The sequence below is a fragment of the Brugia malayi genome, assembly GCF_000002995.4.
Source record: "Brugia malayi strain FR3 genome assembly, contig: Bm_v4_ChrX_scaffold_001, whole genome shotgun sequence".
NCBI lineage: Eukaryota > Metazoa > Nematoda > Chromadorea > Rhabditida > Onchocercidae > Brugia > Brugia malayi.
The window spans coordinates 5,043,739-5,581,116 of record NW_025062479.1 but is presented as its reverse complement, the minus strand read 5'-3'; the positions used below and the strand labels follow the sequence as shown (position 1 = coordinate 5,581,116).

The window sequence follows — 537,378 nt, the reverse complement described above, 5'->3', positions numbered from 1 at the left end:
AAAAAAAACCTCCCTGTCACCAGATCCCACTTCCCGTACTTCTCTACCCAAGCTTTTAAAATGAGCGACATATTTCCACGATTTCAAACCACATGATTACGTCTTGCAAGGCCAAAAAGCACGTAATCCATTAATATTTAAAACATTTCGATAATTCGCTCCAATCTCAGCTGAAAACATTAGGTTGAGAAATATGCTCTCATAACGTCCTGAATATGAAAATTATGTGGAATACTAGGAAAACCTTAGTCCTTTTTCAATTTCTACACTGACTTTAGTTATGTTTATATTCAAACTACTTAAAAACATTTAAATGAAAAAGGACTCGAATTGTAGCGTCTATATCGTGAAACCTGGGGTATCTGACTCTGTAGAGTTGAACTGAGCTTTCTTATGTTCAAGAGCCTTTGTTTCTTGCTGTAATTGATATAGACGAATGCGTTGAATGAAAAGCCTATTGTAATGCTTTTGCAGCCACGATACACAAGTATTAATCTATAGCAACAATACGGTGATAATTCCTAGAGTATCTACAAATGAACTGAAGAAAATGAATGAATTGATGGGGAACTTAAGGGATTTAAATGAACTGAATTAAATGAGCGCGGGAGAGCAGTCGAACTATAACGTGTTGGTACAAAAAAACTATCTAGACAAGTTAATTCCATATGCAGTTAGCACTCACTTGCAACAAGCGCATGATTACATTGAGGTAAGAGCTAGCTATCAGATGATCTTTTCTCTTCATGTAGTAAGGGTTGGATTTTAACATTGTCAATTCCTCCAGGAATCACTATTAATTTTTATCAAATTAAACAATATATTATGCACTTTGTTAACAGTTGAAAATCCCATACTCAGCTACAACAGAAAAATGAGTATTGGATGACTGCTTATATGATACAATTCCACATTGTAACGATATATCCCTGTATCCAAGTTACACGTTCTATAAACCCCTCGTCCCTCCTTCCCCATTAGCAACTTATCACCCTCAACAGTAAGCGCTTTCTGCTCCGAAAAACCCACTACGTGCTTGCATTCACAACCTCTTATAAAAATTCAACCAATGATTTATAGATTCTTTACCAAAAACAGCAACATATAGGGTAACCCTGCTTTTCTAAAATGTAACTCTTTAAAAAATAATGTGTCATAGCAAAAACGTGTAATATATTTTTCGACACCATAACCTTACAGTACAAAAGAGAGGTACAATCCGTGTGTTTACAATTCAAAAACCTACCTTATTTCATTATTTCATAGAAAAATATGGACATCGAGCAGCAAAAACGAATCAACGATGAACAAATTTATCTCAAGCGTGGGATGCTTTTTCTCCTTATATGCAAGAGTTTGTAAATAGGACTTTAAAATTGTCTTATTTCTGGCTAAAACATGTGAACAGCAACAACATTCCACACATTAAATAAAAAATGTTCGAGAATGAGAACAATTCCCCAAGCGCCCAAGAAAAAGCAGTGCTTGGTAATAGCGACATCGAAAGGACAAAAAATGCTGATAGATTTAGCAAACAAAAATGTACAACAGTCTGGTGTTACTTTCTTCAAGAAATTTAAAACACATTATTCGTTGAAAAACGAAGTAGGAAGTTACAAAACATTATAGACCCACTTAACATATATTGAGATTATATAAAACTGTACTTAGCAATAGTTTATTCTTTATTTATACCAACTGAATACATTTCGGATAACGGAACTCGGGATTCAATTCATGAACCCAACTCAGTATCACCGTAATCTTGAGTTTTATAATATATATATATATATATATATATGCTGTCCAAAGAAAGGCTCCCATTGAATATTACAGAAGTTTAGCCTAGAAAAACCGAAATTTTGAATAATGAATTTGTTAAACACTACAGTAGCCGACGAATGAATACAATTAGTCCACACTAGATAAACAGAGTTTTATCCAATAACGACACTTACAAGCGTCACGCTTTCTCAGACACTGTTTGAAAATTTTCGTTAATGTCTTTTTTGTACACGTAGCTAATAGGAGGACCTGGGTTAAAAGCTAAACTTGTGAGCTTGTGCACGGTACTCTTTATCAGAAAATTCTAAAATCTGAAATGCTGCATTAAAACTAATGTCTGAGATGCGAGCGCAAAATGACAAATACATAATCAGTTACTGTTAACTTAGCAAATGAAAAGTGACAAAATGACAACATATGATCTGAATAGAAAAGTGCGTACAAAAATAGGAAGGAAACTTTATCAAAATATTTAAATGCGAGAACACACACACACACACACACACATACACACATACATACACGTTTACCCACATACATATATGCGCACATCACAAAGCACGCTTACATGCACACATTGATTCTGTTTATTGAATATAGCACATTGATACTATCATACTCTTAACAAATAGGATTAGATCTATAAAACTAGCAGTAGCGCATTACTTAAACAATAAGGATGGGAGGAAAAAGAGCAAAGCCAAAATATATCTATTGGATGAACCAATTAGATACAACACCCAAAACCCAGATAAGAAATCCAACTACCATTTCATGAAAAAATTCGGAAACCTAGTGCGCTACTCCTACCTAAATACGGTTTACCACTAATTACTGGCAAAGAAAATATCGACCAATAAAATCGCTAGAATTTATCAGTGTGCACACAAACAGCTTTCCCAACAGGGTTCTGCAATGGCAAATTGTTTCATACAACAGCAAAGAACTTGTTTTAAAAAACTAAATATCAACGAAAAACCATTTCTTAATGTTACTGCAATGGCAGCAAAAACCAGAAAAATCAGCATCTGGCCTACCCGAAACTAATTACTTTTAATCAGTCCTCATTATCTTCTCCAGCATCATCGGCTTCCTCGAAAATATCATCAAAATTGTCGTCGTCACCGGAAACTCCAGCATTTTCATCCATTTCTGGCACCAAAAAGTACTGCAGCGGATTCGGCCAAAGATCGTCTTTGATTAACTACAACAGAAAGCTTAATACATAGAGTTAGCACAATTAGCACAAAAGAGTAAAGTTTTCATATATGAAGTATAAAGTATTCTGAGTAGAACTATACGATAAAAAACAATATACGGAAACATGGGGTGTGTCCTTAGAATTAAACTATTGATAAAAAACAATATATGGAAACAGGGGTGAGTCTTCAGAATTAAACTACTGAAGCCTACTTCTGCAATCTCGTCGTTACTTGGATCCTGATTATCTGATAGCCAAGCAAAAAATGAACGTGGCGCTGGCGTTGCATCACCACTACTCTGGTTCTTGGTTTTCACCTTTAAGTAAATTAAACTGCAACTGTAATTGAATGCAAAAGCTCTGAAAGATGGAAACATATTTGGAAGAGATGATATTTAAGGAAATAATACTTTATTTAAGAGATCATTATCCGGCTTCCATTTGATGACAGTCGTAGTACTTGTCGGTTCAAAATCACCGAGAAAAAATTCCTTGACAAGCTGAGTATTTTCAAAAAACGGATTCTCATCAAATGTCAATTTAATCCTATATCCAGACTTGATATCATCAAATTCTTCCACCTAAAACAATCAATTCTGCAAATCAGTATAATTTAATAGGAGTACTGGGTAGGTTACCGAAATAATGCACATACTAACTACCTCTATACCGCCCAGCTCGTAACTATTGAGATTTTATTTTTGAAGTCATTTATGCATGGCAATATATATCTTATATATCTAGAAATTTCTAACAAGTGTTGAATAAGGTATGACATATTTCAGGATAACATTTAAAGTTTCGACAGAAACAGAAACTTTCAACTTTAATGATAGACAGAATATGTCGTATAAAATCAAAAAAGTGACAGTCACAGAAATTATGGAAAGACAAACCTCAACTGTGGTAAGATAATGTAAACATTCTTCTTCTTCTTCGTCCAATATCGCACTGATATTTGGATGGTTGACAAACTAAAAAAAGTTTTAACGGATTCGACTGCTTCTTTTCGCATAGTACTTAAGAAACTGATAAATAGGAAGTGAATTATGCACTTCACTGAATTACATATAACTGTAATGATCTTGTAACGATCTCTCCCTAAATTACGCTAATTGAACAGCTGGACAAGTTTTTCTCTATTCAGTTCAAAATAATTTGAATTCACAACCTTAAAACCTAACTTTGTAAGAGAAGTTAAAAAACACCTATGCTTCGTTCTTACAGTGCTAAAAATTTCGAACTTTTTGTGTTTTGGGAGAGAATACATTATAAAATTTCCATTCCAGTTTCCCAGCTCATCACTATTTACGTCTCGCAATATAGCAATTAATGCCATATAATTAGAACTTTAATCAAAACTTACTGCGGTGACCCAGAAATTTGGAATGTCTCGAACAAGATCATTGCGCTTGTCGAAAAACGGCTTTCGAAGAGAATTATATTTTTGTTCAACCTTTAAAAAAGTGCTTCTAACTTTTTCCCACAAGATTTCAAAAAACTAGATCATAACGCAATTAAATCATAACGGAAAACCTATTAAGATAATGACCGGACAGTACAGAAACGCTAAGATATAACTCTGCCAACAAGTTATCACTTTGACCAAAAGCGAAAGCTCAAAACATTATAGTATGTCATCAAAACGATAAAAAACAACTTTGAAGTCTGCCTAAAACTTCTTCCGGAAGACGCAGACTATCTTGCAGAAGCATCACATCAGATCTGCTGTACATTTGATTTATCAAGCCTTAAAACTTGCAAGAAACTTCGATAAAGGTGGAGCTCTAAAACAAACATTACGAAAACTAGCCTTCAATATTTCTTCGCTTGCCTTCTCATTCAAGGAATCTATTTCACTCTGCACTTGATCAATTTGTTCCAGAATTTTTTGCGTAGCAGCATCGTAATCACCCACCTGGAAACATAAGCAAAAGCAAATACAGCGGATCACAGTACATGACTGAAACTGTTTTGAACAAAGGGAAAAAAAAAAGAACTGATAAGAGCTGTGCCACAGGAAAATTTGCTGGATGATAGAAAGTGACTCAGTGGCACAGAGAATGAAAAAACAAAGACTGAAACGGTGCTATTAAGTGATCATTGCAATTCCATAAGAAATCGCACACTTCATAATGTTCTAGCGTCATGTCAGTAAAGCACAGTAAACTATCTGCTCCAGTACATCTATTTGTTTCAGTTGTGTCTCAGTTAAAAACCCAATAGTTTTATAAAATTTCGGAATGACCCCAGAAAACTAACAGTTCAAGGAAACGGAATTTTTTTTTAAGGATGCGACCTACATATATGCAGTATTGTAAGAAAAACCATAACATTCTGGTCGAACCAACAACTTTTTGCCCCGAAACAAAAATGACTGTATTAATTTTCCCACAGACCAACTATATTCACAATTCCAATGGATTTTTATAAAATATCTACCAGAATATACCCTTAAGCCTTTCATATTCTTATTTTCAACGAGCAGCTAATAAAGAAACGACTCAAACAAGTCTCCATGTATTACAGTAGGAGCCTAATTATGTACATATTTAAAAACTACAAAACAAGACCAAGTTTCAAACCACCTTCGAGCTATCACCATTTGTTTCGTTATCCGTCTTGCAGCGCTTCGCCACTGGCTCACCCATTATCACAACGATACTGTTTCTGCTACACAAAGAAAATAAGTTGAACTAATCGATACAGCCCACTAAAAATACACCAGACAGTGCTAACGCTGTGGCCGAAATTCCAGGCAAACTAGTTAAAGCGTAACGTCCAAAAAATAAATAGCAAGTATTTGCATATTTTACATCGCACTGCCTAAAGTTATGTTATAATCCTCAACGTTATAACCCTGACCACTCCGCCTATCCAACCACGTCTTCCTCGCCCTAAAAACGTATCTGCAAGATTTAATGAAGCCCACTTTTCATCCGCGAGACCGCATTGCAATAAACTGTTTCGGACGGCTGAAGTATACCACAGGCATTCATCGCAAGATTAATAGCCTGATTTGGGTCGAGATTCAGTTTCAATTATTTAAATCGTGTTGGAATTCATATTGTATTATAATATTATGTTGCGTACGCCAGCAACAACCCGGTCTGTCAACGAACGCTCGTGTCTCCTTTACGACAATTGCCAGATGAAAGTCCCACTGTTTCACAGTAATGCAGCTTGTGTGTTCATGAGATCCTGAAACGATTGTTCTCAATACAGTCAAAACCTTTGGCATTTTCTCAAATGGCGCATGGTTTGGAAAATCCGCAAAATTGTGGGTGTGGAAGGGGCTTTTATTTTGTGCTGTCTGAGCGGTACATTTGTCGCTGTTTTGTAGTCGGATGTGTAACTTAAAGAGGGGAATTTCGAAGTCGAATACAGTTCGCTCTATGATTCGGTGAATTTGGGAATAGAAATTGGAGTTTAATTTGTATAGAAAAAAAGATTTCAAAACTTAACGCAGTATATTTCAAAGCCATGTAAATTTTTGAACAAGGAATAATAAAGAAAATAAAGAAAACATGAACATGGCACGATTCAAAGTATCATACGCTGCTGAAATAACCCCATGTAGTTGTGATTATAGATGCTAATATTGACTTGTATGCTTATCAAACCCTTGTCTGATGAAGTAACTGCATGGAAACAGCAAATGGTATTCTTTCATGGAATACTACCATAAGTAATATAATTTTGACCTTTACTTATGGCAGGTCTCTCTGTGAAAGTAAGCAGATGACTAAAAATAAAACCAGGTCGTAGAAATTAAGGAATTTCCTGGACACCTTGAAAAGTACTTTGTTTTTACCTTCTGATGTAGGACCTAAGTGTCAGTTCATTTCACCTGCCGTCCATCGTTTGTATTTTGTTTGTGTTTAAAAATTGCTGCTTCTAGTGCACTATAGTTTACATAATAAGAGATTTATCAACACTTCAAGGACTTGCTAATGAATATGGAACGTAAAGTGAAATGTGAAGCCGCAGTGGAATCTCTTAAGGTTTTTTGCTATTATCGCTTCGTACTTAGTTACTTACTGAAGAATCACTCGACTTAGTTATTTGAAGATATTTAAACTGACTGTCGCAGAAGACAAGATCTATTCTCAGTCATGCCGATGAATTTAAATGCTTCATCGTTAATGAACTTATTCTCTTGTCTAGCTAAAAGGCCCGTTCCTTTTCTCCATATAAGTGAGTAGTAAGTTATTTTAGTAGTGCTAGGAATTTTATTTCAGGTATGTGAGCAGACTCATTCAGTCATAACGGATGCTTTATATCATTGTCCTCCACCACCTAAACCTCCGTTTGTTATTGGGAAAGTTCGGCGTGGGCCGGTTACGCCTCCAAATCCTGATAAGAGTCATTTGTTGGCAAATAATGATGTTAGTTCGCATTTTTTCTCGATCAATAAAATGGTCCAAAATATCAGGTATACATCTCTCGTGTGATAATTTTGCAACCGAACAGTTTACGATGTGTTTTAATGTATTTTAAATACCATATTTTATTAAGACAGCAAACCAACTGAATATCAGTGGAAGCGATTATTCTGAAGCAAATTCTGATCGCAGTCTTCTAAGTAGCGTGACAAATATTTCAACTAATCCAGTTTCGGCTGAGCGGTTAGTGAGTTGTATCTTATCTTATATGACTGTTATAATCAAGGAGTTTAATAGTATAACAGGAAGGGTAATGCATATTTTAAAATATTTTTAGAAAAGTAAGACGTGGTCCCCATACTCCACCATATCCTCCGAAGTCACCCCAGTCTAGATCACCGTCACCAGTAACCACTGAAAAGCCAGTAATCATAAAATCAGTCCTGAAGCAAACAACAGCGAGAGATCGAAGTCCAGTAATTATCTTACCTACAGTTAATTTGTGTAAACCGAACTATTCTGGTGGTACAAATATTATGGGATATCACGGTCTGTTTCTTTCATTTTACATTGTTCTTTTAATTTACCATCACCAACAAGATGTCACGTTAGCGCAAACCCAAAAATTCACCTCAGGACATCAACACATCTGAGTGGTGTTATGAATTTCTATTTATCAGTTTAAAATTATGAGTTAAATTGGATGTAAAAATTTACTGAAATATGTTATAAGGTAATCTGTGATCACAATTCAAAATACTTGCGGTTCTAGTTATTATTAATTTCTTCAATATTCACTGAGTGCACATATTCTAGGCAGTAATGGTATTTCACAAATACCTTATTTCGGTTCTGTACCGGGTATACATGTACAGCCATTTCTAATGGTGCAGCCGGCCTCAACATCCACCACCCTGCCTCCATATATGAATACACAGAAGAGCAACCACACAACTGGAATTTTTCAAACTCCTACTTGGTCAGGAGATTCTGGCTTTAGAGTTTGCCCTTCTTTCAGTTTTGGTTCATCAGTTCCGAAGTAAGTTCCGTTTTAATGTTATAGTGGCATCAGATCGACCAGTTAATGATTCGACAATTTTTTTGTCACTTTCTTGATATTTTTTTTTAAAGAAACATTCGGTTTGTCAGATGTTGATTAATTAAGAGTAGTATTATTCGGGATGTTAAACCATACTTCATATATATTTTTGCTGCGGTATACATTCCTATCGAGATTTTTTAATGTACTTGTTACCAGAATGTCAAAGAAAAAAGTTGCCGCTAAGCGTTTTACTTTGCTAGTTGAAATAAGTTACTTTAAGCAGGGTTGCTTGCCTTTCACATCAATACCTATCATTTTATAAGGACTATCTTTCAAAAAATCTTTTTTTTTTGAATCATTACTTAAACTTCTAAACTTATTGTGGATATGAGGTTTTTCATTTTTTTTTTTTTTTTCATGAGGAATTTCAGTCAGAAGTTTTCTAGCGAACGCATATTCGGTCCTGAAATACTTACCGTCCCTCCACCGCCACCACCTCCACCACCACCAAATGATGTGCGACTAGTATCACAGTCGAGTTTTTGCGTGAAAGACAGTAACGCTTGTTCTGTTAAAGGCGATTCGAAACCAGGTGTGTTGATGAAGCATAAATAATGATCGAATTCTTTAGAGCTTATTGCTATCTTAAGTTAGGAAGTTAGATTAAAGCTCTGTAAATATTAGCTGAGATCAAGTCAAATTTTGTGTAATTTTATAAGAGCATAACTTTAACCGTATCAATTTTAGGGACACCCATCATCAAGCCAAGGGACATACCAATGGCTTTGGATCCGATACTGCTTGATCTTGCTGACTTGTCCCCAAAACCACGAGTTTCTAAGTCAATAAAGTCCGTACGCATACAAAACGAAAGAAGGAAAATATTTTTGCGCAGAGACTCAGTTGTTAAAGAAGACCGCGGTGCCCCAGACACAGAAAATTGTGGACTGAGATCTACTTTCAAATTAGTTGGAGCTGGAAAAAAGGAAAGTGATAAAAAGGCGAAAGAGGAGAAAATGATTGAAATTTTAAAACCATCCGAAAAGATGAAGCGTGAAGAGTTGAATGGTGTGGAAAATAAGAATCTGAAAGCTTCTATTGGTGATCCACAGGAAATCAAACAGTCAACTAATAACTTTCTTGAATCGATGAAAAGCGATAGGAAAATGAATAAGGATGCATCGGGGAGTACACTTTCAAATAGTAACAATGATTCGCTAATAAAAGTTGTGGATGATGGAAAAATAACGAAAGTAGATAAAAATAAGACGAATATTACTGTTACTAAAATTGATGAAATCCAACAAACTGAATTGGATTTGGGAATTAAACAAGTAGCTGATAATAAAATACTTGCGGAACGATTGGCTGTTGCCAATTTGGAAGACGGCATGTTATTTCTTTTATAGATGTTTTTATAAAATTAGCACATGGGCTATGATTCATAAATATTATTTACACAAATTTTTTTAGAAGAAAAACCACGTCGGGAATATGAAGAAATTCAAAAGATTGAGGAGATGGTTGTAAAAAAGGTTGTCGTTGTTCCAGAGGGTGATTTGAATGGAAATGAATTGACGTCGTCTACTGATTCAGAAAGAAACACTGCTCCTCTGGATAATGTTTCATTTTCATTAATATTTTTGCAGCTATATCTTCTTGAACTATTATTTGGATTTTCAATACCAAATTTATTGTAAATTTCATTTCAGACTCAGTTCTTCGAAGTCTCTGTGACCTCATCAAATGACAATCATAAAGATGGAGTTGTTGAGCTTGGACCACCAGCTTCTCCAGTATTTGGTGTTTGGTTAGTTTGTTGATATTTTGTTTCATAGTTTCGTTATATATTCTGTTCACTATTTATACGCCTTTTTGCAAGAGTTTCATTTTAAATGAATTTTAAATGCCCAAATAGCCTCAATTAAATTGTTTCTATTGTTTTGCATTGATTAATTTATTTTGGAAATCTAATATATATGGAAATACTTTTTTTAAATTCTTGAGGAATAATTTATGTTTGTGCATGAGAGCACAGGAAAAATTTTTTTCTTGTCTATGAAAAGAAAAAAAAATCTACGAAAAAAAAAAATGAAGATTTATAATATAAAATAATTGCGAGCTCCGCGTCTTTGTTTGTGCTTTCAAATCAATCAAAGTATTTGATTTAAATCAATCTCGCTATCTTCTTCCGAAGTCATACAACAAAATTACTTCAAATTCATATTCGACAAAATTCAAGTTTTTGGAAAGTCAATCTTTCCTGGTCTTTATTTGATACCATTATTGAAATGTAAAAGGTGCAAAATTTTTATGCGATATCATCATCATGTACTAAAACTTCACGTCAAGATACTGCATAGTAAGTGATATGTGAACGTGGGATATATAATATAGTTTTGGGTTTTGTACTTCACTATGATTATCAAATGTATGCTGCTCCATAAATATACCAATTTATGTATTGAATTTATTTGTAATGCTTGCTTGTTTCTAACTGATCGCCTCTTAGTTGTCTCTGTTGTTAATAATAGCATTCTGGAGTAATAACTCGAAACTTAAGGGGATTTGGTTTCCTTGAAACTGTATGGGGACTTCGAAAGCATTTGAACAAGAGAGGCAGCATGTCTCATTCTATATTGCAAGCACTGAGCAGAATATTCTGTCAGGATATTTTAGTTAAAAATTTGATTTAATTTGAAAGAGATTTTGCGAGACAATAACAAGTAGATGTACTACCACTAACTATTCTCGTACTGTTTAAGACTTACAGATTTCCTTAAAAAGATAAGGAGCTTATAATTTCTGTTCAGCTGTTTCAGTGAACGTGAATATTCTTCTCCATCAACAAGTGGTTTTATCGATTCTACAACAGGCGGTTTATTCAAGCAGGCACCAGTGACGGATGTCACTGGTTGTTCAAAAACTCTACTGCATGGCAATAAAAGTGTATCGCGGCATAAAAAAGCTTATGGCCAGCTGCCAAAGATTTCTGAGAAGGTCATTTTTTCGAGAACTCTTTTGTAACACATTTCATTACTTGGCATTTTATTATAGATTTTTTTTTTTAATAATCTTGTTCCCTGAAGCTGTAGATGTATTTTAGTTTCGAAAGTATATTCATGTTGTGACGCATCCAAATGGTGGCGCTTCGATGCTTAAGGCAGATTGGTCGAAAATTAAGGACCATTTCAGTGGTTCCGAGTTGGACGAGTTTACCTTGGAGTTTGTAACATTCGGTTTGGCTGAAGTTGACAACACGCCCGTTTTTGTAATCGCTGTTATTGAAAACGCTGCTGATTACCTTCAGGCAGGAATTACATTTGAAATTTTCAGTAGTATCTTTTTGAATTTCTTTAGTGAAATTAAACTTCGTACGGTGTTTGATTACAGAATGGTTTGGAATATTTTGCAAAGAAATTCCCCCATATGCCAGTAAAGATTGGATCACTCACCAGTAAGCAGTGTGTTAGCACCACAACTGTTTCGGAATATTATAGTCATGTTATGGAAACTTGTCATCATGGAACTTTTAGGTAAGTTAATGACAATTTGAAATTGGATAATTGTTTTTGAAATGTCAGTGGAACCATCCGGAAGTCTTCGTGATGCTTAGCGAGAAATTTGTAGGAAAGACCCCATCAATCGTTACATCACGGTACGAGAAAAACTGCTGTTGAGTATAGTCGAAGCACTACTGGGCGTATGTTCCAGAACCTTTAAATCTTTTGGAGAAAATGCTATGCATTTAGCACTTAAATACAGGTGAAACAAACCACTACCAATTTGACTGCGAGCCGTATTTCTAAACTATACCAGAACTACGAGCTGTGGTGAGGATAGACTGTATGGCTGTTTGTCGTTTTACTAAATTATCATATCACTTTATTATAGTATAGTCTGATTTGAAATTTTCTTTAGGTATGGTCCGTTGCATTCGTTGAGTCTGGTGGGAACGAGACAAGAAGAGTGCGGCAATTATTTCAAAGTTCGCTTTATATTATATTATACTGATGTTTGGGTTATTTATTTCTCCGATATTTTTTACGGCTTTAATTTAGATCATATATGTTTTTAAGGAATTGATTGAATGGTTAGAAATGTTCCCAATGCTTAAGCTTCTAATGCCTTGGGGCGAATGGTCTGGAGCAGATCTCGAAAGTCCTTCTGACAGTGATGATGGACCTATTTTTTGGGTACGTCCAGGTGAACAGGTATGTTCACTGAATGTCTGAATGTGCATGATGAGAATAAATCCGTTAAATTTGTTACATTTTTTATGTAATTCTGTGATTTCCGTATTGATTTGCATTTTCTGTTTTTTATCGTTCTTTTAGATGATAAGGACTGATGAGATGAAGGAAGATTTGTCATCGAGAACTCGAAAACGAAGCTCATCAGTTCGACAACATGTACCTTCCTACAGGTTTAAAAAGTTTTCATGTCTTTATCTTTCAGAACAGTACCAAACTTTTGTTGTTATTTTTGACCAAAAGTACTAATTTTTCAGGTGCCGAGAGCCACGTGAATTCTTTTTTGAAGATCGGACACCGTGTCATGCTGATCATGTAGGTGATGGTTTGGAAAGGCGTACAACAGCTGCAGTTGGCGTGCTTCAGTCAATCTATGGACCAACGGAAAAGAAGAAGTAAGTGAATGGTGAAGATTTTTTCATTTATATAGGACCATCTTATTATATTATAAAATTTCATAAAGTCAAATTGAATGCTTCGCTATTGTAAAGATCTGTATTTTTATAGGAATAAAATAGGAAGAAGGGCGGTAAAAGATGTCGTTTGTTTTCATGCAAGTGACTTCGAAAGAATTGTTGATGAGTTACAGTTGGATCTTTATGAACCTCCGATGTCACAGGTTTAATCACATTTCCTGTGTCTGTAATAACATCTTTTTTTTAACTCGTTTTAATTCTTGCAAGCATTTTTTTTTTTTTTTTACTTTTAGTGCGCACAATGGGTTGAAGAGGCAAAATTGAATCAATTAAGAAGAGAAGGAGTTCGTTATTCTCGTTTTTTGGTAAGTTGATGTTCTAGTTCGCAAGTGTTGAAAACTTCTGTCTGCTAACACTCGTATTTTTGAGATAGTAAGTGGTGGTGATAAGAACAGGTAACTAGAGTAATTGAGAGTATTTTTTTCCTTGAAAATTTATAGATTATTTAATGATTTATTTTCATTGCTGTATAACTGTAGGCATTTTCATCAGCTTTTTAGTTGCATGATAATGATGCTTACTTTCTACCTCGGAAAATAATCCATCAGTTTCGAACTATAAGTGCTTGCGCTTCAATTGCTTGGCATGTGCGTCTTAAGCAATATTACAATGCGGAAGTGGAAGCAGGTGAATATGACAAGGTTTTGAAAGAAAAGGATATGGAAGAGAATGAAAATGGAAATTCTCGGAAAAGGAAGAAAGATGACATGAGAAAGTCTGGGAAGTGGAAGGAGTAAGCTTTTATGTTCTCTTATTCATTAAGTTCATTGTATATATTTAAAAGATTCGGAATAAAGGTGGATTTGCTTTTGTTCCTTAGCATTACCAGAATTGCCCCGTTATTTCAGGAAGGACCGTGCGAAAATGGCGAAAATGGCGGATGATTGTGGACCGAAATCTTTCAAATGTTGAAACTTAATGAAGTCTTCAATATTCATTCAACACATTCCTTTAATAAGTGGAAATAGATAGATTGAATGGTTTATTGAAAAACTTTTTTGCTTCTGCTGTGGGAAGCGTCCTTGGGAATTGTGAAATTTCCTTCCTCAGTTGTTAAATTGTTTTGTTTACTGGCATGCTTTCTGCTACTCGCCCCCATCAATTGCTCTGTGAAGTATTATATGGCTATCATCAGCACCTTAGGGTTAGTTCTACATCTATACATAGTACGTGCTTGCTTGTTCATGCAAATCCATTACCTGTAATTTGTCTGAAAATCTGAAAAATTTATATATCTGAAAATTTTTGATCTGACAGTTTATACGTTTATTATCTGTGTTTATCTGAATGTATTATGATTTATATCTGCTAGCATTTGTGTCTTTTATCATTTTCGATTGTTTAATGTCACCAATTTTCTGTTTCTTACTCCTGTATATTTAATGAATCTATTAGAACTGTGCTTGTTTGGATGATCATGGAATAACCTTTTCATTATTCTTATCCGGTGTTTACATTTGAAAAAGTTATGTTATTGGAGATGATTGTCTTGGTCGTTTTTTCTTTTTTAGTTATATACTTCATCAGGAATGTAATCACATGGAATCTCCTGTATCATAGACATTTGTCTTCTTTCATAGCTTGTTTAAAGTGATATTTGTTTTTAACGTTTCTGTTTATATCGAATCTCAGACCGCAGGAGTAGCGCATTTACAGTGTAATATTCTTCTCTTTTATCCAGATTTAAAGAATATATTTTAAATAATATCTGTTTTGCGGTAGTAGCCGTTATGCTTATATACAAAGCAATATTGACGATACTTGTATGTCGAGTCAAGGTATTTAATGGGCCTAGTTCTGGAGCTTCCAGCTTTTGAAATATATCCTTAAAAGTAAGTAGAAAATGTATGAATTGTAGCTGAAATTGGATGTAGACAAGTTTGGTTTTCGCTTCTTTGGTATTCCAAATCGTCAAAAATTGATAAATTATTAGAATCACTTAAGAATTTATAATGCAAAATTCCTAAGATGTTTTGTTTACTGATATGGAAACGCAACTACTTTCCACAGTGATAATTGTAGAATAAGTAGTACGTAACTGCTTATACTTTTTTAATCCTCTTGTCGATTGCTGTCCCTCTGTCCGTAATTCGGAAATTCTGATCCTTGTTTTTCGCATGTGAATTCAAATCTCCAGTAAAGACCTTGAGATGACATTCGTGAAGTTCTCTCTATTGAAGATTGCATACCAAAATACGGTGGAATCATTACCCTTGAGTTGCGAACTTTTGTATGCGAAATTACAAAGCTTGAATCCTTGATACAACTTTACATTTGAAACCGTATCAGGTCCTAAGCAGTATGCAGAGTATTGTCGAGCTGCTGATAAGTGCGTTGCGTTCCGCAAGGAGCCTCTATTAGTGTTCAGTTGAGGTTGCTTGCACGTAGTTCCCTTAATAATTATTATAGTATCAGTTTTGCTTTCTTTTGTGGTCATAATTTTAATTCACTTTATATCACAATTTCTGTTTCAGAATAATTTGCACATTTTAAAAATTTATAGAATCTCCAAAAGTCTTTTGAGTCTCACTTTGTTTTTCTCGGGCCTCAATGGTTTGAGTTAATTTCACTATTCAGTTTGCTTCTAAGACATGCGATGAAGAATGTGAAATTCAATACTTACGAGTTTGACTCCATCTAAGGTTATATATAAGGATTGGAGTGATTTCTGCTATTGTTTTCTTTTTCGAGATAATTTATTTCAAACTAACTGCACTCCATCGGTTTCTCTTTTATTTGTTGCGCAGGATATCCCTGTGATAAGAGGAATCTAACTAAAGTAAGTCGAAAATCTTTTTTTAACATTAAAAGACAATTACACTTCGCATCTCAAAAGTTCAAAAGTTGTGGACTAGTTAGAATTCAGTAAAGCAAATGAATTCCTCATTTAATTCCCTAGTAATTAGATTTATTTTACAGATTCTTTTAGAAGAATTTGTATTGGTACAAATTCATCGAAAATTTTGTGTCAGTATTTACAAACACTTCGAAGAACGCTTCAGATTGTTTACAACTTTACCACTGATCCCACTAATATTACTATATTAAACTGGATTTTGTTTCTAAACACAAAGCAATCAAATAAGAAACATTCGGATGTAAGTTTTTGTCAATAATTTTCACTTCAAAAGATTGTGAAAGTAAAGAGCGAAAAAGCGATTATTAGTGAAAAATGAAAAGTCTTCCGCTCTGCTAAATAAACCACAGTTTTTTTTTTCTTTTTCTCTTTGTTTCATCTTTGTTTCTTTCTTCGTACTTAGGAATTGCTGATTTCAAATAAACCATTTGGAATTCTTCAATGATTGATTAATGATGACAGAAAAGATGATGGATGACGTCGATGTGAAAGATTCATAGCACTTGGCAGTAATGATTTGGCATTTTCAACTCAATTCATTGCAACCAAGCATTGTCGACCTTATAATTTCTTTCCTCCAAATACTTTAAATATGTGAAATTTCCCTTACTTTCGCCATTGCTCATATTTTATGTTTAAAAACTGCAGGCTACAATCTGAAATTGTGCCAACCATTACAGAATCTAGAAACTAATTCAATAACTAAAAAGTTGTTAATTTTATATCAAACATTTCAGATCTAATTAACGGATAAAATATATCTTTGGATATAATTATCATTATGTATTGTTTGATTTACTAGTTTGAATGATGGAGTATTGCTGGTTTTTTATATCTGGTAGAAATTTCCTTAGTCTATAAAAGTTGCAGTAAGCTCATAACTAAACCAGCCAACTTGAAACACGTAGAGAATTCTGTGTCAGTATCTGAAATCTGAAAATTAAAACTACTCAACACCCTGAAATGACTTGGATTGCCATTATAATCCATCTTTTGGTTCCGTTTATACAATTCAACAACCTATTAATACACTCATTAGCTTGGAGTTTCAGGCATCTTTTGGAAGCATTCAGAATTTTTTAATGTTACTTTGACTAAACGGCCAAGTTGATAAATGTAAAATATGACTTATGAGCTATCAAGAGCTTAGTTAACTTGTTTATGTCTCTTTTAAATAGAAAAGTAGTTACTGTTTTAAACATTTTCAAATTATGTTGAATTTTGGAACCTCTTCGGAAATAAGCAGTGAAGTTTCAGTGATTCACTTGAATAAAGAATGATATTATCCTAAATATATGTATATATATAAATTGTTGACTAAAAATAAAGTATATTATAGAAGAACAGGTTAAGTTAATAATGTGATGTTGATGGATGGGCAATGAACCTGTCCTAAACATTAGCGCAGTTTCTATGAACTTACCACAATTTGTTAAAAAAATTATGATAAACTCATAACCACTGAAATTATGATAAACTTAAAACCAGTGCACACATTTTAATTTTCCTCCATTAATTTCGCTGTTTGTTTGTACGCTTTTATAAACTTATTTTTCAACTTTTTTCCGAAGTTTATCATAATAAAAAATAACTGAAAAAACTAGTATAAAGCTTTTGAATCATTCATAAAGCATTATGTTTCCGAGTGAATTTACTAGTTGAAAAATTTCCGGAAGCTGAACTGTTTAATTATGTTTGGGATTATGAACCGAATATAGGATGCTCTCTCAACAAATAAAATGTGAGGCATGCTTGTTAAAACCAGTTTTTGTTCGCACTGCAGAAAATTTCGTGTGCTGGGAATACTAGACCTTGCTGAAATTCCTGAGATATTGGAGGAATGTGTTCACCCATCTAGTTATATTCTTTTTTTTTTTTTTGAACAGTTATTGAGTGGATATAGTTATGAATTAGATCCATAGATGTAATTTATAACTAAATCTAATCCAGTTATGGATATAATCATAATGCTGGCCATATTAGTATGTAGAGCTTTTGTAATTGACAGTTATTGGAAACTCGATGCTTCCAATTAAAGGATATTAAGATATTCAGAAGTATTTAGGACTGGTGATTATTTACTAGCTAATTAGTAAAGGCACCATCGTATCCTTCATATCCTTCCTGTACCTTTCATTTCATTCAATATTCTCTGTGTTGCTGTTCTCAGCAGTGGACCAGTAAGCAAAATTTGTAATAATTTAGGGACCATCTGGTTCGTTTCATCAATTCATCCTCATTAATTCTATCCATTTGTTGTCTTTATTTATATTGTTAACTTCGCTACTGCATTGAATTGAAATTTATTTAAAAGGCAATGTTTCTCTGGTTTTCTTCCCAAAATATGCATTTCCAAACTTCAAAATTGTTTAAAATTGTAATCCTTAGTTAATTTTAAAATAACCGATTAACATATATTAGTCGCATTTTGTAAAAATGCATCTAATATAACTTTGGAGTTTAAAAATGGAGCAGTTTGATTTAAAATTAGAATTTCCAGTCGGATACATTTGGAAAATCTAAGATTAAGCATTTGGAATTTGAACGCAACTTGCAAAAAAACAAAGTATTTTATAGAAGGGAATGTTGTGCAAAACTTTGTTAGTTCCAAATTTCTTTCCAGAAGCATTTCAAAATGCATCCCCAACATGATGCGTCAGTCTTCCTCCCAAATAATTGCTTATCAACTTTGTTGTCGCTGTAAAAAAATCCCCCAGTAATTAATTATCAGAACTATTTTACACTACTTACGTTTGGATATGCTGCCACAATGTGTTCTCACTACTTTTTACACAGTTTTTCTTTGAAATTAAATGAATGTCATGCACATGTGCTTTGAAGATTCACTTGAATTGTGTTTAAAAATTGTTGCGACTCTGAATATAATTGTTGAAAATGTTGTAACAACTTATTGCCAATGGCGCCCTAGATAAAGTTAGCTCAAAAGATTATCTGCTGTTGACCATAATAAAAACAAGGACAGGATTTATTGCTAAACGCTGTTCAAAATTATAGTTTTAATGATATTGAAAAAATTCCTAGTCACTTTGTTAATTCCGAGAATCAATTATCTGAGTTTGAAAAATCAAGAAAAGTGGCACTTCTTGGATTTTCTGCAATTTTTCGTTCGTTGCTTAACAATTCAAAAGTTTTGTCCCATAGATTAATGTGTATTGTTTAATTATGGAAACAAATTTATTTCTCAAGAATAAAATTTGATCCATTCCAGAATTCGAAGTGCTACTTCCATGACGTTACTGATTTTCCTACTCGTATTTGTTGGTTCTACAGCATCAGAAAGGTTGTATTTTTAAACTCTGATTTCCTAAACTCACGACATATTATATAAATGTATTACAGCAACTATCATGAACAGCATCGTCTTGAACATGTGCCGCATTTTTTGTCCGCTCCATCTAATAGTAGCTTTCGTGAAGGTTCAGCTGTTCGACTTACTTGTGAAGCAACAGGTATGAAAAGTGAAGTTCCTACTTGTTAACGACAAATTTTTATAAGTTAAAAGCAAAGCGGGTTTCAGAAGAAAAATGCATGGCGAATTTGTTTTATTGAATCTACCGGTACCGTACCTCATAGATCGTAACTTATCAGTATAAGTCCTTCTTGGGATCAGTCATATTGCGGATTCCTGAACCAAAGGACATTGTCATTTAGGCGGAAATATAACTTTGATGTTGAATTTTTAATGGTAATATTGGTATTGATAGTTAAGTATTCTAATAATGGAAAAGCGATGATAACATTAGCATATAAGAATTGTTGGGGTTTTTGATATTAGAAATTACATTAAGAGCTTTACTGATCAACTAATTGCATAAGTGGGTCATTTTATATATTCAAGTTCTAAGGTTGTAAGTAGTTACATTAGTGTCTCGTTTATGTTACCATAAAAACAGTGCTCTCTAAAATGCTTAGAAATTAATCAACCTGCCATTTTGATTATTGCAGGAAGGACCATCCTATGGATTTATTTCTGAGCTGAGACTTTTATCAGCAAGTTCCGTCGTTTTTGTCATAATGAGATTTGATCTCAGCATTTAAGAGTGAATTACTAAACATCAATTTATTTTTACTTTATTTTTTTTAAATATGAGAATTTTTAAGCTAAACCGCAACCAGTAACAACTTGGCATTTCAAAGGAGAACAAATCCGTCCAACTCGCAAACATTCATTGAATTTGGATAGCTCTGTACTAATCATCTATCCATTCCAGAAAAGCGATGTTGGGAAGTAAGGTTCCCATGCTAATTATTAACAGGATCTGTATAAAATTGTTGATACTGAGAGTACACCTTTTGTTTTGCATCCCTTTGCAGAAATCTTGAATGTCCTCCACTAATTTGAAATATTAAGCAAACGGAAATAAATAAGTTCTTAATTTAATTCATGATTTTTGGAATTCGAAAAACAAATATTAAACTGCAATATGTCATGTGTGCTAAATTTGCAGACAATGTACATCGTGAATGTTTAATCGAAATTTTACAGCGAAATCCACAATTGAGAAGTTATGCAATAGAATATCATTATTGTAAAGCACGACATAGTCATAATCAAGATGAAGAATCTTTTGCGCGGATTTTTACATCAGAGGAGAATAGACAGAAGTGAAAGGAAAAGCAAGGGGAGGTAGGGGGAGTAGAATGATGAGAAATTTTTAGACTGAGAGTTTTTTTAATTTGTCCATTAATTTGTTGGAAATAATTGTTAGGCTCACAAACAATTCTTATCAAGTTAAATTAGCCAGTATGATTATGATTTTTTTATTGTTCTACTAATTTAACTCAGCGCTCGTTTTTCTTAAGACATTTTTACTTTGAAATTGCTAATGCAAATTGTTATTTAAGTGGTTCAGATACATTTGTGTAGCGACCAACCAAAACGGTCAAGTCCAACACTCTTTCGAGCTGCAAATTCTGAACAACTCAGCTCCACATATTGTGGATCGTCCGGAATCGAAAACAGTTAGTCCGGGCGAGCAAATTACTTTAGTCTGTCGAGTTGCCGGACAGCCACCCCCATCCATAAAATGGTGTTTTAATGGTGTAGAAATAACACACGACGATCTACATATTGAGGTATTCAATTTCTAATCTGTTTCTCAAATTACAACTAGTAAATGTTTTATATCCAGTATTTTCTTAGAAAATTCAGGATTCTTGCAATAGTCGCAGAAAAAAATGGTGACTTTGACTAATATGACATAAGCTAATTTAAGTTAACACAACGAGATAGTGAGCTAACGATAATTCATGTCACTCGAGAAGATGAAGGTGTTTATCAATGTATTGCACGCAATGTTCTGGGAATGACGACCGCTAATGCAACCCTTAAAGTTTACCTGCCAGATAAACAAGTTCTAGATGAATCCCTAACCAGTGAAGTTCTCCAAAATATTGTCAAACAGGCTAAAGAAAATGTTGACAGGTTAAATTTCAATTAAATTCATTCAATAAAGAATTATGTAACCGAATTTTAACTCAGTTATTGTTCTAAACATTTTAATCAGTTTTAATAATTTCAATCTGAGAACTGAGTAAATATAATTCCTCTGACTGTGCTGTGGGAAAAATCTCAGTTCTAGGGCAATAAATCAGTCAAAGTCATCAATTAACAGTGGCGAAATATCTCCATGGGAATTCATGAAAATGTTTAAATTCAACGTGCCACAAAATGCTGCGCTCACCAAAGCACGAGAAATCTACGAGCAAAGCTTATTGCTTATTCAACAATATGTTCGCGATGGTACGTTAATAGCCTTAAGTTTTAAAATATAATTTGTTTTACGCTTTCTTAGTCCACCAAAATTTTGATCATTCAAAGACACCAATTTTTTAGGTTTAAAATTCCCAATTAATCAACTGCCAACAAATTTTTCATTCGAATCGATTCTTGCTGTATCAAATATCCAAACAATTATGGAACTTTCTGGATGCGTAACTGGACCATTTCGAAATCCGTGTACTGATATGTGTCTTTACACCAAATACAGGTTTGATGAAAAAGTTAAAATTTTTGATCTTATTGAGGAGCATTTTTATGATCTCTTCAACTATACAGTCTTTATATATTATATATATATAAGCGAAAACATATTTTCTCCATGTGTTAAAGGACATACGATGGACAATGCAATAACATGGAACACCAGTTTTGGGGAGTTGCACAAACACCATTTCGGCGAAATTTACCACCTATCTATGAGAATGGTTTCAATACTCCAGTTGGATGGGATCCTGAAAAACTTTATTTTGGATTTAAAAAACCAAACCCACGACTTGTTTCCATGAGGATCATCTCAGCGGAAGAAATAACCCCTCATTTTGGTTATACGGCCATGATGAAACAATGGGGACAATTTCTCGGTACTTATAACAAATCACTTAACTAGGTCCTACTAGTCAGTTATTTTAAAATTTAAATATCCAGCACACTTCTTCATATTACAGCACATGATATCGAGCAAACAGCCCCTGGCCTGGCACGCCAAACTTACATGAAGGGAGCAATATGCAATAAGACTTGCGAAAACTTGGATCCATGTTACAATGTCCCGATACCTCCTGAAGACCCTCGTATGCAGAGCGAGTGAGGTTTTTTCATGTAAATTAGGGAACCTGAGACTTGTACTTTGAGAACTGTAGTTTATTAGAATAATGAAATAAAAATGATTTATGAAATAAATCTGATAAAAAACGTTTTGCTTGGTTTATCGTTAAATATTTATCTTCTACTTACAAAACTTTATTTTTCAAGTTTAGGAAAAGGTCCGAAATCTCATGTATTGAGGTGGAGCGATCTAGTGCAACCTGTGGTTCCGGCCAAACTGGTCCGATTTATCGACAGCTTACTTATCGTGAACAAATGAACATCGTGAGTTCGCCACTGCTTACAATCAGATTTAAAAAAAGTATGACTAGAAATATAGGAAACTATTCATCTAAAAAATGTCTGTTATTTTTCCGATTACATAAAGTGTTTCAAATGGAAAATTCTTAGAACTTCTCCGTAGCGACTGGTTTCTTTTTTAAAATTCAGTAAATTAAGCAATGTTTCAAATTTTGTTTTTCAAGTTAACTGCCTTTATCGATGGGTCTGGTATCTATGGTAGTGCAGAAGTAGATGCACTGAATTTACGTGATTTATTCGGTGATCACGGACTGCTGAGATTCGACATTGTATCAGAAACTCAGAAGCCATATTTACCGTTTGAGCGCGAGTCGTCCATGGAGTGTCGCCGTAATCGTTCCCATGAAAATCCGATCAGTTGTTTTTTGGCCGGTGATTATCGAGCTAATGAACAGGTTAGTGTTATATATAGGTAGAGTAGATTTGACAAGTATTTATAATAATTTATACAAATGTATTTATTAATACAAATAATCACATATTTGTAAGTTTCATTTTCTTTCAGGATGTTTCGTTTTCTCGTTTCTTGTAGCTTGGAGGCTTGAAACCTGAGAAGAAAAAAAAAATTAGGATGAGGAAAGTCCGAAGAGAAACCTTTGAGTTCAGGGACTCAATTCTAAGATTTTAGAATTACTTTTTGTAAAATGTGATTCTAAAATTTAGTTTCATTTTATCTAAATACGTTGTATGTTTTATAATTATAGCTGGCACTGCTCAGCATGCATACGTTATGGCTTCGAGAGCACAATCGTATCGCAACGAAATTTTTGGAAATAAATCCGCACTGGGATGGTGAAATCATATATCAAGAAACAAGGAAGCTTATTGGAGCTATGTTACAAGTTATTACCTACGAACATTGGTTGCCTAAAGTGCTTGGATCGGTATGATTGTGACGTTTTAAGTAAAATATACTCGATCCCAAAAGAAATGTGAAGCAAATTTTTGAAAACAATTATTTTAGGATGGATATACAGAACTTATTGGGCCATATAAAGGATATGATCCAGAAGTGAACCCTACATTAGCTAATAGCTTCTCGGCTGCTGCCTTGCGATTTGGACATACAATTGTCAATCCAATTTTATACCGCCTTGACAAGGATTTTGAACCGATTAAAGAAGGTATGTTAGTAGAAGAAACTTTAATCGTAATTTTCGATGATTGTTTCTGAGATGTTACCAAGAGCTCTAGGAAATTTATTTCACATTTTACATATCTCTAGTTGAAACATTGGTTGTATTTTCAGGTCATATACCGCTACATGAGGCTTTCTTCGCTCCTGAAAGATTACTATCAGAAGGCGGAATTGATCCTTTGTTGCGGGGATTATTCGCAATGCCCATGAAGGCTCCGAAGGAACAACAACTAGTAAACAAGGAATTGACGCATAAACTATTCAGCCGTGTCGAAGAAGTATGTTGTAGATCAGTAATTTATGAAATGTCACTGTTTGATATAAATATGGTTCTGTTTCAGTTAAATAATGGAATCAGACGGTTGCTCATTGATGTTGTTGCAAATTTAATATAAATTGTGAAAGTCTATCCGACGTCGACATCAACATATCTTTCATATTTTAGTCCATGTACGATCTGGCAACAATCAACATCCAACGCGGCCGTGATCACGGATTGCCCGGGTTTGTCCAATCGCTAATAGTTTTGCTGGATGTGAGCTACGGGCTGAAGAAGGCGGAGAAATTTTACTACATTCACAAAAGACTTCCACAATTTAATTTCCAAAATCTATATGTTTTCAAAAATGCGGATTAATTTTTATCTTATCTCCAGAAATCGGCTGGGATGATACCATTTAGTAAGATTAAATTAGTTTATTGCAATCCATTTTAGAAATCCATCATGCTCGACCCCTTATAAAGAAAAAAGTTGATTTAGAAGATATTTTAAGGTATATTGCATTTCGGCGTTGGTGCAACTTTAGCGTTCCAGAGACATGGGATGATTTAGCAGATGATGTGCCGGATAACAATGTACGAGCTAAACTCAAAGAACTCTACGGGCACCCTGGTTAATTTCCGTTTTGAGATTACAGTTAGCACTCACGACTTTTAATTTCGTAATTTCCGTATATTTTCCGACTCACTGATACCTCCATCATTTTGAGGTAATATTGACTTATGGGTGGGCTTAATTTTGGAACGACGGTTAGCTGGAGCTTTAGTCGGGCCAACAATTGGATGCATCCTTGGAGACCAGTTCAGGCGCTTACGTACGGGAGATCGTTTTTGGTTTGTTTCCTTTTAAAAATTGTTTGTCTTTAAAAGACCTAACACCAAGAGTGATTTTTTAAACATTCAAACGATCTAGGAAATTGTATAAATTACAGGTATGAAAACGAAGGTGTTTTCACGCCTTTACAGCTTCAGCAAATTCGGAAAACAACACTAGCAGCTGTCTTGTGTAACAATGGTGATCACATTGATCGCATTCAGGTATTCCTTCGCAAGTTTTTCCAAAAAACTTTGAAGACTTGGTAAATTGGGGTTTTTGAACAGATGTTTTTAGAGGGATGTATTCGAGTACAGAGGAGATCGGTCTATTAAATTTTATGAAGACTGTGAGTTGATACCCCAAATTAATTTAAATGTTTGGCAATCATGCTGCGAGAAGGGTTGCGCTTTTTCATCCAGCGCAGAGGAAAGTATAATCCAAAACAGGTAAGTTAGCTCCAAAAATTTCTGACTAATCCTTCTCAGGAAAGGAACAGAAGTCCGTAGTGGAACGCTTTAAGTGTTGTGGTATCTTCAGAAAACGAAGAGCACATAAAATATATGGAAAACATACGTGTAACGCTAGTGACGGAGTAAAGAGAAATGGCGATGTTTGGAAGCCGGATCAGTGTACAACATGTGAATGCAAGGCTCGTTATTCATGGACTTATTTCTCAGAAATTTATCGTTTTATCACAGGGTTTTTAAAGTTTTGTTCAGAATGTGACCTAACAATATTTTAGATTGACCAAATCTGGTGTTCAGTTGAAGAAGATTGCAGAAAAACATCAACATAAAATGGTATAAAGTCTTCCGAAACTTTCACATTATTGCTTCCATCATATATTGTCCCTTTACTCTATAGTTTTTGAGAATTTACATATTGTAGAAGGGTTTTGCATAAATTTGCAAAGGGGTCCCTTTACTGAAACACCACACTTTGCGATTATGCAAAAAACGCTTTGAATATGACTTTCTTTACCTGTGAAAGCGATATGTGAATGTATGACATATCTATTAGTATCAACTGAGTCGCAACCTCTCGAAAACATCAGGATGGTTAACGCTCACTGAAAAGGAGGAAGTAAAAGAGAGACTCATATGTCGGTTAAGCTGCTGAATTTTTCAGATTTATGAAACTTTAAACACTCTTCATTGCAAAAGGAGCTGTAGGAACCTCTTTAAAAAATCAAGATCCAACTGAATTTTTTCTTCCATCCAATAACAAAAAATTATTTATGCATATATTAATGTCTAGAAACTTGGAGTAATGAACCACATTGTAATGGAATCCTCTAGTATAATTAAATTAAAAAAATGAAATATAGATCTGAATTCATCGTGCAAATACCAGTGGTGTGCTCCAATAAGTTATTTACGAGTTAAAGAGTGAACTGAGAGAAAGGCACATTAACACGTAAACTGCAATATAAAACAGAATTTGAACTACGATGAAAAGTTGGAACAAACTGAACAGACATGAACAAATTCATAAAACAAATCATTCCATATAATCAGCAGGAAAAGCTACACAGGACACAGCTGACGCAATGAGTTTCCATAATTTATGACGCGAAAAGATAGTAGTCGATCATAATATAAAATCCCAAAACATAGTCCAAATCATCCTAAATTTTCTAATTTTCGAGTTTTTGAAATGAAGCAAAATTCTCACGTATTAAGTGTCCTCGTAACAATGCAAAAAAGTGTGCAGTGTCGGTAACAGCTGGATGTGTCCCAGAACTTTCAAGCACACTGAGATGGCAATGTCCATGCAATTCGAATAACAATGACCTAATCTGAATGTAACTAAAGGAGGGACTGAACTCAAAGGGAACTTTTTCGGGGACAGGTGCACGTCGCTATCAACCTATGATGCTTCGTATTGAGAAATGTGCTACATCCCATTAATGGATAATTTTTATGCATCTAATCAGCTTGTGCTAATTGGCTGTTTGAATAGCCTGCAAAAAAGCCTACAATAAAACGGAAAGCATTCGAGAATTTAAAAATAAAACTCAAATTTATAAGTAATAAAATGCTTATGGAAAAACTCATCTGCTGATAAATGAATAATAAGTACACAACTTACCGTAGTAAAAAACTAATCGATGAACGGTTGACACTATCTTATTACTTATCATGCTCATGGTCGTATATATGATTAAACCAATATATGTCAAACAGATGTAAACAGTACATTCCATTGCGAAAATATCATTTCTGCACTAACATCCAACCGAGACGTTTGCGAAACTTTTACGCTGAATGTATCGTATAAATCTTTTCTAATAATCTCTCTTTAAATTCCTCGGTTGCTGTTGAATATTCTGTCCCGGATAACGAACTCGATGCAATTGTCCGGAACCATCCGAATTTACAACACGACCTGATGTTTTGCTGCCACGTTTAAATGCCTGTCTTTCACGATCAACTTCCAAATCTTCCAGCCTATGAAATTTTAGACTTCTTAAACCATGGTGTAAAGTTTGTTTTAAATATGGAAATATAAAAAATCACCTTTGTGTAAGGGCCAATTTCTGCTGAATGGCCATACGCAGCAGAGAATTCAGTGTGCGTTTTTCATCTTCAGCTGCTTTCTGATTAGCGGCCATTTCATCAACCTACCAAAAAGTTTTCGCAAAATTTAAATTCAAAAAAGCAGACATACAAAACCATGGTGTAAAAGAACTGTCACAATCAATAAAAATCAACGTTAAAAAAGGATGGATGTGGTACCTGTGCTTGAAGCTCTTCGCAACGTGCAGTAAACATTGCCCGATGAGACGCAAATGTTGCCGCATCTTCTTTGAATGCTTTTAATTCGCGTCTCAACCTCTCCAAAAGCTCATGAGTCATTGCTTTCTCACTTTCATATTTTTCTTTCAGTGAAGCTAAAGCTGATTCAGCAGTAAGCTTGTTCGATTTCAGCACCGTACGTAGCGTGGCGATTTGATCCCTAAAACAATACACTTTTTCTTTATTTCATCAAGTATTTTACATGCACCTTCTCACTTAATTTCGAAACAATGATAAATTAAAATAAACCTTTTAGTTGCCAACAGAGAGCGCAGCTTCATGTTTTGTAAAGTCAGTTCTTGATGATCATGATTTTCTACTCGTGTGTTCAGAGCATTCTCCACTGTACGTCGGACAATTTTTGAAAGTTCCGTAAGGCAGTCTGATACTCGAAATACATTACTTTCACCTGAAATGTCAAAAATTTCTGAGCTTTGCTTTATTAAATATGCAAAGATCTGACAAAAAACGACACTCTCCATTAAAGCTCTTGAAATGACCTAAAAAATCCTTACCAGGAACAATTCTTTCTCTAAAATCGCTTTCTGTTAATATGTCATCCAATCTGTCACAAACTAGCTCTTCCTTTAGAAATTTTGCAAAAGATGGTGATATAAATTGACGCTGCAAGTTTAACATTAGACGCGGCGAACGACCACCTTCTGTTTCTGTTCCACTTTCAACACCTTCGTCTAAAATGCAAAAATATAGAAACTGACTAGTTATCCTCCTACACATTCAGCACCATACCGGTTCGAATTTCTCATCTAAAAAACTTTGAGGAGAAAAGGTGAAATTCGAACTAATCTTGTATGTATTCTTCACTTTCTGCATTTTCATTTGCATATTGCCTAAGTTTTTTCATTATTTCGGCCGCATTCTTATCGGCTTCCAGTCCATGCGTGGAAACCAACTGATGGTATAAACGATATAGAAAATCAGCAACAGCAATCATTAAATCCTGAAATTATATGAAAATTTAAAATTAGAAATCAGTACTACGCCTTTTGTGACAAATAACAAAAAGAACACCTGAGCAGAAGCTAGTTTTGCTTGATTTTCTCCTGCTACCATAATTGCAGTGTGCAAATCTGCTTTTATAAGGTCGTACTGTTTACCTCCAGTGACTGCTTTGGATGCACTTTCAATCAGTTGCTCAATCTTTTTTAAAGCATCATCGCACAGCTGCTTCAGTTGTGCATGATCTAAGTCTGGAAAAGACGTCAGTACAAGACATTTGTTTATTTGTAACCAAAATAACAGATTAAGTAGTATTTTCACGGATATAATTCTCGTAAGTTTTTAATGTTCTCAAAAATAAAGCCAAAAATAGTCACAGACCTGGCGTACTCATAACTTCAAGTCTCTTCAAAACAGGGATAACATAACTGACATCTTTCTCCGTTTCTTTTAACTTCAAGGAAAGCTGATCATTCTTTGTTTCCAGCTCAGCCAGTCGTTCCGGCATGTCACCATGTATTTCCGAGAACAGATCAGCACCTTTCGGTGGCCTATTTTTACCAAATTCATTAGAATCCGCAATAAAAGATGATTCCAGCTGCAAGATATAAATATGGCGATGTTTAAACTTAAATCTTAAATAACAGAAGCGCAGCACTTTTGTGCACTTAGACTGCATAACCATAAATAATAAAATTCAATCAAAAGAATTTGAAAAAGATCATGCACCTCTGTAAGTGCTTGTGAGTCATCCTCATTATCGTTCTGCAATCCAAAGAGCATTGTATTCAACTGTTGCAAATGCTCCGCATTTCGCATTAACTCCAGCTCCTTTTTATAGGCTAGTTTTTGATCACGTTCTTGCTGTACGTTTAATAATGCATCTTCAAGCTGAAACATGTGAAATTATAACTCATCTAACTAAAATACTGCTATAACTACATTGTGTCAGATGGAAAACTCAAACTTGAGTTGTGTAAAAAAAAGAACGTGACACGAATGTAAATTTAATATGCCCAACTTAATCCAATTAAAGTAAATTTGACTGAAAATGCCACAAATTATATAAATAATTGCGATGATCAAATTTTTCGGAAACTTCCAACGAAAAGGATAGTATCATGAACTGACAAATGAGACTGGATAGCCACAAACTTGCATTGAATGAGTCAGAAAATTTTGATGATATACTACTATTAATTTCGTTCGAAAACATACAATAATCCATTAATCAAGAAAACGTGATGCATTAAAAGATGATCTGATGAATCAGGTGAATGAAACATAAAATCGGTCGTACATGTTTTTGGGCCACAATAGTCAACTTGTTGGCTTCCTCCTTGTCTGCCTGCAGTTGATCGTTTTCATCCATTAAACGTTTCACTTCCATTTTCATGGATTCAAATTCTATTTGTGCACTGCGTAGGTTTGATAACTAAAAAATCCCGTCAAAACAGAAGTGTAATATTGAAAACTTGCACTACCAAGCATCAACACAATGATGAAATGACCAATACAGAAACCTGTTTCTGAAGGCTGATATTTTCTTCTTCCAGTTCAGAATAATCATTTAGAAGCCTTTGTTCACGATTTTTTAATTCTTTTAAGTCTTCCTTGAGCTGTCGCTTTTGTATATCAAGATCAGATGCTGCTTCTGAAGCATTTAAATGTAAAGTTTGCAACCTATCCAGGTCAGTACGGTACCTGTCCAATTCCTGAAAATATACCATCTCAGTACCAAAACAATTTATCTTACGCTTTATAAAGAAACTCGTACAACCATGCACTAAACCAATTCCATTGGCCGTGCACTCAGTCACAAGGTTCAGAATCTCTCAAAGAACATTTGAGAGACAATTAATAAACAAAGTGAAATCCATTAAAGAAAAAAATTTACATGTTGGCAATTTTTCAAGTCTGTTTCTAGAGCTGCAATTTTAGCCAAATATTCCTGCTCTCGATTCATCGTTTCTTCCAACAAACTTTCTTCATGGTCAATATCGGATTTTGCAACTGATTTTTGTTGTGATTGAAACTGTGCCAAGGCCTAAATATTTTCATGTCAGGAAAGTAATTTAAATATAGAACATGAACCTATTTTGCAAATGAATCTCATTATTCAATTTTGAAGATAGTAAGAATCAATGCCTATAATAACTGCAAATAAAACCTATCAATAAATGAATACTTGGATATGAAATACTATGTGACAAATTTAAAAATGAGTTGGAAAATCCATGTGGCATAATAAATGTTGTTCAACTGGATATTAAAAGAAGTAACCACTGCTCATCCTAAAATAGATCTACTAGTACACATACAAAAGGAAGAATAAAACAAACAAAAGGATTGCGCGAAAGCCACCTTTTTTGTAGCTTCAGCTTCTGCTTTTGCGGTATCAAACTGTGTTTGTAACTGAGTAAGCTTAACTTCAAGCTGTTGCTTTTCATCTAAAACCTGTAACCCATACTGGGCTGCCTGAAATAAAAGAATTCAGAATTTAATGTAAAAAATAAAATTTATCAACTTAAATTCATTGAGAAATAACTGAATGCAAGCAGCAATTACAAGTTTGACTTTTCTGCAAAACATACAAAAAACAAACTTTGATTTTATCAGAAGAAGCTTCCTCAAGAGCATTCGCCAATCGCGATACTTCCGCCTTAAGTTCGTCCAGTTCCATAAAAGAGGTTTTCCACCAGGTCAATCCCAAATTCTGAAAGTATTGAAATGCGAGATTTAAAGCAAGATAGTTCCAGTTTCTTTCAAAACCAACGAATAAAGAAACGCCATTAATCATCTAAAGCTTCCTTTATTTTTCGCTTTGTTTAATGCCGCAAAAACACCACTGAAATGTACTAGAGTAATTGAAGGGCAAATTCACGAACCAAAATTTGAAAATTTTCAGTTAGCAATAGAATCACTACGGGGTAAAGAAAGAAAAATAAAAGTTACAGAAGTGACACAGCAGCAAAAAATAAAGGAATAAAAACATAGTCGCCACTTCTCATGACAAAAAATTATGCAGTTGTAGAAAGCGACAAGTCAAAATGAGAGAACAAAATGTTCCCGTTAAAATGCGGAGATTTACTTAGCCTCTTCTCGACACTCTGTTTCCGTTTCCAATGTAAGCATAATTGAAAAATGTTTGTAATTTTTGCGAGACAACGGCAGACTATTTACAATTCGAGCAAGAAACTTCAAACAAATAATGTCGCAGCTATAATATTTCTCAAAAAATTTAAGAATCACCCCCTGTAATCCATTTGTTCACAGAATATTTCTGTCTTGAATAAGATCAGCAGTTCAACAAAACGGAGCACTAAACAAAACAATTCGCGACATCATTGTAAGATCTAGTCTGTCCATATCGGTTATTAATTTCTATTTTTTACTGTAGGAAGAGTTGATCTAAATAGATATTTTTTTAAATTGAAATCGTATTGCAGAAATATATTGTAGTTTTTTCTTCATTACAGAATTATTACAAAAAAAGCTAGAAATGACTTAAACTAGCAACTTCTAAAGAATTTTCCGTATTCCGTTCAGTTTCACTCATTCTATGCAATTATCATCCTGAGTCCCGAGACCTATAAAGCCTTGTAGTATTTAAGAGAATATATATTAAAAACATGGAGAAGCAGATGATAAAAACACTGATAAAAGTGCCTTTTTATTTTTCATCCTTTTTTTTTTTTGAATTTTTTACTGGAATGTAAGAGTTTTTGAAAAGAAGATTTATATCCTTCACAACAAGTAACTGGGGTAAGGGGAACCTTTTCCTCTGATTATTTGTGATAGTAAGGCGAGATCATACAACATACTAATACATTTTCTCTACAAGCAATCTGCTAGAGTGATCATACTGTTGCTAGAAATGATGAAATTTAAATTGAGGTAAGCAAAAGACGGAAGAGACGAAATAGCGAAGATGAGCAATTGTCAAATACGAAGGAAGACCGCTGCGCGAAGGGTTGAGAGAAAAGAAAGCAGCAGCAGCAGCAGCAGCAGCAGCAGCAGCAGCAGCAGTAGTAGCAGCAGCAGTAGTAGTAGTAGTAGTAGTAGTAGTAGTAGTAGCAGTAGCAGTAGCAGTAGCAGTAGTAGTAGTAGTAGTAGTAGTAGTAGTAATAGTAGTAGTAGTAGTAGTAGTAGCAGCTGTTGCTCCACAGAATGGTAGCAGCGCAATCACTAACGGCCCGCTGATCAGTAAATAAAGATACGCGGATCTTCTGCTACATTAGTTGAATCATGGACTAACGCACCATCAGCCTGAAATATGATACTGGATTTTTTTGAAATATATATAATATTTTTGGAACTCTCTCCCAAAAGAACATTCAACAAATGAAGTAACCCTATTCCACATTCTACATATCACAAGTGACTTCTAAAAAAAAAGAGTAGAATGATAGTTCCAAATTTCAACACTCCGAAGCAAATTTTTGTTCTGAGAACATTTTCAAGTGACATGGATCATCGCAAAGCTTGAAGGAAATAAAACAATTTCAGATAATTTAAAAACAATTCTTTTTTAATTTGTGGAGAAAAATCATTCCTGTTAGGGGTAACAGAAAAGGTTATAACTTCGTAAATACTACGAAAATGCTTCAAAAAATTTTTGCAGGGAGAGACAAGATTTAAGACTAACGAATAATATAATCTTTTTTGGTCGATGTCATATAAACACTTCAATAGCTGCGATATCAAATATTAATCTAGATGAAAAGAAGATGCACTCTTTGCATCCCTCGTAATCAATAGTACAAACGGAAATAGACAGTACAAAATTCTTCGCTTTAAATTAAACCGCCGATGTAAATTAAATTCCTGAATTTTGCAGCATTATGATACTTGCGAAGAGAATTTGCATAAAGTTTCGTTGAATTTCGGGGATCATATTCAGTGTTTTCATTCTGAATTTTCACAAGACCACATGCTACCCATCAGTTATTAATTATTAATTATTGATGTTACATATCAAGACGTCTTTATTTTTCAGTGGAAATTGAAAGCCGGCGTTGATAACTATCATATTTCTCGTAACAAAGTCATAACGAGTGAGCTAAATAATATATAGCCCAGCATAAAAATGTACACATTTTATTCCAAAAAGCGGAATTATGGCACACACACATATATATGCACATACAATGCACACATATACAGTATATAATTTATATTGCATTCCTTGCATATGCTTGTGTATTGTATCACTGCAAGCTACGCATTTCTGTTATGTAGCTTGCGTTTACGACATGACGTGTACCTGGCTACGGGGTATTTGTACCTCATTTCCATAGCTTTTATTTGAATACAACAAATATTATCCGAAACATGACTTATGTAGAAAAACATATTGCATCAAAATCTCAGGAAGCTGATACAGGATTTTTAGTCAGGTCACTAATTTTTTCTAAGATTGAATCGCATCAGATCTCCACGCACATTTGTCTAACATCTACATGAATATAATATACAAATAATATTCTAGTCCGACTCACCACTGTACATTACCAGTTACGACAAACTGCATCCTACATTATTTCGTGCAATTTAAAGTTATTAGCGTAACATGTGACTGAGGAATATTGCTGGAGAGATATAACTAGTCTCCTAGATAAATATTGCAAAATCCAATGTTTATGCTACGTAGGATTACTTCCAGTTATTCGAGCCAGCTCAAGTGCGTAATTCCAACGCACTTCTTTCTTTTCCAGGAAATAAAATAAATTCCAGGTTAAGCAGACAAAAAAATTGAGGAAACAACGAAGCAGACATATGTACATATATAGTTTGATGAAATACAAAATCAGATTCTCCCAAAACTTTTGTTGCACCAAAATTAATAATTTAACTTCGAGCGATACAACCTCAGTAAAAGTTTAATGAAGTCTGAAATTCGACAGAAACAAGAAATTAAAAAGTTCGAAAGCGTGTGAACTGTTTGCAAACCATAAAAGAATGAGGTTTATGACAGTCATGACAACAACGATGCAATGATTGCAGAAACAATGATAATACAAAAGAAGTCAAAACTTGTTCCAATACATCGCGACCAAACAAGAAATCCGGTTTTGAAACGATCTGCGCCAACTAACAAGCATTACGATGAAGTTTGATGCATCTGCTTTTGTACTATTGTCCTTCCCGGTCTAGCAATCGACAGGCACTGAATTACTTCAATGAGGAATCTGTAGGATTGATTTAGGTAAAGAAGTTGTCACTGCAGCTATGAAAGAAGTCATGAGGAAAAGTACATGTTTGTGAATGTGGAGGACCATAAGAACATTAATAGTGTAAATCAGTAAATTCTCGAGAGATCTCATCAGGAAAAAATTGAACATAAATTACGCCCATCAAAAGGATAACAGCCTGGTTATGGGAATAGAATAATTTAGAGCAGGATACACGGAAACACCGCTACACGTCAGTGTGAATAACATTTTGTCTTAAGAAGTCGTTAATGGAGTAAGCAAGAAATGGTCCCTTCTTCATTAAAACATCAATACTTATGCAGTATTTGCACGCGTTATCAGAACTTACGGAATACTGACAAATATACATTTTATTGCAAAATATGTACTAAACCCCATATAACTACCTCTTTACATTTAATGAAACTTGCCTTAATTTCTGAACTTTTAAGCAAATCAGAACATAAATGCTTTGAGGGAACGTGCTGCTAAATTATTACGTAATTTTAATATAGAAATTAATTCACCATCTTTAACAAAACAATTTTTAACAATAAGAGAGCATTAAAATTATGGAGCTTCCAGCAAATACAACTGACGACTGTAAATTTTTATGACTGGAGAGGCACAAACTTGACATACTTATGAATACCAATAAAACAGAGAGAAAACTAGGCAAACTTATAAAAACATAGAACAACAAATATGTATAAAAATCCTCATGCAACGGGTAAATATGATGGAACAAAAAAATAATTTTTTTTTCGTGCAAATGTTTGCAAAACTTCACATCAGAACCAGCTACATCTTACGACTGGAAGAATCAGCAAAGCATGAAAAAAGGATAACGGTAGTGATAACGCTTATAAACCGAATCCACGACAAACAACAGTGAAGAAAAGCAAGAAGACTGAAAATAATCCTATAAGCAATTCCTATAATAGAAAAAAAAAAAAACAATATTAATAGTTACTGAAATCTTTTATAATTTAACCAAGGGAATTAAACAAATATTCTAGAACCATCGACTGAATTATACAAATCGAAAAATAATATTCTTCAAGAATGTACATCTTTAATTTTAATGGAAGTAGTGAGGACAAGAACTTTCTACAGAGCAAAAGATTATTGCAGAAAATTCATCAGAAAATCATGAGAACTATAATCATGACTTCAGACCATCTGTTCTAACAAGGAGAGACACTATATACACAGCATTTAATTAAATAACATTTTGTGGCGGGATAGGTAACAATAAATTATAGAAATATTCTTGTTTCCAAAAACTCGGCATTTTCCAACTGCACCAACCTCTCGTTATTATTGTATGCAAATCCTCATCGCCGGAATAGTGAGGGTCCAAAACCAAAAATGATGCCTCACCTGTTGATTCATTGAAATCAACACCTAGAATCGTATGAGCTAACATACCACCACCTAAAAACTTCCAAGTTTCGAATGCAATTTTCTTTTTTTGAAAAGGGTAAACGATCGAAGTAATTTTGCCCAGCTGTAGAAATGAGCTGAGTGTAAGACTATTATCAATGGATTTTGCATGTCATTGTAAGTACTTTTTAAAACGATTGTTCACAGGTCTGATTCTTGACATTTTATGGAAGCAAAATTACTTTCAAAATAAGGTTATTTTTCTACTCTTGAAACTCACCAATCATAATGGGTGTACCATGTGTTTTAAAGTGAAGTGCCAACTGACGAATATTTCCTGTTACTTCTGTGCCTGAATTTGTCGTAAGCACCCGTGATTCAATGCCAGCCATATTTTCAAAACAGTAACCAAGCTCTATAGATCCAATCCATTGTTGACTTCCCACAAACATCGCATCTTTATCGCCACAATCGTACAAACTCTCAAGTTTCAACCACATTTAAAATTTAGATCATACCTTGAATTTTAGAAACGGAGCAACGACCTACGAAACACGGAAGTGGATCAGTATTGCGTTTCTTTTTATTCATAAGTTAATAATGCAATAAATTTCTAAATTTATACAAGTAAAAGATAAATACTTGCTGAATCTCACGATGCGTTGGAGTAGGTTTGTCGATATAACCTTGAAGAACAAACCAAGACCACAATGTTTGGAAAGAACGATAAGCACAACCCCAACCGCTGTCATTTATCCCGTCCTTTAAAGTACTAACGTTTAACAATGAAAGGAATTAAAAAAAATTTTTTTTTAATTTAATTTTAACTGATACATACTCGAGATTACGATATATCAGTTGATTATCGACGATTTTTAGAATGAATTTGAGCGTTATGTTTTATTTATTATATGAGGTTTTTAATTTTGTTTTGTAAGATATTTATTCTATTTCTTTGTTTTTTTATGCTTATTTTGAATGATGTTTTTTTTGTCATTTGGTTATTTTTTCTTAATATAATTGCAAGCAACTGTTAGAAATTACTGTTAAAATTACATTTTTTTTTTTTCAAATAATTTACCATTTCTATCAACTCAAAAACGTCAATTAATGGAAGAAACCATTAAAGTAACTCCAAATCATCATTTTATATGAATTTAAAACAAACTTGCATGTAGTGGTGGTAGTTATAAGAGCCACTGATAATATATACTTTTCCTTTTGGTTTATCTGTAAAGAACAACAATATTTGAAGAAAAAAGTTGAAGTTTCAACAATTATTCTGCTGAAAGAACAAAGAAAGTCAACCTCTGCCTTTTAATTGCGTAGTTACCGAGTAAAAAAGGAAAAAAGTTTTCCATTGCCTTTAGGACATTACAATAAAATTTTTAAATTAAAAAAAAAAACAACCAGAAAATTTAACTTCCGAAGTTGCAATACCTTATATCATATTGTGAGACACTTAAAAGTAAATATAATTAATGCAAATCACTGAGAAGAAAAGCAAGCAACAGATGATATTTAAAGAAATTAAAAATTTCCAAGAAAAAGAACGACCCCAAGAAACAAATCAAAATAAAATTCTTACAAGATCTGATATGCAAATGAGGATTCTGCAGTACTTTCTGCGCCTCAGGATTAAATTGAAGAGATTGAGCAGGCCTCAAGATCGGCTTGTAAGAGGGTAGATTAAAAATACGATGAAGTCTTGCTCGATAATTTCCTTAAAGTCAAAAAATCTTTAAAAATAAATACATCAAGAAATGAGAAAAGAATTGATATATGTTCTGAACCAAAATAAAAGTTGACTAATTCCTTTCACAAAGGTAGGAAAAAACATACGTAACACCATGTCATCTTGGATATCAGGATAAACCACTGACAGTAACCCATTGTTCGTTGAAAATACACTGCATCTAACATTTGTTAAACGCTAAAACGTTTAGACTGATTAAACATAATTATAGAAATTTTAATCCTTATTACCGATACAGGTGTTAATTAGTCTTGGTCAAAAAACAAAATGATGCAGAAAGAGCTTTCGCGGGAAATAAAAACAATTTCATAAAAAACTATAAATCAATTTGAAGACCTAAAACCAACTTCACAATTAAAATTGAGAAATTCACACAAACACCGTTCAGTAAGATATACTGTCCGTTTCAGTGCTCTTCGCAATAGGATGAGAATATCTGTTGGACCATCATCGGACTGTATTTCAGCCACCGAAGTTATCACGGCTCTCACGTTGCAAAATACAGCAAAATCTACAACTAACTCTTTTCATCCTCCTTGTTAATTTAAAATTTTAACCACAAAATCTCATTGAAACAAGGTAGATCTATCAAAAAAAGCTTATGTTCATAACAGTAGCATCTCTGCATCTCTCCTATACTAGAACTTTTTCACTTAAATAAGCGCAAATCACAAAACCTTTCCTAATTTTTACAATTGGAACAAGCTTCGGTAAAAAGTCACCAGAATTTTTCTTGACCGGTATCATTGGTGTAAAATCTACGAATTTCTGAAAAGCATAGAAATTTAAGCGCTTGAAAAAAGCGCAAAACAAAATTTAAGAATTGTGAAATTTTAAACAACTTCGCAAACTTCGCTTCAAATAACATACCTTTCCATTGGATAAACATCCACTTATTTGTAGCATTTCTTTATTAAGTTGCTTCGCATCGATTACTTCATTTCCACCCAAGACAAAACTATTATTCGAAAATGTGAAACACAGGGACTCAATATTATCCAGTTTCGAAAGGACGGCGTTGCTTACTTCGTCAAGATTTTTCTTGCCACTTATATTTACATTTACATTTAGCCACAGTGATGTCCGGACCAATAAATCATAACAAGATTTCATAGAAGACGGTCTGCAACTTTTAAACATAATATCCCCAAATAGTATCCCAGAAATTAACTTATCAAATAACAAAAGAAATACCGCAAAGCAATCTCTTTATTCAATTTCAAAATGCTATCAACGTCTCGAACTTCGAGTGATGTTGTATCAGCAAACAGCATCAAGAATCCTTCCGTGCTTTCTACAGATACAGCTAATGAATTCAGATCGTAAGGATATTCCACATTAATGAGGGACAATGTACCGAGAAAACTAACATCTGAAAATCGGAACTATACGATTTATTCTTCAACCGATCATCGCTTGACTACGTGCTGCATTTCATACAGTGATGTACGGAGATCATCTATAAGCTTAGTATCGAGAAAAAAATAAAATTATCCTCAAACAACCTCTAAATTGTGGCAGCCAGTCGACTGATACCACCCAGAAATCATCTTTACCTCCTGACATCCGTTTTCTGTGTTACACTTTTCAGACTTACTTGAAGGTAATGAACTTTCAATGAAGCGTATCAGATCCAATGTGGCATCAAAATCTGATAAACAACCAAACAAAACGTTTGTTATTTCTGCCAACGAAGTATTACCGAACAGAAGAGCAGCAACGGTGCTCTCTTGATATCTACGGTTGTTAGTATAATTCTATAAGTAAAAATATTCTAAACAGTAACATTAAGGAACTACATCAATTTAATTTACCTTAAAAAAAAGAAGTCTGATCCTACTCAAATAACCGTTAAGATTTAAAATTCGTAGCACTGTATCTCTGCCATCTGAAAAAAAGTTGGCATTACCTCAAACAAACGATTGAAATCGACTTTCCACATCTGAGTTCCTAACGTGGAAGATTCCCAACCACACTGTATAACGACGTATCGAGAAGATATCTGAGTAAATGAAATTAAATTTAAGTTTAATACAACCTTCACAGAACGAATCATTCCTTTCTCCCATATTTACCAGTTTCTTTAATTTAAAATTAGCGTATGAGGACAGCTAAACCTCATATATGATGTCAAAATATCTTAGCTATGTATTCACAATGTACAAAGCATTCGCCAGACATTAGGAAGTGTTTGGATTTTTAATTAGCTCCAAAAATTATCAAATATTGAAAATTTCTTCATACACCTTCGAGTCCACACTAATTTACCCACGAATTAGTTCATGCTAATATACAACTTTATAAACATGCAGGAAATCCAGAAACAATCGACATTTATAGCATAGCAGATTCAATTTAATGAGCATTCACTGCTTGATTGTTAGCTTACAAGAATAACTTCTACGGAAAGTATCATTACTTGTCATCACTACACCTTGCAAACGTAGATTGAGTAATGATGTGGATGTTAAACACCTACTGCATGCAACACCAACGTGTTCCATTAATCTCATGATTCTAATATTTTACGGTTGATAACAAGTAGGTTTATATATTCAATATTTGACGTTAAAAAAGTTTGTAAATTTAGATATCGGACTCCGTCTACTTATGACGGTTTTTTGGTGAACAATAAGACACAGTAAATAAGAATATGTAGAAAAAAAAAGTGCCACAATATTTTACTAACCATAAACTGAATACACACTGCAATAAAACTATCACACTATAGCAACGCTGTGAAAAGCAATGAATAGTAGTACAAATGAAACAATAATGAATTCTTTTGAGACACAAAAATAAACACAAACAAATTAAACCCCAGAAGATATTAAATTTAAGGAAGAGCGCATCTATTAATGAAACATGATAAAAATAGATATTTGTCTTTTGACGTGAAAAACGTTAAAATCTCGGGAAAAAATTAAGTGAATTAGATATGAGCAATGCATTCCATTAAAATGGTTTACGAGTTACCAAAGCTCAGATTAAGAATTATTTATTAAAGTCATATCATTTTGAATGTCCACGGATATATCGATCGTAAGGTTGCAGATGGAAAGATTTTCGAAATGACCAACCAGTGGAATGCATTAACGTATCACAGTTGCACGGTGTTAGACCTATACTAGTACTGTTAAACCCTACGCTAATACTAGTTATCATAGAATTAATATAAATTCCACGATATAAACGACTATCACTAAAATAACAGATAGAGAACAAATGAAAAAAAGGATAAAAATAGTGAACTTTTAAGATAATGTTACTACGCATTTATCTTTTCACACTACTGAAATCGATGTTTATCTTGAAAAAAACATATGGATAATAATCATGCATGCCCAATGACATCAGTATTGGATTATCTTCGATAGCCTGAAAAAGATATGCGGAAATTCTTTAATTACTCTGGAACTATAATGAATATAATTCAAAAAATTACAAATTATTCAATAAACATAAAAAACCTCAATTGGACCAGCGGCAGATGTATCCAAATGCAAATAAAGATTATGAAGTGATGCTCGCAATTTCTTATGCGAATTCTTATTTGGTTCTATGACTGTTGCTTGGAAGTTTACGGGCAGACCATATCTAAAAAACTAAATGTCAGTATGTTAAGTATGATAAAAAAAAAACTTTTTTTCTCTTTAAAGTAAATGAAATTTTAAAAAACATTAAAAAAAACTATTCCGTATAAAGGGCAGTAACAATTTAATGTTGCAATCCCTTTCGACTAGTCATCAAATGATTAAAGATATAAAGAAGAGAAGAAATGAATAACATGTCAGTTTAACAGAATAAATCTAATCTACATCAAAATCACTGATACATCCATTTTTCAAGTTTTCATGATCGGAAAAATAATCTCAAGTTATTCACCTGAGAACACTTTCAACAAACACTCGTAATGCTTTAACATGAACAAAGGCAGAAAAAATTTCGCCAAAATTGATTTTCAGCCATCGAACAAGTGGAGCATATTGACGCTGCTTCTCTTGTATCAATTTATCCCGTTCATTACGACCTATTTTTAAGGACTCCTCATCGTAAACGAAATCTCGGACAATGAACCTGAAATAAGATGCTATAATAAACACTGATTTGAAACTTCTATTTTACCAGAAATTTCAAACAGTAAAAACTGGATTGACAGGAACAAGAAAATACAGTTTTCTCAACTTACTTGTTTTCTCTGCAATGTGTTTTATATTCATCGATTACTTTTTTGAACAGCGTAACAGAGAATAACATCTGATCTCCATCTTCGGTAATTAAGCGGCTCGATCCAGGCACTACCATATCAGACAATGTTTCATACTTCTGCTGCCATTCCTTTGCCAATGTTCTGTTTAAAAAGAAGTGCAAAAAACTATGTACGGCTTTATAAGCTTGTTTTATAAACTGAAATATGTTAAAGTAAAAGTAAGTAACTCAAACCATTAGATCGGTATTGCTTCTATCGAGATTTCTCTATTCGTTTCTACGAAAATAAAAAAGAAAAACCATATATTCTAAAATGAAGCTTGTACCTTTCAAACTGTAAAAGCGTTAATAGTAATAAAAGTTTTTTTTTTAAATGAAGCAAAGGAGTACAACTGGAGAAAACATAAAAAGGTAGTGGAACGTACTTTGGTATAACCACTAATAACGTTTGTAAGTATTCTGAATTGAGGATAAAATCATCAGCTTTAACGATTTCTGACAAATCTTTCGTCAACAAACTGCCCCTAAAAAGCGTATCTGACATTTCGATGATTAAACGTTAAAGATATTTTTGCTTTTTGCTTCTAAACTAATTTCCATACCGACTTTCAAGACGGCGTCACTCATCCCGAATATATCCTTCCTTACCCATTTGCCAGTTCAATTACAAACACATACTTTCCCTTAAAATACTATGCTGTTCTCGAACAGTAAAGCTTCTACTGGTTACTAATTTCAATGAATAACAAAAGTCAAATTATGCCTAAAACGTACGTTGCTTTTCGATCGATTGTTGCAAGACTATTCTTAAGATTATTATAGGTGGTGGATTTTGTCTTCAAATCATTATCAATCTGGGTGATTTGCTGAAAATCAAAGTGTCATCTTTTGCAAAAGGATTTGTAAATTTGACTTCGAAAAATTGATTTTACCTTTCCGATGATATCGCTTAGCACTTTTAGAGATTGCTTCAGAGGATATTTTGCACCTTCCCACTGGAACTTGGTAACATAAGTTTTCACGTCCTCTGAAAAATGAAAGGCCAAATATTTGGAATGAGGGTGCTTATAAACTTGGAAATTCCTACGCAAGTAATTAAAGCAACTTAACAAAGAATGGATAATTCTGTTTGGAACTCAATCAGATGATTAAATTTAAGCTTACTACCACTGACGACAAGATTTTCCTGTAATTTGTCCTGCTCATTTTCTAGGACATCAGCAAAATACTGCGTTAGCTTCCGCGTCACTCTAAAACAAAAACATCAGAGATAGATTATAGTAATGCAAAACTGCTAATGGCGGAACAACAGGGCAAAACAAAATCACACACGTACTGTTCTGCAGCACTATCCAATTTGGCCAAATCATCAGATAAACCAACCAGCTGATCCAGAGTCCCAACCTGTAATTAAATTTAAGTCAGCTTATCAACAACCACTATCAATATCATCTCCAAATTCTCAAAAACTGAGCTGTAAATACTGAAGCATAATTATGAGAATTCCCATCAGTTTAAGCATTCCTTCCAAAACTCAGCAAGACATCACCTTCACAAACATACACGGTAATACGGCGATCAGGAGTAAACTAAGCTTGCACCAAATTAATTCTCTCAAGCCCCAATCTTTTTTCTGCTTCTAATACAAACAAACACTACTTGGTCAGGATGCGTATGAAGCGAAAGATTATCCTCTATTGACACAAATGATTGGAACCACACGACATAAAAACAAAACACACTTTGAGATCAGGGACATTGAATTTATAGTTGACTGACATATTCCCAGTTGTCCGATTCAATTTATCCCATGTTTCCTGAGGCGAACCCTCATTCGGTGCTGAAATCAACCACAGCTCTCCCGCAACAAAAGACATCGTGCCTGTAACGTCACGATGTAACCTAATGTGGATTTCAATAGAATGATATAAGTGGCACTGACAAACTGACTGAGCTTCATCGTCCAGCTGATACTCCTTCCTCATATAAATCTTACAAACCGCATTCCCACTTGCCACTTCCAACACCTTACCACAAAACATTCTGGACAACCAAAGATCAAATACGGTAGTAGGGAATCGTTATGAAAACCACGAAAGTGCTGAATTGTATCCACAAAATGACACTTAACACCCCATGCTCAAGAATCTAGAAACATTTCAGGTAATAGTAAACACGTGAACAATATTTCACGCGAAACTCCAGCCAAACCGCACAAAACGTCATCCACAGCACATCACCACTACCGTTACTCACACCCTAGTCTTCCATACTCCTGATAGTGCACTCTCCTTGCACCTTTAAATTCCCAGACAAACCCGATAGGAACCGGAAATTCGTCACAATCTCGATATATTACTGGCTACAAATCTCTTGTTTCTCATTCCAAATAATTCGATGTCTCATGATGAGAACTCCGACTTTGGAAGTACTCAAACACTCTATCCCCCTAAAATCTTTTACCCCACTTTATATGTAATGGGAAATACTACTACCACAACGTAGCTTTTGATATGTAAACAAGCAAAACAAAAATTTTGTGCTCAACAACATGAGAAGCATAAAGCATATCTTAATATCTGGTGTTTTTAACAACCGTTTAACCTAATTTTGAAAAACTAAACAAAAGTAAACTTCAGGAACGTAACGTATAAGACAAAAAAAAAAGTGGCAGGACTTTAGAACTACACAATATGAAGCGTTTTTTTTAAATGATCGTTTAATAAAACATAAAGGGAGTATGACGTTATACAATGTGTCAAACAATTTAACAGAACCAATCTTTAGTTTTGAATACCTGAAATAAGCACAACAGAAAAAAAACAACGCAAAACATTCTACAGATGGAACAATTTTACATCTAAGCAATTGATAATGCTGCTGTACAGGAAAAAGACCGATACAGTGGCATATCCGAACTTTATTGAAACAATCAAATATATGCCTAATCATCAAACTTCATCCTTTTATTTCTGATTGTTTCTGAATGTCCACCAAAACTTCGTTTATGGCCGAAATCAACTCCTCGCCCTAAAACCGAATGATTCAGTAGGCCTACAAAGTCTCTGTTATACTGTCAAGAAAAACAATTTCGATACCAGATGCACCTATATCAACATCCGGGTATCACAGTTACTCTTCATTATTTGTCTACATTGATTTCTAAGTTTTTTCATTTCGAAATTGCCAAGCTCACTGCCTTAACGATAAAGACTGTGTATTTACCTCTTTCTCGAAAACCATTGCCTCGACCATTCCGTTCTCCACCACCTCTGAAACTTCCACGACTGCCACCTCTAAAACCGCCTCGGTCGCCCCCATTACCTCGATTACTTCCACCATTCCGGATCAATGAACCTCCTCCTTTACCTTGAATAACAGTTACAAATAAAACTAGCAATAGTTAGAATTAATGGAAAAACATCAATGTAATTTAAAAATGAATCTTACCACGAAATCTACTTCGATCACTGCCACCACGACCACGACCTCCTGAAACAAAGATTCATGGAGAATCGTGTAAATTTATGACCTCAAAAACTCATATTAAACTCCACTGACCGCAGCTGCTAAAATTTATGGCAATGCAATAGCTAAAAATGTTTTCTAAAAGACTGGCTAGGCTAACCGCGTCCAGTTCCACGTACTTGTCCTTTCCCTCGTTTATTTGCACTATTCGGCAAGAATCGTTCAATAGGTAAAAGTCTTCCTGAATCAATGAACAATTTTTGTGCTTCTTTGAAAGACGAAGCTTTGATACCATCTTGCAGTTTCACAGTGAATCCCTGAAATCTCGTCCCATTTTGTATTAAATGCTACCGGTGGCATTACCACGAAACAAACAAAGCCGGGCACGGCTATATATGGAAGAACTAAAATTAGCTTATAAAACTAGCATTTTGTTGCACACTACTAGTGTTAAGACTGCCAAGGTTTGGAAATGCTTAAAAAGCTATTTGCATTTTTTTTATTTGTCTCCTAATCTATTTGCAATTTAAGTAGTACTTGCCGTGAATTTGTAGTAACCACCCACTTTAAGTATTACAACATGTAAAAACATACACTGAATTAAGATACACCAATTAAATTTAATAAATAAGTGGCATACGTACATTGTCTTTAATACCACCAAAGATCTCATCAACTTTGCCAATTTGTTCTTTGTTTTCGAAAAAGATCGCAGCATTGAAATAAGGAATTTTGCCCGATGTGTTGTGACAAACGATATCATCTTCACATGTATGCGTGAAATACCCTATTTCTATAAAGAAATATTACTAGAACAAACAGTTGTGCTATTCAATTAAACAAAATGTTCTGTCAGAAAAAATAAAACCAATCCTCTGCCATAATTCCTTCAGCGATTTGGTTCTGCTTAATTAGAGGAAAATTTTTCTCGTGACTTATAATAGAAGGAAATAATGAAATGAAGATGCCTACGATTTGTTTCTTTAACGTATAATGATATATCATATCCACCCGCATGATTCAACATACTTGCTGGTGGAAAACAATTTGAATTATTTGTTAGTAATGAAGGAATAGTTACTTACCAGTCACTTGTTCCGGAGGACCTTGATCATAGCCACTACTGCGATTACTTCCGCCTCGGCTTCCTCTCCGTCCGCCATGCCCGAAATTCCTAAACCCGCGGCTACTGCCGCCACTTCGATCTCGAGACGACATTTTCCGTAGTGGGAAGTGAAATAGAATTTGGTACGAGAAAATTCAACAGATAGTGAATTGAAGAACTTTTTCTCCACAACTTACTGCGAGTATTGCAAAAAGAAAATTCAAACTGCTTACAAGCTTTACATAATGTTGAAAAAATAAATGATAAACAAGGAAATGAGGTTCACATCATAAAAACTCTCGCCCAGCATCTTTATTCCCTCCCACCTGTCCCGGTAGCCCTACCCGAGCGTTTCCTACCCGAGATCCCCCTTCTCAAGTGCTTTTCTGTGAAATCGTTTTAACAGGGACGCGACATGACTGCTTTTCATCCCACGAGTTCCCGTAAGCCTGGTTACTGGTTACTTGCCATGTTTTTCAGTGGTAGAAAGTGAGAGACTAGTGCTCCTTTTTTTCATTTCCTTTTCAGCGTCTTAGTTAGGTACAGGCGATGTGCGACAGTGAAGTCTCCGTAAAAATTGCAAATTTGCTTTTCAAGTTAGGACGTATGTATATAGACTATCAGTGAAATCTGTGATTTTCAACAGATTTCGACGACCCCGTGAGCATTATCTGCTTTACGCAATGTACTCACATTGCTATTCTCATTTGAGTATCCCGACTGGTAATTGTGAAATCATAATAGAAAGGTTTGAACTTGAAAAAAATGCGTTTTTTTGAGCAGATTAGTGTCTAACTAATATATGGCAGTGGTCTCAGTATCAGTAAATAACTAATCCAGTGGATTTCCTGCATTAAATATTGAATTGAATTGGTTTCTAAAAAAGAATCCATGCGAGGCTCGAAATGGCATCCATTCCACAACGTCTCACCGCGTCAAATTCCCCACTCCAGGATATTCAACAATCTTCAGCTACCATCCTCAATAGCAATGAATCAACCAGTAGATCGAAGAATAAACCTTGTGGTCAGTGTTTCTCTGCATTGAAATTTCAGTTTCTTCATCTTATTGGTTGTTTATTGAGCCAGTTTATTTCTAAGCATACTTCTCCGCAGCCCATATCAGAAACAAAGCATATCACAATTTCATTCTGTGCCTTTTAGCACTTATTAGTTAAACAGCTGCAAACACTTCGGTTGCACATACGATGAGAGTGATTCAATACTGCAAAGATTCAAATTTTGCTCTAACAATAATCGAACTGGATATCTCTTCTGCACATTAATTCATTGAGTTGATGTAGCATGTATAAAAATTAAATTTGATATTTTGATTATCCTTTTCCGTAAAAAGTTGAAGTTTGTGAGCAGGTCACTGTTTCGTTGTGACCATTATTTTTTTGTACCAAGAATGGATTTTCAGTAAAACATAACACATGCAATATAACGGCATTGGGTACGGGAACGATCTTTTTTAAGCACTAATTATAAGCAACTTTTTTTTGAATTTTGAGGTGTACAACTTTCTTTGAAAAATAATTCTTCTTACTAAAAACAATATCAATATTTTCCTTGACTGTTTGGTGACAAATGAAGTTCGTTGTGATAGACTTTTCTCTTTTCTTCAGCGCGCTTTTTATATACTGGAAAGGGCTTTTTCATATCCACAGAGACTTTTGGAGTAGTAAGGTGAACTCTATGTATTGTTACCTATTGAAATAAAGTAATCACTGGAAAGTGGTAAATTCCAGTTAGTAGTGGTAATGAGATACGGACTGCGTTAGAACAGCACACAAAAATTCCCTTTTAAAAGAAAATTAATGAAAAAGGCAGTAGGAATAGTCTATAAGGGAAATGTAGTGGGATTAGGCTATTTATTTACAGACATACATGCGGCACCAACTTATACTTGTTTTTCATGAACATTTCGTACTTGTATATAATTGCAGCTTCATCGAATTTTTAACTGCTGCATTTGAAATTTCTCGTGGTTTTAAAGATTGAAGGTTGATTTTAATGACCAGTTGCACGGGTCACATTGCCGTCGTTTCATTACCGAAATACAAACCTTTTAAATTTATAAAAGATGACAATACTGTGAGATTTATGTTGTTCAGTTCTTCATATTAGATGGGAAGTACTTTTAGTGTATTCTGGAATAGTGCATGTTGGGCAGTAATTATTTGTTTAGCTAAGCTACATTCCATTGTTAATGTGGATTTCGATTACATTTCCCTTCTGTAATGTTTTCAAAAAGGAAATATCAGGTTAAGGAACACAATTTATTTGGTTAGTTCACTCTTCAGTTTTGTAACTTCCTACCATTTCTGGTGTACAGTTTTAATGACGCAATTTGCAGATACAAAACTTCGCCAACAAAAATTACCTGCTTGGCAGCCCATACTAACTGCATCAGCAGTTATACCAACAGTTTTTGGCATTGGCATTGTTTTTCTGCCTATTGGTGTTGCTTTACTATTAGCTAGTCAAGGAGGCAAGACATTATCCTAATTTGATTTTGTTAGTATGTGATACAATTTACCATCATGAGGTTGATCTTCGTTGTATTCAATTTCCAGGAAAGAGGTAAATTGACAATCATAAACTCGAAAAGGGCAATAATCACTAGTTCTTAATCGCATTATTCTTAGATGCAGAGATTGTTTTATAATTCGTGTAAGACTTAAAAATATTGGATACACAGGTTGAAATTAGTATTATTGTAGTGAAAGAGTCGATCACAGATTATACATCTTGCAGTGTACCTTCACATGAGTCTTGTGACTTCGTGATTAAACTGAATAGCGATTTTCAGGTTTCTACTTTTTTTTTTTAACTTCTTTTTGTTTTATATATTTCCGTTATGTAGTTTAGTGATTACTCAGACTGCCAACCTACTTGATTGATTATGCATCCTAAATTAATTCCAGGGTGATGTTTATTTTTATTACGCATTGGACAATTATTTTCAAAATCATCGGCGGTATATGAAAAGTCGCAGTGATAGTCAGCTTCTGGGTGATCTTCAGGTAGGCATTTTTGCAGCTTGAAGTATGGCAAAAAAAGACACAGAAATTAATGCAGTTCTTCATAATCTGGATGCAGAGTTGGGAGTTAAAAAAATGCAAAATTTCAGAATGTAGGTGACTGTGAGCCATATGCATATTTGAACACGTCATCAGGCCTGAAAATTATTGCTCCATGTGGTGCAGTTGCCAATTCCATGTTTAATGGTTAGAAAAGTAGTTCGAACTTTTTTTTTTTTAATGTTTCCTTTTTAAACATCAGTTATCGCAATTTTTTTTTGTGTTCGTCCCAGAAATTTCAGATTCTTTCACATTATTTCGTAACGACAACAATGAGTCAGTGCCTTGGACATACAAAGGTGTTGTTTGGCCGGTTGATAAGAACAGAAAATATAGGAATCCACCTGGAAAGGATCTTAAGCAAGCTTTTGCGGTAGATTTTTCTTATTTAGGTGAAATATTCAATTATAATTCTGTAACTGCGTAGTCTCGTTTGATAATGTGTTTACGAATTTTTATGATTTTAGAATACTGTGAAACCTCCTAACTGGCGAAAGGCAATATATGAATTAGATCCGGACCATTCTGACAATAATGGCTTTTTAAATACCGATTTCATCGTATGGATGAGGACAGCAGCTTTACCTGATTTTAGGAAACTGCATCGTATTCTAGTTCGTTCCAAAAATTCAATATATAAAAATGGCTTACCTGCTGGAACATACAAGCTTATGATCAAGAATAGTAAGTTATTTTTGTTATGAAAAATCTATTAGTTTTGTAGAAAGTGATGCAATGCGGTGGTGAAGTTATTACATTCAGATGGTACGTTAATGTCTCCCATCCAAGCCTATCTTTTTCTAGTTTTTCAACTCTTATCCTATTCTTATCGAAAAGCAAACAGTGATTATTCAAATTTAATACATTAACGCTATACGGCGTATTATGTGGACATCGTAAAGATTAAAAACTTCTGTATTTTTTGTCTTTGTCATTGCGTAGGCTATTAATGTCTGATTTAGTGGAAGCGTGTTAAAAGAATTTTCATAATGGTTCTATTTTGCTTTAATTATTACTGCCAAAATGGCGGAGTGCCGGCAGTGTTCGACTGCCCTTTAATGTTATCGCATATTTATATTCTTTCCCTTGTTAAATATCAGATCCTTTCTTTTCTTTCGAGTCGCAATATGAAATGAATTTCAGATTACCCAGTAACAGTGTTTGGTGGTCGGAAATATTTTATAATAAGTACAACATCTTGGGCAGGTGGTAAAAGTGGATTTTTGGGTATTGCATACATTACCGTTAGTGGCATTTGCGTTTTATTCGGTTCAATTTTCCTATTAATACATCTGAAATTCGGCACATCGTAAGTTTATTATCTGTTAGAAATTTTTATATTTAATACTCGAAGTTTTCATGTTCAGGAAGGGGCAATGCATTCATTACCTTTCTTTTCTTTTTTTTCTATCTAATAATTTTGAGTTATATATAACTTTTACAGGTCGAACGAAGCCGGGAGCATTTCTCAAATCTCACGGTAGTTTCAGTTATTCTGATTCTTCACTTTTGTATTCATTGTCGCTACAAGAAACAATCTGTTTCATGTTCCGTCATTTACTATTGCGAACTACTCGAAATAAAACATCTTTCATGAATATTTCTCCCCCAAATAGTCGTAATAGAATGCGCCGAATAAGATACCATGAATTGTGGTAAGTACACATCGCAAGTAGTTAGGTAAATTAAACTAATTACTTCGTTTTGTAAAGCTCTCTACCAGTTCATGACGAAGAAAGTAAGTTTTCTTTTGTTTCGTTCTAAATATTTTCATCTCTTTGTTTCTAATGTAAGACCTTCCTATATTTATTTTTATTTCGAGTTAAATTCTGCTCTGTACTGTTTCTTCCAATGGAATTGGGTAATTCTTTAGCCGGATTCATGTTTTTGAATTTTTGCATTAAGTATTCAGATTTTATTTGATTTCTTTTTTTGTCGTTTCCAAACTATCGAATGTTGAAGTTCGAAATTGTAAAATTGCCGTACTGTGTTGAGTACATTTTTGTAATTTTTTATGCTTTATATTTGCGCTTATCAAGTTATAACTTTTCCAGAAATTGTGTGATATCAGTTGAATGCGCTTCATTCCAGATCCAGTTTTTTTGTTTCATATCGAAATGGGACTTTTCTCCATTCGTTTTCTCTTCTTTCTTACGAAGTGCATTTATATAGAAACTGTTTACCATATATTTGATTAATTCATGAAACTTTTACTGGATGGTACTGTATTTGTATGGACCTACTACGTAATATCTTCATTGGAAAAAAAAAAAAGTTTTATTTATTCTGGAGGCGTTTCACCAGCGGATTCTGCAGTACCAGTCTTCAGAATATCTTGTCGACAATTAAACATATTTGAAGGACATCAAAACAAAAGAATTTTGAGCTGCTTATAGCACTGTTTTTACTTTAAAGTTGATTTTACCAGTAAGTGTGCTCAGCAATCCATCCAAATTATGATTCATTTCAAAAAACTATTAAGACTTATTTGATTTTTCTTAAAATGTTCATGAGTCATATGCATGATTCATTTAAAAATTGGTTATTGTTTCAGAGCTTAGTATTATCGACTGTCAAATACATTGCTGTTTTTTATTTCATCGGTTTTTAGCATACAACAGTACTATTCCCTGATGAATGAAAACCGAAAAATTTTTGTTAACCATATCAAACTAAAAAATAATATTAGATTTCCAGTCATCGTAGAAAACTGCTATTACGGTCATCATTAAAGACTGTTAATCAAGGTGAATGATTTTTCGATTGAGGTAAGACTGGACTTGAAAAGAGTTTTGACTTAGCTGTGTCAAGGAATTTCATCAAGGATAGTTGAATGATAGTGCAGACTATCCATTTTGGAAAAAAGACGGAATGTTTGCATAGCTGTCTGTTGCTATATTATCTCATTTTAGATGCTTTGATTTCGTTCTTGGATCTTAATGATAGAATTGTTACCCATCAAATCATGAAAGACCACGTTTGATTAAATGAAAATTTAGGATAGCTTTACACACAAAAAGTACATTACTGCAATAAAAAAATTGGTTCGGATCTCAGAAATCAGTCAATCTAATCTGATACGGCAAACTTTTAATTTTTTTCCAACATGTTTTCCAAAATTCCCAGAATACTGTGTGAGTTTTCCTCCCTTCATGCATTCTGTTGATTGTTTTTTATGTTACCAGGTGCATCGCGAGGCTTAATATACCATTACAATGCATTATTTCTTTCTTGTTATTAACTGGTAGAGTGTTATTTCAAGTTTAAACTAACGCTTGATACCATTTGAGTAAAATATTTTGCTTTAAAAAATAAGATACATTGGATCTCTTTATTATGTAAAATATCGTCTGATGCGATAATACTGGCTGTTTTTAAGTGAATGACTTAGCATGAGAAGCTAAGCTGCTTTCTAATTTTTTTTCTTTTTTTTTTTTTTTTAAAGAAAAGTATTCCTTCTGTTCACAATGACGAAATGAACATTGATAAAAGGAGTCAGGTTAGAATCAAACTGAAATACATAAATCTACATAAGTCAGTGTTAACTCGACATATTTCGAGTTATATGTATTTCGTTGGGATCCTACTTTCCAAATAATTATCACAAAAATTGAGTTGGTATCACCCATAGCAGCAGCACTTTACATGGTCGGAATTTTGTTCTGTCAGCTCCAAAAACTGTCCTGTCAGAGGGACGCGCAGATCTGCAAAGCGTTACGACGATCTAGCAAATAACACCTATCCTAACATTCAGTTGTTAAAATCAGAATGACGGATCCCAATTATTTGTTTGCCTCTAACAGTTCTATTTCTGATAGCTGATGTCATTCCAAAAAAAAAAAAAAAAGCATAAAGTTGTTGAAATTCATATGTTGGACAACAGACTGTTGTATAAATGACCGTCTCCAAATAAGCGCTCACTATTAGGCAACAGTTTGAAGTTGTGGACTTCAACCGTTTTTTTCAAAGATTTTATTAAATATACCACATTTTTGGCGCTTGCAGCCATCTGCAAGGGAAGATGTCGAAGATAAACTGGGGGTCATAAAAAACAAAATAATGGAAATTGAATTCATGGTTAAGGTGAATAATTTAAAAAATCACTTTTAATCAGTTCGGCTTTTTAACTGTGGCTTTGAGACTACTGGTTTGTATGTTTTTAGTTTAATCGTGAAGGTTCAGACATTCCTTGTGAGAATTGTGAAAATTGCGAAGTATTTGCCATCAATTTTATTCGCATTTGGCACTGAAAGACTTCGTAATTACAAGTCGAAGACATAATGCTGCATGAAAAGACAAAATGGTCTGGGGAAACATTGGATTCGATTACTGTATATTTTTCTTCCTAGTCGATATCTAATAATCAGATCGTAAGAAACTTCGGTGAGTTTGCTTTTAACTAGAAGCTGAAGACGTATACAACCGTTGCACAAGAAAATTTTTAGATCTTACTAGCAAAGTGTTGTGTTTTGTTTAGGTGACAGTAGATTACATCCGAACTATTACTCTGATATTGCCGGACAATTCTAAAACTTTATTTTAATTCATACTTTATCTCCTTTTAGCATTAAGTTAAAGAACCTCAGAGAATGCGTCATCCAAAATCTTTGCAATTGTTTTACTGCATGAATTCATCTCAGTCCAAACAGCATCCATCAAAGCCTGTAACATCTTCCAAATCAGTACGTTTTTCCTCCCGAATACTAATAATATCTTGCTTGAGCATTTATTCACTAACTTGATACTCCCTGCAACACTAACAGTGAAAATGAATTTCTATGGGAGATATGCAACGCAACGATGCCCAAATCCTCGCGTATATTTATTTAACTGATATAGCATCAGTTGTCTTGAACTTTTGTTAATGCAACCTACCCGTATGAATCGGTGGGCACTGCACCTGAGACACCTTTGCTAGTATAGAGGAATCTAAATTGTTAACGTCTTGGCCTTCTTACAGCCACCACCATCACTTTCATTCGCATCACTTTTGTAATAATCCTTGCATACCTCTTCCTCCTCACATCCAAATTTAGCACTTCAGAATGCATATTGTATGAGTTCGAGGATGCAGACTCGCACGCAAACAGTCTGTGTTCATCAGAGATCTCCGTGTGGGAAGTGTTTCAGATAAGATAAATGTAGATTTGATGTCTCATGATGAATGGACGCAAATATCATTTTAAGGCAGTAAGTAAAGTTCGACTCTTCTCCGGTAATTCAATTAAATATAATTAAATAAATTGATATCCAAATAATTAAAAGGCCATTTATCATATTTGGGTTTTTTTCGGTAGTCCATGAATTTTGCCTGTAGATATATGCCTTGCTGAATAAAAGACTGAGTAGGAACTAGAGGAAAGGGGAAATAACAAGTATGAGTGAAGGAAGTACTGGGGATTATTACCTCTTCAGGATGAACAAGGAAGAACTAGGTCTGGAATTAGGAAAGGACGAAGTATTGCAAGTTATTATTTCTTCCAAACCATGAAGTTAACAAAATTGTAGCTTCTTCCCTTATATTACTATTTGCGAGAGTCCTGTACTTGTTTCATTGCAATATTAATATTAATAAGCTTGCTCTTACACTTTCACCATTCCGACAAACCGGTGTGCTGTGTGTTGAGATCACACAATCGGTTGTGCACAGTGCTTCGCTGACAGTATGTTTCGGGATTCCATCCTGCGAGCACTGAATGATATTATTTGCTTTGTGTTATTTCGCTTTTCTTACTCCGAGTATCAATCTGGGTTTCCACATTTTCCTAGTTGCATTATTTTATACCAATATAATTTCTATACAAGTTTAATTTTTATATATACATATTAAACATCTGTGTAGACTTTGTGAACAGAACTCTCTACGAAGCATAACGGTGAGTCTCCGAACATATATCCTAAACAAAAAATTACATTTGGCATAGTTTAACAATGAGCGTGATGGAGTTTCATGGAAATGGCACAATATCTTTTCAGAAACATTAAAGAAGCAGCATGCGATGCACCGCTTGATGCAGGAAAAATACAGCAAAGATATTTGTATGATCAGTACCGAACCTGATTTGTAATTGCGTCACACGTAAAGGTGAATCCATCATCCTATTTTACATGTAACTACGACATGCGTTTATGGTTCAAAACCTTATTATCGGGATGATTTTACAGTAGAAACGTCGTGGGTGGTCGTCAGCACAACGATGCGTTGACAATCTGAGACCACCAAAGATGTTTGTTGCAGTGGCTAAGTTGCCGAAGGTTGTCAATATTTTATCTTTGTAGACGGTAATTTTCATGACACTCTTATATATTAGCTTGTTAATTTCGTAAAAAAAAGGTGGTAGGACGAGTGAGGTGCTGGCATGTTTGGTAGGGTTTGCTGGAGAAAGAACTCATGATTATTTTTCCACTTGCTTTTTCACGTTTTTTTTTTCGGGGCAGTGATGTTTATTAAGAATAGGCTTATATAGGTGGTGTTCGCATAGATGATTGATGAGTTGGAAAATTCAGTACCATATATTTCTTGGTTAGGCCACTCAAATAGAGAGCTAAGAAGAGGTTGGGGTATCTCGGAAATGTTGGTTTTGTTGGAAAATCTAAATTCTCATCTTTACAGATATTTAGTCTTGCATTTGTTAGTACTATTTGTTATCGAAAATTAGGAGAAATTGTGCCATACATTATTGAAAGCAGCAATTGGGGTGGAGGTATGGAGAAGATTTAGCAACTATTATTTCATTAGCCAAGTAAACTAATTTTATTATGGGACTCTGAGAATGTAGGGGATAATTTCTCCTAATGGATGTTCAGAACCTGTGATATAAAATATATAAACCAATATATCAATAACTGTGAGAAGAGAAACTTGCTTTCAGTTAATTTCAACAGTTAGAAAAATAATAGGTCTCATTTCAGCGGCTATTAAAATTCCCGATTTGACAACGAACCCTAAAGGGGGATCCGTTGTCTTAAATTTAAGATATTCACACATTTCTTGAGGTTTGAACTGAATAGCTTCCATATAATCAAAAACTATTTTTCACTTGAAGGGTCTAACGCAGTCCCTTAATAGAATTGGATTAAATAGACTTGATAATATAAGAATTATTTCTGCAATTTTGTCATGAATAATTCAGTAATTACGTAAAAAACCATAAAAATACTCAAATCAGTTCAAATTTTATGTGTTGAAAATATACTACCATTTTACTGCATCTGAAGACAAGATCTTTTCAACGGTTAACTGACGTTTATCTTCTTAAACTATTTAGAGAAAAATTCTCATTATCAATACTTACCAAAGATCGCCACAATCGTCTACTTTTGAAATGAAATTAATAACCAAAAATCAGCATTATTGATTTTGATTTTATGGTTATTCACAAAAACAAAGCAAAAGTTTTTCTTTCCAAAGTGTAAAATTTATTCACTTTGCGTGAGGAATCCCTTCGTTATATCTAAATAAAATATCTTTGCCGCCAGCCGGTAAAATGACACCTCCTTAAATGAGAATTGCATTCTGATATAAAAAGATCTCATGGAAAAGGACCTGTCGTAATGTCCACAGATAGTTCCATTTGAATGACCGATGGCCAAACTTCTCAACTGATTGTAAACTTTTGCTTGCAGTGTTGGAACAGAGACATTGTAATCTGTTTATAAATCGACTTCCTGCCAACTGCTTTTCTTTTTAATACCACTTCAACGGCGGATAGCGTAGTACTTCGGGACTTAATCATGTGTTCTATCTCTAGCCCCAAAATACACTAACGTGCAATAGATCTTTCTAAACGTAATCCAACTCCTTCCAGTTAATGCAGAAAAAATTCTCCAACAATAGTATTCTTATTTTTACGTATCATCACAATCAAAGCAACCAAAAAACATGGGTCTTATCAGCTCAAATAGTTTTTTTTGTCCCCTTAATAACGGAAAGAATCATTATTTCTGGCATCACTTCTCCTTAACCTATTTTGTAGTTATCTTATACTATTAGAATAGAATGTGGTTCACTCCAAAATACTATGACCTTCCATTCACGCTGATTAAAACCGAATTGATGTGGATATAAGCAGTGTTAGCAGCAACTTATATCAGATCAGATTTCAGCGCCTTGAATCTCATTCCTTTCACGTGCTTCATTTGTTTACCTTATAAATGCCTCGCTTTTGCTAGTCTAATTTTACATTAGCATATTGCTGCACGTACATACATTAATAGCCTCACTCTAGATATCAAGCTTGGCCAAGATTCGACTGGAATGATCTTAATAATGTTAAAAAAATCACAATCATTCATCTTGAATTTCTCAATAAGCGACCTTTATCATGCAAAATAAAGTTTACAGCACAACTCACCGAAATCTGAAATGTTGAAATATAGGCATTGCATGGTTCTCAGCAGAAACTTTGAAATAAAACATTTATGCTCATTACCCTGTGCGGAGCAATACAAGGAAATTTGAAGATTAAAAAGTATTCAAGACCATATTTTCTATTACAATGAAATCAAAGATTGCATAATAATAAAGAATTCAAGACGAACTCGCTGCTTCAAAAAGTTTGTAATAACTAATGGCCAAAACCTGGTCCAAATGACTTATTAGAAAAGAATAACTAGTCACCTTTAAGGCATAGCAGCAAGCCATGTATTTCTATGAGGTGATGTCTTCTGGAAAATGAACAATAGGTGTGTGATCGCAACATATTATTGCATAGAGTGAAGTATAACACCAACAAAATAGCAGAGGAAAAATAAGACGATGGGATAATTGGTTAAGTAATTATAAATAATTATACAATTAAGTAACTATAAATTGCTATACCCGTAAGTATAAAAACATTATGTAATCTTGTTAAAGCTGATTTCTATTTCTTTTTATTAAACGGACAAACGGAACAGAATTACAAAACTTAGAGTGTGTTCAAAATAAAACGGGAAAAAAAAAATTATTCTGCTTTACTCAACTTCCTAACATTTCGAAAAATATAATAAGACGAAGCAAAAACTAAAGGAAGAAATTCACAAGGATTTGAGGAAATAAAATCACAATTGAATAATATTGAGGTTTTCAACCACTGAGACATCGATGAAAGCTTAAATTTAAAATTCTCACTTTTCGTCGAGCTTTCAAATTTTTTCAGAATTATGTTTAAATTCAGTACTCCAGATATTTTGCATTCCAGGGAATCAGTTTTAGAGAATCAGCTTAGTCAATTAAACTCTCTCAAAAAATGAAAAGAGAAAGTAATTTCTGGAAATTTCGCGTATGCTAAAGCCACGCGATAAATTGCAAACAAAACGACAATATTATTGGTAACGGCGATTTAGATCAAACATACCCGAGGTGTTTCCCAACATATTTTATTGGCTTATACATATTAGAAAAACATATTGCGGGAGCTCTAAACTAGATAAAAATGACCCTTTTCTCTGTATTCCTTTTAAATCTGTTGTGTTGTGCAAAAAAGATTAAAATACAGATAAACGAAGAGAAACTGGACCTATATTTTGACAAAAAGGCATTTGGTTAAGGTAGCAGATTATCTAGAATGAGATATTACAGGATTAGAAAGAAGAAATAGAATCCCATTCGAGCCAACGAGATCTTAAAAAGCTTCAAACTTAAATGCAGAAATACATCCAATTAACTATTAATACATCAGCAAGTGTCGTGATTCATTCTTTACATACGTCTAATCGCTGTTCTTTTGCACTGGCGTATTACCGTATTCGTTAGATGAAGCAATAACTAAATGTATTGTTTTCCTTGTTTATTTGTAAAGCTGCTGTGATAATGCAGTTGTCTGATAAGGTCTCGCTCCAAAACAACACTGAAATTTAATGAAAACTCGAAATTTTGGGAAGAAATAAATTCAAGTCAAAAAGATTCTTCTGGTTAGCATTTCTAAGTTTTATTGTGAATATTTTCAAAAAAGCATTGAACAATGTTGTAGAAATAACTGGGGTAATCAATTGTTGAAGTAAGCAAGATACACTTCTAGTTTTCACAAGTTTTTAATTACAGTGCTTGCTAACGAATGCTTGCAATTCTTATCATCCGACAGCTGATCTGCGAGTACATTCAATGGTCCATGTCTCTGATCTACGGTTGTGGCTGATGTCCAGTTCCACCTTCACTGGAAAATACGTTGCACTGAATAACCGTATGTTTTGGTAATTGGTAATTAAGAACTAGTAATTACCACTAGCTTAATCAGTGATTAGATTATAGAAGCTGCTTGATGCCACTGATATACCCCTGATTAGACACAATGCATTGAACGACATAAGAATTTGGTTAACCTCTGAGGCACTTGTAGGATATAATATTTTTGAAACTTTAAAGCCAATTATTTCCATTGTCAACACTTAATTCTATGGAATAAAGTACTTCCAGATTTTCGAAATTTTTTTTTTTAAAAAGTAAAAAAAAAATTGAGGTACCTATTCATAGCAGCCTTTTGCGGAGTTTTTCTTACTACTAACGGTAGCATGGGTGGTGGAAATGGATAAAATCCAGAAGATGCTGATTGTTGCAATCCAGCGGTATCTGTTGCAGTACAGCATGGTATCCGTTCAATGGGTAATTCTGTAGTTGTAGCAGTGCGAACTTTGTCCGGAATTTTCATACATTTGCAGCAGATACATGCACATATGCATAGGCATACGGATAAACTAACAGTAGCCATACTGATAAGTAAGAGCGTCAAACCAGTTAATGAACCCAACGGGTCATTAGTCAAAACTGAAACGACTTCAAAATTTACCAGAATTTTTTAATTCCTATAAAAGCTTTAACAAGGCATCTGTTAAGATGGAATTGTGTTTCTGGATTTTTTTTCAAATTTGTTGCTTGAAAATATCACAATAGAATTAAAACAAATTTTATTTTCGCATGCATCTTTTCTTTCAATCAATATATTTTCAATTAGAATTCAAAAATAAAAATGAAAAACAAACAGTCGCATTTGTGAGCAATTTGCAGTTCACGTATTAAATCGGATTCATCCTTGCAGTCTGGATATCGATTGCATGCAAGTTCTGCAGCAATACATTCTTGATTTTTGCATGTGAATTCCCGTTGGATATTGCATGGTGCTAAAATGATTACCAAAACTGATGGTACATTGATATAATGGGTTTCTTCGAATGTACACAAGTATCCTATATTTGAAAGAGGTCTCTAGTGCTAATATTTTAAGATTTAATCATAAGCAATATCTGATTTGAATAATCATGTCAAATTTTTAGCAGACAGATATGCAAAAGAATAGCTCCCGTTATAACAAGTACTAATACATTAGGAAAGCAAGAAGTTAAATAAAGTTAGAAGAAAAAATATCACAAATTTATAAGAATTTAACAAAGGGTTGCAAAATAGAACTAACCGATGTTGGATTTCCGAAATGCGGACCAAAGTAACCGAAATCCTTCACCATTATGATGAAATGGTAATTCGGCATCTGTATGCCACCATAGCGTTAATGCGTTCTCGGTTGAAACAGCCAACTCACTAGCATTTCGGATAGTACCGCAAAATTGACCAAGAATGGGTCCTGGCGAAGTATCTTCGTGGGTCGTGTCTCGTAAAGTTTGCGAATCAATTGGTTTTTCATGCTAAAGCTTCTTTTGTTTTTCAAAATTGCAAAAAAAAAAATTTTCTTGAAATTTTTAAATCATTTTATTTAGATACTGGTTTCAAAGCATACAGATTTGAAATGAAGAAATATAACGTCAAAAATGTCCCCAGACAGTTTAAACTTAAGTGGTTATAACAATTCATTCAACTACATGTAAAAAAGATAAATTAATGAAATCAATTTTCGTATAAGCTTGTTTTATGACTGGAAATATAAAAAAATAGGTTAGACAAGCAATTTTAATTCTAATTTTAAACAAGTGAAATACTAAATCCCAAGCTTATTAGAAAGTAAAATGCAAAAATTTGGTAGAAAAATTGCTGTAATATAAAACAAACATCGAAAACATGGAGCGTATCCTTATCACAATTGTGGGCATCACCGAGTACATTGAAATCAAGCACACGTAAGCGTATACGATAACCAGATGGTGCCGTTATCAGCAGAAAACAATTCTTGGACGCATTGTATGGAAAGCTTCCATATAATTGATGTGATATCAGTAAACCGGACAGAGCAGTTATACGACGTTCCAATTTCGACTTACAGTTGTCTAAGTAGCTCGCACCGTCGAAATAACCTCAAATATGCGAATTACATAAAATTTCTATCAAAGCAGAAATTCTGTTAACGTGAAAAAGCAAGAAAACTTATATGACAATTTGTTTTCAAATTAACCGCGAAGTATACAGTGTTGAGAACTTACTTATTTGTGGCTCATATGATAGTACAGCTTGACCTGGACTAATTAAAACAGAGTAGGAAATAAGCAGAATGAATGTTGCACGGATCATCCAAATAATAGTCATTATTCGGGATAATGTTGATGATACTAGTGATTCCGACAACGATAACAATGTTAATGATGACGACGATAGAACTGATACTATTTCAGAAATCATAGCTGATGAAAGTGAATTTATAAGTAATGAATATGCTGGCGACTCTCTTGAGTGCTGTAACTGCTGCGATAAGTAAAGCATATGATTAATTGTATTAGAAATGTTGGAATCTAAAATTCTTATAAATTAAAAGAAAATTTGAGCAGTATGAAATTCTATACTGTAGATGCCAATAAAATATTTCGGATACATACAATTCACAACAGTTTAAGATGAGGGAAGTTGAATTGAAACAAAACGATATTCCGATTATGAACTAAATACATGATGGCTGCTAGGGGCGAGGGGTAAAAAACTTCAGTGAAACATTATTCATATGGATATTAAGAAGGAAATATAAATACAGAATACATCAGAATTTGATATGGTAACAGTGACCTGGATGATAATGTTTGGTAATTTGATGAATAATTTTATTGATGGTATAAGTAATGGTGCTGCATTTGCAAATTTATTAGCACGTGGTTTTTCTGTTGGTATAGCGGAAATTACTCAATAACTTCCACAAGAAATGGGTATTTAATTTAATCTATTCACTAGCGTTTTCTGTTTTTTGTGATTTTTATGAATTTTCCTTTCGAAAAAATATAAATACTACTATTAGAGGTGCTATTCTAAGTGGCCCATATCCACTTTTCTTTCCTTATATCATTAAGATTTCACCAATTAATTTAAGCAATGTGAGCTAATATTGTTGGATTTTGAGAACTATAGCTAAGAAATTAATGTTAATGTTAAAGAGTAAAAAGAGATGCAAAAAATTTTCAAATTTTAGCTAGTGCAGTTGGCACTTTCGTAATTGACAACTGCTGCTGCTGCCTGATATTGAGTAGTAGTAGTAGTTCCTTTTGCAGCTCATATGTATATTTTTTTTTTGTGCGACTCCGGATAAAGATAAAATTAATCCAGTAAAACAATTCAGAAGTGAACTTACATAACTGCGATTAGTTTGCAGGTAAATGATGAATGAATGAATAGGCATAAATTGATGTGTCTATCTAGCACATTTGCTTCACGTCTATTTTATGCCGTTGGAAGCCAAAGAATGCCAAACTCGCTTAACATTACAAGCACACTTTTCTGCTCCTATAGGTCAGAATATGCACATAACATCAAAACAGCCGTTTGAACTGCTTGAATTTCTCCACAAATTAGTGCCATTCTGAGACCTTCAATAAAATATATAGTTACATACAAGTGTTATTTGAAAAGTTGTTGCTATGCAGGAAGCTTATTATCTTTATGGTAATAACCAGTAAAGATTTATTGGTGGAGATTCTAAGCTCGATTTTGTACTTGGACTAATAAATCATGATTAAAAGGGGAACATATAAGTTACCACTGAAATGTAAAAGACAAGCAATGCTACAGTGACCGCAATAATGCACTCTCATTGTATGAAATTTTTGTGTAAAACAATTCCAAGTAACAGGTCAGCAGTTTTCATAACGTGACTGTCTTCACGTGCAAAACACGGAATAAATAAAGAATAGCTAATAAGAAAATGAATGAACTTATTTACATATGTATTTTGTAAATGAAATAATAATGGAAATAACAATTATAGATGATCATGATGATAACAGCGATACGGAAAGGTTTGTGACAGCACTTCATCATCTCCAAGTCCTACTACCAATTCAGATTCAGGACCCTAGCATTGCTAAAAAGGCTTTCCCACCCAGTTGTTTCTCAGAAGAGCAGAGTATTTGTTTTTATTTCATTTTCAATTTCCTCTTATGTTGGCTAGTTTCTTTCAATAGGTTTATTCGTGAGAAAAATACCTTGCTGTCTCCCGGCTCAGAAATTGTGAAGTTTCACGATTTGATTTGGTTGTGCAAATCCTATTTTTTGTCGCAATATGGGAGAGGGAAAAGGAAAAAATACTGAGAATTTGCATATTTTCAAAAATGAGACCTGCTGAAAAATATACACTGTTGGAAGTGAATGTGAAATAGTTATTTAGAAGTAAAAAGAGAGAGGGAGAGAGAGAGAAGAAGAAAGAGGAAGGGTGAGGAAAAAGAGGAGGAAAATCTGGAAATTTTGAGCTTCTTAAGGCTCTCCGTTGATGGACCGTTGGGGAACATATGCACCATCTGTGATGTCAATCCCAATGTCAGCTCAATCTATCATTTCCAAGCATCATCCTGTATATATTGGGCTCCGATCAACTCTCTCTACTCTTCCTTCTTCCCATCTTACCACTTTCCTCTTCTTTCCTTTCCACTTTAGTTCCATTTTCACACTATTTTCAACTTGAAATATCAATAAAGAAAGTTTTCTTAATCTTCGACTAGTTAACAGTTCAGTGATAGCTTAGTGGAGATTTACTACTTCCATTCCAATCCCAATTTCGATGATTTACTGATATCCATATTTCATACATCTTTCTTTTCATTCAAAAACATTGTATCCATTTATCTTCACTTCATTGAAATTTTTTCCATATAAATTAATAAGATATTGTTGGATGAATTCGTTGGTCAAAATTTCCGGAATCTTTTATGAAAATCCTAAATTTCATTGCCCTTTCCTACTTCACCTAGTTTGTACAATGGATTTCGTACATACTAGAAATTTGACTACTTTAGATTAAGGATATAGAAATCCGACTTAGACTGAGATTGAAGATATACTGTTGATTTGGAATCGAAATTTCAAAATTCGTTTAGATTCTTGAACTTTGTTGAGATGAAGTATAGTAAAAGTATTAATGTATGGTCATAACAAATCTATAGACAAAAGCAAAAGGCTTTATTACAGATTACTGAATCGATGGTTTAGTGGATAACTTGTCAGCAACTGTGCATTCACATCAAAGACGTGAATGGTATATCTCATTTTCCAAATGTGCATTTATCAGGCAATATCGGCTTTGTTGGAAATGCAAATGACGAAAAGCAGAGCAAGGAAGGGCGTAAAAGATCAGCTAAGTGAAACATTTAGTGAAATATAAACAGACGAACATAAATGAGTAAATTAAATGATATCAAAAAAATATATATCAAAACTCGCATTCTCAGTTTAAGCATTACTGCCACATTCATCTCAATTTACTATCGATCGTCTTTTGGTAGACCACATTACCGCATTCCTTTAGAATCAAACAGCTTTGGATGATTTCTTCAACAAAAAAAAAGAACACAAAAAAATCCCATACCTAGACAGAATGTATTGGTAATCAGGGAAAATGAACATTCATTAGTAAATCTTGAAGACTCTTATTATTTACACCAGTATGGAAATTTCAATTAATCTGTGATAAGTTTGATAAACAATTGAAGAAGACATAATTTGAGAAGCGAAAAATTAACTGACTGGAATTGTTGAGAATATTAGACAAATAAGACAAACTTTTCTGGGAGAAGCCTAAAGCAGAAAAAGCACAACAATACAATGAACGATCGTAGCAGTCATCTTGGGTTAGGAAAAAGATAAATGGCTATGCAGAGGTGGGTACGTAATCAGGATGAGGCGGCTGCACAAGCACCATATGAACCTACAATCAGTGGATCAATTAATAATCAAACATGTATGTCCGTCTGTATGCGTATGTGTATATGCATATGTTCATGTGCATGTATGTCCGTGTGTGTATGTGTCGTGTGTCTGTGCATGTATGTATATATATGTATGTGGTAATTTATATGGTTGTCGGATGAAAGTGTCAGGAGGAGGCATTCAGGCTTGTTTCACTATTCGAGAACTGAGTAGGTGCTGACTTGAGCAGAGATGGCTGTCTGCCAACGATGATAACGAGAAGTATGGTAATCTTAAAGGTGAAGAGGTCAAGAGTTCGAAAGAAGTGGTAATAGGTTGAACAACAGTGATGAATGGAAAACAGGAAAACAGCTAGATTCAAGGTAATGATAAGAAGTTCGTCGTATCAGTGTTTACGGGTGAGTTAAATATTACTCAACTCCGACAGCAGTCAACAGTGATTTTTCTTTAAAATAAGTTGATGCTTATCTTATTTTAAATAAGATAAACCATGAGTGTGAAGTTTAGCGTTTCCTATCTAAGTAAACAGACCACTATCAGCTATTTCAACTTCTCACAAAAAATTAAAAAGCTTATATTTCGCTTGACCATACCTGCAAAGTGACTATAAATTTGTAAATCGGTAGACAGTTCATTTTTATATATTTTTTTTCTTCTGAATCAGACGAAGGTGAGGTCGAAATGTTTCCGAATACTTGAGAATGAAACAGTAATGTAAGAGATTTGCACAAAATGATGAAGTCGCAATGCATTTTAAATCGATACATTATAGCAACACACCAAAGTTATAATAAACAATAACATATATATTGCAGGTAAAAGTTGTAGCAAGACCCTATCACGCCAATGCAACAACATCAGTTATTATAACTAATGTTAAACGGCTAGATATTTTGCAGGAAAGTTTGAGCAAATCGAAAAAAACTATTGCTGAAGTTTGCTAAAATGAGGCAGTGGAACTGCCAACTAAACAGAAAGGCTTGATATCTGAAACAGACTTCAAAACATCATTATATTCAACATATCATGTATTCAGTGATCAACATTCTCATGGTCTACCTAATTTTAGAGAGTCAAAAAATCTTTTTCTTAAACCCCACATGAAGTTTAGTTCCTAAAGAAAAAGTCAAGCAGTGAACTACAAAACATCCTTTTTAAAATATCCATTGGTTTTACAAAAGGCACTTTAAAATTTCGTAGGTAAAAAAATTATAGAAGAAGAGAACTAGTCTTCAATTAGTAGTGGGATAGAATGGGTAAAAGAGTTAATATAAGTGATTATATACCTATGTATCTCCATACGTTAATCTTCACCATCTCCAAATCTTCATGTGCTCCTTCTCAGCTGTTTGTCTATTCTCGTACTTAGTCTGTCAGTTGTCATTCAACTATTTTATTCATCAAATGTAAGAAAACAAATCTGAATGCAGAAAAATAAATTTTATGTAAGAAATTGTAAGAAACCGGAGAAATTTTTTTGTCATAACTGAAATGCTTCAATAATCGACGACGTCAGCTTTAAGCGGTGAAAAGATTTGTGTATATTATACATAATCTGCAAACTATTGTTAACTTAAGAAATGAAGTAAAAGTTTGTTAGGTATAATCACATTAGAAAAATAGGAGTACAAAAATGCTAGAAATGTAAGGGATCTAGAAGAAAAAAATCGAAACTTACCTTTCGTTGAATTTTTCTATAAAAATTGCAGTCAAAGGCAAAATTGTAGTGAACTGGTGTGAATTGATGAGATCAAGAGAATCTGCGAGAGTTACCGTCTTGTACTTACGAAGACTGTCTAATTCTAAAACTATCGCTAAAATGAACCTTTCTTCAAGTTATAGTTTGTTTCAGAAAATTTCTTGCCCTGTAAAAAATTTCCTTCATAGACAACGAATACTGCACCACTTGAAAGCTATGTTTTTAGTTATGTGCAAATACGCAAGCAATAATAATTGGCAAGTGAAGTAATAATTAAAAGTGAGGTGTATACAGGTATACTGAAATGCGATAATGAGAATCGACGGATGGCTGTGTTTCTCTGCTCAAGAAATAAAAGGTACTATCTTTCCGGTTACCTTGACCAGGAAAGCGAGATCATCCATTCATTAATTTATTAACATCATATAGTTAATATCTGTCGAGTATAACACTGAATATTTTCCGCTCTTGCTTATATTATCAAGGTTAAACCATCATCTTACATCCAAATGTTCCAGTTATCTTCCTAATCATTTAATAAACGAAAAATTATTAATCCAAATTAAAAATGCTTCAAAGTAAACTGATTCAATAAATTTAGGTTGCAAAATAACATGACAGATTGGTAAAGTAACTGAAAAAAAAAAAAAAAAAATTTAAATTTGTTATGCTTGGGTAACAATCGTGGAAAATCTTTTCATTTCTGTCATGGGTATAGTAACTGAAGGAATCACTGCAATCACAGGATGTGTAATCACAAAGGAATATTCGAATACTTGTTAGTTTCTCTCATTCCTTGATTCAAAGAACAGGAGCAAGCAAACTAAAACAGTTATTTCCGGCGACCACATAAGCGATATACAATTTTAACAATAAACATCATTTTCTTGAAGTCAGAAAAAAAAATTTTAAAGTGAAGAATTGTGGCAGACGTAATTTAATGGAATTTTTAAATTTTAAGTTGTGCATGGTATGGGAAATATTTTACTCGACCGACAACTGCTGCTACACACCCTGAGGCATCCTGCACAACCTTTGCTTCTTTTTTGCGTTCTGAGTGGGACAACTAATTAATTCATACAATTTTCATAGCATTTTCAGGGATTTCGCAGATATTCCAGAAGATATTTGAGATGACATAATTTCTGCTTGATTTTTAACGTATCTTTATATGACGAGTGAGTACAATTGACTTTATAGTACCAGAATTACCGCACAAACAGTTTCGTATTTCTTAGGGTTATTATCTAGCATTTATTGTTCTTAAACAAAGTTTTACAATTTATAAGGAGAGTTCTTAAACAAAAAATGTTGTTATTGATTTCATCACATTATTTCCTGTCTATAACAGTTCAGTGAAATTAAATAATAGGTACATTTTAAAATTTCAGGACTTTTACTTCGAAGAAATATAGTAATATGAGCATTCCTATAGTCTGAATCTTCCAATTAATAATATTAGACTTCCAAATTTTAAGCATAAATAGATAATTTAATTTAAGTATAAATAGATAATAACAAAGAGAACGGTTGTATTTGTTGACGAGAAAGAACAAGCATCGCCTTCTCAAGTGTCAATTGTCGAGGGTTCTGTTTCGCATCATCACAAGACAACTATTATTTGAAAACCTTGTTAAGACATTTATATCTGACCTCTCAACTAATGAGAAAAATCCTATCCTGTCGATGCTTTCGGCGACTTAGTAAGGTCATATTTTCGTCAAAATTAAGCTGTTGTACAACAGCTGAATCAATTTAACTGGAATATATATTAATAGATAGAGTAATGCTTTTCAGAACTGCACGGAGAGTGATGCATTCTTAATTTTCGAATTATTTGTTAAAAGATCATTATTTGATTGAAAGTGGTGATGTATTCATGCCACTGCAATACTACACGAAGTAATAAATTAACTTATCGAAACAATTCAAGACCACTTTTATAAAGCTTACAGAAGGCGATTTTCCAATGAGCTGCTACTTTATCATCGAGAGATGACCGTACTACTAACCGTCATTATGAAACCTGAAATGTGTATTATTCATAAGTCCTGGTTAAAAAGTGAAACATACATTTAATTTAGTCAAAAAGTAACCGCAGTAGAGTAGTTGCAGTTCATGAAAAACTGCTGGGTTTGAATGTTCTAGTGAATTAATGGGAGTGGAAAAGTTTTCACGAGTGGAAAACAATCAGCTCCTAGCATCAATCATCCTCCAATGCCATAACTGAGATGAACAGACGTGCTTCTTCCAATTTATCGCACTGTCCCCTCTGCCACCCTTTCCTTTTCCAATTATCATGCTGTATATAAAATTAAGTTCCAGTCTGAACAAACAAAAAAGTTTTCTGATATTGGGATCAAAATGTATGATGTCAGTCTTCCTCAATCATGAAAACAAGTTATCACCAAGAAATTCTAAATTTGACAGTGTAGGACAGAATACAATTAAATACAGGAAGTAATTCGCTCAAACATGGCTAGTTAATCCTGCTTAAAAACTTCAGTGGCCTTTGCTGTTATTCTACTTAAAAATTAGACTTGATTTTACAGCCTAACAACTCGAAAAAAGAGCACCAAATTTCACTGAATGGGTAAAGATGCAATGCAATAAATCTAACCAAAACGAGTAAAACAAACATATGTGGAGATATCGTTTTTATGCAATTTCGCATCACGTAAATCATAGTTTTTCATTATACATTAATTTTTTCATTATACATTAATTAATAGCAGCAATAAATCCATTCTTCCCAAGGAAAAACCTCCAAAGATATGGAAAAGTGATAGTGAAGATATAGTCCACTACATATATGAAACTACGGATAAAACCAGACTTGAAATGAACTTTAGCATCGCCTAGTTCTTTAATGGGAACCTGAGGATATTATATTTAATTAGATATTACTTTATAAAATGTAACAACCTAGAAAAAACGAAATAAATGCAAACCGAAGCAAACTTGTTCAGCTCACATATATGCAAACTACACACAGATTTCTCAGCGTTTGCTAAGGAGTTCAACATATATCAATAGGTAATATTCCAAATGATTTTAAAATATAAGCTTCTGTTTGCTTTCTTGTTTCTTCCTAGTATTCGAGCACATAAATTCAAATATAATTTTAGCCGGTTCATTATAAAATAACCAGCTAATCTGTAGACAGCAGAAATAGTTTCTTGGAACTTCATAATAACAGTGCATGAAAAGTATCACTTTAAATAACAAAAAACAATTCTTAATTACAAAATGAAAGTTATTAAGAAAATGCACAAAAAGTAAGAAGCATAGCTTTGAAAATTATTAATCCGCATTTGCGAAATTTTCCAAAGTAAAAAAATCTCGCAATTTTTAAAAATCACACTGGCACTTCGATAACATAAAATTTACAAGTGTAAAAATATCCTCTGAAAATGAATGCAAGGAAAGAAAGTTAAGTCAGCAACATATTATATACATGGACACATTGGATTGGATACAGCTTTCTTATTCACAGACACACATATACATAAACAAAAGCCTATTAATTGTGAATAAATAATCAACGAATGAAATTACAAATCTATGAGAATCGGCAATTTCAGGAGGCTAACATTTACTGCTTTGTATTATCACATGTGAACTAAATTATACATTAAAGGCAAAAAGGAGAAAACAAGGAAAAAAGATAAATTTCTAGGAATGATAGTTTTGCGCATGAAAATGCACTAGAGGTTTAAAAGTTTTTAAAAGAAAATAAACAAAAACTATGAATTTACATTTTAAAAAAGAAATTCAATGACAAAAAGAAATTCCATTTTTTCTGCACATCTCCATAAAAGCAATCTCAGCATGACAATTTATCGAAAAAATGGGAGAATATTTTGGAAGATTAGTAATCTACTTCTGATAAAAACTTGATAAACTGTTGTCTGATTTCATGAATAAGGCCACAAATGACATGGGCATGAATAAGTCTTTGGTTACTTAGTTTTATAAATAACAAGGAATTTGAACTTGTAAGGATAACATTAGCAACTATGATCGGAACTGATAACATGTGTTGTGAACATATATTTATCGCCACAACCATGACCGCACAAGTTACATTTCCAAGGATCTGAGTCGGAATGCAACCCTTTATGCAAAAGGTACAATGTCTGGTCCATAAAAATCATCCCACAATGCATGCATTCCTGAAAATAAAATTTATGCAAATGAGGCTATCTATAATTGTTGTATCAAATAAGAATTAGATTGCTCTAAGTTCGAGGACACTGTAATGATACTAAGAATGATACAATTCAAAAAATTAACCTGCTGCTCTTTATCGCCGCCTTCACCATCGGTGGCACTACTACTTCCGCTATCAACTGAGGGAGAATGAGACTGATCTTCCGTGTTCTCACTACCAGCATTACTAGTTCGTGTCCATAACTGTTGTAGTGCTGTTTCCGGCTTTATATCCCGAAATATACATTATGTAAGCGTTGGAATGCTGACATTTAGTAGGGACAATAGCTATTAATTTTTGTTTTTGGTTGATGTCCATAAATTAGAATAATAAGAATAAATAAAATAATTATAATTACAATTTATTTTTAATAATCTAAAAAATGTATATTACTGTAATAAGTGTTGGAGTGTTGATATGTGATAGAGACAATAACCATTCTTCATTTGTCATCATACCATATCCAGTCTGAAACGTGAAGCAGTGGCAAGAAAAGTAAAAAGGAGTTCGATCTTAAAAACCCTAAAGGCTTTTATTTTGGGATATGTTTGTACCTGCTCATAATCCATGCATCGAGACATATCTTCATTAATTGACGGTTTCATGGACTCTTGTTTAATAAATTTCAATTGCTCCTGGATTGCAGCAACGATAGTTTGAGCATTTGTTCGTCGCTGTTTTTTGGACACTGGTGACGCAAGCGCATAAATATCCTTTACACTATTCTCAGATATGGATTTTACTGGCGACGTTACAACAACGTTTGATGTCTGAAATGTAAATGAACACTTGTGATCAATATGCTGATAAATGCTTTCATAGCCCCCCAGTCCCAATCTCCTTACTCGAAAAATAGAAAATAAAGCACAATTCAAATTACAAAATTTAAATGTACTGATTCTTTGTGTTGCTCACCGCTCTGTACACAAAAATTCAAAAAACTGATTTGTCTAACAGTGCTTTCTACATGAAGATTCAGAAACTTTTTTTTCCAAATCTTAGCGTACATATCACAGACTTCGCGAAATCGCGAATGATTGAAAATTTTTACTCCACCAATTATCTCAGCACTTAAGCTCATTTCATCGATAGAACTGGACTATAGATTCCACTGCTATATAAATCTACTGACATAAAAATTTCCGCTACATTTTGCATTAAATTTACTATTTCTTTCTTTTTTTTCTTAAAATTTGTTGAGGTCTAAGCTTTTTGGAGCTTAAAAATCGAAAGACTAAAAGGCGACTACTCTGAAAATATTTAAGACTTGAATTTTTTATTTCTGAAGCTTGAGACTTACATCACCCTCATCATGTTTTGTTTGGTAGTGCAAGAGAAGTCGCCGTGAGTTTGCAAATAATAGTGAGCACCGTTTACATGATGCCGGCGTTGAAGGTGCGATAGAATGCGCTTCGTCTAGATGTGTTCGCAAGCTTGAGTGTTGACTGAACTGTTTATCACAAAGGGCAACTGGACAATCAAAATCGGCACCTGTCTTTATATGAGTCATCGAGTGTTCTTGCATCTAAATTATATAATAGGTGGTTCGAAAAAATATAAAAGTTACTGAACAATATCAGAAAAAAAGTTCCATAGCCGAAAAACCACTAAATATGTTTAACTGACCACCTCGGTGGCATAAAAAACAGTTGTAACTGTGCAGTGTGTTATCTTTTTCCAGTCATACATGCACGCCACGTTTTAATGTTTTAACAGTATTTCTGCAAAGTCAACATGCGAACCTGATCTTTCCGAAAAAATTTTTTTAGGCAGTACCGACACTGATATGGTTTAACACCGGTATGCCGCATTCGATGACGATGCATATTTGCTTTCTGACTGAACTGCATATGGCAAATATCACACTGATACATTTGCCCTTGATGGCGTTCGTGTGCATCCTGTAAAATTTCAGAATTATAAACGACAAGATGAAATGATGCGAACCTAAAATTTAACGGGCAGGTAAGTTAAATAACACCTTTTTGGCATGCGGTTACGAAATACACCATGATACACCTACTGCATAGTCATACAAATTTGACATGAAATACTAAGTCCAAACAAGTTCAAACTTTATACAGAACTTGAAAAAAAAAAAAAAAAACAATTCTTGAAAATTAGTGAATTTAAACTGGATATTTTTTCATAAGAGAAATTAAAACAATATTAGTGCTACGATATGCAGCCTAATTCTTAATATGGAAAATTTTTTGCATTGAATCTGAAAATTCGAAAATATGCGCTAGGCGAGAAATATGACAAAATTATCATATAAAATAATAAATATCAAAACCACAAACATTAAATTAAACAAGGAATCGTTACATTGATGTCGGATAGTACAGAAAAGTGACGCAAAGCTGAAAGGGTAGCATAAGACTTTTCAGCGGAATCGCTCTCTTCCTCCAGGTAAATGGAGGACTTTTAAAGATTAAAAAAATGTTTTTGCCTGAAAATAATCAAAGCTAACCAAGTGACTTTTCATATGCTGCGACATGCAGGTTTCAAAATTGCAGTGAGGACAAACGTGCACAGTTTTGCTGTTGCTGCTGCTGTTGGTGTTTGCTTTGGAGGTGCCATTATTACCGGAGATTGGTGGTGAGGAGGCGGCAGCCGGAGAAAACTGCTCGGGGGATGACAGGTTCGGCGTCGATGACAACTCGTCTAAATCCTCGTTCCATTCCTGAAAATCGTATCACGTTCCAACCCACAACACACGCACTAAACTAACTGGTTGTCCAATCCTCATAACCAGCGCACAATCACATAAAATCGCGATCATATGCAAAGCGGCCCCTTCATTTATTTCCCCAATCGAATCTTCACCTTAATTCAAAAATACTCATTCCTTTTCCCTTCACCCAAATATCAAGTATGTTATATTCCTTTGATTTTTAAAACCAAGAATTTCAAAAAAGTATTATTTTTGAGTTAAGACACATTTCATTCCTGAATAAGTTTACAAGACCCAGCCTATTAAATATACACCCATAAAAAAACTTATCCAATACCCTCTGATGGAAAATGACAGATATAAACAACAATTCTTAATGCTAAATCGTCAATTACGCAAAAAGATTAAAAGTTACACAAATGATTAGCTGCTCTTCTACAGCAGTTTTTGTTAAGACAACCCATGTTTTAAAAGCTTTGCATCAGAGTTCAAAAAACCACAAATCGAACAACCCATCAAACTAGAAACACTGCCAGTCTTCATAACCAGTAAACTCGAGAGCTTCATGATGCAGTTGCTGAATATCGGATATAATCTTCTATTCCCGAGAAATGTATTTCAACAAAGGATCAAGATTCTAAAAAATTTGAATTTGAGATACTTTCCATTTCATTCCACCCAACTACATGCCCTACCACAATTACGGAACATGGAAATGTCCAGAGAGTAAACAAAAACGCTTTAACAAAAAAGAGAATCACTACACATCCTTATTTAAAAAAAATGCATAACAAAAGATAAACCTGCCGACTAGTATTTGTGGTAGTAAGATGCCGCTCACTTTCGTGCTGCTCAATGTGCTCCTTAAAATCAGCAAAATTATTTGTCATAAAGCCGCACTGAGTGCACGCGTTCATGTCCTCCATCGTCATCTGCAAATTAGATCATCTATTTTCGTATGGAACTTCACTGAAGCAATGATAGCCTGAATGGCAGACAAAATGGACGAGAGGATTTGATATCTGGCATTAAGAAACTTCTTTCATAATACCCGTGCTTTGTTTATTCCACCACTCTCTTAGTATTTTCTGCGGCATTATCTTCCAGCTATTTCATTAATGTTGAGTCACCCTTCTTAACGCAGCAATAACTCGTTTGCAACTGCTGGACCACTCAGGAGAATCAGGTCAATAGTAGAAAACCGAACAATTTTGACAACCCAGGGGTCATCGCTATTTCTATTTCACTATAGCAAAATAGCAACAACTTTTGTATAATGCAGTGGCAGTAAAAGAAATATGAAATTTGCATTCCATATACAAGAGAATACCACAACCGAGCATAAATTTAATTACTGTTAGTCAGCACTTGGTTATGAACACATGTACAAGAATAAAAAACTAAGGAAGCTATATTAATTAAGATGAACCCAGTAAGAAACATGTCCTATTATCTTATACATCCATTCCAACAACAATTATGTTTCACTTTAAAAGCATATAATTATTAATTATATCGCCACCTTACCAGCGTTCAGCCCGGGAAATGAGGCTGACGCTTGGATATCAAATCACATTCTATAATGAACCAACGAGCATATAAACCGCTCACGAAACATTCATACTATCTTGCAAAATAAGCATATGGTCAATAAAAGGTAATACCAAAGTTAGGCAGTAACTCATTTAAAATAACCCACAACATTGCCAAGTATTTAAAAAATATATTTCATTTGTTTCATTGCATTGAAGTTCATTCAGTTTCATAAGCTTTCATAAATAATATTAAAAGTATTTTTATATGGTAAATAAAGTTATTGATTTACATGGTAAATAAAGGAATCGAAATTAGCTACAAATGTATATTTACTATTACATTCAGTAAATCAAAATGTATAACTCTGCTTCAAAACAAAACACGCAATATCTAAATGCAAACAGAAATGAAGACAGAATTCTTCACAACTAAAAAAAAGATTTGTAACCAATGATTAAATGGATAAATCATTCACATAAATAAGAAAGTTGGTCTGCACATTCCGTAAACGAAAGAAGTCTTTCCTCTTCTCAGTGGAGAGAAAAAACTTCCTCAATGGGTACTATTGCCCAAAGATGTTACTAAAGTATAAAATGAAATATTGTCATTAGCAGAAAATGCATAGTTGAGATGTGTGCGAGGTGAGTTTTCATAATATTTCTTTATTCGTAATAATATTTTTTTTTAATTCAAGGTCCAGAAAAAAAAAGACATCGTTAAATTGAAAAAATCTGGTCCCTAAATGGACTCTAAATTTGACCTGAAAAATAACTGCTAGAAGACTGAACATTGTTGCACTGAAAGGCAAAATTTCTCGACGAGAATGTGTCAGGATAATTCAGGAAAGTGAGATTTGCTGTACTAATCGACTATCATTGTTCTTCATGCATATTTGTTTATGACAATAGTCCTAAATAATTCACTTTGTTTTGACGCTTTATTCAATAAAAAAGTTCTTTATCATCTGATGATTAAAAAACTTTTGTATATGAACATACTAGATGTCGTTTCACTTTCGTTTCCAACAGAATAAACTGGAAAAGGATCGCTCGCTTTAAACATTTATTATTTGTTTGGGAACATCATCTGAACTGTTTTGAAAATCAGAGCAAATTGATCATGGTGGCACCCTAACAAAGGGTAAGACCAGGAAGAAGACGTGAAGGAAGAATGTCGATGTAGATCTAGAAATTATTCAAAAGCAGACAAGATTTTAACTGAAGTAAATTCAATTCCCAGCAGAAAGTCCAATGACACTACATTAATAATACCATTGTTATTGTTTGAGGTAGTTCTATATCAGTGCAACAGAGTAATAATACCTTCAAATTTAGTGCGTTATCAATGTGGGAAGACAAGGAAGAATGAGAGTTGGGAAAGAAATGGAGATGCTAGCGAATGTTGGAAAATTGTTCAGAAGTCCAGTCGAGAAATATGACCTTGATTCCTGTACTTGTGACTGCAAGTCCTTGCTCAGTGCTACACTCTATTCAATCTTCCTTCTGTGGACACAGGTATACTGACTATCTTATTTGCATTTCTCTTGGTCCACTTGCTATCGTCTCAAACTCTATTCTAAAAGACAATGCCGCTCAGGGAGATAGAAAAGAAGGCTGGAGCAAACGGACAACATCACGAAGTTAAAAATTGTCTGAGGAAGAGACAATTAAGGTATTGCAGGTTGAGCGACAAAAGAATTACGTCTTGGAGCAACCGAGTTACAGTGGACAATGCAGGAAGTAAGCAAGCAGATAACCAATAGTAGTGCAATTCTTCATCTCTTTATTCTTTTGCAATCCAAAACTTCCTTGCTATTCACCTCGACTCAAACAACACTACCTTGTGGACAGAGCAATCGCTCACGACACAAACCAAACGCCATCGAATAAGCAAACAATCCGCAACAATCACCGTAAAAACAATTACCTCCACTTACTACCATGCAGATGGCATTTGATCTTCTTTTCCTCTATTCCCAAGTTTTACTTTTTTTCTTAGGAAGTTTCCAGCTGTAGAATTTAATACCACAGACCCTATAATAATAAATGAAGTGCGGTGTAAAATACTCTACAAATGAAAGCAATAATCCAACGTTATGTATCCTGTATCTCACCCCAGTTAGCAACAACTGGTACCGATATTGGAAAAACGCTCTCTACTGCACCAAATACAAAAAAGTCTCGGGACCAACTATTATGGTGAGAAATATTCCGATGACTACGTTTTAAAAGAACCCCCTATTACTGTTATTCTCTCTCATCCGAAGACATTTGAAATGTGAGATATTAGAAAGCCACAAAAAAAAGCTGTGCGCAATAATATATGTTCCATATTAGATGGCAGAAAAATTCTTCTGTTATAAACAAATTAATCTTGTTCAAGAAGTCACAACGGTATACTCAAAAAAGCAACGGGATAACCCTTTAAATGGCTTACCAAGAAGATCCAGAAAATACAGTGCTTATAAATTGTCAGGATCGAGATCTAAAACTTTAATGCATGAAGTGTTTCTGTTGATGGTCAATGGAGAGGAATAGCAAAAACCGGCAGATAGAGAACTGTCTTCGAAAAGAGAAAACAGTTTCTTAAAAACAAAAGATAGTGAGAATATAGACAAGTAAATATGGTGTACAAAAAATAAATACATATATGTGATATCAGTATAACAATAATTGGTAGTAATAATAACGATAAAAATAATAATAATGATAAAAAACAATAATTGGTAATAATAATAATGATAACAACTGGTAATAATAATAGTAATTATTATTTATTATTATTATTACTATTATATACATTAGATAGAATGGAGAATGGAGTGTAGCTGTTAATGGAAGAAGAGAGAGGATTTCAAAGCAGGTCTAAATGGTTGCAAACACCGTAATCCGGATGTGTGTATGTGTTAGTGTGTTTGGCGGTGAATTGGACGTCGATCTCTGTTCACAGATAACAAGCTATATGCGCGACGGGCTCAACACCCGGGGTACCTTCCTGGGCAGACAATGTCCCCGCCCGTGTTTTCATGCCCTTCCTCTCAACATACCACACTTCGATCCGTCGTGAGATCCTCCCTTTAGCAACTCGTCTGCTTGTTTACTCCAACCAGTTACGCCACTTGGGAAGTAAACTGGAGGAAATGATCAGTTGTAATCCACACCTTTATTACTAATCAGTTTTCTTTACACCATCTTTTTCGCTTCTAGTACTGGTGCTATTTATCTGTTATCCATCTTCACAACCGCAAGAATCCGAGTTAACTTATCCGTGCTACTTCCCTAATACGCTCAATAAAACAAAAATTTGGTTCCAGTACAAGGCAACTATGCAGGCTTAATTGCCATTAACTATGCACTCGACTAGACATTCTATATCTATGATGAAATTTGAAGCTTTTCCTTCACTCAAACCAATTCCACAGCCATGCGGTCCATTAGAAATAAAAAATTTTAGTTAGGGGAAGTGAAGAGCTCATGACGGGTGACTGTCAGTAGTAGCCTAAAAGTACAGACATTAACATCGAGATTAAACAGACCGAAACGGAGCTATTGAAAAAATGGAACCCCTCAGACAGAAAAGAGAGAAATCTATCACTGACATCCAAAGTGTCGAAGATTGGACAGCGTGAAGGAAATAGAGATATGTAAGAATTTTGTGGATCATCTACACAGGAAATAAAGAGGAATTTATTGATGACTGACGTTGAATGATAATGATAATGGTTTGGGGAAAGATTCAAATTCAAACTTAAAACACGAGTTGTAACAAAATCCCAGAACTTACTTCATGTATCTGTAGCTGAAATGTATCAAAAAGAAGGACGATTAGTGACTTCCACGATTTATACACTTGTACCTTCACTTGGCTAATCTTGTCGCTCACTTCTAGTCACCTAAAGACCGAGAAGATAAGAATCGACCTGGCCGTATGTGTCGTGATTGCTATCTATGTGTGACCAAATCCTATACAATAACCTCTAGAATAATGAAAGATATATGAATAAACTTAGACAACAAATGAACATACCGTTTTGTTACACAGTGATTCAAGAATTTCAAAAATCTAAAAAGTTGGGGATAACGACCAACCAAATTCATATTCATAAATAAAAACAGATAAATTAGGAAAGAAATCATGACGGGAGGAAGGTTGAAACACAACGTGATGCCAATATATAAGACATTTGGATAAGATAGCTTAGGTTATTCGAAGAATGTAAAAACTCGAATGATGAGTTGGATGAGAAATGATTTGTATTCTTAACTCGTATTTTTTATGTTGATTGACTAAGGAAATAAATTTTACTGTAAATTTACACAGCCAAAATATAAATGCCAACAACATTGCCATGAAAGAAAAAGGTATCGGGAAATTTAAAACATGTCGGGATCAAGAAAACACTAAGTTGCTTGCCGATGAGATGGACAATGCAAAAAGTTTTTTCAATGGAAGCCGGACTTTACTCAAATAGTCTGCCCGTGAAGATTACAGGAATTTCGAGAACTATTTCGATTTTCTGTGGAGACAATGAAATGTATTTTGAAAAATGTGGATAAAATTGGTCAGAGATTAAAAGGAAAATTTGTTAAGAAAAAAAACAGGAAACGCGTTGTGGTGGTAATGCGTTATGTATATGAGTATATATATATATATATATATATATATATATATATATGTGTGTGTGTGTGTGTGTGTGTGTGTGTATATATATATGTGTGTGTGTGTGTGTGTGTGTGTGTGTGTGTGTGTGTGTGTGTGTGTGTGTGTGTGTGTGTGTGTGTGTGTGTGTGTGTGTGTGTGTTGTGTGTGTGTGTGTGTGTGTGTGTGTGTGTGTGTGTGTGTGTGTGTGTGTGTGTGTGTGTGTGTGTGTGTGTGTGTGTGTGTGTGTGTGTGTGTGTGTGTGTGTGTGTGTGTGTGTGTGTACGGAAAATGAGAAAAGAAAGGGGGAGGAACAGGTAGATTATGTCCAAGTGAAAATCATCGATGATCGGATGGATGAAGTGCGCAAATAGGAGTGGAAGGCATCGCATCCTTGAACGTCCATGAAATGACCTTGGCGCCCCTCCCCAATCAAGATTATCCAAAACGATCCGGGATGAAACGTCGTGGGAGAATGGGAAAGTGGAGATCAAATCTTCCTTTACTCCTTTCAATAAATTCTACAATTGTGTTCCCTGCTGCTTTTCAAAACGGTTCATATGCATTCATCCAGTACTGCTTCCATCATATCTAGATTACTTTCTCCCCCTCCTAATCTTCATTTCATCAAAGTAGTAAGCAGTAATCATGCTGCATTTCGTATCCTTCCCATTTGTAACATGTGCATAACCACATAAACAAGTATACACTTCACAACATTCTCGAGTTCCTGTCCATTAGAAAAGAAAAAGTGGGAGGTGTTTCATAAAGAAGTACACAATCGTGGTAGCAGTACCGAGATCTCAACTAGCAATAGGTAAAGTGGAGGAGAGGAACCTGTATGGAACACCTTCTGCATCACTACCTAAACATAAAAACGAACTCGTTGCCTTTTTTACAATGTCTTCTGATGACAAGCTTTGCAATTACTTATATTCTTCGAAAGAGGAAATTTTGGACAAACGCATTTAGTGCTGAAGGACAACAGCATAGCAAGCAGCTTCAATAAGAGGGAAAGTTGGATGAGAGACTGACTGGAATGGCGCAGTGATCAAGATGAGTGAAGGTAAACAGGGAATAAATGAATGATAGAATACTGAGCTAAAGCTACCATACTGGAAATTGTAAGGATTCGTTCGAGTTGACTGAGAGTAGAAATGCTGCAACTCACACCACACAGATTAGAAACACGCGCAGAGCCAATAACAGTACGTACACAGAACAGTGAGACAGCTCTAGTGCTGCTGTTTGGGAAAGTGGTGATGGTCTGTTTCAGCGATTCATCCGGGACATTGAAAGCCATTATCGGGCTTACCTCCTTTTCCTTCTTCATTCTCAGCTTGCAGCAGTGATGAACAAGGGAACCGATAGTTGCTGCTCGGACTGCTTTAACCACTCCTCAAAGCTGCAGCAGTACGCAGTTATCGGACAGCTTAGCCTATATGACTCAGTCACGTGACATTTCTCACCCTCTGAATTACTACTCGAATCTTTGGTATTGTTATCATTATGGACGGACATTACCATTATTTCGATGTTGTCATCAACACCATCGTTATCATTGTTTCTGTTCTGTCGCTGTGACCATCATTCTTATCATTACTGTCAGTCTCACTATCACCATCACTATTCCGATCACTATAATCTTGTAAGCTTTATGAGCACCACTTCATTAACAATAGTATGTAAAATTGCAATGATCCCGCAAATACATAATCAGCAAGATTGTTTTGCTACTTCACAGATTTGCTATTATTTTCCCGAAGATTGTATATTTTCACATGCGCCAATAGAAGGGAGGATCACTGGAAAACAAACAAACGAGTGGAATTAGTAATTAATTGCAATAAAACTTAAATTTTCGGGATTGTGGAAACTGTAGCTAACAGGAAAATAAAACTTATAAATTAGAATTCAAATTAATATAATGAAAGAATTACTTCCTAAATTCTTAAATCCTAAGCTTGAGATCTAAAATTTAATCATATTTCAGGTTATATCATGAGCAGGGAAAGGATGGGTTGGAAGTAGGGAATGAATTACCAGTTAGCGAAACGGATGAAGGAGGAGGAGGAAGAAGGATGGTAGTGGTGGCGTAAGAGTGAAGGTCGGATGATTGTTTTGTACGGGAAAATGCGACGGGTGAACTTGATACACTAGGGCAAACGAATCGTATCGAGTCGACCTAATTTTCCTTATCAACTTTCTGTTCTGACTACTTTCCCCCGACCAAGAGGCACATGTTCTAAGTGAAGAAATCTGGGCGATCACCACTGCTTTACTTCTTCCCACCCTTTAGGGACTCGATTCTTTTGCGGCTCTGTTCATCTCTCCCCGTCCTCTCCTCCCATTGCTTTTCCTCCAAAAAAATTATAATTATATAGCTGGAATTGATTACGGTCAACTTATTGCAAGAGTTTTATGGATAATGGGATTAAATGGTATTACAAATTACTGCGTGATATACTCCATTTTGAGAAAATCAAAAAAGTCATTGCTGGAATGTGTAAATTGAGGAGTTAGCGTAACTTTCCCTTCCTGGATAAATGAAGTGAAATTATATATCACCTTTGGAACGTCCGGAACTGCAGCTAATTAGAATTTCCAACTTTTTTGCAGCACAAACTTTTTTGGTGTCTTCAACCCCCCAGAAGGCACACTCAGCCGGAAAATAAAGCAGATTTTGCTTGCTTACACTTTATCACGACATTTTTAACGTGCATCAGGAAATGAAGAGAAAGATGAAAAACTTCTGATTATAGACGGTTGAAAAAGGTACAATTAAAAAAAAGTCAAGCATCGACATTCCATATGTTACTGTTGAATATCTGATTCTGCGAGAATCAGTAGAAGCAGCCAGACTCTCAAAAGTAACTATTTTGGCATCGGAAAGGATACAATGAGTTACAAATAACGTGCTTTAGGAGATCCAAGCGTACAATTTATAATGCTATTTCAAGTGTAATGAGTAGTTATGAAAATGACAGATGAAAATGTTTATTAATTAGAAGATATCTGGGACGATATCATATCAGTATATAATGTGGGAGAGGTAATGGCAAGGGAGACAAGAGGCCTATGCTACTAAAATGAATCCTGGGCCTAGCAACTTGACAGATAATGTGGATTTGTGGGTAGTAGGACAACTATCCGGACCTTAGTTGCACTGCTCAGAAAACGGAATTTAGTTTGGAGGACGATTACAAAATGTGGGTAGTTTTCATTGCTGCACAGGCATAACAACACTCGCTCTTCTATCCTTAGGTGATGTGTGTTGTGATAGTAAATGGTGGTGATGGTGGTCGTTCTAGTAGGTCCCTGTTCTTTCTCCTTCCCGTTCGGTTCGGTTGGGTTGGGTATCGGCGACCGACATCCGTCTCCACCGAGGCCGACCGCCCACCCTCTTACATCTTTTTAAACTTTTCATTTTGCCGAAGGTCACGAGCCTCCACAGAATGAATCCCATGGCAAAACAGAAGGCAGGAGGGACAACGACAATACTATTATGCAGCAACCGTCATTTGAAACCCAAACACTACTAAACGTTCGCTTAATAAATGTTCCACAAAGAGCGCATCTCTTCTTCCTTACTTTCCCCGGTGTTCCATTCCTGTTCCTGATTCATACTATTCCCGTGGTCCGTTTCTACGACTCACCCCGTTTTCCCTTCCTATCAAAATTTTCTGAATTGCTAGAACGACCACTTATTTGAAATTGATTTCATCATCTGAAACACTCAATAATCAAATCAGTTTTTCACTGTTTCAGGATCAAATGGATGCAGACCTTAGTGAAAAAAAATGAGCGATCCAATTAAATATACAATTGCATTTTACGTAAAAAAATAAAATGAAGAAAGAAAATATAGGAATCCGGAACTCTGAAAGCCTGGATTGTATCATAGAAAACTGGATTTGAATCAAGCAAATTTCAACTATTCTCTTCGCAACAAAATGTTTTACTTCCGTAATAACCATTTTTGAGATTTCTTTGACTCTAGTTGGTCCTGTACCAATAGGAAAAGGAGGATATAAGAGCAGTTCGAGATGTCGCATCATGTCGTTGCCTATCTTCTGCTTCATAACCTTATGAAGTTACTCGCTAAATAGAAGATTGAAAATAACAATCTTTTCTTAGATAACTATATATTACTAATAATTCCTTTTTTAAATTTCCGTCTCATTTTTACAATTTTTAATAGTGGTGGAAAATGACGAATAATTAAACATGTATCGAAAGTTTCAAGCACATCCAAGTAGAAATGTTTGTGAAGATTTTCCAAAGCCAAACATCATTAGCGACCAAAGAGACAGTGAAAAATTAAAGTTACTTGTAAAATTTTTCTCCATAACCGTCTCATAATCATTTGAAGTTCTCTATGGTATCGACGATCGCGATCATAACAATGATGGATGACGAGCGATTTGCAAACGATGAATTCATCATTCATACTAATACTTCTTTCTCTGTTTTTCTCCCGGTTCTGTTCTTTTTTCAGTCATTTTATCCTCCTTCCATTCATCTTCGGCCCCTGTTTTTGCTTCGTTGAGTGATATCTCAGCTTCTCAGAGTCTATGCCAAGATGCAAACAGTGGATGCCGAAACTCACCTCCCGAATCATCTCCTGGGTTAACAAGATAACAATTTTATGAATCATTGTGATCACCACCGTGCGCGATTGTCGTGTAGCTTTGATCCAGTTCAAAAAAAAAAAAATAGGAATATTTTATACAAAAATAGGGACTGTTTTAATGTTGGACAGTTGTTGAACTTATGTTGTGTAGTGCTCTGAGCACTTTTAATAATTTCTTTGAAAAAGCGATAATGATAATGGTGCGTTCTTGGGAGTTGAATTTTTCAAGACTGAACAATCACTATGCATGTCATGCCTCTCTTAAATCTCCTACACAGAACTTTTTCATTACTTAGTTCTAGAAGATTTCATTAGTGAATAGGAATTTCAAACTGCTGCCGACAAACAACAGAGTTTTTATTTCACTATAGATCCAGCTATGCTTCGTTAAATTGTCATAGCGGCTTTTTATTCACAAAGATTAGAATGGTTGTATCAAAAAAGAGCTATCTCAAACGAACAGTCCATTCCAGCCGAATCACTCAGTCAACAAAATTCTTTGTAAAGCCATATGCAAATCAAATAAGCAAGTGCAATTCCACTGCTCCTAAATTTCAGTGTGTGAATATATATGTCTTGTAATTTACTTTCCGTTTTTCAACTGATACCTCGCTGCCTCCTCTGATTAACAAACACGAGGGATGATGCTTCTCCAACTAACATTGGGATTGACAATTCTATTATCAGTTTTATGAATTAAAGAAATTTATCTCGCAAAACATGAAACTTTCGCAACAAAGAATGATATACTTGGAACTGTTTCTGTTTCTTGAAACATGACAACATTTCTTAGATTAAAAAAAGTGTAAGAATTCCAGATTAATTCGCGGTCAATTAATTCACGCTACCCGTAGATCAGTTTTCCGGAAAATGAAATCTATCATTCTCTACACTCTATAGCAGCAATAATCTGATTTCCTATGCATGTTTCGGAAATATATGGTATGGCTGAACTTCCGGTCTCACTTTTTGTCGATAACGTTGACGCCAGATGGTGATAGCTGCATAACACAGTACTGTGCTTTCTACGGTTCCTGTTTATGTTAACAATTTTGACAGATAAGGAAATATGTATGACAATAGGCTAGGAGATATATATGCAGCGATTGCAAATGTTGTTCATTTGCATTGCTCTCGAATTTTATCACTAATTCTTAAAAATCCACACAAACTGCATGTAAGGAAGGGATAATTTGGATCGAAATGTTGCTGGCAGGTTATTTGGGCACTATTCTTTGCAAATTTCAGTAGAATATTTTTTTCTTTTTCTTATACATAAGCAAGAATTGTTATCTTTGAAATAGTAAATTATTATGACTAGAATCAAATCGGATGTTGTCAAAGATATAATTTCACTGTGAAAGTGTTCATGCACAGTAAAGGTGCGGGGAAATGAAAGCACCATTTAAACAGGACAACACAAACTTCTCGTTCAAGTTCATCGGAATTTTCGCTTTTGTTAAGTGGCTATGTGTGTGTGTGCGTATTTTCTGCGTGGGCGTGTGCGTGCATTCGTGCAAATGGTGGGAGGGTACACACCTATATTAACCGACGAAAACTTTCATTTCCTGATAGAAGGATGTACATGACGGCGGTGAAAAGAAGATGACCGTGGCCGTGGCCACCATTCGGTGGAGGTTGCGCAAGGATAATGCTATGAAAACTGGAGCAGGAAACGAGAATGAAATGGATTCTACCCTCGCATCCTCTTGCTGTACTCATCTTCCTATTTTGCCTTTATCGGGACGATTGGAATGATTTGGTTTGGCCTTGAAGATAAACTAATGAGTCGGGAATGATTGTAAACTGGAAGGGGTGGCGAGAGTTTCGGAATTCCGATGAGACTGGAAAAGAAGAAAAGAGAAAAGAACAGTGAGATTACTGGCTGAAGTCATCTCATCATCACCGACTAACGTCCCGACATATTTAGTCATTTTCCGCAAAACGAAAAGGTTCATAACCCCGGAGAAACGCTCTCCTTCCCTTCTTGTAAATTTCAAAACTGGCCTTACTCTACATAACAAATCAGTAATCATGTAACGAACTGCCGATATTTCTACTTAAAATTCAAATTCTGAATCTCAAAAATATATTAATTACGGAGTCGGACTTATTATTTTATCCTCCAATTGACTGTATTGTCGCCAGTAAACCATTCGTTGTTCTTCTACTACATAAATCATGAATTTGCCCGGATGTATTCAGAATGAATTTGACAGTGATTCTTAGAGTGGATATAACATGAATGCCGTTCTTATATGAATTGAACGCAAACAGGAATCCCCAAAATTTTGTTTGAAGAAAAATCTTGAGGATTAATAACATACGAAACCGTATATATTAGAAATGAATAGATGTAAAAACACAGTGACACTCCTCTGCCAAACGCAGCGCACTAATAAAATAGGGATTTGTCTGTTGGAACAAAGCTAAACAGTCTGGTACCCGGTTTTGTACCTTAGAGAAATTCACGGACGAGTCCATTATAAATGCATATGTAAAACCAAATTTAGAATTTCTTTCTTACTGCCCTGTTTCCTCGTCAAACAAAGTAGGTTTTCTTTCTTGATAGTTCACATCGTTGACTTCTTTGTCCTCGATACTAGTAGAATCTCGAATCTGTACTGGTTCCGTTCTGTGTACGTGTACTGTGGAAGTCCTAATGAAATACTTTATTATTCAAACCTCAAACTTGGATAATTAAACCACAGATTAACATTAAAAATTATACAGCATTACAATAATGAATTGATACATAACACACAAATGTAACTTAATTATAAACCTTTTAAAGATACAAGCAAGCTAGACACCTCGCAACCGATCCATACCAAACAAGGAATTATAATCAATGGCTTTCTAAGGAAGAAAATTGGGAGGGATTTTATGGGTGTTAAGGTTATCAAGTGGATTAAAATCACGGAAAACAATAGCCTTTGTTCATTAGGTTATAGCTTCGCCATTGTGGCGACAGCACAATAGACTCGTCCGTGAAGTTATGTTCGCAAACAATGATGATCAAAGTGAACATGCAGTTTTCTTCCAGAAAATGAAAATATGGATAAGCAAATGCGATATTCGTACTGTCAAAAGGGTAAACTCTTCAACCACTGTATACAAACGGTATGTAAATGATCTCCAGAAGTATGGAATTAAAATTGTAGTGGTTGATGATTTACCATCAACTGTTTCATTTTATCTGTTATTAATAGTTTGAAAGAGCAATTTGTGAGACTCTTAAAGTCAGGAAAATTTCTGGAACTATCGAGCTTATAAATTACCTATGAAACAACTGAAATAATCATGTAAATAAGAGTAGGTACATCTACTCTACGAACAACTCTAAAATCCATTAAAACTTTATACTGACAACTATTACAATTTAAACAAATTTCTGAAAAAACTTTCCTCATCATTACTATCTAGTACAGGAGCAGCAAATAACGGTATTTGCCTTGAAATTTGGAACTGAACTTTTACACCGTAGAAGCCTAAAATTACCAAAAGAGTTGTAAATCGAAACTGATCAGGAACTTGCAACAATTTTAAATCGGAAATTAATGACAAAAATTTTTCATTCCATCTCCGAAAATTGAATAGAGCTAAGATTACCTCCAGTGATTCAGGTCACGGTTGCAGGTGAATTGCGAGAAGCAAGTTTATCTTTGAAAAGCAAAAAAAAAAAACAAAAAACCTTCTGAGATATAAAATTGCTATACTGCTTCAACAGTTAAAAATGAATTCACGAGTTTTCCAGTAGAGATTGGTGAAAGTTAAGCCTGATGTAAAACTAAGATTCCAATGTGCCAAAAACAATAAGAAGTGAAGTTGATGCAATTCACGACATAAACATACAAACTTATTGGGCACAAGTAGTAATATTAGTACATAATCTGGCACAGAAATTCCAAAAAAAAAAACACCCAAAAAACAGTAGGATGATGTTCTACTCCTAACTTTTCTTCAGTGATAGATTACATTGGAGAAATTCAAAAATAAAGCTATTTTTGGAAAACTTGGGTATTTTTACTGCATCCTGTGAAAAGTATGTGCAATTTACTGAAAGCAAAACAAGCACAAATCTCAAATCTCCCAAAAGAACCGATCTGGAATTTTTTATGAAACTTTTCTCATGTGTTCAGCCAGGAAAAAAAAAAAATTTCTCACGTGTTTAGCCAGGAAAAAAAAAGTGGAAATCCTCTATTCTCATATCTATATGATGGAAATATAATCGAAATGAAGAAATTCAGCATTGTCAAAACCCATAGAAAGAACAAATAATCGTAAGTGATGAACATAATTATGAAAGTTAGGTGTTGAGAATAAAGAGTTATTTAATAAAAACTAAAAAACTAATTTTCTGAGACTGTGAATCAGGAATGTACATAATATCTTTCTAGTAACTTATCGGAATAGTACTCCCGTTTATTTGAAAATCTCTTACTGATTTATTTTAATATGCTTACGACAATATTTCAGTCTATTGGTTACTTATACTACGCAATGAAATGGGTTAAACTACTGGGAAGTCTTTCAAGGAATATTTAAGCATATATCTGACAACTCAGAGCTAAAATCCTGAAAAAAGTTACGAATACTTCTAACTTATCTATATATCTACCGTAAATATTTTTAAAAAAATTTCTGGTGGTTTAAAAAGTGCTCAAATGACAGAATATCAGATCTGACTAAGACATCGGTTTCTAGAAAACGACACCGGATGTTTAATTTTTAGCCCGATTTAAGCTATCAGTATAGAGATGAGACTTAGGACCTTAATCTGTATCATTCTTTCATTCTACACCAAACTTTTATGCCGGATATATTTGAAGGTATTATACAAATGAATAACCAGAAATTTATGAAACGAAATTTTCTTTTTTCTTCTTAAGAAGTTAATCAGATCTTAAGAAATCAAACTCTGAGGAAAACGAAAGCATTCACACTTCAAAATAAGAAATCTCTTAAACTGAAAAATGATTTTCACAAATGTTTTACAAATTCGTAATCACTTATAAACGAAATTTTAGATTCTTAGCTTTTCTGAGTAAACAATTCCTTGTTAGCTAACATATCGAATTACAATAAGAATACTGCTCTAATTAATTTCAAAATTGTTATGAATTTTTACTGTTCTTGTTCATCATAGTTTTGAGAGTTTTAAAACTAGTTTCTTGTTAAATGTTGATTTGAATTTTAAAACTTGCTTATTGCTTCACATTCGTGGCATTTCTATATTTTCCCTTCGTCACTTGTTTATTCTTTTAGTTAGATATTGCGTTTACTGCATAGATTCGACAATAGTTTTCTTATCTGAGAATCATTAAAAGACTGATTAGTTTAATTAGCATAGACATAAGACAAAACGAAGTAGTCTTTTTCACCACTAATGATTTTAATTCTTAGAATAGATGATGACCTGAAGTTTACAAATGTGTTCTGTTCCGTAATTCAGTAATGTACATTCCGGTTAGCTCTGCTTTCCATATCTTCGGCAAATATAGTTAGTAAAATTCATCCAAGAATGACCATCTTAATCAATACCAGCTGTACTGAATATCTTAGTGCAGAAATAATTCTATATCCCACAAAAAACAATACACTGTGATATGAAAATTTTCGTCTTTGATTGAGTAAAATGATTTTATTGAATTAAATGCTGTTAAAATGAATTTAAAGCTTAAGCTTAAAAAATAGGTCAGACATGAAAATACACAATAATAAGACAATGTCCATTTAGTTTAAAGGCAATCCAAAATTTAAATGGAAATAAAAGGAACTTGATCATTCAAGAAATATTATATTGTATAATAGAGCACACGGAAATGAAAGAAAATTAGGACATGTATATTAACTAGTACCGAGTGAAGTAGCGTACTTTCAATTCGACAATATTTTTTTTTTTTCAATGCACATTTAATTTCTCCTAACAGCTTCTTGAAATTCCTTATATTCAAAAAATCCAGAACGGAATTTGATGGCATCACATTTTTGAAAAAAATAATGTTTCAGTCATAAGTAACAAAATATTTTATTGTCCTTCGAAATGCATCTCGAGCACACGATACTGGAGACAATCTTAAAGAAACTCTTAGTAATCTGTTCTCAAAAAATCGAGAAGTTTGTTTTTATGAATTTCTACCATAAATAATGCAGTTTAACAATTTTTTAAATGACATTGATTACCATATATATAACATTTTCTGTTCATTTTATAAGAATATAGGAATCATACAATTGGTCTACATTACAAATTGTTGCAAGCTATGACTATTTTTAATATCATCATACTGTGGTGTTATTATCGCCGCTTGGAGTTCTACCATTACCGCCATGAGTTACATCATATAATTTCTTTCAAATTAAAGCATTTTCTTCATTCATAAGCAGAATGAGTTTATGTACTAGAACTTCCAAGATTGCTCATTATGCATTCTCGTACACCTGGAATCTTCTCCAAGCTTTTGAAAAGATGAAAACGTTCACATACTTACATCATAGAGCTCAACCTGCTGCGATCATTCATTAAGAAAACAGCAGAGGCTCCGTTATCATTTCTACAACTGTTCGAGACTACAATAAAACTAATTTGGTTTTCACGTGATACACAATTAAAATTAGAATTTTCGATGATCCGCTGATTCCCAAAAGATCGATCAAGCCATTTAATTCATGAAAACAACTTTTGATTTAAATGAAAAAAGTTTATGATCAACTCGTTTTATCAGATGTCCTTGTTTGTACGGTATATTATGCTTCAATGAAAACAACGAGAAAGTGGTATTATCTTCTCATACACTGCACATAATAGGATTTCGAAAATTACTGTTGATATTATTATTCTCATTCAACATTGATCATAAACTGCCACTTTCCTAATCTGTCCAATTTTTGATTTTCGCCATATGTTTAATGTTGTACCTTGTAAGGCCTGAATGTAACACTTAAAAGCAAATTTTTGCGTAATAAGAGTGATTTGGACAGAGCAATAATGACATAATTATTGAAAGGCAGCAACATTTGCAACAAAAAAATTAGGGAGAAAACGATGAGTATCAGTTTAAGCTGAATTATTATTGATTTAGGATCAAAGATTTTTTAAAATTCCATCGTTCAAATCTTTTTCAATTATACTTATAATATTTCAGTTTATTTATTTATATATTCGTCGCTTTTATGGATATCAAATTTTAAAAGAATAATGAACTGCCTTCAGTGGTTGAATAACAGTAGTTGTGAAATGAATACGCCTGCAAATTTAAATAAATTTTAAGTTGATAATGATGTAATTTTAATCAAGCACGTGTGAGTAGAATTGAAAATAATTTGTCCACATAATAACCTCTGCGCTTTCAATACTATTTTCACCAAAACAAACAAAATCCTTAGACATTCTATGCCATTTTAATATGATGTGATCTCTATGTACGATTGACAAACTTATGAACAAAATATGTGGAATAATAAACCTTCTTCTATTCCTGAACTTTTTTAAACAGATCAATTTACTAATTCGAAATAAAGGCAATGTAAAAGGTAGGAAACCAAACACAATTTGCTGTTTGAAAAAATTTTTATACATTTAAAAAAAAAAAAGTTGAAAACTATAATTGGAAACAATCAGTTTTAGTTTGTGCAAATTAGAATTTGAGAGTGAGTTGTTTTTTCGTGTTGTTTTAGTGTAAAAAACAAGAAGTTTAGTTTCAGGAATGGAGAAGACGAAGAAAGAAGGAAATGAGAATCTTTTGGGAATAAAATGGAATTGGATGAAGTGGATCCGCCATTGAAAGTGTGGTCCTGATTGTTCATGTCTAGTGTTAACCTCTTACTCAATACTATTAAAAAAAAACCGAGACTTGTCGTCACATGTACAAAATATTTTTTACTTGAATAATTGTTCTAAATTATTTTCAGGGAAAAATGAAGCTAGACAAATTTGAAACTTAGTAATAGATTAAGTACGAAGGTATTTTCACAGCAGTAACTTATTGGGTCAGCAAACATGCTTCGTCTTATTTTTTTTAACTCATTTTAATGAATTTAGCTTTAAATTAGGCAATAAGTTTCATTAACGGATTTGTTTTTTCAGTTAACAGCTGCTGAAAATTACCTATACCATTATTTTATGTTATAATAAATCTTCGCTTCGAAATTACACTGCTTGAAATAGATGGAATGAACTTTTCGCTGGTAATACCAAAATTTTTTGAAACAGAAATAACTGAGGTTAGGAAGATTAATTAAGTTCTGAAATTTAATCATTACTAGAAAACGACTGCACTTTCTCATCTTTTTATCGGCGGAGGAAGCAAATGTAGACCAATGACAATTTTTTTTTCAAAATAAATTTCAAAAATTGTTAGAAGTTTTTTCGTTTCCAAATTTGAAAGGATTTCACTAATTCTGGTTTTACCATTTTTTTGCCTCCTGATTTTTTCTCTGTTGATCCTTTCATTTAAAATTTTAACAAACTTTAAGAAACTGTTTTTATCTTACGGTATTTTTTTCTTTTGAGCTTAAAAAGCTTTGGGAGTTTATGGATTTCATTAACACTGAATTTCGCATAAAATAGCTTAAAAATTTTTGAGTTTTCATTTCTATTCTTTCGACCAATCATAAAATGAACGGACTGAATATTTCCGTATAACACTTTCAAAAATTGCCCTTCGAATTCAAAATAAACTCTAAAATCTTGAAGCAACAAGGATACACTCAATTAATTTGCAGTGCAAGAGAAACGTTCAAAACAATCTAAAAACAGGAAATTTGAATAACTTTATTTAAACAACCTTATTATTGCAGTAGATGAAAGTTGGAAGAGATGGAATAAAGTGAACAACGCAGATTTTTCTGTTGAATATTGGAAATTTTTAATTTGTTATGTCATAAATATTGTGAAATATTGGTAATAGTGTTGGCGTGGAGAGAAAAAGACGTGAAGTTTATTGACACATTCAACTGCATAGGCAGATGGATGTAGCAAAGAATCACTGCTTCGTGCAAGAATACATCCAGAATTTGAAAAGGAGCTGAGATCTAAAATCTGTCGGAAGAAGCAGTGAGGCACAATGAGACATGAATGTCCGTTTTGAAGTATTAATTCGATGGTTTTTTATTTTGTACGGAAGCTCTGATTGATATCAGTCGACAATATGTTGGTTTCTAGTACTTTCACATTGAACTGCACAGAGGGCTCTTCAATTGTATTATACTTTATCAACAAATGATAATCAGTAAGCAGTTGACGAAGTTTATCATACTTTACATCCATTATTTTCTTTATTTTTATTCCTGCCACATTTAATTTAATGGAATAGCCAACCATTCATTCAATTACCTTTCAACCAGTTAGCATTTTTTTTCGTTCCTACAAGTAAATTGAACAGCTTAGTAATAAGAGAAAATTTCGAGACATCTAAAGTTAAATCTATTACAACAAGAAGATTACAAATATTTCTAATATGCCGGATTCCTATTATTCATTCAAACTATTTTCATAAGACTTAAAAGTCATCAAATCTCAAAACTTGAGAACAGAAAATGTGTTCTTGTTAATTGGTATAACATACCTTATGTCTTATTATGTCTTATTATAACGTGATGTTCCATAATTTTAAATCTCTGCAAAGTAACATAATAAAGGGACAAAATAACTTTCCGACAACTGTGATCCCAGAAGTAATATTAACTGGACTTCATAGAAAAGGCAAAAAGTGATGTTATAAAGAGATTACATGAAAAAATCTATCACACTACAGTGCAACTATTAAAACAATTTTTTTTCATACTGATTTGATTCATCTTCTGGAAATAAAATATTAACTGAATCTTGTCAGCCGTAGGTCATATTTTTTACATTCTTACATTTTTCTTTTTTTTGTCTAAGTGACATTGCTCATTCGTTAATTTGAAATCACAAGATATGACAACTTACTACCCTTTTTAATGTGCTTTCAAACTAAGAAACATTTTAGCTGCCTGAAATAAGACTCAGCTTTAAAATGTTCCTCTCATCCTTCTGAGCTCAATTCTACAGTTTATTAACTCCTACTTGAGAAAAAGCTATACCAGTAAGTAGCTCAGAGTGGTTTAAATTTCCTAAAATATTTAATCGCGAAGCGCATCTGATACAAAAAACTTACTTGTAATGCCGTATTGTACTAGATATCAGTTTTGTTCGCAAAAGATTTGGCTTTAAAACAATTTCTTTTAAATCTCTGTTCAAGTAAATGTGAAGCCAAAACATGCTTTCAAATTTCAACTAGAAACCTTTATGCTTCTCTATTAATTCTCATGTTTCATTTGGCTTTAGTTTTAATTGCCCTGTATATCATAATGAATATCAAAAAAGAAAATTTTTAAAAAGTATCAAAGGAGCAGGATATCATACCTAACCCAGACATCAGCCTTCAGAAAATGATACCGAATATTTTGAGACTTAGGTTCTCAACCTGAAACTCTTATGTTGATATATTCCACGCTTATTATGTAAACTTCCTGATTCCGCTTTTTTTTTCTAAATTTAAACACGTTGGAAGCATTTATGCTCTAATTTTTGGATCCAACCAATAGTGTAAAACTGCCATTCAGATGGATGCTTTGATTAAGTTTAGAGAGGACTGATCGGGTTGGCTGATGAATATAATAAACCATGTTGTAAAATAAGAAGGAAGAGAAGTGAGCAGCTGGTTTAAATCAAGGCATTTGGCCTCAGATGGAGAAGAAGTGAAATGCACCACCTCTCTAGCTGCTCTAATTTGCCTCTTACAACATTTTGGTTAGCATATTGTGTTGTAACCTATCCTCGACCTCTAATATTTTCAGTTTCAATTCATCTCTCCCCTCCCAGTCCCCGATTTCCCCTTCATTTTCAGTTTAGTCGGCTCTATCCGCTTTCTTTTCCTACTTTATTTTAATCAAACAGAATCACATATTTACAACTCATCTTCCATCTGCTTTATATGCCAGAATGTTTTACTCAGGTCACGCAAAAATTTTTTCACCTGAGATTTGTCACCGAATCACCTTATGACATATCGTCGTGTTTGATATGTTATGTGTAACTTACTTTCTTTCGTAAACACTTTCTGCTCTAACTTTCTTTTCATGTATTATTGATTTTTCCAACCAGATAGTTCCAGAATTGCTATCCATACATTTTGTCGTTCAGCGGTCCTGATTTGTTTTCATGACAAAAATTTTTACATTCCTGACACTTGAAAATCCCATACTGTTTTGCAGTTCTTAACCAATTTTCGTAAATCTTCTGAATAAAAATTTGGCACAGTTCTTCAGTAGTGTTATTATATTCTTATATCAGCTTTAGATAGCTTCTTTAAGGTAAGAAAATCAGTAAATACCATTAGCTCATCTCCATTCTGTGGTGTTACTTTTGTTTATAGATGTGAAAAAAGTATGAAAAAAAGTAAAGGAGCGAAAGAAAAGAGTAGATAACGGAAGTTCATGCGAACTGATGACTTGCGCGAACTTATAATGAATTAATTAAATGGCAATCTATTATCCAATCATCCGTCTTTTTATCTTGATTCTCCCAGCACCTTCTGATTATTTTCCTCTCCACAATTTAGACTTTTCTACTAGTCCACTTTTTTTGTATGATAACCTCCCCCTAGCCTTCAGTTTAAGTCAGCTGCAAGCAAACTGTCGAAAATTTCGTTAGATCTACTTATATTTTTACTACTTTATGTTTTCTTTTTGTTCATCTCTTATTTTTTAAAAGACCAGTGGATCTATCTCTGTTTGGTTTCCTTAGTTTCCTGAAGTTCTCGAGATGGTAGTGCAGGAAGTCACCTCAGCTACAACCATTTTTACTCTCAGTATCATTCGTCTCTACTTGTTGCTGAGTATATGGCCATTTGCAGTGCAAATTAGCTAAATTTTGCACTCAATTACGAAATGAAATAGTCCATTAAATAGAATCGAGCAATTTTCCATTATTTGTTCTCTAATACGATGAAACGGTCATTTACAAATTTTGCGTTTTCCGATTTTGTCATTAAGTGCGGAGTTCACTGTAAGGGTTGAACTTCCTCCACAAGAATCTGTGATTTTCCTGTAGGGAACGCTACACTATTGCTGGGAATATGTTGACCTGATATCTTTCTCATCTGGAAGAAATGCATTTATTTGGTTAATACAGACGGATTATCCTTTTTCATTAGGTCTTTCTCTCACTTCCAAAGAATTAACTTGTGAAGTTCCTTCAGTTTTGGGCAACCGTATATACCCAGTATATTTATCGAGAAGCAGTTCATGGAAGCTTAGATTAGTTATAACACTGAGTTGAAAATAGACATTACAGCTCAAAAGGTTAGCTATCAATCAATTTCAAGGTTATATATGCGAACCGATATCGCTGAGACTGGATTGATGATTAAATTTTCATTTCGATGCTTTTTCATGTCATTCAGGGGTATTTCAGATTTATACTGCTAATGGAACTTTTTTCTCATTGGTGTATCATTGTTTTTGAAATTTCTTAATTTTATAAATTTGCATGTCTCCTGATTTGTGCTTCTTTTACTGGCGTCAAATATTCGTCAAAAAATTCTTGCCAAACAAAATTTTTTAAATTAGAAAGTCTTTAAAGTCTAGATTACTTTAAACTGGAGAAATGTAGGGTGTAAAAATATCAATAATTTTTATAAGTGGACAAAAAATTCCTTCCGAAATTTTATTTTTCGTTTGAGAAAAGGTGTAATGGAGAAGCATTTCACTGACGATGGAAACATCGTCAAATGCCCATCCCTTCTGCTTATCCATTATTTGTCTTTTGCTCTGTCTTTTAACTTTTTTTTGGCAATTCGCGACTTCCTTAAATTGCTAATTGCTTTCGGCAAGTGGTTCGATTTTTTGAATAAACAAATGCACATATAATAATATGTATACACTCACTAACCCAACACTTTCAAAATATCCTATGATACCACTAAACAACAAACACCGTTCACTTTTAGTTAGCTAACTTTCCCTCTTCTTATTCCTTCCAAAAGCTACATTAAATTCTAACTAATTTGATTCGCAATATTACGTCTCCATACAAAATTATCTTGCAGTCCGTTATTCAAGAACTTATTTGATTAATCGATTTGAATAGACCATTTAAAATAAATGTAATTCGAGGTACTTCCACACAATGATATTAATTCGAGATACTTCCACACAATGATATTAAATAATTAGATTCTGATTTTATCGATTATTTTGTAATGCATATGTAATACATCACACAAACGAAAGCATAATCCATAGTTAGACATAAATGAGCACATCCAGCCCATAACGCAATTCTGTTCGTTCAAAAGCTACTTTGCGTCAACTTATATCAGAAGACAGTTGTCTTTCTTTCATCTGCTATCTATTTGATTTTAATTAGTTCTGATTAGACTTCGCTTATAGTTTGGTTACATTTATGTCATATTGAAATTTAGGTAATACCATGGAGTTTCAAGCTACTCGAATTTATTTAGCTACCCGAGACTTTATCGTGATTATTTCTTAAATGGCTTTCTTGAGTGGTTTTGAACATGAAGATTGATCCTAATTTACATTAATTTGCATAAGAAAATTCAGGATTATATAGATTTAACAAGTTAATTAGCAATACTGTAACGGAAGATAATAATTTAACAATAGGACCAAAGCAAGGGAACCAAATCGAAGAATTCAAGAAAGAACCCTTGAAGCTCTGTACCAAATTTTTTTTCTTCAGTAGTACTTAAGAAATAATTTTTCTTTGCGCAAGTTTACTTCTCGGAGATTTTGATCAGCAATATTCCGAATTAAAATTCTTTCAGCTCCCTAACCTGAATTAATGATTGGTAATTTTTTCAGCTTTGCTGATTTAAGTTTTTGCGTATCATTTTGCATCCATTCTTGTTACTTCTGGAATTCTTTCAGAGTTTTTGGGAATGTCTGCAAACTGTTTTGGGGAAGTGTTTGTTGTCGAATATGTCGAATAACTATATTCGTTACCAGATAAACGTTCTGCATTATTGAGCTTCAGTGAGCCTTAATATAATATATTAATTTTAAAGTGGATTTCAAACTCTCTTTTCCGATATGTTACTTCAGTTTTGTGGATAATCTTCATATATTCACTTCTTAAAACTGATTTTCAGTACGGTTTAAATCCGCAAATAATTATTTTTTTCAACGGGGCAAATTAGTTGATCCGAAAGATACTGATGACAAAATCACAACACCTATATGAATAGATGAGGTACAAAGTGACTGTGAATAATAGTTCATAAGGTCAGTGAGAAGAAAGAGATAAAAATGTAAAGTGTAATGACCGAGAATGTTATTTGTTGGTTTTGCATAGCATTACTTGCACTCTTTAATGGTTAATCCCCATGTGACCTCACTGTTTGATTAACTCGCTGCTTTTAAACATCCCAGTAGATGTTCTCCGGTTTGCTCTTTGCACAGTCCATTTACCGCTTTTCCTTATCTTCACTGCAAGTCCTGAAATTTTTGATACTTCCGACTACTTTTACAAATTAAAAATTACAATATCAGTCTACTTAATGCGCACACAACAATATCATTCGTAACCGGACGAAAGATCGAGCTAATCTTATCGATATTCCATACAAATACAATTTTTGTAGTTCTTCTTTGTACTTCCATTGTCGTTCTTCTAGAATCCTCCTGCTTCAAATTCTATATAAAAGGCAACATCTGATTAATTGGAAGACCGTTCATTAATTGTACCTTTTATTTCCTTTGCTAAAAGATAAAGTAATTCTTTATCTTTTAGCTCACGAATTTCATGATTCCAAAAATTTATTGATTGAAAAATGCTATCTGTGATACTCAGTGCTTCGATTCTCAAATTTCTTATCCATTTCAAAAACCTTGTGTTTCACTTACTTTTTCCCCGTTATGAGTAATGAATGCATGTTTAAGTCATATGTAACGCACTTGAGGGAATTTGCATAGAATAACAGAAGTTATTTTTAAAAAAAAAAAAAACTTTAAAACCCATTCTACTGGATTTGATTTAACATTAATCCTTAACAGATCCCTTTTTTCTCACTTTTCGAACTGCAATTGTGTGTAGATGATTGGATGCTTTTCTACTGATGGGTCTGATAAAAATCTTGGTTAAACGTTTAACAAACAAGGAGTATTTCCACTTCATTTTATAATACTCTAGCCGTGCAATAATAAGTATACTCCATTATTGTATGATAGGGAAGCTCTATTATTAATGATATCGTTTCGTCGATTGGATAATTTCAAAATTCACTACTTGATCACAGTCTGCTGTGAATGATTCAAATTTATTGTCTAATTTCTGAATTCATCTTAACTCGTCGGTAAAGTCAATACAATGCATTTCCTTTTTCCTAATTCTAATTCTAAGCATGGTTCCAATTCAACTGATTCAGCCATTTGTGATAACTATTTATCGGATTGATGGAAATCCAATCTACACAAATGGAAGTCAGAAAACGCATCAACCCATCCTGAAATGTGGTCCCGGTTGTGGAATGATGACACGTAATTCTGTACTGAAGGAGACGGCTTTAGTTAAAATGAAGTTCTATTACAGAAAATGCCCATTCATCATGAACTAAACATTTTTGGTATAATATAATCTATGCTTAACATCATTGCCGAGCTAATTGTTCAATCTGTTTAATGGACAAAATATTTTTTTTTCTCCGTCGTCCCATCATGAATTCCTTAAATCCGTCTTAATAATTTGATGTGCTTGTGTGATCCCAACTTCAACATTTCACTAGATGAAGTGATCTTAACTCTTTCACAGCTAAAACTAGAGTTTTGCAATGTCATTGAACTTTCATTCTTCTCATTCAGAATAAAGTTCTAATTCTTCCGGAAATGTCGCAAACATGCTAAAATTACCACGCTGAGGAATATGAGAATGATTTATAGATAAAACATTTTCTAGAAGGGAATTAAATGGGAAACTGAAATATGACGCGGTGATAATGGTGAGAGCAGAAAACGGAAACCATCTTTATTGTTTATCAGTTGCGCAAATGAAGAATTCAGTGATAATAAGATGCATAACAGGATATTTGGGCGAAATGTAACTAATTTCTAGTGGCCTCATTTCCAAACGAAAACTGCTTGTTTGTATTTCAGCAGAGCTGTCTGAAATTCTCTACAAAACATACTTCACAAGAACCAACTTTGTATTCCTTCCTTCATCAGAATCTGCCACATATATGCACATTTAAAAAGTTGCTGGCAGAAAGGTTAATTAACACACTGGTTTTCAGAAGATTTGCTTCAGCATCAGGTGCTTCCATCACATCGTCAGCAGCTCTTCATGCAACGCTTTGCGTGTTATCTGTAGTACATGAATTTAAATGAGGAATGAATACAGCCTTTACTTTATCAACATTCTGTAGGTTTCTCTATCAAAATTTCTAAACCAAGTTTTCGAATCAATAATGATTTAACTATATTCCACTTGAACACTCTTATTATTGTACGGGAATGACTTCAGTTAGATGATAATTATAAGCATTCGAGTAAGACGTATTCAAGCTGGGCATTAATGACTGGAATTACAAATGAAAAGAAAAGAATTTCGAGGATATGCATATCAGCTTTGACACATCGTCAGCATTGGATACAATCTCCGGTCTTGGAGCATCAGCTGGCGAATGTTCAATGCTTTTTGGAAGAAAAAATTATAGTAAAACAAGTACGAATTGCGTAGCGCATGCAGCTTATATTTATGCATATACGATGTAGGATATTGAAGAATAATTCTGCGTGTTTTCTCACGCAGGAAACAAACAATCTTTCACTTTTTTGGATTTAATCTTCGCTTTCTCAACCTTCTTCCGACAACGCTTTATTTCGATTTCGTCGTAAGCCAGGTTGCGCAGATCTGGGTACTTGTCCACTGTTACGTAAAAGCAGTGGACTACTTTCGCTTTATAAGCGATATTAGATACCTAAAGATTGACCACTTCTTCGATTACACATTTGCATATTAATTTATTTGTTTTATGGTGGTGAGGCTTAGCAGATTAGAAGTTAAGGATTTTAGACATTACTTGCGTGTATTTCCCTTTAGTTGTTTGAAAGTTGAGACTTTCACTTCAATATGGTCGTTTTTTTGATTTCAGAATGTTTGCTTCACTTTCTGTATTTAGATTTCAATAAGTAAGCAGAGCTTTTTCATAACAGCGGTATTTTTGACCTGCATTAAAGCGCTTGATAAGTAGGATGAGGATGTGCCGATTTAGGATAATGTATACCGGTGACAGCAGTGGTATTCATTCTCGTCCTTGATAAGTTTCAGGTTTGCCTCACTTTTCTCCTTTTGCAGTACCTTTTTTTGTATTCTTCTCCCGCCTCCTACCATTGCTTTTCGTAAATTTGGAAAATCAGATCGTTCCCTTCACAGAATCGCAATTTGAATGTCATTTCCATTTTTGACAAAATGGATAAACTGAAGCGTTCACCGCAGCAGCCCGACTTCCAATGTCATCGAGTTTAAGTTTCTAGGGAAATCTTTTATAGTGATGTGTGCATGAATGCGATGAAATGCTGGTTGCTTTGCTTACCACTATAGTTCTGCAGTGGCTGCGTTTGACATATGGTGTTGTACAAAATTTCTTCAAGGAGGAACCCAGAAATCAGGTTGCCTTACTAATTTAAAAAATTTTTCGAGCTTGTCATTTTTTAATTCGCAATTTAAGAGTGAAAAAATAATTTCGTGGTGTTTCAGAGTGTGTTACTTGGTGAAGATGCACTTCTGAAATGCTCTGCTCATGAGTCGCCATTAGTCAGCCAGTGGCGAAATAATGATGGCAGTCTTTTGGGGTTAGTTTCTCATCCTTTAACTACATAGACTTTTTACTTTATTGTTCACAAAACTAGTCTAATATAAGTGTTAATTCGCTTCAATTTTTCTTGATCCAATTTTAGTCTTATTTGAGCTCTGTGAAATTGAGTTGTTTTCATATTCTAACTAGTAGGACACCGAAAATGGAAGCTGTAGGAGCACTTGTAACGCGCAGAAAAGATATAATAATAATATTCATTTTCAGTTTTCACGGTGCAGGGAAATTGTCTGGACATGAAGGTCGATTCAGCTACGTGATCCACAGTCCAGATGAGAAACATTTGAAAATTGAAAACGTGACATTGAGGGATGATGGCTTGTTTGAATGTCAAATGATACATCCCAGCCTGGGTGCTTATCGAACATCTGCCTTTGTCAATGTCTTAGGTAAGATAATCGCATTACTTACCTCAACAGTTATTCAAAGCTTACTAGTTGTGACCAACTAAACTGTTGGTTAGTTTTACTGAATGTTGTTAGGGGACCGACCATCTTTTGAATGAACTTGTTCAGTGCATTATCACATCCCAAGAGCATTTGAAAGACAGCTATCAGAGCGTTGTTATAATGAGTTAAAATTTTTATTATCAGTAAAAATGCCAAGAAATAATTTTGTTCGGAATTCGATCGTTCGGTTTTTTTGTTAATTTATGAGTTCATTATGCTTGAATACTGATGAGTTAGCCAGTAAAATTTAGTTGTGAAATATGATGAAACGAAGGGACGCATTTTTAGCTACTCAACCTGTTTCCTTAACCGGTCCTACACTTTAGCATTCTTAATAGTGTTAACAATTTGTAGTGTCTCCGGAAAAAGTTGCTATTATGGATATCGATCCTGATTCCGTTATTAATGTTGTCGAAGGAAATGATTATAATCTGAGTTGCATGGCGGCCAACGGAAAGCCTCATGCAGTTATAAATTGGTACATTCACGGGAAGAAGATTGAGGATGGTGTTATACGATGGACTGAAATGAATGCAAATCGTACGGTCACCGCTTTCGCAATTTTGTCCTGGAAGCCCCGGTACATTTTTATGAAAATAAGTTCCTTGTCTGACCTGCAGTATATTATCAATTTGCAGTGCCTCCGGAAAAGTTACTACTGTGGATATTGATCCTGGTTTTCATACGTCAACGTTCTGTTCTGGAATTTCATTATCTTTTTTTATAGGAAAAGTGACATTGGAGCAGTTCTCACTTGTGAAGCTCTGCATCCATCAACTTCTAGTCAGTTCAGAGTGAATATCACACCTAATGTTCTATGTAATTTTATAAAATTCATTACTTGACATATTGATCATATTTCACACTTTATTACAATGTTTTGTATATTCATTCATGTGTTAAATTTTTCCTTCCATATGGAGCGATTCTCGCATAAGTTGGGTTCTTTATCACCGAAGGGCTTTTATGCAACTGTCAGTAGTTCTTGTTTATGTTTTCAGATCCTTCAGAAGTACCAAAGATAGATGTTTTGAGTCAACCTAGTCTTCTAAAACCTGGTGATAACATCACTATGAAGTGTTCAGTGGTCGGAGGCAATCCACCACCCAGACTTCTTTGGTTTCTTCATCGGAACCTTATTGGTAGCAATTATACGTATAACGAGTTAACGAAAGTATGTTACTTAAAATCCGGATATTTCCATGCAACCCAGCGTGCTGCTATCTTCTTTTTTGGGAAGTATGCAAATTTAGGAACCTTAGCTGCAATAAATTATTTGCAAATATCTCTTTGGAATAAAAAGATAGAAGCAAAAAGTATAATACTTTGCGACTTATGACCAGTAATATATGTATAATCATGATTATCATGATTATACTGTAATTTTCAAAAATGAGTGGTAAATTCTGTATCGACTCATTTCCAATAAACTTTATAGTTGTTCCCGTTAGAAATCTAGGACAAATCTGCACACTGGATCTTGTTTTGTTCTCCTGTTTAAAACTCCTCTTCATTCCTTTTCTTTCCACTCCTGTTCTGGGAATGCTTATTGAAGGAATTTTTTACCACAAAAAAGCACGAAGCTTGCTTTTCTCATTTTATATTATATTTTCAGGAAACTGTTAATATTTATTCAATGGTAGTTGATGCAGATGACAATGGTGCTGTATATGAATGTCAGTCAACAAATTTAGCCGATGATGTACCTCTTTCTGAGGGTATTCGTCTTTCCGTTTTATGTAAGTTTTTCGAGTTCTAATAAATTGTGTTTTTAAATTTTGTTCAAAGATTTCAAATTTCAGTTGCTCCTCGTAGCATTGAAATATCAGGAGAAACAACTGTACGAACTGGACATATAGTTGCACTACAATGTAGAACGGGGTATGTTTTCTAAATTCATCTTTTTTAAATGCTGCGGGCATTTCCGAAATAAATACACGTGGGTAGGAAAAAATGGTAGATTCTGACGAAGATACGAGTTCGCGGTTACGTCACGAATGTAAGTTTTAGATTATCGAATCCAGCAGCCAAAATTTCTTGGCTAATTAATGGACAAGCAGTACAGTCAGTAATTCATTCATATCTGGAACAGACTACTGGTACTGTTACTGTTTCAAATCTAACCATCAGTTCAACTGATGTAAATGTTGTTAAACATCAAATTAATGTTCAATGTATTGCTGTGAATGATCAAGGAACAACAAGCAAACAATTGGTTATTCACATCCTTTGTGAGCTTTCATTTGAATATGGAATTATTATATATTAACTTCTCATGGCTAAAAATTTTCATTTTCAATGTACAATTTTAGGAATTGTTACTAAAATTTATAGCACCGCCCATGAAACCGGTCATTTATGGATCTGAAGGAATGATACTTCTGGAAGGTGAAACTCTGAATCTTACATGCGAATCCCAAGGAGGAAATCCACTCGCGACGTTAACGTGGTTCAGGGGTGTCGAAAAGGTTTAAAACTTCTCTTTTAGACTGTAATTCTGATAGCAGGTCTGTGACCAAAGTTATGCGCAAAAGCGAGTTTTTAAACTACACTGTAGATAAATATCAAATATTTCAGAGTAATCAGCTTTTGATTATTGAATGCGAGATTTCTGAATCCCTTTTTAAATTCCTTTCTTTTTAAATTCTTTCTTGTCTTTTTCAAAAATTCTGTCATTATAGCGAAATTCCAAACACAAAAATAAAACTCGCTGGAAGGAGGTTAGGTTTTAGTAGTTCAGCATTTGTCTTGTGACCACTATATTGCGTTAGTCACACATTTATTGCTATGCACGTGTGCTTATTAAAAAGTAAGTATGTTGTCAGTTAGCAGAAATAAAGATGTGATTTCTGGCTGCTCTACTATTTATTCTAGAAGATAGTAGAATTTCTATGTTTTACACATTGCTCTGCAAGAAAAGAATGTAGATAGAAATGCATGAACTTTCAAAATTTTTTTTACACTTTTACCAACTTATTAGTGTGTAATATTTTTAGCTCAAAGGAACACGAAATGCTGCATTGGGTGACATTTCACAAAGTGCCATATCAGTTTCTCTTGATCGCACGATGAATAATCAGCAATTGAAATGCGAAGCCAGAAATGGCGCATTAGATGAACCGCTTGTTGTTACAAAATCCTTGACTGTTTTATGTCAGTGATAGGATTTTTGAATTTTAATAACTTTTAGATCAGTAGGTGGGAGAAGTTGGGATATTTTTGTGCATTAAAAAAAGTTTTCAGTCCCACCACGGCGGGTTACCGTGCGTCAGGATCGAAGCAAACGACTAATCATAGCGGGAGAAATTACGAAATTGTTTTGCTTGGTTCATTCTTCAAATCCTATAGCGCAGTTGACGTGGACTTTCCCAGTTGTTGCTAGTGCTGGGTTCTTGTTTGAGGAAAAACGCAATAATCGATCGTGAGTTGAATTAGTAACGCATTTATTCTCACTTTAAGCTGCTGTATTATTTAATGCAGAGCAACTGTGTAGCGCTTTCATTATTATCTAGAGCTGTGCAGGTTCCATCTATTCCAAACATTTTAAGGAATCAAGAGTATGGTGGACATGAGATGGAAAGTGTTATTGAGTTCATTCCAACGGAAGAGATGGATGGCGGTGAGGTTCAATGTACTGCATCGCATCCGCAGTGGGCTGAACAGAAATTTGCATTATATTCACTGAATGTTCTTTGTGAGTTATACTTTGCATTTAGTAGTAGAAAAAGTTGGAATATCTGCTACAGTTTTTTGCCCCCCTCTTCCCTCTCCCCGAAAGGTAAGAAATTTTCTTTGCTTAATTTCCTTTACTCAGTGATGTAATTTTTAGATGCTCCACGAATAGTGGTAGATGGGGCTTTAGCTATTGTCATCGGTGAGGGTGATGACTTCAAAAAAAATATTACATTACGTGCTAATCCACCAGTAAGCACTTGGAGATGGCGAAAAGATGGTTCTCATTTTGAACATATGGTCGGTGCAATTACAGCTAGAGGTACATTTTTAAAACCATGCAATGTTCTTTTGTTTCTGTGATCAATGAGCTGTCTGATTTTAAGAAATCTGTTGCAGGACCTGTCTTATCTGGACATTCCGTCACTAGATTTGATAGTGGTCTTTTTACTCTTATAGCAGGAAACAGTATCGGCACAGTCAATGTTACGGTTTATGTAACTGTGGAATGTAAGCATTATTATCGTATTCTTAATCTTTTCTGGGTTTATTCGCTAACGAGGAGTAGTGCACAGTTGGAGTGTCTTAGCTTGCTTCTAAGAAAATTTTGAAGAATAAACTGTTAACTTTCGTAAAGGAACTTGAAAGGAATATTTGTTCTGGGAGTAAAATTGTTTTTACCATAATTAGTGTTTCTTTTTCTTTTCAGCAATTTTTTTTCTTGATATTCAGATGCAGCGTATGTGACGCATATAACCTCACCAGTGATAGCCACGGTAGGTAAGGAAGTAGTTATGGAATGTGAAGTAGATGGCGTTCCTAAGCGTGATGGCATGGTAAAATGGTTACATGACGAGCAAATTATTGAAGAAGTGTCATTTGTTGGACAAACTAGAGCTGTTATGCGACTCAATGCATCATTTGAAACAAGTGGTGCATATATCTGCCTTGCCGATAACGGAAAAGGGGTGGTTGGTAGTCTTTATTTAAATCTTTTAAATGAATTTCATCGCGTATATGCCAATAATGAATAAATGAATTTCGCCAATAATTGCTGCTATAAATGTGTTGAAGATTCACAACAAATTGCTGGTTGTTGTAATAGAGTTAATGCTGGATCTTAGAATTCTTACATTATTTAAGGCTAATCGCACTGTGGCGTATCTGTTGGTGAATCGTGCACCAGCAATCATTAGGCAACCATCGCTTTTACGAGCTGCTGGACCTTTGGGTGGACGAGTACAACTTTGTTGTAGAGCACATGCAGTTCCGGATGCTCATTTCCAGTGGATTGTTCAAGGCCAATCAAGCCCAGTCCGGCGAAATAGTTCTAAATATTCGTTCACAACCCTTCAACTGAATTATTCTACATTTGAGGTTAATATCGTTTCCATAATTTTCTAGTTTTTGGCAAATTTGTCAAATTTAAGTGATGGTACTTAAAAATTAATGGTATAAGAAATGCTTAAATTCCAGGGTGTGTTTTATATTTCTTCTTTGGATCGTTACGACTACCAGCATCCAGTAAAATGCTTCGCAATAAATAGGTATGGAGAAGATACTGTTGAAATCCGAGTCAGTCCGCCAACAGCCCCGGATACTCCTTCCTCATTACGAGTTTCAAATATTACAAAAAATTCTCTGTCATTTAATTGGATTCCTGGTTTTGATGGAGGTTCGGAACAAATATTTGAAGTGCGTTACCAGACATCTGTAGAGAGTGTTTATCATATCGTTAATTCGTCATTTCCGGTTGGTTTTTTGGAATGTTTAAAATTTCACACCATCGTTGTTGAATAAAATAGCTTAAGGTTACATGCTGTTTAATGGATGACAATTTCATATGTCAACAATTTTTCGGCTACTGCAAGTTTTTGTAGAAGAATGAAATGTAAAAAATGACATATGCTTCTATTTTTCTTAGTTTTCTATACATATCGTGTAAGTTTTATGAGAAATTTTAGGAAGTAGAAATCCGAGGATTACAACCAGCTTGTCTATACGAAATCTCAATCCGAGCACGAAATAAACGTGGCATGGTGTCAGAATTTTCTCGACCCCCTATTACTGTCTATACAAAAGACGAATACGGAATGGATGTTATTAGTGCGACAAAGGTTGATATAATATTCCGTGTGTGTTTTGGATTTCCAAGTCTTTAATACTTCGAAACCAGAACTATTTTTTGCTTTAAGAAATTAAGTTGTGATACGGTACACATGCCTGTAAAATGCTTCAATTTATTTTAGAAGGATTCTTTTCCTATGTCAGTAATCGTGATATTTGGTATATGTTGCATAATTCTATTATTATTAAATTGCTTTCTACTCTGTTACATTCATCGACGAAAACGGAAGAGACAGCTGCAAGGTAAGTTGAGCGACGTTTGATTTATTCATTCCGAAATCGTAATAAGATTTTAATTAGTTTCGCTTAATTAATAATAATAATAATGAAGGCAGCTGTTGTGATGTTCGTTTTGCAATAATTTTCCAGAAAAAACGGAGATGGTACGAAATGCCAATAATAACGGCTTAGATGTAAGGCCAGTACAAATGTATGGAACGTTAACATGTGCTGAAAGCCTATGTAGACCGGATTCGATCAATACAAGCAGAAGCGAATTAGGTCATGATCCACATTCCGAGGATGACCAGAGTTTGAGAACAATGATTGTATGTGTTAATATTTGTTACAACAAATTGTCTGTTTCATATTTTACTTCCAATGCATATTTTTTATCTTTAAACTGATCGAAATTACTTTTTGAGGAAGTTAGTCCAAATGGATATGTACAGCAAGTGGATCCAGTTAATTACTATGAACCGGAATGTTTGGTTGAATATGAATTTGATCGTATGTCATAACTTTCTTTAATTTGTTAACCAGACCTTAATTTGCCACATTTCTTTTTATTGCTGAAAAACCCCACCTGTCTATTTTTAGCAAATCTATATGGTGATGTTATCAAATCAAATACATTGCGAAGGTCACTGCATAATTACGTCAATCTTCACCACCCAGTATTTCATTTTTGAGTTTTTTTTTCGTTTCAAATAAAACAGTCATAAAGAAATACTTGCATTTTATGTAATAATTGCATTAATTATTCAATGCAAACGGAAATCTGGGTAAATTCGGTGGCTTAGAAATTAGTTTTCATTACGTTACAGATTATGAGATGAAATTATTGGATACTGTAGATCTTTTTTATTTAGAAGGTATCGGAAAATGGTGATACAACGTTTAGCTTTGCGGATAGAGATTCACTGTCTTTGGTGACCGACGTGGATGATGTTGATTCTTCACGTCGAATACATAAACCACGTATTATTGATGTCAGTTCTTCAACCAGTTTACTTGCAAATAATAACACAACGTCACAAATGTTGAGCACGTTTTTACATCATGGTGGAATACATACCACTCCATTTAATTTTGCGCATGTTGACGGTGACCTTGTGTAATCTTTATTCGTAAAGCGTGATATTTCGTACAGAATACTTCGTGCAAATCGTTTAGTCATTCTTCGACATTGTAAATTTATTCCTAATCCAAAAATGCGTTAAATTATTCCAAGTTCAGGCAGAAATGAGGGAGAGGAATTTGTTATAATAACTTATATCATATTTATGGCTGCTTAGAGTAATAAGCAAGTACCATTTTTGGCTTCTCTAATTACCGAATACATCGGATTCAGGGTACTGTTAGTAGTATGCTTTTATATTGTTGTTTAACTCCAGTGCTTGCCAACGGGTTTTCCTTTCTTTTTATCCTCAGTTGTGCTTCGTAGTGGTAACCTCTCTGAATGTGTTGAGATTTCAATGTTCAACTCTTTTCAAATTTCACATTTCTAAGTTGCAAATTTAGTTTCGTATTTCTGATATCTACATATTTTCTTTTTTCTGAAATGTACTAATAATTTCTTCGGGATTACTGAAACTACTACTACTATGATTCCAATCAACTGATACCATATGCATGTGTCGCCTTTTTTGTTGGTGCTGAATTACATTGTTCATCTCAAGTAACTGCCTCATCATACATACGCAAACTCCATACTATATTTCATTCCTGTTTTTTCCAAAACTTAATTTTTCTTGAATTCGAATACCTTATATTTGGTAAGCTATTATCCGTCTTATGCAAATTTACTTTTTACCAAGTGCGCAGCGTTGTTGATTCACTAATTCAATTTTGTTAATATGTGTATCTGTAAGTTGTGTTAAATTTTATTTTTTAGTTACCGATGGTTTGCTCAAACTGTTTCCATCTTACAATTAGCGAGTAAGTCAAGCTGTTAGTAATGGTGCATGGGAATCATAAGAAGTCATACTACTGTTTTATGTTGTTCTAATGGATACTTTAATAAATATTTTTCCATTTTGCTCCTTGATATAGTGAGTATATCGATTAGATCAACCATCGAATAGTTGTAAGAAATTGGTCCTGATGATGTTTTAGAGTTGAGAGATGACGCGCCAAGAGGATAGTTCGATGGAAGTGAACTGAAACCAATGATGACAGAGTGGTCAGTCAGCGAATTTCTATTGCGGTTTTTCGAATTTCAAAATTTTTAAATACTGTCAATTCCAGACCAAATTGTAGTTGAATCTAACAGCATAGTTCTAAAGGAAGAGAGGACAGAGAGATTGAAGATTAGTTATCAAAAGTTTCAGGGAAGGTTGGGGAATAGCAATTTACTGTGTCGAGGAATGTGCAGGATATGTTGTTGGTGGAGTACATTTGTTTATTGGCCAGATATTTCAAAAGATCACCATGGATACTGGTGTCTAGGAAGGAGCATATACAGCTTCAAGAAACGGATGAGGTGTGGTCGGTGGCTGCCTGGGTAGGATGGCATTGCCAACATGCTCACGTTCCTTTACATAAGCCTGACCTAGTACCGAATGCCTTGTTGCTATTTACTGCCCTTTGTTCCCAGTGTCTATATTCTACTTCTTAGCTATTACCAACTTGTTACTACTCAACAGCATTTCGAACAACATGCACTGCCTACAGATCATATTGTGGTACTTCATTTTCATTCTTCCATTAGCTCTCACGATAAAACTGCTTCTTTTGCTTTACTTTAGCAGTTATACAGAGCAGACTACTATGAATTTTGTTTCATATTTAACTGCAAGTCAGAAATGTCTCGCAGTTAAAGCAGTTAATTTTATCTAGTCCAAGTTGCTTTTACAGAGCGCTATTGATATCCTTGCTGTTATTCAAAGGAGTAATTCTTTATCCTTTACCTTCTATTTATTTCTGAGTTTTTCTTTCAAAACCTTGGAAATTAGAAAAAGGAGCGGGATAAATCACTATGACTGTTCTTGAGACGAAGGATTAGATATCTCAGAGTGCTTAATTTCCTATTTGACTTACATGAAGATCATGGTCACACAGGTACATTCATCCAGTTCCAATGTTTCTATCACCGATTGGGTAGTTGTCATCTCAGATGAATCAAAAGTTGAATTCCAAGAAAAGTTTCTGCATGGAAAAGTATGGTCACGCAATTCAAGATTAGACTTTCAACCGCATGGACAAACTGAAAAATTTTCCGGTTATAACAATGTTCTTTCCATTTTTGAGCTCTCACAAGTAATTCTTCAAACAAAATGCGAGCAAATCCAGATAAGTTTCCCCTTCATTATGAAAAGATGATTTTTTGTGAATTATGTAACTGTCCTAAAACTTTGCGTACTATTTGCAGTCCCTTTGGTTTTTTGATGAATAGTTTCGAAAGAATTACTTCATTGTTTGAGAATTATCATAGCAAGCTTTGATTTGCAAACGTTTTCTAAAAGATCAATTAGAGTAATATGTAATGAAAAACGGAAAGGGAAAAAGACAGAATGATTAAAACCCCGTACTACTAGTTTTCCAAACTATGTTAACTTTTTATTGAAAAGCAATCTTTTTTTAGGATTAATTGGAAATAGTTTATGAAATTTAGTCTATGCTTCAGGGAATTGTACCCTCTAGATTTTTTCAAGCCTTATAAACTACTTTGTCCTGGTTAAGCTGATGTACATTAATTAACTGGTCATCAGTTCGACTTTCAGATATTGCTGAGGGCAAATCGAAGCACTGACGGTCACTCCTATATGGAGTATAGAGCTGATAAGAAGGTCAACTTAATTTTTTCCAATGGTATTACTGAAGTAAATGCAATTAATGGCCAGTGGGCTCACGTTTCGGCTGTTACTTGGCAGTTACCTGTGGCTGGTCAAATCACTATCGGTTCCAATATTTTAAATGGTCTTAATCGTCAACTTCATATTGTTTCAGTCAGCAGTAACTACAATATTAACATGACTATTTTCAATGCACAGGTTAACACTTTTAAGATTTCCATGTTGTTCTACATTTCTTTAATTACTGCTAATTATCTAAGTATATTGGTTCAAATTTTGTTTTAAAAAATCCTCGAAGTTTTTTCTAGAATTCCTCCACTTTCTGATCAAATTTTTGCCAAGAACTGTCATAATTTTTATGGCAACGGTTTTTACTTTTCCAGTTTGCAAATCTTAAACCTTATTCAGATGAAAATGCGATATGGAAATATTACCGTACAAATAACACCAGACTATCGTTTTCTAAGGATAAGGTCAGGATTATACATGGTTAATTTGAAAACTATTGTATCACCTTTTGAAATATTGGTTTCTGACCACGAGATGATTGTGCAATGCGAGAATGAACGAGCAATTGTACAAATGCTCCCTAATTCGTCAAATATCATCATTAGTACTGATCAGTATTCCAGGTATCTGAGTTTTCAGCAAATTAATTTAGGACATTCGTAGAGAATTCCAAAATTTCGTGTTTTGTATTTTTTAAAAGTTGGTTGTTCGAAATAGTTTTTTCACTTTCCTGTGCTTCTTGGTATAAGGTTCTTGATATAAGACTAATAGTCTTTTCACAGAGTGGTCATTGACCGTGGAAGAGAAGCGGTCGTCGTTGAAGGTCGAGAAATACGTCCTGCTGGCAATGTAAATCTTTTATCAATGCAGTTGAGAATTTTGTTGAAATCTGGCAATACTAGCTCCATTCATGCATCTACAAATCGTTCACAAATTACAGTGCAAACTACTTCAACAAATGTTCGCATTTTTTTTTTTCTTTTTATAATTTGAATACATTTATCAACTATATCAAGTTAATGAAAGGATTAAAAAGTCGAAGTGCAAGATTAAATCATATTAATGAGATTTTTGAAAATAATTTTTAACGCAAAGGTGAATTTAGAATTCTACAATAATTTCATAACTTTTATTTCCCTGCGTTACAGATGGCTTCAACAGCTTCGCATCATGCGGTGGATATTACTGGTGGAAAAATAAACTTACAAGTTTTCACCGGCAATGTTTCAGTGGATGTCGTTGCAAACAATCATTTAGAATCATTGCCAACAATGTTAACTCCATTTCTGACTCCTCAGGACCATTTTCAGGATACCACGTTGAATAATTTTGACCATAATTTCCCCACAGATGAACGAGATAATAACAGTAATAAAACAGTATTGGCTACACAAATACCATTTATTATGGCTAATGTAAGTAGTGATTTCCAAACTGGAGTTGCTGCAACAACCGATCGTCATATTTACGAAAGTATTCCTGAATCAGCTTTTATGACCCCTTTGCTTCCTCAATTGACACTTATATTTCCTGAATCATCATCAACCATTTTGACTAGGAATAAAACTTCAACGTCCTCAAGTTCTACTGAAAGTACAGCTCTGTCGTATTCTGAAAACACTTCGCTCACAAGTTTTATTGCTGAGGCTACAGAAACAGAACAAATTGGTACTTGGACAAATGTGCCTAGTTGGCCAAAAGTTTTAGAAACAACAATGACATCAATTATTTCACTAGATACGTCAACAGTCGCTTCTTCAGGAACATTATCCACATTAAGGACTATATCTTCTAGTTCTTCATTCACCTTAACAGCTATGCTTTCGAGTTTACTATCCAGTTCACTAGTGACTATAGTCCCAACCATTCCGCTTATTCCAATTAAAACACTAATCACCAACCGCACAGCTGAAGTCATTATTAGCAGTATGCCGGTGCCGATCACTTCTCACATCCCACAATCAGTTATTAACGCTTCAACAGCAAGTAATCCTGGTGATGTTACTGAGATTGTGGTTTCCGAAAAAGAATATCCCAATGATGAGAATCGCGATTATGTTCAAACTGAGTTTATCGAATTTAGTTGGGGCAATGTTGCAGGAAACAGTGTACCTATTACAATGCCTACTACCATGATTGCCACCACAACGCATACAGGTAGATTTATTATATCCCGTGTCAGTTTAATTTTAAAATTCTGGAACACTTTAAAGAAAACGGACAACAACTTTTGCAATTTCCAGAATTGCTAAATAATTAGTGTAGCAACTGTTTTAATAATAGTACGATCTACTGCTATTTACACCTATAACACCTTCTCATTCTTTTCAGTTCGTTATCCCTTAGATTCTCAATTTCTTTGGATAACTTAATCTTCTGTGCTAAGGGTTTGGTAATATATAATATTCCATAAATCCTCAAACTGGAAAATATCAACTATGTCGTAGAAAGTGGCAAAAAATGCTTTATTTTAAAATTTTAGATGCATTACTAAGTCTTACGCCACAAAAAATGGGAACAACTACTAAGTGTATCGAGATAGAACCATCAGAATTGCAGAACACTCGTAAGTTAAAGTACTACTGCTATTTTCCTTGATTGAAAATCAAATTCTTAACAGAATCAATTCTAGCCTTATTTACTTTATGTTTTAAAAGTTCAGTTAATTTTCTGAAATTAATTTTTGCTATAAGGAACTTAACAGTGAATTGCTTTTAATGTTATAAAGATTTTATTGATGTTCCACTTGCCTAAATACATTTTAAGTAATGCTTTTTAATACTTTTTGAGTAATACTTTGAGTAATACTATGATCCTATATTTTCTGTTGCTTGCATATGCCTAGTATTTCGTAGAGTTTATGCCGATGAGCTCTTTTATTTACAGCATTTTTTACCAAAGAACCAACGGTAATGAATACGTCAGAAAAACCGATCGTTGTGAAAACAAATCGTTCAATCGGTTATTATTTCGTCGTTTTTATTAGATGCTTAAGTGACACCTTATTTTTATTACCATCTGTTGCTGTACTTTTTTTTTATTTCTCTAGAAATTTCAGGCTCAGCATGGACTCCGTTTGTTTCTCTACCATTTGAATTTCCACCAACTGCTCATTATCCGTCTACCGTTTCATTTCGAAAGGGTTGTTTATTTCATGATTACTTTTTTTCCCGACTAACAGTATGGCTAATTTAAATTTATTACAAATCTAGAAACGATCGGCAAATGTTGCAAATTCTTTTTTACTTCGACGCTTCAAATTTGCTTTACATTTCAGACAATTTCATTCTACAAGATAGCGAAGCAAAGAGTGAAATAACTTTTGACGCAAATGAAATTTCAAAACATAAGGAATGGAATAAAAGTGCTTTGGAAGTTCCTTCTATCCCCATGATCACCTTTCTGAAAGAAATTTTCGATAAAATAATCCAACATGACTCCGCAACAAAAAAAGAAAGTCAAAATGGTCATGAAAATCCGGAGACTGAATTCGAACAGCAAAATTTCTTTTCCACTAGTAAATTCAAACGTGCACTATCTAGCTTTGAAAATGAAGAACATTACGAACTTCAGTTGAAAATTCCGCTTGGTATCAATTTAACAGCAGTGGAACTGAATCATAAGTTATTGCTAGCATTGAAAAAATTTGTGCTTTTCACTGATTTGAATGAAGGACGCTTACCGATCAGTGAAGATGCAGTACAGATTAAGGTTATTCTCAACTTTGTTTCCTCTTCAATTTTCACATAGTTAGTTTATACTAATAAATATAAAATAAATTTGTTCATCATTTCAAAGCCTGCCATCATTTATTAACTCACCTGACTAATTAAATATTTGCATTAGTAACAGTAATGGAGATTGCTTCTGTTTTCTTAAATTTCTTATTCACTCATTCTTAGAATTTTCAGATAACAAATATGGAGCGAAACGGTGAGCACCTGAAAGTGCTGTACTCAGTATCTATAAACGCAAAGGTACTGGGGTTACTTTTTTCACGAAAAAATTCTCGATTTCTTCAATTCTGTCCATGATATCAGCTATGTTTCATCAGTAATAATAATAATAATAATAATAATAATAATAATAAATTAATAATACTGATTAGATTAGTAGTGATAAATTAGTAATAAATTTACTGATGATAATAATAATAATAATAAATAATGATAATAATAATAATGATAACAGTAATAAAGAAATCAATAATAATAAATAGTTCAAAATGTTAAAATAGTTTAAAGTAAGTTTCGTAAGCTTTATTACACTTTAGACAAAGTGTTTGTCTTCCACAAAGAGCAATGAGTGGCTCGAAAAAGTTACTAATAATGGTGGAATCAAATAATAGACGACATGAACTATTTTTCACCTCTAAAATCTCTTTATGAGTTAAGAAACAATTTATCTATTTATTGCGAAAATTGGATTTTACAGTAAAAATATACGACGCAATCAATCGTAAATTATTGAAGATACATGAATCATCTAATTATACGCAAAATGCAGAATTCAGTGGTGCTGAATTTTTATTTGCCATAATCGGCATTCTGATTGTGTTATTTTTTACCGGTGCTGTACTGGTTTACAACAGTGTTTCGCGGTAAGAATCGTTTTTTAACGAGTGCTACTTTCGCACAGCTAATCTCATTTGACTTGTGGTCAATTTCTAGTTATATTCTGACTTGACCACAGCTGAGTCTGCAGCTGATACATTAAATTGCAATTTCTTTTGTTTTCGATTTCCTTTTTTCACAGTACTAGACAAAAATGTCTCGTTTAATAGTAGATGAACAGCAGTAAGCGCTGAATAGAAATGGAAATGCTAATCATGTTTGAAAATTTTGGTTTTCCAGAATTCGATGCTTTAAAATCTTTGTTTCTAAACAGTATCATTATAGGATTTTTCGATAAGGAATTAACTCGTGGATTATTGAAATTGTTATCTGTAATATTGGAGTAACAGTCACTACGATATAAAGCACTGACTTGTTTGTTATTTGCTACAATTTGGGTCTAACAAATTCCTTCATTTTCAAGAATGTATTCAAACGAACCATGTTTGCTCAGTCTTACCTGACATACAAACAAACTGCCTCCGAGTTGTATTTGTTTTTTACTAAAACTGTCTAATTGTAATATCACTTTATAGGAATTATCCGTAATACAATGAATTTTGCGTTTATTGCAGATTCGGAAACTAGCTTTTCTGCACTTAGATTGATTACTATTTTCTATGATTTAACTTATTTCAATATGATATGCTTTTTGTCTGCACAGTTTCAAAGGTATTTTATTCACTAATACAAAGGGATAATTTGTACCAGAAACAGATTAGAATTTCTAAATCGTGTCCTCATGATACCACTGCAAAGGTGCCTGCTACAAATACATACATCCAGAGTATCTGAAAAAAACGAACTATTTTCAAAGCTACAAAAGGATTTTAAAATGCTACCGTATAAAATCTTATGGTAATCTCCGTAGACCTATTCTCTAACGTAATTTTGTCAAATTTACTGATGAAGACTTTGCCAACTGTCAGGTATATACTTCCACAAATTTTGCTTGTGATCTATCACTGTCCTTATATGCGAGAATCTTAGTATTTCACTGCACTAAAGTCATGTTAAGATATTGTTTTTGTTGCACAGTCAAATTGGGGGTTGAATTTACAGAAGTGATTATCTGCTTTATCCTAATTCCACTCGGTTACTGTGAAAAACGAACCTCTGCTACGAGCGAATGCTTGTTGGCTGTACATTTTCATTTCCGGTGCTAAATACATAATTTCTCAAAACATGGGCTCTTGCAAAGGAAATGTCCAGATGAGAAATGAATTGTCCTTGCTTCATATACATTGAACTTTGTTTGACAGGGGTTGCATACACATTTGTATTAAATAAAAGAGGATTTAAATGGTCCGGACAAAACCCTACCACCATCTTCAAATGTGAACGTCATTTTCATGCAAAAACCAAAACCATCACCGCAAGTTTGTCTTTTAACATAAACTCCGAATGCCTCCTCTAACTGGAAATAATAAATTTTTCAGAATGTATTAGAGTCATCAAAGAATGAAAGGTTTAGTAATCAGTTGTTTCTCTGATAGCTCATATTGTCGATCCTGTTATACAAGGTCGATATTATTAATTACTAAATTAATGTGATCGAATGAGCTTTCATAGTCAAGTAGCACCAATTACGCTACTTTTTCTAATTCGTTTCCTTAAACTTCACGGATGAATTTTCGTTCAGTGGACGAAAAACTTACACTAAAATTTTCACCATATTGTTCATTTTCTGACAAAGCGAGTATTTTCAAACCATTTCCTCCTGTTCTAATGCTGGTTTTCATCCATAAATCCTTCAGGATCAATTGTTGTACAAATAACACTTCACAATCGAACGCCATCCACTAACTTGTAACGTCATTTGAAGCGAAATCAAAACAGCAATCATCAGCTTGGCACTGCATAAAATCAAAGTAATATTGAAATTCATTTCATAATGCAAGACATTGAATTTAAAAATTTAATTGGAAACTCAATGGTTCGCTGAGGATTTCTTTTTCGACACTTTTTTTCTTTTTTTAAAGATATGCCGGTTATTAATAATTTTTATGTTACACAACAGTTCTAACGATTGCAAAGAGTTGTTTGTCATCTTTACTGTCTTATTCAGACAGCTATTTGTTATCTTCAACAAGACAATGAAAATGATATATATTTTTAAGGTTCAATAAATTGTTTCCATTGGATTTTGCCTACTCTTGTTACTTACTTTAAAGAAACTTCAGTATAGAACTAGCGCTTTAGTCTTCTCCCTTGATCAGAGTAGAATTGATCAGCGTAGAATGGAAGCTGTTTTCAGCATTCAGTAGTTCTCAAATACCGACTGAATGAATAATCAATAATAAACTTTATCTTTTTGATTTCTTTAATTATTACACTTTGATAACAATAACACAGGAACGGATCGAATGTAATTATAAATAAGTTGAATGGCTTGCAGATACCAAAGTGCGAGGTTACTCTATGATTTTCAAATATCTGGAATGCATCCATTATTGTTTTCAGTGGGCTATACTGAGGAAGTTCGAAGATCAAAGTGCGTGCTACATACAGATTAAATGCAATAATTTCATTGTTGGTGGAACTGTTGAATCGCCGCAACAGCATTCTGTAAAACAAGCAGTTTCTGGCAGCGCTTTATCCCATTGTTTTAGATATACAATTCTCGGTGTTTCGTTGGAATATCTTTAATATCTTAAATGTAACTAGTACATCAAAAGCGGTATTTCAGTTGGAGAAAGTTGATAGATTAATCTTTTCAAAACTGTTCAACTTTTGTATCGCAAAACACTGTTGCGGAGAACTTATTGAAGGAACGATTTAAGCAATTTAATAGTATTTTTCGCTAGCAACTACGGATTAAGCTAAAATGAATAAAATAAATAAAATAGGATATCACCGGGGCAACTTATTTTGCATAATTTTACATGTTCCTTGTTTCCCACAAATTCATTGTAGGCCTAGAAGACTTTAGTTTGTAACATAGATATTTTCTTATGCTATAAATATTTAATGCAAGAAATTGAAACTGAAAACTTGAAAGATAAGAAATTGTAAAGAGTTAATTAAACTAAAATATTTGACGAAGCTTTTGAATTATTTTGTACAAATGAGTGAAATATTTAGATCCAACAAAATGTTTATTGCTGTGATGAAATGAACAAAACTGTAACAAGAAATCACAGTAAATTATTGTGCTTGTCCAATTCTCTCGCTTTTTCCTTTTTCTTCTTCCACAAGATATAATTGTACTGCGCAGACATATAAGCTGTTTCGCAAAGTAGAAAAATAAATTCGCAACACGTAAGAAAACTAATACCGCACCAAAGGCCAAGCTGTCCTCCAAAATCGGCCAATAAATTTACGAACTGACAAATAATAATAGGTACTGAATTGCCACAGCAAGGAATGAATGCACTACTGGTTTTTGTTCATAGCTAACTTTTCAGTGTACAAGACAGTTATTAAAACTTCTCATCCATTTTTTGTAAATCCTAAGGATAGTGCTTCTTTTAAAAAATGTAGCATTTTCTTCACTTCGTAACATTTCCATTACTTTATATCGATAAAATACATTTCACACTTCAGTTTTCTCAATTTATAGCTCAAGTTTTTTTTTTTTTTTTTTAAAAAAAAACCTACACCATAGGCTTCAGATTCAGTGAGCATTTCATAATTGAGCTGTTCGTAGAACACTTCAATCATGGCACCATTTTCCCTAAAAAATTTAATGTGCAATAAATATGTTACTTTTCTGTTATAAGTAAAATCTCAATATATATTTGTTGAAAATTTAATACTATTTACAGAATTATGGAAATAAACCCTACTTATAATGTCTGTTACATTCAGCTGCTGTACCGTTACAGATGCCCAATTGTACATTCAATGAATGTGATGGCCATTTAGCTGGTGAATAAGTTACTGAATAAATGGACTGCTTACAAGGTTGTTGACAGCGACAGTGAAAACTTCCATTCAGTTCTCCTAATTCATTTGTGCGCTTGTCCAAACAACGTCCTGAAACTTTTCTTGGGTTCCAATTCGAAAGTCGTAAATAAAGTCATAAGTAATAGAGATTTAAACTAAATTTGAGTTCAAATCGTGAAAATCTTTTCAAATGACACTGAATGCATCAAAGCGAACGGGCTGAAGGATCCGTTGCTTTGCAATGTTTATGTCCAGACGGTAATGGAAATCTTGGATCGCCACACTGACAGTCCTTTAGAACAAGCTGTTGAAAACATGAACGATAACAACCCTAAAAATTAGTCCAGTTTGAGTAAGATTAAAAAATATCTTACTTAAAAATAATTTAAGAATAATATACCTCAACAGAGTAGTCATAATTCTCATAGATATAGTCTGAAGTTTTTCCATCAGGAATGCAATCGCCATAAGGTGCCGGAAGCCTTGTCATTCGCTTCTACAAATCATTTCTAAGCTTCTATCATAATAAATTCATCCTCACAATAATTTTAAATAAATAAATAAATAAATAAATAAATATATATATATATATATATTACCAATCTAAGTCCAAAAGAAGAAATGTATCCAGTCGGGGCAGAATACCCAAACGTATCAGGAAACGGATAGTCTTCCTTGTCATGAATTGTAAGTCGAATTCCGGTAGCTTCTGTTGTCGGCATATATTCCGATTCATTTACATACAGCAATATCCGAAGACCATACATCGGGCCTATGCAAATTTTTTAAACATAAATCTAACAGCTATTTCAAGGTTCAGAAGTCATAAAACTCCATCAACTATAAGAAGAATTATGACGGATTACTTTCGCGGTACATACCTGCTCGAAGACTAGTTAAATTCATGCTTCGGTTATGGTTGAAAGTAAAACATGACCCAAAGTTCGGATCAACGTGAGTTAAGAAATCGCTAAAATAAGTTTAAGTAAAAAAGTGAATATCGATATGACTATTGCTTGTTCATCGTTTTAAAACTATGAATAACAAAAATTTTATATAATTAGCCATGGAATAAAAAATAAAATTTTGGCTAACTTCTAGTCTCTTGGTAGTAACGTTAAAGTCAAAAAAAAACAAATTATCATATTTTCTATTCGATTACTATGCAAAAAAATGTTAAGGTCAAGTATTACTGGTCGATGTTACAAGCGATTCCGTTAAATGAACATTTATGGACTAGTTCACGTTTCGTTGTTGAAATTCTTTGCCGATCTTTCATTGGTAAGGCTGCCATTGCAAATATGATGTTTTCTTTGGCTTTTGTTACAATTGCTACCTTAAGAGTTCGATAATTCGATTGGAAGTGTAAATTTTCCCAATTATTCACATTTCACTTTGTTTAAATTCCTTTTGACAAAAATTATCTGAATAAATTTCACCTCATCAGTCATCCCATCAAAACCCATTGCTTCAACAAATGTCGAGTCTTCAGCGAATTCACCATCTTTCAGATATTCCCAGATATTGATTATATCAGAATCACCATCATAGGCAACACAGAAAACACCAGACGGTGCGCATATACATGGAATGCTGCTATTTTGTTGTCCCTTCATGCTCACTGTGAATACTAGTCAATTGAAAGATAAAATCATAAAGAAACACAAAGAAATGTAACTCGATATTTTATGCTAAGGTAAGCTTAAAAAAACCACGCTCGCAGAATGCTCGAGAATCACATCTTTGACATATATTCTTTGACCAGTAAATATCGAGATGACAGGGCCAAGCATCTTTCGTACTTCTATCAAACGCGCATATGCATTTCTCACGATTGTTTTTTGGCTTTTCATATTTATGCTTCTCACCCTCACACTCACTTTTAGTGTCAATCGAATCGTCGCATATACATTTTGAGTACCCCTATAATATGATTAAAGAAAAACAGTCTAAAAATGAACAATTGATCAAATATGCATTAGTAATCTATTTGCAGAAAAAATGTTCTATACATGTAAAATAAGTCACCTGGTTTACCCATTATAAGAAAATTTATTTTTGGAATTTAAATCAGGAATTTCATCCTTACCGGTTCAAACGTTGAAGCTTTTTGAGCCTTTGCCACAGTACCAGCATTTCTTTGCTTTCTCTGGTTAATATTGGACGAAATAGTCTGACTTGCTTTATTCAGTGCACCGTCAAATGCCGTTAGCTGACGAGAATTTCATAAAATCAATGGGAAAATTTTCATATTTATTTCCCATACCAAATTTTTGAAAAATTTCCCCAGTTCTAATTACATATCTGTTGTTAGTAATATTTATTATACAAGTGAAATTTTGTCCTTTCTCCTCTTACATAATATTCAAAAAAGTTCTTTTGTATAAATTATATTTTGAAAAATACCATTCTGCGAATGACATCTATGTCCGTTGCAAGACTAGCTTTATAAGGATTCAAATTGCACAAAGTAATAGCAGGAAATGGCGCCGTATCTAAATTTATATTAACACATTTTCATTTGAAGATTTGGGAAAGTCTTCATTCAAAAATACTTGCCAAACTTCAGCTGAATATCGACAATTTTTTCATTTCGATGGTATTTGTCGAGAACACTTTCAGCATTATGATACAACATCGTCAAGCATCCGAGAAAAAGTAATACCCATATTGTTCTAAATTTACCCAGTTTTCAGAACCACACGCAAACCATCAGAATGCATGAAAAAGTATTCTAAAAAATTTGTAAAAAATAGACAAAGAACCTGTAGTACTTGTTTTGTGCACGACTAATCATTGGTATTCCATGTGCACTTGTTTTAGAACAAAACTCTTTAAAATGCCATACCAATCGTTTTTTGTAAGGTGCTGACTTCAGGTTAAAATCTGCGGTAGCGAGTTCACACTAAAGCAAAATCATTTTTTTTTTTTATCTCCGCAGTTTCAATAAACAATAAATCAGGAAAAGAAAAGAATTATACTAGCACACTTGTACAGATGAATTTGTTAAACCATAACATTTGCCATAACCGAAATTGTCGTAATATTCACTTTCACTTAAAAACATTTCAGGAGAAAAATCCTGCAAATTTTTATAAGCTTTCAATTGATATGTATAAAAAAGACTTAAATATTTGAATGACAATGTAATATTTTCAAGGAAGGAAGAAACTAATAAAAAAAGAAGTAACCCGAAGATATGCCAAAGAAGTGCTGTAAATTGCCTTTATGTAGTCCGCGTTATCTTTGAAGTGATCGAAATTTTTTATGCTCGTTATCCAAGACATCTAAAATTGGATGAGTAAAAAGTTCGTTATGGTCATTAACTTTGAGAGATCATGTTTTTCAGTATATATAAATAGATAAAAAGAAGTGGATAAAGTGCTCCATTATTAACAGTAATTGCTTATAACTTGACATTTTATTATTCATTTAATAAGAAATAAAATTTCCACTTTGAGAAAATCTGACAAAACTCTAGAAAAATGAGTAAAATCTAAAATTTCTTATTACCCAAATAAGCACGGTGTTGGGAATAAAATTAAATTGCTGAGGGAAATGATATAAGATGTGCTTAAGCTATCGGTAATCCATATGATCAAATATGCATGAAGCATTTTGCATCCTTCATTACACATCTATCTATCTAGTTTTTTTTTTTTTTTTTTTCAGTTTTCATTGCTAGGCATCTCTAATAAACAACATGCCAATATCCTGAAGAACTTTGTCATTAGAGCATTAATTTGCAGTATTCTTGAAGAGCAGGATTAGTTACAAATTTTACCTTTTTAATCGTCCCAAATAAAGTTATGAAGAAGCATAAGAAAAAAACGTCTCAAATTCCAGGAATTACTGCCATCAATTTGAAATCCTACATGTAAATTTTCAGATTCCAAATCCTTATAGACAATATGAACAACTTTATAATTCATCTTGCGTCAACTCATTTCATTCTTCAAGGGTTCTATATGAATAGCGCTGTCGTTTGGTTTGACAAAATTGAAATGTAATCCAAATGTGCGGATCATTTTAATTAACACATCACATATTAGGAAAAGATTAAATTTTCTTAAGCTAAAACGCTTGCAAAGTGAATTAAGTAAGTTTCTAGAATCAGTGTCATCAGCTGTCATGAATTTACTTTCATTTGAGCTACCATAATGCAGAAAGAATATTCTCTTGATTTAAATCTGTAAATTTATTAAAGTTAAATAAATTGAATCTAGAAACTGTTACCAGAAGTTATTATTCCTTAAAGATGTCCACTCTTTCTCAATGTGTTGCGAAGCTCTAATTTTTCACAGAACAAAATTTTGTGAGTAATGTTAGAAACCTAAGATTTTAATTTGTAAAATCAAGTTGAACAGCTACATGGAACTATCAACTCAATATCAGCAGATTCTATGAAAATGATGCTGGATCTAAAAAAAAAAAAAGTATTGAATGAATCAGGACAAATAATACAATTGCATGAAATACATTTTCGAAAGACAGCAAGATTGTACCTCCCAAATTACTTTTGCAAATCTTTTTTGGAAGTACGCACAACAAGTCAATTCTAACTTCTATATTTTCAACAATTTTCCTGTTAGGTTTTGATCGGAAATCATTAAAGTTGCACACATATTTTCTAACTTAATATTTGAAATTCATTTAAAGAGAGTTATTGAAAGTGAATTGCTGAACTTGACAGTAACTCACGTGTTTGGCAGATGAATCTTTCCGAAATGTTAGAGGCAGAATGAATAAAAGTATGTCGTTTCCATTCATGTTTTAGGTGAAATATTCTAATTACTGTACTATACTGTTAGGGTATACGACCGACCTTCACCATTATTTGAATCAATGTGGTTGTGGTTTCGTTGTTCGGTAAGCATGTCATATACCTGTTGCATATGTTCGTAAAAAGAAAGGAATTATCGGAACAATGGGACATTTATTCTCAAAAATAATAATTATAATAATACTTCTTATAATAATTCTATCGTAAACTTTGTGACAAATCTCTCACCCATTTAATTCATTTACAAAATGTTTAAGAGAATTGTTCCAAACTGTATCTTGTTGTTGCAAGCAATATGAAATAGGCTTCTGTTTTGATAAATTTGAAACTCAATCGAGTCATCCGCAGTAACTGACAAAAGAAAATGGAAATCACCAAAATGATCCAAACATTACATTGCATTTTATAGCAAATGAAAAGGAACAGTAATAAAATTTGTTTAATAGTTTGTCCTTTCTGGAAGACTGAGAAAGAAGAATGAAACACATATTCTGTGAGCAATCATCAAAAGGACAATCTGAATTAGGACTTGCTTTGAATTAAACGGTATAGTGAACAATTAAAGACCGGGAAATCTTTATCAAAGCAACAACTAAACAAATTTTCAGGGAACTATGTTGCACGACATGCTGCTTCCGCAGTACACTGACATTTTCGTACAATGCGAACAATCTGCGAAGTAGTACTACCATCTCTACAATGCATTTTCAATCTGCGCCTCTTACTTTTCACAACTGTACAACACTGTTTACTGTCACTGCCACACCACCCATAACATCGACTGTTTTTAATTTGTTCTGTCGAACGGCAGTTACCTTCCACGTGATGATAATGAAATTTCTCTTTGGCACAGAAAATTTCACCTGAAATTTGTGAATTTTGTATGTAGGAAATTATTTTAATCTAAATATATACAATAAAATTTCACGATATAACTCAAATGACGTACGTCGCTGACAATGCGTACCACTATAACCAGGAGGGCAATGACAGATGTAACCATTGGATAATGAGGAATTCGTAGTGCATGTACCACTGTAGCACTGAACACCACTACAGAGATCGACACTTTTGAAACATCCATTTAAAACCCTTTCCTTTTGTTCCGCTTTATCGAAATCAACTACTACACCATTAACATAAAAGTCGGAAATGCATCCTACAATTCTGTTTTATATTCATTTAATTCGTTCAGTAGATGAAACCTTCATATATTCAAAAATGACATGTTATTTACTAGCATTGTCTTAAATCATTTTGTTAAATAAATAAGCTTTGCATGACTTATTGTGCAAAAAAATAAAAAAAAAATAAAATCAAAGCATTTCTAATTTTGAAACTACAGAGTTTGAAACAATTAGGGTCAACATTTTTTAACAATAGTGATCCATTAGAAAGAATAAAACACAGAAATTATATCTCATTCCATTTTTTATATTTATAAACAACGGAAAGTCCTTTATTGCTTAGCCTGAAGGTAACAAGACATGTAGCAAACGAGAAGACGTTAAAAAATGGAGCCCGCATAATTTAACATTTAACATTCTGTTCATCCTTGAAATTTACCTTTAAAACTATGAGGTTGCTTCAAATGAAAAGCAGTGATTGCTTTAATGGCAACAGAAGTTGGGATACCACCAACATATAAGAAGTTCTTGCTTATTAATATGAATGCTTCTTCTGGACCACTGTTGACAATAGTTTGTGGCTCGTGATTATCGATTTTCAATGTTAGTGTTATTCCTTTGATGTAAATTTCTATCCGATGTGGACGTCCATCATGTACTGAGCGTGTGTAATAATAGTGAAATTATATTTCAATATTTTAATTAAGTTTCAGATATTATCTTCAATAATTTGATTGCATTCCCTTCTAGCGCAACTATTTTGATATTAAGAATGTTTGATTATCATCGTTAGAAAGTATAAATCCTTTCCGGTTAAAAAAAAAAAGTCCTTAAAAGTACCAGTAACATAGCTGTACATGTGAGATGCGGGGAAATTGCCCACACAGAATGAAATTTTCAAACGACCATTGTATAATTCGATCGATAAGTGTGCATTATCGCCATAATACATGACGACTCCAATGCTGAAACAATCATTTTAAATCGATATTGTAAAATATAGAGATTGGCTAGCTCAAAATTACCAAAACAATAACCTAGCAGTAGTAATCAAAGTGAAGGTTAGATTCCCATCCGGTGAAGCACTAAAGGGTTCCAAGGCGATGAATGAATCATCGTGGACATATCCTGCAGCTCTCAGTTGTTCACACCGCTTACCAGTATATCCTTCAGAGCATTTACAAAACACATCGCTTCCTAATTCATGGCATACACCCTGAAATGATTTACACTTATCATCCATTCTTACAACCGCAAATTCAAAAGATAGAGAAGTTTAATCAGATGGAGAGAAGAAACTCACATGTTCACATGAATGCGCATGACATGGGGATGTATTCGGATAATAATTACTTGACATTGGTGATAATTCGCAAAACCTTCCTGTATATCCGCTAATACACTCACATTTGTACGACTGTATACCATCCTGAAAGATTTTACGGATACAAAATCTTTGCTATCCTTAAATCCGCATGAACAGTATGTACATGTTCAGTTTTTTTGGTACTTGTGCCATGACTTTCTGGGATATTATATATGTGGATACCATTTAAATAAAAAATATGTGATCAAGAAATTAAAAAACTAACAACGCAAATTGCACCATTTTTGCACAAATTATGCTCACAGTCATCGATGTTTATCGTACAGTTGGTGCCAGTGAAACCAGGTAGGCAATTACATCTAGAAAAAGCTCTTCAATTTTTAACTATGTGGGCTAAAAAGATTATCAATTACAACTTTCAGCATTTTTTCCAGTGACTACCAGTGATGACTTCATGTATCGTGCAAGAATGTGACGTCATTTCATGACTCTCCGCACCTCATACCATTCTGTTTATTCACTTGTTGAGTAGGTCGTTGAAAAAGCAAGAAGCTAGTCCCCAAGAGATATGAATTTGAAGATCTTATTATATGATGTTCTTTTTTTGTAGTGCTGAATTGCAACACAGTAGAATGATAATAATTCCAGATTACAATGAGAATACCTGTAAGAAAGAGCTTGTCGTACACATACTCCTTTGTTTTCGCATGGATTCATTTTATTCGAACAAAATTCCATTTTCACCTCACAAAAACGTCCTATATGCGTTACTGGGCATTTACATTCATAAGAATTTATCTAAATTGCATGTAATAAAGCAAATAATTTTTTAGAAATATATTTCCTTTGCAAAGTATCAGTAAGGCCTGATTTTTATGGACTTTTATGGATTCATTCGCAGTTATTCAAATAATATGTTTCCACTACTTGAACCACTTTCAATACAAAAATAAACTTACTAAATCAATACAAGTTGCTCCATTCTGACATTTATTAAATGTGCAATCATCGATATTAGTCTCGCAATGGTCACCTTCGAAACCTTTTACACAGTGACATTTAAAACGTCCATCTTGAAGTATCTTTAAATTGTAAAAATACAGCATGAATCTTCATTTAAAAGCCCAACAAGGAGAATTCTCTTTTCCTTTTTCTCTACAGTGAGATTAAAAAAATGAAGAAAATAAAAGTAAAAATTCAAATTATTTCCAAAATTCCAGCGGTGCTATTAAGGTTTTTCAATGAATATGCTATCAGTTCCGCTCAAGCATGCGGAAACTAACAAAAAACTGCACAAATCAATAGGCATTGTTACCTTGCAGGTGGCATTGTTTAAACACGGCTCACCATAACATGCATCAATTTTATTTTGGCAGTATTTTCCGTGATATCTGGCTGCGCATTTACAAGCAAATGTCCTTCCTTTCATCCTTTGACATGTGCCGCCATTTTTGCATGGACTATCAATACAGGCATCACATTTAATCAACACATTTCTTGGAACCTTTTCGGTGCATCTATAAAAGTTGGACGACAAAGCTCTAGCATAGATCAGAATTTCTTCCAATTGCATGAAATACAAATATAAATACAGTTACTTGAACTGTAATTCATTGGCTGATAAGAGTAACTGATTTCGAAGGTTCAAGGGAAGTTCACAACGAGCAATCCCAGCTTCAATAAAACGCCTTTTTATCCATCGACTGAACCACGCAATACGACAATCGCAATACAAAGAATTACTTCCAAGAGCTCTAGGATTTTCAGTTATTTAAATAGAATAGAATTTTAATATATTTCTGTAGAATGTGATATAGAGTATGATTTAATAAAAAACTGGAATTTCTTACATATGTGTAATGTTATGCAGATTAGCAAAAGCTGACTCTGGCAAAACTGAAATATCATTTCCGTGCAATGAGAGAATACGTAAACTTGTTAAATGTGTGAATGCCTCTTCTCCCAGACATTCAAGTTTGTTATAACTAAGTATCAAAGTTGACAGTTTGGTCAAATTTGCAAATGCTTCGTTTTCAATTGAAACAATCCGATTATGGCTTAGATCTCTGCAAACTATGATTTAAGGATAAAAGAAAAAAGTATGTGTTTCATTGACATTTCTATGGCAATATACATAAGTGAATCACTAAAATACTAGTTATGATAAACAAGTGAGCTACTGCTCAGTGTATTGACCCTGATACCCCATCGTAGTCTAATAAATAACAAAAGTAATTGAAGCATTATATACTGGTTTGCATTATTACAAATATCAGTAACTTACAATTTCACAAGATGCTTCAATTTATTCAGTTCAGGAGGAATGTAGACAATATCGTTTGAGTCTAGTAATAACTCAGTAGTTTTAGCGGGTATGCCAACTGGAAATTTCTTAAGATTCTTGTTCGAACAGCGTACTACTGTTTCATGACATTTGCAATCGGCCGGGCAGTAATTATCATCTTCCGCACAAGTATCTTCCGTAACCTCTCAAAATTTGGCATATTTGCGGGAGAATTTTCGACCTTCTTTAATTTCAATACATATAATTTTATTTCACGCTACAACTGTTGCACTATTAAGCTAAGTTTAATTTCGGTTGTTCGCGCAGGAATTAAAACATTATGTTTAAAAGATGTAAATATATAAAAGGCAAATATATCAAATTTGCAAAATCATGCTTTAATTACCAGTGCAGAACAATTCGTCCCTTGTGAGAGATGCCATCGTGCGACCCCGTAATTGAAGCGGTTCATGACAAACAGCAGAATTCAGCAAGTGTGACCCATTCATTCGTAGATCATAAACAAAATCAACAATGTGACAGTTACAGATGAAGTCGTTCCCATCTAGCGATCTACAGAATGGCAGTGAGTTTTTTGATATTGGAATTAAAAAACTTTTCTTTTAAACTTCACCTTTGTCATTTTTATTAATGTTTCTTGGTTAAAATCCCAAAATTTGTCGAATAAAGAACCTGAATAGAAAAAAAAAAATTTGAAAGTATACACAGATTTTAATGTTGCTAGCTGCGCGAGCGAATCAACTGAGAAGCATTTGATCTGATTGTGACTTAAATTTCTGAAACAGATAGTTAGTATTCAGTTTAATATCCATAAATTATCAAACTAGAAAAAGTATTTTCAAACAAGCGAAGACTTAAAAATCTTGAAGAGACGCTGCAACAAAAATAAGTTATTTAAAACGAGTAGGAATACCGACGAGATATATTCAGCCAAATTAATTTTCACAGTGTCCAGAAGCAAATAGAAGTGGAGAATGTGGTATCCTAAATCGTCAAAGAAGATAACATATTTTTAAGTTGATAACGTAACAAAAAGACATCAAATAATACTAATAATACTGGAAAGAATCGCCTTTCACATGATTACTGTCGAAGGATGTCGGATATCTACATAAGCAAAAACTATCAAAACTCTTGAGTAGTTTGCACTAATGGGCATTTTAATCAAAGGATGGATTTAAAAGAAGTATTTTGATATTTAAAATTACTAGCTTGTTTTGGGAAAAAAAATGATACCATTTTCTTTGAAGCTCTAGAAAATATTTTAAGCAAAGAAGGGAAAATTGTTAGCACTACCCAGGATGTAATCGTACATCACGAAAAGTTGAGAAGGATGAATGGTGATAGATGTGATGGATAACAGAACCGATCTGATAACTTGCAAAACTTACAGTTTAGTAATTTGCAAATTTCCACTTCCAAATACTCTAGGTGAAAAATGTTGCAATTTGTTACGGCTTAAATCGCTGAAAAAAGTCAGTATTTATCAGTTTCAACAAACAAGCAAAAGTAGGTCGCAGGAATATTATTAATTGTGACAGGATAGAAACATTTCAACATGTTGCAATGTATCTAGATCATGTATAGTCTTGACGACAGGTGTATTAGGCAGAACTGCTAGAGCTGAAAAAATGAGGATTGTAGGTTCGTCAAAGTAAATGAATTGGTTGAGAAAAGCTTACAGCTCTTGTATTTTACCCAATGCAGATAACGAATCACTGTCGATGAATTCGATTTCGTTACCATCCAGTAGCCTGAAACTCACTTTTTTTTTTATTCTTTTGTTATATGAGATGAACAGTGTTTAACAATAGCTTCGAAAGAATAAAATACAATTTAAAAAGATAACGAAGATGAATACACACAATGTGGTTAGATTTTCGAAGTGAAGATTGGTTGAAAGACGAATGGCAACTATCTTATTGTTTGACATACGTAATTCGGTGGTATAGCGAGGTATTTTGCGTGGAAAATCAGTCCAACCTTGATTACTGCAACAGTTAATATATTAAGGTACAATATGAAAAATTCTGCTTTGTACATAAAAACTCTTTTTTTTTTTCACAGGACAGTGTCATTTCAATATAAAGTATAACATTTGATGGTTAAGAATAGAAAACACTTTAAAGAATATACAATACCTGCAATCAACAAACGTATTTAAACATAGGCAGCCAACCGGACATGGATGGTCAATAATGCAGCGACCTGCGTTAGCTGTTATATACGCTTCAGACCCTTCAAAATTTATTCAAATTACTGAAAAAAAAAAAAAAAAAAATCATTGAGGAATATTATGAAAGCATATTTATTTACTGAGATTTTTTAAAAAATTTATTGGCCTTAAATTACCTTTGCATCGAAACTTCGAATGATGTAATGTGGATATACGTCGGTGAGCTACTCGTTTTGGTGAATCACAACGTGCACTACTAGTCTCTATAGCTTTCTTAGCTAATAAATGAGCAAGCCATTCCTGATAATGTACAAAATTCTAAAATAAATCTAAACTATAATGTGCAAAATTGGCGATTAAAAGAACTTAATAAAGGTAAAATTCAGTTCTCATTTTTAATATGAATTTCACATTGAAATTTACAGGGATGATGAAGGAACTAACAAGATTGCAATCACAAATAATTGGATTACGGGCTAAATGAAGTGTCGTTAAGTTAATCAATCCATCAAAGGTTCCATTAGCAATGGAATGAATTTGATTGTCATATAATGATAGCAAATTTAAGTTCGTTAGGTTTGAAAAAGTATCCCTTCGAAGACATTGAAGCTTGTTGGCATTCAAAAGCAATAACTGAAGGTTAGAAAGCCCATGGAACGCTTCCGACGGTAAATTGCTTATATTATTTCCATACAAGACACTGCAAAAATAAAAAATGTATTAAATTTTCTAAAAATAGCGATCCAAATTGAATTTCAAAATTGAATCAGAACAATCCAATTGAATTTAGACAAGTATTTTTTTTAATTTTCTTTTATTGTCGTTTCAAAAAACAAATGAAACTGGATAGCGTTGGTTACGAAAATTTCTTTAGAATTATTAAAGAGGAAATCTTGATTCTAGCGTTGAAAATTCATTAGTATATTTTTGCAATGTGCAAGCATCAAGTGGTGCTGTTTATTCTTTATGAAGTTACAATTTTCATTAGACTTCTTAATGCTCTGCAACTTCGAGTGCAATTTGAGGAACGAATATTTGTTAGATCGGTTAAGTCCACACTTAACTTGTACATTTTTTTTTCATGGATTCATATTAATTCAATAATTGATTCGAAAAAAACTCACAGTGAGTTTAATGACTTCAATCCATCAAATGCTCGCGGACCGATGTTCCCGATATTATTTTTACTGAGATCACTAAATATAAAAGTCTTTACTAACTCAACAATTTTATTTATTTAATGATCTAATTTGACAATAATTTCCACTACAAAGACGAAATCTCTAGGAAAAACTTTATCCACTACTTTTTATTTACATGAAAAAATTTATATTACGTTTTGCATTATTTTCAACTTACAGTCGTTTGAGTTGATGAAGGTTATGAAATGCTCGAGGAGGTACATAGGTTATTTGATTTTGTTCAAGCCTTCTGAAAAAGTGAAAACTTTTATAAATTCATTAAAAATTGAATTTACTAAAAAATTTTGGCACACTAATTCTGAAATATTAAATGTTCCTAATCGCAGAATGGGTCATAGAAAAGTGGTGATAAATGCTATTTCCATAACTTCAGAAAAAGAACTTTAGAGTCTCGCTAGTCTATAAAAAAGACTACAAGAAACTCACAAAAACTATGATAAACTGAAACAATGTAAACTCACAGTTCAGTGGTTGTTGAAGGCAGATTGGCAGGGATATGTGTTAGACCACGATCTCGACAGTCGATCGTTGTTTCGGTGCAGGTGCAAACTGAGGGACAAACTGAAGCATCACGACATGAAGTGGCTGCACGTTTTTCAATCCCAGAGCATTTCATCAACTGAAATTTAATAAAGCGATAATATTCTTCAGGTCTTATTGAATTTGTAAAAACTATTCAAATTATAACTGAGCTTACAATTTAATTTTTGAAATTTGAGTATTACTACATGAGCTTTTCATCAGCCGACAGAGTAGACACTGCTGATTGAAAACCGAGCCTATATCTTACTATTGGTTTTTCTTTCTAAAATAATTCACGTTTCACCCATACCCTTTTTTCAACTTCCTAAACTTCTTCACTTTCCTAGAACTTCCAAAAAAACTTTAAAATTGTTAAAAATACCGTTTCATTGATATTTTCCAGCATGCGAGAATTCAAATGTGCTGGACGATGGCATAGTGTGTTTCGAGCTAGTAAATGTGAATTAGAAATGATTTTTTTCATCCATCGCAAACGGCAGTCACAAAGCCATGGGTTTTCCGCCAATCTCCTGAATATTTTGCTTCACATCTTGAAGTGTTAATATTGTTTTGTTATCGGTGACAAAACTATATCGCATTAAGCTAGAATTTTAGACGGTTTTTTTCTTCTTCCTCCAATAAGTGATGCTGATCAGTTTAAAAGAAAGGACATGAAATTATCTGGAACCGCTCTTTGACTGCAGTGTCAAAAAAAGTTTAAAAGTGATAGGTGGCTAATAACTGATCGGATTCTCATTTTTTTTCAAGGTCATATTTCCAGTTTTCGCTTACAAGATGCGGAGATTGGGCATTGGTCCAAGCTGTCCCATTGTACTCAAATTGTTGCCACTTAGTGTTAAAATTTCCATTTCTGTCCATGTTGCTATCACATGGCTGTCTAAGCTATAAACAGTAAATTTGAATAATATTGACATTAATGTGAAATTATTCCAAAAAAAAAAAAATCCCGAACTTAAGCGGATGTCAACTTTTGAAAACTATTTTTCATAAATGATAGAATTTATTAAACTAGAACCAATAATCAGTGAAATATTTTGGACATTAAAAGAAATAACAGATAACAGTGACGCAGTTCTTTCCACTTACAACTATGTCTACATAACCGTTTAAAACATATGAAACTGAATGAGCAAACATTTTTGATATTTTTCTCGTGATTTGGCACGAAGTCAAGTGTATCTTTTCCTCCACCTAATTCTAGCTTTTCAAACTTTACAAAACATTGAATGCAAACAGCAAAATCTCCAAACTGCTCTCTCCCGATAACTAAAAATAAGAGTTAGCTGCTAAAGAAGCTAACATAAGTTGTCATTCTTATCATCCGGAATGCAAAGTAAGCTGCAGCTAATTTAAAATCGTTTAATAAATTAGAAATCCTGCGCTATCAAGCAAAATGCTGAAGTTTGTTCGACGAGCCATCAACTTTCGCAGGTGTCACAGTGTCGCAGGGGATGACTGCGAAGGAAGGTAAAAATGTATAGATAACTAAATAAACAGGTAAGATAGTTAATGAAAAAACCAAACATACGAGAAAATTGTTGTCTAATGCTTTCGATGTAAACTTAAAGCCCTGAGAGGCAAAAGAAATAATTCCAAGTTACCATGTTAGAAAATTTCGATCAAATTGCAAATTGCGCACCGATTTCGGTCCTTGTAATTGCGCATCAGTCAACACAGTTAACAAATTTCCACTTAGATCTCTGCAAATAAAATCCTTGTCATACTAATTTATATTCATAAGTTTAGCATCAAGCTTCTTCTATACTTCTGTCAACTTTTTGCCTCTGCCATCTAAATCTTTCATTTCTGAATATCACTTTCAAAGATACTAAAATAGATTTGTTTTTTTTTTTTTTTTTTTTTAAACTGATTTATCTCTTATGATACTGGAAAAAATTCTATTTTGTTAGAATTTGCCATTAAAGATAACAACTTCCTTCTGCTTTTCCTTTGAAATTTTCAACAAATGCAGATGTGTAGTGACTGTCTTAGACTTGCAAGACATTATTTTAAGGCATAATAAGGGACACAGAAAGATTTTAGAGTCTCAAACAGATTCACTTAAGTCTAACTTCGGATTTTAAGTTGACTTATCAACACTTATCTCGAATGTAACATTTTTTTTGGTGAAGAAAAAGGTTAAAAAGTGAATTGCATATCATCCCATCTTATCCCTGATGCTTCACTGGAGATGAGTTCCACTTGCATTGATTCTTTCCGGTGTATATTTTTACATTAACAAGACAATAAGAGACTAAAGAAGGAAATCAATATTGCGTTCATTCTTTGATTGTAACCTTTATATTACAGCTTTGCACGGCTGGCCTGTACTTTTATGATTATATATCACAAATCACTTAACATCATAGAAAAAAGTAGCAAAGATAAGCGCAAAAGACAGATCTCTAAATCGATAAATATTAGCAATATATAAGCATGACATATTGTTTTCCCTTTTGGTTGATATTTCCTAATTAACCGCTTCTTGGTTTTACATTTCCCTAAGGTTTTGTAAGCACTGCTTTGTTTGCGCACCTGAAAAGCAAGCTGCAAAAAAGAGATTTTGGTATGTATACAGCAATTAACAACAGCAAGGAAATGAGCGAACAAACACAACTCTTTCACTGCATTATAATTCAAGGTCCATTATTTTTCCAAATATACCAAGTTTTGCCCATAAAATTTGAAGTACTGCTTGATAACTGTAGAAACAAGTGGTGCACATATGTTTAATAATAAAGAAAGTACAGAAACTAAAGAAGGAAACGAAAAAGCTGAGAGCGGGAAACTCGCTCCTGGCGTTTTTCAAAAATGATATCTTTTTACCTGAAAGGCTTCGAAAAACAAATATATATAAAGCAGGAATTCCTGCACTATGAACATTTTTCTATGCTGTACGTCCTACATGTAAGCTTGATCAACAATCTTTGAGTAAAAAGTACATAGTAATGCCCCAATTACTGAGAAATAAAAAAAGGTCATTAAAAAGATAAGCGCAAAAGACTTTGATCTTTTGTAGAAAACTGTGTTGATCTACCATAGCACTTATTACGTATATTACGTAACTTGTCCACAATATAGTCTTGCTTCGGTAAGATTTTGTCGTAACAGATTGAAAAATTAAAATCTTAGTAATCAGCTGATGTATTTGGGGAGAATCTTAAAAGAAATGAGCGGTTCGCAGTTTATTCTTGATTCTTCGAGGTTTTTCGACTGGCCGTTAAAACACTAAAACTTCTCCTTTATTCCCCCCCTCAAGATTTCTTTTGTAGAAAACTTTAATTCAGAAACCTCAGGTATTATTATGTGGAAAGTCTGTCTAATGATTTTCTTTATTATTTTTATTACAGTATTTGTAGAGAATTCTGTCAAATTCCGAATATATTTTTCATTTCTTGCATCTGATTAAGTAACACGGGGAAATTAATTAGCTGGAGAAAGAAATATCCATCTCAAAAGTGTCATATTGTTTTTTAGTTTCAGAAGCCAATTTCATTTTGCAACAGTTGTTCACAGTATGCTTGTTTATAAATTCATAGGCATCTTGTTCCCCTTGCGTTAATGAAGCACTCATCACCTAACTATCCCTATCGCTGTTAGCGATATATTCCTCCAGCAATAAACCTTCGAAATTTCAATAATTTCCATGAAAACTGAAAAAAATTCGCTTTATATAGAATTGAAATTAGGAACAAAATTGAGACCGTCAAAATTTTTAATTAATAGACAAAGAAACGAAAGAATATTCAACAGAAAAGCAAAAGAATGGTCGAATAATGAAGACCTACTAAACTAATATATTATATATATTGAAAACTAAAACTAATATTGAAAACCTAATAAAATAATATTACCTTCTTACCAATCTGGCGAAAAAAAAATGCACTTTTTAGTTTTCTATTTCAATGCACTAATGAGTTTCAATCCCAGTAGTACTTTATACAGAATCGTTCCTTTTCGAATATTTCCGTTACTTAACTCTTCAGTTTTCAATCATATTTTCTAAGCCCCGCGACAAATTCAAGTTATTTGCACTTTTACTAGGCAAAACCAAGATAGATCCCAAACTTTCGGTGCATAACTAAAGTAAGTGTGGCCAAAAATAGGATCGTATTAACTCTAAACCGTCAAAACTCATATAAAGAAGAATTAACATTTACTGCTTTAGCTCGTACAAATTAACCTTGTTTCCTCTACATACATCAAAATAATTCTGAGTGAAAATTTAAAATTAGGATCTTTTTACAATACAAAGATGGAAATGAAGGGATGAGGTAAAACATTTCCGAAAAATTTCCTACATTGTTATTCAAGTGATATAGAGAAATTTATGCATTCATTTATTTCTGTTTTTGTTTGTCAATTAACAGTGGCGGCAAATAAGCACATTGAAGGTGAATTTTTTTGTGGACAATGAAGAGATGGAAACAGTTTCTCTAGAAATGGTTGAAGAGAGTAAAAGCAGCATATAATTTCAACCGCACTTATTGCTACTCTTGGAAACTGAAAAAGTAAACAAACGTAAAACTGGAAATAATTTTAAACTGAAATAAACGCGGTGGCTTAAAGTAAATCATAAATTTTTCTAATTTGTTTTTCATTTTTTACATTCCGATCACTTAATCAGTGTTGTATAATCCTATATGACAATTAAAATTAGAACTTATATGTCAAAACAGATTCTTAAGTCATTAAAAATTTTGCTGGGCTAATGAATGAGAACGAACAAAGTTCACATAATAAAGACTGTGGCATTCTTACCCTAAAGTTTATTGGAGACGGATAAAGATTGTTGAGTAATTCTGAATTTGGTCAGACTTAGGAAAAATGAAGTTCTTCTAGTTATGGTCAAATAAGTTTAATTTATAACCGTTGAAATACTAGTATATTCTGGTTTATAAGGACAGAATATCTTTAAGTGACTTAATTACTTAAGCAGTAATAAATTTTGAAAAGCTTGTTTCAGTTGATAGTAACAGCTAATTAGAAATATCATTGAGTTGATCACGATGTGGATGGTACAAACAAACGCAGTAACATTTACAGCAAACGGGAAAACAGGGAAGAACATAAACCAGAGAGATAATGTCTGACCCTGAAAATATGCACCAATTGCTCATCGCTTATTTCAATCACAAAATTCTCTTCATCCACATTTTCTTTCTTCTAGCAGTTATGTTACTAGATAACTTCATTTAGTATGAATAACAAATAAACAAGTATGTATGAGTTTTTTCCTTTATTTCTTATCTTCAAACACCTGGTTCAAATGTGAAAAATTGAAAAATGCAATCGGTAGATCTGCTTTGTCACAATGCGGAACCAACAACAGTTGCTTTACATGATAATTCCAGAAATTTTGTTTAAAATGAATTTGGAAATATTGTTATGTTTCACAACGTCAGCATTTTTTTTTTTTTGAAAAGAGAAAAATTGAGAAAATGCTGATAGGAAATGGATTGTCCCTGAAAAGCACATAGTAGCTAAAAGAAAACGATTTTATGGACGTTAAATATTGCAACATAATGCGATATTGAAAAATAGAGCTTTTAAGGAACCTTTTTTTTTTTTTTTCAAAAAGTTTTAAAATATTTCAATATATTGCTTTTCTCACTGATGGCTTTTTGAGCTTCATCTTCTCTTGTAACATAAATAAACAGCTGTGTTGGATCATTAAATATTCAGACATAGTAAAAATAAAATTATATTGGATCAGCTAAACAGAGTTGGCTACAAAAACATTTATAAGAACGAAGGACTTAACAGGAATTAATGAATTACTTTGTGAACTCAATAAGAACTTTAACTATAATTACAAGTTTTTCACAGTAATTTTAACATTATTGTTTTTGAATCTCTATGACTATTAAAGGACTGACTAATAAGCAATGTTGAGATATTTTGAAATTAACAAAAGCAAGCCTTATACTCTAAATCAACAAATTCTGGTCCCTTTTGGTAAACGATTTAGGTTCTGGATTCAGAAAAATTAAACAAAAAAAAAAAAAACAATTTCAAAAAAATCCAGTTATTCTACGAAAACATAAAAAGGTTTCATAACTCTTGAAATGACTAACAGACGATGTAAATTGACATTATTGATGAAGATTTTGTCTGGCAATGTCCGCAAACGATTTCTATTTAATCGCCTGTAAAATTGCTATCCATGAGATTCTAAACTGATTCTATCACAAAAATAAAGTAAGTTCACGGCTTAACTGCTAAGTTCTGGGCTTCCAGCGATTATTTATTTTAATTAATTTTTAAAACTTCAACTTGTTACAGCAATGAATGTTTAAAACTAGCATTGACAAAATTTTACATTTTTCAAAACTGATCACTGAATAAATGAACTGACTGGACGAAAACTTACAGCCTCTCTAGTGCTATTAAATTATCGAAGGCGCCACTTTCGATCATGTGAATCTGATTATCCATCAATTGTCTGTAAGCCTAATACTTATTAAATATGGAAATTCATTAGCAAGTGGCTAAATAAAGTAGCGCCAGTTTACATTACAATCTCTTTAAATAACCGAGAAGAAAATGTCCCTTTTGCTGCATAATTTAAAACCAATAATTAAAGATTAATTCAAAAATCTAATACATTGAAACTTCTGGCCAGTGAAAAAAAAAAAAAAAAAACAGTAAGGAATGGGAAGACACTTAAACAGATGAATGAAAGTATATTAAATGCAACCAACAAAATTTTGAGTCGACGTAGAGCTTTAAGGTCATTCTTTCGTATCTCCGATATTTTGTTCTCTTGAAGGTCTCTGTAACTATTTTTTAATCGTGAATTTTATTTATCATGAATTTTATTTACACTAAGGTTTCCTATTATATTCGTGGAACTGTGGTAATCCGCAGCAGAAAATAAATAGGAAAAGAAACATACAATCGTACAGTATCAGGTGGTATTCTAGATGGTATCCTGAGAAGACCTTGTCCGGTACAAATGACTGTATCCTGAGAACATGAGCACAGATGTGGACATGAACTGGTGGCAGCCTTGATGGTAAGGGTCAAGTGCAAAATTGCTACACCACGAAGCAGCATATTCTTTGGGTCGCTCAATCGACGCAACCCATTCTCTAAGTTTCTACAACGACCAACTGAAATGAGCGCCCCGCCTCTCCTCCCACGTCCTTTTCCTCGACCTTTTCAGCGACGACCATCCACCTGCCCGTCTATCCCACCCGATCAGAAATCATTATCGCCGTCATCAACATTTTCCGAGACTTTCGGGATAGCCGTTATAACTAACTACTCGTAACTTATTTTCAATAATCTATAAATGCAACACATGATTTGGCAATCGAAACACAACGACTGCTCAATAAGTCAAACATTCGTAAATAGGAATAGTATGTTTTCCGTATCTTGACATTTATCTATGCCATGTTCACTTAGGGCTTTCAAAATTTGAGCTTTTCGGGAAAAACTTGACAAGAAGGAGATGACAAAAGATATATAAATAAATACTTTGAGAGTTTTTGAAAATTTTTCAGGCAGTGAAATTGTGGCAGCAGGTCGGGTGAGACACTGTCACCTAGCAAACATAAAAAACGCCATGCAAAAGAACAGTTCAGCAACCAGATTTACAGGATTCAAAGTTTTAATTCTAGCCCCTAAACTATTTAAAACCTATTGGAAGATTTTCAACACTATATTTGTTCAGAGTCTATTTTCTAGCACAATGAACCTTAGCGGAATAAGCACTAAAATGGCAATTAATAGTGAAACTTGCTTCATTCAAAAATGCTTTTTTTTACATGAAATTTTAGGTGCAATAGTTTTATGGTTTCAGTTGCTTCGGTTCAGTTCTAATATATTCAAGAACTTTTTTCTTATCTTCCACTGTTTCATTTTCCTACTTTTATTTTTTTAAAAAAAGAAAAAATTAAATACCGTTTCCCTTTGTTTCTCGGAAAAATTGGGTTGGAATACCGAAATTGATTTATTGAAAGACAAAGTTAAAATGGTTTACTGCTTTAAATTTCTTTAGATTTGAACATGAAAACTTGTAGTATAGCACATTTTGTTCTTGAACAATTATTGCTGAACACATTTTTCGCTTGAGAATTTACTAGAGAACAGAGTTTTAGATATAATATTCCGACTCAAAATTCAGGGGATGATAAGGTTGATGAACTTTTGAAAATTGCCAACAGCAATTACTGGCTCTCTCTTTGCAGTAGTTCAATTAGTAACCATATCTTTTCATTGTGTACTGTATATCACACATGACATGATGATTCATGACCAATTACATTCAAATAAAAGTAGTAAATAGATAAATTATCAGATAGATAAGTAAATAAACAAATATATATATAGTGAACGAATAAAATGCAAAAATGTAGGGGGAGGATCGTGAACCCACACAAAGAACCAATTAAGAAAAATGCCAATGATTTGCACAAAAGTAATTTTACGGCACTAAAAAACAGCAAATGTTGAACAAATGTGATAAATTCATAAAAATTATGACTCGAATTTTTTCTGGTAGAATAGAATTGATTAAAAATAGTTTCTTAGAGATTTGACCATGCTATTGAACACTAAATATATATATATATAAAGAAAGCTGGAATTGGTCAAAAAGCTAAATCCATGTTATTTGAAACAAAATTTATACTGCTCATTTCTCAAAAATCAGGCTTTACTGGAAATACTTCAATGTATAATCGAACCGAGGAATAAGCATGTTGTCCTTCATAAAGTTTGCTTTTAAGAAGCTTTAGATATTAGCTTTTGAAATTATTGATTATAACAAGCAATAGCTTATGTCTTCTCTTTCCTTGGCTTCTGCTTTGATGCCTTTAGAAGACTAGAAAAGAGGGTTGAGCTTGAAGCAGTGAGCAACGAAGATTAAATAAAGAAGAATTACTTTGACATCCTCAGTAGTCACGAAAACTCCAACAATAACAACTCTAACAAGCAAGATTGTCCGCATTTAGGTAGCCATGCCACAAAGAACGATTCTATACTGCTCCACTCAGATTTTCTGTCTGCAAAAAGTGCTAATGCTGCAGTTATGTGCAGCTGCGGTAGTAGCCTTCCGTCCAGAACACTGCTCTAATGATACTGATGTTATGGATCATCTTTTAACTGAGGCTGCACTTCGCCACAATCGTCATAAGTTACCGTCTAGACCAGTTATTGTACGAATCGAAATGTGGATTCAAGAAGTAACTTATGTTTCTGAGTTAACTCAGGATTTTGAAATTGGTACGCTTAGATTAAAACCTTCAAAATATTTCATAAACTAAAATTATACGGTATTGAAGTTATTTAGGAGGTCTCTTGAAGATCAGTCTAACGGTTAGTTTGACGATAATTTCTTAGGATTTTTTTTAAAATTCTTTTTTGATTTTTTTCTTTTGAAAAAATCTTCGTCGATGTACCCGTGCTGTACATGATCCATTGTGGTAACACATTCTATGACTCTGATCTTAACCAAGGTAATTTCATTTATTTTGTACAAGTTGTGAATCATGAAGTTTGCTGCTTTAAATTTTTAATCTAATTTTCAAGTTTAAGAATAACATATAATTCCGGTTCTAGATTACTGTGCTAGCACTCTATTTATGCATTATGACTTGAATGAATATCTTTTATAAATCTGAAACTTGTCATCAAATTGGCTGTATTGTTACTTCCAAGATCTTAACTTCCGAAGCTTAGTTTGGTTTTACTGATTTTCACGCTAAAATCTTTTTTTTTTCATTTCAATGAAATTTCTGCTGAAATTCAGAAATTATTAAGCGTTAGAAATGTGCTTCATATACAATGAGGAATATATTTATTTTAATTATGTTACAACTATTATTTCATTTCAAATTCGATTGTCTACATTTTAATTAAGTGATCTATTATTTGTTCTTTGATTCGTCTGTCATTGTTTTGAGCTTTTCCAAGCATAAATTTCATATACTTCAATAAAAAATTTTTTGAAAAACCAATCCTCATAAAAGTATGAAAGAAAGCGGAACAAATTTTGTTTGCATACAGATCTTTCTAGTACTATTAACTTAAGAAATAAAATTTGCTTGAATAAAATATTAAAACGAATATATGGTATTATGCATCGTCTAAAAAGTTCCGTTCTCCAAATTACTAATTAATAAGTAGATAATTTGGATATCTGAGCAAAAGTAGCTGATTGGCATTTGTTGATAGAGTTTTACAAAATATCAGAATTAATTTTTTCATGTGTTTCCATGTGAATCTGTGTCAAAGTAAAAATAGTAAAAATTTTGAAAAAATAGAAGAGAAAAAAAATAGAAAATGGGGTGGGAACAAAAAGGCACGCAGTAAGCAATTTAAATTTTTCTCCAGTTTTAAATTGATTTTTTCTAATTTTCTTTTGCAAAGTTATCTTTAAGTTTAGTTCACTTTCTTCTTTTTCCTGCTAACACCAAATTACGAATGAACCGAACGACTACTAAGGTTTGAAGATATTTTCTGGAAAGACGGATACATATTTGATCTCAAATTTATTGAATCAACTTATAATATTATAATAAAATCTTTATAGATTTGTATGTGAATGAATTTTGGGAAGATCCAGCACTTAACTACGAGGTGCTTTCCCCATGCAACGGCAATTTAAGTTTTGATCACAGCATCCACGAAAGTATTTGGATTCCTAACACTTGCTTTATCAATTCCAAAAAGGCACTTATCCATAGCTCACCATTCCGGAATGTTTTTCTTATGGTTTTTCCAAATGGTAAAGTTTTGGAACTTCTGTCTTTAAAGATGCAAACGATGATAAAAGTGAAGAGAAATGTTTATTTCGTCTTTTTTTAGTTAGCAAAAATGACATTTGAACATTTAATATTTTTAATGATAAATGATCATATCAGTTATTGGATCTAAGTCTTGTAAGCGACACTTTCCTTTTTCTTTCTGTAATTTGGTATTTCAGGCTCAATATGGTCATGTTGGCGTATTAAGAGCACGGGTCCGTGTCATATGGATTTGCGCAACTTTCCAATGGATTCTATATCGTGTATGCTAACATTTGAATCCTATAATTACAACATTCAGGAAGTACGAATGAAATGGAATGAACCTCATTCTGTACTGATGTTTAAGGATATCGAATTACCAGATTTTACTTTGGTCAACTACACAACTTCTGTCATTGAAGCTGTAATCTTTTTTATATAATCGCTTCTTAATTATTAGAGACTAAAAATATGCTGTATCAGCTTCAAATTTAAATTTATTGTCAATTACAATGTAATTTGTAGGAGTATGCAGCGGGCTTATGGGATGAACTTACTGTTTCATTTACTTTCAAAAGAAGGTATGGATGGTATATTTTACAAGGTAAGTTTGTTCTTAAATTATTATTGAGTTTTTTGCAAAAAAAAAAGAAAATTATTAATCAGAATAATTTATATCGTTCAGGATACATCCCAACGTATTTAACGATATTTATCTCATGGATACCTTTTTATATGAGTCCGCGAGCAATGCCAGCTCGCACTATGATTGGTGTCAATTCTCTACTTGCAATGACATTCCAGTTTGGAAACATTATAAGGAATCTGCCACGAGTATCATACATTAAGGTAAATTCCCAAATTATTTTTAAACTTCACATTTATTGATAATTCTGGATTTTCCTGGAAAAGAAAAAATGATGTTTTTCCTTAAATTTCCACAATACAACACGGAGTATTGATTCTTCTTTTCACAATTTCTAACTTAAACTCTAAAACTTTTGAAATTCTTTCAAGTTCCTATAATAGTACATAAAATTGAGTAATAAATTTTATTGCAGGCAATTGATATATGGGTTTTAAGGTAAGCCTTTAAATTATTTATATATATATATTAACTTCTGCAAAATATTTGCAAAAATTTAATTCTCAAAAAGTTAGCAACCTCTTTCATTACCAGCAAACTAGAAGATTTAGTCTTATTTTTTGTCCTTCACTTCAATTTATTTGGAATTTATGCATCAGCAATCAGCCAACCTTATTTTCCAACTTATCTCATTGCTTTTATCATTTTTTAAAACTGTGTCATCACCTGAAATGATTGCATTCGTCCTTAAAGAAATAAATACACACATTCTGAATATTTAACACTTATTTTTGGACATTTTTTATAGTCTAATTAAGTCTGAACACTAACTATTTTGTCTCATTACTTACTCAGATAAGCAACCACCCTACAAATATGATTAGATTATCTAATCCTTGCCACTGAGTATAGTGGTAAAGAAGTTCATTAAAAACAGAACTTCATATCTTTTTTGAGATTTTCATTCCTTTCAACTTCTAACGGTACAAAAAGATGACAACTTCATGTTTGTGGATATTTGTCTAATGAAGCTATTAAAAAAGATCTAAACCTTATCAGATTCAATTTTCCTTCCTTTCACTAGCACCAAAATTTCAAATATCACTCAAAACTTCCTTCAGTAAAACAGGGAAACATACAGTAAGTTTTTCCGACACTTTTTTACGTCATTTATGTCGAAAATTCATATAAAATAATTAAGGAATATATTTCACATTCATATTAGAAATAAATGTGATATCAGCAACAAAGAGGAAAACATTATTTGTCGTTAATTTGATAATTTGACGACTGAAATCAAAACTATTGAAAACTATTAACAAAGATAACAACTATGTACACTGAATTGCATAGAAATCTGATGTGTCCTCACCAAAAGTCGAAAATTGGTTTTTGAAATTTCCATCATTTTTTCTTTATTTTGAAAAAAAAGAATACGAACCGTAGTTGCAGTGGGATGACTTTCATTTTTGCATCGCTGATCGAACTTGCGATGGTTGGTTTTATGAATCGGCACGAAGGTCGAGCAGATACCAAACCGAATCATATGCAGAAAAATGTTACTTTCCTGCTTTTTATATTAGCAAAATCCAGAGCAACAACCCTTCCATTTATGGTAGTAGTATGGAACACAGAAATGTGAGACTGTCTTGAGAGATTAGAAGCGGTCTTCTGAGATTCTTTCATGATGTTAATAGCAAAGTATTATGCTGTACGCATGAACTCTGTAATTAAATTACTTATGACTTGAACTCTTTAAATGAATATAACTTCAGGTTTCTGGAACATGCATCATGCTACATCTTGAATTAAAGTAATTTTTAAAGACGACTCAAATCAGGATCTTAACCAATAAATATCTTTTAGATCTCTATTTTCAGAGGAAATTATCCATTCTGGATAGTGAAAAACTAGACCTATATTCCAGAACAAGCTTTCCTCGTAAGTTGGTTATGCTATAGAATCGTATATGGTAGTTTATTTTAATTGTGATCTTTACGTCTTCTTCGCTAGTTTCAGAAAAACTTCGATCAGTTTTTTTACCGAAATTTAAAAAATCGTTATAAATTAGAAACTTCCCATTCTTATTTCTGGACGAGTTTGCTTCTCATAACAGATGAGAATATGAAACGTGTCAAGAGAACAGCACAATCCTCACATTAAATAAATAGACATTTTTCGAATTTCTAAATTTTTATTTAATTCTAATCATCTGTCATATAATAAAAGCAAATTCGATGAATCGAAATGTGATTTAAGGAATTTTCAGTGGTGTATGCAACGTTCAACATGATATATTGGGGTTATTATATGAATGGACTACTTCTGCACTAGATATACTTCTGACTTTGAAATAAAACGTCTTCTGCAAGTCCCAAGAATGTGCCTAATTTTGGTTTTCTGGATGTGCCTATTTTTTTGGTTTTCGACCAAATGTTTGAATTTCAATAATTAATTGATTTTCTTGTACCGCTGTAAAGCAATAATATTTAAACCAGTCATATCAACAAAGACACATGACAACATCCCATAATTCCAAGACGATAAAGTTTCCCCTCCGCATGTGATCTTCAATCAGCCCTAATTTTTGACGTAGATTCGCTTCACTCACATCAATCTTGCTTTGTTAAGGAAGCGCACAGAAATATACTACCAATTTTTGCGATAATGAACGCTGACACTGATCTTTAAGGAAAATTTAAACAAAAAAAGAAGTTTGCTTCAAGCTAGGAAAAGCACAAAATCCTGGTTTTGTTACGTCAGAAGTCAAAACCAAGTAAATCCTTAATATGTAGAAACAATTAAAAGTTATTGGATATTTCCATCTCCTAAGAAATTATCATAGAAATGACTTTCAACATTTTTCGTTAAATTACGGTGGAAACCACGTCACCATTTACATGATAAGGTTATACTTTTCCTATAAGCGTAATGAATTTATTGGTCTGAAAAGTGGAATATGCATCAAATATTTGGAATTAATAGCAAAAAATGTCAAAGTTTACTGCGAATCAGGCTCAAAAAAAAAAACAGGTGACCAAGATACATTCATTGGTTTAACATAATCATGAGTTTATCATAGCAATCGTGTCAGCAACGTATAGTTTGGTATTTGAGGCAAATGATTGCGTAAACTCAGAAGTACAACCTTTTTCATGATTTCATGAATGGAACTGAATTCCAAAATAATACTTGCCAATGACCCCAAGAATAAACCTACTAAAAGATGTGGGTAGACAATGAAGATTGTGTATCATTCGGAAATGCGTTATCGTCCGTGTAAATGAGAGAACAAAATAAGTGAAACTAAGGAAGGTAAATGATATGTGATGATGTGAATGTTTTGAAGGAGTGAATGAGGGACGGAACAGGAAACAAAAGTCAAAATATGCATTGCTTGGGATGGATGCATCGGTTAGATAAGATTTTCCTCCATTACACTGTTTAACTTAGCAGAATGCCGTATTTGTCTCTTCCAATCTTATTCTGTTATTAGTTGTATGTCTGCGAAACTGATATTGGTGAGACATCAAACATTATGTAATTTCAAGAAATACCTAGAATGTTTGAAGTGAACTGGTATGGTCACAAGGAGATCTATACTTCATGCGCTAATGGTATTGTCTTCATTAAGTGGTAAATGGTTATTACAGTTGTTTCGTATAAATTTCCTTGACCAGGCATCAGCAAATTTCAAATGTGAGAGTGATGCTTTTTAAGAACTGGTACAGAATTTTGAGCTTCATCTATTAGGTGGTAAATAAGGGCTGAACAAAAAACTGGAAAGTGCCCATCAACGATTTACGCTCTACTTTTTAGCAGCTACAAGTGGCAGCAATAATAGTGATGAGAAACAAATTCAGCTTGTATCGGCACAATGTCTTCAGTTTCTACCCAATTCCTTATTTGCAAGGACGATTACTACCACCGTGAAAATTCAATTAGGAATGGAGTGACTTCATCGGAGCGTTGGATAGTTTACAAATATGTACCTGTTTTGTTAGCATTGCGCTAAAAGTCGTAATTGGCTTTGGATTGAAAGCACTCTTGAAAGTACGTCACTGATGTTTACATTTATCGTTACCCGATCTAGAACAACTGCATTCACACACATGTGCACACACCCACATACACACATACACACACACATATGCAAAATTCATGCAATTTGTGTGCTTGATGTATTTGACATATAAAAATTATGCCCATATTGTGTCTGCATGCATGTACATATGTACGTATGTATAAGAGTTTGTGGCAAGTATGTGCGGCTAAATTTGGTTGCCACAATGGAGCGACTTTGTTATTAGCAGCAGCATCCGTTTTGCAGAAACACTTTTGCTGCAGACAAGAAGGAATTAAGAAGAGGTTGGCTTGCAGCGCAAGAATCTAAGTTGAGTGATCTTGTAAGCAAAGAGCGGCTGCTGCAAGAGGAACCGAGCGTTCCTTTCAGTTACTGGCAGTGAATACATGTTTGGTACACGCTGCAGCTGCAATAGGAGAGCAGTAGTTAGAACTACTGCAATCACCGTCATCGTGTTGGGTGGTTCTGTCACCTCCGCATTCTTGCTCTTTCTCTATTTCATAGGTATGCATTGTCAGTTTAGGATGCATGTCGTCCAGTATTGTTTACCCTCTAATCAGCAAGCATCCTGGGTATTCCCTTTGCTAGTCCCTCATTCCTTTCTTTTCATTTCTGTGGCTGTGGTTATTGCTAATTTGGTTCATTTCACTTGTTCTAGATACTTTACGTTTCATACGCACTTGGGATGCAGATCCGGTTTGTTTCTACCGGAATAATTCCGCATCACAGCTTCACCTATCATTTAGTGCACAATCAACATTTCCAGTTCACTTTCTTTTCAGCATCACACTTACTTATTTGTCCCATCTCCCCTTCCCTACTCATGTTGTTATTGATCGATTTATGTATCTCCGTGCTGTCAATTAGAGCATGTTCGCTGTGAGGAAAAACATGAAAAGTACGTTGTGCTGTTACGATTTTTGCGAGGCAAAGTGTTTATCACTCGTATCTTGCGCGGAACTAAAGTAAACGGGGCAGAATTTTGCCGTGGTTTCATAATTTAATTGTACTGCTTCATTAAGTTACGAAAATGTGTTAGCTTGCGAAATTGTCCTGTTTCTACTTTAATGTTGAGATTATCTGTTTCACTAGATCTGTTTTATGCTACGTACATTGTTTGCTCCGTTTCTTGCGAAGTAAATGAGGAAGTGAGGACATATATTTATTTGCTGTCAATCTGAATGTCCTGTCATTTTTGTTTTTATCAGTCATCGTTTAGTAGTAATTTTGTGTTGATATGAGGTAATTCAAATATTCACTCATTTCATACCATTTTTTCCCTTACTCTGTGACTCTCTCTGTGCTACATATTTGGGTGCAGTTAATCAGTTGTCAAAATCTTTTTTATATGTGGAATGACTGAAATAACACTTTATAGCGGCTTTTTATAGCGTTTACGACCTCTTCCAGTGAAAAAATACTCTTCAACAAAAATAGGTTGATTAATAAAATGCGTTATTTCTTTACTATTTGTGATACTGTTGTTGTTTCGTCCGATTTGATTGAATACTTCGGATTATAGATCTCTTTTAAAATTTTGTGTTGTGGTAGCATTTGCGGACGTAAGCTAATGTGATTCATTTTACGGCATTTGGTTCATTTATTCTGCAGTTAAGAAAAGCCTACTTCTTTGTTGCAGACTGATAACACACGTCTGTTAGGGTAACAGTAATATAAATTGATTAGATCTTTGCCATTAATATTTTTTAAAAAGGTTGTTCAAGTGTTGATGCCGTTGTTGTCTTTCTTTCATGTCGTGTAGGTCATATGTGCGGTAAAGTGGAAGGTTGCTATTGCTGCAGATGTCACTTGTCGTGTAATTCAGTTTAATTTATTCACTTATTAGGTTTTCGACGCTTGAATGTTCTTGTCTGTTACCTCTACGACGATGCAGATGTTGTTACTGTGAGGTGCTTTAATTTTTCACTTTACAGTAGTTGTGCTATTCGGTTATTGTATTTTTGATTATGCTAATAGTAAAATTGTTTATAACTCTGTTGAAATTTCTTGATTATGGGATGGTCTTTTTGTTGAGTAGGACACTCACAAAGCTTGGTAGTAAATGAATTTTGAATTATGGAATCTCGATTAAAACATCTTTAGGATTTTGTTTGATTTATTGTTACAGTGCATTTTCGGTTGCACAGATTGCCATTTAAATTATCCTCCTTAGATAACAGCATTAAAGCTTCACAGTTTACTGCTTCTCTTTGTTAGGTCTTATTAAAGGACCATCATTGGCTGAGAGCGTTTATAGTCAGGAACGAAACGTATCAAAAATAAAGGAAGCCATTTTAAATCTCATAACAGTTACTGTGTAATAATTATGCAATTATTGTTAGCAGGTGTTTTGTTGTCGTGAATAATGTTGGTTGAGTAATTCGACATCAAACTGGACAGACATTTTTTAGTCATTAGAGGTAATGCAGAGTGATGAATTTAAAAAGCATCTGTGATACGCATGAAACATATGGACGTCAATGATGTCCATGTTTTTTGTCGTACTTGTTTGTTGGTGGATATAAGATGTTTGGTAAAGGTAAATTACTCTTATCCAGAAATAGTCTCTCCTTTATCTTTTTTCGTTGCCACTTTTTTTTTTCACTGTCTTTTATTTTTCGCACTTGTCTATTTCTTGTAATGTTTTCCCATGTTATTGTTTGATTTTCTCGTTCTAACATATTTACATGATGTCACAAGAGTCATAAGAGGTCAAAGTAAATGACTCTTCGACTTCACTGTTGGGCAGGAATTGGCCTACACTTATTAAAATAGCAGCACACTTCGATTTTATACAGTTTCTATGACTAGAGATTATATGCATTGCATTAAATACGCGTAAATAGGATTTCCTTCATATAATATTCATCGTTAGGCATTTTCTCGATACTTTTCGTGTATCATTTAGGAATTGTACTTGATTGTTAGATCTTCTGTGTTTGCAAAACATCTCTGGAAGATTGGGGTTGCATGCATGGATTCGTTCGCTTATTCAGTGTTGATCATTATTTAGGTTACATAATGGAAATTCTGTGCAAATAAGTCATCAAGTGTACCAAAAAACAGTTTTTCAAATACTAGGTATAAATACAGTGTTGTACTATAAAATATTAGATACAACAAGAATGCATGCGGTACGCTGGTTGGATTGTGGGAATGTGTTACTACGCACACTTATTAGTTTCTCTAATGACAGTCGTGTTATCGTATTCTGGCTCATCAGGATATAGTATTTATGTTTCAAATTTTAGTTTACTTTGGATATGGCATCCGGGGGCAGCAGTGAAGAGGCGCAGCTAGCTCAGTGTCAAGCCTATGTGCAACGACATAATATTCAGCAGTTGGTCAAAGAAGCGATTGTTAGCTTGTGTATAAACAAACCTGAAAATCCGATCTTATTCCTCAAAGAACATTTCGAAAAGTTGTATAATCAACGATCTCAGGCATGTTATTGATATTTTATATCAAGTTTGTGGTCAGAGAAGCTGGATTGATAGGTATGGCGAAGCTGAAGTTGATGTGGAGGTTTTGGTTTTTTTCTCTTAAGGATTACAGGGAACAAATTTTAGTTGTACTCTCCGACATTCCTCACTGGCTGCTGATGTGTAAAGTTTCTGTACATTTTTGAAGTAAAGTATGCCATTATTGGAAGCTTCATTAAATTTTTTCTCATTTTCATTACAATATGCAATTTCCAAAATTGCTGCACTATCGTGCCTGGCAATATTTTTCGTGTTGTTTAGAGCATTATTCAATTGAAAAGGAAGATGGGAATTTTTAGTGGTCGTTTGTACCTTACTAACTTGTTGAAAGCATTCCATCACCGGATTACTGATTTTCTGACTAGCGCATGCTTTTTGGAAACCATTTTAGATAGCTTAGGACGTGTAATTTGATTTTCAATATTCCTTTGCTTTTTAATGCCTTTCTGAGCAATTTAAACGAGACATAGGTAATATCTGTTTCATGTATATCTCACGTAAATGATGTCTTCGCAGATTTTTTGTTTGTTTTGCAAGAAAAGAGTAATCATACTCAGAGTCTGAATAATTAGAATTTGCTCTCGAGACTTTTGATCATAGGAGAACTTATTTTGTTTGGCTTCTAGGAGGGCTTTCGGTAAAATGTCATTCAAAAAAAATTATACTAATTTGAAAACTAGTTTCTATTTTGTGAAGTTAAATATTTTAACTTGATAATTTGAATTATTTCAAATTTGTTGTGTTTTGTGTTATCAAGTGATAATTTGAACGTTCAGATTCCTTTTCGTAGAATACGGAACTCATATTGTGTATTTGCATCTACATTTATTTATTTATGTCCGTGAATATGTCTAATTTTCATAAATTTGTTCATGTGAATCATGCTTTGAGTATCATTAGGTGATTAGGAATTTACAATTAATAAGATGGAAGGATGTTCTTATAACTAAACGTTCATTTTTCTGAAAGGCAGCCAGATGGTTGATGCATTTCATCAAATTGTGTAATTTAATAAGTGAAATAACGAGAGTTGTTATAGTAACACTAATCAGTCTATACTGCATACCATATTCATAAGTATTACTACAACTCTTTTTTTCACTTTAGATAGATATAACGTATAACCCCAAACTGTTTGTTACTGATGCACGTTACCCATTTTCTCAGCGATCTAATAAGATGGAAGGATGTTTTTATAATGGAGGTTCGATCTGTTCTGCGCTTAGCCCCGTTGAAATAGAAAGTAGAGTTAAAGTAAGGACTAGAGTGAGGCTGCAGTAGGTAAAAGAGGAAGTTTGTGTATTTTGAAAACGACGGAATGAAATCGAGCGGGATGATGATTGACGAAGCAAATAAATGCTGCATTGATCGGTGGGTAGTATGAAGCTGCTGCAGCTCTCGTTGCTTTTTCCTATTGCTCTACTCGCAAGCGTTATTTGCTGCTGTTGACGACCATTGTTAGGGTACGGGTGCACGGACGTACACATATATATATATATATAACACACATAGGCACCAACTGCAAGAGAGCCGAAAACGCACATGAGAATCGGTCAATCGGCGCATTTTTGGCTGCCCATTTGTGGTTTATGTAGGCATATTCCAGATTACTAATTTTGAAAATGGGACAACATTTGAGTTTGAAAAGGCGTCGCAACATGAGTGCAGGTGCTGCTACTGCTGCTTCTGCTACATCTGCAACCTCTATTATTACCACTGCCTGTGCAGCTAATGCTATTCAGAGCCAGAAGCTCGGCGACAAAACTCCTGTGGTACACATCCTTTCCTTCCTTATTTGTTCACTAAAAAGACCCAAAAACGCCCAACATTTGTTTATGAAGTGGAGAGTAGCTAATAAGCTTTTATGACACACAGATTTTCCTGATCCCATTGTTGCGGCTTTCGTACAGGTTGTGGGTTTTGTTATTACTGTTCTTGCAGGTGTCAATTCCACGAGCAGAAGCAGCAGCAGATGATGATGACACCATTGATGAACCACCAAAAATACAACAGGGGAACCGGCGACGTCTTGCTGTTAGTGCGGAGGTTTGTTTTTCGTTAAATTTGTGAAGAATCTGGCTGCAGTGTATTTGGTTTAGCGTTCATTTCCATTTCGAATTCTTATAGGTTCCCGATGAAAATGAAGCTGCGAATTATGATAAAGTTGTGATACCTAAAGACGACGAAACTCGAAGGGCACTGGAAGCAGCAATGTGCAGAAATATTCTCTTTTCGCATCTTGAAGTTTGTTTCTGCTTCTATTTTTTTTTCATTCATTTGGAACTCATTCACTTTCGTTCTTCGTTATCTGAGTACCTTCAAAAGATTAGGAGTTTTATCTTTACAGTATCCCTGAAATATCAGCGATCTTTAAAGAAGAGCGAATTAATAGTTCGAGATGTTAAGCGAATTTGTTTCATATTTTGGCACGTTTTAAAACAATGAAAATCTATTTTCACTTAAATTTGTCGTCTGGGACAAGTTACAGCAAATCAAGGGAAGTCGTATTTTGAACCGTGAGAGAAGGGTCATTATTTTAGCCTGAGACCTTATAAATGATGTAAAGAAATGATGGTGTGTCTCCTTTTTTGTTTTCATTTGTTAAATAGAGAAAGAGTAATATTTTTATTTACTTAAAATCTGATTTTGTGAATCCGGATTTTAAATTTGAAAGTACTTTCTCCACTTGCAAAAACCGTAATGTTGCAGAAGTGAAACTAAATTGTCTTTAGGGAGACGAACAAAAAGCTATATTTGATGCTATGTTTCCTGTTGAAAAGAAAAAGAACGAAACTATCATTGAGCAAGGAGAAGAAGGCGATAATTTCTATGTGATTGATTCTGGTGAAGTAAGCTTTCTAAACACTTCTTTATAGCTCATTTCACTAGTCAAATGCTGCTTATCTTGATCTTCTGTTGCAGAAAAAACTACTTGTGTCTTCGCCATCGGTCCTTTTTATAATTTCTTACTTCCTCCTTTTTTCTCTCATTTTAATCTTTAATCTTCACTGAAACTCTTTCCTTATATTACCGTAGAAAATTCGTGAATCGGGATTTGCATGCAAATAAATAGCATTTTATGCTGAAATTTTATGAAAATGGAGGCTCGCAATTTGTTGCTTTATTTAGTAATTCTTTCCAGGTAGATGTATTTGTAAATGGTGAATATGCACTGTCCATCAAAGAAGGTGGTAGTTTCGGTGAACTCGCTCTAATCTATGGGACTCCACGTGCAGCAACAGTAGTTGCTAAATCTGATGTAGTGAAATGTTGGGCTATTGATCGTATTACTTATAGACAGATCCTCATGGGATCCACAATGCGGAAGAGGAAGCTTTATGATGAATTTCTGTCGAAAGTTCAAATACTGTGTAGGTCGTTTTCGCTTACTTTGCTTTGTCTTGCTGGTAGATGAAGAAGCTGGCAGCCTACTGCTATATTATGACCTTAGATTATTCGATATATGCGTTAGTAGTAGTTATCCAGTGTTAGTGTTGTACTTTTTTTTTTTTTTTAAATTAAGACTTTAGGAAATTTCAGAGAATTTCAATTTGAGATTTCATTCATGTGTGACTAAGTTTTAAGAACTTTATATTTAGACTCGATTAATTTTTAGCTGATCTCGACAAGTGGGAACGAGCGAATGTTGCTGATGCTTTAGAGAGATGTGATTTCGAGCCAGGAACACGTGTCGTCGAACAGGTTTGGTTCGCATGTACTGTCTCATTTTTTATTTTTAAGATTACAAATTATTTTCTTTTTCGTTCAAAACCTTTTCATTTTTCATAAAATTTGTCCATAAAGTTCATTCTTGACAAAGAAAAAGCATTCATTCCGTTTGGAACATTACTGGCTTTACGTTTGAACCGTTTGGGGAACATCTTTATGTACTTAGCATTTTTTATATATTTAAAATAGGAAATGGTTTTCTTCACATTATATTCTCACTTATATTTCACAAACTGGTGAACTTCTAATTCTTTTTTTGAATTAAGGGACATCCTGGTGATGAGTTTTTCATTATTGTGGAAGGACAGGCAGATGTATTGCAGAAACGAAGTGACGACGCACCTTTTGAAATCGTCGGACATTTGTCCTCGTCCGATTACTTTGGCAAGTTCTTGACGTTTTGTTTTGAAAATTATTTAGTCTCATAAGTTTTCCGACTGAGACTGCCCTTGAAACATTCCAAGGAAAGAAAAGGATACATTCTAAGTGTCGATGCGTTATCGTTCCTGTTATTCAGGATGCAGGCAGAATTTGTATAAATTCTAAGGTTTACTTTTTTCAGGCGAGATAGCGCTTCTTTTAGATCGACCTCGAGCTGCAACCGTAATTGCAAAAACACCTTTGAAATGTGTAAAATTAGATCGAGCACGATTCGAACGTGTGATGGGACCGGTGCGTGAGATCTTGAAAAGGGATGTATCAAATTATAATTCTTATGTCAAGCTTATGACATGAAACATCCATTTAGTTGGAAACAATGTAATTTCAACATTTTCATCTTATTTCATCTTAGATATAGTTCCATATTTTGAGAGCCATCTGATAATATCTGATGTGAATATATTCAAGAATTTCCCAAATTTCAATGAATTGAAAACTTTTTCTGGCATTAAAACACTGAACTGCATCAACGTTTCGCTACATGTCCTGTGCTCTGCCGTATGTTTTCTCCCTAGTATCTTAGGTTAGAGTTTCAAACATCCATTTCAGGCCATGTAATTTTAACAACTTTGAAACTTTAATAGTTGGAAGCACGAAATATTGAATAAAAGTAGCAAGAAAACAGGGTAATTTGTTGGGTATTTAATTCGTTTTGCAATAACTTTAGTCACTAGGCGTTTTTTTTTTTTTTTTTTTTTTTGCAATTTTTGTTGTCCCATCACAGATTTCGCAATGAGCTGCTGGTCCGCGATTTCAAGAGAAAAATTGAAGAGACTTCATCACTCCTCATTTTGTGGTGCTTCGTAATAATATTTCCCAGACTTGTTTGGTCTATCATCCTCTAATTTCTTGAAAGACAGGATTGTTTTGGTTATAGTGATATTGTCTTTTTCCTTATTTTGTCATTCACAGATACCTGGTCATGTTCAAAAAAACTCATGTTTCATTATGGTGTTATAAGTGACTGATCGTCATTACTGTTTATCTTTATCAGATTTCATTTTATTGTATAGTTTTTAGGTCAATGTCAGTCCTTTTCCGTGACGTTTCTGTATCACTGTTTTTCCATTCAATGCTTTCCTTTTTTCAGTATTTCAGTTATAATTATTTCAGTGACGCCAATCCAATTACCTTTTTTTGGTTAGCGTCCATATCCGTAAAACACATATATCACTATTTCCTTGACTGCTTTGTATATCGTCCAGTTCTAGAATTCAGATGCTTTTAATTCAGTTATATTTTTAAGCACCTGCTTCTTTCTAACTGAAGTATACAAGTACAACAATGTCTGACAGTGGACGGTGTATTTACAACACATGAAATGGTCAACAAACACAATGATTTGGTCGTACAATAATAGATCATTATTCTTCAAACAGCTGTTTCATTACCTCTTTGCAAAGCTGCCAGGACACTGTCGCGACGTCTTACAAACAGACGTCCATCACCCCAGGGATTCTGCAATTTCATGAGTGGAAAATCATCTCGTAGTCTGCGTTCTCGGGACCCGACGACTACTGTCAAGCAAAAATCTTCTGGGTCCTTGGATTCGAACCTTTTTCCAGATTCTGTAGCTGCTTTGGCTAATCGTTCAGTAACCAAGGCAACAATCTCGCTAGCAGTAGTTGTTGGTGCTATCTGAAGACGGACTGAACAAGTGAAACCGCATTGGTAAGCAGCATGAACTTTAATTACTCTTGTGGTTGGGGTTTTTTTTGGTTGGGAACAATTGCGGAGCCAAAGTCCAGTGAGCGAATTGGTTGATGAGATGATGCTTTGTGGCCACATGTAAGAAAAATCAAAATATAATGTACTTGAGTCCGTTGAATCCTGCAGTGTGTGAACAGCTTTAATATTAGTTGTGAAAAGAATGAACCATTCAGCTACTATTATGTCGTGTCCTTATAATCATAACAGATGTAGAAGGATCTTCAGAAGTAGGCGTTACTTGTTTGTCGCTTGTTGTTCCTTGTTCATTGTGACGAACTTCGTCATTCATTCCGTTGCTAACTGCAAACAAACGTTTCATTGATACAACACCTTTCGTACGTTTATCTCGTGCGATAGAAGCAACATCACCAATCCACCTTACTGATTTCCAAGTGCTTTCTAATCTAAAACAGGAAATCGAAATATCCTAGAGGTATGCTAACATAAAAGCTATTAGGTTTCTCATAAAGAAATCAACTTTGTTTCTTTTCTTATAAAAGACCTGTGTCGAAACTCGTCCAATTTTGAAAGTACATCAGCGTAAATATTAATATCTTTCTCCAGCAAACTGTTCCTCTGTTCGTATTGTATGTACTGAAAGTTTTATAGTGATCTGCTGTGAAGGAACCGGATAAACATCGAGAGCAGTATTAAAAATTTTCCTAAAACTCTATGTTTACCGTTGAAAAGTGTTCGATAAAAACTGAAAGCCGGCAATAGGTACCAATGAAGTCTGGATTGTATGTACACAAATGAACTGAAATTTCTGATGTATTCTCACAGATATAAGAAATTTTACGAAGAATGCAGACTGTATTTTAAAGAAATCATACAGTTCAACCTGTACTACAAGGCAGGATAGTCTTGTTTAATTCACCATAGATGATAAGATAGACTAATATTAAAAGTGAAATTTATAAATCTGGACAGTCTGCAAATATGACATTTCGAGGTTTATTTATCAGATGAATTTTTCCCCTCTACTACGAAAAATAGACAACAGAGAGGTAAATCCACGTCCACTAGTTAAAAAATCACAGAATATGACACTTACTCGCTTCAAAAACTTGGAGTGGAAGTGTGAAGCAACCTTTCTGTACAGACGATATTAATGAATAACTTCGCACAGTACAGACGTCTTCGATTTTTGGTAATAGCTATAAAGAAGTTCATTTACAAGGGAGTATCTGATTTGATCTTTCTATAAATTATAATCACATTTTACAAATTGTCACGGCTTTTCAGGCCTTCGGATGATCTGTCTGAAATGTCATGAAATCATAAAGGTAATTATATTCAAGCTATTTAATAGATATTCCTCCATCCAGAAAACGAAGATTACAAGAGCAACTTGAGATCGAACAAATATAAAGTCCAGATGAACAAACCAAGGTTGACCCATGGTAACTTTATACTTTTGGATGAGAAATATTAGTGATAGTGCAATCATGGTAAACATGTTATAAAAACAGACTGAATTTTTATTTCTGGTAAGTCGACATTAGAAATAACTTACAATTATGAAGGAAACATCGAACTGTGGCTGAAAAACTTGTAAACGATAGATGCGCTGATTTGGCATGAAATTAATGTCAATCTCGAGATCAATAAGTAAGCGAGATGCTGCTTTAACAAGGGCGGTGTAAAAAACAAACTGCACTGGAGTTAGCGAATTTGAGACTTTAATATCAACAGATCGTAACAGATCCCATTCTTCTTTCGTTATATGTGGATTATCTGTACAAAATATATTTTGAATATATTTGAATTAAAAATAAGCATGATTTTTTAAGACATTTATCAAATTATATTTATCGGAGAATATCTTTGAAGCATTTAACCATTAAATTACAATGTTCTCATTTAAACGAACTGGGAGCTTTCTTGGAAAGTTTGAAGCGCGAAAACTTCGTGCATGTGAAGAAAAAAGAAAGCAAACTTGCACCTCCTAAGGAAATAATTAACTATCATCAAGATCCTAGTAAAATCTTTGTATTGCCATATTCAATGGTCGATGAATCAGTCGAAATTCATTCTCAATATAATATCTAAATCCATCTTGCGTTCGGAACTTTTTATTTATAATTATGCCCTGTCAGACTCATATCTTATAGCACCGACAACAAAAAACTTCAAAATCACTGGTTGTTTGGAAATCTTATTAAATCCGTTCTTTCTTTTCTTCAGTTCAAACCTTAGGCTTCCATCGATGCCGAAAAAATCGACAGATCAGTAACTTTAAGAAGCAAAAAATCACGACTTCAGATTTAAGGTTGCTAGGGTGAGGCAATAACTAAGCAGCAGGAAAAAAGTGGAGATAAATAAAGTAAATAAAAAAAAAGATGAAAAGTTATCTTATCAAAGCATGTGGAAGAATGGACGGTATATACTGAGGCACGACGACGTCTATAGAACTGATCGATGAATATAGTTTCATGTAACATATATACAGTCCTCTTCGTAGGCGTACATGTGAAGATTCGAAAAAATTGATAATCTTAAAAATTTCTGCCAACAACACATCCATCGCCCGACAAGCTCCTCTTTTGCGAACTATTTTACTCAGAGGCAACCATTTTGTTGTCAGACCCTATAAATCGCTTAATTTCCTCATACAGTATAGAAATAGGAACATGACCGAGTGCAAAACAAGCACCCACCAGCGACATATAGAGCTTCAAAATCCGACCTGAAAGCCTCATTGTGAACAATGAGACAAGGTAAAAAAATAATATGAAGGGACGTATGCTCAAGAAAAATTTTACGGCTATAGAAAAATAATTCAGTGAATCAACAATCTATTGAAATTTCCTTCAGGAAACGAATACACGGGGTCTCTATGCAATCTTCCTCATTAATACTTCTAGCGCTTCGGTAAATGATTTCTATATTTTCTACTTGTCGCTTTAACAGGAAAAATAAATAATCCTATAAGCATCAAACTGCAATGTAACAGGAAGACTTCGAAGATACCTGAGCGTTTTGTGATCCGTTTACAAAACGAACTGTAACAATAAAAGAAATCGAATTTATTTCGTCTACAATTGGCTGATAATACACTCTGGAAAATTTAAACGTTTGCTATCTTTTATGTCTAACGTTCTTCAACACCTCAACTTGCAAAAAAGTTTCATATTTTGGTTCATAGGCAAATAATAACCTTCCGATATCTTTTACTCTAAGAGCCGTATGCATTTCTATTGCAGCATCAATGAATTTACTACGAAAATTTGGCGAGCTTGAATTATTTGCTTCCTGTAAAGTCTGTATTTCACCCCAGGCCAATGACAGTTTTATCGCCCAGTACATTTCATTCTGAAAATAGAACACCTTGCATCGGGAGATACTTAAAGTTTCAAACTTATTTCTTTTTTTTTTTTTTTCTACAACTGTTAAAGGAATCTATGACTTAGGCAACATCCAGAAAGTTAGAATTTAGACTTACTTTCTCGATGCAAAACTGGGTTTGATCGACAAGAATAACTGGAAGGCAATCTTCAACAGTACATACTTTCATTTGTGAGTATATGATACTTACTAAATAGATACCCCTGTAAAACTTTAAATATATAATAAATAACTTGCAAATTCAGATTTATGATTCGTAAATTTAAGCACTTAAAAAGCTTATTTTTAAAGGACACCTTTCATCGAAGTTAAAAAAGCACATTGCTTCTTAATAGAATGTCAAAAGAAAATTTAAACAACTAAGCTTTTGCAAGCCTATATATGCACACTGCATATAATCTGCATATCAACAACCATTTAATATATCAAAATTTAATCTCACAAGCACCTCTGAATAACTTTAAGAGATTGAAAACCGCTAACAAAAAGACTTCTTATATTTCTTCTTTTCTTCTTGTCGCTTATTCCACTTGATTTGGGAAACACTGTAAATCATTTTTGATTTTAGGTGAAACATAAAATTAAGTTTTTCAATATAATTATTCAAAATTAGAGTTCAAACGATCTAGTCCCCCAAAAAAGATAAATCTAAACTCAAACTTAATCACATGTTTGCCAAACTGGAGACGAACGATACTTTGCGACATCTACAAGAAGTTTCGAAATATCACCTAAGTGATACTGTCGCTGCAGGCTGTTTGGCACGTCTTCCCAACATGAAATCAAAATTTATGAGAGTTTAATCGATTTAAATAGTTACATTAGAAGCAAATTTTTTATTAAAATTCTATAAACTACTTGAAATCAGTAGCGAATGAGGTGTTGCTAGAGTTGGATGACCAAAGCCTCCAATAGATGCAGCACTAACGCGCACAGAATATCTCAACCCACGTTTTAAATCAGATATCACTGCATAGTTTCTCAGAACAGTGTCCACAAGCAAGCTTCCTTCAATACTGTTGAAATCGTCGCATAAGCTCCATTCAACTAAAGTCTTCTAAATTCAATAAAATCTCGTAACTAATTTCATAATTTCACTTAATATTCTGATGGTGGAATTACCAAACACAAACTTTTGTAGTTTATAATAAGATCCACATTATGTTGGTGAACATCTTTCCAAGTTACTGTTAGCTGATCTGATGCTGAAACAACTGCCTCAACGTCATTTGGTGGTCCAGGAACAAAAGCATTTTTCAAAACAGCCTTCATTTTTTCCATTTGTGATAGACGTCTCTCTAAATATTTTATGTGTTTGTCCTGCAAAATTCTGAATTATATTCTATACAACCAAAAATAATCAAAAATTATATTAGAAATATTAAAATTTTTGCTCAAATAATTGTGTCTCCCAAGTGCTCTTTTATTTTGATGAATTGAGGTTCGAGCCTAGAATTTTGTAAATTCGATTTAACATAGAAAATAATATGCAATTTGCTCACTTCATTTTGAACGTTGGTAATCCATAAAAATCGAATTTCTTCAGTAATAAGTTGGGCGTTTTCTTGAACTTGTTGCAAACGACGTTCTAACGGATATACTTAAACATTTAAATCCTAGTGACAGAATTCCAAACTAAAATTTCCTTCACTCTCCAGAATCAATCTTTTCAAATGGGACAAAAGCCGAATCTCATTTTTTTAATGAGCAACATATTGTAACACATTATAAAGATATTATAAAAAGTTTTTATATCATAATATAAAAATATATCATAAAGTTTAAAAGTTTTACGATTTTATTTCATAGAACGTTTAAGATATCGAAAAAGGAAAAGAGAACTGAAATATAATCACGAAATCGTGTAATACTCACATTCAACATTAATGGTAGCTCCACTTTGCAATAATACTTCAGCACAGTGCCGATGACCAAGCATTAGGGCAAACTCAAGTAGTGTCCACTCTTCCAGATAAGCATCGTTGATCCGGACACCAAATGGTATGTCTGTTTTGGACAGTATCATTCTTAGCATATCTTCATCATTTGTCTCAATAGCTAACAGCGCTCCTAAAGTTTGCTGTAACTCCACTGCTTGAAGAAAACCGATAAAAGATAATTTGGAAATAGATACTAAAATGTATCAAAGAAATGAGCAAAAATTTATACCGTTGGAATTCAAGATATTCATCTTCAATTTTCGCTGCAGAACTGTGTAATATTTATTATTTTATCATTTGAATTTTTGTTTTCACATCACCAAAATGACTCATCAGAGCGAACGAAATTCCTGTAACTAAAAATAATAAATTTTATTTCCGAATTTCCTTTTATCCGTTTTCTCAAAGCACTGAAGTTACAACAAACTTTAGGAGCGTTATTAGTTAGTGGAACAAATGATACCGCAATTCAAGCGAACTATCAAAATCTAAGATGTGTAAGACTTAGTAAGAGCTACCGATAACAACGAGCGATATAGAAAACACTAGAACTGAAGAAAATTTTTGAAGAACTATGATAAAATATTGAATTAAAAAGAAATATAATTGATCAGCAATAATAGTTCAAAATCAGGTTGTATTTAAGTGAACACAAACAATACAGGCAGAGGTTTGCAATAAGAAGGGAGCGGTTGAAGGATATAGATTTCAACAGTCACACGAATTAAATCACCCAATTACGAGGTGACCGTTTAAATAAATTTCTCTCACTTTTTCAAAGGAGGCAACTAATACCAGGATATATATGTATTAATGACAACGAGGAAACACAGATATAAATTTACGCAAAAAAGGGACATCGTTCCGTTGTTTTGCAAATGGTCATTATATGTACAACTAGTCTTTTTTATAATTAAAAGCTTAGATTTAAACTTCATCTGTAGCATCCAGTAGATAAATGTGAATGAATTATGGAATTTTCGATCAAGCTTCAATAGTTTCGGTTTCACTCTCCTTGCTATCAGTTGAAACTTTCGTGAAGTACATAAAAAAGACTAGATGTATATGTAGCCAAAGATATGTATAAAAACTTCCGGACTGATTAAAAGATAGTTTCAAAAGTTTCAGCAGCTAACAAACAAAAAGACTGTTTCACCGTCATGTTGTGTAGTCAGTTCAATTAAAATGCAACTATCTGGTTGATATCAGTGACAATAGATGAACTTAACGAGCCTGAAACTGCCTTTTTGATTACCAATGAGTTTCCAATTCCTGTAACGCAACATAACCTGTGTGATTATTCTACATTAAACGTACGGTTGACTTAAACTTAGAAAGATTCCTTGAAAAGGAACATATAGAAAAGTAACATGTATATATATTCACGCATATTAGTAAATTCAGAGGCTTGTGTCATGTGATCAATAATTTTAAAATCACTGAACTAACTATATTTAACACTGGACAGTATAGTGCTGTAGTGTTCACCGCGTATTCATCCCGTGTACTGATCCCGAACTCCTCCTCTACACAGTGATACAATGATCGTTATGATTATATCAAGATATCACGAGCAATCAAATAACAAAAAAAAATTAGGTGATCTTTCTTAATTCTTCAATTGGATTAAAAACATAGAATATGGAAAACTTGAAGCCAAAACCACCTTTATGCATGGAAACCATCCGATAAAAGTAATGGTAAACTTCTGACTTTCAAGGCCTTACGACTGATGTATTTTATGTATTCAACTATTATCCTTCTCAGTCCCTTCATTACTGCTTCTGAAGGCTAAATGGATTCCTGTTTGCAACGAACAGAAATGTGTATCGACAGGACTACTTACCAGCACTCCATTATTTCGAAATGGAAGCTTTTAAGATATTACAATTCCATGCATCACTGAACATTGTACGCGGTAACCTTGTCACACATACTATATATATATATTATATATGGAAAACTTGAAGTCAAAACCACCAAAACCACCTCTCTTACATCGAATTCGCAGAAATAAAAGTAATGAATGGGAACAAGAACAAACAAATAACTCTAATAAAAAGCTGTCAGGGTGGGTGGGGGAGGGGGAAGGAGCAAGACTGACAAGTAGCACTAAACTTCCAACACCTTTGATCAGTGTACTAAATCCACGCAAAAGAAAACTTATTTATATATTAAGTATAAATGCTTCCGCAAATTTACTACTTTCATATGGCAGTAAGTTATCAACATAGCGGGAAGTTTGGTAGTCTCAGCCGATTGAAATCCTAACAACTATGTCAATCTAATAGATCCTGAACGAACAACTTACTGTAAACTATAAGAGTACTTTTATTAGACGGCAAGAAAACAGCAATTTAATATGAAATCCAAAAATGTTTCAGCACCAATAATAGTAAGAAAAATGGACAATAAAGACGTAAGAGCGTTGAAAAACTTGTAGGGAAGAATATAAGAATACTGAAATACTCTTGAATTCATCTTCACTCTTTACTTTTATATAAGCCAAATGGACCGGTCGGCCTGCCTTTATTTATCAACAATTACCGAACGGTGCGCACATAATTTATCAAATTAATATGACATTTTCAATTTCGAAAGAGTATGAGAAATCACACGAAATAAAGAATATAGAGCAAATAAAGCAGGAAGGATGGCAAACATACAAACGCTTAGCATTAAAAATTATAATAAATAACGTCGATAAAAAAAATAGATTAGATTTTCACAGGAACAACACATCAACATTTTGGTGCTTCCAGCGATGGAGCAGTGTAACACGCATCTAGGTAGCAATAAGCTAAGTTGCTGATAAGCTGTTTATCCGGAATATTTGCTGTGAGACCATATATAGCAGCCTGCAAGATCAAAATTAATTCTTAATTTTCATTTCGCTGTCATTCTTCATTTAATTTTCAAAAAATGTAATAGATGTATATAATTAAGATATTCACAACTATTTCAAACATGTCTTAATGCACGCATGCAGAAAAAAATGGGATTCGAAGACTAGAGAAAACACAGGAAATAATCAGAATAAACCCAACCAACGTCTTACGATGTCTTGGCATAAACAACAGCAAACAATGTTTTTACTTACTGAATCAATAAAACAATTCAAAAATAATTTCTATTTCTTGAGAAATACCATATTGGAATATTTTTCTCTATCTGGATCATTCATCAAAGCAAAAGCAACTTTTCGTAAATCATCTATGAATGTTCGCCATGCATTAGCAAGTACTGTATTATAGGTAACACAAATATGTGCTCTGAAATAAAAAGGCTTTAAGAAATAAAATGCACTTTTTTGAACTTATTTCGTGATATTAAACATCAGTGTTGTTGTTTCATGCATTTTTGAAACATTTTTCTGTAAATTATTCAGATTTTTGCGACGAATTCTGACTCATAATGCAAAGATTTTTCAAGAACTTGCCCAGCAGGATTTTGGATAGAATTCAAGTTCCAGCCAAGAGCAGACATATCATCCACAAGGGCGTAAATATTGAAAACATCACTAGTAAACGCTACAATGGATATATCAGGTGAACCGAGAAGACGAAGACCATCAATGTCATTCTAAAATGACAAAGAACCACTCTGTCTACTTGAGTTGCTGAAGAAATTAAAAGGTCGACTTTTAAAGATAGAGATATTTCAGATATATACAAAAGTCCGAGTTTTTTAAGCAAACTAGATAATGCATTTGTATGAAACTTCGAGTAATTGAAAGTTAAATGAGATTTCATGGTTCGTTAAAAAGGCAATTACTTAAAAAAGATATCCAGGGAATTTCAATCTATTTCTCATGAACCATTAGTTTGTTCAGGAATTATCCACCCTCTGAAAAATTACCATGATGGCAGAACTAATTCGGCGAGCACATTTAATAATTTCCCTTGTTCGCTGCACATAACCAGAACGTCCAAAAGAAAGTAAAGTAGCCCAAGCTAACGATACTGCTAAACCAGAACGACTTCCTAAATATAAATCTATGAGAGATTTCCCAAAGAAATTAGTTTCAAAACTCTTCTAGAGATTTTATCAATTAGTGTTTCAAACAACAATTTGTCCCTTTATAAAATTGCAAAAGAAGAATCATTTGAGGCATATCACTTAGCAGAAAGAAATAATACCTGCAAAAGTGGGTGTAGCATATATACCTCCAGTCCACTCTGGAAAACACATATATTGATGATGCAAATACTTTCCTTCCCGATAAAGTATTACTGAGGATCCTTTTGGAGCATATCCATACTGAAATCGATTTCGACCTATACTCGTTTTTTGAGAGCAAGTTAGGAATGCCTTTTCCCGAGTAGCAAAACAAAACTATAAATATAGCGCACAACGTAAATTTCTAAAAAGAACACAAACCTTGTGGGTATCACATGAAATTGATGTAACACCAGACAGACGAAAATCAAACGGCATTAACGGATAGCCACATTCTTCCATAAAAACTATTAAGAAGCCACCTAGACATGCATCAACATGTACAGGAATATTATACTTTTGCCCAAGCTGGAAAAAGATTCCTTTCATTTCAAATCACAAATATGATATCGCATATAAAGCAGAATGAAAAAAGGTGACTATTCACCAATTCGCAATATCATTCAAATCCATCTCCAAACAATTAGGACACTTTCAAACATCTACATCCATTTACATAATTAAATATACTTGTGCAATTTGTTCAATGTCATCCATTGTACCAGTTGGAAAGTTTGGTGCTGACCCAACCAGCTGAAAAAGTTGGAAGAGATAAAAAAAAAAAAAAAAAAAAACTCGTGCAGTCAATTCTGAAATATCTAGCACAAATCCTATAAATTCAAAAAGTACATCCAGTAATGCCTTTCGATAAAACTTACGACACATGTGTCACTAGATATAGCCTGTTTCATTTTATCTATATCTACTTTTTGATTATTTCCAACAGGTATATGTCGTATCCGCATACGAAACAAATGAGCTGCCTGAAGAAATCATGAAACAAAAACATTTTACAAAAAGTCTCAAAAATAAAACAGAAATTTGTGGTTGTAATATCTGCTTTTGAGCACCAGCAATCTCCAAGAAAAAATCAACCTTGTCGAATGCTGCATGTGCAGTGATCGGAACTAATATCTCTGGTTCCGATATACCCTTAACACTTGCATAATTACGGTAAGAAAGCATTGCCAATAAAATTGACTCAGTTCCACCAGATGTTACCTATAAAAACAGCAAAATATCAGATCTTTCATTCTCTCAAACTAAAAATTCCAGTATGAAATTTCAACCTTCCCAAAAATTCACAATTTCTTCTTTCCATTTTCTACGACTTTAAACATAGTTTAATTATACTTTAAGTATATATAAAAGTATATAAACATGGTTTAAGTATACCGTTCCACGACAATTCGATCCTCCATGAAATAAATTTCCAACAATATGAACAATCTCAGCTTCCATTTTCCGACATCCGGCAAAGATATCTGGATGAAGTGGATTTGCATATGCATAAATGTCAAAAATCTATAATAATAATGAGAGTAATAATAATTGTAATAACAATAAACTTTGTTCACATCACACTGCTTACATAAAAAAGGTTTTTTCACCAAATCTTTAAAAAGTTTTTGAAATGAATGAATATTACTTTCGAAAGTAGGTCGCTTTGCTTACTGTTTTGGTCAGTGTACACGGCACCACTCACTTTACCGGATAATACATTTAGCTCTGTCATTGCGTCATACTGTTCTAAAATGTGAATATAACAAATTCCTTCATATATCAAAGAAATCAACTATCCACAACAGAGTTTTAAAGAAATGTACCTGCTATACTAATAATTTCTACACTATCCATGCCACTTTCGGGAAGCATAAAAAAGAAGAGACCAGTATTATCACACTTATGAATTTCGCGAAAAAATTTCTGCTGAGTGCAACCCAGCTCTTTTTCAAATCTTTTTCGTATGGAAGGTAATGAACAAATTACAGAAAACACTTTGCCCAGGAGCCTGAAATTTAGAAAAGTTGCCTTAACCAAGCAAAATCATTTCAAAACTAATAGCAGACGTAAACAGTTTCGACACTCAAAGGAAGATTAAAAACCAAACATAACTTTCTTCCAAAACTCTCACATAAATGAAAGTCAGACAGGTCAAAAAAAAAAAACAAACAAAACCACAATTCTAGCCAACTGCTAATCAAACATATGAATTGAACCAAACTTTGGTCAAGCTAAATCTAAACTGACTTTATAAGTAAACATGGTGGATCCTCAAACTTACCGTAAATGTATTGGTTGCTCCGATGCACGCCATATACGTTGGATACGCTGCAAAAGAATGACACTAACAGCAGTTCCTATAACTAACTTCCACGGGTTTATTTCACGGAATGTATGATCTACGGAAACGAGAACACTTTTTATTGCCATTATTCCGTCGTCAAGGACAATTCCAAACGACTGACGCATCTTAAAAACAAAAATTTTTATATATCGAAATGGAAGAAACCATACTTCGGAAAGGTGCTCATGATAACAAACATCCATCAAGAATTCCAAGTGTCTAATTTTACTGTTTCTTAAATCAACTGCATCGAATAAATTGTATAGTTCTGATGAAAATAATAAATTGATGAACACTTCAAGATGCCTTTCATCTTCTGCTTTTCATATTTCGAAAATTTCGGATCCCAATTTCTGAAGATTTCAAAAACGAATGTAAGAAAGAAATTACAGAACAATAAAATCGACAACAAACAATGGTAAAAAAATACTGATAATTTTAATGATTTCTTCTGCGCTGGAGTAAGAAAAAGGGATAACTCAGCACTATCAATAATGTCCCCTATAAGTGGATAATGTTTGGACTAAAATATTATTAAAATCTTTTTGTTTTGGTCTGGAAATTGCGTCTAAACTAATTTATATATGTGAGGATAGAAGTTTTTTTTCTATATTAAATTTATTAAAATTTTTATTACATAGATAATTACCAAAAGAGGCCTCAAAACTAATAACTGCTGGAGGTTAAACGTTATCAAAAACATTTAACAAGAGTGGTTTGATAAAAGTTGAACAAAATCTCTGTAGGTTTCATTAGCTAGATCAAAATAGATCGAAAATTGCTGATGCTTCGATAAATCATATCACTCATTTGACAAGGAATAGTGAGTGGTGGTTAAAAAAAAAAACCGTTTGTTGAAAATAAGGAGAAAAAAATCGAAAGTGTTATTTTGAAATTAGGTTTTAACAGCAGCTAAAATGAATCCATGCACACTAAGGACTGCTTTGATGTTTGGTCAAACCAATTCCCGAAAAATCACGTACCGAAAATCACTAAAACGATCTAACTGAGAGTGATGAAAACTTAATTCGATTCGGCATTTTAAAAATATCCTATGTCAATCTTTCTGTTTTATTTATCAGACCCAACGGAACAAAAAGGAACAGAACATATTTTGTTGGAATATTCAGCTCGTTTGGAAATAAATACTGAAAGTTAGACAAAAAACACTAAAGCTAATTTAAATTTTCATGCACTATTACTATTTGATGTTAAAAAAAAATTGGCACTGTACTGTTCCTATTATGCATATCACACGTAATAAGCGAAATCTCTAAAACGCAGACATTTCATTTATAGAACTGTAATGTTTCTGAAAGTTTGCTCAACATTACCAAATTGTCAATTCGCGGAAGAGAGAAAAATTTTTGCAACGTATTTATGATCATCAGAAAATTTATGATAAGTACATGAGACAAAATTTAATATAGATCGAAATCTTCTTCTAGATTTTTAAATCGAGAAATAAATACAACTTACGAATTTTTCATAAAACTTCGTCCTAAAAAGCCTCGAGTGCTTGTGTGACAATCAAAATCATAGAATAAATTCATTCGCGAAAATGAAATTCGTTTGATAGTGTACTCTGAACTCCTAAGCAATTTTCAGAAATTTTTTTTTTCACAACATTCCAAAGGGGATGTTCAACTTAAAATAGTAACGATAATAATAATGGAAGTAATGGTAATATTATAGCACGATGGTGCAATGACAGTTTGTACAAAAAGCCCACATAAAAAAATGTGAGGTGAAATTAGAGAAATTAAATTGGGAAATTTATCTGTCGGGTAAAATGGTATATCTGGGTCACGTCGCTGACCTACAACAAGTCACTTATATAATTCGATGAAAACGCAGTCAAAAAGGAATATCCCAATTGCTCCTCGTTCTTACCCCAACTCCGCAAAACAACTTCGGCTGAACCCTTCCATCTCTTCCTTTTCCTTCTTTCCTACTCTTCATCTCTCCCTTACAATTATCTATTGTCCACCCATATTTTTCCCAAGAATATCATCAGAAAATTGTTGAAATTCTAGGTCATCATATAATATTGGTCAAAATTAATAAGTGTAATAGATTCAATATTAATTTCTCTTACAACAAAATTAGAAACTTTCTAAATCTCAAGCTTCAAACTTAAACGGATACTCACCCTTAAGGGAAGAATTAACTATCAAAACCATAAATTGAGTCCCACCAACATAACTGCATAACAGTTTCTACAAGCTTCAGGCGAGTTAAAGCGGAAATTTGTTCGCCAGGTAAAACGGTATATCTCGTTCAAATTTCTACTTTTATACTCTATTGTTTTCTTTACCACAGACTTATTTGTTGTGCTAACCCGGTGCAAAGCTAACCAGCTATGTCCAGATGGTGGTTCGTACGATTAATAGGTATTTACTTCTTATCTTTTAAACAAGTTATTTGACAAAATACCAAATCCTTGCTTTCATGATACTAATATTTCAGTTGCTATTGTCATACTTTTGGCGCAGATTGTTGGTTCACATTCGACGGTAAAAGCGCGGCAAATAGTATGTCTATACAGTCTATTAAACATAAATTAATGGACCAGATTCAATTAACACAAAAATAGGATTAAAAGTTAACTAAAGCATAAAGAGATCCATGAATACCATTAACTGACTTTCCAAACATTTTATTGTTTGCTTTTCAAAATTCTTAACAATGCATTGAAATAAACAGTTTAGTATTGCCATCTCAGTAAAATATGCCAATGCTAAATATTTCCAAACATTTTCTGAGACCTCTACATACAACTAAATTATATTTAGGTACTCATTAATTACCAGATTAAATTTAGGTTACTCATTAATCTCAAGAGATTCTTCGCAAAAATTTCATCAATTATCAAAGCCACTCCTTAGAAAATACCTTAATGTGAATCCTAGCTGAAAATTTTGATATAAAAATCTTCCAAAACTTAAAGAATTTATCAAACCAGTTCTCTATGAGCCGAAAATATTGGTTTTCTTTAAATCTTGATTTCAGTCAAAAACAATGGTAACGTAGAGCTAATGTTATTTGTTAGTAATAAAAAGAAATTCGGACTATAAAACTAAAATTTAATTCATTGAATAAAATGAAAAGTGAAAATGCAATCCTAAACAGATCATACATAGTAATATACTGAATTTGCAAGAAACAAGAGAAACCAATTTCTTATTTAATTTCCAGTTTATTTCGCCAGTTCAAAATTACGGCACTTCCTGGATTGCTGATCCCGAAGGACATCATTACCAATTTCATCTCAGTGAACAATCCTGGAATATAGCTCGAGAAATATGCCTTGCTCTAGCTTCCGATCTCGTTGTTATTAAGAGCTTACAACAGATAGTATGTTCTTTTTTATTCTAACAAACAGTTTATGAAACTACTATAAGAGAAATGAGGACTCATACTGGCCGATCAAAAGTTACTAGCATTAGTTGATAAGCAGAAAAACTATTTCGGAACACTGAAAAAGTATAACAGGGTTGACATGGAGAATCCTATGACATTTGAAATATATGGTTAGCTGAATCACCAGGAATAATTTCTAATAAATTTCTCGAAGCTAAACAATAGTTGGTCCTCATTTCAGAATTGGTTAATATCACATTATCCACTCCGTAATTCAATAATGCCTGAAAGGACCATACAAATCGGACTTGTGCTAGTTGACAAAGAAAATAGTGCTGAAAAGGAGTGGAAATGGGTCGATAATACGCCGCTGAATGCTACCTATTTGTTAGCTATATATAGTGCTACTAAAATTCCAATATAATAGATCAAAATTCGGGATGTAATTCCAAAACTTAGCATTTCAATTTAGAGAGTGGGAAATCTTGGTAAGAAATACTACGGAGAAAGCGCTGGATCCTACAGAACGTGGCCGATGTGCATTGCTGAGCATTGATAACAGGATGTTAAAAGCCATACCCTGTGACCAAAGACCAGATTTCGACTATACCAACCGGTTCATCTGTCAGCGAAATGATGAACAGCATCGCGAGGTTCGTTGTTAGTTCATAATTTGAAACATTATACTCTGATCGTTTAAACGAACGACTGCATTCCAAATATTCTAATAGTTCATAAGGTTTCGTGCTAATGAAGTTACTCAACGTTTAACTGAAGCTTAAATTTTTTAACTGCAATTTTTAACTGAACTCGGTGACCAGCAAAAAAAGATCATGAAATTTGTAAGAAATAACCCTTATCATGCTTATGCTATATTCCTCTACTTCATTAATTTGGAAAAACTCCTATTCAAGACACTCAGCATTCTTCCTAATTTCAGAAAATCCTTCTAAATTTTGAAATTCAGCAGTTTTTCCGCTATACTACCCGTAATTATAGAATATTGTTTAAGAAAATAAAGCTTTCAATACAAATGTTCGGAAAGAACTGATCCCGGCTATTTCGAAGAAGCAATCTAAAGCAACTAAGAAGCCTAATACACCTTTTGACAACTTAATTTTCCAAGAAATTGAAACTGAAAATTTAGAAAACATTCTAGCATGAAAGGAAAAACAATCCGTTTTACGAGTTCTTTGCGCAGTGGATAAGTGAGCTACGCAAGGATACACTAGTAAAATCACAACCACGAACAGTACAACTGCAAGGAGTGAGAACGCAAATTGCGAATGTTCAAGGGAAGGTTGAAGTAAGTGAATTTCCTTTTCGCAAACATATTTGGTCTGAGTGAATCTTTTTATTAGTATTTTTTAGTTTAGTATTTGTACATCTAGCTATTCTCTGTGGTGAAAGAATGGGAATTTATCTGAATTATCGGATGTATACTGTAACACTGAAAATGATACTTATCACCCCAACCTATGCTATTCCTTATCAATCATAGGTCGAAAAGTCAAGATAGAAGGAAATGGTTAAAGTCTTTAACACAATCTGAATTCCTTCTAATGAACAATACATCCTTCCTTTCGAGATAAAATTCTTAAACTGCAATCAGGACAAAATTCTGGGAAAAAAATCTTGAAAATTACGGAAGTTTTTGAATTCCTAATTTACTGCAGGATCTATCACCTATTAGCGGAAAAAAAGAAAATGTCGTCGGCGAAGACAAGGAAGACAGCTTTTCAGGCAGCCAGAAAATTATTGCGGAAAAAACTTTAACAACTGCAGATCCGGATGTCGAAGGAACTGACGTAGATTTTGCCACCAAACAAATGGAAAAAGAGAAGCAAAAAGTAGCAAAAAATGAAACTAGTACTGGAAATAAGCATGAACTCCAATCGAAGAATTTTACCGCAAAACGGAAATCGATAGTGCGTAAGGAAAACATCAAGAACAATGAGGATGTGCCTCTACATAATGGAAAAGAAAATGGTTTAATCAGCTCATTAAATCCACTGAAACAGAAATCCCAACAATCGAGTGAGCTCTGCGATGAAAATGAAACAGCACAAAAAGATTCGCGAACATGGTACGAACAATTCGGTGATATCTTCCGAAATCTAAATTTGTTTCTTAAACAAGAAAAAAGCTCGGACTTGCGCGCACTGCTTGATAATAACGACACTAACAAGACTCTGGTAGAACGCCTCAAGGAGACACTACATGCCAAAAGTAGCAAAGAACCGAGTAAGCATGATGTAATCGAAAACAAACGGGTGTTACAAAAGATGAATGATCAACAACAATTCGATGATAGTATCCACGAAGTACACGATATAAGCAATACACTTGCACATGAAAGTGATATTAACAGCGTTGTTCCATATAAGAAAAATACCGGAATTGTGTTGCAAAAGGTTGACGGAAGACCTGTTATAGATCACACGTATGGTACGGCAAAACTCAATAGAACGGAAATATATAGAAAGGAAGAACTAGCAAAACGGTCGGAAGTTAACGAGGGTGAAATTTATGAACTACTTGGGAAAAAATTGCAAAGTATATTTACCGAACGCATACAAAACGTATCTAATTTGGACAACAATGCAACAATCATGTCAAACGAAATAAGCAAAGACATAAAATCAAATATAAGTGAGGAACAAATAAATCGAAATGAAATCCAAATATACTACGATGTAGCAAATGAGCAAAAACCTGGATCACCTTCACTGCTACCTGCTGATCAACATAATAACATAACAGAAGAGACTGCCAGTGTGCCACGTAATTTTATCAACAATATCCAACAAATAATTAAAAGACCACCAGAATCAAGCAACGAAACTGAAACTCCTCTTGAATTTCTAAATGGTAACATCATCTTGCTCGAGGAACGTAAGGTGGACAGAACTAAAACCAATATAAAATTAGATATTGAAAAAGCTATATCCAATATGAAACAAAATCTAGAAAATGCGAGTGAAGAAATAAGACGTCTTTTCTCAAAATCGCGAAGCTGGTTGTAAGGGTTATATTTTTAAGAAATGGTGAAATAGCATATATTCTCTAGACAAGAACACTATCTCATGTCAAAACAAAACCAAAGTTGTCCGTGCTGTATATTTTGCTAAACAATAAATTAGTTCCACTATCTTCAAACATTCAAAATCAGATTCCCATTTGAACTTCTTAACAATAAAAGATGGCAAGCAACATCAATTCTGAATTCATTTATATAAAAGCACTTCACTGCGTCAAATATGAACAAGAAAACGTCGAACACAACAAAGACATTTCATATTTTACGATCCTCATCAAATTAAAGGAGTTCGAAACTTCGAGATGTGGAAGACAGCAAGAGCAAAGACTAAGTGTATGAGATTAAAAGAGTTGAAATGAAGAAATCTAAGACAAAGAAAATAAGTGCTTGAAATTTCACACCAAATTCTAAGAAAAGATCAGATATATCGAAACATTTATTCTAGACTTATCAGACTAACTTAAACGAATCTGCTGTCTCGAAATAATGAAAAAAAAAAAAAAAATGAATACAAATGTGCGCAGTAAGAAATATTATATATAAAATATAAACTGAATATTTTTTCAAAAATACCCGACAATATATCGCAGTAAGATCAGATGTAAGACATGCGTAAAAAACTTTTTCGAAAAGGCTAACATGAATTAAAATTATGTGTTAATAAGAAACAATTTGAAGTAAGGCATTTTTTAAAGGATTAATTACATCATGGTCACGTACTCACTTTCTTAGAAAATTGAAGCTTATTATTTTATTCACAATCTCAACTGATCTATAACATGACTTCAAAATTTTCCTTTAAATGGACTGGAAGTTTTTTTTTTGCCCTTCATATCCAAACAACGGAGTCACACTGAAATTGATTTTTTTGATTATAAGTGAAGCGTCAAAATCTAAAATTTGTATAAAGACTTAAAATCACGAAAAAAAAAAAAAAAAAATCGATTCGTCCCGAATCCAACTGTAGCAAGTGTTCTAGTTTATATGTTGTGATGAGAAGTTTCCACCGGAAATGAAACGGTATTGAGATGCTGAGGAACCAGAAGTGATCTTTTCGTACATCGCGGAGGTAACGGAGGTGGTACAGTTTGAGTATCAGTGAGTCTGAAGTAGAAATACTTTTTAAACTATTTTAAGCCAGTGAATTTCATACATTCAAACGACGACACTGCATTAAGAGCGTATAAAAAAGCATAATGTGAGTGATAAATGATAATCATTAAACGATGTGTAGCAATAGCAGTCAGCTGCAAAATAAAAAGCTTAAAAATACATTTTTTTTTTTTTTTTGAAATTTGAGAGATATAGCTAATTAAGAAGCTAGTGTATTAATGTACCTCTCGACTGGCTTAACCGATTTAATAGTTGCATCATCTTCTGTTATTTGCAAGGATGACGAGGAGACTGATTTCAACGTATGCTCAAAACGTGTAAAATCAAATGTTGATCGAGAAGTAGAACTATTTTCATTGGAATTGCAGTCAAAACTGCGGTCGGATGACGATGAGATTCGTTTGGCTATTCTGAACAATATCTATTATGATCATGATGTGTTAAACAGTAATTAAGTAGCACAAAATATTTCACGTTTCAATTCCCGATGAAAATTATAATTTGTAACGAAATGTTAACTTATTTATAAGGATTACAAAACTCGCTCACCCATTCTCGAAGGCACTTTTCAAATCTGATTTTAGGCCACTTGATTTCCTAGTAGTTGTTGTCCTTCCACTTTTCGTACCTCCACCACCTCTTTTAAATACACTCATAACAGATGGAGTACTAAAAGATAAAAGTAATACAAAAAATATGACGAAAAAAAGTCATCATTACATATCTACAAAAACCAACGGAAAATTTGAACAATGTCGACCTTGGGATTTCAAAGCTGCTTGCTCTACGTTCATCTCCTTTCTGTTGTGAAAGATGGATGGAGCAACCCGGCGGCAGCTGCGAGGCCTTAATTATAAGGATTAATAGGGATATAATATGACAAACAGAAAATAGCTGTTATTTTTCAGAAAGATGTTCATTCAAAGACATGCTACAGAAAGTCCAAAGGCTCAAAGGTATATAAAATCAAGCAAGCCTTCTGCCCTGAGCTATCTACATTCATTTCTGCTTACTAATCCGTTACACGGATACGCTTGAAACAAATTACATTCAATCATGTAGAGTACAGAATTTCATAAACTTTACCACTTTTCCAAACTGTTTTTCAATGTTTGCTTTATATTCGTAAAAAGAAGCTACAAGGGATTCATGAAACTGGACATTCACTTGATGGTCACGGGAAGCATGCACATATAAGCAAAACTCCAAAATTGGCACCTGAAAGCTAATCAGAGTTGACCACTACAAATACAAGTCTTGGAAATGCAGAAAATTTCAAAAATTAACCTGGTTTCTGATTAATGCCCTCAGCTGATGCACAAGCCCATGTTCTTCTGATGTTAAAATTGAACCACATCGATCAGAAAAAAATATCTGAAGCAAGGAAATTCACACTTGAATTTATGAGGTTTAAAAACGCAAATATAAACAAAAAATAGTTAGAATATTGAAATCAAACTTTATAATTTTTAATTCCCCCTTGTACAAACGCCTGTACGATCCCACGGATTTTGCCTCCCAATGGAACAACTGATTCTAATGGTGTAGAAAGGACCAAATGTGCCATTTCTTCCATTTCTTCATTGTTTTTCCTCATTGTTGCCACAGCTTCCATTAGTGGAGAACACTCAATCTGTGAAAAGAAGTACAGTCATTCACCTATGAAACGTGAAGATTCATCGCACAATAATTAATGTAACTTAAACTTAAACTTACTGGGTCAGAAAAATTTGTAATCTGTGACCAACGTAATATGTTAGGCAATTGTTCTTCGATAGAAACTGATCGCCGAATTACCCACGAGCGCATGATTTCATTATCTTCCAGTTCTGTCCATTTTGTTCCTTTTCGGATTTCCCCTTTATAAAATTCAAATTTTTGTACCTGAAAATCTTAATCAAAGAAATGATTTAGCTCTCAATGAAAAAGCAGAATGGGTCAGACATCAACACTTTACATCACGTGTGATACTATCAAATCAGATGAATAAAAGAACTTCCAAAGTAATGCGATACTGTTACAACAATTATGATCAACAATCATTATAAATCATCCATTTTTGATATAAAGAGATTAAATACCCTATTGTTTTTGAAATACCATCGAATTAAACGATTGCTACATTTTTTTTCCCAGCAGCTTTCAAAAAGAGGTTTCACGGGGAAAATCTGCAAAAATTTGTTGTCGTGCTTTGAAAGATGCGAACATTCATCCATTGTATTAACTAACTGAGCACCGGGAAAGGTTGACAGCATTCGATGCCGAAAGCTGACAATGGCCTAAATGCAAGCAATTCGTTAACGGCAAAGTATGTAAACAATCAGAAATATCCAATAAACCCAAAACTAAAGTACTTAGAAAGCAACTCAAAACTGACTTCGCATTCATTTCCACGATAGATGAATTGCCGATTATTTAAATAACTAGGAAAATTGAGGCCATAAAATCCAACGAAGAAATACGTGCATGCGACTCGTCCTTGTGTACTCACTTTGTGATATAATTCAGCTAGACGTTGCTAAAAGATATGCTTCAGTTTATATAAAATTGTGAAATTAAAAAAGGGAAGTTTCAAATTTCGGAGACTTGAAACTATAACTTTAAAAGATTGAAATGACAAAAGATTAAAAATGAATATTCTGGTACAAAAAAAAAAAAAAAAAAAAAAAAAAGAACTTACGAGAAGGCTTGGTAATTTTTCGTACTCATAATTCTTTTCATATTGAAACGTCAGTTCTTTCAAAATGCCGATAGATTCTTCCCACAATTCTTTTTCATCGAAGAGATTAGCCGCCTCGTTATAAAGTGCTTCTTTGAGCTGGCGCTGAGTACCACATTGCCGATTTAAATGTGCATCCAAAAGAGCGGGTGGCAATTCACACTCTGCCCACTAAATTTGGATTTTATAAGAAATGATGATATGGAAACTAACTTAACTCTTAATTTGGTCTTAATTAAGTTCATTGAGATACTGGTCCAAATAAACACAGTTTAATTTGCCTCCTAAATCACTATTGAATATGAAAATTTAAACTGCTGTTGTACTCGCTATTTAAAATAAAAAGAATGAAATTTCAAAATAACTTATCGACAATGTTTCAGCATGCTTCAGAAGTGTAAAAGCTGCCTCAATTTTATTGTTGCTGAGCATGTGAAGATCATAAAGCTTATAAACATAGTTGATATAAAGGTCATCATGACCAATAAGTTTATAAAACTTCTGAAATTTTAAAAATTTGAAATAAAAGAACAGATATTTTAACTCATCAAACTGCAGGATTTTCAAATGTAAAAAGTCATATGAAATTTTATTAAAAAAAAAAAAAAGAATAAACGAACAAAACAAAACAAAAAATCGAAAAAAGAAAAGAAAAAAAACTAACCAACAATTCAACAGTTCGATCCATTCCGTTTTCTATACAGTAACCATTTGTTCGTACTTCACGATATTCAAAAAGATGTTGTAGAAGAGTATCAACTAAAGCCACAAATTTGCAACCTTCTACAACAAGATCCGTATCTGAACGGCTCCTGAAAGTCTTGAGACGATTCCAATATCCTGGATGGTTTCTGCAAAGTTTTCCTCTGAAACTAGAAAATGATACTCACATATCCATCATGATATTATGCAGTTGCTCCTTGAATTTTTGTCCACCACAGTCCTCATCAACCAGACAATCCAGCTGCATTATAGTCTCGTTTGCAAACTATAATATGATTCTTCAGTGGAACAATACCGTGAAAAAAGGTAATAAATGACAATGTGTAAAAACTATATCAAATTTTATCAGATAGAAAATTAGAAAAACTCTACTTTGGAGAAACTGCGCAGTGGTGATAAATGGAATTCACATTGAAGCATATCGAAAAATATAGGTATAATAGTTTCACGTACAACATCATCGTCAATCAGAGCCACTCGAAGATAAGAACCAATCATAGACGGTACAAACAGAATCTTTTGGGCCACTGTAAAATACGACAGAGTATTCTTCATTTAATATAAATATTAAATAGTTAAACATGTATAGAAGTGTTCAAATCGATATGCCTAACTCGATAATCTAAACCACATAGAGCGCAAATCCGCAACTGCTATTCTTCTCAAATCCGGCTGGCATGATAGAAGTCGCAACCGCCTTTCACTAACTGATGAACCCAGCTGAAGAGCTTTTTGTGTGCAAAAAGTGACCATCGTCAGCATGTATTCTCTCCAAAGCTAAATAAGAAACATCAAGAGTTCAAGAACTGTAAAAAAAATGAAACAAGAAGAAAATAAATTACAAACAAATTGCATATATGCAAACGATGATGGAAAATTGAACAAACTTCAGCATTGAACTGATCGTCATGAAAGTGTTCAACAATTGTCGACATGATAAATTTCATTGTTTTCAAAATCATTCTGAGAAAAAATGATAAAATGTAGAAATCCATAAAAGAACTCAAAAAAACATATCTTTAAGAAAGTAGCAAATTTTGTCGACTTATGCTCACCCAACCCATTTTGGAGAAATATCTTACGTTGATTGTCGTGCCTACCGCTGAGACAATATTTTTTAGAAGTCAAAACGTGTTAAAAATCTTGAAATACGGCAAGATAATCCATTGCAATTTATCATTTTTCCTTTAGTAAATAAACTTCGTATCTTAAAATCTTCTAAACGAAAGGAAACCATGCCTATCCTGCAATAGTATCATCTGGAACCATGAACAAGGGAATGGTGACTTGTTGATGAGATCACGAAACAAATGAACAAGTTCCATCAATAAATCATGTTTATCAATATAGGTAGCGTGACTTTCCAGGTACATTTTATACATCTGTGCCGACAGTTTGCTGAGGACTAGAATTGTAAGCGCGCAAAACACAGACTGAAATAATATAAGTTTTTCAGCAAATATAAAAAATTGTTGGAAATTTCTTAACTTATTAAATTTGGGCTGGATTTTTAAAGTAAAAGAAAATTGTAAATTATTTCAGCATACATACAGCAGAATATTTTGCATTGATCAAAACGATTGTCGTTTGAATTATGGTACGAAATGATTTCCATACAATGAGATAAAGTTCATCTTCACTTCCTTGTTCATGAATAGGATCCTTAAAAAGTAACGCAAAATGAAGAGTACGGAGAAATTTTCTGAACTTCTTGCATGAATATTATGGACTAAATAAGATTCTCAATTTCAAATGAATTTAATAGACCGTGGAGCAAAAGAGGCGTTCAATGATATAAAACATTATATCGGCACTCGCCGAAATACATTCTTCCATCTTGGACTGATCACACACAACGTCTTGCAAATGGACGAAGTCAGAAGTCTCGAGTTCTTCCACCACTTTTTCAATGACCTAGAAAACCACAATAATAACACGGTAAATTAATAAAACTATGGAAGATGACATGTTTGTATGTGTGTGTGTGTGTGTGCATGTAGTGTATATTCAAATAACAACAACTTAGGTGATAGCTTTATGATGAGGAAAACTGCTCAACAACGAAGATAAGTTTAAAATCGTAGAATTAATGACAATCAGAATACGGTGTTATGTACATAACACACTGTATTGCGATCACATAATCACGAGATAATTAGCATATAAAATAATTCTATTTCGGATAATATAATCAACACATATTAACAAATGAAGAAATTGAATGCAATTAGTAATTCCAAAATTATATTCAGTATTCTCAAGGTTAACGTCGATATTCTTAACACTGGACTAAAAAGAACAATTATTGATCAATAATACTTCCGATGAGAATAATAATGTGCAATAGCGTTTAAAATCTATTCTTCAGTAAATTGTGAAATAATATCAGAGGTTTTTTCATACCCAGGACAAGCAGGTAATCAAGAAGAAAATAATATGGCATACAAGTGATCATACTTCTTTAGTCAGTCAGGGATGTGAAATTGAGAGAATGCAGAAGACACTAAGGTACCGAAAAAAATTATTAGTAACCTTCGGCAATAGCTTCTTTCGGTTTATTTCTTGGATGAAGTAATCTGTTTGCACTATGTCCTTAAGAAAATTTAAACGGCACCTTGAACTTATGTTTTCACCAAGATGATCCATTAATCGTGCCAGAAAATCCCTTAAATTAATAATATTATGTTAACCAAATAATCACATTCCGTGAACCTTTCTCAGACAGAGTTACCATTGCAAATCTCGAGGCAAGTTAGAAGTTTTGGTGGATTTAAGACCAAAAGGAGCACTCGAAATGCATATCTGAATAATACAAAACTTAACGGAGAAACTTTTTCCGTAATACATCCATTTATTATCAATTTAAAAGTTTACGTGAGATCACTGTTGTTATAAACACCATAGTATGCAAGATGTGGAATAACTGCTGGTATATGTTTCAACGCCATATTTTGACAAGTCATACGTACTCGTTTATTTTGCATAAATACGATAAATGCTTCCAGCAGTTCACTGATCAAAAGTTGAAAATTATTTGACATCATACCAAGTCTATAAATTTAAACTTAGTAAAATCTTCAAACAAGCCTGAAACAAGCCTGATATTTTAAATATTTGAATTTTTCATACTTTCATTAAATATATCCTTTTTTACAAAACTGAGAAGCTACCTGTCACTGCATAATTTTGATCTAACAGCCAATCTGATAAGGGTGCCAAGACTTTTCATCGTATTCAGTGATCTTTCATGTGTATCCTCTGCATTTTCAATTCTTTCACGAAGAACTGGTAACAACTTTCTAAACAAAAAATCCTCGTCATATTTAATTTTATTCTAAATGTTCCCACTCGATCTCAAAACACTTTGTTGAAGAACGGTGGTTAGTACTAAATTAACCAAAATTCTTACTAAAAAAATATTATAAAACTGAAGTCGATAATGAGGATAACAAATATTTCATATCTTCACTATTTTAAATTTTGCTGATAGTTTAGTACATACAAAAATGCTACAGTGGAATGAAAATTCTCCACATATTTGTCAAGTACTGGACGGAAATTCTTGTACCGCTCCTCATTTACCAATTGCACTAGAGTGACCTAGAAAAGAAATATGCATTACCAGGTGAAAACAAAAGTACTTCAATGTTCCATGGAAAATACAAGGAATTAAAAAACAAAATATTGAAAATAAAGTTTATAAAATGGTGCAAAAACCTACCATCAAACACTTACAAAGCTGATTCAAGATTTTAGTTCACTGAAATAAAGAAAGAGAAAAAACTTACTAAATCATCAAAAACCAAGCCATCGTAATCTGGGTAATGATCTAAAATTTCAAAAAGAGCGTCGCAAAAGTTCGCAATGAATTTTACCAATTCTTCACCAACTGATAGAAATTTTGGCCTCGAAATTTCTTCTAGCCTTTCTTTTAAGTTGCTTCTGGAAAAATAACTATAACAACAGTCAATACATGTTAATAATAGAAATATTTCCACTTCAAAATTCTAAATTTAATATTGACCCATAAGAATACCCTACAAACCTGTTTTGTTTCCATCTAAGTATATCCAACAAACTCTTGCTATGAGTTAACGTTGTCGAGCAAGTTACTGTTTCAATGGTTAGAAAATTCTTTTCGCAGTAAATGAAGGTTGTTGTTTGGGGTCTTAACTGAGAATGAGAAGCTTTAAGCTCTCCTCGTGTGGCAGGCAACCGAGTATAACTGGTGTCACTGTCGTCAAAACGTCCCGTTTCAACCTAAATTTCTTTTTTTTTTTTAAAAAAAGATGGTTGGAATAAATTTCAGTAGAAAATGTGGAAAATATTAATAAAACTTTTATTCATTAGAAAATGATATAAACATAATTCATGAAAACACAGGTTATACAATAACCTTGTAAATTAGTAATTCATGCAAACCATCCCTGATCAACGTTGCATCTTCCATAATGCGCACAAATGACAATGCGAAAGGTCCTTTTTCTTGCTTAGTTTTATCAGATGTCTTTTTGTGATGAAAAGTCATTCGAAGATGTATATTTTGGTCAATATTCTCCGGAATCTGTACCTATGACGAACAGAAATGACAAATATGTCGTACTGTATTTATAAGAAGTTGTCCTCAGCGTAAAATTGATTATCATAAGCCGATTTGGCATTATATGCAATAAATCAAATTTTCTCTAAATTAGCACCTAATAAATATTCACAAAATTATATCCCAATTTACTTTGATAGATTCGTTCCACTTTGGTTTGTCATCATGATAAAAAACCAGACTTTGGTATGTTGTGCTCCAACGTATCCCGTCTGCAGTGATCACAACGATACTCTAAACAATGATAAATTTTTGGTACTAAGTATAACACGCAAATTACACCTCGTGATGAAAAGAAATTTCTTTTATTCATTACAGGTTTTGTATCGCCAACTTACTTTAATCAGCTACAAATGTTTGAAAATTACATTTTCAACTATTCCTTTTGCATCAACGACTGTTATTCGTACTTCAATATTTTTGTCGGACCCTTTACCACCATGTAAATCACCTTGTAGCAATGTAACATACAAATCATTTCGAATATCATCTGTAGTTAATATTTTAACACCTTAAAATTACAATTCAATACATTGTGGAGCTAAGTACTTACATTTGGACTATCTGAAACTGAAAAACCAAAGAAAACGCAACCTATAATATCAATTAGAAAAACGAATAAAACTTTACACCTGCCGAAATAACATCTGCAAACGATAATCTTCTCAACTCGAATGGTGGATTACTTGAAAAAATCTGAGGATATATCTTTTTAATTTGGATCAGAGAACCAAGAAGGACTTCTGTTGAAATCATTAGCTGCGCTCGTCCAAACGCTAAAATTCGGTCAAAAATTGCTGGTATGATGCAAGTTAATTTATAGAATTCAAACAGTTCCACGCAGTCACATTATTCTTTTCAAGATGCTGTATTCAAAGAAATAAAAATGTATTCTTTACCAGATATTTCTCCGCCAACTGCTCTTACGGAATTGCTGGTCCTCGTAGTACTTGCTCGAGCTATTAGCTGCTCCAAGCTGTCATCACTGTAAAATATTTTAAAATGCTATGAACACTGGGAGAGACCTTCTGCATGCTTAGTTTTATTATCATATGAGGAGAGGCTACTATCACAGTAAGAACATGAAATTTTGCTTCGCAAAAAACATTACCGATTTAAAGAAATGATATGCTCAGTAGAACCATGAGATTCGCCTATAACATTTGACAGATCCAGTACTGCAGCAGCATATGGTTGTCGAGGCCAAAGATGAGAAGGACCGGGGTCAACATACTTCTTCAAAGTTGAGGACGTCTGTTCAATTGGAGCAATTCGTGCGACCCTAATACACAAAAGAAGGCGATGGGCTTCCGCTGATGATGAAGAAGACGGATATTCATTTGAACCGAGATCCTATGAAAAAATTCAAAATATTATCTGCATGTTATAGACCATCAATACACTGAACTATCATGAACTTTTTGTCACATCAGATATAATATTATAGAATATTTTTAAAATCTAAAAAACAAAACCATAATTGAATTTTATATGATCTTGTTGTTGGACAACAATAAACATCAACAAAAAAATTAACGTCAACAAAGATGAAACTTACAGTGAATAGGACTTTACTATTGCGATTCGTCAAATTACCCGTAGAGAAACTCCAATAAAATACGAAATTTTCGCTGCAATTATTGAATGAATTGACAACAGTAGAACGATTTTTATGACTTTTCTTTTCAGAAACTATATAGTAAATACAGTTGTACGATAACATACGATATAAACTTCTTTTCGGCAGTATCATATAAGGATAATGTGAATTCGCACTCCGCTCTCGAGTCAACCGTTGCGGAAAGAGCATGGACCAGCAGAGAAAAAGCAATCACTCCAGGTATATCATTAGGTTTCTGAATGATAAAAATAGAAGCTACACTTGCTCCCACCGACTATAAATCGAAATTTTTAAAAATATTTCTAAAATTAAATCTAGAAAAAAAGAATCACTTTGTATGATAAGTAATGTGAACTATTTTTCAATTCACATGGAATCATAACATACAGAATCGTTTAGAATCCTACTGGAAGCATCTACATGAGCACGGTATACTTGCACCACTGATGTTGTGTCGTTATCTATCTTCCTACCCATATCATCTCTGATAAGCAGATCAAGACCTAACCACCTACAATCACAGAAGCATGTTGCTAGCAATTAAAAAAGGTCGAACAATACTTTGGATATAAACCATATTGCATATTGCAAGAACTAAAAAAAGATCGAGAAAAAGCGTGACCATCAATCAACAAAATTGGAAACCAACATTACAATTAACTTACTGATTGCCCAGATCGATTTTCCTAGCTAATTCTGACCTCATTTCACGCAGTTCTTCAATGGGAACATTACCCGAAAGTATTTTTTTGCGCATTACCATTAGATCCTCCATGTACACTAGCACCTCATCCTGACATTCCATTCTTGCCTGATGACAGTAAGTATTCTGGAATTTACGAATATTTTACAAGTTTCAAATATGAAGCAAAAGTTTGACTGGTTTTAAACAGTTATGAAAACTTATAACGAAATGACTTAAACCGATTTAAATGGTTCCACTTCTAAGTTAGTTTTTTGAAAGTAATCTATCAGTACTTAAAATTGCATAATATTTAATGAACGGTAGTGCTATAAATAAGGTATGATTTAAACATAACAAGCTACGAAAACATATCACACCTTAATTGTGTTCCACCACTCACTGAGAATATCAGTGAGCTCTTTAACAATCTCAACTGCTTCATTGGATATAAATGGTGCCGATTCATTAAATGATATTACTGCATTACTCGGGAATATTCCAAATTTGTTTCCGTTATCCAGACTGCTGCCATAGGACCAATCTGTAATTGATTACATAAATAGCATAGGAGAGAATATACTCAACAGAAAAAAACAATTCTACAAGTAAGAATATTTACTACAGAAATAGTCCAAACAATTACAAATTTGAACACTTAAAGTTTTAATTTAAAATGTATTAATGAGAAAATGACAGCCACATAAACTTCGTATATGTTGCTTATTATTATTAGAAGTACGATTATTGTTATTATTCGTACTATTCTATTCATGGAATAAAAAAAATGGAACTTTAAATAAGTCTTGAATGCAAATATAGAAATGTTAATAACAGTAATTGATTACATAAATATCTGTAATTGATTACATAAATATAAATATCTGTAATTGATTATAAGTATATATAGAAATGTTAATAACAGGAAAACTGAAACTGATACTACTGGGCAATAATTCAAACCGTATTTCCCTATCCATTTCACCTAAGCTGTACTAACCCACCTGAACAAACTTAAAGTTAAAAACGTACTTACCATCGCAACTGCATGCAACATTTACTTTTTCGCCAATATGCAAAGGAAGGAATGGATAGGTTAGAGGGGAAGGACCATTCCAAGAAAAGTTACATCGCGCTGAAAATGAATCAGTTATGAGAAAAACCGAGTACTCTCCTGCTAGTGCTTAAATGTGCCTCACTCCCTCATTCCGTATGAGCCTTCCGGCCAACACTCTATTGCGATATATTTTACCTCCAAAATGGAAGTTCTTAAACTCTAGTGGAACATTCAAACAAAAAGAATTCCAAAATTTTTGGTGAAACATTCGAAATTCTCACGACTTTCAATGCTTCCAATAACTAACCAATTTTCTTTTCCAGCATAGTAATCTTCGGACACTTCGAATCACTTCGTCGTAACAACAACAACCTTTTCAGCGGACATTTTACTGCCAGAAGAAAAGCTCATTACTAATCGTTCAGTTAAAATACCGATGATATCATTGTTCCCGACAGTATTATTTTGTCAGATTCAATTAACACTGTTTTGAAACTAATGAGAAAAATGAATATATAGTGAAGAAAGGAAATCTGCAAGTGTTCATATGAAATCCTAGGAATCCTGATCCACAAATTTCATCATTAGAAAATGTCTGATAGAATGATAAAAAGAGGAATAGTGAATTAGACCCACAAATGGGAAATAGAGTATTAAATGAAACTATAATTAAACGAAGAAAACTGCTAGAAACTATCAGATAGATACACGAACGCATTTGCTGACCGTTACTAAGAGGCAAAAGATCCTTCCAGGCTTCACCATTTTCTGTTGCAGCTGTTGGTCAGTGGTCAAAGTGCTGCGACTTTAGACCATTTAGCGCCAAAGCATTCAGAAGTTATAGAGTAAGTTAAAGTGAGAAACAATACAACATTAAACTTATTAAGTAGTAGTAAATCACTTTTGTTTGTAAATAATAAAACGTTAGTAAAAATTAGATTGTAGATGTCAGTTACTGAACAATGTCAAGAAGAGCCAACTGTGATGGTTTCTTGAAATCAGAGGGAAAAATAACATAACAAGGATCTTTGATATCACCAGGATTGTCTAGCATTTCGTTGTAGAGCGATAATTGTCCAAATTAAAACTACTGAATTACGTGCGAATATGTTGTTCAATCTATCCATTAATTAGGTTCGATGATTTTTTTACATAAACCATACGATTTATAATTATTAAGAGCTACTTGTAAAGGTCAAGAACGAGTTATAAAGTGGATAGATCTGGAGGGACCACTAGTTAAACACTCGAAGGAATAATGGCAAAGAATTTTGGGTATAATAAGCAAATCCATGTGACGTACAAAAACTCTGTGAAAGTATAGGGAAGTATAACTAATCCCTTCGGTTGCAGAATGAAATCCATTTCATCATGGTTATTAACTCTAAATTGCATCGCGTGATGCATCTGCATGATTCACCATCAGTAGTTGCTGGTCATATGATCTTATGAGAAATTTCATTTTGTTCGCATCTTATGGTTTACCTTTGAATGATTGGAGGCTCTATATTTATTGTAAAAATTTCATATTCATCTTTTCGTAAGTTCCCATGTGTTATGTTAACTATAATCTCAGTTTTGTAACAACGTTGCAAAGATAATAAGCTTTTACCTTCGGTCTCAGCTATTACTTCTAGACTTTCTGAGAGAAAGCTTGCAACAATGTTTTGGAAATAAAGACTTCAACTGTTTTTTCCCTCTGCTTTTTATCACCCGAGAGCAGAGATTGTGCAGTAGGTTTGTACAGAAGTTATTATAATTTTAATTGACAAACAAAAGTTGAGAAAGCGGAATATCAACTGGAACAAACTTTTATCCTCATTAAAGAAAGGACATAAAACATATTAGTACATAAAGACAGTATGATCCACACGTAACTGCTTCTCTCTTTCACTGCTTCGTTTGTTTGATGTTCCGTAAACCAGTAAACATGGGATGAGCAAAAGTACCAGTGCAGTTGTGACAAAGTAGAATGAAAAACTGAGCCTGGAACCAAACCTGTTCGAAATGAACACAAACGATAAATGGAACGTATGTATTATTTAAGACTTGAATCAATATCACACGATTATTCGGAAAAATAAGATGCTAAGACTTTAGAATTCAAGCAAGCAATGACCTTGTACGATTCTCCGTTGAAAATCCACTACTAATGTGTTCACTTAGTAAAACATTGTTTTGAATTGTTGTCACATATTGTACCAGGAAAATTATCAACGCTGATGAATATGACATCGCTGTAAGGACAAAAAAAAAAAAAAAAAAAAATGAATTTAGAATGGTAAAGATAATTGTTTGCTAGAACAGTAATTGGAATGGTTGGAGGAACAGAAGATTAGTTAATTGGAGCTGCAACTATTAGGATGAAATTCGGACTTCTCCTTTTAGAGGAAAAAGGGACTTTACATCTATTGATAAGAAAAAATGAGCTGGAAAGAGAAAACTAGCTGGCCTTTGCAAAATATACGTACAATTACGGGAAATGATGGACTTAAAAATTGGAATAAGTAATCTGAAACGAAGAAGTGCGTGACAACAGCGGGAATATCGTATTGACCTTGGTGAGTCTCAGTATGGAATATCTATGAAAAATCGAATTTTCATACGCCTCCAAATCTCCATATTTGAAATTCGAAAGAAATTCGGTAACTACTGTATACAACAAACCAAAAACAAATTTATTAGAAAATTTTGATGCACCAGTAAGAATGCTCCATAGATAAATTCCTTTCGGCCCGACAATAGTATCGGTTTCTCTAGCGACGGTGTTCAAAAGTGCGACCACTGCACCCACTACATTCCATAAAATTCCAATTGCCAAGGAAAATAGAATAAATACCCATGAGACTTTAGGAACGAAACCTACTCTATCGTGTAATTCTTCGTAAACTGAAAAAAAGTAACTACATTTTAATAAAAAAAGAAAATCAGAAAAAACTTTTATATCTGTGACTCTGCTTTTTAGATATTGGCTGATGCTAAAATGTTACCTGAAAAAGACTTATGACGTGGACCAAGCCCCCAATCTAGCTGTCGGCTGCCTTTAAAAAGACCCAAATTCACATAGTTATTTACAGAGTTAAATTTCCTATTGATAGGCCTACTTTCGGACCAGTAATCAGTAAATAAAGCTGCGGCAATCAAAGATAGGACGGCTATGAAAATGATCAGTGAAATGAACATTGATAATCGTCGTCGACTGTTCATTCTTCTTCAGAAGTATAAGCTATTTTAACAATTACTGGAATTACAGATACGACCTTAATTGTAAGACTTTTCCGCCACATACAATATCACGAAATCAAATTGAAAGAATTGCAGTCTTTAAACAATAATCCAAATAACTAAAATTTTAGATATTATGAGTCCTTTTTCGCGAAGTATTCATATGTCATTTCAGCTGTTAAATTGGAATTTTGTTTGTAGCATTCAGCAAACTACTTAAAGGCGTAACTTTTTTGTTGCCCCAGTAGAGAACCATACTCTTCGAACAGTTTTAAAAATTTGAGAAAATAAATAAAATCAATCAATTATATGATGAGATTATGGTTATGATGAAAAAACAAATGCCAAAAAACAAAAAAACAAATGCCAAGCAGAGCATTATCACGAATCTTTTTCTATTAATGAGCAAGGATTGTCATGAAATTTTAACAAACTGCTCGGAAGATTGACGCTATGGTGAGGTGAACAAGAGAGGAAGACGGAGACAAAGGTTGTTGTCCTTTTTCGAGTTCCTCTTATCATTAATTAAAATACACACCAATCGCCACTGTCATTTTCTCATTACACTTCTTGTACATGAAAGAGTTATCGTTTATGTATGAAAATCAAGTAGATTTAAATGAACTATTTTCGTTTTAACTCTGATTTCAAAGATTTTGAAAATTTTACCACAAAACCTTGTTTTTGTTCCTTAATTTTCATCAGTAACCAGTAAATTCCTAACAAGACTGAATGCACATTCCTTAAAAACTTTTGGATTTTGTCACTACTGAAAGTTTCATGTTGCATGGGCGGCACGAATTAAATTAAAGACCCTGAATTAGACAATCTAGAAAGGCCAAAACTGTCCGTAAAAATGGATAGTGAGTGATGCATAATCCTGGATTAAATGACAATCAACCTTGAATTTGCTCAAAATAGATTCAAGTGATTATTGCTTAAAAATAAATTGGAAAATTATTTAAAAAACAAAAAGGAAAAAAAAAAGCAAAAACAAACTCTGTTCAGTTGGAATCCGCAGTGATTAAGCCAGGTGTTGGAAAACTCTATTAAGGATCGCCATGTCAGTGAAATACCGTATGTTCATGTAAGATGTGAAAGGCATTCGTTAAAGTAATTTTTTTAACTTACATTACAGCATTCATATTTGAGTGCAAATGAAATATGACAGCAAAAAAATAGGCAGTGTTTACAAGTTTAGAAGGAATAAATACTGTTTGGGAACAATGAAGTATTATGATTGAACAAATGAACAAATGGTAGGCAGCATTTGTAGGAATGAGTACTATTCTGATATGATAACTAAATTTAGTGTTATGTATTTCAAGTGTATAGTTCACTTTTGTTAACTACTATTTAGAGTAATTCGGTTACGTACATTAATATAATTCTGTCTGTTATTGACATCCTTCTATTCCATCTCCGCAACAAAAAACTAGGAATTTTCAGACATATTATTGGAAATATTCATGATCGGATTTGCATCATAAATAATAGTTAGCGAGATTAAACAACTTCGGAGTGGAAGAAATGTCTCTTAGGTGTAGTATATGTAAGCTGAGCACGGTCGTAACCTTCTTCAAGCGTTTCGTTTTGACGACCGCTTTTTTTGAAGAATTTCTCTTCACAGGCAGTTTGCTGGTGTACAGCTCTTTCGGAATCGAATTGAGCGATGTGTTGCTTATCTGCACTGGAATGGAATTTGCTTTCTGATCCCGTTACCTCTCCGAATTCCTCAACTACTCTTTCCATTTGTGGTCCTAACGTTGGTCTCAACTCCGTCTCATTTCGCATAGTGCTTTCTGCCCAGGACGTCCGAGGTTGTTGTTGTCTGATGACAGCCGCAATCCGAGACTGGCTGGCAGTCGAATGAGCAATTTCACATGATGAACCGGATGGAGTGCGAAATATCCGAGTAGATGGTGGTGGTGGTGGCAATACCGATGGCCTTCTCAAGCTGTCTTCTGAAGCTCCATTTGTTTCCATTTCTTTTGCTCGAACAAGAATATTTGAAACTTTAGCTGAATTCGATGGTGGAACTGTGGCTTTGGAATCTGATATCTTCCTTTTGCGCATGCATAGTAGAGAACATAACAGCAAAAATAGAGGTAATAAGCAAAGAAGTAGGATAAGTCCCAAAAGAATGAGGAACCAAATCCACCACGGCCAACTGGCTGCCGAAGTGGCAAGGATTCCTCCTACTTCTTGCTCATTAATGATTGCCAAGTTAATGACGTGATGTGGATAAGTGACCAAAACCGACAAAAATTTTCTTTCACAAGCTCTCTAAAAACAAAAAGTTAAAATTTTTAACAGCAAGAAAGAAAAAGAAAAAAAAAAGTATAGCAGAAAGAAAAAAATACTGAAAATTTTCTAAGCAATCAAAATTTCAAGCATCGAGTAGATTTAAAAATTTTTAATGTTCACTATAAATCAATTATAATAGAGAAAAAATTATGGCTTGTGCTTTCGCTTGACACTGATATGATATTTTAGCCATAGGATGCAGTTATGCCCATTCATGCATTTTCACAAATCGTTTGGAAATCTTACTGTCTGAATTCCAATACATATATCTTTGAAGAACTTTTGTTTCCTTTATTTGCAGATAACAGCTTTTTAAAATAAGTCAAAAATTGTGAGAGAAAAAAGGGGATTATTAGGCAAATGCTGAATTATTAATAAATTATTTTTTTGGAAAATTTCTCTGAATTTCTTGATAACTGTTATAAATTATTTTATACGATATCAGAAATCTAAGAAAATCCTCCCTTGCTGCTGAAACATTAAAACCTAAAAAGGTAGTATAGCTTCCCAATACTAATGAAAATATTTTGGACATTTCCTTGCAAAAAAACACTGTTGTCTAGAATTAATGCATTGAACTTCAAGCAGGTATGATGATCTTAAATAAAGATTTACTTCAGCACAACCACAACAGTGCAATATGCGTACGCTGCACTCGAGGCGAGCGAGCGGCTCTGGTGGCATAAAGTGGATAAACGTACGTTTCACTGCACTTCCCAACCAGTACATATCATTTTCCCACATCTGCAGGAAAAATTTGTCGCAAACCAGACAGCTGCAACTTGTCTAAAAGTAATATGAAAAAGTCGAAACGATTACACTGTAATTTGGCCTGAAATTTTTCAGCAAGATATAATTTTATTAAGTTTGACTTCTATTTTTTTTAAAAAAGGAAGAAAAAAAACCCTATTTGAAAGAATGTGATATCAATATTTTAGATGTAACCAGATTATTAGAAGAATTTCAAAACTTAAGAAGAAAATCTGGAAAAGTTTAAATTCAAATGTGACCTTAATTACCTATTCTCATCGATAAAATGGTATTTATCATTATATGTGCAGGACTGTATCAAGTAATCGTACCGATCAGTATTGGCCATACGAATACCAAGTGTATATGGTTGCCCAGTACTTAAGTCGCCGCTATTGACTAAAAGTGAAATAGAATTCAGCTATTAAACGAAATTTTTATAATTGACAATAAAATATCAAACTATTAAAATGGCGTTTTCGTTAGCTAATTGAGCAGATGCACGCTAAAAATTAGAGGACCAGTTATCGAACCCAGATCCAGAGGCACTCAGTCTAAAAACCATGTAAATTAGTAAAGTGATTTTCAAAGTTGATTTGCATCTAAAAATTCCAATTAACTGCTTTTGAAAAACAAGTTTTCACTAAAAAGTTTTTGAAAAAAAAAAAAAAAAATATTTTCTTTCTGAGCTCATCGGTACAGCCAAACCTTTTGATTTATGAATCCCAGTTATAAACTGAACCGTAATTTGAGTTTCATGTAAAATCCATAGGAGCAATAAATTTTATTAAAAATTGCAACAAACCAAAATTTCTGTTAGCACTGTAGAGGTCGAGAAAGCCAGGATAGATGCCGATTTGTGGTTGTACCCAAGATGTGCATTTCCTAGCTAATATGTAAATTAATAGGAAAAAAATGATGAAACGAGCAATGAAGCAGTACATAGCGTGAATCTTTGCTTACTTGCTGCAAGAACTCGATTCAACAGTCATGATAGCATTCCAATTCATAAGCACATTTCATTAAAGAGCGAATTCAGGAGGTATACTTTTGTTGGCTTCCCGATTTCCAAACGATATTCAATGGCTCTCTTCGAAAGCAATACTTCCTGCTCTTATGTTTGCATATTTTTCGTGTTATCACTTCCTTTCTTTCTTTCATTTTCCACTCTAATAATGCTTTCTCAACATTCATCAAAGCAAATATATAAATATGTCATCCCCTTACTTCTATTTATCTTTGGATGTTTTAACTTGTCTCTTACTTGTTGTGCAGCGGAAAAATATTTAGCTTTCCCAGTAATATCCGATTTTTCGGACATTTGTTAGAGATCTTTTACCATCAGCTTGACATGGGAAATGCACTATGTAATTAGTGTGTCAGATCTAGAAAAGAAAATGATATCTTAAGGGTAATATAAAGATAAATGAATGTGTTGACAACCAATTCGACATATAAGTTTCATAAGACTCTTAGGAAATCCGAATTTACTTTGAAGGCATGGGATGATTTTGTAATTTGGCGTACGGTAACATTATGCTGAATTTCTTAACAAATCGAACAGCTTTTCTCGATTGGCAACAATCATACAAAAATCTTTAACCCGCTGAAAGTCCTCAGCTGTTCACCATTTTGTAATTAAAAATAAACGTGGAATTATTTAGAAAATTAAGACTAGGAAATTTGTCAAAAGAGTGTTTAATGTTCTAACTTTACTAGTAGAATAGGAAATTAGACTTGGAAACGATCTAAAAAAGTGAGAAGTGTGAAAGTAACGATGAAATGAATGCGTATCATTAGGGATGACTTGGTGTGAAGCAGGGATGTTTTTGGAACAGGCAGAACAAAACATTTTTGATTCCAGCATTTCTTGTGTTCATTTAGCATTTATTGAATACAATTCTGTGATGTGCAAAGTGCTGGTTAGTCATGAAATTTCCAATTCAAATACGCAAAGTGCACCGAAACGCTATGCTCGTACAAAATTATAGTATTTTTGCTTACTAACAAAATGGAATCAACTAAACAACACCCAACCCTGCACATTTCTTCTGCATTATCTAAGGGGTGAGGAACAGTAACCAGGAAAAGGAACTGGGTTCTTTAAAAAATTTACCCGTGGAAATTGTTACAATTAGAGCTGAAAAAGTCATTCATCAACCTGCAATTTCCATCTTGCACAAATAATTTATTTGACGCAAGACAAAATTTTTTCAATTAGCGTGCAACAGGCTTAATAAGTTGATTCCACTGCAATCATATGTTTTAACATTGGAAATTAAGTCTAACTATATAAAATCCCCAAAAGTGCATGTAAGGACTGAGGAACAATAACCAAGAAAAGGATAATTCAAAAGTGAATTAGGTACTTTAGACCAAAAAAAAGTTGGATTTTCCAGAATCAACGCTTTTTTTTTCTTGCATAACACTTCTTTTGGAAATCTGAAAAATCTTCTGATTGTCTTGAAAATCGTCCTAACCTTATTCAAGAGAACTCCTAACATTAAATTGTGAAGGTACGTAGCAATGCTTGCGCTCCGAGCAATAATGATTCCTCTCTTTATTCACTTCTCAAAAAATTGGGCTCTTTATTTGCTTCACTGTTGGCAACACGTCACATAATCATTTGTTCATTATCCTGCATCTGTTTGACAACATTCATTATTAAGTATTCAAAATCAAGGTTTTAATAACACAAATAAAACTTCAGCGTAGTCCATGATGCAATGATCAGCCGGAATCCTTTCACAAAGCCCAATTATTCCTCACATAAAAAGATGAGAACTTACTAGCCGGTTTGTGTTGGGGGACGTGTGGACGAAGCATCCAATAGCGGAAACTTCATCCCTCGTTCGTTGGTGGACGATTTTTGAAAGAGTTGGGTGGTTAATTATTGTCCAAGAAAGGGCAAGTTTCGAATGCTGCGCTGCCTACATTATATGAACTAGTTGGAGACGTTGAGAGTAAGTCTTGACATTGGTTATCCATAGTATCTGATCATGTTATCTTCAGATCATCAGGAAGAGTATAATACTTTTCTGTTGATATTTTAGACAAACTTTAGTATTTTTGCAGTTCATTTCCGGAAAAATTAGTTACTAATTTAGCCGATGAAACATTATGTAAAGTGGTATGTATTTTGTTTGGTCCGGAACCTGTACTATATTAAATTGATGTTTTTCCTGGTGACCGGTTCACTGTTTCTAGATAGAGCTTCTTGAGCACTCGCGTCTTTGTTTATTCTCTACTTCGGGTAAGCAGGTTGAGGTTGTCGGGTTATAGGCTTTCCTTTTATAATATCTGGGAATTGATAATTCTAAATATTCCGTTCAAAGATCGACTTCTGTTTGTAAGAATTCTTGTTTTAGAACTCCCAAGAATTAAATTTTCTGTTCAGGTAGCTGAATTATATTGTTACAAAAACTCTTGGAAAAAATAAGGTTGATTTAAAGTTATGCTGTTGTTCAAAGTTGTCATTGTTCAACTTAATAAGATCTTTGCTACCAACGTGATATAATTACTAGTTTAATAAATTTTATCTAAAAGTTCTGAATCGAGTACTAGGGAAATGAGTGATATTAATCAGGTCTTCAAACGATGTGTAAAACTGAAGAATCTTTCAGATTATATCTCTTCCATAATAAAATTTTCCAGGACCCAAATTTTTTTTCGAGGTCTTATTTATAATGAATTTAAAATAAGCATATGAGAATCACTTTTATTAGCCATTCCAAGCTTCTGGCAAATGATCGTAGAAAAAATTCCGAGAGATTTTGCAGTTATACAGATTATGTTGTTGGGATGCACTTTAATTGCTCTCAGTATTTGCGGAACTTTTCTGAAAGGAAAACGATCTTTTTGCTTGATGAAATACGTGGTTTTCTGTCTGCATGCCAATCCAAAACTCATTTAATAAGTAGTATGGTGAAAGCATCCGCTTTGAAATGTATTTAAGGCAAATAATGTGCTTTTTTTCTAATTCACACTCTAATTATATGAAGTTTATTAGTCGAAGTTTTCGGTGACTGTGATCTTTCAATTGCTCTCATTTCCTTTATCTTGAACAGATACATTTTTCGATATTCTTGACTGCTCTAAATTTATTTGTATTTAGTATAAATTTTCTGACTCACTTTGCGAGCATATTATCTGTACTTTTATTCAGATGTCTAGTAGCACGGGTCTAACAAATGGTCAGTCATTCAAGCTGCAATCTGCTGTTTCCGTAGAGCGCACATCTTTCAATTCAGATGGTTCGCGTGATAAGCATGCTCGCTGTTCAAAAGGTATATTTTGTTTATTTAGGCTTACTCAGTGAGGAAATAATTATGGCCATGCGTGTTGCACATAAACCAAGTCCGTCTTCTTTTTTTTGTGTACTGTCTTAAATGACAAAACTGTTAATAACTAGGCTAGTTTACGACATCTTAAATTTTATTCGCTTTGAGATTTAAGATCTTCTAGCTGGTCGTGAAGATTCTGAACTTGCTAAAGTAACCGCGAAGCTTTCACCGCAGCTGTCTTCTTCAGTGGTGAGTAGCTTGAATTTCTTCTATTGAATTTTCTGAATTGCAAAATTTTTCCGAGTTTTGTTTTTCTTATGTGACTTTGGATTTCTATCAGAAGTCGGACTTTTCAACTAAATACTAATCATCATTCAATTCAGGAAGTTGTGACGGTTGATCTGATCTCCGACCAGGAATTGATCTCTCTTTATGAAGAACGCATTCCTCATTCTTCTGTAAAATACGATGATGTGTTGAGGAAAGCAGTCTTTCTCTTGCGAGAAAAAACTCGCATTGAAGTAAATTAATAAACATATAACAAATTACTGTTGAAGAAATTTGAATAATTCAAGAAGTCTTTTTGAGCATTATTGGTTCTAAAACTTGAAAAATGCAAAGAATAACTAGATGAATCAATTAATATTCAGAGAAGTACAGTAATTCACAATTATCTTCTAAAATCTTTTTGGTAATGAATCAGCTTATTTAATTTGATCACCATGTCCAGATTCGGCTAATTTAATTTTGGGGATTGAAGTATTGAAATTAAATAATCTTGTTCATTAGAAACATTTGGGCTTTTATTTCAAAATCGTTTTAACAATAGTTTGTTTAAGGAAGAGGTGTTGGGTCTGCGTGCTCGTAATGAATCGCTGCAGCAGTTAAATAAAACCATTAGAGAAAAAAGCGTCCGCTTGGTTCGTGTTCCTTTCTCTTTTTATTTATGTTTTTTTTTTTAATAATTTTACTGCCAGCTCTTGATACTACTCTGTGTGAATCTGCCTGTGTATAACCCATCTGTGCGCTTAAACTTTGAAGTTTCTAGCATGCCAAAGCTGAACAGGAGGAGGAATTTATATCCAACATGCTACTGAAGCGCATTCAGAAATTGAAGAATGATAAGGAAGCTCTGGCTCTGAAGTATGAACAGGAGGAGGAATTTTTAACAAACGACTTGACGCGCAAACTTTCTCAAGTTAGTTTTTTATAGAAATAAATGAAGACTCATTTCATATTATGCAAAACATTCCATCATGAAAATAGTCTCAGCATTTATGCAAAGTAACGTTGTGTAATTTATTTGTTTGACAAGTTAACACAAGCAATATCAATTGACTATACAGCAAATTGATTTACTGAGTTATTTCTCAATATCAATTGACTATACAGCAAATTGATTTACTGAGTTATTTCTAAGTTCCTAGTGGGCAAAAATCTTTCTTGTAACATAAGTAAATTGCTTAAGATTTTTCACTGTATGGTAATTAAAGAGAAACGGATGAGTTGCAAGAACTTATATCTCTACCCTATATACTTATCTCTTTCCTATATATACTGAAGTGTTTCTGAAAAAGTGGAAGTATTGTTTTCGAATTTTATAGCACAGGTTATAAGTGATACAGAATGTGTGCCGACTAATATTTCTGGAACAGAACCTTGGTCACCAGTCACTCTTGAATATGTCTATTTCAGTTACAAAATGAACGAGATGAACTGGCTGGGCAGGTTGAAGCGGAGCAGAGTTGGGTCGTCGACACACTGCTTGTGAAAATTCGTAAACTAGAAGCGGAAATTAGTGCAAACCACACGGTAAATTTCCGAAAGCTCATGTCTTTAACTCACGCATTATTTTTAGTTCAGTATTATCTTTGGAGCTGATGGATTATAATATTTATTGCAGGCACTCGAGCAGTTGCGTCGCGAAAAAGTCGATCTTGAAAATGCACTTGAACATGAACAAGAATCTTTGTTTAACACTTTGGGTAAGCGGATGGATCAGTTGGAGGCTGAAAAAAGGTCCGTATTTCTCCCAGCCTTTTTTTTTTTTTTTTTTCTGATTTTACAGCATTTTACAGCATGAAGAGTTTAAAAAGGGTTTCATTCAACGATTTATTTTTCCAGACGTATGCAGGCTCGCTTGGATCAGGCTAGTTTATCGGACGATCATTCGCCATCCTCTTCAGCAAATGAGTTTCCATCTCACGAGTGAGTTTACTTAATCTTTTGTTTCAACTTTTTCCATTTATTTTATTTAAAGGAATTATGGCGAAAATTTTTACTTAACTCATTTTATTTGATAGAATGAATGATACTGGAGAGCGTCGCTCGACAAGGGCTGAAACAGAAGCTCGTAAACTACGTGAAGAATGCAGTCGCCAGCGTAGCGTTATCGCAAATCTCAAGGGAACAATCTCCAATTTGCAACAACAAATGAGTGCACAAGAAACAAAGTGTTCGTTCCAGTCCTAATGCTCTTCTTAATTTGCAGTGTATTCTAGAATGTATAAGTATCTGACCGTCACACATGTAAAGTCTATTCTATTAAAAAATGAATGATTCATAAATATTGTTTTAGACGTTGCTGATTTGTTGGCCATTCGTGAGAAGTCGGCTGAGTCGCGTGCCAATAATCGTCGCTCACGTATGGCTTTGGAAACTGATCTGGCACGTTGTCTTGAAACCTGTCGGTAAGAGGATTCTATAATATATCCAAAAAAAAAAAAAATTCAAAAAGTGATTCATATAAAGGAGGAAAAAGGGATAAGGAAAGAAAAGGAAGAGGCATGAGTGTTGATGGAGTAGTTTGATGAGCAACCTTTTCGTTCGGACAAAACATGCTTACCAAGATGAACATGTTGACCGTATCCCTCATAATTCATATGAATATTTTAAATTTTGAACATTTTTGGTCTGTTATGTTTGTAACTTCTGTGCTATAATTTTCTGCAGTGCATTCGCCGCTTCGGAAACAACACGTGAGAACGATGAGGATAATTGTATGGCGGCACTTCTTAACCGAATGTCTGTTCCGAAAAGTATAACACCAACACCCACTTATGCTACAGATGCTTCTAGTCGTAAGTTGGTTTGGGCATAATGTTCCCAGTCTGTAGTTATTTTGGATAGGACTATTAGTATTCATTTCTTAGTTTATTCATACTTAAAATTTCATAAGAGACGTTACAGCAAGTGCTGTCACAATTCCAAATGCAGATGTTTGTCCATTCCCTTGGCACAATGAGCGTGTGTCATCTGGACGTTCGGACTCACAGGGTATAATTTATTATTCCTAATAAAATATAAAGTGTTAACAAGATTGCCGATATACTCATACATTATTTTTATGAACAAACTCAGCAGGATATTATATCAAGTTATTCATATACTTTATGTTTTTAGGTGATAGAATGGAAGAAGGTTCGGAGGCGGCAGATACAGATGGTGATATGAACATGGATGCAAATTTCTTCATTAATGAACGCCTCTCTCCTCGAAATGGTAAGTGATATGATATTTTAAATTACTGAATTAAACTTAAAATCTGCTTTCTACAAAAAAAGTTCCGTTTATTATTTTAGAAGATGGAGAGCGTTCTAATGAAGAATCAACGAAGACAATATCGGCATATCCTGGTTCGATTTCATCAGCTTCAAATGAAGATTCGGTGTGTACTACCGATTGATTTTTTTTTGGGTAAATCCGTTTTAAACGGGTGATACTAGAGTAGTATTATATGGAAGCAAAAATTTTGCACGATGCTTATTCCACTCATTTTTTGCATCTTTTTGCAACAGTTTTGAGATGACAGTTGGCTAGTGCGATGTTCAGAAACTAATCTGAGCACTCTCAGATAGTTTGAATTTCGATAGCAGTGATTATAGTATGATATAAATTTTATCTCATTTTCCATTTTTTCGAAGTTTCTTGAAAATTTAAGTTTTATTTCAGAACGAATCAGCGGAATTGGCACATATAGGTCTTGGTCAGTTTGCTCGTCCAGCCCTTCCACCAACTCGTTCACCTATTGCTAAGAAAGACTGATTGTTGGAGAAAAGTTCAATTTGTGACAGTGTTATTTGCTTTTCATCCATAAACTGATTCATTTATATAAAAAGATATTTCAGTACTATGAATTGAATTTTGTGCTCAAAAATTCTTTAAATTTTGAACTCCGTGCTTATTCATAGATCGTATTGTATTTCGAAAATTATGGATGTAGGTCATTTCAGTCATTTTGGATTTCATCTGGCATTTCTGAACTATGCGCCAATGTCTTTCATTTTAAATCTACTGCATTACTCGAAGGAAGTTTTAAGGCGTTTTTTCTCGTAGTTTTTCCTAAATATTAAAATCTTTTTTTTTATTTCACATTACACATCTCCAGAAAAAGAGATCTATCATTTTTGGCACTTCCTTAACGTGGATATACTTGCAAAAATTCGTAATACTTGCTCCTTAAAAAGTATCTCTCCTCTCTTTGTTGACGAATGAATATTAGTATTAAGGTTTTTTCATACGAGCTGCATGTATTTTAGTGACTTAGAACGATTCTATTCCTCAGGATTACTTCAACCTTTTCCTGACTTAATAATTTGTTGATTTCGCGGACGTCGTTTTGACATTTGACTTTTAGTCTTGATATGACATTTAGAAGGATCTGTAAAGCATACAGAGTTGTTTATTGATTTATTCAATAGGGTAATGTTCTTGTGTTACTTTCACTGAGAGGCGATATAAAATATATGTCTATGTGTAAATTATTTCGTATTGTATGGCTGTAAATTACTTCTTGTGAAGAAAAAATGTTTTTTACTTTCCGCACTGTCATTTACTCTTGTATCCTTTTGTTCCTATGTATAACGACGTCATGATGTTCATATTGTAAACGTGTGGTCCTCGATTTTCATTCTCATTTCTGCTCAATTTTGTACAAGCAAACCGGTTCTCTATATGTGGGAAGATATGCCAGTCTGTTTTCACTCTTCCTCCTTTCCAACACTGTGTTTATTTTTATTTTTTGAAAAAAACGTATTTTATTCACACAAGTGCAGGTAAATTTTCATTATCACAGATATAGGTTTTCTATACTTATGTATATATGTCTATGCACGTGTGCGCGTGTAAGTGCCCTATAATTGATTATTGGTAATTGTTGAGTTTTTATTCCCATGTGGTTTAACTGGAGAAAGGACAAGAATGAGATTGAACCAAACGATGCATTAGATGCTTTAATGAATGCTTGAAAAAAGGAGAAAGGTTGGAAGTTCCCTGCTATTTTCCTTGATAAATGTTCATTCCACTGATCTCTCTGGTATAGTTTTACTTTCAAATTTCGATATGAACTATTAGATCTATCGCGCGACAAATATCAAGCATAATTTTATGTTTAACTGCGTCAAATACTAGTAAATTCTGGTCCATTTCAAGTAACCATTGTCGATGTGGGAAGAGAAGTAAGCAGCACTGTTTTGCCGTGATTCCTGAATCCTGATCACAGTGATTCAGGAGCAAAAGAATCGGTAGGGACGACTCCTGGAAGGAATTCCATTTTGTACGACATTGCTGAATTTCGAAATTCCGTATACGAAGTTTTGAAAGAAAACAGGACACATCAAAGTAGCTTCAGAATCGTAAACATCAGAATTGACCTAAGTATATATTATTTACCTCTTCATATTGGTTATTTTATTTGACTAGTTTTGAACTCATACTATGCGAAAAGTGAGAAACCTAAAGGGGAAAAGCGTCGACCTTTTTAAAAAAAGCGGATTTAATTAACGTCGTTTTTACCGCAAATTAGCCTTACCAAGCACAGTAACTGGAACCTATTTTCACGAAATCATTACTGTAATGAGTAGATGTATAATTCAAGAATGGTAATGTTTATTTCTTCAGATTAAGATGAGCATTTTATGTGTTTCTATTCATTTCGACCCAGCTTTGTTTTCATTAACCTTTCTGGTTTTGCTACAAGTTCCTGAAGATCTCTGTGCCCACTAAGCTCATTTTCCCATTTCTTCATATACACGAGTTAGTACAATTTTTAATGTTATGCGAATTTCGTCTAAAATGGTTCACATAATATCGGAAAAAAGCTTCCTGTTATGGAGGTGAAAATAAAGCATGATATAAATGAATCCAATAGATGAAACACATGTTAGCAAAAATAAGGACACGAAATACGATGAGTAATTAGTGTTTTGTTCACAAACACCGTACAAAGTTTGGCGGGACAAAATATGTGTAAATTGTTCTGAACTGCTCAATACCAAAAGAATCACTATTATATTTTTCTTAGAGAGGGACTTATCGAATTTGCTCGAGATTTTGATACACATCTCGATAACACAACAGCATTTCGGAAAAACTCTACCATTCATGGTATAGCCTTCAAATTAACTTGTTCAAGCTACTTTTCTCTTTGCAAGCAGCTTATAAGAGATAGTATGGCGGTGATTTGATCTGAAAATAAAGTTACAATTTCAAGACCGAAAAATTAACGATCAGCGATAATCTCACCAAACCTCAAATATTCTATCCAGTTCGGCTTTAATCAATACCTAATCAATCCCTGGAAAAAAATAGCTGGACAGTTAATAATGACTTACGACAAAAAGTGATAATTCCGATAGTTTGGGACAAAAAGCACTTGTCAGGAATACGAACATTATCAACTCCAAGTAGGTGCATTTGTTGTAAAGCTTTCTTTTACCTCGACAACAATGCCCCTCTCTAATTCATAATCTAAAATGTACATTCTAAGACCAGCAGTATTAAATATTTCTTGACCTACTTTGAATAAAATTTCTTAAGCCAGTAGCGAAGTAACACTCACACTTCAGTATTTAGTGTCACATCGCACTAAGTTAGGACGACGAATCTTATCGATAACTACGAATACTATACTACGAAGTTCATATTATTCCGGGATTCCGAATAACAACTGACTGCCAAAATACTGTTGCAGACATATACATTTCTAAAATACTTTTCCTAGTCCAGCTAGGAAAAAAAAAAACTAAAAAACTCCAGATAATTTATGGACTGCCATTATTAATCAAGGCGTAAAAAGAATTTATAGGCAGATTTTGATTACAGCAATAAATACAAATTGATAAGTTGAGAAGCGGTTAAGCTGAAGTATATGGTACTTTAAAGACAACGCATCAATCACAAGCATAATTAGGTATATATATATATATATATATATATTACAGAAAATATGAAGAACTTGATCAAAAACTTCTAGAATTGCAAGGTCCCCCTTCAAAAGTCAGTAGCCTTTCGTAATACGTTACAAATAACAATAACTTCAAGAGGATTAAAGTTTTCGAAAAAAAATGTCAGTTAAAATCATTTAAAAACTTATCAGCGAAAGTGGACACAGCTGAGGATTCAGAAATGAATTAAAGCATTATAGATAAAACCAGTTGTTTTGTTCATGAAGGACAATTATGGATCAAAAAAGCTAGCTAGATCAAGGAAATACCATAGTTCAGGAGGAATTTCAAGTGGTGTGTTCATGTCATCGCATTCATCTTTAACGATCCATGTATCGTACTGCACATTTACCTCATTCTCCGATGCTGGTACAACCTCTTCCTGAAAATTTAAATGTTAGTCCCATTACAGATAAAAATCACTCGTTTTACTAATGATATAACTTTAAAGAAAAAAGTCTATACTGCTTTTCTAAAAAGGATGTCCTGCATTCTGATCGGAATTTGAATTAAATATCGTTTTCCTTTCTATTTGTAAACAGAAATTTCCTTCCCATATTTTCTTCCAGAAATTCTTCTCTTTCCCGTGACAAATAAAGGATGCGAAGATTGGTACGCATAATACGCATGAAAATTTCAGGAAGATAATGTGCCCTGTTAAAAACTGATATTGGAATATCCAGCCTCCCGAATATCAACTGCTTTATCAAACGGTGATCCATGGGTGCAAGCGTACACTCCGGTAATATATCAATAGTCCTATAACTGAAAGTGAATTAAATTTCCTAGATATAACATAAAAAAAAAATCACAACCACGTCGATTACCAAAATTTTTACTTAATTTCTATGAATACCTTACAGTGGAAAAACTTCATAGTAAAGAAAAAAGGCATACTTTTTTAAAACAAAAACACTCCTACGATTGCGAAGAAATCGATAATCTTTCCAGTAATCCGTTTCAAATTCGTTCCGCTCATTTGAACTGGCACCAAACATACCTCTTAAAATATTTTTTTCCTGACAATCACTACATATATTGATAAATTGATTCTCAACATAGAATATGAAGGATACTTACGTAACAGTGAACACTCCTTGCGGACGCTTCAGATCAGCGCTTTCACATTTCTTAATTAGCAGTTCTTCATCAGATCCTTTTTCCGAATCAAACATTGTCGCTTCGCTGTTTGATCCAACTTCAGAATAGCATTCATCTTTTATAAGTTTCCCACCAAGAGTCAATTCTACAATGAAATTAAATTTTTTTTGCAAATGATTTACTAAATTGGTCAAAAGACAAATAAGGACTCGAAATAGATTAGCCTACTTTAATCACAAAATCACTATTCAGTATTATCGCATTACTGATAAATCAATAGAACAATATTATTCAAACTTCGAAAGATCTACATAAGCCACTGCATTCTCTTTTATCTCTAAAGCAGTTAAAGCAACACTGTTAACTGTATATTTAGAATTTTAAAAAAATATTAAAAACTTGGGAATAAACAAACCATCATCTGCAAACTCCGGGATTTGTCTAAGAAGGTCAATTATTTCGTCATCAAGTTCTGCATCAGACATATCTACTGAAAGGTCCAACGCATCTTGTTCTTCTAACCATGGAATCATTACCGCTTCCTTTTGCTCATCCTACAAATGCGATAACTATATGTAAACAACACAACAGGGTCGCCATTCATAAGAATGAACATGTGATTGATGGAAGGAACATCGGAAACTCTTCATGTAACTTTTCTGTAAATTGCTTGATTCCCCTAATGTCAGTCAACATAAGGAGCTTCTAAAAAAAACTCGTCAAATAATAAACTATCAGACTTATTAAAAAGTTACCGTTTTCAGATCATATGGTTTGTAATAGCGCTTTTTTACGACATATTTGACATCCAACAATGCATCAATTTCTGGAGCCTCAAACAAGAAGCCACATTACTATTCATTTAAAATTTGACTAATCTCGCAGAAAAAAAAAATCAAAGTGGAAACATGATTTCCAAGCAGTAGCCAGAAAAATTAAAAAACTAATAGCATGTAAATACTTTGAAAACTTCGTTGATGAAATCACTGCAATCACCATCATGTTGTCCATTTCCTTTTACTTGCACTTTCACAGATTTCCGTGCTCTCATCTCGCTCAGTATATTAGGTGTAGGAATACTGCTCAAACGTCCACCTGATGAAAGACTGTTAAAATGCGAATTGGAAGACAAGTGAGAATTTGGAGTCATGTGTTCCTCTCGGCGAATCAAACCCTAAAACAACGTTTTTTTCATGACAAGTCAGCATCAATCAATTTTCCATTTAAGAATAATGCATTTACACATTTTCACGAATCGAGTAACATCTTTAATTGCTTAATATTCAAACTAGACGCTTCAATGAAAACAGCAACTTCCTGTGCAATCACATCCGCCCAGAATCAGAGGACGAAAAAAAGGTACTGCTTAGTGAACTAAGAATCTGCATGAGGACACCCGTATATAAGCCAAACAAACTGAACCACAATATGTGATGAATAATTTCCGAATCCTCTAAATATCTAACCTATTATGAACGCAAGAACGATATCTTCACTCTAAAAATGTTATAAATTACAATGACTAGAACTAAACAAAGATGGAAGATCAAAATGTTTTTGTATATGCAGCACGGTCGTGCCACTCAGTAATGCATCTTTACATCCGAGAAACCGAGGAAATCGTCTCTTATAAACATATGCCAATTTGTTAAATTGTTCTTTTCAATTGACTTCAGTAATTCTTACCATTGAAGTATTGCCCATGCCTGTCAACATGCGCTAGCATTTTTTTGGCTTACTTCAATCTTCTAAGATACGCTTCATGCTTCCATAATGCCTAATTTTTCCCATTTCCCACTTTCAAAGTAAATACTGGAAAAGTTCTCTGGCGGAAAAGGCCAAAATCTGCTGGACATGAGTAAAAAGAAATTGTTGAAACTGAGTTCTAACGATTACGCGGACATCCGACAGCGTGGCATCAAAGAAAATGAGTGCCGATTTTTCTGTCAAAAGTTCTAGTTTGAAGTTAATGTGAAACTAACTACTAAGGGCTTTAGAAAAGAAACACAAAAATGAACCATATAAACAGGACTGTTGGTTTGTGTGATGACATCATGCGCTACAGGAAGTCGGCTACTGTGAGTATGACGTGAATCCAATCTTCGTAACGCTTCTATTGCACGATTTAAAGCAACTTCACCACGTGAAACTATCGATCGGTCGGATGTTACGAGCGATGTATCCAGTATCTCAAGAAATACTGGGCTTATGATTATGCATTTATTTAGTTTCAAAATTATAGATTTAGTTGCAACGATATTTAAAAAAAAAAAAAAAAAAGAAAATGAAGTACTAAATATAAAAAAATACATTCGTATGCCAAAAGTTCTCGTATTTATTTTGTATGAAATATAGATATTTAGGGAAAAACCAGATAAAGCAATAAAAATTAAATACCTCATGTGTAACGTCAATATTTGCTCGATTCGCACGTGTTGCTGATTCTGCAAGTAAATGTTCACTAAATCGTGACGACCACCAATCATTGAAGTCATCTGCCACCTGATAAGATTGCTGTTGTACGATGTTTTGGTTACGCTGCTTGTACGTGCATCGTAAAGACCGACCGATCCTCATAATTAAACGAAGCGGTGGAATTTCATCACTGGTTCTGTAATCATCATCATCATCAGAAGTCAGTGCATATGACTGCTTCGTTTCACCGTCGTTTGTCGACCTAACCCTTTCGATTTTCAACACTGGCAAACATGATGGTTTAGCCAGAGCTGTAAACAAAGTGCAGTATTTCAGCGATTTTTTGGCTTCATTGTTACCACTTCGTTCCATTTGTCTTTCTAGTTCCTCAATACTTTCGACTAAAGCTTCCTGCGAACTACTCTGCGTAGTGTATGCACCACCGCTTATATCTAGAACAGGATGCACATCAGTACTCGAAGCTGTTGCATCTGCTGTATCGGAATTTGAAAAATTTGCTGCATTAGCATTATAGTTGCTAGCAGAACATGCGGCAACTCCGGCAACAGGGAGTTCAATTACATTTGAAGCTTCGACATTTTCCAGCCTTCTGAAACCGGGAGGGGCACCAAATAATGCTTCATTTCTCGACTGGTCTCGTTCACGCACCACGAAACGTCTAGCATAACCCATTGTTCGACTGCTACTTTCAGCAGAGATTCTTTGATTTCGCTGCACACCATGATCTAGAAAAAATGTGCATAAGCTCGAAAAAATTATAGTAATAGCTGTAACAGATACCACTCTTAAATGATGATTCAAACATATATATTCACTTGGAACAGTTGGACGAGAATACGCAGTAATAGGGTACTGAAAGGTTCGAATTGTCGCACCACTATCACTAAGGAATTCTGAGTGAGGTTCATACGGTGATAGTGGAGCTTCTAGAGCAGAATTAGCAGATAAAGAGTTGTTTCCAGCATGTCCTATACCGGTAGAATCTCTCGTTGATCGAATAGGTTGCTAAAACAATTTGTTTCATAAATTTTAGAGTTTAAAGAACAGATAAAGCATACAAAATCTTAGGAATAGAAAAAATGCACGGGAAAATTTACCAAAACTCTTGAAGCAGATAAACGAGCAGAAGAAAAGCCACCAGATTGTATACTTGGACGATTGGAGAAGCCCGATGATAAAGCAGCAGGCTGCATAGCCGAACTGGGTGAAAGTCCGGTAGGTATTTGGCCACCCATGCGTATCGGTGAAAAACCTGCTGGCTGTATCAGAGAATCACCAGTTTCTCGGGCTGAAAGAGATTAGTCAACAAACTCAGAACGAATCAAATGTAATGGGTCAAACTAAATTTGTCACATACTAAGAAAAGATATGAGCATAATAAGCGAACATGAACTGCAATCTAAAAATTTAGATATATTAATATGAATAAATGTATCTAAATTAGGATAGTATCCGAATTTCATATCACTTTTCGTTATAAAAGATATTACTACAATAGCGATAAAACATTCATTTTTTCCTAAATTATTCTGATTTTTTTTTCTAAATATTTCTAATTCTAAATTCTTTCTAAATTATTTTGTCCTTCCTTTTACATAATGTACCAAATGTACCATTCTTTGTTTTATGAACTATTATTTAGAATGAACATGCACTGACTTAGCTCAGCTGCACTACTATCAAGAGGCCTACGACGAATGCGTGAAACTGTATCAATTCTTAGTGGTCCATCTCGTTGGTTGGTGGTATTACGACGAATTCCACCTGTGGCTGAATCTTCGACATCAGAATCATTGTTGACCAAAGGCACGTTATGTACAACTACACGCCGCAGATCGCGGTCGCGTAGAAATTCGGACAACACGTTAGCAGTGTCTGATACTCCACTGTTGCTATAAAAGACAAGACTTGGAGAGAAACACATATTAGCAGGGAAATGAACATGAGTGTCCTCTGCTACATGAATGGATATAATTTGCGAAACTGAGATTTGAAAGATTAAAAAAGAACCTAATCACTACCTATTATTAGAGACATTCACATATTGTGTCTGCATGTGGTGTTCCTGCATGTGTAATACTATATCAGAAAGATGATTAGGCATATAATCACCAAAACCAATACGATAAAAATCGGTGGAAATACAAATTGGACAAGCCTGAAAAATGCATGTTCAAACTTAAGAATAAAAAAAATGTGTTACATCTGAATAATCAAGAGTAAATTAAACACACATAGTTAGAAAGATGTCAACAAAAGTTAAAGCAACCTTCATCCAAAACTCTTAAAAAATTTAAGGCATAGCACAGAATGTAAGAGAACAAAAAAAAAAACCATTTCAGTCCGCTGCGTTGGAGATCGTGGTGAAGTCGAATGTTCATCAACGACATGAGAAACCAAGCGTTCACGTGAAAAACCTTGAAGACCACAAACTGGACAAGTAAAAATTACAACTCGCAAACGGTCCCAGCTATGCATTTGGTCGCCGTGGTATGCCAATTCTTAAAATATCACTTAAAGCACGCTGCAACGAAATGACACATTTTAAAGTTGGCTCAAAAAGTAGTATGCACTCTAGAACAATGCACGAAAAATTCTTTTCCACATCCGAAACAGTGGGTTGAATAATCAGTAGAAGCGTTATATAGGCACTGTACAGCAAAAGCTCATTACTGTAGAAACTCAATTATACCGCTCTCTTAGTACTTTCACCTTTATGCATATGACCATAAAGCAATATACATAAATACCAAAGTCTTGTTGTGTCATAATACACTGCATTGGATGAGAAGGAGAATGCTCTTCATTGGTTTCACGAAAAGAACGATTTTCGGATGAGACTTCTGCTGTTCGCTCTTCCATATAGCATCGAGAACATAAATCGAAATCATAACATCGAAGACATTTGTAACGATCTCCTGCAAAATTTGGTGCCATACAACCATCACAGGAGACACCTGAAACAAATGTTAACAATTGCAATGGTTACTTTAAAAAAGAAACACTGATACATTCAAAACAGCTTTTCTGCAGATGCTGTCTTCAATCAGTTGTTAATTTATCTTTCAAACAAAATAGCATTAAGAGCTAAAAGTTCTTCTTATGTGCAAGCAATATGTGCATTCACTTTGCACTTCATTCGCTTTTAGTCTGAGAAAATGTCAATTTTGCTGATTTGACACCTAGAAAAACTTGGCTTAGCGGTATAAAATTGATCATATAAAATTGCCACATACTGCATGTTGGCGGAACATTTGAAAATCAGAAGATTTTTAAAATGAAGTGAAGCAAAAGGGAATTACAAACCTTCATGTACGGAACTCATACGGTTACACGGACGCCTCAAACTGCTACTAGCAGCAGACGCATGTGAAGGATGACATAACGAGAATCGAGTCTCCACCCCTCGACGTCTGAATCGTTTAAGAGAGCGCGGATTTCGTGTGGAAGACATTAATGTTGAATCGGAATAAGAATCTCTCTGAATACGGAAAGAAATGTTTGGAATTAAAACACAATGAATATCGCCACCTAAATCAATCATAACGTCCAATTCTGGAAATGACGAGCTGCAATAGTTCACACAAACAAAATTAGTTTCAAAATGTCTTCGACTCTCAATCAGAGATTATGCAAGTCAAGGAACGTCGGTCGGATGACGTATAAGAAAACTTGTGACACCAAGTCGATATGTCATTAAGTTAGTAAACTTTCCCAAGAGGTGTTGGCCGGGACCATGCAATCAACATACGTACTCAGTTTGCCTCTTGCGACGAATATGAACTGATGAAACAAGTTATCAGTCCCATTTCTTTAATTCCCAAGTTTTTAGTGGTAATACGCATTGAAATTTCTAATAGAGCAGTGTCCGTTATCTAATGATGCATTCTCTTCACAATCTATTATCGCTACTTTTTCTTCCAGGCTCAGTCGCCCCAGCTTCTTCAGAAGAACTCATTCTATTCAGACATCAAGCGTCATGTCTGAAGCTAAAAGAGCAAGTTGAGACGTAAAGAAAATTGTCATCTCTTTATGCATCATACACAGCAAAATTTGTTACGAACAGCGCAACAATACAACAAAAACTAATTCCGATGAATTAAAATCCAAATAGCTTGATTTCAACAAATGACAAATGAGTGCTTAGAATAATCCCTACTACACATCTGAAACATAGTGTATTTAAAATTATTTATGTTATAAACACTTCTTCAATAGCTCATTATTCACAGTAATGCATTAAGCAAACTTTAAACGTTAGCAACGAAAAAACTGGAGAATATTAAAAATATAAAAAATATAGCTTCCTGCTTCAAATGACCATTTTGCGACAGTGAACAACGATATCATGCTAAAAATTTCTTTTGCTTGCAGTAACTACGGAATACCATGGTATAAACTTGTTTTGTTCCCAACCAAAAACATTCTCAGTTACAGATTCTGTGTCACGTCCTATACACTATTTGTTGAAAGCTAAGACGCTTTATTTTGGTTTTTGAATTATATGAACGTATATTGCTAATTCATTCATATCAACCATTCTCAACATTTAATTTTACTAGCAAATTTTTAACTTGGTTTGCTTTTCCATAAAAATTTTTCCAATATTTTTTTTTCTAACCAGAGAAATTTTATCTGAACCTTATTTCAACCATTTCATAACGCGTTTCTAGATTTATTGCCAGAAACGGATTATTCAATTATTACCAAATTATAAACTGCTAGTCTATGCAATTTTCCAGCCGAAGTGTAATTTATTAGTGCAGCTCTCGTTTCAGTTTTCTGATCATCTCATTACCAAAAAAGTTTCAAAAATAACGCATCTATTGCTGCATCAATTCAACATTGATGTCAATCATTGTTGTTGGAATTAGGAACATTAATAAAATATTTTATGGTGTAGGCGACTGGGTAATAAAACAAATTCCTTTAAGGTTTTTGAGGAAATTCATTACTGGATTGAAATTTCAATTAAAAAATCTTTTCTCTCCAAAAATTGCAGAAGTTGAAAATTATGCCATAATGTTTATTTAATACATATAATAGCGACATCTTACACCATTATTTTTGTGCATAATATTACGATAAATTAAAATTCAAGTATTAAAAACAGCAATCAAATTTGATAACCTAAACTTTGTGCAAACATTTGAATGCAGTAGGCCAGATAGTTCATTGTTCAAGCCTTAGTTTCATTTCAATATAAAATTTGTTTTGGGAAAACAGTAAAAAGGAAATTCCAAATCCAAATACTAGAAGGAATGCATGCTGAAGGCAATGAATTAGGGTAAACAGCATAAATAAAAAACAAAATTAATTAGTTTCACAACCATTTAATGTTTAACCTCTCACCACATAATTACCACAAAAGTTATACAATTAAAAGATTACACGAAAGCAATTTATAAACTTTACCATTTAAAAAATTGAAAGAATTTCAATTCAACCTGAAATTTGTCGACTTTCTTTCCGATTAAGAACTTTCCTTCAACTCTAAGTTGCATGAAATGAACAAGAAACCAAGTTACCAATTAAGAAAGAAATCAAACCATTTACATTGAAGAAAATGACGAAACTCCAACAGCAATGTCAGAAAAAGCTTGAACTGCTATCAACTTTCAGAAATATCTGAAAAATCGCAGGAGAACTTTGTAAACGATGATATAAAATGAACTTCCAAAAGAATATTTTTATTCTTAGGAAATCGCCTGAAGTAAAGTACTTTGCCTCTTAAAGTGTTGCGATTGCATTGCAGTCCCTGAGAAAATGATTTAAATTGTTCTAGAAATTCAACAAAAAAATCATTAGTAATGTTTTGCTCAAAATTAGTCGCCAAAAAAAAGTTAATAGAATAAAACTATTTCAAATACATCTTTTAGGAAATATCAAAGCGATTACAACTTAAATCTGACAGAGTAGGCAACAGTTATTGAAAACAGCGTCTCATGGAAATCACTCAATTTCCAAAAAAATCTTAACACTCTTATATTTATACAGGCAGCTTATAAAGCGTAAAGTGCGAATTAACAAGAACTATCGATACAACTCCGAACGCTTCACAACCTCCTTTGAAACCATAAACTGAATCCAAGGAATACCTGAATTTCGGCCAAATTTTGGCGTTCAGCATGATGATATACCTACGTCTCATAACATTATGACTGATGAAACTTGCATTCCCAGCAACCTAACTCAATAACTGAGACAACTGACCAAACGGAGAAAAGCGGAAGTTAACCTGAAACTGATAGTATAACATTGTTTAGCATACTTTCTATCCTCTTCTATTCCTCATTTTACCAAACAAATCCAAACGCTTCCGGATACATCTTCTGGACCAAGGATGGGAATGTACTGTAGCCGGTTTACCAAAGAAATCAAGCGATATGACACGAAATGGAAATTTGAAACATCCTTTGTGACTGACTGATCGTTCTGTTCCAGCATAAATTCATAGTACCAATTATTTATGGACGACACTCAAAATTTTTAGAAACATGATATAGCTGGGCCGTTGCCATGATCTGACTTTTAATACCTTTATCCCTATTCCGGTATTTATAATTTGAAATATTTATTCCTTACATCTTAAAGAATTATTAACAACCCCTTTTCGGTTCAAGCAATGTCCCACACCCCTCAGAGATAACAACTGCCGCAGTGATCTCATGTGCAGTATTCCGTTATCATTTTACCGCGACTAGTTCTTTTGTGCCTATCCATCTGAAGTGGTGGTGTCAGTTTATTTTGCGCTAGGTATTTTAGCTCTTGATGGATTATATAGAACTATTCCACCAGTATTAAGTGAACCCCCACTTACAAATGTTTCGTCTAGCTGTCATAAACTGCGTTGACAAGAATTATTAATGCCTCGTTGTAGATGCCTGCTTTCTTATGACTTACCGTCTTTCAACAACGCTGTTGTGCTCTAAACCATGTAGATACTAATCAACAATGAATTCAGACCTATTTTCTTATTGTACAAAAGTTAATGCGTGTCTGACGTTGACAGAGCATAATATGCTCTCTTAAATTGAAATATTCATTTCAGACTTTAGATTGGGGTTGAATGGAAATTGTTGCGTTGTTTGATCTGCTCTGTTATGTACAGCTCACACATTCAGAGAAGCACCGTGGTACTAACAGAGGAAATGGTATTGCCTTTTGCTGTTTGCCATTTTATTCATAACTGCGGCATATCGTCTTTGATCTGTGCCTGTTAACTGGTACTCATTTTTTTACCTTCATTATATGACAGTAATACATTTTCTTCAAAACCGCTTGGAAATAGAGAAAAAAAGAATTTCTTTGTCATAGTCTTCAAGAGATGGAAATTATTTCAGGAAGCTTTGGATCAACAAAAATTGCTATGGCAAGACCTGCCATTCGCCATAACCGTTTCTTTTGGGAGTTGATTGTTGCTTTTATGTTCGTTGTCTCTGCCGCTGTTTTCCAAACATTCCATTTTTTCAACAATGCATGGTTGGTGCACACCAATGGTTCATATATTTATCAGGTTTTTACAGTTTTTGTCGCTTCTTGTATTATATTGGTCCATTTGAAATGTATGAATTCCACTGTCGGTCCTAATAGCAGTTTAATGATTTAATGAACCACTGTAGCTCAAATCTAGACTTTTATCGACAGCCTCCAATATGTGAAGGATATTGTAATTTATGACATTCATTTTATATTGTAGCACATCGTGTGAAGTGTGAAATAAGTACCTTTCCATTTCAAAAGCTCAATGCACTGCGAAATCGCAGAAATGAAAGGGAACATGCAGTACAGGTTATATAAAAACTGGACCAGTAAATATAGATAAATTTTTTATTTGTCCAGTTTCCTTTTAACACAAAGAAATTTTATAACTTCTTTTGTTTTCAGCGTGGTTTAGGAGATGACTGTGTAAAAAGTGGGGAATTTTGGGATGGAATTAGATGCACAAGTTGGTTGGATGGTGAACATAGTACTTTCGTTATCAATGGCCAGGATATTACCGCTTCTGATGTTGTTCCACCTTCCACAGGTGATTCAATATATGTTTTAAAACTGACCAATTTCTAATTAAATTTATTTACTGTATCCAAGCATTTTCTTGGCTCAGTGTCATCTTTACTCACTTTCAGGTCTGAGATTGGCACGCGTCCTCATGATTTTCGGCGTTTTATTATATTTATTCGTTATTTTCTCTTTATTTTTCATTTGTGTGAAACGCAATCTGAAAGTACAGAAGCTCTTATGTGCTGTGACTGTATTGCTAGGTTAGCGGTTGTATTCTTGTTTCACTTCCTTTTTTTATGTGCTTTAAAAGTAACATCAGTAATATTATTTTTAAAAAATTTTAAAGACATTTTCGATGGTTTCTCCTAAGAGGTTTATCTTTCAGTTTTCATTAATGTATTCACTATATTCATCGTTATGGCAGATAGCTCAAAACCGTTTATTAAAACCATGAAATACGTAAGTTATTTTTTATGGACTTTGACTCTTGCTTTAAAAGTCACATCAGTAATATTGCTTCTGTCATGTTTTCATCATTGAGCTTTAAGGTTGTTTCAGTGTTCACTAGGCAGTGCATTTTACTACTTCCTGTTATCATGTTTGTTATTCTGGATTGGAAGCGCAGTACATTTTGATTCTTGGATCGATGTTTATCATAATATACATACGAACGATCTGCCAATGGGACTTTTAGGTCACATACGAAGAAACGTAACTTCGTAGAATGAAAGCTTTTATTATTGTATATGATCCACCGTATAAAAATCTTGTGAATAAAATTATTTAGTTTTTTCATAATCTGCATATAATTCGCTGTATAAAATATAAATGTATTTTATAATTAGGAATATTATGAAAGGCATTTGGAATTTCTAGATGTTCGGCAAAAAAATATGTAATGTGTCGTCCGGGAATCGTTATGTTGTTTAATTCCACAAGAAATCTTTAAATTTAGCAAGAAACATTTTCTGGGCAATCAGTCATTCAAGTGGGATCATAATAGTGAACTCAAACGAATCACACTAAAACCCTTTGCACATTTACGGATTTATGGTGGGTTCATTGGATGTGTTATTAATTCATTTGAACTTAGGAAACTGCTTCATCTCAATGTAATATTTGCTACAACGTATGCAGGTCTATCATTTACTATGTGAATGTACTGGACGTTTCTTGCGCTGTCAACTTCCAGTATTCATGTTAACATGAGAACGGTAGTCGGGTTACTTTAATTATACTTCACTCTTAATTCGCAGGCCGATATCGGTTTCTTGGAGATGCGCTCAAGAATACAATGAAGAGGGAAGCTAGCGGTTGAATTTCAGGTGCTTCAGTTTTGGAAACAATTGATAATCACTGCAATGGCGAAAATGTTATTGATTGTCTACATGAGGTGATGTGACCAAAAGGAATTTAGGACAATGCTATACAAAAAAAAAAAGACCGTATAACTTGTACTTGTCACAGAATTAACCATACAGTGTACAGATAACTAAGCTGAACTATGTCCAACACAAGAAGTTTTTAAATTAATAGGATATGCATCGTGCCAAATATATTATGAAATTGTTAAGTGTACTGAATTCTAAAGTGCTTCAGAACTGAAATGAAGTTATTTCACCAACATAACTGACAAGATTGTGCACCGATCTTCCTTATTCATGGTAACATTAAATATGCCTCCGCGCTATGTGCTGTAAATATACAAAACATAAGTCAGTACAGCTACTGCACTCTCCCACCACACCTCAAAAAAAAAAAAAATTTTTTTTTCCGAAGCAGTAGTGACAAACTGGGCCACCAAATTGTAATACATTTGAAAAATAAACATTGAAAATGAAAATGCTGTTTAATCATGCACTTCACGAAAGGTAAGTGATACACTGATACCGTCTTAATCGACAATTTCTCCAAAAAAGATAGCCCGACTTCAATTTTCCATAAAGGGCAGATTTAGAATGATATAACGAGTGACCACTTTCCTGATATTTCACAAGTATATTTCACAGCAGTCAAGAAAAAAGGGAATGAAAGACCATTTTTTGAAATTTTAGTCGACCATAAAATTCTTTGCAGAATTTGAAACAAGATACGACAATGTAACAAAAATGATACACACGCTCCGTATATGTTGTCTTCCTAGTTCATCCAATACAAAAAAAAAATATGTCACGCTAGCCAATATTGCAAAACATGTTCAAAAGTTTTGCACCTAAAAGATGTTCTTGTGTTGGAAATGTTTTCCACTGAATGCTTCTAAATAAACTTCGATAAAAGAACATGGAAGATGATGTTGGCTCAAGGGAGCTTATAAATAATGAAGACAATATACATTCATGTGCGACTCAAAATTAATATTAGATTTCAGAAATCCGAATAAAACGTTGTTTAAAACGAAATGAAGCGAAAAATTATGAACAATATTGGAAAACTGTATAAACATACTGACTTAACTTGTCTGAATATAAATTATTGAAATTAACACTTCGCAAAAAAAAGTACAAAGCAAGTTGATATAAAATATGAAGTGATACTTGTGCTCATACAAAATATTACCTTGAATCTTAGACAGGAAAAATGAGAGGATGGCTGATATACGTATAATTATTGTTGCCTGCCAGATTATTTAAATAAAAGTCGTAAGCAGAAAGATCAGGTACATGCGAATTATTGAGACATAATTCATGGTCTCGTATATCACCCCAACCACCGTTCTCCCTCGAAGGTTTTAATGTTCGCTTCAGATTCTCTGCCACTATCATTTTTTTCGGAAACAATGAGTCCGCCGAACTACTAAAAAGTTCCGCAGCCTAAAAATTTCATGGCATTTTTAGCTTTCCAAGCTCATCAATCTTGACATAAAATTTACTCTGTAATCAAAGGATCAACAAACCAATGCAGCAGCATTATGGACGGCGCAACGGTGAGTATGTATACCACAATCACCAATATGTATAACACGAGGAGATTTAACAGCAATAACTTTCAATCTTGCAGGCAAGCACTTCATGCTAACGCGCAATAGCGACCAATCCCAGTTGTAGTCATCGTATTTACAGAACAACTAAAAACATAACAAATCTTAAGCCAGAAGAAAAATTTCCACTTTATTAAAGAACAAAACAGAAACTTACTTCTGTGCAATTTTTGATAAGTTCCCATGTGTCTACATTGATAGCCATTCCCATATTATGTTTTGAACTAAACCACGGATGAATACCTAGCCGATTCAAATTGGTCTTAAAATTATTGTACTGCTTAAGATATAATCCAAGGCTTATCACTTGACATTCCGCGCAGAAACTAAAAAGCATTGTAGATAATGCTATTCTTAGTACAGCAAAAAAACAACAAAAAAAATTTCACTCAACAAAAAAAAAAAAAATTTCAAACAACAAAACAATAGCACGTAAAAGACTTTCTGTATATCAAGTTCGTAAGACTTGAAATCGTCACTCAGATGCCTTAAGACTTAGCTGGAAGTCACGAAATTTTGTAGCTAATTGCCAAGATTCCAAATTAAAAAACACCTCGATTTATTGTCCACAATCAGGCGCATAACATGTAAGAAATCTGGCGAAACATAATGGTCTTCCTCCAGTAATATTACCCATGCCTTTGTTAATGCATATTGCTTCAATATCCCATCGAATATGTAATTCATCTGTAATCGAAAATTTATTTTCAAAGAGAATTACGTAGATAACAAAGAAACAGTCCATATACCGCTTTGAAGTTTATTACAGTCGTTTTAGCACATGAATCCACAACAATAATTAGAAAAAAAATTCAGAATAAAACAAACCTTCCACCACCAATGATGTTTGATTTGTGTTAACCTCGCAACACGAAAATGTCCATATTTATCCGGATTTTTCCAATTATTACATTTCAGAAAAGCTGCTCTAAAGATACACGGAAAGTCATAAAATTTCTCAGAAAAATTTTAAATTAAAAAAATCATTCGATACAAAAGTAGATCAAATTTACTCTTGCTTATTTGCCTTTTCTGGACAATCCAAAGGATCCCGCCCAGGGAAAACATCTGGAAACAATTGAATACTGTATGGATAAAATATTTGCATAACCTGAAACAGAAAGTCATTGCAGATATCACGGACTTCTCGGTAATGAAGTTATTAGCTAATTTAAAACTTTTAATCATTTAAGAGTTCTAATTTCATAGACTCTAACAATTCCGAAGTTTGAATTATCTGACAAGAAAATATTTTTTCCTGAATTATTCCAGTTGCATTTTGCAGTAAATAACATACTAAACAGAAATCTATCCCTGTAATTAGTTTGTTTATAAGGGCAGACGAATAATCATGACTAAAAATTAGCAACGTAGTTTCAATATATCGGGCATCTTTGAGGGTAGCAATCAACTCTTTCAAATATTCGATACGATTATGGACCTGCAAAAGTTCCCCGTAGTATTTGTCACATAATTGCATTTGAAAAAGCATCTTCCAGGAAAAGATATGTAATCATAACAAAATTCCAGCAGTTTTTTAAAACTACATTTTACAGTAACAAAAAAAAAAAAAAAAACGCATCGTAAATCATATTTTAACATAAATGGAATTTTAAAGGAACTTACTTGAACAACCAGTACAATTTCTACACTCTGCAATTGAATATGCTTATCCGTATTCAGAATCTCATAGTTTGCGTTAAGAAACTCAATGGAACGGATAATTTCTTCCTTACTTAAAGGTAACGGTGTAGTTCGAAACGTCCATCCCAATTCAAATTTTTGCTGTAACAAGACAAAAGATCTAAAAGAAAGAATTGTATCGTAAATTTATGAATGTTAACAACGGAGTCCTGCATGTGAAATTAATTCCGGAGATAATCGGTACCATTCAGTTGCACCAGCTAATAAGTAGTTAAATTGGTAAAGAGAACGCAAAACGCAAGTGGTCCTTTCACTAACAAGAATCTGATGTTTCATCCAATTAAATTTTCTAATTTAATCTAAATATAGAACCAAATATATGACATGTTAGCAGAAAAACTTACATCATCTTGTTCAGAGACTGAATCTTTTTCTGGAGCATCGTATCGTGAACGTTCAAAGTTTTCACTAGCACTTAGATATGGAGTTTGTAAATAAATCATAAAAAACCCTACCTAGAAAAAGGTTTTCTATGTCAACTGTGCGTGGAAAAATGACACATTTAACCAAATGTACGAAAATACACCATATCAAGAACATCATGGTTACGTCACCTGTGGGTTTATAACAAAATTACTATTACAACTATATGGCAGTTAAAAAATTCAGTATATAACGAAAAATATATCTGTATGCTCACTATCACTGGTAGCTCACAGTCAACAAAAAACAAGAGAAAGGAAAGTAAATGGGAACTGTCAAAAAAAAGCTTCTTATTACTGCATTTAAATGCGTCTTGTGACACCCAAATTTTGGTCCCAGATTAATTTTCTCAATTGTTCTTTCCTAAATCTAGCTATTGTTACCATCATATGGTATTTTACCGCACGTAATATCTACCACAATAGAGCAGGGTTGTTAATTATTGCTGCGTATTATGTATTTATTATGGTTATTTGTGCTTATATTAATGATTCATTATTTTAGTGAAAAAATAAATAAATAAATCTACAATCTCAAAAGAAAAATGAGCATAAAACTTACAAATAAGATAACGATGATTGCATTTAAACAACGCAATCTGTGACGGATCATCTAAGAAAACATCGTGAAACCTAAAACACAGAAAACTCTGAATATTTATTACATTATTTAGCGGTTATCAAAATTTAGAACTCCAAATGAGAATCAGTTGCAACCAATAACTTATTACTTTACTTCTGTGAGTCTTTCATAAGATGACGAGTAAGGGAATCAAACAATTCACACAAAGATTTATAAATTACTAGATAGTCGACTTAAACTGCATTTCATCTCTAACTCATGTTAACTTAATAGATCTATAATTCATTAACAAAGTTCTGTAGGAGAACTTGTAGTATTTCAACATTTACGCTGTGAACACATTATTTTCACACAGCGAAAAAGAGCCGAAAAAATGCAAGCAGCATTTTCCCAGCCATGGTCTAAGCAAGCGATATTATTTAACGATCCCAATAAGTAAAAAATCACACTGACATGTATCTTTTAAAAGTACAATGCAGAAAATGAAAGAAACCTTCCTATTAAATGAAGTGGAAAGTCCAAAGATGAATATGAAAAATCTCCCGACAAATCTCGTTACCTGATTATCAACTATACTTAACGGCTTCGTTACCACTAAAACATTGATAACGCGATTCCCTACAGTCGATTAGATATTACGTTATCCAAGATCTCAGATCGCTCCAAATCTGATTCCAAGAAAACCCTGCGCCAGGATCCTGAATCTCCGCTTGCAAAAGAACCTAATAAACTCAAGAAATCAACTGCGAGTATCCGACAAAAATTTATTCTCATTTTACTAATGTCCATCTTTTATTTAAAATGGAAATAGCAAAGATAAATCTAGATAGCTTGGGTGTTATAGCCATCATTTAAAATTATCTACACAAGTAATTTAGTCGAATGGTTTATTATGCTATGCATATAATAAAAGTTGTATAAGCTATATAATACCTGCGACATCAATCTCACAAATTTAATTAGGTGACAAAATTGATTAAAAGAAATATAGCATCATAGGAGTAAAATAATACACTTTTAAAAAGCATCATGATATATATCTAAAATCCAGGCAAGTTATACTGATACAAATTCACCACAACAAATTTATTTATTTTATAGATTTAAATGGCATTTTCATCGCCTCAGAAACTTCAGCCGACAAATTCCTTTCAGCAATGCAAGCCACACCGGCTCTTTCATAAACGTTTTCAATACCAATGTCCGAAATATCCAGAGAAGGTGAGTCCTAAACAAACGTATTAAAAATTTTCAGTTCAGTAAAATTGAATTTTATAAGTAACATACAGGTTCCTGTTCCTTTAGATTTCTATAATCTTTCAGCATCCGTTTGACATCATCCATGTAAATTGGTTGATGCAGATCATAATCTGAAAGAAGGGATTTTAGGAACCAACCATTCCAAACATATGTTCAACATCTCCTTCAATGAAGTTTAAGTCAGTAGTAGAAACAGAACACAGAATAAACAAAGCATTTTCTAAATATTATGAAACATGAAATTAGTAATTACATTTTCACAAGAAAGTAAACTGAACCTGCACAAAACTTTCTAAATTATAAAATTTACCAACAAAATAAGGGGAAAAAAGAGTACTCTGCCCAGCACGAGCCATTGGAATTCTATTTAAATCACCGAATTCTGAAAGTGAAATAATATATAAACAAACCACATTAAGAAGATATTTAATTAAGTGTAGTACTTTCACGAATAAAGTATTTAAAAGTGTTCATTTGGTTCTAGTGAAACCAAATTTATACACTATTGACAGCTCGATCCCTCTTGAAAAAATTAGCATTCCGTAGTGCAATCCTATTTAAATCCACATTTTTTTTTTTTTTTTTTTGCTTCCACAATGTGCAGTGGAAAAGTCTTTGAATAAAAAATTAAAACAATATGTACAATTTCAGAAAACAACCGTAAAGTCAAAATATCTTGACGGAAGCCTACCTTCTTCATCCGAAGAAAAGCCTGCTTTTTCCCCAACTTCCTCTCTCACCCGGTCTAATATTCTGCAATTTTATGCAAAATAATCAGCAATGGACACAAATAATCATCGTGTAAATTTATATTATAAACAGAATTTTTGTTATTAAATAAAAACTGAACATCGCTCATCAGTACATGACTATCACAAACAGCTGGGTATGAATTATACATCAAATACTTAAACAAATATCAGTTGAAAAGTTTATACCACTTAAAAAATAAATTTATTTTGAAACTTACATTTTCAGCCGAGCTGCAGTACGCCATTTAATTCTTTTTGATATTTTCGATTTACGAAAACAACCAGGAGTAAGCACTCTCCTTGCTGTAGGTTCTTCAAACACACTTGAATTAGTATATTTAACGAATTCCCTCTAAAACTGTTGTATATACAGTGAAATGATATATAACGCATGCCAAAGTGGGTAAGTCAACAATTTTCTGAGGCAAAACATGACTAAATCTTGAAATTCAATACTACAGAACAAAACATATACAACGCAGAAAATAATTATGATTCCATAATTATGCATTTGAAATCGGCCAAATTAGTCTTAAGAAAAGGACATTTTCGTCTATACCAACCGTCACCTCTCAAATTCATCTTCTCATCGTAATCACATATCATATCGAATTTATCTTGAACTGCGTTTAAAAACACTTACATTTCTGGAAATGAGAAGTGATTTCAAAACAGTCATATAATAATGGCGTATGTAATGGTCGTACAAAACCCTGCGATTGTCACGTAGCTGCACTTGATCTGATGGTCTTTCTGGATTAAACCAACCACCTAAAAATATCCAGAAAGTTTCGCTTTATTGTAGAAACATAAAATTAAGATTTAATACATAGATTAATATCCATGTACAACCAACAACTTAAGTAGAGAATTGTTCTATCTAGCAAATTTAATCAAGGAAGACAAAGATGTATATCTTCAACCATGCTGTACAAATTATGTTTATTAAGAAATAACGAACTAAGCTTACATCGAATTTTTGAATGTAGTTTTCCCAACGGGTTTCCAAAATACAAATTCGGATCTGCTGTGAACACAATATCCAGAATTTGCTCTTCATCCTTACTTGATCCTTCATACTTGGGTAAGAAACGCTGAAATACTGTCTTCGAATTATTTCTAAATAATTAAATGCTGTGTAAGCATGCACTAGTAAGAACGATCGAGAGTTATGAATTACAACCTTTAAGTAATTTTGCGTGTCGGTACCGAGACTTCGAAATGCATGCTTAGTTACCACAGCCCTGAATACGGTTTCCTGAAAGAATATATTGAATGTTGATATAAAAAGCGTACTTTAAATCACGCCTAAATTAGAAATATAACACAATTAGAAATACTTTAAGTCATTTTGAGCAACCAGAACTTACTCGGTAGTTAATCTAGGTAGAGGCATGTGGATGAATGCATAACGAACCTGTTCTACAATGACGGTCGGTACTTGAACAATCTCACCGCCAAGACATAACCGCGAAAAGTGTAGGTGTGATGCACTTGCTCTATTCATTCCCGAACACGTCGGGTAATTGTTGGTCCCTGTCCTCAACATTCTATAATTACAGTGAAAACCTAGAACAACACAAGAACTGTATGCTTCCCCCTCTCTTTCGCGCACTGAGAAATTGACTACGTCTCGAGAAACAGAAGCCTCCCCACCCCATCTTTTCGTCCCACCTAATGATAATATTCAGCGGCTGGTTCATGATTGTTATAAACATTATGGGTGGTTTCTACCAAAACATTTGATTTGTACTTTACGATGACATCGTGTATTTCAGGCTTGTTGGATAACGAAGCTTTATTTTGGGACTAAATTGCAATAGGCATGTAGGTTCTGATCGCACAGACTATGTTATATCTTTTATTTTACAGGAAGTGAAAGGTTTTTAAAGGATACTTTTATTCCCCATGGTTCCTCATGGCTATGACTGCTCATGGTTTTCTGGAGAAAAAATGATCTAATATTCACTGCTTCAATTAGCCGTATATTTTCCAAATCAAAAAGACCATGGGGTCATCTCTTGATGCGGAGAAACGATGGGTAACGGATCTGGAAAATCAGAATATCGATGGTTCTAGAAGGCTGCGACATTTATTAATGACATGTGCGGATCCTATCGAAACGATCAAAAATTTCCAGGAACGAAATAGTATTAAGGTATTCGTTAAATCTTGGCATTCTGATGCAGGGCTTTATTGTGAGAATAGTTATTTCAAAAGCTATTAATATGAACTTATGGATGCATAAAATTTGAATAATTACTGTCCTTGTCAATATTTCTCTGCTATATATCCATTCCATCTGATGCTAAAAATTATGGTAAAACTACCATTCCGAGTTCGACACTAATGAAGTGTTTTTCCTTTTAACAGTTCATGCCATTTTTCCACAAGGATGGTATGCATGTGTGTGTATGTGTTTGTCGCTACTCTTTTATTTCAGCAATCATATTTTGCTGTCGGCATTCTTGTTAGGTGATTGAATTCTAATTTGTAATATGTTTGATATTTTTCGTGAAATTGTCTTTGAGCTAGCTATTACGACCTTATTTATTACTCTTAAGAATTCAAAATTTCTGAAGTTATTGACATCACTTCACGGTTATTTTCAGCTACCGACATTAAATCCTGCATTACGACTTCTCGATTTGCATAATATTCGCAGGACAGAATTTCATGAAGAAGTAAGTTGTTTTATATTTGGAAAGCGGCACAAGTGGTTTGCATGCTTGTAAGTGATGCATTTTTCATTCCCTTCGTAATGGATGTTTCCAGGCAGCTAATAATATATCGGACTTGCTGCTTGCAAAAATCAAAAGTCTAGGTGCGGCAAGAACTATAGAATCAGTGCAGTTATTAGAAAAGCAGCTGGAGAAAAGTTTCAAACTGTATCGAGTCCCTAGCATTCGGCCTTTTGTGTTAGAAACACTGAAGCAACTACCAAAAGCTCCAGATCGGTATGTATTAATCAGTGACGTTTTTGGAAGTAAAAAATTCCTTGGAAATGAAAAAATAACGTTTTTAGGTACAGAAAATGTTATTAAAATTTCGCTATTCATTTTGCTGCGTTTTCTCTGAAACCTTATATTAGTAAAGTACTTTTATTAGCTATACCCATTACCTCTGTATGTGACGGAAAAAACACCATTCGATATAAGAGTGAAGTCTGGCCGAAACCGAAGTCGTAGATCTACAAATGTTATTCGGTTTTTCGTAAAAGCTTTTTCCTTCATCCTTCATCTTCCTCTGGAAGGACTGTTGAGCTGTCCAGTGCTCATACAACTTCTTGTTTATAACTTTAGAATATAGTAAATGTTTTCTGTCTCTAGGATGCCCCGATTTTTTGTTAGTGACTAGTTGAGGTATGAATAAGTCGGTCGTATTTTCTGCATCGAACTGCATGTATATACATATATATGGTCGTTAAAAATACAACAGAGATGTGTGTCCTTACTTTGCAAACTTTTTGAGCATAACACATTCTTCTCAACAATTACTTATGCAGGTAATGATCGTAATTTCCTGAATTTTATTTTGCTTTAAACTTCATTTATTTTCTTGAGTGGGTTGAATTTGATCAGGTACTTAAAAGTCATTGTGACTGATCGGGAATTTTACGACAGTTGTGCGGTTACAGTACGACAACAGATTTGGCTGAAGAACGATTCATTATACATAGATGCAATACTTCCGGTTATAGATTCCTATATTGATGAAAAGCAGAAAGTTATGCAGACAGTGGACCAGTCACCAACGAACTATTTTACATGTGAAACTACTAAATCCAGACGGCAATGGTCGCAAATTTTAGGTAAATGATATCGATTTTTTCTAATGCAAAGCTGAAATTTGAGCTCATCAGTTTTCTGATCTATTCCTAAAAAACTCAGCCATCATAAAACTAATCACAATCTTTCAGCAGTGTAATTTATAGAGCTAATGACAATGGTTGGTCATCAGGAACCGTTATATCGACGATTGAACAACGTTATCCGTGAACGTTTTCTGAAATCGGCTGATGCAATATACTGTTCATTGCGAATGGAGCTTGTGATGTCTGCTCATGATTTAAATATTGAATCTGTGATCCGATCAGGTTCTGTATCATAATATTTAAACTACAAGGTTGTTATGGAGAACACTTTTAAAAATTTTTCGAAAAAATTAGCTTTTAGATCCATGTCATGACTTGGCTTGGTGTTTGGATGCTTGTGTCAGAGACAAACATTTGGATGCGCAACAGACAATCAAACTGAAAAATATATTGGAGTCAACGAAAAAAACTAAAGCGGAAGTTGTGCATTGTTTTTTAAACCTTAAACTTATTTAATATTCCATTAGGTCTAGTCACTCTTTGTAAACGAATATAACGATGTCATTCGTTAAACCTTGGGCTTCAGTCAGTTTGATGGTTGGACTTACGATATCCGAATTGTTCATACTCCTTAATCCAATATTAAGTCGAAATTTTTTCTCATCTTGAAAACTTCAAAAATATGTTTAGTTCAGTTTCAAGAGTGTCCATAAATGCTGCCGTGCTTTGTATATTTCATATATATATATATATATATATATATTTTTTAAATCTTCTGATTAACTCTTTTTGCTGTTAGGTAATTGGGGATTTAGCAATGATTGCTGGTGATGCACATGTTATACACTTCTTATGCTCAATGGCCATTAAAGTATTGCGCGATTCAGCTTTGCATGCTACTGGTCAATTGCCGAGAGAATTAGTTCCCTTGCAACTTCTGCTGAGGTTTGATTTGAACAACTCTTGGATTCCATTCAGATAAATTGTTATTTATATATATATATATATATATATACTTTCAGGTTATTATCATTTGGAGCTTCTGCACATAGCGTCTTATCAACTAACGATATAACTGCCTTGCAGAATGTTGACGCCGTCGTTTTTACGAAATTTCTAGCTTCTTTTACTACATTTATTGTAGAGGACGTAATACGATATGAACTCAGTCGGGCGCCAGGTAAGTGAACTAGATCACCAGTAGTTTTGCTAGAAGCTATGCAAGATAGTTAGAAATGCAGGGAATCATTAAAGCATGTTTAAATATCGCGGAGTTGAAAAAGACTGGTTCAGCTTCGGAGTGGATTGATCTACAGATATTATTTTTACTAGAATGATCCAGATTTTGAATTTTGGTGTAAACTAGAAAATTTTCTTTAGTATTTAAGCGACTAATGTTCTAAGTTTGATCATCTTTATCTTATACCAATAACATTTCGGAGTGATCACAGTTTGTTATTAGGCTCTTTTGTAGATGAAATTATTGACGAAAATCCTGCGAGTGATTTTCTTTCTGATCCGTCCGAAGAAATGTTGGGTTTCTTAAAGACGGATATGACGTGTGCGTTACTCTGGGTTCATTATATTTTGGATGTTCTTTCAAGCAAGCGTCGTGTTTCAGATTTGCCAGGCATTATGCGATACCTGAAAGCACTACCTCGCTTAAAATATAAGGTGCGAAATTCAGAGGGAAATAGTTTTGATACCACTTAAGAAGTGTGTTCAACAAGATTTCCAATAGTTCTAGGTTTCCTTTTGTGATCCATGGATACATCTGGTAATTCATCGGTTGCTACAATCTGCACCGTTTGACCATCTTTTATCAACCGAGCAAGCATCACATTTCATCATAGAAGAATATCTGTTGAAAGGATTGGATGTAAGCCATTTTTGCATGGGTTTATAATTTAGCACGAATAAAAAATTGATGATTACCTTCATATGCTGATTTAATGCTTGGAAGAATTCCTTCTAAATATGTTTTGCAGAATGATTTTGTGATTTGGTGGAACATCTGCTTTGTATTGCCATGTAAATTATTATCAAATTTATAGCGCTACCCTGGTGTGAAGTATCATCTTCTACGTATTGTGCATCTGTTATGGTCTTCAGTTGGCGAGTTTCGTTGCCGTCTTATCCTAGACAAAATCGCACCAGAGGTGGGATATCATGCGATTGTCTTATTATTTATTATTTTCATTTTTTTTTTTTTTTTTTTGCACGAATTGCTTTACTTGCTTAATGATTATTATAATCTTGTAACAGTCGTTTTTTTTTTTGTTATTTCTGTTTAACTTGCATTAACTTTTTAAACAAAATTTCTAAATAATATTCTATTGTGTTTTTAGAAAATATTCGAATTAGGTGGCCCTGAAGTTGAGGTTGATCTAAAACGTTACACTCAGGAATACCAACGTATACGGACGAAAATGACGGAGAAAAGCTCGTCTGCGGATGGATCAGTGTCGAGTATATCAGGCACTACTGTACAGTCTCTTTCAGACTGTACAATAACAGGATGAATTCATTTGATTTTCATTGTTTGTAGCATACTGTTTCATTTCGTTTTTTGTAACGTACTTCTTCATTTGTGTGTTTCTTGATTTTCCTAATATACTTTTAAAATTATCTCTAGGCAGGGAACTTTTTAGATGCATTTTGGTTCTGTTTCTTTGCAGTGAATTAAAATTTTTGGTGCTAGAAACATGTGAGAACTTAGCACCGTGTATTTCGTGACGTCAGGATGAATTTTGGCCACTAAAACTCTGCATTTTGTATAGGCTTATTAAATGAATATCAAGCATACCTGTTCAGTTCACGGTCATTTAGACAAATAATTGTTTAAGCAAATAACATTGTTTGGGATGGCTGGAAACTTTCGAACTTACGTGTAAAACGTAATTCCTAGTTTTTATATCCTAGTTTTTTATTTTTTATGTTTTCTCCTTGAAGTTTAATTTTATTCTAGCTTCTTACTTTGTGAATTCGAATAAGGAAGTGTAGAATATAAATATTTTCTGTCCATGCGTTTTTATATAGCAAGTGAAATATGTTAAACTATCCCAATTTTCTTTTCCTTAATGACGGTCTACTGTATATCTACTTTTCATATTCAGTGCATCAAAATGGTTGTCAGAGTTAACTGGAAACTGGCTGAAGTGAAGGGAGTTATATCAAGATGGTTTTCACTTTGTTCAAATTTCCTAGTATTCGTTTAACCGATAGGAATGCTTACGTAACACTGTCGACGTAACCTGTGTAGTGGAAATATTCGTAATTTTTCAATGGAGATCTATTTAGAGATCCTACCTGGAAACAAACGATAGTGCATGAGACTGAACTTGTCTTGTCCTATTTGAGCACATAGTTTGACAATTTTCTATTGATTTCGGTTGTTTTCATCACATGGGCCATATTAAGATAAGACCAATAGTGGCCTAAATATTTTGTCGCTTTTGTTGTGTTGAAAATTTAAGCTTCACTGAGGTTTCTGAAATGGCTGGTCGTCTTTCAGCGTCAACTGAAATGCAAGAGCAGGTTAATAATGCAATGGAAAGTGCTAAGGAAGCGGCGGCATCAGTCACTGAACGCGTTAGTGACTTCTTTCAGGGCAATCCGTTTGCTACGCCAGTTGGACGCAAAATAGGTGACGTTATCGTGATATTTGCAGCTTTGCATATTACACATGGGATTGGGTGACGTAATATAATGTTGTCCAAAGAATTGTAGATAAGATGGAAGAGCAAGATTAGTTCGGCAGACGAATTTCTTCGCATTTATTTTTGTGTCTCGTTCGTTATTGCAGTGAAATGTTGATGTTAATTCCTACTATATTCTTTTATTATTTCGTTCTGCAGTTTCTATTTTGAGAAACATTTGTTGTAGAAATGGCAACCGATGCAACTGTTTTGGCAACTGAAAATTGGGGATTAAATATGGAAATTTGTGATTTCATTAACAACACGGCAGAAGGGTTTGTGTACTCTTTCTTCTTCCTTTTCTCCTAAAATTTGATGGACAGTAGAGATAGAAGATTGGCTTTTCTAATTTCTGCGAGATTAAAAATTCATTAGACCATGCAACCGATTGTTACAGCGGACGTGATGCGATGCGCGCAATTCGTAAACGACTACACTCACAAATGTCGAAAAATAATGCAGTTGTTAATTATACACTAACAGTGTTGGAAACATGTGTAAAAAATTGTGATACTCGATTTCATGAACTAGTTTGTCAAAAAGATTTTATAAACGAACTTGTAAAACTTCTCGATCCCAAATTCGATGCACCCCAAGTAATACAAGAACATGTTCTCGGCTTAATTCAGGTTAGTTATTCGAAAAAATTTTTTGCATTCACTGCTTGATTTATACGACGTTCATTTTTCGATTATGGCTGATCTTTGATTGCTTACTGTTTTTACTTGTTTTGTAGGGAAAGTTTTAAGAAAAATCATTTTTCATCAATTCAAGCAGAAGTAAATGTAAATACAACATCCGTCACTTTTTTATTCATCTTATGGTAATAAATATTAACGAGAGAAGGTTTTGATTCATACTGTTGAAAACCCCGATCAGAAATTACGTAAGAAAATTCTAGTCATGGAACGATGTATTTAAAAATGATCCACGTTTGCAAGGTGTTTGTCAAATTTACAATGAGCTGAAAGCGAAAAATGTTCAGTTTCCTGTTGTAGATCCTGGTTCGATGGCACCAATATTGACCCCCGAAAGAGTAGGTTTATTATAGTTGCGCTGATGATATTCTTTTGGAAGAATACAACTTTTTATCATTAAATAATGTCATGCATGTTTATGCTTTTCTGTCCAATGTGTGTTTATCTATAATTATTGCATATGCACTCTGAAAATCAGTCGGATAGACACGAATTGTTTTAATTAATTTTGAATAGTTAAATATGAAATTTGTTGACTCAGTGTTCATTTTAGACTGTGTTTCCGATCAGAGGAATTCCTGCAACTACTAGTGTTCAGGAAGATACTATCGGACAGGAGATGTTGGTATGTTGAAGTACTTCTTCCTTAACTTGATTTTTAATGTTAATGCTGCGATATGCATGATCACCCAATCACATGATTGTTTCAATTTTTAGAGAGATTAGGTACAGTCTGACGATAGCAAAAGACAGAAGTTCTCAATTTTGTATAATTTCTACTCTCCTCATTTTCTATTCATTCAAAAATTTGGCTATTTTCGGCTAGTCGTTTATTACGAAATATATACAAAGTCCACTGTTTAAATCGTAGCATTATTAAAACATACACAAGACTCACCGTTTCTCAGTGAGGGAAGCAATACTTGTTTGTGAAGTATTCATATGCTGTTATGTTATACTGCATTGCTAAAAAAGATACTTAGCATTGTCGTTTGTTTTTCAACTTCAATGATGTTTTTGATGATTATCGTGCTCAGGACGGGGGCTGGATGAATTTTGCCGTCCTTTTCAGGAAAAAGAAAAGGTTTGAAGGTTTAATGCTTTGAAGTTTTCATTGATGTTTGAGATTGACACATACTTTGCATTAACCACACATCCCTGTTATTACGATTCTGCTTACATTTATAAAATGTTGTTTACTTTATAAGCATTTTTGTAGTGGATGTGTCTATAATTACCAGTACGGAAATGAATAATCAGCTATTGATTTATGTCAACTTACTTTTTTAAACAGCATTTCGAGTGGATTTTCATTCTCTCTTTCAAGTTATGATTAAGGAACTATGAATAAGTCTGTCTGGGTAGATTTTATAAATCACTTCTTATGGGTCTGGTTAATTGGTTAATTATTTCTTTGTTCTCTCCAGCTGAAGTTGATATAAAGCAACTAGACTTCTGCTGAAGTCTCGTTGACATGAAATGCAAGAAACTTCTGATTTTGTAATCGTCTCACTTTAATACATTTTTTCTGTGCTGACACAGTAGACAAAACATTATGGATAGGCTTTATGTGCATTGTTCTCTGAATTACGGAAATTTATCTCAACTAGTTTTTTAAAATTATTAAAAGTAAAGAACTTTTTGCAGCTGCATTTCCATAATCCCTTTAATTTCATCGATAATTTACCTTACAGACTTCCGGGTCACATAATTACGCTGGACTGTCGCAGTTTATGCAGCCCACACCAGAGCAACAGGAGAAATTACGCAAGGAACTTGATGTAGTTAACGGCAATTTGAAGGTACTATATATTGAAAGTTCACGTATATTAAGGTTTGAGAAATTCGAAATTCATGAAAATTGAGAAATGGGGTTCCCATAAACTTTATGAAATTCAAGTAGGCTCGAAGCTGTCATTTCTTTGTAGGATTGGTATGCTTTTTTAATGTATACCTTCTCTGGAACCAGAATGGGATGCATTTTGAATGCTTATATTTCTTACCAGCTTTGGTAAGAATTTTTAGTGCTAAGTTTTTATTTTATTTAAGGTTATGCGAGAAATGTTATTTGAAATGGTTTCGGGAAAAGAGACTTCGGACGACGTGCAGTTATTGGAAGAACTGTATGTTGTTGTAAAGCAGATGCATATGAGAATTCAAGACCTTATTCGTTCCGTTCAGAATGATGAAGTCATCTGTAAGTTCCTCTTCAAATGAATACAAATCTTTTTCAAATGAACACAAATCTAGGGAGCTATAATCGTTCGGTTACGAAGTATCGAGACATAAAAAGTAAGTTCTACAAATCTTGGTCTTTCTCGCGTTGTTTGCGGATAGCATATTTGTGTATAGCTGTAAAGAAAAGGCTAATTTGTATATTTAAAGCTTAGGTAATTTGATATACTCTGCATTTTAGGTGGTTCTACTTTGGCTACTGTGTGGAAGTTTTAAAATGTTTTAATTGAGCAATAGGTATATTTATTATAGTTATGCTTTGTATTATGATGAGGCAAAAACTCAGTGGGATTAAGAGTAGGTTGAGGTAGGTGCTGATAATAAGATGGATTTTTGTATGGGTAATTTCTAAATAAAAATTTTAGACGAATTGCTAATGGTAAACGATGATTGCAACAATCTTTTTGAAAAATATAATCGTTACATGATTAGTCGTGCATATGACACGAAAGAAAATACGGATTCGGAGAGCAACTTGATTGAATTTGATGATCAGACACTGAATCAACAGTTTGCTGCACTGAAAACTTCTGATGCTTCTAATTTTGCTTCGTAGTGCTTTTTTTTTTTAGATTAGAGACTAAGTAAATTTCTATCTCTTCATTACTTTTCTCGGAATTCGATGAAAATATTTATGATTGTTACAAGTGGGATGACTAAACATTGGACTACTATACGATGTATGCTCAGAGCTTTGTGTAGAATCGTGCTTCTTGGTAGTTTAGATGTATTTGAATCTTGGTCATACCTTGTACGTTTAAACATATTTTCAAAGGGTATTCTGAGCAACTATTGTTTCACCTCGGGATACGCTTAACATAATTATTCCGATGACTTCGTTGACATAAACTAGTAACTTTAAGTCATTGGCTTTGTTGCACAAAATAACTTCTCGTTTGACGATGACGTAGTTTACAATAATTTAAGAAAATATAAATTTATGTTCTGGAGTCGTACGAAAATGTTTTGAAGGACGAAAACTTCCGGTGTACTAGAACAAACTAGTATCAGTCAATCGGGAGCGATAAAAAACAGGAATGCCCCAGTTAGCGATGAGGAAGCCGAAATGGCGGAATGGTTAAAAGCTCAAGAAGGCAAGAAAGAAACTGCTGTCGCTTCTACTGTAACGATTGCAAGTGGTATGTCGTTACTGTTACCATTATAAGCTTTGACGTACCAATTCCCACTATTTACGTTCTGATGAATTCTCTCCAATTTACACTGTTGAGTCTTGTTTTCGCTTTAAATGTTTTAATTTTTAGGGTCTTCCTCAGAGTGTGAAGTGCTCCTGCATGACCAATCAACACCGGAAGATAAAGCGAAAATATCTTAACTATTTTAATTTAATGCATTCTTTCTGAAGAAAGACTGTTAGTAAACCTTATGTAATTACGAGTTCCATACTCCGTGATACTGTTTTATTTATTTCAGTGTATCTTATTGTAGCCCATTCATTCGTATAATGTGAAAAGTCTTGTGCAGTGATCTGATCATAATAGTACTTATTTCGTAACTATTTTGTCTAAGAAAAATGCATGGAAATTTTCGTATTAAGAAATCCTACCTTGTGAATGCTGTTCAGGAATGAATACTGGAAATATCGCGGGTTCAGTACACTGTCTCCAGGTTAAAAGATCATTATCCCCAGAAACTCAACGGGTTCTGTCTGATTTGCACATGCATTTACGAAACACTCGAATTCTAAATCTTTGGTGGTATTTATCGACCTCTGACCATCATGTCAATATAGGCGCCCAGTCGACTACCGCAAGGTGTAAAACTAACAGTAAGTTATGATAACCGAAGGAGATTTATTTCAAAGACAAGAATACATTTTTTTTTTTCACGCATTTAGCACAAATTTAGTATTCATGTGTGGTCACTTCAACTCTTCAAACATCTTCGATGAAATATTTGGCGTGAACGTGGTTGGCATGCGGCGTCTTCGTTACTGATTGGTGCTCCACATGTGTTACAAGTTGTTTTTTCATCAATTTGAATGTATAGGTGAGCAGCTCTCAGCGCTTCTCTCGAGAGTGTTTTTAGCGCTTGTGTCGTAACCGAAAAAATGTCGCTCACAAGTTTGAAATTTTCGTTCGGATTCAGTCAATTAAACTTTGGAAGCATATTGCTCTGCACCAAAATATTGATAAATACCTTTTTTTTCAGTTGCTGACGATGAGATCGATCTTTCGCTGATAATATAGTGCCTTCTGCGAAATAAAGAACCGACGATAGTGGCCATTCCTTCGGGATATCTTGTAGTATCTCAGTTTTATTTGAGGTTAAACCAGATGTGTTAAGTAAACCAATTATACGTGGTCCGAATTCCGGTTGAGACCTGTAGAAGAAAAGGAAAAAGAAAACGAGCTCAAGAATAAAGCAAGAACAAATTTTTGCAACAGTATGTAGTTATGAACTGAAGCTTACGTGACATTTTGCAGATAGAACTTCAGAAGTGTCAATTGTAAAACATGTTCCGATGTATCTGTATAAATACAGAATAATTCGGCTGCATCATAGTCTCTGTGATCATTGAGTAATTTTTCGAGGCATGCAACAGAGCCATTTTCCTGACAGTTTTTCTTCAAAGAAATTGAGGACTTTCCATCCATTTGAAACTTCTCAGACAAAACATATGTACAATCAACCAAAAATTTGAAAAATCTTACCGGATAGGTCATTCATTTAAAAAAAAAAAGCAATGCGTTGGAGCATACGCACGAGAAACAGGCTTACCACTTAACTTTTTTTTTTTTTTTTTTTTAAATCAATACTGCTAGTGATCAAAGCAATTTAAGTCATTAAGTTTACTTTGACACCCTCAAGCAAGGTTAGTTCGACAGCAAAGTGAGGCCAAATTTCGAGAACTGCACGCATGTCTGACAAATTTAGCTTGTTTGGTTGAAGAAGGAAAGTACGTAGCTCTTTCCTGTATAATTTTTCCCTTCTTCGATCTTCGCCTAACAAGTTGTTGATTTCGTCTGCGTACATAGAAAATAACATTGAATGGAATTCGGCGATCTGAAGAAGGATTTCAGTGCATCATCATAGTAATTTCACGAACCCTTTACCTCTCTGTCTGTTTTTAACTGATGAGGAAGTTTAGTACTATATGTACAAAAGAAAATGTCCAATCATCTAAAAATTTGTAGAATTCTGATGTGAAATATTCAAAGTTACGAGAATGCTAGCGGAGGATCAATTAGGTTAGGGACTGTGCAAAATTATTTTTAAGGTGGGGGTAAGTACTTGGAGAGATTTAATTCCTTCAAGGTATTTGATCAGTGTACTTCGATCCTGTTGCAAGATTCGTACAATTTTCCAGTGATCTAATTCGATCGAACTTCTTTTCAAACCACTGATTGCATCATCTTGGCGAATTTTGAGCAGAAATTCAACCCAACCTAATATTGTTTGTTCTGAATAAAACCTGCAAATTCAGTGGAATTTTTTCACTTTAAGATGTTTAAGAATGTTCGAATCAGCGAAAAAAATATTTAGCCTTTCATGGAGGCTGATACCATCAGAACTGATGGAGGGATTCGCTTTAAAGTTATGCACTCATCATTACAGATTTATTCTAATTGCATACTAGGTTAATCAGTTACCTTGGGAAGAACTGTAGACATAATCTGACAATCCCATCATCCCAAAGATTCTCATCATATAATTCTCGACTTATTGCAAGTGCTTTATCGAAATTTGAGAGGCAAAATGCTATGGTAATAAGGAATTTCCGACGTTTATGTTTTCGCATCCATTCATTGCAATCATCAAAAGTGCAATGAAAATTTAGTAACATGTCCTCAGCACCCAGTTCATCCTTTCGTAGTGATATCAATCTTAATAATACAGTGTCAATATCCTGAAAATCTTACACACAAATTTTAAATAAAAAGTGTAATAGTTACAGGAAAATCTGAAGTCACTACGCCAAGATTTAAGTTTATTATCATCATTGACCATCATTTTATTAGAAATCAAATCTTTGAATGGACAAACCGTTATTTTTACTAGAGTTGATCTGTGAAATCAGAAGACTCAATAAGTAGTTCCTTTCGGATTTTAAAAAACTATCAAATATTTAAAACTGTTTTGCTCATGTAGAAAATATAGTGAAATACAAAGCATACAACCTTTCATTAAATTAACAGGAAACTAACAGTAACTACATAATTTTATGCTTAAAATTAATATCCAGTTTTCGATGTCAAGTTTCTTGAAATGATATTTTAGTTCCGCTATATCACATAAAGAAGAACTAGTAGCTACCCAAAGAAATGGAATCTCGACTTTAACCCTAAATGACATAAATAGCAATTCAAATGAAACGAAGTGTGCTGACGTTACTCTGAAAAATTCATTAAGAGAGTACCCGACGAAATCCAGCAGTCCAATGAAGTTTTCTTATTCTTCTCAAATAATGCTCCAAAAAACTTATAAGTTCAATGGATCCTTCTGCAACGAAATCATCAAAGGTTTTTTCTAATGTTTCTGTGGACTCTTTGCTTAGCTCTGATTGAAACCCTGATGGAAACGGAAGTAAAAATGCAAATGATATCAAAACCTGAAAATTAGAAACTGTCATACATAGAACAGGAACAGAGAAAAACTATGAAAAATAAAAAAATTTTCGGATAAAAATCTGGAACTCATTACCGCACGAGGATCTAATTCAGATGATACGGCCACTTCGTAAAATTTTTCAAATTCTTCGCGTTTGAAAAGCACTAAGGCCACTTTCTGTTTTAATTCATTGAATTTCTGGAAGTATTGTTCAATATTTCTTGTTCCATCAAAAAAGTGTAACAAGAAGTTTCTCTGGTGAGAAAATTATTCATTGAACGTTTCAGCTTTACCAGTATTTCGTCTTCGTCATACTGACCATTGGAAACAGCATTTTCGGCAAATCGCAATGCTTCATCCAATTCTCCATTATCAGCAAGAGCCTTTGCCTCAATAAAATATCTTGATAAATTTCGTTTTTTAAACATTTTGTTTGGATTTCAACTCACGACAACTTTAGCTAAAACAAGTAATAACCTTCAGCTTAATAACAAAAACAAAAATTTCTAAGCAAACTCAATTTACATACCCTATCAAGCCACGATATTTGTTCTAAATAACTGATATTCTTGCTACTACAAATATACATTTGCCCATTAATACACTCTAACAAGGTCCCAGTTGTAAAGGGCCACCTCTGGAGTACAACTGATTGTTCGGAACTGAAAATATTTGCAAGCCTATCAAGAATTTAGTATTTAAATAACTGTTAAATGAACTATTAAAAATCTACTTTCATCAAGCTGAATCCACAAAAGAAAAAAAACCTGTAAACGGTAACAGATGACGCTGTTAGAACAAAGACATGTGGTGAACGATAAGCAAATGACACGATAGAAGTCAGACCCCAGAACAGCGGAGGTCGCGATGAAACACCTTCTGAAGTTGCAAAAACGCCTAAACCTTGCATACTATTCACCAGAAATTCTTCCTGAAACCGTTTTGTATAATTTGAAAGATGACCATTGATTCCCTTTAGGGAACTTTTATCTTTTATAAGACGACTTGAAACAAGAATTAACTAACCGCATCTGTGTTTATAATTATAGGACGTATAGCTTGTGAGTCGTACGGGAACAACGATAGAGTTTTATTTTCCAAGATATTATGAACAAAATAAGCATTAGGCAGAGCATAGCATATGCAATATTTATTGTACGATAAAGCAACCACATTGTCATCAGTTCGTATCTCTTGCTGGATTACCAAATTATCAGCTTTAATTTCACAGATTAGAATGTAGCGATTGTTCGCAACTAAAGCAAACTGTAAAGCAAATGGATCTGCTACCACTGGATCTTTATTCAGCGCCAAATGAGCTATGTTCGACATCGCACTTGAGCTAATTGGCTGAAAATAATTAAATCAAATAATTAAATTCAACTCAACTGAATGAAACTGAATTCAGTTCAATACTTCTGTGACAGATACAAAGCGAAATCTTGCAATTACTAAGTATGCAGAACAACGAGTGCCTTACAGATATAGTAAAACTGTCTAAACTACGAAACTTAACAACAGCTTTAGTCAACCTTAATTGAAAAGTCCAAAAAATATTCCTGTTTGAAATCTGCAAAGCACGTTAGGTGCTTATTAATAATTATATTAACAAAAATTCAAAGCCCACGTCCGAAATAGAATTTTTCGAGAGTTTTCAGTTAAGGAAAAAGTGTAGGCTTATCTTTAATATTTACCTTTAATGTCTTTATTTCTATATTAAAGATGGTGGACGCTGACAGAACAACAAGATAATCAAGCGCTGTGGCAGCCACTATTCGTACAATGGGAGCATTCTAAAACCAACATTTAAAACTTCAGTCTTCTTGAAAACATCCTCGCATCTTTTTAAGATCTCAGAAATTTCTGAAAATTACCACTGAAAGTTGCAATGCATTAAGCACATCCTTTGCAGGAAGATCCACAAGCAAAATGCGTCCTTGTGAAGTACCAACAAATAGCGTTCTTGATGTTCCATCAACACACGTCACCTAATATCAGTACAAACAATATGGTGGCAATATTACATGTATACGATACGCATCTCGACATTTAACTGCAAACCTGTTCATTCGGTGCAAGAAATGAAAATGTTTCAAAAACATCGGTCAATCGATAATACTCGTCCACCATATCGGAACTATGAAGGAATTACTGAAAATTATGTAATATGAGCTTCGATATGAAGATCAATATGCAATCACGCGAAATACTCATCCACGAAAGAGCCGTATGAAGTTCATATATAACTATATATAGAAAATTTTATTTAAAACACAACCATAGGGAAAGAGAACAAATTAAAAGAAAACAAGACTGGAAATGAAACATGAGAAACATTGAAGCATATAATATTTAGCATAAAAAGTCTTCAAATAACACATTTAAAATAGAACTTAACTTCAGATCCTTGTTACACCTGCTCATAATTAATAATACACATACAACAGAGTGCAAGTCCACTGTATGTTATTAACTGAGTCACACTTGAAAATATCTACAAAGTTCACTATTTATGGAAATCGCAAAATTTTTCTTACTTCACCCATACTAAAGGGTAAAAATATTACAACACGAAACGAAAAATGGCGAAAAATGAGACTGGAAAAACTAGAATAAGAAATTCAAAATCCCAAATGAAACAAAAATATAAAGCGAAAAGAACCCATATGAATGAGGATATAATGCCAAGTGAAGAAAGACAATACTAGAAACATTAAAATGGAATGATCATAAAACCCAGATTTGGTATAAATTAATTGAGAAATAAAGACAGGAAATAATACGCTCTATTTGGTATATCAAAGCATAATCTTTCAAAGATATAGAAAAAGCAGCATGAGTTAAAAAAATTTTTCAAAACGCATCCTTCATTTGATGAAAGGGGCGCACAGCCAAATCCACCGGTAGATGAAAATTATACTTATGAAGACGTTCCAGCAATTGGTAAATATCCTCACAGCCTGTAAATTATTCAGTTCATTGATATTTAAATAATATAAAGTTTGAGATTTTCAGATCCAAACCCATGCCATTATCAGAATCGTCAGAGCATCTACGGCAACATTCTTTTGGTATCAACGAGAAAGCACATCAAGCTGGACTTCCAAGCACTTTTCAGAACAACATCCACTTGTCAGCCATCAATCTATTCCGCTTATTCATCTGCTGGATTACCAACTATTCTGACCGATTTTTACCTAATCAAGCAGTGTTGTCGTAGCCTTAAACTCCTGGAAATACATGCTACTGTGTTTCGATACTACCTAGGTTCTGCTACTTTAATTTGAAGACGTGAGGTCCACTTGAAATTCGTGAGAATCTATTTGGTTTTCTGTTGACTTCTTAAACTTTAAAAATTTTGAAAAGATCAAGTCAATATACCTGTTCTGACTACATAAGACCACGATGCAAAACACTGCTCAACAATCTGCTCTGTGCAGAAAATGGTTCGTATCCATGACGGCAATTTTTTTTCATTCAGTGCTGCAGATACCAGAGCCTTCCACATCGAATCAGGGGAACGTTTCAGTCGAGTATGTGTTGACGTAATATTTTCGATAGTTGATAGTAAAAGCTATAAAGCACGAGTAAACATTAAGTTCGATCTAAGCTGAGACCAGAACTATAAGTGAAGAAATGAGTCACTGATTCTAGACTACGCTCAGATTTCAGTTTTAGTAAAATACAGCATCCACTTTGGAGTTCAAGGGATGTGAAATTCCAACCTGTTTTGATGTGACACTCCGACCTGCAATGATATCGAGCTGGTAACTCTGTGAAAGACGGCGAATAGGTGCATCGCAATATTCACGACCGCACTTCGAATCGTAATAATACATCACGACATCCCAAACGTGTTCCAGCTTTCGTACTAAATTTTCTTAACCGAAGTGTCCTACCAAGTAAATCGAATTCAAAGGATTCAGTGAATTAATTACGAAGAATATGTGCCTTAAAAAGTAATACCAAGCACTGTAAAAACTTACCACTAGTACTTCTAGCAGAGCGCGAACTTCCAGGATAGCAACCCAAAGGTGCAAAATTAACAAAGTGTTTGACAACGTTGTTCATACCATGTTTCAAAAGATCACGCATAGCAGGACACAGTTGCTTTCTAATGACAGTAACTACCTCCTCTTCGCTGCGTTTGAAAATCTCAAGTTAAAAAATTACATCGGGCAAAAAATTACATCAGCATATATCTCTACATCCAAAAGGGAGTCTTAGAAATATTATATTGAGAATGATAAAATAATAAGTAGCGCAACAGTAGCAGTTAAGAGATTATCTTAACTTGGAAGATAATACGGTGTTACTTTCATTGCCAATTCACCAAGCCTTAAAAAAAAAAAAAAATTGCAAGCAAACAGTAGTTTACCGCCTCTCAGTTATTCTAAAACATCCCAAGAACTATAAGCCATAAGCTCCTCTTTTCTCAAAAAATCATAAATGGCTTTTAGAAAGAAAAGTGACACCAAGTAAACAACCTCATCATATGATTTACTAAACGATTCAGAATGAGAGATATCTATATCCACCGAAAGCAGGAGATATTTTTCCATCACTTCAGTTGCTGCATCAACTGCTAGCTCTATCCGTGCTCGCTCATCACTAAAATTTTCATATCACTTTACTTTATAGAAAAAAGAACATTAAGAATCTATATAGCTTTGAAAACACCTGCCCATAATGGCTTCCTTGTAGTGTTTGCTTCAGCTGATTACGCTCGAATTTCTGGTTAAACTTGATTAAATTCATGAATGAACCCTTCTTTGCCGGTACAATAGGTAGCGAGACAACTGAATTAGATAGACGATCGTTGACTTCCGTCTGCAGAAAACCAATAAATCGCTCAAGATCGACAATTTGTGCTTGCAACTGCTCCACTAACTGCTCTTTCGCTTTAATGGGGTTCACAAGCTAAAACCATATCGATGCAATGTGCTGCAGATAAAAATTTAATTAAAACATACAGGATAACTCCAACACTTTTTTCAGTCAGTCCTAAATTCTCGAATCCATGAACACCAATCTTCGCATTACTTGAATAAAGTACCTTCTTCAATGCTTCATCAACCTTCTTTTGTAAATCGCATTGGGACATTCTGTCCAGTTCCAGATCTAACTGCACTTTTTCGTGAAGTTTGTCAATAACTGCTTTCTAAAATAGAACAATTCTCAGTTCACAACAAAATAATTCCAGTTGTCTCACTAACACTACAACAATTAAAAAAATCCTGTGTCACAAGAATGGAAGAAAATGAAGTCTAAAAACCCAGTCAACAAGATATATATATATATATGTCCTACTCAATAGATTTATCGAGTATGAGTTGACAAAAGTAGCAAAACATACTTGTCTAGCCATGACTTCAGCGCTTGGAAGGTCACCTTCACCACTTTCATAAGCATATTTCTCCAAATCTTCCAGTTGTTGTTTCAAATGAGCGATAAGTATCTTTTGCCGTTCCTTTTGCTGATTCATATCACCTCTTTCGTTATCTATCGTTAGTGAGCACTTCTGCTTCTCTAATTTCAGATCGGTACAACCACGGAATGCAAAATCTTCCAGTTCTTTCAGTAATCGCTATAAGTTACTGTTAGTGAAATACGTAAATACCAGGTGATAAAAACTTACAGACACTTTCTTTTGCAGGTATAATAAAAGCTGATGTCGAAACTATGGGATCAAAAAAAAAGTGAAAAACCCATTTTTTTTAAAATTTTTTCGAGCAAAAGAAATTTAGAGAAAAAAATAGCCTTGGAATTCAAGAATTGAATTACATCTCTTTCCGATGGATCTGCCTTGCTGATCTGCTTTAGACGAAACTGCACTTGTGCAAAATGTGTTGATAAAGACAGCAGTGAACTATTAAGACGTTCCTGCTCCTCTTCAAGTTCCCGAAAACGAATTTGTTCATCTCTGAAATGGTCGATCAAAGGAGATAAATCAATTAATTTTCAATGACAGTCTCAAAATTATGAAACATGAAAGAATTTCCTGCTCTACTATGAAACAAAGATTTGAAAAGACTGAAAGAGCTTTAAATGTTCCTAAAAAAAATCAAAAGATAAAGTATCTCATGAAAATGACCATTAAATCACTTCATTTACCAAGAACAGATCAAAATCATTTTAAAATAATAGTCGAAATGCGAAAACTAACAAGTGCACAGCTTGTAGCTCGTCCGAAGACTCACCAGCTGGAGCCCATCTTTCCATATCAACTGATTCATCTGTAAAAATCCTCAAAATCACATTAAGGATACGGAATTTGTTTTCTGCTGCAAATAAAATGAAGCAGCATATTCCCTGATTAAAATCCTGTAAGACGAACATTAAAATCTGGAATGATGAATGAAACTTGCCATCTGAACTGCTGGATACTACTTTATTAGCGAATGTTGGAGGCAACTTATTAATATCCATAAGATCCTCGCCAACCATCATTCTCTTCCAAATAATGAAATATAAAAAACTAAATTATCAATCACGTGATCACGAATATCTTGAAGTTCTTATAAACAGTTTAAGGCACAACTATAAATTATGAATCCAACACGAGGCAAGGTGAAGATACCACTCTGCTTCCCAAATCAGTGGTTTGCCCTCCACAAAACATAGTTTAAATCTTCAACGTAACCCCACCCTCTTTAGATTGCACAGAGCGGTCCTTGGCTCACGTGTGAGCTTCGATATGAAACGGATACTTACCATTATTTACTTTCTAAATTTTGTTGTTTCAGCTCGTCTCAAGTTTTCATCACAGGAATTATGGTAATAGAAATATTCGCAAAGTGAGGAATGATAAAAGGGAGTTAGTAGCGTTTCTTGTTTGCTTTGAATATTGCGTTATATTCAGATCATTTGAATGGAAAAATCGATTTCGATTATGAGAATTTTTTTAGTATAACATATCTTTTATAAATCAAGTTACAATTGCAACTTCTCGTCATTCATCTTCCCCATTGTATAATTTCTTCCTTCTTTTTTCTACCTAATGCCTGACAATTTGATTAGTATAATAATTTTAGACGAATATTAATTTTTAATGTAACAGATTAGATAAAATCATATAATTTCATTAAAATGCTAAGTGATATGCACTGAAATTCACCTTCCCTAGTATCAGTTATGAGCAGAAGCTGCAAATTCCCGAAAGTTTCAAACAACTGCTATTGCCAAAAAGAACCAGAAAGACTGCTTATCTAGAGCTCCACAATCGAATTAAACGTTATATTTAACAGTCAGTATAATGAACCTTCCCGAGTAGAATAATATTCGGTAAAACTCACTTTCCAATTTTAGAATATCATGAGCAGAACATGTTCTCATGTAATCTTTCAGAAAAATGCATAGTAGATCACTTGCTAAAAGATTTGTAAGAATTTTAATTTTTTTTAAAGTGCAGAAATTTGATTTCAATTCGTAGAATGATATTTCGTCCAAACTTGATAGAAAAAGCGACGGTATGAAAGTTCATAACTTATTCCTTACTGAATAAATGTTTTTTGTCGATAACTGCAAGAAACTGTGTCTGCTGGTTTCTTGAAATGTTGGAGTCAATCTATAACTTAATGGAATAACAACGGATATTTTCAACAGTAAATAATGACGGTTCGTTTGAAAATGTCACATGCCGAATTACGGAGATTTTGTTGGTGAGATTGGTACAGAATGACCTATTTTTCTTTTCCACTGATCGATCTTGAGGAAAAAGCAAAAACATGCACAAGTGGATGGATTAATGTTGTAGTTTTGATTATTTCTTATACTGATGAGATACAAGAGAAATAACAAGTTTTGAGCTCGTCGGCACACACAAAGTTCTGAAAAAAAAAAAAAAAAAAAAAAACTGCAGTAAAAAATTTACGACAAGCTAAACTGTGACGAGAAAATCCGATTTGCTTCTGTGTAACATTTCCAATGCTTCCATTACGTATTTAGGCGCAGATGTCCATCTCAGTGGTTTAAAGATTTCACTTTTACGAAGCATTATTTTTGCATGATGTATTTCAAGTTTCATTACAGAGAAGAACAAGACGCAGAGGAGCCTATTTTAATCAGGTGAAGCAGCCATGCTGGGTTTTGATCAGTTAAAAATTTGCGAAAGTTTTGTGAATTCGCCATGTTCAATCTGTTCCATAGCATAGTTTCCGATAAAGAAACTGTTCAGGCGTCATGAAATCATGTGAAAATGAAGGGTTCTTATCCCTCAACAATCAACTTATGTCTACAGTCCCTAATCTCCCAGAATGACGAACGTGAACTCTCAATACTGCAAGAATGAAGATACTGCAAGCAGGGAGTGCGTAACGGCCCTCACGCAAATCTCGTCCAGTAGAGCACAACCAATGGTTTCGCGGGGGTGTGTCATGCTCGTTATCCAATGGGCGAACAACACACAATGCACTGTGCGCCGGGGATGGGGAGGGGAGTGGGAAAGATGGGAGGGTGTGCTGTTATCAAAGCGACGATGGATGGCATGGCTGCCATGATTAGGTGTCGTGTCGAAGCGTGCTGAAGTCATTCGCTGTTTCAGGTTATGTTCAGGTTGGTCGTCACCCTTAGCCTGTTGCTTCAGTTTGCACTACACCCGGTTGCCCATGATGCAAGTGTAGAGGAGGATGAAGGAGTTCTTGTACTTACAAAGGTTATTTTTTGCACACGTATTATCTGATAGGGATCCCCAGTAAACCTTCGTTTCTCATATGACATATGTCCCAACTCACATAATAAGAACTATCTTCACTTGTTCAAAATGGTTGTATTACTTTTTGAAATCAGACCTACTGAACACATACATTTTCTACTGATTGGTATCATTTTTGAAAATTTATGATATGTGTAAAAAACTAAGTCATTATCTCTTTCTCTTTCCACGCTTTCCCACACCAATCAATGAAATGCAGAGAAATATCTTAGAGAGTTCATTGAAAGAATTAGAAGGACAGTAGTAGGGAACTGCGATTCAGAAAAATTTTCGTATGTTCGTTGACTTTTTCTGTACCTGAATTCGGAATTTGCTTGAGCATATTTCCTTTTATTTTTGATTGAAGTTTCTATTAATTACGGTCCGAAACTTTTCATTTTCAAGATGAATTTTTAGGATAATTTTGACGACACGGTAGCAGCACATGAGTTTATTCTGGTTGAGTTCTATGCACCATGGTGTGGACATTGCAAGGCCTTGGCACCTGAATATGCAAAAGCAGCGCAGTTGCTAAAGAAAGAGGAGAGTCCAATCAAGCTTGCAAAGTGCGATGCGACCGTACATGGTGAACTTGCTTCAAAGTACGAGGTATGTTAATCAATTTGTTCAGTACATTTTATTTTTGCGTTTACTTGGCATTGCATCTTTTTATGTTATATTTTTTGTTTAAAGCTCTTATAATTTTTTGTTTAAAGCTCTTATAAATAAATCTTCGTGCATTTCTTAGGTTTTATACGAAAGATCACCTCTAAGTGCTGTGGACTGGGTTTTGGATGAATTAAAAAAATTCGTTTTTTTTTTCTTTTTTGAGTTACAAATTTATTGTATTGAATCACATAAGTTGGCATTTTAGGTGCGTGGTTATCCGACTCTGAAGTTATTCCGTTCTGGTAAACCACAGGAATATGGTGGTGGACGAGATGCAGCGTCCATCGTCGCTTGGCTAAAAAAGAAGACAGGTCCAGCAGCTAAAACCATACTCTCAGCTGACGATGTAAAAGACTTCCAGGAAAACAATGAAGTGTGCGTCATTGGCTACTTTAAGGTATTTCTTGTTTAAAATGTTCTCCCTTATTTGAGAAAATATTACTGTTAACCATTTTGATATGCTGTGTTCAAGACACTTTTCAGGATACTGAAAGCATGAATGCAAAAGTTTTTCTGGAAGTGGCTGCTGGATTCGATGATATACCATTCGGTATCACCACGGAAAATGATGCAGCAAGACAAATAGAATTGGAAAGTGAAGGCGTTGTGTTGTTAAAGAAATTCGATGAGGGACGAGCCGAATTTAGTGAGAAATTAGTAGCTGATCAACTTAAGACTTGGATTCAGGTACTTTTTGGATTCTCTGTTGATTAGAATGGTTTCTCATGCTTTCATCATTAAAGCACAACATGTAATAGTTCAAACAAGGACCAGCACTGTTTTCTGCCTAGTGTCTTTTGCAAGTGTACCGCTGTGTAAACCCATCTCTTATTTTGTGTACTTTTTCCTAGTTCGTATTTACATAGTTACATGCACATTAAATGCTGCTCTTGGCGCCCTCATGACTTCCTCAAAACAAAATCTTCAGTTTAGATCACTGCTTACCTTAAATTTTTGTTTCATTGTCTTCAGCGTGTTTATTGCTGATACCATAATCTATTAAAAAACAAAAATTCGTTAAAAATATAGTTCCATGCATTTAAAGTAGAATTCATGTATGCACGCACTTCATCAGTAATATATGTAATAAAATAAATTAAACTGCCAATGATCTTGGAAGAGGCGATACTAAACTGTACCTTTCGATCACTCACTTTGATTCATAAACTCATTTTCAGGCTCAAAGATTACCGCTTGTGAGTGAATTCACACAAGATACTGCACCAATTATCTTCGGTGGTGATATTAAATCACACAATCTCCTATTCATTTCAAAAGAAAGCTCTGAATTTGAGAAACTAGAGAAAGAGTTCCGCGCAGCTGCGAAGAAATTCAAGGGCAAGGTGATTTTTTCATGACTCTGATGTTGAATTTTCATGGACTTGGAGTGGCTTTCCGGCACTGTGTAATTACATTTCCAAATATATTTTGATAGGTGTAAATAACTCATGTAAAGGAGTTCTTTTGTAGGTTCTTTTTGTCATCATTAATACGGACGTGGAAGACAATGCTCGTATTCTGGAATTCTTTGGTCTCAAAAAGGAAGATTTGGCAGCACTGAGATTGATCAGTCTAGAGGAGGATATGACTAAATACAAACCCGAATTCAAAGAAATTACAGCAGAAAATATTATACAGTTTACAGAAATGTATCTTGCTGGTAAATTGAAATCACATCTAATGACTCAGGATATTCCCAGTGACTGGGATAAGAATCCAGTAAAGGTACTAGTTGGGAAGAACTTTGACGATGTCGCAAAGGATTCCAAGAAAAACGTCATTGTGCTATTCTGTAAGTGTTTTATTATCTTGATATCAAGAAGGGTGTTCTATTTCCACCGCTAATTCGAGAATTCTTGACTTATTGGTAGGGTCTGAACGCTAGTTGAAGGCAGCAGTATGAAGAGTCATGAATTACTGCATATCTTTGCTTTTCACTTCATTGCGGATGAAATTTTCGGTAATGTAGCGGAATTTTATAAATTGGAATTTTTTGATCTGTATGTCTCGTAATTACTGTTGTGATTTCCTGGTGATTAGAGTTTACTATACACAGTTTTTATATAAGCAGAAGGTTGCAGACGCTCCATGGTGTGGACACTGCAAACAACTTATGCCAACATGGGATAAGTTGGGTGAAAAATATAAGGATCATGATACTATACTGATTGCTAAGATGGATGCAACAGCAAATGAAGTGGAAGATGTTAAAGTGCAGTCATTCCCAACAATTAAGTTCTTCCCTGCCAGTTCTAATAAGGCAGGTTGTTTCTCAATTTTTTAGGTTTCCCTGAGCTTTTTGCTACTTTAAAATGAAGGAAAGGTCTGTGCTATTATGAATGCAAAGAATTTGCCAGTCTGAGTACTATCAGCAAATGAATTTTCCCCACACTGTTATTCAAAACTAAAATTTGCTAAATAACCTAGTACTACAGCGGCAAAAACTGAAACAAATCATGCAGTCGTGGGATCGATGAATTCTGTGCATTCGTCTTAGTGCGCACATCTGTGAATGTGTTTTCGTAGATACCCACAAAAGAAAGCTTTTGTACTGGTTTTTATGTTTCATTTGAAGGGTACAGTAATGAAGTAAACTTTCTTGTATTTATTTTAGATAATTGATTTTACCGGTGAAAGGACATTGGAAGGGCTGACGAAATTTTTGGAAAGTGGAGGTAAGGATGGTGCTGGTTTATCAGATCAAGAGAAGGCAGAAGCCGAAGCAGAAAATGAAGATGAAGAAGCACAGCATACTGAATTGTGATCCTGGCTTGGAAACTTCATTACTGAATAATGCTGTTAGATGGAGAAAGTCATCACTTGATCAAAATAGAGTCCTATTCCAATTATAGTTGAGAGATTATGAGATCGTGAAAGAATGACGTTCTAGTATTATGTAATCGTTTACTGTCCGATGGTAGTTCATTCCTAGCTACTTTTTTCTAGGGAGCACATTTTGCATCCGCGTTGTTACTTTTGATGGTGACTACGAAGATAAAAATAATGAATTTGAAAAATTCCTATCCTTTCTCGTTTTTTTTTTTTTTTTTTTTTTCTTTAAATATATTTTGTTATCATTTTGAAAGGGAGTATTATTTCTGTTATTATGGTTAATTATTGTAATTGTTGGATTTTATAAAAGTTGGCATGTCTTCTGTTAATTTTTCCACTGTTTATGCCCAGAACTGCGATATGCGATTTAAAAATGCTTAAGACTATAAAATTAAAAAATTAGAATCGTTTGTAAAGAAACATGGTTTGACACACCTCTCTGCTTTTGATATATGAATTTAAGGTTGTAAATTTCTAATTTCTGTGATCCAATGTGGAGAACCTGCATTTCCGTTTTATTGACCATTTTTACTGGTTGTATCAGAGCAGTTATAATTCTATAGTGGATTGGTTGGAGCGTTTTAATGTCCACAATGTAGTTGCGTGTGACAATGTAGCACTTGTCGGAAGGAATCGTTCCGACTCGTCATTCTTACCAATGAAGTCTTATAAATTTCTTGAATCAGTAAAGAGATAGAAGGGTGTGGGAAATGCTGCAACATACTAAGTTCCCAAAACATGGTGGAGGGAAGCATAACTGGTCTTTAGTGGTTCATCAAACCTAAACTGCAACTATCTGCTTGGGAGTAGAAGTGGGCAGTCTCTGTACTCCGCTACCCTGCTGTATGGAAAGCGGGCCATGCCAGACTTCACGAATCCATGCGGCACCATAACTGGTGCCACTACTGAGTGACTGCTGTACCGTCAGAAACATCAACGACATCTCGCAAATAGGTCTTTAAGCAATTCTGTAAATCTATCGTGTTTATGATTAAGTATGTTCCCGAAGTTGAAATTGACATTTGACGTTATGTACCAGACAGTGAACACAAATACACTACCTTCATATACAAATACTTCGTATGTCTAATGAACCCAACATACAGATGAAAAACTAAATGGTGGAACTGAACAAAATAAAAGCGGAGATAATGATTATCCGCGAAAAGCGTCTACGAACTAATTTTATCTCAGGACTCCGAATTTCTTCAAGGAAATCGAGAATTTCAGAAAGTATGTCTTTGGAGCGAATGTGTCTTAATGTGCACTGAAGGGACTTTTTGATTGATCCATGCAATTTTTTTCTTTTTTTTTTGTTTAATTCAAAAGTAACAACTGTGTTTACACTCGGACACTTTGAAGAATATTAATAAATTCATCAAACTCACCAAGTCTTAGATAGAATTTGCAACAAAGCGTGTCAAATACACCACGGCCACAAGCATCTAAAGCACTGGAAATACTAGATGATAAGAAAAAAAATATTTGTGGTAAGACACTGTTAATGTAGCAAATTCCGTTTCCGCAAATGACCTGAACAGAAAAGAAAACTGCTATAAATCAAAAGCAAAAAACTATTAATAACATTAGCTTGTACATTATATAATTGCAAAATGAACAGAAAATATGAAAGTGGAGCAATGAACTAATGCAATAAAGCAGCTTATCAACAAGAAAACTTGATAAACACATTCAAAGTAATAGAATGCAACATCAGTTAATTAATTAGCATTAATTGGAAGAAAAGAATTGACGAAGTGAAACCATTGACGTAAGACTAAATACAACAGAATACACCGAAAAGCTACTATTATATTACATATCTTTAGCAAAAAAAAAAAAAAAACCCAATCATGAAAGTGAGGAGGTTAGTAATAAAAGGCAGTTAAGTTAGCTGTGAAAAATCGTGCAGAAAAAAAAAGCTACTTATTCTTCCCAATCTTTTGCAATTTCTAAGCTCCACGTCCAAGACAACCAGTCATGGTTATCATCATCGCATACCTGCGATTTCACTTTGTAAGTTCCACGATGCAGTATGCCTGGAAATGCAATGCTATAATTTACTGAAACAAAATATCGTGAGAGAACAACTTTTATAAAATTAAGTGAACATTCAAAGTTATGCAGATGAAGAAACTTGACACCTATCTCTCAACTCTTGGAAATATAAAAAAATTAACCAGATGGGGCTTCGTCTGATGGTGTAATAAATGACTGAATTTCCATTTTTGGCGCATATGAACCCATCATAAACGTTTCTTTATCAACTGAAAAGATTAATAAAAAGCAAAAAGCATAACATTATACCAATATTTGAAAAGTTCCATTTTTTAAGGGTACCTATCTATTAATAGGAATATTAGAAGACTTTTCACTTGTAAATAATATAACAAATTGCGAAGCAAAGTCCCGCAACTTCATTTGTATCATTTTCAGCAAGCAACTTCGGAATATATTTATGCAAAACAGGAAATCCTCACACCTGTTATAGAATGACGTGTGACCTTCTGCACATATTTCAAACCAGTACAAATCTCTCTTTGTACATGAAAATCAAAACGAATCCTATATGCAGCTCCTTCCTTTATTATGAATGATGCATTGTTCAAATGTTCTGCAATTTCATGCAAAGCTTTGAATTCCTTCGTTTAAATAGAAAATACTTAGCGAGACTTCGAAAATCAATTTGTTGGTAATGCTGTAGTAAGGCAGGTATTTCAAACAAAGCGCGATGGTTGTCCGTCCTAAATAAAAAAAAAGAAAAAGTATAGGAACAACCATTACAAAACGGCAAAAACCTCTATCAAGATGCATTGTGATATCCGGACGACCCTCGACAACTAACGTGATCGAACGCACAAGAACGTTGCGAGGATCGGTTGCATCAACAATCACTTGCCCAGATTTCGCTTGACCCAGAAGTGTTTGTTTGTAACTGTAAATCAGTAAATAAGACCTATTCTTCAAACATAGAACTGTGGTCCTTGAGAATTTGAAAAACTAAAAATAACCCACAAAATAAGGCACAAAGGTTTCCACTGTTCTATATTCAGTTTTTGGCCATTTCAAGTTGACACATATATTACTTCGGCCATAATATAAAAGACTGCAGTATCGAGATATTATTCAGCTTTGAACTACATCACTGATGAAGTGCTTCGTTCTTCGAGAAGAATGGAATGGTTTTCAAACCCGGTAATCACTCACCGATTCAAACTTTCATCATTAGCGTCAATTGCAATAATTTCTGAGACAGACTTCTGCGGAGGTGGTACATAATTTTCTTGCGCGCTGTCCAGCTCCAAATCCTGCATTTCTTTCTCATCCATTTGATATCTAAAATTCGTCGAAAATCCTTCAACTTGATTTATATTGCTAATTAAATAAAAGTTGCATTGTGAACTAACAACAAAATAAGATTAATGTTGAAAAAAAATGAATGAATGAAAGCAATAAAATATTGCAAAAATAAAAAATGATCGGTTCCAATGTATGCAAACTCTTCTAAATCAAAAACCAATTAAGCTAGGCCTGCCATTTATTAATGATGACGAATAACGAATACAGCCCAACGGACAGCTGAATAGTTTGAAGCCTCAAGCTTTATTTCAATTCTTTACATATGATTTGTCTCTATACCTACACTAATATTTCTACACATTTCTCTACTAATATATTTAAATTAATACTATTCTAATTTACATATATCACTATACTAATACCTACCGAAAGAGCGTCTTTATATTTCTTGGCGATGACATGTCATCACCAAGAAATAAAAAATGAAACTCATAGAATCACTTAAGTTGATAGAACTACGTATAAGTTAGAGAGGATAAGGTATTTACGCGTTCTGAATAGTATGAAGTATGGAAACAAGCATATCGTCTATTAGTGGAAATAGTGACAAATCACCACCCTCTTCAGCCGTCGACCATATTGTTATAATGTCAATTAGTTGGACAATTGGGCAAAAAACATCTCTTTTCCAACTGCTCAAGTTTCCAAAGTATGATTATAACTAAATTCCATTAATACTTGACTTTCATAACAATCGATAACTTTAAGTGAAATGAAATTTACATGAAGCACAGATCATATTTATATTTACCAAATATATTAGAAATGTATAGAGCTCAACATCATAAGTGGACATAAAAACAGCATGGCAAATTTCCCTCTAAGCATTAGTCTCTTACTAATGTAGCAGTTGACTAATTCTAATCCAATTACCAATCTGATTCTCAGTAGTTTTGATCGTCGCATTATCTAACAGTTCCCGACTCAGCTTACCCAATTCATAGTAAAATAAAATTGTGTTACCTCTTACTTACTCCTTCGAATCTTATTTCATTTTGCGCCCACCGTGAACTTATAATGATTAACTAAACTTTTCTTCCATTTCTAAATTCTAGCCTAGGCGATGCTCCCCTCCTTATTTTAAATGAGCCGCGAGTTTGCTCCCTGGCATTGTTCACTGTCAGCTTGAATCAGCCCATCTCCTGAATGGAACAACGATATATAACGACCAGCCTTTGAAGCATGCCTCTAAATAGCCGAGGTAGAGAAATACGGCCCGTACGAGATAGCCCCTGGACGTACCTCGAATGGTTCTTATCGGGTTTCGTCTTTTGATTTCATGCGTGGTTCTTCCCTGCGCACCAGCTGTGTTTCCTTAAGACTGCGTCATTCTGCGAATTGAGGAACTTGTACGCTGTTCATAATTTTGAATGCTATGACGTCTTAATGAGTGATAAGACGTGTCGTAGCTGCTAGCATAATGTGGGCTTCCTCTACAAATTGCAGTTTTCAGCTTCTTTTCAAATAATTTTTGGCTGGGATGTTGCTGTTTCTACCACTTTATCGTCGTACCATCTCTGTTACTTTCCTGAGGCTATCGTCGGCAGTTTCGCAGGGAGCTAACGGTGAAGAGAATATTGAAATGAAGCCAGCAAATTACAGGTCAGTTCATCAAGACTTTCATACTTTATCATTTGTTAGCACCGCAGAATGCAGGAAACTTCGATAGGTCTTATTTTGTAGTATTTCATACCACTCGGGAATCACTGTTCAAGTTCAAAAAGGATCTCATCTAGTTATACACTTGGTTACTTCTCTGTTAAGACAGTTATAAAATATCCAAATCAATCCCAGAATAGAGAAGAATAGTACTCTTTTGTTATAAAATTTTATAATGGATATGGTATTATATTGTCTTATTTGTTTGCTTCGTTGCAAATGTGTTGCTGACCAAAAATACTTCACATAAAACTAAAAATTCGAACGAAGGGAAAAAATTATGAAGATCAAATTGCAATCTTTGGCTGTGTACTAAAAGAATGAGATACAGTTTAGTGACGATTAATGTGTGATTCTGGAGGTTTGCCGAGTAGGCTTGTAGATTTTTTAAATTTAATTGGTTGCAAGCAAAATCAAAAATGCTCTTCATTAAAGGAATACACTGCTCGCAAAAATCATTTCGTGTGAAAATTATTCTTAGGTAGTAATATAAGAGGTTCTTCTGTTGATATTTTGTGGCTGTTTTAGCGTAGGAACGCTTCCCAATATGCATTATTTTAGACCTGGTTCAGACTCTTATGCATATGAAAATCCGTGGCCGAAATTAAATGGTAGTCGTCTGGATTGGCTATTTGGTGATGGCTGGAGAAGACCACTGGCAAAAGATCAGGGCGGCCAGATCGTTCGTTCTGATAATTTCTTGATTTCAAATAATGGTGCTTTTCTTTTGAATCAGGAAATAAAACTTCGAAATTTTTTTTGTGGATGTCTTGCCTTAATTTATAGCGTCGCAACTGGATTTGGTTTGGTTTATCACCCTATGATGAACATGCAGATTGGTTGAAATTTCATCAGTACATGTTTGTTTTGTTAACAGTAATGGTTAGTTGGGTGACGCTGTACATCCTATACGCTGCTCCCGATTGGTTTGTTTTTCTTTTTTCTTTTTTTCTTTTCAAAACCTTTTCTGAACTAATTCATTATGTCAGCATACTTTAGTCTGCTCTACTCTTACCTCTTACTTCAAGTATTAAAAAGAACTCTAATTTACTTTTTATAAAACAGCAATCCTCGTTTGCTGATATATCTATTGCTATTATTGTTCATAAAGGTGTTAGTAATCTATTTGTGAAAAATTTGAGTCCAGACAAGCTTACATCATCATATACAGATTTTTGAAATATTTCACAAAAAGTTTTTTGTGATATGGAAGTATTTTGCAAGCCTCTCAAAAGAGCCGTATCTTTTTCTGATAAGTAGTTTATTACAGGCCACAAGCAAGGGATTGGGCATATCGAGAAGCTCATTTGGAGATGGCACGAAGGGAAAAAGCAGGATTACCATACATCAGCAAAGACTTGATTCGACCAGACAAAATTGTTCTTCCATCGGATGAGGAGCTTCAGAACTTTGAAATTATCATTTGAATAATGTTATTGTAAATATACCTTATTTTAGGAATGGTCCCGGTAGTTTTTTGCACTCATCTTGTCAAATTGCCGAAATATTCAGTGAAATGAAGTGCTACAGTCGAAATGTTTCTTGGAGATGTCTGTGGATGCTCCCTTGAAATATCCTATGCTTGATTTTGTGTGGGAGCATTAGATTAACCATAATTTACCATTATATAAAATCTCGACTCAAAAAATTAGAATCCTTATATCTCGAATTGATACATTTTTTTTTTTGATTAAAAGATCAAAGCATAAAAATCATCTCCAAGCTCTACGTTTGTTCGTTTGGTTTCCTTGTCTCACTCCTTTATAAACACTGTTTTTGTTTGTAGAGCTTGTCGTTGTTTTTAAGAATTCAGCTATGAAAAGTTTTTTGTTGCGTACTCCCTTTAGAATTTTTGGATGAAAAAGTTGCAGAAATTAAAGTTGTGAAAACGGAGAAGTTTGATGAAGTGGACTTTTCTCGAAAGCTGGTTTTCGATTGACGGCTAATTTTGACGCTTCTAATTTAACTGGTTTGCTATTTGTTGTTGTTAATAACTCTTCTGGATGCTAGCATTCAGAAGGAAGAACAGAAATCAAACTTTAATTTGGGACATTTCCACCACATATTATTTACTCAAATTACCAGAGCTTTTGCTGTACCAAGAAATCTTCAGACACTATACCTCTTTTTAAAAGCATCACATTATGCCCTATGTTGATACAACTTCATCAGTTCCATAAACATGACAGCAGACAATTAATGTTACTTCTGTTTCGTAATGGTCACAACTTAGAAAGACTCGTGAGTAATATTCAGCTGCAAAATCCCAAAATTATTTTTTAAAATGCTTACATATAAGACTCCTTTTTTGGCCCAAATATAATAAACCTTTGGTAATGTGTTCTTTAGCGATCTGTTCTTCTGGTCGAACATCTAGAATGACAAGCGATTTCGTTGCTAGAGCCTTCTCATCAGTTAGAAACATTCCTCAATGAACAAAAGATTTCTCAAATATTTCGACTTTCACAGCTCCTATGCTAAAAGGATGTGAATGGGTCATATGACTCCTTACCAAAAAAACAGGTTTTAAAAAGTTCTTGCCTCCAGTTTTTGATAAACTTAGAATATTGTCGTTTGATATGGCAGGTAAGGGTACAGCAACAAATATGAATGTAGATAGGAGATAGCAGCCCAAAAGGATTAAGCTTTGATAGACATTAACCTCGTAACAGTTCGTGTGATGATCCTGATAGTATCAGTTTCTTTGGAATTCATAAGAATTGATATGAAATAAAAAATTATTGAAAACCCTTCATCTTCTAAACGGCTTCCTCTTCCGAGTGTAATTTCCTTGTGAATAATTTTTGGTAAAGATAATTGCATGTCACTACCCACGGGGAAGTGCTGAAGAATTTTTTAGTTTTTTTTTTTTTTTTCAATTTTTAAGTTTTTAAATTATTTCGAAGATCAGGTCTTTCACAAACAGGAAACTGCGTGGTAACACATTTTCTGAAAAATGCAACCGCTATCAAAACAAGTTCAGATCAAATAGTTCCAAATAACTTACGTGTATAAGAATCGTTCTATTTCTTGTAAACAATGGGAAGTGTAATACAATTTATTCTTTTATCAGTGTTTGGTGAAGATGCGGTGGAATTAGAAAATATGATTTTAAAAAATATCGAGATATCATACTCATCAGTTATAATGCTGTTTGAAAACACAGAAGATGATTTTATCCTGAACAATCGACAGCAACGAGAGGAGCATTTGTATAGCGCACACTCCATAATGCAGCTGCAACCATTTAACACGTATTGATAAAAACCGAAGTTTTCTTTTTTTAAGTAAAAAAAATTTTTTTTTCACGAGATATTTACTGAATTAGTATATCATTTAATTCTTGTTAGGTATTACTAAGTTACAAAGTTAAAAATAGTTTTACAATTCAAGCCTACCGATGAAAATATGAAGAAATAAACAAGTATCGTAGGAAGAAGAAAAAGTAATATGGTGAAAAATAAAGTAGCTATGAATAGCTGTCTCGCGTCCAGTTTTACTGAATCAACTCTCTTGCGCAAAGGATTATATTTCCGTCCACGAAATAATCTCCAAAGTGATTTTATTGACATTATTGACAGTGTGGCCATCCTGGAAGAGATTCTTGATTGGGAATGAAGTGAAACAGTAGTTATGCACTCCTTACAAAAATGCTCACTTTCAATTACTGTAAAAAATGGAAATAACACTTGCTTGAAAGCGTAAATATGAAAGCAGTATATATGCACGGTGAGTAGCCGAAAGAGATCAGATAAAGCAGCGAAAAAAACAGATAAGCCAAAGAAACACGATAAAGAAATGAAACCAAATCCAATGTAAACACTTGCTACTGATAAATAAGCTGAAAAACAAGTGTATCAGTTTAATTGAAAAACTGTACCATCCTTTGAACTTGATGATTTTAAAATTTCTGAAACCCTCCTGAGATTGAAAGTTCATAATACTTTGAACCTCCTGAGATTCAAAATTTCTTTCCTGAGGCTGCATGTATTAGTATACAAATAAAAAGTAATAGAAATCATCAATCTCAAGTTAATTTCAGCTTACTTTGCCATAAATAGATATGATATACAAAGAACTGTGATAATATGGTATTCAAATGAGCATTTAATTTTAAGCCAGCGGGATATGTTGTGAGCCAGCGTATCAGCTAAAAATCCTCAGCGTTATTTAATCATTCAGAATTCTTCACCAGCATTATTTAAATTATTTAGAATTCTCTAGTCAGGATATTTTCTCCACTCATACTCCGTTACTTCAGTGATCTGCAGATCGAAATGAAAAGACAACCTTCTCTAGATTAGTAATCATCATTGCAAGTCCATCCCAAATGTAATCAGAAAAAAAATCGACTTCCGTCAGTTCTTTCCAAACGGTTACACCAATGACAGTATCCAGAATTTGACGCTGTGTCCTAAAGAATTTTTTATATTGTGCGCTGATGTAACTTACATAAATTAATCCGGGACATTTGCAAAAAAACCGACCGACACGAACCTTTCCATTTACATTGCAGTCTGGAAACAACTGCGGAGTATTTTGCAAATGAAGAGATCAGAACGGATAACTGATATAGCGCAGCAAACATTTCTGCGAATTCCTTCATCCAACAATGTCCTGCAAAATTCCATTCATCACTTCAAACCTAGATTTCCTAAAATAACCAGTAATAACGAGAAGTTACTGCAGGATACCAAGACCTCAATCTCCTGTACAAATTAGGAGTATTATGTCAAACTTATTCCATAACCACTCAGCAGAACAACATCAGCGCAGTACTGCTAAGCTGCCAAATCTCTGAACAAATTATCCATAAAACCATTTATTCCTCAAACAGTTATACATATTTGTAATCATATCCAACACTTAACCTAACTTTTTGCAGTTTTTTGCATGTTATAAAACATTATTCGAAGCAAAAGTTCATCACTACAAATCAAATTTCTTTTTTCTATCCATTTACAGTACCGAGAATATTTTTATGTATAATCCTGCTACAAACGGCAAGCAAATTACACTGAGAAATTTATGGACAAGTCACTTATTTTTCAGAAAAATATATTTACGAAATCTGTTGTTTGTAGCATAATGTTTTATGGTACTTAAACTTTTATAAGATATAGTATAAATTAAAGAACAACTTATAGAAAAAAAATGTAAGTCGAAAATACGAAAAAAAAAAGGTAATAACATTCTTGTTTAGACCAGTCACTGCAATTTTCTTGTACTAATTATAGCATTCTAGATGGTCATGAATGAGGCAGTTCAAATCTTATTTTCATACTAACATAAATAAACTATTATGCAGCCGATAACATACCAATCACGATAACGAGTGGAAGTAAACCTCCTAACCTATGAATGGAATAATTTGAAATCTATACTTTCACTATAAAATATTGCACTTATTACGAAAGTATACACAAGAATTAAGAACACATAAAATTATAATATTTTTGCAAAGTAATTGGAAGCTCTTACACCCAACAAGAATGTAGCAGATAAAACCTTCATAAATAACAGCGATGACAAATGAAAAATACTGTCCTACATAACCAAGTTGTTGATCATAATCCCGAATTCTGATCCAGTTTCTATTCAACCGTGTGGAAATTGGATTTCAGTAGATGCGATGTGATAACGCAAAAAAAGTAAAGTAACTAGAACGGTTTATGTACCTGTTAGTATAGTACTATCATCACCGTATCTGGCAATGGTAAATCTTTGATGGTCATAATATCCATCTCAAAAATAAGCAAACACGAACAAAAAAGACTGCTGTTGAGATAAAACATTCTTCATAAATACATATATCTTGTTTAATTTGAAATTGCCAAGTGATCTTATCAATTAAAACTGACATCTAGATGCTAAAAAGAAAAAACTTATAAAATCCAGTAATTCTTTTACCACGCCAAATCACCTGTCTTCGCAACTTTGGAACAAATCCAGCATTATTTTATCATTGCTTTCGTCTCTTCCAATAAAGAAAGCGAAATACCAGCGATGGATTCGGCTGAAACTGACGCTGCTACATAGAAAGATATTAGCCATGTAAATGCTATTTACTAAAAGAGAGCAAGAATTAATAATTCCTAAATCCAACACTTATCTCGATTGTGAGAAAAATCGAAATCAACGTATTTATCAGCTAGAGACAATAATTGATACCAGTTTACTTGAGGCAAAAATACCGAAAAACAATAACATAGCTTGCACATTTCGTAAAACCAAGTTTCCTAAGTCCTACAATAAGTAACCACGGTATGTGAGAACCTACTCTTCTTTCGAAAGTGGGAAACCTTCTTCCTTAATCATCCCAAAACTATAGTGAATATCACTATATTTTGCTACGTTCACTTGTAAAAAAAAATCCACAATTGTGTTACGATTTAGATACTTATAATAAAGGAAATGAAGAGCACAACTGATTTTACAAAACCATTACACGCCATTTAAGAAGTGTACACTTAGCTCAAGATTTCATGAGCAATGTTCTACCTATTTCCTCTTTCAATTCTGAAAAAAAGTGTGAACGAAGGACCAAACAAAACATACTAAAGACCAAACGTAACACACTCATGCTTCAAAATACATGTATTATAAAGCAAAAAAAGGACATTATAATCAATGAAATATTCATATCAGAATTCGAAATCCAGTGACGAATATATATATATATATATATATATATGCATTGTAAGACAGGTCTCTAGAAATAACAAATCAAACGCCAACTGTTACGCCTTCCCTCCTTCTCCCCGCTTCCTCCTCCAGCCCACCCCCCATGCTCCAACTGGACCGTATGACGTACATGTAAACAAAGCATCTGACAGTTTAACTTCATTCATTTCCTCGTCCCGGTGAATTGGATTTTCGCTTCATAGAGTTTAAAAAAAAAGTTTTGAACTTATTGAAGAAATACCCTTTATATTTAAATTCCTCCCACAGATAATTTGTCTACTTTTACGAAGCCTTATGGATCCTTCCAATTATTTATCATTTCCATTGAAACAGAATGTTTATCAGTAACTTCACGATTCCGAACCGAGCATCTTAAAACTCACTTCATGACTCCTAGAATCTTATTCCAATTTCACGCTCAAGTTACGATGAACAAACAAAAAGTGGAACAATTCGATCACCTTAGAGACCGATAAACACATGTTCCTGCGTTATTACATTATACTTTAACTGTCTACAGATTGGTGGCTTATATAGAAACATTATATCTCGAACTCAGAAACCCGCCGAATCACTCCACCTTCATAATCCTTTCTGGAACATCAATTTTTATCCATTATATCATCGACAACAATTTTTAACTGACCACATGCCAACCACTCCCTAAAAGTATTTCTGAAAAACTTTTAGGCACAACATTCCCCTGCAAAACACAACACAAAATGTACACCTACTAAAAAGAACGAGTATAACACTCATACTCAACAGGAATTCTTTATTCAAGGCAAATGATTGTGATACGCCAGTCATGAGAATCTTCAAGGGGCTACTAGTACTTTTCAGCAATGGTTAACAACACGTCATCTGCTTCAATGCAGCCTTCGGACAAGTAACATAATGGAGAAACCAAACTTCATTAAAACTAATCATATTGACTCCACAAGGGATACAAGAAATTATTAAATTCTACACAGTTTACTCTCCGTCAGCACAGCAGATTGGTATCCTATGCTCCAGTATTATCTGATACCAAGCCTTCATATTTCAGAAGCTGTGTTGTGCTTCAGAATTACCAACTCCCTATTTATACCAGATATAAGGGCCGAAAAGTGTCAGGAACAGCTAATACCTATAGTGAGATAACATTGTTTAAATTTCATTTAATAATATACAGTAGAACCTGCATATGCTTCATTGTTACCATTGTCGTACACAAACTCGACTTTTGCAAAATAGTTTATCACCCTAATTAAATAGATTCTATCGCTGTGTATTTCGCACACCGAGTTAATAAACCATATGAAACACATAGCTATCAAAAAAAACCTAACTAGTAACTGCATATGAAGAAAAAAATTCATGTAACCGGAAAACGGCAAACACTCAGGAACATGTTTTACGATTTCCCGGCTGCTTCCAGCTTTTTACGTAAAGAGAGCGGCATTTCTGGCGGTGGTGGACGAGGCAATTTAAAATACACTTTCACAGAATCATAAATAAACCATTGCAATGCCGTAAGCGTACCTATCATTATAATACGAGGAAAAAGTCCTTTCCAGAGACCTGCAAGTAATGGCTGTTCTTTCATTTAGTTCACAGAATTCAGTGTTAAGTTTTAGTCGAGTATAAACCCTTAAAACTTTTGAACCTCAATGGATATAGAACGCACTTAAACATACCCATAAAACCCAATTTTCTAGCGATTGCACTCGCGGAGGAGCCCGTATCTTGGTTGAGTTTACTAACGATTGTATCCGCCGGATGAGAAACGATAGCACAGAACACACCGGCAATATATCCAGCGACGAACGTAATTACTAATTGTTCTTGCTTTGTGCATTCAGAACGTGGTTTTGGTACCACATACCTATATAATGCTTCCAATGTACGTTCAAAACACGCAAATTTCATCATGGTGTAAGGTATCTGACGCATCCAAAGTGGTGGTAGACCTAAAATCAATCAAGTATCATTTGACGCGAAAGTACACTATGACTTGAAAAAAAAAGAAAACCATTTGACTTCAATCTTTTCACGATCTAATACTTTACTGTCTTCGACCTATTTCCCAAAATCAAATACATAAAGTACTCTAGCAAATAATATTTTACAAAATCAATGGTACAACTACTTGCCTTTGTAAAAGCCTGTCATTCCTTCATTTCTATATATCATTGGTGCACAACCACGAAGTGTTGGTGGAGCACCTGGAGACGTCTGAACGCGAACCTTCGTAGCCTCCATTGGTGCCAGTAAAATGTCAGCGAAAAATTCTGCAGACGCAGAAGCAGCCAAATACAAACTTGTACGCCACTGATAAGATAATTCCTAAAACAAAAAATATTAGTACTGCCAGAAATCCTTTCCCAAACTCAAAATTGTCCCAATGTCTCCTTAAATAAATAAATTTAAAAAAAAACTCCATGAAAATACTAGTTTAACAGATGAAACAAAGTCAACTCTACCCAAACAGACCTAAGACGGAGCATTACAAAACCAAGTTTGCCGAACCAACATAAAAACTGTACCTCACCCAGCACGTCACTATAGAAAATTTTAAACATCTCGTAAAAACCAAATTTTCCAAGTCCTTGGAGCGAATATCCAACTAATGTTGGCGCCCATCCTTTCCCCAAAGCACGAAAGCCTTCTTCTCTTACTGTAGTTCGAAAGCCTTGTATAATTCCTTTGTACTTTTCCGGATTCACCTAAAAATCAACACCACTTGCATAAGCGTAGAAATAAAATTGAGAAGCTCCTGTAAGCCATTTAACACCAATACCTGTATTCGACATTTGACAAGATCAAGTGGAACAATAGACGTATGTGTGGTACCACATGAGATCACTCCACCCACACCACATAAAAGAAAATATTTAAGCGAACCAAATTCCACTTCCTCATCAGACTTACCTGCAAGCTTCAATCAATTAAGCACTTAAAAAGAAAAAGAAAGGAAATAAACAAACCCACCCCCTCTTATTAATATAATAACTTATATGCTAAGCAGATCTCAGAAAAAAAAAAAAAAAAATAGGACGTTGTACTGCGGAAAAGCCATCAGCTGTATACAAGGAAACTCACATTTCTAGAGCTGAAAATCTTCCAAACAAAACCAAAAAAAGGATATACCAGAAATTCCAAATTCAAAAATATTTCTAACAGCTCAATGCGATTAAAAAGTAGAAATGTCTAAAGTGGGATGGAAATCCAACTGTACAAAGTACATGACAACACCTAATAGTGCAATAAATGAATATAGCAAAAGTCAGCACATCAGTGTAGTACGATCTGTAAGACTACCGGGTTAACGTTAACATGAACTTGTCTACTCATCATGGAAAAAAGCAAGCATGCATTTTCCTAAATTTTGGATGTTTTCCATTCAGAACAACCATGATTGTTCAGTTATTCAAAATAGCGGTATCTGAGAGGGAACAGCAGCCTTGTAATTATCCATAATTTGGTTTCATTAGCAACCGAAAAAAAAGATGTCGATTATGAAAAACAAAGTTACACCACAACAGCAATGCCGATTGTTGAGAAAAGCAAACACGAAGAAAAAAAAAAAAAAAAAAAAACCATATATTAAATTAAAAAAGTATTTGCAGGGCTTCTAGACTATTATTCTAACAACACCCTATGCAAAACAGGCACATCTCATACTGAGTTCCTCCATTCCCTCAGTTTCTATCCTACTATCACTGCGAGTACATTTAACTCCTAGTATCATCCTATCTCACTTTTCTTCCAATATTACATTGCTATGCATATCTACCTATTAGTTTCACTGGTAAAATCTTGCTAGTCTTGACAGTATTAAGCGACTTTTTTACCTGCCATTTGCATCAAGTTGATAAAACAAGAGCATATTAACGATTGCTAATAAAAAGCATACCAATGTTGCCGCCTATAGAGGCACAAAATAGACTGCGTATTGGGAAATATGGGAATAGTGATGACCTGCTTCCTCCGCATGACTGTTCCACGAAATCGTCAGACAGTGCCATTATTCCTAATCAATTAACTGCATTAGAGGGTTTATCGAATTAAATATAACAGTTTCATAATGAAACTGCTACATTTAAAGACTTCATAATGAAACCTCGCATACAATAAGTATTCGAGAAATACGTGTAGAACATGTAATTCAGAAATCCTGATTTACGATCCTATATCACTGGAGTCATAATTATTCTGAGAAAATCTAAATACTTTAGAATCTCGACTTCGTCAAGACTTCCATTTTTTATTTATCAAGTCTGCAAGCAATCCCTGTGCCGTCAAACCCATCTAAACGACCAAAAAAGAGTTCGAAGAAATGAAACAACATCGACTGAAAATGGACATAAAAATAACCAAAAGACAATCGGGAAGCAGGCAAAACACTATACAAACTCTCACCGACCACGAATACACTGCACGACACCTTGCCGGTCATAAGCGTCCCACTCCCTCGCTACCGTACTACTGCCCAAGACCCCATGCCAAACACTTCAAGAATCTCACCAACTCATGAAGCACAATTGTGCGAACAAATTTTCTCAACGACTCGATATTTAAACTGCCTTTCGTTTTTACATGTTAGCGGGAAACTATCAGGTTGTAACGACTTTTGGTGTTCGTTATTGTTTCTGTTCCACAAACATATTAGTTTACACTCAGAGGATATTTGTTAAACTGCATCTGATTCCCAGATTCAAACCTTTTCCTTCCGCTCCGCTTTTCCTTTTCTCTGCCTTTCTTTCTGTCCCCTGGCTATCCGTTTGTCATCGAAAAAAGGTGCAAGAAATCCACGAGATTTTATCAATTTTTTTCTTCCGAATGAGTTCAATTTTAAATAATGTGACCAAAGGAAAGTTTAGTCTTCCAATATATATATATACCAGTAGATGTATTATTTCCTCAGTACAGTAAAAGCACTTTTCAGTTCATTTAATGTTAGAAGTTGTTTTATCAAAAATCAAATACTTTCAAGGGAGTCTTTTCTTGACTATCTATCTTGCGCGATCCATTTTTTTTTTTTTTTTTTTGCAAAGGATTTGGTAACGCTTTTTATCATTTCATAAACTTAAAATACACCAAGAAAAAGGACGTTTCGTTTCATCTTTCTGGATATGAGTAGAAAAGATGAAGAAATTGCATGAAATGATTGCTTTAAATCAGTTCTTTCTTTTATATTTCAGACTCGAATTATATTTTTTGCTTTATTTGAGTATAACACTGATATTACGCATAGCTATGCGTGAAGACCGATCAAAGGCAATGGCCATTTTTGGCAAACATGACTATCTGCTACGTTTCTGGAATGACCTTACACCAGAGGAGCGACAGCAGTTAGTGGATCAATTTACTTTGTATAATATGCACGAAATAGACAAAGCGTTCAAGGAATCTGCACTTCCAGTGGTATGTCAACGATTCTTGATGTTGTAAAATTTCCTTTTCTTATCTATTATGATAAATTGTGATTATGAGTTTATCCGGTCTTGCAATATGAAAAAAAGATGGTTTTCTAGGAGTATCTTGAAGTTTATAATTCTCTTCAGAAGTTGGAAGGCTTGGAACCAATCAGTGAAGATCACTACTTTGTTCCAAATGATATTGACGAAAATATCATGAAGGAATACTGGAATACAGGTAGTACCATACTGCTCTAAAGTTTTTTACTATACGGCTATCAGTTGCTTGCAGGAAGGTAACCGATCTATATTAAATAGCTTTGATGTCCTATTCTGTAACCTTTTTAGTTGCCAAATTTTAAAATTGCTTTGGATTTTCGGAATGTATAAGTCTCCTCAGAATACATATTGTTTAATAATGTTTAGGTTTGGAAGCAATAGCAAAGGGACAAGTTGCTGCTGTGGTTCTGGCAGGCGGTCAAGCAACACGGCTCGGATCAGTTGAACCTAAGGGTACCCTTTCCTTGGGATTCACCGATTGCGACATAACTGATTCACTTTTCGCCTTGCAAGCGGCTCGTATTTCACGTTTGCAAGACCTTGCTCGAGCGGCATTCCCGAATTCAGACCCAAAGATCTGGTGGTATGGTTTTCTTGAAATAAAGTCACTCTTTAGCTCTACTCATTCTGGAACATTTTATAATTCGAAATCTTTTATCACCCATGTAGTAACTTATGCACTGTAAAATTGTAAATAAAGCAATCAAGAATATGCATTCATAGCTCTTATTAAATTCTTTATGAGTTACTTAGACTGGGTTCTGTAGGAAAGTTGTTGATATAAAACATAAATTAGGGTTGTGTTGACGAGTTCGGCTACCGCAGAGGGAACACTGAAGCATCTCCGTGATGTGCTTCCAGTAGCTAGTATTGATGCAGGACAGCTTATAGTACTTTCACAACGATCAATTCCATGCTATGACATAAATGGTGGCTTATTTCTATCTTCAAAGAGCAGTTTCGAGGTTTCTCCAAGTGAGCATTCTGTTTATTGCTCCACTGTAGCCACCAATACTGTAATTTAATGAATCTGATTGAAATTTATTTCAGATGGAAATGGTGGCCTTTATGAATGCTTGGAAGCTCATTGCACTTCCTCTATAAATAATCAAATCAAATATTTTCATGTTTATGGTGTTGACAACGTTTTGTGTCGTGTGGCAGATCCGCACTTTATTGGATATTGTATCAAGAAAAATGTAGATTGTGCCGCAAAAGTAGGAATATTGCACTTGACCAATTGGAATTTGACTATCTCATTATCGATAATTTAAATAAGGGAATTGAACGGATGCTTTTTCCTTGATAACGGTACTGTTGCGCATCCGATGACTAACCAATCCTATAGATTATATTAAAAGTGGCTAAGTATTTCTTAACTTTCATTCTGAAATTTCTAGCGCTTTATTGTGGAAATCATTCCAGGTTGTGGAAAAAACTGATCCATTTGAACGAGTTGGTGTAATATGTCAAACATCAGATGGTGTTCAAGTTGTTGAATATTCGGATCTACCCCTGGAACTAGCTGCTGCTCGAGATGATTCAGGACGCCTCAAATTTCGCTCAGGAAATATTGCAAGTCATTTCTTCACTTGCGACTTTGTTCACGCAGGTTTGTGAAGACTGATTGAAAAAATAGTTATTGTGTGTGCGGGATGAAATTGTAAGTTGTTTTGAAGAAAGTGCTGTGATGTGATATCGTACCTCAATAGAAGAGCGTCATAGCGGAAGTCTAAGTGATGTGGGTGATAGTAGAATGGGAAATCAAATTTCATTTACATGTTCGTTTGGCTGCTTATCTAGGTTCTTTTTTCGACTCATTTGGTTTTGAATTTCTAAATAATTCAAATTACTTGTTATTTCTAGTTTCTCACACTTAAGATAAGAATTGCTTTTTGGACTTAAATTTTCTTTCATTAACTAAATTTGTTCAAAATTTGTTTTCAGCAGCCAATTTTAAATTACCTCTTCATCGTGCCTTCAAAAAAATCCCGTTCATTGATCGAATGACTGGAATCTCAGTGAAACCAGAAACAGAAAATGGTTATAAACTCGAGTTTTTCATTTTCGATGCTTTCAAATGTGCTAAGTAAATTTTCTTTATATATTATTATCCGGTCTTTCAATAAAATTTCTCTTGATGACACTACAACAACGAATTGGAGTGACTTTTTCTATTACTCAAACGTATCATTTCAGACACCAAAATAAAGCTTGTTGCGCTACTAATAGACTGTACCACAGGATCTCCACACTTTATTCTGTTATCAGTATTAATCACTTTTGTTCCTTTTCTTTTTGCAATGCCGTAATTTTTCCTTCCGTAGTTCATTACCATATTTTCATTGATTGCAGAAATTTCCATGTATGGGAAGTTAAACGTTCAGAAGAATTCAGTCCTTTAAAAAATTCAGAAAATATAGGAAAAGACTGTATGAGCACTTGCCGCCGTGATTATTACGCTGAATGCAAGCGTTGGCTTATAAAAGCCAATGTACCGATTTGCGTCGATCGTCCCATTTTCATTCATCCCCTCTATTCTTATTCTGGAGAGGTAATCTGTTGCAACTGTACAGATAAGTTATATTTTTCGAGTATTTAAGACCTTTTTATTTGATTCATTTGGGCGATTTTGTGTGGTTGGACTGTTGCGGCAATGAATTGGTTACTTATGCATTGTATTGATTGAAGTCTATACTTAAGGTTTATGTTTTCTTGGTCTTCGTGCTGTAACTCTCTGGTGTTTGTTCATTTTATGGATTGGGTTTCATTTTTCCTTTTACGGAACTTCTTTGCAAATTCTTTTGGTGCTTAGTGTAATACAATAGCAATTTTCTTTGTGAGATTATTAAATAATCTTTGTCATTCAATTGGTCATTTTTTTAGGGGTTGGAAGAATATCGTGAAAAAGGCATAGCTGATGATTTGCTTCCATAGGCACTCGTTTGGCTTCATGTTATTCGATCTCATCGGCTAACAGCTTCACTTCATTTTTTGTTTTTCGATGATGTACGTTTTGGTTTCTCCTCTCAGTTTTATTAGTTTTCCTTTATTTTTATCTTCCCTTTTGAAAATCCCATACGACATTCAATGTTCATCTTTCATTCGGTCTTTATCTTCAAATTATCATGCTCTTTTTCGTTTTCTATTAGCTTTTTTTCTGAACTGAATCATGGAAATGTGCCATTAATTCTAAAGCATTATTCTCTGTCGTCTATGCAACATTTTATGGTTTTGTCTTTACAAACCCCTTGCGAATGTGGAAAAAACAAAAATATTTTCCTTGAAAACTTATGCATACGATGCTTTTTCATTCGATTCAGCACTACAGTAATTGATAGCAATGAAAATAAAAATTCGTTCTAAAAAATTAATCCTATTATCATCAAGATAATCTCATTTTAGACTGTATCGATTTTTCGAATACTTCATATATCGCATCTGTATTGGATTTCTTTCTACCTTTTTTCATATATGATTTATCTGGAGGTCGAGATGGGAAACTTTCCAATTTATCTTTCGCGTGCAGTTTGCTCATTTTTTTTTTCTCGGGAAACTATCAAAATCAAAAAGCTGAGTTAAATGTTGAGTTCGCTGTTGAACAACAAAGATTGTGTGAGTGAATGAATGAATGACAAAACCTAAGGCTTATTGACAGGGTAACTGAAGTTCTTCTGAAATGAAAGCATGTTGTTTTTTAATGTTTAAACTGTAAGGCTTTTTGTTTAAAACGTTGATTTTCTTCGATGCGATGTCAAATAATATTGTTTTTCTGTTAATATATGACTAAAGTTAATTTTTCAAATTTTCGAATTTTTAGAATGAAGGAAATATGATATTGTGGGTAATGTTGTCGAAAAGCTTTTATGAGCTGACAACTGATTTACTTGGATTATAATGTTAATGAAAAGTTGAGCAGACCATGTAATATGCTCAAGTGCCCATATGCAAATTAATATTAGTGGGCTTATCGAGTGGACAATATTGGACAGTAGGAATCATCGAACGATCATTCTAACTACCAATAATTCAATTGTTTCACATGAATCTGAAATATCATTCTAATCATCGAACGCCAATAAATCCTCCAATTGCTTCAAATGAATCTTACCATGCTTATTGCTTGAACTCCAGTTTTCAGGTGAAAGTGCACATATGCTTTAAAGTATTTCGAGCAAGAGAATGTATCACTTAGAGGAAAGACAACTAAGTAAGATAAAATGTTTCAAAAATTTTAATGCTAGGAATACGATACAGCAACTGTTGTAAAAAATAATATAGAAATGAAAATATGCCAAATACGTGACAAGCATCTGGTCCATATGCACTAATATTGGTGAAGTCGATTATTGAGAGCGAAGCTAGCAATTTGCTTTTCCTCAACTGTGAGTCCATTTTTCGGTAAATAAGCAAAGGAAGTATATGTGGTTTTGAAATAGTGCTTTCATGTGATGAGGCAGAGAACAGTGGTTTCATTTGATGGACAAAGAGTGCCAATTTGTTGACAAATGCAAAAATGTCAGGTCATTTGGTCTATTGGTTGAAGTAGTTTTGATATCCGGTGTATACAGAGTCCTTTTATAGAAATGCCTGGGGAATTGAAGCTGAAGGTCGAGAGGTTACAGCTTCAGTATGACGGAGTGGGAAATAGTCACTTAATACCGTATCTATATAGCATCATAAATATTCCATTTTCTACCACTAGCCAAATGTGCAAATAGTTGATTGCACAAACATTACCGTCCAATATGTAAATGACTAGTACTGGTATTCTTTGCATGAACTTAACTTTCTTCACTTTCCCGCCCTTCCTAAAATTTAAGAGTGATACCAAAATGTGATGAAATCAACATTTAATAATATCAGGTTGCAAAGCTTTAAGATTTTTTTTCTTTGATTACTACAACTAGCGATTATTTTTAATATCCTATATTAGTTTTGGGATCACGATCTAAGAGGGTAACATGCTAGATTATCGACCATAACAGTTTCGTGATTATATTCACATATATTTTTTATTCGTTTAAAATTGAAGATTTTGGATTGATTTTATCTCTTACAAAATTAAAAATGGAAGGGATTCTGTCACTTTTACTTTAAATTGAAGTTATTCATTACAGGAAATCCAAAACTATTTTAACTAAAGTAAACTTAACAGGCGTATTAATTCAGAATTTAGAATAATAGCTGGGTTATTGAAGAAATTTAGAAACTGTTGAAGGATTTTCAATGAATGAAACAGATATGTCAAATAGTACTACCAAAGAATAAAAAGGCCGAAGAGAGTCTATTCCAGTGATACCGAACATGTGTTTCGCATGCAATGCTACCGCGAATTACGTCATGAAGATAATCCTAGCATCATATATTATCAGACTTTCCTTCTCCAAATAACAGAGCCATAGTTACCAGTAAATTGCCACGTTTAATGCAAGTGACACTTAAGTTCAAGAAAATTAAAAGTTGAAGTCATTTCAAATTTCGAACTTTGACTAAAGATAGTTATAACTTTTGAATTACTTTATCCAGAATTATTGGTTAAAGGTTTTGAAATTATGACGATACGTCAGCATATGAAGTATAGTACATCACGGTGGATCAGAAAATTATTAGCAAAATCTACCGTCCGTTTTCATAATACATTAACGCTGATCTAAAGTTTGAAGTGCATAAAATACTAATCAATCACCTGCGAATCGCTGGATCAGTTCAGCTAGTATTTGTTCCATATGACAGACTCCATTTGAAGTCTGCTAATTTTGTCAGATTAGACACAAAAAAGTCCCATGTTAAAGGATATTATTTGATTTTGCAGAATATTTTTGATTGCGAAAAAATGCAATTTTTGTAAAAAAACTGGAATTTTTGACAAATATAGTATTAAAGTTTCTCATTGCATAATTTCACTATCATTTAGTGATGACTGATGATGATGTATTGGAGTTTAGTTCATTTCAGATTTTGGTGCTGAGTAGCAGTGATTTACAAGGGACCAATTTTGTTTTCTGTAAACAAATGGAATGCATGGCAAAAAGCGAAAGATACCTACTGAAAAGAGTAGGACTTACAGAAGTTAAGTTACGAATAACGAATGCATTTCGTTATATCTGTAGATCTGTCTGTCTCGATTCAATTTTTTCTCAAATAGTAATGTGAACGTCATTATTCAAGTATATCATTTAGGTATTTGGATATCGCATAGCAGATTAACTAAGGACTGCTTTTTTCGATAGCAACACAAAAACTTCGCCGCTTCTATTGTTTGTCGGCATTTTCCAATACTTGTTACGCATTTGCATGTTCATGTCATTGCAATTGACTATAACTATTGAATTATCTTACAGTGCTTCATTAGAGTTCTTCTAGTATTTTAGACTGTAATAATTTGCTTAATCCAACTATATCTCTGTATAATGTGATGGGTTATCCTTATATATATATATACTAATAAATTTACACTGAACTTTTCTAGTTGTTGATTTTCCAAAATGAGCTTAGTGTAGTGATTAAAACAGGAAAGTTTTGATGATTTGATTGAATTTAATAGGAAGTGAAATGCATTTTTAACATTTGCAATGATGACATAAAATGGACTCTTCAATGGTAGTAGTAATCTTAGGCCAACAGCCAAAAGAGGAGAAGCATTCGGTCTGAATGTTTGAGGGCCTTCTGAAGTATCTACTTGGATTGCCTCTTTGCTGCTCTATTGTTGTATTGCTGTTTTAGCAATACTTGGCACAGGATGCCATATGCCTCTTGTCTCTAAGGCAACTCTGAAAGCTAGAGTTAAATTTTCCGAAACGTTTCCGTTGAAAAAATTTCAAGCAATATTAAGTGTTGTCCCATTTCCAAAAGTTCTAACCCGTGATCTTACTTCTTTTCAGATGCTGATAAAGAATATAAAAGAGATGAAACAAATTTTGCAAATCTAAACATATAATGCAAAAATTATTTTTCAAGACTCGTATACATATAAGAAACTTTACATATCCGAAACTGCATGAAACAATTTACTCACCTTCAGTTAGCCAAGATGCAAATAAAAGAAAAAATATTTACCATTTTAAGAATTTAAAAAGTTGGAAATTAACCTAACAATTTGGCTGGTTGACAGTAGCGTGGTAGTAGTGCATATAGCACTGCTCCAATAGATCTATCAATTTTGAGCTGTTCAATTGGGCATGAAAGCGATTTTGAACAATGAATTGCGGCAAATCGCTAATCACCTCCGCACACTGCTTCCCGTTATTATATATTATGTGATAGAGGATATTTTGGGTATCCGCTTACCTGCCTTCGGCTCTATCAATTCCTTTCCCAACCGTCTTCCCTCTTTTCCTCTTCTTTATCTCTTTCTGCAAATGGATCATTAGCACACCAAACTGTTCCATTTTGAAAATTTTTTAAATTTTAAAAGAGAATCATAATCAACAATCGTATTCATAACTTTTAAACGCAGTCCATTAAAATTCATTTTAAAAGGCACTGTACTTCAATAATTTAAATGTGTTACATTTTTATAGATGTTTATTACTCTACGATTATTTTTATAAATATCAGAATGTCATGCTTGATACTAAGAATGATGGCCTTGAGAGCAGTAATGGATACTGAGTCAAGTGAGAAAGGCGAACATCCATGTATGCAGTATACAGCAATGAAGAAAACGTCTAAATATAATCGTATGCTCATAGAATACGCTACGCTTATTAGAAACCCAGGATTTGAGTAAATCGCTCATCAAAGTATTATTTCCACGCACTTTCTAGAACTGCTGTCTTCAACGCTAATACTACTTTTCTGGATTGTCGACTTTTGTTAAACGAAAAACCACTTTTGCAACACCGGTCATCCAATAGAGATACAAGTAAGAATTTGATCTAAATGGTTGGAAAGTGTTAGTGCACACCCACCGTATCCCGGAGAACTGCCATTACGCCAATCATGAAACGAAGATGAAGAGAATGAGAGAGAGAAAGGAAAGAGGGAGTGTTCCGGAAGAGACACACCCTATACTGACTATGGCCAGCAATTGTTCGTTAACTTTCTCCGAACATTAATCGCACCCATTACTTTTTGCTTTTCGGCATCAAGTCAATCCGTCGACGATCCCCGTCTAAGCGATATTTACCATTTTCATATATGCAAACTTCAGGACCATCCACAAATTCATCAAGTATGTTTCTAACTAATAATATATAAAGTTCTTGAATAACTTTTATTTTCACAAATTTATTCAGTTTTTAACTTTGTTATTGACAGCTAATTATATATGTAAACATCAAATTATCCCTTAAAAATATCTGTGTCGTTATTCGTTTATGTTTTTCCTTTATTTTCATGACCTTAAGTAACTCTTAGCTAATTTCAGTCTAATAACTTTACAAAAATCTGTATTTATTAGGACTGATAGAGAAAACTTAAGTAATTTAATTTTCTATTAATCTAAGAATTCTTAACACTTCCGTTCAATGTTTATCTCACAAAATAGCTTATTTATTTTGGTTTAGGCTAAATTAAGCATGGAAACTGATGAATAAATAGTAGTGTGGTATCCTTCAGTGCAATTTTTAGAACTTTCAAATTTTTTGGGAATTACTTGAGATTAAGTCTTTGTTAAAAAATTTAATTAAAGTTTTTATTCAAATCTATTGTAATTTTTATAAAAGAAACAGCAAACACTAGTTGCCGTTGGCTTTATAAATTTGAATCTTTTATTTGCTGCAAAAGTTAACTGATTCAAGCTGTACAACTGTCAATCATGACACCAGATTTTAATTCCAAAAAACATTTCAAAATGAATTTATTCACTTTTTCTAGTAAAGACATAAATTTATGACTTTATCCATAAACTTTTTTCCACTGATATCATTATAGATTTTATATTCTCATGAATTTATAATTTTTTAAAGGAGAACCAAACGTTCTGTTCAGCTGAATTAACGTTAAAATTAAAATTCTAAAATCAGGATATGAAGGATATTTTTCGAACCGTGCATTTTAAATTCTGATTCTAAATAAATTTTTTTTTGTTGAGTGTGAAATTTCTATTCCAGAGTTTGGATTTACCAAAAATTATGTCAAAAATACAGAAGCGTATATTATTTGTTTTGAAGGTAAAGGCTATTTTATGACACCTTATATTTATACCAGTTTGCAAATACACTTCCTCTCTTTGGCAAGTAGTTTATAAGTGGTGTTGATGTGATGCCATTTGATCACATCGTTGTTGTGAATTTAAAGTACTTCCGTTTTAACAACTTTTTCAACATTTCTATTACAGTAATTTTGAATATTACCTCCATGCATTAATAAACTTAAACTCAGTATGCTACTTTGAAAGAAAAAGGTATCACATTGCATTTATTAATACATGAAGATATCATTCGAGCTTTACTTTTTTTCAGAAATAATTCAGAGATGGCAAAAAAGTAACATTTTTAAAACAATGAATCACTTATTTACCATTTTTTGAGTTATTCTAGACAAATATGTTTAGAGACAAATATGTCTAGTACTCTGACGCTAAAAGGTATATGATTTTTTTTTTTTTTTTTTAGAATCGTCACATTTAGATAAGTGAAATAATTTGAAATGAATGCATATTTCAGGTGAATATATATTGAACCAGTATTTAAGTCATAGATCTTGTTTGTCTCATTCTATTTACTACGTTTGCGCCTGCCACTAATGAATCCCTTACCAGGAAACCATGAATAAAATATGAATTTTAGTAAAGATTGCATAAGTAAAAGATTTCAGTTGGAGGTGAAATTTAAGTGTACGCACACCTGACATGCTTTCTGTGTAATTTGCCTGCTGACAAAATTTAATTTTCAGAGGAATTTGCTCATTTACTTATTGAGAGCTATTCGGAAAAAGTGTATTACATATGCATTACACATGTTCAGAGTTTCAACATTTGGACTTTTTATTGGTGCGACAAAAATCGTAGTACTTTTATATTTTCATCATTGACCTAAATCACATTTTTAGACTTAATATTTTGATCCCCTAACTGTTATACGACTCTCTAATCCGTCAATATCAGTAACTTTTATCAGATACTATTATATAATTAAACTTATGCATCAGTTATTTAATTACTCACTTCTAAAATTAAACTTCAGATATGAAGATACAGGAAAGATAGTATATTACATAGATGAGATAATAGCTGAGTAATATAGTTAAGAAAGACAAATATAGATTATCAAGTCCATAAGCTTAAGCTTAAATAATATTACTCGTTTATTCATTACTAGTGATATTGAAGTGGTATCTTGCGGCAAGTGCTTTGCGTTATATTTTTTACTGGGTTAGAATCCAAGAAGTATGATAGCAAAATATAGATTACAGACAAAGAAATAAAAATTGTAGCCAACCAAGTGGAAATACGAAATGAAAGGGAAGGGAAAATACTTATTTATAATGTTGAAGTGAACAGGAATGAAAGGATCTAGCAGTAAAAGGTTAGATATGATAAGTCTCATACGAAGCTTGATGTCCACAGAAATTCAATATTTAAGTAATGGCGACAAAAGGAATGAATTTTAAATTGCATTAATAAGTTGAGATTCATCTTATCTGGATTCATAATTGGTTTTTGAAAACCTGGAAAAATCCTTCATTTCTTAAATGTTTGTGAGGAAAACCGACTAAATTCGAGAAATATTTTTGTGGAAAGTCGATTGTTCCAAAATGACTAACGTTCTTGTTGCATAATTGATTGTTCTGATCTTTTTGGATTGGATCATTGGTTTTCTAAAAAAAAGGAAACACATGGGAAATTTATTTTTCTACTTCCATTATTTTTCAAAAAATTCATAAAATTTACTGAAAAAGATTGATACAGATTAGTGAGATAACTGGCACTAATATCTCGAGAAACGACTAAATTATAACTTTAAAGTAGAAACTAAAGCTTAAAAATACAAGCAGCATCATGAAGACTGTTGAATAAATAATTATTGTGAAATGATCGGTGGGATGAATATTTTGTGTGGACATATCTTTCGACTAGCACTGAAGGAGATATATATTTTATCCCAATAGAAGACCAGAGCATTGCCTGGGGTGCTTTTTCACATTATTACTTATCGGCCTCTAACGTTTTATCCACAAAATGATTCTTATGTCCTACCGTATCACATGTATGCACATAAGCAAAAAAAGAACGTAAACATATATATATATATATATATATATATATGTTTATGTGACAAATGAACCTATTTTGAAAAGCAGATTTCGGTGGAAAATTCCTATTCTGACCAAAATAAGTGGATAAAAATGGATAAAATAAACATTTCTTTCTCCCTATGTTTTTCAATCCTAATTGGAAATGAAATTAGTTTAAAATCAATTTGGAATTAGTCGAATTTTTTTAGAAGAATGTCAAAATTATTTCAATTGAAATAGTCTTCCAGGTCGTATATTATTAGACGTGCCTTGTCGGGTATGTCAGGATCATTCATCAGGAAAGCATTATGGCATATTCAGTTGTGATGGCTGTGCTGGATTTTTCAAGGTTTTTAGATTTCTTTGCATCTTATTTATTTCCTAGTGTTTTGGGTTTTCGTGATAATCTTTTAATTAATTTAACAAATATTTAAACAGTTATTAAAGAATTTCAAATCGCTGAACTGCAGCGTTCCATCCGACGGCATCGCCAATATGTGTGCAAAAATCGAGGTGGTGGTGAAGAGGGTAAATGTTTAGTGGATAAAACACATCGAAATCAATGTCGAGCATGTCGTCTAACAAAATGTTTGGAAATAGGCATGAACAAAGAAGCAGTACAGCATGAAAGAGGACCAAGAAATTCAACTATGCGAAGGCATATCACTTTTTATTCCTCACCATCTTCTGCTGGAGAACGATCCGTGAGTCTTTGTTATTCTTGTGATTATATGTATATATAATGATTTATCAATTAACTATTTTACATTTCCTTACGTATTGTTTAAATATTTAATTCATTCACCCTTTTTTGGTTGCATATATTTAAATGAAGTAGTGTCAACATATAAATACACTAAAATCTCGGCTGAAATGAGATTGAAATGGAGAGAAAATTATCAGAAAAATTTGATTAGCTTTTTCTGCAGCCAGAATTTGGATCTGAATCAGATTCATCGTGTACAATTAATGAAATATCATCAACAACAAGAGATGCTGCAGCTCGTTTATTTTTCCAAATTTTGCATTGGTCCAAGTCATTGATTGCTTTCGCTTGTTTATCTCCTCAAGAACAAGTACTAATTCTTTTTATAATTTGAGTAACTGCTTATATAACATAGAAATTGTCTCATCCTTCTTCATTTATTTCGACCTCTTCTTACTAGAGTTTTGATACGGCAAAGTTCTTTAAAGATACGTGGACTGATGCGTGACACATACTACAGGATATTTTTACAATCTTTCTGGAAAGGTTAGTGCTGCAGCTCATTTATCTTTCCAAAATTTACATTGATCCAATCATCAACTTTCACAGCATTACAACCATCACAGAAACAGTAAAAAAACTCATAATGCGCATGGCATCTGTACAGAGCGCATTAATCTTTAATGAAACAAAAAAAGTCTCAATTACTGTTGTATGCTATTCGATGAGAATAGGGAACTTCAAAACAGTTTGACAGTTATATGAATACTAAATCTTGCCACTCCCAAGGTCGGTAATATGATTAACTTATAACTAATTTTTGTTATAAGTCATTTATCAGTTTAGATCTAACTTACTTATTACAACTGAGTGTCTTATTCATTTTAGGTAGCAGCATTTACATCCTCGTGGGGTGTACTTTTTCTGCTCTCTGCTGTGGAAAACCGTTTCCTTCAAAGTAGTGTTCTGGCAAACGAGCGGACAATCAATATCCAAATGAGGATGAAGCTTTTGTCAGCAGTCAGTCAGCTGGAACAACTAAGGCTAGATTCCACGGAATATAATCAATTACGTCTTCTAAGTCTTATCAAAGGTGATTAATTTTATGAAAATTTCCAGCAGAGAAAAGGGAGATAGAGAAATGAAGAGAAGCATCAGAGCTTTAAAATAAAATTTTTTTCTGCAATCTGAACTATTCATCCGCCTGTCGTTATGGAATCAGCTACGCCGTCCATAAATTTCAGGACGCAATCCGCAAATGGAACAATTAACGGCATTTAACTTCGCGCAACACCAACAAATCACTTATCCATGCCAACCACTGCGATACATTTCTTGCATGGTACTCTTGGAGACGATGCCACAATTTGAGGCAATTTTATCAGAACTCTATTTCAAGCGATCAATTGGTAATGCATCGATGTCTGCGTTGGTCGCTGATATTTTATTGCCTAAGGATTTGCAGTCACAGAGGATTCTACCGAAACAGTGACTTCTGTACTGCAACTGGGCAGTAAGATTTTGTTGTCAGTTTGAGTGCTTCCTTCCTTTCCCTCTACATTCTTTGGATTACTGACTAGGAATATTAAATAGAACTTTATGATTCTACATTAAAAAAAAAAACGGGTTATGAGGTTCGTTATTTGATGCGAAAGAAAAAAAAAATCAAATTCAAAAGTTTTAATGTGACTTTTTGCTGATACAATGGAGTAAACTGTTGTTTACTAATATAATCAAATTGTAAAATATATTATTTGTTATGTCAATATCATATTTGCTATGAACATAAGTATTAGAAATGTCTCATCACTCATTCTTATATATCTTTTGGAGGTGATATGACCGCATAGAAACATGCGTATACATCTCAAATAAGTTTCAGGATACTAGCTTTTAGAAAAATCCATTGTTTATCCGTTATTGGTGCATGATCTTCGTCCCGTATATCGGTATGACAGTTTTTTGTTCCTTACTTAAAATTTTCAGAAGTTTGTTTAGCTATACCTCGAGGTGTAACTGCTTCTGCGGGCATAAGCTGCTCACTTCCGGTGTTTTGCGAGAGATATTTGCTGCAGTTCGTCCAGTTTGATATTAGTTCGGTGATCTGACTTTGTATATCGATTTGTTTTTTTTAAATAACTTTTAGAAAGAAATGTTTTTCGACTTTCTGTTTCGATAAAGTAACAAAAGCGCTAATTTAAGGTAAATACAAAGCGTAGGTCTTCACACAGCGTGTTTGATACGTAAGAATGACGTGGTCATGAGAAGCATGTACATGAAGGCTATTCTTACAAAAGATTAGTAGTTATACTGAATTTACTGTCCAATCTTCCTATGTAGAAATATTATAACGATCCTCCATTAGTTGTCACTTTTTGCACCTCATAACGGTAAGAAAGTGATCAGCTTTAGTAAAGAAAGCATAAAAACTAATGCAGAAAAAGCTAATTTCTGATAATCTAAAAAAGATCTTTGAAGAATCGAATTTTCTACTGGTGCAACGTTCATATGATGTTGGTTCTGTTCATTATTAATTACAAAATCGAGTTTAGCATTGAATATCTGCTTGCTTTGTTTGAAAATTTTCAAGACTACTCAGAAATCCCTTGTATGAAGTAATAAGTGATAGTGATAATTGTGACAAAGTTAATTACCTTCTGTAGAGCTGTTCCTGTCTTTAGCTTTTATGGGATGGTCAAAAGAGTATTGTGGTTCACAATCCGATACAAAGCTCCCATATCTTTCCGCAAAAATATTTACTGTGCAATAGATTCACAGCGGGTAACACTGTTAACGCGCCTTCTTCGCACAATTAATTTTCTTTCTGCTGTGTTCTTCAGCAAAACATTAATCATATGCCAATTATCAAAACTACATTAAATATTTCTATTTATTTATTGCAAGAATATTGTTCCAAATGAAAGACTTCGCATACAGTTTTCTTTGTTTTTTCTTACTAGATAACTTTGAGAGACGGAAAAAGTAGGAAACAAATCATCTAATACTGAATTCATGAATATCATTTGCTGCTAGCAAATAAATTAAATATTAGTGGAGATAGTAAGCAAGTTACGGATTTTTAAGGGATAGAAATATATTACTTAAAATTCCAGGAATAAATTCTTATGAATGGGAAATCGATTGCCTTATTACAGTATCCCATAGAGTTTGTTTACAATATGGAGTAATACAATAAAAACCAAACTTTCTGGAATTGTGCCGACAATTCTAGAAAATACGTATCAATAGCTGAGGTAATCGGATGAGTAAAACAAAGGGTGCTATTGAAACATGCAAAGAATTGCTAATCCTGATTCTTTCCTGAAGTACTATGAGCACCGGAAAACAAAAGAGTGGGTTTTACCGAAAGCAACTTATTTACAGTGTATTCAGTGATTTATACCTTTATAGGACTGAAACAGTTTATAAACTTAATGTAGAACTTAATTCTTTCATGTAAGTTTGCCGACTTACTATTCATACATACAAGAGAGATTACTTTGTTATTTATCCTTCAAAAATTCACTCAAATTCATATTTTACCATGAATAGAATCATCATACAAGAAAATATTTATATGCTAAACAAGCAATGAACATCTAATTCCCATTCATTTCAACATAAATAGAAAAATTGACTTCTTCGAATTCAGATATTCAAAATTACAACTAGTTACGGTTCATTCATTATTAGTAGTAATGCTTAATAGAACATTCCATTGTACTCAGCATAGATAAAGATCACACCTTACCGATACAGTAAGGTTTACAGGATCTACTTATTTATCCCTTTTATATGCCTCAATGCTTTTTCTTTTATTTTAGAACTAATGGGATACTAAATTACGTAATTTGAACTGTTGCTTGATACCTGCCTTGATGCGCGAAAATCACATTTTATCCAGAAACTTCATTTTGACCCTTTGTCAGCATATCACCACAGAACCAATTTTTTTCTAATTCTGAAATAATCTCAGATATATCAATGAAACAAATAATAAAAGGTCATATTTGTGTACACATGCATATGCATATATATATATATATATATATATATATATATATATATATATATATAACATGTTGCAACACCCCAAAGGAATAAACGCTTGAACAATAAATTGTCATTATAATGAAGAGAAACGAGTTTGCGCCCATCCATAATGGCATTTTTTCAAATTACTTTAACTGAGTTCATTTCGCTTTCATCACACCTTTGTGGTACCTAAATAACATATATATATATATATATATTCACTAAATTTTATCAGTTAAAAAACAAAACCCTGTCACATGGAAATTATAAGTCCTGTAGTATTTTCCCAAAAATTGATCCGTTTATCGAGCCCAAATAGCATAACTAACTTGTAAAATTGGACTCCCAAAATTTAAGAATCTGGATGATATCGAAAAGTCATAGAACACTACCGAGAACAAAGTTCGAGAGAAGAAAATATATACAAAAACAATTTGTATTTATACCAAAGGCAGAGGAGCTAAAAAATTCTGCAGATTAAATATTTAATCTCACATCTTACATATGCATCATTTTTTTTTAACTTGAGAAGCTGCAGGCGAGGACACTTAATTGTCGTTATAATTTCTAATAAATATTAAAATCACTTTAATATAATGATATACCATATATAAATGCATTTCAAAATTGCTATATACTCAGAAAGCACAATCACTCACAAATGTGAAGAGCATTTAGCACAAAAGCTTTTAAACTTCACCAAACGAAATCTTACAGTTTTAATCAATAATTGTAATCTTTTCATCGGATCAGCTGGTCATTTTAGAAACACGTTTAATAAAATGATTAATAAAGTGAAATCCATAAGTTTCAGCAATGTCTCAGAATATATACTATTCTGTTCGCAGAAGTCTTATTTAAAAAAAAAAAAAAAAAAATGCTATTCCAGTTCCAACAAAGTTAGGCAGAGGCATCAAATTTTTCTTGCTTATTTTATCAATATTGGAAAAAAAAATCATAGTGCAAGACGCTTGAAGGAAATACAAAATTTCGTCCGAATATTTCATCAATAAAATTTTCTCGTTCAAATATGAAGTTGCCGATGTTTTTAAAATTATCTCTTGTCTTCTATTTATATCGTGGAAACAAAATAATCAAGGTATTCTCAAAATTAAAACATTCAATGCAACGTTTAACAAGGAACAGCACTGTTTTTACTTCCAAGTTGATTACAGTTAGTATTTTGCTGTTTGATTCTTCTATTCCATCTATGAAATGAAGATTCAATCCACTATGAGCATGTTTCCCTCAATGACTGTTCAGCAAAAGTTTAGATTTTATTAAAATTCAAATTGCATTTGTTTAGAATACACTTGGTAGTTCTTAGAACTATTTTAACAGCGGATGTTAAGGGAGAAAAAAAAACCTTCACATTCTTTCTTTTAGGAAGTAATTCGGAATCACAGAATTAATTGTCCAGAACTAAGTAAAACTAGAACAGTTAATTGCTTACATAACGTAACTTAAAATAATTGAAATCACAGTCTTGTTCTATGACCGAAAATGGATTAAAACAAAATAACATCTCATTTTGTTGCAGTCGATGCTTTGAGAAACTATATTAATTATCACTGTTGTCAGTTATATCTTTAAACTGATATAATTTGTTAGTAATACATGGTAAAACTCCATTAATATTCAATTTCAATTTTCCAATAAAGCACTTCGGTTTTCAGCGATATGAAATTCGATATGTTCAATTAAACGGTTAATTCTTCATTACCTTCATATATTTGTTATTTAACGTAATGAAATATAAGAACTACAGTATAATGTTAATGAAGATATAATCATCACTTATTGACTGAACAGAGTACCGTTCATGATTTCAGATTTGGCAATTACAGAAGCTAAGAAGTTTAGGATCTGCATGTTCTTTAAGCATAATATAAAATTATAAACACCTGCTAATAGCGCAAAGTAATTACAAGGATTGAAAATAAGCAATGTACACTGTGCCATTATGTCTAAGCATGTTGTAATGAAAAAGTCTAATTTTCGAGTTAGAAATTTTGGATTATTGCATTGTGCAGCTAAATAAATTTTAAGTCCATAAAGGGTTTAGATGAAGTTTTTAAATATCGAATAAGTATACTTATGGAATTATCTCTTTTATACTTTGCGCACAAAGCTTTAAGATACATAGAGAACTTCGCCATGATGTATAGAATAGGCATACTGATTTCTTCTCAAAACGCATGTCAATCACTGCTTTCATTTTTGCAAGTGGAAGGGATTTATTTGTGTGTCGCCATGAAATTAAATCGATGCAAAAAACATAAGGTTCAGGAAGAGATGACATCGTTCGACAATACGTGATAAATCTAAGTTAATGGAGATATTCAGGCTAAAACAATATCAGAAGAATCAAAAGAGAATTAAGAGACATATATCTGAAAACTACGAGAAAGGTTAACAAGTTTTCAATAAAAAAAAACTTACCAGGAAGTTAAATGTTTTTTTCTTTTTTTTTTTTTTTCAAATATAAAATCTGCCCTGGAAAAAAATTAAAACTGGTCTTAGTGAATAATACAGCAAGACTAATTGCAACAGAGCTGTTGTATAAAACATACCAACTCAAATCGTTTTTAAGCTTTCAAGAAAATGCAGAACTCTGGAAGGAATCAAAGTTTTTTTTAATAATAATATAAGACAGAAAGAGAGATAACAGGTAGAAATGAGTTATGAAAGGTTGAGCATGTACATATCAGTGATGAATGACTTGTTGACAATTGGCAACACATGGTTCACAGCATGCCTGTGAGTGGCTAATTGCCCATGTTCGCTCCATTTAGTGATAAATGCTTTCTTTTTCTCAACTACAGCTCCAAATTGAATGCCATCGATGCTGTTTCAATATATACATCGGTACTAATCACAACTGCAAGTGCATACAGATGTACAAATGAGAATCAAAGCGTAGGTATTATTGAAAGAGATACACACCTGATAATAACAACATTTTTTGTCTGGAAGCACTCTGAAGTACGTCTCTATTCAATCGAAGCTATAAGCTGATTAAAAATGAAAAAAATGTGAAGAAGGCCCGTTCTCCACCACTTCGTTACTCTGTGCACATGGAAGTGACTATTGCATGCTCTTAACTGTATTGCTGACAGATTACTTTATTATGCTTAACCTATTGACCATTACTATTAAAATCGTTCTTCATCTAATTTATTCAATAGGAGATGAACTGGATTTCACTACTAACTTTAGACGTGACTGCATCCACATTTCCTAAGTCCCGGAACAACTTGGAAAATAAAGTGTCCTCTATGCTTCTTCTCCATCAGTGACTTTGTAAGAAGGGCGTTTATCAGTACGGATTAGGAAAGAAATAATACCACAATAAGAATACTGTGCAACATAAAGTTAAATGTATAAAATATAACTTGAAGATCGAAAAGAATATTCTTTTAATAGCTAAACTTCTTGACAAACTGAGACTGGAATGAGCCAAATGCTCTTGCCGTCCGTTTCTTGAATTGTAATTTATTGTATTCCGAATATTTTTTAATTGATTTGTTTATTCTCTAAAATTTTCAAATCTGTTTTCGCCAGATCTCTCCTTTTACAACATTTACGGGGAACAAAGACAGAATTAAAATACCTTTAAAATTCTCTTTCTTCCTCTCTCCCTTTTGTAAACATCAAAAGCCAAAAGGAAGTGAAAGTTTTAGCCGAATTTCTCAGCTTTGTTTGCTTCCTAATTCGTTAATATAACAGGATTGTGCTATTAGTTAGCGTAATAGTTCAAAATGTAATACGTCAAATAACAAACTGATGTCGCTAACGGATAATAGTTGATCATAATAACGCAAGTATAACATCGGGAAAAAGAAGGAAAAAGTCAATCGTGAAGATGAAGGACCGGAAAGGGAGTCAAGTGATTTTCGACGGGAAGTGAGGATGAATGCACGAAAAGGATACATGTATAAGATAAACAATGAAGACTCTAAAGACTACAGAATGCTGGGTGTAATACAAAATTTGAGTTGAAAAGATCAAATCGCATAACCTGCGACCCACTGTTTATAAAGGCATATTTTTAATACGTAAACAACGGGTAATAAGAAAGAACAATAAATTGAAACAAAGGGAGAAACAAAGGGGAAAAATAACGGAAAAGATTTCGTCAGTAACTACTATTTCCTGTATGACATATGACACGTCTGGCAAGTACAGGATCTGAAACAAGAGGCAATCCCGAGAAAACCAAGCGCTATTTTCTCCTCTCCAATAGCAATCGTCGAACTATCCATCTCTTCCTACACGATCTTTCAGAGCAAAATGCTACTGCAGTATAAATTAGGGGTATAAAATGCGCATTTATGCATGAAGTTATAATCGTCTCGTTTCTCCATATATGTGCCGTGACTTGCTGCATTTTCCATCAGCAACTGTATTGTTAACGAGGCAAGGGCCACACACTTTCAAAGCAGTATTATCGCAACCAATATCGTTTGTTCTTAATTTTAGAAAAAATTTTGAAATTTCAAATGTCTAATCCCACCGAATCGATGACTCCAATGATCTCTGTAAGTCTTATTGCATCACTTCATCTAACATTTAAGCAGTAAACTCAGGTGTTAAAATGTCACTTCCGGCTTAGTAATGCTCAATCGATACCAAATTCTTTTATTTAAAACCTTTAAAAGATCATCGTGAAACTTGGGGTTGATTGATACTTGTAGCTTAGAGCCAAATTAGACTTTCTTCTTTGTTCAAGAGCCTTTGTTTCTTGCTGTAATTGATATAGACGAATGCGTTGAATGAAAAGCCTATTGTAATGCTTTTGCAGCCACGATACACAAGTATTAATCTATAGCAACAATACGGTGATAATTCCTAGAGTATCTACAAATGAACTGAAGAAAATGAATGAATTGATGGGGAACTTAAGGGATTTAAATGAACTGAATTAAATGAGCGCGGGAGAGCAGTCGAACTATAACGTGTTGGTACAAAAAAACTATCTAGACAAGTTAATTCCATATGCAGTTAGCACTCACTTGCAACAAGCGCATGATTACACTAAGGTTCGCGAGATTATTTCAAGTTTTGACAAAGATATTCTCCCTGATTACTAAAAACAGACCAGCCAAGGTCAGAAAATCAAAGAACTGTATGCAAGCTTTGCAGTAAAACTATGACATGCTACTACCCCACTCAATCTCTCCTAGTTCTAAACAATCTCTTTGTTAATTTGTTCCCAGAACTCATGCAAACGAGAAGTAAACATTCTTTATTCCTCATTTACGGTGTTCAATTATTATATTAAAAAGGACCGAAACAGCAAAGAGCGAGTTAAAATTAGCAAAATCAATATCAAAAACAATTTATATGCAGAAATTTAAGGCGTTAGATGTTAGAATAAGTAATACGACACAATCAATATAAACCATAACTGGAAGCGTGTCATCATCGGTTTGTTCTCTTCCTCAGACATTTTCCAATGTCCAAAATTACTTCGAACCTTAAGAATATTAGCAGTTTTGAAAAAGGCCCAGATTTCATATATACAGGAATAGACAACTCACCAAAATAGTCTAGCCTCCACAGGTTAACCTAAGTTAATAAACTAATTATATAGAAGTTTCAAGTAGTGGCAAGGTGCCACATGGCATCAGGAACAGTATTCCGAGAGTATTACCATATATGATGTGACCTTTACATAGTTAACACTGAAAACAACCCGGATATGATGGAAGAGGCTTTTTTAAGAACAATGCATACAGGTTGGAACTTAATCTCTCATCCCGTTGATGATGTCAAAAACATTTCAAGGGAGATATAACTTTATACTCAGGAGTTAGGAATCTTTTTGCATATATTCAATGACAAGTGAAAAAGTTAATAAAAAAACCGACGAAACAAAAATGTAATCCGCATAAATCCAATCCAATTAGTTTTCAACTATTATATGAATTTAAAATGATTAAATGAAATAATGATTTTTTCATCAAAATATATATATATATATATATATATATATATATATATATATATATATGTAATATCGCAACATCAAATCTGAAGGAAAGGAAAGCACTACAGAATAAAACATCTCAGTCATAAAATAAACCAAAACCACAACTTTTCCATTGCAGGCGCTTCAATCAGTTTCTATTTTATTTTTTTATTACGCTGCTGAATCAATTGCAGATTAATTTTCGTCCACGTCCACTTTTGACTCCGCCGTTCCGAATCACAAGGATTCATGAAAATTTCTCCTTGTTCCACATCACAATCCATACACAAATCACTAATAGGATGATACATCTGTTGCTTATCAGGGAGATATTTAAAATGCTGATTACCTTGCATGCCATGGCTGAGATGAAGATTTAATTGGAAAAATTGGAAAAATCTGCGTTTCATTAGATTTAATTGGAAAAATCTGTGTTTCTTACTATATCCCGTTTCAACTCAACCTACGCTTTTTCTTTCCTTTTTTTTCTCTAAGAAACAAAGAACTAAAACGTTAAAAAGAAACCCTTCACAACTTTAATTTATTGTTTCGAGAATATTCCAGAAGGGTCTAAAAGCAAAAATTGATTTTTGGATTTGTGGAGTTGAAAACTTAAAAGAAATTCATTTTAAAAACTACCAAGAAAATAAAACGATAGGCGCCTTATTCACAGAAACTGAAACATCGAAACACATTGTTCGTGTCTGCAGTCGTACATCGTGCCAAAATGTAAGTCGGAGATTCTTGAAAATTTAACAAATCTTTAATGCTTTGAAATAAGTTAAAAAAGAAATGAATAAAATTTTGTAGCAAAAGAAGCATTACTTACTTGTTCCCCATGATTCGTTGGGTCGTCACTAACACATTTACGTAAACCAAACTTCTTTTCGGCATTTTTGAAATCCGTATCCACACATTTATTTGCTGCTACATTGCGCAGCTCACCTGTATAATTAGTTGCATAAGTACTTCAAAAATTTTAGATCTAATAAATGATTGATCAAACATCAATAGCGAAAAATATAAATGTTACTTAACCTTCAGCACTATCTTCGGGCTCTATTGCGGGATAAAACTTTTCCTGATCGAAAGCAATCTTTTTCATAAACCAATCAAATGATTTACATTTAAGCCTTTTTCTAATTGCTTTCTGCTCACTGAGGTCCCCTAAAAACATTTTTTTTTTTGCTGCAATTATTGATCAGTTATTTATTTTACTTTAATTTTCAATTGATTTCTGCCTGTAAATAAGTCCCTCGGCTTCAGGACCATTATACTTCACCACAAAAACCATACCAAAATCAACAGTAAGCAATGGTGGTCGACGCTTGTATAAAAACTTTGCATATTCATCCATCCATACTTCAGCAACTCTGAAGGCTCCTTTTCAGTTGATCAGGAAATTCAAAATTCCATGGTTCACTACCGTTATCTTTCTGGTATAAAGAATTGAAATATACCTTCTGTAATTTCTGGAAATGAAATCTCCAATACCTGGATTTGAAAAAGGAATATATTTACAACGATAAATGTGTCCAACTCGTGAACAGGGAGCATCAACCATTGTACCATGACACTGCCACACCTAACAATATCTATTGAACAAGTTAAGCAAAAATTTCGAAGAAATGATCTAACAGATTTTTAATATTCCAGTTCTTTTCGAATTACTTGAATTCTCAACATTCAGATTTCTCAGTGTTAGAATCATTATGAAGACAACGTAATATCCAGTTCTTTGACTGATAGTGACATGAACAGAATGAATTTAATAGTATATGCGACAAATGGAAATCCTGAAAAAAAGTCCAAGCTTATTTCTAAAAAAGATTACGACCAACCTTGAAAGATAGTTCATACTGTTCACCACCCCATATTTCAAGGCCCTCATCATAACCTCCCAACTCCCAAAACCATTTCCTACTGATTGCAAAATATCCACCAGCCATAACTGGACTATGGAAGGGACGCGTTGGATTTTTCTTATTATCTTCTGTTAAAGGCAAGCGTTTGTAATTGAATTCCCAATCAAAAGAACCTGAAACTTAGAAGTTTATATCAGTTTTCTTCCAATCTTTTTTTAAAAAATCACGAAGAAAAGAAAAATCCCAAACCTCTACCGCCTTCATCTTGGGCACGGTACTCATAAGTATTACAGTCAATAACATCGATAAAAGGACAAACTACCATCCTGAAAGGAACACATTATATGTTTTTAAAGTGAGGCAAAATTTTTTAAGAATGTGAGGAACAAGGATTTTTAACGAAGCTTCAATTCTGCAGAATTCATAATATCAAGCTTCGTTGAAAAGTTAAATATTAAATTTGCAATCGAAACAATTATAAAATTTACTTATAATCAAGTGCAATTGGTTCAACGAGTGGTGGCAACCAATTATAATTTACTTCTGAATGTGCATCCAAAAACACAATTACATCTGCTGTTATATGCCGTGCACCTCTTTGGCGCGCCCGAATTAATCCTTCTCTTTTTCTAAATTAACAAAAAAAAAAAAATTTGAAAAGCGAAGGAAAACTTGAGCACGCAGAATTGAGCTGGAAGAAAAACAATAAGTTGGTTGAGAAACAACTTCGTATGAAAGTGAAAATCCAACAAATTTTTCGTTTCTGACCACGAACATATTTTATTATAGAATAGAAATACTGCTTTTACAGTGGACAATTTTTCAAGGTAAAGCATATCCAGAACGCCGTATATCTTTAACCAAAGAATTCAAAGAGTTTGTTGAATTAAATTACAAAAACTTACTCCGTACGAATAACTTTCACGATGTGATTAAGACCAGCCTTTTTCAGGAACTCTTCAAGTGGTTCTTTCAGGAATGCTTTTGTGCTTCCATCATCGACAAGAATAATTTCTCTCATGATATCTTTTGGAGAACGATTTATAACAGAATATACGCTTCTTAGCAGCGTAGAATTGTGCTGGAAGAAAAACAATAGGTTAGTTGAGAAATAACTTCGTATGAAAGTGAAAATTCAACAAATTTTTTGTTTTTGACTACGAACACACCTCATTATAGAAGGGGAACACTACTCCTACAGTAGGCAATTTTTCAAGGTAAACCATATTCTTGCATCCAGAATGCCGTATATCTTTAACTGAACGATTCAAAGCAATCAAATCACTTATGTAAGCATCATAACCGTTTATACGGTAGAGATCATCCTAAAAATTTGACGAGCCATAAAATGATGGAAAGAATAAAATGACTGATTGGTCGATTAAATGATTTTCAAAATATTACAGTTTTCAAAGTTTCATAACAGCTGAGCAATTTCTCAGGACAAAACACCTGTGAAGTATCCGAACTTACACCTCCAGCATAGTTCATTTCTCTTTCGTAATCAATTACGGGTATGAATTTCGGAAGCTAACCCGTAATTTTTTAAATTCGCTAATTGCTACTACCACTGGTTTACCACCCTCGCCAAGCCCTTGTCTTAATGCATCACGTTTCATCGATTCATAATCATGCCAGTCCTTTCTGCCAAAATTTTTATATAAAGCAAATGGATCGGTGTCGTTATCCACTAAAATTCTACGCCAAATAAGTGTTTTATTTTTTATGCATTGGAATTTGAAACAAAGTATCTTTACGGTGTGCATTTTTAGACAATAAGGAATAAGACAGCAAATAAAAATCTCCTTCTACAACACAATTTCATTTCAATGACTAAATTTTTAGAATAAATCCCCAAACCAAAAAAAGTATGTGCTAACCTATGTTTCCAATAAAAGCACCAGCCATCATGCCTTTGTGCCCCTTTGGATGCATTGTTGCTGGTTTTGGAGCAGAAAAAATTGCATAAAACCCAATAAAACAAAAGGCCAGGGCAAACGCCTGCAGAGTTCGTCTGCTGCATCTCTTAAAACAACGCCAAGACATTGTCCTTCTCACGATTACCTGAAGAAAAAATTTTAGCACTAATTTTATTAATTTACTGAAGTCGCAGCGTATATAAGAACATATAAAAAATCACACATGAAAGATGAGACGATAAGACTTCGATTTTCTGAAAAAAATTTCCAAATTAAAAGAACTGTAAGCAAGAGAATTTTATTCAAAAAAAGTAGTTATAACATACAGAAAGCAAAACGAAATGAAACGAACACTACTGTTTCAAAAACCAAACTTTTAAATAAAAAAATATCATAGTGAAAACAAACAAATGGGAAAAGCATTCCCAACTAACTGCAGTGAACAGGGAATTTTGGGTCCAAAATAAAATGATCAATTCGTAACCATCTAAACACACGAAATTTTAACAAATGAACGGCACAATTGGACATTGCATCTTCTCCGAAACTCGGTGTAATCAAAATCAAAAAAAAAAATAGCTGCATAACACCCGATGAAATTGAAGCGTTCCGACTTTAAGTGGATTGGTAGGATAGAAGTAGAAAAAAACTTACACAAGATACTAGGACCGTCCAAACATTGACGTACAGCATTACTTCGTGTTGGGGGTAATTGGACATCGTCGTTCTACCTTTCGGAAAAGGCTGACACCAGTCGTCAAATTTCTCTGTTCTATCCACCTGCTAGTTATATTAACCGTTTGAATTATCCTGATTTCAAAGCCAATGCTGCATTTTGTTGGCTTATTTAAAACTTCTCATATATATAAATATGTACATTGCTGTGTTTCAAAACCTCCAAACGCTGCTATTCTTCCTAACGTGCAGTGAAGTCCGCTCTACGCTCTAAACCCCTAGTAATTCGTAGAAAGATCCAAGTTCATTTCCCGAAATTCAAATACGGCATATTTTTATCTCTCTCTTTAATATAGCAGTTTGAAATTCCATACTTATACTTACTATAATAGAGTGAAGCCTAAGACCAAGACCAAGGAACTTAAGAAATCACATCTCGTAATCGAACTCCAAAAACCACTAATTCGATTTCGAATTCTACAAAAAAGTGTATTACACCAGCTTTGAAAGTTTCCTTTAAGATCTGCAATCGAACACTCTTATTATTGACAGGCACAACTTCCACAAAAATCGAGAGTGAAGAAGAACAAGCTTTACCACACGCTATTTCAGTGAGAGAATTTAAACTCCCGCCTTGGGATGCGAGGACAAACGAAGTCAAAAAATTCATATTCTGATTAAAACAGTTAACGTTCTTTCACTGTCCCATTCAGATATTTTCTATAACATGAAGTGAACAACTTATAGAAAATTAAATAATAAAAAACCAGAAAATTAAATTGAAATCTTTGTACTCTTATTAATTTCTATCGATGCAGTTTTACACATGATTATCTGTAATTGACTAATTTGTTATAACATTTACTTATGTTGAAAGCATTAGTCTTAAATGTCCAGCAAACACAATACATGACTAAGCACTTCCATCCCACATGTACATTATCACTCGGCTTCTCCATTAACCAATAAACATCGGTATACATTGGCTTCATTCTGCATTTCTTCCTTATTCCGAAATCTCTTTTTCCCGATTTTATCATGATCTGCTAATTCACGATAAATATTATCTGGATCGCTGCCAAAATCATTTTTTTTGCGAGGAAGTATGTGTACGTGTACATGCTATAAGAGAAGCTCGTTATTAGTTTCTCGCTTAATTGATCTAATTTATTGTTATATTTAATTAAAAAATAGTTCTACAATGAAATTTCCAACCGCGAGCTGCGAAATGTAGATTTACGCACAGTTTTCATTAAAAAATTATAACAGATGAATGAGTCAGCAGTAATCAAAAAGTCTCATTTCTAACTTTGAGATTTTTGAATGGCATCCGAAAAAATAAGAACAGGTACACATACTTACCGAAACAGTCTGTCCTGCTTCAGGACCATCCTGAACGCAAACAGTCGAAGATGTTGCTTTATAGTAGTCTTCTAGCATTGTTTGTATTCTTTTTGCAGTTATGAATAAATCGGAAGTTTCAGTATGACTTAATTCAGTGAGCCGTTTCACATTCCTGACTGGACAGACTAGCACATCTGAAAGGAAGCAGCATTTCAAATGCAAACTGCTATTTTGTCAAAAAAAAAGTTTACATGAAAGAAATTTTTTTGATCATCTGATTCAGCATCTCCGAATTTCTTTAAGGAAACTTGATTTATAATAAAATGCATTATGCAGAGTAAATTATATGAAATATTTTCGATAAACTGATCATATCAGCTAAAAGTACTAACGTCCGGGGAGTACAGGACTCCGATTCACAAAGCAGAATGTGTAGGTACTCCGATAAAAAACGTGCTCGGGCGGAACACTGTGACTACCGAACATATACGCTTTATTTCCTGAAACATGAGAATTGAAAAGTTTCAAATTTAAGTACGAAAACTTAAATGTGCGGTTAAAAATCTAAAAAAGTCAATACTGACCGATTTCGTTTCCCTGTACCACTATCAACGAATACAAATCAGAACGACGGTGTTCGAAAACAGGTTGCAGTTTTCGTACTTCATCGAGATAATTTAATGATATTTCAGCAAAGCATACGTCTTAAAAATCTTTAACACAGAATAGATAAATTTTAGAAATCCAAGTTGTTCTAAACCAGAAATTTAGAAATCCAAGTTCTCTCATTTCCTTGATTTTGTTAGAGATTTCCAATACCAGTCCCCAAAATAGAAAAAGCAATTGCAATGTAACAGAATTCAAGTTATACCTATAGTTTCTGAACACTGAGCAACAACTGCACCCCAAGGATCAACAACCATTGCATGACCATATGATGACCTTTTATCATTATGCTTGCCAGTCTGAGCTGCAGCAACAACATAACACTGCGTTTCGACAGCTCTTGTCCTTAGCAAGATCTAAAAAAAAAATAAAACGTGATAAAATACAACGCTAAACTTAATGAAACATAAAACTTGAAATTTCCTAGAAACGTCACTGAATATTGCTAGGAATGATCGGTTAATTCCTTCGAATTCAAAGACACAAAAACAAATTTTTTTTGCTCAAAAATCACCAAACACCTACTTCCCAGTGTGCACAACCAGTATCAACAGTGAAAGCCGATGGGTATGTCAAAACATGGGCTCCATTCATACGATACCATAATGCCAATTCAGCAAACCGCAAATCGTAACAAATGGACATGGCGACATTTCCCACAGGTGTACAAACTGGCTTCGAAATCTGAAATCTTGTCTTAAATAAAATTCATTTAAAAAGTCTATGAACAAAAGAAATGTAACAGCCGAACCTCAAGAAAATAAAACCAACTTCATCCCCACGACTTGAAAATTCGCTTTCTACTAGGCGCACTTTCCCAGGGATATCTAAATCGAAGAGATGAAGTTTCCTGTAGATACCACGAGTTTTTCCACTGTCATCCACGATAATATGAGTATTAAAAGGTTTCCGTAATCCAGCAGGATCCTAAAAAAGGACCACAAGTCAAATTATTTTTGATTATTTATGTAAGATTTACGAAAAAAAAGCACCAGTAAATCAGCATAGCATCATTCAACTTAAGACCTAAAATATTTTTTGAACCTTTTGGTGAAATCCACCCAAACTGAGCCAAAGTCCATATTCTTTGGCACAAGTTCGATACCGACTGATATAATCGTCGTTCTCACTTAAAGCCAGTGCTTCAATCTCGTTACGACTTTCTCCGACATAATCGAAACACTCCGGGAAGAAAACCATCTAAATTTGGAAAAGCTTTCAAGTCAGAATAAATATCAATTTCCCAGTAAATCAAGAAAAAAAAATAGCTTTTCAGAACTGCACAGGACTAAGGCATATCGATAACGCTCAAATATTTTACCCAGTAGGAAATAACTTACTTAAACCACTACTTTTTATGGACAGCTCTTCCACTGACTGTCTCACTCGTCATTTTAGTCATAAAATAATTTCCTAGTGTCTTTGGAATGGAACTAGACTTTATTGTCTTGCCAAAATTGCTAGTAAAAACAAGTAAACTGGACAAAATTTGAATATCTGCACTAGGGATGGGTAATGCCAATGAATGATAAAGCGTGAACCTTCGCCTTGCGCTCTTTAGCACGCTTCATCATGCATTTCGCAACTTCGAAATTAGCTTCCAAGTCATTTGTCGCCGTTAACTGACAAACAGCAATCAGTGAACGCTTTTCGTTCATTAGTGTCGAAAACTGACGACGGATAGCGGTGCTTAGTAATGTACAGCCAGGCATTCGACTATGGCGTGCATAAATTGCAGTGAACAGTGGCTATCTATCATGAACTCATGATTCAACATGCATTTCCTGAAATTTATAAAACTTATATTTTATTTCTCACTTGATTTAAAATTTTTGAGGACTCAACCTGAAAAGTTGATATGTAAAAAGCATAAAAGAGAGAAGTGGTAAGCAGCCGTCCAGCATGTCACCACTACATCTTTTCATCTGTTATCAGATCAGCGTTAATCCTCACCCAATTAGATACTAAAAAAAGGAAATTAATAACACACGCTACCATATGATCGAACTTAGCAGCAGCGCAATTCTACGAAAGCTATGTAGAAAAAGCATATTGTCATCGAAACATGACAAGGATGGAGTTAGTGATGCATGCTAAACATGTAAAAGAAGTGAAGTCGGTTACGAGGAGAGTGTTGATAAGGAGAGAGAGAGAGAGGAGAGGATTGGAAAGATGAACGAAAGAGTAGATGCGAGACGAAATGAAATGATGCTATTTAATTCGCTCCAATATAGGGAGTGAAATAAACAAATTTTTGTTCTGTGTAAAGTAAGGATGACCGTGAGGGAGGAGGGAAAAAGCGGTATTGATACGCGGAGTGTAGGTGTGTTTGTTGAATGGCAGGGTACACTTTCAAAGCTGCGCTAATGTCGTTCTTCTGAAACGTCAAGCAGTAACAGGTTGACGGAGGGCCAGCTGGATTGTTCCGATGCTTTAAATTCCACAGATTCCAGGGTGGTGAAACAAATTTCGAAAATGATGTCTATTCTGAAGTTGAGTTGGTTAAGATTCAAGAAACATAGTGTCTGCGTTTGATTATCTTCCAAATAATTTAATGGAAGAGTTACATATCCTTGTTATTATTTATGTATGGGTATTTAGGGAAGCCCCGATAAAACAGTAATCAAATAAAACACGGAATGATTCGGGAATTTGTTATATTAGTATCCTTCGTGGTCGGAACTAAAGGTACGTTTTGTATGATAATTGAAACGATAAGTAAAATAGTTATTTTAATTTCATACTACATCATGGTACACAAACCTTTATATAACATTGCAGGATATGTTCGAAGAGTTGTTTCTGTTTTTATATAGCAAATAGTCCAAACCCTCTAGTTTGATTAATACAGTAGATTTTATATGTTGATCGTTACATGCAGTCGTTTTAGCTGTCACGTGTGAATCACCCTATCATTCGGCGGCAACGTTCTCAACCACCGATGCCTTCTTTCACTCAAGCACAACTTATATTATTGAATTTAATTTGCAGTGCTCCAATAATGTCAAAGTTATTTTTTTTTCCTTTTGATTTTCTTGCAAATGAACGTAAATATATTGAAACTCTAGCATCAATAGCTTCATAACGGGAACATTATTTGGTTTTTACTAATTCCGACTCTAGGACATGGCCGTTTATGGTATCGTCAATGGGAAAATATACCAGGCTGCTGTTTCTGAAGAAACGTCAAAACATCAGGTATCCTGGCAGTTGGAACATGAAGAATCGGCTGCTCAGACGTTTGATGTTGTGATTTACGATGAAGATGGTTTAACATCATATCGCAAAGTACATGGGTTGTTTACAATTTTGAGTAGGGTCTGCTAATGCTAGTATCTTTTTGGAATTTGCGGTTTATCAGTGATTCCAAAAAAAAGTTTGACAAAATTATTTTAAATGTCAAGCATATTGTGAACCGATTGATAGAAAACTTTACTAATCCACTTAGCACAGAGCTATCACTTTTGAAAAAGGGTTTTTTTGGAAATCCAAACTCTGAAACCAGTTGGAACATTATTGAAAACAATTTCAATATGAATTTTAGTTCATAGGAAGTAAGATATGCTTTCAGTATGAAGCTTAAACTATCTATGGAAGCATGCATGCGTTTCATTCTTTTTTTTTCTAGGCGGAACGGAACCATGATGATACCTCTAAAGTGAAATCACTCTTCACAGTTCAGTTAAAACATCCTGTATGTTTCATCCATTTCAGTAAAATCGATTTTAGACTTTTTGCATGTCGTGAAACCTCTCTGTCACTTAGTTTCTTCTTATGTCCCGTTTCAGGAAATATGCGTTTTCTATACTTTAAAGTCCATGGAAAAAATTTTTAGCTGGGAATACACTAAAGATCATTCATAGTTCGGTAAATGTTCCCATTGTTAAATATAAAATCGAACCATATATTCATTTCAGGGTGTTTCGAAATCATCTCCAGTTGCATCAGAAACGGTTGTTACGGCTTTCGCTCTGATTGCTTTATATATTGGTTATCACTTTAAGAGTCAGTTGATGGCTTAAAGTACAAATATTAAATATCTTATAGATAATCGTGATGAGGATAAGGCCGTGTTTGTTATGTTACTGTGACTTTTTGTCACTTTTATTTATAGCAGTCAAGGGTATTTTCCATGTTTTTTCATAATTTTATGCATCTTTAAAGAATTTTTGAGATTTAAATTTTGAACATTGGCTGAAGGATGTAACTCTTTACTGTCTTGGAGTATGTGAAGTAGGATTCAGTTTCAGCAGTTACTTATATCGGTGTCGTTTCTTTCTTTTCCTTTTAAATGTTGTGGTTTGTATTGTTGATCCTTCTGTTAGGATAACTTGCTGTTTTATTTATAATTCAGTAAAGGTGTGGTTAAAATCATCCCTTTCATGCAAGTTTTCGCATTTTGCAGCGTGAAAAGTTCATAAATCTTGTGGAAATTGGTCGTGTTGCAGTAGTCCATAGTACATCTACCCGGTTCATCGATTTTCAGGATGTTAGCTTCATTAGGGATGCGATCATATATGGTCAATGTAGAAAGCAAGTGTTCGCTAAGGTTTCTGAAATTGTCAGCTGAGCCAAGCAAGCTATCTAATTACTCGTATAGGAAAATTGTGACTATCTTTAATCCATCCAGTATGCAATTCACCACCTCAACACATATATCCATCTCGAATCCTTTCCTAAATTCGAACGTTCTGCGCGAAACAAGGAGGCTTATCTATGCTACTGAAGCAGTACGTACTTAAATCATTAAGGGGTTTTGAAGTGTTTTGTTTTTCATAGGGGTGAGCATAATCTTGGGAATATTTTCATTGACTGGAAAGCTAGTGAAAAGTGGGCTGTCTTTTACACATTTTGCGAATAACTTGCGAGTTCTGAGGATAAGATTTTCTGCCACTAAGAAGGTTATAATGTATTTATAAAAAGTACTAGTCCAGAAATTCCCGGGTGGATAGAAGTTTACTGATTTCTTTGCTACGGTAGATATGTTTATATTCAATGATGCCTTTTAGAAGCACAATATTTCACTTCCTGAAAATGATGAGAAACTGAAAAAAGCGGAGGAGGCAGTCCAGAAGGAGCACAGGGTATGAATTGCTGCTATTAACAGAAAATTATTGTTTGACGCTATTAACAGAAAATTCTTCCAAAGATCCAGCCAATTATTTTGTGCCTTGCAGGAAGCGAAACCTACAGGATTATTTGCAAAATTGAAATATTATTTGCAACGTTATTGGTATATTGCTATTCCAATACACATTGCAAACTGTATCGTTTGGTTTACTGTCCTTTATATCACTGTCAAAAGGTTAGTTTCCTCTTTTTATTCGGTTTCTGGGAGTATTTAAGATTAAATTCGAAACTGAAATCAGTTATTATTGAATTAAATTAGTGGTTTCAAACACTTTCAGCGGTCTTGATGTTGCTGCATTACTAGAGAAGTGCCATGTACCTAATTATGTTGTTGGTAGAGTAAAATCAGTTCCTTCGAACGCAGGAGTTGCTGTTGTAGCCTTTCTGTTGTACAAGGTACGAGCTTTACCAACTAACTAATTACGCAAAAGTTTGAAACATACCAAAAGAATAGAGGGCGTTACATAGTTAAGACTAATCAATCGTGGATGAATAGTTTAGTGCGAGGCCGTTGTAACATGTTTCAAAAGATCCATGCACAATCGTGTGCCGTGTGTAGTTGTTTTTCATCCGGAAGATGTTACTGTTTGTTGCTTAGTGAAATTTCAATTCGGTCTCGTTTCAGATCGCTACTCCATTTCGTTATGCTACTACTGTGTTACTAATACAGCTTAGTTTCCCTATTCTTCGACGAATGGGTATAATGACAGCAAAGGAAGTGAAATATAAAATGCGATTGAAATATACGAATAAAGTAAGAAAAATAAAACGCCGTTATCAACTAAAGTTTAATAGAGTGGGATCTGTCGGAAATAAAAAACGGCAGAATACCAGTGGAATTAAAAAATCCTAGTAAAAGCCATCGATCATTTTTGGTTTACATTGTCGTTTACTGTATGCGTCTTAACGTCGTGTAACTTACATTGTGTACTGTTTAGTCATTATTCACCGTTAAGTTCACTCGGTGGAAACAGGATGCAAATCTCCAGAAATTTTTGGTTTGCGAGTTTTTATAATTACATCATTGATGAAGTGCTTCCCATAAAATTTTAAGAGTTTGAGTTTCAAGACATCGTACTGTTTCCAAATTTTGAAGAATTTGTTTGAACCGTTGTAGAAGTTTTGGTGCTAGGCTTCAAAGACGAGCTCAAATGCTGCACCCAGCTGTTTACAAAGTATTTGTACTTATGTTCAAGTAGTATTTACGTAATTTGCAACATAATGCATCGGCTTAGTGTGCATGTTTATCAGTTTTTTAATCTGTAAATTGGTAATGTAAGACTTACAAAGACTTGTAAGGTAGAATGATCGATTAGAATAATAGAACTGCCATAATTATTCGGAAAGATGTAAGAATATAAATCCAGAAAATTATTAATTGTAAGTGATAAAACGCTTCGGCAAAAATTTTCGCTGGTAAAGCTCATACTAAGTAAGAACAAAGATTTCTCTAAGATTAATGTTCAAAAGTGTTTATAAGGTTGAAGGTGATTGTCCATTTCAAAATATATTGCAGAAAGAAACATAGGGGACTGTTTGGCGAAAACAGGTTCAGTAGTTGTGGAACTGAATAGCTGCTTCCAATTGCTAAGAACTAAATTTATTACTGCAAGTGTTAAGCGAACATGCGCTGATGAACTTTTTTGCATTAGAAGTGTTTAATTTAGGACATACATGGAGAGTCTGCATCTTTATAACGGTTGTCGAAGAGGGCTAGTTTCGTGATTTATTTTGAATTTATGCTTTAATTAAGCAGATATAATTCTTATGATAATGTGGCCATGTGTACAATCGATAATTCTACGTTTCCTTAAACTTTGGAGGTAACAATACGATATCGACAAGATTAAGAGGACGACGACTGAGCCATTTCACTGACGCTTTTTCAGATTGAACATGCATCGGGAAATTTGATTTTCTATAGTAGTAGAGAGATAGTGATAATTATACAGAAACATGACTAGAATCGTTGATAGTCATGGCTCACTGTTTTGTGTGAGAGAAGATTTTTTTAATTTCGTCTTCCAATTTGAGGTAGATCATGCAAAGGTTAGGGACAATGTTTTCAATGACGATAAGATCTCAACCGCTTCGAGAAGCGTTGTCCTAGGTTTGTTGTAATCAGATAAAATCAACGTGTCTTTCTGGAAAGCATCTGTAATCGTATATGAGAAACATGATTTGGCATCTTGCGGTCGGTTTTGAACGCATACTGGAAGTGATGTCAAATGTACAGTCCTTCTGAGAAAAATGAATGATGGATGGTGTTGGCAAACAGTGAATTCATTGGAAAGTGCTACGAAAACATTTCCTGTTTTGAGAGAATAGTTTTGACCTTAAGGTTTTTCTTGAAAAAGACTTACGAAGCTTGACCGATGAATACACTGTAACGAAGTTTGATTATTGAAATAGAGAGAGGAAAACTTATATATATATGGATGGGATACAAGAGTTTTTTTTTTACAGGGCTTTCAAATCATATACATAGGAAGTATGGGAGTGAGATATAAGAATAACTTAAAATTTCCACTGACTACAAAATATTTTAAAATCAAAATGTAGTGATAATGAACTGATGTCTGGAAATTAAGCTGAATTTGTCATTAATTCTCTGGTAGCTGCAACATATCTGTGTCATACAAGATATAATATATAATTTAGAACTCTGTGAACAGGAATCCTTGAAGTATAGTATACTGCTGCAGAGAGTTTCATGTTGATCTTCCTGCAGTACAACAACCGAATTCTTCGTTGTTTCGTAAATGAACAATAAGCGTAGCTATTGAATTACCGATATCTTTTTGGCTGCCATTTCTGCTAATTCCGCAGTATAAAATATTATTCTTCTATTTGTAATGTTTGGAAACCTGTTGGAATTTTGTCAAATTAGATCTTAACATATGAACAAAACTGAGGAAGGCAAAGCATCCAAATTCTACAAACACTGGTTAAAAAATAATAGATGTATTGAATTTATTGAAGCTAACGTATAAATGTATTTCTCTCAAGAACTCCGTAAAGAAAGAAGCATAAACAGGAAAATCTCGATTAGTATATAAAATATCAAGAGAGGGTAGTCCTTAACCCAACAGATTCTTCAGCTTCATGTTGCGTGTATACCGGTTCTCGTAATCGCTTTAGTCGCTGTCGATGAACTAGAAAAAGTCAATCTCATCCAGATGGTTGCAAATTTCTGAACTCTCGGAGAAATGTCCCGGTACGAATTGTGCGGTAAAAAATTTTTAAAAAGGATGAAAAGAACAGTACCCTTACTCGACTTGTGACTTATCAGAGATTTTTCATCAATAAAATACCGATCACATTCAACACAGTAGAACTGTCCATCACCTAAACAAACATTGGAAATAGTACCTTAGGCTTCACAATTGCTAAAAGATTAAGAACATCCTCAAATGAATGAAGTGAAAATCCGAAATACAGAGATGAACGACGCTTCCCTTCATAAGTTCACATTTGATTTCTACTTTTTATGGAAGACTGAGTAACTAGAAATGATGAAGAAACTAGCAAATAGAGTTACCTGGTAAATCGAGATCAAAGTTTATTTGACGAGCTATGAAACGTCGTCGCTTCTCTGACCTGATTTCTTTAATAATCTGATCCATGTCTTTCCCCTTTCTCTTTCTTATTTTATTCGATGTTGTATGCTTTTTCGGCATCCCGTATATCTCTTAAACGAATAACATGGAAATAAAGCATCATCATCATCATGGAAATTAACAAGTACCTAAAACCTCCACGACGCGAGACTCTAAATTTGCATGCAACAAGATTTGTAACCTTTAGTTTTCTCCAGTAGAGTGGGAGGTCGCTGTTTGCGGGTGTTGGGGAGTTGGTTTCACGTTCTGTTCCGTTTCTTATGATGCCACAGGAATGTTGCCATAATGAATTAACTTAAGCAGATGTTCTATTTAATTAACTCCAAAACTCTTCAACCAGACGTATGATGTCTAATGGCAGACATTTTACGGTAGCGAGTATAGCCAGTGGTGGAGCTTTCATCCTAATCTGTCAGCTTATATATACCCACATATATCTGCAGAAGAAAATCCAGAAAAAAATTCGGGGTTTCTCTCATTACAGGTAAGAAAATCCGTTGATAAGTTAATTGCCTAGTAGTAAATAGACAAATGACGTTTCACTACGCAAAGCTTCGTAACATATGCAGCAATATAATATAATGTATTTATCCTTACTGTAAAAGTTCGGTTCTGCTTTGTACTAGATATTGGTTTATGTCATAGAAAATGTGCAGTTGTTTTTACTTTTAGGCCTTCTTCCACCTGTTAGTTTTGTATTTTCAGTTAAATTTATTGTAGAACTGCTTTCACAGTGTTATCAAAGCATGAAAAGGCAATGGAATTTTTGGGACTACCGCTTGCTGTTGGTGAAGTTGATTTAGTGGACAGGAAAAGAAATTATATCGATGAACGGAAGTCTGAGGTAGTTAATAAAAAGTCTTATTGTGTTATCCCTGTTGGAAGGCGGGATAAAATGAGTTGGATTAGTTCTGTTAAACGGATATGTAATTCACGTCGCTCACTAGATTTTTATAGTTCCATAAAATTGATCTAACCAATTTATATCGAGCAAAGCATGGACTCACTATAATAAGATTTTAAATAATCGATGAACGGAAGTCTGAGGTAGCTAATAAAAAGTAATTCATACTGCTTCAGTTGCGAATCCCGATTTGTGGAGAACATGATGGTGGAATAATGGTAGTTCGAGCGGAACGTGATGAAAATGGTAAAAACTTTGAAACGGTCCAAATTGAGCTTGAGCTTGATGGAGCGGGTGATAACATTGTTATTTACGATAATGGGAAGTGGTCTGGAAGTTTAGTCCATTTAGACAGTTCGAATGATATCTGTTCTATTATGCCTTCTAATCAGTTTTGTTGCCATTTTAGGAGTTGAGAAACCTCCCCATTGAAATATTTTCTTTGAAATTTCTTTGTTCTAAATCTTATTTTGATTTGTAATATTTGAGGTGGGAAACCACTTTTTTAAATTACTAAGGCATAAAATAAATTGGATAAAAATTGTACCAAATCGGGTCCATAATTATCAAGAATTCATGAATCACATCTGGCTTTTTTGTCCTAGAATAACACGATTTCCTTTTTTTTAATAGAGCTATAGCCAAAATTGTTTTATTGACCATTTTCGTCTTCTTAATGTCTTTACTGTTTTTATAAGTTTTGGCTTAATGCGGCAATGTTTAAATGTCATGTATTTTGATTAATGAATTTTTGTTTAAATCTTAATAAAGGTCCTAAAATTAAACTGAGATTTCTTGTTTCTTGGAAGCTCCACGGAACCTGTTGTAAATGGATTGGTCTTCAAACTTTCTGAGCAAAACATTTTGATAAGTTACTCATTAGTGCTGCGAATGTATAAGAATTGAGGTGATTCTTATGCTCACGAGCTTAGTTCTGAAATTCCGCAAGAAACTTTGGCCATGATGTTACTGGAAGGACTGTAAATTCACGATCTTATATCCTGAGAAAAATACATATTTTTTGATATTTTTTACCCTTAGGTAGCCGGTAAGTCTATTCTAAATAGTTTCACCTTTATTGAGTTGGAGTTTCATAAACAAAGTACGTAAAAAAGATGACAACATTTTGGTTATCAAAAATTGAGCTATTTCTAAAAGTAATGCAAAATTAACTGTTTTGCACGAGCTGTAGTTAAAATATTAGGAAATGCTAGTATTAAGACTTAGGGAAAATACTGATTCTTTCTCAGTGATCCTTTTCGTTCAGTTCTGAATGATGTAATGAAAGCGTTTGTTCTTTCCTAACGTGTATTTCTGGTGGAAGTAGACGTTAGAAATAGCGTGAATACTTTTTTTAGCAATCGAATGCATAAAATATTTACTTTTACTGAAAAATAACGGTTTCTGGCCGATGGTATGATTTGTTCAGAGTACTTACCATGTTACACGGACTTCGTTATACTCGGTGATGTCACTATGGTTGCAACAAAGAAGTTTCCAGTGTCTCGGTGCGAATATTGCGGTGTACTGAAATAGAAAATGAGTGTTTTATTCTATTCACTGTAGATCATTCTTATTAGAAGTACAGATGACTTCCTTTTTTTAAAAAAATAGGTGTTAGAAACTGGTGATGAGTGAACACTGTGCGGCTTATGCATATTGTGTTTCTTAAATCTCCTATAAATTTCAGTAGGAATGAGAATTGATTAGCTTTATCGTCTTAGAATCCTGTGCTTAGAAATTTGTAACTGCTGCATTAAATATATTTCTTGTACATGCATACGTTATGCAATGTTTAACATTTAAACAATTTATAACTGCAGATTCCTGATTTGATTTTTCAATGTATTATCTCATAGTTTGTTATCTCAGTTTTTATGTTTGCATTCAGAATTTTCAGGAACAAATAATTACTCGAAGTCCATGTTGATTAAGGGTACTCTTTTATCATTGAAAAATATGCAGTGGCCTTCGTGGTTGCAACCATATGTCGAAGTCTTATTGTTATGGATTTCATGGGCAATTGATTGTGTTGATTGGGATTATTTGGAAGTGCGTTGGAATGTCCCATATGCTTTTCTGAAGTTTTTTTCTAGATTTCGATGAAATAAGAACCAGAACTGCTTACCACTTTCCTTTTCAGAATAAAAGCTTAGCACTTACATTCCTTACCTTACATTTTCGTTTGAAATGCACATGAACTGGCTTGTTTAAAGATAAATACCAGCTTTTCAGTATCTTATATGGCTTTTCCTGCCACTGTTCGTCGCTTTCATATTACCAGCTATTCTTCTACTTTTTATATATGGTTGTGTCATTTTTCTTCATATTTATGGCTTGCGAAATCGTATTCGAGAGGCTTACGCTAGTAGTTTATGGGATGGCGCACGTATCAGTATCGCATCCTTCTGGGATGCAGTAGGATATGTCTGGCACGGTAAATTATTGGAAAATATTTCTTATAGAATGTTTTATGTTGCTTTTTATATCATATAATTCATAGTTCAGCAGAGTTCTGAAGTTTTTTTCTACTTGATGAAAAACGCATAAATTATCAACCTGTTAAAGTCAAATATAGTTCATAATAGTTTCAAAAACACTGGATTTTATTTATAAAGCATTTCGATGAATATTTTTTTTTTTTTTTTTTTACAGGTTATGAAATAAAAGGTTTGGAAAATGTGCCTAATGAAGGCTCCGCTCTTCTTGTATATTACCACGGAACATTACCAATAGATGTATATTATGTTATTGCCAAATGTATGCTTCATAAGAAGCGTACTCTTCACTGTGTTGGTGATAAATTCATCTTCAAAATACCTGGTATTTTATTTATTCCTCATTTTCTTCCTTCTGCTCTGAATGACATCATAAGTTTTCGTCCTTCTTATTTTGTCGCAGCAGACTAATCTAGTTCTATAAACTTAATCTTGACTTAGTATTTAAAATTTAATGCACGTCTTTTCAGGATGGGGAATGATTTGTAAGGTTTTTTATATAACTCCTGGAACGGTAGATGATTGTATGGCACGGCTGAAGGATGGCCATTTACTATGCATTGCTCCCGGTGGTGTTCGTGAAGCCTTGTTTTCTGATCCCACTCGTTATAACATTATGTGGGCTCGCCGTTTGGGCTTTGCTAAAGTTATCATTGGTTGTCCAGGAACGGTTAGCCTTTAGATTATACTTAAGTGAAATCTGAAGAATTTTTTGAAAGAAATAAAGTCCACAATCATTTAATTGAAGAACTGTAACTAAAGTTGTTCAATTAAATGCGGATTATTCATCCATTCCGTTTGCTATATTCTTTCACTCTTATTTTTTTATTATGCTATTTTAGCCCGTAATTCCAATGTTTACTGAAAATTGTCGTGATGCTTTCCGTACTCCGCGTTGTGGACGAAGTAAGAATTTATTTCATTTTACATCGTCCAATTGCAAGGTTGCTATTTACTGGGTCTTCTTGGTGCATATACCAAACCCAAATTTATAGTCGGTAATCAATATGCATTTCAGAGATTTTTAGATGGATTTATGAAAAAACGCGACTACCACTTTGTCCAGTATACGGTGGTTTCCCGGTTAAAATGATGTACGTTTCTGAAGTTTGATGACGTTTATTCTTTTTATTATGCTTTTTTCTCAAAATTACCAACGAAACTTAGTGAAGGTCTTGACGATGAGATTAATGCCGTATTTCATAGCTATGTAACGATTTTCAAGTTCATACCTTAATGAACTTACATTTAGTATACTTTTTTATATCTTATTTGAACTCTTCATAATACTATCATTTCCTAGCGGTTTTCCAGAACGCATCTAGGCAGACCTCTTTATTTTTCTTCTGATATGAATCCAGAAGATGTAAAAAAGGCTGTGAAGGGCGAGGTACATGACTTAATTAGAGAACATCAACGGTTACCTGGAAGTATATTGCTCGGAATCATGCAGAGGTATATTTTTTCTATTTAATATATATATATATATATATATTTTCTATTACTGGGTTTTTGATGACCTAACACACATATACATGCATGCACATATAAGTATATCCATATAAATATATGGTATTTACACATATATGGGTATATAGGGTTTTTCAGGATACGTCACACTTCAGTGATAAGTAATTTACGAAATATATCGTAACTGATTTCCAAACTTATTCAGTGACAGTATTTTCAAAATATTTGCTTTTATCAAAAGTTCTTATTTTTTCCCTCTTTCTTGTACTAAAATAGGATTACTTATTCTTTCAGTGCATAACCATGTACAGCTTCAGGTTTTCTAATTTACCGCACGGTGCGCTATTAGTATAGCATGAAAATTTTTTGGCTTATTTATTACAGGAAGAAAGAAAAACATAGCTTCTTAATATATTCAAGGAGTTTGATAATTGGAATAATAATCTGTTTCATACAACAAGATTATTTCAGTTTCTGTACATAAATTTTGAAATCCTTTGCAGGTTTTATGATAAGCGGCGCTCTAAACAGGATGTATTATTGGAAGAAATAACTTGTAGTAATCTATGCTCAAATAACATTACACACAGCGACAGCATTGCTTCCTTAGGTCAGTTGTCATCGCCAGACATTCTAATTTCCCATGTAGATGGTACAGTATCGCTCGATATCAACTGATTAGCAAAAGGGATATACATGCCGTTCAAAAAATTTGTCACTTAATTATAATTTTTTTTTCTTACTTGTTTGTTAGATCTCGCGTCTTGAAGGTTGCTTTTCTGTGTTGCTATTGGTGTGTTTTCATGGAGCTTTCCTTTTTTTAGTAGTTGTTTGATTTCTCTTCTTTTTTTTTTGTTCTTCATGGTTGAAGTTTTCGTAACTATTAGAGTTTATTAGACTTCTGGAAGTTTTTAGATTCATCGCTTTAATTTTATATGTAATTTATCTATTTGTTTTACTCGACTTATCTTGTAGTTGTATTTTTCTAGTGGTTTTTTTTTTTTTTTTTTATTCACCTTTATATGTGTTATTTTCTCCTTAGAAGAATATAAGACTTTTATTTCATTTCGGATTTTATTCCATTTCCAGTAATTTAGGAAGGACCAGTTTTCAAGTTTTGTTTTCATAAACTTAGGATAGTATTATGTTTTGTTATATTTTCTTCTGTGACTTTTATTTCAAGAGTTATTTTGCTTTCGTTGACAAAATTTAGTCATATTAGCTGTCGTTTCTGATTTATTACCATTGTTTATGATATACCATATAACCATGACTATAGTAGCTATTTGAAACATCATGTCCAATCGATTTGTTAATGTTTTTTGGCTAATTTTTCAATTCGAAGAACTAACTGTTAATTAATATGTATTGTCTAGACCCGTACAAATTTCAGTTTCAATTTTCAACCTTAGTTGTTCATTTAATTCACTAGTTAATTTATTCGCATTTATAGAACGAAAGATCAGCTAATTTTTCTTATTTCTCTATTCTAAGAGGTAGAGAATGATGAGATTCTTCAAAATAGTGCATTGTATTTGGAACAGAAACACGGCAATTTATTCGTTTAAGATTGTTATCTTAAAAAAAAAAAAATTATTTCGGCTGTATCGAACTGCCATGTATCCCCCCCCATCAACATTATTTATGTATACATTATCCAAATTGCTAGATTTTGGTTCTTTATCAGACAAAGTCTGACAGATACATGCAAATAACCAGGGCAGTCTCGAACTAAACATTCTTTACATTGAAATATGGTACCAATTGTTAAATGTTTGTGAAGCTACTACGCGAATATTCTATGAAAAGTAAGCGCGTGATGCGAGTCAGTGGAAATTGGTCCTATGTAAATATATCGTTTGGATAATCCGGGATTTGGTACTCAAGTGCTTCGAGCAAAGCACAACAATGTTAAAAACTGGCAAGAATTTAAGTATGAGTTATGTTTTATAAGTAATGATTGTACGACAAATTTAGGATGAATGCATGTTTAATGTTTCCATGTTTGAAATTATAAATTCAACTTTTTTGTATCCAAAAAAACTGTTATTAAAAAAGCTCAAGCAGTCAAACCTTTCAGGCTTCATACGTAGGAGGAAAAAGTTAAGGATACCAGAAAAAATCCAAATGCCAGTTTCATTTTTTTGGACATAATTTTAGATGAATAATTTTAACAAGTGATGAGATTAAGGGAAGCAAACAAATGTCTTTAGAATGGAAATATGTGAAGGAGTGGTTATTTGGTTATCTTTATGGTTATTCGCTATCGTATCAATTGCCATTAAGCAGTGTTCTCGAGAAGAAATTTAGCTTACAGTAGTTAGAAGGTTTCAAACATATTTGCTTTCAGTTCAGCAAGTTTCCACAAACAGTCAGTGAAATTTGCTTATAAATGCAGCAGCTGTTGCACGGTATTTACTGTGCATCGATGTGTGCTGTTTCTTGGTTTCTTATAATGAATGAGACTTGAGAACTTCTGTATAATTACTTCACACCTTGTGAAGAATTCGTCTCTGTAATTCTTATCTGCATATTCCAAAATATTTTGGTTGAAGAATTTGGTGCTCTTCAAAAGATCCACTGGAAAGGAAATTCCATTATCGATCGGTCTCAGTCTTAATTGAGGCCCACACTTCCTCGCTATACCCAGTTATAACGTACAAGTTGCTCCTATACACAAGTCTCACACAAATGGACTTCCTGAAATTCTATCTTGTGAACAAACTTTTGTCAGTCTAATAATTCGATCTCAGCTAACGGTTCCCTCAGTTTTATGAAAATTAACAGAATGATACGATACTGTTAAGAGTAAATGTTAGTCTCACAAGACCTTGTAATTACATAAATTTATAATCAGGACACATGTTCGTAATAAATAAGCTATAAAACAAACCATACGAGTCTTTTCTGAAATTATGCAAGTGTTTCCTGAGCTAAAAGTGATTTTGACTGATAAAACATTTCGAGTAATGCGCGGTTATCAGTTTAATAGTGCACAAAAATGAATATGTAGCTAATATGTATGATGCTTGTTGAATTTTTAACTTCGGGAAACCTGCCGTGATATCTACCCTTCCGTTGCTTAGTATCATCGTATGCCGTGCGGAGAAGTGGTCAGAATCTTTTCGTAATGGGAAGTTCTTGAAGTGATAAGAGAGTTAACTTTTGTTAACGTATCGGGGTGTAGCGAGTGGGGTGCAGGGCGATGCGTCCTCGTACTATTTATTTCGATGTTTAACTATTTTCGTTTGTTCAACAGTTATTGTGGAAAAGAGACTTAAAGGGAAAGTGTATTGCGAAATTTGTCCATTTTCAGGTTTACATCCGTCAAGATTTCTAGGTTTAAATACATCCCAGTTAGTCCATCACCCCTTTCTACAGTTTTAACGTCATGTTCGATTCATCTCACTGCAGTTTATGGTTTGGAAAAACAATGTGGAAGATTTGAACAGATTTAGTTGGAATGCGTGCCATTGTTTCCGATCTTCAACGAGCTGTGTTTCAAGTAGCAGATGAACGTTTAGTTGCGGTAGCTAATATTGTTCGCGTCGACAGTAAAAAATGTCGGAAGCCAACATTTCTTTGCTTAGCTGGTTTGCTAATTAGTTATGTTGAAATTCTTTTTTGGAGATTGCAATAGCTCAATTTTTACGTGTTTGTCATTTGGTTTTGACTCGTTTTTTTGTCAATTTCAAATTATGCCATCGTTGCAGTGACCACGGACCAACCAATAGCTGTGCGTCTATATTTTGTCAGAAATGAAAAGGAAGGCTGTTATAAAAAGAAAAGACAGTTCGCACTTCGAGATGTAAAGACGGTTGATGGCATTAATCCGCGGAAGGTTAAATTTTGGTAGCTCTTGCGGGATAATGAACAAAATCTCATTATCTAAGCAAGTTCTTCAAGGGTACGTGGAGAATTCTATCAATTGCAGTTGACAGCGGAATTTGATTTGGTCGTTGACGATCGCTTGTTCAGGTTTTGTGCTTTCACAACTGAAGAGAAGGATTCATTCATCAAGCAACTGTATAAGGTCTTCCAAATTATTTTTTAGCATTCACATATGTTTTTTTTTTTCTTTTTTTTTTGATAGAATTTAAAACGCGTATAGCTAACGTGTTTTAGTTTGCTAATAAGTATCTCCCGGTACAGAAACCAGATTTTGTAAACATTCCGATTCCTGTCGAAACACCGCACATAGCCGTTATAGCAGAACATGTTGATGGTGACACCGATGAAGGGTTAGTTGATTATCAGGTTGGTGCAGAAAATATATGCTTTAAACTTTTTGCATAGGTCCAGGTTTCACTTTCATGATATGATTGTTTTATTGATTTCGGAAGTTTTTGTCAGGTATTGTTTCAGCCAATATCTGCTAAAGAAGAAGTTGATTTTCGCCGCTTACTTGCACGTGCCAATCTTACGATCGGTGAAGCGGATAAATTTGCCGCAGTGCTTACATCACAGCTTCAGCTTTTGGATGGCGCTAACATACAGTCTATTATGGATAGTGAAGCCGCCGTCAATGAACTTATTGGACTTGTTGAAGATGCCCTTGAAGAAGTTGATTTCTTGGATAAAGAGCTTGACAACTTTGATCAGTTACTTTATGTTAGTACTTCTACCTGATTTTCTCGTGCTTACAATGTTGTGTCTGTTTGTGACTTGCAAAATCATTGCTTAATTCTTTAATAAGTTTAAATTTGTTATTTGAATTTTAGTATTTAAAGTTCATCTTCATTGACATGACTGTGAGTTGAAGATGAAGGAGAGAAGTTGAATAACCTTTTATTTTGAATTAAACAGCATGTACGCGATAGTGTTGAATTAATCGAAGAAAAAGATAGCCTTGGATGTGTTGAACGAAAAAATACTCGAATCTTAAAAGATTTTTTGTCGGAATTGGTGACGACTGTAGATATTGTTAGTGAAGATCATATCCGTGCATTACAGAGTGCAAACTTATCCGATCCTATAAGGTAAGGAGTTTATGGAATCATCATGATGACATCTTGAATGGAGATGTTGATGTCCTGAATTTTGTGTTTTCTGTGCTTCCTGAACTCAATTTGCATTGCAGCATAAGTCGATGTTGTGCTGCAGCTCGTGCTTTGCAAGCTTATTCAGCAGCTAAAGTTAATCCTTCAATTCATTTAATGGTTTCATATAAAGAAAGAACTGAACAGTTAAATCACTTAACTGATCGTTTCATCGAGAAACTGATAGCACATATGTCCGCATTATTCTCAAATTTGGTAAGTATAAACATTTCGTTTTATTCATTAAAACATCATTGACGCTTAAAACATCATTGCAGTTTTCAGAACGATTTAATGGAAGTATCAGATTGGCATGAAATTGCAGTACAAAAGCAGTCGGAAAGATTCCACGCCCTTCGACCATTTTCTGATTTGATGGGATGGTTGAAATCAGTTAGACCATCTGTATATCAAACACTCATACAGGTATATTAACTAATATTTACTTTTCTTTTTTTTTTTCCTTTTTAAATTTAAATGGAGCCTGATTTTTCAGTTTTCAACAATGCAGATGTAATCTTAAAAATAGGGAAGGCAACACATTATATCCAAATCTTTTCTTCAGAGGTATGTGCAAAACACAAAGTTGATATACAAGAAGGAGTTTGAGCGGTTTTTTGAAGGTGTAAATGGTGAACTAAGTAAAATCGCCGATTTCGAACGCAGAACTACTCTTCGAGGCTCTGAGACAATGAAATCTATAGCCGAAAAGTCCTTACATGCTGAAAGTAAGGTCGACTCGAAGGAAGTCATCAGAGTAAGCGTGGTTTCCATAAGGATGAAGAGTAAGGTCTGAGAATGGCGCTACTTGACAAAATCTGCCTTTTTTGATATATACCAGTTTAATTGTATTAAATTGAACATGAAATTTAATAAGTAATTTTAAGTAATGGTTTTTCGAGTGTTATGCACTATTTTAGTTGGTTGAAGTCGTTTTGGGTGAGATTGGTCCAGTAGTTGAGTCGGAACAGAAGTTTTGTACAAGATTTTTCCATATGGCTGCTGATCTTTTGGTTGCATTAGAAACCCAGTCGACATCAAGCGGGGATAGCGGTATCATGGGCAAAAATGTTGAAAAACAAGTCACCGATCAGGTAAATCAATTCTTCCCAACGGGGAAAATTATAGTTTTTTTTCATGAAAAATATATCAGTTCTTTGTCTTAAGTAAAACAGCGATGAGATAAGGCGATTTTTTTCATTTTTTAGTGTAATTCAGGTACGTGCCATTTTGTCGCCATTGTTCGAGTCTTTACATGATCATTTCGATAAATTCATCAAGTCCTGTTGTCAGTTGCAACAACCGTATGTATTTTCTGTCTTTTGAGAACTGTTCAGATTTATGTTTTAAAAAGGAGGAAAAAAGCAAATCGAAGCTTAAAATTCCATGGTATTGTGGTCTTTGTTTTTACTTCGAGAAGTAAAAACACTCAGGTTCAGTTTTGCTTACTTCAAATAAATTTTTATTAGATTCGTATTTGTGTTGTTTGTATTTTTATCGAACAAAGCACCTTTGTTGCAAGATGCGTCATCGTATTTTTCTGTGATGGTTTTTGGACGTCTGGTTGTGCTGGTTAAAAGACAAATGGATGCATATTTGGTAATTATTTCAAATCATTTAGTGTTTATTTAAAATTCTCGTCATACTGAATCTTTGCAGTATTGCTTACGTATAATACTTCTACAAGAATTAAAACCAGCATATGATGGCTTTGTCTTTGCAGGATAGTAAATCTTACCAACTTGCTGAGATCAAATTTTCAAAACGAGTACGGATTGGTATTCTGGAAAGTGTTTATCAATTTGTGGTATGTTTTTTATTGAAAATATCTTGTAAATTTTGTTCTTTTTAAAGACTTCTTTCCAGTGCTTTTTTCATAGAAACTGGCTCGTATAGCAGAAGCAGCCTTTGTTGGAACTGAACGTCGTGCTGACCTAGATCGGTGGTATATACAGCTTATAACTTCCTTGAAAGATGGGATCGAATGTGCTGCTATATCGCCATTTTCGAAATCACCAGCTGCAGTTGTTCGATTTGAAAATTATCATCATTTGTATTGTACGTTTAAACATTTTGATTTTGCAATTAACATAATTTTTATGTTATTTTATCGATACAATTTTAGCACATAATACCGCTATAAAAGTTGAGTGAGGGAAGAAGTTTTGGTTAGGATCAAGTTTCTTTGCAGCTATTTTATCGGAACTTAAAATCGATTGTTTGGATTGGCAAAGAAAAGAAGCAAAAAAAGCATATCAAGATAATATACAAATTTATGTGAAGGAATTAATGGAAAGATCACTTGAGAAAATGCATGTTAGTTGATTTACTGTGGAAATAAGGTAGGCATTTTGATAGCATTCATAAACTGTTGTCATCTAGAGAAAACGGTGGTTGGCTTCATAAGTCTTTTTTATGTTTGAATTTAAAGCTTATGATGGGTACTTTTCTTTCAGCATTTTTTCGAATCAATAGAAAATCTTATTCGACAAGGAGTCAAACCGGAGGAAGTGGCATTTCACCAACAATTTAGTCGCTTAGAATTGAAAAAGGTACATTATGATGCTTTTTCTGTATAGAATCTTAAAGTGCTTTTTTATTCAAAGTCTCCGCAATCCTCAATTTTGTTTGAATCTTTTATAATCAGCTGTTCTGTGCTGTATAGGTAATATCACTTTATCCTGAAAAGGAAATAAAGAAAGGACTGGAGCAATTATACAAAAAGATAGAAAAACATCTGACTGATGATTCGCCACTGCTACAAGTTGTTTGGAGAAATATGCAAGTTAGTATTCGCATTGTTTCCACTTTTTATTCTTTCACCCAGTATTTGTTTCAGAGGTAAAGTTCAGTAGAACTATCTAATTTACTAGTGCTTTAAATGTTGTTCTATAACTATAAATATGACTATATTTCATTCTCAAAATTTCCAGGATGAATTTCTCAAACAACTGAAGCATTACAATGAAGTGATGGGACAGTGTTATCCAAATTCACGAATCGATCTTGAAATATCTATCCAAGATGTCCTCAGTTATTTTTCCCAGTTTGCTATGCAGCATTGAATGAATTGAAATAACAAAAGCGATATTAATCTAAATTGCTTTTTACAGCTTGATTTCTAGAGAAAACTGTTAATTTCATTTATGTATTTCGGATCTGAATTTTTTTCTCATTTATTCATGCCTCGAAAACTTTTGTAACCTAGGTAAATCATTTATGTTGCTAAATTATTTTAATAAATGCAGTAATCAATGTTCGTTGATAGAGACTTATTTCCCGAAAGAAAGCAAGCTTTGTTAGACTTCCAAAAATAATGAATTTTATTGTTTTTCATTGTTAATTATATGGGTATCTGTTATTCTACTATATATTGGAGGCAATCAGCCGAAAGTTTAGTTTTTGCGGAAGATACATTCTACACCTCCGGAGAATTTTGCCTGGATCTAATGGGTAGAACTATGTATGGGACGTCATGGGGAGATTAGTAGGAAAGAAGAGATATTCTAATGTCTATGTGTGTTGTGTGTGTATGCATGTGTATATGTATTTTGTGAGAGGGATACGAGAAGTTTAGAGTGTTGATTTATCTTGAGACTGAAGTTCTGGATTTCTGCCGACTGTTCGGATGAGGCAGTTGTTGTATATTATTCAAGGGTTGATGGGGTGTGGTGTGGAGCCTCGTGTAGAACTAGCTTTACGACGAACCTTGTTCTTTGGTTTAATACTCCTTCTTTACCTAGTTTTTGGTGCCTTTATCTTTTCGGCTTTACCAAAACGACAACAGACCTTGGTAAGCCTTTAAAATTTTGTGATTCATCATTTTACGAGATAACAGAGTGTAACCGTCCGGAATGATAGGAGTTTTCTTGCATATCTTTCGACACTTTACTGCAGAATATGTGCTAGAGTAGAGGTGAATGTAGAATCTGCTGCGCTTCTGGATTCCTCCTCCATTTTTGTTACATTTCCTTCATGCTTTCTTATACTCGAACTAGCGTTTATGATATATTTACAATGAAATGACTAATAAAATTAATAGTATTTTACGCTTTATATAAAATTGTGGAAACTGCACTCCATTATCTCAAATAATTTGCAGGTGTTGAAATACAATATGTTCGCAAATATTTTTAAATTGAGAAATGAGGAAGCGTAATGGTAAATGAGGAATGACTTGACTTTGTGACAAAGGTGATGAGTAAAATATATATGAGAAATGCAAAAGATAAGAGTTCCTCTGAGATCATTCCGGATTCATGTCCCAAATTGTCGTACGTGCTGTCTGAAGAGACTTTTCAATCTTATTTGATGTGAAAACTAGGTATAGTTTACATGTTAGTAAAACTGAAATTGTGAGTGCGGACGTCGTAGCATATATCGTCATCGTTAGAAGTACATTTTCATCAAATAGTAATAAGTGACATGACATAGTATTGCCTTTATGGATTTTTTTAATTTAAAGGGTTAGCTTGTATGTAACTCACAGAATTTTATTCTTGAAATTCGAAATCGAAGTCATAGGGAGGTTGCTTCGTAATTTATCAAAATCATTTACCATTGAAAAACTGTTCAGCAAATTCAAAATGCTTTTGAATGATCCTGAGAGATCTTAATTTTCTCAGTAAATATAAGCTTTTACACAAATGCCATCTTTTTCATTAGTAATTGATTGATAGATATACTCAACTTATGAACGATATGCACTATTATAATTTTTAGAAAGCTCTCATACCTAATATTCTGTGAAACGGAATGTTTCGTGGAGAAGATATGACGTAACAAGGTAATCTGAAATACTGCTGAATCAAACTCATCCAGAAAAGCGGATAGGAGGCAGACGCTAGTCCTGACTGGTCCCCACTACTTCACTGCTAATTCCTTAGCTTTGTGGAAGATCAGTGACATTTTCAATAGTGCAATATTCAGCAATAAGCATGTCTACTTATTTTTGATTCTGTAAGAATAGTTCGCCTTGATTCTCGTGGAGCTGTCAAACTTTCTGTAATAATGTCTCCCTTTTCCCGCTTCTTGTAACACTGAAAGAATTGTTAAAAAAGTTATGATGTTGAAATTTTATAGAAATGTGAAAAAAGTGCGGCACGGTTGGATGCGCAACGAAGCGAAATGTTAAATGTGCTGTGGGCAGAGACCATGGCCCAGTCAGAACATGAATGGTTCCTGATGGCAAATCAGAAACTGGATATCTACGAACGGTTTGTGCTCAATTCATGTCGAAGAGTTGCTACTTCACCATCAAAATCATTCAATAAAGCATTTATACATGCTTTTACCCTGATAACTACAATCGGTAGGTTAATAATTATTTAACAAGCAATTTCAGGTCTGTGAAGTTAGTTGAACCTTTCTAGAGGATTTTATTTCTAGCAAAAATTTTAACATATTATTCTCCGAAGTTTTGAGGCTTAAAAGGCTCAAGTTGAAAGTTGAAAAATTTAGGCATTCAAGGTTTTACTGAAGTTTGGAACTCAGAATATTCATAAATGCAGTATTTTATTCTTGTCAGGAGAAAGGAACCACTAGAATCTTGATCAGTAACTGGATTAGTCAGGGTGATCCAACGTTAACATCCTACCTAATCTTTTTTCGGTAGGCTGAAAATAATTTGACGCATGGCATGCATTGCTATCAAACTCTGTTCAGAGTAATTGCATCATTCGGTGGTGATTATAAAGACGAAGACTTAATTCATTTATAAATCAGAAAAAATTTGATTTCTTTAGGATTCTTGGATGAAGAAAATTTCTCGCCAATCGGTAAAATAGCAGCTATGAATTACGCTATCATTGGCATACCGCTGGCACTTTTATACCTTGCTCAATGCTCGAAAATGTTCGCTGGTCTATTACCGGGTAACCATATACTTATCGCAGCACTTGTAGCTATTTTCGCAACAGCGATTGTTTCCGACATCCTCGAGGAGTCGAATGATGATGCGGTATATTTAAATTTTGTGAATTTTATAAATAATGAAACTGTTTCTCGCATTTTTAAGGCTACTGAAATTAGCCGCTAAAAATATTAATAATTTTTATGTTGGAATACGTATATACCACATTTGATGCTTCCAAAATGAAAAGCTAAGTATATTCATCATTTTGCAAAACACAGCATTACTGCAATTTTCCAGGATTATCTGACGTGCAAAGTAACTTCAGCTTTAGCATCGAATTTGATTGAAAATTTTATCTTCTCAGATTTCTTTTTTAAAACTACTTTTGATATTTCCATTTTTTTACATGATTTTTTTGGTAGTTTCATTTTTATCAAGAACTATTTTCGCTTATGCTATTTCTTTCTCTACTTTTAAACGTCAATTTTTTTTCCTTTGTTTCAAATAAGACCATATGGCATCTTTTGTTCAAGGGAATTAGGATATGTCGGACGACCGTAAAGTGAAAGGAAAGGATTGAATTCATTTCAAAAAATTATAGCTTACAATGTGATTTCATACTTTTTTGTAAATATTGTGATTTTATTTTTTCAGCATCTGTTTCGATATAAAACAATTAATCAACATAATTAATTCATTTTAGCCGTTCATCGATACCCTCTTCCATGTATTTCTAATGTTGTCAACAGTAGGAAGCTGCAGTACTGAACCACCTGTCGCATTGATCCTTGTCGCCTTGTTCTCCGTTGGTCTGATATCTGTATCTTATGTATTGATCGATCGTCAAATCGAACATGCTTTGCAGGTGATATTAATGTTTGGCTCTCCATTCCTCCAGAAGTTACTAACCTTGCTTTTATTGATCAGCCATTGTTCAGTTTCAGTTGGGATTGAAAAAAAAGTTATAGTTAAATTTAAAGTCTTGCCAGTGACAGCCTAACCCAGAAAAAATCTAATTTTAATTTTGTTCTTATTAATACTAGGTTTTTGCTCACTAAATTTTTTTGGCTGCCATTGTAATAAGTCCACACAATTGAGACTCTAAACTAATTTAAATTTTAACTAAAGAAGTAGAAGGTTCATTTCCAGGGATTCGAATTGCTGTTTAGCAAGTATTTTGGTATACTTCGTCGTTCGATGTGTAGTAAAGATGAAGTTGAGGAGAATAAGATAATTGAGGAGGAAGAAGAGACCGAATCCGATACATAGTTAATTTGTATTTAGTTAATTTTTGAATCCCGCAGTATTGGATAAACCAGAAAGTGATATTTCACTTTGTTTCAGCAGTACTGGTAGCAATCATCAAAATTACTATCCAAAATGAAAACGTCTAGGTTTGCGTATTGCTTTATTTCAAAACTGAAATATATTCAAGTTTTGTAACTTTATCCATGAACTGATACTAATACAATCTTTTGTATCATGCTCTATCTTGGCAGCATTTTACATCAATATTTCGACTTACATTAGTCACCTTCCTAATTTTCAAGAAAAGTGATTTAGAAAGAAGTTGCAATCTTTCATCTTCGAGAGATTGAAACCAAATTTTAATGAATTATTAAGCTTTGAAAAAATGAATTACTACATATGAAAAATGTAAAAAAGATTCACGCTACTTTTCTATTAAGAGTTCATTCTGTTCTCATTTTCTCTACAATACTTGCAATTCTTAGTTTTGCGTATTGCTTTATTTGAAAACTATATTCAAGTTTTGTAACTTTATCCATAATGAACCGATACTAATACGATGTTTTGCTATATATTTAATGGTAGTTAATGAAATGAATTAAAATTTTTTTAATTTCTTGAGTTTTATGCGGAATTAGTAACTGTTACTATAACTGTTGCTGGTTTGTTAATGTTCACAAATAGTTACTAAGAGGACTTTTTTTTTCCCATCCAATTTTCTGAATATATATATTATAAATAAAAATTGGTTCACATGGTGCTAGCAAGCACGAAATAATGGTGGTACCTCATATCAATAAGTTCATTTATGAGCTTAAACATTTTTAACCATGATAAAGAAGTTTCTAAAGACTTTTGGAAGACTGCAACTTTCCTTCTAATTCCATTGTTTGCTGAATTTACTAGTGTATTGTGCATGGATTGATTGAAATCTTCCAGATCGCTCAATTTTCCCATCTGTAGTTGACAGAAGGAATCAGAAGAAAGTATTTTATATAACTGGATAAAACAAGTTCATTTTTGAAACAAATTTAGCAGTAAAAGGAGAGCCGTTATAATGAAATTGCTGACATTAAAATAGTTCATTTTAATACAATCATGAGTGGACGCCATATTTCATTTATCAAACTAAATTTTCTCTCTCTTTTTGAATGAATTACATATCACTTTGTCAAGATCAGAGAGTTTAGAAAATGTACCCCATGGGAATAAGGTTTTTTTTTTAAATTTTAAAACGTTTTGGATTTGCAATAGCAAAGGAAGGAGAAAGTTTTTTGAATGAACAAACACTTCATTGTTTGTTGCGGAAAGCCAGTATACCAACATAAATGTGTTTTTTATTTAAAATAATATTGAAATCTCTCAAATTAATTTCTCTTGGGACCGGATTAATAGGAAAATTTTACATCGTTTAAAGCATCAATGACTGTCAAATATAAGTAGGAAATAACATTGAAGTGGTGAAGTGTATACATGAGATTATATTGAGCAACATTAAACACATCAATGTTATCACATTCATGATAGCAGCAGTAGTAACCTACGGAAAGAGAATCGAATAATCTGGAAGAAAATTGGAGTGGAAGCATCTGTATATTAAAAGATTACTTCTTTATTACATCCAAAATTTAATAGGACCTTTCAATTAATAATATTTATTATTAATAAACACCTAAAGCTAGGAGGTGTTCGAGACTGCACTATAATTTTTCAATCTTCAACGTTAACTTGTTCATCGTAACAAATATTACTTTTAAAATTTTCGTAATACTCCAAACCAATGTTCTGCAATTTTTAAGAAGATAAATATCGTTGCATTATTTGTGTTTTTCCCACTCTTTTTTTCCACCTAATAGTCATTCTTGTTATTAACACATTCCTTTTTGCAGTGCAGGAAGTTACTATGTAACTGACCTCTGACAAAGAATGTTTTCGTCCGATTTTAATAGTCAATCATAAATGATTGTGCTTTCGCAGAAGTTGAAATAGCTTAGAATACTTCATCTAACTCTCACCCTATCTAAAAAAAACTTTATATGTTTTCTTAGTTATTATAGCTTGGCTTATCACAATGGCTAGGAAAATGGTTTTCTCGCTCAATACAGTTCAGTCCATTAAAAAATTTTTATCTTATTTTGAGAATTATGTATTTATTCATTTTTACAATATTCTGAGGTATTGAACTGATAAATTAGCAGTTACTAATTTTAAAATTTCAAACCATTGATAATCCTTACTTTTTTTTTTTTTTTTTTTTTTTACTTTTAAAATACTTACTTTTAAAATACTAGTGTAAACATACTAAAACGAATTATGTAACTTTGAAGAATTCGGAAGGAATAGCTGTCCATTCGGTTCTAAGACAGTGATTATGAAAACGAAGATTAATATAATTTCTGAAAGTCTCGTGTCAAAATTTCCATTCTTAGTTTTTAGAAAGTACTAATGAACTAACTTAGCTCATTACAAATAATTTATTTAGTAATTGTGATATACCTAAATTCTTTTTTCATTTAGAAAACATTCTTAGCATTTTAAATTTGTACAATTTAAATTTGAAATGATGTTGCTTGTTGGCACAAAAACTTAGGAGCTATATTGTATTAAGCAGGGATTCTCAACTCTCTGGTAAATCTGAAGAATGTATGATTGGAAAAAGTTATGAGAAAGAGTGAAACGTGTTCAAATTATTACCAGCAAAAAGAAGGATGATGCTATTGTATAAGTATGCTATGTTGTAGCTCGAATTCGACTTAGTAACGATTCTCGAACAACATCATATAAATAGCGCTGTCGTTTTGACTCGAGATCCAATTCTGTTTGATCATCCTTTTCTGATTTTGAACAGGACGTTAGCCGTGTTGATTTTACTTCACGCAACAATTTGATAAATAAAAAACACCGCCTTTTTGTGTTGATTTGTGATGGATCTTGAAACTTCCCTTTTCTGAAAAGGTAATATTGCTGTGAAGAATTATATAAAACTCTAGTATAATGGTGACTGTTTAAAAAAAGAAATGGGCAAAGCGAAATCTAGATTTGCATGTGGTGGGAAATAATCCACGCAGATTTCATTATTCCAAGGTACGGAATTGTCGTACATCAGCAAGCATTAAGTGACATCAAATTTGACTAGAGTTTTGTTCAAATTTTTTAGTATGTTTTTCAATAACAAGTGTAAGGTGCGTTTTCTCAGTGAGCTAATATTGCATTGTTTCATTCAGAAAGATATACATTTATTTCCTCTTCTTTCCCTCAAAATGAGGAGTGCGACGAAGTTTGGCAACGGTTTAGAAGGTAAAAGTTTTAACTGATTGGTTGAAATTTTGAACACTGAATACCTGTTTCCATCAGACTGATCATTTACTATTACCATGTGTCACGTCGTATTTTAAAATTAAAGTCCTCAGTTTTAACAAATATTCTTCAATATTTCAAAGACAGCTGCACTTCAACTTCCAAAACAAATCGCGAGAAATTGTAAGTCAAATATCATTTATTTCTAATAGCTTATTTTTCTCAGGTAAAAAGAAGTTTCTCTTACAATATATCTTATTTAATGTACCCTTAATGGACAAAGTTCAGTAAATATGGCTCTTTTTTATGTGCCAAAATTTTCCAAGAACAAAAGGGTATGAAGAAATATTTCGTTATTGTTGTTGTTATCGCTTTTTAGAAGTTTTGCCCATTCGGTTATTTCTAAAAATGGCCCACACTTTTGTTTTCTTCCACTGTTGTAAAACATAATTTGTAGACAATTTATAGCTCCTTTCTTCCTCACTATTTACCCCACCTCTTTATCTTTCCAATCCTTTATGAAATTATCGCAAAAAAAAAAAAATCAATGAACTCAAATTAAAGTTTTTTCATGAACCGAATTATCACCTTCTTTTATGTATTTTCTCGTCAAAGTATTATGATATTGTTCTCAATTTAATTTAAAGAAAATGATTTGAAGAAAAACCTGTTAAACCCAAGAAATAAATTTTGTTTCCATGCGGATTGAAACATTGTATATCCAGAGGACGTTAGTTGTTCACGGAAAAGACATTTGTCATCCATTCCGTCACTCTGAAAAATTCATCGGATACTCTGTTGCAAGAAATTGAATTCTTTGAATTCTGTTATAATGTATCTTTCAGAATTCTTTCAGAATATGTTTATAATCATGACAGTATTATTTAAAAAAAATTTTTTTTGGATTTGTGGTTACCTATATATCTGGATATGGTTGACCTGAATCCCGTGTTAGAGTATCTTATATGAGGAAGACATTAAATGATAGTAGCAACATTTTATCACTTATTTTTTCATGCGATTTTAGTTTGCGGAATTTGAAAGTGGACAAATTTTCTCTTTTTCTTTTTATTTTTTGGCGTTTAATATTTCTGGTGATGATAGCGATATAATGTTACCTCCGATAAAGTGTAACAAAAGACAGAAGCAGAATAAAATTTTCCCAATACAATACTAATTTTCCCAATGTAATAATGCTAGAAATATCCCAGAAAAAAAAAAGCTACTTTCATTAAACAATAACAGTGGAAATGCGAAGATCACTTCAATAGGCAGCGATGACAAATCGTTTTTTTTTTTTGATTTCCAACAAAAACTTCTGAATTGACTTTCATGATATTTTCATAGAATGAAAATTATGGTGCCAAATGCTTTCTTGATTATAAAATTTAAAAAATATTTTGGTGTTGTATAGTAAATTAATTCCTTTCGTCTTACTGGAACATCCTTTCAGCATTTTTGTCTTTATTGAAAACCAATTTTTAAAAGATCAAAATGTTATAATACCATTTCTCTCTTTAAACTAATACGTTGATTCACAAGCTACCTACAGGCACATTATTTGACTTTTTGTGAAAAAAAAAAAAAAAAAGACCAAAATAATTCGGCAAAATGAGGTGTAACATCTAAAGTCGAGACAAAGAATGAAGATTGATTTTCGGCATATTTCCTAGCCTGGCGTACTTTCCTCCGAAGGGCATATGAAACTTTTCATATAATTTGCATTCAAACAAAATAATTTTGATTTCAAATCAAGTCTAAAGATTTTATTTCATTGCATGAAGGTTATTTGAATTATTAAATACTTACTCTAATTGCAAGCCTTTGTCGTTTATTAAAGCATATAAATTTGCCAGTAAGAGCATTTTCTATTCGAATGCGTCCTTCATTATCTGCGTGCATTAACAAATCGGCTAAAAAATTGCAACCATTCCAATTTAACTTATTCACTAAAATTGAAAAATACAGCACTTTTCAAGAATTGAAAATTGATTTGATCAGTTATTAGCTGCGATCGAAAAGGTTTTTAAATATCAAACAACAAACTTAAACAATGATTAAATTGTTGCCCTCTTGCATTAGCATGTTTCAGGAAAATCTGTACAAAAGCAGAACTGCATCGACTGTAAAGCTGCCAAACGGTGATTGCTTCACCGATCGGCATCAGGCTCGCCATTTGAGTGATTGTCAGTAATCTAAAATTCAATAAGCCGTCATAAACAATAAAAACTAGATTTTTCTTCACCAGCAGTTTCGTCATTGTATTAAAAAGATTTTTCTGAAGTTAACCAATTTTAAAATGAATCTCGAATGAGTGAGAACTAATAATTTTTTTTCCATTTTTGATATGAGCATAACATCAACAAGATGTCATATACTTTCATTCAAATTGGCTCTGCATCTTGAAATGTTAGTCTACTGAGATGAATCCCAGAACGATTTCATTTATGATCTATATTTTGGATTCATATAATTAGTATAATTAGAATGTGGAAAAGTAAAAAGCTTCAGATCTTGAAGAACTACTAGAGGAGCTAAAGACTCCGTGAGGGGTCATATCTTGTATGATATCAACATATCTAATTTTTGAAACCTATAGAATTTCTACTAAGCTGAAAAAAATTGGAAATTTAAGTGCCTTGTAATATGCAGTTAATTGGTTCGAAATTTTCAGAATTATTTTAGAAATGTTCTTCTTGGCAACACTTTTTGTGTATTTTGCAATGTTTTTTGATTTGTTGTTCTATCGATGCATTTTTCCAGAGGATGGAGAAATGGCAAAAACATAGTTGCAGAAGTAAATTTTTCTTCGATGTTTTTCTTCGAATTTTTCTTCGAAAGAGTAACAAATTTTGTAAAAATTTGGTAAATACGTGATTTTTGCAATTAAAAAACACTTTAACGTTTCACCAGGATTCAAACTAAATTCGAATTTGTGAAACCTTGGAACCATTTATTCTGCACATGCTACTTTGATTCTGGCATGGAATCTTAATGCTAGCGAATTGATTCGTATGAGAAACAAAAAAATACTTAAAGAATCCACGTTTCGTCCATATACCTATAGGGCATTAATTAAAACAACTTATTATTCCGGGTTCAAAAGTTTTCCTTTTTTAATATTCAAAATAAAACTCAGATTAAACAGGCAAATAAGTGTTGCCATCTTTGGAGTGTCTGGTCCTTCAAGATTGTCCGTTTAACAAGAATGTTTAGTAAATGATACAAATTAATGCTACTGATCAGATTACTAATTTTAAGTGATCGGGATGAAATGCTATTTGATTACAACGCTGTAGAAGATTACTCCACTTAATCCTTTCCTCTTCACTTCTTTTTGCATCGAATGTTTTCATCTATTTATTTATATTTTCATCTATTTATGTCCCATTAATATTTTTCGTCTTTCGCACAAACAAACAGATGTACACATTATGATGATAGATACCGTAAGCCGGTGGGAAGGACATAAGCTGTGAAAATGAAGTGTCATTGCTAAGATATACAGTTACATATATTTGCGACAGTTGGAGCCAACGGTATCATGACACAAATTTGAAATGTAATAAATGATTTTAAAATCTTAAAATTATTAAAATAACAGCAACACACTGTAACTAATGAGTGAAATGTTTCGATTGTCTATTCGCATGGTCAATTTTATCATGGTGAAAGAGGGCCATTGGCAAGTTGTATATATGCTGTTTCTTAAATTTTCTATACAATATTAGTCAGTGACCATTACATAAGTTTCAAAGGTTTTCTGGACTTCGAAGACTCTAATAATCCAAATTTTTTTCCATTCTACAATGGTAATTTGAAAATTAGAAAACATGGAAGTATAGATGAAGCAACTTTAATCTGGAACAATTTTGATTTTCTAATGGCACGCGATCTAATACTGTCACAACAAGAATTAGTCCATATCAAGTTGGAATCAAGTGATCTATAATTGCTCTCAAAAATGTAAAAATGAATTTTTCGAGCTTTATAAGTATTAACATACGAAAGCGTTCAAAAAAGCAGTGGTAAAAAAAAGTTGAAATAAATCAAAAATGGGAAGAAAAATAAAGCTATATGAATACAAAAAAATTTACTTTTAAAGCGGCATTTGAACTAAAAATTACTTCAAACCAGTAAAAAGTTCGCCGAAAAAACTTTAGCACATGCATTCAAGTTTTATCATTCAAGATATTTTAACATGGAACTTTCGGTTAAAATGATTATTGGTGCAATGAAGGAAGTCATCAGAATTGAAACTGGAATTTCAAGTAAACCAGAAACAAAATGCAATTATATGGATTTCACTTTTCCTGTATCATTTCGTCATATAACTTTTTCAGATCAAAAATTTTTAATTTTAAGTTTTATTTTCCTATAGATTACTAAATTTTAGTCTAAAACGAGGATAAATTATTTGTAAGTTACCTGACAAGATTTAGCAAGACGCAGTAAAAGTAATTGAAATACTTGGTTTGTCTCACATAACGCATCGGCATCACTCATTACGTACAACCACCACAACAATAATGTGCCTTTTTGTGGCTAGTGCTCGATTCTCTTGAAAATAACAAAAACATTGCCAAAAATTCAATGGTAATCAGAATGTAATCTAACTCACTTCTTGATTTCTTACCGTATTTAGTTTTCGTTCTTCATTTCAAGCTTCGTAATACAGTGAGTCCTGCTGCTGCTTATTTTGTTACATGAGCGAGCGACATGACACTAAATGGATCTGCTCAGTATTTTTCCAAAACAATCATTGAGATTGCTAGAAGAGTCATTTTCGGATCGGGTGACAATAAATTTGCAAAAAATATTCTGTTTTCGTCTTTTCTGCTTACTTCTTATGTGAATCATAAATAGCGAAAGATCTTAGCAACACTATTTTTGCATTTATTGTTGAAAAAAAAAAAAAAAAACTTATACAATGTCTTTGAACCGTTTTAGCTGGTTTAATGCAAAAGATTAGAGTGAGCTAGTGGCTTGTCATTTGCAAATTGATTTACATAAACTGTTAGGAGCTCTTTCATAACATTTACAAAAACAAATTGTAAGGTTAGGGTGGAATAAAATGAGTCTTGAAATTTAATATCTCTTGATAGAATAAAAATATTTATCGATTGAACCCGATAACTACTTGGGAAACAAAAAGAAAAACGGGACAAATTAATACGAACGCTATCTTTGAATATTTGAAGCATATTTTGAAATTCATAAAACATTCATACCTGTGCTTGAGTTATGTATTTGTCCTTCTTTTAAGTTAACTTTCACTACTTATAAATTTTTTCAGAACATTCTCTTTTAGAAATAACGTGTGCTCCACATTGAAACAGTAAAATATCGAGTGGAATGGTCAACAAACACGTCACTGATTAGCAAATAATGGAGAAGTCATGTCTTATTCTATCCGCTACCATATAAAATCTCGGAAAATTCTGAACGATGAAGTACCAACAAAATTTCAGAATGGAAGTATTGCAGCAAAAAAAAAAAAGAAAATTTCGATATGAAATCTCGAGGAAATCCGTGTTCCAATTAAATTATGGTAAAACAGATTAAGGAAGTAGCAATTTTTTTTTCTGACTCACTGCAAATAAGGATTTCTTCTTCTGAAACAAATCGAATAGTTTTCTTTTCACATCATTCTGTACAATGAAACAGCATTCTATTATTTTAAAACACTAAAATCAAGCATATGGATACGCAGATGAACACAAGCTAAATGGAAGCATGGACAAGTGTATGCAATTAAAAACTCCAAATGACAATGTTTTTACTTGCTCAAGGAAATATGTTCTAGACAAATGATAGTTTTTGTTAATGATAGCTGTTAACAATCACTTTGAAAAAGACATCTATAAAAATAACAAATATATCGGATTTCATGAGCATTTAGTTTAATTTAGCATCGATAAAGATAATAATGATGAAAGCTTTATTTCCAGGTTGACATACAATTCAAACTGCAAGAAAACTACTAAATACTTTATAGACAAAGATTCTAAGAACTAAACATTTTGCGAATGCTTCAGGGTGTTTTTTTCCATTGTGTATGGTGGAAATTTGTTGCTAGTTAAAGATTTCAGAAAAATAATCATTTTTAGCAGCGTTTATAAATAGCTTTTTTGGAAAGAATTGAAGTATTTGGTGGTCATCGCTTATGATTTCGAAAGTTCAATTCACGGTTTAACAATAATAGCTCTGATTTCCAAAAAATTTTGCATCACATAACATGGAAGGACGACAAATGTATTACTGTCACAATGAAATTTAGTAAATGAACAAGAAATGCTTAATTATGAATATTTATATAAAGTAGTACGGTGTTTAACCAGTATTAGTGTGATTTATGGAAATTAGTGAACAATTAGTAAATGTTATCGCAAATAATAAGAGTAACAATAAGACAGGCGCCAATCCATGTCTAAACAGTTTAGCTGGACAGGTAATGGAGGAAATAAATACCACTGCTTGCAGTGATACGCAAAAAAATTTACGTACCTTTATTAGCATCCATAAATCAGCCTCCTATAACAATTAGCAGTGATGTTGCGAACAGACTGTGTGTGTATGTATGTCCGCATGTTTGCATGTGTATGTGTCTGTATTTGATAGCTGACGGAAGAGAGCATAACCAGAGGAGGGGTTCGTCGAGGTGCAGAAGTTCGGATGATGGGTTTTGAAAGGATAAGTACCTGTATTCGGCGCACCATTGAATTAGAAGTTTAAAGGGTGGGGAGCTTGGGATGATAGGATAAAAAAAGGGAAAGACTTACTTCATTTCTTTACATTTAAATAGGATCGAACGGATGAGTGAGACTGCTTTTATTCGAGGAATTTTAGCAGTTTTTGCATAAAGCTTTCCAAAAAAGAAAACGAATTAGATACTTTCTCAAGAGATGACTCTTGGTTGTCGTTGTTAAAAAGCATTCTTTATTCAACACAAAAATAATTTCTCAGAACTAATAAAGGCATAGTGACTATGAGCGTCAACAAACTAATACCAATGCAGTTTAGAAACTTTTTCTCGTAAAACGCAAGCATCATACACATAAAACGTGGAAAATCCTTTTCAACAAGTGTTTATTCAGAAATTCAGCGAACTTGTTTCTGGAATTTTGGTAGGACCTGCTGTGAAATATCTCAAGTGGATTACCAACAGATAAGATAATAATCCACAAAAGTAATTTTTTTGTAAGCGGCTATGTACATTATCACTCCTTGGTAATACATGTTGCTAAGTGATGAATATGAGATTCATAACGACCATTAAACAGACTGCAACTTACCACAGATCTCAAGTAATGGTGGTCATCAATTTGTGTAATGAAATGATGGAGTCCGCTTATTATAAGTTAATTTCCATTGTTAAATTGAATTTTGACATTCAAGCAGTTCGAGTTGAAGAGATATTTGAACCCATCGAGCACAGTATAGCTCACCTTATATACAATACATGCTACTTAACAGGAAGAGATATAAGAGGTTACTGAAGCACCCAACGAGATAGAAAATATTCCACATATACCCCAGAGTTCTGTTAAAATGGAAAAAGTACATAATATTCAGGTTATGTTATTAGTAGTACTAGCATATGCTTATATAAAATCGAAAGGTGAATTGATATAAATTCGAAGTTATAATTCAGGTAACTTAATAATCCTAATAGTCCGGAAAAAACGTAAATTACGAGCTAAAACAAGAATAAAATCATGTCCAGAAACTTCCAAATATCAAAAAACAACTGGATTTATTACGTACGTTCCAATAAGGTAGATGGGTGTTCAGGAAATTCATTTAAACCTTTGTTTGATCACATTCAGCACACCAAACAACCAGTTCCATCAAACTTTATTAATCCATGTGGGTTACCAATGTTTTGAATTATATAACTTATCAATAGCATTCTATGACTTCATCACCTCTGTCCTTAGATTAGCCCATACAAAAGCAAATGTGTGAATCAGAAGCTCCACTTTTGTTAAAAGTCAAATATGAAAGAACTTGACCGGGAAATAATTATGATAAGGTACATGTTATGAGCACCACTTCACCAATTTCACAGTAATGAAATATTCCATCCGAATCTGAGATCTGTCTCACATAACTTTCACTTCGATTCCTATTGAGCATTATTTGGACCAACCATGTCCGTCAGGGCAAAACACATATGATGAATGAAGCCGGATTTTATAACAGGTGCTAATAAAAAGCAAACTAAAAAAAAAATATCCCAATCACAAAACAAGAAAAATGAAAACCATAAATGAAGAGAATAAAATAAGGAAAAAAATGAAAAAAGAAAATAAATAATAAGACTATCACAGCGAAAAACAACAAAAATTGATATGAATGACACCTTTCTGATAAGTGTGACTCTATACGAATAATTTAATAAGGGCTGGAATCATCACGAATAATAAAATGGTAAATCCCGTTAATCGAGCAAATCGTTTATTCAATGAGGCAGAACGAAACACACCATCACTTTACACACACTTATATGATAAACAAAACAATAACAACAAATGAATAATGTTATAATGGGCCATGAAAAGTAAAATTAAGCAACAACTAAAGCTCTGAACCATCATGTTGTCTTTTATCGTCTTTTTGTTCATCGTTTTCCAGTTCCTCGTCTCCCCTTACATTATTCGCATCGTTGAGAGGTTGCCCATCTCTTGATGTCTCATCTGATTTTTCATCCGAATCTTTCCTTACTTCCTCTATTGTTTCCGGCAATGTTTCACTGTTTTCAGCAATTGTTTGCTTAGTTTTTTCTTCCTTTCTAACTTTTGGTTTCGCAAACTTCATTTTACTCAATAAATACTTCACCTCACGATCAAGTGACATTAACTGAAATCAACTGCATTGAAACCGAAATTACTTTAAAAATCTGCTATGAATAATCGTATAAACACTCCTGTTTTTGCAGACTTCTCAATCATGACCTGAATCAACTTAAAAGCAAATTTTTGTCTCAAAACACAGTTATGCTTCTAAGATTCTACTTCTGAACATAAAGCCGTCTCCTATCTTTCATTTTTGTAACTATAAAACTCGTTTTACTATTTACATAGTATTTACCTTTTCCTTTCCTTCACTCACTGAAAGTGCTGGTTGATCCGTTGGTTTTAATGTATTCTGCAACTCCATTTTTGTAGTAAGCCAATCCTAGAATTTATAAGTCAAAATATATTACAATCACTTCAGTTCAACAACTCACTTTAGTATAGCATTTTCCCACACTCTTTCATTTTTCAAATCAAGAAATTTCAAAAACGTTAATTAATTAATTTGTGTACCTTAGTTTCATCGAGCAATTTTGTTAAAGTATTGATTTCAACTTCTGTAAACACTTCTGCTTCAGTAAGGTTTTGTGCAAGATGCAAAAATATTTCTGTGTGGTTAAACATTGAAATCAGTTCAGCCACCACTGAAGGACGTTCCTCAAACAGTAAAAGTATTAATTAGGGAAATGCTCAAACTGATTTCTTATAACAGCAGGAAGTTACCTGGTCCTCTGTCATGCGAATCTTGATCGGCTGTAATAAGTCATCGATTGTCTTCCTATTTTGAATAAATTCAGCTGTTGGAGTATTCACGTCAACATGATCCTCCAACCAAGCTTTTACTTGTGATATCTCTTTCTGCAGAGCGATGTGCTCATCAGCAGTTAAAAAACGCTGTAAAGAATTTTGAATAGTTCAGTAAAATTCATATGAAAATTTGAAGACAGTTTCTTAAAATAATCAAAAAATATCAATACCCTGAATTCATCTTGAGTAAGTTTATCGGTAAGATCAACAGCTAATGACTCAAGATTATGATGTGCTTCTTCACGAATCGCTTTTTCCCTTTCTTTCCTCTCAAACTCAGCAATTCTGAAACACATATTTCGACAAGTTAATTCGGAAAATTTTCAGGAGTGCCACAGTTCCAGCCAATTATAAATAGAGAGTGGTTACCCATCAAGATCACCTGTTCTTCGCAGAAGTAATTTCGCTGTCGGAAATTGGCGGGACATCTAGTATGTTTTCCATCAACTTCAGGGAGATTTTAATCTGTAGAGGCTTTTCTTCTTGCTTTTTTTCTGCCGCATTTGTAGCTGTCTGAAATGAGAATAACACATTATATTTTTGAAACAATGATTGATTAACAGCTTTGCAAATTATATTTGCTCGACCTCAGAACTATCCATAGCTATAACTGAAAATTCAAGTTACATTTTTTGCACATAAAACCAGTTTCTTCTTCATTAATGCGCTGATTAAATGTAAGTAAAAGATGCAGACAAACTATTCTCTTTTAGTCTGCCTCACAGAAGTAATTAAAGAAGCTCCAATCACAAATAATGTCAATTTATTGCTGGTAACAATTTAATGAGCTAATGAAGAAGTAAATGAGTGGAATAAGTTAATCTTAAAGAAAAAATAAACAGATAAATAAATGAATAACTTTCAGTGAAATAACTGTGGAAACATACTTTGTTTGCTTCCGCTGGCCTGCTCGTTACCTGTAAAGAACTGAAAGTTCTTAATTTATGGACATGGAAAAAGTTCGTTAGAAAAAAAATTCCATCTCGTACTGCAATTGCCCATAAATTAAATGAATTTATAAAAGTAACTATAGACTGACATTATCGCCTGTTGGCTTTTCGATTTTAGTTTGATTTCCCGCAGTATTAGTAGAACTATAGCTTTTGTCGTTTATTTCTTCAGATTTCAAACTTTCCTCATTTTTCTCTTGCGTTTCATCCATCTTATTGTTTGAAGAGAATAATCCAGTAATTTTCTCAGCAAGTGCTACAAAAAAGGAGACAAAAAATATGTTTAAAAAAAGTGCATTTAAGAACCTCGCTAAAACAAGCTTTCCACCAGTCTGTGTAAAAAAAAACCAAACTTCATTAAGACTTCCAAAATTTTCCTTCTCTACGGCTTTCTAAATACTTACAAGCGAGTGTAGACTCTGCTTTTGATGGTTGTTCCAATAACATTTCGGCTCCGTCAACATGCAAAATTCCTGAATTATCCAAATCGAAATGGATTTTTATTCCCTAAAAAGTTGACTGTTGATCTTATATACTGCTTATCTGAGCATATTTGTTTGTTAAAACTAAACTATTATGTAAAATATAATAAAAATCAAAGCATATTCGAAATACACAGAAAACCTTGAAAATAGTGCCTTCTTTCGCTGTTTCCCTTAAATATACATCCGTAACACCATCTATTTTAATTTCACTGATATTAAGTGAACCAAATTCCCTAAAACATCCAATACTGTCATAAATATAGAACCACTTGCAAATCAAAGGAATAACTTCAAAAATTTTAGTTTAAAGAGAATAAATTTTCCGATAAATGATTTAAACAAACAATAAGACTTAAAACACCTACATGAGCTGATCTGTGCTAAGCTCTCTCATTTCTCCGTAATTAACATTCACTGAAAAATCTTCCGTGAACGAAGTGAACGACAAAACTTTTTTAGATGCAGGTACGAACGATTTCATTGGATATATTGGTCGATGTATTAACCGTCCAGTACCCGTTTCGTCTTTACTATGCGCACTAATAAAATCAACCTTAAATAATGATAAAAATAGAGTCCGATAAAAGGTGTGGAAGATTCAAAATAATAATAATCTTATGTATGAGTTATATGAATTAAAATATAAGAAAGTTAGCTTTATTTGGAGTGTTAGTGAAAAATCATACAAAAGTTACACACCTGTATTGGAGATATCTGCAAATCACGTACACCGAATCTCTTGACTTTGAAACCTTTGCTTAGATGCGCTGCTTGGTAAACTGCACCCATTGCAATTGCTTCATCAGTATTTAGGAATTTACCCAGCTCTTTCCTCCAAATAAATCAATGAAAAACCTCGAAGCCCAAATTTTATAAAAGGACACTAACAAATAACAGATTTTCCAATGAGAAAACCCTTACTTTTTGAAGAATTTCTGAACAAATTCTTGGATTAAGGGAACGCGACTCCCACCACCCATCAGCACTACCTGATTGACCTGGAAACACAGAACACTACGTCCATGCAAAGGTTACGGGAAGATTTTAATACAAAAAAGAACCAATTTAAACCTTTTCTGGTGACAAGTCAGCCATTTTCAAAGCATCCACAATAGGCTGCACTAATTTTACTTCGAGATCTCTTATCGCACCTTCTAGCATTGCTCTGGTCACTGACATCGTGAAATCTTGTTCTTCATGGACATTTTCAATCTGCGCAGTAAAATTAACGTTTGCCGAAAGCACCTGAAGTGAAACCGATTTTATCACGACTGTTCAGCATACAGTTGTCATTTCTAATCATGTACCATATACAGCCATACATATTGTCGTTTCTGACTACCGTGAAAACCGCAACTTACTACTACTTCAAATTTTTGTAAAATATACAATTTTGACACGTTCTGCCTCTTGCAACATTTTTGCCATGGAGCGTGGATTTTCCGTTATATCGGTTTTGGTCTTTTTCGTTTTGCGAAAGTCACTCACAAAGATATCACGCAGCCTTTGCGTAATTTCAAAGCCACCAACTATGCGGCTATAGCTGCAACACTACACACTTCAAAGCCAAATAATTGACACTAGCAATATTCATAAAGCTATGTAATGCCTTGGACTATATAAGTGAACAAAACATTTCTTTAAAATTACCCAACTCCCAGTGTCGTCATAACTGGATCCTTTTCACCTCGTTTCTTTTCCTCCACTAATACATATTCCAACACTGAAGCTGTAACTTTTGTTGCTCCAACGTCATAAATTAACAAAGTTTGTGCATTCTCAGTGATTTCTCTTCTTCGAAATGCACCATAGTTTAAACCAGCAGCTGTATGATCATTCAACAACTAAAAGGTACAGAGTTGAGAAATAACATTAATGAATAACTTAAAATAAGATTTGTAAATAATACCACGATGTAAAGAAAAAAAAAAAAAACTGAAGTTTATTGACTTTCAACGCACCCTTTCGCCAAAGCAAAAAAATAAATAAATTTGGATCAGAAGTTAATGGATTTTCTAAAAAAGAAATTAAAGAAACAGGTTGTCCAGAATCAAACCGCACTTGTAATAAATTCAGTTCAGCGATTTTAGCCGCTGCTACTAGAGCACGTCGTTCTGCTTGATTGAAAAACACTGGAACTGTAATAACTACATCCCTAACAGGCTGTTTAGCGAATTTCTCGACCACTTCTCGACATCGCTTCAAAATCATTGCAACTATAGACTCAATGCTGTAGTTCTCGCCATCCCTACACTTAGCAGAAATCAGTTCAGATCATATATTTTTAGCTGAATTAGCAAAAAAAGAGAAATGAGTTGCACTGATATCATATAAAAAGCACGCATTTTTCACCCTCAATTTAAGAACTTTCACATACAGAGCAGAGTCTCTGAAAACTTCAATGAATATATAAAATTTACACATCGAACTGCAAAACGTCTCTCGCATCATCCACAATAAATTTTAGATGCGGGAATCGTTGCTTGTAAAGTGAAATAATTGGATTGTTGATTTTCTTGCCCAACAGATCCACCAAATGAGTAAAAGAATTTTTCCAATATTTAACTGACTAAAAAGTTTAAGAAAAGATAGAATTCGATACGAATGCATCCCCACAGAAACTACAATACATAACGAAAAACTGGACACTCATCTAAAATCAATTCTTGAAATGTGTATACTTCATACAAAAGAGAAAGAGAAAAATAAAACTTCTTAGCTCCGACTGGCATTAGCAATTCCTCCATCTGCCAGTGAATCTAAAAAAATTTTAAGAATTATACACCACTTACGTAGGCCAATGCCGCATCACCAAACAAACGTTCGTTATCTTTAACAATTATTAGGTTTGGTGTTTTCCTATGTGCTTCTTCATTCAACACCATTTCCATGGGCACACCTGGTTTTACCAAAGCCATTTTTATCCATTGTGAACCAAAATCTATGGACATAGCTGCAAGCGATGCATCTGCAAAAGCAAAAAATTCGTAGTGGAGATTTTGAAGCAAAGCTTATAGTTCAAACAAGATTTCGATTTACAGAAAAACATGTATTTGCATTAGAAGGTCCCAAAAATTGTTTGCTGTGGCACACATCCCTAAATTTAAGTTAAACTCATTAGTCTTCAAGTTTTCGGTTTCCTTCGGTGATAAATTTGGTCTCGATTTCGATAGTTTATATTAATTTCGTATGGCTGAATAATTTTTATGCTACTGGCAAAGCAAAATCCATGCTGACAATTTTTTTTTTTTAACTTTCGGCTTACGGAGTCCACTGAAACATATTGAGATCAAAATTTCCGATAGAATGCCCAACTGTTATTACTAAACAGACGGGTCTTCCTCCTTTTTGCAACGAAACATAGATTCTCGAAGGTCAATGAAAATTTCATATAAAACCATGTTTTATAAAGAAATTTACAAAAATCCTTCATATAAAGACCAGCCGGCTGTTGCAGATAAAACAAACATTTTACACCTCCATTTGTTACCAACCATAATTTACTTTCTTGATTATGTGGTAATTAAATCTAACCCGAAGTGAAAAATGTGCTGACAATTGTCGCTAAACAGAGTATATATTTGTAGTTCATCGTTATCGTTAACCGGTATGACAAATATGAAACTACCTAAAAATGAAGATGAATAAATTATACCGCATTTCTGAGTAGTAGACAAGATGCCATATTTTTTTATTATTGTGCAGGAAAGCCATGTCAAATATAGCAATCGTTTAAAAGAACATAGCTACAATATACATTACTGGGTAAACTTTCAGAATCAAGTTTAAAATTTAAATTGAGAGGCCATAATGCTAAAGCATCCACACACATATCCAATTGCACTTGTTTTCGATGAATTATCACTCTCCTATCCCAAGTAAACATTCTGAAATTCTTTGCAGAACCGTGCTGGTCTCTGTAGATTCTCGGTGGAAAAACAAGGCAATAACAAAGATCCCTTAAACTCCAAACTTGTCAACCTCACGGCCCGTTAACAACAATACTTCCCGGTGCCATCCCCTCCAATCACGTCCACTCGCATCTACATTTCCTGATCACTTCCAGCGGACAAGTGTCTTCTCCACCAGTTCAGTCCAGCTTCTCATCTCGCCGTTTGATGTCTTCCATTTCCACACACACTCTCTTCAGTCAACGACATACATTGTAGCAAAATGACAAAGCAGATTTTAGGTAGTATGTACCGTTATTGGTCTGACTAGTCTTGTGTGAAACGACGGGAAGTCTTGGGAGGTCGGGAGATCTTCAGGGATAAGTGGAGCAGTGAAGTAGTTTAGACAGATAACTGACTCGAGTTAGGAGGTCCCTGCTCTTTCTCTTTTCAGTTCTGTGAAGTTCCGCGTGGCCCACAGTGAACGCTCCTTACTAAAAATAGCTGAGACAAATTCTGAGTTATGTATTTGCAGTGGCATATACATCTGCCTTTAAACCTGTTCACGACATGACAGTTACGAGGCATGTTGGATACTCGACCTGTTTTTTTCTTATTTTTGTAAAGACACTGCGTCTGTTCACTCAAATTATGTTTCAGTTCTTGTCATACTGCGTTTTCTATACTAAACTCCCTTGTTCTGTATGCCACAAATACAATGTTTAATCATACGGCGTTATTTTCATAACAAGTAGCATTAGTTTTACCTGTTAATAATAGAATATTACTAAAACTTTTATACTCTAATACATCACATAGTTTGGGATATGGCAATAGCAGCTATAGCTAAAAAGATTCGGTCAGTAAGTGGTATGTGATGGTCAACCATATAGCCAACCAAATCTTTTAGTCAGACCCAAGTTTTTCAACCAAATACGTCTGAAGTCAGTCTTTATCTCTTACATTTTTCAGTGAATCTATGCTGCTTGTTCAGTGAATCTATGCCTGCTTGTAAAATCCAATTTTTAAATTAATTATAGGCGTTCTGATATGCTGCTCATGCAGGAAAAAAGTGTAGTATTCTAGTAGATAGTTTGGTACCTTAAATTGGTGTTGTGTATTACCTCATCGCTTAATTACATTAGTGCATGTCCTTTCACGCTCATTTATAACAGTTTGTGTGGAACTTGTTCTTTTGTTTCATTCTTGCTTATCGTTATCAATTGTAAACCCTACATATACTTTTGAACAAGCATAAAAATCCAGGGTTAAGCGTTGGATTTATTCAATATGGCTGAACGTGGAGGTTTTCGAGGTGGATTTGGTAGTGGCGAACGGAGTGGTAAGTGCTTTTTTATTTACTTTTTTTAAAGCTATCCTGGGAAATAATGTTGCAGATGAGTTCTTCAACATTTAAATTTTGCAAATATTTCATTTAATGATATTACACTGCCTATTCAGACTGATAAAATTACTTTGATGAAGTCTTATCTTAGCAACGTAGGATAAGAGTTGGTTACTGTAGGCTAGTACAACTGGGAATGTTCCTAACCCAAAATATTTACGTGTTTCGTAAGGAAAATGAAATAGTTTAGGTAGAGGTGGTCGTGGTGGCGGTGAACGAAGTCGTGGTCGTGGTCGAGGTCGGGGTGGACGTGGTGGAAGGTTAGTATCAATTTGTTTCAAGTAATGTACTCATGTTTTCTTGGTGTTCTGTATAAACCATGAGCTTATTAACTTAGTGCCACAGTAGAATCAATGATTAAGTAGTCATTTCATTTACAGTAAAGAAAGCCTATGCATTTTCTCCAATACATTGGAGAAACTGCTTTGTGACAAAGATGAAGCTTGTGCAGAAAAAACCATACGATGTATTCATATGTTGTCCTCATTATAGCTTCGACAGTTCTGTAATTCCTGAGATTTCAGAGGTGGAAAAGAAGGTGATAAAGAATGGGTTCCAGTAACGAAGCTGGGTCGTTTGGTTAAAGACCGAAAAATCACCTCGCTTGAAGAAATTTACCTGAACTCATTACCTATTAAAGTAAATCTTACATAGGTTACTAGCGATGTTGGCGCTTTAATATGCTCATCGTTGCAGCACTCAAGAAATCCTAGTCAATTAAATCGAGTATCTTTTTCAGGAATATGAAATTATCGATATGTTGTTATCTAATTTAAAGGATGAGGTACTAAAAATAATGCCAGTGCAGAAACAAACTCGTGCTGGTCAGCGTACACGCTTTAAGGTTTGTGATGACACTTTATCATAACTGTAAAACTGAAAAGTAATATCCTTTGCAGATTCTTGAGCAATCTATAAAACTATTCAGGCTTTTGTTGCTATTGGAGATCACAATGGGCATGTAGGCTTGGGAGTGAAGTGTTCAAAAGAAGTTGCTACAGCTATTCGTGGTGCGATCATTGCTGCGAAGTTATCAGTCATCCCTGTACGGCGCGGATATTGGGGTAACAAAATTGGCCAACCACATACCGTACCCTGCAAGGTATTTTTATTTGGATGAGGAAAAACTTAAATGTTTCACTGACTGTGTTTATGAGATAAGTATATGCTAAACTTTCTTCAAGGTCACCGGAAAATGTGGTTCAGTGCTGGTGCGTCTTATTCCTGCTCCTAGAGGCACTGGTATTGTTTCGGCACCTGTGCCGAAAAAACTACTTCAAATGGCTGGTGTGGAGGATTGCTATACGTCCGCTGTTGGACAAACTGCTACGCTGGGGAATTTTGCAAAGGTAAGTTTTTCGTTTTAGCTACCTGAATTGGAATAGTCCGTAATATTTATCGCCCAGAGAACACAGAAACTTAATGGACAATGGAGTTAAAGAGTTTAATAAATATCACGATATTGGTCATCATGACGTCATTTCGGCCTGTTATTTCGTATATGACTTCCTTACTACTACTGTGATGTGTTACGAACAGACTTAGTGATAGTATCGATGAGGCTCTTCAATTTGGTCTGTTTTTAAGTTCTTTTTAACTTTAGGCAACCTATGCAGCGATTCAGCGCACCTATTCATATTTAACACCTGATTTGTGGAAGGAACAATCTCTAGAGAAGACTCCATATCAGCGTTATTGGGAGTTCCTTGCGCAAAGCGCACCTGTCCGAGTTTGATGAGAACATTGGTTATTTTATGTTGTCTGTTGAAAAGTTGTATATGTCGTAATATCGTTGTATTCCTTCTGGATGCCACTTCGACAGTGTCCCGGGAATAAATTTTGATTTCGACAAATTTATATTCAGAAAAGTGAATGTATATTGCACACGCACTTACATGTATATCAATAACGACTGGGTGATTCTTTATAAACTATTGTCCATTTGGCGGGCTGTTCACAATCAGTTTCACCATCGGGACATAGTCGGTTAAATGTTTTCGCTGGTTCAAAGCCCAAGATTTCCCTATCCTCCTGTATCCGATATGAGAAAGTTGATGTATGAGTACCAATGAAATAACGGGCATGTGCGCATATCCACTGCAATGGGACGTTTGACTACGCCAACAATAAAAAAGATCTAATCAAGTTTCATGTTGGCAAACAGATTATAAACTGGGAGAATAGAAAACCTGATCAACAATGGAGACTTCTCCATCATTCAAAGATGAGTCGTTTAGAAATCGTTCAACTTGTACATCATATGGCAAGAGACTGGTAAGGGTGGCCACTTCCGCAGTTGAAGCGTCGGTACATAAATAGAGAGTGGTAAGGTTTTCTTTTCGCAGAATCACAACAATCTGTAAGAATGTTAGATCTTTTAAACAAACGAGGATTCGATCGTGTTCGGATTCTTCTTGGTCCCAAGTTTAAAAAGTATTCACACTCTGTTTGAACTATATGCAATATATTTAACACTAAAGCACTGAAACCTGCTCGGCGGTGCCACTGATAGATGGTATATCAGCGCTATGAGACCGCACAAAATCACGACGTCTCCAGTGAACACAAATATAGTCCCCTCCTTGCGCTTCGCCGTGCTCCTGGAAATATTCTTTCCAGCTAAATTAGTTTTAAGATCTCATTAGATACTGAGGTGACGTACTTTCCTTGTTGTCTTCCATGAATCAGAAATCAGAGTTCCATCTCTCCGATCATTTGAATTCAATCGTTTTTGCCTTAAATGCGCAAAGATACAAATTAAAAAGTTGGGAATTAAGATATTTAGGTTTTCTATTTTACAAAAATTCTATTTTAGAGTTAACACAGTTGATAAATATCCTAACTCATTACGTTACCTAAATTCATCAGCAACAAGACGAAGATGCTCTGCGTAGCGCATGGAGCGCCTCGCTTCCCAGTAATAAAAGTCACCAAAATGTGAATGAAGCACTGTTTCTGCGCGATCAATCATCAATGAATTCGCATGATGATGATCTCTTTGAATCATATTGGCCAATGTCTCTGAATCACCTTGTATCGAAATGCATGAAAATTTGCGAGCATATATATTTTCAAATGAAAAAAACCAGCCTTTCCTGAAAAACTGCACTAGAATGAAGATGGAGGATAATTCGCTGACAGTGCGATTGACTTTCACATGAGTCCAGAAGTAAACAATGCGCAAACTTAGCATTAAAATTTGGAGAAATAACGTAACGATATTCAGTTCAAGTTAGATCTGTAGAAAACAATTGATATATTCATGTAAAGTTCAAGTTTTTGGCCTAAAGTTCCTTAGAAAAACTGATGTATTTTAATTTAAGACCTTCAAATCATACCAAAGACCACCAATGAATTTGTAGTGAGGATCATTAATGATGCAATTCCGCTGATCATATTTAATTTCATATTTCCCACCCGTCCATCCTTCTGCATAACCTTGTAAATATAGTACTTCATCGATAACATCGTAATTCGTTTCTAAAAATGATCGCCACGACTAGTTTTAACTGTTAGCATACTTACTTTGTAACCGTCCCTTTATTTTGGCAGAACCGTTTGTGATTCCAGCCGATTTCGTCAACAAAGTAAAAAGTTACATTTATCTCTTCATTTTCTATAAATTTAAAATGTCAAGTTCAGCAAACTATTATATTTAAATTCAGATTTTTTTGTTAAGAATAACTTTCTTCTCCTCTGTAATGTGAAGATAGCTGAAAACATACCTTTTAAAAACCTATGGAATTCAATCACGGGAACAAATTCATTGATACTTTGAATGTGGAAAAACTTCGACCAAGGTACTTTCAAGTGATGTTTTCGCCAATGATAAAGGCCACCCCATGGCGGTAATACAAGCACATAATTATAACCACGTTCTCGCAAAATCCTAACTGTATTTGCTATTCTGTAAAAAAAAATCACAACAAAATCTGATCGAAGCCATAATTTCTGACGTGACGTGAGCAAAAAAAAAAAAAAAGAAAAAACACAAATCACTATGACATTTGATTATGGGTAGCCGTAAAACCAGTTTAAAGTTCTCAGCCTTTTCATGGCATAATGATCAAGAGAAATCTAAAGAAAAACAGGCAACAAACAAGTGACCTTTGAATTACCTCATAAAAACATCACGACGCAAGTTAAATCCTTCGCCGTAATTGACGTCGTAAATTAGAAACTTTTTTTCATCTCTACTGACATCATTTGCTAGTACAGCAATACTTTCATTAGCTTCACAACAGTTTATTATAAATAATAAATAATACAACAGGTAGGATGCAAGTTGAAGCCAATACTGAAAATAAAAATTTAAAGTGTGCAGTGTCTGGCAACATTAAGAACTCATGTTCTTATTCTAAAAATGAAAACCTAACCATTTTTGTATCAGACAGCCATTTTTGTTGGTAAGAATCAAAATGATAGGTGATAAAATCCAGCTTAGTGCCTGCAATCATTATATTTGGTGATAAAGGAATAGCTACACTCAGCTTTAATCAAAAGAGTTGAGAAGCATGACAGACTAAATGTTTAATGCATCACATAAGCTAATTTTCTACGGAAAATAAACTTCCCAAATCAATCCATTCGAGGATTAACCTAATAAAAAAGTTTCCTTATAGCACTTAGCAAGCGCTGGTAAATAAATATTCCACAGCTTAAAGGCACAACCAAAAGAACCAAAACCCCGCCTCTTCTCGACAGTTCGCTTAAAACGAACTTGTGTTCTATATTTTTCTCACGGCCCGTTACTGATGGCGACATGAACAAGGGAGTTTCTCGTCAGTCGTTCCTGTTCAGCGAGTTGACATTTTAGTTTTAACTTCAGTGTCCGTATTAATTATACCTTGAAATCCTTACAGAGTTTGCCGGAACGGAGGAATAAAGACCCGAAGATATAAGAATTGGCATAAACTACCTCACTCAATGCAATTTACGAAAACTTTTCCAGGAATCTCTTAGTCTTACCTGCTACGGGGATGCTCTTATTGCGGTTCGATCAATCTATCGCGACAAACACAATGATTGAAAACCAGTCCGAAATTGTGAAGGGACCGGTTATAATTGAAATTTTGGCGGATGTTACTGCGTTGCAGTTTACGCAGGCATAAGAGTTACAGGAAAAGCCTGTACCGACATCAATATCTGCAAGTGGTGATTGTCCTGCATCGACAGTCTGGGAAGATTTCGAAGAAATTTCACTAGTAAAGTTATTTCTTCTGGTCACAGTGCTATGGGAAAGACTTAAACGTACATAAATTTGACCTTAAGATTACTAGCAGGTATTCCCTTTTCATTTTATAAACCCTCTCTGTCTTTGAACACTTTATGCTTGCTTTAAGCAAAATGAAAGATACTTATCATTAAAGTGGTTGAAATTATAGGAAATTATCACCCGTCTTTATCTCTGCTGAGCTTGGAAATATATCTGGCGGACATGTTGGCATGTACAATGCTCTGATTAAACGTATCAGTTCTCGTGAGTACATCCCAAGCATTACGGATGACAAACTTTTTCGCTTTCCTGTTGCGTTTATCGAGTTTTTTTTTATCCAAACTTATCCCCTGGTCGGTATTTTTGTGCAGCTGTTCGGAATTTTGACAAATTCCCTCGTAATTTATTACATATGATAAAAAGATTTCCGCACTTCATGTATTCTAGGTGAAATTATGCGATAGGACCAGCTACTGTGCGATTTGAAAACTGGATTTCCTTCTAGCGAACGATGTCCAGAACCATTTTTAGTAGAAAATGAAAGTTCTTTGAATTCTTGACGTCCTCAGCTCACGATTTATGCCGACATTGGTTTTCAAATAGATAACAGACGCAATAATCAAGGTGACTTTGATATCCTCTGTTGATTCTGGCTTCTCAAAGTCGAGTGATAATCCCACCAAATTGGGAAATTATTAAACAGCTACAACTTTCTCTATCAGTCACCGAATTTTCGAGTTCATTTTGGAAGTCGGTCTAATTTTGTTACATTTCCTTTCAGATTCTTCGATTTTAGTGAATCAAGTGTAGTTATATTCTTGAAGATTTCACTCTCTTTGAATGATACATGGCAGAAAAAAAAAAATGGATTTTCACACAATTCTTGATTTATCATTACCGAATCCTGCGAATTCAAGTGCAGCATCATATGTATATAAGCCTGTAGTTCTTGACCGGTTTGCAAATTTAAATTTTCAGATTCCGTCTTTAGATGGAAGAAATTTTACATAATGTGTGAGGGAGCTGTAATCGCTCACGTTGCAGAAATATTTGCAATTCAACAGGGGAACTATCCGTCTCTGCTAATAATTCATTATTTTCTGTGAATATTGTGGAAGAACTTTTGAATTGGTATTCGTAGCTCATTTGCTCGTGGTGGTGTAGCTGTACTCTCGAACGCACTACTTGAAGAGGTTTATAGTGCCCATTATCCGTTTTTTTTTTTTGCATTATTTACTACTGATGTTAGATTTGTGGTCCTGGTTGTCTGGTTATTCCAATTTATGTAAAACATCAGATTTTCTATGTTGCAGCAGCAGTACCCATCCTTTGTTACTCTAGTCGTCGATAAGGCATCTAAGTGATTTCTTTTTTGGGAATTACCATTTCATGATTCATCTATATTTGTTTATGATCACCAATAGAAATATTACAGATTCTCATTTCAACCATACACATAAAGTAATCATTGAATGCGTTTCATTGCAGCGGACGAGGATTTGTCACCAATAATAAATATCGCACATATGGAGACAGAAAATGTTGAAATTCATGAATTAAATATCCAAATAAGCAGACAGTGTATTCTCTTGTTGATGACTTATTATTACATATGTGAAAAAATTTTTACCAGCAGACTATATATCGCAAATATGGAAACAGATTATAACAAATTGGAGGTTTTAATTAATGGCATTAAAAGAATAGGATATTTTATATCGGTGGCCTAAAAGAGATTCTGAGAAGACATTTACTTTACAGATCTTTCAAAATTTTATCCCACTGCAACATATGATTACAAAATGGTAGACAGTCAATATCTTTTTATCTGGAGATGTTAACCTTCGCAAAACCATTTTTGCTGATGTATTTTTAACAGTTTCCGGATTAACTGCTGCTTGGTAGCCTTCATATTTCAAATATTTCATGAATTTCATATCGTTTTGTCCCCCAGTTTTTTGTGCATTTCACTTGCTTTGAATATTTCCTTTCCATGAAATTTTTGATTCCTGTAAATTTTATCATTTTTGCTTCACATGATTCCTGTGATTACCACTATCAGCGGGACTGTATTTATTTGTTTGTTTGGAACATTTTTTGCTTCAAGTGTTTTTTTATATTTTTATGCTTTAATATTTATTGCCTTTATGAGAGAAGTCTTTAAAATTTGTTTTCCAGATTATCCTAGCAACTATATATTTTCAAAGCACACAACCTGTTCTTATTTAGTAATGATTTGATTAACTGTTGAAACGCCATCTAAGGAAACAGGTGGCGAAATATGAGTCAGACTTAATAAATTACATGGAAGTTAACATCGGTAATGTGATAAAATTCTACAATGCTAAAGGTGGTTGAATCTCGAACTTGACTTTCTCGGTACCTTCTCAAATGATTCACACAAATAAAGTGGAGAGCTTTTAATGCTGGTGACAAAGATTAGGCTCTTGCAACGAATTGCCAACGAATAGCAAAGTCTGGTGAGCTCGGGGTAGGATGTACGGTAAGAGTCCGTCGTTTTCTTTGCCCAGAAAAGTTTGGTTCGTTTTAATTCTGGTTTCTGTCCTGTCACATATTTCATATGATTGTGTTCAAGGTTGACTACGCCAAATAGGGAATAGGACAGTTTACGCGGTTACCACTTCTTGAACTTTTTACTATAATGCCATATGTGTTTGAGCGATGAAAAACGATGTGGAGACGGAGTCCCTTCCAACCTTTAAGTTCTTGTTTTCATTTTAATCAAATCAAGGCATGAAACGAAATTTCGAATTTCTTTTTTTCAACATTTAAAAAATAAGTGCTAGGTAGTGGTGCGTACTTTAGAACGTTCGGGAGCAAACCCTGATCAAATAAGTGAGTGAAGCTTACGTTTTTCAAACTCAATCGAACATATGAAAAAAGTAGCGCAGAAGTAAGGAGTAATGAAAAAGTGGGAATACTAGTAGAGTAAAAATTTACTTTATGTCCCAAGATGTTGGCTTCGTCTCAAAAAGCGATTATATTTCAGAAATTATTTCATTGAACGGTTACTTTCAGGAAAGTTAATAAGTCTCTAATTCATTGTTACTCAGTCCATGTAATTACTTTGATGGCTTATTTTAACACCACTGATCTCACTCCGGCCGAATTAGAGGATCTCGCTTTCTTGCGTGCACGTCGTTCTGGAATTAACGAAGATGTTGAAGTAAATCGCGGTTTTCCTTTTTGTTCTTGGCTTTGTTATCTGTGAAGTCGTTTTGTCTTAAATTCTTTTAATGCAGTTGTCTCATCAATTACCAAATTTCTAGAACTTGAGAAATGCATAAATTTCGTACTTCCAGGAAATCCGATCAGAACTGGATGGTATTAATGCGCAGTTGGCAACGATCGACATTCCTGATGAAGAGTTAGTTTTTATTTAAGGTTTATTGATCATTTTCCATTCCATATAAGAAGGATTTTTTTGCTGGATGAATTTCAGATACAGCCCAAATGGAAGGCATATGTCTTTAGCTCGGAAAAATTTCAATATAGATCCCAAAAAGGGTATGGAATATATGATTCAGCATAACCTGGTTCATAATTCGCCTGCATCGGTTGCGGAGTTCCTTTACAAAGGGGAAGGTAAGTCGTTTGTCTTTTCAATTTTTTTCTTGCTGGACATAAATCAATGTAATCAAAAACTCAGTTTTATTGGGTATTTGTCTTACTTTTTACATTCTTACAATACTAACTTGGAAATCAGAAAAACAAAAGTGTTTTAGGAACTTGCAAAGCATATTCGTAATGACACCTTATGTAAATGAGATAATTTTTATTCCTCATTATCATAGGATTTTAGGTTTACGAAAAAGTGCTGTTGGCGATTATTTGGGTGAAAACAATCCGTTCAACCTGGAAGTGTTGGAGAAGTTTTGCGAACTGCATGACTTTACGGACCTCATCTTGGTGCAAGCACTTAGACAGTTTTTTTGGTCATTTCGTTTACCCGGTGAATCCCAAAAAATTGATCGTATGGTTAATACTTTTGCGCGACGTTATTGTGCGAATAACCCGGGAGTTTTTTCTAGCGTTGGTAAGTGTGGTGGACAACTTGTAAATTTGTACAAGGTTTTCATTGTAATCTGCGGCTTGTGATTCTGCTTTTCATTCCTTTATTGATGATTTCTCTAATATTTGATCTTTCTCTCGCCTCGAGAGAAAAAAAAAAACTTTTTCTTCTGTGAAACTTAATGCATCGAAATATCAGAGTAACATCTGTTTCCATGAAACTGTAGTCGAAAATTATTTGCTTTTCGAAGACATTTGAAATTGACTTAATGTTTCTTTTTTTTTCGCTTCACTACACTGTGAAAAATTTTTCGCAGATCACATGGAACGTTCGCATAATTTTGTGCTCATGTTTCATCAGCAGTTGAAAGTTGTACTGCTATGTAGGACTGTGTTACAGATACTTGTTACATATTGTGTTTTGCAATCGTAATGCTCAACACTGCACTGCATAATCGTAATGTGAAAACTCCATTAACACTTGATGGCTTTATAACGATGTATCATGGTATCGATGAAGGAAGAGATGTTCCGAGAGAATTGTTAGAGGTTTATATTGTTAATATCTTTATTAAATAGGTTAGACGAGAATTCAGCAGTTGCTATCGAGATCTGTTTCAGAAAACTGAGCATAGCTGTATGCATCACATGAACTGGCCTGATTTAATGGTTTTTAGAATTCAATTCCAATGAGGGATGAAAAAGATGAAATTAAGTTGTTGACGGTGGAACTTAGAATTTCAGAATATTTATGAATCTATCCGAACTGAGCCGTTCCAGTTTCCAACAGACGATGGAGAATTTTATAATACATTCTTCAATCCTGACCGGGAAGGATGGTTGTTGAAACAAGGTAATTCATTATCTTTAATTTCTTACAGTACTTTAATGTTATGGACTAAGCAAAAGTATTAATTTGACCCTCACTTTCCTTGAAATCGTAAAAGAGGCAGTGGGTTGATTTTAGCTGAGAAATGTTTACGTTTTCAGCGTCTTCACTGGCCACAACACGTCCGTTTTTAAAATCATGGAAGAGGCGGTGGTTCATTTTGGCTGAAAAATGTTTATATTATTTTGAACATACGACGGTAAGATTTCTAATTTATGTTTGGAGCTCTAAAAATTTACTTTCGCTAGTGAATAACCGGACGTCTAATTCACCATGCAACTGAGATTCACAGCTGTAACATTAATGCGAAATCCCCTTTAAGTTTCATTTCTTTCCAGAACACTGAAATGTTTGTTATTACAACATCTGTTGGGTTATTTTGCTAGGAATCATTAAAGAAGTGGCTGGTATAAATTAAGTACGGTATATTAAAGGCGAAAGAGCCACGTGGAATCATACCTCTAGAAAATGTTCGTGTTCGGACCGTTGAAGAGAAAGGCAAACCATATTGTTTTGAAATTTATAGCGACAGCAGTGAGGTTTGCATTTATAGTAAAGTTTCAGTGAATCCATTATTTGAAAGGGTGCTGTGTTGGGTCGCTGTTTTTCTATGCCATTTGAAATAATGATGATATTTTCACTTATGATTTTAACTGTGTTTCATTCTTAACCTAGACATTTCGAAATTTTAAGGTATTCTGGTGGCCCCATCCTTATCTGTATCACTTTAGCTTCCTCATGTAAAGGCGAAAGAGCCGCATGGAATCATGTCTCTAGCTAATCTTCGTGTTCATACCGTTTTAGAAAAGATCTAAATTCTTTTTTTCAGGTAATAAAAGCTTGTAAAACAGAACCAGATGGAAGAATGGTTGTAGGTCGGCACACTTCTTATAAAATGTGTGCTTTTTCGCAAGAGGAGATGAACCAGTGGATAAGTGCTATTGAGTAAGTTTGTTGGGTATGTGAAATTAATTGCATTAGATGGGTATTTAAAGTTGCATCTCCCTACATTCCATATTTTATTCTTCTAAAGTAATGAAAAAATCTCATCAAGTTTTTTGTTGCTTACAAAAGCTAGTTTATTTTCAGACGATCAATCAATTACGACCCCTTTTATCGAATGTTGCAAATGAAAAAGATGAAATTGAAAAATAAATCATAGGCTACTTTTTTTTTATACTATCGTGGTAGAAATTTCAATGGAACAATGCACATGCAGAGTATCCTAAAACTTTATGTATACTTCATTATTGGTAACATCGACTAATTCAGTAAGCAAGTCCACTTCTTCAATATATTGTTTCTCATGGAAGGAAAAAATTTTTGCGAAGTTCAACATTTCTTATTTCATGATTTGCTTAAATTAAATTAATTGTCTTTAATTTAATGCATTTATTCATTGACGTGAATTTGTGAGCAACAGTTTGTCATTTATAGTTCTGTATTGTAACACTCTATTTTCGTGATAACTACAATAAGAGTAGCGCGATGTGCACATGCCTATTTTATTTGTTAGATTTTGTAGTAACAAAAGGACATTATGTTATAATCTCGGGTGTTTGTAGTTTTGCTTGAGGTCTCGGAGTTACTATTTAAGTGTATTGGATAGTTCTGCGCTGCGAAAATAGAACAAGACCGTAGGTCGTGTGCTACGAATATCTTTTGTAAAATTCTCAATTTTAGACTTTCTGGAAATTCAGTGCAGTCATTATCAGTTTTGTCACTTCCATTGTTTTCTGTGTTATTTGCTCAAAGATCGTTAGTTCAAAACATTAATGGCATAACGATGTACAATTTGTACAATCCTTCATTATGTTCCATTCATGCATGCAAATAATTGAAAATATAATTTGTCATTGCACTCGAGCTGTATTTGCCTTAGCCTTTTTTTTAAATTAATGCCCAGTTGTTTTGATCAGTATTTTGTTGCATTACCACTCATCGATGTGGTCAGAGCAAAAATGACCCCTTCTAGTAGTGTCTTATGCATATACATCTTACTTCGTGCTCTTAACTTTCACTTTGTAAATTGTTAATGACTGACAAACTTTCTCATTAAATTTTATTCAAATCTTTTGTGTTTTGCTATTATTGCCATCAGATAAAGTGCTGAAACATGATATTAGGAGTAAGATTGACATTTGTCTTTATTTAATTAAAGTGTTCATTATCTCAGGTATTGCTCAACATGAATGTAATGCAAAAGTAGGCAAAGAGCTTGTAACCAATCTCATCTTTGGTTGTTCTCAGATGTCTGTAATATTTTTCTTTCCGGATGGTCAATAAGGACGGTAATTTTGTGTTTCTTCCCAGTACCGCTTCTGTTGGTGAACGGTTGCCTGTCATTTCTTTGTTCATTTTCCTGAATTTTTGAATTGGTGGCTCTACACAAGACTAAAATAACCTAGATCAACTGGAATTGTTTGATTTTAAAATCGACTGAAGCATTCGAGGAAATTGAGGTATTATGACAGTTGTGCTAGCGGAGAATTTTATCATGGTTGTGAGAGCTATGATTTCGGGGCTTACAATGCTACATTACTATTGATTATTAATAGTTGTTACTGCAAAATTTATGGATGAAGGGATTCGTCGACTCAGTGGGTTAAAGTCTCTATAATCTGAACAGAGGCTACTCATTCAACAAATATCTTCTGTAGAAGGATTAAGCAGAAAAAGGATTTGTGATAAATGTATAGCGTTGAAATGGGAAGAGGAAAAAAGATGGCAAATTTTCTGAAATCACGAGTAGCATACACTAATAGTATTGTTTGGTACTTATCAAAAACTAACTCTTAGCTGACACAATTATGTGAAAGATGAGGTTTTTTGAAGAACAACAATGACTAGATTTACAGACTGAGTTAGTTATGATAACTATTTGAAAGAGGGGATGTATAATTACGACAGAAATTGTGCCTAAAGAGGAACTTCACAAGTGGATATTATCGAAACATCATCGTCGAGAAATAAAAATAGAAAATTGTTCTTTGCGGGAATTATGAATAGTGGAAAAAAGACCACAGGTACATTTTAATTTTTGGAAAACTCCCCAAAATAATGGAGTTGGAAATATTCTGCTCGAAAAATAAACGAATTGCAAAACAGTCATCATGTGAAAACCAACTGAGACTTTCTTAATATAATAGAGTATAATACAATGTGTCAAATATAACGAAGTTTTATACATTTACATAATAAGGTAATAAATTGAAATCAAGAAAGGATAACCAATCAGTAACAGTAGGGAATGTATCATTATGGAGAAATTTTCTCTTCATAATGATACAATATGCAGCAAACGATTAAATGATATAAAAATTTTGCTTTGCTGCTTGACTTAGTTGCATACTATCATAAAAGACTTAGTAAAACGGTATAACCGAAACGCCCAAGCAAGATGGAAAAGAAAGTTTATCAAAAAAAAAAAGAATTTATAGAAATCATTCCTAAGCAAGAAAGTGGTCATGAATTAGCTATAAAACAATTTAAAGTGGCATAAATGGCTCAGAAAATCTATGAGACTATATTCAGGGAGACTATATTTAAAACAACCTTTACATTTAAAGCAAATTTAGGTTTCAATTAGTTCTTAACACACTGAATGAAATAGTACACACACAATGAATAGTACACTGTACTATGCCAAAAAACTACAATTAAATTAAAAGTGGCATTCAACGACGATGCAGAAGTTGAATAAAAGTCTAATGAAGCGGTGAAAAGACATCATGATATGTGATACTTACTCAATGATGAAATTCTTTACATTGAAAGCAAATTTAGGTTACTGATATAGATGAATTAAACAATTCTATGATTCGAAGACTTGAATGTGTCCCAGTTGTGGTAATGAGCAGTTGAATTAAGTTAATTAAAGCAATTGAGAAATATCTGACCGACATGCATCTACTTAGAGTAATGCAAAAAATTTATGTGTTGATAATATGCTAATATTAGCTAATACATCATGGGCAATAACAATATACTAAAAAAATAGACTACTTTCATAAAATAAACTTTCATCCAATAATTTCAACTTCAATCAATAAGTATGAGTAGTGATTATCATCAAAAAATGCAATAAAACCATAAAGCGGATGAAATAATCATCAAACCAAAAGATGACTTTTGCTTTCACATATGAAACAAAAAATTTTGCTCATTGGCTAAATTTCTTTGCTGAATCTTATTACTTCTGAAAAGCTATGAAAAAAGATTATAAAGAGACGAGCCACCATAATTTGAATTAATGAGTAATTTACGTTAGAGTTACAAAAGTAATGCAATTCACCACGGAGAAAATAGTCCTCGATTTTGAATGAATTAATGGCAATTATGCTAAAAATAATGGTCATAGCTCTATACATGAAAGCAGAAGGTGACAGAAAAAGAAAGATATTGTGAAACGGCAATTTACGACTTATACCCCGCAACGGTAAAATCTAGTTGATAAAACTCTACATGTGTTGAATTGAGTGAACATACTGAGATGATAATAATCCTACGAAGCACAGGCATTAATCAACTACAGACAAATAAATAATGGAAATGGAAGTTGTAATGAATAAGAGAAGCTATGGTGAAAACAACAAATCAAAAGAGAAAGGAGATTAAAGGGATAAAAGGCAAATTTTAAGCAAGAGGCATGAATAATGAGAGAATCAATAATAGATATAGACGGCAAAATATCAATATGAAGTTAGTCAATTTTCAACTGGAATTAATAATAATCTTATTTATGAAATATAAAATTTTATTAGATTATTGTGGAAGCATTTGTGAAAAGCGATTTGTTCTGCAGATTATTTGGTAATGTGCTACGATCAAGTTCGCTTACTTCCAGAAGAAGATAAAAGGTTGTTCAACTCAGAATGCAACCACAAATCGTGGTGAATAACTTTGTGCAAGAAATGTAGAAAAGAATGTAAAGTGAAGCTTAATCGAAAATGTCGTGACAAAAATCCTTCTATAGTGAACTTCAGCAGTTATTTAATGGAAATCGAAAGAAAATGACAAGTGTAATACTGCTACAAAGGTATAATTATGGCTGAAACAAATGGAAAAAATGTTCATTTCTCCACAAATCCAATAAGAGGTAAAAAATAATATCGTTGTCAGTTAAGACTTGCCAAATTTCGAAGCTGAATGTTTTAGCATCAGCTTATCACTCAAATAAACTGAAACCAAGTTATCAACAAATATGTTTGATGATAGAGAAGTGATGGTAGAATGATAATTAAACAATCGGAGATATTTCCAATAGGCTAACAAGGACGATAGAATCATTCAATAGGATCTCAGTTTCATAGAAAATTAAAACAACTGATGACACCTAGTGAGGTACGTACAGCTTTTTGCATCACCGATTGCATTCATGAAAAACAAATGGATAAAGTTGGAACATATATCTACATTTAAAGTGAGGCACTCCAGAAAGGTAGCACTTCTGAGGGTTTTTAGAAAACAGTCCTGTCAAGGAAACTGTCAAGGCAGTCATTATGCAAAGCTTTGTAATTCGCGATTTGAAATTTTATCTTTCCCTTCTGTTAGTATGGGATACATTATTTATTAAAATACTCGAAGACTGTGCACTTAATTAAAATATAAGTCATGAAAAGGAAGATTAATAAAACAAGCCAAAGATTAAATCTGTTTAATGAAGAAAAAGAAATATTGGACGGAAGTCTTTTTGTTTTCAAAACCAATATTAAGATTAAGCCAAAATTTAAATATTATGGTTTAGCGCAAAGATATAAATATTACGATTTAACAAAAAGATAAATATTATGGTATAGGCCGGTTTTACATGCTGGATGAAGAAGTAATATTGAAAAAACTACGCAGATACTAAAGCTCTTGAAAATGAAAGTGATTCCCTGACCTTTTCCAAGCCGGACCAATTCACTTGTTGATGAAAATAGAATCAATTACTGAAACGTGATGTCGTCACTTGAAAATCATCATCCATTTGAGGCACACAGATTTCAGTTTTTGAGGTTCCTGAATTTTGGGCGTGATGTCTCTTCAGTTTCTGCATGATTCTTATCAGAATCTGTTTCAAAGTCTTTTAAACGAAGAGTGTACAATTCGTATGCCAACTCATTTACGAAATTATCTTCATTAGTACAGTTGATAAATTCTTCGATATATTTCAGTTCCTGAAATGCGGAGAAAGTGACTGCTACAACATTTCAACAAAGGATGATTTCTTTTCTGGAAAACAGCAAAACAATTATTTTCCAGTGAACCAATGTTTAAGACATGAATAACGCAGAATGCAAAAACGATAACTTTGAAAGCGGTGTAAGAAGTGCAAAACTGCTCTCAAATCTAAGAAACAAACTTTAATTAAATCTTTCGCATGCTACAGTTGACAGTTAGCTTTTAGAGTAGAACATGCTTTCAAGACAGAATATATTAAGGAAATAGCACATGCGGTATATTTGGTGCTTGATTCTACGAGGACGTTACGCATTATTTCCATGTGTGTCGCATCAGCCACTTTCACTGCATCTCTCGGTTTCCAGATCTCATTCAACAAAAATAAGGTGGTGCAATGTCCCAGAAGCATTCTGATTCAATTTCAGCAAATTCAATTTAATTCAATTATCTAGGATAACTGTATGCTTAATCCGCACTTGATTCTACAGTATCTCGGAACTTATTTTACAGTAGCCAGGTCGATAATTTATCATCGAATCTTTATGATTGGTATAAAACAATAGAACATTAATTAAAGAGCGGTCACATTCACTTTTGGAATACTAGTTTTTAAGTTCGTGTTTTTAATCTGAAAATTTGTAAAGAGGAGTATTATATTTCAGCATTTAATGCATCAATGGATTGAATGAGTACAGTGCCAACAAGAAATCTGACAAAAGTTGAAATTATCTAGAATTTCGTATTGTAAATTTAATTTAACAAATTGCTGCTAAGAATGTAATGAGTGTTATAGTTTGTCCTATCCGTAAGACACTTTTGTTTCATCTCTGCGCTGCTGATTTCATGCATTTTGTCCAGGACATTTTAATGTGGTATAACTCACCTAAGACGCAACATTACAATTCCGGAGTCCGCTATAGATCCCGCATGTTTTATGCATTTTTTTTTGGATAGAAGATTCTGAAAAATTCAACGAGCTTCCAAATCCTTTTATAGAGTTGAATGACGAGCGAGAAAAGGCATAATCCTCAAATCAATCCCAGATGAAGAAGTGTTTGAAATCAAGTTTTACGAAACAAACCTAGAAACCAAAACATAGAAATAAAATATATATAACAAATGAATAAAATATAAAAGACTTCCTTATCCTTCCTCTTTGCCTTTATAGTAAGAAGAGAACAATTTCCACTACAAATTATTAGAAACAAATTTTCTTTTTTCGTTCATTTTTTCTGTTTCTGTTAACTATCACAATGATCATTACAATTCACACAATTTGCAGAACCTATTAAAAAAAAAAAAACGAAAAGATCTACGTATAACAATACTAGAGCGACAAAATAGAAATTTGCGAATTCGTTTTTGTTTTTGGTTTTTTCAAAACCAGTAGAAAATTACATCAGTGTTGTCGCTATGTTGTCTTACAAAGTATCCAATGATAAAAGTGCTGTTTTAGCTTCATCTTCGGGAAACTGAAGGATACTCCTCATGTATTTTCAAATATGATAATAAAATCTTCATTACTAGCGGCTTGGAACACGACGTTCAAAACAGCTGTCCTGATTTCCCCATCCTAAATAGTAATGATTTAATATTGTATGAATGCCAAATGCTATCTTTATATATCTTGACCTCCACGTGACATCGAGATACATAAGAAGTGACTGCAAAGTAACATCTTGAGATTGAACGAAGAATAATGGCCATTTGTTCGCTGATTAGATTTGAATGGAATATAAACTTCGATGAATCCAATGAACTTTTGGTGGTTTATCTGATGAAATGATATAGATATAGGTGTTCTAAAACGATAAATCATGTCAAAACAGAGGTCTCCCAGTCTTTTTTCATCTTGCTAACCTACTTTAAAAAGTAGAAACGAAATCTCATGTAGCAAACGAAAACGAGCACAGATCATCCATATATCCCGATTTAACTCATCCCATATCTTTAAATTCTTAGGCTCGGTCCACGAATTTATTTGATATTTCCAATTCTCTGTTGCATTCAAATGGCGTTAAAGAGCATTTGCTAAGTAGATAGCTAGATAAATAAGCCACTTAGCTCACCCAGAGTAGTTCAGTTTTCATTGTAATAGATGAAAGTATTTCCACACTGTCTCGTAGGAAGTACTGCTTTGGACGTATTATTTTGCATTTAATGTGATTTTTCATTTCAGGAATTCATGTCATTTTGTCGTACTAGTTATAGACGATTTCGCAATTTCAACTTGTATCGCTAGAGAAACATTATGTTTGCTGTGCAACAAAAGAAGATTTTGCCAGAGATATTGCATCACGCATCCTAGGCACTGCAATGCCGTGATTTCACGCATTCGTACAGGCAAGTGCTAGAAAAGGTTTCAGTGTTTTAGACTAAGAGCAAATAGCGGATACTTAGTATTGTGTAACATGATAGTATAAAAGAGATGAAATTACGTTTGTCCTCCTCAGTTCTTTTGATTCTTAATTCCTGAACGACTTTTTTTTATCCCATGAATTTAGCTATGTGATTGTAACATAACCATCGTTGTTTGTTCTGGGGGAATGAAGAAATCATCTAAAGTGCAAAGTACATCCAAAGTCATACTTTCTATGAAATATAGTGAATTATACTTTTGGTATGCCTTATTGACGCGGCGATAATTGGTTTATCATCTCATAGGCTCAGTTCAAGATTGTACCTTTTCTCAAAATACGCTGTCAAAGCACAGCGTAGGCTTCAGGCATCTGAGTGTTTCACCTGGGTCAAGTAAAAATGTTTATTCAGAATTCCACCGAACCAGGAGAAGTGAGAAATTTGCTACGTCTGGTATTGTTTCATGTTATTCAAAAAGTATGGGGTAGCGCATCAATTTCATAGCACTGTGCAGAAAGATTCAGTGATTAGTAACTTTTGATGTGAGTTAATGAACTGTCATATTCAGCGGGCCAATGCAGTACACTGTTCACCTATTTACTGTCAAGGTGTTCTTTCTGCTCTGCGCACAAGCGGATCGATCTGACATTAAACCGACATTAAATCGAGTTGGCCGATAGGTAAATCACAGATAAGACCTCTATTAACAAGGTTAAGTCTTTTCGATCTTGGACACTTGGCGTACGCATAAACCATTTGTGGAAGAAGCTTCATTTCATTTATGATTGAAATATATTTCTGTGAGTCGTTTGTTTAAAGCACACACTTTAGAAAAATAAGGTGGAAGAGAGCAAGTCATCATCGGTATGGAACCTACCTATTATTCCATGATTTTTTTAGACTTTTTACTTTCTTATATCCATATCAGGAATATATTTTACAGATTCGCTGTATTACACCTGCTCTTGTGGTCTTTGAATTTATTTAATTTCATGACACTTCTTCGTTGTTGGTATGCACTGTAATTCCATAAAATGTGAAAAGCAAGATCTGAATCACAAGAGTTGTCCTTAATAAATGTAGTGATGTTGCTGTATGAATCAACTCCTGTAACTATTGTCCTTATTTCTCTCTTCGAGTTGTTCATATATAATTTTGAAAACGGCACAATATTCCAATTCTTATTTTCAGTAAATTTGGTGGCGACAGTATCAAAATTCCAGGGCCAAATTTCTAATATTTTGCTCTCCTTTAATAGAAAAAATAGCTTATGTTTTTTTTTTTTTTTTAAATCCGGGTAATCTTAATACTGACATAATCTCTACTAATGAAGAGACAGTGTAAGGTCTGGGAGTTGTCTGTGATGATTTTGTGATTTCAGATGGATCATGGAAATGAAGAAGTGGAAAGGGGCAGGCTTGCCGTGATTCGACAGCATGTTGAAAGTGTGAAGGAGGTTAGTTTATTCTATTTTTTACCGATCTTCAATATGTGGAACAAATCGTTTTGAATTTTATTGTAAAGCATGTGGAGGGAATTACAAGTTCTACAGCTTTACCAGTTGCTCACTTCTTCGGAACGTATTTCCCAGTTTGCTTTTAAGGACTTCCTGCAACAGTAATTGCTTGTTTTCAAGGGTTGGTCATTTAAGGTGATGAACAATAACATGCAAAGAGTGCTAGAAAGAGGTGAACAGCTGGAAAATATTGAGAATAGAACGGAAGCACTCACTCAATCGGTATGTCTTTTTAGAAATTTCTGTAAAAAATAGTTCTGCTTAGTTCTGTTTTCAAATTAAATGCTGTAAGAATAGTTCAGAATTATTGTAACAAAGCTAGCCAAGTAGTTTGAAGGAGACTGAAGAATTTCAGGAATACGTGGAAATTTTCTAAGTAATCTTTAAAATTTCGCGGGCATTGTAATGGATGTATTATGTGACATCTACATAATCTTTAAGACCATTTTAGTTATTTTATTTAAAAAATTTTTCTTGCAGTCTCAAACCTTCCATTGGACAGCACGACGCGTCCAGCGTCGAATGTGTGTGAAGAATGCAAAATGGATTATTATCATCACTATTTTTTTAATGGTTGTTGCTGTTAGTATCATACTTATTATGCTGAAGAACTCTGGCGTTCTCGGTTATTCTTCATTATAATTCTTAATCGAAAGTTTGAACTGTGTGATGCAGTTGAAATGTGCTACCAATACTAGAACATGAAGAAATCTAAGATTTACTTACTGATATTTTTTGTTACTAGAAATTTTTCGATAGGGATTTTTTTTTTCGTATTTATATAAGAGAAATTTATTATTACTAATAATCTTTACATAAGGTAACCGCCCGTTTTGTAGCAATAGTTTATTTGTACTAGTCGTACGTTTTTTCTCATTGATGTTCATCATACTACTACAAAACATGCACCGGTTTATCTGGAATTGGCATGCGATACCGGAAATTTATTATGACTACCTGGTAATAGGTTACTGATAGTTATTTTATTACCTGTTTATGGGCACCATATAAAATCTTTTGTGGTGTTTTTTGTTTTTTATTGATTTTGTATTGTACAGTAATTATGACCAGCACATGTGATACTGTTGAGAACTAGTATCATATGCGACGTTAACAAACTTTTACGAATTTTTGCGAAAAAAATTTGTGAACGCAAGAGCTGAAAAGCTTATTTGTAGTAATTACAAATTTTTCATGCAGAGTTATTATTTGTTACTCAAAATCCTGTTTACATCACATTTCATTACTCAGGGTAATACTGACATATTTTATTTCAGTCGCGTCCCAAGGCGGCTACACTTTATTTGCTTGTGCTGAGTATACCACATGTCGACCTGTTTTTTTTTTCTTTTATTCAAGTATTGGGAGAGCTTATATTTTGTGTTGTTTTCCATCCAGCCCATGTTTTGATTCACTAAATCATTTATAGATTGTTACCTTCGAACAGAAAATTAAGCTGTTGGGAGTTTGCTGCATAAAAATGGTCATTCAGTACTCTTTCATTGTCTTTAGGAAGAATTCATGGGTCAAATCTTTATTCAGAGAGGAAATCTGAATCTTGACCAGAGAAGCTGGAAATGTAATTGACCAGAAGACGCATTATGAAGTAGAGTCCTGTTCGGTTCAATTTCTACACTTCCTTCCAAGTTATCTCGAACTTTGTAGTTCTTGCTACATGCTGATTTCCGGACCGTTTTCTAAGAAAATGCAAAAAAGTAGCAACATGGCCTCTCACCTACTTTCCAGCGTCCGCCCACAGTTATGGAAGAAGATAGTGTGTCATTTTTACTAGTATTCTATGCGCCTAACTGCGTTCCTTTGAGTCGACTCACATGCGTATATCGGTGGGACAAAATACATTTGGTCACAACTTTTTTACACCGCTACTAGCTTCCACTGTCCCATTGTTCTCTCCATTACACATTCCGAAATTTTGAAGATGCTATGTATTTACTATCGTAGCAATTATGGAGGAGGTCTGTGCAAACAACGATTGCTTGCTAATAGCGCTTTATCGATCAATAGCTTATGGGAGTGGTTTATTTGATGTATATGTGGCGCAATCATGACATTATGCGTGCATAGTTTCTCGCGTATGGTATGCTTATTTGTAGTCTTTGCGTAACAGAGAGATCTTCCTGGTCGTTCAGATTAATCTGACTAATTATGAAAGTCTTCGCCATCCAGTGAATCTGGTCTTTCTACTTTTAGTATCCATTTTTTCTTTCTCGACTTATTCGTCACTCCGTAGTTCTTTTATCTTGTTCGATGAGAGTAGATTATTAATGTGATTATTTCGTGCTTGCATTAGTTTTTTCCGGCTAAAGTTGCTATAATTAGGTTTCAATTCCCAATTTTTTTACCTAGTTAAATTTCCCTTATGTACTTAAAAATTGCAGATGTTGGAATGCTTACGTTTTAGACTTTTTCGAAACATTTCACGAAAATTTGAACACGAATCTAAGTTCGCTGGACCAATCCGTCCGTTCCGTAGTAGCTAATCATTTTTATTACTGAATAGTCATTAGATTTCTCCACTTATTTTTCACTATTCCATGATACTCTATATTTTATTTCATTGCTTTTTCTGTTACATTCTAAGTGATAAAAGGAAGTGTTTACAGGTGAACGTGAAAGAAGAGTGCGTTGATAAGGTGACTGTATTCCGATGATGATAAGATTTATTCACAACAAGAATTAAATATGGCTTTTATTTTGCTAAAAAAAGTTTTATACCGATTTGTTCTTCCAACAGCATTACTTACCGGTTTGTTTTAGAGTCTTATATGTTATACTGTAACTTTAATGTATTTTGATTTGAAGTGTGAGGTTGGATCGTTTCACTGTTTTGCATATTTTCCAGCTTTCATATTATTTCCAGGCGCATTCATCCGGCCATGTTTTATTTCCATCACCTACATTATTTTCGCCTTAATTGGTCCGCATTTGGGGCCCATATTGTCATATGGACCAATTCAACGGTCACTTCGTGTTTATTTCATTTCCGTCTTGCTAACGGCACTGCTTACTTCCGCTATTCAGTTGAGCTATCAGATTTATGAATCATTTTCTCAGCCGAATATCGATGAATACACCAAAACATGCAATATGTCAATTTTGAACTTTTGGTTGCGACAGATTGGATTAGTTAGGTATGTATTTGATCAGTTGACTAGTAACGAAATCTCCAGTATAATATTGTATGTGCAGACAAAATATTTTATTTACCAGCTATGTCGTGTTGACATTTGTTCCTAGATAATGTTGTATGGACTTACTTTATTTGATATTCCATTAATTTGAGTTCTGAAAAGGAACCAATACGTAACCGTTCGATTCTTATTGAGATCACAAGGTATTTTAGCAACTTAATGCAGTGAAAAATGTGTGATCTTGCCCACTACACAAACATATAAGTTTTACTAGCCAGTCAGCAGAGAATTGTAGCTTTTTTCTTTTTTTTTCATGTAGGCTGAAAATGTGTCTTTGTGATTTCGAAAAATATCAGTGATGGTTTTAACTGCTGAATGAATATCTATCTCATAGTTTGCATTGCAAAGCTAAAAGTGCTTTTCTGATAACAGTAATTATGACAAGGATAACAGTAATTATGGAGGAAGTTTCATGTCCAATAAATTCGAACTGTCATTTCGAAACTTTTCAGAATCAAACGTTATTCTGGCTTCGATACAATACGTGTAATTCTTCCTGAATTACTGGCACTTGTAGCTTCTCTTCTGGTTACAGGCTGTTGTTTTCTTATTCATCAAAATGAAGATTTCGGAAGTAGCAGCCATATCGTTAATGTGCAAATAGTACGGGAAACTTCAGGGTAATACTTCTAATCTGCTCTTTCATACTATTTTGATGTGTCGTATATTTCCTGAGTCACAGTAAACGTTACATTTTTTTTTTTTTTTTTTTTTCGTTTCAGCACTACTGAATTTACGAAAATAAGCAACAGTGAAGCATTGGTTTTGTTTCTGAAAAGGCTCTCAGACGTTGCAGTAATTTTGGCTCTCGGTTTAACCGGCATTTTTCAGGTTACTGAAATGCATAAGATTTGGTATTTAGTTTTGATTTTGAGTCCTAGCCAGATTCAAATTGAAGTAAAATGTAAATTTGAAATTTCTATCCAAAATTACAACGAAGTCATTCATTGTAATATTCTTTTTAAAAATTGAATGATTTGTTAATTATTTTTCAGCCATGTGTTCTCAACTCCATTTATTTCATTACATTTCTTTGTATTACAACGTTGTGGGCATTGTACAAACCCCTTCATTGCCATGTCTTCAATATTCTTAAACGTGTAATCATCTTCTTTTGTGCATTGCACTTCCTGTTGCTTTATATATATCAGATACCATTCTTTCAAACCATCATACTTGGACAATCATTTTTTGCTCGGTATGGTTTTCATATGTTTTCGCTAAAACTGAGTTTACTCCTTCGGCTACAAAAATTCCGTCTTGTAGGATAGTAATTTATTCTGGTTACTTTACCTTTTCATGTGGATTAGCAAAGTGACTAGGATGCAAGCCGTAATTTGGAATATAAATGATGATTAGTACTTCAAATTGTATTATTCAGGCGGTAATGGTTAGCAGAGATTAACTTGATTAGGTACAGCATTAATTCGTTTCAAAAATTTTGGATACTCTTGAATATATTTTCAGATTTAAAGGTTTTTAACTGCTATTTGTTACAGTTTGGTTGGTTTTGTCCCTATTTTATACACGGATTGCAATATGTGGTGGTCAGTGAATGTCATTTCACTTGATTATTGGACAACATTTGCCAATGCAGCAGCTGTACTAGTTCTTTATCACCTTCTAATTATTCAGTGTAGTTTTACAAGATGTGAAATTTATCGTAAATATAAGACTTGCGAAGACACTGGAAGTATAATGCATGATGAGGTAAGAGTTGTTTCTAACTGCTTTATCCAAACTTCTCTCGATGGCATTCAGTTATTCACTTCTATTTATTTTTTGATTTCTCAAAATTTGTAATGAATTTTCACTTCAGTAACTTTTTTAGATTATTTTTTTACTGGTTGAGTGTCAGTAGTTTTTAGTTGTAAAGTATATTTGTCTTGTTTTGCGGTGCTTGTTCTCCTTCCCTATTTGAAGATTAGTGCTAAATTCTTTTAAGCATTGAATGAGGATATGAATTCCAGATTCTATACAGTTATTTTTTTTCTTACTTCTCATATGTTGTTTCTTAAACTACATATTTTCGAATCACATTATAGAACGGGATCATGAAATACAGATCATTTTAAGGGGCAACTACTGATGTGGATAATGAAAAAATTAAATGTAGCTTGATGTAAATAAGCATGCTGGAGGGTGGGAGGGGGGGTTGGGAAAGGATTGTAATGATTCGGTAATTCGTAATGTTATAATTATTTAATTCAGATTTTCAAAGTTTAGTTTCACTTAGCATCCGCTTTTGTTTGCCTTAACATTCTTCAGTCAACCTTTGATTTATACGTTTTTACTTTTTCATTATTCGTATTACTTGTTAGATTTGATTTCTTCTTTGTTTTATCGAAATCATCTGCAACTGCATAGCTCAACATTCCTGTGTTTTTCTTTTATAGCTTCTTGCAAGCGATGCAAATTCTCACAGTGTCCGAAATTTATCACTGGATCAGGTTAATCCGTTTCATGCTGACCACGAAGAGATAGCAGTCGTTTTTATTGGTAATTTGTCATCTGTTTTTATGTTCAGTTCATCTTAGTTTTATTTATATAATATCTCATGCAAGAAATACTTGTAAATTTCTTTAATCTAAAGTTCTTGACTACCAGTATGAATTTTAATTCCGAATCGAATTAGAATCAGACTTTCCAGGACCAGGAAAGCATGAGACAGTAATATCTCAAGGATTTAGTGCTTCACTAACTTTTGTTTCCCATCATCTTCATGTTTTTTCTTTAATGGCTATGACGGTAATGTTTGGTTTTACTTTATTTTGCGATAAGAATGCTTCAAAAATATTAATTTTTTAGTGAATTGTATTCCTGTCTTTGCTTGAGCAGTGTTATTAGGCATATGTTTTCACTTTAGTTATAATTTAAACATGCAGTTTAGTTCACTAGAAGCTTGTTTAGCTGATATAAACTTGTCAAAAACTCTGCAGTGTAGTTTGTGATTGAAGGATTATATAAGAAACCGCTTTATGCATGTACCGGAAGCTCAGAATATTACCTCATTGCATAATATCACCATTTAAATTTTCAGTTCTGGGCTCTTCTTTACCACTCAGTATTTGGTCTGGTATTTTTAGTAGAAGCTTGCATTATTTTGGTTTTCAAAAACACACGCACTGTGGCACTTCGAGCATCACCACCACTTATGGCGTATGTTGAAGTCTGTTTTATTTTGTTGTTTTTTTTTTTTTTTTTTTTTTATGATGAGATTTAAGAAAGTTTTGTTTCGATAGTGATTTATTAATATTTATTTGTTTTAAATAGGTCTGAGAATAATTTTGATTTTAGTTCCTACTTGTTGCACAGTATGTGTGCAGCATGGATATCAAACATGAACTGCCGCAGTCAAGCTCTATGGAACTTATTGGTTTCATTTTCGCGTCTAATCGAACTGCAGCGTTCATTACTCTTGTCACTAAGGTTTGCTCTTTGTCGGGTGGGTAGAGCCTTCAGCATACTTCAGTTTCTAGAATTTCATGGGAAAATTTGATTTATTTTCTTTGAATTTCCTTTGAATCCTGTTTGAAAGAGGCAACAGTTTGTGAAACACTATGAAATAAGTTAGTAACCACTTCCTAAGATTGTGTGGAGAAGGAAGGTGGAGCAATGTTGAGTCATTTAATCAATGAAGGAAGTTTACTGAATGTGTTCCTGTATAATAAATGCAAAAATCACTGTGTAAAGAAATGATAAATTGCTATAAGGCAGAAGTTCCGTAAAAGGTGATGCTGAAAATGATGGAATAGCGGAGGAAAGACTGTTTATACCATGATTCTATTGCTTCTTAATTTCCTGCTGTTTTTTTCTATGCGTGAAGATAGAAGCTGACTTTTGAATGCATTAGAACTGGTGGGGAATTTTTTTTACGTTTTTAGTTGTCCTAGAGGGGAAGAGGCAGAGTTGGTGAGAGCAGTGAAAAGAGATTTTTACTTCTTTGGGGGTGGGTAAAATCTACTGGTATTAATCAAAATGGTTCAGATTTCTACATTTCTTAGAAATTTGTTAACTGGTTGCAAATTTGGTGTATTTTGTGTTGTTTAAAACTTCGAATAACTTTCGAAAACACTCATCTGTTTATATAATTTTGACTTCTGCAATCGCTTTTACATTTGGCTTGACTACCAATGTTTATTATCGATTGGTTAATAATTCATGAGACCCATGAAAAAGGATTGTAATACTCTACTATTTAGTTCACTAGAATTTTTTTATCTTTTTTGTCTTGAAACTATAAAATTCTGTCCTTTTGTTTTTTTTTAGTGTGAATTTCTTGCCATTCTATTTCACTGTTCATTATATTTTATGGAAGTTTTTGCACTTTCAGGGTTTATTGAGCTTGCCAGTTTTTGCACTACCTCGGGTATATCTTCATGAAAAATCTAGTACTAATTCAACAACTGGTCCTATCGGTATATCTGGTAATGAAGCATTGTCATCTCAGGTAAGTTTAGATATTGATTTGGTTTTCTTTTAACACTCATCATTTGCGATCATATTCTTCGCTTTGTCGGATAATATGGGTATGTATTTCGCAGGTTTTGGTGATAAATGTGAGACATGTGAGAGTTTTAGCAAACGTTTCTAGATTGTGTTTTGAATCGTTCTCCCTTTGCTAATGGGGTATCTCACTACATTGTTACTAGTTTTTGGCACTCTGCATCTGTAACGGTCTAGTTTTTTTACATTTGATGCAGCCACCTTATTATCCCTTGATTTCAAAAAATTTTTTAACGTATACATGTATATAGGTGAAAGTTACTTATTTAACTCGGTAATTTAATTTCTTTTTTTTTTGTTAAAGATAATGGTTTGATTGTTTGTTTACTAGAGTGCATTAGTTGGCGTTGGAGTGGTTGCAAAATACTGGATTTTTGTTGTCAGTTTTGTTTTGCTCGTTATTTCAATCCATTCACAGCCAGTTCTGTACACTGTTGGTTTTTTCATATCGTTCAGTGTGCTAATTATCCTGCTAGTGGTATGTTTCTCCCTTTTTAAAACAGTTGTGTTTTTAATATTATTAATTCAAATTCAATTTCATTCGGAGTTAAGTCTGATTTTATCAATCAAAAAATAAGTACTGTTATTCACTTTCAGTTAATCTGTTTTCTTAAAAGGAAATTTCCTATCAGTTAAAAGATCAAAAGACATTAGCCGTCTTAGTGTTTAACAAAAAAATTGTTTACGACATATTTATATCTCTAGTTTTTCGGAATCATCGTTATATCTTGTGGTAAATTGCTGTAGAGCAATTGAGTATTATTTATTTAGTTGAAAATAAAATTGAAATTTGATATATAGTCTTCTGAAAGTAATCCAGAAAAATAGTAAAACGAAGGTTTTCGAGCGGACAAGATAATAATTTACTTATATTAAACTTCATAATCATGCGTTGATTTACACAGGAATAGAATATGTCTAGACAGAAATAAATAGCGATCCTATTATTTTAACGTGTTAATTTTGTATGGAGTGTAATGTGTTGTACTTAATAGTGATTTCTTGGTTTTTTAATAATAATTCTTAAGTTTTCGAGTCTTTACTAATTGTGTAGGTAGAAAATAAAATATGATGGTCCTGGGATAATTCTTGAAACAGTTTATGTTATACCCTACCTAATTTGAATTTCTTAGGAACTGGATGCACATAAAATAAAATAAAATACTTTTTCAGTGTTCTTTTGGCTGTCTATGGCGTTTTTTATATAGTTACCTTGCATTCCTGACGATATATTCATTAACTGTGGTAATAGTCCTATATTGTTATCAGTTCCCAGCATTACCGTTGATCTGGCAGAAAGCAACAGGATTCAGTGATAACTGGAATCATGATATTGGCTTAATCAATTACAACCAAGAAAAAGATAAAGGGTAGGGATCTCTTTACATTTGATTCTAGTTTTGGGACTGTTCATGTTTTCATTTGAAATTTAATCCTGGGTGAAGATTAGTTATTATCATATGTCATTTAGTTCCTATTTTATAGCTTCACTGATATCTGTACACAACGATATTCAAGTATTCATTTTCAGATCTTTGCTAATTCATTTGGTTGGACCAATTTCACTTTTCATAGTGATCATGTTGCACATGAAATTCTTTTACGATCGATGGCGTCCGTTCTTTGCTGTTGTTTCAGGTGCCACTGATAATGAGATAGCTGCAGAAACTTTCGGTGGTAAGTTGTTTTTGATGCAGCTTCTTTAGCTTTCCTACAGCAGATCAAATGGTTGTAAAAATCTAAAGTTTGGGGTTCCTTTTTTTCTTTTTTTGTTTTTGCAGAAACTTCTTTATCGAAAAAGGAAAAGAGCCTCAAGTTCTCTGTAATAAGCCTAGCGTTATGATGCTCACTAGTTTAATTATCCATGTTCACGATTTTACCTATTTTTTCAAGTCCTGCTGAAATTACAATAGCGTAATGAATGTTTTTGGATAGCAGTTGTTATTGATCGATTTCAATATATTTATTTTTTCTTGGACTCTTTGGTTTATGTTTAACACAGGTTACAATTTAATGTATTGCAAACATCCTAGCTTCAGATGTTAAGTCATGAGCTATGTTATGAATTGTCTAAATAAAAATAACGGCGTACTGTCATTTCAGAGAACTTCTAGAGTTTAAACTTAATTGTCAAAGCTTTCGATCCTATTTCCCAATTACATTTTTTGGCACTTTCCTACAATTTAAGTTATACAGTCTTCCGTTTTTTGGTTCTCATGATTTTGCGGTGCTTCGAGAAACCAGTTCTTTGGATTTTCACATTTAAAATTCCAACTGTTCTCTTTTTTCCAATCATTCCTACTTAAATTCGTGATTATAATTTTGTTGCCTGTTGATTTATTCGACCTTTTTCTTATATATTATCAGGTTGATGAGGCGATTATCTTCAATCACTTGCAGTACTTAGGTAATGATTACACAGACAAAATCTGCGGAGCTCGTACAATATTTTTTTTCTTAAGTTTGTTCGTTGAGTAAGTATGGGATGGGCTATAAAAGCTTGTGCAAATGAACATTAGCTTGCTTCCTGTTCGTGAAAACAGTTTAAAATTAAATTATCTGAAGCTAATTTGTTTTTAGAATTACTTCCATGTAATAAATCGTAGATGTTGATTGTTAAAACCTTCCTTAGCATGTAACTGTTATTCTTACTTTAAATTCATGGAAATGGAGCTGAAATTATACTTTTCTTTTAGCTTGTTATTTTGAACAATTCCTTGCAATTATTAGTTATTCTAATTGAACTTTGCATAGTCAATTTTCGGTGATTTTATGCTGATATAATTACGTCGAGCAATTGTGGCTTGTTCTATTAGGTTGACATTCTGCAGCCTCTTTCATTTTTGCAGCAATCATTTAAGGTTTATTCAAATGGTAATAATTTGTTGCAGTCTCTCTCCCTCTCTTGCTTTGTTCATTTTGTAATGTCAGTTGTATGAAAATTCACTTCAAAATTTTTATCTTCTACATTCAACAACATGCGTATCATTTGTAGATTCCTTGGCAGGTAACTCATTTTTCTGCGTATTGTTCGTTTTTGAAATCTGGAATTTTTTAAAATTGGATTTGAAATATGTCTTGTCGTTACACATAAGTCATTTCTCAGGATGAAGGATTTTCAAGGGATAAGTGTTGAAAGTTTTGAAGAACTTTAGTAAGTATGTGAAACTCATTTTCATGCATGTAGATTATTTATTTAGTTACAGAGCAACAGATTTTTTATACCAAAGTGAGGCATATCGCAGAGTGTCTGGTGGAAGCGTTGTGGAACATTGCAGAAGCTCATGTGGCCAAACTTGTCATGTTTATCATAGTTATTGTTGCTGTCAATGATGTAAATTCATTGGTTTATTCAGAACTTATTTACCACTTAAAATTTATAAATAATAGCAACTTACGGATGTGGTTTTCGTTTTGTTAATTCTGATGGAACAACTTTCAGTTTCATTACTTTTGCTACTAAATTATTGGTTTGTTAGTGGCAGTGGTTGGAAGAAAATGCTTTTCATGTCACGTTTGAATGTTCGGTGCTGAAATAGGAAAATATTTCAATTGTTATGCTTTCATTTCCTATCTGGAACTAAAATTTCTGCAGATATGCGCCCTCAATTTAACATTAATGGTTTTAACTAGTATTGCTGTTTGTGTTCCATCAATCTCCTCGACTATTTTCCGGTTGTTATGTATATTCATATCAGCATTTATCGCAGTTAGAATGGTTTACCAGGTTAATTTTTTATTTTGTTATGATGTCCTCGATTTTGCAGAATACAATGGTGTCTTTATGCAAAATATACTTCAAGAAATAATTTATTGGTTAAATTTGCAGATGCATTTTGTGGTAGAAAAACCATTACCAGTATATTCGAAAGAGCTAATATGCAATTCATCTGAATACACTTTGAGTGCAACAGCATACTGGCTTGGTTTCCAAAAAGTACCGGTCGTCAGAAATTACATCAGTGTAAGTGAAGACTTTTAAATTTCATATCAGGAGTTAAAATTTAGATTCTAAAAGTTTGTACACCAAACCATTATATTTGCTTTCAAACATAGCCATATTTTACGTTATCTTTTGCAGGGTTTAATTGTTGCTTTATTAGCAATAGCATTACAAGCAATTGTTATCTATCGCCAGCAACATAAACGTTTGGTATCTGGGGCAAGTGTTCCGCCTCGTGGACTTGTGTTCCCGAAAGCAGATCCTAGCAATTGGGATACTAGTTTGGTTGATATGATCAAGTTTTTCTTCAATTATGGATTCTATAAATTTGGTTTAGAGGTACATTTATTTTGAAAATTTTAACTATATTATGATTATATTGACTTCTTTGCTATATATATATATATATATGTCTGTGCATGTAGAGTTCTGTTTTTAAATAGATTACCCTGGCTTCTTAGTTTAGTAAATCTGTCTTTCTGCAACTACTTAGTGAAGGGTCTTATGTTAACTTCGACGAACCTCGGTGTTGGACATTTACAGCCGATGTTTCTGCTTCAAAAGCGAAAGAAAATGTAGGGTATGAGAAAGCAAACTGTTTAACAGAAATAAGTATACGACGATTGTAAAATTGGAATGAGTTATGATGGAGTGTGTTAAATATCTCCGTGTATAATTAATAGATTAACCTCTGTTAACTGTGGCAGTTACAGTCAGGGCGAGTTTTAGTTAGCAGTAAGTTTTTTTTTTTTAAAAAAAAAAAACTATCTAAAAAAAATTTTTTTTAAATGAAATAATGAAATTCAGTAAGCTTTTTAAAAAACTGAAGTTGTCAATGACGATGATGGTCATAGTGGCATGGATACGAATGGATTTACTGGCAACACTTCTACTTATTTGGTTAATGGTATTTGTATTCAGCTCTCGTATAACTTGTCGTTGCTTATGGCCTATCTTCCTTCTTTATCTAACTGTCCTGTTTCCCTTGCAGTATGCTTTCTATGTTGGTTTGCCACCATTCCTTTGTTTCGGTATGTATTTCTATTTAAATTGGAAATATTGAGAAAAAAAAAAAATCTTTGAATGTGTTCCACAGTTCTTATTTTATGCTGTTAGTTTGTTTCTGCTTCATCTTTTTTTTTTTCATTGATATTTCTTCATTTCATTGCTTTTTCTTAGCTTTTCCCTCCCTCGAAATTTGTTTGGGGAATTTTGAAAATATATTCGGAAATGGTAAATACGTTCTTGCTTTGTATTCAAAGATTTTGCAGATTATCCATGGAGCAGGTGGTTATCAGATCCTTTGCAAAATGATAATTTGATATTTTGGTTGGATTTGGCTAGTTATCGCTTTCAGTTAGATACAAGGAAGTCAGTGGCGGACTTCCTACTCCTACTGATGGTTGCTTGTCAGGTAAATATTATTCATATTGGTTTCCAGATTTTAAGAAATCGTTTATTCAGTTTTTCTCCATTTTTATCCGTTTTAGGAATATGCTTTTCGAAATGAAACTGACTCACCAGCAGGTGACAATGAGTCCATTTATGCGAGCAGCGGACGTAATGGTTTGAGACGGGATAATCCAACATATGATTTCATTGCCCAACAGCGGTCAGTATACTGTTTCAAAAACCTCTTTTTATTGATTTTCTTAGAATCTGATGTATTAATTGAACAGCTTAACCTGTGAAGTATTATTTATGTTGAAATTTTTTCTAGGAGTTTTGTCGACTTCTTGAAAATAATTGTCTTCATGTACGGGCACTGGATAACTGTTGTAATGGTATTAGTAGCTGGTTTGGGTGGAGTATCTTTGTTTGCCCTTGGTTATATTATTTTGGCGTTTTGGATACTGTGGCAAGGAACAAGTTTATATATTGTGCTAGATTATCGCAAGACTCTCAAACGGTGGAACTTACTTTTGTACTATACAGTATTTGTCATGTTTTGTAAAGTTGTCTTGCAGGTAATTGTTTCTAGCATTTATGATATGTTTCCGAGTTCTCCAGGACTGTTTAGAATTTGGCTGACATGATCTTGATGTAATCGAGATATGACAGCACTTCAAGAAAAGTTATGTTAAATTTATCCATTCAAAGTTGTACTTCCATTTCTACTGGGCATTCCAGTGTTCACTTTTACTTTAAAAAGCTTTCTTTTGGGTACCATTCAGCAGTGCTGTAGTAAGTGAGGCAAGAAATATAATATGCCCAAAAGTCGTACTTCTGTATGGATTCCTGTCCTATTCGGCGTGACATTGATTAGGTTTAGAATTTCTTTTTTTTTTTCGCAACAGTAAAACAAAGTAGAATATTCTTTGTATCTTAACTTTAGAATAAGATTTGGTGATTGTTTCTCAGAAATTAGTCGTACTATTAGTACTACATCAACTAATGGCACTTTATCATCGATTGCTGTGATCAGATATTAGTGCATATTGATTATTTACATATTGACTGAATACTCCCCTAGCTTTGAACTATGATATATTTAAATTACCACCAGTGTCCGAAAAAGTCCAGCATCTTTACTCTCTAAGGGAATTTGTAAATAAATCTTTCGTTCCCTCCATTTTCACTCATTTTTTTTGAAATCTTTTGGAAAAATTTTTCTCTGTCGTACTTTTTTTACCATTTCAAAACAGTGTTTGTCTTTGTTTAAAGCACACAGGTAATGAATGCTTCTCTTATCAGGAAAATACAGAAACATATCTGAATTTTCGTACATTCATTAGAAAAGTGATCGTCTTTATTCGTAACTTTGTAATTCAGTGCATCTCAAGACAAGAAAAACTTCGGAACACGAAAAATCTTGGGGGAACAAATTCCAGTACAAAAGCTAAGATGAATTTTAATGACTGTAGTCATACCATTGGTTGCCGTCGATTTAACAGCTTGAAGTATAGGAACAACATGGTACTGCGCAATGGAGCAATAACGGTTTTGGGAAGCGTTTCATTTACCTATTCTAGCTTTGGTATCCTTTTGAATCATACGTTACCGACATAATCTTTTTTACTTTGCGTCACCGATTTCGCAGTTTTAATCTGGATTGCCAGATTTATATTCCTTTTTCTCCTGATATTTGAAATATAGAATTACAATGCAACTTACAAATAATTTATGGAGGTTATCAATCCAACCTATTCAGCCCATTAATATTTTTGACTGGTATCATAGAGATGCTAACGCTGAAGATGTTCTTTTCCTCTAGCTAGTAATATCCCTGATTTTCAAGTCCACCTTTTCTTTTTTCGTGAGTCCAGTCATATGTTAAAACTGGTTTTTGTTGGAGATTTTTGAACAGATTTGGAAATCTCGTTACTTTATTATTGACTCTAAAACAATAAATTAGTTTTTTTTAAAAAAAAAAAAAAAAAAAAATTTTCTGTGTTTCAGATTTTTGCATGTGCTTTTGTCCATACGCTGATAGAAACAAATCTCTGTTGTATTCGTCAGTTGTTTAGCATTGTTTGTGTGAGCATAATTCCTGGCAGAATAAACAATTATTACTTACCCAGTGAACGTAAGTTATTAAATTCAAATTTGTGCTTTCAGAATTTTCAAACTGATTTTTGATGAAGTATATTATTTCTTTCAGAACAAGAATTCGACAAAGAATGTGCAGTGCAAAAGTCAGAAACACAAATAGGCTTTGACACATTTGCATTTGGCTTATTAGTGTTACAACTTCGGATTTTTAATTCATGGTATTTCCAACACTGTGTGGTTGAATACCGATCTACAGCTGTGCTAATGAATCGGTATCATATGATTTTCCAACATGCTTGGATATCTAGGAATATGCACTAGAATATCTCGGATCGATTAAATTCGAATGGTTTTTTTAAACTAATGATTTCAATTAAATCCTTCCTCAGTCAGTCGGACTTTTTCCTTTTCAGTGGCACGGTTCTTCAAGACCAGCTTATAGAAAGAGAGATGATAGAGCAGAAGAAACAGCAAGAGAAAAAATTCAAAAATATTAAGATGCGTACGGATCAAATTCGTAAAGACTACGAAAAACGTCTAAGCAAGGCTGGCGCTTTTGTGCCGCAAACATACAGCCAAGGTCTGTTTTTCCTTTTAAATTTTCTTTATTGTTTCCACTTGAGTTTTCTTCCACTTGGACTGAATATAGAAAAACTCTGTAGTTTTTTTTGGCATTTGGCTTTTCTCCACAGTTCTGCGGGTCTTGAAATGTATCAGTTGAAGGTCAGAGAAATCGAAATGTAATATCATTTTGACTTATGCTTCCGAAGCTAGATATATTTTGATATATCTTATTATTAAATAGTAGTTTCTTCACTTTTCAAGTTTTCAAATGAACGACTTTAGAATCATTTGCTAAGAATATCCAACGAAGGACGATAGATTTCTTATATTCTTTTATTAGAGTTCTTTTTCTCTTCAAGGCTTGAATTCGAGTACTGCCGATTTCATAACTGAATTTTGGAATATCGCGTACATTTAGCACTCTTACATGGTTTCCAGTTCAAATCTTAAGTTTCTGTCGTATTCTCTTATTTAGATGTAGGTTTCTTGGTTACTTTTTTTGTTTTCATCGGTTTTTTTTATCTGTGATTCAGGTTTCAGTTTCCAGCATTACGCACTGTTCACTTATTCGTCCATCAATGACACAACTTTTGTTTTTGAATGAAACTTTATATGTTTCATTTATTATAAGTTCTAAAGGTGTTATAAAAATTTGGTTCGGTTATTCTGGAGTTTCTTCATTCTTGTTCATTTGCTGCTCTTGTTTTTGTTTTCAAACTCAGCGGTGTTACTAATTTTTCAAGCCGCATTATGAATACTTTTTTTAGGGTATGAATCTTAATATTTCATTTTTTTATGTTCCTATTAGTGTTTCGTTCTTTACAAATCCACTGTTATTGTGTTTGGTGTGTCCAGGAACTGAGGCGCATTATCCGAACAATCCTAATCCGTGGTATAGGCTGAGCGATTCGAGTGAACGTTCGGACTACCGAGTGCTTGGTTTGTTTTGAAAAAATCCCTCTGCAAACGTTGCTTGGCCTTTTATCTACATAATTGTGCTTCTAACGGCATACACTTTTTATCTAACATTCATATATGCTAACCTATTTAATCACTTCAGTTTCGCTCCAATTTTTTCCACACATGAAACATTTGCTGGACCTTTCTTTTTTTCTCTATTTCTTGTACGTTCAGGTTTTCCTAAATTTTCTGAAAGAAGACGAGATAAAAGCACCAATCTCAAAATCAAGAGATATCTTACGAAAATGATTACTTTCGATATCAACGTGAATACTTTGAATAGAAGCTGTTAATGCAACAAAATTTCCTGCTTTCATATTTTCAGCCAAAAGAGCTGGTGATTATTATATGTTCGAATATGATCCATCAGAGGATGCACTAGATGAACCAGTGGAAACATTTGTTCCAGAAGTGACACCAGGAGCCAGTGATTTTAACAAATTAGACCCAGCTCAGGTTAGTTTATTTATGCTTTATTTTTTTATTGAGATTTATTTTTTTAGGAATTGGTGAGTCAAGTCAGAATTGTTGCGGGCATATTTACATCAATTCTGTAAGTTCTGAGCAAGCATACTTTTGATTCATATTTCTTCTTCACATTTTTGAGCTCACATATTACTATTTTAGCTGATGCATACAGCTGTGCAACGTGACCTTGATTTGTCTCAAACTTTGGATGCTATTAATTCAGCTGAACGAATTGAAACTGATGAAGAAAGACGTATGATTAAAGCTGTTTCGGACGAAATGAAACCATCCCGACAAATGGTAGTAGTGTCGGAATTATCAGAAAATGAAGAACGGAAGTTCGGTATTCTCTTCTATTAATTTATAAGCTGTTGATAGCATAGGTTGGCCTCCAGCAATCGGTAGTTTTAATGACTTCTGTAATTCAGCTATTTGTCTTTTCCGGTCTAGTTGTATTGTAGCATAGTGAGATAACCGATAGTTTCAAGTTAGTTGTTTAATCCTGTCTCACTTTGGTTTGAACAGCTTAAATTTGCTTTAGAAAATTTAATGTCTTGAATTGCTTTGTATTATTAGAATTATAACCTGGAAATTTTCAGAAGGGCAAGTTTTAGCAGGATTATGTTTTCTGCAGAAGATCTTCACTGCTGCGCTTGGTTGGTCTGTCGCTTTCCTAAACCGTAGATCTCGTGAACATCGATATGTTGCTTATGTCCTTGGGAAAGAAAAAGAGAAGCTAAAGGAGAGGCTGAAACAGGTATTGTTTTGTTATAATTTTTGAAATTTTTGCGCATTATTCTGTCATTTATCATGCCTCTGATTTCATCCCCATATTTTGAAAAGGTCGTCAGATAAATAGTTGGTTTTTGAAAAATAATGGTAATGCTGCACTCATTTCCAGTATGTTTGAGTTAAATAAAATAATTCATAAATTAGTTTTAATCTGGTTCTTTGTTTGAAGTGTCTTTCAAACTCTATTTTTACAAAACGTAACTGGTTTTTTCCTTAGATGTTGTCATAAAGGTTGCAGGAGTTGTTCTGGAAGAACTGATTTGCTCTTATGTCAAAATTTTTGTTCCTGTAACATAAACATACTACTGCTTGTTGTTCTGTCATAATAAATCAAAGCTGCAACTTGTTAGAAGCGATAGCTCTAGTGATACTTCACAGTTTATTGGTTTATAGAATGTAGTAGAGTGTGAGTTTCTTAAGTCTTGGCTTTAGAATATCCAAATACCATGTTATTGTTGCCAGTGCCAATTAATCGTAGTGTGGATATAAATTCGTAAATTCATTTTGCTGGTTGATTTAAACTTAGCGGATTGTGATTTTAACAGTTCACAACTCAAAATTTTCACCATAAGTGTGTATCTGTGTGTGTGTTTCATTACTAGAGATGTCTTGGTGGAGAGAAAAAATTCCGCTGGGTTTCATAAAACACTTGACGAAAGTTTTTACCAATTTTTATTACTTCTAACCGATTTTCTTGGAATTTCTGGTCTTTATTATGTTGCGAATCCCGTGAGTACTATTTTAGCCACTGGTGGATACTTCCAAATCAGTGTTTGACATTCGACAGGAATTTAATCAGCAAAATTTACGTTGTGTCACAAACGAAAAGGACATTGAAAGGTTATTTTGATTTTTTGTTGAAATTTTGTCATCTGTGAAGTTATTCCGAGAATTTTCCTAACATACAAATTATTTTTAAGTTTTTGATATTTAGCATATATTTAACACAGTTAACACATATACGAGAATTTTTAACATTTAGCATATAATTATTTCACCTGGAATGTCACTATATTTAACCTATAAAATCTGATGCTTTTTTTTTTCTGTGATCCATAATTTAAATGAATATTTAGTAACAAACATTTTCGAAAAGTATTTTTTTAAAGTGATAATAATTAGAAGGTATCTTTGACAATTATTTGACCTGGAATCTCGCACTTCATATAGTTTTTTTTTTCTTGGCTAGTACAGTTTAAGCTTTCAACTGGGTATGAAAATAAGACTTTTGTTTTAAGATTAGAAGGTGAAGTGGAGAATCAGTGGGAACAGCGAAATGTGTTTTTGCGCTTCGTAAACGCAGTTGGATATTGCATTGCTGCTCATACTGATGTTATTTGCTACCTTCTGGCCATAATCAACCATGCCCGATGTGCTGGCATCATTTCATTACCACTACCTCTTCTCATTTTCTTTTGGGGTTCCTTAACAAACCCTCGTCCAACAAAGATATTTTGGGTAATTTTTCTTGAGTTTGTTTTGGGTCCATCTGATTTCTTCATATCTATGACTTGTATTTCTTTGCCGGCATTAAATTCAAACACAATTGGGAATTTGGTGAAATAAGCTTTTAATTATATTTTTTAGATTGTAATGATAACTTACACAGAATTGATAGTAGTTATCAAATTTGTCGCGCAGTTTGGTTTCTTCTCGTTTAACAGCACTGCAAATATTATCAGAACTGCTAATTCTGTTGATTACCTACCCGGAATTTTGGGCATTCGAAAGACGGATTATTATGCTTTCTGGGATATCACCTTACTTGTTGGTACATTTTAAATTCAGAAATTTTTTTGGTGATAAAACCATTGAAATCGATAAATATTTTGATTAATATTCCACTGTTTTCAGCTCTCTTTTTCCATCGCTATATGCTTCGAAAATTGGGTCTATGGAAGGGAACAGATGACATGTTTAAAGCATCAATTCCGCTTATAGAAATAAGCAATCCTACTAATTCCAGTTTGTCGGATACAACGCAAATGAATGTATGTTTTTCATTTACATGGAAGTCAGTTTTGTTGTTTCTGTAAAAAATATACAAAAGAACTGTTTCTCATTCTTTTCGACATCTTCAATAAATTTCAGACTGATTTCGGCATTGTACCAAGGACAAAAGAAGGTAAGTCCATTACTTGCCTTTTTTTCTGATCTGAAAAAGTATGAAATTTCAGTTCTAAAAATATTCCTCGCCATCATCTCCGTTTGAAAGTTGCAGCTCCAACGCATATTAAACGCATCAAGCATTTCTTTAATACGCTGTTTAATCCACCAGTTCGATATATAAAAGATTTATATCCGTTCATGTTTTTGATGGATGTATTATCTTTCTTCGTAGTGTCCTTTGGCTTTTCTTCCTTTGATTACGGTGGTACTGGAAGCGTTGTACGAGATATCAGCGTAATATTTTTGGAATTTTTGATTTTTTTATCATATAAAAATTGTTGACAGAATTTACAGTTGCATTGTTATTTAACTGACTTAAACATACTTTTCAGTCGAATCGTGTTCCAATAACATTTGTAATTATGCTTATTGTAATATCACTGATGATTATCATCGACCGAGCTTTCTATCTTCGAAAAGCCGTAAAATGCAAATTTCTCTATCAGTTGGTTGTTGTTATTTTCCTCCATGTTTGGATATTCTTCGTTTTACCGCAAATAACTTACAAGTCAGTTGATTAAACATTTTCAGATGGTAAATTCAAATTTCGTTGACTGAAGGCAGATTAACAGTGTACTGACTTGCATTAGTTTTGGTAGTGTTTAGTGAAGAATTAATATCTAAATTATAAGTAAAAATTTCAGACCTTCTTGGCTGAACAAAACTGCCCAATTTCTATACTTCATTAAATGCATATATCTCCTAATTTCCGCCTGGCAGATCCGTAATGGATATCCGACACTGTGTGCAGGCAATCTTATAACACATGCATACGGCATTACGAATATGATATTCTTCAAACTGCAAGTTATTTTTATTATCAAACTGGTTCAAACATTCAATTTATTAGTGGGTTGTGGGCTGTATTCACTGGTCAGACAGATGTCAGTGCCAGTTTTCGAGATATTTCATTCAATTCAACCAGTTGTTGGTTACTAGATGATTTAGATCTCTTGGTTTCAAGTGTCTGCTTGGCATGCTAAAAACTTGCAGTAATAACTCGTACTGCTCCTCTTCATTACTCAAAGGTTGCTATTTTTTACAGCAGTGAAGTGCCAAAATCAAATTTATTCGTAGTTTTAAAAAATAAAATTCTTATTGTTTTGATTATAGTAAAGTGTTATTTCCAGATTTATGGCCGTCCCATTCTTGTTTGAATTACGTACGGTCACTGACTGGACTTGGGCTGACACTTCTATGCCGATGTTTGATTTTTTCAACATGGAAAACTTTTATGCTATTATTTACAATCTGAAATGTGCTAGGATGTATGAGAAAGTAAGTTATTAATAATTATATAATATTTGCCTCTTTTCGTATTTTTCTATATTACTGTTTTATATAATTTAACATTTTATTTTTTGCTTTTCATGATCTATCTTTGTTCATTTTAATTGCCAAATATTTATAAATTCTACCGATTTTGTTTTTTTAAATGAATTTAAGTGAATTTCCAGAACTTTCCGACTCCAAGAGGTGTAGCCAAAGGCGTTGTAATCAAATATTTAATGGGCGTACCAGTGATATTGGGACTTATTCTTCTTATCTGGCTGCCGTTGCTTTCATTCTCGCTCCTGAATAGGATTGGTATTGTATTACCACCGAATAATGTTGTGTTGACCATTGGAGTTGAAGGCTATCCCGTAAGACTTTATCGTAACTTTCATAGAAAAGGGAACTTTAATTTCAACAATGTTTTTAAATAAAGAATTAAGAAGAGTAAGTAATCTCTAACAATTACTACTATTAAGAAATTTAGGATCAGTACATGTGGTGAATTATGAATTAAGATTGCATATTGTTTTTATGAATTAAGGATAGATTCCTTGGTTTTTATACTGCTAAAATTCTAGTCCATGTTCACTATCGAATCGCAAGGTATTGAATTGGAATTCCTGACTGATGCTGAATATGTCAAATTAGAAAATGCTTTCTCTGAGCACTACACTTCCTCGGACACAGAGTCGATATTAAGAGCGCGTCATGCTGTTGCATTTATCAGAGAATACAATCGGGAAAGTGTTATGGTAAACTGTATTTAATTTGTGTTCATTGCATAGGAATATGTTATAATAGACGAAAAACTGCATCCGAGGTGTTCATACAAATCTTTCCGTGATATGCAAGAAGCACTATAATTTTATCACTGAAATACTTCCTGTTAGTAATTTTCTTATTCATCATAATGAATTTTGACTAAAAATTTCTTGCTATATAACCTGAGTTTGAAAAATACCTACTAAACAGTGAACTCCAAAAAAAAAAAAAAAAAAAGATTAGATTTGTTATTTTTTATATTTCTTAATAGAATCTATGTGATGCACAAACCAGGGATGCTTTCAGCATCTCTTTTAAGTGGCATCCGTATAAAACTTCACTTGCATCCTTATTATTTCTAACTTGACGATATGCAAAAGCAAGCATGTACTGTATTTTATGTGGTATCAAGCAAGAAACTTCTCTATATGCTTTTAGAAAGTGCGTTTCCGCCCTGAATCACACATGCCATGGCTGATTTCGAGCGATGCATTGGTTGCTATGAAGTATGAACTCAAAGAAGGAACAAAACGATTGAATGCCATCGTGAAGTAATCTCTAGTGAACTTATGTTTTTGTAATCTTAGATTGTAGGCTATATTCATTTATATTTATTAAAATTCACTCAATAGATTTGATAATTGTCGGTGGGTTTAAACTTACATAAACATTGAAAGTTGGGAAGGTAAATAACAAGTTTTTCAGGCTAATATCTTGTTTTGTTTTGAAAGTTGATTTTTTTCTGTATCATCTTCCAGGACTTCAATTCTAAGGAGTTTTTCCCGTGAAGTGTTTGCATTCATCCATACACTTCACCTTTATGTATCGTTCCTCTGAGAAATTAGTCTTACATTTATTATCATGCGGATAATAAATGAATTGATGTTTTTTTCAAGATTCACGTGCGAGCGCCCTAACAGTAGACATGCTGATTATTCTACACAACATTCTTATACATTAACCATTCCTTTACCAGTAAATTCCACTATACGAAGCGAACTGGCCGAAATTGTAGATGGTCAATACAATCATAGTGTGAGTTTTAACATTTGATTTCCCTCTTCATATTTTTCGAATTGTATAATTGTTTTAATGCAAATCTATAGATGTTGTTGGAAAATGCGTGGCCACCATATGTAATTATTCCCAATGAAGGAAATGTGAAACTGGCTTCTTCCTTACTTCATGTGATCAGTGGGTCAAATCCAAAACTTTGGGAAGCTTTTTCCAATATATCCATGAGACTAAGAACCGTTTACACTTCGGTGAGTGTTTCATCTGTTGGTCGATATTTTAAAAGTCTTGAATGTAATCAAATAACATAAATGGGAAGTGAGTTTGAAGAATCTTAAAGAGTAGGTATTTATTTCAGGAAAATAAGATATGGAGTGCATCACTGATTCAAAATAATGAAACTGCAGCACTTACGTTACCACTAGAAGACATTAAATACGAAATTCGCCCGGAAAAGTACCTGCAGATGATTGTGTTCGTAGATCGTGTATTCCCATCATTTGTTAGCAAATATGTCCAAGGAGGGTATGCAGTTTGAATTTTATCTTTTAGAAAGCAGCTAGTCTATTGAAAGCAGTTACTTCTTAATCCGATTCAAACTCTCTTCACTGACCATTTGCAATACATAACTGGCCTTCCGCTTGTTGAAGTTTTTACAGATTGATTAATATTTTATTTTCTTGCATATTTATACATTCTTATTGTCAGCGACGTTGACAAATCCCAAACTGACTCCTTAATCTTTGTTTTCCAGTATTATTGCAATGTACCTAGCTGTAGTCATGTTAGTGGGACGTATGATACGTGGTCTTGTAATGAATGCTGGTTTGGAAGTCATGGTTTCTGAAATTCCGAATCCGGATCACTTACTTAAAATATGCCTTGATATATATTTGGTTCGCGAAGCGAAAGATTTCGTTTTAGAACAGGTCTGATTACTTTGCTTATGGGAGATATTACTTTCCATAACAAATTTTCGAATTGTTATAAAATTTTACATTGCATGTATTCTCAGTAATATTTTGAAGGATTTATATGGCAAATTGATCTTTCTGTTTCGATCACCTGAAAACCTTATCAAATGGACACGAAATAAAGTCAAAGCTGATTAATTTGAGAAACCTGATCGACATTTCTGATTGCTTATCAAAATATTTTACAAATATAAGATGTGTGTATTAAAGCCAATTATCAATATACATAATTCTGATAATTGAGAATGAAGGTTCTGTGTACGTAATTTGATATTTATTATAATTTTGTGAGCTTATACATAACCAAAACAAAAAGTTTTTGTATTTTATGACTGCAAAAATATTATATTTTTCTTTCGTTTCAGATCACCTAAATTTTTCTTTAGTCTGCTGCTTATTGCTTTAAAAATCATAATGTTTTATAAATTCGTACTCTGAGTTGTTTCTAAAACCTTTCGATCAGTCTGATTTGAGCTTAACCGATCGTGTTGATTAGATAGCTCGTCAGTTCCAAATGCTACGCTATTAATTAATAGCTTTTTTTCGAAGTATATTGATTACGAGATTTTATGTATTTGTTGAAGATCCCCTTGATTGCTTAAAGTTTTTGATTTTTTCAACTAATATAAGACGTTGGGCACTACTTCAAACAGGTTATCTTTTCATCGGAATTGTTGCACATTTCGTTATAACTAATGTTTACATTTATGAAAAGAAAAAAGAACACGATATCTGTTCTCCTCAACTTGTTCTTATTTGGAATTTCTTATCCGTTTGTTCAACGTTTAAGCCTACTCAGCGGGATTATTTCATAATATATAAAATATGTTCCCATTGTTGTTCATGAGATCAATACCGTAGCAGCCTTTGCAACTTTCTTACTTTTTGCTTTTGATTTTTTTCAAATATTCCCTGATGAAAATTTTATTCCCACAAGCTGGTAAGCCACACACATTTGGATACAATAACGTTTTGGTTACGAATGATATAAATAAGTTCTGGGAGTTTAGTGAGCATTGTGTAAAATTTGTAGACATGAATGACGATGAGCAGGAAGTATAGTGCTGAAAAATTTGGTTGCGAGACTGAAGCACGCAATTATTTTATGTATCTGGAGTAAACTGGATTATCGTCACTTATCGGGGGATTAAAAAAATAAGATGTGAAGGAAGATCTTACTGATGATTGGATTGTGGGGTGAATTTTTAATAAAAATATTCCGACAACAATCATCTAATGAGAGGAGAGCGGAGAACTTTAGAAAATTTTTGGATTTTAGGTTAGCATTCCTAAAGCCAATAAGCAGGCCAGCAAATATTTCATTAGCAACGCCTCTGTGGAAGCAAGAAGGCAATCATATAGCCCTTGTGGAGAACGCATCGCCGCGATTGACGAAGGAGCACTTTGCTGAAATTGTGATAGTCCACCGGTCAACTCCTGGGATTTCTTTTCACGACTACTTTGGAAGGTTAAATTATATCCAGGGAAGAAAGGTTTTAAATTTGTGAAGTACTTTTTCATAAATGTTACGGTTTTAGTCACCTGAACTATCAATAAATTGATTGTTCTTACAAATTATCTCTAAATTCTTGACATAAATTGTGCTCTTCGGTTTTTGACCAAATATGCCATCTTTGTATTCTTTTGTTGGGCACTTTTATATTTTCTCATCTCGCATATTAATATTTGAATGTATTTCAAATACTTTAAATATTTTCTCATAAAATTTTATAGAAGTAATAGCTAAGGAATTTTATTGTTAACAGTTGGCATGGTCTTATTCTGAATCTTCAGAAGATTTCTTCTCGCTTCCTCAAATCTTGATAGCACTTTAAGAATGTTCCAGTGAATTCGTGACTGCATCCTGAATTTGTTTTACTTCATCACTTTCTGCACAGTAATACCTCTGATTGAGAAAATTAAGTGTTTAGTCAGTTGCTAGTTATATAAACGTAATATTAACCAGACGAGGTACTTACCCATCATGTCGTATCAACGTGTCATATTTCATTTTGTAGAAGAATTCATGACATATGAATTCTCGACTTTGCATGATACATTGTACATTAATTTTAAGGGTTCCAGAACTTACTGTATTATGTCCTATGCTAGATATTATTGAACCCTGAAATTATATGACTGGCTCTGTATCCGTAAATTCAAATTAGTCTTTTCATTTCTTCTAACTGCTGTATTACCATCAGTTTTTAACTAATGTAGGCGGGTTTTTTAGTGTTTTGTTTTGGATGGATATTTTCCCCATTATTTTCACTTGTTTTACTCCAAATAAGTGATAGCAAACGATGATCTTACTACTTTATGCGTCGCAGATTCACTCGTTAAAATTGATTCTGTCCGCTTAAAATAAGCCACTTCGGAGATGAAGTTCTCGAACAGCATATTTTTCCTGTCATGTTTGTGGTCATGTCGCCAACATTTGATGTCATATTGATATCTGAAATAAATTAAAGAGGAATTAGTTTTAAATTGTTACGTTTTCAAAGCTGGTTTATAGAAGTAATTGGTACTGATACTTGTTAAAGAGTAACAAAAAAAAAATAGCCTTCCGGGTCGAGAGGGAAGTGTTAAATGCCCAAAGCCATTTACGAAGAAGCATCCCCAGCAATCTTCCCCAGAAAGTCGGAATATCATTCTGGGCCAGAAAAAATTCTCGAAAAATTGTTCCTGTGCTTTGACTATTAATGTGATGGAGACTGGTTGTGAAAATACAGCTACGTCATCCTGAAATTAGATGAATGTTTCTGAAGGTTAGGTGGTAATTTTACGCAGGTCTTTTTCAAAAACCTGGATTGCATTAGTGGTTAAGAAAAACACCTCTCCTTGTGGACTTGAATCAATAACTGTTGACCATCTGTGCACCGGAGATAAATCAATTAGTGCACACTGCAACGGCAGGTCAATTTTATACTCAATACATAAACCATCGTGAGGGAAGTTCACCGCTCGTTCTGTAATATATTCTCTTCAAGACGTACTACAAACATTTGTTTTCATGAATTCACATTTACTGAAAGGAATGATTGAGTAAAATTGACTGGTAATTTTATTACGGTGTATGTTTCGTTTGAAATTGTAGAACCTTAAAGCCTTTTGTTACTACTAACCAATATCGATAAGGTAAACAAGTTTTGTAGTTTTTCCGGATGGAAAATCGCTCATTGTGTCACTTTCTCCTTTTTCAAACCATAACTAAAAAGGTAATTTTTTGGGATAAGTCTTCACATAACACGAATATATACATCTGTATGTATAATACAAATATGGGAATTTTGGAAGATTTCGAACTATAACTTTATAAAAGTAAAAAGACCTGATATGCGCTGGCGTCATCAATACGATCAAATTTTTCATTGCTGATAAGCGACAGACGGGCTTTGTAAATACCATGACAACTTTCAATAGTGTTACTTGCGGCAAGCAAGTCTGGTTCTATGATAATATTTGTCCCGTTGATTGCTGTCATTTTGCATAAAACATATTGGTTACTTTCATCACATATTTGCCTGTGAATTCAAGGATCAATTAAATATAAGTTAGTTGAGCACTTTTTTTCTGACATATCAATATTACTGGCATTGATTTTTTATTTCACAATCAGATACAGATTGTATGAAATGGAATTGCAAGAAATTATGTTAAAGAAAATTATGTTCAAGACATTAGGTTAAAAAACCCAGGAATTAAGTTGAAATGAGTAGAAATCAAATAAACCTGTTGTTCTGGAGTGGGCCCAAATAAGCCATAATGTACATCATCTGCTTGTTACGCTCTACACTTCGTGTTTTTATTTGATGTTCCTTACGTGGTAAATCAATTATTGGTTTTCGATGTGATATCCTAAAATATAACTTTGAAATTCGAAATAAGTGCATTAATTAGATTTTAACATTGAAATTAAAGTGCAGAAAAACCATCTTACACTGCTGGCTCTACTCGTCTATTTTTGGACGTAGCTATTCTTTCTGCTAAGCTACTTTCTCCTTTCGCAATATTCAACTTCGAAGTTGTCTGGAATTTACTGTTTTGTTTCATTTGAATCATCTCATAATTTCAGTTTTTCATTTTTCTTCATAACTCTCCCCTCATTAAATATACGAAACAAAATTTTCCAACTGTAACACTAGCATGGTCATAACACTAAAAAAAAAAATGTGATTACCGTCGTTTTCAATGCCATTGCTAACTCATTAAAAGTATTAAATTTACTGTTCAATATCAGTCGTTTATGTTATAAGTCATAAATCCTTTTTTACTTCTTTAAGGTTTAACTTTAACCTTTGCAGTCCCGGTAGGTTTTTCACCATCAATAAGAGTAAACACTCTGCTGCCTGCAATTCAAAAATATAAATACACACGGGCGATTGAAGTGCGAAATTGCTATTCATGAACTAATAGGATCATAACGCTGGAAAAAAATTTAATTGTGATTACCGTCTTTTTCAGCTGCCATTGTTATCTCATCCTGACTTACACTGCCCTGTTTAGAACAACTTTCGGTTTGCGACTGTGGCACCTACAAGGTCTGCTCAATTTACAGTTCAAGTTGCAATTAAAAACTTGTAGATGGAAAACAAGTAAAATGAGGAAATGCTGCATGAATAGCTTATGAATAGTTTACTTACAAATTTATCCCTTCTAAGGTAAAGTTTTTGTTGCCACCTGAAAGTACACTCTTCCACAAAAGTAGTTGACAATGCGGGAACAGACTTTTCGCTGATATTTTCGGTAAAATTATCGAGTGATTGCGGTACATCAGCTACTGGCTCGTTGTATTCAAGGACCAATCTGAATCGTGACTGGAAGGTCGGTTACCAACGCAGCATTCAATTAATTAAAATTAAAAAAAAAATTAACTAAAATTTTGACATAACTTCATATTTTGGTGAACTAACATAAAAAGAATACCTGAATTTAACGCCAGTAAGTGGACTGTTTGCAAAATAAACACCTCTTTGTTCAGGCATATTTCAAAATGATCGATTTTATTTGAAATAAAGAGAACTAAAAAATTCACTTCAGAGATTTATGTATTTCGGATCGATAGAAATGATTCAGTTTATGAGTGTTGGCTGCTAGGTAACCAAAAAGCAATTTGCTGGTTTCGCGACAAGTAGTATATAAAACTAGTAGGATTTGATTGAAACTTATGCAAACTGAACTGTGTTATTTCAGATTTTACTTCCAAAAAAAATTATACATAAATAGCTCGAAATTGTTCAGTTATTTTATAGAATCTTTTCATCTCCAGCTTTTATGTATCAAATGACTAATTTAATTTCCCCTTGATTTTGATTTAGCACATTTGAAGAGGAAATTTTAACACTTCATAAAAATCGATTTGGAAGGTGATGTTGGTAGTAATTATTAGTATATTTTAAAAGTTCCTCTATAGAATTTTTGCTGGTCGATGGATTGTTTTGTTGCTTCGCTGATTATTTGAAAATTCAATAGACATTTTGGAAGAAAAAAAGGTTTAAGATTATTAACTTAAGGTATTAACACCTTCATGTTACATAACCGTCTTGGAAACGCAAAAGTCAGACCGAAACGCTATTTCGTTGGTTAAACCAACAAGGAATTTCTAGTTGAAGATTTAGTAACTGTAATTAATCCCGAGATAACTGTTTTTGTAAAACGGTGAATAGATTCAAAGTTTTAGGAAATGCTAGAGAGTAACAATTTGCAATATACTAGAGGAACAGTTGGTGGTGTAAGAAATAATGAGAATTTGAAATCAGATTATTCATAACATTTATAAATCTGATTGAATCAGCAGTCCTTCATGTCACCCAACTAATGACAGTGTGAGAATCCTTTAAAAAAGTAACTTGATTTTTTGAGATTCCAGAATCATTTTTCCAAAATTATTTTTGCACCATTGAAGAAGTATATTGCATTCTAGGTTAAGCAAGCCATTTTAAGCATAACAAATTGGTATGTCCCAGAGTATATTAAGCGAGTAAATACGTTTTTACTGACAATTGTTTCAGTTAGACGTAATATACAGAAATTTCGTCTGCGATTATTCTCTATTTGCTACTTTGTCTTCCACTTAAGGAACTGTTTACCGATGCGATCGACATTCATCCAAGCCAGCGGCATCTCTCACATCCATCTTCCACAGACAGCACTCATGCACCAATTTCAGGCAATACAGATCTCACTTCTCGCCTAAATCACCTAAAAGAACATGAACAAAATATTTCTTCCATATACAACTATCGCATCACGAGTATTTGTCATTTCATTCCTTCATTATAAGAGTTTGAACGGTCGCCTTATTTATCCAATCGTTGTTAGTCCTTTTGTTAACGTACTTATGGTCATCAATTTTGATATCAAGAAATTTATATTACAGCACTTTTTGAGTCCACAGAAACACACATATGAATTTTGTAATTTCTCACAGTGTACTGAATTCCAATTTCTGATAATTTTTCGGTTATTTATTGTAATACATGTGCATTAGGGCTAGATTATTTTCAGCTAATATATTAATAGCAACTAAAACATTGTAATCAGATTGGTCTTTAAGGAAACCAATACTTTCACATTTGAAATTGACAATGTTTTATGGCAAATTCTGTTAAAATATTGAGAAGCGTTTGGAATTCTGAGAATGCATAATCCCTGGAAGCTATCCATAATGAGAAAATCTGTTTATGAAGCGATAAATCCGTTATTTCGCATTTACAAAAAAGAAATAAAAGCAACTTTCAGGATGAATGATGTGCCATTCAGTGCTTCATAAATTTAAGCGATGACAAAATCGCTAACAAAAAATGCTACAAAAACTCAAGAGCTTTAAGTAGATTTAACAAACCAAAACGTTCGGTAAATTACATAAGATTATGTTCCTTTTTGTAACTTACCGAAAGCTTCTGACAGAATTCTTATTTTAATCTGGCAACTGCTCGAAATTATTGTAAAATCCATAGGTTTTCAGATCGGTTTATGATAAACATAAAATATTTGGTACAAAAGAAATAATTGTTAACGTGGAATATTTGAGTGTTTGTTAGGCAGAATAAAGCGGTAGTTGCAAAAAAGGTGGGAGATGGACAAGCATAGAGGGAGGGATTCAGGTGATGTAATTTATGATTGCGGTTTCCCAAAAAGCACATGAGGTCGAGAATGCGTCATGATGTCAAGACTTAGAAAACACCGGCAGTACGACCTCATCCCATTTCCATAAATCTGTTACACCACCGAATGTGATTGCGCAAAGGCGCATCTGCTTCGGTAATACCATATAGATTGATCCTCTTTCAATCGTGCTCTTAATTAACTCACCATCCGACGTCTCTAATTTTACTATTCTACTTTTTTTTTCTTCAGATCATTTTGGAGAGAAAGAAAATCGTTAGCATCACAATTGTAGCCATGTCTTCTCGTAACGATATGACCTCGCCATTCACCTTTCAAAATTGCTCTAAGCTTTGAAAAGTTTTCCCATTCCAACAATTCTTTTGATATTATTATTCAAAATACAGAGTTTTATGTTATAGATTGCACTTCTTTATTTTATAATTCACAACAAAATCATTTTACTTTCCGGATTAAAAGAGACTGAAAAAGAATCTTTCCTCCACAATAAAAGAAAGCTGTGAAGAATTTTCTACTGTACCTGAATAGTAAGTTCTTCCTTTCACTTATAATATTCTACATACCTTATTTAACCCTCCATTAAACAACATCCTTTTCAACTCCTATTGCTTCCTATTGAACATTTGTTTCCTTAAAGTTCGTACTTCATAACTGATCCACATACCACATAAAATAAAACTGTTGTAATGAGTCATTTAAAATGGATTCAGTTTCTATTGTATTATAAATAGAAGTTTCAGAGAAGATTTCATCCACATATCCAGTGTATTTGTATTTTCATATTTGTATTCAGTACTGGATATCTGAAGTCTCTTCTTCGTTACATGAGTATTTATTGTTAAAATAATAATCAGTAGAACTAAGGACTGATTGTCATATTAACTATATATTCATCACATAAGCAATCCTCGAATAATTAGATTAATTATATGGGTGATAGGAAAAAAGTTTGTCTGTTATGGACGCAGAAATAAAAGAAGGGCCAAATTGTTACGAGAATCAACTACGAGCCATGTCGATGTGTTGGTCTGGATTTGACCCAGTGGGTTCAAACGGCTTCATATCCAGTTGTTCGCATCAATTAGTAACATGCCCAACGTTATCGATGACAATTGCCAAGCAAAAGGACCAGCAGGTTATTCTTAACAACCTTTTGAATAAGTGTCACTTCATAATTTAAGTAAACTTCCTATTCATTGATGGGCAAAGTGCTCAATTTACGAAGCTTATTATTTTAAAAGTTCATTGCTTACAGATAGTGCATCCGTTTCATCCATGCAGTTTCGTCTCCTTTGCGCAACATTTCTCAACGCTGTCTTTCAACAGCAACAGTACTACGCCCTCAACCTCCTCTTCATCGTCATTCCCAGCACCAACTAAAAAGAAGCCCGTCCCCGTTCCTGAAAATTTGAAAGACGAAGTAAGTGCATCTTTGGGCTGCCTTATTGCTTGAAGATCTTTCCTATTGCTTCTTCTATGCCTCACATGATCTCTACGCCGAATTTTGCGACAAACATATATCAACGATAACAGAATTGTAAAAGACTCATTATTTCTGCATTAAATTAGTCTTAATTAGAAACCCATCCCTGTCTCGTTCAAGAATTTTAGGCATATCGTGAACGTAGAATGAGAAACAATGAATCAGCTAGAAAATCCCGAGAACTTAGGCGCCAAAAAGAAGAATCGACGCAAATACGATGTGATCAACTCCTGCAGGAGAATCACATTCTGCGAGCCGAATTGTCTCTATTACGAAACCAAATGGAACAATTCCGACAGATTTTCCCAATTTCTTTCAAAATCCCGCAACAAAATTTCGTATCCGGCAGTTCTGTTTCTGGTTTATAAATTTTATTTAATACACATGTACATAAAATACAACTTGATGCCATTGCACACCTATCGCTTTGATATAATGAACGAACTTCAGAAAAAGTTTGATTGATGTCTTCCACACTAGGTGACACATTTATTTGTGGAATTAAATAAGTCTCAGTTAAAACAAAAATGAAACTGACGTTACTTATTCCAATTCCATGAAATATATATAAGCCTGAAAACAAGTACATAGAAATGGGACTTCATATTAATTTCGAATTCATATTCATTTGTATGACACATAATTTTACAGCATATTTTCTATCTACCAACCCCTTTTGTCCTATAGCCCATGAAAATTACAACGCTAGTAAGGTTAGAAAAAATACTGGGGAAAACAGTTTACATCAGTCATAGAAATCTGGTCCCATACACAGCTATTTATTACGTAATAAAAAGCTCAGGCAATCGACTAAACATAATCACGCAAATATATGAAATGTAGGCGATATGCCTGAATGCAACATAAACCACAAATAAATGACAAGACAATGCATTAAAGTGGCAAATGAAAAAAGAAAAAATGAGCTGTTCCTTGGATTTAAAACTATTATTAAGTTAAAAAGCTGGCGTGAAAATCTGAAAGCAAACACACCAAAAGAACATAAGAGGGATAAACGAAGAATTTTAAGGCCTAATGTGATATTAACAAGATGACATAGTATTATCAACAAGTTATATAACAGTAACAGAAAGGAAGTTGTTATTGCACTGAAGTGTTTTTGTTCAGCTTTTCAATTTCATGCTCAAGATCACACAAGTTTCGTTCCAATATTTCAACTTCTTCCAATCGACTATCCTCCACAGCTTGTTTTAAGTACCTGAAAATTAATGAACTGTTAATCCATTAAAAAAATGCGAAAATTTGGAAAGATTTTTTTTCTACCAAGAGCAATTCTTTAAAAAAAATATACGTAATTAATACTTCGTGGAGTCTAGAACTGAATAAAACCAACCCTTTGATGATAAAGATTTGCTCCTCCAATGGATTAGCCTTTTCTTCCTCTTCAACAAATGGGTTAGTGTGAAGAAACATTCTAGATGGGGTCCAGCCACAATCTTCACAGCCACTAACAATACCGGAAAAGGAAATAGATTCTTTCAAATAACTCTTAACATTTTGTCGAACCATTTCTTTTGTTTCGCTTAAATGTGAGCCAAATCCAGGATTTGAAGTTGACGGCTGCAAAGCACAGGGGGAACTTTATAAGAAAATTTAAGACTTATGAAGAAGTTACAATCGTAAAGTGGTTTTAAGGATGAAATAAACGAGAATGCAATAAAGACATCATAAACCTTCAAAATGATTGTATTTCTCTTTCTTTCCATATCTATTCGATGTCTGATATCAGCGCGTCTTTTTTCTAGCAATTCATTATAGCGATCTTCAGTTGGATGAAGATTCATTTGCGTCACTAGTTGCTAAAAATAATTTTCGGTAAGAAATTAATGTACAATAAAGAGATTGCTGCTTAACCTAATCGTGAGAAATAAAACAATACTGATTGGAGTGAAAAATTAACACCAAAATCTCAGAAAGGTTCCTCAAATTAGAAATTGAACCTGTAATATTTGCAGAGCAAAATCACGAATATTCTTTCGAATGACTTTCTCCCGTGATGCACAAAGTCCAGAGGTATTTTCTTCAGTAATGTAATGCTTCTCAACACGAAAACTGAAGTGTTTAAGCTTTTTCCCGTTAATGACTTCAAAAATTTAATAAATAATGAATTTTGGGAATTTCTTCACAAATAGTTTTTCAATGTAATATAAAATATTTATGTGTTTATTTAATGTAACATAAAATATTGCAAAAATGATCACAAAATATAATCAAGAGTTGATTAAATTTACAAGCGCATTCTACTAACCTTACAGAATCAATTTCTCTTTGCAACTTTATTAATCGATTTCTTAGTTGAATAGCAGATTCTAATGTATACATGGTCTCTCCTCGACTGAAAACCATGGAAGAACTTAAAGATTTCAATAAATAATAAATTTTGAGAATCTTCATACAAATATTCTAAGTGCTATAGTATAAAATATTACAAAAACGACAACCGAATGAAAGCATAAAATTATTATGAACCTACCTCAGCGATTCTGAAATACGTGCATAGGAGGAAGCTAGCTTTTCAGCGTCACGAAAAAGAGAACAAAGTCGTTCATACAATATTACAAGCATCGGTGGCGAGGTAAGCATCTCCATTTTTTCGCTACGAACATCTAACAAGATCTTACATTCCGCACAAATTCGCAGGTGCTCATTTTCATCCTAGAAAATAGAAACGACACTAATTATGAAAATTACCTGGTTAATTATTTTAAGGAGGAAAGAACGGCGGCAGCAGCGAAGCTTGGTGAGACGATATATTCGAAATTCAAATAATCTCACAAAAAATGTGATATTTAACAGTAATAGGTAGGTAAAAAAAATTTATCACAAAGCTTAAAACAACCTGCTGAAGCAACGACGCTAAGCTGATTTCAGTGCCATCCCGTTTCACCAATGACAACGTTGAGGAAAATAATTTTTCGCCTTTTAATCGCACTGACTGCAACGATTCACTAGATATAACTTGCTTAATAGCTTCAGTAACAGACGCCGAACGTGACAAACGACTTAATGGCTCTTCTGAAATATTCGTCTCTGAGCTGTTAATTTCTTCCAACAGCTGTGCCGCAAATGCTGGATTTGTCAATTTGCCTGAAAATATACGGAAGCTGAGCTGCGAACCCCAAAAATCTAAGCATATGCGACAGAAGTTATAAGATAATACATGAGATACCATTTGATTTTTTCCAAAAGAAAGTCGAAATGGATCAAAAAGAAAGTGGCATAACAATTATCATGATAATTTCACATATATTAGAATTACAGTGAAATAAATAACTTCTACAGTAGTGAAAGTTTGAAAGATATACGAGCATCGACGAAAGCAAGAAACTTTGAGCATGCGTGACATATAATTTCGCCACATAGCCGGCAGTGATGCCGCCGCTTAGTCAATGAAAATTTCATGGAACATGTTCGACATCTCAGCACATCACGATCAGTCACCCAAGGTACTGTTTCACGTTCAAAAGCTACAAACAATTTCTGTTTTAGTGGAAAAAATTATTCCTGAAATTTAAAGGTAAAAATTTGCTGCAACAGATAACATTACAAGCAGATGTTAAGTAGATTAAGGAAATATATTAAACTCTAAAACAGTATGTGCCAACCTTTACGCTTATTTGAATCTGAAGGACATTGATTAATTAACTTATCAAGCCTAATAATCAAACTATTTGTTTTTACAGCAGCGTCGTTTATACAGGGAGATCGACATTTCAAGTAAAAATCTGTATGACTCCTTGTGATTCCTGCAAAAACGAAAACAATGAAAATTTTAGAATCTTCGGTGTTGGTCAGGACATGAAGAAAATATCCATGTGATCTCCCATAGCTTACTAGGTCATTTTCAATTGCTGTTTCCCAGTGAACATAGTGTTTCCCTATGCAACAAAACATAAAAATTTACGTTGACCAGACTTACCAAGATCCTGCAAAAAAGTAAATGCGTGCATTGCATGAGAAAATTTTTCGACACGACCATCTGCCATACTAGGAAAACTTCTTGAAACTGCAGCTGCTCCTCCATTATTCGAGTTTGCATCACCAATTAAAAAGAATGCATCTATATGTGAAATCTTTTGCTTAGCTTTATCGAAGATACCTGAAAAAATTGTTTCGTCTCATCCTTTGCATGACATGCACCCGTGCATATTTTTCTTGATTTGTGATAGCAGAAAAAAGACCAGGAAAATCTAGTGACTGCATATAGAAAACCTAAGCGTGATAAATTCATATAAGATAACCTTTAAAATGATCAAGGGAGTAATCAGCGGGTGTTGATTTTGGGTGGTGTTTTTCAACATGAACATGTAAAGTGACTAAGTCACCCAAATCTTGCATACAAAATGGGCACAAAAAACCTTGTCTAAATGCACCACCCAAGTTATCTGCGTCATCATTACCCATATCCATGACGAGAACACTATTTCTCGCATACTGAAGTTAACATTTTCTCCTAAAAACATATATAATCCATAAATTTTCCTAAAAAGTGTGACGATATTCGAAATTAACTGTGGCCACTAGAAAAATTCTGTAACAAAACTTATTACCTTCAAAAAAAGAGATTCTTTCTATGAAGAACACGAAAGCTAATCCACTTGCTCCTCACCGTCGTACTGCTGAATCAAGCAATTCAGACAGCCTGTGTAGCAGAAAGAATAACGGAACAAATATAAGGTTCATAGCACTTAATTTTTCATTCAGGTTATCGAGGTTGTTTAGAATTACTATTGTATTTATGATATGGAGTAGAATCAGTTATATTCATATTTCATATCCCCAATATCAATTTCCCTACTTTGAAATCAAGGTTCCCCCGCTCGAAGCAAACATTACGAAGCCACCGACTACAATAAAATATTTCTCGGACTGATGGTGCAACCGGGTAATTAGTAGAAAGCGGCTACGGCCACTCTTGAATTTGAAATGAAAAATCACCCAACAGCGTTTAAACACAAGTGGGATGTGATGGACTGCAGGGGTTGGTTAATTAATTCAGCGAATTATTGTGATGTATGTTCCTCACTTATATAGAGATACATTTGTTTCGAATGGATTAGATCGACGGAGAAAACTGAATGTCGCAAATTTCCGATGAGATTACGTTTCCTTTCCAAAGACTTTATATGCTGCAAGAATATACCTCCTACTCTTCAGAGCTTTCATTATGTATCCACACGCTTCCTATGACTTTTGTAACAATTTATAAGCGTCGGAAATCTGTTTGATTGACTTGTCAACAAAGATAATCTTCTTGAATCACTAATTTTCATGGTATTTTTTCAGAAGTCGAGATGACTCAGTTTTATTTGATTCATATATTCTTGGAATTGTTTTATGTCATAATTTGTATTTTTGTTGCTCTGTTGCATGTTGATTCAGTATTGAAGTCTTACTGTTAGTGCATAATTCGTACTTCAAATAAACCAGAATCGGAATATCAATTAAGAAAGTACACACATAGTCCTCAGTTCAGTGTCAAACGATCTAATCTGTAATCTGACCTGACCTGTGAAATTGATAATTGTTAGCCCTTTGCACATACAGTGGAATTCACTTTTTCCTGTTGTGATAAAGAAGCCGTAACTCTTTCTATGCTTCATGCTTACTCTGTTTAAATCAAAATGTATGAATTCTATCTTCAGTTTGAAGTATTAGACATTGTCAATGTGTCAGTGCAGATTGGTAACAACGACGACACGTTTAACATCTTCACAAATAGCAAGAAGTTAGCTCTTTTCAGGACTCAAAGTTTTGAAAGATAATTTGGGGACAGTTGAGAGCTTCCTGTAATAAATTAAAATTACCTAGACTTGGTGACATATTTTTTGTAAGACTCGCAAACTTCTCATAGATTCAGCAGATATGGCATCCTCCTATCTCTCCAATTTATAGATTATTGAATAACAATAATCCCCAGTAAAAAAGCGAATAACATATCAAGCAGGATGAGTATGCAGAGCATCTCCTTTCTGAAATAGTTGTACATTCTCTCAGTCAAAGAGGCAGACTTATTTCAAAAACATGTTCGATAAGCATGTTGTGTTATGTCGGTCAGGGACTGAAAGAAAAAGAAAGAATTGTTACCATGTGGTCGAAAGATACGACAAGTGTCTTTCCCAACATCAATTTCTTATTTACAAATTCCTCCGTTAGCTAGGAGACGATATCGAAAGACATATGAGTACCGATAAGGAGGGGAACCATAATACAATCTCAAAAGGAGACAGAACTATCTTGCAATGAAAAGAGGATGGTCTAGGAGTAAATGAATCTTGTTTCTCTCTCCTAGGAAGTAGTGGCATCCTTTCAATGAAGCAAAAGAAAACCTAATACTCATACTCTTCGGCATCCTATGCTTCAGAATGCATTCCAATTCCACTTTGGTTTCATCATCAAACTGAAAATACAGTTCCACAGTATTGATTTTATTTTTCACTGTGAAGGAAAAACAAATCATCTTTCGGTGATGTTTTAGGAGCCGGAGCCAAAGGCAGATTGGTGCTTCTCTAAATATAATTTTTCTCAGATTTATTGTCAATTTTTCTATAGCTTATCAGTTTTCAGCGTCATTTCGCCTCGTGTAAATAGTTCCGGTAATTTAATACAACGAAGAGAATGGAAATTTACGGCAAGTGGAGTGGATATTCGGGGTCAGCTCAAATCATTCTGATCCATAATTTAGGAAAATGAATGTCAGTTTGTTCAAAACACTTTTTGATTACTCACAAAATTACTAAAAGCAAGCATAGAAGCGCTCGGTAAATGGTTGGTGAAGGAAAAGGATAAGTGACTGAATACGAGTAGAGCGGTTACATGTGATTGGCATAGCGAAACAAGAGGGGAGGCATAGTACGGGGGAAATAGGAGGGAGTGAGGCGAAAATGGCGGAAGTGAGATCTGGTTTTCAAAAATTGGTTGAAAATGAGTGCACTCCACGGAGGAGGAGAGGACCAGGCAGCATAAGAGGAAGGTTGAAAGAGGAGGGGGTTCTTACGGCTGTTCTGTTACTCCCGTGCCCGTATTTCCTAATCTTCCCTCCAACAACGACGGCAGCGACGATCACCACACCATCGCCTCGCATAAGTCATCCGTGCATTATATCACACTTTACCCATGCCCTTCACGAGAATGAGTAAGTGGCAAAACAGGCCTGCTTATATGCAGTTCGTTAAATGAACTTAGCTCATAAGTTGATCACTCAGACCCATGACGACACAAAACGGCGTCATTGTGGTCCTTTGTACTTCGGTCTGTACAGATCGCAAACAGAAATAGGAAGAGATCCTACTATTCGTGTAACAGTGCCGCTATTTGGTGAAACTCCCTTCTTCCCTCCTTATTTACCTCTTTGTTTGAATCCATCACCTCCCATTCCCTCGCCTCCTCGACCTCTTTCCAGTACAATGAATGAAGGATGCTGGGGCACTACTCACCTCTTTACTACTCCTATGCTAATCTAATACCCTTCCTCCTTCGTAATTGTCAACTGATTCGATGTGTCCGTTTTCTCTTTTTTGGATGCACCTTACGAAAGTGTAATTTGGCGCGCTCGCACTGCTGCTTCGTTTTCTTAGATTCGTGTTGATGTTAGCTGAATGAAATTAACCTAACCGTGGAAGATCTCTTCTGAATTCATTGAACAATGCGATTTCCACATTTTGATTCCACTGAGCACAATCATCTGCATCTGTTTCTTTTACAGGCAATTTGATGTTACTTATGCAGTGAATTTTTTTGTTACATTCTAAATCAGCTGTGGCACATCACTGCAATAGAGAAAGCGCTCTGTTGAAGCATCATGACAAAAAGTCTTTGAAAAGATTCAGTCAAACGAATTGAATAGTTCCACGTTTTTCAAAAATCAAACTACTGATTACCAGTAAATAGATTTTGGACAAAATGTTGAAAGCTTGACATCATAACTTTTCCCGAGAAGGCAATGGCACAAAGATCTTTTTATCGGATACATTTTCAGGGGACATATAGCTAGCTACTTTAACAAACGCATTTTCCTTGACTGCTTAAGTAAGTCGAATGTTTTGTATCATGTATTGAGCATATAAGCGCTGTGAAGATAGAGGATAAAAGGATGTTGAGATTGAATGGTCTCACCTTGTGCAAGATTTTATTGCTGAAAAACTGCGAACGATGACAGCTTAAGAAACAGAATGTGTTGGATTCTTAAATGAAATTTTCCTCCAAATTGGAAATGGTTGAGAATGTGGTACTGGAAGAAAGGAGAGAGGTGGACAGGATGGTAGTTTGTATTTGAGAGCAACGGGTGCTCTCAAAACTAGTCCTTTGAGCATGTGTTTGTCCGTACGCATCATTGTGTGCTTTGAAAAGATAGGTCGTGGACATACAGATACACACAAAGTGAGATATATATATATTTTATGAATTTGCTGGCTGGGTGCGAAGAGGGAGTTAATGTTTGGAAGAATTCCGGTTTCGGGTTGCGCAGAGAATCGCCTAAGGCTTTGTCCCTCATATAAGCAGCTCATTACAACCTCCTTCTAATAAGGAATGAAGATCTTGCATTTTGAACAATTCTTCTGTTCGTTTTTCAAAGATTGCTGAATCATGGATCTACTGCAAAAAATTGAATGAATGTTTTTAGTCCGAATTCGCTACTGAAATGAGTAATCTATTCAATTTTTCGTTTCAGTTTTTTGGCTTTTTGGAGGAGCACATATATGTTATTCTCTTCAGGTAATTCTAGCTGTCTTTCACCGCATCGTACGTTTTCTTGGAAGCATGCAAAATTTACACCTAACTTTATTCCAGAAGGTTGGATTGCAATTAAAAATTGTCTCCTCAAATATAACTTTCAAGAGTAAGTTCATCTGCTCCGCAATTGAAAACAATTCTATTTAGGACGGTCCCAAGTAACGCATTTTCACCAATTTAAACACTGATGGGTGTTACACTATTCTTCCATGGATTCCTTTGAATTTTACTACTTGTGTTTTTTTTTATCCAAGTAAATCAGATGTGCGCTTTCTTCCAGATGGATTAGAACATGAAACCTTTCAGGCTTAGAAATATTTGACCGAGAAATCCGGTGGCAATTTTGCATGTCTTAGTATTTTAGATAAGGATAGGTTGGATAGATGATTATTGTTCGTTCGCTGTGGGTTGTCTCTTCTCGTTGTCCTCCATCCTGTTTGTGTTTCTCAGAAGGCTTTTTTAGGAAGCAATCGAGCGAACCATCCAGCCGGTTACCCCTCAGCCGCTCTCACGGCTGTCCCTTCGACAGTCACCTCTTTTCCCTGTTCCTTTGTTCATCTACAACCCACTATTCGATCAGTATTTACCCAATGCTCAAAATAGAAAGTACAGGACAACTTGGAGCAGCTATAGTTGTTAGTGTTTGTGAGGATGAACGATCTGGAAAGCAAGCTTTATCGTGTTTTTCTTTAATTGTTCTTATAAACTATGTTGTTGATTTCATAAGATATGAATTAGTAGTCATGATACTGTCATTGAAAAATGTTATAGCTTGTGATCATGAAAGTGGTGGTAGTAATGACGATATCGACAGTATTGGTAGTGATTGCAATGATAATATCAGTAAGATCTATGGTGATATAAATAAATCACTGAAAAAAGCCGCAGTGTTCGTTTTGAGAGATTTTATTTATCATCATTTTAGTAGTCTTTTGCATTTCTCTTATCACTTCCTATTTCCCCTCATTTGCTTTATAAAAATGTTTAGAACTGTAACCGTCGAACCGTTCACCTTCTTTTCATCTAGCAATGATTTAGTTCTCCATGGAATCTTAATTGTGGAAATACTTCTACAATAAGCTTGTCTCAATTCACGTCTGAATGGTTTTGTTTTTGAATTTTAAGTGCCAAGTTGTTGTGGTATTAGTCATCATTCTTTTCTTTAAATTTTATTCAGCTCTTAAGTTGTTCAGGTATTAAAGAGACTGAAAATTTAATCATTTTGTAATTTTGATTTTGTGGGAATGTTCTGGCTTGTCAACATCATAGCTAAGATTTGTTATGCTGCCTGCTTTAAAAATCTGAATTTATGATTAAATCCTTTCCAGTCGGTATAGACCGATATCGAAGGTAAATTCACATAGTTCTTACAAAGTTACTGTATAATGTTATGGAAGTTCTGATAACTTCATGATTACATGTCTTAAAAGCTAGTTTACCGTTTTATGGAAACAAAGGTTTCGAAAAGAAGTTTTTAAATGATTGTTTGGAGTTTTTTCCTGCAATATGATGCATTTTTCATCTCATTAACAGGAACTTAGCTTACTTTCGTAATCCTTGGTTACGTTTACGAAGTATCTGGTAAAGAACTGAACCATTAGTTAGGGAACTTCATTTAAGCACAAGAGGCAGTGTAAAAAGAGTGAGTATCCAAATTGTTCTTAGTAGAAGCTCATGATTCTACTTAAATTTTATGCGCGGGAGAGGTCAACTAGTTCGTTATATCTTGCTGCGTGCGATTCTTTTGATCGCCATTTGAATTTCGAAATTTGTTAGTGAGAAAAGTTCATTAAAAACCTGAAGCCCTCATTGGATGATAATGTACTGATTATTTTGCTCACCCCAAACGTTCTATAAATTTCTACAGTGCTTTTTTTTTTTCTTTTTTGTTTTTGTGAGCTTCTATTTGTAGCAAATGGCCGGTTTTCATGTACAAGAGTATTTAAAAAGGTGCATTAGATAACAACCTTTCCTTAATAGGTGTGTACACTTTTCGTGGCCTATTGTTTCATCTCTCCCATGGCCTTTTTTCATTTTCTGAACTGCCGTCACTTACTTTACTTCTGAAACAGTTACTTTCACAAACTTTTCTGTTGCCTTCCATATATCGGTTTACAAAAATTAATTGTATTCTGTATGCAAAGTTTGGTGCTGTCCAAAGTCAGTTAGTGATACAAGAATTTGGTCCAGATGATGTTATGTGTAGTAATTTCGTGCGTGATAGTTCTGTAAACGAAAAGTAAGTTTACTGGCGCAGTTTCATGAAGATGACTGCCACGTGACATGGTTAAGGCTTTTCGGCACGTTCTCCACTCATTGTCAACCACTGATTCTCGAAATTCCGGAAATACCCTAGCGGCCTTTAGTCAGTAATGCAGGAAATTTTTGCTTTGTATTACGTGGCGAAATATTTTTGCAATCTTCTAATCTGTGATCCAAACTATTTGGACAGTTAGTTAATATAGATCGTTTATACAGTTGCTCTACGTTTTGAATTTTTTTGATGGTAATGCATACTTCGGAACTGGGAATGCAGGCAAAATCCATAAGAATTTTCCAATGAAGTTTAGAATTTTTATGTAGTTTATAATTATTTTCACCATTATAGTGATAGACAGTTGGTTTTAATATTGTGTGGTGGGGAAAGGAAATTGAAAGTGCATGCATTATCTAATAAAGGTCGTGTATAGTAAGTGTCCTCACGTGTAGCATTTGCTGGGAATATTTGTGATTGTTGTTCTCGACTACAATCAGCAAGTGCTATGAATACATCATGAGATGTGTATTGGTATTGGGAGGTCATCTGAAAGTTATATGTTTTCTTGCAGTTTTGCTTCCCAGAAGACTTATCACGTAGGCTGAAGTCACAGAAGTACAAAGTTTTGGAAGTGGAAAGTAGAAAGCCAGAGTATACGGTACAGGAACCTAGCATGCATGTAGGAAGCGGAAATATGACTCTGGATAGTGAAGAGAATGAAATATTTCAGTTTGTTGAATACGTTCTTATAAACAAGCACTCTAATGCTTTCCTAACTGTAGGTTGGAGTGGTATTGTACACATGGGCGTGGTTGACATATAACCAATTTGTGTTTTCCGATGCACTTGATCATTTACATGATCAAATTTCGGTGAGAGTGATTTGAGGACTTCAGAAGGTCCTGAAATATGAAGTAATTGGTAACATTAACTATGTATTATTAAAAATTTTTTGTAATATAGTTTTACATTATTCTCCTTTTCGGGAAGTTTGTGGTTGTGTGCGCAGTCCCTTATCTACAGGTTCTTTCAGAATTCTTTGTGCTCACGAGATTTAGAAAGGCAAAGATGCTGTAGTTGAAGTTCTGTGCTCAGTATTGTAACTACATTAAATAGTAATAAATTGCATTGAACGTCATTGAAAAGTTTGGCTCAGAATTGAGCAATGAGTGTCTACAACAATGTAACATGTCTTTAAACAATTTTTTACTTTCGTGGCAGCCGTTGGAAAGTAAGCGATTTCACTAATGCATTAGCTGTTACGTTCAAGCCATACAATTTATCCTTGTATAATCTTTATCTTTTTTATTATTTTAGCGCTTGAAAAATTTACTGCTTACACTTTACCGACAATTTTAACTGCTATAGTTAATACTGGGCATTGTCACAGAGGCATAAAATGGGTGGTTCCACTATGAAAACGGCTAAAGTGTGGAAATATTTCATCCAGTTACCGAGCGAAGAACAAGCTGCTGAGTGCAGGATATGTTGTAAGAGGATTAAAGCAACGAATAGCAGGTACTGTTTTGCTTTGGCTTTTTTATCCACCCATAATTTCTAAAAGTTGTTGCATTTTCCTTATTAAAAACATCCTACATTTTACTTAGGGGTTGGTAGGAATTGTTCAATAATAAAACGGATTGATTCACTTTTATACCGTTGCCGTTAGTCCGCTGATTTATGAAAGACATGTGGTGGGATAGTGTAACTAATTTGGGATTTCAGTACGACAGGTATGATCCGCCATTTGCGTAGCTGTCATTCCAGTGAATACCAAGTGTTACAGGCAGCACGACAAAATAATTCAACTACAAAGCAAGGTCCAGTGTTTGTTTTCTAACATAAAATTTAAACTTAGAAATAGAGCTTGTGGAGTAATCACAAATTCGTTTCAAACTACTGTCATTTTCAGAAAACGAAGCTCTGAATATCAGGCAGAATAATTCCGCGAAAAAATCGAAAGATAGGACAAGCCATTCGGTGGCTAACGTTATCGCCACTACGTTCGATATAAGGGTGTGACACACTTCTTACGCCAAACTTCAGTTTCTGACTTTTAATTTCAGATTTAAACTTCAGATTGTTTTCCTATTCATGGTATTTCAGCTGCGAGTTCCTTTTTTTGAACCGAAAAAGTTTTTCAGCGCAGGCATTTGGAAAACAGCATTCGCTATATGTATACCGATAACGGTTCTGCACAAAAGAAAACAAAATTTGATGAATGTTGCAATGCCGTTGATTTGCGAATGGGACCGAGAAACAAAACAAATCGCAAAGAACAAATGGAAAAGACTAGGATAATGAAAGGGAATTTCTGGCCGGACGATCATCCGGATGCACGAAGAATTTCGGATCAGGTTTTTCGTTACTTTTTAAATATATTTAATCTGTCGGCTAAAGTCACAATAAAATGCTGCTGTCGTAAATTATAAAAGTGATGTATAAGTGCGTTTCTGCTTTCTGGTTGTTCCGGGATGAATATTTTAGACCTGGAAAACTCCTTCTTTCTATCTCTCTACAGCTCTCTTTCCTAAAGTCAATCAACTCACTGAGTCCTTAAAGAGAAAGAGGGAGCTAAACCTAGAAATTGGTGAATATATTCGTTGAGCACAGAAATTACATAAATTCTTCATTACTTAACGCTTATGAGTTATCTGACCTTTAGAGGTGTATTAGGGCGAAACCTCAAATTTTGCGAAAGCAACCTTTATTTTCTAATGCAGGTTATCCTAATCCTTGTCTCAGGTTTTGAAGTGGAAACGGAGTTTGGAACGGGTAAAAAACTACACAGTCTTCAGGGCATCTCACTTTATTTTCTCAACAGTAGTAGTATTTAGCATCCTCATTACTGACCTTATTAACTTCACAAGGTTTATTAGAAAGGAATTGTTTTGCAGATTGGAATAATGCTACTTCTGGATAACGAATCACCAACAATTATTAGCCGTACTGGCTTCCGGAATTTGCTTCGCTTTCTTCAACCTAGATATCAACTTCCGTCGACGGAGCAATTCTATAAAGTGATCTTGCCAAGACTAATCGACCAGCTGAGATTTGATGCTGTTTCTTTGCAGCAAACTGGCTTCATTAGCAATCAGTTAGTTTCCAGTTACCATTAATAAGTCCAGATAATATCTAACAAATTAAGCAAATGCTTGTGAACTGTACTATTTTATTTAAGGATTATGGGCAATTGTAAATGGGAAGCTCAAGCAGTAGATATAGTTATCCCTTCAGTATATTAATTTAGGCAAAGCGATTTGAATGCGCGGTTGAGCAGTTTAACTACAATATTACTGTCGAAGGAGTATGGTGCTGGAAATTCTATTTCCAATGAAAATAATCATGAACTTGCAGCTTTTAGTTCTATCTATAGTGAGCAGGTATAACTCAATGTTGTCACTAACCATTCATTGAAGTCGATAGATTCACTGTAGGTTGATTGTTAAGTTTAATCGAGGTGAAAAGTCTGGGTGACAACAATTTCTTTTATAATTTCAATTCCTAATTATTAACATTTCGGGTATGTATTTTACAGCATTCTATGCAGATTTTTAGTTTTTTTAAAATTATTTCATGGTTGCTTTACGTTTTCTAGAAAGAGCTGGAACGCGTGGTAATTAATTCGATTCGTTCTGCACAGAACATATCGCAGAGTTTTTCGCACAGTATTCAACTGTGTGACGAAGATACTGATTCAAGCGTAGAATTTGAAACAACGTTGTCTGCTCGCATTGATTCCTTTATGAAACGTATTGGGGAATGTATCTTTCCTCAAGTAAGTTGGGTTAATTAGTAGAAGTTGCTTTTGATTAGTAAGTTTGTAAGGCATTACCAAAATCCTTAAGGTTTTCTAAACATGAATTTTTTTAGGCGGAGTTAACGGATCTTGTAACACGATGCTATTATGCATGTCGCCATTTGGAAGAGCTTTCAGATAATGGACAGCATCAGTCACGGTTGGATATTCAATCGTCTTTGCGAAGCTCAGATTTAACAAATTGTGTAGAATACGTTTATAAAAATTTAGAGCGAATTCATGAAGAGCATAAACGTTCTCCCATACCAATGTTCAAACCTTTCACGGATGACGAGACTCAGTTTCTGTCTGATCTCAACATGCACATTCACTCTATGTATTTGCGCTCGTAGCTTTTTATATATCGAGGTTCGTTCATCAGAATGTTCTGGAGAGGTTAAATTTTGTGAATTTGGGAATATTTAATAACCATGATTTTTTTTTTTTTTTGTGGAAGATATTCAAAAGTTTATGGGGAAAACCACCCATTAGTTTGAGGAGATAACCGCGCGAAAATTATGAAATTTTCGTGTGGTTTTTCTAATCTCTAGCAATACTGCGAATCTTTTGCTCGTTGCTACTCAGGATAGTTTTGGATGCCAGTAACTTTTCTGCAGTAATATGAGTACTTGTATTTTACTTTTGGGAAGTTACTTTATATAATCTGCTTTGCTTTGATTTATTTACCTCAGATAAATAGTTTGAAGGTAGGTAGAAGCGAACGCTTTGTTTCGTAGTTGTATGGATTTTGTTGTTTCTGTACAATTTATAAGTTCAAGCACGTTGTTTTAAACGTTAAATTCCTTAACTCTGCTCTGTGGTTTAGTCGTATGGAATTTTTCCTAGCATACTTCGATTTTAAAGTATTGATTCATCCGTACAATAGTTCTTTCAACTAGAAATTGGGATCGACGTTAACGAAGTGTTATGCATTTCAGTTAGTATTCAGAGAAAATGTTTAACAAATTGGGTAGCAGATAGAATTTCGTTATTCGTAGTTGCTATTCTCATAGCTTTAGTTATATTCGTAGTCGTTTCGCTTAGCCCTTTTCGGAGTCTCAACTAGTTTTTTGTTTCAATCTTGTCAAGCTTTACCGAAGAGCACGGTTGCCGTACTGTATATGTAATTGACCATACTTTTCTCGTAGTAAGTGTTCTTGCCTATTCAAAATGCCTTATGTCATTCTTGCATTTTCACATTATGGTACATTCTTGCCCCACTTCACTTTCGACTGTTTCCGGTGTTTTTGTGGACTTTTGAATCTTTCTGATATGTAATCCATGTAGTACCTGTTTCACTCTGGATCTCTCTTTTTGACATGTCAGAATACTACATTGCTGATATGCTCGCTTCTGCTTTCAATGTCTTAATATTGTTTCAAAATAAAGAATTTGAAGTTCTGTGGACGAGCTGTGTGAAAATGGTAAAATAATTTAGGAACGGAAATGGCGGTGCGTGGTTGTTATTGTGGCCGTGAATAGATTTGAGAATCTGGATCTTAAAAGAGTTTGCGAAGTGATGCAAAGTTGGTGTGTATAAGCCGTCCTCGGTTTCGAGTTTACTGTGATTCGGCGTTGCAGTACATGCTTATTATGAAAAAGATGCAAACTTGAGGGTAAACGAGGAAAACTGGAGCAAAACTAGTATGTTTCATGTGATAAACATACCTTCTGTGGATGAAAAATCCAATATAAGTTATGTACAAGTTCCATGTTAAGTTGTAACATTGTACGTAATTGAATGATGAAATTTGAACAATAGCTTTTTAAAGGGAATGTCAATTGCATGAAATAATTCATGAAGTTCCATTTTGGGCAGTGAACCATAAAATTTCAGGAACATTTGTAAGGGTATTTAAATAAGAGAGCGGTTCGTTTATGGATTTAACAGATTACTGGACATATTATAACTCTTTTAAAGTTCAAGATACTTGTTTCGAATTTCGTGACAATAAGAATTCATTTTGAGAATGAATTTCGGTTTTTAATCTTATATAAAAGCTCAAACTTTTGCAGACAGAGAGATACGCTATTTGGTAAATGTGAGTGTTTGAAAAATTTTAGCCGGTGTCGTGAAAGACGAAATATTTAAATTATTATATCCAAAACTAACAAATTCCTCTTATCTAATTCCTTTTCCTCGCACAACAAAAACCCTTTGTTAGCAAACCCTTCGTTAGCAAAACCCTTTATTAGCAGTCTTTGTTTCATATCATTTAAATGTCCTCCTCTGCCGAATATCTGGTCAGTTCAGTTCTGTATATAAACTAATCCTGTTAACAATCTTCTTTGTTCATCCATGAGAAATCCTCCCATCTAATCTCCATTCGTTAAATCAGTCTTATATATAACCCAACCAATCCTTCTATAACCATCATTTGCTTTATGTTTTGGGTGGTATTGGGATGCGTCTAATACTTTATAATTTTGTGTTATTTCACTATTTTTATATTATTGCATTTTTTATAGTTTACGCGTTTGTTAAACGGTGTAGCATCCGTACAATATGTATAAAGCGCTATTATTGCTTCATGTTAAATAAAGGTTTAATTACCCAAGTTTGAGGTTTCACGACAAAGAATAATTTTGGTGCCCGAGGTGAGGTAAGGTATGTCGGCCAGTATAATTGTTCAAGCTACACCAGTAAAAGCGAATCTCGAGGGACTCCTCGATGAAATACAACAAATGGATCTAACTCCGTTAGACCAAAAAGCGACAGTAGAAGTATTGTGCCAGCAATACGAAGCAAGGGCAAGGATCATCAAAGAAAAGTTGATGCGCCTCGAAAAATACGTTGGCACTCTTGAGAAGATCAACGACAAATGGTTGGAACACATTCAACTAGCCCCAATGTCGCAAAAGAAAAAAGAAGAAGAAAAATACGAACAAATGGCAAACGACGATAGAGGTATTTTAAAATTAATTAACATAGGTACGGATACCATTATAACCTTATCTATGTACAAGGATGATATAGAGTTAGCCCTTAAACGTCTAGCACAAATTAAAGAACCTAGCTTAACTGAATGTCGTCCAGTAGTAAATTTACCACAATTGTCGTTACCAACATTTAGTGGAGACCCTAAAACATGGAGAGAATTCTGGAGTAGTTTCGAAGCCTCCGTACACACTCAAAACATACCAGATATCCAAAAATTAAATTACTTGGTTTCTTGCTTAAGAGGAAACGCCCTACAGCTAGTAAGAGGTTACGATAGGGCACCTGAAAACTATAGAATTATAAGAGAATTATTAGTGGAGAAATTTGGTCGTGTTTCCACTATAAGAAAATTACTTTACAATGAACTCATATCTACAAAACGAAACAACCGAGACTGGAAAACAATAATCGAAGAAATGGAGAGAGTTCTAAGGCAGTTAGAAGCAATTGGCGAAAACGTAGAGCAACCTACCATCGAAACGATAATAGAATCCAAATTGCCAAACTGGATATTAAACCAGGTTTATCAACAAAAAGAAGAAGATAGCCAGTGGTCCGTAACAAAACTTCGACAGCTTCTCAGGAAGACAATTAATAGAAACGACCAGGTAATGGAATGGCAATACTTGGATAACGTCAGTCGTAAAAATTTAATTAAACGTCATCCTAACGCAAGCATTCCAGAAAATTCAGCATTGATTGCAGTAAAACAATCAAAGCAAACAAGAGGAACGGCTTCAGCCGAAAGGAACCAGCTAAATCAAGAGAATCCAAATTGGTCGACAAATAAGAAAAGGAGACCCTGTATCTTCTGCAATAACAATCACTGGGATAGCAAGTGTCACATATATTCTACAGTGGAGCAGCGAATTGATCGATTGAAGGAAATCAATGTTTGCTCTAATTGTTTTAAATCTGGACACAACGAACTCAACTGCATAAAAAGAGCAAGTTGTTTTTATTGCAAAAAATCCCACAATAGCGCCCTTTGTACCACTAAAACTCGTGATTCTGGGAAGATTGTTGCCAAAAATGCAAACATATCTGTTAATTCAACGAAGAAAGTTGAAAAGAAACGAGTACTGCTTTTATGTAGAGAAATTAATGTCTTTAATCCTGATAAACCTGAACATCAAGTACAAGCTTTAGTACTGTTTGACGTCGGCGCAGATGCGACCTTTATCTCACAAAGGCTAGCTCATCGACTAAATCTCCTAGAAACTGATGAAGAAGAATATAAGATCTCCTCCTTTGGCAATAGGACTCCTCGAGTATGCCGCACAACTCAAACACAAATTGGAGTGAAAACGGAAAACTCCGATCAAGTGACTATCCAAGCCACTATAATGGACTATTTGACAAACGATCTTCAAGTGATGGAAGTGGTAGACAAAGGTGAGAATTACCATCTTAAAAGTTACAAGAAACAACCTGACATAGTTATAGGAGCTGACTATTTCTTCAACTTTATTCATATGGAAAACGCTCAGCAACTAAAGTCAGGATTCACTTTACTGAACAGCAAAGTTGGACCTATCATAGCAGGAAGCGGTTATACAAATGAATTGTGCCATCACCAGATCTTTGCAACGAAGACATCTCAAGAAAACCGTGCCCCAGATATAGATCAATTTTGGAAGTTAGACTGTATTGGCATCCAAGATCGATCTGATACACAAGATGATGAACAAGCACTGGAACAATTTAAGAAGAGTATCACTAAACAAAATGGAAGATACGAAGTACGTTGGCCATGGAAACCATGCAAAGGCAAATTGAGCGATAATTATGGATTATGCGTCAGACGTTTGCGAATGCTAATAGCACGACTTCAGTCCCATAAAGAGGAATTACAAGAATATGATAAAGCAATACAAGATCAACTACAATCTGGCATAATCGAAGAAGTACAATCACAAATGAATCAAGATGGAATTATTCATTACCTGCCACATCATGATGTTCGTAATCCAGGTAAAACTACCACTAAGTTAAGGATTGTTTATGATGCTTTAGCGCACATAAAAGGAATGAAAAGTTTAAATGAAGTATTATATCGTGGATCAATTAACCTCCCAGATCTTGTGGGAGTATTATTACGCTTTAGAATGATGAAAGGGGTAATCACAGCTGACATTGAAAAGGCATTCTTACAAATACAGTTACACCCTTCAGAGAGAAATTGTACTCGCTTCCTTTGGCTAAAGGAAGTAGAAGGGAGTGTATCCAATGAGAATATAAAATGTTACCGTTTTAGAAGAATCCCGTTTGGAGTAATATCATCCCCCTTTTTACTATCTGCTACCTTGAATTATCATTTGGAAAACCACGTTAGTGAATTAGCCGCAGAAATAAAGAAAAATCTTTATGTGGACAACGTTATTGTGTCATCAAACGGAACGCAGGACGCATTAGAAAAATATGCAGAAATGAAATCCATCTTCAATGAAGCCTCAATGAATCTAAGGGAGTTCTTATCTAACGACGAAGAATTTTATGCAGAACTGCCACAGCAAGATCGAGCAACAAGAAAAAATACGAAAATCCTCGGCATCTCATGGAATCCCTGTCAAGACGTCATTCAGATAAAATTAAATCCATGAACTGACCGAGAACTAACAAAAAGAACAATCTTACAGTTTGTTGCATCACAATATGACCCACTAGGATTTTTAGTTCCAATAATGGTAAGATTTAAAATATTTTTGCAAAATTTATGGAAAAAGAATAATTCGTGGGATCAGATATTAGATGAGCAAGACCATAAGCAATGGAAATTTCTTATTGCTGAATGGGCAACGGTCGTAAAAGACTTACCGCGATTTGTAACAACTTCTACAGATTTAATTGGAATACATGTATTTACTGATGCTTCAAGCGTAGTATATTCAGCAGCAGTGTATTTAGTGAGTCAGGATATGCAAGAAACAAAGTCATCGCTCATTTTTGCAAAATCTCGCATTGCTCCTATTAAAGGTATGACAATACCGCGTCTAGAGCTAATGGCCATACTAATCGGAACGCGAGCAGCGCAATTTGTCATGACACAGCTGGATATCGTCAATACAAGGATAATTTTATGGTCGGATTCTAAATGTGCTTTACATTGGATAAAAAACCATTCTAACCTATTACCAAGATTTGTTCAAAATCGAGTCGAGGAAATACGTAAAGCGAAATTTATTTTTCGTTATATTCCATCAGCAGATAACCCAGTAGACGTGGCTACTAGAGGTCTTAATCCAAAACAACTTAGAAGTTTTACACCATGGTGGCATGGACCGTCGTGGCTAGTAAAAGGAGAAATCAGTTGGCCACAATGGGAATACGAATTTGCCAACAATGACGAACCAGAAGAAATCACTATATCAGTAGTCTCGCGAATATGCAAGGATCATAACTTTCAATTTATTGATAGCAAACGTTTTAGCAAATGGCGAAGACTGTTACGAACAACAGCGTGGATCCTTAAATTCATTCGATTAACAACTAAAGGCAGATTATCATGGCTACAGTCTGTTTCAATCGAAAGAAATCGATTTACAGCTGAAGATTACAAAGTGTCAGAATGGCTGTTAATTAGACAAGCACAATCTGAAGGAATCAATGACGACGAAATAAACAAGTGGAATTTATTCCACACCGAAGATGATAAATTATGGAGATCTACTAGTCGACTCGTGAACTCGGAACTGCCTGAAACTAGCAAATATCCTATCTATCTCCCTCGACACAACCCAATAACAGAACTCCTTATACTACACGAACATGAAAATCTATGTCATTCAGGTATCGCCCATACACTTTCAGAATTAAGGAGTAGATTTTGGATTCCCAAAGGCAGGACTGAAGTAAAGCGAATAATAAACAGATGTCGAATCTGTAAACGTTGGAACTCCAGATCGTTTAAATTACCACCAATGGCAAATCTTCCGGAAACTCGTGTCAATCGATCTAGAGCCTTCGCACGTGTTGGCGTGGATTATTTTGGCCCTCTTTCAATCAAGAGCAATAGCGTGTCAACAAAAAGGTGGGTAATATTATTTACATGCTTTACAACAAGAGCCATGCATCTCGAATTAGCAGAAGACCAATCCGCAGAAATCTTTTTGCATGCTATCCGAAGATTTGTTGCGAGACGAGGGTGTCCTGAGCTAATTCTGAGTGACAATGCCACTCAATTCCAGGCTTTCAGATCTCTTATGACACAAGTCAAAGTCTCCAACTTCTTAGCAAAGGGAGGAATGACTTGGAAAAATATTATACCAAAGGCTCCGTGGCAAGGAGGAATCTACGAGAGATTAATTGGGTTAGCGAAAAATGCGCTAAGAAGAGCCATCGGCAGAAAATTCCTAGCGGAAAGGGAATTGGTAACATTAATTGCAGAAGTTGAAGGTATACTTAATACCCGACCACTAACTTAGCCAATTTTGACGATTGCGTCATTATACGTCCAATTGATTTTATTTTGCCTAACGCTTCGCTCCATCTACCTATAAATGAAGTTTATAGCAGGCAGGAAGAATTCACCCCTTATAGACTAGATACCAGAGAAAAACTCGTGAGACACTGGGAAAGTACCCTTAAAACTCTCAATGTTTTTTGGGAAATCTGGAGAACCGAATATTTAACTAGCCTCAGAGAACGCACGCAAAGGGAAATTACCTCATCCAAAGGAGCACAAAAAAGAACTCCAAGAAAGGGAGAGATTGTACTCTTAAATGAAGCGGGAATTCCAAGAGGAATGTGGAAATTATTACGGATCAAGGACATCAAAATCGATAAAGACGGTAAAGTTAGGAACGTTCAGGTGGAAACTCCCACTGGGAAACTTCTCGATCGTCCAATAAATGTCTTGTATCCTCTCGAAGTTAATGATGAAGAAATTCATCTTAAACCTAATAAGAAAGAAAATATGAAAATTCCGAAAACCGAACAGAACACTGAGGAGCTCCAGGAACCTATTGCGATGCGAACTAGGAGCAATACAAAACGACAATCTCGATTAAAGGAGAACCAAACAACTACCACCGCACCATCATCAGAAACCTGTAGAGATTTACACGATCAAGGACAGATCAATGGAAATAAACAAGCCCCACTTTCTTATGAACCCCACGCATTACCTACCTTTTCTGGTCGGGAGTGTCGTGAAAGACGAAATATTTAAATTATTATATCCAAAACTAACAAATTCCTCTTATCTAATTCCTTTTCCTCGCACAACAAAAACCCTTTGTTAGCAAACCCTTCGTTAGCAAAACCCTTTATTAGCAGTCTTTGTTTCATATCATTTAAATGTCCTCCTCTGCCGAATATCTGGTCAGTTCAGTTCTGTATATAAACTAATCCTGTTAACAATCTTCTTTGTTCATCCATGAGAAATCCTCCCATCTAATCTCCATTCGTTAAATCAGTCTTATATATAACCCAACCAATCCTTCTATAACCATCATTTGCTTTATGTTTTGGGTGGTATTGGGATGCGTCTAATACTTTATAATTTTGTGTTATTTCACCATTTTTATATTATTGCATTTTTTATAGTTTACGCGTTTGTTAAACGGTGTAGCATCCGTACAATATGTATAAAGCGCTATTATTGCTTCATGTTAAATAAAGGTTTAATTACCCAAGTTTGAGGTTTCACGACAGCCGGTGAATTCTAAAATCTGCCTTTATAATGGATAATTTTGGAAAATATTAAAGTTAGAGAAAGTGTCAGACAGTATCAACAATTTTCTAAGCTACCCGAGATGCCGCGGAACGGATTCAGAGTAGGTATTGGTTTAGGAGCGAGAAGTAGTTTAAATAAATACAAGAGTCGTTAGGTATCCAGAATAGAACAGTTCAATTCGTCTCTCTATGCGTGGCTACTCTGAATAGAGAATGAGGCGTAAGGTGATACTTATGCTATATGTGTAAATCCACAGTTGGATAGACTAAAAATGACACCACATGGAATAGCGGGAAAGGATTTAAGAAAACTCAAGACAGTTTTGATTTCCAATATCAACGGTGCGTATGATGAAGCACAGGATATTTGGAAAGCTTGCTTTTCCTTAGAAAAAAATTAAAAAATGAATACTATTTCCGATGTAGCATGTATTCAAGGGAATCACTGCAGTTCGTTAGCAAAGAGCGAAGGCTTGTTTCACCGAATTGGTATGACCGGACAACCAAATACCATCTAACTCATGTGAAAAGAACTTGGCTTGAATCCTACCTCAAATTTTCAAAAAACGAGGAACTTCGAATGTTTTTTAAAAAAATTTTTGTCAGGTACCGCTAGTATATTTACAATGATTTGAAGTGTCATCGTTACGAACCATTTAGCTGCAGCATATCTTTTGGATCCTAAAATTCTTTTATACGATGGGAGGTTTGTGATTCTGCGGTAGTCCTTGTGTTTTTCTGCGCTTCTTTTGTGAGTACTTCCTAGAAAGGGTTTGGAATGAGTGATTGTTCAGGGAGCATGAGTTAACTCTGAGATATCCACATATGGTTTCTTTCTTTCTAAGAGTTATCACTTAACCTTTCTTTCAATATACCACGTAATGCAACAGTGCATCATTATTTTGTCACTTGCCGCTTCTTCATGATTTTGCAGTTATTCTTTAAAAAGATAATGGAACTTATCCGAACATTTATGAACAGTTTTTGTAGATAACTCTCATCCTGTTTGTTTTGCCATCTGTTGCTGACTATTCCATAGACTTCCTCACTCCGTCTTTACAACCAGTTCATATGTTACTTTTTTCTGATTTTGTGTGAATCTAAGAAAAATTAACAACTAAAATGAAACAACTCTTCTGCAAATGATAACTGATGGCCGAAAAATGTATTCCTTCCTATATATGTTTGGAATAAAATATAGGCACCTCATTTCTTGGAATACCAAATTTTCGCACTATAATTGGCTGTTGTTATTAATTTTTGGGTTGATTGTTGCATTTTTTGTTCATTGATTTTCGTGCACGCATTAATTCTGCTACATATGATGTGTTAAATCGATTTGGAAATTTGCATAAGGGGATATATCTGGTAAAATATACTGTATTTCTGTTCTGGTGTGGATCAGAGAGGAGGAGCGGACCGCAGCAATGTTGGCAATGATAAATCGTGTTTTGGATTGGATCCGAAGTTTATTCTGGAAAGAAGAGATGGAATTAACACTTGTTGGGTTGCAGAATTCAGGAAAAACTACATTTGTTAATGTTATTGCGGTATTAATTACACTCATCGTTTAAAATTCCAAGAAGTTTATATTAGACATAACTTGGAAATTACTGATTTTAATCAAATTTAAATCGGTCTTGTTTATTTTTCTATTTAGAAAACTATAGTTTTAGACTGGTCAGTTCACTGAAGATATGATTCCAACGGTCGGATTCAATATGCGCAAAATTACAAAGGGAAACGTCACAATTAAGGTAAGGTTGGTAGCTTTCTAGAAATCACTTAATGGAAATGCTATCGATAACAGCTACCAATGAATGATGGAGTTACACTTTAAAATATTACTCTTCATTTTTCATCTATTAATGTATTATAGTAGGAATCGATGTATTATTAAGAGCCTAGAATTTTATAGCATTCTAAAAATTTCCTGGAATGTTTGCAAAACATTCATGACAAATGAAATCATAGTAAGTTTGGTTATTGACCATAAAACCATGTAATATGACCACGTAAGATCTCCTGTTACTTCTAATTGATTTGATTTGACTGTTCGCAACTTAGCTATTCTAAATACCGTTGCTCTACCATAATATATTGAACACTATTTCAAGTTATGGGATATTGGTGGACAACCGCGGTTTCGTTCTATGTGGGAAAGGTATTGTCGCGGTGTCAATGCGATCATTTTTATGGTTGATGCTGCTGATGAAGATAAACTGGAGGCTTCAAGAAATGAATTAAGCCAACTTTTAGATAAGCCACAGCTTGATTCCATCCCTGTGCTTGTATTAGCAAACAAAAAAGACCTTCCCGGTGCCCTTGATGAGCGGCAACTTATTGAACGGATGTAAGTGATAGTAATTAAATATGTTAAACTTTCATAAATTCTTCGTTCCTACAGTTGTTCACTGAGTGGGAAATGACATGAGACCGTTTTGGTATTTGATGCACAACGTTTGAAGTAATTCATTTAATAGGATCTATTTCCAGGAATTTGTCAGCAATCCAAAACAGGGAAATCTGTTGCTACTCGATATCTTGTAAGGAAAAGGATAACATAGGTAAATTTTCACGTAATTATGTATAAAGACTACTGATTCCAGTTCCGTTTCAGTTTGTGAGATTTCAGTTTCAGGATTACAGGGGAAATGAAGTCAAATAAAAGGTTGAATAATGCTTGGTGTACTCATTTCCACTTACTGTATCCATCTTTTCAGATATAACGTTGCAGTGGTTAATTCAGCATTCTAAAAGTGAAAGATAATTGATGGCTCACTTACATACTGTTTTCTTGGTGAAATCGACCAGTCCTGTATCCGAATTTTGCTAATTTGTACGTGCAAACTGTATCATCTGCTGTCACTTCATCTCTTAGAACGCATTTGCTTCGTTCCTAAAACAATTTCGAAATAAAAAAGATGATTTAATGAAGGAATTTATAGATGGTATCACTTAGTGTTGGCGATTGTTCTTATAGAATTCCTGTTTCTCAAAATATCCTTCACTAGGCAATTCATTTCTGAGTCATCTGTAAGTTCAGATTAAGTCCTATTTTTTAGGATGTTTTATTGGAACTGCATTTGCTTAAATCACTTATATATGTCTTTTTTTTTTTTGCATCTCCTGCTTATTTAGTTCTAGTGTTATTTATTTGTGGACAGTTTTTGATTTCCTCTCCATCTTGTATTGTCGCAGATATCGTTCATTTATATTATATTCTAAAAAAGAGGGATGGAAATTTAGTCAAATTATATGCAAACCCATGTAGTAAAATTAAATTCTTTTGTATGTGTAACTTGTGGGCTTCTGACGGGGAATTGCTTTTTTCTTCATCTTGTACGCTTTTAATGACAACTATGACTCTGTGTAAAGGTATGAAAATACTACAAGTGAAATTGTTAGTTACATTCCAAATGATTTAACTTCTGGTGTAGAATACTGATATTTTTTTTTTTGCTTAAAATGAAAGCTTTCACATTCTTATGCTATTTCATATGCGTAATAGACACAGTGTATATGCATATAAATTATTTTTATTTGTGTATATAATAACCTGTAATAGCAGCCTTGATTCTCTTCATTTAAAAGGAAGAATTCGTCGAGGTTTTTTGTTTCACAAAGAATGCTGTTTATTAAACATTTTTTGATAATGGAACTTTTTTTTTTACTTCCTCATTATGTAAATTCATTTTATGTTAATGGCTAATAAGATTCCAAGTCAATCACAGAATCTTCGATTGTAAGGGAGTAGTTGAGCGCTGATGCAGTGGGTCTATCTTATGTACAACTGTCATGTGGTTAACTTAATTCAGTTTAAGTTTAATTACATTGGTTTTGTGTATTACAACAAGTTGAACATGGGACGATGTTTATTCGCAACTAGAAAAATTTTCGCTTTGGTCGATTTCCGCTATTTAATACAATTCTGATATCATTCGCTAGGATTGGTATGTTATTACCGAGGAGTGTATGACTTTTGTGGGGTATCACTGCCTGAAGAGGCATTTGAAGTCCTTTCAAGAACTCCAAAGATTTTTCCAAGACCAGAAGTTCAAAGTTTTCTTCCCTAAGCTCTAATATCACTGCCAGAAACTGTGGCTTGGATTGTACAGAGCATCTGATTAGGACTTTCTGGAAATACAATGATTTTAAAACAAAGTGAGAACTTAATCTAATTCATTCGCGAATTTTTTCTTGTAAAAATGTTTGTTGAAGTCTGAGCTCTCAAGTCTTTTTTGCGTGCAAATTCTTGAGAACAGTCATCTTCGTAGCCCTGCTGTTGTACTGTTCAGTTCTAGAAGTTTCTTCTTGACAAACCCGAAATTGTTGTTTAATGAAGCAATGCGATGACTAATCGAATTGCCAATGTATCATATGTCAGTTTTTCCATGCTGCATCCTAAAGCCATAGAAAGTTTCTTGCCTTCTTAGAAAGAGCTACTACTGAAGAATATTGAATCCGTGGGATATGATGAGTAAATTTAGAACGTGGATGTGTTAACGCTGAGCACAAAGAAGTATAATAAGCTAGAAGTTTTATACGACATTTATGTACAATGACATAAATAATAAATCACAATTTCAATTGACATGGATCGATGAAAGAGAAGGCTCATTCGATTTTAAGTATTAACGTATAAATTACGTCGATTTATATGTGTCGTTAACAGTATAATTATTTTTCGACCAGTAAAGCAGCTGCATATTTACATATCGCTTTTTTATCCTTGATTACTTTTACTACATAAATGCCTTCATCGTCAGGTTGGACATCCTGAAATTGTTAGGATAAATTATTCCCCGACTGAATTTCAAGTTCTTTATTTAAATAAATCACCACGAATTCTTCAAATAAACACGGACATTTAAGCATGTACTAAACCTTGAAATCTAATTTGAAAGCATTTCCAGATTTAACTGATTTGATACGATTGGATTTCTCTACTTTACTCAATCCTTTGAACCACTGCACTGTCCAATCTTCGCCATTTTCCATTTCAAGAACCAATTTACAGGGCGTTGAAGATTTGACCGTCACGGATTGTGGAAGTTTGCAAACAGCGCGTTCATTTTGTTTGTCTAAAATGGAATTGCAGTTACACTTCATTAAGCCTGCAAAAATTAATATCGCTTTAAATATTACTAGTTCTGGAGCAACATTCCAATTTGTGATACCAAAGTAAAAATACCAAGTACAACAAGTGACGCAGCTGACGTAAATGTTTTTCCACCATGCCGGAAGTCGATTTGATAAATGCCGTGATCGTCAGGAGACACCTTAGAGAGCTCAAGTCGATATTCACTGTCGCTTACTTTCATTGTCACATTTTCATTTGACTGGATTTCTTTTCCGTTTTTGAGCCATATTACCTAAATTTGAAGCAGTCATACATTATTTTTCAATATAAATTTATCTAGCATATATTTATAAAACTCTTTTGCTTAAACTGGAACTTTTTAAGCACAAACCTCATCCACAGCTCCGGAAGACAGTACTGAGAAGATGGCTGTTGAACCAGAAGCAACCTGAATTCCCTCTAGATGTCGAATTATCCGAAATTGGCCATCTTTTTCTAAGGTTTTTCCACCCATGTTGTTCATCACATCACCGTTTAAAATAGTCTGGTTTGCTGTTTCAGGTTGCTTTGCTGTCTCTTTAGCGGTCAATTCACCATTTTTCAGCGGTTCACCTACAGCATCATCCATCCCTGTAGCGCTTCTAAACACAAACGATTTCCAGCTTGAAGTGGTACTATATCAAATTTTTGGCCAATTTGTTGAAATTCAGCCTCATTCCTTATACAAATTTTAAACTATAATTTTCTACATTTGTCAGCGTCTTTGATGCCAGCCATTATGGAAAATAAATGCTATTCCTAAATTCTGCACCATAAATGTTACTTAAAACTTACTTTTTAATTATAAGTTCTGCTTTACTTGTTTCCGAACCTGCTGAATTACTAGCCTTGCAACAGTATTCCCCCGCATCTTGTTTATTAATGTTTCTGATTGTTAGTGAAGCTCGACCAGTGACAAAAGAAATTTTTAGACGAGAATCACCAATGATACGTTCACCGTTGTGGAGCCACTCGATAAGCGGTTCCGGATACGCAGTTATCTGCAAAGCCTCTTGTTCGCACTTTGAGAATTGATTTTGTCAGATTTCTGAGATTTAAATAAATCAGCACCCACCGTACAAGAGAATTCAGCTTGTTCGCCTTCGTTTACGGCAGTGTTCGACAATTTCGACATAAAAGTAGGTGGTTTATCATTATATTTTGCAGTTAAATCATCCCGAGACTGTGGTGTTGATGGCTTTATATTATGTTCCGGCAAAACATCGGCACTAGATTGTGAACGTTCGATATTGCCTGCACTGAGAGTGTCATAAATCCGTCTTGTACGAAGTGGTTTTACCGGTATTGATTCGCCGCTTCTACCTTGAAAAAAAGTTTTTGTGAAATGAATCAACACCTCGAAATTCTCAAATATTTCCTCAATTCCTCAAAATGTTAAGATGTGATTGTATTGATTCAGTAAGCGGAATTGCTATAATTTATATGTTAGTGGATGGATCAATCGAATATAATGCGTCAGACTTAAATGAATTCCTATACTGAACGTCAGTTAAAAGCATAGTTACTACCTTGTACATTGACACTACATTCGGTATAATCTGTTCCTAAACTGTTAGTTGCTTCACAACGATAAGTACCCGCATCGTCCATACGGGAACTGAATAATTCCATCGTGCACACACCGCTTCTATAGGTTAAATGTGCTCTATCCATGTTAATTGGTTTATCATCTTTGAACCATTCCACCTATACATAAATATTCAAATTTAAAATTTAGAATTACATTCTGAAATTCGAAATTAATTTCCATCCTTATGAATTTACAATGACCATCACCTAACACTATTTCAATAAAGTTGCTCATCAATATCATTTCCAAAATGCAGATTAAAATAAGCATAAAATCACCTTAGGAATTGGATCGCCTTGTACATTGCAGATTAATTTACATGGATGATTCTTCTGGATAAGACGTGACCGAAGATGGAAAGTGAATTTTGGAGCACTTTGGCGTTCTTTAAATAGTTCAGGTTCCCGCATAACATAAGCTCGTTTTTCAAATTCTGATATTATTGAATTGCTTTGTCTTCTAGTTGATTCTAAAAATTATGCAGCATGGTTTCAAGATTTGTAATGAAAGTTAATATCTAGTTTTCACATCATTACTGCTTAAAGTTGATAAACAAAAAGGAATTTAGGTTTAAATTTTCAAATTAAACTAACCAGTCACTTTCAGGAATGCAACTTCCTCTTTAGAACCATATGAATTCTTTGCTCGTACAGTGTACTCACCAGCGTCTTCTGGTCTAACCCTGTTTATTACTATCATATAATTATTATCTGTATATTTCTTCATATATTTGGTACTCTGCTTCAGTTCATCCGCTTCCTTATGCCAAGTTACTATTGGTGGTGATGAAGCGATAACTCTGCAATAAATTCTTTCCTTCTGGAAAATCTAATAAACTTAATTTTAGATGAAAACTAAAAAAAATTTTCAGGCGAGAACTTTAAAAAGATTTCAAAATTAAAATTTATATCGTTTCGAATATCAAAATATAACAAACCTGCATGAGAATGTAGCATTTCCACCTTCATCGCAGCTTGTACTGAATGGTTTAACGATGAATCGTGGCTGGCCTTCTTCTCTACTGAACCATGTATCGTGAATATGATATTCAGATGGACGATGCTTTTTAAGGGAGCTGTAGTTCGAAATGCGTCCGAGAGGTGGATTTGGTTCTGGCCAAGCGTCCTGATATTAATTTATTGGTGAAAAATGTTTGAGTTTTTTTCTACATCGAATATTGAAGATAATACTTACATATTTCCGTCTAACAGAGTCACGAACGGAATGATAGCGTTCATTGGGTATTTGCTGAGACGGTACATTACTGGTAGCACCATTTAACCAAGGATGTTCCAAAGCTTCATGTACGGTCATCCGACTTCTGTAATTAATTTATTCATTAATTAAACGAAGCACTTTTTCAAGAGTTGATTACTTATCCGGACTTTAAATGCCTTTACACAATAGTACAAATTAGTAAAATGAAAATTACTTTGGATCAAGCATTAGAATCTTCTTAATGAAATCTTTTGCATCCTGAGAAATACTTGCAAAACTAGGGTCATCCATGTTCCAGTCACATTTCTTTACATTTCGGAGAGTTTCGTCATCAGTTTCTCCACCGAATGGTGAGAGACCGGATAAGCTGAAAGTCTCAGATTTTTTGTGCTTTGCTTTTGAATTAAACTATTAACTAACGTGTAAGTAAGAGGCTGACTTACGATTAATCACTTGATAAGAGCCATAAGAACTGTTAATAAAGGCTTAATGATGCATAAGGAATTAAGATCAATGTGCATTTTTTCCAGATGTAGTTAGGGTAAATTAGGCTGAAAAAAAAAAAACTTACAGGATATAAGCAAGTACACCAACGCTCCACATGTCGGTATAGTATCCGACTGGTTCATTGGCAACTACTTCTGGTGCCGCAAATTCTGCTGTACCAGTTGTCACTTTTACAGTGTCTCTAGGATCTAGTTTTGCTGCTAGACCGAAATCGATCAACTTTAACTGGTCACTTTTCTTTGTTATGAACATAATATTCTCAGGTTTCAGATCCAAATGCACATAACTCATCTCATGCATATGACATAAGGCTTCACATATTTGTCGAATGTAACCGACCGCATCCATTTCCGACATACGATTCCTTTCATCGGAAATTTTCTCGAACAGCTCACCACCTGACATACTGCAAAAAATTTTAACGTTTTAATAGATTATAAATGTTGTTCAAAAATATTCTGAAAATTTATGAAATGAAGGACTGATGAAGAGAGATATCTGAATGTTCCTTTAACATTAAAATTAGTCAAGATTGAAGAAACGTACAACTCATAAACCATGACCATTTCTTTATCATCTTCAAAAGCATCGTGCAGATTTATCAGTTTCGGATGTCTAAGAACAGACATGGTATTAATTTCCTTGCGCACTGTATCCTTGTCCGCATCATGAGGAGTGTTAACAAATTTCGCAGCAAACGTATTACCAGTTGCTCTTTCAACACAACGGTGTACAGAGCCAAATGCCCCTCTGCAAAGTATTATTCAAATTTCTATGGAAATAATTTTGTAGAAACATCAACCAACTTTTGCTTCAGAAACTGCACACTTTCTTTTGAAAGATTTTTTCCCGCATTTAATTCGATTGCTTGAAAAACATTGAAAAAAACTTACGACCCAATTTCTTCAAGAATGTCGTAATAATCGTACACCGATTCTCGTTTTGGTTCTACCGGTTGTGGATAATATTCTTTCCAAACATCGATTACGTAAGCATCATAATTATCAGATGTTACTCCTTTCCCATGGACAATCCTACCCAAGTCGTCAACTGCAAAAATTGTGTGTGGAGTTGAAGATTTCACCATTCAGAATTTTTAAATGAATCAATTTCAATATAAATTAACACCAACGTATCTGAGAGAAATATCCTTACCATCATAACCTTTTTTCCGAATACGTTGCTCAGGAATAGTAATAGGGGCAGTTGGTTCGCACGGTTTTGATTGTCCGTATTTATTTTCGGCAATGATACGGAATTCGTAAGTATGCTTAGGTTTCAGGCCTTCTACTGTCAGATAAGTATAACGTGATCTGGCACATTGTTCCCACTGCCCGCTGGTTGCCTCACGTCGCTCAACAATATAGCTAGAAATTTAAATTAAGTTTTTTAAAAATAGTTTTTCAAAAATTTTTGTTATTGATATAATGAAAAGATTCAAAAAAACCTACTTAGTAATCAGAACGTTTTCATCCAGCGCCGGAGTTTTCCATGACAAAATAACAGCTTCATCTAGAACATTTTCAACAATAGGAAATCGCGGCGGATCCGGTCTATCAGCAACAGTTAAACTTATAGTAGCGGAATCTGAACCAACATTATTTTCTACAACTACTCGGTACTGCCCAAAATCTTCTCGTGTACCATTCGAGATTGTCAAAGTTGTAAACCTAAAAAGTCATAATATAAAGTTTTGGTAAGAATGAACTATAAATTTAAATTTGATTAAAATTGATCCCAAAAAAGTTAAAACAATTAGTAAAGAGTTAAAAACTTACTTTTCATCGGTAATAATTTTATATTTGTCAGAACCGCTAATTGGTTCAGCATTTTTGAACCACTTTGCTTTAGGTTGTGGAAACGCTTTGAATGGAACTTTCAACTCGATGCTTTCATTTTTCTTTGCTTCATAACCTCCATGGTACTGTGGTGGAAGGAATACACGGGGTTTAGAACAAACAGTCATTTGTGCTTGCGTTGATTTGGTGCCATTAGAGTTCGTTGCACGGCAAGAGTACTCGTCGGTATCATCAGCATGCAAATCATTAATGACCAGTGTCTGGAAAAATGCACCTTGTTGAATTATAAACAAAATCCTTGTTAAGAAAAACCAAAACTATGAAGAGCCTTCAGTAATTCGAACAATCGCATAATATTCAAAAATACAACTAACGATGTTAGATATTTTCTTAATTCTCATGAGTTCTATCGAAAAATACATCTTACTTGTGTGTCACCCTTGTCGTAGATGCTATATTTGGAAGTTTCGATAAGCTCTCGGAGACCTCTGTACCAACGATATTCCGGTTGTGGATTGCCAGTTATTACGCATTCTAAAGTCACCGATCGTCCTTGTTCACCATATAGGTCGGTAAGCGGAGTAACGATTGTTGGTGCTTGTCCAGATGACAAATGAACATATTTGACAATATCACTGGAAAATTAAGTTCTAGGATTAGAAAGCTGAAACTAAAAGGTTTGTTTTTTTTTTCTTCGTTTACTGATTCACTTTTTTCATGGTTTGAGGTTAAATTTTTAACAAATAGTAGATTAACATCTTTGCAGTTAAAAAAATACCTCACAGATGGTTCAGAATGGCCAGCATCATTGACAGCAAATACACGAAATTCATAATCACGATTTTCTATCAGATTATTCACGACACAAGAAGTAGATGGATTTGTATTATAATTACATTTCTGCCAAATATCTGTACCAGCTTCCCTTTTTTCAATCAAGTAACCACGGATGCGACCTCCTCCATCGAAATTTGGACGAGCCCAACTCAACGTCATAGAATTTTCACCTATATTCACACTCTGAAATATACTCCATCTGTTGCCTTTCATCTATAAATTAAAAAAAAAAGAAACTATAACTTCATCCAAAGATGCCTTCATTTATAAAAGAGTTTGAAATCGACCAATTTTTCCAGAAAATTTACCTGAGGTTTTCCAGGAGATGAAGGAGGATCGAATGGCAGCCGTGCAATAATTGACTGGTCACCAACGAGGGGTGGACCTTGCCCATTTTCGTTTACGGCACTAACTCTGAATTCATATTCGTGTCCCTCGAAGAGGTCACTAACCAAATAGTTAGTATCTTTTATAAGTGTTGCCACTTCAGTCCATTCATCCTTTGTTAGGTTGCGCTTTTCGACAACGTAATTGCTTATACGTGCACCGCCATCACTCTATAAAAAATTTTTAAATCTGTTTTAATCTAATGAAAAATATTTCAGAAATTGAACTGCGAAGAAGAAATTCGAAAGGAAAAAAAAAACTAACCACTGGAGGTTTCCAACTAAGTAATACTTGAGATAAATTCAAGCCTGAAAATTGTAATGGCCCTTGAGGTGCTGACGGTAGCCCGGTTACATTCAGCCAGAAACCAGTATTCGCTTCACCGCTGTCGTTGCTTATTGTTAACTCATAACGACCAGCCTCACTGCTATGGATCGAAGGAATAGTAATGATAACGTGATTATCGAAATCCACGAAATGGATGTTGGGATGATCCGCAGGTATTTCTTTCTTGTTTAGGGTAAATGTATAATTAAAAGGACCGGTGCCAGAGAAGTAAATCTTTAGGCGTACTAATTCACCATCGGCATATATAGCATTTGCAACACCTTTTTCAATCACAGGTGGAGCTGAAATTTAAGCTTAAAATCAAAATTCTGTTAAAGAAAAATTTTTTTTCAAAACAATAGTAAGAAACAGCTCAACAAGTTCCACCTTGAACAAGTAATGCTGCAGTAGCAGAATCGGAACCATAAATATTTGACACTTCACAAGTGTATTCACCAGAATCAATATCCCATACTTCTTTGATGATAAGTTTGAAAACTTCATCCTGTGCTTCAGTGCGATAGCGTGCACCTTCTGGTATTTCACGTCCATTACGTAACCAGCGTGCGGTTGGTGCTAAAAAAATACCCTTATTATTAAAGCTTTTAAAGTATTTTTTAAAAAAGCTTCAAGATTCCAATGTTTGGAATTGAAGTTCATTAATGAATCAAGCAGTTTAAATTACCTGGTCTGCCAATAGCTTCACATGTAAATACTGCACGGCGATTATAAGGCGAAGCTGTGTTCGCTGGTTTGACAACAATTACAGGCTTAGAACCACCCATCTCCTGGATTTTGATTGGTGACGAAGGTAATGATGGTAAACCTTTTCCGTATTTATTGATAGCTGTAATTCGGAATTCGTAGTCATGAAATTCAATCAGATTAGGGACTGTGAATTCATGTTGCTGTACATTGTAGTCACTAACAACTCTCCAGCTCTGGATACCAACTTCTCGGCTTTCCACAATGTATCCAGTTATTTTGGAACCACCGTCATCAGTTGGTGGAGCCCAGGTGAGCGTTACGTGATTTCTTCCTATCGCTTCGACAGATATTTGGGTCGGTGGGCCAGGTGGACCAAATTTGAGTTTAAGTTGTACTTTTTCTGATGGCAGCGATGGTTTTGACAGACCAGCTTTGTTCTTAGCGATAACACGGAATTCATATTCACCTTTATCCTTTAAATTCTGAACACGGAAGCTGGTAGCCTCTAGTGGGCGGGCACTGGCATTTATCCACTTACCAAATGTAGGTTCCTTGTACTGCAACACATATCCGAGAATCCTCGAACCTCCATCTAAAGGTGATTCCCATTCCACTTCAGCCCATGTACTGTCTATGTCACGAACAGTGGGTGGATCTGGTTGTGAAGGTACCTTAAACTGATAGCAAGCAACAATTGGCTCATTTACTGCATTTGGTCCTGATATACCGTACTGATTCTCCGCCCTAACTCGGAATTTGTAGCTCTCGCCTTCATTAAGACCAGTTACTACATAATTGGTACCACGTACGAATGAACTAATTTTCTCCCAGACATCATCTGACGGCGTATTAACGCAACACTTTTCCAAGATATAATTTGTGATATGAGAGCCTCCATCATCATCTGGAGGTTCCCAATCCAAAACGCAGGAATCTGGTGTGATATCGGAAACTATAAAACTCTTTGGTGGGGATGGACTATCGACAACTAGTAATCTGACATTGACGCTGTCCGATCCAGCATCATTTTCCAGCTGAAAATAAATTTTTTCCTTTGATTTGAAAATACTTCAAAAATGTACTTATTTTTTCACGTGCCTTTTTAAAGCATGCTCATTTGCATATCCACAACTTTAAAGTCTACACGCAATAACTAGTCAAACGATGACTAAAAGTCGATTTTTCTTTCGTGACTTCCATGGTATTGAGCGAAAGAAACAGTGTCGTAAAGGTTGAGAAGCATTTCTTCTTAGTGTTGAAAACTTTCAGTGTTTCATGTTCCTAAAAGATTGAAATTTTCGGATGCTTTTCAGCTTACTAAAAAGCAACTACTTACCTTAATGGTGTAGGTAGCCGTATCGTCTCGTTCACATTTTTCATATAACAGCTGTGTCAAAAAGTCGTTTGATTCAAGTCTTAAACGTTTTGACATCTCATCAATTGGCTTACCATCCTTATTCCAGATTATTTCCGGAGACGGACTTGACGAAAATGGCACCAAAATCTGCAAATTTAATTTTCATTTCAAAAGTTAGAAGATATGACCAATTTGAAGATATAATTCCAAGTCATCGAGATTTTATAAGGTTTTAATCAGCAAATAATCGCTCTATTGACCTACCTTCGCTGAAGATCCAACGTGAGCAATAATGTCTTTGCCAAATAAAGCAAGCTGAATCCTTGGCCTCACAGCTTCCATCTGAGCCGTAATTTGTTCACTGTTTTGACTCCATGGACTTTGGCCAACTCCATTTACTGCTGCTATACGGAATTCATAACGTTTGTGTGGTGTTAAACCAGTGACCTAGAAAAGAACAGTTCTGAACGTAGTTCGATAATTGATTTGATCATTTTTACTAGCCTTCTTGCTGTCTTCAGGCGATTTGTTACGTCACATGATTAATGTTAGAAGATTATGAACTTTTATGATCCCTACCCGGTACTGCGTATCGTTGATAAGGCCAAAAGCGCATCTTGACCAGTCATCACCTATTTTACGCTTTTCCAACACGTAACCTTGTATTGGTGAACCACCATTTTTCAACGGTTGAGTCCAATGCAACGTAATGGTATTCTCAGTTGTTGCAATAGCTTCTGGTCTCCCAGGAGCATCAGGGTTACCTAAAAAAAGTGGACCTCATGTGCTTACAAATAGCTAGATAGTAAAAATACAATTTCTAGTTTTGAGAAAAATTTCTCTATTAGCAAAACTGAAGTTCTAATGAAGCAGTTGAAACTTACTAAAAGGATCTTTTGCAGTAATCGGTTCCGTTGTTTCAAGTGGTTCACCAATGCCGTAGTGGTTTTCAGCCGAAACTCGAAATTCATATGGATGTCCATTTTCTAAGTTACGTACTCGGAAACTGGTACCAGCTGGCTGACCAACTTTGGTCCAGGTACCATCCGATTCACGTTTTTCCACCACATAATTGCTTACACCAGCACCGCCATCATCAAGTGGCGGACTCCAGTGAAGTGTTATTGCATCACCGACAATTTCACTTGCTGCTATTGGACCTACAGGTTTACCTGGCGGTGACAACACGTTAACATTCACTTTTGTGCTATCCTTACCGAAACGATTACTTAATGTAACACGATACGGCCCAGCATCTGATCTTCTCGCTGACTTTGTTGTTAAAGTCACAAAACCGTCGCTTACCTGAATTTCAAACTGTTGTTAATTATATTTTATTCCCTTCCAATGATTGAAAAAAGTAATGATTAAAAAAAATTGCCAAAAAAAGCAGTGATTAAAAAAAAAATTAAACAAAATTTTCATAATCTTGACCAATTTTGGCAGTTGACTTTCGTCAAAGCTCGGAAAATTTTCGCAAAGAAAATTCATAAAAAAATTACCTCAATATTAATGTGATCATCTTCGCCAAATATTTCTTTCACTCCATTAAAAATAGTTGCCAATGGTTTTGGATTGCCACCAGTGAAAGGGATTTTAATTTCAAAATTATCTCCAGCCTTGACGGTGATATCTTTAATATCAGATAGATCTAAACATGGCCGACCTGGCTGCTCTTCAATACGCACCACATCGGTTGGCCTAGACGGTTTACTTTTTCCAACCGAATTAACTGCTTTCACGCGGAATTCATATTCTCCGTTCTCCTCTAGTGGTTCCACTACCAGGAAAGTATCTTTAACAGGTTTATCGTTGTATGGTATCCAGTCCCCAACACAAATTTTCCTTTTCTCAACAATATATCCTTCAATTGGGGCTCCACCATCTTTTAAAGGACGGTTCCAGGTCAATTCCGCGAAGTTTTTTGTTAACTTACCCACTCGTGGCTGATCTGGGGCATCAGGTGGGGTAACGAACGGACGACACATTGTGGGTTCAGAATTACCGCTTGGTTCACCTTCACCAGCCAGATTAACAGCTCGGACCCGGAATTGGTAAGTTTCTCCTTCAATTAAACCAGTTACAATAGCTTTGGTATTTTTAGTTGAGCGCATCTTGACGGGTGTCCAATCATTGTCACCTTTTTCAAATTTCTCGATTACATAACCTATGATAGGCGATCCACCATCGTTACTTGGTGGATTCCACGACAGATTTATCTGATTACGACTATATCCCGTTATTTCAGGAGTAGAGGGTGGTCCAGGTTGATCAAATGGATCTTTTGCAAACACTGGTGCACCTACTAGTGGTTCACTCAATCCCATCACATTTTCAGCACGTACACGAAAGCGATATTGCTTTCCGTGATCCAGTCCGCGAACGATGTATGTGGTACCACCGACTGCTTCGATAACACGAATCCAATTCAACATATCTGTTTCTTGGTATTCAATCCGATAACCGGTAATCTCTGAACCACCATCATCCTCAGGTGGACGCCATCTTAAGGTTAAGGAATGGCGTGATGTTTCCGGATAAGCCATTGGACCTTCTGGAGGTCCTGGTCGGTCGACTACGGAAATTTTAATTGTTGCTTCTACATTACCGTACGAGTTCGATGCAGTAATTATGCATTCACCGGAGTCCGAACGTTTGCTTTTCTTGATATAAAGACGTGTTTTCGAGTCGTCTGTCTCTACACCGTTAAGCGTTTGATCATTTTTCACCCAGATAATATCAGGCTTTGGTGATGCTGTATATGGAATATTGATATCCAGTGGTTCTCCAGCACGAACCCGGAATTCCTTGCCCTGGATGTCAATATCAAATACTGGAGCCTCATACATTGGTTTTGCAGTGGCTGCAGCTGAAGGATCCGATGGTGCACCATGACCGGCCTGGTTCACTGCTCGGACTCGGTATTCATAAGTATGACCTTCTTGGACACGATCATCTACGAAGCTGATATCTTTCACTGGCTCATTGTTTATCTTGATCCAACGACCATTCTTCAAGTCTTTACGCTCGATGTTGTAATGTGAAATTTGATTGCCACCATTATCTTTAGGTGGTTCCCATTCGATATCTATGTGGTTCAAATCGTGATTGGTAACAACTGGTCGACCGGGTTTGCCAGGATTGCCAAATGGATCCTTAGCAAGCACAGGTGAGTCACTGTTCAGCGGGTCTGATCGTCCATTTGCATTTTCAGCCATGACTCGGAATTCATATTGGTGTCCTTCAGCAAGTTTAGACACTACGGCTGTGGTACCAGGAACAAAGACTGACACCGGTATCCAAATATTCGACTGCAGATCACGCTTCTCGACCACGTAATTGGTGATTTCCGCACCACCATCGTCTTGCGGTGGTTGCCAGTTAAGAATGCAACTCTCTTTAGTAACATTAGTTACTTCAATCGGTCCTTGGGGTGTCGACGGTCTATCTTGGACAATAACTTCAAATAAACCGGACGTTTCACCAGCTTCATTTTTCAGTCTCAGTGTGTAATTCCCATTTTCAGACCGTTTAGCAGATGGTATGAAAAAACTTGTTGTACTTGTTAGCACTCCATTCTTACTACTTACCAAAAGGTTTTCAGCTAATGGTTCATCTTTGAATTCCCAGCTTACTGACGGATCTGGAGAACCAATATATTCCGCTTCTACTGTCAGCGACAAACCTGCTTTGACTTTAAATTTCCGTATTTGAGAGATAATTTTGGGTATTACATATCTTGGACGAGCTTTTTGAGCATCTGATGGCTCGGATGGGTCGGATGGACCAATTTCATTTACTGCAATAATTCGGAATTCGTATTCCGATCCAGGTTTCAAGCCATTAGTTGAGAAAGCTGTGACATCTCCACTAACTCTTCCTGCTTCAATCCAAACTGGATTACCTTTCTCTTTCTTTTCAATGATGTATTCTTGGATCGGTAGTCCACCAGTGTCGGTCGGTGGCTTCCATACAACATCAATGCGATCTTTGTCCCAGTCGGTGATCTCTGGTTTCGACGCTGACTGTGGCACATCAAATTGATTTCTGGCAATTATTTCTTGGGTTTCAAGTGAATTTGACTGTCCTTGCATATTGACAGCTTTGATACAGAATTTGTATTCCTTTCCATCAATCAGTTTCGTTACTTTAGCAGTACAGTCTGGAAAATGGCCTACTTCCTGCCAAGTACCACGAGTCATGTCCATTTTCTCGACTACATAGTGCGTAATTTCAGAGCCACCATCGTCGGTCGGAGGTCTCCAAGTCAGTGTGCATCCTTCTTTCGTGATGTCACTGATCTTTGCTGGTCCTTCCGGAACTCCCGGAACATCTAGAACAGTCACGGTACAGGATGCCTTATCTTTGCCATGTTCATTCTCGACCTGGATCGTATAAGTACCGGTGTCACCACGAACTGATGACGGTATCACAATTTTGCTGTTACCATCTTTCGTAATAATTTCAACCCTATCAGTACCAGTAAAGACGGCGTCATTAATTTTCCAGTATGCCTCTGGTGCTGGTTCACCTTCATAGCTTACTTCAAGGTGAACTGGTGATCCTGCTCGAACTCGGATATCGAAAAGTCCAGCTAGATTGATTTTAGGTGTTAGCTTTCTTGGTTTCGCAATTATTTCTCGGGTAGGATCCGAGGGTTCTCCTTTTCCACCTTTATTAACTGCTCGCACCCGGAATTGATAAGTTTCGCCTGGTATTAAATTAGCCACAGTAGCTTTAGTCATATTTCCAGCAACTGTTACACATGGCATCCAGTCACCGAGTTTATCTTTTTTCTCTACAATATAGTTTTCAATTGGTGCGCCACCGTCGTCCAATGGTGCTTTCCATTCCAAATCGATATAATCTTTACCCCAATCTACCGCAGTGAAATTCGTGGGTTTACCAGGTTCATCGAACGGATTCTTGGCGATTATTGGATAAGTCGAGGTTAAAGGTTGTGATTCTCCTTGACGATTGATAGCTTTTACACGGAATTTATATTCTTTCCCTTCCACAAGTTTGCTCACGCGTAAACTAGTATTCGAAGTTTCACCACATGGCACCCAACGACCATTAGCCTCCTGTTTTTCAACGAGGTAATGTAAAATAGGTGAACCACCGTCATCTTCAGGTGGGTTCCAGTTCATGATACAACTTTCCTTCGTGATATCTGTGATTTTTAAAGGTCCATTCGGAGTTCCTGGAATGTCGAGCACCACAACCTTCACTTCTTCTTCATCTTTACCATTCTCATTAACGGCAATAATTTTATACATGCCAGAATCATTACGTACCGCATTCACAGTAACTAATTTTGTACGGTAATCCACCGAGTTGTCAACTTTAGTACGCTCGAAGGTTGTTAGTGGTGTTTCATTGTTGAACCAAGAAATCTTCGGTGGTGGCTCTCCCTCAACCTTAACATCGAATTCAATAGTACGTCCAGTTTTTATGCGAATTTCATTCAAATTAGATCGATCAATTTTTGGTGGTAAATTACGCGCTTTGGCTACGAAAGTACAACTTGGATCGGAAGGTGTCGACTCTCCGGCTTTGTTAATTGCTTTTACACGAAACTGATAGGTTGCACCTTCTTTCAAATGATTTATCGTTGTGGTGGTCTGGTCTGCTGGTACTTCTTCTGCATACTCCCAATCACCATTTGCCATCTTTTTTTCAATGACATATTTTTCGATTGCGGCGCCACCATCATCCAAGGGAGGATTCCACCGAAGATCTACGTGTTCCTTATCCCAATCTATAATCTCCGGAGTGCCTGGTTTTCCGGCAGTATCGAATGGATCTTTAGCAATAATTGGTTGGGTAATTTCTAATGGATCTGATTCTCCGTATTTGTTAACCGCTTTCACGCGAAATTTATACTCATGCCCAGGAGTTAGATCATCAATCTTCATAGTAGTTGTAGCTGCTTCACCCGCAAAAGTCCAACGTCCGCTTTTCACGTCCTGTTTTTCAATAATGTAATGGTTAATCTCTATACCGCCATCATCATCAGGTTCTTTCCAGACGAGGGTACATCCATTTTTGTGAACGTTGTCCGTTTTAAGTGGACCTTTAGGTTCACCTGGTCGGTCGTATACGAACACTTTAACTTCAGCCGTATCCGTACCATTCTTGTTTTCGGCTTTAATTATGTAGATACCAGTATCAGAACGAAGAGCACGTTTCACTACAAATTTGGTCCTGTAATCTGGATTCTCAATCTTGATTCTCTCTGATGATACCAATGGTTGTCCTGAGAACATCCACATCACCGTTGGAGGTGGTTCACCAGAAACGGGAATATTGAGTTGAAAGTTAAGACCAGCCCGTACTCTTATTTCTTCAATTGCAGTACGATCAATTTTTGGTGGCAGGTGTCGTGGCTTGGCAATTATGGAATCACTTGGATCTGATGGATCTCCAAAACCAGCTTTATTCTTAGCTCGTATTCTGAACTCATATTCGGAACCATCCTTCAAATTAGGTATGGTAGTCGTAAGTTGGTCAGCTGATACTTCCTTGACTTCTTTCCAAAAAGGCGCGAACTTTTCCTTCATTTCAATCACGTAACCCTCAATGGGTGCACCACCATCATTTGTAGGAGATGTCCACTTCAAATCTATGTGATCATTATCCCAGTCGATAACTTCCGGCTTTCCAGTTTTTCCTGAAACAGATAATGTGCAATTTTACGAAAATTCCATTTCTCAGTGTTTGTAATCTCTCACATATTACAAATAGTATTAATGCTATTTACCTGGTGCATCATATGGATTTTTTGCCCGGATAGCTCCAAAGGTATCAAGAGGATCAGATGCACCTTCAGCATTAACTGCCGATACACGAAACTTATATTCATGTCCTTCAATGAGACCATCAATAACAGCACTTGTCTGTCCATCATCCACCTAGAATGAATTATATGACAACTCAACTTGCACTAATAAATGATTGCTGTCTGATAGCTAAACACTTTTAATACAATTTATAGTTCAGTGTATCTGCACTTTTATGATATATCACTTTGACCATATTCTCAAGCAGATTATGTATCAAGCAGATTAGGACTATTTTAATTAATTAAATTAGACAGATGTAATATATACCTTAACGCATGGAATCCAGTGACCAGTGGATGTGTCGAATCTTTCGACAACATAACTATCAATTGGTAATCCGCCATCATCTGTAGGAGCCTTCCAGTCTAGGGTAGCATGATCAGCATGGATATCTGTTACGTTTAGTGGGCCGTCTGGCGGCCTTGGCTTATCTGAAATTTCAGAAAAAAATCAGATTTTGAAGGACTTGTATAAAAATTGTACAATAACATAAGCAATAATTATTGGCTGTTATGAATGAGATAAATTTTTCTCCATGTAACTTCTCAAACTTATATAAGAAATATCTACAAATAATACTTTTGGAAGTTTAAGTAGGTTTAAAAAATTGTACCGATGACATTAATTTCAACAGTAGCCTCATCTTCACCATTTGGATTAACGGCATGAATTTTGTATATACCGCTATCACTCCTTTCAGATGCCCGTATCTGCAATTTTGTTCGGTATTCTGGATTATCAAGCTTGATACGACCACCATGCCTCATCTCATGTCCGTTTGCATTTATCCAAGTGATTGTTGGTGGTGGTTCTCCCTCAACCGAGACATCGAAAACAACCATTTGTCCTGCTTTCACCTTCATTGGTTTCAATGTGCTCCGATCAATTTTTGGGGCCACTAGAAAATTTTTGACAAATTAACATCAATTCCCAAACAAACAAGTGATTGATTTTTGAAATTGTTATAAAATGGAATAGATATTTTCAGCCTTTGTTAATAAAAATTATGTTAACAAAATTTCTCACAGTTCTGCGTTTTTGCAATAACAGCTGCACTTGGATCACTTGGTTCCGACGGTCCACCTTTGTTGATAGCTATAATGCGGAATTCATATTCTTCACCTTCTGCAAGATTCGGAACTGCAGCTGCTGTCGACTGACCGGATACTGTTAAAGCAGGTTCCCACCTAAAAAGCGTATATATTCAACAAACGAATAATATAAGCTACTTCAAGAAGACTGACAAAAAAATAACTTCATCAGAATTTCAACGATTTGCTTATTAAACGGCACAGCAATTGCTTTCAAATATTTACCGTCCATATTTATTACGTTTTTCAATCAGATATTCTTCGATTGGTGCCCCGCCATCATTTGCTGGCTTAGTCCATTCAAGGTCAATGTGATCCTTATCCCAATCAGTTGGTACTGGTTTTCCAGGTTTATCTGGTTTATCAAAGGGATTTTTGGTGTGTATAGAGCTATCCGTCTCCAAAGGTTCCGAAGAACCTTCAGAATTGACTGCTTTTACACGAAACTGATAAAATTTGTCCTTGATGAGGTTTTTAACTTCGAATGATGTGTTTTTGGATTTTCCGCATGGTACCCAGATACCATCTTTAGTATCCATCTTTTCCAGCTCATACTGAAATTTCAAGAATATTACAAATACAAGTGAAACCAATAGAGATCAGAATAAGGATATCATTATAGCAAACACCAAATGAAATTCTCGAATAAGTTTGAAAATTGCATATTGGAATAAAAATTCATACTTACATGGTCAATGGGCTCGCCACCATCATTTTCCGGTGGTTGCCAGTTTAAGGTCGTGCGATCATCAAATATATTAGTGACTTCTACAGGGCCTTTTGGTTTTCCAGGTTTTCCCTTTATTTTGATTTCGAATTTAACACTATCTGAACCACTTTCATTTACAGCCATTATGGTGTAGAATCCAGATTGTTTCCTTAAAAAATGCTGTGATTCATCTATTCCAGAAATTCGGATGAATTCCAGTTCTAGAAGTGATTTCGAAAATTTAAGAAACCTCATTTCTTTATTGCATATTGTAATTCTGAATCATTCACCTGATTGCTTTCGTTACAGTAAACTTGGTAATATAATCCTCATTTTCAACGACAATATTCGAATCAAGTGGTTCACCATCACAACTCCAGATAATTTTGGGAGGTGGTTCCCCATCAATGTGAATGATGAGTCGCAAAGGTTGTCCCACCTTGACAATTATGTCTTCCACATCCTGACGATGAATATAAGGTGCCACTGCAAAAAGTTTACAAATTCCATCAAATGATATGAAGATAAGTTTTGTCGTCACAAACTACTGCTGCCTTTCAATTGCAATACAAAGACAGCCATTTTTATAACAACTCACCTATCTTTCTATGAAAGTTGGAAAAATTAGCTGCAAAACAGACTATGTTTTTGAAGAAATTTCTTGTTTTTGAGATACAAAGACCAACAAAAATGATTGAAAGCATATGACTTACAATGCCTGGGTTTCGCGATGATGTGGTCACTCGGATTAGATGGTTCACCATAACCAGCCTTATTTTTGGCAATGATACGGAACTGATATTCTTCACCTTCCTTCAAATTCTCAACTCGAGCAGATGTTTCCAAACCAGAAATCTAGAACTCAAATATAATACAAAGGTTCCATGTGTTAAACAAAGAAATCCCTTAAAATCTAACATAGCTTCTAAATAAATATTACGGGCCGAACAATAAATCCTTACTCTCATAACTTCCGTCCATTTTCCATGCTTATCTTTTATCTCCAAACTATACGCTTCAATCGGTGTACCACCGTCATCTGGAGCTTTCCACTGCAAATCAACATAATCCTTATCCCAATTAACTAGTTCTGGTTTATCCACTTTCTCTGGAACATCGTACGGATTTTTGGTCAAGAACCCATCTCCTATTGTAGCAAGTGGGTCCGATTGTCCTTCTTTATTGACGGCTCGAACGCGAAACTGAAAATTTGATATAGCAATTCCGAAAATATGTAGAAACAGTGGATGAACTCATTCATTTATTTCATATTTCAGTCTTGAATGAATAAAATCAGTCTAACTTGGTAAGTTTTGCTTTCCTGTAGATTCTTCACGGTTGCTTTACAATCTTCTGACCGTCCACATGGAACCCATCTTCCAGTAGAGACGTCCATTTTCTCAATTTCATAATGGTCAATTGGAAGACCTCCGTCATCGTCCGGTGGCTTCCATTCCAGATTCATATGATCCGCATGAATGTCTGATACCTCTAACGGTCCTAAAAACTTCATTTTTTCAAAATTTTTGTTTAGATTTCAAGTTTTTAAGAACGATTTCATATTCGAAAATAAGAGAAGATTAGATTACCTTCAGGTGCGGAAGGCTTCCCGATAACAGTCACATCTACACTATGTTTATCTGTCCCATTAATATTAAACACAGTTAATGTGTATTTCCCACTGTGCTTTCGCATCGCATTTTTTAACACATAGGCAGTTCTGTAATCTTCATCTGTTATCTGAAAGAGAAAATTTGAACAACAGACTTGTCATTAATCCTTTATTGAAGTAATTAAATTTTAATTCGAAAGAATTACTTTTCAAGTCAACCTGTTTAAAAGTCAAATGTAAACTTTCCTAATCCATGTTATTCTGATTTGCCCTCTTCGGATTTTTTCTCTCATATCTGCATTTCTTTAGATTTTTCACTTAGTTTGATTAGATTTAAAAATACCGTAATATGTTCATCGTCTTCGATCGTTTTGTCGTTCAGCATCCAAGCCTTTTCTGGTGGAGGTTCACCACTGACTGGTACATCAAATTCTACGCTTTGGCCTACTTTGATTACGATCGATTTCATCGATTCACGATGAATATGTGGTTTCACTAAAGAATGAATTAAATAAATTTTGGAAAAATATTCGCACTTTGAAAATCTGATCGTGTTGTCGTGAAAGACGAAATATTTAAATTATTATATCCAAAACTAACAAATTCCTCTTATCTAATTCCTTTTCCTCACACGACAAAAACCCTTTGTTAGCAAACCCTTCGTTAGCAAAACCCTTTATTAGCAGTCTTTGTTTCATATCATTTAAATGTCCTCCTCTGCCGAATATCTGGTCAGTTCAGTTCTGTATATAAACTAATCCTGTTAACAATCTTCTTTGTTCATCCATGAGAAATCCTCCCATCTAATTTCCATTCATTAAATCAGTCTTATATATAACCCAACCAATCCTTCTATAACCATCATTTGCTTTATGTTTTGGGTGGTATTGGGATGCGTCTAATACTTTATAATTTTGTGTTATTTCACCATTTTTATATTATTGCATTTTTTATAGTTTACGCGTTTGTTAAACGGTGTAGCATCCGTACGATATGTATAAAGCGCTATTATTTGCTTCATGTTAAATAAAGGTTTAATTACCCAAGTTTGAGGTTTCACGACACGTGTGTTAAATTCCGATTTTATAAACTTTTAAAACACCTTATATGAAATCTTAAATTCTCGAAGACTTACAGTTGCGAGGTTTCGCAATAACTTTTCTGCTTGGGTCTGATGGCTTACCCATTCCAGCCTTATTGATTGCCCTAACTCTAAATTGATATTCCTCGCCTTCTTTCAAACCCAAAATGTTAGCTTCACATCCAGCACCATTTGTTCTAGCACACTCTACCCAGTCTTTAGCGTGCTTTTTCCTTTTTTCGACTACATAACCACTTATTGGATCACCGCCATCCTGAAATGTAGACCCATGTACAGTATTTAATAACTGATAAAGATGATTTTTATTAAAACTATTTTTACACACACATGTCTTATTAAACACTCCAAATCTAAGTTGCAGTATAACCATACATCATCTGGTGGCTTCCAAGCCAGATTCACTCGATTAATGTCCCAATCAATAGCTTCTGGAGTCGTTGGTTTCCCTGGCTCATCTGAAAAGCTGACATGAATGCTTATGAGAAAAAAAAAAAAAAACGATTTCATATGGAAAAATCTCAGAATTTTCTTTCTCAAATGAAATATTTCGTATTTTTGTAATTCGTGAGTCTTCACATTTGATATAAAACCACGAGAATCGTACCATACGGATTCTTTGCTAAAATGGAGTCCTTTGTCGATAGGGGATCACTAGCACCTTCGTGATTCACTGCCTTCACACGGAATTGGTAAGTATGTCCTTTTTGCAGATCGTCGATATATGCCTCAGTGTCTTTGACTTTAGTACACCTAATCCATTTTCCCACTTCTTCATCAAACTTCTCTATTTCATAGTATGCGATGGGTTCACCACCATCATCTTCTGGTGGTTTCCAATTAAGCTTGCATTTATTTTCAAACACTTCTGAGATCTAGAAACCGATAGAATCACACACTAATAATAATTCATCCCTGAATTTTAGATTAGTTTAGAAATAGAAAAAAACCATCTTGTCGCACGTATAAAAGAATCAAGGAAAAGCTTTGGAAAAACATTGTGCCGGAACTGTCTAACGACTAAGCTAAAGAATTACCAATATCCCAACGTCTTTTTCTAAAACATTTTCCATGAAGGTTTTCTAAAAGTTTAACCTTTAGCGGACCCTCTGGTGGATTTGGCTTATCCAAAACAGTTAGTTCTGCAGTTCCACTTTGTTCTCCAGTTGAATTTCTTACACTCAGAGTATATTTGCCACCATCGGAGCGTTTCGCAGATAGAATGTAAAGCAAAGTGTGACCATGTCTTTTCATTTCAATCTAAAATATCATAATTTAAAGTTTCAAAGATCAAAAAAAATTTCAAATTGTTAAGAAAAGATAAATACCAGAAGATAAAAATGACCTGGACAGATTCGTTTGGTGTCAATACTTCATCGCTCTTAATCCATTTAACTTCAGGTGTTGGCTCACCTCCAATTTCCACGTCCCATTTAACTGACTGACCCGCCTTTACAATTAAACTCTTCAAATTGTCCATTTTCAGCCATGCCGGTACTGAAATTACTCATGATTACAAAGAAAAAAAATTTCGAGAGAAATTTTATTTTGGAACAAAATATGGATTATGAAAAGTTACCGAATTTAGGTTTAGCAACTTGTCTCTCAGAGGGTTTGCTTGGTTGCCCAGGGCCAGCTTTATTAACTGCTTTCACTCGGAATTGATATTCGTTGCCTTCTTTCAATCCCGTAATCGTAGCATTTGCTTCTTCAAAACCAAAACTGAGCAGGATTAGAAGTTCCAAAAAAAAATTAATTTTGTGAACTTCGTACTAATGAACATAGAAATCATAAGATATTTAAGAAAAAAAGAACTTGGTGATCTGGCCGCCTCAGTCCATTTTTGAGTTACTGGATCTTTCATTTCAATAATGTATTCTTCAATTGGTGCACCGCCGTCTTCAATCGGTGGTTGCCAAGCTATATCAATTTTGTCAGCATCGTAATCGATAATTTCAGGACATCCTGGTTTACCAGGTTCATCCCAAGGATCTTTTATTTGTACGTATTGATCTGCAGTCAACGGACTTGATTCACCCTCCTTGTTCTTCGCTTTCACTCTGCAATCGAAAAATTAATTCTGGACAATTTTGCAATTTCTTATGATTTCATAATTTAAAACAGATTTTAATGACAACTTTTAGTAAGAATGACATTAACTACTGAATTTACCATGAATTCAGCTAAAACAACGCAGTCATAAACATAACAAATCTCTTACAGTAGTTATCTACAGACCTGAATTTGTAATTTCCTTTGTCTTTCAAGCCATGTACAACCATTTGAGTTTCAGAAGCAGGCATCGAACCTACTACTACAAATTTTCCTTTTTCATCCATGTCTTGTGCTTCCACAATATATTCTGTAATTTATCTAAATTTTATTGAGTTCAGTAATGACTTTTAGTGCACAAGTTCAAGAGCTTTAAAATGTAAAAACATACCCTCTAAGGGTTCACCTCCGTTATCATCCGGGGGTTTCCATGCTAATGTGGCACCGTCACCACAAATAGCTGAGATTACCAAAGGCCCTTTAGGTTGGTCTGGTGGCCCAACAACTGTCACCGTTGCTGTTGAGTCACATTTACCACTTTCATTTTTTAATGTCAAAGTATATTTTCCAGAATCAGCTCTTGCAGCATCTTCTATCTACAATTGGAACTTTTACGGGATTTTTGATAACCATAACTAAACTGATAATTTCTAGATCTGTACAAATTTATTTAGTACAGCTATTGAAAACTGAATTTGAGTAACCTTCAGAAGATGTTTGCCACGTTCAGTAATTATTTTGCAACGACCTCCGTTCTTGATTACTTTATCGTTTACTGTCCAGAATGCTTCGGGCATCGGTTCGCCAACGATTATCAGGTCATATTTAATCGTCTCACCAACTTTTAATATCAGATCGTAAATACCACCATTCGGAAATGCGGGTGGTTCTGAATTCATTTTTTTTTCTAGTATGTATTTTTTTTTTTCAAAGTTCACGATTTATTTTTCTGATATATGGGTATTTCGAACACTATTAAACTTGAGTTAGTCAAATTTCCTTCAAAGTTACCTGGCTTGGCAAGGATTTTGAAAGCTCGTCCATGGTCACACGGATCTCCAGAACCAGCTTGATTAACTGCATAAACTCGATAGTAATATTCATTTCCTTCAATAACTGTATCATCAATGACAGTGAACACACTTTTCCCCTCTGATGATTGCACCGTTCCTACTTCAGTCCAGTTCTTTCCAGATTTGTCACGCCTTTCTATGACATATTTTTCGACAGGAGAACCACCGTCGTTGTCAGGAGCTTCCCATTGGAGTGACAATGAATTCTTGCTAATATCTGTTGCTGTCATATTTTTGGGTTTGTCAGGAACGGCTTAAACAATACATTATGTTGATAGAATAGGAAGTGCTAAAAATGGAAATGCTAAAAATCGTAGAAATTAATAGTAGCAGAATTTGTAGTATAAATACAAAAATTACAATAAGGATTTTTAGCAGTAATTATTTCACTGATGAGTGGTTCAGATTGACCAATGTCATTCACTGCCTTCACCCGGAACTTATATTGTCCATGTTCTTTCAAACTTTTCACCTTAAAATATTGAAAATTTAATTCTGATTTATATAAATAGAAGTTGATCATATAATTCTTGATCGTATTAAAGTATTCGCTTTTGATATCGCATATGAAATTTTCAGGACATATGCATCGCTATGAACTCCCAGTCATGATTTTACAACTATATATAAATTATCGCTATTTTCAATTAAAATTTAATGAAAGTCAATAAACACCTTAAATTCGGTTTGCTTCGTTTCGCCGATTTTGGTCCATTTCCCGTCGCCCTCTTGCATCTCAACAACATATCCCTGTACTGGAGAACTATCATCGGTATCAGGTGCATTCCATATAAGATCACATCCTTTAGCTGTAACATTTTTGGTTTCAAGCGGTCCTTTCGGTGGTTTGGGTTTATCTTTGATCATCACTTCAAATGGTGCAAGTGCAGTACCACCGGAGTTACTGAGTTCTAGCGTCCATTTTCCAGCATCTTCTTTCTTCGGATTCTGAAACTCATGGAGACACTGGAGTTTTCCAATCCCCGAAAATTATTTCTCTGCATCACTTTTTATTTCAGATATAAAAAATTACTTCAAGCTTTTCTAAGCGATTAATTAAAAGCCTTCAGCCACTTCCATAAATTTTAATTGAAAGTAAGGAAATTTCTCAGATTCACATTCACTGCTGCGAATAATTAAAGCGAACAATACGCATAATCAGCCAGCTGCTGAAACGATTACTTCTAAAGCCTTTTCTAGCTTTTTCTTTCTTAGTCCCAGTCTTGCTATTATGAAAAAAACTTTTTAACTGTAATTTTTTCACAACTTATGTTCTTCATTGTGTAAAATTGATGGATAAAATGTCTAGATATAGTAACATAAGAATGAGTTGTAGGTTTTTTAAACTATGTTTTCTTTTGGCAAAACTTAGAACTCAATAACAGAGCACTCAAGACCATCTTAATGATCTGATTCGGCACTTCGTTTGAACGCCAGTAATAATTAAACTCAAACAGAATTCATTCTAGTTATTCTATTATCAGTTTTTATTTGATTATTTGACCACCTAAAATAATAGTGATTCGTACTTGAAACATCTGGTGCTACCACAATTCCGAATGGGAAACAGATCGTCTTTTGTGGTTGACTTACGTAAATAATGAAAGGATGCTTATTTTAAAATTTAAGAAAAAAAGCTAAAAACTTTTAACATGTAAGTAGTTCTATTCAACAAATAAAATTCAAAATATTCAATGATTAGACATTCTTATGAGCTCTGAAAAGTTGAAATATATCAGCTTGAAAAAGTGCAAAGAAAATCAAATTTTTTTCTTACTTTTTTTGAAAGATCAAAATTATTATTATTATTTTTTTTTTTTTTTTGAAAATCAAATTTAGACGAAAAAGAATGTCGGAAACAAAACGATCCATTGAGAGATCAAAAGTGTAAAGGTGATTTAAATAATTAAATTTGGAGTAATCAACTATGTAACAAAGTTTCTATATCTACTAGTATACAATCATGATTAATAAAATTTGAAAATCGAATTCAAACGAACTTTGAATTTAATTTCAACAACGTCGTCATTTATTACAACTTCTATAAGATCTTTCATTTTCTCCAAATCTACAGGTTCACCGTCCCGACACAGTTTTGGTTTTGGATTGCCTTTTCGACCACCCTTGACAGAGAAGGGAATTTTGATGGTTTCGGGTTTGTCACATTCCATTTCGACCTTAAAAAATTCATAATTATTTCTGGACAAGAAATAATTTGTCGCTTCGTCATACATAAGCTCAAATTAAACGAAGACGTACTTTTTTAGACTTCCAATTCATAACCGGTTTCTTTTCAGCTTCTAGAACGGTAATGACACAGGAACCTTCCAAGCCTCCAACATTGATTTCGTAAATGTCACCTTCAGAAATTTCAATTTTTGAAATCTTAAGAGTGTGTACACCTTGCCTAGATATGGTTTCAAATTTTCCACCGGGCATCGATGTTATAATTTTTCCATTTTTCGACCATACTCCAGGAGTCTTATTGTCCTGAAAATTACCAGGGAATAAGTTATAACTTAAAATTTTGTTACAAAATTTTAAATTGTGTGCTTGAAACTTGTAGCAGGATCTGGAAAGCAATTACTTTTGTTTCACAGCGTAAATCGACATCTTCCTTTTCGAAAACTTCTATATCGGATAACGGAACAACAAACTTATTGAGAGCTGTAATAAATTACATATGCAAAAGTAAGTAAAGTATGATAAATTCTGAAGAAAATCGAAGTTTTAAGGATAAGAAACAAAAAAAGTTCACATGGTAGTCCAAATGGCAGTTCACTAATCAACCAAACGATTCAGAAAAAAGAAATTATTGATTCGGAAAATTTAGAAAAACGAATTTATGATGAGTTCAGAACCGTCAACAATGAGTTGTGCTAGTGTTTGGTCATCTTTCGTTGTACACTTGTACTCTCCGTGATCTTCCAGTTTAGCACTGTTTATGATTAGTCGACGTTTTCGGTTCTCTGCTTCAGCAACGAATTTTTGTCCATCTATTTTAATTTGAACCCCATCATGCCACCATTCAACATCTGCATCTTTGTCATTTAAATCACAAACCAGTTGCACACTTTCATTTTCTGTCACTTTCTGCGACTTTAAGGGAATAACGAAGGTATGTCGTGGCTCTGAAATGAACTGAAGTTACAGTTATAATGCGCAAATTTGGTTCTGCTTTTCTTTTTTCTTCTTTTGTTAAAAGATCAGAGGTGCATTTTGCTACATAGGCCCACTTGTACTCTCCATGATCCTCCAGCTCCAGCTGTAATGATTGCTACATAGTAACAATCATTACAGTAAAAAAGTACATTTAGGTGCTGCTGCATTTTAAGTTGTTGTGAAGAAATGAAAGCTGTTTGGAATATCACTATCAATTAAAAATGTCTTAGTAGACATTTCAAAGCTAATGCTTGCCTAATTATTTTTTCACGAATTATCTACTTTCCAGTTATTATGATTTGGACAGACTTCATATTAAAAAAAACCCAGTAATCGAGAAAATTTGCATATTAACCTTCAACATAGACTTCTACTTTGCTGTAGATTTCGTTAGTAATTTTGGCCATCCATTCGCCAGCATCTCCATTGGTGACCTCCTTGATTGTCAATGTGAAACGACCAATTGCGTCGTTCTCGATTAAGAATCGTTTATCAGAATCCCTGAGATGGTCTAGTTCCTCGTTTTTTTCTTTTTTTTTTTTTCCCAAAAAATTAAAACCTTTGAAAACTTAACCTTCCTGAACAACTTATACGGATTCGGAAAAAAACTAACGAAATTGGTTTTCCATTATGATGCCAAACTAATGGAGCTCGTTTGTTATTTACTTTACAGGTGAGCACGCCTTGTTTTGTTCTGTATATTTCTTGTGTGTTCGGCAAAGGTGTGATGAAGCTGTATTTCATTGGAGGTTCTGTAACAAACAGATAGACAAGCATTTATGATAAACTCAATTTACTTTCACATTTGCTGTCTTAGCTAGGAAACTGAACCGGGAAAAGTTTGGTATTCAATTATTTTTTATTAATATCTAAAAATCATATACCATCAACAGTCAGAACAGCAGTTGTTGGCAAACCATTTGCTTCGCAGGTATATTTCCCGCTATCATCAACTTCAGGATTGTTGATAATCAATGTACAGACTGCTTTTTCGGTTACAATTTTATATTTTAAGCCACCCTAAAACAATGCGAAATCAAGCAAAAATTTAATGCTATTATTTGAGAATGTTTCGATATACAGTTTAACACAGCTAATATTTTAAATACTTACACTGAAAATTTCCTTCTTGTTTTTGTACCACCTGATTTTAGCATTCGATCTCGAATAGGTACATTTCAATTCGCAAATTTTATCCACTTGCTGCTGAACAGTTTTATTCTCGAGTGGTTCCTCCCATTTCTCAACTTTTTTACCAGGAAATAACGATTGACGTCGTTCGACGTCTGTCATCGATCTTGTCCGTGAAGAAGTGCTTTTTTCATCATCTTCATCTCCACCTTCTTCATGCTCCCTTGAAATTGTAAATCTCATTAAACTGCCAGCCGAAAATTAGTGGTTTTTAGTGGATTTTATACAATACAAGTCATCACCAGTTTTAATATACCAACATTTTCATTATTTTACAATGTTATTCTAAGTAGTTAAACCTGTGTTTCAGCATTGATCTGAAGTCAAGTCCAGCTTCGGAAATTACCAACAGTTTAACGGATGCAGAATCTTTGCCATATTTATTTTCAATAGTTAATGTATATGGCCCGTCATCGTTCGATCGACATTTCTGCATAACGAGATTCACTGAATTGTCCTGTTGATCCGTAACTATTCTGCATCGTCCACCAGAAGGAATCTAAATTTAATAGCTATTAGCTTTATAATTCTGATCCCTTCTAATTACGAGAGATACATGAAGTTTTAACCTCAACAAGTCCTTTACTCCATTTGAATGTTGGTGCCGGATTGCCTTCCACCTTACATTTCAAAACAGCTGTATCATCTGCAATAGAAACGACACGCTTATTGCCACTCTTAACCAGTAAAATAAATTTTGTGCTTTGTTAAGACTTTAAAACATTCAGAAATACCAAATATTAAACTATGTCTCAAAAGACGCCACAGAAGCTTTAATATCTTGCAGTGAGAAAGTTATACTTTTTGTGACAGTAACATTTTCTGGAATTTCGAGAATCCTTGGTGCGCCTTCTGGACCGATATTTTTCAGTGGAGTTGAGGGTTTATCCAGCATTTCAGCAGCCAAATTTTCACGACGCATGTCGACACTGCTACGTCTCTGAAAAAATTGCAGATAATTTTAGGTAAAAGTGTTTTCTGCAGAAAATTCTACCTCAACAAACAACTGCATCTTCAAAACCAGAAATTTTTTTCAACTTAAGTAAAAGCACCACATATATTCAGAATTCTAGCAAACCTCTTGCAATTATTTATATATTGAGTCCTTTTTTTTTTTCATATGACTGACATATTGCAAATTTCAGCCGTTACCAGAGAAATCTTTCTGAACTTACTTGTTTTTTAAACTTTGAGTAGTAAGAAAGTGCTTTGGATGTATTTTTAGGCAAATTAAGTTATCATTACTGGCGATTTTTTTCCGCTACCTTATATTATCCGAATAAGAAGTTGTAAGATTTAGCTTTTCCTTATGAATACTTCTTTCCAGCGGTAAGTGCGCAATGAATTCTACTTCCACATAACAATAAGTATAACATCCGCTTAACATGGAAAATTTTAGAAAAACATACTCGACTCATTTTGCCGCTTACTGACTTTCTTATGCCACCTTCTGACTGAAAAAGTTTTAGACACTAAGTATAAAACTAGAAACAATAGATACTGTTTTGTGTTACAACAGCAAGACATGTTATCAATACGCAATAACTTCCGGAAAAAAGTAGCTCATCCGAAAAATTTCAAAAGGTCAGCTGCAACATTTCTCATAAATATAAAATAATTTTCAGTGATCTGTAACTACTCTTTAAGTCACCCAAAAAATATGGAGAAAACTTTTTCCTTACTATTGCTGAAGGTCTCTTATAAGTGATTTCAGAGACCGAAGGCAACTCCGAAATTGATTCCGATATTTCATCTCCGGAAGCACCACCATCTAAATGCATTGCCATGAGCTCTTTCTTCCGTTCCGGTCCAATCATCAATCCAGATCCCGAAATTTCGTCAGTCTAAACAGCTTTTTTCTGCATAATATGAACTGTGATGATGACTTCAAATTAATATGCTTTTAAATTCAAAACATTACATCTTAGAGTAGCTAGAATCCATTATGTTACAAACTACAAAACCTTTTTCAAGAATAAACGAAACTTACAAACTTCTAGACAGCATCAATGGAATAATGCTGATTACAATTAAACTTATTGCAGCTTGACTTCAAAATGGTTAACTTTTAATATATGATGAAGATTGTTTTGAAGAAATCGAATCTGCATGGCAGAATGAACCATGCTGTTAGCATGTATTCCAAATTAACACAAAAAATAAATTTTAGTGGCTCATATAAAGTTCTCAATATACTTTTATTTAATTTGTTGAGTCAAAAATAACGCCGCAACTGAAAATACATTCAAAAAATTTTTTTTTTCTTTTGGAATCACTTCTTTGCACTTTTCTAAACAAAAATTTCTGACAGTTCAATTAAGGAATTGAAAATTTTACTTCTTTTCCTTCAAGTTCTGATTTCAAGTCACGGAGTTTTGATGATTTGGATTTCTGTTCCTCTTTCTTTTTTTTCTTTATTGCTTCCCTTGATTTTGTAGGATGTTTCTTTTCATTACGTGCAATTGATGCAGTGGATTTTTCTAGTTCTGATTCCGAAATGAGGTTGGATTCAAGTTCTAGATTTTTTTCTTTAGCTCCTAGTGAATGTTTTGTTATTTGATTTATTTTCGTTTCTTCTGTTTTCGTAATTGTTGTAGATTTCGGCGTTTCATTTCTACATTCTTGTGCTCCAATTTCATCGACTTTGATAGAACTATCTTTCGGTATTTTTCGCACTTCGCTTGCTTTTGCTGCTGAAGTATGATCTGCTTTGTTGCTGGAAGTGCAACTCATCATCCTGTCTTTATTTGTATTTTCATTATCTACTTGAAAAGTTTCTGGTTTCGGTGATTTAGATTTAGGCCGCGGTGACTTCTGTCGTGATTTTTTTTCTTTCTGTGGAAGAGTCGTCATACTCTTTCGTTTTGCACTAACTAAAAAGTAAAATTAACGTATTTTGAGAATTCAAAGCTTACCATTTCATGAAAACTAATCTTTCAAAAAAGTTGCCAAATTTAGAATTTAATTCACTCCAATTATTGGTTTTTTTTTTTATTGTTCTAAAATTCCAGATATTAGTTTATATAACAATCCGAAAAAGTTCCACCAGGAATTAAAAAACTTTTTATCTAGAATAGTTGAAGTTAAATTTTTCTTCAGAATTCCAATGAAGAACAGATTCCACTGTTAATTTTCCTTTATCAATCCGACTTAGTGTCAAGTAGGAAAGAAATAAAGAAAAAATTTATACCACATACCATTGTCAACTTCCATTTGCTCTGTTTTAACTTCCGACATTTCGGTTATTGATGAAACGTTCGTTTCCGCTTCCTGTGTCGGTGTCGCTGTCTCTGACTGTATTGATTTTCTTGGTGTACCTTCACGGGATTTTAAAGATTTCTTTGGTGTCCCTTCTCGAGATTTCATTTGTTTCTTTGATGATCCTAAATTTTGGACCGCTTTTAAAAGCCATCTAAACTTAGGAAATGGTGAATTAATGAAGCATTTTCTTCGTTATAGAAATCGAAAAAAAAAAAAAATTAAAAAGCGTAAGACTGATTTTACCTAGTCTTGAACCTTGTCGAGAAGCAGGCCGAGGAGAAGCAGGATCTTTTTCACGATTCTTGTCAATCTTCTCATGTTGCTCCATTGGTTCTTGTTCGAAATTTAATGTTAAATTCGCATTTGTTTCACCTAGATCATTTTTGATATTACACTTATATTGGCCAGCATCTTCCGCCGCAGGATTCTGAAACAATAAAAAATGTTAGTCTGCGCCATATAGTGCCAACGAAACTCAAAAAACTTCTCTTAAATCTTAAATTTTTTAAACACATTAAAATTTTACAAACAGTTGTTTTTACCATATGAAGATTCATGTCTGGAAAACTAACAACTTACATGTAATTCCAGTTGTAAAAGATATGAGGATTCTCCGAGATCTGAGAAAGATATAGAGTAAAGAGTATTTTCATGAATTGGCACGCCATTTTTATACCAGATCCCATATGGTTTCGAAGTACTTTTCACCCGACATTCCATCACAATTAATGCTCCGCCATCTTTTGGGATAATTCGTGGTTTGCTGAGAAATGTTGGTCCCTTGGCTGCCCCTTTTTGTTCGTCACCAGCACCTGAATTAACAAAAATTTTTACAAATAGGTTAAGTTTTATATCAATTCAGGTAAGCTTTTATTTTTATATTAGTTAATTTAATATACTTACAATCTAACCAACCTGAAAGATTTCAAACTTCAAAAAACTTTTGAAATAGTAACCAGAAGTCATTATATACAAGAGAAAAAAATAATATAACTCTAGTTTTCGAAATAAAATTCAGATAGAACATATAAGACAAGATTAATCATTGATATCTGGATATGTTTAACCAAATTTTCAATGTATTCAAAGATTTTAAATTCCAAAAAATGTTCTATATACTGCAAGTTTCCGAAGCAAAATAAATATTTGCGGATTTTTCAAACAAAACGATTAAGATTGAGCATTTGATCATAAATTTAACTTGCTAGTCATGAAATTTTTTAATCATTATTATTTGGCTTTTTCATCTTGTTCTAACTAAATAAAAATTGCATTTAATACTAATAATCATACTTCTAAAAAGGAAATAGAACGAATTTAAAAACTTTGCTGCTATAATAATGATGAGGGTATGGGCCACAAAAATTCTAAAAGAGTTCATCATCAAAGGATTTGTATTAAATAAAAAACGACTGAAGGATGGTAACAAATTTGATGAAGATTATTTCAATAAGTTGCTCGAAAAAATCACAGAAACACAAACTTCAGAATGTAGATTCTATCAAAGATTACAAATATTTATGCTGAATTTAGCAAAATCATCTAACGCTCAAAACCATCTATCACTTTCCTAGTTTATTAGAGTCCATAATTTTACTTTACTTTAACATTATTGTTAATATCTCTGATAAGATCATTTAGGAAAACAATCTAACGCTAATTAGTGAGTGCTATGTTAAACCAATATTTTTACTGCTGCTATCATGTGTTTCTTTTGAAAATTTTCAGCACATCTTTATTCTGTTGTCATTAAATTTTAAGTGTTTAGGTAGTTTTAAGGATAAACATAAGAACTTATATAAAAGATGTGACCTGCGAAGTTAAGATTGATATTTGCATTTGATTCACCAAACTGATTACTTGCTGTGCATTTGTATGCCCCGCCATCACCAACATTTGGCTCCTTAAACATATTTCAAATTGATGATTCATCAATGAATTACATTTATCTTGACAGAAAATTAAAAATGAAAAGAAGACATAAGGAATATTCTATGCTCATCCGATGGTTTAGATAACATTTGTTGGATTCTAATCAACTTCCTCAGCAAAAGAATAGTTGGTGAGAAATTTTTAAAAATGCAATTTTTGAACAAAAATTTCTGAAAATTAACACAATTATGCATAAAATCGTTATGAAAAGCTTTTCCTGTTCGGTTTTAAAAGATTTGATTACATGATGTCCCAAATAAATGAAACCCTTTCTACTTTCTAGTAATATTCAATTTCATAATTAGAAACTGTGATACGGATTAGTGCAAATGACAACAAACGAAAAAGGGAATGAGCGGAACTCGTATAGTGTAGAAACATAAATACAGTATTTCCAGGACAGTCACAGTAGCGTGAGCCGAAAATTTTGTTTTACAGTTAATGGAAAAAAAGTCATTTATTATTCGAAATAATCGTTCGGTTTAACAGCTGTGTTTCACCTTTGATTAGCTATGACTGCAGCTGTTGATCTTGTGGTTTAAGAGTTTCGGAATAAGACTGAAAATTATTGCTATGATTTACTCATCCTGGTAACAGAAGCCAAAATCGTAGTACCAAAAGTCTTGTACTTAAATGCAACTTTATATAATGTTGAATAAGAGCAAAACTAATGTTGGTGATTGATAAAGGTAGCTGTGATAACGTTAATCAAGAAAAGATAATAATGATGTAAAGATTAGAATGATAACATTACTGCTACTAGAGGAAAAGGTTATCATTTATGTTTAAACCATTGCGCAAGGTGATTTATCTCAAGCATTCTACTTATTTTCACCCCAAAAATTTAAAAATAGCAACATCTGCATCAGCAATATAAACTGTTCCTAAATATATTTTAAGGTGTTGGAGGCAGCCGCGTAGTACTTCCAAACTGATAATATATGATAAACCAATAAACCGAAAAACGAATTCAGCTGTGTAGGATGTATTGAAGTAAAATGTAAATTGCATTTCTCTTCAGTACTTAACAAATACCAATTTTTAATATTCAATGGTGTCTGTCATATAAATGATTAATGATATTCACAAAGTGTTCCACTGCAACATAAAATACAGGACTGAACTTAATACTTTTGCACATATCTACAGAAAATAAATATATATCATGATATCTAAATAATTATGTAAAATAATGTTGAAACAATTCCCATAAAGAGGATATGTAGTACTGTGGTGCAAATTGAATTACCTGTTAATGCTATGGATTGCAATACACTTGTCAAGAATGTTTATGGTAATGCTTTGATGATTAAAGCTTAATAGTTTCATGATTTATTTGTTTCAGCTTTTAATTTGTTATTGTCCTAAAAGTCTATTACAATTTTTCTTATTAGCAATAAAGGCTTTCAAAAAATTTTTGAGTTTAAAAGCGATAATTTTGACCATCCAATATTTTTAGCTTCCATTTACATTGAATTAAATTATTTGAAATTATGCATGCGTATCGAACAGATCTTATCTATTCAGATCTTAAAAAAAAAAAAAAAAAAAAAAACTATCACTAATAAATCTCAATCGAATAAAGTTTTTTATTATTGGAATAAAACACGACAGCAAACTATTAAAGATCGATCATACATAAATATAAATGAAAGATGTTTCGAAATGGTGGCCGAAAAGTTATTTGATATAAAGCGAAAAAGTTTGCTGAAAAGTTCCTCTTTTCTCTTCTAAAAAAAAATACATGTCTTCCAACAGCTCACTTAACAAATACTACTTTTTTTCTTTTCAAGAACTGAAACATATAATGTTGAGAATGCGCCCTTAAAAATCAAAGATTTCCGTACACAATTGTACAATTCGTTGACTGAGAAGTAGGACTACTGAGTGTTTTATATCATTCACTTCATTAATTCTGTAGTTTTGATAAACTGATAACTTCTGGTTCGAAAATTAACAAATCAGCTGCATTCTATTGGTCAAGAGGAAGCGACATGCATAAACAAAGTTGCGACAATCATATGATGATGAACTGAGCAAAGGTGTGATCAGTACTTATAACTACTAATTTTTTTTGGCAAGACTAGATTATAGAACAGGAAATGAAAGGTGGAAGATGTGATGATACAAGCGACATATAGGCTGTATTTTCAATATTTTGATTTTTGCAAATAAGGGCTTTAAAATATCACTTGTTGGTTTTAAGGCTGACTAAAGTGGAATAGAATCTCCAGTGTTCCAAATTAATAAACATTCTTGTTGTGCCCATAATCCAAGAAAAATATATTTCTAGCAAACTAAATTTTGAAATAAAGCTGAAGTATAAATAATTTTATAAAAATATAACACAATTTACCGACAAATTATTTACCTTAATAATTAGAATCGCTTTGTAAAGATTGGTTTGCAAATTAGTAAGTGTTAGCTCTACACGTGGTCCAGCAATAATTGGCGTGCCAGCGTGGTTCCATACAATATCAGGTGGTGGCTCGGCTTCCAGGTAGCACTCCATTAGCAGATCTCCTTGCGGAGTTTGTTGGATAGAAGGTTTCTGCGTAAAACGTGGCGCTCCAGGCATCTTTTCTATTCCTCTTTCCTTGCTTACACGCTTCTGATCTGGTCTATGGATTCAAGAACTTATGAACAGCGCTTGAAAAACCAACATGCAAGCTTTTCCTGTTTTAGTCGGGATGCCAAATTTCCGATTGTGTGTAATGGTTTTGTGGTTTTTGGTTGCAGTATGGTCCTGAAAAATGCAAATGCCTTGAGAGAGTTATTGTTTTATAGCTTCTAACTGGACGGAGTAACATCCTAAGGTAAACGAAAAGGTGGTTGCGCGTTATCACTAAAACAGCAATGTCTGGATGTGAGGAAGGCAGACTGATGCAATGAACAGAGATTGCAAGAGCTTTAGCTTCAGAGCTCAAGAGTTCTAGAACTTCAAAGATTCAAAATTTTAAGAAATCGCCACTTATCTCTTCCAATACTGCTTGACTCTTGTTGTCAAGCAATGTAGCAACTTCCGCAATTCAACAAACTCCCACTCTAAAAATAAGTTTATTTAGTCCCAACAGATCTCCTTTTTCCCGGATTCTCCTTCTTCCTAGTCCTCTGCATCTTTACTTTCTTACTTACTGCCTCCCTGTTTTTCTTCCTCTTTTTTTGAAATAAAAAATTTGAAATGAAATTGAAAGCGTTTCTCGAACGCTTGTATTACTGCTTCTGCTGCTGTTGTTATTCACTTTACCTTCTCTATCACTTAGTAATGTGAAAGTAATAACAACATTAGTCGGTTTAGTACTCCTTAAAATACTGAAGTACACAAATACATAGATATCATTAATTGTGCAAAACATCATTTGCTTCCTCAGTGTTACCACTTCACATTTCTAAAAATGTTACTCTCAAACATTACAAATTTATCCTAGGAAAATTTGAAATTAATGATGGAAAATATTTAGGACTACTGATTTTAGTTAAGATGTGCAGCTAGAAAATTAATCAGCTCTAATTATTAATTTTCTCCCAAGAAGTACTACTTCAGCGTAATATGAAATTGTATCATCGATTTCCTCATCCATTAAGAAATGAAACAAATCACTGGGTGTACAAGATTTCAACCATTAGACTTCGGTAATTTGCGCTTCTGTTCTGCATTTATGCATTTCATTTTCTTCCTGAATTTCATATTTACTTGGGTTTATCCTTTTAAAAGCTATAGACGCGCAATAATAAATTAGTGCAAGTACTCTCTCACATTTCCAGACCAAATTTTTCTAGCCACTTTGATGATAACTCATTTTCAATAATTTTTTAGCAGCAAATATAATTTCTTTTTTTAGAACCATTTTACATATTTCAGATTTCTGAGGATTATATACAATGAAAATTTCTGTTAAAAATTTTGGCAAATATTCGAAGAAGTTGTAAAATTTCATGCGCATTGCATTTATATTTGACAAGACATAAATATAAGAAGACTTTTAAATTCTGCTAAATTAGACAGTATTGAGTACAGAATTTCTCTCGGTGAAGCTAGGATCTGACAGCAGTAAACTAACCTTTGATAGATCTCCGCTTTTAATGTTTACAAATCATTAAGTTTGTTTTTTCTGTCACCTGAACTTTGTATCACACTTCTGCATCCTTTTCAACGTCATGATCGCTGAGAAGTGAGCAATTTAAGGCCGCAGCAAAAACAGTAAATTACGTAGTATCATTTTTTAAAACACTCAACTTACTCTAAGCTTATTTTCTACCACAAAACGCAGAATATAACTATAACTTTGAAAGAAGAAGTTTTTCAAAGAAGATGCTTTCTTACTTGCAAAACTTTTAAAATCTACAAAAGTGATACATTTATGATGTCTTGAAGACATTTTTGAAAGTACGGCAGATATTTCATAAATTAATGCTTATTTAGTAATGTGGTACAAATTTCTGTATATCTGAAATTTCCCTCACTTCCTTTAAGAATATTATCGAAGAGAGCAATTTACTTTGAACATCACAAAAAATTCTTTAACATCACAAAAAAAAACATCACAAAAAATTCTTTGATTGGCTCATACAAATACGAATAATCAGCAAAGAAAAGAACATACTATGGAGTGATTAATAATTAATTAATTTGCTATAAAGAAAAAAAAACAAAAGCAATACAAGCGTTTTTGTTAAGTGTTCAAAAAATGGGAGAAAATGAGAGAGAAAAATAATAATAATAAAGCCCAATGATTCTACTATGCGTTATGCTTCCACAACACAAAGTTTATTACAAATACATTTTTAAACATCTGCTAATTCTTAAAACTGATACCTCTTATGATGGAACGGTTAGTTTCGCAAAAAAGCAGTCTTTTGCTTTAAAAGAAATGAAATTTTGATTCCGTCAAACTGAGATAATGAGGAAGGGCAATAGTCAAATCGGAATCTGAACTAATATAAACAATTTAAATAGTGAATAGACACTTGCCGGTTACAAAAACTGAGTTGCAAATGTTTAATACAGTGATTATAAAAGGAATAGTATGTAGCAGATAGCGATGTTATGCTAATCATCTTAATCTAAGAATTTCTGATTTAAGCTTAAATTATGTCTGGTCCAGTTAGTTGAATCTAGCCAGTATCCTTAATTTTTAATGCAGCACATGTTAAAGCAAGTACGAAAGAATAAATATTAAAATTTACTAACATTTTTAGAAATGAATAGGTAATATAATGGATATTTTGGTTAATTATTTTAAGGTACTATCATAAATTTATTTTTTTAAAACAATTTAATGCAATGAAATGAATTCAGTGACTTTCTAATTGAAAATTTTCGGCCTGCACTAAAATGCGCTCCTAATATTGTTGCAAACATCACATTATGAACCTTATATTGGATCTTATCGAATCTCTGGACATACTAAATCTTCACTTCCTCATGCAAATATTTAAAAAAAAAAAGAATTTTTGGATGTTGAATAGTTCTCGGCGTAATGGTAATTAAGTCTTTGTTAAAAATTTCCTTGAGAAATCGAATTTGAAATGACCTAGCTAATTCATTTTTCAAATGTGAAATTAAAATTTTGCAGAATTCCTTCTAAAACATCTAGCAAAATTAAAGTATTTTTGCACTTATTAGGAACCTGGCACAATCCATGTTATGTTTATTTCTTTCCCTCTTTTCAAAATTTGTTTTAATTTTTTAAAACACACTTTAATTCTACAAATTTAATCCTACAATTTTACCATTCTATTAAAATATATTTCAACCGAGAATTTTTTTTCTGAATTTAGTAGTAGCACAAATAACACCACAGCTCTCTTTTTCTTTTTTAAAATATTCACATACGAATGATGATACTAACAGTGATATGTGGAATATATATATATTTTTTGATTTTCGCTTTTTTAACAAAATATTTTATTTACTAAAAATTTTAAAATTTATTCTTGACTTGGTGGCAAGTAGGAACTAAGAAATTCAACTAACTGGCTGAATTCAAGAATTAATTCATTTTGCAATAAAAAATTATCGACGCCTTTTTAAAATCACAGTGAATAAATACACAAATCCATTTTCTTCTTTATCTAGATAAGCAAATCTCTATTAAATAATTTCTTGTAGTGAGTAATCCGTTAGTTTCAGAATTATTGATTTTTACACTTTGATATAAGGATAACGCATGAAGAGATATGTTCAATTTCCTAAGTGATGAACAACGATCCGAAGTCATCGTATGAAACAGAAAAATGAACAGATCTATAGAAATATCTGAGATAAGGCAAATCGAAATCGAATAAAAAAGGTAACACTTTATGTATGCAAAGTAGCAATAAAGATGAACATAATGTAAAATACAGCGACAGGAACATTTATTATTGTCTTTCTAGAAAGATAGAAAAGAGGGAGATACATTTAAAATATGAAATCCTGCTTACTTCATTCTGTGAAATATCGAAAATTTTGAGAACAAAATCTTTGATTTTCTTTCAACATAAACTATCATTCGTTTTCAAACTTAAGATTTATCTGAAAAACTAGGGCAGAAACTGAATAGACTAATTAGATGAGTCATACATGAAAAATGGAAGAAGGAGAGAACACAATTTAGGCTACTGATCGTTATTTATGACTGCAAATCTTTTTTTTTTTTCTTTTCCAAAATCTTTTTAAGAGATAGGGCATTAGGAATCATAAGACAAAATGGCTATATGTTATGGCTTATGAAAATTTCAACAAATTGACAGTCGAATGAAATAGGCGTAAAGAAGGAAAGAAATGAATACTTATAGAATTCTGAATGGGAAGATCCACGATGGATAAGACAGGGTGATGAGAAGTTAAAAAGTACAAGAATTTCTTTGCAGATCCATTGTTACAGACTAAGGGTTCCGCTTCATTTCACAAGCGGAAAAGTACTTTACAGTTAGAGACATAGGAAAGCCATTCTCAGGGAGAATGCATTGTCTTGTAGGGAACACCAAAAGCTAAGTATTAAAAACTGAGGGATATAAAAGATTAAGGAGAAATAACAATTTGGAGACGAAAACATTTCTAGAAAGATGGAGAAGTAATGATGAGTGAGGATCGTTTCATCAGGTCGGAAGGTACGTGTGCAAATATTTTTCTTTACGTGGATCTGCTTCTTGTTTATTAGCGGTGTGTGTATGCATTTATGTATATATCTCTCTGTACATAATCTACATACAAGAAGTTTTGAAACGAAAATTTCGTGCTATCCGAGATTTCTCGTGTTTGAATTCCTCAACTCTCCTACTCTCCCGTCTTCTTCGATTTTGCTGCATTCCCTTCAGCTGTTATTTTGAACAGTAGAGTAAAGGAAGATAATGTGAGACTACCACGCAGTTCACTAGTGCTGCTAACACACACACAGACACACACATAATACGAACATACATGAATAAGCATGTATGCGCAGAAGTTTAATTCTTCCCACTTTCATTTTTCCAATATTCGTCATACGTCCTTTTCTTCCACATCTACTCTAGTTGTATCTCGGAAGAATTTAAAAAATTAATCCAGTATTATAAGTCATCAGGATATTAAGGTACTTAATGTTTCCATTGATGGTGTGGTATGTTGTGGTATAGAAGCATTGTTGTTTACTCACTCATTTTGCATATGGCTATTTCACACGAAAGGTAAAACTTTTTCTCTTTTAAGGGAAGATGTTAGCTCAGCAAACATAAGGATAGTTAGTGTAACATTAAAAATTACCTCGATTTGAAGTGCATAATGAGTTCTAAGTCTAAAAATTTTGTCAAACAAAACTTTTTGGTTTGTGTGGATTACATGGAAGTGAACTTGACTGGTTCATTTAGTAATTGGTAATTAAGTGTTATCATTCAATAATTATTAAGAACAGAAATTACTTAATTTCATTTTTAAGTGTAGTAAAATTGAAATACGAATAAAGAGTGTAAAAGAGCTCTCATTTATAAGTTGTCTAACTTAAGCTGGAAGAGCCCATTGCAAGATGTTTGAAGCTTTATAGACATTTGGTATCTGTTTCCAAGAAGTTTTATCTCCTTACATATTCTTCAATTCTATTAATGTATTTTTTCAACTTATCGAAAGAGTTCCATCTACTGGGTGCATTGATTTGCGAATCATTATGATCAATCATTATTCCAACAGTCATCCCATCTTATGATCTTTTAACTAAAGCAACCTGAGAAGTAAGGAGAACAACAGATTGTATAAGTGAGTGTTTTCAGTTGCAAGCTAATTAATTTATAACTACAGTAGCTGTTCATTACAATTTGTGAGTCGCGCTAGTTTACGATAACATAATTATGAGCTATTCGGTTGAATTTTCTGTTCAAAATACCTTTTCGAATGAAAAATGAGAAATATATAAAGGAAAGATGACAAGAAATTCAGAACTAAGAATTTAAAAACTTATTCCTTAACTTCATTTAAATTCCATCGTCAATTAGTTTAATTAGTTCATAGAAATTTCATGAATAAGTTGTGTTTAATTTATAAATTTGTTTGTTTTACTTTGTTTAATTTGTCAATTCTGGTGCTATCATTGAAGAGAATGATAGTGGTTGAGGGCACGCACATCAAAAGATGCAAATTTAATTGTTTTGATTTGTCTTTTTTTGATTGGCATAGCAAAAATGTTTGAGATTTTATTTAGATTAAAGTGTTTAGGAATTGAATAAATTGTCAAACTGAGATTTAAACCTGAAAAGATAAAACAAAATTAGGAAAAGAACAAGTTTCTTCTACTCATTAGTTATGTGAGTTTTAATAAGTGATACTTTTTTCTTACAACCGTCTTACTCTCCACCACGTCCACTTCATACAATTATATTGATTGATTTGATTTGTTCTCGGAAATATGACAAATCATACTACTGTTATTGGGGCAATATTCAACATCTGTTATGACGATATTAGGAAAACGGTTTTACGAGTGAATTTATTATAATAAAACACACTTCAATTATAATAACACTTTTAGAAAAAAACATAATTGGCAGGAATGTTAGGAGAAATTACATCCTCCGATTAGATTTATTTCTTCTGGAAATATCTGTGTTTCAACCGAAATCATGAACTCTCCTGCTTACTACATTAAAAAGCATGCTGTTTCAATAATGTTCCATCGAAAAAAAATGCTCCATACCACTTCCACTTCCCTCATTTTATTTGTCTCAAATGAAAGCACTTCCTTCACTCTTGCAAAGATCATTTGAAAAACTAGAAATCCACTTTTCCTCATGTCAAGCAGTTTCTGAATTTGAGAATTCCGAGCGGTATATAACCTGTATTTTTAGCTCAGATATATATCGTACGATAAAAGTGGGGGAATCGTCCAATCAAACCACTCACTTGCAGAAACTTTGTTTCAAAATGTTTACCACTTCTAAAACAGTCATGTACAACCATTAAAAAATTTTAGCTGATGTTTATTGCAACTCTGAGAAATATTAGACGTATATATCTTCCCAACTAACATATCTAACGATTAATTTGAAGATATTGGAACCAATACAAAGAAATTCACAAAGCCAGCACAGGAAAAAGGTGAAAAAAACCTAGCACAACAAGCTGGAAGTTCTCACTGTTCCCAGCCATGGTAAAACAACTGACGCTAGCTATCCTTCTCGCATCTTCTCCGTTTTTCCAGTATATTATATAGACTGCGCTAATTCACTGGTTTCATAAATATTGCACATCCACATTCTTATTGTGCAACACCCATTTAAGAGGTGAATGCCCACAACCACATAATCACTTCAATCTAAAATCAGTGAAGTGTGAAACACAGGATCCCGAAGACTTCTGACCGCACTAAAACTTTACCTCTAAAAATCATGTCTCTGCAAACAACCCAACCTCTAACACTGCATAATATACATATCACAATAACCTTCTACATACGCATGAACGGTCGCCACTATTCACCCTTCCTTTGAAGCTCACCGCCTACATAAGACTGTGTCCATCCTGACACTACAAAACTTAGCATACATTTGCTCTTTTTCATTTATTTAAATATAACATAGCATCAAATTCGCTCAATTGTTGAGTCCCTATCACTGAGCTAAAAAAATTGCTCTGTTATTTATTTAATTTAATCAGTAAATATCCGCCGCTCTTTTATTACCATTGACCCGCAACATCAAACTTTCAGCAATCATTAAGTGTAAAAGAAATGCAAAAAAATGACGATCATCATTTGTGCGGAAGGTGAAGCTAGAAAACTGTTTGAAGAAAATGACAAGTATACACAAACAAACATTAGAAAACATCAAGCGGTAGGAAGATTTTCCGGCAAATCCTGGAAAGGCTTTTAGGAGGATAGTCAGAATAAGGCAATAGTGGTAGGATTCGAGGTGGAAGGCGTTCAAAGTCGGAACGATATTGCTCATCCAGCTGGTCTCGATCAACTGCGCTACCATATTTGTCCAGTGCCACAAACTGAACGTCTCTGGAAATAGCGCATTTATAATATCCAAAATTGTAGTATTCTATGGGTTTTATTGTTCCCTTCCTTCGCAGTTGGTTTCAAGATAAGGACAGTAACATACAACTGACTTCAATCACTGACTCAAAGCAAAAAATTATGACTATTATGGAGATCAAAGGAAGTCGATAATTTCACACACTTAATTTTAAAGGCAGCGTATTAAAGAATGAAAGCAAAAAAATTAAAAAAACACATCGAGCACCACCTAATAATTTTTCCTGTCATACACAATTCCAAGTAAAATTCTTTGGTTATTAACTAGAAGCAATATAAGGTTCTACAGTATATAAATCAAAAGCACTTGCAGTTCCCACTTATAAATTATTACATACATCTCTGCAAATTGAATTAAACAATGAAGATATCTAAAATACCTGAACAACGGAAATCGACGCGGGAATTTGCCATTATCAGTAGCATTGCGGTTCTCAGATAAAATCACCTGTAATGCGCGAAGAATGCTGGATTGTTGCACAGCGGTAATCACGTGTCGCCATATACTAACACTGCGCTCACTGCTTGGTAATAAACCATCCTAGAAACTATTCTATGATATCCTTGAAATAAGCACATATCACTGCATAAATTAATGTTCGACTTCTTGGAAAATGACAGACATATTTTCAGCGAAATAAAATTTTTTAGATTTTGTTTTACTGATGAGAGTACGAACCTTGTGTGATGGGTTTACGAAAAACAGTGGAGTGAATTCTGTGTGCAAAACTGGTACATCATAAACACATCGTACATGAACTGACTGACCAAGCCAGCTAGGAAAATGCGTAGGTAAGGACAAGCGACGAGAATAATAAAGAACGTTCCAAAATACAATTGGATTAGAGTGCCTCAGTGACGAATATACAGGAAGCAAGTAATTTCCGCTTAATAAATTCTCCAACTCGCGACGCAAAACAAGCGGACTTAGAAACGGAACCTAAAAATACAAGAATTAATCTCCAAAAAACTACAAAACCTGCGAATGAGTGCAACAACTATAGAAGAAATTGAAAGGACTCACTGAAAGCTGACTAGCTATAGATTCGTTATCTCCATTATAGCGTGGCGTATTGTCATCATCTGAAGTTTTAGTAGCGAAGGACGATAGCAAATACCAACTACCTTCCACCGGCATTTCCCGCGGATGAATTTTAACAGTCAATGAGGGAACAAAAGCGCATTCACAATAGACGCAACTTGTATTCAAATTTGATTCATCGACTGTCCATCCAGACATCAGGTCTTCATCATATACAACCTAAAATTCACAGGGATGATAGACTTGATGCGAACACGCTTGAAGAAAGGATAATGTGGACACAAAGCTTTCTAGACTCAAGAACAATGAAATGTTAACTGAAAGAATTAATGAACCATTTTGCAAGCAGGGCAGAGAGAAGCGGATGAGATCGCGACATCAATAAGTTCGTGTGGAGTTGAAGCAGAAGCGAAAATTTGGTCGGCTAACCACCAGTCTGATGGAAGCAGTGAACAATGTGAACCAGAATCCAATTGAAACAATGGATCATTTAGATGCAGCTGCTAAAAATGGATAAAACTGAAAATAAAAGAAAATTCAAAAATATACTGAGTACAACAATTTTCAACAGCATGTAAGATACTTGATGGTCACCTTCTTAACAAAGTTAACATAAATATCCGGTATAAATGAAATTCGAACCTGGTCTGATTGTTCATTAACTTCACGCTGTGAGCTATGAGTACTTTCGCCTCCATCTTTCGTATAGGAACGATTTAAACTACGTACTTCATTCACCAAAGTGTTGACTCCTTCACGCAAACGTGATGACAGACTTCCAGCTTGCAATACATCATCGTAACCTTTTTTCATTTGATTGACCAAGGATGCCAAACTCGGTGACAATGTTAGAGACGAATCATTTTTGTCGAAAGGCGAATCAAAATTGCCTTAATTTCTATATATTTGAATGGCCCAAGTCTGCTAAATTGACCTAACCAACCATTCAAACGGGTGTTTCAAGAGACCAACAAACTTTATACTTACGAGAAAAAAATTATAAACAAAAACAAAAAAATATTTCAAATTTATTCGAAAAAGTAAGGTCTTTTTTGCCTATCGGATAAACAAATGCTTCTAATTAATATAATTTGTGAACACGATCTCTTTTGTTCGGCGTAGCCATCACTCACAATTAAAACTGAAGTGACAATCCCATTCATTAGAAAGAATCTGCTAACCCAATTCAGAAATGACCCAAATAAATTCATTTAACAAATACTTGCAGTATTGCTGCGCATGAGTTTGCTAACAATTGGACTGCTTGTTAGGCCTCGAAGCCATGAATTTGATTTCTCATTCAGTCTCGAATCCACCAATTCATTATGCAGTAGCTAAAAAACTGTTCAGGAAAATATTTTGGCGACTAATATACATAGAGTGCTGAAAGTGATCTCGGAATTCATTCACTTCACGGAACATACCAACAAAATAATTCGTTTCATAAATCCTTCATTTCTTTAAAGTATAATACCAAAATAATGTATTTGTTTAAATACTTCACTTAAACATTTCCAGTTCTCCTTCATTGGTTAACCATACACGCTTGAAATAGTTTCACCAATACCTCATTAGCAAATGGCGAAGTACTATGCTCTTTGATGAATCTTAATCGACTTGGACTCATCGTTTCACCGGCTTGTCTTGATGCTGTTGTCGACAAATTTTGCGTCATATTAATAGCTCCTAATGGGTCGACTAATAAGTCACTTGAATTATTTCCTTCTGAGAATGCAGCCTCAAAGTGAGCTATAGAGCAGTGAAGAATATCAAAAGCTAGCTTCATCAGAAAAAAAGGAAAATAAGGAATGAATAGTTGAAATGATACCATTTAAAAGAAAGAAAAAAACCAACTACGGTATTCCTCAGCTGTGACGATTGATTGAGCGCTGATTCATCTTCATTCATATTCAAAGCAGTTGCTGTTGGTACCTAAATTTGCAAGAATATGATATCATGATAGAAACAAATCCACCTTTTTAAAAACATAAAATTTGTTTACCAGCTTTCCATAAATCAAATAAACTACATATGAAAATAATCTCTAGAAACATCAAAAACTTTCCCTAGAAGATTTTGAAAATGAAGATATCGAACTACCTCAACAGAGACGGGTTCATTTTCTTTCGTTGCACTACCATAGGATGCATTCTCACTATGTGACCAACTGTCAGCAGCAGATATCTGCAATATATATAAGCATATATAATAATTCATAAAAGTCAAATACTTCTTCATGAAACTATATGAAGTTAGTAACGCTAACCGAACCGAACTGCAAGGAATGGCGACTTGAAGCCAATGACAAATTCATTTTAAATAATGAAATAGCTCGCACTACGATTGCTAAGCGATTCCATGCTTTTACAGCTTCAACTCGATCACCCACTGGCCAACCACCTTTCAGAACAGCTTGATGATAGATACCATATGTCACTGCATTTTGTTCCATACCACTTCTCTAAAATTCAAAAAAAAAAAAAAAAAACTGATATATTATCCAAAACATCAGATTCCAACTCAAGGACAGGATTTAAAAATCTACCTGCATTGCTTGAAGGACTTTAACAGCAAGAATAGGATATCCAAAATCGCCACATAATTGAATCACAATGCGGTAGCAGACCTGATCGAGTGGTAAAATACCTGAATATTCCATTCTATCTAGTACCTAAATGAATTTGAAAACTTCAATTCCTTGTTTTACTAAAAAAAAGTAATTTGATAACAAAACAATTCAAAATATATTATTCGAGTAATGTAATGATAAATTCCATAAAAACTGAGAATTTTTCAAAAATAAATTGACAGAGAATTAACAAACCGAGAATTCTAAACAAACCGTATAAAAAAAAGCTAATGTAATTTCACTTACATGAAGTGCTAGTCGCAAAATTTTCACTTTTGACTTGGCAAGATGAACAAGTGAAGGCAGCAGCATAAACCAAATAGAGTATGCATAAAAAAGTAAAGTCTTTGGCCATGTAACTGGTGAATGTCGAGCATTTAATATAGCTGTTTCAAGAGCGCTACGAGCCTCTTGTTTTGTACGAATCAAAGCACTCTCCAAATAATCTAGAAATTCGAACGAAACAAGTGGAAAGTTTTGCAAGGTATAACAGATATGGCCAAAAATCACATATAATAGGAACTGCAACTTATTCACTGCATACCACTGCTAGTACCTGAGCCTTTCATTTCGATGCTCATTTTGTGTAAATTTTCAAGCTGGAACAATGCTGGTTCAAGTGTCCTTGGAAAATATTCATATTTATAGGTTAATTCTTGGCCATCTGAGTTGAGAGTAGATTCCGGAGGAGGAACGAATTCCGTCTGACAACTCGCTGACATCTCATATTCCACAAGGGAATCATTTGATGAACGATTATCTTGAAAATATAAAAAATATGATGCACTTATCAATTTTAATAAATAAAATGCACGGAAAACTGCTCGAAGATCAATTATCAACTATTACTTCCTAACATTAATTTATAATCAAAATTGGAGGCTAGATTAACCACTGGATTTAACAAATGAAACATGGCATGCATTTATGCAAACCAATACAGCAAAGTAGGTACCATTTTGGGAAATTTTTGCAATACATTCATCAAAGAACGCGTTATAAGTATTTTTGTCAGATACAAATGACCGCTCTTCGATAAACCGATTGAATGACTGTGTTTCGCTAAATCGTTTAAAGAATTCCAATGACGACCTGAAAAAGACTAAGACTGAAAATATTTCCATTTAGAACATTTAGAACAACTGGATACGACATAATTGCTTAAATTTATGCACCATAACACAACTTAACATATAATAACTTAATTAATTACCTATCACGGGAGTGAAGAAAGGCATCAAGGTCAAAGAGCGAGCCCGTATCAGTAGCTCCAACACAACGCGGGGCACAACGAATAGGTCTGAGGTAAGCAGTATATCCTTGCATTAAAGAAGCCATGAATCTAAAATTAAGATCACGAGAATCAACTAATGCCATCAAGTTGTTTGCTCTTTGTTCAATATAATTGGAACCTGAAAAAAAAAAAAAAAAAACCCAGACAAAAGGCTATAACAGCAAAGACATGGGAATGATGATCATTACCGCAGAAAAGCATCCTGGACGCTGATTTCAAGCATCCGTTTTTTGCGCTGTATATCATAGTCGATATCCAAAGGCATAAAATCCATATTTTTTCGCAAAGCAATTACATTAAATTCTTCTTGATAAAGCCGTCTGTGAAGTTTCTCAAGAGTGTTCTTAAGTTGTCGTGAAGCTTTCTAAAAAAAATCTGATTAAAGGCACAAATTTACAATAAAACAAATAAAACCTTTCTTAAATTTCGCTCCATCCAGAAAATGAATCAATGCGATAAAAACTGGCTATGTACGGTATTAACCTTCGGAAGCATACTAAGTTTCAACGTTTGACGGACGGAAGAAAAACTGATTGTTGAAGTGTCAAGATCGAAACAAGTAACATCAGAGGGCGGATCCTCGTAGAGATCGAAATATCTGAAAAGAGCAATTATTACAGATTTTAAGTGTGGAAATCTTTGCTTTATTTAATACCAAAAAAGCAGTGCGTCAAATCTGAGTTCTGAAACTTCACATATAAAACCCGAAAGATCATTTCAACATTGACCAATGTTTCAAATTACCATTAAATTCATTTACCTGGAATCAACCCCGGCAATAAAAGGAAGTGGAGCATGAAGCACACCAGCAAGCGAAAGCGGACATTGAGGAATGTAAGGACACTGCCAGTGAAATGGGAACATTAGAGCACAGACACTTTCCGCAACAGCCGTCAGTAGCCAAGGACGCAACGAATGAACTAATATTTTTTGTTCTAGCAACGCAAGCAGCATCAGATACCTGAACTTACGTTGGGTTTCGAAGTCTCATAATTATGTTTAAATGAGAAAATTCTCTATGAGTGTTCTGTTTTACATGAGTTAAAAAGAAAAAAGAAACCCTAGATGAAAAAATACGGGTTCTTGGTAATAAATCCATACATCAGATTTTGTGGTCCCAGACATTTCAGTGTATCGAAAAAAGCGGCACCCGAAAGAGGTAACTGCGAATCGTCATGACTTTCGAACGAAATTGTTTCGTTACCCAACTGAACTAGTACACGTGGACACCGTGGTGACGGAAATGACACTTCGTAGAGCTAAACAACATATTTTGACTAGAAGAAAAATCGGTTTGACTTATAAAATATTTCATCTGTGGAACAAAGCAATATTAACGAAGATATAGTCTGAGATGCCAGTTCATTTAATTTGTAATATCGGGTAGCATAAAAAAGTACAAAATTCTCCACAGTTTACAAAAAGAAAAAAAAAAATGCAGCAGTGGAACAAAAACTCACAAGGTGCGATATATAACGTTCCACGGGAACACTATGTGCACCTGAGAGAGATATGCGATGAAGGTAAAACAGGAACCGCTTAAATGCGTTGAAAAATGGATATTTGGATATGATACAAATTGACATGTTGCTGTGGAATGTCATCTGAATTAATTTTTAATATTTTTCATGTAAATCAAATTGTAAACGGCAAGAAACCCTGAAGAAGAAAATTAAAGTTAGAAAAAACCTGTTCAGCTGGATCATTGGTATTGGAAGAATCTTCTACCGTCCCGCGCGTAACTGTTTCATTTACTAGTTCCAATTTTTCCATCTGTTCCATGCTAAGTGGCTTTGTGTAAGGTTCATAAAAGGTAACTGATGAGCCATAAAGTTTACTTCCATCCTAAATATTTGTGAGAATTAATTGGAAAAGTCTACTGACATCAATAGATTTAAAACACAGCCAAGAAATACAAAATACTTATTCATTGATATCAAGATCAATCTCATCGAAATCGACCAAGTGGAAATCTCAGATAGACAAGTGAAAAAATTCAAAAAAAAAAAACAAAGAAACACACTTGGTCGGTTAGAACGAAAGTAGAGAATGATTTATCCGGTGGTTGACACCTTGCTGGCCAACATTCGATTAAAGCACCCACTGGAAGGCAAAACATTGGTATATTCTGAGCCAACGTAAATTTGTTATCTAAAGGAAAATGATCCAAAACTGCTGGTTTATAAGCTATTCGTTTCGATGCTCCCTGTGATTTTTTGTAGCACAAAAATACATCAGAACCAACCATGCCCTGAAATTTATAAGCATTCAGTAATATCTAACTTTTTACTGAACTTTTCAGTGTTCTAAATCATGCTTTACAATAAGAAAAAATATGAAGTGATTGGAAGGCGTGATAATTGCGTTAAGGAAAGATCTTTTTATTTTTATGGAAGTTCTTGCTTTTCCAAGTTCTTGGAAAAGCAATAATTGAAGTTTCAAAATTACATTTTTTTTTTTTTTCTTAAGCAATTACTAATTTCACGCAATGCAGAAGGACACTCCAACCTTGTTCAAATTTTTTGGAATTTTATAATACGTATGTGGAGCTGTCTCTCCTTTATTTGCCAAAATGACACAGATGTGAGTAACAACAAGTTGGCTTGGTGCACTATTGGCTTGTGCACGTCGATATGTCAGGAAAACACCTTAAATGAAAGATGGAAGTAAATTAGTGCAAATTTAGTTGAACCTAACTATTAAAAAAAAGAATGATTTCAAGAATCGATACCCGGTGAGGCATTGTTAACATTGGCAGAACGGCCGAAAGGAGTCGTCAATACGGTGTTCGAGTCAAGCATTGGCTTTTCTCCGCGACCCTCGTCCAGCACACCTGAACACAGAAGTTAAAATCAATCAGACAAAAGTTACAGCAAACCACTGAGTATATCATAAACTAACCGATATCAACCAACGGTGGCTTATGATATCCTCGTCGGAAACATAAAAAGACTGAGGGGGTTCGTAATGAACCGTGATTCAAATCAGCTGCGTATCCCATTGGCGTACTTGTGATACGCTCAAATCCATCTGGGACCTGGAAAACATAACATGAAGGGGGTGATTACAGGATATTTCGACTTCAAAAGAATAAAATGGATACAGGAATACCGTTTCGCCTAGACCGGGGAAGATCACACAGATATCAGTAATTGGAGCTAAGGGAGCTGAGTTTCGGCATCCACACTCTTGAGCTGTAGGTACCAGATCTTCAGCACCATCTTCCAAGCCAACGATAACGAAATATTCAAAAAGTCTTCTACACTCTCCCATCCAAATTATTCTGAAATCAAAGTATATTATCAAAAATCCATTCACAGAAAAATAGAACATTAGTAGCGACGAACGAGCATGCTTTCCTGAAAGCAATAATGCATCCTTTTTTTCGTGAACCAGCTTTATTGATGCATATATTCAAATATGTAATTGATGAATTTAAGACAGCGACCATGAAATACCTTACACAAGTCAAACGACAACTTCGAACTAATCAGAAGCAGTCGTCAAAGCTTCGTCTTCAAGTAAAATCATGCCTCCTCAGTGGGATCAAATGTTTTCATTGGTGACTTCCCTCACTTACGTGAGTCGTCCCGTGTGTTAGATTTGTAATTCAAGCTCGAAGAACGCGTTTCATTTCTGGATTATGAAGTGTACCTCGGCAAATTATAGACATTTCACAGCCGTTCTCTGAAATGCTTGAGATTCTGAAAAGGCGGGTCAATATCGCGCACGCACGTCGCACACGTCATATTTTATACGGACACCAAAATATCCCGAAGCCAACTGATAGTCAAACTGAAGGGTAAGTTAACTTTCTGATGAATGGAAAATTCTGTGTGAATACTTGATGGAAAAAGTATTTGTGAACTTGTAGCCATCCTTGGAATATGAAGCGTTTAAATTATGTTTGTGGGAATTACATAGAAGGAAAACTATGACTTGTTTCAGAATGCAAAGGAAGGTTATTGAGCAGGAAAAAATCACGCACGAAAGTATTGTTAATGGTCGGAAGGTATTATGGAGTAATGCATCTGACTACTTAAAGGTATTAAAATAAGTACATGGAGTGGTAGGAAAGTATTTAGCAAGTTCTGAAAATTATCCAAACGTATTGGAACTTAGAAGATGTCTACTTCGACAAGTAAGCTCTTCATGATTTTCAGACGAACAAAGCACATGAACAGTTACGTAAAGTGCTAACTGCCTGTGCCATAATATTGGCGATAAATGTATTCTTGTTTATCCAAGCTGGAAAGGACTTAGAGCGACGAAGGAAAGGAAACATGAGTGAGCGTGAAATTCAACGTAAAAAATTGAATTTATCAGGCGAAGAAAGGCATAAAATTGGTAAACCGTTTGTTGTTAATTAAGGATATCGATTACTTATCGATGGTATCGCCTTGTTCAAGATTTATCGATATGTATATATTGTGGCTTGGTTCGCGATTAACTTCTTTGTGGGTATTTTCTGAAATCCAAACGTATTGGAACTTAGCAGATGTCCACTTCGACAAGTAAATTCTGAAGAATTTTCACAGTTAGTAGACTAGTTCACAGCACACAACGTGAAATTTTTAAGCTTTTTTTTAAAGTTTCCATTTGTTATAATTTAAATTTGTGAGCCTTTATTCTCTGCATCTAATTAGTGGCTGATCCTTGGTTTGTTTTCTCAAAAAAAAAAAAAAAAAAAAAAAAAAAAGAAGAAAAAAGAAGAGATAATTTATTTCAAATATCGACTGGTAAATTGGTCTGGTTACATTGATTTTAATGTTTGAGCTTTCTTTAATCGATTTTTTCTTTTGTTTTGTCTATGAATTGGTTTACGCCCGGATTTGCTTGGAGCATTTTGTGAAATGAAACACGCAAAGGGACTGAATGAAAAACCCAAATTCTAAAACGTTTTAGAAAGTGCTTGAAATGCATTCATTTTTAATTTAGTACATGAGGGGAGTTTTTTGGCTAAAGAATGGAAGAGTTTTTGCACAAATTGAATAGACAAGCACTATTATTGGAAGTTTCTGAGATACTGAATTGTTAAAGTGGGACAAACCACTGTCTCATAATTTGTGGTGTTCCTTAAGCTTTTTGTTTAAAATGACAAATATTTTAGGAAAAATTATAAATTGTACCAAGCGAGTTATGCTTTGTGTGTTGTAATTATGCATTGTAATTTTTATGTTCTACTTTAAAATTTTTCAATTCATATTAAATGCCTCTCCAGGCAAATAGCGAATTTCTTTAGCATTTGAGGATTGTCCTAGTTCACTTAACTTTTTAAAGGAACGTGATGAATTCGTTATACATGAACTGGTAATTTTGAAAGTGTCACAGAAAGAATTATATGATTATCAAAAGCGAAGTTATACAGTACTTTTATGATCAGCTTCAAGGGCTTTTTCTTTTAGTAACACACTGTTTTCGACATACATTATCATCCTCTGTCGTATCTTCATTTGCTTTGAACCTAATTTATCTTATTCTGTTTTATGGTTGGCTCCTGATAAAGGGAACTGATAATAGTAAAGAAGAAACAAAGAACAGTTTATAAACATATAACTCAAGTTTACTAATTTGATGGTTCTCGTCGAATATCTCAATCTTATTGTTTGCTTTTGTGACCTAACTGAACAATAAAAGTGTTAGTGGTACTTGTTGTGGTGTGTGAAATATAGATGCGCGGTATGAATTTCTCCGTGACGATTTGTTGCTCACATCTCCTCAAGTCCTTCAGTGCTATACCCAGTGATGCTAACCGTTAATCCTAACTTGCAAGACTTTACTACCACTGGCAACCGTGAACTACCAGCCGGAAATGTAGGTTTTCGCTCAATTAGTTGAAGTGTTTGCGTCGAACAATGCTGTTGTAGACGGAATAGTCTAGAAATTTGCGTCTTGTGGGGACTTATTGCGGCTTGTGAGTCCTGTGGGAGTGCAGGTTTCAATTGATGGGATCGTTATGGGTGGTGGGGTGCGTTGTCTTGAGCAGTTTTATTTTGGACAGTTTGGTTTGAAGTCTGAAAGCCCTTAACCTTCGGACCCGTATGTTGAGGAGATTGAAAGTTTTTTTAGAAAATTTGATTTGTTGCAGATTCTTCTTTGATTTGAAGACAAAGGAAAATGACCGAAGGGAACGTGATCAGTGAGAATGATAGCATACGAATTGTCTCCAATTTCCTCTTGCATTCTCCTCCTGGAGAGTTTAATGAGGTTTTTATCGGATTTTAATTTTTTACTTAACCTGACTTCGAAAATATGTGCCCTATCAGTCTCATTACATAAGCTGTAATGTTTTCATTGCTGCCCTTTTTTTTTTTTCACAATTAAACGAATGAACTTGGTGACTGATATGTCTCTTGTAAATTTTTTTCCGAAAAAAAAAAAAAAAGTAATAACACAGATGCATAATGCGCTGCACTGAGCATCGCAATATCACGGCGAACATTTATCTTATAAAACGAATATATCTAGTTCTTCAGTTATTAAACACACAAAAAATTTAAGCCTCACGCTACTTTGAAAGCCTCATCAGAACTGTCTTTTGTCATTTGAAATGTAGGAAAACTAAGGGCAGCAATGAAAACATTATAGCTTATGTAATGAGACTGATAAGGCACTTGGGTCACAGTGCACTATTGCGCTTAATTGTAGCACTTATCTTAAGAGTAGTTCTTATGGGCTTTAATTAGCTGTCAGGCGGCGATATTGCTGCATTCTATACGAGGATTACTGAAATACGTTCCTCTGTGTTTCGGCAGTCCTTGAACATATTCTTTATGGCATTCTTGTTAGGTTTGTATGCTGTTCAGAGTTTCTAAGATTTGCTTGAGTTAAAAGAAAATTTTGAAAGCTGATACTTGCCAGGTAAGAAAATCATATAGTTTGTTGCATAGGTTTTTAACGATGTGCGTATGTTGCTGAACAACGATAACCTATTGAAAGATGGCTGTGCTGTGATATTTGCACAATACAATAAGGAACAATTCATCCCTGTTAAATTGGAAAGTGTTGATAGACAGGTACCACACACATTAGTTTATGAAATTGGAAACCTAGTTTTCCTTTACTTTAGTGATCGGTGCGGAGACTCAAACTTTTAGAAGCGAAAAACTTAATTTTCGGAATTTAATGTAATTTGTTTTCGGTTACCATTGCATCTTGTGAAAATTAATCCTACTTAATATGCCGCACTATATTTCACATTTGGGTGAGGTACGTTTTAGAGTACTAAGAAATCTTTTAAGGGTGTTGGAGGTTTAGTTGAGCATTGCACAAAAGAAAAAAAAAAAAAAAAGAAAAAACTGTGTAAAATATTCATGTGCTTTTGGTTTCAGACTTTAATCACACCATTCAATGAAATGCCGAATGGCCGATTTTATGATCCTAGATCAAGAAATTCATTCAAATATGAGCATTTACGGAAAGAAGCTACCGATATTCAAATTGAAAATGCAAATGATGGGGGTTCTGAGACTTGGCGGAAAGCAGTACAAGAAGTTTGTTATCTGCACTTTATGTAGCTGGTTTCGCTCTTGTTACAACAGTCTTTAGGTTATTTGGTAATTCACTAAATATATCAGGAAATTGCTGAAATAAGCTTAGGTTAAGTTTTCGTGCAATTTTAGAAATTAAAAAATATTCGAAAATCTGAGGTAATATGAACAACACATGGACTCGAAAATTTTCGCGGTGTTCTTTCAAACAAGTTTTTTGTGTTGTAAAGATTGCAACTGATTATTCAGGAAGCGGACAAATACACTGACAGCCATTACGAAGAAACAGGTATAGCAGCGGTATTTGTGAACAACGGCTCACTGACGTTGTGTATTGAAAGTCATCGGTATCAACCAAAGAATTTCTGGTGAAATACTATCATTGATTATTTTTCTGTATAGTTAGTGAAATTGCCACTTAGTTCAAGAATATCATAAATTTCAAGTTTATTATTAGTGCTAACTATTCAATGAAGAATAATACACCAGGAGTTATCAACACTAATTCTACATTTCATTATACTGCTAGGTTTTTTCTGCACATATAATGAGAAGTAGAACACAGAAAGAACCAATCTGTAATGGTAGGATTCATAACTAGGTACTTTACTTGTGTACTTTGAGTTACCTGCTTTAATTGCGGTAGGAATGGGCGATGGCGTTCACAGTGGACAATACCTATTGCGGACGGCAAAAACGAACAATGTGAAATTAAAGGTATAATCAAAGTACATGTGCATTATTACGAAGACGGCAACGTTCAACTTGTATCGACAAAGGAAACATCTGCCAAAATTACATATACTGTTAGTTTTTATAAATCTATTTTGAGTGTTGTTTTTATGGAAGAAAGAGGGAAAAGAAGTAAGACAATTGCAGAATAAATTTTCAGGCTGACTTCGCGCAAACTGCAAAAGATGTGTTTAGAATAATTTGGGATGAAGAGTCGAAGTATCAGGCAAGTTCATTTGTTTTAATAATGATTATTAAATAGTAAGACTGCGAAGAAACTTGAAGTTTGAAGGACTTCTGTTAAAATGATGTTTCGTACATCCCTTGCAGGATGCAGTCCAAGAAAATTACCAGCAAATGTCTGCCACAACATTCAAAGCCCTACGACGTCAATTGCCCGTAACGGGTGTAAAATTTGATTGGAACAATACACATGCATATCGAATCAGCAAAGATTTGAAACCACAGTGATTATTTGTCGATGGAGAAAGGTTTTTTTTTTTTTTTTTCTTTTGCAATTCTTAGTATTTAAAAAGCATGTATTTAAAGACTTAATTTTAATGTATGTCTATAATAATAAGGCATGCAAGGTGCATTTTTATGTATTATAGGCTTTCTCTGTTACATAGAATGTTTAAGTTAAAGTTTTTCGGTACTTAACCTCATAGTAACGAGTTAAGTCGTCATAATTTAGTGTCAAGACTTTTTATAGATTCGCTTGGCTGGAAATTAAAATCGCTACATATAGACTTGCAAAACATTTGGTACTATTGGTTTGTCTCTATGCTACGCTTGCAAAATTTTTTCGATTGAACAGCTACACTCTTATTGGTTTTAGACCAATAAATAAGCTACTTCGAGACTTATTTATTGAATAAAAGCTTTAATTCAAAGTCCGTTGTAGTTATCTTTTGTTTTCTTCCTTTGTTAAACCTCATTTATACATAAATCTGGCTTGTGTAATCTTCCCTGAAAATGCTGACTTATTGGAACAGGAGGTATTTTGCAAACACTCAGGTCTCCCGAAAATATTAGGTTTTACTGCATTAAATTTTATTTAGTTCTGCTTTTGTTAGGATATTTGTTTACCCACTATAATTTTCAGAAAATATCAGTTTTATTCGTACCGCTTGTATGCGCATTACTTATGCTTTCATTAACTGGAGTTATGTATCTCAAGTGATTTTACCTTATTTCTCTCTAAATTTTGTTTGATATGGCTTATGACGGTTTGTTTGGACTACTGTCGGATATTTTTTACTGATTTTCATGGTAATGATGTTCATTAAAAAATATGTATTTCGAGAACTTCACAGGACTACATTTTACGGCGAATTTTAAAGTTCATAGGACACGGGATAAGTAGCAAGGCAAAATTACGTACCTTATTTCTCTTAAGCAGGATGCTTGAATATCAAGCTTTTCAGCAAGCATGCTTTTGAAGTCGTTTCAAGGAACGCAAACCGATGGTTCTTGTGCACTTACTCCTGAAATGATTTTAGTGGAGCATTATCGTACCAAGCTCTCAGGATTTTGTAAAGTTACAGTGCATATAGTATCCCTTGAACTTGTAATACCTTGCTACACTTATTTAGTTATTCATGAGGATAATATACATGACACTTTTTATGTTTCGCAAGTTAGAACAGTGTGCTTTTAAACGAGTGTTTAATTTCACAGCTGTACTATTTTAATTGGGTTCGCAGATGTTCTCCAACTGTTTTCAGGAAAAAGTATTCTGATATCTTGCAACGGTATAGGCCATATCTCATTTCACATAGTATATTTAGGTATGCAGTGAAGTGAGTGTTTCAAAGGGTTTTAAAGGTTCAAATATGTTAGACATGGAAACTAAGGCTAATCAGAGAAGGATAACATTCGCAAAGCTGACGTAATCTAAATTCTTTCTTATCGATGGATGACCATCAAACGTTACAATATGAATATCTTCAGCAACAATCTTCCAAAAATTATTTCATGGCTGGTTGTCAAGTTGTCTTTTTACGAGACCCGAAAAGATGGCTGAATTAAGTAAAATTCAAAGATCTGATAGCTAAAATAAGGTCATTGCTCAGGATTTTGAATTTTGGCAAAGAAGAATAAAATTACTTTATGCAATACATGTTGTTGAAGAACTTTACAGTCCAACAACGTTTACCTTTTTAAGAAAGTTCAAGTAACAATATTCTCATGAAAATAGTATTTAAAATTAGTTAAACAAGTCTCTTGAAGTTATCCCAACGTCTAATTTTTGCTTGTAGTGATTTTTGACTTCAAAATTTCCTTCTAATAAAGGAAGTCCACGCGTATAAAAAATCTGACGCAATTTTAGATTAGCGATTTCAGTAATGCAGTACGCTCAAAAGATGCTCATATGGTCGCGGATTGTAGGGAATCTTGAGACAAACTTCTATCATTTCGTGACATTGAACATGGGAAATTTGTCTTAGTGCATGGATGAGAGGTTTTAATTGTAGCTTTTTAATGGTGATATGTTCATGTGCTTATTAAGGATACTTAAGTTTATTGAGACTAACTCATTCTACCTACCAGTAACTGTCACCTTCCTCCTCTGGAAGCATGTTAAAAATCACTTGGGGCTAAGATTAAGTGCTGCGTGTGGTAGATAAATGTTTCGTCTTCCTGTGCACTAACTGCGTCTTTTTATGTTTGTTTGTAAAGATATAGATCAATAGTGTAAAAGTGAACAGACATATGTTAAGCGATACTTCTATCTGTTGTTGCATTCTGTTCTTGACTGTTACAAGTAATGCCATTTATCCTCAACGATGAATATTTTAAAAAAACATTGTTAATAGAACCACAGGGAAATTCATACAACTATTTGTTACGTTGGATGGATTAATTATAACCTGTATAATGCATTCGCCTTCGAAGATTTCCTCCATTTGTTTATATTTTTAGATAATAATTTATTTTATTAGCTCCTCCTCTCCATATCTTTCTGTCGTATTTTATTGCTTTGTATCCTTCTAATCAATGTTAACATTAAAACATGCAACAACCTTACAGTAGTGTTTTATTTGATAGATCGCAATATATTAAAAAGTTCTTGCACCAAAATATCCAATTTTCGCTCTAAAATCAAAATTTTGATGACCAGTAATGCATTCAAATTCGTACCCAAGAAGTTCTTTCGTTGAAAATTCTCATTTAAGCATGGATTTAGATGCAAGCCTAATTAGATAGTGAATCTAACTATGTTAGTAGTGCTGTTTAGAGCATTTGTAACACATAGTATTGCTTAATGTGTTTTTGGTAAAAACAAAGAGCACCATACAGCACTTCAGTTTCCTCAAGGGAAGAAATACACCATGTATTCCATTAGAAAATCTGGCGATAGTGATACCTTCCAAGGCTACCGATGAATATAGATAAATGACTGATTTAGGCCTCTTTACCTATTCCTGTCTCTCTTTCATACACTCCAGTGTCTCGAACTGGGGAGGAATTTGAAGCCAAGATTATCCATATCGCTTGTACAGATACTTATAAACAGTACTTGCTTATAATTTTCGTGCGACATCCTGACTTGAACTAATTCAGTAACGAAACCCCGTCCAACGTCGGAACATCGCGTATATGTTACCAATGCTGTAATGACTATACCACCAAGTGGGTTAAGATTTTGCACAAAATACGTGTTATATATAGTCAATGTTGGGACGACATGAAAAGTTGGGTTCATGTAGAAGTATGGCGTATGTCCTTGCGTCATAGGATTTTCTTCTCAAGTTCTGAATTGAAGTGTCCTAATCAGGAGTGATAAGAAAGTTTTGCTCGGGAGCATGTCTTTGTAGACTCATGAAGTAGATATGCTACAAGTCGAGACTTGACGCAGTAATAGATTCGGCTGTGTTCAACCTGACATTCCATTTCTGTAGCAAATTTGGTTTTATTTGATTGATTAGTATGTCTAGAACGGCGATCCTATAGGATAAAGAGAAGGGTACTAGTTTGATTGCAGCACATTGATTTTAGGACGCTTATTTTTTAAAAGTAATGTCGGTTTGAGTGCAGAATTGCGACAAGACTCTTGCCCCTGAATTAAAGGTGCTGAATATGTTTCTTTCGGAGTGTATTACAATAATTATTGAAAATTTTCATTCCTTTAGTCATCGAACTAGGGCAAGAAATTGGAACAATGTCTTTTAAACTTTATTACTAAATAGATGTTAAATATGGTAAGAAAGTATCCAAGCTCTATGTTATCTTCGAACGCTGTAGGGTCTGTGTTGGCTTTTTTCTGTTGTTTTGTTATATGATTTGCAAGGTTTCAAATCTTTCCGTATAAATAATTTGTGTTTTGAATAGTTTGGACTTACATGCTTTTTTTCCTACTCCTCAGAAGTATTTTGTTGTTCTAAAATATTTGTTAATTAAGAAATACAGCATCGAGTTAGGGTTAGATTTGGAAGTATTTTAAATTTGATGTACTGCCCACTTGAATTCGTTATGTTTTTATAGATCGTGCAGTTCTGTAAACGATGCGTGAGTATAAAATTGTTGTACTGGGAAGTGGTGGTGTTGGAAAAAGTGCTTTGGTAAGTTAAGTTCTCGAAAAATTTTTATAAGTTTGTGGATACTTTGAATTTCGTAAATTAGCAATTTAAATTCATTCTTTATAGACCGTGCAGTTTGTGCAAGGCATATTTGTGGAAAAGTATGACCCAACAATTGAGGACAGTTATCGAAAACAAGTAGAAGTTGATGGTCAGCAGTGTATGCTTGAAATTCTGGATACTGCTGGCACTGTTAGTTGTTATGTTCCTGTTTCTTAGGAATTGGCTGGGTTGAAATTATTAGGTATCGTTTGAAGCTTTCATGTTGTGACAAACAATTTCAAAAATGAACAAGTTGTTTTAGGAGCAATTCACAGCCATGCGTGATTTGTATATGAAAAATGGTCAAGGCTTTATCTTGGTTTACTCCATTACGGCACAGACCACTTTTAGCGACCTTACAGATTTAAGGGAACAAATCTTGCGTGTGAAGGATACAGAGGAAGTCAGTCCTGCATATTTGGTTATATTTGAATAATATATACAGGAATGCTATCAGGTACTGAGATGGTAGGATATTTAGCGGTATTTGCATTATTATATTCAATTTTACAGTACCTCCGCAATTGACTTGAGACCTTTGAATTATGTTGCAGCACTCCCAAAATATAGTTCTTGAACTATTTTCTCTGCATGCTTCAGGTACCAATGATACTTGTTGGAAATAAATGTGATCTAGAAGATGAGCGCGTTGTGGGCAAAGACCAGGGATCTAACTTAGCACGGTCATTCAACAGTGCTTTCCTTGAAACTTCAGCTAAAGCAAAAATTAATGTTAACGAGGTAATTTTTCAGTTTTAATTAAGCATAAGCTTGCCAGATTCTTTATGGCTTTTAGAATCTACGACAATATAATCACTTTACATCTTGAGTTATTTTCACAAAATTGAAATGAGCAACTGAATTGAATGCCTGAATGTGGAGAAGACTCACAGAGTGGAACATATTTCCCAAGTTTTAGTTAAGTTAAGAAAACTTGTGTTTTATTTCACAAGTTCAGTCTTGAAGCTATATTGACTTAATAAATGGTTAATTATAAAAGAGTTGTGCAGTTATGAAAGGATTCCAAGTTAGTCATTCACAAGTAGCTTGAGTTACGTAATTATCTAGCTTATCGTTTTATTATCACTTTAAAAAATTTTTTGAGGTTTTTTATGATCTTGTTCGTCAAATCAATCGTCGTCATCCGGAAGTAAACAGACGTCAGACAGGTTCATCAACATGTTGTTGCAACCTAATGTGATGTTTATATATTCATCGATGCTGTTTTTTTCCGAAGGTCTTCATATATTCGTCAAAATTGATACTGTTTTTTTCTGAAGAGCTTTCTGCCTTAGATAGTCAGTACTATTTATTGGACGCGCTCCCTAAATATGATACATTAAATCTGTTTGATTTGACACGTTCACCCATTATTTTTTATCAATGGCGTGCCTTTCAAACTAGATGAATGAACACATCATCTCATTATGTGAAATTCTACTTTGTTAGCTTAAACTTTTTCTTAAATTTTTGCGTGTATTGTGCTGCTTACTTTCTATCCCATGTAATGATAAGGAAGTTTGTGGGTAGTAGAAAGTGAAGGATATGCTTATGTTTTCTTATACTACTAGATTTGATTTTATCATTTATCATTTACAGAAGTGTTAGTTTGATGCATTTCACATTTTTTGCTGCTTTGATGTTTCGGCATCGGTTTCAGATGTTTTAAATTCCTAAAATTTCGGTTGTATTTAGGACTAGTTTGAACAATATATTGCAGAATATATATATATATATGGCGAAGACTTTACTCTTTCTTCTTTTTTCTTTTCATTTACTTGTTGTGTTTCGTTAATTGATATCTTTCAAACTATTTATCGTTAAGCACTTTTTATTCCTGCAAATTATATTTGTTAACCTTATTCACACAGCAATATGCTGTTTTTGTCTTCTGTTACTAGTAAGTAGTCAGTCAAGTTGTGAATATATTGCACTGTAACAAGATGTCTTTCTACCGTGATTTCTCTTTTCTAGTTTTCTGCAAGGCTTTTCTTGGACTGAAAAAATTTGCCTTAATTTTATGAAGCTGTCAGTCTGCTTTCTATATTATACATGTTGTGTACGTTATGTACTACGGAAGGATATGTATTTTCGAAATTCATTTTTTCCAGAGAAAATTGGGAAGCAGAGGGGATAAAAGTACATAGCAGCTGTTCCCAAATTTGAAGGTAGTTTGTGAGTTAGTACAGTTAGTGAATGCGTGATTTCATAATTCAAATTTGTAGGTGTTCTAACGGTCTTTTTTTGATCTTAAGGTAATGTAATTTTGATTAAGTCACGAAATGTTCTTGAAGCTGTTTGATCCATTTTGGATCACATGCAAATGGTGTAATCGATTTTGCTGAACGTCGGATTATGAAAATCAGAAGCTTAGAGTCAAGCATTGCGATGAGAGAAAAATGATTTGTTCCTTTCCCAACTTCAGTATATTTGTTAAAGTGGGAAGGTTTTCTATGCCAAGGATTTTAAGTCTAAGTGGGAAGGTTTTCTATGCCAAAGATTTTAAGTCGGGAATGGGAAGAAATTGATAAATAAAGCGAAAGCGATACTGTATAGTGGGACGCTATATCGAATCAAAAGATATCGGGATTGACCGAGCGCCGGACAACAACAATTTGTCACTTAGGGTGCCATTATTAGTTTTAATGAACGAGGGTCAGATTTAGCATAATGATAAATATCGTCTACTCTTCTGCCATCTCATTGTTCAATTCAATACCCTCACCAACATCTATTAGAATCTTATCTGAAACAAATGGACGAGAAATCTATAAATTCTGCAGTTAATTTAAGATATTATTGCTGCCTTTCAATATGCAGAATAGATTATTACGGTTTTTGCAAACTTGGAATGATTTAGTGATTTAAAATGTCCTTGCTATACATTGTTTTGATTAAGAAGTACAGCTATAATTCGACACGGTAATTATGTTCCAACATTTGGAAATGCAGAGATATTATTTAGTGCTTCCAAAAACTTGTCAAGTAGAAGTGAAAGGAATAAGAAGCTGACCAGAGATCTGTTGAGAATACTAGCAAATGTCTAAATAGAAGTTTCCTGAGGAATACTCATTCTTCAAAATTTTAAAAGTAGGGCTTTTTTAAGTATTTATTAAATTGTTAAATTAGCTGCAAAATGAAGTAATCCCTGAAACTTTTTTTTTACCTGAACTTTCTCAGATTTTGGGTTTGTCGTGGTTAAAAAATCCATAAAATTTGATTTAATCAGTTTTGCGAGAACGTTCCGTTTTTCATTTTGCTAATTATAAAAGTCACATAGATTTGAAAAATAAGAGCAACAGACAGACACTTGCTCCTGTCAATTATAACACCACTTTAGCGCTTTTTATTTTCTTGTATCATGAAGGAATAATGCTGGTATTATGGGAATTTTGTTTGAACGAATTTTCAATCACCTGTGAATTGATAAACAAATTGTTTATAAGAATAATCGGTACAATTTATAAATAATTGAGAAACATGGTGATAAAGTTTACTTCTAAGAAGAATATTACTTCTGACATGGGTGTTTAAGGCTTCCTCTGAATGGCAAAATGAAGACAACTTCAGCTTGTTAGCAATTTATTCCACCACGTATTATTGATGAATCCATTAAAATTATTTATTGAGTTTTTGGAGTTACAAATCGTAGTATGAAAATAACTAAATAAACAAATAAATTCAGTGTAATTAATAAACTTCGGAAATTTAGTGAAATATGAGCTGGCTGATACGGTGAAATGAAAGGCAGGGAAGGAAGAGAACTGGGGAAGAAAACAGACCAGTGGAATGAATAAGTGTGCTTACGGTGAGCGAGTAATTTATCAGATTCATCCGATCAGTAATGCCTTATAAATCATCCTCATTATGGCAAATGAGCATCGCATCACCCGTAAGTTGCCCACGAAATGCATTGGAGCACTTCTATCATCATTCGTTCTTTCTTCCCTTTCTCCAGATCTGTCGTTATTGAACGACATGGTGATGATGTTTGAGATAGTCGTTACATCCTCGAAATGGCCTTTAAAAAAATTCTCTTACCTCTTCCTCAGTCTTCTCTTACCTCTTCCTCATCAATTATTATTCACTTTAACTATCTTTGTCCCCATCAACATACATCTCTCTCTTCCTTCTACTACCTGCATTCTTGTCAATTCTACAAAACTTCGTCGGCATCATTCATCAACTGTTTAATGCGCACGACTCCTACCGTAAACCTTCGAAATGTCTTTCACCATGACTATCAATTTGATTCATAATAATCATGATATTTGTAATGAAGTTTCCACTGTCATTATTATTATCATAATCACATTAGCTGTCACAACTACTATTACTGGTGAGGACGCATCGTTCTTATTGCTATCACTGTTATCACTACTATCATAATTAATGCCATTAATTACAACTACCATAATGCTAATTACCATGTATGCATGTTTTTTTTATATTTTTCATGGAAATGATATCTCTCACACACCTGCTTTCTCGTTTTTCAGCATAAGAGAAACTGACCATTTGGTGCAAATATATTAATGCTAATACCGAAGAAAAAATATTAGCTACGAAGAAGATATGCGGATTTCGGGTAGTTTAAATATAAATTTTCAATAATTTGATTCGGTATTTTAGGACCTGAAATGTCCGAAAAGGGACAGAAATTTAGCGTTATCAGTGCAGTATGAATCTTATTTCTGTTTGCTTTACTTTTTCTTTTTTTTTCCACATCATCAAATATCGTAAAGGATGAATTAATCATGTGAAATAATGCTTGAAGTTGTTACAAATTGAAGTTATTACAATTAAAAATTTTTTCATCAATATTTTAATTCATTCTCCTTAAAAACTTATTACATTTTATATTTTATGAAAGGCCACAATATTTGTGACTTTTACAATTTCTAGAATTGAATCTGAAGTATTCTATATTGTTTCGACATTTGATTTAATATTTGTTCACAAAGGATTCTAGCTTCCATTACCTATGCAAAACAAAGATAAATCTGTTTCCAGTGGATTGATATCTTATATTATTAAATAAATCGTGCCTAATTTTAGATACTAATAGCTTCTAAAAAGTTTTGAAATTGACAATAAAACGTTTTTCATTTTGTTATTTGTTTTTTCTAGACATGAAAACTAAGACATTTTTGTCTTTCTTTTTCAAGAATATATATATTCAGCTATAGAAATGAAATTGAGATAATGGCATGATGTCAGCTTTTTGAAGACTCGGAACTTCGAAACTAGATAATTAGAAGTTTTCAGAATTTTTAGCTCGTCATAAGTTTCGAAAAACTCTAACCAAATTCCGGCGCTCATATCTCTCAATGAGCGCTGTTGATATAGTTTTGATTTGTTAAGTCTTGGCTTATCTCACTGCAACCTTTCCTGAAGAAATTATTGTTATGCAGAAATTTCGGAATCTTTCTCAAGGCAGTTTTTCATAACCAAATTTTTTGTGGAAATTAGATTTTTATTGTATGTTCCTGTACATAAATAGATCGAAAAAGCTTCAAAATTAGAATAAAAAACTTAATTTTTTTTTTCCACAATATAATTTAACATTAAGCAATTTGAAGACTTCCAACTTATGCTCATATTTAATTATCACAAATTCAGTAATTTTCAGTGACTGATCAAGTTCATAGCGAAAGCACATTTTGTCAGCGAATAAGGCAACATTCAATGTCACAAGCTGACGTTGAAAAGTCGGATTTAGAAAAGGGAAAAACTTTGACAAAAAAGGTGATCGACATGAAATTAAATTGTATTGAAATATTCAAAATGATGCATTTGCTAAAAATTTTTCGATTTCTTTTTCTGACTTGTTTTATGCTTATTCCAAGGTAAGTTCAGAGTTTCATTTTCAGTTAAATAATCAAGAAATTAAAATTTGACATTTAGTTTGAACTGCTGAAAGAATTTTTCTTTATTTAGATTAATATTTATAAGATTTTTTAGTCTAACAAACCGCTGATAGAAAGAAAACGAAGAGAACGAATCAATAAATGTCTTTTTGAGATGAAACAAATGTTAGTAGATGATGTTAAAAACAGGGTTATTTTTTCCAATATTTATTGTTTTTACCGCTTTGATTTGACTTATTTCCACCATCTCATACTTTCTGCTCTAATTTTTTGCCATTTCTCATTATATATTATAATTACTGATACTATATTTCTAATCCTTTCCATTGTTTAATATAATCAAACTTTTCTAGATTTTTGACCTAGAATTTTAAAACTCAGAGGAAACGAGCCAGAACGAAAATTTGAATTGTTGAGAATTTTGGAAAATGTAATGTGTATTTTTTTAAGATAATTTATAATTTCTTAACCATTTTAAGTCTCCAAGTCATTTCAAATGGGAGAAAGCAGATGTTTTGGAAATGAGTGTCGCCTATATTAGACAGCTAAGAAGATGTATTGCTGCTAATAGCAGTTAGTTTCATTCTTTTTTTTTTTTTTTTTTGAGAAAACGATAAATTTAAATTAGTAAAGCAGAAGGAAAACCAAAAAATCTAATTCTTTTTAATTTAAATGGTGATGAGAAAACGTACCGTAATATGAATTCGATTTCTATTTGTAATACTTTTTGAACGAATTTACATACATTGTGCACTTGGCGACGGCTCTTAAAGTATCATAATATGGATTCAAAATTTTGAGTGAGATATTTGTGTTTGATTAAAGTGACAGTGGTGTCTCTCTTCAGAAGCAAAAAAAGTCTTTTCGTTGCCTTATTTTGTGGATGGTTTCTCAAATTGTGTGCGCGAAATGCAAAATTATACATTGCTAGAGAAATGGCCAGTTGATTTGCGAGAATACAATAATCGTCTCACAAGTCATTTGAATGCTCGTCTACATTTGCTTATCAGTGAACCAGCCATGAAGGTAATCATAAAACTAAAAAAGTAATGCTGAGCTTGCAAGAAATTCAGTAGTTTTTTAACATACTTTTCAGTTTTTTTCAGAACTTATAGCTTATTCTAGAGAATCTGTCGCCAAGTTGGTCTAGCATGACAGTTGTTGATAATTCTCATTGCCTGAAGTTAAATTTAAATAACTTAATGTGTAGGAAATTTATCTGCAAAGCTTTTTTCTGGTTAAACGTGTAATATGCTCTCTAACAAACAAAGTATTGTAGTAATGCAGTGAAATCTCTGAACGATAGGAAATGGAAAACAGAACAGAGTTCATTTTGAAATGCTCAGATCGATCTCAATACGAGATATGGAAATGACAAGTTATGATCAAAATGCTTAAACCGTATCACAACATTGCAGCATGAAACAATGTCAGCATCGCTACTATGCGACTGCACTGGTGCGAACATAATGTATTACAACAATCATGCATACAACAATTATCAGCAAACGAAAATAATGCAGCCTTCGACATTTGAGATATTGAACCACACAAACAGGTGAATTAAAGGAGGTAGGGGTAAGGTGATAAAGAGATTATACGAACTGAGCTATGACTTTTCCACAACTATTATTGTAAAAATTTCCAGTGGATTGAGAAAGTATGAAAGCCTGTCATCCTTCTGCTTTTCATGCCTACATGTAATATTAGTGACTAAAGATGTTGAACGCTGTGAACTGTATCCTATGTGAAATCGTTTTGCATAAATTGGTGGTTCCTCATCTTGAAATGATCAATATCGTCACACAATTATCACTTCAATCATTAGTTAGATATACATTGTGTCGTTCCTTAGATGAATTTTGAGTACTTTTAGATATATTGAGGCAGTCTCTTTAGACTAAGTATTGCGTTACAGGGAAGGACTATGTTAATCAAACATACACGTTTACTGAAAAATTCAATGAAGAAAATCAGCTGAGCGATATTTTTGATTTTCTTGTTTTCTTAATCTTTCTATATATACTATATTATTTTAATATTTGAGTGTGAATTTTTTATATGAGCGGAAAAAATGAATTATTTTTTAGAAATAGAACAGCAAAATGTGCCACATTATTATTCATAAAACATGGGATCAAAGCAATAAAATATCATCAAAATACCAAAATCGCATGTGTTTGAGAAAGTAAACTTCTGCACACATCATATTTCTGGAATTTTATCACACCATAAATAAAGCTCTTAGAAACCTTTATATCACTTCTCTCGAGAACTTAAAACTTTAATGAGTCTGATTTGTAAAATGATGGAATATTATTAAAGAAATTGCAGTTTATGACTTATGAAAAATAGAAATACATTGAGAATAGGTGAAGAAGAATTTACTCATTAATTCACATTTTATATTAGTTTCATTTTATCGGTCAATTTGTGACACTCTGCAAGCTAGTAACTTCATTGGTAAAAGCATAAATTTTTTGAACAGTTTCCTTTAAAATTAATAATTATACGTCGTAAGACCATACTAACGGATTTGATAATATTTTCCATTACATTTTAATGGTATGGTACCGTCGTTGCAGTAGCTTTTCCAAGAGCGTATTTAAAAATTCCTTAACCAAATCATTTCCTTAGCCAAAATCAGAAAAAGATGAAATCTCTCTCTCTCTCTCTCTCTCTCTCTCTATATATATATATATATATATATATAATAATGAAAACTTTTCTTTAAATACTGCTTTTTCCTATTTTTTGTAATCGAAACGCATTCTATTAATGACCAATTTTAGTGTTGGATGTATGATCGGCACTTCACGCATCAAAGCTCATTCTGAAGAGAAAATAGAAGCAAACTGCTGTGAAAAAGCATATCTGTTCCGTGACAACAAATTTAATGATCACAGTACGGCTAATGAAGAGTTCACAAAGACCAGCTGTGGTGGTCATAGATTATGGCGTCCATTTTAATGTTAGAATATTTTAAAACTTCTTACTCTCTTTTTGAAATTCCTCTCCATTGCAATCGTATTTATTTCTTAAGACTATCTGAATTTTGAATAATACATATCTATTTCAGATTTCAAGTTTCAAGCAAATTACAAAACATTTAATAAAATCGGGAAATTAAACAGTTCCAAACTGCTCGAATGCAGTAAAATTTTCAAGAAATCAAGGATTCCAATGCTTTTTCAAAAAATTAAAATTTTTGGATCCCAGTGAATAAAGATCACTTATTTCTTGCTATCATTACAGTTTATATACATGGATATGCTTTTTTTCATATTTTATTGCATCAGAGTTTCCGTGTTGAAATTCACTAATGACATTGTCGTATAAACAGTGATGGTTCAATTCTCCACTCCACTCATATTCGTTAACGTCGCTGATACATACGTGAACAATGAATCTTCAGCAGTTTCTGCACATTTGTCAGTTTGAAGATCTGTTTCTCTTGATTTGTGCTATTGCCGTATTCATCGTACTTTCGCTGTGTATCAGACGAAAACTTTTAAGCACAAATAAAATTTAGTAAAAATTGAAACTGATTACCATTGCTTTTTGTTTGGAAATGTAAGATTCTTCAAATTCAGATGGCATATATTTATTAAGTTAAAGAATTGGATGCTTGCCAATTGAGTTTACAAAAAGAAATGAAACAGAATAAAATATCATCGGTGCTGTCCTTTGCAGGAAAAATTCCGATATAACATGTTTTTCCTACTATTCGAGTAAGTGTTGCAACTTTCAAAGTAGTCCTTGCAGGTAAATTAATTACATTTGCTTAATTTTAATTTATGCATTTCATAAAAAATCCTATCTTCTTCTCTTCATTTTTCTTTATTTCGACTTCATTTTAGTGCAAATAAAATTTCACTAGTTAATTACTAACAAATAATTATTCAAATAGAAATAAATGTATTCATCAAGTATCGCAGTTTGGAAAATATGCATTGTTATCACCTAAATCCTTTAAATGAATGAAGTTTTTTTTTTTTTTTTTTTTTTTTTCAGTAAAAAATTTACGAAATTATAAAATCAGATGTCCAATAAGTGAGAGTGAATTATTAATTGAATTCATCGAAGTCAACAAAATGTACCAATAGCTAAAGAAGACATGAACTGTCCAGCTTCCCAGTAATTCATTACTGGATTTTGAAACTGTTGCTTAGACTTTCTAATCCAGTGATGTCCAAAACAAATTCATTTTACTTATATTTAAGATATAGGCTGTCATCATTAATTCCCCGATCCTCGATTTTTAAGTATTGCTTGCTACACGGAACAAATCGATTGATTGATGCCTAATTTTAAAAATTACAAAAATTGAAACCACATTCAAACTTTTTAAAGAAACTTGCGTGAAGTTTTAATCAAAAAACCAATTGCTGTAGTGCGTTGTTAATGTAGCAGAGCATAATGGAGCGAATTGCATAAGGATTAAATTTATTTAGAACATGTTCCAATTTCAGAAATATCATAAGACAGATTACTTTCTTTCAGTTACTTTCAGTATATTCGACTCTTCCTAACAAACATTTACAAAATCATTTTGCTGACTTATAAAAAAAAAATCTTTTATAAAAGTCTCTGCTTTTTAAAATTGTAACTGAATCTCCGACCGAATATTATTCCTTATAACTTCTGTGTCTAAAATTATTAGATTCATATCTGAGCTTATCTCTTCTAAAGTCGATATAAAATTTTTGAAATGAACTTATTCTTTGCAAAATTTTGGTTAATTAATTCTTCTCTTTAAATCATAGATACGTAACTGCTTTGGTCATTTTATATTTGTTTAGGCAATTTAAAGTAAAGATCCCTCAATGAAATCATTTATTAAGGTAAATCCTCAATCACCTGTCAAGGAAAAGGGTTATTTCAGAAATGTAGTGATGAACAGCATACCCGTGATGGCATTACTCGTTCATCGACGAAAAATTCACAGATATTAAAAAAGAGAGAAAAGAAACATTTTCTTATGGTGTTCTTATGGAAAATAAGTGACTTATGTCAATGAAGACAATATCTTCTTTTGAATATTTTTAGTGATTTCTCATTTTTTAAAGAAAATGAATTTCTCCGAATTGCAATATCTGTTAAAAAATGATTACCTTGAAAATTTTTATCAAGCTTTCTTGACATTTTTTCAAACACTTGTTTCTGAACAAAATCTATTTTAACTAGCCCAGATTATAAATTACAAAAGATTTGTGAAAATCCATAACTGATTATGTATAAGTAATTTGTAAATTTTTGTCATTCTAAGAAGTAAGTGAATGTGAGTAACGAGCTAAGCTTTTGTCCAAAATATTTTTTTAATGCTATGACACTGGAAGAGATGCATACTGCAGGAAATAATGGTAAAAATCTACTAAACTAAAAAAAAGGATCATGGAGCTGCAGTTATTTGTTGAAATTTGGCATCCAGATTCATGTCCAATTTATATTAAATTTAATGCAACTTTTCAAAAATCATGCATGTATTCTGGGATATAAAGGAAGGTAAATAAATTAAAAAACTGTATTTTAACCTCACAGAAATATGAAACTAGGCGAGAATTAGATAAGTACTATCGAAATAAAAGAAGTGTCATAGATTTATGGAACCAGAAATATATATTTGCAGTCCATACCTTCTCAGTTTTACAATTAGACATAAAACTGACCTCAAGATCATTCTCCTCATGCACAGTAATCCACCGGGAAAAATATTTCATCCATTCAATTACATAAAGTTGAGGTTTAGTCATCATACTGTTATGTAAAGGTTGAAAAGTTAAGTATATGTTTCCCAAAGCAGAAATTTCAAGTAATTTTAGTCCACTAATGTCTATCAGCAACCAATTAGTTATGCGATTCAAGCAATACCTTAACTAATTAACCGGTTTAAAGACTGCGGCAAAATTTTTTTATTGCTATCATCAAATGAAATGTGCCATCCCTGATGACCGAATAATCCTGACAACCTAACTTTGTTGCGGCAGTCTTTAAAAACAACCATGTCATTTTGAAATTTTTAGTGATGATAAATTTATTTCAACTTCCCTTCAAATCTATGCACAGATATCATATTTGGTATACAAAGAAAAGTTCATGGAACAGACTTCCAAAATGTGGGAAAAGTTCAATATTTTAATATATAACGCTTCATTGAGGCTAATTAATTTTTTTGGTATTGTTTCTCATTAAACAAGCGATAGTTTGCTATCACACTTTCTATTTTCCTTGATCTGATTGACAAACTTGACTCTGTTTAAGACTAAAACCGATCCTTTCAATGAATTGCTCATGATATTCTACCTGTTCTTATCAGTGCCTATTCTTGTTCACAGATCCACTACCATAACTTCTAATTTTCGTATGCATATTTGATATAGGAGACTCAGGTATACTGAAAAAAACGATTACAACTTTTCCATGAACGTATAATTCCTACTTTCGGCTTTTCCTGAGAAGTTCAAAATTTTCATACAGTTAGTCACCAAAAAGTTAATCATTCTCGTCAGAGACCATATATTCAAAAATATCAGAGATTATGCAAAGCTTTGAAATATATTATACTATTTACTATTTAAAGGCAAGAATTCCGAAAACGCTGAGAATTTGTAAATATGTCCGGTCAATCTGTGTAGCCAATGTAAGTTCTTGCTCAGAATTAGAACCTTTTGGAAATTAGAACACATGGGAACCAATGACCAATCCAACGCTAATGACGATGAAGAAGCGTTAAAACAATTCAAGAAGTCAATAATCAAGTGCAATGGAAGATATAGAGTCCGTTGGCCATGGAAAGAAATTAAAGGCAAATCAAGCAGCAACTACGGTCTATGCCTTAGTCGTCTAAAGAACCTCATCAAACGATTACAAGATATGACAACATAATGAAGGAACAAGAACAAGTGGATCCCGATGATAAGGTAGGCATTATTCATTTTACCTGCCTCATCATGGTGTATTAACTCCTAATAAGTCAACAACAAAAACGCAAATCGTTTACGACGCTTCAGTACACTTTAGAGACTCTAAAAGTTTAAATAAAGTATTTGTACAGAGGACCTATTTTGCTACGGGATCTAGTGGGTGTATCAATGATGAAAACAGTAATACTGGCCGATATTGAAAAGGCATTTCTACAAATAGAACTACATCCAGAAGATAGAAATTGTACTCGATTTCATTGGTTGCATAATTCAAAAAAAGGCGTAACAGAAGAAAATATAAAATTTTCTCAGTTTAAAAGAGTTACCTTTTGGAGTAATTTCATCGCTTTTTCCACTATCAGCTACAATTAATTTTCACTTGGAGAAATATGATCACGAGTTAGCAACAGAAATAAGGAAAAATATTTATGTTAATAACATAATTTTATCTGCGAAGTGTACAGAGGATGCCTTGTTAAAGTACGAACAAACAGAACTTGAAAGAGCAGCCATGAATATTGGAGAATTTATTTCGAATGATCTAGAATTCAATGAAAGATTACCCGAATACGACAAGGCTAATTCTAATAAAGGTAGTTTTCTTGGTATCAACAGGATTTATGAATTGGATGTAATTCATATAATACTTAAACCATGGAATGAAAAGAAAATACCTAAAAAAACTATCTTGCAATTTGTTGCTTCACATTATGACCCTCTAGGGTTTTTAGTCCCCTCAATGATTACACTCAATTTATTTCTTCAACTTTTATTTAGGATACAAAACAAGTGGAACCAGCCTTTAAGCTATCAAGAAGAAAAACAGTGGAAATCAATGATACAAAGTTGGCCAAAGAATATAATATGTAATATACCTACCTGTAATAAACCCATCAGATTAATTAGAAATACATGTATTTTCAGATGCTTCAAATAAAGCATACACAGCAGCAGTATATGTTCTCGACATCAAAAAATGTGGTAAAAATTCAACATTTCTCATTTATGCTAAATCACATATTGTCCCAATTAAACAAATTACCATACCTCGGTTGCAATTACTTTCAGTACTAATTGGAGTAAGAGCTACACAGTTTGCATTGAAGCAACTAGAATTAAAAAATATACCCTGCAACGCTTTGGTCTGATTCTAAATGCGCTCTATTTTGGATCAGAAATTATACGAGACTACTCCCTCGGTTTGTACAAAATCGAATAGAAGAGATACGAAGGGCACATTTCACCCTTCGATATACCCCAAGTGCGAACAATCCAGTGGAGGTTGCTACTAGAGGAATTTCACCAAGTAAACTTAAAAACTATCAACCGTGGTGGACAAAACCGCAGTGGCTAGAAAAGGAGAAAAGTAAATGGTCACAATGGGAATTCAAATATCAAGAAGACGATGAATCTAATAGAGAATTATGATGACTATTAGAAAGGTAAAGAAAACTTTTAAATTAGTAAAATTTCAATTCATAACTGAAAATTGGCTCGCATGTTAAAAGCAACAGTGTGGGCACTTCGGTTTATCAAATTTAGCTTCAAAACAGAACTACGTGGTTGGAAAAACTATCCACTCATAAAATTTACATGAATAAAGACGACTATGAGATAGCAGGAGGAACATTAATTTCACAAGCGCAGTCTGATGGATTAACTGAAGACCAAATTAGAATATGGAATTTATACTGTGATGAAACCGATAAATTATGGAAATCAACAAGCCTTCCTTTTAGAGAATGCGGAGTTAACAAATGAAAGTAAAATAATAAAATTTCTAATCTATTTACCAAGTCGTAATCATATTACTGAACTTATCATCAAAAAGAAACATGAAGAACCACATCATGCTGGAATTGCTCACACTCTCTGTGAATTAAAACCAAATTTTTGGATACCAAAGGGAAGATCAACAGTTAAACGGGTTATCAATGGATGCTTTGCTTGTCGAAGATGAAGAACTAAACCATATAAATTACCATCAGTGCCAAATCTGCCGGAAACGGGAGTTAAGAAATCAAAACCTTCTGGACAGGTTGGCCTTGATTATATGGGCCCAATTACTGTCGAAGATAACAATGGAAAAATAAAAGATGGGTAGCACTTTTTACATGTTTTACCACTAGAGCAATTCATCTCGAGCTTCGTCGATAACTTATCTGCAGAAATCTTGAAAGGAATGGTCTTGAAAAATATAATCCCGAAAGCACCGTGGAACGAAGGGGTTTATGAGAAAATGATTGGGCTAACCAAGAAAGCTCTCAGAAGAGCTATAGGAAGGAGATTATTATGGGAAAGAGAATTAATTACATTAATAGCAGAAATAGAATGTATATTTAAATTTTGATGATTACCTATCGATTTTATCTCTCCTAATGATCCATTAAATATACCAAATAATAATGATAGTGACCAAGAAGAATTTATACTCCATTATTAAATACTAGAGACAAACTAATTAATTATTGGTCGAATGCTCTCAAAACTGTAGATGTATTTTGGAAAAATTGGAAAAACGAATATCTTATTCGTTTGAGAGAACGTACCCAAAGGGAACTGGCTTCACCAAGACTAGTTCATAAGCATATTTTGCGTGTTGGAGAAATAGAACCAGATTTACAACCAGATATGTGGAAATTAGTAAGTACAGGAACACTTAAATTAGTTAGTGATTGAAGTATAGGAAAGGCAACTGTGAAAACTTCCAGCGGTAAACTTCTCAATAGACCAATTAATTTATTTTATCCCATGGAACTGAATGAAGAAGAAAGTGACGAAGTTCGAGCAATAAAACCAAGAGATGGAACTGGAGACGGACTAATAGCATCTCGTAGGAGTGGAAAGAAAACAGAAACTACAGCAAACAAATATCCCACAAAGGGCAAGTTGAGTGATGCTAATGGCCACCATTATTCTTTCAGTATTGCTACAAATTATTTATACTAATAGATGTAATTGGATCGCGGGTATTCCATTTAAACTCCCACAGAAATAGAATTGTAATGACCAATTTACACAGAACTACACTCACTGAAGTCGCTGTATATACAAGAACTCATGCATGAATACAAGCAATACAGTGTAGTAACATTACTCGAACGGTATGTACAAAGGCATCAGAATTCATACAAGAAGGAATGAACCAACTCACAGCAAATTGAAAGCTAGTTAGTCTTTTTATTTGTATTTTTGTTGTAATATCAATTCTAATTGTTGTTAATCTAAAACTAAAGATAATTTGTATACTTTTCAAATGTTTTAAGCGATCACAACAAAAGACGAGCCCTACTGAAATAGAACTAGTGCTTTGTTTAAAAGATGATCAAGATCAAAATTTATCATTACGACCAAATTCAAATCAAATAGATATCTTTAAACATATTCCTAAGAGCTCCTTTTTCCCTTGAGTAGAGAGTGTCGGAAAACCTTTATTACACGCTAAGTGTTTAGAATAATGCTAATGATCCATTACTACGAACCAATTCGTTATTCCTTTGTTATACTCCATTCTTTTTGAAACAATGAATTCTTTATGGAAACCTCAAATAGTAAATGTACATCTGTCTTCACTGTAAATGTTAATCCTCTAAGCTAAGTCCACTTCCTACATCTTTAAAATCTTCTCTAATTAGTAAAAAAGAAACGATCTCTGGCAGTTTTTTCATCCTCCTACTCAATAGTAACATTCATTCCTCCACTGTTTCGATTATTCAATTGTATATTGTGTCGATTTATTATTTTGAAAGAAAATAAATGATATTTGAGCCAATCTTGCTCGCAGACAAGAAGCACAGGGTTCAATTCAAGTCCTACAAACTTAAAGTAAGTCAAGTGAACTTAACTAACCCAAGTCATCTACTCTTCTGACCAAAAAGATATTTGAAATACACAAATCCAGTCTGCTATTCTGTCACTAATTCAAAATGCTAACGGAAACAGTGAAGTGAAAACAAAAGCAAATATCTCAGCCAAACTTTCTTTTAGTAGTTATCCTTAGAACAACAGCTAAGAAAATTCTGATGTAACTGCAACTATCGTATCGCAACTATTGTACTACTCATTCAAAGACGTTTTCTCTGTAGAAATGCGTTCTATTTAAAGAATCACATAAGTAGTGAAAAGTAGCAATGCTTTGTTTATGGAAATGTTAGTGATATTGATCGACTAATAAATGTGAGGATACCATGTACAATAATTATCAGTTCATGTACAGAATTAAATATCAAAATACAGCATTGCTATTAAAGATAAACACCAAATAACAATCATGAAATAAAAACAAATGTTTTTCCAAAGGATATTATAAAGCGTAAACCAAATACAGTATAAAACTACAACTATTTATCAACACACAGCATGTTACAGCAAATGATGCATAATTCAAACGATAAAAGAGAATATTTCCAAATATCCACAAAATTTGGTAAGTGAAAGAAATTAATTATCAACATAACATCGTGAAAGTTAAGATATCGCAAGGTACTCACTGTTATATGTAACTAGTCAAGATTTAAACGAGAACTATTTATCAACACAAAGAACTGATGGATACAGATTAGAATAAATTGTTTACTTTTTCTGCGAGATGTTATTAGGATATCATGTGTTCCCAAAAAAACCTAAATAAAAAAAGTACTGGTTCCACTGATTCATCAAGCAAAAATCTGTGCACAGAATTTTATGAAAGAATGCGATGTCAGTTCAAAACTTTTGTAAACAGAGGGAAGGAAAACTCAAAAATACACATTAGTAAATACATTAATCCACAGGAAACAGGTACACAAATGACGAATGATTAAATATGGCCAAAGGAAGCCAAAGCATTTTAAGCTATACCATCTCAAACTATTTAGATAAGACGTTTTCTCGTTGAAGCTAAATTTAGAAGGAATCGCGAATGTAATATATATATATATATATATATATATATATATATATCATTACCTAAATTTTCAAGAATTCGCAACAACTTGAAGGCCCACAAAACGATCAAAAAAATAAAAATAGAAAAGTTGAATTTTTAGAAAATAAATTATCTTTGCATGACAAGAAGCAAAGTTAATCAACATGTCAGCATGACCATTTAGGGCATAACAAACAACCTACATATTTGATGTTAAAAAGCTTGACTGGTTCATGATGTATAGATACAATGGAACGATCCAATAATCTAAATTTAGTACCACTGATCTCAAATGAAGGGAAGTATAAATCATTACTGAATATTTTTTAACTCAAAATATTTCTTCAATTCCGGTTGATAAAGAACCTCAAAATAATCACTAACTATCAAATTGATGCATCATTGTCATATTTAGAAACTATTTAAGAAGAAAAGCTATAGCATTATGAAAAATTTTCCAACTTATGACATAGTCTCACATGAAAAATCCCCGGTGTGAGATTTAAAAAATTCCCGTTCAGATAGCTGTAACTTTTAAGAGCTTCTTTTTATCTTTTTATCTTTTTTTTTTGTTTCCATTTCCATTTTCTTTAGCAAGCATGTTATTGTTACTATCAACTTGGCAAAAACAATGTGTTAAAAAATTTAACAATTTGAACCAAAATTTAACAATCTGTACTAAATAGTATGTTGAATTTAGCATTTTTACTAAATAATTCATAAAGTTTCTAACGTAAAGTCCCTTTTTAACAAATTTGGTAAACATAATTAGCACCTTTATAGTTTGATGCAACTGTTTTTCACACTGCAATATTTTCATTAAAACGCAAGGAAAAATCATACTTTCTACTGTTTTTTAATCTAAAAAACAAAATATGCACAAATATATAAACATTTTGAATGAGCCTGAAAGGTGAGCTTTTTTTTTCTTTTTGATGCTGAAACAAACAATAAATATTTTGCGGAAGCAACAGATTATAACGATTATTAAGAAATAGTTATCATATAAGTTGATGTGGTTTTATCAATTAAGCTTATCATGGTATTGGTGTCCAATGCATTCGTAACAGACAAGCTTGCATCGGCTTAAAACTAATAAAAATCGAAGAGTGATCTTTTTGCTATCGATAACATATAAAATTAATATTTGCAACATTCTCTTTATTTTCAATATAATTTGGATAATTTTAATAAACCTTTAGTAACGAAAATTATTTTATAAGTATAAAAAAGTAGTGAGAAAAAAGCGAAGCAGGTAAAATGCTATAAGCAGGTCTATCACAGAATCGGTGACTGCTCGTTAGTTGTTAAATTCTGTTGTTTAGATTCTGCTTTCATCAGGCTGGATACCATTTTGATCGGAATTGTCCTCGCGATATTATCACCCTAATGTTTCAAACGTAACATAACTTGCAAAACGATTGCAACAATTTTGATACACTATATATTGACACATTATAACTGATTTTTTTATTACATTACAGTTCCATAATAAAATAAACCTTTTGGCGCGGGACACTTGCAATAACATTAAGATGTCCATCTGCAGTAAGACTACTGCTAACTGCATCTGCTGGCACGTTCGAAGGCAGTGGAAATTTCCTGAATACACATATAATGTAAAATCCACTACACAGTATATATATTTTTTTGATTTTCAAAAAACCTTTCAGTAAAAAATAAACCTAATTAGAAGCCGTTCCACAAGGCCAAATTCATCCTCTCGTTCAGCGTGCTTTGCTTCGATGATTATGTAGGAATTTGCTACCGATACCTGAATTTTGATTCAATTACGTCTTCATTACACAGTTAAATCTCATAAACTCAATATTTTTTAACCTCAGCCTTAGTCTTAGTTTAAAGCTAATACTAATGTTGTCAAGTAGCTTCAGATCCATCGAGTATCAAAAACAGAAAGATCACTGGCACAAAAAAATATTTCCTTTGGAGACCGTTTTTGATCAGAATAATCGAAAGAAAAATGATACGATTTTTTCAAAAGAGAATTTAATAACAATTTTACTCTCGATTTCATTATTTTTCTAAAGGATATTTTTAAGTTGATATGAAAAATTTGATTTAGGTACATCTACAATTCGCTTTAAACTCAGTTTTAGAAATAAAAAAAAAGTAAGAAGGCGATAAAAGGGAACCAATTTATAAGGATTCCGAATAACCTTTATACTCAGCGCCAAATTCTAAGAGGTAAGAAGAAGGGAGAGTCTTTTTTTGACTGGGGACGTTATGTGTTGTAGTGGTTACGAAGGAAATCTTTCAGTTAAGACAATATATTTTGATACGATATGGTAAAATTTACGACTATAACAAATTTAGGGTCAACAAAAATAGCCGAAACCGTCAAAGGATTCAGACATAAAAATTTCTATGGGACTTAAAATATTTCTAAAGTACAACATACTTTTAGATCTTCAGGTCTGAATTGTGATAAATCCATCTGTACGTAAAAAGAATCGTCGGTCTGCTGGTGGGATGCTATAAGGCCTGTTCCGGCCGTTGATGTATTTGTTGACGTTAATGTGGTAGGTGGCAACTGTAAGCTGACTTTATTAACTCTTTAATCAGAATTTTTAATAACTATAACGCTTACTCTTTAAGAAATCAAAACTGGAACATTTTAGTGAAAAAAATTGAACCATGTTGGAAATTACAAATTTAGTTAAAGAAAATTTCGCTTAATAAACGTGAATACACAGCGCAAAATTTAAAATTTTAGGATTAAATTGGAAATAAAAGGCAGTACCTGGAAACTTGAGGTGGATACGTGCAGTGGTGATCCCATATTGGATAAATGTAGTGGTGAACCTGTACTAGTGATTTTTGGGCCTTGTTCAATAATTCGCTTTTCATATGTCCGATTGTAAGATGATGTTCGATTGTATGCTGATGTGGACGACATTCTTTTTGATTCTCCACTGGAAATATAAAAAATAATTTAAGATTTTTAGAACGTTTGTCAAGCTTTGCGTTTTTTAAAACAGGATGTTAAATTAGCACCTAAGAAATACAATAGAATAATTTAGGTCATTCAGCAATAAATAAGAATTGTTAGATGATAAGTAAAAGTATATAAAAGAATAGGCAAAAGAAACTATGACAATATAACAGTCAATCAAAGAAAATCATAAAATCATATTATTAATTTCGTTTTGAATACAGTTTTATTGTCATTAAGAACAAAATTTCCAAAAAAAAAAAAAAAAAAAACAAAAATTAGGCAAATGATATAATATTTAGCATACATTTGATTATAAGAATAACGAAATTTTTTATCATTTCTTCTATGATTTTAAATAAGCTAGCGTAGTTCAATGAAAAGTCCAATTGAAAAATATTTTAGACTTTAAACTGATTAAAACAGTGCCTTAAAGAAATAAAAATAAATTACATTGAAATACTGGAAATTGCATTCATTAACTGAATTTATTGCTTCTACTAAAGTTTTATTTTAGTTTCGCTTGCAGTAAATAAAGGTTGACATTAATACTGATAAAGGCTGATAGCAATACTCAGATGAATGCCAAAACAGTTTATTGTTAGAGAGAATCGAGATCGCTACGATATGGGGAACGAAGTAAGATGAACGTAAGAAAAGTGCTATCTGAAAGTTTTTTCTCTTAGTGCTATTAAAATTTGCAAATTTATGATTACAATTTATCATCCTTATTATTGTCTTCTTTTACATGCTTCTTCAAAAAAAATTAGTTATAGCGCTGAGATCGTAGTGACTTTCTCATCTACGCATTATTTCATTAATGTTTGCTTTTGAATCTCAAACGATTTTTTAACTACTGCAATCAACTGGTATGGAAATGAACGATTAAGTTACATGTGAAAAAAAGCTTAGCTTAGTGATTTCGTAAATTTAAAGATAATTTATGCTATGTAAAGTAATTTGCTTGTAATATGACCAATCGAGAACTGGAATGCGTTTCTATCCACTCGCCACAACATCAAGTCTAAAATACTTTATTCTGATAATTTATTACTTAAGAATGACAGATAACAAAAGAGAAAATAACGCAATCGTATATTGCTTTTTTATTCATATCCTTTCCCCATAATCATAATAAACATCATAATAAAAAATAGGTGGCAATATAACTGGATTTGTCGAACTATATCACAGCAATGAAGGTTCATATTTCTAAGTGGGTTAAAATAATTTAAAAGACCATTTAAAGTTCTTTACATACCTTGGTAATTCTTGACGATATTACAATAAAATTGCCGGTTTATCAGGTTATTCGAACATTGATACCATTATTATTTATTTGTCCATAATTTAAAAAAATTCCCAAAAAAAATATAATTCAATAGACTTTAATTAAAGGAGTCAGAATTTCCACTACCTAGGTCAATTGGAATACTGGCAAATCATACCCAAAATAATTTGAATGAGACATATTTCGAGAAAGCTTGAAGGTAACAGCATTCTCTAACATCTCCAATTCTATATTTTTTCCAGTTTAATTCTCTTAGATACAATTCAATACCACACTTTCGGAAATTTACGGAAAGGATAATTAGGAAATGAAAGATTTAACAAACCCATTTATGGAAACAAACCACGAGACACTTTCATTTATTTTGTTTGAATTGCTCTAACTAATCTATTTTTACAAGTTGGAAAGGGGACAAAGACCAAACATATATTCTAGAATGAAGTGTTATTTTAGATAAGCGGAATTGTAAGCTAAAGGTGAATGAGTTGGTCGGCAGGTGAAGCTGACATTCCAGTGGCTCAGTTAGAAGTGAGTGAAATATATAGTATGTGGTAGCAGAAAGAGTGGCAACTGCATGACTAAGTTCAGTCTCTTTATACTTTTCTTTTATCCACCCAGAGAGTTTAGTCGACACATTTCTAAAAGTTTTTTTCCTCGAACTAGTCAGTTTGAAATAATTCGGTCTATGCCTGTGCGCTCACTACCCACGCATTTGCACCATTTGCACAAGCACGACTCTCGAATATCAGAGTAGCTAGACTTTGAGATAGATCTAGTTACTATAGTAAACTTCGAATATTTAAACAGTGAATCACTATATGGCGAATATATGAAATGGAATTTTGATAGAATCACAGTTCCTTAGGCCATTTCTTGCATGATTAGTATTCCACGCATGCAACTGCATTTCGACTCCAAATCTTGCATATTGAATCGTTTCAGATTTCTTAAATTCAAATAGCTGAACGAACTTTCAATACTAAACTTATGACAGAGTGAACGGTCAGAAATAACCCTTGGTCATGAAAGAATTCCGTCAAATTACAAGTGTCTCCAGTAAGTAAACCAAAAAAGTATGTCACCTATAAATCATCCGGAAAAGAAACTAAGCACATCATATTGGAGTTTTATTTGCAACACTATCGTCATAGATTTAGCTGTAGATTTAGCTATCATAGTAAACAATGAATCACTTTACTACAGCGAAAGCAAGAATTTGTTTTCCTTCACATCATTAACTAAAATACATGAAATTGATTTACACATGATAGAGATATCAAAAAAAGAAAAAAAAATATAGTCAGACAAAAGTTTAAAACAAGAATTGTAATCATGCGTCTGATTTCATTGCATTCCGACAGAGCGTGCATTCACTTATATGTAAGATTGAGCTCTATGCCACTATGTTAGGATAAAAATATATTGAATGCATTTGAAAAAAAGTATGAACAGCAAATGTTGGAAAAACCGAAATAAATTTGTAATATGTCGGAATAATTTTGCATTAAATCCATATGATAGGAATTTTTAAACTAGAGATTGTCTTATTTGAATATTCCTTAGACAAATACGAAACTGTTTCAACTTTATATATTAAGTGAAAAATCACTTATCTGACACTATATTCCAGATACTAAGCTCATGCGCATTGTCTGGAATGCCAAGTATTATCGGATATCTTTAAAAGATAGTGAAAGGAAACGATGCTTGGCGATGAGCAAAAGCGTTGTTTTAACATGAAATGGAATTATCCCTTTGTCAGACTGCCAATTAAGTCTTCATATTCATCAGTGAACTGTTAGCCTCCATGTACATCACTGAACTGTTCCACGACTAATAAATATTTCAGTGAAAATAAATTTGAATGACAAACTTGCATTATTATTTGAGATACAGTTATTTCATATAATTTTTATGGCAAAATTTGAATTTTATAAAAGACAAAACTGATCTTAAAAAATATGTGTTCTTTCAAACACAGTCAACATTACCGCAATAATTAGCACTTATATAAATGATATCCAAAATAATATCTATCAAATTTTATTGTAAATTATTTCATTTCTTAAAATAATCTCGAGAGTCTTCAAATAGCTTACAAAATATATCAAATAAAATTGTATTAGTCCATAATACTAAAATTTCTCTTAATTCAACATTAGAAATGTAAAACTGTTTTAAATTGCATCTCATGCAAGCAGTCATTATTCTAACACTAATGTTTCTGTTGTAACTGAGCTTATCTGTTTGGAAAATTTATGTGAGGTTATGTGACAAAGGTTGTTTAATATGTTAAAAGTATTTTGCAATAAGGGCCATTGGAATAATGAATGTAACATTTACCCCACACTCAAACTCCAGATGGAACGTTTAAGGAAAATCACTGCATGTTTCAAATGTCTTTGAACAGCATGCAACAAGTGATTGCTAAAAAGGGAAACTTTTGTGCTTCCATTATAAACGTTCACACAGTACGGCACTGTGTATCTTACTTGCAAGAAAGTTAAGCAAACAGTGGATTCCAACAAGGAAAAACTGGATTCGCTCACAATCGCTAATTCTGTTACCGAAAAGGAAATTCAAGAAATAAATGTTATCGATCCCAGGCGCCCAGAAATTTAGCTCTATTTGATATTGCTTCTCAATTATTGTTCATAGCAAAGGAATTGGCATATTGATTAAATCTATAAAGAACCAAAGAAATGGAGCTAAACACTGCTTCATTTGGAAATAAGACAACAAAAACGTATCTTACTATTGGAATAAGGAAATAATCCAATTAGATGCAGTAACAGTTTCCTACTTGACGAATGTAATTACAAGTAGTTGGTCTAAACAAAAAGGGATTATCGAAGATAAAGAAATAAAATCAATTAAGCAACTTCAAAGGCCAATGGAAACAACCGGACATTCTCATGGTTGCTTATCACTTCTTTAAGTTTATTCAGTTCGACAAAGTAGAGAACTTAAGATACGGATCTTCCTTGATCCATACAAAGGTTGAATCTATGCTAGTTGTAAGTGGATATATAAATGAAGTTCACAACAATAAAACCATATCAGTGGACCATGCTTATCTAGTCAATACCATCAATATTCTAAACGTTTTCGGAAACTGGAATTAATTGGCATTTAAGATAAAACAAATGCTGGCAATGATGAAAAGTAACAAACAAACTATCACTAGGAACGAGGAAGATGTCAAGAATCTGTTGGCCTTGGAAAGACTCAAAGAACCAACTGAGCAATAATTTCGGACTTTGCTTTGGAAGATTAAAGTCGTTAATTAGAAGGCTGCAAATGAAACCTCAATTACCGGGTCGATATAATGAAACCATTAACTCAATTCCAGTATAATCGAGAAAGTATCACCGGAAGTGAATGAGGTTTTTATTATCTACCCCACCACAAAGAATTAGCACCCAATAAAACCACAGCAAAACTGCGAATCGTTTATGACATCAGCTGATTGTAAAGGAATGAAAAGTTTCAATAATGTTTTATATCGGCAGCAGATAACACTTCCTGATTTAATTGAAGTACTGTTACGCTTTCGCACGATGAAAAATGTGATAATAGCATATGTAGGAAAGGCATTCTTGCAAATAGAATTGCATCCAACGGACAGAAACCACTAACTTAAGTAAATTTTGACGATTGTGTCATATTGCGTCCAACTGACTTCATATTGTCGAACGCTCCTCTAATTATGCCTACTTGCATGAGTTTATCCTTCATAAATTGACAAACAAAAACATTCAAGAAAAACTCGTGCAGTAATAGACGAATACATTAAAGGCCCTTGATACCTTCTGGGGAATATGGAAAGACGAGTAGCTGACTAGTCTTAAAGAGAGGACCTAAAGAGAACATTCCTCTCCAAGCAATGTAGTAAGAAGAGCTCCTCATGAGGGAGAGACTGTGTTAATAAATGAACTAGAAATTCCCCGTGGCATGTGGAAATTAGCCAGGATAAAGCAAATTAAAAGAAGAACGGATGGAGAAGAAACAAATGTCTCAATAGAATTACCACAAAGAAACTCAACGGACAAATATGCTGTAGCCACTGGAATCAACAAGGAAGGAAATTCGGATTCTCAACTAATAGTATTCCACAAATCAATTCAAAGTGTTGACAAACAAGAACCTGTCGCTCGACGAACTAGAAATGCTATGAACCGACACATTCAAACAAAGCTGTCCAACCATCCTTAAAGTATCCAGCTCCTTCAATCAGGAATGCCACGAACTCGAAAGAATCTCGCGAGCCTCCAAATAACTTATAAAATATATTAAATAAAAATATACTAATCCATAATACTAAAACCTGTCTTAATTGGACATTAGAAATGTAAAACTACTTCAAACTGCCTCACATAAGCAATCATTATGCCAAGACTCATCTTCCCATTATAGCCGAGCTTATGTGCTTATCTAGAAAATTTCAACAGTCAACAAAGGGTATGTGCATTGTTTAATATGTTAAAAACTACTCCTTTGTTCTAATTCAAATTTACTTACGACGTTGAAATACTGTAAAGCTTTTCCATGCTAATAGTGATTCCTGGAGGAATTGACAATGTTAAAATCCAACCCTTACTACATGAAGAGAAAAGATCATCTGATAGCTAGCTCTTACCTCAATGTAATCATGCGCTTGTTGCAAGTGAGTGCTAACTGCATATGGAATTAACTTGTCTAGATAGTTTTTTTGTACCAACACGTTATAGTTCGACTGCTCTCCCGCGCTCATTTAATTCAGTTCATTTAAATCCCTTAAGTTCCCCATCAATTCATTCATTTTCTTCAGTTCATTTGTAGATACTCTAGGAATTATCACCGTATTGTTGCTATAGATTAATACTTGTGTATCGTGGCTGCAAAAGCATTACAATAGGCTTTTCATTCAACGCATTCGTCTATATCAATTACAGCAAGAAACAAAGGCTCTTGAACATAAGAAAGTTCAATTCTGCTCTGAGCCAGAAGTTAGACTGAACCCCCCAGTTTCACAACAAGCAGTGGTGCAATAGCAGTGATTGCAGCGGTGCAGTGAAAGTACGACAACTTAGCCTACATTTAGTGGACTGTCGGTATTATTTATATTATATAAGCGCGATATTATATAATATCATTAAAGAACAATAAAGCTATTGCCATGACGTGTGGAGTTATGACAACACCTATTAAAAACTTCCCCTGACAATAAATACTACTACAAAGCAACAGTTTGATATCAACTAGCCATCTTGATTTTGCAAATCTCAGGTCTAGCACATGTTAAGCTGTAATATATGTCCATTCTAGATTTGATAGTTATGTTATTGCAACTACCACAAACTTACTCCGAAGCTACCAAACACTACCATCTACTTTCAGGGAAAATAATTACCACCACTAATACAAGTGACCTTAACAGAATTACAAATGCAAAACCATCGCAACAATTGAGAACCATTTTCATTTAATTTAAATTACTCGTGACTACCCAGTCACCACAAATCCTCGGAGCATGGGAGAGGACCCCACTTTTTGCCTCGCTGCTCAGCCCACAAAAATTATAACACAAGTGTCAAAACAACCCTGTAGTAAAAAATTAGTGGAATTTGAAGGGAGGAAAAGAACTTCAAAACTTCTTTTTCTTCATAAACGGGAAACAAAAAACTTCTATCCTAAATGAAATACCAGCTTCAAAATCTCCACTACTCACTTGTTTTCGAATAAGTAGTAAAAACTTTTGATTCGATAAAAATGACATAAAATATAAGTTTTGTCAGTTTATTCCGGTATTTCTAATACAGTTGTGACACTGGAAGTTATCACCATCAAAAAATTAATTTGTCCACAATGATGGTCAATTTAGAGCAGACGATCACTAAAATATAATAAAAACAATGCTGCTGTAAGTAATGTTGCGAACTGCGCAAACATACAAGTAAATAATCATAAGCAGAAGTAAACTAACAACATCTGAATATTAAATTTCATGAACAAAATTGAACACTTCCAAATTAATCAAAAATATTTCATTACGACTAAGGCACCATCATTAGAACGCATAATATGCAAATTTTATGCAATTATTGGTAATGCTTTCCAATTATTGTATATATTCATATTACAAATGAATACAATCTCGGATTTTAAGAAAGGCTACTCCACAAAGGATGAGCATTTTTTTTTCTCTTCACCACATCCAATTCTGCTGTAGAATGTGGGCTGAAAGGATTAAGTTTCAGTGAAGATTTGAGATAATAATAGATCAAGAAAAATCCTCAATTTCCGAAACGTTGCACCTAAACCCTAAAGCAAAGTATAAGAAGTTTTTATTATTGTATAGAACCTGTAGGTCGTAAGTAACACTTTTATCTTCATCATCAGAATCACTTGACCCATCGTTTAATATGCCTGGTCCAGAGGTAACTGCATTTGAGTGCCCAGAATCCTTCGAAACAAATTTCGCAAAACACTTAATTGAACAAATAAGACAAAAAGCTTTTAACACAAAAAACTTGCACTATGTGGAAAAAAACTAACACTGTCACAAACGCGAACAGGCCTTTTACTTACAGGAATACGATAACTGTGTGAAGAACATGTTCCACATACGACATTACCACAAGCGCGACAGTGATGCTGAAAAGTTACAAAAAAGATGTAAATTTATTAAAAATTCTTTTTTTCTTTATCTTATCCCATCCTCAAATCGTCGATCCTTTGGAAGACTTTATTCTTCAGCCACTGACTGCTAGAAATAATCTCGTACTACATTACTATTTGATTAAGCATAAGTTACAAGTAACAACAATGAAAATGCATAAATAGAAATTTCAAAGCATAAAGATGAAAAATCTTTCCCACCGCAGTCAACTATCAAAGAACTGGTATTGAAGGCCTTGACGTTACACAAGAATGAGAACAAAACTAAAAGATCAAAACCTATTTTCTGTTGTTCGCAGAAAGATTAACCTTATTGTACCGTAAATGTCTTCATAAATGACAACATTTTTTTTTCTTCAACAACAAATAATTTTAGAAAACAACAATATGGAATAAAAACGCTACTAAATAAAACTGAATTATTGAGAACACACCCTGCGCTGTATGACGGTAAACTGTGTCCTTTGACAAGCCATGCACTTAGTCGCTTCACCATCAGGCACCCAAACTGCAGCATGCTCAGTTGCAGGTTTTTTTCCACCTAGAACAATTTGAGGCTTGATACAGTAATTGTTCTTGACAACATGCTTGAATGTCCATAAGGAAAAAATGACGCCATACAAACTGCCCAACGTTTATTGCACAAAATCCAACTTTTTAATTGAGTTCAAACTAACAGTAATAAAAAGGATTTAACGTTTAAATTAATTGAGTGTAAAAATGAAGCTACAGATCTCAAAGAATATGCTACCTCGGGTAAGAATATCATGTACGCAACGTTCAATGTGTAAAATCCATTCCTTCTTCTCTGTACTTGTTGCTGCGAAAACAGCGAATGACTTCAATCTTGTTTTAATGAGCCAACCATTCCTCATGTCTTAATGCAAATTACATGAATAAGTGGAAGGCATACATTAACTTCCAAATAATATTCGAATTTCTGGAAGACATATTTGATCATCGTTCCTTATGGCTGGAATTTGTAGAGGTATCTTCATTAATAAAAAACTGTTTTTCAATCCAGCGCCTGGATCAAACATTTATTCAAACAGAAAAGGAAAAAAAAACACCTCACCTCCCTCATCGTCAAGATCTTGTAGCTGCACCTCTTCCAGTGGAATTACATGCTGTTTGTTGTAACGTTTTTTTGAGATTAAAATATTGCCATACACCAAAATATCGTTGAAAAGGAAAAACTGGCGCGGTTTAGGTTTTTTCCTAAAAGTAACTATAACTGGCAATCTTCATTTGCGAATAAAATTCATTGAACTTCCCAATGACTACACTTACCTACACATTTTCACCAATACTCCCTCACCGACCAAAACCCGTCCGTATGCTGCCAACTGTTGACCAGTACTTCCGAAACAAGCCTCAACATTTAAAATACGGCGAGTATTTACTTCACTATTTACTGAAAAATAAGTTTATATTTTTATATTTGGAATAAATGGCAAGTGCTTTAAAAGCTTTAAAAGATTTTAATTAAAAACCAAATGGTACTTGCTTGCTTTAGCACTAATAAACCTAAGCTTTACTTTAACTATAATCCAAATTACGCTAAATAAGCAGCCTTGGCTTATTTAAGAGCTTTAATAGCCACAGTCAAAGCTGGTGTATTACAAATAAAACTGACAATTTCTTTTGTTCAAAGTGTTACTGATATTCGAACAACGTACTTTTATCTTAATCAGATACAGTCAGAACAGAAATTATTTTCCTCTCAAACTAATGGTGTTTTGTTTTTCGTCTTTTTTCTTGTTTTTCGCTTTCATTCGTAGCAGATTTGTTGTGAGAAATAATCGAAAAAAATATGAAGTGCTGACAATTTGGATTAAAACTTGGATTAGAATCTATAAGGACAAACCTAAACGGTCAACCATTGCTGTCTCACCACTATATAATTCGAACCTGGAAATGACTTCAAGACTTACTACACAAGCTGATCAAGGTTGTTCAAAAGTGTTTAAAACAGTTTCAGTTGGCAAAAGCGAAGAATCAAACAAAAGAATGAAAGCAAAATATCAGTTCGACGTGTCCGATAAGAATCGATAACTATAAAAAGTATCCGAAATGCAGTTGACACTTTCTGAAATCAGCCAACCAAACATCTACTTCGCACGGCATCATCCTCTCCAATCGTGTATTCCCTTCTTAAAACTTCTCACCTCAGTAAATTATCCTGTCAAAAGAAGTTACCCATAATCTACGCCATCAGCAAACATCCCACACCGCGGTGGACTCCATTCGCCAGAATCACCAACTTTCTCTACGTCCCCCTTCTATACCACATCACAGAGTAGAATACATTGTCTTACAATCAGTCGTTTTACGATCCATATACGTAAACACGCACTTCGTGTTCCGGCAACTCGCTCTTGAACCTGTCACATCCCCAGTATTTTGACATTGTCGGTGCTGTGGCGTGATATACTCCTCCCGGTACGGTTGTTATCGGGTTATTGTTTGCGTTTCAGTTGATAATTTTTTATCACTCAGTGACCACATTATCTCCTCTTATCTTCAGTAATCATAAACATGGTGACATCGTTTTCTTGCTGTATCATCAAATTACACGTCCTGCATTGCTTCGGGTGTAATATTCGGCGGAGGAGACGTGGGGTGAATCACCTGAGACCGAATGTTTTCATTTCAGGACGTTGACTTGCCTTTCTAACATTCGAGTTGTCGAGTGTTGGGAGGAAGGATGTTTTAGATGGTGTAGAGGGGGGTAGGTAGGTGGAGTTTTTAAAACACGTTTCTGGACTCATTATAGATAGATTTCCTTGGTCGTCTTTTCCTGAAATATTACGCAAATTTGATGGCTCATTTTGTTGGTCGTTTCTGTTATTGATTTTCTTTTTGTATTAAAATGACTTGTGGAAATTATCATTCCTCACAGTGTCTGTGAGGTTCCGATCGGATATAAACATGTACAATAGCGGAGAATTATTTCAATGTACAAACAAATAATCAGTTATAATTTCCTGGAAATATGCCCCTGCGATTGGATGTGAAAAAGAAATTGTTGGCCAGATCAGATCGCGTCAAATGCGTTGATTTACATCCAGTCGAAACATGGATGCTTGTGGCACTTTACAATGGCAATGTTCACATATGGAATTATGAAAATCAACAGCTCGTGAAGTCTTTCGAGGTTTTTGTCCTTTAATAATTTCTGAGTTTTTTAAATGTGGAGAACTAAACTTGTATTCAAATTCTTTGAACATATTGTTCCAAAATTCATAAGTTGTATGATTTAACTTAATATGTTTCAATCTTTATAGTCTCAGTTAGAGAATTATGCTGTTAGATGTCGTGCTGCTTTGAACATATACAACAGCAGTGACATACGCTTTATACCGTTCTTCGTTGACTAATGAAACGCCTTCATTAGGTTTGCGAACTACCAGTGCGATGCGCAAAATTTGTCCCGCGCAAAAATTGGGTAATAACAGGATCGGATGATATGCATGTGCGTGTTTTTAATTACAATACACTGGAACGTGTACATCAATTTGAAGCACATTCTGATTATTTACGTTCTATTGCCGTCCATCCATCTCAGTCTTTCATTCTGACCTCAAGTGATGATATGCTCATTAAACTTTGGGACTGGGATAATAAATGGAGTGTGAAGCAGACTTTTGAAGGTTATTTTCTAGATTTCGTTTTTGAATGCTGGAATCCAGACATGGTAGTTTAATTCATTAATGTCATAACTTCATTTCAGGCCATACCCATTATGTAATGCAGTTGGTTATCAATCCAAAAGATAACAATACTTTTGCAACTGCCTCACTTGACAAGACAGTGAAAGTTTGGCAGTTTGGTAGCCATACAGCAAATTTCACTTTGGAGGGTCATGAAAAAGGTGTAAATTGTATCGATTATTATCATGGTGGTGATAGACCATATCTGATTTCGGGTGCAGATGATCGCCTTGTTAAAATATGGGATTACCAGAATAAAACATGTGTTGCTACTTTGGATGGACATGCACAGAATGTGTCAGCGGTTTGCTTCCACCCTGAGTTACCGGTTATTATCACTGGTTCGGAAGATTCGACAGTTAGGTTGTGGCATGCCAGTACATATAGGTTCGTTACAGAATCCGTTGTATTGCAGTACATCGTGTTATAAATTATTGTGGTAAGTCAAAATTAACTGTTTTATGTTTTTGTGTACATGTAGATTGGAGACGACTCTCAATTATGGCCTTGAACGTGTTTGGTGCATTCACGCCTTACGCGGTTCAAATACAATTGCTATCGGCTATGATGAAGGTTCGGTAACAGTTAAATTGGGTAGGGAAGAACCAGCAGTTAGTATGGACTCGAGTGGAAAAATTTTATGGGCCAAGCATTCTGAAATGCAACAAGCTAATTTGAAGACACTTGATGCTGCTGCGCTAGAACAAATGCAAGGTTGCTTTATTATTCACAAACAAATCTGTTCGAAAATTCATTTTTTTAATTAAATTTGCTTGAAGCAACTGTCATTTATTTGTATATTCTCTCATGCAACTATCATATTTTGATTTTCTATGGCCTTTATTTTTTTCACATTTAATAACTGCTTCCAGTTCTATTTAGCATCATCCCATGGATGGTCTTTCGCAAATTTGTTCATTCGTTGCGAATACCATCCAGCACTTCATTTGTTTAACATTTTTCTATAATTTTATGTTGATTTCTTCCAAATTTTGTAATTTTTGATTTTCTGTTTTTATTGCAGATGGAGAGCGTATTTTACTGTCGATAAAAGATGTAGGTTCTTGCGAAATATATCCCCAAACACTGGCTCATAATTCTAACGGACGTTATGTAGTTGCTTGTGGTGATGGTGAATATATTGTTTACACTGCCATGGCTTTGCGTAACAAGGTACTTCGAAGGATATATTTCCCATATCTAATATTTTTCATAAAGTATTTAAATTACGATCTAGGTAAAAATTGACTGGAAACGTTAGCAAATTCATGAACATTATTTTTTGAGTTACTCCTGAAAGCTAATTTGTCAGGGTATTTATAGTTTGGTTACTACTATGCATAATACAGATATATTGTCAGCGTAAAAACATTTTCGAATATTCCAGGCTTTTGGCTCCGGTTTAGAATTTGTATGGGGTGCCGACCCTTCAGAATATGCTGTTCGTGAATCGACATCTAGTATTAAAATTTTCAAAAATTTCAAGGTCTGTTTTATTTTTAAATGCGTGGTTCATCCAGGTGCTTTCTCTTTCGCTATCCCAAGCATTTATGATTTACAGGAAGTGCGCACGTTACGTCCTGATGTGATTATGGAAGGCATAGAAGGTGGACCACTCGTTGCTGCTCGTTCTGCGAATGCTTTATGCTTTTTTGACTGGGAAACAGGATCTTTAATCCGTCGAATAGAGATATCAGCCAAACATGTTTATTGGTCTGACAATGCTGAAATGGTACACTTTAAAACAATCTGTTTTATGGTTTGCGAAGTATAGTCAGTTTTTTTTTCTCAATTATAACAAAACGCTGATTATAGGTTGCAATTGCAAGTGAAGATGCATTTTACATATTGAAATATAATAAAGAAGCAGTTGAAAATGTAACAGCAGCTGATATTGACGGCATAGAGGATGCTTTCGACGTCGTCGGTATGTAGATTTTTACAAAGAACAACCACATTGTTCTATTTATTAAATTGTATATCACTTCGCGAAAAATAGAGAAGATAGAGTTTTTGATGTTTCTCATCATATTTCACTACTGCGTATGTGCGCGCTGAAGATTTTTTGCACTCACAGTGGACATTTAACATAAAAGATATTTCTAAAGAAATAAAATTGGTTTAAGTCAAGTAGAAACTTTCAATGTTCACAATTTCATCTTAAAGAAGTGTTTTAGTAGCAGTTGTTTTCGTTTTTATTTATGTATTTCAGGTGAAGTACAGGAAAGTATTAAAACAGCAATATGGATTGGTGATTGCTTCATATTTACGACTGACTTAAACCGACTAAACTATTATGTAGGGGGTGAAATAGTAACTATTGCCCATATGGATCGTCCTCTGTATTTAGTGAGTTTAATGAGAAACTTTCATTTAATAAAGTATCATAACCATGACCATTAACATAATAAGCAGTTCCAAATTTTGAAGATGTTACCAGTAACAGTGGAAATGATTTTTTTCTATCAGTTTTTGAACAAGATTTTAAAAATATTTCAGTTCTACAATTTTTTCTGTTTGTGATACCCAAAATATTTTCGGATCGCATTGCCGTATTCATTTTTTCCATACTTTTAGCTGGGTTATACTCCAAAAGAAAGCAGACTATACTTATGCGATAAAGACCATAATTTCGTCTCATATCGTTTGCTGTTATCAGTACTCGAATACCAAACTGCAGTTATGCGTCGGGATTTTGACACAGCGAATACTGTAAGTGGTACTTGATAACATAAAAATCGGTATTAGTTAAATTTAGAAATTCAGTATTGAATCCTGAATTTTAAATATTGACGTTTCTTGCAAGCAGTACCAAATTTTAAAGATGTTGCCAGTAATACCGCGTGATCATCGAACTCGTGTAGCGCACTTTTTGGAGAAACAAGGATTCCGGAAGCAAGCTTTAGTGGTTAGTCAGGATCCAGACCATCGTTTTGAGCTTGCTCTCTCCCTTGGAGATTTAAAACTAGCGTATGATCTTGCCGTGATTGCTGATTCGGAGGAAAAATGGCGACAACTTTCTCAAGCAGCTACACTGCAGAGCGAACTTATGTTAGCCGGGGAGTGTCTTGGTCGGGCACGGGATTATGGTGGATTATTATTGCTGGCTACATCTGCTGGATCGGTTGCATTGGTAGTGTTTCTTGAATTGTCCTGTCTGACTATGTTAGGTTTCTAAGAGTTGTAATCGATATTAGTGGTCTTTCGTGATGCCGAATTATTTCAAGGTAGCGGTACTGGTTGTTCATATTTCAGTATTAGCGTGATGCGTATCTTAGTCCGATTGTATATTAAGTCTACTTGTACAGTTTGCCATTAGTTGACATTAGCTGTCTTCTGCCTATATTTAGTGGAGAAAAAAAAAAAAACGATATTTGCAAAATAGACATGAAATAAGACACATTATATTAACTTGTCCTGTCTTTTGTTGAACTGTAGTGGTCAGAACAAGTAAATTTCGCTGACCATCCCCATTTTTTAGCTATCTAAGTTGGCATCCGATGCAGAGCTTTCGGCGCAACATAACTCATCATTCCTTTCATACCTTCTGCTCGGAGACTTGGACAGATGTTTGGAAATTTTGATTTTAACTAACCGCCTTCCGGAGGCTGCATTTTTTGCACGCACATACTGTCCGTCTCAGGTTAGTATAGGCACATTTAACATCGTTGTAGTTCTTGATGTTGCTTTTTTTGTCGCAAGAAATCTAAGTCTAGAAATTTCATATTTCAGGTTGATCGCGTTGTGTCGTTATGGAAAGAGAAGATTTCCTGTAGGATATTAGAGGGACAGAAGGTTTTTCATATATTTTGGCATCCTTAACTGTTTTTTTTTTTTTTTTTTTTAGAAATTTGGTCTTTTTTTTTTTAGATTAACATCTTTGTTGCAGAACATTGGTGAAAGTCTCGCTCAGCCATCAAAATATCCCAATCTTTTCTCGGGTTTTAATGAAACACTAAAAGCTGAGCGGTTCCTCAAAGAATTAACGAAATTGCCAATTAAAGCATCGGCGCGCCCACCAATTAATACAGAGCGTAATATTCTTGGAGAAATGGCGGAGGCAGAAAAATCAGGTTGGTGAATTATTAACAAAATCGAAAAGTGTTGAAATTTGTTATAAGGATGTGTTTCAGGTGCGCTAATTTTTAATGAAGATGGAGGTGCAGAATTGTTGAGAAACGAAAATGCTGTTCTGGATAGCCGGATTATAGAAGCATGTAATACTGCGACCGATTCAGCTTTTTTGTCTGGAAATGTACAGACTATTCTAAATTCCTCGAGAGCACTGCTGACGACTTCAACTACTCCACTGTCACAAATTTCGTCCAAGATTATGCACAAGTCTTCCACAACTCCAGATTCTCAAACTGATTCAACAGCTGTAACAAGCGATTCTTCCAAGTCCCTGTCAGGACAATATATTTACACAAAACCACTGTCTCATATGTCTCATATCTCTTTGGAGATCACGGCTCCAACTGATATAAATTCTGATATTGCTGAAGATAGCGAAGAAGAAGAGGTACCGTTTTTCCACGTGACATTAATAGACGTTTGTATAAGGACGATTCTATTTATATATGATAATTGTGTTATAAAAGGGGAATTGAGATGACGAAGCAAAAAAGACTGCATTCAAGTTCGTACTACAAAATATGTTTTTGTTCAAAAAAAGTGGCGTTTATATTCTTGTACCTCAGGGAAATCTGGTGGATGTAGCCATGGGTCCAGATATTGTACGCGACCGTGCTCGACCAGATATCGTTCCTTCAGACGGAGGACCGGACGTCGTTGAAAGTGCTCTTCAACCGCAACCTGAAGTAAATGCTTTTCTTACATGGAGTATTATTTAATTTCTGCTGTAATTGAAAATCAGTACTCATGCCATATTAGCGAAGCTGTTTGTAGATGCCATATTAGCGAAGCTGTTTGTATTCATTTTCTGAATGGGAAATTTTGTCGAGGTTTTAATGGAATGACATATGTTCTTCCTGTTATTACAGTAGTTTTAATGTATGCTCAGGTGGTGCAAGATGCAGAAATAAGAAATCAAGAGAGAGTAATAGCTTGGAGCGATAACGAAGATGATGATCGGTTTGATGACGATATTGCGTTCAATATTGATGAATTGAGTTTGAAAAATAATGAGTAATACCTTTGGCTGTGTTTCTGAAACACTGCATTCCTTTTTCTTATTATTTTGTTTTAAGATGGGGTTTAGCAGTTTGTTGATGTTTGCTTTGTTACACCAGTATGTGATATGTTATTTTCGGATGAGGAATGTTTCTTTTTTAATTTATAAATACGCACTTTCAAACTGGATTTCTTATTTCTTCATGAAATGTGTCACTGACGACTTTAGGGATTTTTAAATTCTTCAGTTCTTTGTTTTAATATAGCCAGTTTGCTCTAATGAATGAAATTCTAAATTTAATTTGTTGAAGACTTAGAAATTTGCATGTCTCAGACAATTATTTTTTTATCTGAGATTATATCAATTGTGATTGCTGCATTACTGTAGTGGGTACTCCCTTTCATTGATTCCATGTTGGTTACTATTTGTTGATCTTGATTGTATATGTTCAAGAAACATAGCCCCCTAGTAACAACTTCTATAAGACGTACTACTATATAAAACGTTTTTGTATCGCTCATGTCAAGTCTAAATAATCAGAGTTGTTTTTCGTAAACAATGGTGAAAGATTGCTGAAGCATTGGTCGAGACTTTGGATGCATATGCGAAAAAAGTTCAGTCTAGTGGTAGGTTTTGTTAATGATAGTTTAATTTACTTTTGCTCCCGCGAACCCTTCTAACTGCTTTTATTGGTTAGTTCTCATGGAATTTTTTTTGGCATTTGATTTCCACCAGATACTGCTTTGCTGAAAATTACAGAAGTTTACTGGATGAGGATCTGCAATCTTACATAAGTGATTTTGAAAATACTGTAGGTTTTTCTTTTAATTTGCAACTTTAATGTGTAGTCGTAATAACTGATGTTAAGTTGGGTCCCGCCCTTGGGATTCGCCACTCTCAGTATTACTTCCAATCTTTGGTTATGAAAGTAAAATTCCTTGCAATTTGCTGGTTGAGAGTGACAGGAGAAGGGTAACAAGTGGTACGCCTTGTAACTTCTGCTTACAGAAAATATCTGGAAGGAAGGATATCTGTAAAAATGTTCTAAATTTCTGTGATGTCCAACCAATATTGCAGTTCTAAGCCTCTGAAGATTACCTTCATATTTAATAGTGAAATCTAAAGTAGAGTTCCCTAATAACTGAAGTATAAGTCATTTCATCATTATAGTACATAAAATAATTTGATTGGAAGTGTGTGCTTGAAATATGCTAATTGATCTTAAAAATAAAAAAACTTTCATTGTTACATTCGTATGCTCAATTCGTGGACTTTTTTTTTTTAACTTTGCTCCTATAGTTCAGAAACATCCAGTGACTCAGCAAAAAATTTATTCCGAATGTTCACTATTATTAGTTCAGGAACGTAGAATTTTATCTGATTTTACAATTATCAAAATTCATTATGAATTCATGCAAAAAAAAAAGTTTTTAAAGATTAAATTGGAATTTTGGAATTAGTACAAACATACATATAAATAAAATAGTGTGCATGTATATGGACATTTACAACAGTGTATGAATATTTATATGATTAGCTATCGTACGGACTATTTTTGTATTACCTTGTCATTATTATTGTCATCCATATGAATAGATTACGAACTGATTATGAATACCACTATTCTTAATGTCTCACAGTGATAGAAATTTTTAAAGTTTACTAGCGTGATTACTTCAAATGAAAAATATACAGTGGATCGATCAATGGTGACATTCCTTCTATGAAGCATGTAGAATGTTGAGACACAATGAGGAATTTCTAAAAGCTATTTTTCTACAAATTAATGAAACATCAAGTGAATACACAAAGTTTTTTAAATTGTCACTCATTTTAATTTTTTTAGATGAAGTTTCAAATGGACTAAACTTTCATTTATTTATTGAAGTTTAAACATGCGTTACCAGCGGCATATATTTCACCAAAATCTAAATCTTCCGAATTTTGGAGAAGTAATTTATATCAATTCTTGAAAATCCTGTTCGATTTGTATGAAGTAATCTAACTCGACTGCTCTCATCATCTTTAACTTCTCTTTTGCCAAAGAAGAGAGAATTACTAGGAGAAAATTCGCATCCTGAAAATAGTTGTCCTTCATCAGTCAAACTTTTCTGTTACAATATGAAAAGCATTTCTACTTTCTTAAATTGAATTCAGGCGTGTAGCAATATATGTTATGACCATCAATTTTATTAACTGTCTGGAAATGTTATCTTGTTTACTGCTCAGATTTGATTTTCTCTTGGATAGACATTTCATGTCATTGATTATATCAAATTGCAAAGAACAACGAACCTTTTTTTTTCAATTGAAAAGAATGGTATTATTCAGACTAGTAATTTTTACTTTCGAACACGCCTAAAATATTCACTCAATGCATAGATTCAATCTTTAAAATTTCAATTCAGGGATGCAAGTTTTTCATCAAATTACTCTTTGTTGTGGTTGTTACTAAATTATTATGATCAGATTCTTAAATAAATTCAATAGCAATATTTTTAGTATCGTTTGATTGGTAGGTAGGAATGAAGTATAGGAGTAGGTTGTTTGATAATTAATGAAATAAAAACATGTTAAAATTCTAGAATATATGTATGTCTATGTCTATTTGAAATAATTTTGTGAAACGACCTTTTTAGGAAAAAGGAGGGCGAACGGACAAGTGGATGATGGAAGAGGAGCTAGTGAACCAGATAACGATCAAACGACCTCGCTTTTGCCAGCATTAAACTGACTAAACTGATTGCATCAGACGATATCATAAGTTGGGGAAAACGAAAGAAGGGAGGTTGATGGGATGGTAAGGAAAGAGTGAAGAATTTCATCAAAGAGAAGTGAAAACGGGTTCTGCTCTTACCGGGCTCACTTTACTCACCAGAATCCAGAAATCCCTCCTTAACTAACCGATTAACCTAAATTTTTAGCTCATTCACTTATTTTCTATGGCAGTTTTACCAAATTTGCATATTTGATCAACACTTTTGATGACAATAAAATTCATTAGATATTTTCATGGTAATTACAATATCTAAAATACCATTATTAACAATGTGATCGTGAATGCATAATAGTTGATAAATATTAATCCTGAAAAGTATACCGCCAAATAAAGAGTACCATAGATTTTAATGTGTCATATTGTTTAAGATCATCAAATATTTATCACTAGCATTTTAAGCAATCTTTCCGACTTTAAAAACCAGATTTAGCCTTTATGTATTCTAATTAGCATGAGAAAATCATGACTGTGACAAATTCTTCCTATGTAGCAGGAACAAAGGCTGGTAACATTCAGTTAGGACATACTTTTGATTAAATGATTTCCGTTTTGCTGGTGGCGATATCAGCAGTAAACGGCGCCAGAAGCCAAGTGAATGTAATTCCAAAGGACTGAGATTATTTTCTTAATTTGAATATCAAATTAATAAAAAACAATAAAAAATATCTTTTTCGTACCATTTCCGGTTAAAGCCTGTATTTATTTAGAGAAGAAGAGCAAAAATAAAGGAGTTATGCAAGCTGAGACAATAAAAAAACTACTGCGATTTCTGCTAGGCTGGAGGATGCCACTATCCATTCCCTTCAATCGATTACCTCACAAACTGTAAAAAACATTCTTGCTATACCTTTTCATCTTTTTTTCATGATTTCATGGGTAATATTTTGAAAACTAACAAACAAGTGATAAGTAATGGAAAATGCATAGTTATTCAAAATAAGGACTTCGGAAATTATGGTCATTCGCGAAAAGACGAAGCCAAGTCGTTATGTGAACCTCAAAATAAAATAAGAACAGAACGGATGCTTGTATTTTTTATCGTACAGAAATGCTTGTTGCACGTATCTATTTATTATTGCCACTGAATTAATGTGACAATAGATAAATAGAAGAAATGGCAAAATTGTCGTGAGTGATTCAAAAACATGACATATGTTTTTCAGAATGATAAGCATGATAAGTTTTTAGAATGGCCAAAATTCTGGAATTGTGTTAAAATCGATTAAAGAATTAGATCAATATCACATGTGCTTTGGAGAAAAGTAACTTTCATACTTTAATTCCATGCAGTTCTAATGCATTTGATTCTAAAAATGAATGCCTGACTAGCCATAAAATTGAAATTGAATTTACAAAACTACTGTTCGTTCAGAAGTTTCAGCATTGCTTTTTTTCGACAAATAAAAAAAGCATTGCTTTAAAAAAAATAAAAAGTATAATTTGCAGTTCATTAATAAAATTAGATTAGTGGCTTCGCCATTCGGTAACTTAAGTTAATCAGAGATGATTAAGGTCAAGCAATTTAAGAACTGCATATTCAAATTTGTCAGTGAAAATTCAGAATTGGTAATTCTTTAAATCTGCTTGAAAAAGTAAAAATTTTTCACCATGCATTGTCGACGTTCAGTGAATTTTGCTTAAATTTGATAGTAAGAGCACGGAGCAAATGACTGATTCCACACATGAAATATATCGAACAGTTTAATTTTACAATGAATTAAACAGGAGGCACTTTAGGAACCATTTAATAAACAGAACAAAGCCATACAAATTCATTATACAGAAGATCTAGAAAGTTACCATTTTATCATTTGGTTATGTAAAGAGTGATTGAGGTCATTGCGTGCTCTGTTTCATTATTAACAAAGATTATATGAATACGTATTCATCTGACCTTAATTTTACGTCTGCTCTATAATAAATGTACAATTGCTTCAACTAATTGGAACAGCAAATTTTAAGGTCTTAAACAAAAACAAGGGAGGAAAATATATTTCGAAGGAAAAAAGTTTCAGGAAGAAATACAGAAGAAAGAAAGGCATGAATAATAAAGCTCGCTTTTCATGGATCACAAGCATGCAAGATTGATTCAAAAAATTTGGAAACAAAATTGGGAGAAATTTTTAGAAAAATGGTCCAATTATGAGGCATGAAAGATGAATTGAGCCGGATATGGTGTTTGAGTGGCAGCTGGGATATATGCGTGCGCGGAAGGTAAATGAAACTTCATATCACCGTATGGGTTCGGCTGTGGCTTCAACATATCGTAGAATGGTCCTTCTGATGGACCACGCTTCTTGTTCTTGTTTTTCGTGCTGATTTTACGATTTCTAGTCTGAATACCATCCTTTTTCATCGAAATTGGTCGTGAAATCTACAAAAAAAAAGACCAGTCCATCTTGTGTTGCTGATTTGTGACTTTCCAGCTGATTTATAGAGAATCACTAAATGAATGCATTTAATCCAGTTTAAAATTGAAAAAATGTGTTAAGCATCTGTTGATAGGATAATAAATGAGGCGCGAAAAAGGGGTGACTATGATTGAAACAGTCTGCCAAGCATCATTGCGAATTTTTGTAATGAAATCAGTAGCAGGTGTCCTTTTACAAATGTCGTTGCGGTAGCTTTATGGCTGTACAATTTGATCAACGGACTTAAAGGCGGCTTGGAAGCAAAAGCATTCCTCGGTCTTCATTCCACAGCAGAACAATAGCTTTCCTTCTTACTATGAAATGTTGTAACAGTGGGATATTTTACAACTTAATCCTTTCAAATTTAAATTTCAGCCCACATACATTTTCGCAACTTAACAGAAATAAACGGAAAGCTTTTCACACCAGTACTAATACTTTTTAATTAAACCGAAAAAAAATTATAAAATTATTGAGTAAGAAGAATTATGTTAAGCCCCGAGAAAATCCATTTGGAATTTAAATCAACAAATAGGTTGTAGAAAAAATAATGAATAAAATCTTCAATAGGCAATTAACTTCATTAATTATAGATTGTTTTCAGCTTTTTCGTAAATCATCGTTTGCTTTCTTGCATAAACTATAAATAGATGCACAATGGTAGACGTTTACGATGCCCAGGCCACGATCATCAATCATATTTATGGTTAGACAGTGGGCGCCTCCTTAGTAACATACAGTGTTACAACTCATTACTAAATTACATTAATTTCTTTTCCCTTTTTTGTTTTTTTTTTTTTTTTTTTAGAATTCGTTGATCACTTGAAAAAGCGAAAAAACCGACTTTTTTTTTAAAAAAAAAAGAAATCAACTTTTACGAGATTTAATTAACTTGACTAAAAATTGTTTAATAAATAGACAATTCAAATGTCAGTTTTTGAAGGGTGAGCATTTTGAATTCATTTCATAGTAAACTTGTAAGTCAAGCTATCTGAAGGACCACACTGTATTGCAAGTAAGGATAAAAGTTTCTACCTCTTTACACTTTTCTCATCCATTGCTTTTACTTCCTGCTTTCATATAAATTAAAATTTAGTGTCAGAAGTAAGAAAATGTGCAATTAATAAAAATATGTGCGATATTTGTTTTGTCATCTAAAGATCTAAATTTTATCCTAATAAATGAACGACTGCATATTTCCTTTTACTCTTTGAAAACTTGCTAATGGCCTTAGCTTCATGCTCTGCTATATCGTGACTTTGCTTTATAATCACTATTATCTTGACCATACACTTCACATGCCGCCTCTCTAAAGCACTAGTTTCCATGAAAATTAATTTACATCTTCCATTTCTATTCCACTTTTGGATACTTGGTTTAAAATAGCTAACGTTGTGAAGTTTATGATAAAGACCGCAGGCGTTGCAAACTGGTTGTCCTAAAGAGTTCCGCCTCCATAATGTTGTATTATTCGTTTTACAATTGACACATTCGATACCCGTCCTTTTTTGTGCACTCTGCAAATATTAAGCATTCAGTTCCAAATACTGTTTGTTTCAGTACAACGCTTAGTAGAATTAGGCTAAATATTCTTCTTAATGCGTGTACCTCCTCAAATTTAAAACTGAAAAAGAATGAATGACTCAAAACAAAGGAACAACTCTCTGTCTTTCTGCGCTGTAAAGATCGCAATAAATTAAATAAACATGAACGTATTTGTTGCAAAGGGAAATTTTTTTACAAATTCCTTTTCGTAAGACTTAAGTTTTTATAAATTTAACGGAAATCTGAAGTATAGTTTCAGGTTTTAAATTTTTAAACAAGAAGGTTATTGTTTTATTAAAGCAACATTTGAAACATTTTTTATCGAAGTGAGCAAGTCAAAGTACAAGTCAGAGTACTTCTTTGTTTGTAGCAAAGCAGTGTTGAAACATTCAATGAATGCATTCAATAAGTTGTAAAACTTTGCTCTTAACTGATTGAATGTGGTTCAATCAAGTAACTGTTGTATATGTCAATGTGATACGGATGTTGCAGGTTGAGTGTACTGTAATAACTTGCATCAGGGATTCATTTATGTACTTAAAGCTCTTTAACTCATAGTCGAACCGTCTACTATTGTACATTTTACATTCTTAAACTGTATAAAACACTTGCAAGGCTGTTTGTTTTTTGGAATTTAAAAATATTTTTTAGGCCTGCCATAAAATTTTCCATTCTACATCCTTCTCAAGCACCTACTCCTTCCCCCGTTTTTTTGTTTCACTTGTGCCTCCTCGATCACCTTCTTTCGCTAATATTTGACATAAGTCACATCATTGGAGTCCATTGCCTCCACAAAATCTCTCTTACTCTCCCTGTCTCTTTCTTTTGTTTGTCCTTGGAATTCACTTATCTTCCCTTCTACCCTCTGAGGTTCCAAAAAGCACCGCTTTGATACGTTTAATAGGCTGAATGCACGGAGAAAGCTAGCAAAAATGTCACTTCACGCCGATGGTTTATAATTAATGAAGAGCTAAAAAATACCCTCTGCCAATAGTCTTAATCATAAAACTGACGATCCCAACATCGGGTTCATTTTGTGATTGCGTTGATAGCAACTACTACTTAAATTATGCCATTTTGTGCTTACATACAAGAACAAATCAAGATAGTTCAGTGGTAAAACGGAGTGAGGAAAGATCATCTGTTTGCTTCAGAATAATAACGGGACCTCATCCCAAATTCATCAAAAAGTTAAAGAAAACCCGTACTTTCTCCCAATAATTACAAATATTGGTTAATGGTTATTGGCGCCAATCAATATTTGAATAATGCTTGTCTTATCGCTGATTAAAATGATCGTAGGGTTAGGGGAAACAACAAAATGAACGCGATGATTCATGTAAGAACATTCAGAGAAGAAAAAGATTGAAATGTGATGAATAAGTGACAATGAAGATATGACAGGATATGATTCAACCGTGAATAAACTTTCATGAAAGTGAATCATCATTCGATCCCTCAAATACTTTGCATTGGTGATTGCAATGTAACACGAATCGACGTATAGATTACGTTTTATAGTTGCTGTTGTTGTTCTTGTTAGTGTCAACATATTATGTGTGTTATTAAATGACAGCATGGAAATTTGATAAACATTTAGTCTCAGATTACAGACAAATAGAGCAGTGTTCAAGTTAACGACTGATCATTGAAGGGCTTTTAGAGTAAAAGTCTAAAGATCTGATTGACAGATTCAATAAAATAATGACCTTCCAACTTCCTTTTTCCCTCCTTTACCTCTACTTAGTGTTTCCGTTTTTTTGAATTAATCGTTTGCGACTAGCCACTCATTTTTATAATCATCATACTGCAGTTGCATTTAAGATTAGTCTGTTATAGCTTTCACTAAAATTAGGGGAATTTCAAATGAAACTTCAAATTACCAAATCTGAATAAACAGTTACAGTTTTCATTTGAGAGCTAACTGACAGGAATCCCTGAGGTAAGTAAAAGTATACTGTCCCGATATAACAATTCTGTTCACAATATTTACTTTCTTAGTATGCGAAACTCTTTTTTATTGGATTTTCGAACTTATAATTTGCATAGTTTTTCTTCAGTTAATAATCATTTGGACTGAAATGCTGAAGTTCTGGATGAAATGAAAAATTTTTTAATAAAAATTGAGAGAATAAGTGAAAAACCGGTTCACATAGAGTAGGTACCGTAGCCTTATTTACAGTTGCTGCATCAAAAGTGTTGCTTTTCAAATATTTTCTATTGCAAATGTATCTAAAAAACACTCCTACCTTTTATCGTGAGGAATCAAATTTGGATCCCTTAGATGATTTAAGCATCATTAGTCAGATTTCATGAATTTGTCGATAAATTTTAATGTTATCGGTATCAGTGTACCAAAAAATGGGTTGAAATCAAAACTTCTTAATGTTTATTTATTAAAGAATGCTTACTGATGAACTGAATTTTAAAGTTATTGAAGCGAAATAATAGATAATTAATAATAATAGATAATTAATTAAAACATATGAAAGTAAGACAGATTAGCTAATTTATAGAGTAAATTAACGACAATCAGTTAAATGATTGCTATCGGTTATGTCATTGTCATTACTCCTAATATATCAAAGATTTATCACATCGATACGATGATATATTGATACATGCTTGGCTGATAAGAACACTTGATATCGTAGCCGACAAAATTAAGATTGCGATAATTATAAGGTATAAAACATAATTATTTTAAACTTTTTTTTCCATTTTATTTTCTTTTTTAGTACAGTACTTTTATCAGATAATCAGTAGTGATACGTTGCACTTTGACTAGCCTTTGAGCTATAAATAAAACTTCCAAAAAAAAGATTGGTGTTCTAAGTAAGCTTTTAAAAACTCAATGAGTCGACTAAATTCGGACGCGTGAGATCAAAATGTAGACAGAGATGAATATTTATAATTTTAAACTTTTTCATGGAATTATTGAGATAAAGAATAAAAGACAAAGGTGAAATTAAATTACATTACCTGTCTCTTCTTGGGTTTGACCAATGGACGATTTTGTCCATTCATTTTATGATACAGTCCACAAGCATTGCATAAGTAATGACCAGTACCATCTCTTCGCCATAGAGGGGTCTGTACGGCGCCGCAGTTGACACATTCCCGTCCTTCTGCTGCAAAATACATGAGTAGTAATTATAGCAGATGACGGACGATGAGTTAGTTGAAATGATCATAGACAATCTAAGTGACCACAAGTTTACAAGATAATAGGTCTAAGCCTTTATTAATACTCTATTTTTCCTGAAAAAAAATTTCCTTTCAGTATTTCTGACAAGGATGAACAATATTTCCAAGAAAACTGGCAAAAAAATGTAGCTAAATCATAAAAAATAAGGCTTTTTTGACTTTCCGTTTCAAGTTTGTAAAACCAAGATGACTGTGCTAAACTGCTTACATGTAAAGTTCCTGGTTTTAGGACGAGAAGCTCCGGAAACACCGGTAGATGACCTGGATGAGGCAGAACCGGACGATGAGCATGCTACTGTGGGAGCTGTTAAACGAGTTTGTGCTGCTAGCAAATTTGCACTGTGCAGTGGATTATAATAATCCGTCGTTGAATAAGCTTGATATGTTTGGGGAAAGAAATTTTGAGTTGTTGTCTGATTAGGCGCTAGAATATGTGCTAGCTATATTAAACTAAAATCAATTTATACTAAAATATATTAAAAGTGATGCGATTAAATCGTCATATTGAAATTATATTAAACATATCAAAATAAATAATGTTATAAATTATATTAATTAATAGAAAACATCAATTAATAAATTAATTAAATTTTTGAATTTCATTGTTTGTCTTGCTCTGAATAACTTTATTTAAATTTTTTGAGAAGAAATTGATGAATTTGAATACGAACCAACAAGCATTTGAGTAGGATCTGTAATAACAGTAGTTGGTTGCGTGAAGCTTAGTTCAGCAGTATTGGAGGAGCAAGGTGATGCTCCAGCAATTGTGGCAGTAACCGATGAATTAGCTGTTGTGCTTGAATAAGGCCAGGTTTGGAAAAAAAGACTTGGGTAAAACTGACCGCCTGTGCCTAAAGATTGTGAGAACTTTAATAGTAAAAAGATATGAAATAAAATTTTCAAAGCCTACAATTTTTGCATACCGTAACTGTCTGGCACTTTCGGCGTTCCTTGATAGTATAATTGACCGCTTTGTGTTGAATTCGAGTAAAAGGTGGAGGGTTTAATCGGTGAGAACACCTGTGAACAAATGTAATTGCTTGTTTATTTCATAAAGCAAGTGGCAAGATTTGTTCTATTTGAAACAGAATTTAAAACATTTTTGTGTTTTAAATATTTCTAAGTTAAAAAATAACTTTTGTTCACGACAGAAAAAAATAGAAGTTACAAAACTACGTTTTATTTTTATTTAAGCAAAGCCTACGGAATCATCGTTTTGTGCAGGATTAGTGGCATCCTGACTCTGAGTATTACTACTCATTTGCAGTGCGCTGAGATCGCTAACCGGAACATCTTGATCAGCATCAATAACTGTTTCCTGGATTG

The 537,378-nt window shown here is 33.8% G+C and overlaps 85 protein-coding genes across 104 annotated transcripts in view; 45 read left to right on the top strand and 40 right to left on the bottom strand.

The window, feature by feature from the left end:
• Nucleotides 1-2,842: 2,842 nt before the first annotated feature.
• Bma-spr-2 (Uncharacterized protein) lies at nucleotides 2,843-5,637 on the bottom strand (the record flags this gene model as incomplete). Its single annotated transcript, XM_043073729.1, has 7 exons — nucleotides 2,843-2,989; nucleotides 3,199-3,303; nucleotides 3,397-3,567; nucleotides 3,883-3,960; nucleotides 4,353-4,442; nucleotides 4,800-4,904; nucleotides 5,575-5,637. The coding sequence occupies 7 exons, from the start codon at nucleotides 5,635-5,637 to the stop codon at nucleotides 2,843-2,845; spliced, it is 759 nt and encodes a 252-aa protein (XP_042929663.1).
• Nucleotides 5,638-6,939: 1,302 nt separating this feature from the next.
• Nucleotides 6,940-9,822, top strand: Bm11013 (Uncharacterized protein; the record flags this gene model as incomplete). Of its 2 annotated transcripts, none has more annotated exons than XM_043073728.1 (7): nucleotides 6,940-6,990; nucleotides 7,228-7,374; nucleotides 7,505-7,614; nucleotides 7,709-7,920; nucleotides 8,188-8,410; nucleotides 8,860-9,005; nucleotides 9,161-9,822. In XM_043073728.1, 7 exons carry the CDS (start codon nucleotides 6,940-6,942, stop codon nucleotides 9,820-9,822), a joined length of 1,551 nt encoding a protein of 516 aa, XP_042929662.1. The 2 variants fall into 2 exon arrangements, with proteins under 2 accessions (XP_042929662.1, XP_001899268.1); XM_001899233.1 differs by having other exon boundaries at nucleotides 8,845-9,005.
• Nucleotides 9,823-9,933: 111 nt separating this feature from the next.
• On the top strand, nucleotides 9,934-14,054 carry Bma-dpy-21 (Uncharacterized protein; the record flags this gene model as incomplete). Its single annotated transcript, XM_043073727.1, has 13 exons — nucleotides 9,934-10,035; nucleotides 10,126-10,223; nucleotides 11,236-11,413; nucleotides 11,520-11,723; nucleotides 11,807-11,949; nucleotides 12,335-12,401; nucleotides 12,493-12,627; nucleotides 12,751-12,839; nucleotides 12,924-13,061; nucleotides 13,174-13,285; nucleotides 13,376-13,447; nucleotides 13,643-13,875; nucleotides 13,991-14,054. The coding sequence occupies 13 exons, from the start codon at nucleotides 9,934-9,936 to the stop codon at nucleotides 14,052-14,054; spliced, it is 1,635 nt and encodes a 544-aa protein (XP_042929661.1).
• A 1,389-nt stretch (nucleotides 14,055-15,443) lies between these two features.
• On the top strand, nucleotides 15,444-16,444 carry Bm1516 (Uncharacterized protein; the record flags this gene model as incomplete). Its single annotated transcript, XM_043073726.1, has 3 exons — nucleotides 15,444-15,471; nucleotides 16,062-16,240; nucleotides 16,403-16,444. The coding sequence occupies 3 exons, from the start codon at nucleotides 15,444-15,446 to the stop codon at nucleotides 16,442-16,444; spliced, it is 249 nt and encodes an 82-aa protein (XP_042929660.1).
• A 2,904-nt stretch (nucleotides 16,445-19,348) lies between these two features.
• Nucleotides 19,349-25,903, top strand: Bm11012 (Uncharacterized protein; the record flags this gene model as incomplete). The annotated part of the gene is made up of 19 exons (XM_001899235.1): nucleotides 19,349-19,469; nucleotides 20,122-20,248; nucleotides 20,874-21,096; nucleotides 21,237-21,445; nucleotides 21,603-21,763; nucleotides 21,857-22,010; nucleotides 22,133-22,383; nucleotides 22,468-22,606; nucleotides 22,780-22,891; nucleotides 23,092-23,322; nucleotides 23,632-23,811; nucleotides 23,892-24,051; nucleotides 24,177-24,343; nucleotides 24,511-24,569; nucleotides 24,839-24,957; nucleotides 25,055-25,178; nucleotides 25,277-25,382; nucleotides 25,456-25,607; nucleotides 25,699-25,903. 19 exons carry the CDS (start codon nucleotides 19,349-19,351, stop codon nucleotides 25,901-25,903), a joined length of 3,000 nt encoding a protein of 999 aa, XP_001899270.1.
• Nucleotides 25,904-27,448: 1,545 nt separating this feature from the next.
• Nucleotides 27,449-31,602, bottom strand: Bma-bicd-1 (Uncharacterized protein; the record flags this gene model as incomplete). Its single annotated transcript, XM_001899236.1, has 14 exons — nucleotides 27,449-27,611; nucleotides 27,681-27,784; nucleotides 27,900-28,119; nucleotides 28,209-28,368; nucleotides 28,475-28,651; nucleotides 28,785-28,920; nucleotides 28,992-29,170; nucleotides 29,301-29,517; nucleotides 29,649-29,810; nucleotides 30,220-30,354; nucleotides 30,443-30,634; nucleotides 30,817-30,966; nucleotides 31,284-31,397; nucleotides 31,525-31,602. The coding sequence occupies 14 exons, from the start codon at nucleotides 31,600-31,602 to the stop codon at nucleotides 27,449-27,451; spliced, it is 2,187 nt and encodes a 728-aa protein (XP_001899271.1).
• Nucleotides 31,603-36,335: 4,733 nt separating this feature from the next.
• Bma-odr-8 (Uncharacterized protein) lies at nucleotides 36,336-40,197 on the bottom strand (the record flags this gene model as incomplete). The annotated part of the gene is made up of 12 exons (XM_043073725.1): nucleotides 36,336-36,550; nucleotides 36,780-36,981; nucleotides 37,142-37,261; nucleotides 37,668-37,729; nucleotides 38,088-38,222; nucleotides 38,342-38,432; nucleotides 38,603-38,766; nucleotides 38,933-39,023; nucleotides 39,126-39,378; nucleotides 39,450-39,627; nucleotides 39,853-40,012; nucleotides 40,165-40,197. The coding sequence occupies 12 exons, from the start codon at nucleotides 40,195-40,197 to the stop codon at nucleotides 36,336-36,338; spliced, it is 1,704 nt and encodes a 567-aa protein (XP_042929659.1).
• Nucleotides 40,198-41,531: 1,334 nt separating this feature from the next.
• Bma-vha-11 (Uncharacterized protein) lies at nucleotides 41,532-44,506 on the bottom strand (the record flags this gene model as incomplete). Its single annotated transcript, XM_001899239.2, has 10 exons — nucleotides 41,532-41,633; nucleotides 41,726-41,852; nucleotides 42,141-42,332; nucleotides 42,445-42,606; nucleotides 42,890-42,988; nucleotides 43,239-43,330; nucleotides 43,397-43,491; nucleotides 43,629-43,714; nucleotides 43,801-43,868; nucleotides 44,207-44,506. 10 exons carry the CDS (start codon nucleotides 44,504-44,506, stop codon nucleotides 41,532-41,534), a joined length of 1,323 nt encoding a protein of 440 aa, XP_001899274.2.
• A 902-nt stretch (nucleotides 44,507-45,408) lies between these two features.
• On the bottom strand, nucleotides 45,409-47,150 carry Bm6988 (Uncharacterized protein; the record flags this gene model as incomplete). The annotated part of the gene is made up of 6 exons (XM_001899240.1): nucleotides 45,409-45,494; nucleotides 45,690-45,833; nucleotides 45,915-45,956; nucleotides 46,093-46,249; nucleotides 46,577-46,725; nucleotides 47,018-47,150. The coding sequence occupies 6 exons, from the start codon at nucleotides 47,148-47,150 to the stop codon at nucleotides 45,409-45,411; spliced, it is 711 nt and encodes a 236-aa protein (XP_001899275.1).
• A 792-nt stretch (nucleotides 47,151-47,942) lies between these two features.
• Nucleotides 47,943-51,606, top strand: Bm14002 (Uncharacterized protein; the record flags this gene model as incomplete). Its single annotated transcript, XM_043073724.1, has 9 exons — nucleotides 47,943-48,063; nucleotides 49,396-49,530; nucleotides 49,763-49,851; nucleotides 49,967-50,065; nucleotides 50,173-50,269; nucleotides 50,365-50,495; nucleotides 50,590-50,806; nucleotides 51,266-51,431; nucleotides 51,567-51,606. The coding sequence occupies 9 exons, from the start codon at nucleotides 47,943-47,945 to the stop codon at nucleotides 51,604-51,606; spliced, it is 1,095 nt and encodes a 364-aa protein (XP_042929658.1).
• Nucleotides 51,607-59,892: 8,286 nt separating this feature from the next.
• Nucleotides 59,893-63,645, bottom strand: Bma-mig-13 (Uncharacterized protein; the record flags this gene model as incomplete). Of its 3 annotated transcripts, none has more annotated exons than XM_043073722.1 (8): nucleotides 59,893-59,952; nucleotides 60,145-60,253; nucleotides 60,566-60,866; nucleotides 61,082-61,219; nucleotides 61,510-61,738; nucleotides 62,100-62,341; nucleotides 62,468-62,723; nucleotides 63,598-63,645. In XM_043073722.1, 8 exons carry the CDS (start codon nucleotides 63,643-63,645, stop codon nucleotides 59,893-59,895), a joined length of 1,383 nt encoding a protein of 460 aa, XP_042929656.1. The 3 variants fall into 3 exon arrangements, with proteins under 3 accessions (XP_042929656.1, XP_042929657.1, XP_001899277.2); XM_043073723.1 differs by having other exon boundaries at nucleotides 62,468-62,717; XM_001899242.2 differs by lacking the exon at nucleotides 63,598-63,645 and having other exon boundaries at nucleotides 62,468-62,663.
• Nucleotides 63,646-66,101: 2,456 nt separating this feature from the next.
• Nucleotides 66,102-67,108, top strand: Bm11010 (Uncharacterized protein; the record flags this gene model as incomplete). The annotated part of the gene is made up of 3 exons (XM_043073721.1): nucleotides 66,102-66,203; nucleotides 66,394-66,471; nucleotides 66,980-67,108. 3 exons carry the CDS (start codon nucleotides 66,102-66,104, stop codon nucleotides 67,106-67,108), a joined length of 309 nt encoding a protein of 102 aa, XP_042929655.1.
• Nucleotides 67,109-69,526: 2,418 nt separating this feature from the next.
• Nucleotides 69,527-69,726, top strand: Bm1514 (Uncharacterized protein; the record flags this gene model as incomplete). The annotated part of the gene is made up of 2 exons (XM_043073720.1): nucleotides 69,527-69,571; nucleotides 69,661-69,726. The coding sequence occupies 2 exons, from the start codon at nucleotides 69,527-69,529 to the stop codon at nucleotides 69,724-69,726; spliced, it is 111 nt and encodes a 36-aa protein (XP_042929654.1).
• A 2,147-nt stretch (nucleotides 69,727-71,873) lies between these two features.
• On the bottom strand, nucleotides 71,874-75,679 carry Bm5307 (Uncharacterized protein; the record flags this gene model as incomplete). The annotated part of the gene is made up of 8 exons (XM_043073719.1): nucleotides 71,874-72,038; nucleotides 72,160-72,300; nucleotides 72,470-72,544; nucleotides 72,631-72,846; nucleotides 73,377-73,601; nucleotides 73,819-73,977; nucleotides 74,550-74,762; nucleotides 75,557-75,679. 8 exons carry the CDS (start codon nucleotides 75,677-75,679, stop codon nucleotides 71,874-71,876), a joined length of 1,317 nt encoding a protein of 438 aa, XP_042929653.1.
• A 1,974-nt stretch (nucleotides 75,680-77,653) lies between these two features.
• Nucleotides 77,654-78,032, top strand: Bm11009 (Uncharacterized protein; the record flags this gene model as incomplete). The annotated part of the gene is made up of 2 exons (XM_043073718.1): nucleotides 77,654-77,803; nucleotides 77,970-78,032. 2 exons carry the CDS (start codon nucleotides 77,654-77,656, stop codon nucleotides 78,030-78,032), a joined length of 213 nt encoding a protein of 70 aa, XP_042929652.1.
• Nucleotides 78,033-103,119: 25,087 nt separating this feature from the next.
• Bma-syg-2 (Uncharacterized protein) lies at nucleotides 103,120-111,006 on the top strand (the record flags this gene model as incomplete). The annotated part of the gene is made up of 24 exons (XM_043073717.1): nucleotides 103,120-103,215; nucleotides 103,304-103,398; nucleotides 103,626-103,807; nucleotides 104,222-104,447; nucleotides 104,595-104,686; nucleotides 104,869-105,041; nucleotides 105,483-105,606; nucleotides 105,670-105,748; nucleotides 105,878-106,098; nucleotides 106,202-106,335; nucleotides 106,864-107,020; nucleotides 107,111-107,288; nucleotides 107,416-107,561; nucleotides 107,697-107,861; nucleotides 107,939-108,049; nucleotides 108,272-108,510; nucleotides 108,683-108,916; nucleotides 109,016-109,291; nucleotides 109,504-109,656; nucleotides 109,789-109,909; nucleotides 110,036-110,214; nucleotides 110,311-110,395; nucleotides 110,486-110,562; nucleotides 110,758-111,006. The coding sequence occupies 24 exons, from the start codon at nucleotides 103,120-103,122 to the stop codon at nucleotides 111,004-111,006; spliced, it is 3,792 nt and encodes a 1,263-aa protein (XP_042929651.1).
• Nucleotides 111,007-112,265: 1,259 nt separating this feature from the next.
• Bm11007 (Uncharacterized protein) lies at nucleotides 112,266-118,602 on the top strand (the record flags this gene model as incomplete). The annotated part of the gene is made up of 14 exons (XM_043073716.1): nucleotides 112,266-112,375; nucleotides 112,506-112,572; nucleotides 112,949-113,146; nucleotides 113,611-113,880; nucleotides 114,091-114,314; nucleotides 114,474-114,651; nucleotides 114,840-115,848; nucleotides 116,174-116,257; nucleotides 116,578-116,652; nucleotides 116,750-116,833; nucleotides 116,969-117,402; nucleotides 117,603-117,668; nucleotides 118,164-118,291; nucleotides 118,590-118,602. 14 exons carry the CDS (start codon nucleotides 112,266-112,268, stop codon nucleotides 118,600-118,602), a joined length of 2,940 nt encoding a protein of 979 aa, XP_042929650.1.
• A 784-nt stretch (nucleotides 118,603-119,386) lies between these two features.
• Nucleotides 119,387-120,103, bottom strand: Bm11006 (Uncharacterized protein; the record flags this gene model as incomplete). The annotated part of the gene is made up of 3 exons (XM_001899247.2): nucleotides 119,387-119,466; nucleotides 119,628-119,721; nucleotides 119,963-120,103. 3 exons carry the CDS (start codon nucleotides 120,101-120,103, stop codon nucleotides 119,387-119,389), a joined length of 315 nt encoding a protein of 104 aa, XP_001899282.2.
• Nucleotides 120,104-121,441: 1,338 nt separating this feature from the next.
• Nucleotides 121,442-126,962, bottom strand: Bma-mec-4 (Uncharacterized protein; the record flags this gene model as incomplete). Its single annotated transcript, XM_043073715.1, has 17 exons — nucleotides 121,442-121,630; nucleotides 121,905-121,980; nucleotides 122,093-122,282; nucleotides 122,409-122,523; nucleotides 122,593-122,688; nucleotides 122,792-122,964; nucleotides 123,074-123,162; nucleotides 123,386-123,528; nucleotides 123,632-123,813; nucleotides 124,073-124,115; nucleotides 124,282-124,404; nucleotides 124,599-124,687; nucleotides 124,752-124,867; nucleotides 124,958-125,097; nucleotides 125,182-125,274; nucleotides 125,384-125,479; nucleotides 126,894-126,962. The coding sequence occupies 17 exons, from the start codon at nucleotides 126,960-126,962 to the stop codon at nucleotides 121,442-121,444; spliced, it is 2,022 nt and encodes a 673-aa protein (XP_042929649.1).
• A 625-nt stretch (nucleotides 126,963-127,587) lies between these two features.
• Bma-slt-1 (Uncharacterized protein) lies at nucleotides 127,588-142,714 on the bottom strand (the record flags this gene model as incomplete). The annotated part of the gene is made up of 31 exons (XM_043073714.1): nucleotides 127,588-127,838; nucleotides 127,925-128,134; nucleotides 128,542-128,760; nucleotides 128,943-129,067; nucleotides 129,140-129,318; nucleotides 129,406-129,531; nucleotides 129,695-129,788; nucleotides 130,094-130,227; nucleotides 130,389-130,511; nucleotides 130,745-130,946; nucleotides 131,028-131,183; nucleotides 131,280-131,495; nucleotides 131,714-131,918; nucleotides 132,120-132,286; nucleotides 132,439-132,510; nucleotides 133,126-133,200; nucleotides 133,417-133,488; nucleotides 133,600-133,725; nucleotides 133,876-133,972; nucleotides 134,087-134,228; nucleotides 134,355-134,610; nucleotides 135,035-135,106; nucleotides 135,270-135,341; nucleotides 135,574-135,731; nucleotides 136,017-136,164; nucleotides 136,427-136,537; nucleotides 137,257-137,355; nucleotides 141,733-141,804; nucleotides 142,029-142,100; nucleotides 142,360-142,431; nucleotides 142,554-142,714. The coding sequence occupies 31 exons, from the start codon at nucleotides 142,712-142,714 to the stop codon at nucleotides 127,588-127,590; spliced, it is 4,284 nt and encodes a 1,427-aa protein (XP_042929648.1).
• Nucleotides 142,715-144,624: 1,910 nt separating this feature from the next.
• Bma-lgc-47 (Uncharacterized protein) lies at nucleotides 144,625-149,314 on the top strand (the record flags this gene model as incomplete). The annotated part of the gene is made up of 9 exons (XM_001899251.2): nucleotides 144,625-144,889; nucleotides 146,199-146,393; nucleotides 146,592-146,818; nucleotides 146,920-146,998; nucleotides 147,080-147,243; nucleotides 147,456-147,478; nucleotides 148,433-148,538; nucleotides 148,861-148,921; nucleotides 149,250-149,314. 9 exons carry the CDS (start codon nucleotides 144,625-144,627, stop codon nucleotides 149,312-149,314), a joined length of 1,185 nt encoding a protein of 394 aa, XP_001899286.2.
• Nucleotides 149,315-156,168: 6,854 nt separating this feature from the next.
• Bma-kin-2 (Uncharacterized protein) lies at nucleotides 156,169-159,010 on the top strand (the record flags this gene model as incomplete). 2 transcript variants are annotated; one of them, XM_043073712.1, is made up of 8 exons in its annotated part: nucleotides 156,169-156,318; nucleotides 156,488-156,592; nucleotides 156,674-156,790; nucleotides 157,279-157,395; nucleotides 157,689-157,917; nucleotides 158,163-158,248; nucleotides 158,542-158,659; nucleotides 158,838-159,010. In XM_043073712.1, 8 exons carry the CDS (start codon nucleotides 156,169-156,171, stop codon nucleotides 159,008-159,010), a joined length of 1,095 nt encoding a protein of 364 aa, XP_042929646.1. The 2 variants fall into 2 exon arrangements, with proteins under 2 accessions (XP_042929646.1, XP_042929647.1); XM_043073713.1 differs by lacking the exons at nucleotides 156,169-156,318; nucleotides 156,488-156,592 and having other exon boundaries at nucleotides 156,758-156,790.
• A 1,077-nt stretch (nucleotides 159,011-160,087) lies between these two features.
• Bm5275 (Uncharacterized protein) lies at nucleotides 160,088-165,965 on the bottom strand (the record flags this gene model as incomplete). Of its 2 annotated transcripts, none has more annotated exons than XM_001899254.1 (16): nucleotides 160,088-160,546; nucleotides 160,665-160,830; nucleotides 160,929-161,020; nucleotides 161,107-161,183; nucleotides 161,481-161,583; nucleotides 161,943-162,163; nucleotides 162,869-163,016; nucleotides 163,400-163,487; nucleotides 163,587-163,741; nucleotides 163,872-163,977; nucleotides 164,223-164,319; nucleotides 164,633-164,821; nucleotides 164,908-165,094; nucleotides 165,277-165,374; nucleotides 165,650-165,844; nucleotides 165,944-165,965. In XM_001899254.1, the coding sequence occupies 16 exons, from the start codon at nucleotides 165,963-165,965 to the stop codon at nucleotides 160,088-160,090; spliced, it is 2,403 nt and encodes an 800-aa protein (XP_001899289.1). The 2 variants fall into 2 exon arrangements, with proteins under 2 accessions (XP_001899289.1, XP_042929645.1); XM_043073711.1 differs by having other exon boundaries at nucleotides 160,088-160,354.
• A 2,490-nt stretch (nucleotides 165,966-168,455) lies between these two features.
• Nucleotides 168,456-172,185, bottom strand: Bma-spl-1 (Uncharacterized protein; the record flags this gene model as incomplete). Its single annotated transcript, XM_001899255.1, has 13 exons — nucleotides 168,456-168,572; nucleotides 168,863-168,986; nucleotides 169,154-169,296; nucleotides 169,573-169,697; nucleotides 169,854-169,974; nucleotides 170,095-170,241; nucleotides 170,404-170,466; nucleotides 170,592-170,696; nucleotides 170,809-170,934; nucleotides 171,109-171,237; nucleotides 171,362-171,462; nucleotides 171,540-171,724; nucleotides 171,998-172,185. The coding sequence occupies 13 exons, from the start codon at nucleotides 172,183-172,185 to the stop codon at nucleotides 168,456-168,458; spliced, it is 1,674 nt and encodes a 557-aa protein (XP_001899290.1).
• Nucleotides 172,186-174,422: 2,237 nt separating this feature from the next.
• On the top strand, nucleotides 174,423-178,449 carry Bma-clec-180 (Uncharacterized protein; the record flags this gene model as incomplete). Its single annotated transcript, XM_001899256.1, has 7 exons — nucleotides 174,423-174,453; nucleotides 174,530-174,594; nucleotides 175,259-175,417; nucleotides 175,665-175,810; nucleotides 175,896-176,076; nucleotides 176,583-176,729; nucleotides 177,100-178,449. 7 exons carry the CDS (start codon nucleotides 174,423-174,425, stop codon nucleotides 178,447-178,449), a joined length of 2,079 nt encoding a protein of 692 aa, XP_001899291.1.
• A 994-nt stretch (nucleotides 178,450-179,443) lies between these two features.
• On the bottom strand, nucleotides 179,444-191,304 carry Bma-ced-5 (Uncharacterized protein; the record flags this gene model as incomplete). Its single annotated transcript, XM_043073710.1, has 39 exons — nucleotides 179,444-179,567; nucleotides 179,801-179,986; nucleotides 180,126-180,245; nucleotides 180,337-180,422; nucleotides 180,663-180,794; nucleotides 180,864-180,950; nucleotides 181,036-181,209; nucleotides 181,293-181,460; nucleotides 181,658-181,855; nucleotides 181,954-182,094; nucleotides 182,257-182,459; nucleotides 182,661-182,796; nucleotides 182,960-183,107; nucleotides 183,186-183,283; nucleotides 183,391-183,545; nucleotides 183,633-183,795; nucleotides 183,906-183,981; nucleotides 184,243-184,451; nucleotides 184,570-184,680; nucleotides 184,786-184,932; nucleotides 185,551-185,683; nucleotides 185,893-186,069; nucleotides 186,189-186,317; nucleotides 186,521-186,618; nucleotides 186,807-186,960; nucleotides 187,064-187,278; nucleotides 187,415-187,588; nucleotides 187,751-187,852; nucleotides 187,987-188,108; nucleotides 188,251-188,394; nucleotides 188,518-188,603; nucleotides 188,730-188,971; nucleotides 189,177-189,249; nucleotides 189,344-189,474; nucleotides 189,627-189,750; nucleotides 189,905-190,068; nucleotides 190,302-190,465; nucleotides 190,958-191,056; nucleotides 191,286-191,304. The coding sequence occupies 39 exons, from the start codon at nucleotides 191,302-191,304 to the stop codon at nucleotides 179,444-179,446; spliced, it is 5,412 nt and encodes a 1,803-aa protein (XP_042929644.1).
• A 1,518-nt stretch (nucleotides 191,305-192,822) lies between these two features.
• Nucleotides 192,823-194,185, bottom strand: Bm11003 (Uncharacterized protein; the record flags this gene model as incomplete). The annotated part of the gene is made up of 4 exons (XM_001899258.1): nucleotides 192,823-192,964; nucleotides 193,098-193,215; nucleotides 193,679-193,867; nucleotides 193,969-194,185. The coding sequence occupies 4 exons, from the start codon at nucleotides 194,183-194,185 to the stop codon at nucleotides 192,823-192,825; spliced, it is 666 nt and encodes a 221-aa protein (XP_001899293.1).
• Nucleotides 194,186-195,709: 1,524 nt separating this feature from the next.
• Bma-pes-8 (Uncharacterized protein) lies at nucleotides 195,710-198,204 on the bottom strand (the record flags this gene model as incomplete). Of its 2 annotated transcripts, XM_043073708.1 has the most annotated exons (4): nucleotides 195,710-196,489; nucleotides 197,126-197,285; nucleotides 197,530-197,659; nucleotides 198,066-198,204. In XM_043073708.1, the coding sequence occupies 4 exons, from the start codon at nucleotides 198,202-198,204 to the stop codon at nucleotides 195,710-195,712; spliced, it is 1,209 nt and encodes a 402-aa protein (XP_042929642.1). The 2 variants fall into 2 exon arrangements, with proteins under 2 accessions (XP_042929642.1, XP_042929643.1); XM_043073709.1 differs by lacking the exon at nucleotides 195,710-196,489 and having other exon boundaries at nucleotides 197,215-197,296.
• Nucleotides 198,205-201,425: 3,221 nt separating this feature from the next.
• Nucleotides 201,426-205,587, top strand: Bm5696 (Uncharacterized protein; the record flags this gene model as incomplete). 2 transcript variants are annotated; one of them, XM_043073706.1, is made up of 15 exons in its annotated part: nucleotides 201,426-201,546; nucleotides 201,725-201,792; nucleotides 201,927-202,064; nucleotides 202,383-202,463; nucleotides 202,592-202,741; nucleotides 203,239-203,355; nucleotides 203,447-203,562; nucleotides 203,668-203,751; nucleotides 203,847-203,998; nucleotides 204,122-204,233; nucleotides 204,496-204,623; nucleotides 204,733-204,819; nucleotides 204,946-205,044; nucleotides 205,125-205,210; nucleotides 205,495-205,587. In XM_043073706.1, the coding sequence occupies 15 exons, from the start codon at nucleotides 201,426-201,428 to the stop codon at nucleotides 205,585-205,587; spliced, it is 1,632 nt and encodes a 543-aa protein (XP_042929640.1). The 2 variants fall into 2 exon arrangements, with proteins under 2 accessions (XP_042929640.1, XP_042929641.1); XM_043073707.1 differs by lacking the exon at nucleotides 204,733-204,819.
• Nucleotides 205,588-207,955: 2,368 nt separating this feature from the next.
• Nucleotides 207,956-208,236, bottom strand: Bm16939 (Uncharacterized protein; the record flags this gene model as incomplete). The annotated part of the gene is made up of 2 exons (XM_043073705.1): nucleotides 207,956-208,008; nucleotides 208,155-208,236. The coding sequence occupies 2 exons, from the start codon at nucleotides 208,234-208,236 to the stop codon at nucleotides 207,956-207,958; spliced, it is 135 nt and encodes a 44-aa protein (XP_042929639.1).
• A 1,039-nt stretch (nucleotides 208,237-209,275) lies between these two features.
• Nucleotides 209,276-215,757, bottom strand: Bm7523 (Uncharacterized protein; the record flags this gene model as incomplete). Its single annotated transcript, XM_001899261.2, has 15 exons — nucleotides 209,276-209,525; nucleotides 209,664-209,768; nucleotides 209,847-210,012; nucleotides 210,283-210,421; nucleotides 210,623-210,700; nucleotides 210,829-211,041; nucleotides 211,886-212,056; nucleotides 212,265-213,028; nucleotides 213,119-213,308; nucleotides 213,401-213,591; nucleotides 213,963-214,195; nucleotides 214,325-214,461; nucleotides 214,638-214,804; nucleotides 215,054-215,260; nucleotides 215,610-215,757. 15 exons carry the CDS (start codon nucleotides 215,755-215,757, stop codon nucleotides 209,276-209,278), a joined length of 3,159 nt encoding a protein of 1,052 aa, XP_001899296.2.
• A 3,615-nt stretch (nucleotides 215,758-219,372) lies between these two features.
• On the top strand, nucleotides 219,373-221,030 carry Bm11001 (Uncharacterized protein; the record flags this gene model as incomplete). The annotated part of the gene is made up of 6 exons (XM_001899262.2): nucleotides 219,373-219,457; nucleotides 219,647-219,819; nucleotides 220,191-220,332; nucleotides 220,433-220,567; nucleotides 220,693-220,766; nucleotides 220,866-221,030. 6 exons carry the CDS (start codon nucleotides 219,373-219,375, stop codon nucleotides 221,028-221,030), a joined length of 774 nt encoding a protein of 257 aa, XP_001899297.1.
• A 1,841-nt stretch (nucleotides 221,031-222,871) lies between these two features.
• Bma-gly-20 (Uncharacterized protein) lies at nucleotides 222,872-226,023 on the bottom strand (the record flags this gene model as incomplete). Of its 2 annotated transcripts, XM_001899263.2 has the most annotated exons (10): nucleotides 222,872-223,117; nucleotides 223,201-223,371; nucleotides 223,442-223,610; nucleotides 223,838-223,971; nucleotides 224,113-224,212; nucleotides 224,298-224,395; nucleotides 224,582-224,725; nucleotides 224,911-225,069; nucleotides 225,333-225,443; nucleotides 225,973-226,023. In XM_001899263.2, 10 exons carry the CDS (start codon nucleotides 226,021-226,023, stop codon nucleotides 222,872-222,874), a joined length of 1,383 nt encoding a protein of 460 aa, XP_001899298.2. The 2 variants fall into 2 exon arrangements, with proteins under 2 accessions (XP_001899298.2, XP_042929638.1); XM_043073704.1 differs by lacking the exon at nucleotides 225,333-225,443.
• A 1,060-nt stretch (nucleotides 226,024-227,083) lies between these two features.
• Bm11000 (Uncharacterized protein) lies at nucleotides 227,084-229,554 on the bottom strand (the record flags this gene model as incomplete). Its single annotated transcript, XM_001899264.2, has 9 exons — nucleotides 227,084-227,221; nucleotides 227,281-227,363; nucleotides 227,564-227,635; nucleotides 227,945-228,006; nucleotides 228,224-228,357; nucleotides 228,649-228,776; nucleotides 228,976-229,099; nucleotides 229,189-229,263; nucleotides 229,423-229,554. 9 exons carry the CDS (start codon nucleotides 229,552-229,554, stop codon nucleotides 227,084-227,086), a joined length of 948 nt encoding a protein of 315 aa, XP_001899299.1.
• A 459-nt stretch (nucleotides 229,555-230,013) lies between these two features.
• On the top strand, nucleotides 230,014-234,341 carry Bm10999 (Uncharacterized protein; the record flags this gene model as incomplete). Its single annotated transcript, XM_043073703.1, has 12 exons — nucleotides 230,014-230,163; nucleotides 230,618-230,689; nucleotides 230,781-230,962; nucleotides 231,587-231,816; nucleotides 231,940-232,101; nucleotides 232,181-232,299; nucleotides 232,619-232,764; nucleotides 232,842-232,999; nucleotides 233,294-233,493; nucleotides 233,567-233,698; nucleotides 233,874-233,978; nucleotides 234,168-234,341. 12 exons carry the CDS (start codon nucleotides 230,014-230,016, stop codon nucleotides 234,339-234,341), a joined length of 1,830 nt encoding a protein of 609 aa, XP_042929637.1.
• A 1,003-nt stretch (nucleotides 234,342-235,344) lies between these two features.
• On the top strand, nucleotides 235,345-239,783 carry Bm2039 (Uncharacterized protein; the record flags this gene model as incomplete). Of its 2 annotated transcripts, XM_001899266.2 has the most annotated exons (10): nucleotides 235,345-235,465; nucleotides 235,705-235,792; nucleotides 235,915-236,146; nucleotides 236,419-236,553; nucleotides 236,769-236,840; nucleotides 237,910-238,017; nucleotides 238,265-238,412; nucleotides 238,816-239,002; nucleotides 239,423-239,589; nucleotides 239,713-239,783. In XM_001899266.2, 10 exons carry the CDS (start codon nucleotides 235,345-235,347, stop codon nucleotides 239,781-239,783), a joined length of 1,329 nt encoding a protein of 442 aa, XP_001899301.2. The 2 variants fall into 2 exon arrangements, with proteins under 2 accessions (XP_001899301.2, XP_042929636.1); XM_043073702.1 differs by lacking the exon at nucleotides 235,345-235,465 and having other exon boundaries at nucleotides 235,707-235,792.
• A 251-nt stretch (nucleotides 239,784-240,034) lies between these two features.
• Bm13560 (Uncharacterized protein) lies at nucleotides 240,035-240,657 on the top strand (the record flags this gene model as incomplete). Its single annotated transcript, XM_043073701.1, has 2 exons — nucleotides 240,035-240,236; nucleotides 240,620-240,657. The coding sequence occupies 2 exons, from the start codon at nucleotides 240,035-240,037 to the stop codon at nucleotides 240,655-240,657; spliced, it is 240 nt and encodes a 79-aa protein (XP_042929635.1).
• Nucleotides 240,557-245,149, bottom strand: Bm10998 (Uncharacterized protein; the record flags this gene model as incomplete). The annotated part of the gene is made up of 14 exons (XM_001899267.2): nucleotides 240,557-240,791; nucleotides 240,881-241,023; nucleotides 241,265-241,474; nucleotides 241,703-241,883; nucleotides 242,062-242,318; nucleotides 242,829-243,020; nucleotides 243,113-243,217; nucleotides 243,313-243,408; nucleotides 243,549-243,681; nucleotides 243,787-243,950; nucleotides 244,046-244,369; nucleotides 244,714-244,812; nucleotides 244,894-245,007; nucleotides 245,081-245,149. The coding sequence occupies 14 exons, from the start codon at nucleotides 245,147-245,149 to the stop codon at nucleotides 240,557-240,559; spliced, it is 2,322 nt and encodes a 773-aa protein (XP_001899302.2).
• Nucleotides 245,150-245,872: 723 nt separating this feature from the next.
• Nucleotides 245,873-249,469, bottom strand: Bma-rund-1 (Uncharacterized protein; the record flags this gene model as incomplete). 2 transcript variants are annotated; one of them, XM_043073699.1, is made up of 11 exons in its annotated part: nucleotides 245,873-245,979; nucleotides 246,401-246,593; nucleotides 246,745-246,890; nucleotides 247,006-247,174; nucleotides 247,507-247,630; nucleotides 247,704-247,939; nucleotides 248,076-248,180; nucleotides 248,376-248,606; nucleotides 248,804-248,942; nucleotides 249,186-249,255; nucleotides 249,388-249,469. In XM_043073699.1, the coding sequence occupies 11 exons, from the start codon at nucleotides 249,467-249,469 to the stop codon at nucleotides 245,873-245,875; spliced, it is 1,602 nt and encodes a 533-aa protein (XP_042929633.1). The 2 variants fall into 2 exon arrangements, with proteins under 2 accessions (XP_042929633.1, XP_042929634.1); XM_043073700.1 differs by lacking the exon at nucleotides 245,873-245,979 and adding an exon at nucleotides 246,242-246,249.
• A 2,095-nt stretch (nucleotides 249,470-251,564) lies between these two features.
• Bma-pdi-2 (Uncharacterized protein) lies at nucleotides 251,565-255,144 on the top strand (the record flags this gene model as incomplete). The annotated part of the gene is made up of 8 exons (XM_043073698.1): nucleotides 251,565-251,672; nucleotides 252,129-252,320; nucleotides 252,586-252,777; nucleotides 252,864-253,067; nucleotides 253,559-253,723; nucleotides 253,851-254,172; nucleotides 254,462-254,640; nucleotides 254,995-255,144. 8 exons carry the CDS (start codon nucleotides 251,565-251,567, stop codon nucleotides 255,142-255,144), a joined length of 1,512 nt encoding a protein of 503 aa, XP_042929632.1.
• An 849-nt stretch (nucleotides 255,145-255,993) lies between these two features.
• Nucleotides 255,994-256,146, bottom strand: Bm10997 (Uncharacterized protein; the record flags this gene model as incomplete). The annotated part of the gene is made up of 1 exon (XM_001899270.1): nucleotides 255,994-256,146. The coding sequence occupies one exon, from the start codon at nucleotides 256,144-256,146 to the stop codon at nucleotides 255,994-255,996; it is 153 nt and encodes a 50-aa protein (XP_001899305.1).
• A 992-nt stretch (nucleotides 256,147-257,138) lies between these two features.
• Nucleotides 257,139-258,541, bottom strand: Bma-rhi-1 (Uncharacterized protein; the record flags this gene model as incomplete). Its single annotated transcript, XM_001899271.1, has 5 exons — nucleotides 257,139-257,251; nucleotides 257,393-257,479; nucleotides 257,695-257,826; nucleotides 258,011-258,147; nucleotides 258,420-258,541. 5 exons carry the CDS (start codon nucleotides 258,539-258,541, stop codon nucleotides 257,139-257,141), a joined length of 591 nt encoding a protein of 196 aa, XP_001899306.1.
• A 1,511-nt stretch (nucleotides 258,542-260,052) lies between these two features.
• Bm4032 (Uncharacterized protein) lies at nucleotides 260,053-261,658 on the top strand (the record flags this gene model as incomplete). The annotated part of the gene is made up of 4 exons (XM_001899272.1): nucleotides 260,053-260,174; nucleotides 260,793-260,913; nucleotides 261,018-261,157; nucleotides 261,502-261,658. 4 exons carry the CDS (start codon nucleotides 260,053-260,055, stop codon nucleotides 261,656-261,658), a joined length of 540 nt encoding a protein of 179 aa, XP_001899307.1.
• A 722-nt stretch (nucleotides 261,659-262,380) lies between these two features.
• On the bottom strand, nucleotides 262,381-262,656 carry Bm10996 (Uncharacterized protein; the record flags this gene model as incomplete). The annotated part of the gene is made up of 2 exons (XM_001899273.1): nucleotides 262,381-262,487; nucleotides 262,560-262,656. The coding sequence occupies 2 exons, from the start codon at nucleotides 262,654-262,656 to the stop codon at nucleotides 262,381-262,383; spliced, it is 204 nt and encodes a 67-aa protein (XP_001899308.1).
• Nucleotides 262,657-263,369: 713 nt separating this feature from the next.
• Nucleotides 263,370-264,837, bottom strand: Bm3139 (uncharacterized protein; the record flags this gene model as incomplete). Its single annotated transcript, XM_001899274.2, has 6 exons — nucleotides 263,370-263,468; nucleotides 263,630-263,822; nucleotides 263,925-264,072; nucleotides 264,279-264,381; nucleotides 264,522-264,645; nucleotides 264,719-264,837. The coding sequence occupies 6 exons, from the start codon at nucleotides 264,835-264,837 to the stop codon at nucleotides 263,370-263,372; spliced, it is 786 nt and encodes a 261-aa protein (XP_001899309.2).
• A 3,474-nt stretch (nucleotides 264,838-268,311) lies between these two features.
• Bm13762 (Uncharacterized protein) lies at nucleotides 268,312-270,925 on the bottom strand (the record flags this gene model as incomplete). Its single annotated transcript, XM_001899275.2, has 6 exons — nucleotides 268,312-268,478; nucleotides 268,595-268,867; nucleotides 269,051-269,243; nucleotides 269,444-269,623; nucleotides 269,698-269,828; nucleotides 270,814-270,925. The coding sequence occupies 6 exons, from the start codon at nucleotides 270,923-270,925 to the stop codon at nucleotides 268,312-268,314; spliced, it is 1,056 nt and encodes a 351-aa protein (XP_001899310.1).
• A 1,231-nt stretch (nucleotides 270,926-272,156) lies between these two features.
• On the top strand, nucleotides 272,157-275,314 carry Bm2622 (Uncharacterized protein; the record flags this gene model as incomplete). The annotated part of the gene is made up of 9 exons (XM_043073697.1): nucleotides 272,157-272,324; nucleotides 272,465-272,555; nucleotides 272,744-272,960; nucleotides 273,174-273,352; nucleotides 273,428-273,594; nucleotides 273,803-273,989; nucleotides 274,325-274,466; nucleotides 274,733-274,931; nucleotides 275,264-275,314. The coding sequence occupies 9 exons, from the start codon at nucleotides 272,157-272,159 to the stop codon at nucleotides 275,312-275,314; spliced, it is 1,401 nt and encodes a 466-aa protein (XP_042929631.1).
• Nucleotides 275,315-279,080: 3,766 nt separating this feature from the next.
• Nucleotides 279,081-279,768, bottom strand: Bm10995 (Uncharacterized protein; the record flags this gene model as incomplete). The annotated part of the gene is made up of 2 exons (XM_043073696.1): nucleotides 279,081-279,150; nucleotides 279,668-279,768. 2 exons carry the CDS (start codon nucleotides 279,766-279,768, stop codon nucleotides 279,081-279,083), a joined length of 171 nt encoding a protein of 56 aa, XP_042929630.1.
• Nucleotides 279,769-280,519: 751 nt separating this feature from the next.
• Bma-nhr-67 (Uncharacterized protein) lies at nucleotides 280,520-285,756 on the top strand (the record flags this gene model as incomplete). The annotated part of the gene is made up of 6 exons (XM_043073695.1): nucleotides 280,520-280,553; nucleotides 283,807-283,907; nucleotides 284,029-284,262; nucleotides 284,488-284,634; nucleotides 285,153-285,357; nucleotides 285,509-285,756. The coding sequence occupies 6 exons, from the start codon at nucleotides 280,520-280,522 to the stop codon at nucleotides 285,754-285,756; spliced, it is 969 nt and encodes a 322-aa protein (XP_042929629.1).
• Nucleotides 285,757-294,428: 8,672 nt separating this feature from the next.
• Bma-gly-10 (Uncharacterized protein) lies at nucleotides 294,429-298,777 on the bottom strand (the record flags this gene model as incomplete). Its single annotated transcript, XM_001899278.1, has 14 exons — nucleotides 294,429-294,636; nucleotides 294,913-295,016; nucleotides 295,103-295,218; nucleotides 295,312-295,440; nucleotides 295,570-295,646; nucleotides 295,734-295,858; nucleotides 296,115-296,311; nucleotides 296,388-296,464; nucleotides 296,627-296,767; nucleotides 297,044-297,219; nucleotides 297,308-297,463; nucleotides 297,674-297,828; nucleotides 298,019-298,202; nucleotides 298,712-298,777. 14 exons carry the CDS (start codon nucleotides 298,775-298,777, stop codon nucleotides 294,429-294,431), a joined length of 1,911 nt encoding a protein of 636 aa, XP_001899313.1.
• Nucleotides 298,778-299,674: 897 nt separating this feature from the next.
• Bma-nft-1 (Uncharacterized protein) lies at nucleotides 299,675-302,454 on the bottom strand (the record flags this gene model as incomplete). Its single annotated transcript, XM_001899279.2, has 9 exons — nucleotides 299,675-299,854; nucleotides 300,095-300,270; nucleotides 300,469-300,576; nucleotides 300,661-300,780; nucleotides 300,948-301,098; nucleotides 301,268-301,426; nucleotides 301,514-301,669; nucleotides 301,787-301,942; nucleotides 302,284-302,454. 9 exons carry the CDS (start codon nucleotides 302,452-302,454, stop codon nucleotides 299,675-299,677), a joined length of 1,377 nt encoding a protein of 458 aa, XP_001899314.1.
• Nucleotides 302,455-303,381: 927 nt separating this feature from the next.
• Nucleotides 303,382-304,764, top strand: Bma-trap-4 (Uncharacterized protein; the record flags this gene model as incomplete). The annotated part of the gene is made up of 5 exons (XM_001899280.2): nucleotides 303,382-303,430; nucleotides 303,633-303,751; nucleotides 303,866-304,030; nucleotides 304,371-304,436; nucleotides 304,660-304,764. The coding sequence occupies 5 exons, from the start codon at nucleotides 303,382-303,384 to the stop codon at nucleotides 304,762-304,764; spliced, it is 504 nt and encodes a 167-aa protein (XP_001899315.1).
• Nucleotides 304,765-305,229: 465 nt separating this feature from the next.
• On the top strand, nucleotides 305,230-306,725 carry Bm6880 (Uncharacterized protein; the record flags this gene model as incomplete). Of its 2 annotated transcripts, none has more annotated exons than XM_001899281.2 (5): nucleotides 305,230-305,472; nucleotides 305,752-305,826; nucleotides 305,920-306,047; nucleotides 306,151-306,268; nucleotides 306,498-306,725. In XM_001899281.2, 5 exons carry the CDS (start codon nucleotides 305,230-305,232, stop codon nucleotides 306,723-306,725), a joined length of 792 nt encoding a protein of 263 aa, XP_001899316.2. The 2 variants fall into 2 exon arrangements, with proteins under 2 accessions (XP_001899316.2, XP_042929628.1); XM_043073694.1 differs by having other exon boundaries at nucleotides 305,374-305,472.
• Nucleotides 306,726-308,935: 2,210 nt separating this feature from the next.
• On the bottom strand, nucleotides 308,936-309,498 carry Bm6877 (Uncharacterized protein; the record flags this gene model as incomplete). The annotated part of the gene is made up of 3 exons (XM_001899282.2): nucleotides 308,936-309,027; nucleotides 309,140-309,220; nucleotides 309,414-309,498. The coding sequence occupies 3 exons, from the start codon at nucleotides 309,496-309,498 to the stop codon at nucleotides 308,936-308,938; spliced, it is 258 nt and encodes an 85-aa protein (XP_001899317.2).
• Nucleotides 309,499-309,839: 341 nt separating this feature from the next.
• Nucleotides 309,840-310,812, top strand: Bma-coa-1 (Uncharacterized protein; the record flags this gene model as incomplete). Of its 2 annotated transcripts, XM_043073693.1 has the most annotated exons (3): nucleotides 309,840-309,976; nucleotides 310,213-310,336; nucleotides 310,573-310,812. In XM_043073693.1, the coding sequence occupies 3 exons, from the start codon at nucleotides 309,840-309,842 to the stop codon at nucleotides 310,810-310,812; spliced, it is 501 nt and encodes a 166-aa protein (XP_042929627.1). The 2 variants fall into 2 exon arrangements, with proteins under 2 accessions (XP_042929627.1, XP_001899318.1); XM_001899283.1 differs by lacking the exon at nucleotides 309,840-309,976 and having other exon boundaries at nucleotides 310,250-310,336.
• A 1,052-nt stretch (nucleotides 310,813-311,864) lies between these two features.
• Bm14788 (Uncharacterized protein) lies at nucleotides 311,865-315,042 on the top strand (the record flags this gene model as incomplete). Its single annotated transcript, XM_001899284.2, has 9 exons — nucleotides 311,865-311,904; nucleotides 312,297-312,448; nucleotides 312,632-312,833; nucleotides 313,052-313,219; nucleotides 313,365-313,564; nucleotides 313,737-313,800; nucleotides 313,913-313,988; nucleotides 314,209-314,349; nucleotides 314,868-315,042. The coding sequence occupies 9 exons, from the start codon at nucleotides 311,865-311,867 to the stop codon at nucleotides 315,040-315,042; spliced, it is 1,218 nt and encodes a 405-aa protein (XP_001899319.2).
• Nucleotides 315,043-317,827: 2,785 nt separating this feature from the next.
• Nucleotides 317,828-322,468, top strand: Bma-sec-3 (Uncharacterized protein; the record flags this gene model as incomplete). The annotated part of the gene is made up of 18 exons (XM_001899285.1): nucleotides 317,828-317,957; nucleotides 318,078-318,205; nucleotides 318,299-318,397; nucleotides 318,490-318,621; nucleotides 318,730-318,975; nucleotides 319,171-319,343; nucleotides 319,445-319,619; nucleotides 319,689-319,829; nucleotides 319,969-320,160; nucleotides 320,324-320,497; nucleotides 320,622-320,707; nucleotides 320,873-321,002; nucleotides 321,127-321,210; nucleotides 321,284-321,461; nucleotides 321,595-321,719; nucleotides 321,860-321,955; nucleotides 322,069-322,188; nucleotides 322,337-322,468. The coding sequence occupies 18 exons, from the start codon at nucleotides 317,828-317,830 to the stop codon at nucleotides 322,466-322,468; spliced, it is 2,541 nt and encodes an 846-aa protein (XP_001899320.1).
• Nucleotides 322,469-323,031: 563 nt separating this feature from the next.
• Bm1752 (Uncharacterized protein) lies at nucleotides 323,032-326,526 on the top strand (the record flags this gene model as incomplete). Of its 2 annotated transcripts, XM_001899286.1 has the most annotated exons (5): nucleotides 323,032-323,196; nucleotides 324,486-324,714; nucleotides 325,148-325,362; nucleotides 325,961-326,122; nucleotides 326,407-326,526. In XM_001899286.1, 5 exons carry the CDS (start codon nucleotides 323,032-323,034, stop codon nucleotides 326,524-326,526), a joined length of 891 nt encoding a protein of 296 aa, XP_001899321.1. The 2 variants fall into 2 exon arrangements, with proteins under 2 accessions (XP_001899321.1, XP_042929626.1); XM_043073692.1 differs by lacking the exon at nucleotides 323,032-323,196 and having other exon boundaries at nucleotides 324,531-324,714.
• A 2,709-nt stretch (nucleotides 326,527-329,235) lies between these two features.
• Bma-egl-17 (Uncharacterized protein) lies at nucleotides 329,236-334,301 on the bottom strand (the record flags this gene model as incomplete). Its single annotated transcript, XM_001899287.2, has 5 exons — nucleotides 329,236-329,452; nucleotides 330,470-330,576; nucleotides 331,612-331,715; nucleotides 331,849-331,997; nucleotides 334,231-334,301. The coding sequence occupies 5 exons, from the start codon at nucleotides 334,299-334,301 to the stop codon at nucleotides 329,236-329,238; spliced, it is 648 nt and encodes a 215-aa protein (XP_001899322.2).
• Nucleotides 334,302-338,382: 4,081 nt separating this feature from the next.
• On the bottom strand, nucleotides 338,383-344,728 carry Bm5992 (Uncharacterized protein; the record flags this gene model as incomplete). The annotated part of the gene is made up of 21 exons (XM_001899288.1): nucleotides 338,383-338,664; nucleotides 338,896-338,982; nucleotides 339,114-339,257; nucleotides 339,324-339,494; nucleotides 339,578-339,692; nucleotides 339,790-339,920; nucleotides 340,295-340,324; nucleotides 340,447-340,613; nucleotides 340,762-340,864; nucleotides 340,982-341,075; nucleotides 341,208-341,395; nucleotides 341,542-341,674; nucleotides 341,764-341,840; nucleotides 341,914-342,087; nucleotides 342,232-342,385; nucleotides 342,493-342,686; nucleotides 342,904-343,090; nucleotides 343,263-343,411; nucleotides 343,635-343,810; nucleotides 344,377-344,470; nucleotides 344,600-344,728. 21 exons carry the CDS (start codon nucleotides 344,726-344,728, stop codon nucleotides 338,383-338,385), a joined length of 2,979 nt encoding a protein of 992 aa, XP_001899323.1.
• Nucleotides 344,729-346,022: 1,294 nt separating this feature from the next.
• Bma-rps-2 (Uncharacterized protein) lies at nucleotides 346,023-347,872 on the top strand (the record flags this gene model as incomplete). Of its 2 annotated transcripts, none has more annotated exons than XM_001899289.2 (7): nucleotides 346,023-346,074; nucleotides 346,328-346,397; nucleotides 346,662-346,776; nucleotides 346,877-346,981; nucleotides 347,066-347,239; nucleotides 347,322-347,486; nucleotides 347,741-347,872. In XM_001899289.2, the coding sequence occupies 7 exons, from the start codon at nucleotides 346,023-346,025 to the stop codon at nucleotides 347,870-347,872; spliced, it is 813 nt and encodes a 270-aa protein (XP_001899324.1). The 2 variants fall into 2 exon arrangements, with proteins under 2 accessions (XP_001899324.1, XP_042929625.1); XM_043073691.1 differs by having other exon boundaries at nucleotides 346,023-346,078; nucleotides 346,332-346,397.
• A 167-nt stretch (nucleotides 347,873-348,039) lies between these two features.
• Nucleotides 348,040-350,901, bottom strand: Bma-pad-2 (Uncharacterized protein; the record flags this gene model as incomplete). Its single annotated transcript, XM_043073690.1, has 10 exons — nucleotides 348,040-348,234; nucleotides 348,327-348,494; nucleotides 348,627-348,737; nucleotides 348,800-348,872; nucleotides 348,993-349,232; nucleotides 349,476-349,617; nucleotides 349,863-350,044; nucleotides 350,256-350,434; nucleotides 350,514-350,627; nucleotides 350,818-350,901. The coding sequence occupies 10 exons, from the start codon at nucleotides 350,899-350,901 to the stop codon at nucleotides 348,040-348,042; spliced, it is 1,488 nt and encodes a 495-aa protein (XP_042929624.1).
• Nucleotides 350,902-351,216: 315 nt separating this feature from the next.
• Bm700 (Uncharacterized protein) lies at nucleotides 351,217-351,522 on the top strand (the record flags this gene model as incomplete). Its single annotated transcript, XM_043073689.1, has 2 exons — nucleotides 351,217-351,341; nucleotide 351,522. Coding segments are annotated over 2 exons (126 nt in total).
• A 694-nt stretch (nucleotides 351,523-352,216) lies between these two features.
• Nucleotides 352,217-352,864, top strand: Bm13312 (Uncharacterized protein; the record flags this gene model as incomplete). Its single annotated transcript, XM_043073688.1, has 3 exons — nucleotides 352,217-352,308; nucleotides 352,494-352,545; nucleotides 352,841-352,864. 3 exons carry the CDS (start codon nucleotides 352,217-352,219, stop codon nucleotides 352,862-352,864), a joined length of 168 nt encoding a protein of 55 aa, XP_042929622.1.
• A 1,579-nt stretch (nucleotides 352,865-354,443) lies between these two features.
• On the top strand, nucleotides 354,444-357,435 carry Bma-grp-1 (Uncharacterized protein; the record flags this gene model as incomplete). The annotated part of the gene is made up of 10 exons (XM_001899291.1): nucleotides 354,444-354,539; nucleotides 354,676-354,740; nucleotides 354,816-354,958; nucleotides 355,176-355,409; nucleotides 355,785-355,933; nucleotides 356,129-356,237; nucleotides 356,375-356,472; nucleotides 356,708-356,812; nucleotides 357,103-357,218; nucleotides 357,363-357,435. The coding sequence occupies 10 exons, from the start codon at nucleotides 354,444-354,446 to the stop codon at nucleotides 357,433-357,435; spliced, it is 1,188 nt and encodes a 395-aa protein (XP_001899326.1).
• An 8,742-nt stretch (nucleotides 357,436-366,177) lies between these two features.
• On the top strand, nucleotides 366,178-366,954 carry Bm7013 (Uncharacterized protein; the record flags this gene model as incomplete). Its single annotated transcript, XM_001899292.1, has 3 exons — nucleotides 366,178-366,252; nucleotides 366,448-366,534; nucleotides 366,793-366,954. The coding sequence occupies 3 exons, from the start codon at nucleotides 366,178-366,180 to the stop codon at nucleotides 366,952-366,954; spliced, it is 324 nt and encodes a 107-aa protein (XP_001899327.1).
• A 2,061-nt stretch (nucleotides 366,955-369,015) lies between these two features.
• Nucleotides 369,016-390,581, top strand: Bm2127 (Uncharacterized protein; the record flags this gene model as incomplete). Of its 2 annotated transcripts, XM_043073687.1 has the most annotated exons (46): nucleotides 369,016-369,079; nucleotides 369,194-369,464; nucleotides 369,977-370,144; nucleotides 370,247-370,355; nucleotides 370,520-370,722; nucleotides 371,024-371,234; nucleotides 371,921-372,023; nucleotides 372,175-372,272; nucleotides 372,565-372,693; nucleotides 372,822-372,953; nucleotides 373,858-373,974; nucleotides 374,362-374,508; nucleotides 375,204-375,400; nucleotides 375,562-375,707; nucleotides 377,231-377,364; nucleotides 377,626-377,757; nucleotides 377,860-377,994; nucleotides 378,112-378,312; nucleotides 378,803-379,004; nucleotides 379,245-379,387; nucleotides 379,464-379,585; nucleotides 379,694-379,940; nucleotides 381,373-381,499; nucleotides 381,575-381,737; nucleotides 381,879-382,045; nucleotides 382,885-382,968; nucleotides 383,315-383,445; nucleotides 383,617-383,800; nucleotides 384,057-384,214; nucleotides 384,995-385,089; nucleotides 385,488-385,707; nucleotides 385,837-386,020; nucleotides 386,104-386,240; nucleotides 386,341-386,374; nucleotides 386,471-386,652; nucleotides 386,751-386,926; nucleotides 387,063-387,221; nucleotides 387,549-387,696; nucleotides 387,876-388,061; nucleotides 388,272-388,445; nucleotides 388,894-389,006; nucleotides 389,352-389,490; nucleotides 389,562-389,720; nucleotides 389,828-389,994; nucleotides 390,224-390,398; nucleotides 390,498-390,581. In XM_043073687.1, the coding sequence occupies 46 exons, from the start codon at nucleotides 369,016-369,018 to the stop codon at nucleotides 390,579-390,581; spliced, it is 6,957 nt and encodes a 2,318-aa protein (XP_042929621.1). The 2 variants fall into 2 exon arrangements, with proteins under 2 accessions (XP_042929621.1, XP_001899328.2); XM_001899293.2 differs by lacking the exon at nucleotides 382,885-382,968 and having other exon boundaries at nucleotides 377,237-377,364.
• A 1,605-nt stretch (nucleotides 390,582-392,186) lies between these two features.
• On the bottom strand, nucleotides 392,187-395,428 carry Bma-mks-1 (Uncharacterized protein; the record flags this gene model as incomplete). The annotated part of the gene is made up of 13 exons (XM_043073686.1): nucleotides 392,187-392,307; nucleotides 392,423-392,568; nucleotides 392,757-392,898; nucleotides 393,007-393,185; nucleotides 393,279-393,412; nucleotides 393,569-393,653; nucleotides 393,775-393,967; nucleotides 394,176-394,301; nucleotides 394,384-394,472; nucleotides 394,740-394,792; nucleotides 394,896-394,977; nucleotides 395,087-395,249; nucleotides 395,370-395,428. 13 exons carry the CDS (start codon nucleotides 395,426-395,428, stop codon nucleotides 392,187-392,189), a joined length of 1,572 nt encoding a protein of 523 aa, XP_042929620.1.
• A 3,101-nt stretch (nucleotides 395,429-398,529) lies between these two features.
• Nucleotides 398,530-399,422, top strand: Bm6728 (Uncharacterized protein; the record flags this gene model as incomplete). Its single annotated transcript, XM_001899295.2, has 3 exons — nucleotides 398,530-398,706; nucleotides 398,827-398,991; nucleotides 399,183-399,422. The coding sequence occupies 3 exons, from the start codon at nucleotides 398,530-398,532 to the stop codon at nucleotides 399,420-399,422; spliced, it is 582 nt and encodes a 193-aa protein (XP_001899330.1).
• A 733-nt stretch (nucleotides 399,423-400,155) lies between these two features.
• Bma-rabs-5 (Uncharacterized protein) lies at nucleotides 400,156-403,479 on the bottom strand (the record flags this gene model as incomplete). Its single annotated transcript, XM_001899296.2, has 11 exons — nucleotides 400,156-400,273; nucleotides 400,409-400,635; nucleotides 400,749-400,874; nucleotides 401,016-401,127; nucleotides 401,324-401,410; nucleotides 401,549-401,730; nucleotides 401,915-402,162; nucleotides 402,381-402,542; nucleotides 402,681-402,821; nucleotides 402,995-403,174; nucleotides 403,317-403,479. The coding sequence occupies 11 exons, from the start codon at nucleotides 403,477-403,479 to the stop codon at nucleotides 400,156-400,158; spliced, it is 1,746 nt and encodes a 581-aa protein (XP_001899331.2).
• A 2,480-nt stretch (nucleotides 403,480-405,959) lies between these two features.
• On the top strand, nucleotides 405,960-406,538 carry Bm10993 (Uncharacterized protein; the record flags this gene model as incomplete). The annotated part of the gene is made up of 2 exons (XM_001899297.2): nucleotides 405,960-406,210; nucleotides 406,337-406,538. The coding sequence occupies 2 exons, from the start codon at nucleotides 405,960-405,962 to the stop codon at nucleotides 406,536-406,538; spliced, it is 453 nt and encodes a 150-aa protein (XP_001899332.2).
• A 1,860-nt stretch (nucleotides 406,539-408,398) lies between these two features.
• Bm17928 (Uncharacterized protein) lies at nucleotides 408,399-410,888 on the top strand (the record flags this gene model as incomplete). The annotated part of the gene is made up of 2 exons (XM_043073685.1): nucleotides 408,399-408,651; nucleotides 410,650-410,888. 2 exons carry the CDS (start codon nucleotides 408,399-408,401, stop codon nucleotides 410,886-410,888), a joined length of 492 nt encoding a protein of 163 aa, XP_042929619.1.
• A 576-nt stretch (nucleotides 410,889-411,464) lies between these two features.
• Bma-bed-3 (Uncharacterized protein) lies at nucleotides 411,465-415,342 on the top strand (the record flags this gene model as incomplete). The annotated part of the gene is made up of 9 exons (XM_001899299.2): nucleotides 411,465-411,583; nucleotides 411,791-411,885; nucleotides 411,978-412,081; nucleotides 412,210-412,422; nucleotides 412,963-413,162; nucleotides 413,316-413,448; nucleotides 413,664-413,843; nucleotides 413,939-414,201; nucleotides 415,303-415,342. The coding sequence occupies 9 exons, from the start codon at nucleotides 411,465-411,467 to the stop codon at nucleotides 415,340-415,342; spliced, it is 1,347 nt and encodes a 448-aa protein (XP_001899334.2).
• An 8,566-nt stretch (nucleotides 415,343-423,908) lies between these two features.
• On the top strand, nucleotides 423,909-425,251 carry Bma-arl-8 (Uncharacterized protein; the record flags this gene model as incomplete). The annotated part of the gene is made up of 5 exons (XM_001899303.1): nucleotides 423,909-424,031; nucleotides 424,158-424,238; nucleotides 424,599-424,834; nucleotides 424,978-425,048; nucleotides 425,205-425,251. 5 exons carry the CDS (start codon nucleotides 423,909-423,911, stop codon nucleotides 425,249-425,251), a joined length of 558 nt encoding a protein of 185 aa, XP_001899338.1.
• Nucleotides 425,252-427,161: 1,910 nt separating this feature from the next.
• Bma-unc-22 (Uncharacterized protein) lies at nucleotides 427,162-462,939 on the bottom strand (the record flags this gene model as incomplete). The annotated part of the gene is made up of 73 exons (XM_043073684.1): nucleotides 427,162-427,260; nucleotides 427,369-427,565; nucleotides 427,676-427,856; nucleotides 427,956-428,205; nucleotides 428,399-428,604; nucleotides 428,679-428,926; nucleotides 429,133-429,310; nucleotides 429,473-429,663; nucleotides 429,788-429,993; nucleotides 430,132-430,319; nucleotides 430,389-430,515; nucleotides 430,627-430,779; nucleotides 430,984-431,325; nucleotides 431,466-431,669; nucleotides 431,813-431,969; nucleotides 432,075-432,286; nucleotides 432,371-432,589; nucleotides 432,698-432,978; nucleotides 433,146-433,353; nucleotides 433,497-433,738; nucleotides 433,864-434,112; nucleotides 434,207-434,571; nucleotides 434,657-434,845; nucleotides 434,955-436,011; nucleotides 436,314-436,481; nucleotides 436,599-436,781; nucleotides 436,914-437,098; nucleotides 437,219-437,639; nucleotides 437,837-443,007; nucleotides 443,098-443,248; nucleotides 443,447-443,610; nucleotides 443,793-444,077; nucleotides 444,206-444,366; nucleotides 444,496-444,824; nucleotides 444,959-445,148; nucleotides 445,270-445,465; nucleotides 445,693-445,834; nucleotides 445,942-446,181; nucleotides 446,283-446,479; nucleotides 446,569-446,719; nucleotides 446,935-447,086; nucleotides 447,727-447,946; nucleotides 448,066-448,148; nucleotides 448,298-448,565; nucleotides 448,786-448,950; nucleotides 449,036-449,187; nucleotides 449,270-449,398; nucleotides 449,506-449,750; nucleotides 449,929-450,052; nucleotides 450,134-450,338; nucleotides 450,447-450,631; nucleotides 450,754-451,068; nucleotides 451,176-451,287; nucleotides 451,491-451,763; nucleotides 452,816-452,992; nucleotides 453,075-453,305; nucleotides 453,403-453,482; nucleotides 453,677-453,946; nucleotides 454,333-454,478; nucleotides 454,591-454,729; nucleotides 454,862-454,997; nucleotides 455,091-455,331; nucleotides 455,468-455,667; nucleotides 455,738-455,814; nucleotides 455,970-456,108; nucleotides 456,578-456,622; nucleotides 456,851-457,012; nucleotides 457,506-458,041; nucleotides 458,366-458,551; nucleotides 458,673-458,856; nucleotides 459,009-459,241; nucleotides 460,242-460,332; nucleotides 462,733-462,939. The coding sequence occupies 73 exons, from the start codon at nucleotides 462,937-462,939 to the stop codon at nucleotides 427,162-427,164; spliced, it is 20,391 nt and encodes a 6,796-aa protein (XP_042929618.1).
• Nucleotides 462,940-470,625: 7,686 nt separating this feature from the next.
• Bma-denn-4 (Uncharacterized protein) lies at nucleotides 470,626-479,086 on the bottom strand (the record flags this gene model as incomplete). Its single annotated transcript, XM_043073683.1, has 27 exons — nucleotides 470,626-470,815; nucleotides 471,229-471,389; nucleotides 471,528-471,788; nucleotides 471,873-472,109; nucleotides 472,226-472,393; nucleotides 472,533-472,780; nucleotides 473,113-473,224; nucleotides 473,458-473,628; nucleotides 473,745-473,822; nucleotides 473,991-474,074; nucleotides 474,157-474,351; nucleotides 474,436-474,561; nucleotides 474,766-474,965; nucleotides 475,076-475,279; nucleotides 475,475-475,611; nucleotides 475,733-475,861; nucleotides 476,002-476,177; nucleotides 476,297-476,411; nucleotides 476,574-476,774; nucleotides 476,915-477,072; nucleotides 477,274-477,417; nucleotides 477,503-477,658; nucleotides 477,837-478,064; nucleotides 478,322-478,461; nucleotides 478,545-478,646; nucleotides 478,715-478,850; nucleotides 478,925-479,086. 27 exons carry the CDS (start codon nucleotides 479,084-479,086, stop codon nucleotides 470,626-470,628), a joined length of 4,419 nt encoding a protein of 1,472 aa, XP_042929617.1.
• Nucleotides 479,087-479,505: 419 nt separating this feature from the next.
• Bm10992 (Uncharacterized protein) lies at nucleotides 479,506-480,183 on the top strand (the record flags this gene model as incomplete). Its single annotated transcript, XM_001899306.2, has 3 exons — nucleotides 479,506-479,615; nucleotides 479,762-479,858; nucleotides 479,977-480,183. The coding sequence occupies 3 exons, from the start codon at nucleotides 479,506-479,508 to the stop codon at nucleotides 480,181-480,183; spliced, it is 414 nt and encodes a 137-aa protein (XP_001899341.1).
• Nucleotides 480,184-481,930: 1,747 nt separating this feature from the next.
• Bma-cap-1 (Uncharacterized protein) lies at nucleotides 481,931-484,506 on the top strand (the record flags this gene model as incomplete). Its single annotated transcript, XM_043073682.1, has 7 exons — nucleotides 481,931-482,020; nucleotides 482,704-482,829; nucleotides 483,145-483,306; nucleotides 483,553-483,671; nucleotides 483,950-484,109; nucleotides 484,196-484,273; nucleotides 484,366-484,506. The coding sequence occupies 7 exons, from the start codon at nucleotides 481,931-481,933 to the stop codon at nucleotides 484,504-484,506; spliced, it is 876 nt and encodes a 291-aa protein (XP_042929616.1).
• Nucleotides 484,507-488,543: 4,037 nt separating this feature from the next.
• Nucleotides 488,544-489,861, top strand: Bma-rap-1 (Uncharacterized protein; the record flags this gene model as incomplete). The annotated part of the gene is made up of 5 exons (XM_001899308.1): nucleotides 488,544-488,600; nucleotides 488,685-488,810; nucleotides 488,923-489,063; nucleotides 489,261-489,401; nucleotides 489,766-489,861. The coding sequence occupies 5 exons, from the start codon at nucleotides 488,544-488,546 to the stop codon at nucleotides 489,859-489,861; spliced, it is 561 nt and encodes a 186-aa protein (XP_001899343.1).
• Nucleotides 489,862-493,235: 3,374 nt separating this feature from the next.
• Nucleotides 493,236-497,500, top strand: Bm699 (Uncharacterized protein; the record flags this gene model as incomplete). Of its 4 annotated transcripts, none has more annotated exons than XM_001899309.2 (7): nucleotides 493,236-493,248; nucleotides 494,293-494,408; nucleotides 494,625-494,720; nucleotides 495,010-495,103; nucleotides 495,378-495,556; nucleotides 495,949-496,088; nucleotides 497,323-497,500. In XM_001899309.2, the coding sequence occupies 7 exons, from the start codon at nucleotides 493,236-493,238 to the stop codon at nucleotides 497,498-497,500; spliced, it is 816 nt and encodes a 271-aa protein (XP_001899344.2). The 4 variants fall into 4 exon arrangements, with proteins under 4 accessions (XP_001899344.2, XP_042929613.1, XP_042929614.1 ...); XM_043073679.1 differs by lacking the exon at nucleotides 493,236-493,248 and adding an exon at nucleotides 494,069-494,099; XM_043073680.1 differs by lacking the exon at nucleotides 493,236-493,248 and having other exon boundaries at nucleotides 494,349-494,408.
• Nucleotides 497,501-497,875: 375 nt separating this feature from the next.
• Bm14301 (Uncharacterized protein) lies at nucleotides 497,876-499,485 on the top strand (the record flags this gene model as incomplete). Its single annotated transcript, XM_043073678.1, has 3 exons — nucleotides 497,876-497,961; nucleotides 498,224-498,295; nucleotides 499,416-499,485. 3 exons carry the CDS (start codon nucleotides 497,876-497,878, stop codon nucleotides 499,483-499,485), a joined length of 228 nt encoding a protein of 75 aa, XP_042929612.1.
• Nucleotides 499,486-507,637: 8,152 nt separating this feature from the next.
• Bm10991 (Uncharacterized protein) lies at nucleotides 507,638-509,276 on the bottom strand (the record flags this gene model as incomplete). The annotated part of the gene is made up of 5 exons (XM_001899311.1): nucleotides 507,638-507,745; nucleotides 507,862-507,961; nucleotides 508,045-508,133; nucleotides 508,779-508,910; nucleotides 509,121-509,276. 5 exons carry the CDS (start codon nucleotides 509,274-509,276, stop codon nucleotides 507,638-507,640), a joined length of 585 nt encoding a protein of 194 aa, XP_001899346.1.
• Nucleotides 509,277-516,756: 7,480 nt separating this feature from the next.
• Nucleotides 516,757-519,146, bottom strand: Bm7509 (Uncharacterized protein; the record flags this gene model as incomplete). The annotated part of the gene is made up of 8 exons (XM_001899312.2): nucleotides 516,757-516,822; nucleotides 516,947-517,072; nucleotides 517,141-517,239; nucleotides 517,698-517,804; nucleotides 518,015-518,140; nucleotides 518,339-518,481; nucleotides 518,554-518,677; nucleotides 519,131-519,146. The coding sequence occupies 8 exons, from the start codon at nucleotides 519,144-519,146 to the stop codon at nucleotides 516,757-516,759; spliced, it is 807 nt and encodes a 268-aa protein (XP_001899347.2).
• Nucleotides 519,147-520,258: 1,112 nt separating this feature from the next.
• Bm13687 (Uncharacterized protein) lies at nucleotides 520,259-528,839 on the top strand (the record flags this gene model as incomplete). 2 transcript variants are annotated; one of them, XM_043073677.1, is made up of 17 exons in its annotated part: nucleotides 520,259-520,420; nucleotides 520,661-520,916; nucleotides 520,997-521,363; nucleotides 521,458-521,690; nucleotides 522,001-522,149; nucleotides 522,364-522,462; nucleotides 522,538-522,708; nucleotides 522,792-522,903; nucleotides 523,189-523,325; nucleotides 523,554-523,688; nucleotides 523,801-524,109; nucleotides 524,458-524,619; nucleotides 524,709-524,771; nucleotides 524,866-525,049; nucleotides 525,110-525,498; nucleotides 525,677-525,796; nucleotides 528,750-528,839. In XM_043073677.1, 17 exons carry the CDS (start codon nucleotides 520,259-520,261, stop codon nucleotides 528,837-528,839), a joined length of 3,138 nt encoding a protein of 1,045 aa, XP_042929611.1. The 2 variants fall into 2 exon arrangements, with proteins under 2 accessions (XP_042929611.1, XP_001899348.1); XM_001899313.1 differs by lacking the exon at nucleotides 528,750-528,839 and adding an exon at nucleotides 526,000-526,128.
• Nucleotides 528,840-531,029: 2,190 nt separating this feature from the next.
• Nucleotides 531,030-537,378, bottom strand: part of Bma-elt-1 (Uncharacterized protein) — a gene marked incomplete at both ends in the record, with an annotated part of 6,413 nt that continues 64 nt past the window's right edge. The window contains 7 exons of the mRNA XM_001899315.2: nucleotides 531,030-531,263; nucleotides 532,692-532,817; nucleotides 535,828-535,976; nucleotides 536,261-536,476; nucleotides 536,724-536,903; nucleotides 536,976-537,072; nucleotides 537,257-537,378. The exon at nucleotides 537,257-537,378 is cut by the window's right edge and continues 64 nt beyond it. Of these exons, the coding sequence (XP_001899350.2) occupies nucleotides 531,030-531,263; nucleotides 532,692-532,817; nucleotides 535,828-535,976; nucleotides 536,261-536,476; nucleotides 536,724-536,903; nucleotides 536,976-537,072; nucleotides 537,257-537,378 (1,124 nt within the window). The remainder of the gene's footprint in view (nucleotides 531,264-532,691; nucleotides 532,818-535,827; nucleotides 535,977-536,260; nucleotides 536,477-536,723; nucleotides 536,904-536,975; nucleotides 537,073-537,256) is intronic.